At 32.6% G+C, this 518,170-nt stretch overlaps 11 protein-coding genes and 2 non-coding genes across 23 annotated transcripts; 6 read left to right on the forward strand and 7 right to left on the reverse strand.

Moving 5' to 3' along the window:
- Positions 1 to 16,004: 16,004 nt before the first annotated feature.
- Positions 16,005 to 21,735, forward strand: LOC143190125 (uncharacterized). 3 transcript variants are annotated; one of them, XM_076394239.1, is made up of 5 exons: positions 16,350 to 16,789; positions 16,850 to 16,968; positions 17,253 to 17,478; positions 17,763 to 18,258; positions 18,348 to 21,735. In XM_076394239.1, exons 4-5 carry the CDS (start codon positions 17,844 to 17,846, stop codon positions 20,516 to 20,518), a joined length of 2,586 nt encoding a protein of 861 aa, XP_076250354.1. In that variant the 5' UTR covers positions 16,350 to 16,789; positions 16,850 to 16,968; positions 17,253 to 17,478; positions 17,763 to 17,843; the 3' UTR covers positions 20,519 to 21,735. The 3 variants fall into 3 exon arrangements, with proteins under 3 accessions (XP_076250353.1, XP_076250354.1, XP_076250355.1); XM_076394240.1 differs by having other exon boundaries at positions 16,373 to 16,789; positions 16,856 to 16,968; XM_076394238.1 differs by having other exon boundaries at positions 16,005 to 16,968.
- Positions 21,736 to 22,410: 675 nt separating this feature from the next.
- On the forward strand, positions 22,411 to 36,799 carry Sap-r (prosaposin). Its single transcript, XM_076394237.1, has 29 exons — positions 22,411 to 22,577; positions 23,176 to 23,278; positions 23,839 to 23,986; positions 24,044 to 24,197; positions 24,289 to 24,467; positions 24,556 to 24,752; positions 24,813 to 25,065; positions 25,150 to 25,254; positions 29,010 to 29,174; positions 29,231 to 29,509; positions 29,750 to 29,981; positions 30,037 to 30,164; positions 30,814 to 31,003; positions 31,055 to 31,194; positions 32,481 to 32,637; positions 32,697 to 32,815; positions 32,878 to 33,100; positions 33,160 to 33,245; positions 33,305 to 33,536; positions 33,727 to 33,800; positions 33,858 to 34,089; positions 34,477 to 34,589; positions 34,650 to 34,869; positions 34,984 to 35,057; positions 35,115 to 35,346; positions 35,931 to 36,049; positions 36,108 to 36,312; positions 36,454 to 36,545; positions 36,598 to 36,799. Exons 1-29 carry the CDS (start codon positions 22,538 to 22,540, stop codon positions 36,661 to 36,663), a joined length of 4,557 nt encoding a protein of 1,518 aa, XP_076250352.1. The 5' UTR covers positions 22,411 to 22,537; the 3' UTR covers positions 36,664 to 36,799.
- Positions 36,800 to 36,804: 5 nt separating this feature from the next.
- LOC143190132 (nucleoside diphosphate kinase homolog 5) lies at positions 36,805 to 46,813 on the reverse strand. Its single transcript, XM_076394257.1, has 4 exons — positions 46,684 to 46,813; positions 46,351 to 46,632; positions 41,842 to 42,151; positions 36,805 to 37,036 (listed from the first exon to the last, which is right to left on the reverse strand). Exons 1-4 carry the CDS (start codon positions 46,801 to 46,803, stop codon positions 36,834 to 36,836), a joined length of 915 nt encoding a protein of 304 aa, XP_076250372.1. The 5' UTR covers positions 46,804 to 46,813; the 3' UTR covers positions 36,805 to 36,833.
- Positions 46,814 to 59,724: 12,911 nt separating this feature from the next.
- LOC143190138 (uncharacterized) lies at positions 59,725 to 60,355 on the reverse strand. The gene is made up of 2 exons (XM_076394263.1): positions 59,884 to 60,355; positions 59,725 to 59,820 (listed from the first exon to the last, which is right to left on the reverse strand). The coding sequence occupies exons 1-2, from the start codon at positions 60,286 to 60,288 to the stop codon at positions 59,788 to 59,790; spliced, it is 438 nt and encodes a 145-aa protein (XP_076250378.1). The 5' UTR covers positions 60,289 to 60,355; the 3' UTR covers positions 59,725 to 59,787.
- Positions 60,356 to 67,000: 6,645 nt separating this feature from the next.
- Positions 67,001 to 99,897, forward strand: LOC143190128 (uncharacterized). Its single transcript, XM_076394248.1, has 5 exons — positions 67,001 to 67,513; positions 75,398 to 76,014; positions 93,402 to 93,711; positions 99,205 to 99,570; positions 99,690 to 99,897. Exons 1-5 carry the CDS (start codon positions 67,051 to 67,053, stop codon positions 99,776 to 99,778), a joined length of 1,845 nt encoding a protein of 614 aa, XP_076250363.1. The 5' UTR covers positions 67,001 to 67,050; the 3' UTR covers positions 99,779 to 99,897.
- On the reverse strand, positions 85,488 to 88,067 carry LOC143191550 (uncharacterized). 2 transcript variants are annotated; one of them, XM_076396738.1, is made up of 4 exons: positions 87,840 to 88,067; positions 87,629 to 87,768; positions 87,297 to 87,568; positions 85,488 to 85,639 (listed from the first exon to the last, which is right to left on the reverse strand). In XM_076396738.1, the coding sequence occupies exons 1-3, from the start codon at positions 88,012 to 88,014 to the stop codon at positions 87,362 to 87,364; spliced, it is 522 nt and encodes a 173-aa protein (XP_076252853.1). In that variant the 5' UTR covers positions 88,015 to 88,067; the 3' UTR covers positions 85,488 to 85,639; positions 87,297 to 87,361. The 2 variants fall into 2 exon arrangements, with proteins under 2 accessions (XP_076252853.1, XP_076252852.1); XM_076396737.1 differs by lacking the exon at positions 85,488 to 85,639 and adding an exon at positions 86,595 to 87,160.
- Positions 99,898 to 100,064: 167 nt separating the features above from the next.
- jvl (javelin-like) lies at positions 100,065 to 417,315 on the forward strand. Of its 6 annotated transcripts, XM_076394244.1 has the most exons (11): positions 100,065 to 100,469; positions 296,112 to 296,147; positions 357,347 to 357,599; positions 367,800 to 368,039; positions 371,502 to 371,721; positions 376,668 to 377,088; positions 398,553 to 398,639; positions 400,495 to 400,655; positions 400,726 to 400,904; positions 402,463 to 402,758; positions 415,801 to 417,315. In XM_076394244.1, exons 3-11 carry the CDS (start codon positions 357,524 to 357,526, stop codon positions 416,119 to 416,121), a joined length of 2,001 nt encoding a protein of 666 aa, XP_076250359.1. In that variant the 5' UTR covers positions 100,065 to 100,469; positions 296,112 to 296,147; positions 357,347 to 357,523; the 3' UTR covers positions 416,122 to 417,315. The 6 variants fall into 6 exon arrangements, with proteins under 6 accessions (XP_076250359.1, XP_076250356.1, XP_076250360.1 ...); XM_076394241.1 differs by lacking the exon at positions 296,112 to 296,147; XM_076394245.1 differs by lacking the exon at positions 296,112 to 296,147 and having other exon boundaries at positions 100,068 to 100,469; positions 402,463 to 402,854.
- Positions 157,782 to 157,861, reverse strand: TRNAL-UAG (transfer RNA leucine (anticodon UAG)). The gene has a single exon. It is a non-coding gene; the product is annotated as a tRNA-Leu (tRNA).
- Positions 164,492 to 164,571, reverse strand: TRNAL-UAG (transfer RNA leucine (anticodon UAG)). Its single transcript has one exon. It is a non-coding gene; the product is annotated as a tRNA-Leu (tRNA).
- On the reverse strand, positions 309,610 to 311,251 carry LOC143190129 (uncharacterized). Its single transcript, XM_076394249.1, has 2 exons — positions 310,708 to 311,251; positions 309,610 to 310,605 (listed from the first exon to the last, which is right to left on the reverse strand). The coding sequence occupies exons 1-2, from the start codon at positions 311,120 to 311,122 to the stop codon at positions 309,740 to 309,742; spliced, it is 1,281 nt and encodes a 426-aa protein (XP_076250364.1). The 5' UTR covers positions 311,123 to 311,251; the 3' UTR covers positions 309,610 to 309,739.
- An 862-nt stretch (positions 417,316 to 418,177) lies between the features above and the next one.
- On the reverse strand, positions 418,178 to 446,528 carry LOC143190121 (polycystin-2). Of its 2 annotated transcripts, none has more exons than XM_076394232.1 (15): positions 446,433 to 446,528; positions 446,263 to 446,373; positions 446,091 to 446,209; positions 445,952 to 446,015; positions 445,838 to 445,899; positions 439,557 to 439,681; positions 436,475 to 436,699; positions 436,187 to 436,415; positions 434,754 to 434,984; positions 434,613 to 434,702; positions 434,359 to 434,511; positions 432,260 to 432,465; positions 421,656 to 421,762; positions 421,537 to 421,600; positions 418,178 to 418,427 (listed from the first exon to the last, which is right to left on the reverse strand). In XM_076394232.1, exons 1-15 carry the CDS (start codon positions 446,485 to 446,487, stop codon positions 418,316 to 418,318), a joined length of 1,953 nt encoding a protein of 650 aa, XP_076250347.1. In that variant the 5' UTR covers positions 446,488 to 446,528; the 3' UTR covers positions 418,178 to 418,315. The 2 variants fall into 2 exon arrangements, with proteins under 2 accessions (XP_076250347.1, XP_076250348.1); XM_076394233.1 differs by having other exon boundaries at positions 418,321 to 418,427; positions 421,522 to 421,600.
- Positions 446,529 to 447,080: 552 nt separating this feature from the next.
- Positions 447,081 to 449,948, forward strand: Rassf (Ras association family member). Its single transcript, XM_076394234.1, has 9 exons — positions 447,081 to 447,250; positions 447,383 to 447,651; positions 447,702 to 447,981; positions 448,039 to 448,291; positions 448,364 to 448,552; positions 448,679 to 448,859; positions 448,915 to 449,113; positions 449,296 to 449,515; positions 449,571 to 449,948. Exons 1-9 carry the CDS (start codon positions 447,211 to 447,213, stop codon positions 449,629 to 449,631), a joined length of 1,692 nt encoding a protein of 563 aa, XP_076250349.1. The 5' UTR covers positions 447,081 to 447,210; the 3' UTR covers positions 449,632 to 449,948.
- Positions 449,949 to 461,540: 11,592 nt separating this feature from the next.
- Positions 461,541 to 466,350, forward strand: LOC143190123 (uncharacterized). Of its 2 annotated transcripts, XM_076394235.1 has the most exons (14): positions 461,541 to 461,819; positions 461,873 to 461,907; positions 461,962 to 462,532; positions 462,590 to 462,725; positions 462,807 to 462,990; positions 463,043 to 463,296; positions 463,355 to 463,622; positions 463,684 to 463,943; positions 464,755 to 464,859; positions 465,048 to 465,233; positions 465,300 to 465,657; positions 465,716 to 465,856; positions 465,911 to 466,031; positions 466,084 to 466,350. In XM_076394235.1, the coding sequence occupies exons 1-14, from the start codon at positions 461,678 to 461,680 to the stop codon at positions 466,263 to 466,265; spliced, it is 2,943 nt and encodes a 980-aa protein (XP_076250350.1). In that variant the 5' UTR covers positions 461,541 to 461,677; the 3' UTR covers positions 466,266 to 466,350. The 2 variants fall into 2 exon arrangements, with proteins under 2 accessions (XP_076250350.1, XP_076250351.1); XM_076394236.1 differs by lacking the exon at positions 461,962 to 462,532 and having other exon boundaries at positions 461,745 to 461,819; positions 466,084 to 466,348.
- The last annotated feature ends 51,820 nt before the right edge of the window (positions 466,351 to 518,170 follow it).

The raw sequence follows: 518,170 nt of genomic DNA on the forward strand, positions 1-518,170 counted from the left end.
TTATCGACAGTTTTTACCTTCAGGTCCTTATGTAGATTGTCATTACGAATGTACCATGGAACATCACAAATACCTCGGAGTATCTTATATTTCAATCTTTATATAAAATTTCTATTGCTTTGGCTGATTTAATCGCAGAGTAGAACACCATAGTTCCACGCTGGCTTCAAGATTTGTTGGTACGGTAAGAGCTTATTACATACTAACAGAAGTGAATATCTACCCAATAACATCAGTACATCAGTTATATATGATTCCTTGAGTGAACATTTTGGTAGGAATAATTCCAAACTGTTTCGAAAGCTTAAAGAACATCTAAAAAATAGAAGAACAAATATGATTTTCCTCTGGTGATTTTCATATGACATAGGTAATTCTGTGAACCTGCTAAATCGTGAATTCTTAATGAAACTGAAACCAAACTGGCGATCCGAAATAAGATAAATTTCCTAAATGATTAGTTTTATCATTTTCAATAGAAGTATTTTAAATAATTTTTAAAATTGTCAGCAATAGTGATATGATCGGTATGGCACTGTTTCGTGAGCTGGCTTTCCTACTGTAAGAATTATAATTAAGTTACCTCAGCCACCTTCCACAGTTGTGGTATTAGATTGTGTGGTATTACATTATTTAGGTTTATGACCTTAATTAGTGCTTTTCTTAGAAGTTCATTTAATGTTTTACCGGTAATAAAGTCAAAACAGGAGTCTTTTATGCCCTAATACTATATTTGTTATTTTTTAACACCAACTCCTGTATGTTAAAATACCCTCTGTAGTGGTCCGCAAATCTTGCAGCCTTTTCCCAATTATCTCTGGCCCAGCTTGCATCCTCCATTTCTTTCGACGGTATTTGCAAGTTTCTGGAAGCTCTCCACAGCGAGTACTCAGCACTAGCATTATTAGAAAGTTCAAGTAGACATTCCAAATCTTTTAAATAAAATATAATTTACAAATATATAATATGGTTTCATTGTTTAATTATTTAATTGTATGTCATAGGTGGGATGTAAGATTATTCAACTTTGTTTTATCTTGCTGAGACCTGGACTAATGCAATTTCTTCCTCACTCATTTTTTTATTATTGCTATAATTTATTTAGGGTAGTTACCATTTAGTTTCCTTCTGATTTCTAAGGGGTTTTGTCACGCTGAGTGCTGAATATATTTTATCAACTTCTCCACATTGAACTCCAGTTTTTTCTAATATTACTTTTCCATTAACTACATAGGAATTGTCTTTAACATGATGTATTCACTTAAAGTCAGCAAAATTTATTTAGTATTATTAAGTTATTCAGTGTACTCAGGTCCTAACCATAAAATGCTGAAAATTGCATTCAATACATTTGTTTTTTAATTTGAAGAAATCATCTGGCCGAAATCCCTCAAGCTCTTTTAGAGACAAAGGGATGCCTGTTAGTGCTGATGTTGCATCTTATCCGTGTCGATTTTGGTTTCATCGATGTGCTGATTTTGACTTCAGTGACAAAAAGCTAGCTGAAGTGTCAAGAAGATCCTAAAATAATGATTTGAAATTGATATTTGAACTTATTGAACGAAAATATAGCTAAAAACCCTTAGAGCACTTTCAGGCAGCTTAGCAGTTGTTGAATCAACTGTTTTCGACTTTTTACTAGCGATGGGAAAAATCCAAAAGGAAGTAAATAACTACAATGGATGTCTGTGACATCATTTAAAAAACTGGGCCATTTATTGTCATATACTATTGCAGAAATGACCAGAATTAGTAAGTGACAAACTAGAAATAATATTTTTATATCACAACAACAGTTGTTAAGGGAACACTGTTGCAGCTCGAACGGAAAGTTCTGCACCACTCAGCATACTCACTAAACATAGTATTTAGCAATTGTTCAGATCGATACAACATAAGTTTGACAGCATATGGTTTCCATATACTGAAGAAGATGGCCGACTATTGGAGCGTTGGTAAACCAACATCGTTCTCTCAACACTATATTGTCATTTTGCCAGTAAAATAAAAAAAAATGTGGAAAATATTTTGATTGATAAATAATTGTACTAGTTTTTCCCAATAAATACATTTTCAAACTTAAAAAAAAAACATTAAAAGAACTTCATTTTTATTTAGTTTCTTCCATTACTACGAACTACACAATTAAAACAGTGAGCTATGAAACAATTAAAATCCAATTGTTCGAAGCGGATCACTTTAAAGTTCTTATAAAAGAATTAGATGAAAGAAACACCCAATACCACACATTCAGGCCAAAATCCGAGAGAACATTTAAATTCGTATTAAAAGGATTACATCACGGGACGGACTTTAACACCATCAAGGTAGCACTAGCTGAAAAAGGCCACGAGGTCGTAAATATTCACAATATACGACATCACACGACAAAAAAACCTCTGCCTATGTTTTATATAGACATAAAACCTAATGGAAATAATAAGGCGGTGTATGAAATCACCAAATTGGAAAATAATATTATTAAATACGAACCACCACATATAAAAAGAATTATACCGCAATGCACAAGGTATCAAGCGCACGGGCACACAAAGACTTGCTGTCGCAAATCATATAGATGCGTAAAATGTGCAGGAGAACATAAGACAGGATATTGTACTCGTAAAGTTCGCGATGACAAAGTGAAATGTGTTAACTGTAACGGAAATCATCCAGCGAACTACAAGGGTTGCGCAGTTCACAAGCAACTACAGCAGAAACTCTATCCTGCCTTAAGGAAAAAAAGGCATCAACAAAAACAATCCACTACTACCAATCTACCACTACCCACCAGAACAAGTCAACCAGACATAACTTATGCCCAAATAGTTGAAAATGGTTCAGCACAAAAACGAGAGACAATATCTCAACCTACTGAAACTAGCAACATCTCAAGATTAGAAAATATGATGGCCAAACTAATGGATCAAATGAGTACGATGCTTGGTCTACTCACAACCGTCGTAAGCAAACTTGCCTAATGCCTGAAACCAATAGCTACAAAATCGCCGTCTGGAATGCCAATGGGCTCCAACAACACGCCAGGGAACTAAAAATGTTCGTAAATAAACAAAATATTGACGTTATGATGGTTTCCAAAACACACTTTACGGACAAGAATTATCTGAAAGTTCCTAAATATAAGCTTTATCATACAAATCACCCTGATGATAAAGCACATGGAGGTACAGCCATAATAATTCGAGATGATATAAAGCATTTCGAAAAAGAAAAATTCCGAAAAAACTACCTGCAATCCACCAGTATAACCATAGAGGAAGCCCATGGACCATTAACAATTTCTGCGATTTATTGCCCACCAAAACATAACAACAAGGCAGAACAATTTCAAGAATTCTTCAGTACGCTAGGTAATAGATTTATAGCAGGAGGAGATTATAATGCAAAACATTTAATGTGTGGTTCAATAATAATAACCTCAAAAGGTAGAGAACTGCTCAAAGCCATAAGGATAGATAACTTACAACATATCTCTACTGGTGAACCAACATATTGGCCTTCAGACAGAAATAAAAAAACCAGATACAATAGATTTCTGTATTACAAAAAATATTGATCCAAAAAAGTGTCAGGCAGAATCATGTTTCGACCTGTCTTCTGATCATTCACCAATAATAGTAACAATTTCTTCAAAAATTACCATCAAAGATAGACCCCCTTCTCTGTGCAATAATAGAACTAACTGGCCCTCATTTAGAGAAAACTTAGACCAAAATATCTCTCTAAACTTACCGTTACAAACTGAAATGGATATAGAAATAGCAGCAATGAATCTTACATAAAATATACAGGAGGCAGCATATTCCACGACTCCCAACAGTGAAACATTTCCAAAAAAAAATACACATATATCATGTACAATACAGAAAAAGATAGCAGAAAAAAGAAAGTTACGACGAAATTGGCAACAGCAAAGGACTGAAGAGAATAAAAGAAAATTTAATAGGGCCATAAAAGAGCTGAGAGATCTAATCCAAATTGAACAAAACCAAGGCATTCAAGAATACCTAGAAAACTTGACATCAACTGAGGCTACAGACTATTCGTTGTGGAAAGCAACAAAAAAGCTTAGGAGATCCCAGCAGCATAACCCACCTATTAAAACAAGCGAAAATAATTGGGCGAGAAGCAATAAAGAGAAGGCCGACATTTTCTCAAAACACTTAAAAAACCTTTCCAGTCTCAGCTACATAAAGATGGCGAAAATAAAATTACTAGCTTTCTAGATTCGCCATTTCAAATGAATTTACCGCACGAGAAATTAACGGTCAAAAAAGTTAAACATGCAATAATGAGAGAGATTAATATTAAAAAAGCTCCTGGTTATGACTTAATTACTGGCAAAATTTTAAAAGAACTATCAGAAAAGGCTATAAAACTATTAACATATATATTTAATGCTATGCTACGTATTAATTACTTCCCTAGTATCTGGAAAGTAGCTAAAATATTAATGATACTTAAACCAGGAAAAATACCAGAAGATGTGACCTCCTACCGACCTATAAGTTTATTACCAATAATCTCGAAAGTTTTTGAGAAATTATACTTAAAAAAAATAAACTATATAATAGAAAAAAGAAAAATTATTCCAGAACATTAGTTTGGCTTTCGCAATAAGCATGGGACTATAGAACAAGTGCATAGACTTGTAAACCAAATAAACGCTGACCTAAATGCCAAAAGATATTGTTCGGCTGCTTTCCTAGACATATCTCAGGCTTTTGATAAAGTATGGCATACGGGCTTGCAGGTTAAACTCATCCGGACTATCAGCTACTAAAATCGTATCTCATTGACAGACATTTTATTGTAAATCAAGGCGATGAACATACCGAATTAAATCCCATATATTCAGGAGTTCCGCAAGGTAGTGTACTGGGTCCAGTACTGTATCTTCTGTATACGGCTGATCTGCCCACCACAAAAATATCTACTGTGGCAACATATGCAGACGATACAGCAATCTTAGCATCCCATGAAGATCCAGTCACAGCATCAATAAACCTACAAACCCACCTGGAGCAAATACAATTATGGTTGAAGACATGGCGCATTAAAGCCAATGAATCAAAATCCACGCATATAACGTTTACCCTGCGTAGAAGAACATGTCCACCAGTAAATATCAATCATCGTCAACTCCCCCAAGCAGAGCATGTTAAATATCTTGGTATGCATTTAGATCGACGCCTAACCTGGAAGAAGCACATACTCTCTAAACGGAAACAACTAGGACTAAAATTATATCAAATGTATTGGCTCATTGGGCGCAAATCCAAGTTATCATTAGATAACAAGGTATTGCTGTATGAGTCTATACTCAAGCCCATTTGGACATATGGAATTCAACTATGGGGTACCGCTAGCAAATCTAATATATCCATCATTCAACGGTTCCAAAATAAGGTGTTGCGTGCCATTGTTGATGCTCCGTACTATATTTCAAATAAAGTGATACAACGCGATATTCCTCTAGAACCTATAAAGAGTGTAATCCAACGTGTTTGTGTGAAGTACTTCGAAAGAGTGTCAGTGCAACCCAATGTACTCGCTAATCAGCTAAATATGCGACGTGATAGTGAAGTGCGTAGACTAAAACGTTTAACACCACCTGATCTGATTACTGGACATATGTAGAGTTTAGAATAGGCATTAGAATAAGACTAATTAATTAAGATAATATTTTATACAGAAGATTGCTTAATGAAGTGATTTTCTACATGCCATGTATATATAATATAAACAGAAGAAATACTCGTTGCCAATAGGGCAGATTGTGGACTCACGAAGAGTAATAAAAAAAAATTTTATTGAGTTTCTTGAAGCTATTAAACCTTTTCGCTTTAAAATTGTTCAATTATAACAAGCACAAGTATAAATATACATAAGACACGATCTAAATGCCGACAAGGAGCAACCATCCTAGTTACGCCAGACATCAAAATTATCTTCGCAAGTCATTTTCTTTGTATTTTATATCAATGTATTATTATTTGAGCAATCAAATCGGTTATAATACATAATTATAATACGCAATCCTTAACCAATTTATTAAGGCTTGTAACAATACAAAAGGTCAAGTGCAAAAAAAACAACTACGTCCCATATAAATTTGAAGCATTTTGCCACGCTTTTAAAATAACTTTACTTCACTGCATGTATATAAATGTTTTACAAAATAAACTTTGAAATTAAACTTAGTAGTAACTTAACTAATTACTTATAATTTGGGTTGTCCATAGATGAGGGCCAAAAGTCCAACAATGAACAAGTGTACTAGTTATGCCACAAATAGGTAAAAGTGGATTCTTCTGTTCCTCTCTGTTGTCAGTCGATAAACTTAATATCAAATATCGTAGTTGAGAGCGTATTTTAAGAAATAAGTCCAATCCAAATAAATCTTGGTTTGGATATTCCTGGTCCAGATAACATTGGTATTAATTCCAGGCTATACTGTGAACAAATTAAAATTACCCATTCAAATTAATCATTCTTGCTCATTTTTTAGAGTGCTTTTCATTAAATAATATAGATTTATTTCTTGTAATTAATTGTAATTGTAATAAAAATCTATCTATGAATATCCAAAAATAAATGTCTCGTAGCTTTAATTTCCTCTTAATATACTTACTTTGACTCAAAATAAAATATTAAAAGCAAATGGAGTTTATTTTGTCGTCTATTTTGTTCTATGCACTGCCGCAATAAATCGAGCCGGCCCTGAAAGGGGTGCTTTTGCCCCCCACCCCCGGATGATTAATTATGGCCCGATGAATATGCATGAACGGGCTTCTAGGAGGCTGGAACGAGAGTTATGCGTTATCTGAATACTAAATACTTACAAAACTCGCCGCATTATATGTATGAATAACGTTTAGCATTTTGTATTATTAGCCGACGACTTGAAAACGCAGAAATAAGTTAAAAGTTACAAAAGGAAGATGTTTTAACAAAAGAAGATTAGGACCTGGAAATATACAGTGCCGATCATGCAAGAACAAACTTTTACTATTTTTAGAAAATTGCTATTGAAATATGGAAAAGTTTTGTATGTTAACTCTATATATACTCCCTTATATATCTGCCCATATATTGGTCTATAAATTAGGTTTAAAGGACTTTTCTTTAATTCAAGCTTTATTATGAAAAATTGGTACAATATATTTTATTCTAAGTATTGTCCATCGATAGCCTATTTACCTTTCCCTATCTTTCAGGCAATCAACGGAACCGATCTCCAAACAATGGCATCTCCATAAAAAGTGAATCGCTTCTCGAACAGGTTACAACTCATATGTTGGAACAAGTAGTAAACAGAAGGAACAAGGTCTGGAGAACACAGCGGGTGGGTAGGCGTTCACCATTAGTTTCGGCCTTATAAAGCCATACCAAGTGTTAGATCCATATAACATGACGGGTTTGATAAGCAGCTTGTAAAGCAAAACTTTAATCATTAATCATCGGAGACTGTTTACTTTTTCTGCTGATGTGAGGATTAAGCACTGTGGCGACACCATAACCTTTGGAGATTGCTTTATTTATTTGTGCTGACCATAGGAATCTACGGTCAAAGATGAGGCCGAGATGAGTGGCCTTTTGTCGCCAAGGGATTGAGACTTTTTTCACCCTCAGTTGGTAGGCGCGAACGTCTCTCTGATTGTGAAAGATTATGGCCTGGGTTTTATGGATTTGATTTTCAACCTCCAGAAATTTAATCATTGGACTGTGGCATTTAATTGAATTTGAAGTTTTCTCTGAGAGGCATCTACAGAACATGAACTGGCGAAGAAAGCTATGTCACCCGCGTATTGGGCGGTTTCAACATCTTTCTTCATTGGGATGTCTGATATGAAGTTGTTAAATGTATGAATGAAAAATGCTGGGGCTAATGGGGAACCTTGGTGGACTCCTGCTTTAACTGATTTAAGACTGGAGAGTGTATTACCGATCATTACTTGAAAGGACGAATCCGACAAAAAGGAATGCAGTAAAATTGTCAGGTCTTCGGGTAAACCTGCTTCGATGGCTTTGTGTATTAAGCCGTCGTGCCAAACTTTGTCAAACGCTTTTGTTAGGTCTAAAAAGGAAGCGCAGAGCTTGTGCTCTTTCTTCATGGCGAAGTGAATTTCTGCGGCCAACCTAGTGGTCTGATGTGCACATAAATATTTGGCTCTGAACCCGTGTTGTTCATCTGGTATGATATGGTTCTGCTCAGTGAGGGCAAACCGGATCGCTCTTTCAGCAAATTTAGACATTGACCTAAGCAGACTCATGAGCCGGTAACCTGAAGGCAAAGAATCTGCTCCTTTTTTCGGAATCACGACTATGTGTGCATGTTTCAAAATTTTTGATTGATTCGCGAAACTGAGTTAACACACAACTGGATACTGTTGTATGGGAGCAAAAGTTATGACTGTAGCGACGAATGAGATCGTTTCAGCCTGGAAAAGGGAGGAGCTTGGCGGTGACGCGGTGCTAAGCTCCCAGCATGTCGACCAGCTCGCGAACAAGCGCGTTTTTAGAAGAACTTGAGCTGAGTTGTTGTTTGTGGAATTATTGAGATATGAAGTGCTTGATTTCTGGAGTGCCAGTTTCCCTATGAATTTGATTATTTCTGAAGAACCATGGAGCGTTTAATATTCTCCTGAGGAGCTTATTTTGGAAAACTTGAAGCCGTTTGACCTGGTTGGGTGTAACAAACTTGAAGTAGACATTAGATCCGTAGAGGAGTGGGGACCGAATTAAGATCTTGTAAAATAAACATTTGATGAAGATGATGAAAATGATGCTAGAAGGGCAGATCAGAGAAGATAGCAGGTTTGCTATCCCCGAACATTTCTGGATTGCTTTCTGGATTTGGGAAAGCCAACCGAATCGCCGGTCGAAGTGGAGACCTAGGTACGTGACGTTATCCAGCCATGGATATATGAGCGGGAATGCCCGAAAAGCTGGCAGTTGAAGCACTGCACTGGCTGGCCGTTTCCCCTCTGAACCTCGACCTTCACTGTGATGACGCCGAGTTTGGTCATATAAATGATCTATCGCTCTTTGCGAGGGACAACTACCTGAACAATTGGTAGTTCTATCCCGAATTTTAATTTTCATCTTTGCACAACTTTGGGATGGAAGCGTTGATCAAAGAGAAGTTCACGTACTTCGTCAATGCAGAGTGATTCTGGGATGTTTCTTATTATTACCCGGAATGCTCTCTCCTCCGGATGACAGAAGGAATGGTAAGGGTAAGTCCTTTCCTCGAGCAGGCTAGTGAGTTTCCGGTAATCGTCGCTTGTGGCGACGAATAAGAAAATGCCCTCCTTTTTATTTCGGGTTATAATATCAATTGATTGTGCATTAGTAATTCTAATGAGCTCCATGAACCTCTTCTTGTCACGGAGCACTATAGGCGGAATTTTTTCCTTTGTGGGAGTTTGAGGAACAGTCGCCAAAACGATTGGCACTGTTTTTGCTGTGGAGGTTAAGGTTTGCCTGGCTACTTACCTGCGCAGGCTGGGTTCGTCTTGTGGCAATTTGTTTCGGTAGTGGCTTTGGGACCGTCCTGGTGATCGGCTTGTTTGACCGTCCTGGTGATCGGCACTGGTCTGGTGGCAAATTTTATAATCGAAGGCTGTACGTTAACTTTGGCTTTCGATTGGGTAGATTGTATGGCCGGCTTAGCTACCAAATTGGGTTATGATTTTGAAGCAGTTGCCTGTTTCCCCTTGTTGCCGGCCTTCGGCAGCTGGCTTTCCTGAGGTAGAGTAATGGGCCCTCTCTTCCTTTTTTCCTCCAAGGTGAAACCGTCGTCTGGGTCTTCAGTTTGGTCTACCCGTTGTACCGGTTTAGCTTATGTCTGGGTTTGGGGTTCTGTGGCAGCGGGAGTCTTTATTTCCATGACATCTTTTTAATACTTCATTAAGTCTGTAATTGTAGCGGTGAGAGTTTTGATTTCCCCTTTAAGATCTTCGAAAGCCTTTTCGCTCTTTTCCAGCTCTTCCGTCTTCTTGTTTAAGTCTGCCTATATAAGTTCCCATTCTATATTTCAATGTTTTGTGACCTGTGTCCACCACAATATGTCCAACTGTTTTTTTATTCTAGCCGGATACCAGGCCAGGATGACTCTCCCTCAAGTGACTATATATCAATATTTTTTGCTGATATATAGTTATGTGGCTGGCCAGTGTACACATTAGTAAAGTCAAATAAACATTGCAACATGCTGATACAATATCAAACAAGAGTTGCAATGCCTATAACGAAGTTATTAGTAAATATTGTGACTTTAAATCATGAGCTATTTGATGTCACTATCTTAACTAGTGCTTCAACCTTAGTCCGTAGAACGAGTAGTCGTAGATCTTAAAAGCTGTAACTTCCTTTCGAAAAATAAATAATTTTCTTTCCTTTCCGTTTTTTTATTGTGTTCGGCCAACGGCCAATATAATTTATCGATATTTTTGTTAATCGATATTTTAAAAAAATAAAATATTTCTTAAATTTGCTAAAAGGCATTTAATTATTTCATATAAAGCTTTAAAATTAGTACTTAATTAATCGATATTAAAATCTCGATAATTTTCCTGGTTATATATCAATAGTTTTCTCCACGGCCGACATCCCCATCTAGGGTAAAAGCAAGAACCACAACAACGAAAAAAATCGTTATAGCAAAAGAGGAGTTGACGAACGATGACAGGAGTCCAGCATATCGAAAACCTCATGAATGAGAGTTCTCCGAATATCTGCAAATGAACTGTGAAAGCATGGAACATAAAGTGTTTTATTTTTAGTGTCAGTTTCACTGTGAATCTGATCATTTTTAACAAACTATGGAGCTTTAATAATTCTCTTTATAATCTTAACTTGGAGAACTTAAATACGTTGCACCCGATTTGATACCACAAACTTAAAGTAGATGTTTGATCCGTAGAGGAAATCGGAACGTATTAAACATATTGTGCAATAAAGATTTCATTTTGGAAATTGGGATCGGCTAGTTTTGTAAAGCAGAGAATATAGCAGGTTTGCGATCTTGAAACCTTTCTGGACAGCTTTCTAGATTTGGGATTTTTAACAGAATCGTAGGTCGAATAGTAGACATTGGTTTTCCAGCCATGGATGGTTGCAGTTTCACTAATGAGTTGCGAATCACGCAGTACAAAACGCTCCTTATAGAAAGTTATGTTAAAAATAGATTGAATAAAGCGGGGGCCAGAAGGGAACCTTCAGGAAGACTAGCATTAACGAGTTGACTGGAGATACGATATGATATGCGATATAAGAGAACGATATGACCTAAGAGAAAATCTTAATTAGAACGGTTGGGTTTTCGGGTAGGCCTAACCAGGTGCCTTTTGCAACTCTAACCAACTCTTGCAACACTATTTAGCTTCTAACTATTTATTTAAAATATTTTAATTTTAATTTTAAAATATACAATGCCAATAAATAAATATAGTTTATCCAAAGTAACAGTGGACATACGTCATCTAATTTTATGATGTCAAAACGTCGCAATATTGCCGCATCAACTCTGAGTTTTAGTTTATTTTGTCTTTGACATATAACAATATTCTAGCCTAAATAAAATAATGAAAAAAAAATTTCTCAAATATAATTTATTTTAACATTATACTACCTCTGATGCAATCTGTGCAATCGAATAATTTAAAGTACAGTTAATTATACAGCTATAATAGTTTATATTAGTATTGTTTTATTATATTTACATTAAAGTCTTTTCCACACCACCCATGAAGTAGAGTTCTAGGCGCGTTTTTTTATGTACTGATATCTCCTGGAGGCCTAATTAACAAATGTATATCCAAGTAATGTATTTTACTTTCATTAAAGAGCACATTTATTTCATCGAAGCTTTATGGGACACCAACCTCCATTCAAAATTTCAATACTTGTAGTTGAATAATTTCTGAGGTAACATCTCTATGATGGAAGATGAAAAACATGAAGTTATTCAAAAAACACTGAAATTATGGTTTTCTAATATATTTTTAAATTAATCAAATCTTATTTAGATATGCTTAGTACAATCTTAATTTACAAATTAATTTATTAGTACTGTTCTGTTGCACATTAATACATCAATATGTATTTTCCAAATTAAAATAAAACTAAGTTCATGTGGTTTGGTTCGCTTCAATCCTCTGATTTCCTGCGTGATGTCCAGTAACTGCATTGCCTCTACGTTGCTGTGATTTAGCAACTTTATTTCATGTTTTAAGGCAAAATCTTGTGTCAATTCTCTTTCTTTTCAGTATTCGTTAAGGTAGAATTTTGTTTTGGTTGCGCTGGATTACTAGTTGATTTGATATTTTAGTTCAACCCCATATTTGCACCCCATAGGTCCAAATTGGCTTTATCATTGATTGATAAACTAATATCTTTCATTTTAGATCTAGTTGATCTTAGATTTTAAATCTTCCGACTAACCACTACAGTTGATTGATTTTAAGTCTAATCTACTCTACTTTTTATCTAACATGATATTTCCGAGGTATTTAGCTAATTCTGCTTGAAGGATAGAGCATCCGTCAAGTGACATAATTAGGTTTTTGTCATTTCGCCGCAACAAAAAATTAACATGGACAAATTTGGAACTATTAAGCTGTGTTTTCCAGTCTTTAGTCCATTTGTAGATCTTGTTGACCGCTATGCTTATATAATGAATAAATAAAGTTAATTCTTAAGAATAATCCATTTTGTTTCATAAAGCATAATGTTAAAATCCTTCTCCTCTTCATAAAATATACTCTTGACATCTAGTTCCCTCCCCTGTAATGGGTATACGTATTTTGTATTGCAAGTTAATCTTCCCTGGTGTCTTAATGGACTGGCTACCTTGCAGATAGAGTCAAATGTGTTTTTTCAATAATTAATTATGTTAAACATAATGTTAACATTTATGTCGCACCATATTTATTAAGAAACAAGTAATCTTAGTTTAGAATGATCCATATGAAAATGGGTCATTTCTGTAATCTTAAAGGACTGGTATTTATATGATCGTGCCCCACATGATGTTGTAATGGGCCTTCTTTTAGTTAGCAGATTTAGTGTTTTATTATTTGATGATATGGAGCAAAATCTATAGGCTGCTCCAAAAAGTATTTTCTTCTATATTTATAGGGGCTCAGTGCCAGCCCTCAAGGGACAGCACACTAATAATTGGACTAGATTTATATGCGGCAAGATTGAGTCTTAGGCCGTTATTTTGAACAGGGCATTGTTTCCAGTGATATGAGATAAAATGCACAGAAGATGTACAGAAAGCTTCCATAATCAAATTTAGGTTGTATTGTAGACTTATAGAGATATAATACAGCATCCTGGTTGAGTCTGCTTTCTCGATCAGCAGGTAAGTATATTTAAATCCTTACTAACCCTCTGTTTCAGATCGTATATGTGCTCATTCCGAGTAAGTATTTGGTAAAAATAAACACCAAGAAATGTTGCACTTTGTTGGAAGGAATATAACAAAAATGAACTATTGATGGTTTTGTAGAAGTTTGTAAATTGTGTTAAATATTCTTTCTATATTATAAAAGATCACTAGTAGAAGGCGTTGTAGTTTGTCCTGAGTGGCTGTTCAAAAATTTATAAAAGGGGAACAATGTAAATAAAGTTTATCTCTTGTTCCAAAGCAAAAAGTGGTATATAATACAGTCTCGTCACAATGAAAAGTAATTCGTAACATCTGCAACAATCTGAAATAGAGGCTAAACAGAAGAAGTTACGTATTGCACACTAGATGTACAATACGTAATATATAATAACATACATAGTAGTGTGAGTATGGAATAGATAACATATGATTTGAAAAGTGCTGGCCCCAACATATAGATGACTCTGGTTTTATTGCTTTCGCCACTTTTTGAATTAGAATTAACCTTCAAAAGAAAGCTGTTAAAATGTCATGGTATTCTACTTACAAGTTTGCGAGTTATTGTGCTAAGAGTGACAATACTTTTGCTATTTTCAAAACAATGGATCAAAAACAATTTCATGTTTTTACTTCACTTTTACTTCAATTTTTAATTTTACACTATTTCTTGATAGGAAAAATACCGTCAAGCGAAGCAATGGTTTGAAAAGTGTTATAAAGAATCTGCTTCATCAGCGACAATAATAAAGCGTTGGTTTACTGCCTTTGAACGTTGTCGTACAGAAACCAATTATGCAGAACGCAGTGAAGGTCCAACTGAAGCGGTAAAACCAGAAATCATCAAAAAAATCCACAAACTCGTTTTAAATGATCGAAAAAGAAGTTGCGTAAGTTAGCTAACGTCGTAAGGATATCAATAGAACGTGTTGGTTTTATATTGCATGAGCATGTAACTATGAGAAAGCTCTGTGCAAAGTGGGTAACGCGTTTGCTCAATGTCGATCAAAAACGCGTGTTTGGCCACGTTTAAACGTAGCAAACCAGAATTTCTGTATATCGATATGTGACAATGGCTGAAACATGGATCCATCACTTCACTCCTGAATCAAAACGATCTTCATCTGAGTGGACAGCAACTGGTGACAGGCCTATTTTGAGGCAAAATGTAAATTGTTCTACAAAAATAGTACTAAATTGTTAGAGCGATGCTGAAATGATGATGTGATCTTGAATGAGATTATGTTGATGAATAAAGCCAACTTTGAACAAAACACTTTCCAGCCTATGTGTTAAATTTAAATACTGTATATTTCTTCCTGGACTAATTATTCATCTTGTTGTTCATACATTATACATTATTTGATTTAGGTTATTAGATCACAGAGAAATTTGACATATTCCGGCATATAATGACAATACATATTTTAATTATGTTGTAATTTTCAAGGCTGCATTACTCACTTTGAATTGATTTGTTCTTAGACTATCATAGATTATCATTAACAATTCTTAGCATTTCATTTTGATCGATCGATTTGAATAAAGGGTAATCAGAAGATGCTATGTCTGGTAAGTATGCAGGATGCAACAATTTTTTCCATTCGAGCTACAACAATGTACCTTTTATGTCTCTTATAACGGATCGACAACCGTTATATTTATTACATTAGATATGCATAGTACAATCTTAATTTACATATTAATTTATTGCTACTCTTCTATTGTACTTGCATTAATAAACAAGCTGGACGAATACAAGATCAATACATCAGTCAATCATTCAATTTGTATAGCTAGCATTGGTAAATATTTTCAGTAACAGTTACACTCAGTGTTCAGTGGCTAATAATAATCTACTTCTTACTCATACCAACATATGCACATAAATGCTTTATAGTCATGAATATTCTGCTTCGGTGTCGATATGATTGTTACTAAAATACATAAACTACTAAAATATGTAAATTAATCAAACCTATATCAAAATAGACTGAGATGGTTATAATTGTGTTTACATAAACATTTTTTACATTACTAATTGTTAAGAACAATTCGTATGTACAATCATTACATATTTTAATTTAAGTTTACTAAAAAGGAATAAGAGGTTATGTATTTATAGTCCATGTTTTTAAGTAACAGGTTTAATAACTAATATATATTTTACACTAGAATGATACCTAGTGCCCTCTCTGCGAGAAATGTAGAACTATTTCTGACAACATGGCAAAATATTTTAAGAAATCTGTAACATGAACCATATAATGTGCCATCTTAGAGAGGCCATACGAAATAATTTTATCATTATTGGAATGAGTAATCTTATATATAAAAATGAATCGCAAAATGTGTTGGTAAGCGCATAACTCAACAACGCCTGGACCAATTTGGCCAAATCTTTTTTTAAAATGTTCGTTGAAGTTCAAGGATGGTTTTTACGGCGAGAAAAATTAGAATTATTGCTGGAAAAACCCTAAAAATAGCCCTTTTCTTTTTCCCATACAAATGATTTGTAACTAAAACGTAGTCAATTTGAGCTTTATTGTTATGGTATAAAGTTCATATTAAATTACAAGCACTCACTGTTGTCTAAGCAATGTAGGTGTGTTCCTAACGTCAAAGATCATATCTATCAAAACAATGTGCGTGTGTGCGTTGGAGCACAGAATACATAGTTGGAGGAGTTTAATGTCGCGTTCCGAAACTCGCGTTTCTTTTGTATTAGTTTCGGCACGCGAGATAAAATGCATCAGTTTCCACGTCATTACATCAGTCAAACAAAAATCGCGTTACCAACAGTGTTTTATTATTTTTAATATCCAAATTTTAAATAAATAAAACAATTCGTACGGCTTAAAAGGATTTGAGTTCAAGTCATATCAAATTTAAAAAAAAAAGTTTTCTGTTACAGATGACTTTTGACAGATGACAGATGAATTGTCAACTGATACACCAAACAAATTCGTATATCGTGTTTTGTGCAGAGTGTTTAGTTAGTTAGTGTTTGTTTAGTTCGTGATTAGTGAAAAAATAATTTATATTTGATATGCCTCCTATAAGACGAAGCAATTTAGGTAGAAGAACCAGAAATGCTATAAACCAAGCTAATTACCGATCTAATCGTACTGCACAAGAACGTGACGACGGAAATGAACGTGAAAGAATTCGGATATCACAAACGCGTGAAGCGCGAGCGACATTCAACTAATAATCGCGCAAGTTTGAATCGAGCTGCTTTCAGTTACGATGTGTTAATTGACTACAGTAACTACCAATGTGTTGTTATTGGTTCTATGAACTTGGTTTGCTTACACTGTAAGGCATTAAAATACAAAAACGAAGCCAATGCATTGTGTTGCGCAAATGGTAAAGTGAAATTGATACCATTGGATCCACCTCCAGAACCATTGTACTCATTGGTTTCAGGAATAGGAACAGATTCTATACACTTTTTGACACATATCCAACAATATAACAATTACTTTCGAATGACTTCATTTGGGGCAACAAATGCAGTTCGGGAAAATTTTATGCCAACTTTCTAGGTATGTATTATAGCAGTTACTCATAATTATTTTAGGGAAAAAAATTTTCTGTCACCAAAGTTAAGATGTGTTACTAATCTTCAATTTCTTAATCATTACGAAATATATCACTTAGTCATCATATTATATGGTGATTCAGTTTCAGTGACACTTTTATTATATTTTATATTTGATAGATATTAGTTAAAACTAAATATATACTTTTTAAGATCAAATATTATTTAAGTTTGATCACTGACAATCCATTAATTTATACCACACCATAATATTTTTTTTATTTACAGATACAAGGGCAAATATATCACAGAGCAGGTTCACTGTTACCAGTGTCAGATAGCGACAACAAATTCCTGCAAATTTATTTTATGGGCAATTCACTCATTGGTTTCAGGAATAGGAACAGATTCTATACACTTTTTGACACATATCCAACAATATAACAATTGCTTTCAAATGACTTCGTTTGGGGCAACAAATGCAGTTCGGGAAAATTTTATGCCAACTTTCTAGGTATGTATTATAGCAGTTACTCATAATTATTTTAGCGAACAAAATTTTCCGTCACCAAAGTTAAGATGTGTTACTAATCTTCAATTTCTTAATCATTACGAAATATATCACTTAGTCATCATATTATATGGTGATTCAGTTTCAGTGACACTTTTATTATATTTTATATTTGATAGATATTAGTTAAAACTATATATTTACTTTTTAAGATCAAATATTATTTAAGTTTGATCACTGACAATCCATTAATTTATACCACACCATAATATTTTTTTTATTTACAGATACAAGGACAAATATATCACAGAGCAGGTTCACTGTTACCAGTGTCAGATAGCGACAACAAATTCCTGCAAATTTATTTTATGGGCAATTCACCACAAGAAATTGATCTGCGTTGTGCACATAACAATTTAGTAAAGAGGTCTATTGTAGAACAATTACAAACTTTATTTCATCAACACAATCAATTGATTATATTGTTTGAAACTGCGCTGGATCTGATGCCATCCGATAATCACAAAATTGTAATCAGAGCTGATAAAACACCTGCAGGTCAACATACAAGACGTTTTAATGCACCAACTATTGATGAAGTTGCTATCGTTGTAGTTGGAGAAAACTTGGAATCCCGTGATATTGTTTTACATCGTCGGAATGATCAATTACAGCGTATAAAGGAAACACACCGCTCATATGATGCACTGCAATATCCCATTATATTTTGGCAAGGTGAAGATGGCTACGATTTATTAATAAAAATGATAAATCCCATTACAGGTAACTAAAATATTAGTTTAGCTATGGCGATAATATCTCAGTCACTATATTATGTATTTGAATGTTATTAAAACAAAATCTGTTTACAGGTTCTGAAACCAACAAAAAAGTCAGTTCAATGAACTATTATTCATACCGCCTAATGATTCGGGAAAATGAAGATAATCACATATTGAAATGTCGGCGATTATATCACAAATATGTTGTTGACATGTATGTTAAAATTGAAACGGAGAGATTAACATTCATCAGGTTGAATCAAACCAAACTCCGATCTGAAGAGCATATTCACCTTCGAGATGCGATTAATACTGATGGAAATGCACAGAATGTCGGTCGGATGACTATTCTTCCAGCAACATACATCGGAAGCCCTCGGCATATGCACGAATATGCTCAAGATGCCATGTCGTATGTTCGTCATTATGGTACAGCAGATTTGTTCATCACATTTACATGCAATCCGCAATGGATAGAAATTAAGCAGGAGTTATTCCCTGGGCAATCACCCATTGATCGTCATGATATTACAGCCAGAGTCTTTAGACAAAAGTTGAAATCTTTAATGAATTTCATCGTAAAACATAATGTGTTTGGTGAGACACGCTGCTGGATGTATTCTGTGGAGTGGCAGAAACGAGGATTGCCACATGCACACATTTTGATTTGGTTGGTTGAAAAGATAAGGCCAAATGAAGTTGATGCAGTGATATCAGCTGAAATCCCTAATGTACAAGTAGATCCTGGATTGCATGAGGTAGTTATCAAAAACATGATACATGGTCCCTGTGGAACTCTTAATCAAAATTCACCGTGTATGATGGATGGTAAATGTTCAAAACGATATCCACGGACATTAATATCGGAAACAATTACTGGTAATGACGGTTATCCATTGTATCGTCGCAGATCGACAGCATACAATGGAAAATCAACAATTGTCAAATTAAATCAACAAGATATTGAAATAGATAATCGTTGGATTGTTCCATATTCACCCATTTTATCAAAGACATTCAAAGCACACATCAACGTTGAATCTTGCCATTCAGTGAAATCGATTAAATACATTTGCAAATATGTAACCAAAGGGAGTGATATGGCTGTGATTGGAATTGGTGCAGAGAATTCTAATGATGAAGTTACCCAATACCAAATGGGCCGCTATGTCAGTAGTAATGAAGCAGTTTGGCGAATATTTTCTTTTCCTATTCATGAGAGACACCCTTCTGTTGTTCACTTAGCTGTGCATTTAGAAAATGGACAAAGAGTGTATTTTACAGCACAGAACGCAGTACAAAGAGCTGCTCAGCCACCATCTACTACATTAACCAGTTTTTTTGAGACATGCCAAAACGATGATTTCGCACAAACATTGCTATATTCTGAAATGCCAAAATATTATACCTGGAATCAATCCTCAAGGAGATTTATACGACGGAAACAAGGAAAACCAGTTCCAGGATATACAGATGTATATTCCACCGATGCGATTGGCCGGATTTATTCAGTAAATCCAAGCAATGATGAATGTTTTTATTTACGACTGCTATTAGTCAATGTACGTGGCCCAACATCATTCCAACAGTTACGAACTGTTGATGGTGAATTGTGTGGATCCTACAGAGAAGCCTGTCAACGTTTGCAATTGCTTGAAAATGACGCTCATTGGGATCAAACTCTCAATGATGCTGTAATATCATCACACGCTCATCAAATACGAACATTGTTTTCTATAATCATATCTACATGCTTCCCATCAAACCCAATTGATTTGTGGATCAAGTACAAAGATTATATGTTTGATGATATTTTGTATCAAATACGGAATAGAATGGGAAATCCAAATATACAAATCAGTGAAGAAATTTACAATGAAGCATTGATTTCAATTGAGGACATGTGCTTGATAATGTCAAACAAACTATTAATTCATTTAGGCCTGACCGCGCCCAATCGTCCAATGCATGACGCTTTTAACCAAGAGTTGCATGGAGAAAGACTGTATGATCTCAACGCTTTGAAAGAATTAATTCAAACAAATCTTCCACTGTTAAATGAACAACAGAAGTATGTATTTGAAACTCTTATGAAAGTAACAAATGATGAAACTGGAGGGATTTACTTCTTAGATGCACCTGGTGGTACAGGAAAAACTTTTTTGATTTCATTAATATTAGCAACAATTCGCTCACAAAATAAAATTGCACTTGCACTCGCTTCGTCGGGAATCGCAGCAACTTTGCTTGAAGGTGGTTGAACAGCCCATTCAGCACTAAAATTGCCATTAAATATGCAAAGCAATGAAACTTCAACCTGCAACGTTTCGAAGAACTCTGCAATGGCAAAGGTTTTGCAGCAATGTAAATTGATTGTTTGGGATGAATGCACGATGGCACATAAAAAATCTTTGGAGGCTTTAGACAGAACCTTAAAAGATCTACGTAGCAATAATAACCGATTTGGTGGTGCAATGATTTTATTAGCAGGAGATTTTCGTCAAACATTGCCAGTGATTCCACGATCAACGCCAGCTGATGAACTCAATGCATGTCTAAAGTCCTCCAATTTGTGGAAACATGTCAAAGTACTTCATTTAAGCAAGAATATGCGTGTCGAGTTGCAAAATGACCAATCTGGAAACATATTCTCTAAACAACTCATTGACATTGGTAATGGCAAATTTCCTATAGACATGTTGACTGGCTGCATTAACTTTCCTCAAAGTTTTTGTCAGTTAACTCGATCAAAAGATGAACTTATTCAGAAGGTGTTTCCAAATGTTTCTCAAAATTACAGAAACCATGATTGGTTGAGCGAACGAGCTATACTGGCTGCAAAAAACATAGATGTGAATGAATTAAATTTCAAAATTCAAGAACAAATTACAGGCGAATTGAGGATATATAAATCAGTTGATTCGGCTACTAATCAAGATGATGTAGTCAACTATCCACCGGAATTTTTAAACTCGCTGGATTTGCCAGGATTGCCACCTCACAATCTTCAATTAAAGGTTGGATCGGTGGTTATAATGTTGCGAAATATCAACCAACCGCGTCTTTGCAACGGTACACGGTTAGCGATAAAAAAATTACTAAACAATGTGAAGCAACTATACTCAAAGGAAAGTATAAAGGAGAAGATGTTCTCATACCGCGCATCCCAATGATTCCGACTGATGTGCCATTTGAGTTTAAACGACTACAGTTTCCAGTGCGGCTTGCTTTTGCTATGACTATAAACAAGTCCCAGGGGCAATCATTAAGTGTTTGTGGTATTAATCTAGAAAACTCATGTTTCTCACATGGTCAATTGTATGTTGCCTGTTCCCGTGTTGGAAAACCATCAGATTTGTTTCTCTATGCGCCAGGTAATCAAACAAAAAACATCGTATACCACAAAGCACTACAATGATAATAATAATAATAATTATGATTCACATGATTAACAATAAAGCGATTACTTACGTTTCAATCCTTATATATGTTTTATTTAATTATTTTTTATTCACAACGCCCTATCACCAGGGTGATAGTTCTGTTCAGGAGAATTTTTTAAAATACGTAGGCACAAAAACTGCCACATTACAAATCTTTTTGACAGGACGAAGTCTGTCGGGTCAGCTAGTATACTGATAATTTTAATTGGATATAAGATTACCAAAAATTATTTTTAGGTGATTCTCTTGTACTTACCCTAATTATAATTTTGGCATTTAGGCATTTTCGAATATATTTGTATTTCTATAGTATGGTAATAAATTATTACACTATTGGTGTATATCTATAATTTTAGCTAGTGTTGCAAATCCAAACAGCTTTGCTTTAAGGGCTTTAAAAATATAGTATTAATATTTAACATAATTAGAAGATATGCTACAATATATAAATAAGAATAAAATATTAGTTAATTTATTTATATTTATATAATATTATATATGATTAATATTTCATAGGATTAAATATTGTAATTGATGAATTCCTGTAATTTTTAACAACGACTTAAATCTGAAAATAAAAATAGGGAATAGTCCAATGTTGCCGCTATTCGTTCAAATTGCATAAAATTATATGAACTTTTAACTTCTAAATGTGGTCTAAAGTAATATTATAGCTACGCAACAGAAAATATGACAACACCGGCAAAATCGGTTTAAAAGGAGAAGCAAAACGACAGATGTTTTGTTCGGTCTGACGTTCGCTTAGTGTTTGTTTGAAAATATTTTTGTTTGGTTTAATCGAATTAATTCAATCTAGTTATAGAACGAAGAGTAAATATGAAGACATTAATCTTCATAGCACTAGTTTGTGTTCTCGGTAAGTTCTAAATTCAAGAGTTTGATGCCATTTTATTATTGAATTATACAACAATTGATTACAATTACTACATTTCTCCTAGACTTTCTTATTTCATTAAACAATTGTTTAAAATTGAAATGATAAATTTATATATATATATATATTTATTTATATATATTGTATACAAATTAATTAGTTTGTATATGATTCATAGAACTGTAATGCAACACGCAGTGCAGGCATACAGTAGTCTTTGTTTATTTCTCATGTTTGTGTTTTAAATAAATGCGTCTTTGTTTCACTATAAAACAAAACGATTCATGAAAATTGGCATGAAGAAATAATCCAACCTGTTTTCGATTTATCTTTATATCAATTATGACTAATAATTTTATATAACCTTTGGTCATAAAAGAAATGATAACTAATCTGTTCAAGCTTAATCACCATTTAAATATTTTACTGTTATGAAATGTAAAGATTTCTGTTTTAGATATTTAAAATAATTAATAAAAAATAAGTATTATAATTATTCTTACTTTCATGTACACCTACATCATTCATATTACACTATTATAATTTATCAAATATGAGTTTATAACTTTATTGTTATTAGCAAACGGTGTTTTTGTGCCACCAAGGCATTACAAAAAGCAAGTTCATCTTCTTGGGGAGAAACAGTGCACTTACGGGCCATCTTACTGGTGTCAGAATTTAACGTAAGTAAATAATAATGTTTCACAAATTAGTAAAGGCAATAATAAACGCATCAAATGTATTATACATCATTATAATATTCCATGCGTTGTTAAAATTTTTACAAGAATATTTAATAAAAATAAAAATAAAAATTGTATCAGAAAAAATGCATTAAAAAGTAAAATTTATTTTAATATTAATATGTAAAGGCAAACTAACTCAAGAAATAATTAGAACAGATAATATTGTTTTATATACAGTGGCGTGAATTCAGTATCAATGTATATTCATATTGGAAACATATTTTGATATGAGTAACCACAACACGATAACCTTATCTTTTGAAATATGAACATTTTTGAGATATAATTTTAAAAATCCTGGCACAAAATAAAATAATAAATTTCTTTGAGCTATTTGTATGGCAGTTAAATTATTTAAATGTTCCATTACTTGGTAAATAACTATTAATATAAATTAAGTGAACTTTATTTTGCAGCTAGAATATTATAATGTTATGTACTTGTTTAAATATATAGAATTATATATACAAAATAATTGAATCTCTTAAATAATATAGCAATGCTGCTGACTGCCATGCTACCAAGCACTGTATCCAGACAGTTTGGATTCATCAAAACCTACCACCAGATACCACCAGTATCTGTGATACTTGTAAAGAAATGGTTAAAGAAGCTAGAGATCAGTTGGAAAGTAATGATACAATGGTAAAATATAGCCAATATAAAAAATTAATAATAATGTATTTATTAATATTATTTTAGGAACTTATCAAGCAAGTATTTGAAGGATCGTGTGCATTGCTTCGTCTTAAACCAATTGTTATAGAATGTGATAAAATTGCTGATAATTATATTCCTGATCTTATAGAAACTTTAGCTTCAGAAATGAATCCGGCAGCAGTTTGTTCTGTGGCTGGTAATATTTTTTAATTATCATTTATATTTATAGTAATATAATATCTATATGTAATATGATTGTTTATATGTTCAATATTTATTGTTCTTAGGCTTATGCAATAATCCAAGAGTGCATCAACTATTAACTGAAGCAGGTGAAGATTTACAAGGGCTGACAGTGTCTGAAAATACTAGGAACAGATGTGAAAATTGCAATACAGTTATGGATATTGTAGTCAAGAAATTTAATGATTTAACACAAATTGAATTCATGAATGATCTGTTAGAGGTTTGTAAATTTGTATAATTGTATTTACATTATTTTGATAATTACTATTATTGTGTTTAATTTTATTAATACTTTTTTTTTCTGTTAGTTCTGTGGAAAGTTCAGCAGCTACTCTGATGCCTGCACCAACATTGTTATTAAACATTTTCCTGATATTTATAGTTTTCTTAAGGCAAAATTAAACTCTAATGATGTTTGCTTGCTTTCCGGCGAGTGTTATACGAATTTCCACAAGCATGAAGTAGAAATTACACCTATGTCTAAAATTGGCTATGTACATCCAGAGTATGTATTCCAGTATATTCAGCATAATACTGTTTACTAAGAACAGACTAATTGTTTTAGGGGAAAAGATGATCTCCCATGTGATTTATGTAAACAATTGGTTACTCACCTTCGTGAAGTCCTGATAGCCAATACTACTGAAATGGAATTCAAGCAAGTTTTAGAAGGCCTATGTAAACAAACCCGTTCGTTCAAAGATGAGTGTCTCAGTTTCGTAAAAGAGTATTATGATACATTATATAACTATTTGGTAAAGGAATTGAATGCTACAGCAGCATGTGATGTAATTGGAATATGTCCAAATGGAAAACAAGTGAGTGAAATATTTAAATATACCAATAATATATATATATATATATATATATATATAGTTCTCTGCAAATATATCTTTAATCAGCTTCAGCATCCCATTGCACCACTGTTGTTAGAAGATACTGCTCAAATTGCCAAAAGACTACACATTGAATCTTCTGTAGTTCCCCATGAAATAAAAACCCTAAAGGTATGTCTTATCAATATTGCTTTTGTGGTATGAACTTGCAATGTAGATATATTTTTTCAAAACCTATATTTTGTGACCGAATTGAGATAAATAATGGTATTTTCGGGATTTCAAGAAGTTGTATTATTGTATATTTTTTTACTTTTTTTAAAATTTACTGTTTCTAAACTAGTAATATAACTAGCAATTAAATTTAATCTGTCTTAACCTACTAACAACTAATATATTTTCCACTGAATTATATAGTGTTCTAAAATTTGCAAGATCACAAGATTTTTCCGTTTAGATGTCTGCACGTTTCTGGAGTCTTCTTTGATGGGAATTCACAAATCTTCTGATAGGGCTAACCATACTAATTTCTATGTCGACATACAGGTCATAAATGAATACATACCAAGGCATATTCACAATACACTAGCACTTTATTTTGGAACATCTGAATTACTTGAATATTGTCGTCACTGGTGCAGCTCAACAACTGAATTCCATAGCTCCAGACTAGTCTCGGTATCTGCAGATATAAAATAAGCTTGTTGTAGGTTTGATCGCTGGGAGTTTCGGCCAAGCAACCAATACACTTTCCTGAACTTGATGTTAAGTTCATCGCGCTTCTTTTTTATAAGCATCTTTTGTCTGAGTGTGGCATCCAGGATCATGACAAGGCATTTTGCTGTGTTGGCATATGGACTTGCAAGCCGTTAATAAAGATACTTTGCGGCATGGTCCTATTTATGAATTTAGTGCGTGTATATTTTGCTTCATTCAATTTGTTTCGCAATTTTTTAGTCCATATAGCAACTTTACCAAGAAAATATTTGAGCTCCCGTGTTGAGTTCTCTACACTCTATGCTACTGCTAATATTGCCATATCAGCAAAGGTAGCAATTGTGTTATATAATGTTGTAGGGGGATCACTGATGTAAAAGTGATAAAGCACTGGCACTGTCACACTTCCTTGAGACACGCCAGCCCTTATAGGTTTGAGATCAGAGTATGTTCCTTTAAGTGTAACACGGAAGTATCGATTAATCAAAAAAAGTTTTATATATATATATATATATATGTATATATATATATATATATATATATATATATATATATATATATATATATATATATATATATATATATATATATATATATATATATAGAACGCCTTCGTGTGCTGTGCAACATTGAAAAAGACAACAGGACACATCCTTATTTTCTAGAAATGTTTCAGTTACATCTGTTGCGTGTATATTTCTTCCCGATTATAAAAAGAAAATTAACTATTAATTATATTAACTAAACTTATTAATTACAAGGATAGACAGGTATACACGATTAGTGACGACAACCTTCACATTGTCAACGTGACACCAACTATGCGCTCCTTTAACCGATTATTTAATGTTCTCTGTTAATGGAGACTGCATATAGACTGTGTGTATTCTGCGAGGATTGTAAAGGCTGTACGTGTTTTTCAAGACTATTCTGCGTGTGTTGTTCGAAGATTGAGAGGTAGATTAGACTAATACATCGCATTTTATCCTCCATAGCTTCTCCCTTGGGTACCTTGTATCGAGAAAGTAAGCTGACTTAACCGTCTGTCTCGCAACCTGACCGGTAGTTATATATCGATTTTATATCTAATTTTTCAGGCTTTAAAAGGAATCTTATCGATATCTTAGAAATTAGTTTGTCTAAATTTTCCGAGCAATGTACGTATGTTTCGAGTATTTTTGGTTGCAGTAAATACTTGGTCAATTGTTGAGCAGCTTTTTGGTTTTGGTGTCATTATAATTTCAGCAATTTTTGATGCATCTAGTACATAGCTTAACCAAATGCAAGCATTAAACAAGTTAGTTAATTTAACCAAGGGCTTTCTTTGGGGTCTTTTAAGAATCTCTCCCTTAAAGGTTAAGTTGTAAGTTGTAAAGTTGCAGTTAATTCCTTCCCAAACTAGAAGTAACCTTTGCAATCCTCTCATGGTTGTTGTATACTTTTAAATTAGTAATTCAGTGTTGACTTTTTATGACATAATGGCATTATCATATGTCTTTTTTCATATTAATGTTCTAAAACGCATAAAAACAAATATATACAAGACTAGTACTTACTCATTATACAAAATCAGGATAGTACTTACTGCAACCTCTTTTAAAATTGACAATCAGTAATAGCTGTAAATGTTTTATTTAACTTGACTACAGTAGAATATGTAATCAATTTTATGAAAACAATCACTTAAATAAAGAATTAATTTAAGTTCTATTTACCTTTTAGAAAGTAAACGTAAGTGATTAAACTTTTATTGCTATCCGGACTAAAGCCATTAGATCTGATATGTATGTCTTATATGTATATGATAGACTAATTAAATTTTTGGTCGAGTCGTGCAATGAGGTCGCAACAGCAACGATTCTTAATTGTAACTCATTCTTGAACTAAGTATGGATGCAGTGCAGTACCGTACTTAGGCATATCTGATGAGAAAACTGCCTTCACACCAGTTAGAAGAATCCTCCTTAAGTTGTTGTAGGTGATCAATGTTTACTGATGCCGCTTTTGATAAATTATCTTACGTTTGATTTTGTTTTTTACTCGCAATTTCTAGGTTCCAGGTTCCGACTTCGAAAAAATCTAACACTAAAAAGAAAAAAATAAAATATTTTTAACAAAAAACTTCAAAATATAAATAAGGAACTCACTAAAAATTACAAATTAATCAAGGTTAGATTTTTAACACAAAAAATACATTTTAAAATAAAATATGTACATAATAATCGTTGTAATAACTAAATAAAAATAAACAAAACCTTATTTAACCTATCTGCTACATGTATTTTATAATCTATATACACACAATTTAGCTTAACACTACCTAAGCCTATTTATCTATTTATAATATTATTTTAACTACTACCAACTAATCACTTTGAAGTCCTCCTTGAAGAATTCCTTATTTATTTTTTGAAGTCTTTTACTGAATTTATTTTACTGAAAATGAATGAAAATATATTTTGAAATTATGCTGGATCGAGGCATCCATCAACCTTCGTTCTTTAATCAAGATTAGATTAGATTAATTAGTTTTCAAAGAGGTGAAAAGTTCACTAATAACGGGCTCACGCTTCGCATGAATGATATTGTGTACTGTTGTTATTTTGATTAAACTTTCGAAACTTGAATGAAATTTTCTAAAGATATTTAACATTCTTTAATCCATAAGATTATTAATATAACTAATTGGAATTTTATTTAAAGTTATAGTTTTTGTGAATTAATACCCGTATTAAGTTTTACATTTATCCGGTATTTTGGAAATCCGCTTTGTAGTTAATCAAACATTTTACAATTGTTCGGAAATAGAGCCAGTTTGCAATAAGCCTTTGATCATTATATAAAAACATATATACATAACTTCTTAAATTTAAGTTTCCCCATTCTATTTTTCCTTATATTTATAATCATTTACTAAAGATCTCTCTGTCTAAACTATTATCATTGGATTAGACTGATCTTGGATTACAACTGGTTGGTTGGACATGATCAATTTCTTCTTGTATAAGTGAAAATATTTGTTAACAACATAGATTAATAATATTTTGAAAGTAATCTGCTTTATTAATAAGCCATTAACATATTCCTATCATTATGTTTTTAAAGACTATTATCTTTCTTCATTTATGTCATATTTAGGACATAACACATACATGAGTACAGTGCAGAAAGGAATACACAAATTAATTTTTATTACAAATTTGTTTTAGGATATCCGTCCAAATAATATGCTTTATGTAGGATCTCCTGAACAGATGCAGTTACCAATTGATTTGCTAACACCACGCCATTCTGTGTATAATGAACAACTTTGCATGTTCTGTCAATATTTTCTCCATTATTGTCAAGTTGCTATTAGTACTCCATCAGTAGAAGTAAGTTTAACATATATATTGCTATGTTAAATTATAATAATTTAAATGTTAAATAGGCCGATATCAAAAAAGTTATAGACGAAGCATGTGAAAAATTACCTCGTTCGGTCAATGCTACATGTATTGAATTTATTGATACTTACGAACCAGCCTTAATTGCTATTTTGGCACAAGAAATTGATCCATCCCAGGTATGTCCAATGATTCGAGTGTGCCCATCAAATAAAGCCAAAGATGTCGATATTTTTATGAATGCAAAGTCATCTGATAATTGCCCATTTTGTTTGGCCATCGTCACCGAAATTGAAGATATTGTTAAAGGAAAAACAAGCAAGGTATTTTAGAGTCTTATTTTGCAGTTATTCACAAAATTCAATATACTTTCAGATGTGTAAATGCAGAAACTGAAAATTACCTTTTTATATTTAGCATTAATTGTTTATAAATTATTTAATTCTTCTTGACTGGTGTTATCCCTTGTTCGATTAAAACTTAACTTGTGCTAGTATTTGAGGTTATACATTATCATTCCAGTTTTTTGGTTTTTAATATATATATATATTTTTTTATTATAGGATGAAATTAAACAAGCCCTTGAGAAAGTGTGTCTTTCATTACCAGAAAGTCTTAAGGTGAAATGTAATGATTTCATAGAAACATATACAGACGAATTGGTTGAAATGATCATAGCTGATTTCAAACCAAGTGAAGTGTGTGAATATCTAAAATTCTGCAAGGATTCCACTCCACCTGTTAAATCAAATGACGAAGGTGAAATTACTAATACCAATTATGGCGGCGATATAGGTAGTTGTAATAACCAAAAAAACTATCTGTTAAATAATCCAAATAAATGTTATAGAGACTAACTCCATTTATGATAACACAATTGATGGAAAACCTATTGAACATGTCGGAGATATGTCTTGTGTCCTTTGCGAATATGTAATGAAAGAAATTGACGATCAATTAAAAGATAAAAAAACTGACGTAAGTTATATCTTTGCATTTATTGCAGTTCTAGATATGCATTATATTAGGTCCAGAAATGTATTCTTATGTTTACCATCTATAAAGAATTACATTAAGCGATTAGCCAACAGAGACACGTTATTTGATACATTTGGTGAGATCAAAAAGGAATTAAACCATCAGTGTTGAGGTTATATGAAGTAGACCCATTAATTGGGCAGTTTAAACAAACGACTCTCGCATGATAACATTCAATCTCACATAGCCCTTTAATTGTCACTTATTTAGATTGATGCAGCATGGCGGTAGTAGGTTCGTCCATCGATCGATGGACGAACCTGGTAGTTAGGGAATTAGTAAATTAATTGATAACCTAAAAACTGCTCTTCCGTTGTTGATTGTTGTCAGAAAGACTGAAAAACGCTGTAAAAATATATTAAACTTACCTTATCCAAATTTGTTCCAATTAATGCGTTTTTAAGCAAAGAACTGCTAAGAATATTATTCAGAACCTAATATATAGCATACATTATATATATATATATATATATATATATATATATATATATATATATATATATATATATATATATATATATATATATATATATATATATATATATATATATATATATATATATATGTATAACTTCAAATGCTGTTTCAGGACGAGATTAAAAATGTAGTACTTGGAATCTGCAAAGTAATGCCAAAAAGTGTAGCAACAGAATGTAATAATTTTATTGACCAATATGGAGATGCTATTATTGTACTTTTACAAGAAGCACTAGAACCTAGTCAGATTTGTGCTATGATAAAATTTTGCCCAAAATCCGATCAATTACAAATTGTTAAAGGTATGTATTGACTTTCTTTTTACATGTATTCTTATATATTTTCACTCACAGAAGAAGTTACAAAATGCGGCGTGTGCATCTCAACAGTGGATATTATTAGAACTATTATGGAAAATCCGAACGTAGACCGAAATATTGGTCATGTGTTTGAGAAAACTTGTCGTGGTATACCATTCAGTAAGAAGCAAAGTGTAAGTTGAAATTAATATGCTTAAGCTAATTAATATCGCATTGGCTTTGGGCTTCAAAATTGGGACAATTGCTATTATGTGATAAACTAATTCATTAGAGTTTTTCAAGAGTGGGTCAGTGTTTAAACAGAATGAAATGAACTGTAATACCTTACATAATGTGAATGGTATGTTTTATTTGAATGTTTACTGTATATATGGAATGCAGTTTTCATGCAGATACTTCCGTATGACCTCGGTTATGCCGACTTAAAAACTTAACGACTCTTCAAAGTTATAGTTAAAGTTTGGTCCTAATGTTTAGCAACAAACCCTTATTTTAATATAAGGTTTTATAATTTAGATGACGCTCAACGACAGAATAATATATAACAGATTAAACAGTTGATAACAAACAAGTTGATAATACTAATTTACTTTTCATAGTATTGAACAGAATATCTATATATTTTTAAATCATTTCAAACGATAATACTTTTAACATATCTCTTACTACTTTTTGTGCTTTTTGCGAAAAATTTTTTTAATAAATTAATTTAATCTTCTCTAAGTTCTTACATAGGGACAAAAAAAGGTAGTAGGTTCAGTTATAACATATATATTTATTTTTAGTGTGAATCAATCATCAAAGAAAACGGTGTTGCTATTACTACGTTACTTGCAACAGGTAGAAATTCCCAACACGTATGTGAAGCAGTTGCTCTGTGTAATCCATCAAATAGTTTTGTTAAGACAAATTAGCTTTCCTTCTCAATAAATTTATAGTATCAATTAGATATTGCAAAAATTACACTATGGTTCCCTGTAATTCTAGTTTTTAAAATATGTTAGTTTTTATTTTGAAAAAGTAGGTGTAGCTACATATGATACCACACTAATTTTAACCCTCTGTGATAAAATTATAAAATAATTGATTAATAAAGATCTTGGTTCCCAATATACAAATTGTTTTATTACAGAAGAGCACGTACATTGTCGTTCTGTTTTTTTTTAATTTAATGACGTTTGTTTAATAATTGTTCATACTAGGATTACTTAAGATTTCACATTTTTTATTAAAATCTGTTCTAATTGTTACATAATAATAAGGTTCAACGCAATTGCAAATTATTTACCTTAACTTACTTTAAATACGGCAATTGGCATGCTGAAAAGTATATTATTTATGCTTATGCTTTAGAATTAATATAGAATTTATGTATAGAGTTTACAATGTGTATAAAATACTTGTATATAATGTTACTTTATATACTCTTTTATGATAACGTATTTTTAATGTAAATTAGGAACCTAAAAGAAAGCTGCAACATACGGTTTGTTACAATTTAGAAAAGCAACTTGACGGTAAATGTTCAAAAATGAATGACTTTCATTTTGATCAATTTAAGTTGTTATTAACACGCTTTGTTCGGGAAAATGTTTGTTCGCACTTAAATAATCAAGGTAAAATGCAGCATTTTTTATCATTCTCATCCGGGACTTATATATATATTTTTATTTAGAATTTATTGACAGCAAGAAACTTAAAAATTATGTAAATGATGAAAATCCATTGGAATGTTTCATATGTAAAACTATCGTTAAAGAAGTTGCAAATGAAATCAAGGGAGATAAAACAAAGGTATTTAAAAAAGCGTTGGAATATATGAATTGGAACATTGCTAATCGAATTATGTGTTATAGGAGAAAGTTCGAAATGCTTTACAAAAAGTTTGTAAACGTACTCATATTAAAAAATGTACTAGTTTTGTTAATAAATACTCCGACAAGTTGGTTGATTTAATTTTTCAATATGCAAGCTCAGAAGAGGTCTGTTTAAAACTTATGGTTTGTGATTTCGAGGTGTCATATTATAATATAAAATTACTACAAACACTAAAATACAAAACAGATAATGACTTAGTTGGTAAGTTATTAAAATCTCATGTCTATTTTAAAATACTGAAATTATTTTTATTCCTCTAGCAAACACCCCAGATCCTGTCGAATGCACTTTATGTAAATCTGTAGTTAAAAGAGTAATTTTTAGAGTTAAAAACAATAAAACAAAGGTATATATACGGGTCTGCTATTAAAATAGACTATCACTATACAAAAACTTTTATTTTAGGAAAATATTCACCATGCTTTACATACAGTATGTAAACATAGAACTAACTATAAAACTTGCAATGATTTTGTTAGAAAATACTCCAATAAATTACTTGATTTAATAATGCAATATACTGACCCTCAAGATATATGTACTAAGTTAGCAGTATGTAACTTTGAAATTTTGAATTACAATGAAAAATATGTAGAAAGTTCATCATACCAAAACCAGATGTCTATTCATAATAATGGTAATTTATTTTAACTGAATATGTTTTATTCGTTAAATATGTTATATGCACTATTTTTATACTTGAAAGTAAAAGCAAACGTTTTTTATAATGGTTTGTTACTTCTATTTGAAATAACTTGCCTACCGATAATATATTATTATTAGTAGTAGTACATAATTAAATGTTGACTTTGTTTTTATACATATAGATTCCCCAGATTGTGCATTATGTAAAACTGTAGTTAAAAGAGTCATAACAGAAATTAAAACCAATAAAACGAAGGTATGCTAATGGTTATAGAAAATAGAAAATCATTCCAAGAAAATATATTTATTTTAGGAGACTATTGAACGTGCTTTACATACAGTGTGTAAACATGTACGTAACCATAAAACTTGTAATGGTTTTGTTAGAAAATACTCAAACAAATTGGTCGATTTAATTATGCAATATACAGACCCTCAAGATATATGTACTAAGTTAGCAGTATGTAACTTGGAAATTTTGAATTATAGTGAAAAATATGTAGAAGGTTCATCATACCAAAACCAGATGTCTATTCATAGTAATGGTAATTTATTTTAACTGAATATGTTTTATTCGTTAAATATGTTATATGCACTATTTTTATAATTGAAATTAAAAGCAAAAATTAAGGTAGACAGTAATAAAGTTCATTTAAAAAAAACTAACATGTAATTTTCTATGATATATTTCCCTTATGTGTCTCTATATGCTTGGGGTTAGATGTGTGATAGGTTCCCCATCTTGAAATTTCGTCATTGAGTAATATGCTTTAAGCTCTTGGAGCTTTGGACCTAACACTATTAGCTTTAAGTTTTTGGACTCCCTTAGATTCGAATGTAATAATTCAGTAAATAAAAATGAACTTTAACACCGTCTATTCTTTATTAGTTTGATTATAAATTTAAATGCTATAATAGTAACCATTTGCTAGAGAGTTCCTTAGTATATGGTAAAGTCGATGATTTACAAAATCCAATGGAATGTTTTATCTGTAAATTAGTTGTAAAAGAACTTGCCAAAACCCTCAAAGGAGATAAAAACAAGGTATATAATTTAAAAAACTTTAATAACATGTAACAATCATTTAACATTTTTCTATTGCAGCAAAAAATTAAGGAAGCTTTATTGAAAATTTGTAAACACCTACGTAAATTGAGAAAATGTAGCCACTTTGTTAATAAATACTCAGATAAATTGGTGGATTTAATTGTCAGGTATGGCGCTTCATCTATCATATGTTCAAAATTAATGCTTTGTGATTATGGTGAATATAATAGTGATATTGACATAGAATCAACTGAAGATTATCTAATTGAAGATAATGGTAAGTTTTTCATAATGACTTGTTACTTCTATTGGAAATAACTTGCCTACTGATAATATATTATTATTAGTAGTAGTACATAATTAAATGTTGACTTTGTTTTTATACATATAGATCCCCCAGATTGTGCATTATGTAAAACTGTAGTTAGAAGAGTCATAACAGAAATTAAAACCAATAAAACGAAGGTATGCTAGTGGTTATAGAAAACAGAAAATCATTCCAAGAAAATATATTTATTTCAGGAGAATATTGAACATGCTTTACATACAGTGTGTAAACATGTACGTAACCATAAAACTTGTAATGGTTTTGTTAGAAAATACTCAAACAAATTGGTCGATTTAATTATGCAATATACAGACCCTCAAGATATATGTACTAGGTTAGCAGTATGTAACTATGAAATTTTGAATTATAATGAAAAATATGCAGAAAGTTCATCGCGCCAGAACCAGATGTCATTTTATAATAATGGTAATTTAATTTATCTAAATATGTTTTATTCGTTAAATATATTATATTCACTATTTTTATAATAGAAATTAAACACAAAAATTAAGGCAGGCAGTAATAAAGTTCATTTTAAAAAAACAAACGACACCTTTAAACGTTTATCAACTTTTAATATGTAAATCAACATTTATACTTTTTTAAAAATTACATAGTGAATATGTCCTCCAAACTGCGAGTCTGTGAGTATCTTCTGAACGAAATCGTTATTTAATTATAAAAAACAATGAAAATCGACTATATTGGAATATCTCCATAAATAGAAATAGGGAGGAAAAACATCCGGGGTGGCAGTGGCCATTATCATCCCTTTTTAAATTCATTTTTCTATGATATATTTCTCGTATGTGTTTACATGCCGGTATTTGATGTGTGATAGGTCCCCATTTTGTTGAAATCACGTCATTGAGTAATATACATTAAGGTCTTTGAAACTTCTGGACTCCCTTAGTTTTGAATATACTATTTCAATAAATAAAAATGAACTTTAACACGGTCTATTCTATATTAGTCTGATTGTAAATTTAAAAGTAATAATCATCTGCTAGAGAGTCCCTTCGTATATGGTGATGATGATGATGGTGATTTACAAGATCCACTGGAATGTTTTATCTGTAATTTAGTTACAAAAGCACTTGCCAAAATCCTCGAAGGAAATAGAAACAAGGTATATAATTCAAATAACTTATAATATGTAACAATAATTTTAAATGGTTGCATTGCAGGAAATAATTAAGGAAGCTTTATTGGAAGTTTGTAAACACTTACATACATTCGGAAAATGTAGCGAGTTTGTTAATAAATACTCAGATAAATTGGTAGATTTAATTGCCAACTTTGGCGCTTCACCTATCATATGTTCAAAATTAATGCTTTGTGATTATGATGAATATAATAGTGATGTTGCTGTAGAATCAACTGAAGATAATGGTAAGTTCCTCATAATGATTTGTTACTTCTGTTTGAAACAACTTGCCTACTGATTATTATTATTATTATTAGTGTATACAGTGTATATATTAGAGTACATTATAGTTTTGGTATTCGATCTGATTCTGACTCTTATTTTAGAATCAACCATAGGCGATGACATATCGTGTATTTTATGCAAGAACATTGTAAATACTGGTCAGTCAAAAACTGAAACTTCAAATTATAGAAATGTAAGTACGTCAGCATAATTTTATCATTGAATCTTATAATTTATATTTACAGGAGATGGATATTGACTTATATAACAGATGCCAAGATGCATTGCAGAAGTGCATTGTTTTTATTTAGTGACTGTATTACTATAATATATGTAGTATATGTTACATATTTTTGTATCTCTAGTATAAGTACATATTATATTACTATAATATTTAAAGATAATTGTTCTTTTTTGATGAAAAATAAATACCATGTTTTTTACTAATTGCTTTATTATAAATACGAAAACGATTGTTGCATTAAGTTGGTATAAACAGCATTCGATCAGGCCACTTAGGCTGATACGGATTATGTCTCAATAACCATTCGGCCAATGATATAACAGGATCTAATGGTTTTGTTCTTACAATTTCTACTAATCCTATTAAAAGTGTTGATTTTAGGAATGTACCAAAGTAGTCCTTTACTTTTTCTGCATTCGATGGTATAGGTTCTAATATATCTAAAATGAAAACAAAATATGTAATTTTTACGCAAAAAAAAATATTTTATTAGTAGTTTAATATTAGTACCAATAATAAGAATATCAGCGAGTTAATTAAAAGCCAGTGTAACAGGTCAATTGAAAAATCCCCGGCCTCATGGCGCTACTACATTTAAATCCATATATTTTTTAGTTAGCCCTAACCATCAAAAGATGCGTGTATAAATTTGATAGCTGTCGGATTGTTATTGTGAAAATATGAATAAAAATGAATTTCTTATGTTGATAAAATATTGCTTCTTGAAGGGAAAACAATACAGTTGACGAAAAAACTTGGCTTGATGCCGAGTTTTCGAACACCGTCCCAGGAAAATCAACCATCAAGGATTGGTATGCTAAGTTTAGACATGGTGAAATGAGCACCGAAGACAGTGAACGCACTGGACGCCCAAAAGAGGTTGTTACCGACGAAAACATTAAAATAATCCACAAAGTGATTTTGAATGACAGTAAATTGAAATTGAATAAAATTGCAGACACTAAAGATATCAACAGAACGTGTACATCATATCATTCACGAATATTTGGGTATGAGAAGGCTCTGTGCAAAGTGGGTGCCGCGCGAGCTCACTTTTGACTAAAAACAACGAGTTGATGATTCGGAGCAGTGTTTGAAAATGATCAAGCGTAATAAACTCGAGTTTTTGCGTCGATATGTGACAATGGATGAAACATGGCTCCATCATTTCACTACGAAGTCCAATCGACAATCATCCCTGTGGACTGCCACGATGAACCCGCTCCAAAGCATGGGAAAACGCAACAATCGGGTGGCAAGGTTATGGCGTCTGTGTTTTAGGATGCGCATGGAATAATTTTCATTGACTACCTTGAAAAAGAAAGGACCATCAACAGCGACTGTTACATAGCGTTATTGGACCGTTTGAAGGACGAAATAGCTGAATTTGAAGAAAAAGAAAGTGATGCTTCACCAAGACAAAGCACCGTGTCACAATTCAGTGAATACGATGGCAAAAATCCATAAATTGGGCGTCGAATTGCTTTTTCATCCACCGTATTATCTAGATCTGACCCCCAGCGACTATTTCCTGTTCTCAGATCTCAAAAGAATGCTCGCTGGGAAGAAATTTTCGTCGAATGAAGAGGTGATCGCCGAAAATAGGCTTCCTATTTTGAAGCAAAGGACAAATCGTACTACAAAAATGGTATTGAAAAGTTGGAGTGTCGCTATAATCAGTGTATCACTCTTGAAGGGAATTATGTTGAATAAAAAACTAATTTTGCCAAAAAATGTGTTTTACTGTTGTAGGCCGGAGACTTTTCAATTTACCTGTTATTCTACACAAATTGATTTGTTGACTTTTTAATTGACAAAATGATTCTTCAACAATATGCAACTTAAATATCTAAATATAAACGAACAACAATACAAAAATCAATTTAAAAATTCTTGTGCTTATTTATTGCTTAAAATTCCGAAATCACAATTGAATGGATTGTTGTTTTAGATTTGAGTAACGTATGGTAATAATACTTAATCTTTCATAGCTATAATATACTCTAAGAGGAAAGCCGTTCAGAGCAGTCAATCGGGGCAAAACTCGACTGCAAGTACGCAATCGATGAGAATATGAAAAAGTCGTCATTTGACTTTCGTAAAGTTTTTGTAGTTCGGCTAGTGAAACGAAATAAGAGTGCAACATATATGTCACAAATACGGCCTTAAAGAACACACAATAATTACAGTTTCCACACTGTATTAATGTGAAAATGCGATTGGACGAGAAGATTAATGCAATAAAACGGTAATTGTAAAATGTTTTAAACCATTTACTGTTGAATACGAAACAATCGATGAAAAAGAAATATGAAGAACACCGTACAAAAAACAGATCAAAGAGATATATCAGCATCAGGCGAAGCATACTTAGCTGAACAAAATTCGGTTCTGGTCTAATTTGGTTAGAGTTCAAAATGTACAAGTACTTTATAGTATGTAGGCTAGAAGTCGACGCGTGAAAACCTTGAAATTGCATTAGCCATTATGCAGATACAAATAAATGCAGTTCAACTGCAATTAACTGATCAAAGCTTATAGTACAAAGATAAAACAACGATAGATAACCAGGCTAATAGAAACATTTCACCTCATTCAATATATGAAACAGATGAAGAATTGCAGAGATAAGTAGCTGGATAACTATTGAAAAGTAAAAAAGGAAGGAAATTATTCACCAGGATCTTAACCGGAGCAGTTTAAAGTTAAACGAAATAGAGATTCAAGAATGCCCAGACCACTACCAATTATCGTAGGTAATGTTAATGATCATGACTTACAATTATATATAGTTCAAAAAAACAGCGCTAAACAATGGACAAATATTATTAAATGCCGTAAAAGTCCTAAAATATTCACCAAAATAATAGACTGTTACAATAGCGCTCTTATGAAGACAAATAAACTACGGACATCAAAGTTATGGCAAGAGTGATCCACCAATAGCTAAAGTAGAAAAAACATTGCGGATCTAAACGAAAATGGATTTAAATGTTCAAGTGCCACAAATTTTCTAAAAAAAACAAAGAACCAAAAATAACAAAGGTGAAATTATAGTCAAAAGAAGCCGTTATGAACATGATACTGACGAAAAAGGCATTTTTGGTATTAAAAATATTCTAAGAACCCTAAATTAATATCGCAATGCAAAATATGCCTGTTGAGTTGTTAAGGTTGAGAAAACAATGTTTTAAATGAAATACATTCCATCTTCTCTCTTTGCGTAAACTAATGCACAGAGACGAGTTTGTTCTAAACTGTGTAAAAAAGAAAAGTTTTACAAAATAGTCGCGAAATAGGCTACCGAACTGCTTGTTTACTTCAGTATAGTAGTTCTTAACCACTTCACCGATGTTTCAAAAACTCCTTTGTTTCATACAAATAAAGTGATCTGCGTAATACTGTGACAAATTATAACATAATTGAAAATAACAACTGATGAACAAATTCATACACAATACATGTACGTGATATATAACTGAAGTTATCATAGTCAGTACTGCATAAGAATAATAAGTTATCAGAATGTTTATGCATAATCAAACACTAAGAAGTTATTGCCTTACATTTGAAGAGCTGTATACGAGGATGGTTTAAATGTGATCGAGACAAATACTCTGACACGTTTATTTACTATTGAAAAAATTTACAAAAATGTATAGTTTCAGTATTTCCGCTCACTAGCTACGCATTTTGTCCATTTTTCTGGAAGTTTTTTGATGCCGGGATTGAAGAATTCCTTGGGCAACTCGGACAGCCATGTGCGCACGAACTCCTCTACCTCGTCATCGGTGTTGAATCTTTGATCTCTGAGGGCTTCTTTCAGTGGTCCAAACATGTGGTAGTCACAGGGTGATAAATTTGGACTGTAGGGGGGTGTTCCAGTGTTTCCCACCCTAATTTCTCTATTGCATCGAGCGGTATGAGGGCGCGCGTTATCCTGGAGAAGAATCGCACTTCGTGCTGGAATGCTCCTCCGTCTCGAGCGATAAGCGGGTTTCACGTGTGTTTTCAGAAGGTTAGAGTAGTATGCAGCATTAATGGTACGTTGGGTGCACAGGAAATCGATGTACAGCGCGCCCCGCCGGTCCCAGAGCACCGTACACAGAACCTTACCCGCAGACCTGGTTGTCTTCGCACTGGCACCTTTTCCTCCTTCTTCCTCCACTCTTTAGACGACGTCTTGCTTTTGGAAGTGTAATAGTATACCCATGTCTAGTGTAGTCTGTAGTGAAGATTCGCGTTAAAAACCGCCCCCTCCGCGTATCGCGTTAAGCGTTTTTTGTCAAGCAAAATTTGCGTTTTTTTTATGCCTTCCTACAGTAAAAAACGAATAACAATACGTTGCGCTACGGTGTCATAATCGTAGCACGCGCCTGAAACATGCGCTCTAGACGAAAACTATGCCACACTGTTCATAGGGGATCCAGCTATCACATACTCAAGCCACGACCTTCAAAACATACATACGCGCCATCTACAGCGTTTGTCTCCATCTTATTTGAACCACCCTCGTAGAATACGCACAGGGTTTATCAGAGGAATGTTATGATTTTTTAAAAATGTAGATTCATATATATGTCATTTAGAATATATATCATATAGAGGTAACAACAGACTTATCTCGACGAATTATATCCTGATGTTTATTTAATGTAATTTGGACCTTCACTACCCCCTTTATAAACACGTGCCTGTGTCAATCATATATTATTTATAGTTTACTGGTATAGTTTATAGTCGCGAAATGGTGGCATTCATCAAAGCGACAAATCACATTTTAGTCATTTTGCTATATATCACATTTTACGATAGTCGCGATTTCGAATTCTGCTGGGACATGATTGCAAATTTATGTTTGTTATTATTTAGGATTATGATTATCCAAAAGGCAAGAGTGTAAAATCCGACAAGGTCCCAATAACGCTAGTATAAGACCAAGCTGTATAAAGCGGGATATTTCCTGGGATGATTTCTAAGTTAGTCTAGTTAATAAGTTTAGTCAATAGTTATAAGTTTCTTAGTTAATACAGGACACCTTGGTTCGGAGCCCACGTTAAAGAGTAGGTCCAGTTCGGAAAAACCCTATTTGGTAAAAAGCAGACTCTAAAATTTAACAAATAAACAGTTAATTTAATGCATTTATATATCCGAACTATATTAACACTATTGTATTATCCTTAGTCCAGGTTAAATCTGAATATAAATATCATCAATATCTTAAAAAAAAATGTAAAATCATTACCTTTAGGGAATATGTATCTGTTTTCTCTTTTGGCTGTATTAGCGTTCTCTGAAGCATGAAGCATGTTTGGTATGTCACCATAAATCCCAAATCTCGTTCTGACACTATAAGGAAAGAACCATTCTTCTCTTAGGGTACCCATTGGGCCTATCATAGATTTCCACTTTTCAACAGCGTTAATGGCTTGTAGTGAAAGTATTAATATCGGCGATGAACTCATGGATACTACCATATATGGAAAAGCGGGCGTTCCATAATATTTTTCGTAAATTTCGGAAACTTGTTCTGGAGTAAGATGAAGAGTTCGTTTCTAAAAAGGAAAATAACAATAACATAATACATGATATCTTAAAATTAAAGATAAATGTGTTTGTGTTATTTTACATTTCTTGATACATCTAGTCACCGTATATCTCTATTTTTACATTATTATTAGGAATTATATTTTGTTTTACAATAATATGAATGAAAAGTGCAAGTGCAATAATACATTAAATATGACTGAAACGAAAATACTGCTTGTGTCCAAAACCATGCTTGATAAACTGCATAAACTGGCCAATAGTATCAATAACCACCATGTGCATCATTCGTGTTAAAAATAAATCGAGTATCTCAGAAAATCGTTATTTTAACTATTACTGACTCATAATGTAAATAATATTAGATGCTTGCATGTATTCTAACCATATTTTGCATTTTCTCAATCTCTTCTTTCTTTTCTTTTTCATTCTAATATTTTTAAGAGGAATTTATTCACAAAAATTGTTATAAAATATATTGTAGCGACCTTGAGGCATGTTAAATTTTTCATCGTGGAATAATGGTCTCCAAAAATACCCAGAAATATTATCCCAGATGTTGAACACGAGTGTGGTGCCAACAGCACCAACTAGTACATGATAACGAATATTTGGCAACTCCGAGACGTTTATCTGGAAGACTATTGAAGGGTACTTTCATTCATTCAGTCACTGACCATAGTTCAGTTCAAACGTGCCACCATCGACTGTCCAAGCCTCGTCATCAGGTAACACCGCTGCCATCTCTTTTACCATATGTATTTTCTTGATATTTTATAACGTTAATAAATAACAGTCATATAGTGTAACCATAAATATTTGATTTCGTTTTACCTTCATTCACCGAGCCGGAGCTTAGCTATATAACACCCTAAAATATTAATTAAAATATTTTACTTCATTTTCTACAACTTTTTCCTATTTTTCTGACAGCGTAGTCGTACCGCGCCGAATGAGTTATGTTAGTTTAACAACGATCCAATAATCAATACATTTTTGTGCTTCTTTAGTATTTTGAAACTGCATTGCAGCCAATCTATCAACAATGTGTAGTCTATTAGGAGCTGCCCTGGACATGTCATAGTAGATCCACTTCACATCGTCAATCATAATACACAACAGGGAACCTTTTTATGAAATTGTGATAATGAAAGGGTTCAAAATGGTATTTTCAGTCAATTCTTTCTTTCTTTCCTTTTGGGTTCAATTCCATCGCATGTAAACATCTGGAAACAATAGATTCATCTCCAGCTAAGTTGTCTGATAGTTATTTTGGAGTTTGAGATCAGTTTCCGGTCAATAAGTCTTGAATTTCATAGCATTTGAACGGTTAGGTTAGACCAATAAACTGCTGATATAGAAATGAGGTTAATAACATTTTCGGTGTCCGCTATGATTACCGTTTTGGTGGGTGCGAGGACTCCCAGAATGAATTCACCACTTTTGGGGGTTTAGTTGTATACCGAGAGGTTGATGGGGAGTAACGTCTCCGGTAAATATTTGATATAGGAATTATAGAATTGTACTGCGTCTGCTATGATTTTTTGAAAAGGAACCTGACGTTTTCCCGAATGATGTTTTGCCAGTTTCTCTTTCTGATAATCGATGGAATATTAGCTTAGAAGTTTGTTTTGCACTACTTAATTCTTATCTGTATTGAAATGCTTGGCTTTGACTTTTTTAAAATTCCTATGCTATCAAATAATTTTTCTAATAAAATCAACCAAATAGAAGAACGATTATTCATCTAGTTGGTCGTTTCTTCAGGATACGATCCTGGTTGTTCTGGAAAAAATGTTGCGTTCAGATATGGATGTGATGAATAACATTACAAGTATATTTCAAAATGGGACAAATATACACAACGGTCACTCATAGCAAAGTGACAATTAAAATTGGTAAACGTTGGAATAACAATTGATTAGGTTTTATTAGTCATAACATTTATCAATAATTCATTGCAGATCGATCTGGATAAACTCGATCAGACACATTAAAGAAGAAATTAACAAATGATTGAATTGTGAACAACCGTTAGATAGATTAGAAATTAATAGCTTAGTTATACACTTGAATGAAATTTTATGAATATGATGTGATTCAATGCTGCTGTTTTTTAAGACCGGGCGATGAGAGTGGAAACAAGTAATGGTGACTGTATTGAAGTAATTGTTCAGAATATATATGAGCATTTGGTTAAAATGTCTTAGGAGAGAAATAATAGTAAGTGTGTTACAGATATGGCAAATGCATTAAGGAGAATGCAGTGATTAGTTATTATCGATTATCGATCTAGTTTCATCAAGAAAGATGTATATGGTATTAACAGAGCAAACTAAAGAGAAATACATTGATATCCAAATATCTTTACAAAGAAACATTGTACCGAAGGACACAAGAACTAAGCATACAAGGTAATGAAAGTAAATTATGTTACTTGGATATACAATTGTTAATCAGGTGGACTAGGCCTCCAGGAAATACAACTACATAGAAATGTACCTAGAGTTCAATATAAATGTAACACAACCCTAATCTACAAACTATTATAACTGTGTACCTAATTGTAGTTTTAAGTCCTTCGATAATATATGTATTAGATTTACTATAATGTTAAAATAAATTATATTTAATAACAGTATTTTTGTTTAATTATTTTATTTAGAATATAATTTTGTTGTATGTCAAAGCCAAACTGAACTAACACGTTTTGACGTCACAAATGTAGATGACGTACGTAAAAAACTTCTTTGAATGGACTACATATCTGTAATTAGGAAGTAAGGAATAATCTGTTTTCTGTAACTCTAACAACATAAATGTACCCTTGGCGTTGTATTCTTCCAAGAGTTCGTTATTGTTCAAATTAACATTAATTCAGTTTTGGAAAATGCGCAGAGAATATCCGTTAATAATACTATTTAATATGATCTTACATTTATAAATAATATATACGATATTATAACGTATACAATTATATAATATATTAATTTTTTTATTATTTAATTATTATATTCTTACTATTGGTTTCCGACTAACCTACAATTTATCTTTATGATAAATTCTAGGTATATAACTAGAACCCATCGGCCCTATCTCAGTCCTTAGTAAAATAATGTTTATACATGTCACTGCTGTATTTTTTATTATATGCACCTCATTACACAACACTACACAAGATCAGATGGTTTGATTCTTTTGAGTATGAGTCCTGTTCTGGTGAAATTCAAAAGTTGCAATACTTCAATATGCTCATGAAAATGGAGTTTTTCATTATGCCCCCTTGCATTTCTCTTGATTTCTTGACTGACTGTGTTTATCTGAAGGTCTCGATGTGGGTAGTCGGTCCTGTAGTATTTGGGTGCATCCACAATACTTCTCAGGACTTTGTTCTGAAAAATTTGTATTTTGTTTATGCTACTCTTTGCAGAACATCCCCATAACTGAACTCCGTATGTCCATATAGGTTTCAATATTTGCTTATATAATAGCAATTTATTATGTACTGATAATTGTAATTTTCTTCCAATTAGCCAATACATTTTCCTATATTTCAATTCCAGTTCTTTTCTTTTCTTCTTTATATATGCCTTCCAGCGAACCTTTTGCATCAAGATTCATTCCGAGATATTTAGCGTTGTTGCTATATGGAATGATAGTATTAATTCATGATGTTGGTGCTTGTACGGTCTGATTGTAGGTGAACTGTACATGCACAGATTTACTTTCGTTAATTTTTATTTTTCAAGTGTCCAATTATTTATATTGTTACTCGCCTGTTGTAATTTTTGTGTGGCTTCTTCACTATTGTATCTGACAGCTATAATCGCAGTATCATCAGCATAATATATTAATGATATATGTCATTATAATATTATAATATTATAACATAATAATCTCAACAATATAACCTAAAACTGAGTGAAAATAATTATTGCAAACCATCGATGTTCAATTTGATTCGCGGCTTGAAAAAAATTATGATTGTTATAACACTATAACCAAAGGTTTTTACGCCCTCACAGATAACAAAGAAGAGTAGAAAAATGTTCTATAAATAAGACTTTTCGACGGCTAACCAAAAATATAAGGAATATAAGGAACTTGGTTAATGTGTTAATCATATACTATTATAAGTAACAGTTTTAAACAAACCGATTTTTTATAAAAACTACTTCCAACCCATTCCAAAATAGTAAATTCTTACATTAATTATTTTTAAGCCACCTTTATCGATTGCCCTCAAAACTACATCTTTAAATTCCATAGCTTCTGGTTTTATGATAGCTATGGTCCTTTGAAGGACATTATCCTCGCAAGATATCGAAGTAGAAGAAGAAGAAACTGATGTTCTGGGTTTACAAAGTTCTCGATCGTCCACTAAAGGGCTAACATAAAATCGTTGGTAGTCAAAATCACCCTCATGTTCAGTCCTCGCTGTTGTGCTAGCTGGAGAAATATAATGTATGGTATCAGGAAAATCGGATATCTGAAATTAGATCTTCGTCAGGAATGAGTTACTTCAAATACAATAACTTACTCTGCTAGAGTTTACACCAGAGGTTCGAGCTGTATTTTGATGAGAGTTATATCGACTTGAGTTTAGAGAACTTTCAGTCAATAATGCTACATCGTCCTTTGAATTCACATAAATATCCATTTTTTTTTTAATATAAATAAATATATTGTATAAATGTCAAACTTTGACGGTATTGTACCATGAAGGCCATAGATAATCAAAAAAGCTTTAAACTAAATCAATAAAATATTTTTAACAAAAAAATTGAATCGATTTCAAAGAATGAATAAGAAACTCACTAAAAATTAAAAAATAATCAAACTTGGATTTTTAACACAAAAAATAATTTTAAATAAAATATGTGGATCATCGTTGTAATAACTAAATGAAAATAAACAAAAACCTTATTTAACCTATCTACTACGCTTATTTTATATTCTAATATATACACACAATTGAGCTTAATAGGATATGTTATTCCTCAGTTATGCCCGGACTTGGCGCATGCGCATATTGAGCTCCAATTAATTTTAAAACAGAGAATAATTCGAGTCTTGCGCATGCGTACATACATCGTTATATACTTACATTTTTTTAAGGCGACTATTAGATTAAATGTCGAGAATATATATAATTAAATAAGTTCAGAAGGTAAATACAAATTGTAAAATTTTGGAAATAATACATTTTATTTAAAAATTAATTAATAAAAAGGAATAATAAAAATATAATTAATATACGTTCAGCCATTCTATTTTTATAAAAATATATTACAAATCACTTGTAACCGAACCCGAACTCCAAGCACAATATATATTTAAACCTCAGAGAAAAAACTTACAAAGTCTACAAGACAATTACCAATACTATATATTAAGATATATTTAAAGAATTTACATGAAGATAAAGAATATATAAAAATATATTTGCAGAATTTACTACAAGACCAATTACTAACCTATATTACAATATTTAGATCAAATCTAATATAGTTAAAACAAAACAAAAAATCCACCACCTTATTCATGAAAACAGTGAAAATGTCCTAAAATTTCCAAATACAATCCAAAGTGTACATATATATAAATACCTCATCTTTTATATATCTTATTGGGAAAATAAGTCTGCTTCTCAATTTTTCTTATCTTCAATGTTCCAGCAGTGTTTGATAGTACATTCGCAATTATCGCCTATTCACACCTTTTAATGCTTCAATATAACTAGATACATCATCGGGTCTGCCGAAAACATTATCTCTCCATACGCCTGTAAATGACACAATTAAATACAATTTTATAATATACTTTTAAATAGGTTCACTTCTGATCTCAAAGCTGTTGTATCTTTTTTTACCAACGGAGGCCCCTCCTTGAAGATTATCCTTAATAAAATATAACTAATTAAGTGATGTGTCACTTGAATATAAAAAGTTCTTCATTACAGGTTTTCAACAAAATGTTTAACTTCATTTTGGTACTTGCTTTTGCTAATTGAAGGTTCACTGATAATTAGTAAACTTTCATTTTCATCCGATCTATTTGGACCTACAACATAATCGCTCCTCTACTCAAATAGGGCTACAGCGAGAATATGTTTGCATAATATAGATTTTATGCTGTTTTAGGAGCATTCACATCTATATCTATGCAAACATATTTTGCATAGGTGACAATAACCAGCTCGGAAATCTTCATCACAGATTTCACTGGGCGATACCATATAAGCCTTATTGTTTACAGAGCAAGATTGAACCCTAAACATACAACATTCGACGAGTTCTATTTTACCATTCATTTCCAGACCTTTCTTGTGGCCTTGTATAATGATTCTGTGATGATAAATGTTTGAATTCGGCCTTCTGGGTACAATTGTTTTCCAGATGTTTTCATTTACTATTTCCTCCAAAATATCCAAAAGCTTTTCAACCCTAAAAATATAGTATTTTAATACCACTTTTATATATTTAAGTTAAGATCATGTTTCATCAACGTTTATTAAATTTATTAAATTCATGAACATTTACCTCAGATTACAATTGCCTTATTAAAATTTCATTTAGACTTTCAATAGCCATGTTCGTGTTTATTCAGGTATAGTATATGTAACTAAAAGATAAAAACTTATAAAAAAAACTAATTCATTTTAAATATATGAATTTTCCTCACGTTTGCAGGTATTTTAAAAATGCATATTCTCCCACTTCTTCTAAATACTTAAAATATTCTTCATTTTAAATTTAAAATTTATCCAATATAAACTTTTTCTTCATTTGTTTCTTTCATAATAATTTCCATTTTATTTTTCATATTATCTGGAACCTCCTTGGATTTTATTTTAGTTCTTGCTTGTATGTTCCAGTTTTTTATGACGTGCCAGGTACATAATCTCCTTGGACATTCATTATTTTTACCCACGCGTTATAAAACCTTGGATCATCATCACTAATTAGGTACTGACAACTGATTGCTGCCCCTAACTTCATCAGTAATGCTCTAAAAAATATTTCAATGATTATTGTGTAATTGTGGTTTTCTAGAAGAACTGTCATCAATTCATAATTTTTATTATATGATGGGTTCCATCGATGCAAATAACCCTGTTTTCTTTTTGAATATTGTTTTTCATTATATCATTCATATATCCAAGACAAAGTCTTCATCCCAGAGGCCATCATACTTTTCACCTGAAATAATTTATTACATCACTGGTGAATACACTTTTTTTACAAAACCAAAACCTATTTACCTATGGTTTTATATAAAAATGCATTATTTTTTCCTCCTTCAGAGAAGTTGTCACTAGGTCATTGGGATGTCTTTGTTGATTTATGTTGTAAGTTCTGATGATTCTATTTAGATCAACTCTTATCAATAAATTAATCCTTTTCAAAGTATTATCTTTCACTATCCTAGTATCATGCAGAATCCTATCAGGTGTCACACCTGCGATTAATTCATCTGGAATTTTGGTTTCTTCAGCTTTTGTTAATCTTCTGTATCCTATATTACCTCCATGTCCTACATGCGTTTCAACAAAGTCAACAGACACTTCACCTAAAGACATAAAATATTTACTACAAGATCTCTTAATTAAAATATGTCACTATTACCAGTTACTGCAATTCTTCCTGTTATTTTCGATGTACAAAACCCATTAATATACCGACTGCCAATTTTTCTCGGTTGACATACTGTACATTTACTTTTATGACCTTAATTGAATGAATGGTTAATTACCAAAAGTAAGTATGAAATTAATAATGTTACTAGCTGCAGTGTTACTTCTGATGAAATTGTATACTATTTTTCTAATGCCGCTTGGATATTTTGCATTTATCCTACATGAATAATTTTCTTCTCTACTTTAGGGTAAATGATGTGGCTCAGTGAAGGGAGGTAAAACGAAATGAAACAGTGGTGTTTACATTATGTGACCGTTATTTATTGGCTATATAAAAAATGTGAAAAATACAAATGATAAAAAGGATGGCAGCGGTGTTACCTGGAGACGAGGCTTGGACAGTCGATGGTGGCACATCTAAACCAAACGAGGGTTGAGCACTGAATGACTAGGAATACCTTTCAATAACATTCCAGATAAACGTCTGGGGGTTGCCGCCAGCTATTCGTTATCGGGTTCTAGTTGGCGCTGCTGGCACCCCGCCCGTTTTCAACATCTGGGATTATATTTCTGGGTATTTTGTAGACCGTTATTCTACGATGTAAAATTCGACATGCCTCAAGGTCGCTACACTACTATCCTGACTCCTCCAGAAATGAAATTCTTCAATATTTCTAAAATGTAAGGTAGATATCTTAGTATTTATGTCGTGTGTCTCCAACAGATGTCTGCAGAAGTTAAGATAATGTGCCAAATTTTTCGATTGTGAGCATAAAGGGTAGATAATTCTTCTTGCTCTTGTTTGTAAAACTACTTCGGCGTGAAATTTACGCATATGTCGATTTCGACTTGAAGTCGATGAAAATGTTTTTTCACAAAACCATTTAAATGCCGTTGAATAGAACGTACCGTCATTAGAAAAGGTTGGCAATATAGTTTATTCTATTCTAAGGTTTATTCTATGTCCGGATATTACTGAGGAATAATGTATCCTGAGCTTAAAACCTCCCTAAACCGATTTATCTATTTTCATTATTATTTTAACTATTACCAAATGATCACTTTGAAGTTGATGCCGAACCCAAACAGTAATATTAATTTAAATTTGTTTTGTTGGTCATTTAATTTTTTGAATATGTCACAAAATTATATTATTTTTGTATTTTTTAGGCTCTGCACTGACTTCAAAGTGATCAGTTGTTTGTCGTTAAAAATAATGTTATATATTATTAACATTTATTCAATTAATTTAATTAAATTTATTAATAAAATATTATAATATAACATAAATAGATAAATAGGTAGTTTGATTTAGTTATTACAACGATTATTATTTACATATTTTCTTTTATATATGTTTTTTGTGTTAAGAATCCAAGTTTGATTATTTTTAAATTTTTAGTTACACACCGTTATTTTATTAAGTATTACAATGGGTAGATCAAGGCTAGCCTAGGTGTTTTAACAAATGTTCTAACTATCAACAACAAAAAGTTATCGTCCCCACCGGGAATCGAACCAGCTATCTTCGTTTGGGAGCTGAAGGCTTTAAGCATTACACCATAGCACCATAGTTTTTGCACTGAACGACTTTCGATTTTCCGCCAAATCGTCTCAGCAATAACATTATACCCAAATATATGTTTATTTTAGATAAAAAATATATGGAAACTTTGTACGTGCCTTTAAAATTTGAGCATTTCCCTCAACTTCCTCTAACAATAGGTCCTGATTTGGTTTCAATAGGATCACCTCGGAAATGCATTCTTTCAAATAAAAAGAGAATTTTAAAAATTGGCCCACAATTGATGGAGAAATCGGCGAACATACTACATATTAACAAAATATATTGCGAATATGTAGGATCATCAGAAAATATTAAAAATTGAATAATTTCTGTTATTCTAAATCGCTTATTTTTATTAACATAAATTAAAGACTTCGAATTATTGTATTAGTTGCATTAAAATGTCAAAGCAATCAAACCGTTTTTTAGATATTATGGAGACAAGTTAAAAAAAACGCTCCATTCTTCTACCTCTTATATTTCTGTAAAACTGTTTATATAACTGTTGTCTTAATTCTAGTTTGTTTTACGATATTGTTCACACGTCGCTTCTGTAGATCCCCCGTCGAAGATAATTATAGTCAAAAATGTCGCAATATCAACGATTTTGATGCAGGAAATCAATTAATTCAAATATTCATTGTTGTTCATTATCTGGTACTAGACATCGAATCAACAGTTATTTCCTTCTTCATATACAGTCTATATAGACTTTTGTGTTAAAAGTGGCTTACCGCGATTGAAAAACCACATATTCCATATGCCAATACATAATTAGAACCAATTTATATTCTTAAATGATGGCTTAAAGAACAAGTACTAAAAAACCAATGCGGCCAACCTCTATGATAAAAGACCAAAACAATAGGCTAATGAATAGTGAAGATGGCTTTTCAGTTCTATAATTAGTTAGTGTTCAGAAATCGAACAATAATGTATTGAATAGTTTTAGATATGATTTAGGTGTGCATATAGATACATTTCTTGAATGCTTGTACAAAAAATAATGCAAAAATAAGTTAAATATAAATTGTTTTATCATTCTGTTCCCTCTGACTTCAGCTTCCTCTTCCACTTCAAAATGTTTTTATAGAACAAATTTCAAATAAACGAAGATGTGATCGCTATCGTACGAGGGATGTTATTTATATTTTTTACTTAATAATGAAGAGGCAGTAATTTATTACAGCAAAACGAAATTGGCTTTCTTGTTTATCGAAGTAATCTCCATGACGACAAATATACTTTTACATGCGCTTGAATAATCTTCGTAATACTTGTTGATGTATTACAGTGGAACTGTAATGCATCAACGACTTTTTCAAACGACCACAAACGAAAAATGTTGGACACGTATTCTTGATATCCGGAAATAAAAAAAGTAATTTGGTGCCAAACCAATGTCCAGTTATTTCGAATAGAAAGGCGATTATTTATTTTGAAGTGCTTCATCAACGAATCACTTTTGTAGAATTTGGCTCATCTTGGAAGACGCATGCAATACATTATTGTTTTGTTTAAGGCTCATACGTATAGATCCAAGAATCATCACCAGTTTAGATGAAATTGATACATTTTAATGCACTCCCATTATATTCCTTAGCATTTTTTTTGCATCAATTAATATGAGCATTTATTGAGATTTGCAGGAATGTTTTCTGGTACGGTAACTGATTTTGTGGGATCTTCACAACTTCAGTCTCTGAGCTAATTGTGGTCACGATTAAATTCATTATACCAACTTTTCACAGTGGTCATGAATGGGGTTTCATTGCCAAAAGTCGAAGTAAGTTGATCTATGCATTCCTGTCTTGATAATCCACGCTTAAAATCATAAAAAAATCCTTACACGAAAATGTTTACGAATTAATATAAAGGTCAAATTTCCAATTGTAGGTGTCATATGGAGTCTAACAGTTAGTATAGCCAAAGGTCAAAAATGTAAATAGCAAATCTCGTAAAAAAGAATTTAGCTTTCAAAAATATCTCAGATACATAAATTGAAGCATAGTTTACAACAATATCGGTTTCCGAAACTTTAGTTGAATTTCCTGGAACTTATTAGAATTTATATAACTTAAAAAAATTGTTACAATGTTGATTTCACTGTTTTCATTGTTAATAATTTATATAACTCACAAATACTCTATAAAATTATAAAGGGACTATCAATATAACTACAATGCTGTCAAAATAAAGTTCTATAATATCAGATACCCTATAAATAAATCCTAATTCGCAGGGAAAAAATAATCCATCCAAAGATCTATTAACATATAGTCTATCTAAGTAGCAGTTGATGTAGTCATCTCAATTGATGACGTAAAACATTTTAGGCATTTTAGTTTATTTTATACAACATTCTAATATAAATAAAATAATGAAACAAAAATGTTATAAAATATCATTTATTTTAACATTACAGAACATCTTCTAATGCCTATATTATAATGCCTAAGTTAAGAGTTATTAATTCTATTTATATTTAACTATTTTCTAAACCACCTATATCCCCTGGCGGCTTAGTCCACCTAATTAATATTTGTACGTCTAAGTAATGTGTTTTCTTTTCAAAGCATTCTGATATCACTGTATGTCTTATGTTACCGCGTGTGTAGATTTTTCTTAATAAAATTAGATTTAATCGTTGCATTATCTCTAATGCATTTGCCAGATCTGCAAAACGGTTAGTATTCATTTTCTCCCAGTACAATTTAATCAAATGCTCCTATATATTCTAAACAATTACACACATATCTACGCACATAAATCTTTAACACTCTACTATACTACTACTACTCATCTATAGTTGTTTCCACTATCGTTCTGCCTTGGTATTGTCAGCATTGAATTATAATCCAACATCCAGAAAGTTTCATTCACGCGTTGTCATATTCTGAGCCACTATTCAAATCAACAACTAAACTGTTAATTTCCAATCTAACACTGGTTCACAGTTCCACCATTTGTCATTTCCTTCTGTGTCTGATGGAGTTCATCGAAACCGAACAGTTCTTGACAGCATATCTTTTTTGGCCTACATATTTACTGTAGTAATTCTTTACCACATCCCATAACAATTCGATATGCAGTGTTAGAGGGGAAGACGTTACACTTTGTGCCTATATTCGCTGTGTAACTTTATTCAGGCCTATTTTTAAGAAACTAAATTACATAAAACATAATTAAACATTTCATTTATATTTACCAAGTGACAATTTGAAATACTTCATTCTTTACCACGGTATCTTCAAAAATTAATTTATGTTTTGCTAGTTATAGTTCAGTTCCAACCTTCGTAGGGTGAAGACGTATTTTCAATACGGTCCAAGCTATAAAAAGATACCTTTCTTTAAAAAAACCCAGTATTTTATTACGGTTATTTAATTGAGCGTTAAAAACGCATAACAGATGCGGCTATCCGTCTCTCAGTGGACCTAAAGTGTGGTGAATACGTGTTTACGTGACCAGACAAAAGGACTCATTTTTATTTATTTTATTTAAAATATACTCATTTTATTTAAAAGCATCTCATTTTTATTAGTGTTTAAAATTATTTCATCTTATTTTACAACAGTCCTTTTGAAATTCATTTATAGTATTTATAGTAAAAAACTAGTGCTAAAATAACGTAAGTGAAAAATGAAGTGCGTGAAATAAACAATGTATTTATTTTATTTTTTTATCCTCTGGAAGTAAATTAAATAAAATATTAAAAATTAAAAAATGGCAAACCATAGCGATTCAACCAAATCACCTGCACACTTTGATATAAGATTAGAACAAACAGCAATAACGCAAACTCCACCATCAGAATGGACTACAGTCATTAACAAAAAACGATTGAAAAGTTCAGAAGAAGAAATCGCGAGGAAACAAACAAGAATCAGTGACTATTGGTTGCAGAAACCGATAGAGACAAAAAACAGTTTTAGCAACCTGTCGGAAGAAATTGAAGAGAACATACAACCAAGCCCTGAAAAAGTTGTTCCCAAACCACCACCAATAACAGTCTATAAGGTAGGAATAATAAAAAATATCCATGACTTATTGAAAACCATTACTACGAACTACACAATTAAAACAGTGAGCTACGAATCAATTAAAATCCAATTGTTCGAAGCGGATCACTTTAAAGTTCTTATAAAAGAATTAGATGAAAGAAACACCCAATACCACACATTCAGGCCAAAATCCGAGAGAACATTTAAATTCGTATTAAAAGGATTACATCACGGGACGGACTTTAACACCATCAAGGTAGCACTAGCTGAAAAAGGCCACGAGGTCGTAAATATTCACAATATACGACATCACACGACAAAAAAACCTCTGCCTATGTTTTATATAGACATAAAACCTAATGGAAATAATAAGGCGGTGTATGAAATCACCAAATTGGAAAATAATATTATTAAATGCGAACCACCACATATAAAAAGAATTATACCACAATGCACAAGGTGTCAAGCGCACGGGCACACAAAGACTTACTGTCGCAAATCATATAGATGCGTAAAATGTGCAGGAGAACATAAGACAGGTGATTGTACTCGTAAAGTTCGCGATGAAAAAGTGAAATGTGTTAACTGTAACGGAAATCATCCAGCGAACTACAAGGGTTGCGCAGTTCACAAGCAACTACAACAGAAACTCTATCCTGCCTTAAGGGAAAAAGGCATCAACAAAAACAATCCACTACTACCAATCTACCACTACCCACCAGAACAAGTCAACCAGACATAACTTATGCCCAAATAGTTGAAAATGGTTCAGCACAAAAACGAGAGACAATATCTCAACCTACTGAAACTAGCAACATCTCAAGATTAGAAAATATGATGGCCAAACTAATGGATCAAATGAGTACGATGCTTGGTCTACTCACAACCGTCGTAAGCAAACTTAACTAATGCCTGAAACCAATAGCTACAAAATCGCCGTCTGGAATGCCAATGGACTCCAACAACACGCCAGGGAACTAAAAATGTTCGTAAATGAATAAAATATTGACGTTATGATGGTTTCCGAAACACACTTTACGGACAAGAATTATCTGAAAGTTCCTAAATATAAGTTTTATCATACAAATCACCCTGATGATAAAGCACATGGAGGTACAGCCATAATAATTCGAGATGATATAAAGCATTTCGAAAAAGAAAAATTCCGCAAAGACTACCTGCAAGCCACCAGTCTAACTATAGAGGAAGCCCATGGACCATTAACAATTTCTGCGATTTATTGCCCACCCAAACATAACAACAAGGCAGAACAATTTCAAGAATTCTTCAGTACGCTAGGTAATAGATTTATAGCAGGAGGAGATTATAATGCAAAACATTTAATGTGGGATTCAAGAATAATAACCTCAAAAGGTAGAGAACTGCCCAAAGCCATTAGGAAAGATAACTTACAACATATCTCTACTGGTGAACCAACATATTGGCCTTCAGACAGAAATAAAAAACCAGATACAATAGATTTCTGTATTACAAAAAATATTGATCCAAAAAAGTGTCAGGCAGAATCATGTTTCGACCTGTCTTTTGATCATTCACCAATAATAGTAACAATTTCTTCAAAAATTACCATCAAAGATAAACCCCCTTCTCTGTGCAATAATAGAACTAACTGGCCCTCATTTAGAGAAAACTTAGACCAAAATATCTCTCTAAACTTACCGTTACCAACTGAAATGGATATAGAAATAGCAGCTATAAATCTTACAAAAAATATACAGGAGGCAGCATATTCCGCAAGCGGAATATATTAAATTTATTAAAATTTAATATTTAATATTATTTAATATTTAATAATTAATATTTAATATATTAAAACAAGCGAAAATAATTGGGCGAGAAGCAATAAAGAGAAGGCTGACATTTTCTCAAAACACTTAAAAAATGTTTTTAAACCTTTCCAGTCTCAGCTACATAAAAATGACGAAAATAAAATTACTAGCTTTCTAGATTCGCCATTTCAAATGGATTTACCGCACGAGAAATTAACGGTCAAAAAAGTTAAACATACAATAATGAGAGAGATTAATATTAAAAAAGCTCCTGGTTATGACTTAATTACTGGCAAAATTTTAAAAGAACTATCAGAAAAGGCTATAAAACTATTAACATATATATTTAATGCTATGCTACGAATTAATTACTTCTCTAATATCTGGAAAGTAGCTAAAATATTAATGATACTTAAACCAGGAAAAATACCAGAAGATGTGACCGACCTATAAGTTTATTACCAATAATCTCGAAAGTTTTCGAGAAATTATACATAAAAAAACTAAACTATATAATAGAAAAAAGAAAAATTATTCCAGAACATCAGTTTGGCTTTCGCAATAAGCATGGGACTATAGAACAAGTGCATAGACTTGTAAACCAAATAAACGCTGACCTAAATGCCAAAAGATATTGTTCGGCTGCTTTCCTAGACATATCTCATGCTTTTGACAAAGTATGGCATATGAGCTTGCAGGTTAAACTAAAGAAACTTCTCCCTCATCCGGACTATCAGCTACTAAAATCGTATCTCACTGACAAACATTTTATTGTAAATCAAGGCGATGAACATACCGAATTAAATCCTATATATTCAGGAGTTCCGCAAGGTAGTGTACTGGGTCCAGTACTGTATCTTCTGTATACGGCTGATCTGCCCACCACAAAAATAACTACTGTGGCAACATGTGCAGACGATACAGCAATCTTAGCATCCCATGAAGATCCAGTCACAGCATCAATAAACCTACAAACCCACCTGGAGCAAATACAATTATGGTTGAAGACATGGCGCATTAAAGCCAATGAATCAAAATCTACGCATATAACGTTTACCCTGCGTAGAAGAACATGTCCACCAGTAAATATCAATCATCGTCAACTCCCCCAAGCAGAGCATGTTAAATATCTTGGTATGCATTTAGATCGACGCCTAACCTGGAAGAAGCACATACTCTCTAAACGGAAACAACTAGGACTAAAATTATATCAAATGTATTGGCTCATTGGGCGCAAATCCAAGTTATCATTAGATAACAAGGTATTGCTGTATGAGTCTATACTCAAGCCCATTTGGACATATGGAATTCAACTATGGGGTACCGCTAGCAAATCTAATATATCCATCATTCAACGGTTCCAAAATAAGGTGTTGCGTGCCATTGTTGATGCTCCGTACTATATTTCAAATAAAGTGATACAACGCCATATTCCTCTAGAACCTATAACGAGTGTAATCCAACGTGTTTGTGTGAAGTACTTCGAAAGAGTGTCAGTGCATCCCAATGTACTCGCTAATCAGCTAAATATGCGACGTGATAGTGAAGTGCGTAGACTAAAACGTTTAACACCACCTGATCTGATTACTGGACATATGTAGAGTTTAGAATAAGCATTAGAATAAGACTAATTAATTAAGATAATATTTTATACAGAAGATTGCTTAATGAAGTGATTTTCTACATGCCATGTATATATAATATAAACAGAAGAAATACTTATTGCCAATAGGGCAGATTGTGGACTCACGAAGAGTAATCAAAAAAAATGTTTTGCTAGCTAATCTTTAATTACAGCTTTTGCCGACTACTTGTTGGGATCTTTTTGTTTCTAGCATGAAGAACATATATATCTGCAATGAATTATTAAAATATATTATGATCTACAAAACCTAATCAAATCTAATTCTTTTACCTTTTTCCATCAAGTTTTGTTTTCTTTCCACTCTTTATGCCCCAATGTTCCATGTGAAAAAATGTTCACTGCTTTTATACATTTCATAAATTTAATCTCTAATAGAACTAACATCAGGTATGTGGACACTTTCTTTTCAGTGAATTCAAACTTATATTATTTTTATTTTTTGGAGAGATTTTAGTCATAGTATCCATACTAAAGTGCAGCTGCAACACAATAAAAGTATTTCCAATAAAAACCCCAGCAGATTAATATATAATAGTATCAATACTTACCATTTTAGCGCTTTTTTTAAGTTGGTGATCATAGACATAATCTATTTCTGACTGACTAATGACAATGTTGACCTGTTAAACCTCTTATCACTAACGTTTTAAAGAATTTTGAGGACATTTGACCATCGAAAGATTTTTTTAGGCTGATTCGGTTATATGCTCGAATGAATCATACAACATTGTATCTCTTTTTATCTGGAATAAAATAAGAAGGAAACTATTGTCTGGTATTAAAACGAAAGTCAATACAAACTGCAATAGGCAATACATTATACATCTTGAGGAAATAAGTTCACTGCTATTTTGGAGGGACTATAGAAGTTGATAAATTGCTTATTATTTCAATCGACACTATTTAAAAACAAAACAAAAATAATACACTCTTACATATATTTCCAACACTGGATTATTTATTAAAACAAACAATTACATATTATTTATACGTAAAACGCTATTTTCTGCTTGAACAACTGACCATCGAAACCTGAATACCAGTAGAATAGAAAATTTTAGCTACTTGTGGTTCTTCCAACAAATAAGGCCTTACCATAACGTCGGTTTGAGTATCGGTTTCTCGGTATGAAGTCAATTGACCAGCAACCATACGAGTTAACATATCCACACAACATTCTGCGACACCATCGTCATCAGCCAAGGATAAAATGCGCAACTCATCCGCCGAAAACCGATAATGTTTTAAAAAAGTAAGTTTAGTCTTTCTTGGCAGATCTAACACTCTGATGCTGTCTTTTTGAATTTCACTGAATGGACAGTATTGTAACAAGCTATAAAACGCTTTATTTTCTTTATTAGTTTCCAGAGATAGTACCGTGCAAAATTTTTTCTCAGATCTTGCTGAAGCTCGCGTATCTGTAGCTTCTAATATAAAAGGAAATACACGCACAACTGTTTGTACTTCTTTATCTTCCGTAGATGGAGTAGTTGTAGACATTGTTGATTCTGATACTCATTTTATCAGACGGTAATTTGAAAATACTTTTAAATTTAAGTCATATTTTTCTGTTACAGTGACATTGTCAAATTCATAATTATAACGTCTTGTTCAACTTTTCTATGTTGTACAACTTTCGCTGTGCAATTCTTAGTCGTATTATAAAATATTATCTCATATCACAAAAGTAACATAACCAGAAATGAATCGCATAATTTATATTATATTCAGTATATTTTTATTATTAAAGACGACATTTTAATCAAAATTACAATTCTAACCGAAAAAATCATTAGAAAACTAATAGTAGCCCCGAGAATTATTCATTTTTAGCTGCTAAATAATTCCATTGCATATGTAGGTATTTTACACCCATTATTGGTTTTTTATATAGGCAGTTTAAGGATTTAATTAAAGCTACGAAGTCTCGAGGACACAAATATATTTTTTAACAAATAGTCAAAATTTCAGACAAATGAAAACGCAGTCTTGAATTTGCATATATTGCTAAAACAGATGATGAACATGCAGATTAAGTATCGTTATATCTAAGTTAGCTAGATCTGGTAAGATAATTTAATTAGACTATGCATTTTTTATAATTAAGTATTTTTATTTTTATTATTTTTATTTTTCTGTTCTCAAATTTGGTTATCACTTTGTCATTAAAATTGTCTGTTTTAGAGATAAACTGTTTTTCAATAGATGGTATGGAAAGATGTATTAAACGATCTTCGGCTATTGCATTTCTGAGAAACGTTGTGAGGTGCTTTAGTTTTGAGCGACGCCTTTTGGTCTCTGATGTTCTCATGGGAGTTGTTACAATAATTTCTAATAATTGTTTAGTCTCCTTCAGAGTGCCTCCTAAATTGTTTGCTATTAAAAAATTTAAAAGATATTTAGATTTTAGATAATAAGTAACTGACACTTCAATTCATATTCCTTCTTTAAGTGTCCTCCTTAAGTGTGCTATAAAAGGAACATATGAAAGTAAGTTATCCTCAGGAAATTTACCGCAATACTCTCCAAAATATTCCGACACTAAAACTGATGTAACTACTAGATGCTTTTTAAAATGAAATTGATTTTTTGCAGAATTTGTTATAAAATCACAGACCTCTAAAGCAGAAATTCGGTGATCAAATTTACTGTTGCGTTTTCTGGTGACTCATGACTTATTATATCTGATGCTTTATCAATGATTTATTGATATTATTTCGAACTTGAATGATACTGCATTTACACTTATTGATAGAGTCTCTTATTCCAGTAGATTCGATTTTTATTTGGTGTAGTTGGTTAAAAAGTATATCTACGTAGGACATGATGGAAAAAAGTTAGCTAAAAATAGAAGATCGGATCACTTAATGTACGGCCAATAAGGGTAGTGCACTACAGACTGTGTTGCTATAGAGTTGTAGTGATCTTTTATTTCATACATACACTCAATGGTATGGTTTCTATTTTTGTACGCAACATTAATAGTCCATATATTAAAGTTCCAACAATTTAGAGCACTGTGGGGGATCCTTCAGTTCATAATTTAGTTTAATATATCTACGAATCTACTACTTTTGTGATCATTTCTTGTATGGCCCCAGACAAATAAAGTATTACCAAATACTTATTAGATTCTTTAAATACAGGATTGCAGTTATTAAAAGTTGATTAGAAAAGTTATAAAATAATAAAAACAGATTATGAAAAAGATTTCTCCGCCTTACCCGCTGATAAAATAAATATTTACTAAAAAGTATCGCGACTATTAATTCTTGTATTTTTTAAGCCAACTAATAATATTAAAGAAGAGTTTTCCTATCACAAAATTTATTTATTAGAAATATTTAGTATAATATTGAACACAGTTTATCACCTCTTTACATTTAATACTTTTTACGAAATTTTAATGCTACCGTAAAAACTTCTTCAAATCTTTTCAAATCGATTCAATTTATGGAAACTTTGGAATCTAAATTTTGTTTTGAAGATTTTAGGACATAGTTCGGTACCGATCTTCATCGAGTCAAGACCTGTGTTTTCCTTCCCGAAAATGAGTCTAAAAAAAATAAAAATTAAATAAGAATAGATCTGTATTTTAGAACAGTTTACTCAACGCCATCAAAATATCAAATAGTAAATAAAAAAAAACAAAAAATACGAAACCGCAGAAAGCTGCGGCCAACGCGCCAACTATCGTCGACATGATGAAATTGCTCAAAGAATTCCAGACTGAGATGAGATAGAAATTCAGTCAGTTAGCAGACAGTGTGGAAAAATTGGAGAAATCCGGATTGAACAAAACTACCCAAAACAAACTAAAGAAAAACAAAAATGAGTAATTCGTTCTTAAGAATTATAACATCGAACGCAAATGGACAAAATCAAAGAATCCGGGAACTAGAATTATTCTTGAAAACAAATAACATAGATATAGCCCTCATCTACAGAAACGATAGAACTCCGGGTCGAGGCGGTGGAACCGCCCTTCTCGTCAGAAAAGCAGTCAACCACGAGCTCCTAACCTCGTTATCAGTAAACAACTTCGAAACAACCTCCATTAAAATCGATATCCAAGAACGTCCCTGCGTGATTACATCCCTGTATAGGAAATATTCTGCATTCAACTATACTGAATACCGATCACTCGTCGACGGAAAATTTCCAAAAATAATAGGTGGCGATTTCAACACCCACCACCCTACCTGGGGGTGTTCCAGAGCGAATCCCGCAGGTAACACCATCGTAGCACTAAGTGCAGATCTGGGCTACGGTCTTGCCCTGCCAGATGAACCTATCCATCACCCCAATACAGTTTCTCAAGTCGCAGCAAGAGTCCTTGATTTCTTTATTCTTCAAGACGTAAATCGCCCTTCCGAAGTTCGAGTCCTTGACGAATCTGCCATAGTCGAAATTTCATCACAACCCTACCCGTGGAAAAACAACCTTCCCGCTTCTCTCAAACGTGAAATTCGCATCAAAAATGTTTATGCAGATTAGCTCGGTTCACCCTTGAAGCTGCAGAAAAAAGGGAGGCGAACAGATCACGCAAGGGAGTAAGGGTGGCCGTCTGAATTTGGCGAATAATGAAATGAAACTCATTTCTCGCGGACCAAAGACTGGATGGCCCCCTTCCTTCTGGCGTGTCTCCAAATGCCTCGTGAGGATGACGCACAATGTCATCCCCTCCTGAAGTCAGCGGTTACAGGAAATTTCGCAGTCACTAACCAAGAAAAAGTCGAACTCCTTACAGAGACCTACGAAGCTCAGATGAAGTGCCTCCCACCCGCAGAGAACACTAAAGCTAAAGACAATGACACTGTCATCAACGAATCCAACTCCATTAAAAGACCAGTAACCCCAGCCTTTCTTCTTAACCATTTCGTGTCTCCAAAGTCTCTACAGACTATGATCGGCAAACTTCAAACCAAAAAATATCCAGGTTTCGACGGAATATCGATTACCCAGTAAAAAAAACTACCGCATAAGCAGCTCTCAGAACTGGCAAACATCATTAACTCCATCATAAGGCTGCAACATTTCATGGCATCTTGGAAACACGCACATATAGCGGTTATTCCCAAGAAAGAAGTAAAATCATCTCCATCTGACTACAGGCCTATCAGCCTTCTCAGCGCCATTTCGAAGCTTGCCGAGAGGGCAATACCCTATGCTTTCAACTGTTTAACAAAGAAAAACAACATCATTCCTGATGAACAATTCGGTTTTCGCGCTCACCACTCATCCGTCCATCAGACCATCAGTCTAGCCGCATACATCCATCACGCTCTTGACCAATGTAAAAAGATTGGAGCAGTCCTTCTAGACCTAACCAAAGCCTTTGACAAGGTCTGAGACGACGGTTTGACCGCAAAGTGCGTGCGGTTAGGCCTCCCAGAAGACCTACCGCTCTCATCAAGTCCTATCTCTCGGACAGATCTTTCCAGGTCAAGATCAGGCAATCACTTTCCAGTCGCAAACAAATCGACGCTGGCGTACTTCAAGGTTCCTCGCTGGCCCCAGCCTTATTTAACCTCTTTATTTCAGATCCGCCGAGAAAAGAGCACGTTGACGCCGCGTTTTACGCTGACGACACTGCTTTCTTCACGGCCGCCAGGTTCGGAGGAGAATATTAAACGCTCCATTGTTTGTCAGAAATAATCAAATTCATAGGGAAACTGACACTACAGAAATCAAGCACTTCATATCTCAATCATTCCACAACGCGCTTGTTCGCGAGCTGGTCGCTGCTGGGTCCCCGCTAAACTCCCCCCTTTTCCAGGCTAAAACGATCTCATCCGTTGCTACAGTCATAACTTTTGCCCCCATACAACAGTATCCAGTTGTGTGTTAACTCAGATTCGCGAATCAATAGATTCGCCTGGTCCTCGTGCCCAATAACGGCTGTCCGATCAGCAGGTGCCATATCCCAAAATTTAATGCAATAACAGTAGCGATCCACAGTAGTCAACTGTGAGATGGTTTCGGTTTAGTGTATTGATAAGCCCAGAGGCAGTCCCACATAACCCGGATCAACTGGTCACTCCAGGGCAAGTCTCAGCGACCAGGTATGTGTCATGCATTCCACCGCCTTATAGCCCTTATATCGGAAAAACATATTTCTAATAAAAAATAAATTAAAATACGGCATAGTGAACGGGCTAGAGGCGGAACAGCTTTAATAATTAAACAAAATTTACAACATATCGAACAAGAAGAGATTAAAAATGAATAAGAACAAGCTACCATAGTTAATATCGAAAAAAAAGGTTCTGAAATAAACATTGGCGCTATATACTATTCACCAAGACAAAAATGACACAATAACAATATAAAGATATATTTTCAAAATTAGGTCCAAGGTTTATTATTGGTGGAGACTTTAATGTTAAACATATAGATTAGGGTTCACGAATAATAACACCCGAAAAAGGAAACAAATCAATCACTGTCCTGAAACTGATATTAAGCGTGCTGAAAATGTTGTAATAATGCCAGATTTCTAGTTTGCTTTTCGAAATCACCACTCAACAATCTGTTACTGCGGCTATTGAAAAAGTGTTTGAGGTAAAGAGATACTGCCCTGCAATATTCCTAGATGTCTCATAAGCTTTTGATCAGGTTGGGCACTTGGAATCTGTAAGATGAGTAAATTGTTACCGCGTAATTATTGTCAATTGCTGGAGTCATATGTTTTCCGAAGAAAATTTAGAGTCTCGCACTAAATGGCGTTCTCGACATTCAAAACTATTTCGGCTGAAGTTCCACAAGGTAGCGTCTTAGGACCTCTCCTGTATCTGCTCTACACTGCTGACATCCCAACAACAAAAGAAACACTACTTAGAACCTTTGCTGACGATACCATTATTATGGCAAACGACATATCTCCGCCTAGGGCAGTCAACAAAGTGTACAAATGGACGAAATATTGGAAAATTCAACTTAATAGCTATATAATAAAAAAATAATAAAACTCAGTTCAACCTCTCTTCATTTCTAATTTAAACCATTTAGAGAAATACCAGATTTACTGTTTGGATTTTGGAATCACCATTCGACTATCGACCAAGTTCATAGAGTAGCAGCGGTTGTTTAAAAGGTATTCGAAGAAAAGGACTACTGCCCTGCAATATTCCTAGATGTCTCACAAGCTTTTGACCGGGTATTACATTAGGGATTAATTTACAAAATGAGCAAATTGCTACCGCGGAATTACTATCGACTGCTGGAATCATATCTTTTCGAAAGAAAATTTAGAGTCTCGTATGAAAAGCATTCTCAACACTTAAACCTGTTTCGGCTGCAGTTCCACAAGTTATTCCAACAACAAAAGAAACAGTATTTGGATTATTTGCTGACGACACAGTTATAATGGTAAAAGATGTATCTCTGTCTAAATCTATAGAATACGTACAAGTTGCTGTCGACAAGATCTACAAATGGACTAGAGACTTAAAAATACTGCTTAATAGCTCCAAATCTGTGAACGTTAATTTTGCGTTGCGTTGGATTGATCAGTGACGAGTATTTATACCACTTGACATATGCTCGATGCCTCAAGCACAATCGTCTAAATACCTCAGAATATATCTCGATGGTAGGTTAAACTGGCAACATCATGTGAGACAAAAAGCAGAGAAAATTAGACTCAAACTCAAGCAACTGTACTGGTTATTCGGAAGCTATTCTCAACTTGATATAAAATCAAATAGATTGGTTATCAGTCAATCATAAAGCCTATTTGGACCTATGGGGTATTTGGAAATATGGAAAACCAGTAATTCAACGCATCCAAAACAAAGTTCTACTAATTACCAATGATCGCTACGTATCCAACGAAGAGCTGCATCATGATTTCGATATCAAATGGATACGCGAAGTAAAACATGAAACAAGTTTGCTAAATCACAGCAACGTGGAAGCAATACAGCTACTAGACGCAAGAAATCAGAAGATTGAAGCGAACCAAACCACACGTCTAGTTTAGTTTATAAGTGTATTTTTAACTTTAGTTTAAATTTTGCATATCAAATACAGAAAATTCTAATTTATATCTTTTAATTTAATAAATAGCCAAACATTGTAATATAACGAATTTAAAAACTAGAATCAGTTAAAGAAAAGACAGGCTGATAATTTGTATACAGATATGATATATGATTTTTGATAGATTTTGAAAGCAGAAACATTGTGCGGAAATTGACAGATTAATCATTGTTGACATTTAGTTTTATAAGAAATTTTCGTTAATAATCACCGAGACCAATGTCAGAAAATGAACAGGAAAATACAAATAATGTTGATGAAATCGCAAACTCTCCATCCACTAATTACGAAAATGAATCCTTAATGATTGCATTACAACAGACCCAACATATTTTCAATAGATTTCTGGAAGAAATTGATAACAATAATTTATCACTATCCGTTAGAAATGAAAACAATTCTTTAGAAGCAGTTCAAGAAATCGACGAGGAATCACAATTAAGAGATCCTGTTTTTTATTTGGACACACAGCCAACTCTGGCAACAGAAAATAAAAGGTCGAATCTTCTTCAGCTACCACCTGAACAAATGCCAATGAGTCCAAGTCGTTGCGAAAATGAAATGGTTGGAGATGACGTAGCAAATAGACGAACTCACATCGTTTGTGAATGTGACGAGGCTGGCGTAGCTGGAGGAGCAGTTCCTATAGTCACGTCGTTTACGGTGCAGGATTCTGTGCCAGGTATGAAATATTAAATCATTGTATATTATTATTGTTAATTCAGCATTTTTAATTTGTTTAAAATAAGGCTTATTTAAAATATTTTTAAAAATTTTCTTAGATTAGATACATTAAGTAGAGGCTAGATAACTGGCAAGGTCAGGCAACAGAAGGATCTTGAAATGTAATGAAGCAAGCTGTGTCTAGGGTTCCAACATAAGCTATTATCAACAATCAATAGCCAATTCCCATTTGTCAAAAATAAAGATACGGTCATATCGTTCATACAGAATGAATAGTCCCTACAATAAAACAACGAACTCACGTCATCTAAATTGATGGCCTCAAAACGTCATAATGTTGCTCAACCACTCTGAGTTTTAGTTTATTTTGATTTCAAGATAGATCAAAGTTCTAATCTAAATAAAAAAATTAAACAGAAATAATGTTATCAAATACAATTTATTTTAACATTATAGTACATCTAATGCATATATTATCGAAGGACTTAAAACTACAATTAATTACACAATTATAATAGTTTGTAGGTTAGGGTTGTGTTTTATTATATTTACATTGATCTCTTTTCCATATCATCTATGAGTATGAGTTCTAGGCGCGTTTTTATGTAGTGGTATCCCCTGGAGGCCTACTTTACCTAATTAATAGTTGTATATCCAAGAAATATATTTTACTTTCGTTGGAGAGCATCCTTACCTTTTACGTCTAGTTCTGTTTTCTTTTGGTACAGTGCTTCCTTGTCTTTTTAATATCACTGAATTTCTCCTTAGTTCGTTCTGTTACCATCTACATACTCTTTTATTGATAAAACTAGATTTAATCACTGATTCTCCCTAGTGTATTTACCATATCTGCAATATAGTTGGTATTGTTTTTCTCCTCACACATTTTAACGAAATGCTTATGTACTGAACAATTATACACATATATGTACAGATCCATTCTTCACATTCTTCACACATTCTATATCCTTACAAGGTAGGTTCATACAAGCTTTCAATTAACTTATAAATTTCCAATTTATCTAACATTGCTATGATTTCATCATTTGTCAATTTCTTCTTTAATGTGTCTAATAGAGTTCATCCAAACCGAAGGTTTTATTAACCATTCCTGTTTCCAACATAAAGAACAATATATCTGCAATAGATTATCAAAAACTGTTATGACTAATAAAACCTAATCAATTGTTGTTGCAACGTTGTATTCATTGTCTTAACACTATTTTTATTATCATCTTGCCATGAGTGACCATTGTGTATATTAGTTCCATTCTGAAATATCCATGCCTCATCTAAATAAACAAATTGAAATAATAAGTCATTGAATAATATATAAAATGAGATATTATTATATGTTTTTAAAAATTGTATTCTTATAAAAACAATGTCTGGAATTTCCATTAGACCCCTTCATGGGTTATTTTTATGCCTTTTAAATTATATATTACCCAAGAGTGTATGAAAGGATGTTCTAACAGGTCAATTGAAAAGTCCCCTGCCTGGCAAACAGATGGCACTACTAGAATTAAATCCATATGTTTCTTTAGTTAGCCCTCACCCTCAAAAGATGCGTGCATAAATTTGACAGCTGTCGGCTCGTTATTTTGTGAATTATACCATTTTGATTGAAGCAGCTTTTGTTATTATGAACAAAATGAATAAACAGGAATTTCGCGAGTGGATAATATATTGATTTTTGAAGGCAAAAATACCTTTGAAGCAAAAACTTGGCTTGATGCCGAGTTTCCGGATAGTGCCCCAGAAAAATCAACCATCAAGGATTGGTATGCTAAGTTTAGACGTGGTGAAATGAGCACCGAAGACGGTGAACGCAGTGGACGCACAAAAGAGGTTGTTGCCGACGAAAACATTAAAAAAATCAACAAAATGATTTTGAATGACCGTAAATTGAAAGTGAGTGAAATAGCAGTCACTCTAAAAATATCAACTGAACGTGTACATCATGTCATTCACAAATATTTGGTATGAGAAAGCTCTGTGCAAAGTGGGTGCCGCACGAGCTCACTGTTGATCAAAAACAACGGCAAGTTGATGATTCGGAGCAGTGTTTGAAGATGATCAAGCGTAATAAACCCGAGTTTTTGCGTCGATATGTGACAATGGATGAAACATTGCGCCATCATTTCACTCCGACAGTCATCCGAGTAGATTGCACACGATGAACCCGCTCCAAAGCGTGAGAAAACGTAATAGTTGGCTGGCAAGGTTAAATTGACGCCTATTTTGAAGCAAAGGACAAATCGTACTACAAAAATGGTATCGAAAAGTTGGAGGGTCGCTATAACTAGTGTATTACCCTTGAAGGGAATTATGTTGAATAAAAAAAACTAATTTTGCCAAAAAAAAAACGTGTTTTACTATGGTAGGCCGGGAACTTCTCAATTGACCTGTTACATCCCTCAAGGAGCTGCATATCTCTAACTTTTCTATGGATACTTTTCAGACTAACAGTTTCCTCTGAAGTAATTGTATTAAATTGTTTATGTTTATATTGAAAACATGAGTAGTGTTTTGTTTCCATACATTTCATATATTTGATCTCTGATAAAACTTACATCAAGCTGATCTTGATTCGACAACCGCTTCGTATGAGGACGGTTTTTTTTTCGATGAAATATTATATTTTTCATTTTTTCATATTTATATTTCAGTGACGGTATTCATATTAATATTCAGTGCAGCTGCAACACGCTAAAATATATTCACTAAAAACCGTTGGAACTTAATATTTAACAGTAAAAATGTTTATCTCTCTAACGAATTTTACTGGCAAGAGGAGGCCTCCATTAACTCGTTCCTGTTCGAAGTAACTGATTAGAAACGGAATCTGTTCTGTTTGGCTTCGGTATTTTCAGTTTGCCAGTCAGTTCAGTTCCAACCTTCGTAGGGTGAAGACGTATTTTCAATACGGTCCAAGCTATAAAAAGATACCTTTCTTTAAAAAAACCCAGTATTTTATTACGGTTATTTAATTGAGTGTTAAAAACGCATAACAGATGCGGCTATCCGTCTCTCAGTGGACCTAAAGTGTAGTGAATACGTGTTTACGTGACCAGACAAAAGGACTGCATCTCATTTTTATTAGTGTTTAAAATTATTTCATCTTATTTTACAACAGTCCTTTTGAAATTCATTTATAGTATTTATAGTAAAAAAACTAGTGCTAAAATAACGTAAGTGAAAAATGAAGTGCGTGAAATAAACAATGTATATATTTTATTTTTTTTATCCTCTGGAAGTAAATTAAATAAAATATTAAAAATTAAAAAATGGCAAACCATAGCGATTCAACCAAATCACCTGCACACTTTGATATAAGATTAGAACAAACAGCAATAACGCAAACTCCACCATAAGAATGGACTACAGTCATTAACAAAAAACGATTGAGAAGTCCAGAAGAAGAAATTGCGAGGAAACAAACAAGAATCAGTGACTATTGGTTGCAGAAACCGATAGAGACAAAAAACAGTTTTAGCAACCTGTCGGAAGAAATTGAAGAGAACATACAACCAAGCCCTGAAAAAGTTATTCCCAAACCACCACCAATAACAGTCTATAAGGTAGGAATAATAAAAAACATCCATGACTTATTGAAAACCATTACTACGAACTACACAATTAAAACAGTGAGCTATGAAACAATTAAAATCCAATTGTTCGAAGCGGATCACTTTAAAGTTCTTATAAAGGAATTAGATGAAAGAAACACCCAATACCATACATTCAGGCCAAAATCCGAGAGAACATTTAAATTCGTATTAAAAGGATTACATCACGGGACGGACTTTAACACCATCAAGGTAGCACTAGCTGAAAAAGGCCACGAGGTCGTAAATATTCACAATATACGACATCACACGACAAAAAAACCTCTGCCTATGTTTTATATAGACATAAAACCTAATGGAAATAATAAGGCGGTGTATGAAATCACCAAATTGGAAAATAATATTATTAAATGCGAACCACCACATATAAAAAGAATTATACCACAATGCACAAGGTGTCAAGCACACGGGCACACAAAGACTTACTGTCGCAAATCATATAGATGCGTAAAATGTGCAGGAGAACATAAGACAGGAGATTGTACTCGTAAAGTTCGCGATGAAAAAGTGAAATGTGTTAACTGTAACGGAAATCATCCAGCGAACTACAAGGGTTGCGCAGTTCACAAGCAACTACAGCAGAAACTCTATCCTGCCTTAAGGGAAAAAAGGTATCAACAAAAACAATCCACTACTACCAATCTACCACTACCCACCAGAACAAGTCAACCAGACATAACTTATGCCCAAATAGTTGAAAATGGTTCAGCACAAAAACGAGAGACAATATCTCAACCTACTGAAACTAGCAACATCTCAAGATTAGAAAATATGATGGCCAAACTAATGGATCAAATGAGGACGATGCTTGGTCTACTCACAACCGTCGAAAGCAAACTTGCCTAATGCCTGAAACCAATAGCTACAAAATCGCCGTCTGGAATGCCAATGGGCTCCAACAACACGCCAGGGAACTAAAAATGTTCGTAAATGAACAAAATATTGACGTTATGATGGTTTCCGAAACACACTTTACGGACAAGAATTATCTGAAAGTTCCTAAATATAAGCTTTATCATACAAACCACCCTGATGATAAAGCACATGGAGGTACAGCCATAATAATTCGAGATGATATAAAGCATTTCGAAAAAGAAAAATTCCGCAAAGACTACCTGCAAGCCACCAGTATAACCATAGAGGAAGCCCATGGACCATTAACAATTTCTGCGATTTATTGCCCACCCAAACATAACAACAAGGCAGAACAATTTCAAGAATTCTTCAGTACGCTAGGTAATAGATTTATAGCAGGAGGAGATTATAATGCAAAACATTTAATGTGGGGTTCAAGAATAATAACCTCAAAAGGTAGAGAACTGCTCAAAGCCATAAGGAAAGATAACTTACAACATATCTCTACTGGTGAACCAACATATTGGCCTTCAGACAGAAATAAAAAACCAGATACAATAGATTTCTGTATTACAAAAAATATTGATCCAAAAAAGTGTCAGGCAGAATCATGTTTCGACCTGTCTTCTGATCATTCACCAATAATAGTAACAATTTCTTCAAAAATTACCATCAAAGATAGACCCCCTTCTCTGTGCAATAATAGAACTAACTGGCCCTCATTTAGAGAAAACTTAGACCAAAATATCTCTCTAAACTTACCGTTACAAACTGAAATGGATATAGAAATAGCAGCAATGAATCTTACATAAAATATACAGGAGGCAGCATATTCCGCGACTCCCAACAGTGAAACATTTCCAAGAAAAAATACACATATATCATGTACAATACAGAAAAAGATAGCAGAAAAAAGAAAGTTACGACGAAATTGGCAACAGCAAAGGACTGAAGAGAATAAAAGAAAATTTAATAGGGCCATAAAAGAGCTGAGAGATCTAATCCAAATTGAACAAAACCAAGGCATTCAAGAATACCTAGAAAACTTGACATCATCTGAGGCTACAGACTATTCGTCGTGGAAAGCAACAAAAAAGCTTAGGAGATCCCAGCAGCATAACCCACCTATTAAAACAAGCGAAAATAATTGGGCGAGAAGCAATAAAGAAAAGGCCGACATTTTCTCAAAACACTTAAAAAATGTTTTTAAACCTTTCCAGTCTCAGCTACATAAAGATGACGAAAATAAAATTACTGGCTTTCTAGATTCGCCATTTCAAATGGATTTACCGCACGAGAAATTAACGGTCAAAAAAGTTAAACAAACAATAATAAGAGAGATTAATATCAAAAAAGCTCCTGGTTATGACTTAATTACTGGCAAAATTTTAAAAGAACTATCAGAAAAGGCTATAAAACTATTAACATATATATTTAATGCTATGCTACGAATTAATTACTTCCCTAGTATCTGGAAAGTAGCTAAAATATTAATGATACTTAAGCCAGGAAAAATACCAGAAGATGTGACCTCCTACCGACCTATAAGTTTATTACCAATAATCTCGAAAGTTTTCGAGAAATTATACGTAAAAAAACTAAACTATATAATAGAAAAAAGAAAAATTATTCCAGAACATCAGTTTGGCTTTCGCAATAAGCATGGGACTATAGAACAAGTGCATAGACTTGTAAACCAAATAAACGCTGACCTAAATGCCAAAAGATATTGTTCGGCTGCTTTCCTAGACATATCTCAGGCTTTTGACAAAGTATGGCATACGGGCTTGCAGGTTAAACTAAAGAAACTTCTCCCTTATCCGGACTATCAGCTACTAAAATCGTATCTCACTGACAGACATTTTATTGTAAATCAAGGCGATGAACATACCGAACTAAATCCCATATATTCAGGAGTTCCGCAAGGTAGTGTACTGGGTCCAGTACTGTATCTTCTGTATACGGCTGATCTGCCCACCACAAAAATAACTACTGTGGCAACATATGCAGACGATACAGCAATCTTAGCATCCCATGAAGATCCAGTCACAGCATCAATAAACCTACAAACCCACCTGGAGCAAATACAATTATGGTTGAAGACATGGCGCATTAAAGCCAATGAATCAAAATCCACGCATATAACGTTTACCCTGCGTAGAAGAACATGTCCACCAGTAAATATCAATCATCGTCAACTCCCCCAAGCAGAGCATGTTAAATATCTTGGTATGCATTTAGATCGACGCCTAACCTGGAAGAAGCACATACTCTCTAAACGGAAACAACTAGGACTAAAATTATATCAGATGTATTGGCTCATTGGGCGCAAATCCAAGTTATCATTAGATAACAAAGTATTGCTGTATGAGTCTATACTCAAGCCCATTTGGACATATGGAATTCAACTATGGGGTACCGCTAGCAAATCTAATATATCCATCATTCAACGGTTCCAAAATAAGGTGTTGCGTGCCATTGTTGATGCTCCGTACTATATTTCAAATAAAGTGATACAACGCGATATTCCTCTAGAACCTATAACGAGTGTAATCCAACGTGTTTGTGTGAAGTACTTCGAAAGAGTGTCAGTGCATCCCAATGTACTCGCTAATCAGCTAAATATGCGACGTGATAGTGAAGTGCGTAGACTAAAACGTTTAACACCACCTGATCTGATTACTGGACATATGTAGAGTTTAGAATAAGCATTAGAATAAGACTAATTAATTAAGATAATATTTTATACAGAAGATTGCTTAATGAAGTGATTTTCTACATGCCATGTATATATAATATAAACAGAAGAAATACTTATTGCCAATAGGGCAGATTGTGGACTCACGAAGAGTAATAAAAAAAAAAGTTTGCCAGTTTGTAACCTGTACTTTCATATTTTGAAGAATTTTGCAGATATTACATGTTCGAACTTATCAGACAGCATTGTGTCTCTTTCTCTTTTTAACCAGAATAAAAAGAAAAGGAAAATATTGTGTAGTTCTAAAACGAATTTACAAATTGTCGCAAGCAATGCCTTAAACATACTGATGACGTGAGTTCGCTGTTATTTTGAATAGACTATTTTATACACAGCATTTATGCTTGTTAACAAGGTTATTCGCCTCAATTTTGCCCTTAAAGATGATTTTTCAACCAAGGTTAGGTTGCTTAAATTTGTTATAATATATAAACCATCATTACTATATGGATTGGATAAATTCTTTATTGGCATAAAATACTGAACTTTTAGATAAGAACCATTTATTTTGTATGTCAACTAGCTTTTTATACCCTCAGGAATTGAACTTGAACCTCGTAGTACTTTTTCCGTATTTGTGATTAGATGTAATAATACTTACATAATAATAAACTTAAATGTTACGTCATATTTCTAGATGAAGAGCATGCTGATAGCTTGGATATAAAAGAGGAAAAAATACGACCGAAACCGAAAGCGAGTCAGATTCCAAAACCCACCAACTCTTTTAAAAGTACCAGATCTTATTCACAAAGTACATCGACTCATAAACCAAGGGCCACATATCCCGAAAAAGTAAAGATGCTGGCTTTTAAAGAAAAATTGAAAGTCACTTCTTCCTTGTTAGAAACAAAATCTAACAAAGGTGAAACATTAGATACTTGTTTAAAAAACCCAAGCTATAAGTCTAATGAACAGGAACAACAAAATTCTTTGTTAAATGACTTGTACGTGAATATTAGTAAACTAAATATAGAGGCAATGCATTTGTCGAAAACTAAAACAAATGGATCAAGCATGATGGCAATCGAAAGTATTGAGAAGCTAGTTTCAGATTTGAAGCATCTAATTGATAAACTCAAAAATTCTGATAAATTCGGGAAAAATAACGAAGATGACATACTAAAGCCAAAAACAAAAGAGAATAATAAAATTTATATAAAATTTCTTGCGAACAAGGCTGGAATCAAGAAAAAGAAAAGCTTTAGTGGAAAGACACAAACTGATTTAGTGCAAGATGACAAAGTTAATGTAGTAAGTACATTTTTTATTACGTTATTCTGCATATCAAATGTATATTTAATATAGATGATCTCCAGCAAGAGTATCGTTAACAACTGGTTGGGATTCTGTTATCAATAGCAACTTTTAACTTTCTAATTAATAAATTATCATTAAATTTAAATGAAACTTTGAATTTTTAATACAGTATATAAAAAGTAATATAATATGTAATATAGAATCTGTAATAAGTGTGTCCAGTGGGATAAAAATTTCAAATGAAACACGAGAAAACCGTAATGGATATAATTGTAGAAAAATGCCCTTCATATATTCAGTCCATTTTTACCAACCAACCAGCGATGAAAATATAAAGCACTCTATTTCTCTTTTGACTTGATTAGATATACGTCTAGATGAAGTCGAGTTTCATCACTGATAGTTGATGAACAACATTTCCTGTATGATTAAATGAAGCGTTGACATAAAATTGTCTAAAATGGTTGAGTGTTTACGTGGAGAATGATCTGCTATAACTAAATCATGAACTCGATGCAAGCCTTTTGACAGGTTTATCGTCAGAACATGTACACATGTCGGCAAACAATAGGTGCAAGTTGCGCCAGACCATACTTACGTAAAATGTACAAAAGTACGTCGATTAAGGTCATCTTATGTACAGAGGATAGCGAAAATAATATGAACACCATACAATATAATGCATTTTGTTGCATGTTGGCAACACTGCTTCCGTGTAAATAATGCCATACGTATGTATTATTCAGTTTACATGCCAAGTCTTGTAGTTTATATTTTAGTGTTTTATACATATTATTCTTTGACGATTAGGACAAAAGGATCGGTAAAATGTGTAATTTCTCAGTTTTCGAACTAGGGCAAATCGTTTGTATTCGGTTAGCAGAGGCATGTGTGATGAAAACAGCTGAATTGTTTAACATTTTACAGGAGACAGTATCCACAATAATGGTGTATAGTAGGGTTGTTGGCCACCCACCAAATAGTTGTTGTTGGTATCAAAATACTCTAAACGTTTAAAATTAAATACCAATTTAAACAGTTTTTAAAAAATTATAAAATGGTTATTTTTTATTTTAAACTCCAAGAGAAACCTAGTATTCGGATTACCTTATTGTGGTTAAACATGTGGGAGGTTCCATTATAATTTGGGCGGCAATATCCTGATATTCAGCATTCACATGACTGGCGGATAACTGCGAAAGAATATCTTGACATTCACAGTGATGAATTTCTTACTATGACTAGCATATTTTGACTAAATACTATCATATGCCAACATTATAATGCGCCCATATATACCGCCAAAATGGTTCAGTCTTGTTTTAAGGTACATCAGAATATCACCAGAACATCTTCTCTAGCCAGCACAGTCGGCAGACCCAAGAACATTATTGAACCATTATAGAGAGTTTTAGAGCAGAGAGTGAGGATTTTAAACACGAACGATTTCCAACGTTAGTAAAGTACTTACTAGATGACTTACCTGATTCAGCAAGTTAAGATACATGTCAATCTGATGTGATTTGCAGAAAAAAATGCGTTTAGTATTTGAAGATGACATACTGCTAACACATTGGTAACACATTGATTATAACAAGGAAAAAGCATTTTACAATATTGGAATCGATCTGTATTATTCTTGGTGTTGTGAGTGTAGTGTTTTACAAAACGTATAGTCATCAGTCAGAAGGTGTTATTTTGATATTAGTTGGTCAGCCTTGATAGTTTCAATATGTGATATTGTAAGCTCTGCTAGATGAAGATTCAACACAAATGCAATAAGAGCTTGTCATTTAGCTAGGAGTTACCCAGTTAGCTATGTCCAAGCGATTGTATTGAACAGAAAACATTACAAATCTTAGAAGGCAGGTCCCACATGAGGACCAAGCACAACCTCGATTGACATCAAAAAATTTTCTGTTAAAGACTGTGGCGGGTAATAAACAATATATTCTTTGATAATCCCAAAGTTCTAAATCCTTTGTGATCGTATGTAGGTCCCAGAAAACCCGGTACACCGACAGTAAAAAGAGGAAGTCCAGTTAAAATATACTCCGATAAAAAAGTGGCTTATCATAACTGTGGAACGCTAAAGCTAACATCGAAAAAAACTAATTGATAACTGAGGCATATTTATGTCTTTAAAAAATTTTAATTCATTGAGTACTAAAATTTATATATAATATATACACACCTCTAATTTCTCAAATTGGAGTAAATTTTTTGAATATTTTGTGATATCTGGTATCTTTTGGTGAATGAAGGAATGTTGGAGCAGTTAAAGTTTATAAGAAGTGTACAAAATGAAAATCTGTATAATATTTTCTATAAATACATCGAACTAAATAATTGGTAGAAGTAATCATCGAAATGCCACACCCCACGTCTATTTTAGTAGCCTCTGTAAAACGAAGTGATGCTGTTAACTACATTTCAATATTCAATGTTTTTGTCATATATGTTTCCTCGAGTAATTTTAAAAATCTGGATAGCTTACCCTAATGTAAAAATGTAAGCAAACTTATAAGGCTATGCTTTTAATGCGAATTCACATTATTTAATGATTTTATATATTTTTAGACACCTAATTTTATGTTATTTTTGTTAATTGGTATGTAAGTATTACACCAGCATTTTTAGAACTATGAAAGAACAGGGGTAATTTTAGATTTAAAAAAATATATTATAAGTAGTACAAGATGGGTACATAAATCGAAAATTGAATAAGAAGTTCGAAGCATCGTTCTACATATTCCTCTGGATATGATTTTATACTTACATACAGTAATTTTAAATGATTTTCAACAGATGACATATTAAATTGTATCGGGTATATTTGTAACCAGCATCATGTTAGACTGTTAGAGAGATAGGCTTCCCTTTTCAGTATATGTCCCTTCGTCGAACACTGCACAGAAAAAACGACAGACATACGAGCAAAGACGCAACAGCGTTATTCTTCTGCTCAACTATACGTTGCAAAACCAGTGAAAACATACCTGAAAACTTTAAAATAGGAAATGCTACCCCACACGCGGTTTTCTCGAGACCTTCAGTTTTTGCTCTTTGCTTGCTTTTAATAACTACTTATTTAACATTTTAGTCATTATCTGCATGAAGAGCACTTTGCTTATCAAAATATATATCGTTCGTTCGAGGTCGAATCCGTGCATTGCCTGAAATGGGAAAATCAGCTGTCGATGTCACAATAAAGCTTTAAATTAAAAAAATCCTACAAAAGTAATTTATAGGCCTATATTTAATCTTTAATTAAACAAAATAATAGTATAGAGATTATTCTCGCTTAATGATTTCTGCCAAAAAAAAAGCATAATAGTTACTTTATTTTATAACCTTTTTGTTAAATACCGAAATCGAATGCCCAGAGACTACCATGTTAATATATTTATGACCTTAATATGTATTACAATGTAAAAAAATACTAATTATTTTATTTCTTAAGACATTCACTTATTTATTCTCAACGCTATAGTAAATCATGTCAACTCATTAAATGTGTAACAACAGAACGTATTTATTTAACGACCCAAAACAATATTTTATTGAATTAATAATCATACAAATCAAAGATTAAATAATACAAACAGAGTTGCTTAAAAAAAATATGTAAATGAATTATGGAAAGTACTTCGGAGATTTAAAAGACCAACTATTAGAGTATAGCCTATTAAATATGATCGAAATGAATGGGTTCGACGAAACGACGAGAAAGCTGAATTATTCGAGGAACATTTATCTAACCTATTCCAACTGAATGTTATAGAATCTACAATAGATATCGATCCTGTTTATCAGTCCCATGTAACAGGTCAATTGAAAAGTCCCCGGTCTGACACATAGTTGGCGCTACTAGAATTAAATCCAAACGTTTTTTAATTAGTCCTAACCCTCCAAAGATGCACGTATAAATTTGACAGCTGTCGGATCATTAGTTTCCTGTTCTCAGATCTCAAAAGAATGCTCGCTGGGAAGAAATTTGTCGAATTTGTCGAATGAAGAGGTGATCACCGAAACTGTGGCCTATTTTGAAACAAAGGACTAATCGTACTACACAACAAAACAAAACGGTATCGAATAGTTGGAGGATCGCTATAATCAGTGTATCACCTTTGAAGGGAATTATGTTGAATAAAAAAACTAATTTTGCCAAAAAAATGTGTTTTACTATGGTAAGCCGGGGACTTTTCAATTTATCTGTTAGCTGTAAATCTGATTTATTCAATGGAAGGTGCCACAGAAATTGGCTACAACCTCAATCCTAAATAGGCTCTTGATATTGATAATATTTCACATGGGTTATTGAAAGAGCTGCCACGAAAAGCAATAATCATGTTGACATATATATCCAATGCCAGTTTGAGACTGAAGCATGTTCTGGAATGTCGTTGCTCGAATAATTATGCTTAAAATACCTGACAAACCGGCAGAACAAGTTGGATCTTACAGGGCGATTTTGTTTCTACATGCGATATCAAATTTTGTTAAGAAACCCATGTAGAAATACCAGATTGCATACTGCTAATATACCAACAACAAAAGAAACTGTACTTTGCCTAGCGGAACATTTGCCGTCTACATAGTTATGATGGCAAGCCTATAGAAAACGTACAAATAGCGGTCAACAAGGTTTACAAATGGACTAGGGGCTGGAAAATATAGCTTAAAAACAAAGTTGTACGATTAATTGCCAATGCTTATCGCTACATAACCAACGAAGAGATGCAGGATGACCTCGAAATCAAATGGATTTACGAAGTTCTAAAACTTTGAAACATTTTTTTATTATTATTATTTAATTAATACATTGTTACTAGTCGTTTCCGTCTAACCTACAATTTGTCTTTATGTTAACTTAAATCTAGGTATATAACTAGGAGGATCCATCAGCCCTAACTCAGTCTCTGGTGAAATAATGTTTATACATGTCACTGCTGAATTTTTTAATATATGCACCTCACTACACAACACTACACAAGATCAGATGGTTTGACTCTTTTGAGTCTGTGTCCTGTTCTGGCGGCATCTCAAAGTTGCAATATTTCAATATTAGTATGAGAATGGAGTTTTTCCTCATGCCCCCTTGCAATTCTCTTGATTTCTTGACTGACTGTGGGTATCTGATGGTCTCGATGTAGGTAATCAGTCCTATAGTATTTGGGTGCACCAAAAAATTTGTATTTTATTAATGTTACTCTTTGCAGAACATCCTCATAATTGAACTCCGTATGTCCATATAGGTTTCAATATTTGCTTATATAATAGCAATTTATTATATACTGATAATTGTGATTTTCTTCTAATTAGCCAGTACATTTTCCTATATTTCAATTCCAGTTCTTCTCTTTTCTTCTTCATATGTTCCTTCCAGCGAAGTTTTGCATCGAGATTCATTCTGAGCTATTTAGCGTTGTTGCTATATGGAATGATATTATTATTTAATGTTATTGGTGCTTGTACGGTCTGTTTATAGGTGAACTGCACATGTACAGATTTACTTTCATTAATTCTTATTTTCCAAGCTTGTGTCCAATTATTTATATTGTCACTTGCTTGTTGTAAATTTCGTGAGGCTTCTTCACTATTGTCTCCGACTGCTATAATTGCATTATCAGCAAATGTATCCATCGTGATATTTTCCATTTCTGGTATATCACAAGTTTAAAGTAGATAAAGCATTAGTCCCAGTACACTTCCTTGTGGTACACCTGCTTTAGCTTCTTTTACGGTAGAGTAAGCTTCTTCTTGCTTGACTCTAAACATTCTGGTTGTAATGTATGATTTTTATAGTTCGGTGTGTTGTTTTGGTAGCATTTCCTGTAGTTTATGAACAAGGCCTTCATGCCAAACCTTATCGAAGGCTTGCACTACATCTAAGAATATAGCTGAGCATACTTTTTGACTTTCGTAGGCTTTTTAAATAACATCTGTTCTGTAGACCTGGTCATTTGTTGAGTGTTTGTTAATAAACCCAAACTGGTGTGTTAGTATGAGGTTTTTTCTCTCTATGATCGGTTTTATTCTTTTCAACAGGAGTTTTTCAAAAACCATAGATATTACTGGCAGCAGTGATATAGGTCTATAGGATTTTATTTCGTTTGGTAACTTCCCAGGTTTTGGGATCATTATAATTTCCGCCACTTTCCAAATGTCTGGGACATGTTTTAATCTAAATGCTGTATTGATCAATTTGGTGAGTTTTATAATTCCCTTTCTTGGTAGTTTTTGCAGTAATTTTCCTATTATTAAATCGTAGCCTGGTGATTTCCTGGGGTTAATTTCACTTTTAATAACTTTGGTTAACTCTTTCGCCGTGACTAATTCAATTATCGAATTTTCAGCTTCTGTATCCGGCAAATTATGTTCAATATTAATTTCGTTTGGTTTGAAAGTTTTTTCTAGATATTCAGCAAATGCTTCTGCTTTTTGGCGATTGTTACGTGCCCAATTCCCACATAGGTCTCTTATAGGTGGACTGTGTAGACATGAGCGCTTTAGATATTTTGTGACATTCCATAGTGAGTAATAACTTTCCTTATCATCTGTTAAATTTCTGAGATAGTCATTTATGGTTTTGTTTTTTATTTCCAGTATTTCTCTTTTCAGTCTTTGGGTTATATTGTTTAAACTATTTTTATTTTCCGGTGTTCTGTTTTGTTGCCATTTTTTTTTTCTTAATTTACGTTTTTCAGCTACCATTTCCTTCACTTCTTTTGGATAATTAATTCCTTTAATTGTACACTTAATTTCTGGAGTATTATTCCAAGCAGCTTGTTGAATATCTACTACGAATGTTTCTGCTTCAAGATTTAATTGTTCAGTTGTCTTGAAGGGTACAAGGGTTTAGTTGAATTCGTTTGTTCAATTCGTCAGCAAATCCTTCCCAGTCTGTTCTCTTGTTTGTTAACGTTGGGTTTCTTTCTTTTCTTATTATATTTTCGCTCAACGTCAGAATCACTGGCGTATGATCTGAACTTAGCTCAACATTTTCTTCCACTTTTACATAGTTGGATGTTATGTTTCTTACTATGAAGAAATCTAACAGGTCTGGGGCTTTCTCTCGAATAGTCGGCCAATACGTGGGTTTTCCAGTTGACATGTAACTACATCTTAGTTCAGTAGCTGCTTTATGTAGTTCATTGCCTTTAGTTGTTGTCATTCTGGATCCCCATCTTGTATTTTCTGCATTAAAATCACCTGCAATTATAATATATTATAATTATAATTTTTCTCCCAGGTTGCTTAGGACATTCAAATAATTTTCCTTGTTTTAATTGTATCTTGGAGGACAATAAATTGTGGCTATTGTAACCTTGTATCTGCTTGATTTAATAGTTTCTGCTGTTACCTGATTTTCTGCTGTACTGAGCTTGGGTTTTTGATGGTGGGGAATGTTCCTTTTTATTATTATTGCACTTCCTCCTCTTGCGGTGTTAGCTGGATGTATAGTATGATAGAATGTATATCCTCTAAATTTTATAAAGGATTCTTTTGTTAAATGGGTTTCGGATATTAGGCAAGACTCATATCTACTTTTTGCATATCTAGCAATACTTGAAGGGTAGCGTGATGTTGCTGGATTCCATTAGCATTCCAAATTGCTATTCGGATATCTTTATTTGCCATTTCGGGTTTTTGGGGCCACCGGCCTAATGTTCTTCATTTCTAGTTTTTCAATCCTTTCGGAAAAATATTGGATCATTTTTTCTTGTCTACCCAGCTTTCCTATTAGTTTAAGTAGCAATTTGTTGGTGGTTGCTTCATCTTCCTTGGTGTCTCTTTTGTTAATATGACTGATACTATGGGCATAAGTCATTTCACCATTAACGTTGTTATATTTTTTCGGTTGTTTCTTTTCACTCATTGTTTCTTGAGGTTTAACTGGAGCTAGTTTATTTCTCCTCTTCTGTAGTGTTTTAGCAATTACACATCCTCTATAACTTGCCGGATGCGCTTCGTTGCAGTTAGCACATTTCGGCTTAGCATCTTTGGGTTTTCTACACTCTGTGGTAATATGTTTACCTGAACAATTTAGACATCTATGTTCTCTTCTGCAGAATTTCTGTGTGTATCCATGCAATTGCCATCTTTTGTATTGCGGTATTAAGTTTGATTTTTTAGAGGTTCGATTTTTATTTCGACCCCTAAAATTCTTTTAATACCAAAAATGGTTTTTGTGTCCATATCATGTTCAAAGGCTAACATAAGTAGAGGTAATGGCTTCTTGTGGATTAAAATTTCTCCTTTATTATTTTTGGTCTTTTCTTTTTTTTTTAATATTAATCCATTTAAGCATTTAAGCCAATTTTGGTTTAGTTCTGCGATAATTTTCTCACTTTTAGATGTTGATGGAAGCCCTCTTGCCATAACTTTGATGTCTCTGGTCTGTTTGTATTCATAAGAGTGCCATTGCAGTTTCAACAACTCTAAACAATTTGTTTATTTAGTTGTAGCTGGAGGGTATTTATTTGTTTTTGCATATTGGTTAATGCAATTTCAAGACTTTCCCGCGTCGACTTTTCGTTCATCCACGCATTGTAGAATGCCTGTTCGTTCTGGGTTCTAGTTTTGTTCTCTACATTCAAAACTGCAACATGTCATACGCCTGATGTCGATCTTTCCATTTTATCTATTTTTTGTGCAGTGTTCTTCTCCATATTTTTTATATATTGTTGAAATAATAATGTTATTTTTATGTTTCAAATTATCCCACGCCGCATTTGTTGAGATGTTGAGTTTTAACGTTTTATGGCATTTTGCATTTATTTTCTACGGTACTGACCTTTTTTTCCAATCGCACTTTCACTTTTTCACCAGTCTGTAAAATGTTATTGTTAGACTTTTTTAACGCCGCATTTGTGACACAGATGTTGCACTTTTGTTTCGTTTCACTGACCGTCTCTCCGAACACGTCTTTACTCTATGAAGGTCAAATGTCGACTTACTTGAAATATGAAATAAAGTTGCTAAATCACACCAACGTGGAAGCTAAATAGCTAGTGGACAACACGCAAGAAATCAGATTGTTTTGTGTATCCTTAACTTTAGCTTAAGTAGATTAGTTTTAGTTTAATTTGAGAAATATATACTGATGTATTAATCCCTTACTCGCCCTGCATGTTTATTATGCAAGTACAACAGAACAGTAGGAATAAATTAATTTAACAACAACATTAACAACCCAGAAAAATTTATATATTTGATTACTTATAAATTATCTATTCAATATAATTGTTATTTTATTATAATATAGCTTGACTATAAAATTCATCATCAAACATTAGCAATAATATTTTTAAAGAACTAATACAGATTATTCAATATATAAGAAATAACAATTTATAATATTTATTTATTTATAATATTTAAAATAGTATAAAGTGTTGTATTCTTTATTTTTGTGGATATAAATAACATCTATCAAATCCTATAGATTTATATGTAGTAGTTTGCCCATACCGACTATGCATCTTCTTCATCTTATTGTTAACAATCTTTAGCATATGTTCTACGTCATTGTTCTTGTAATAAGTAGAAAATACATCACAAATAGTTTGTATGTACCATGTACCTTTAATCGGATTTCTATTGGAAACACATCCTGTAAAATACCATGTTAAAATTAAATATCCAAAATTATCGATATACACCAGAAAGCCCAAGACATCGAAAGCGCTTACCAGGCAATGTAGAATAGCCAATTAGAGCATCTGAATATTTCCTTGTCTGTATATTCATCAAATCATAATGCACTTGTACCATGTCTCCTCTAAAATAACATCAATATTTATTAGGTGACTAAAAAGGCGATCTGTGTCTTTTTGGAAATTTTGCAAAGTTTATCTTGTAAAACAATAATAAATCTAAGATGACCTTCATATATAGGGTTATAATTCGTGTTGGGATGAAAAGTTACTTTTACTTTACTTTATAAATGTACTATACTTTATAAATGTACTTTATAAATAAAATATAGCGACTTGTTGGATCACTCACTGCCATTTGTTCGTTTTTTAATCCAAATGCTATTATCTATTTATCCAATAGATATCACAGATAGAAATACGTGCAAGTACCTAATTATTTCTCACTATGACTGCTCTGACTACAGTCATTATTCATACAGTCAAAATCCGTTGAAAGCAATGTAACGTATGTAGAATTACAGTAGCATTTGATTGTAATATTGTAACTGATAATACCAGTAAAATGATTTATTTTCGGCTGCAACATCAAACATCCCAAAAAACACCGTGTAATAAAATTTGCCAAAAATAGCACATCAATGTATGTTAAAATTGTAATTTATTGGATTAATATGCACCAAATTTACCTTGACATTGTACATGGAAATGTGCAGTGAAAAAGATTATGAATTCTAGACGGTTTAGACTGGAGTAGGACGCCGTAAACTAACTAGAGCTATACTTAGAAAGAGGTTTAACTCGAAAATGTATAGTAAAGTATAGTATAGTACTGATATTTCTTCATGCAATAATTTATTTTTCTTATGTATTTGGCAAACAAGCAATAAAACTCAACAATAAAACAATATAATCTCTGTATATAAAAAAAAGCAGTAAGTATGCTGCAAATGTTGGGTATGTAACAGGAATCATAAAAGCATTGATTAATAAAAATAATATAGGAATGCATGGATGTTAAAAAACCATCCATTTTAAATTACAAGGAACTTAATAAGATGCACCTAGCGTAACGTCTAACAATTATAAAAAAAATAAGAAGGAACGATCCATGTTATTTTGCTATTAAAGCAAATAATTCAGATTTACTAAAATGTTAATATCCAAATTTCCATATAAATATCGTTTCTATTAAACATAGGACTCAACAAAGACTCATTAAGCGGTTATACATAACATCTTTATACATAATGAAAGCATATTCCAGCAATGAAATACAGCAGAATATTAGAAAATTGAGCACAAAATAATATTAATACTGCTCCACAATTTATAAGACATTAAAATTACAATTAAGAATATGCAGAATTGCTGAAAAAATTATTATACAACATATCTAAAGTAACTACAACACCAAAAACTTAAAATTATATATAATGAGGCAGCATGTATATTTAATTTTCAAATTAAAGAATCAGCTGAAAAAAAAAATCAGATTAGAATGAGGTTATTCACCAGCGGCCAATCTTAAATCGACTATTTAAAATTTATCTTTACGTATTTCTATTTTCATAAATTACATATAAGGTAAATAAAGCGTGTAATGAAGCTTACCTACAGCATTGGAACAAAAACATTTTTGGATTGTCTTGAAGCTTACTGGCACCTTCAGTAAATATTCAAATTAGTTCATCTGTAAAAACTCCTTCATTATTTGTGCCGTACATTTGAACAGATCCTTCCCTTATTGGTCTACTCTTAAGAGTATTGTCACGTTCAGTGACAGGATCAAAAACAGTATCTCCGTGGCTCATAATTACAATTAATGATACGTCAGTATTTAAGAAGTCTTGTTTACTGAAGTTTGTAACTATTTTTCTTATATCCTAAAATATTTTATTATTAGAAATATGATTTTCTCTAATCGAATTTGATAAGTTATTTACGTCTGCTACTAAATCAGTAAAAAGATCACACTTAAATCCTATCGACTGAAAGGTATCTATTAACCTGGATGAGTCATTTTCAGCGCCGTATCTTTCATTATTTCCGCTAAATGTAATATTATTAATAAATAAGGCTTTACCTACGGTTATAGAAATAAATATTAAATGACCATTACCAAATAGTTATGTTTTAAAAATATAAAACAAATACCTTCTAGCTTTGAACCTTTTATCGGATACGTAGGTACAGGTTGTAACGAAATACTCATATTTCCAAAGTCTTCTAAGTCATCTTCGGCCTCATTTTCGTGCTTGTTCTCTAAACTATTTTTTAATAATCCGGTAACTAACACAACTTTTTTAAACATTGACATATTACGTAACATTGTTATAAATAATACTAATAAAAGTTAACAACAGAATACTCTTTATTTCCAAATCAGCGTTTATAACAAATTACTTTACTAAATTCATATTAATATAATATATAGGTATTCTAAGTCCTTATCTTTATTTACCTTTTGATATCATTTTTATAAAAATAAAATCAATTTTTAAGTCCAACTTTGTAAACCAAGAGTATGTTGTATTTTTTAAATTTAGGGGTCAATTTATTTTTTATTAAGTTACATTTGAAATACACTTGGAACTTGGGTATATAATAATATAAAATAAGATTTAAAGATCTCAATATTTTATACAAACATTACAAATTACTTTACTAAATTCATATTAATATAATATATAGGTATTCTAAATCCTTATTTTTATTTACCTTGTGATATCATTTTATAAAAATAAAATCAATTTATAAGTCCATCTTTGTAAACCAAGAGTATGTTGTACTTTTTTTTTAAATTTAGGGGTCAATTTATTTTTTATTAAGTTACATTTGAAATACACTTGGAACTTGGGTATATAATAATATAAAATAAGATTTAAAGATCTCAATATTTTATACAAACATTACAAATTACTTTACTAAATTCATATTAATATAATATATAGGTATTCTAAATCCTTATTTTTATTTACCTTGTGATATCATTTTATAAAAATAAAATCAATTTATAAGTCCATCTTTGTAAACCAAGAGTATGTTGTACTTTTTTTTTAAATTTAGGGGTCAATTTATTTTTTATTAAGTTACATTTGAAATACACTTGGAACTTGGGTATAAAATAATAAAATATAAGATTTAAAGATCTCAATATTTTATACAAACATTTAAAATAACTATATCAAGTAAAAAAATTACATACATAACATCCACACATACATACTTTACACTTTCCATCTCATTTCCGCCTGAAAAAATAATTTACAAAAATCTCATCATTACCAACTTTCAATATCAGTTGTAAAATAATTGTTGTAAAGCTGTAAAAGCAATTTTGTCTTTTTAATAACAATTTGTAAATATTTAATAAGTAGTTTTAATTTTTGTATAGATAATTTATAATATCGGCCATATGTCCGATTACATTTCGGCTTTAGGTACTGTTGAATACATATCTGCTACTTATACCCGGCTAGAAGGACTATGTTAAATTACTTATTTAATCCATAAATAATTTCCGGAATGCTGGTCCAATAGGGTCGAAAATAAGTTGTTCTTAGAGATGTCAGTGATTCACGAAACTGACATCAGTTAGTTCCTGGGTTCCAATACAATGCAACACTATAAAATACCCGAACTATCTTCGATCATATGAATCGATCTTATTTTACAAATTTAACCGACACTTATTTTATTGATATTTAACACTCCACCTTTTACTATAACTTTTTACTATAAACCTATTCTTGAAAATTCAGGCATCTGGCTCTAAGGGCCATGTAAAATTATCTACTACTTGTATCCGGTCAGAAGGACCATGTTGAATTACTTGTTCATAATAACTCATACATAATTTCCGGAACTAACTTCGGTCATACGGATGGATTTTATTTTACGTCACCTTTTCTTGAAACTAATAGTTCACTTATAAGGGTTTTTCCTTTCCCAATTAAACTAGAGGCCACAGTGGCAATAAAATGTTCTGCCAGAGAGACCCAAAATGTCGTCATAAAGCTATAAAAATGCAGATATTATAAAAACGGTATTTTAGGAAATAAATATAATCATTTTATAAACATATTTAACAATGTTTCTAATTTATCTCCCTGACATCCTGAATAGGTACTTCGCAACCAACGCTTGGTTTCCCTAATGCCACGAAAACCTTCCGGAATTGCTAGTGCAATATTCTGCCATTACTCAACGTTCTTGGTAGCTATCGGGGCGTAACACGTTTGTACAGTTCGTATTCGCCTTTAGCTCTTTCCATTAGTTTTTTACCACATTCGCATCACCTTGACAAATGAGCCACTGTGATAAATATTGATCCCTTTTATTTTTCGACCTCCTGTTGCCTTATGGAAAATTTGTTGCTACCCTAAATCTTCTGTTTCCCTCGTGTCGTCCCTTCAATCTCAATAGTCGCCTAATCTGACAAAAAAGGGGAACATCCCTAAGCACGCTTTCCCATTCTGTATTAAACCACCTTGACAGACCATTAAATTTTCCACTGGGTTTATTTCCTAATGTTGTCCTGAAGTTGCTTCCGTCATTTCTAAACATCCATGCCTATACGTATAATCGAAACTTAATATAAACACAGTCAGTGCGTTACATAACACCACGCAGAGACGCATAACGCTCGCAAGTAAGGATGACGTTTGACTCCCGCTTTGCAGGAACCCCCTTTCGTTCCTATTATTGATTACGGTATAATATCCTGACTGTAAGATACATTTTTTCGGTTTCCATTTTTAATTTTCTCTGAGCGTTATCTATTGAACATGTACTGACGAAAAATACTATGTTGCTGTATTGCTCGGTTTCTATATCCTTCTTTGTAAGAATGATTTATGTCGGACAGTAAATAAAATGTTGGTGCTAGTGGACAACCTTCTAGCATACCTACATTGACTGATCTATAACCGGAAAGAACTTACTGAATTTTACCTGAAATAAACGCGATAAAATGGAGTTTTGGGCATACTTGCTTTTATAGTTTTGTAAATTAGGCTTTCATGCCAAAATTTGTCAAAATTTTTTGTTAGGTCTAAAAAGACTGCAAAATTTATATAATAATAAGATATACTATATCGAATTACGGAGGTCAAACGATTAAACCGACGTACGTATAAATGTTTGGCTTGAAACTCGTGCTGTTCATCGGGAATTATGTTGTTCTACTCGATGTGCATGTTTCTCCTGTGACCTATTTAGTAGGAGTAGAATCGCACTTTCAACAATATTAGACATTGAGCAAAGTAGGCTATTTTTTAAATAATTCTAGTAGGATTCCACAATCTGCCCAATAGACAATAAGTAACATATATGATGGAATTTAAGTTATTTAATGGCATCTAAAAGATCGCTTCAATAAGTGATCTCCTGTACAAGCTTATAAACTAGTACTTAATTTAATTACTATCTTAAGTTATTTTAAAAACCATTCTATATTAATCTGGTAGCATGGTAGTAAAGGTTTTAGCCTACTTCACTGACATCGCGCACATTTAATTTTGTGGCGAGTGCATTTGGATACACTGACATTCTTTCACAGTACTTTTCATACCATGGTATCATGTATGGTGTCCAAAGGGTTATCGTGTTGAATTAGTTTGTTACTGGTGAAATATGGGGCGTCAACGATGACACACAACATGCAATTTTGGAATATCTGGATGGCTATGTTGGATTTGTTTGAAACCATCCATATGGGCCTAAGAATTAACTTATGCTGCGTACAGACCGGGCTAACAAATGATAACGAATGGGTTCGTTGGGATGTTTTTAGTTCTATTTGGACGGTTTTTTTGGCATTCGCTTACAATCTGTAGAGTGTCGGTAACATCAAAAGAAATAAATGGAATCGATGAATACGGTGTGGACGGTAGGAATATACACCATAATCGCCGCCGCCGTTGAAAAATACGGCTTCACGCCCAACGAACGTTTCTTCCTAACAACAAATGCAATATATACGTTTCATCGAAGGCTAACTAATGTTCGGTATTTAATGCCGAATCTCAATCGGCCTGTATGCAGCATTAGGCAACAATACCTTATTATGTTAAGAAGGATATTTTCGAGATATTTAGTTTTATCTGCTTACGGAAGTTCATGATTGTAAATCTTAACCGGAGGACAAGTCCTTCTACGCATAGTGAACGTCACGTGCTTAGATTTTATTTAATTGTCCTTGATACGCCATGTTTTCAAAGACAAATGGATTTTATTGTGATGAAGTTGAAAGTTCGTCACTGATTTTTGTCGTCACTCTGTTTCACAGTAAAATGATCCAATCCAAGTCCAACGTGCCACACACTATCAAAAGCTTGAGATATATCGAGGAATACAGCCGAGCAACATTTTTTATCGTTTAGTTTTTATTTACTTAATTGACCAATCTGAGAAATTCAGCCTTTGGAAGTATGGTTTCTTAAAAACTTGGATACCACAACTAACCGGCTTATAGGACAATAGAAGGAAACGTCCTCCGATTTATTCCCTAGTTTGAATCATAATGATTTCGTCTACGTTCCAAGTGCTAGGGAAGCAGCTTACACGTAACATAGCGTTAAATATAATTAATTAAACAAAAGCGTTATTAACTTAAAGAACTTTTCCCTAACAGTAAATTTTCCGAATGGCCGATCCACTTAAAATGAACTTTTAAGAGAGTCGATCAAATTGGTTTCTTCATCTATGGATAATTCGGACGAGAATGGATTAAATGCTTTTTTTTAGATAACTAGGAGACATCAGCTTTTTCTTTGTTATTCATGGCCTAAGTTTTATCACTGTGCTTAATGGGTGATTTATGTTGTTGGGGCCTTTATTCTTTATTATTTACATTTTCTAAAAATTCTTGTATTCCTTTGTTGTGTTTACTATTAATTAGCTCTTTCAGATGTTTTGTTGTCTTATTGATGTTTTCTTGTTCTTGTTTGTTGCTAGATTTTTCGCAGTTTCGCGATTTTCTGTTTTATTGTAGATGATATTGCTGCATTTTGTCTGTTTTACATTATAATTACTACTGCTGTTTCTATATCTTGCTCAGTTTTGAATTTTGGTAATTTACTCATATTATACTGTCCAGTTTTTTTCTCAATAATATCCAATTTGTTTTTATATTATCCAGAGAATTTCCTAGAGCTTAGTATTGTTTATAATATATAAATTAACGCTTAAGATTATTGGTGAGTGATTAGATGATGAATCAAAGCCTGATTCAGCTTTACACATTTTAGTATCAATATTTTTATGTCACATACATATATTGTGTCGGGAATTTTATTTGCATATTACGGCTAATATGTTCGCTCACCAGTGGATCTGCTGTAAATGATTTACCTTCATTGCTTTAACTAGTTTTCTACCTTTTGATGTTAATATCCCCCATATGCTTCATCATGTGTTGTTGTATATATAAAAAATAATTCAATTTCAATCAGTGATAACGATTTATTCGTTCATTTTCATCAAAATATGTTGAGTGGGCTAATTTAAGTCATTGCAAAATTGCACCATGTTTTCTTTTCCAAAGTAATCATATATTAAAATATGTACGAATTCATAGACATTTTGGAATAGCGTTGGTGTACATTCTAACAAAAATACTATTTATCTTTTTCAAATGTTTATTTCTAAGAATTACAACTGCTATTAACTGCTATTAACTGTCATAAGCTGTATCATTATATTTTTAATTCTTAGGGTGAAGAGATAACATGTCCAAGCAACCAAGACTCTATGGATGGATTATTCATTCCTTCTCAAGAAATTCCACTACGTTTAGAAGAAGAGGATGAAGACGGAGTTGACGTAACTATAACTTTTCCCGAACTACAACAAAATATAAGAGGCGAGACAGATTCGCATTTATCGGTGTGTTTTTCCGATATATCGGCTGAAGCATTAGGTCGTCTTAAAAGATGCCCCAAGGATTTCACATTACATATGAATTTCGCTCAAGGGAGGATGGTATTTCAAACTGGAAATTTTCCAGCAAATAGTTTCTTGATAGGTAAATAAAAACACTCTCACTTTTATACCATAAGTTGTTCTTGAAACAATTTTTTTTATAAATGTCCTTTTTCCCTTGTATATAAAATCCAAAATAACAAAATATATTTTTAAATAATAAGATTTGAGAAAAACAAGGAAATTTGTTTAGCTAAATAAACTCCAAAACCATATTATAAGTAAATAAGTAAAGCATGAGGGTCTATAATACAACTTGGCTAAATTCCTACTTCAGACAGAGATAAGACAAGTGATAACATTGCAACAACTGTAAGTAAATATACAGTTGTCAGTAACTAGAGATAAAAAAAATTCACATACAGAAAAATAAATTACCTGTCAGTGACTTGATTCTAGAGTAATATTATCTGCAAACGCAGCCAAATACTTGAGGATGACCCTACATGCCAAGCTCAAAGTAAAATGTATATAAAAAAGAGCTGCTCTGTATAAGGCTGAAACACTTTTGAGTGAACGAAAATTCGAATCATAACTCCACAACAAGTTTTTATTACATAAATACATTTTGAAGCCAGTTTGAACTTCATATTTGCAAAAAGAAACCCAATATGAATATAATGCAAACATATAGAAACAAAATTGTTCGCAGCATTGTTAACGCCTTATTGTATATTAGAAATGAACATATCCACAAAGATCTATGGGTACCAACGACCAGCGAAAAGATTAAATGATTTACGAAAAAAAGTTTGAGATTGTGCGAATATAAAAACTACGACGTTCCACAAATGCTCTACAACGGTGGATTTGCCAGTAGGTTGAAGAGATGGAAAAAAGATATGAAAATATGGTTAAACTGTCTGGACTGCCTACTGCATTGCACTATGTATTGTTACGAATTACCTATAATACAAGATCAGACATAATTAATAATACCATTTTTTGATTTGGAACAAGATACATTTTAATACTTGCTGCTGTTTTATATTTTTGAACACCCACTCGAGATAAACTACAATACCATTTACTAGTTATTCTTCTCTATTATATTATATTATATTATTAGAATTATATTCTAATTTAAATATACCTAATATTCTAATATTCACCTATTTCTAAATGGTGAGAATCTAACTTTATTTGAAGATTGATTGAACAACAATCTGCACAATTATCTGATTAACATATTGAACAATTACATATTTCTATAGACTTTTCAATAATTCCTTAATAAAGTAATACTTTTTTTCAACATGTTTGCTTCTCTTTGTGTTCAAAGTTATCAAACTATCCAAATAGTGGCAAAAACTGTCAAAAAGCCCACTTTTAACGTCTGTTTAAACTCTACCTGATCTACCAAATCTGCAGATACGTATTTGCATTCGATTGAATTAATTCCATGCCACTGAGTTATAGCCTCTATGAAACAATATGAATCCACTAAAACCTTTTCTAGTTTAATGGTCACTACTCTAGTCGAAAATTTTGAGATATGAAGTAGTTTTTTCCAGTTTACCATTGGCTTATATAAATATATGTTTAGATATGAAGTACTATAGACAATATCTGATCTTGTAACTAACGAAAAGTATGTAAGACTACATATTAATCGTCAGTGTGGTACTTCTTTTTTCGTTTTCGCTGATGTTAGAATTAACTTCCATCCATGTTACCATTGTTCTTGCTTTCTTCCATGTTGAATTCCTCAAGCATTCATTGAATGCTAAATCCAAGAACGCATTCTATTTCTTCTGTTTTAACCAGGTTGTCCAGTTAGTACCCAAGAGTCTTTTAGGTTTCACGTACGTTTTTCGTACTTAAGGTTGCAACTGAAATTGCCGTATTTTAGTTACCTACAACGAATGATGAGAGAACATGGCTTTAAACAACGGATTAACATTTTGCAAGGTGTCAAGGAATAACCTTGCACTGAGCAAATTTGTGAAGCTTTCACGAATAGGATGCCTGATTCTAGATGGGTATTCACGTTCCTCATAAATCTTGAGGCATTGAATAACGCGCGGACTTTTTTGGATTGAAACACCTCAGAGCGCCTGCAAGTTACGCCTCAGAGATGTATTAGTACCAAACCTGTGCTCTAAAGAAGCAGACTGATCTTTCAACGGAATGAAGACTTTTATGTTTCTGTAAATTAGTGGATATGTTAGGCCATTGCTTTTTCAGGTAGCCTGGTAGATTTGGAATGATAACTTTCAATTTACTGAAGCCAGTGGATATTAATTCTGCCTTCCAATTCTGTTGAATTGACATCAAATATCTAATATTCTAAATATTTTGTAAGCAGTACACGGGCGCGTAACTGAGATCTTTTGCAATGTTTTCAATGTCCTTTATCCTACCGGTAATTCTGTTATACCAGAGCCCCATGTTTCTAGTTTTCTAAGATTTCATTGGTCCTTGAGTGATTTAGTGTTAAATATATGACTTGTCTCGATACAAGAGCCAGTATAGAAAGGAGGAAGAAAAGTTGAAGAAAAGAAAAAAGTAGAGGGCGCTGTGACTTGTATCGAGTGGGTATAAATTACCAGGGTTCGAAATAAAGTTTCTCTTTTGTTCCAAAGCCATAAGTGGTATATTAATTCCGTCTCGTCCCGAATCATAAGTGATTCGTAAAAGGTTATGGGCCCAGAGTTCTCGGTGTAAACGAGAAGTAGTAGGGTGACGACGGAGAGTGCAGGGGAATGTAGATTAGGTAAAGTTTTTAGTTCGGTATAGTATATATATAATTACATATACACGAAGGAAAGTGGAAGTAACACTAGAGCACTCAAAGATCAATAACCATCAGAAGGAACACCAGAAAACTAGAAACATGTGATCTTGAGTTATCAGTAAGAAGGAAGAAAACATTGTAATCAATGTAGTAAAAGTAATGCAGTAATTAAGTGTTTATAAAATCAATTACATGTATAATATACAAGGATCAGAGAAGCACTAGTAAACTAGTAACATGAGATCTAACAGAATTATCAGTAGGATAGAAGGAAAGATTCTAATCAGTGTAGTAATTAGTAATGAAGTAATCAACAGTTTAGAAAATTAACCATGTGTAAGGGAAACTAGTTTGAAAACGAGTAACATGGGGTCCAACATAATTATCGGTAGGATCAAGAAACATTGTAATCAATGTAGCAATTAGTAATGGAGAAGAGTTTAGAAAATCAACCATGTGTAAGTTGCAAGGACCAGAGAATTATTGAAAACTAGGAACAAGGGGTCGAACAGAATTACAGGTAGAATGAAAAGCTATTGAACCCAATGAAGAATTTTTAATTTGTAAGGATGGAGAACAAAGTTACTTATCAGAGTTTAGTTGCAAAATATTAGAATTTTGATATAAATATCAATACAATTGGGACTTAAGAAGAAGGATAAATCTTGTTCTATGAGCATAGAAGCTAAAGCAACCAGGACCCCCTTTCTACTTTAAGGAGACAAGAACAAGTGCAATCGAAGAGTTAATTTATTCAGATATTTATATGCTAATAAACCCAATATCTGAAGATGGAGGAAGAGATTTATAAAGGATAGAAAATACTAGATGATTTGTCCCATTTTACCAGAGTAAAAATACTTAAGACAGATAATGAAGCTAAGGAGAATTTCAAATACATTAATGAATTAGAAAGACAGAATGGAGTAAAGCTATTTTGTAGGAAAAAGGGAATTCATTTAGAATATAGCAGTAGCCCATTCACCGCAAAGTAATGGAAAAGCGGAAAGATTAAATAGGACATTATTAATTAATTAAATTTAGTTCTCTATACGAACTAAACAAGGTACCAACAATTAAATCGAGCATTGTATGGATTGAGAAATTCACCTAAAGGCTGGAACACAAAATGACATGAAGAGTGTATAGTGGATTTAATGGACAGTCTTTATGAAGTTAAACAGTTTACTGGAATGGAAAAAGCGGAGATTATTACACAAATTGAAATTAATATTAACACCAGCAAAAGTGGAAAATAATTTAGTTATAATTTAAAGGGTAATATATAGAAGATTAAAAGGCATATAAGTTTCGTTAGTTACAAGATCGCATCTAAGCAGATTAATTTGGTACGCCAATGGAAGTCAACTTCAATATGGATAATAGTGAAGAAATAATTAAAGATATACCGTTTAGAAAATATACAGAAAGACTAATATAAGGCGAGCATAGAAAATTCCAAAGAAGAATCTGTGAGTGAACTGATGCATATAGTTTTGCAACCGGAAGAAGAAATCAAGAGTTTGAGTGATGATGAAAAAAAAAGCATTCAAGAGCACTTAGACAGTTCTAGATTATATTAAAAATATTCTGATTTCGAGTTGGAAATGGAGTGATAATGATTCTGATAGTAATGGAAATAACAAATATATTAGGATTTGATTCTGATGAATATGGTATAGATGAAAATAACAATAAAACAAAAGGAACTGTGAAGAATGTTAAAAGAAAAAACAAAAGTGACCACCCATTAATAATTGATTTGGAATATAGAGGTAAAGAACAGAAGAAAACTCATAAAGCAGAATAATGTTAGTGAATGATTTGAGTTGAAAGTAATAAGTGAAGGTGATAAAGTTAGAAAATTGGAGAAAACAAAATTGAGTACAATATTAGAAGCAGAATATGGAGATAGTGGTGACCAATAAGTTATGATACCTCAGTGATACCAGAAAACCATGGGCTAATGTAGGGCAGAAGTGGACTTGAAGGAGAAAGTTATGAAGACTGGTATGGTAATCAACTAGGAAGTTTTAATGGATTCATACTATTTGATAAAAGCATCCCAGAGGCATGGAAGAAATTCAATCGAAGAGAAATACATGTGTATGTTTGGCATCTCAAGAACAAACTATAAAATCGATATTAAATTGGACAGTATTGTGGCAACTATTTCTATGATTGTTCAAAGAGAGAATTGTTTTTAAGTACAAAACTGACTGTTACGTTTGTTTATCACGTAAATGTGTAGATTCATTTGATTAAATTATTAATTAAAGTTAAAATTCTCGCAATGTAGAAATAAAATAGTTCTAAATTTAAACAAATTTGTATGTACAATGTAATAGTTTTATTCTGGCAATTTAAATATACTTTTGTAATCTTTGTTTGCAATCTTAGTTAGGTTAAGTGGTGTATTAATTCCGTCCCGTCCCGAATCATAAGTGATTCGTAATATTTAGTGCCCCATAACATAATCCCACCATCAATTCCATTCAGCTAACCTGATACTTAATTGGCCCATAACCTGTTTAACATACAAGGAATGAACTCTTTTATCGATATAAAACCGATATTTAACATGTCTCCCGTTCATAAACGCTAATTAAATGGGGGCCTGAAATCTAGATACAGGATAATTAGTTGTAATATATTTACAATGGGTTAAAAAAAGGGATAATGTTTAAAGCATTAAAAAAAATTACTACTGGAGATTCTCCTATAAGAGCCTTCATCTGTAATAACAAATATCATTATTACTTATAACATTTATTAACAAAAGTTTTATGGAAATTCTAGGAACCGACCTGAAAATAACCGAATGTTCAATGGAAAACAAGAAATCCGACATAATTAGCATCAAACCTTCTACTGAATGTACTTACGCATCGCAAGTTATTACAGTTGAAGGGGAAAAGCGAAAGAGCTCAATAAAAGTATTAAAATCCACCGATTCTGAGCTTTTCAACGTAGTTAGTTTACCAGTTATTAATAGGAAATTTTCCGACACTACCAAATCTTGTATTACTTTCAAAAATGAAACAATACACCCCAGTGAACCAATTTTGTTCGATCGTTGGCGGTACAAAAGCATGCCCCAAATTCCCAGTTTAACTAGAATTGTTGAGGAACCCACCATTGAACTTATGGCACCTAGTAAATCAGGTAAATTATATTAAAAAATTATTTTCAAGTATAAGAAATGTGAGTGTAATTAGTAAAAGATTTCATAATTTATTATATTTATTACATTTCATTAGTAATTATAATATTAACATTTTTAGTGTTGGGCCAATCTGAAAAGAAACTACGATACCGGCATTTACAAAGAAAAAGGACAAATACAAGTTTAGATAAAATGCCTGACACCTAATTTATTTTCTTGCAGTTAAAGATTCCTACAGATATTTCTTTTAATAAAGGTTTAGTGCGGGATTATGATAACAGATGGTGCTGCCATGCAATTTACATATTTTATGCTATGATGCCAGATAACAGTAAATTCCTATTATATCTTAACCTCGAAGTTTATATAGTTAAAAACAAATAAAGAGGCATTATTATTAATAAGTGTAATAACTAAAGCTTTCAACTCGATTATTTGATAAAATACAGTAAAATATTAATACCATAAAAATCATATTGACATTTCGTGCAACATTGCAGTTCCGAAAATTAAAAAGTTTTCAACCTTCGCGATGAGTCACCAATGTTAAGATAAAGAGGTGTTTAGCTATTTTTAACTATTTTGTTTTAATAATATAACCTAAAGGTTTGTATTAATGTGCAGATAAAACATTGATGTGTTTCGTTCTCGGGAATATCGGAAAAGTTGTATAGTAAACCGTACCATCTGTATAATCAGCTGACCTTGTTTGCTTTTGACGAAACTATCAATTGATGTAAAAACAAAGACATCTTAAATGACAAGTGCAAATAAATAAAAACAAGCCGTAAATAAAAACTAGTGATCGGGTTAAATTAAAAAAAATCTGTGCAAATTGACTGTTGGTGCAATGAGTAGAGGTTATTATCAGAACACTGATAGTCCATTCTTATTCAGGGTAAGAATCTCATTGTTAATATTCAATTTGTGCTTTACAATAATATTTGTACACAATTTAAGATCCGTTAATTTTTGATTTCTTTTATGAAGTACCTACATATTTATATTTATTTTAATTAGTAATCATGGCATACCTTATTCTTTTAACTTAAGCAGTAAAGGTATACATAAATATATATAAAAAATATAAAGCCGAACATAGAACCTCCTCCTTTTTCGAAGTCGGTTAAATAGTGAATTAAATATTATATTTAAATTTGTTGGCAAACAGAGTATAACATAGGCATGTGGGCGTAAGTAATATTTATTGTATTAAATATATTAAATTATAAAATGCACATTAATCTATTATATAAATAATATAATTATATATTTTTTTATTATATTAAATTACAATCTGTATATTCATTAAAACCATCGCTTTTAAACCAGGCTACTAATAATAACTATTATCTTTATATTATTTTCTTATGTGCAATTATATAGGTTCTTTTGCAAAGGTCAGAAAACGACCAATAGTATTTTATTGGATAAAATTTGTTATTTTTTTTTGTTAAATATATGTAGCGGCAACATTTTACAATTTAATGGGTTGCAATTAATTTTTTACATCATTTAAAATTATTGTTAAAATTATAATATGCTATAATAAATAAAACTTTTGCTTTTTAAACAAGAAACAACAATATATTTAAAATTATATTTCTATCATAGTTAAATAGGGTTATTAATTAAAATTATTTAAACCGTTTCATATTTTATAACTAGCAGAGTCGGTTTTTTGAATTCATTCAATTAATCGGAATCAAATTGCTGAGAGAAAAAGAGAGGCTGACGTTGGATTGGCAATACAATTACTCGAAGTATTCCTTGGTGTAGTTAAGCGGAGTTCGAGCAAAAGTAACGCAATTGAAACTGTAAGGTGATAAAGGTGGATTCAAGTCGCTCAAAGATCCCTAGCCATAAACTATTCAACTTAGGAAGCATTCGAGCTTCGAAAAAAATCCCTAGTTTCTGTTTCTTGGTATATGCATCAAAGTTCAAGGTGCAATATCACCAAAGAAGGTCTGAATTTGGTGTGAACTAACATGGTCTATTGTAATTTGGATATAAATTTAATAACAAACCACCAAAATGGACTACAGTAGTTCAATTCCGCATTCATAGACTATTGCAATTTGGAAATGTCAAGATTGTCGACTGACTAGGGGAATTCAAGGAAACGGGGACCTGTTTTAAGACTGATTGATGTCACCCGTGGAAAACTAAAAAATAATCTTCAAGGTAGGGGCTTAGTTTGTTTTGTAACGGATAAAGACCTTCTGATTTTTGTATCATCGTTCAAGTCGCCTCTTCTTTCCGTAAAATAAAATGTTTTTTCAAGTAATATAAAAGTGTTTGGATTGTACACCCTTTTATATATTATATTATACACTTACATACATACTTTTCGTTAAATTAATCTTTTAGATGTTTTAATGGCTGATGCATATACTAACTAGAGGTCGCAATATCGAACATTTTTAACTAGATTAGTTTTATTTTAATTGGGGAAATACATCCTGATGTATTAATCCCGTACTCGCCTTGCTTGTGTATTAATACAAGTACAACAGAACAGATTGTACTAAGCATATCTAATGTAAGATGCAATTAGTAAAAAAACAAAATAAAAAATATAAAATAAACACTACTATAAATATATATTTATCTATATCTAACTATATCTAGCCTGCATCAGTTACATACAGTATCGCCCTTTAAAATTATTAGTAAATTCATCTTCCAATGTTTTGTTTGGCTAAAATCAAATAGTGAAAGCAAAATTTCTAATTAAATCCATATAATGAAAATACAGAAAACAGTAATAAACAAAAAGATAGTCCTCCCAATAAAACAGCCAATGCACGTCATAGATGACGTCGAATATATTGCCAAACGCAGTACGTAAAGGTAAAACATAAGTGCGTAAAAATGTACAATTCGTATTAAACTGGGCTTGTTGGTTCGATTGGTACCGGCTGATCCTGATGTAAAAAAAAAATCAATATTCAAAAAAAAATGCTTCAAAATGTTAGGGATAATAAATTAGAGGTAAAAAACCGACAAACGTTATAAACCAAAATTGTAAGTTAATGCTGAAACATTGAGACTTGCTGACGCCATAAATGTTGATGATGTTCATTGGCTGTGGCTGTACATACTCTATTGGATATTATTTCCAGGTTTGAGCGTTAGGAAATTGTCCAAGTAAATATCTGTTAGGGATGAGATTCATTGAATATTTGGTTAAGCGAAGTAATGAGATCGCGATGCTCTTTAAGTAGAGAACAGGATATAATTCTGCGACGTTCTAATTGCTTAGATCAGGATAAGATGTTTTCTTGAAATGTTTACCTTTAAGCGGATTTACAATGTAAAAACAACAATCTGTGTGATGGTCACTAGGTTCCCTCCAAATTCTTGGCACTGCAAACATTGGAACACCTCTGGAACAGCCTACAATAAGACGTAACACATAACTTAATGAATGTAATGTATAAAATAAATGTACCCTCCAGAACATAACTGAAGTTACATGACACTTGTGGAGTCCATTTTTTAAACGATAGAAGATTGATAGATACTAGATTGAAGTAAGCTTGACAGGCTTTACAAATTTATACTTAAATCGTACTTTTTTCTCTTACTTTAATAAATTCGCCGCAAATATAACAAAACGAGTCAGCGTTTCGTTTACAAACTCTCGAAGCAATTTTGAACTGGTAAAAATATGTAAAACACGTTATCTGTATTATGCAAATACAGACTGTTGTACACATGTTAGCAACATTAGAAACACCAACCCCTGCCCTCTACGTCAAGACCTACATTAATTGAGCGCGAAAACCAAATGGTCAAATTGCTGAAACTCCATAATAATGCCCAATGGCACTTTTCATATAATTTTACTTTTTTGCATAGTGTTTTTTTTCGACCAGAAAAGCCAGGACTTGCTGGAGTAAATAATACGAAGTCTCGATTTCGATTTGTTGTTTCTCTTTTGCATGCCGGAGGTCAATTTAGTTTCCTAGCAGAAGCAGCGTTTTTTATTCTGGAAGTTGTTCCGAATTGGGCCGGTGATAGCACCGAGCCCTGCCAACTTTTCTATGCCGTATCGACGAAGGATGAGGCGGCGGTGGCGGAGGCAGCCTTGGGTGGGGCAGGGCGGCGACTCTCGCCGCGTGACACGGCCAAGCCCTAAATGGTCACGATGGCCCCTCGGTTAATGTTTAATCGCATTTGGTTTAATCAGGTTTTTATGGCGGTGTAACGATGATGGTAGCGACCTTCAAGGTCGCGCATTTCATCCTCCGCGATTTCTGCTATTGATTTATTCGTTTCGGTTTTTTTTATGAGGCTTCATTGGGTTCTCGATTTTTTTTAGATATTAGTACTATTTATGACTATTTTTGTTTCGTCACATCAATTATTTTTCTGTTAAATTTAAAGAACATAGCAGGCCTATAAATTAATTGTAAAGGATTTTTTTTATATGAAGCTTTATCGTGAAAAATCGGTACAATATATTTTAATCCAAGTATTGCTCATCGACAGTCGCTACTTTTTAAATCCTGCAGGAAATTTACTGATTCCATCTAGGAGGAACAATTTATCTTTTGAGGATATTTTCCATTCCATCCATTTTTTAATATCTTAATAAGAAGTGAAGCGCTTTTTAGACAGGACATGAATCGTCATGGCATATCGGAACTAGTAGTAATCACAAGTAGCAAGGTGTGGAGAATACAGCGGATGAGGTAGCATTTCCTATTTTAATGTCTCTAAGTATGTTTTCTTTGGTTTTGTAACATGTGGTTGAGGGTTATTATGCTGAAGAATAACATTGTTATATCTTTGGCCATTTTTCACACAGTGCTCGGATTAAACTCATCAATTGTAGTCGATAGCGGTCCCCATTGATGGTTTCGTCAAGTAATCCCTTCAAATCATCGCTTTCAATTTTTTTTTGCCGATCCAGAACACTATTTTTCTTAGATGTCAAAATCACATGTTGAAATTTTTGAAGCGTTATTACCATAAGCTTCACATACCATAAGTCTTATTCTTCAAATTGAAGTAAAAGGCAAAACCTCAACTGCAAATGCGACTTGCTCGGTACAAAATCTAATATTTTCAAGGTATTGAAAAATGTGTTGTTTACACTTCAACGAATTGACACATATATCAAAGCGAAGCCAGTGTGTCAGTGAGGCTTCAACATTAACTGTTGTTGTAAGCTGGGTAAAAGCGGATGGTTGAAAAAATATATAGTGTAAATACTCTAATTATAATATGTAAAACAACGAATGGAAACTGCTAGTGAAAGAATTTATATGAATGTCTGGACTAGTCAGTTTTCCAGTGAGGGAATTTGGGACTTTCTAGCGACTAGTGTGACTTTCAGAGTGCGCCTCAAGGGCTTGTTGAATATTTGAACGCGTTTCAGCTAGGATCTCTCTCCTCCAGATGGCTCCTTAATTTCCTTTGGGAGAGAAAATGTGAAGGCTCTGTACTGCACGTCGTGGTGGTTAATCTTGCAGAATAGTTTGAATATCTGGAATAAGTTTGACGACTGCTCGTTCTAATATTGGAGGGAGGTTGATGCTAGGGATAGGTCTAGTCTTAAGTAATTCTGGGTGTAATTTCCAATCTGTGATTTTTCTATGCTTAGGGAGAATGGTTCTCAGAAAAAAATCGCTGATTGTAAGAAGGCTTGGCCGGTGGTCCGAATCAGGGTTTTGTAGGACCCATTCCCCAAAATGTTGGGGAGTTTCCTTGAATAGAGATTTGAAGTCATATTTATTGAATTCGTCTATCCTTTGGTAGACAGATGTGAATGTGAAACTGAATACGCTTGTTGTTGACATCAATCGTCATATTTTATGTTTTTTCGTGCAAATTCCTTCCATATCATCCCCCAAAATGAGAGTTTCTTTTAATAAAGATTTGAATTCATGTTTATTGGACTCGTTTATCTTTTGATAATTGGATGTAAACTGAATACGCGTGTTGATTGACTCGATTGCAATGGAAGTGTATTCAAGATTGATTGGATAGATGTTGTATTTTACGGCGATCGCTGTGCCGCCGCCGCGGCCTGAGATTTTGTCGTTGTGATAAATTGTATAATTCGAAATATTGAAGCAGATGGAGGGCTTTAGAAAGGTTTCCTGAAACAGCCAAATATCAAAATTATACGTGGACAGTGGTTATCCTAATTCATACCTCGGATGGAGATATTTGCGTCCAGCATTAATAAGGTATCATTACAAGAAACATCCTTACCTTGAGATGGTTTTTTCAGAAGCTGGCTGGTCTGGAGTAATGGAAACTTTTCCTCGAAGGAAGATTTTATCCTTTTTCCATTTTTGTGAGATAGATTCTGGAACTTTTACTGTTACTGACACTACTGGTCTTTGTTCTGAAAACTTCCGCTTATTTTTGGAGTAAACATATTTGCGCTTTTAATGTTCTTATGTTCTCATTTTTTTGCATGATGAGAGCGCTGTGTTGTCTTCGAACATTGGCAATTGATTGGGATTCTGCACCTTTTGGAAACATTTTGGAGTTACCAGACCGGACAAACTGACTGGCCATTTTCGAATTTTGACTCTCATTTACGCTTTACAGAAAAAAAACTGGGCAGGAGTGGCAACACTTCTATCTTTGCCGGAGGCTCATCGACTACTTAAAAGAAGTTTTATTTATTTTAGATAGAGACGTAGCGATACTGGCCTTTCATTTTCGGATCTCATGGGACCAATCCAACGGCTCATTCCTGTGGGTGTGCATGTGGTGGACTAAGGAGTCGTATGGTCATTAGAACGCAATTAAGATAAGTTCGACAGATCAATTTCTAACTCTAAAAAAATCATAACTGATATGTACTTGTAGCGACTGCGACAACTCTCTAGGTTTCCACAGTTACACCGACGCTGAAGTATAAGTTTGGCAACGCTAGAGTATTGGTACTATGCGGTTTTAGGGTATAAAGCACCATGACTACGTTCTCTTTGTTATTTCATCCTATGCCTTTATCACTTCCGCGTAACTTTGTAAACATTAACAACTGAAATAAACAAGTTTGAATCAATCAGTGTTTTCTGTTTCCGGGAAAATTACGAAATACGAAATAGTAGTGGGTGTTCAAACAAACATAGTCAATACACACAATAAACTAAAATTACCTACACCTAGGGACTCTGGGGGTAGTTGAATAGTCTACCCGATCAAGAATATCCATGTGCTCGATACGAACATGGAAGGAAGACATGAATAACCCATCAACACTACACGGTCGTAATGGACGAAGACAACAGTAACTGATGTAACATTATTTCAGGGACACCCTTGCACTATGAAACGGAACACGTACTACTCTGACAAGTACTCGAACAAGTGCTCGAACAAACAAAGTCATTAGAACAAACGAACATTCCTACAATCGAAATCATCGCAGCCATTTACTCCAGCAATTATTATTCGATAGCTGAATAATACGTAATTTTAACTATTAACTAAAAAATAAGAGTCGAGCGCACGCAGATATAGGACGTACATATAACAATAAATTCATCTTAATTCCATAGCCAATAACGCCCCAATTCAGCATTAAACTTTATTAAAACTATACGTCTCTGAATGAATTTTTCAACAAAAACTTTTCTGCTATAAATTTTCATAAATTTTAATATTATCTCTATTAACGATAGAAACCCTTGGATGGCAAACAATCATGTTGGCAGTAGTAGTTTATACTAAATATGTATTTATATTACTTGCGCTGTAATTTTCAACATAATAAGTATCGGTAGAATATAAATCAATTAAAGTGTATGGATAGTACGAGTGAACGCCAAAAAGTATGTTTAAGCGATGATTTTATATGCTAATACATAATAAAAATCTTATTCTTTTAGAGAGCTGCCTTCAAAATGTAATAATTATCCTTCTTTCTAATTCTAATAATTCATATATAATGCATTCTCAAAAACTACTACAGATAAAGAAGAGGTCACAGAAAGAAAGAAACACTCTGATATACAAATATCTATTGTTCAATAAAATATAGATCAGCTATATTTATTAATACTAATATTTTATTGTTGCATAGTAAATGTATTTATCTCTTGAAATATTTTTTAATGGGAAAGGCAATTTGGTGCCAAGGAAATTAATACCATCTCTATTTTAGATCGCACATGGTATTTTGTTTATCAGCTATAAGAAGTGTTAATACTGAATATTACATGACATTTTTGGATCTATTGAGTGAGACTTTTGGATCTACTATACTGGACTGGTTACTTACACCGAAACTTTCACACATAAACTCAGCTTACACAAATAAATCAATTGAATCACAAGAAGACATAAGGAGAGATTCCATTCTCAAGTTAATATCGAATTATTGCAACTTTTGGATAACATCCGAATAGAACAAAGACTCAAAAGAATCAAACCCTTTGATCTTGTGTAGTCTAATGTAGTAAAGTAGGTGCATTTAGTGAAAAAAACATCAGTGTTAATACATTCACAAGACTAGAGACAAGAGACTAGAGACAATTGTAGTTTAGTGAATAAAAAACCCTACTGTTTTATGGTAATTTATATAGAAAGTTATAGTTGTAGTTTCAAAAGTTTTTGTTTAGCTACTGTACATAAACTTTTCTTCTTGCTCAGATATGATATGATATGATATACTCAGTTTTATCGTTCATATAATTGGCTATCTATTCCACTGTTATAAATTGCTGCAATCGAAAACTACTCTATAATACAATTTTTTATTTAGCTGATTTATATCCGGATACTATCGGCTGACACGTTCTCACCTAGATAAAGTAAATTATTATTAGGTAATTGTATGTTAGTCCATTGAGCTATGAAGGGTTCAAAATGTTATTTTAATTATTTATTGAAATTTATAGTTATTATTAAATTTTGTTAGTTCGTTCCAGCTTAGTAACCCTTTATGTTGTGTTATCTTATTAGCTGTACTATTTTATATTATTAAGCGTTGTAACGAAATTCACCTATGTGCATTAGTTTCTATTATGTCAAATGCATGTCAGAGATGGCATTGCACACGCAAGATAGGAGAAAACAGAGTTTATTTACATGTATTTAGTTGTATATAACGAAAATAATTATAGTCTTTCGAACGTAGCAGTGAACAATGAACTATAATTTCAAGACAAATGATGTTTTAATTTCTAAACAAATTTAGCAAATGTTGTATTGGAATGCTGTAATACATAAAAGCTAAAATAAACTAAAAGTCAAAGTTAAATGCGGCAACATTGTGACGTTTTGACGTCTTAAATTTAGATAACTTGAGTTCACTGCTACTTTGAATAAACTTTATAAAAATTGTTCTGTTTATCATTTAATGAAATATTAAAGACAAAATAGAAAAATTTGATCATACGTAGGTCTTAGTCTATTGTCTTATAGTGTACAATATTTTTAGTTTTTCCATCCATAGAGAAAACAAATAGCATAGTTTACCTTTTGTCACGAGACTAACTTTATTTGATCTTGAAGCACTGAAGCGCCTCTTATGTTCTCTTGCTGATATTTTTTCTCCACTATTTTATAATCGTCCGATGTCATCATTTCTAGTGCACTTTTAAACAATTGAACAAATAGATTATATAACATGCAAGAGTTATTACAGTTGTGTAATTATTACGCGTATACCGACCAATATTTTTAGCCCTCAGTGGTGAAATTTTATAATTAAATAAAATACCTCGGAGAAATTAGAAAAGAACGGCTAACATAAAACACACATAGATTTGTTTCCTTTTTGATTGCAAAAGAAAGGTTAATTGACATTGAATGAACTGAACCTCTTTTTTTGTGGGTATGAATCCCACTATGGCTCCAGATGATTGGTGTATTTAGCCAGTTTCAATAAAACAGCGAACATTGTACAAAAGGCTTCTATGGAATTTCAGCAATAACACAAAATATCATGTTTCAATTAAATATATCACTACCATTCATAAACATACACTTTGTCAAGTAGTTTATGCTTAAAACCACCCAGAACTTGCCGAACAGCTTGTCTTCGTTTCTTCCTATTTTAAGATTTAAATATAAAAAAAATTTCGTAAGCTTTTTTATTATTATTTTTTTACAATTCTTTTCCTCAAAATAACGAATAACGAAAAAATAATTATGCAATTTGGTATGATGGTTCTGAAGTTATGCATACATTTCGGCGATTCATTTTTATTTATATAAATAAATTAATCGTCATTATTATTTCATCATCAATTTCCCAATGGGTTTTATGCTAGATTATAATAATTATATTATACTACTTTAATATAAGGATAAAACAAAGACTTATTTATTAATTTCTTTAGCATATTCCTTAGTTTTAGCTCGTAAAAATCATTTATACCATTATTCTTAAAATTACTATCTACTGATGCCAGGATTTTCCATTGTTCTGAGTGTATTAAATTTTATACTAAAAAAAAATTAATATGTAGGACTATCCGTTGGTTTTTGGTGAATCAAACCCGTTTATTTGATTGATTAATTGAAATGGAAATGAAATGGATGGCCCATTAAATTTTGCAAATATTTTAATAGTGATGCGTCGAGATGAAATATGCCGATCTGCCTTGACATGTTTAAGAATTCCATCGACTTTTTCAACGTTTGGTCAGCACAAAATCAGAGAGAAGTTCATATTTAATACCGAAATTCACAGAACAACGACGAGCAAAGCAATTTTGACACTTTCGCTTACACACCTTGACTTAAGTAACCATGACCATAAATACCACACAATTTTATAGTACCTTTAAGTCTAATATCCTGTATTGTTATTTTTCGAATGCGATATAATATGGCTTCATTCTATATTACTAGAGATATAAATCTTTGAATGCATCTATCAGGAAGACCAGGAAAGAACTGGAAAAGTCTTTCCCAATCTAATATTTCAATTCCTGATTAAAATGCTCTGCAGTTGGCGATGATATGCGTTGATCATATTGTGGTGTTTGAAAGTATAATTTGGGATCTTCAATTTTTTTTATTAATCACTGCGGTTTTAGCTGTTAAGTATTATTAATATTGATCCATATTATTATTCACATCAATTCATGTTTAATACCAAGATGTTCAATCTTCAAAAACTTTAATCGCTTACAATCTTTCTTCTTCTTCATTTTTTTTTACATTTCTTTCTTTGATTTCTTCTGTTACTTTTTAGTTCAGTTCATTTTGTTGACATTTTTTGGTTTATTAAGTTAAGGTGTTTAATCAAAAAAAGCTGCTATATTAAAGGACTTAAGGAATATGATTTATAGGATTTTAATATCAAGTTTTGTAACAAATTATAAATGTCCCAGACAACAATTATAAACCACTTCATGGTCATCTTCTTCCGAGAGGAAAAGTTCCCAATCACTATTTGCAGCCATTTGTTCGATGAATCTAAATATACTAAGAAGTTCTTTCATTTGTATGTATTCCTACATACATAATTTTGTTGCAGCCTTCATTTATAATAGTTTATAAAAATGTACTTATGTAAGTTATAACTTGCGATTAGGTGATTTATTCGTTTCAAAAACATACAATTATGTAGAAATTCAATAGATATAACCATTTGTTATTTGCAGCGTCATTAGTACCCATTAACAGTTTCTCGTAAATTCAAATATATAACATAGCACTCCTTTTACGTTTTAGTTAGAAGATGCATTTCTTATCACCAGCATCACTTTTTCAAATGAAATAAAATATGAGTATATAGTTTGAGTTTAAAAAAGCGTTTAAAATTTCTTTGTATATTACTAAAAAATCTAATGAATGAAGTGTAATTGAAAATAGATTTTAAAAATGAAATAATTAAAAGGGATGTTTCCACATTTTTTTCAGATCAATATTTCAAATCAAATTGAGGCGGTCTCTCCGGAGACTATCAAATATTTAATTTCCTTTTCTGTAGGAGTTTCGCTGTGGTCGATTCACATTGAACCACCTTCGTAAAGACTTCGACAATAAAATTAGAAATGCCTTCTTCGCTGGCAAAAAACTTTTAGCCTTGTTGGCGGAGGATTGGGAAAAACTGCTTGAAGAGGTCCATAAGCACCTGCCATCCTCGACCTCTTTCATTGGAATTAATTTTTGCTGAAAGCGCAACTTCTGATTCATACACCTTCTTTCAAGCAGTATCTGTGTATCTTATGTCTCGAAGTTATTTAAATCGGCACCTTCAGACTCTCGCCCTAACAGGCCTTCTGCTTCTTTTCTACCTTCAGTCAGTGCAGCGCCTGTTCGTCAGATCGCTTGCTTTACCTTCCTCCTCTACTCTGACTTTCTCCTGGAGTCACCACAGCCATCTTCGTCCCATCTCTTCCATCATAGCAACTCTCCAGTCTGCTATTGAATTTCATTCTCTGCCACTCCTATCCTCCTCCTTCTTTTGTTCTTCCTATCTATCCATTACCTTTCTGCATTGCATCTTCTGTTTCATTTTATCATCACCCCCGCTCGTTAATGTTCATTTTAAAGTTTGGGAATTGCTTTACCTCTTCCCTAGGCGTACATCTATATTGACAGCATTAAATATACCAATGTACCTTTATAACAACAACATACTTTCCATTTAACATTTAAGGGTTCATACTGATACTGATTGTTGTGATTTTGCACAATTCTGCCTTTTTTAAATTTATTACTATATTATTACTAATCGTTGTCAATTAGCTTAGATTTGTCTCTACAGTGACTTAAAATTAGGTACTTATCTAAGTAGATCTGTTGGCCTTTAGTTAGTTTTAATAAAAGTTAACGCTTTTCAGTGTTTCAGTACATTTCACTATACACATAGTGTGGATCCCTTCTCACGCTGGCATACTGGGATATGGAAATACGGGGAAATATCTGTATCCACACTGACCTTGTACCATTAATTTCGGGTTTCACCAAGAACGAGATACAGCGTCTTTGATACCAGCGATACCAGTGATTCTTGGCGTTCTATAAGAGATCGGTTATTTAACGACGAACTTATTAAACAATTTAGAAGTTCCAAATTGATACTGCACAGATTTCCCATGGAGTTAAGAAATTAATTGGAAGAAAATAGAATCCGTAGATGGACCGACGTTTTCTTAACTCAGAAGACCAAAGAGGAGCTAATCGTGCTGTTAGTACAGTTAGGAGCGCGATAAAAACCTGGAGACCAACAACAGATATTATTTCCACTAAAAACAAACAATTACAAATCAGCAATGTAGACACGCAGCCTGATGGCTGAGTAGAAGGCAGAGCTATAGACGTAGTCTTTTATTTTAGGTGACTGACAAACCGACAAATTGGTGCCAATGGCATACAATATGTCGTCAAAGCGATAATCAATCTAGGCACATTTAGCACGGTCTCCTCTTTTTTTGACCTTATTATCAAAATTCGCTGATGGAGCTATTTGCAACAGTACACCGATTTGTAGTTAAGAAAGGCATACATGTCATTTTCGAGTTTTCTTGTCCAGAAATTAACTCGAATAACAAGATTTAAAAAAAGTTTAACCTGTAATAAATGCAACTTTGCGTCAAAATTAAAAAAAAAATGTTTTGTATAAACGAATATTATCACTTATCAAATTTTATTTAGACAGTTAAGTTAGTATTAAGGTTAACATAATTGAGTTATTGAGTTAATACAATTATTGTCGTGATAGGTCAATATTCTTAAAAATATATATAGAAAATTGAAAGAACAACGGAACAGATACAAATCTTCCCTAATAATTAAGTGAAATTAAAGTATTACTTTCCATTGTCCGATGATTTGCTGATTAATAAATGAAATGGATTTTGATGTTAATTTTATGCGACTAAAGGAGGCATTCTCCTTTTAATAAAACATTGATAAATTGTCCGGGTTTAGGAGGAAGTATACTTAATTTTTCAGATTGGTTATGTCAAGAGAAAGTATTGATTCTTTGATTTATATAAGTAAAGCCGAAAACTACGGGCATATATAACAATTAAACTTAATTATAGCGTATATGCGGGATTGAAAGGTCAACAACTTAAATTCTGCCAATGAAAATCTCATTTCACAATGAATTAAAGGGAACGGAACTACAGTGTCTATTTTTCGATTAAAGCGATTAAAACCTTTGGTGAAGATTATGACAGTTTTCAAGAGCCTCAGGAATGATTATATATAATAATATAGGGTAGAGAGATTCTAAAAATGATTGTTTTTAAATTACACGTGTGATTACTCATAGTTTAGTAGAAATGAAACACTCGGCATATTAAGTCAAATTCTAATGAAAAGCTTAACCAATGAAAATGACCTTCCTAACCATCATAGGCAAGAGCCAAATTCGGCAAAGAACTAATAATCTCAACAACGCCAATAGATTATCTCAAGTCAAACTAAATTACGTAAAAATAAATTACAAAAAAGTTGTTTTAAAATCGAACTCAAATTACTGTTGGAACTTTTAACCTGCATTTTGATTTTTAGACTTTTTTAACAAATTATAAACTTTATTAACCAACTTAAAATGCTAGTCTGTTTCTTATGTACATTTTACTTCATTATACCTTCAATGTTACCTTACTCCTTAACATATTTTTCTAAACACTAAACATCTAAAATCATCAACGATGTCAAACCTTCCTTCCAATAGTTTAGCAATAGTTTAGTAATTAGTAATTTGCAATATGATGATGAGGTGATTACGTAACAGCCTGGAAACAGGAAAAGAAACAGATCAGCATCATGATCAACAATAAGATTACAATAAGATCAGATTTTGCATATTTATTATTTTTGTGCAACTATACGGATGCAATTTTTTTATATTTTTATATTTTGTCGATATAGTGAATGTATTTTTAAAGTTATCAGTTTTAAATGGCAAAGATAAATAATTACGGGCGGATATATTTATATAATTGATGATATCATAACTAAGGGAGCTTAAACACAATTTTGAAAAACTTGTCTGGTAGACTTATTCAATAAATAATTAAGGAAATAATTGTTTATTTTGAGCATTATCTAACTGAGTTCGATGACCCGATCTGTTTTCTATGTCTGCTTATTGGAACTTTCTTAATTGGCATTTTGACGCATTTTCCGTAAAATTGGCGGATGCAATTGCATCACAATTATACGCATTCTTCGGTTGCGACCTTAATATCTAAATAAAAGTTATTTCTAATCTAAGGTTTTCATTTATATCAATATTAGATCGTTTTTATTGAAACCACTTCTATGACTGCCAATTAATTTTATTATTTTAAAGTTTTAAACATTAAAAGTCTAGAGTCAAAGTCCGGTCATTATGCTTTTAATTTTATTACGTATCATTTTGTGACTCAGATTCAAATATTTCAAATTACGATCTAAAAATGTTACATTTAAGAAAATCACCATTCATTAAATTAATTAACATTAAAAGAAAATCATGAATCATGGTATGGTGAGTGGTAGTGAAGGAGACTCTACTGTACTGAAACTGTCTGTGTTCCGGTAATTATACTATATCGATAAACTGACGTCATCGGAACCATTTGAATTTGAGGTGTTATTATAATCGATAATGCAGAATTCCCTTGTTTTTCCTAAGCTTGGATTTCGCTTAAAACAACTGTTATTAATTCCATTTGGTCAATTTTAATTCCATCTTTTTCAGTATATTTCATTTGGTTAAAGAGTCAATAACAATAACAAAGTAAAGTATATTTGTGTTTTGAACTACGATTGATACGATAATAGAAAAATAAAGTGGTCACGATACAATTAAAAATATATCGTACAGTAGTAAAAAATCACATTATCACGACAAGACTAGGCTTGCTGCTAGCCAGCATGATTCTCTCTTCACGCCATATTCACCAGACATTGTTCATTTTAACATTATCAGTACTTCTGATTAATGGTTTATGATCTGGTATATTTTTATCATGTCAGAATTGTTCGTACTTCAATGAAATTCAAGTGCTATCAATAAAAATTAATGAGAATTAAAAAAAAATAATGCACGGTTCCTATAACATGTACCAAATTTGAATAAAATTGAAGACAACATAAATGTTCAGGAGTTATCCTTTTATATATATTGTTCCAAATTAATAAATTAAAATGATTAAAAAACCTTTAACCTTTTAAATTCAATGGGAGTAAGAGTTATCAAAAAATAGTATTTATTATTAATAAATTATAGCCAGCACATTCTTGTTTATAAAATAAAAATATTGAAATGAAACATTTTAAATAAAGATCTATATCTATGTATATAGATTTTAGTTAATTCAATTTCTTGTTTTCTTAATAACTGCGCCTATTAATGAGGAACATGGATATCATCTGAGAAGGTAGCCTGTCGTGCCCAGCTTAGTTACTAGTATGACTGATATTACTGTTTGTCGAATTTTACACTTTGCCTCTGTTTATTACAATTTGTTTACTTATAATTAATTTTTTTATTATGTTGTTTGTAATTGTTTTATTGCAAACATTCATATCCATTGTGTAATTCAAACTTTTGACGTTTTTGGTAACATATTCTCATCGCTGGGCGTGTTGGATGCTATTTTATATTTTCGTCGTATTCTTTAAAACATAATATTTATTGTCATAACATTTTTGGAATAAAGAAATAAAGGAGCATCGTAAAAACGGGACTTATTTTTATACATCGCTGTAAAGCGAATATTTAAATTCTCCAAGAAAAAAGTCTTCATAAAGCATGGTTTACGGAACTGTGCGATACCGGTACAGCCGAATTGTTATCGAAAGTGCAATAATAATAAGTGAAAATAATTTAATCGATTTATTTCATCATATTTATATTTGGCCGCGAATCAGGTGGTAAACAACTTGCTTTTTTTTAATATTTAAGTTGTAAAATCATAATATAAATCGTTAATTCGATTGTTTTCTTTTTTCATTGTCATAACACTTTTATCATATGGTAAAATATTTATATATTTTAATTTATCTAAATGATTCTTTTGTAATTTTATACTGAATTATGATTTTACATTATGCCTACTGCGTCGGTTTATAAAGTTATTTTTTCTGTTGATTTTAGTCAAGCCTATTTCCATTCTCATTTTAAAGTCTTTTTTTCAGTCAATATCCTATAACTTAAGAGACTCTGAACCTGGGTACAAACTATTAGATTTTCTAGAGAAATGTTTACAGACATTCCAAAGTCTTTAATGCTATTTACTTATTTACCTATTTACAAAACGAAATTGAGATGTGAATATTAATGATTGTTATTCCAAGTAAGCTTTTGAAATTCAAAGTGAATATTGAACTTAAGGATCCTATGAATCTCGGAAATCCTGAGGAACCAAGGGGCATTGAGGATTTTCCTGAGGGATTTGTTTTGGAAGACCTGAATATGTTCCACTTGGTGGAATGGGACGTATAAACAATACACACTGGACTCGAACACGATGGATCGAATCAACATTTGGACCTGAATAGTGAATTTGAAACTCCGGCCGAAGAGTATACATAGATAGGTGGCCTATACCAATCCATGGAATTGGGACATTCTCGATCTTAGAATGCAAATTGCCCGACGCAAAACGCTTCCTATTCAGGTCCTTCTTAAGAAAATGGCCTGAGTTTTCTGGGGTTTATTTGCAGCATGGGACAATAGGTTTGATGTTTAGGCGATATTTAAACAAATAAATTTTCAAATGATGTACTTTAACAATTAAGGGATATTTTATCGATGTACTGTGTTTAATATAAATAGATACTATGTTTAATAATTCCACTAAATATAAACTTTATCTTGAGGCACTTTGTACAATAAAAAATATTATATAAAATAAAAGACCGATCTCTTAGTTTGAGAAGGATATCGTCATCTATATCGAGAATATAGGTGAAGGATATATTAAAATATGTAGCAATAAACTGAATATTAAATATATATCAAAATTTTATGCATTTTAAAAAGACGCGTTTATTATGAAAATATTTACTTTTTACAATTAAAAACTCTACTTATATACATAACCCTATAATTTTCCCATTCGTAATACTTCTTCTATGGAAATAAACCCTGTTTTAAAATTACAATGAAAATTGTTATTTGTTGCCACCAGAAACACCCTGATACTTATCCGCTTTTCTGGCATTCTCTGTGCTTTCTTCATATCTCCACTGGAACAAAGAATGAAAATGAAACAATATTTCAGGTGTTAATTAAGATAATTCTAATGATTTAATACCTCATGTTGGTAAAATATACGTATTATATTAATTATAATATTATGTTTTTTCAGTTTTCAGTTTTTTATATTCAGTTTTTTTGATGTTTTACAATTTTTTTATATTACTTTAATTATTCTTGTAAATAATTACTATGGATTTTTCTTAAATTATTTCTATTTTAATGCTGATTCGTTATTTAGTAGTAGTTTCCGAAATATGTCAGAAATTCGTGTCAAGAGATAATATAATTACCTTTGATTATCTTCTCAGTTCTGCTTGATGAGTTGATATACAGTCATAATGAATAATAATTCATCTCACAGTTATTCATGTCTCACATATTTTTTCCCTAAAATAATGTTGAGGTACGAAGGCGGTTTTATAAAAATCTTTTTGATTGAAAGATACTTTTTTATCAAAAAAATGTTTTATTTGTCAACGTAATCTCCTTTTAACTCAATACATTTATGATACACTGATGTCTTCTTCATTCGAACCAAATCTCTTACCATACAGGAATTTCCTCAGGTTTGAAAACAAAAAGTAGCCAGTTTATGGATGTTTGTCGTGGTGGTTATATGCGTACACCTTGCATTGTCTTAATGAACAATAATTTGTTTTTATCAAATGTGATCATTTTGCTTCAAGTCAATATCAAATCTGTGCAAAAGCTGTCTGAGTACTATTTGCTGGTGCTTGGTCGACGCATTGGTTAAGATGACGGGAGGATCTTCCTAGTGTTTCGATAGCCGTAGGTTCGAGATCTTCTGGGGCATTGTCGTAAATTTACACTTGTAATTGTTCAAAATCACGCCAGTAACTAGTCTACGTAAGATCGGATATCTCCTGGGATGATCCCTTAGTTGGTCAGTACATAGGTTTAATGCCGAGCGGCACGGTTCGGAGCCCTCCTTAAACAGTTTCCAGCTAATATATATCAATGACATAATCAAGATCTTGGCTTTTTTTGGTGTAGGTTCACTCGGAAACTCATTGTTTTGATTGTTCCTTGGTATCTATTGTTTTGCGATGTATGCAAGTTTCATCAAAAGTTACGAGATGACGCAAAAACTCATTTGGCTTGCAGCTGAACGTTGCCAAGCACTCCTTTGAAGAAGTCATACGGTTGCACTTAAGGTTGAGTGTGAGCAATCGTGCCACCCATCGCACATGTATATTTTTCATATCCAAATATTAGATATATCTACAGCATCAGACACCCTCATCATCAGATTTTATTGATATTTCTGGTATGACAACATTTTAAGCACCCTGGACGTTTGGTGTCACTTTCGCTAGTACTATTACAACGTAACTCACTGAACCACTTCTTAAACATTGAAATTGATGATGCTCAGCCCCTAAAGGATTTATCAAGCATTTCCTTGGTATCGGTGATGGCTTTTTGCCCAAAAATGCGTTATCAGCATAGGAAAATCACTTTTCTATTTTTATTAAAATTCGAGACGTTGTCTGCTGTCAGTGACTAAATAAACACAAACTAAATGACGCAGCATACTCAACTTATTACAGTGGCCCATTAATATATAACAGTTGAAGGCAGCAGTTGTGCATTCAAATTTATTTCTAGAATTTTATATTAGTCACTGACTTATCAAACTGCCTTCGTAAAATAAAAAGCAAGTATTAAGATAAGTATTGCTCTATTCTAGATGAATAAACGAATTTATGTACACTTTTTTAAAATAAATTCACATAAAATATCTTTGGACAAATTTCGCTCTAGTGATTTGGAACAAAGTATTACTTGATCATATATATGTTTAAGTTAAATAAGATTTATATAAGTTTCATGGCTTGAACTTTAGTCTTTGTCGAAGAATAAAACAAAGAAATAAATTGGTAATAACTTAGTTAAAATATATGATATATAATTATAAATTCACATTAATAATAATATTTTTTGACAAATTAAAATTTTTGGGCCTATTAGCCTTATAAATTAATTTTAAAGGAGTTATAACAGATAATTTTACTGTATATTAACCGCTTCAGGTACATTTGTAATCATCTACATGTTGAAGCCTCACTAACTGGCTTCACTTTTTACTATTTGTCATTTCCCCGAATGTATTTTTTTCAGTGCATTGAAAATATCTGAATTTATACTGAGTAAATCGCATTTGCGGGAAGTTTTACTTTCCTACTTCAACTTGAAGAAAAAGGCAGATGAAGGTCATGGAATGCCGTGTGAAGTTTATGGCTACCATGCTCCATCGATCTTAATATGCGAATACTGGTTTCGAAGCTTTAAAAGCTTTCTAAAATCACCAATTTTGACACTGAAGACAAAGAGCGTTATTGGCAGTCAACAAAATTTAAAGATGAGGATTTGAAGGCTTCATTCAATGATGTGGATCAATGGGGATCGCTATGAACCGATCATTGCGCGAAAAATGGCCGGAATACCAGCAAAGAGACAACAATATCACTCGCTCTTTACAACGTACGACCATATGTTGCAAAACTGATGAAACATTACTTGGAAATATTAAAATGGCTCAACCCCTGTATTCTACAGGCATTGTTACTTCAGATTATTACTGGTACTGACATGTGTCGTGACATGCCTGAGCGGCGCTTCATTTCTTCATTACCTAAAAATGGATTCATGGATAGCCTCAAAACATACGTCCTTCTTTCGAGACGAAATCCGTAAATTGCCTGAAAGATGGGAAAAGTAGTGGCGATCCGTGGACAATATTTTCAATAAAATATATTGTACCGATTTTTAACAGTAAATCTTCAAATGAATAATTTATAGGCATAATAAAAAATATCTGTGAAGCCATTTTTAACAAATTCAAAGATGCAGAAGAATTGGTGGTATAAAAAATAAGTAAGCTTCAAATTTGAAACTGGTGAAACTGAAGAAATTACTGTTACAGTTACAAATTATTGGGTTAGCAAATTGGCTATTCTATCACCCGACTTAAGGCAATCAAGGTTGTTATTATTTTTACATTTTTTCTTGGTTCTGTGTAAGATTATACGTTGGATAATGCAAAAATCAATATGAAAACCAATATGCTTGGTATTAAGGCAGTAAATGGCCTTGTTATTGTATCTGTGTTGCAAAGTGTTGTATTTCTGGTATAATTTTTTAATTATGAAATTATCGAGTGATGTAATGGAAATTGTGGAAACTGTTTTTAACTTCTTCAGTTGCATACTGACTTTCATCGAACTATATTTGAAGCAATTATAATCACAATTATATTGAAATTGATTATTTGAGGTATATATTAACTACAGTTTCAGCCAAATCGATAATTAAATAACAGTCGGTCTGCTTTTCCTAATTCGTATTGATTTTAAATTTTAATTAGCTCTACCAACATTTTAATAACGTGGATGATTTCTTATAGGATGGATTTATAAAATAATATATTGCTGTGATCAAAAAAAAAAAAGGAAAAAATATTGTATAATTGTTTGAAATACCGGACGTCGGTAATTACTTTCCGGTTTTTGATATATCATTTCAAGGATTAATATCACCAGGTTGGTGTCATAGTATAAACTCTTAAAACTGGAGAAACAGTTAATATTGATAGTTACCGACAATAAATGATTAATTTGAATTGTGCATTGATCAAAAAACTTTGACAATATGGCCACGCGTCATCTCATACAGCAAGATCAGTCAAGGAAATTTTATCGCGCTCTTGTTCATGCACTGTCCAAACCTGGATCCATCCGAGTACCATATGTTCACATCAATGGTGCAAAGTACTTCTAGTTTTTTCTAATTACGAAGAAGTTAAAAAATGGCTCGATTAATGGTTTAGCAGAATGACATCCGTAAATTGCCCAATAGATGATTGCCCGTTTTCTTATCGAGATAACCGGAAAGGAATTATCCACATACCTGGTACACAAGATTTTATTTTTTTCAGACTTTGTTCCCTTTACAATAAAATTTAAATTTAAAATAAAAGTAGAATTGCCATTCAGAAACGTTGTATCATCGCGTCTTCGGTCGGAAGACGGAATTTTCTGTGGCGTATTGTGAATGGCGATTAATAGTGGATCTGCTACGATAAGCCCAAACCAGAAGATTATAGGTTCGTTCAGGAGAACCATCCACATCGCTACTTAAGCTGAAAAAGTCTTGCTGTGTATATGGCGAGATCAGCAAAGTGTAGTATATTGCGAGTTGCTAATACCGAATGAAACTGATCGGATGGCTGTAAACAACATCACCCGACAGAAGAATGTAAAATATTTTTGTTACTTGAATTTAATTTTAAAAGTCAAACAGTGATCAGAATTCTCGATGATATATACTGATTATGACACCTATTATATAAATGAAATCATAAATGAAATATCATTACAAATGACACTATTATTGAAACGAGGTGAATAATAGAACCCGATTTTGTAGCCCAAAATTCCACATTAACATCAAATCAAGTAATGTTATTTATATTATAGAAATTGAACTGTCTTAAGTTTTTAGTTAATCAGAATTCCCGATGATACATACTGATTATGACACCTATTATATAAATGAAATATAAATGAAATCATAAATGAAATATCATTACAAAAGACACTATTATTGAAACGAGGTGAATAATAGAACCCGATTTTGTAGCGCAAAATTCCACATTAACATCAAATCAAGTAATGTTATTTATATTATAGAAATTGAATTGTCTTAAGTCTTTAGTTCATTGAAAACTCATGTACCAAAATCATTAGAAATAATGTCTTAGTCGTCATAATGTATTTTATGTTCAGCATTGTGATAACATTATACATTGTGATAACTACGTACATACGTAGTAATTAATGTATGTTAGTAAACATGTTCTTTGCACTTATTGTCCAGAATGAGCAAACGTGGCACTTATTGTAAGCTTTTTTATGCCCAAAAATTGCATTACACAACATCCAAGCGTTCTTTGATTTCGCTGAGCTACATTCTTTCCAAAAACAAGACTCGAATCACCGACCGTTATTGCTCTTTTTCCATTTTTCTAAAATCCGCTTATACGCCCACTTCCTCGCGCTCTCAAGACAAATCTACGAGTCCGATTCAACTGAAATGTTCTAAACGATAGTAAATTTCTCTTGCGACAGTGGTGCCATCGGGCGTCCCATACGTACTTAGCCTCAGTACGTATCGGATCGCCTTCCTATGTGTTTGGCACCTACAAATTATTTTTCTATTTCAGAGATAGTATAAATGAAATGATTCTGAATCTCAAGCTTCTTTAAAGTTCTCGAACATTCATCGTAAGAAAACAAGAACTTATTATTTAAAGACCCTAATAAATGAATGACTTCAACCAATATTCAATTAAAATTAACATATTCTGTTGTAATCTTTCAGAGTTCAAATGTACTTATAGCACGAGGAAATACAAAGTACTATATAAATGACATTGCTTTAAGGATACTTTATTATATAAGCTAATTATAATATTATTTATAATTGAAAAAATATTAATAACAATATTCACTATTTTTTATTTAATTATTTTAATTAGTATTAAGTGTTAAAAAACTTCAGTTAACATTTTAAATTTACAGTTAACATATTTTTTATTGTCTAATACCCATGTTTTCTATTTTGTTTTTGAATACCCTCGTAGCATCCATGTTTTGCGTATGAATAATCTGATAATTCCTTGGTTGTAACTTTCACGACTTAGTTCGTGGGGAACACCATTTTTCTTGCATTGCATTTGCTCGTTATAATTTATTGCATTCTTCTTCGATGCTAGTTTCTCATATTGTATAGTCACTATTTATAAGTAATTACAATATTTAAGTGGATTCTCTAGAGAAAGAGGTACGGAATGGCTGCTATGATAGTGAAATTTTAGAGATTTAATACCATTTATGTAATCAAATTTAAGTTATAATACTAATGGTTATAAATTGATTTGATTCATACAGTGATAAACATCCGTTCTAATAATTAAGTATGTTACAATGGCTATTAAAATATTTAATTGTTTCTTTAATGTTATATCAATTAAGATGGTGAAACGAATTAGCAGCATTATGCCTTTTCATTCTGCAATAGTAATAATTAAGGTTTAATAATATTTTACAGGCCGGCTTGGTGCCGCAGTGGTAAAGGCGATGGGATGGTCTTCCTACAGTTGTGATAGCAGCGGGTTCGAATTCTGCTGCGGCATGGTCGTAAATTTATGTTTGTCATTGTTTAAAATTTGCGAATGTTCTAGGCAAGAGTGTAAAATCCGACAAGGAAAATGATCCCAGTTACGCCAGTAACTAGGCTGGGTAAGACCGAACGTCTTCTGGGATGATTTCTTAAGTTGGTCACTCGCCAGTCGGTAGGCTTAATGCTGAGGACTATGATTCGGAGCCCACGTTAAACTTTAGGCCCAGTCCCATAAACCCATAGTTGGTAAAAGGAGACATTAAAATATATTTTTAAAAAATATTTTACAGTTAAGGTTACTTATTACAACATTTTTACGTTTAAATTTTACTGTATATTGTACCTTGTACATTTTCTGAATTAAAGGTTCACTTATCATTACTTAGACTGTACTTTTTATTGAACTGACTATTTTATTTAGCTACCTCATATTAATGACAAATGAAACCACCACCTCCTAGACATATCAGTAATTCGATTGGATAAAACTGTATATCTTCTGAGATGGTAACTAGTTTTTCGGCAGCCTTAATGCAGAGGACAATACCTCTTAGCTTATATTAAGCAATATGTAAAATCCACATAAATGTTAGTAAAAAGAAGACTTTAAAACATAACAATCTCAAAAAATGTTGTTCCCTATTTTAAATATCTATAAAATTGATTAAATGACCAAGTAGAATGACACCACCTTCAACTCAGCAGCTTCAGAAAGAGATTTTGCAAAATTGATGATGATACGATATTAAATATAATTGCTTATAATTGTCAATTATTATTTTTGTATTCAAGCAACAAATTGATTTATTTGTTCAATTGTTAGATTATGTGCATGGATAAACCGAACATGGATTGATAACAAATAGAATTTATCATATAATATAACTTTTAATTCAGAATGTTATTGATCGAGACTCGATGTAATTTACTAAAATAAATAATACTGATCATTGGTAATCGATATTGCCCTTTTTGTTGTACCAATACCTATCATGATAAATTTCTTTAGAGACAATTGTTCCTGACTCAGTCACGAAAAGGAACTTAGTACTAAACTCTTCATTTCTAAGGATCAGCCTTTTTGTTGCATTAAATATTAGGGTTTGGGTTAAATAGTATTGAAATTCGTTTTCCAAAAAGAAATACAATACGGTTTAAGATAATAGGTTTGATAAAAATATATAGAAATATATGGAAGAAAAGTGCATTTAAAATGCAGCATGCCCAAATGATAAAAGGCGATAAAGAGTAAAGGCAGAATACATCTGGAAGTTTCACCATTTGAACACCCATCTACTGTTTGAATACAATTTTATCGTTGCTGTGGTGATAATTTCTCTAAAAAAATTTGAATGCCACCGAAGCTGCCAGCCACATCACTAAACCGGAAGAGATTATGAGAAACTAATGGAACAAATGAGTGCGATGCTTAGTCAACACACTACGGTCGTTAGTTAGCTTGCTTAATGACTGAGTACCTGAAATATAAAATCGCCCTCTGGAATGCCAATGGCCTACAACAACACACCAGGTAACTAAAATGTTCATAACTGAACAGAACATTGACATGATGATGGTTTGCGAAACACTCTTGATAGATAAACACTATCTACGTAGTCCCAAATATAAACTTTATCATACAAAACACCTAGATGATAAACCACATGGAGATACAGCCATAATCATCCGTGAAGACATAATGCGTAACGAAAGAGAAAAATTTAATAAAAATGACAATACCAAATATTTTATGTAGGGATTAAGATTAATAACACCAGTGTAGAGAACTGGTTAAGTCGATGAACAAATCTCTACTGGTGAACCAACATATTAGTCATCAGATAGGAAGAAAAACTTAATACTATAAAGTTTTGTTACAAAAAATATTGATACAAATAAGTGTCGGACAGAATCATGTTTTGATCTATCCTCTAACCATTCGCTAGTAATAATAGGTCTTATCAAAATTATCATCAAAGGTAAATCACCTTCTCTTTGTAATAATAGACCTGAAGGGCCGCTATTTAGCAAAAATATAGATAGATTAATCTCTTTAAATTCACCATTAAAAACAGAAACTAATATAGACACAGCAGTAATAAACTATACATAAAATATACATGAGGCAGAATCGTACGCGATTCCTAAAAGTAAATTGTCTATTATCTATGAAACAAAATATATCATGTGCAATCTAGCAATAATATCAGGAAAAAGGAGGCTATGAAACCATTTGCAACAAGAATTATGGAAAATAAAACAACATTTAATAAAGCAACAAAAGAGCTGAAAGAATTGATCCAAAATGCACAAAACCAAGGAATTCGAGTGTACCTACACCAACTGAGACTACGGATTATTCATTATGTACTTCATCAAGTACTTTGGGTAAGGCTGTTAATCCACCCCAATGTGCTTGAGAATAACATTTAGAATAGGATTAATTAATTAGGATAATATTTTACATAAAGAGATGACTTAATGAAGTGATTTTTTACATGTTTTACATAATAATAAGAAATTCTTGTTTCCCACTAGGCAGATTGTTGAACCAGTAGGAGTAATGATTAAAAAAGTTGGAACCCATGGTAATGTTTTTGATGTTTATACATGATGTATTTGCCTGCACTTTGATTTGCGTATCAATATGAATAACTGTTAAATTATTTAAACTAATAGTTAAGTCCTACGAGTATGAGGCTAACAAGCGCAAAAGCCATAGAATACTCAAGGAGAACATGAATCGATACCAAAGCGGAATGTTCATGGTTTATGGCTTTGCTTATGGTGAAGATCAGCAAGGTGTATTCTATTACAATGTTACAACGAAGTGAAACTGTCACTTCATATATCTACCGATGTCAAATGACCAAATTGGATAACGTATTGTTGCAAAGACTATTAATAGCAAGAGTAACAGACGCAAAGTCATCCTTTTGCATGATACGGCTGAACATGATCGGCTACACATTGCAAGAGTTGAAAAGGATTCGGTTTTCGTGCTCACCATTCCGTTCCATCCATTCAGTAGACCACCCGTCGCGCTCTTCATAAAAGATTTCGATAAGATATAGAATGACGGTTTGAGCGCAAAATAAGTGCGGTTAGGTCTCTCAGAATACGTAAGTGCTCTCATCAAGTCATATCTCTCAGACGGATCTTTCCAGATCAAGATCAGGAAAATACTTTCCAGTCGAAAATAAATCGACGCTCGGTCAAGTGGTTCAAATTCTGGAGGTTGCAAATCAACCCCCTGAAAACATAGGCCATCATTTTCCATAAGAACCATTACGCACTGCGCGTCTCGCAGCTCAAGATCAACCTCGCAACAATTCCATGCCTGTATAGTGTCACGTACCTCTTCCACCGATGGTTCGGTTAGCATTCCCAAATTCCCTGCTAGCAGACTTCCCATTTCTATAAAATGCTTATTTTACAAGATGTTAATTCGGTACTCCTCTACCGATCTAATGTCTACTTCAAGTTTGTTACAACCAACTAGGTGAAACCGCTTCAAGTTTTCCAAAATAAGCTCACCAGGAAATTATTAAACGCTCCATGGTTTGTCAGAAATAATCAAATTCATGGAGAAATTGGCAGTCCAGAAATCAAGCACTTCATATCTTCATCCTTCCACAAATAACGACTCAGCTCAAGTTTTTTTGAAAACGCACTCGTTCGCGAGCTGGTGGTCATGCTGGGAGCTTGGTACCGCGTCACCGCTAATCTCCCCTTTTCCAGGTTGAGACGACCTCATCCGTCGCTGCAGTCATAACTTTTGTCCCCATGTGACAGCATCCAGTCGTGTGTTAACTCAAGTTCGCGAATCTAGATAGTTTCAGTATCTGTTTTTTCACCAGGTCCTCGTGCCCAATAACGGCTGCCCGGTTTGCAAGTGCCATATCCCTAAATTTAATGCAGTAGCAGTAGAGATCCACGGGCGTCAACTGTGAGGCGGTTGAAAGTTGGAAAGGATACAGTGCATTCAGCTCAAATAGGAAGTTCTGTATCTCCCAGCGTACTGACTAGATATAACTCCTTTTGATTACCATTTGTTTAGATCGATGCAATATGACTTGGTTGGCATGCGGTTTCAAAAGTCTAAAGAACGGAAACAGCTGTAGAAAATTATTGAAAATATTTTGCTTTTATTTGTATATTGTACCAGTTTTTCGCAAGAAATTTAGTCTTAAAGTGGCAACCTTTGTATCACCAGGCATTGTTTTTTCCTATTATTGTGCGACCTCTATATTTTACGCCAGATAATCATTTGTTTTACATAGAATACGCAAATTACCTGTATATGTATTATTCGACTAATAACGGCATAACCTGCAATAATAGTTCGTCTTTGTTGTTATGTTGAGCGCTATACGGATTACCTTCAATTAAAAATTAACCCACTTCACTTAGTTATATAAATGTACAGCGGTCTGTGCAGTCATGCGAACAATTACGGAACAATTCCGAAAATTCTAGTCTAAAAAATGTCCTTTATTTTATTTTGTTTGTCAACGTTTCAGTTGCGAATACGTAACAATTTTTCGCAGATGTCTATTATATTCCTATGCGTTTTATTAAATATATAGTAGAAGTGGTTATTCAAATATTTGGTTATGTTATGACAATTATATGTTAGACAATCTTATGTTAGAGACATATCAAAACAGTCGAATTTAACAGTTAGGTTAGATTAATATATTGCATTTTCAGTGGTATATATTGCCGATCAAAACATAATGAATACGAAAAATTAGGATACGTTACTCCACAGTCATCTCCGGGTTTGGCACATGCACACTAACCCTCATAGAATAAACTATAGAAAAGAATAAACCATAGAAAATAATAAACCATTTTGTCTTTCTTTTCTAATTTCTTTTTTCATTTCTTTTCAAATTTATCACACATCATTTTCAACGACATCGAATAGGTATCAACATATGCCAAAATTTAATGATAACAAGAATACAGAAGAAAATGTTTCTTATTGTGTTGGAAGTAGTCAAGTCGTTAACGAGGTTTGTCCATCAAGAATAATAGCAAAATATTGCGAGTGAACGTCGAAGAATGTGAAATTCAGAGAAGAAATTGGACACCATTTTGCTAAGACGTAAGAACAGTGTACAGTGATACTATGACATAATTAAATTTGCTAATAAAAGTAGGCCTGGATCAAATAAACAAAATATAAAACTTATCAACGACATTCTAATAATCTAATGAGAAGAAAAACACAATGTATTATTATACAACAGTAAATAAGTAAACAAATTATTGTTGTGTAAAAATAATGTTGACTGAGATTTCTTTCAGCGTAAAAGTACGATAATCCATTCATTTTAGGCTAGTAAATGTACAATACGTTAATCAGAAGCTCGAGGTAGTCAATTCATTAATGGGATTTGTGGATCTAAAATAGTAGCGGTTATAGTTGATCATATTTGAAAATTTTTAGGAGATTTTCACTGCTATCATATATAGTGGTGGCTTTTTCATTTTGGTTTAACTATATTGGCTGGGTTTGATCTAAACCATTTTGAACTTTTTTTATGGTAATGTTTATTTATATGGTTCTTGGAGATGTTTTAATTGTTCAAATATGTAAATCATTTTAAATATGGTGTTTTTATAAAAATAGAAAGGCATATAGAATTTTTTTTGACTTTATTCAATAATTTTTTAAATAAAATATGTTATTTCAAAACATTTTCAATGTTTGCTTCCCTCCTTATATATATCAACATTAAATCAATTATTTATCAAATTTATTTATAAAAAATAATGATGTTTTTATAAAAAGAGAGTGGCTGGACATTTTTTATACATATATTTTCGACATTAAATCTAATAATCACGATAAAAAAATTTATGTAAATAAAACTGTATGTACGCATGCACCAAATTCGGATTATTCTCTGTTTTAAAATTAAATGGAGCTCAATATTCACATGCGCCATTTATTCACATATTCACATTCAATGCGTAAATGGTTGTGAAGTAAGATATCCTCGAAAAATTGGATATGTTAAATGTATTATATAGTTACTTGTTTTAAATGTATAAATTACAATAGTTCTATATTATGTCTCCTCGTTTTATCGTATCTATATTATCATATCTATGTATGATCGTATCTGTATTGTCTTCATATGTTTCATAATAAACTTAAATGTTGTTTTATTTTATTGAAATTAGAAACCCCAAGGGAACCATTAAAACTAATTATTTGTTAAATTTACAATGATCACATCAGAGTTGACTGAGTAAGTTTAATGAACTCGTTATGTTGTAATAATTGTAGCTTTTATATTTTCATAATTATACTATGTAATTATATATTGGTAGAGTATTTATTAACATACGTGACTTGAACCCATGCACATATGTTGTTTGAAAAAAGCGGAAATCTTTACAGCCTAAAATTGCTTAATCTATAAATCATCAGGAGAAAGCCGCTGTTGAGACACAATAAAACTTCTGTAAAAATTAGATGGCAGCAGCGGTTGCATTATTGTGACATTTTATTGGCAATATCTTAATAAAACGGCTTCAGTTGCGCAGAAAAGGAAACCAGTGAAGAGAAACATCGTACATATTTCATTCAGTTGTGCAAGCATGTGGTCATATATGCTAGAAATATTACCAGATATAGACAACTGTTAAATATATGTTTAGTACCTATATATAATTTAGTACTTATTTATTAATTTTTTTAGTACCTATATAATATGATTTAAGTTTTTGAAAATTTAAATATTTATTATAGTACTATTATTTAATTTAAGGGGGTGATATTAATTACAGAAAAATAAATCGATATATTAGGCAAAAAGTATAGACCATTATAACACTTGCTAAATTGAGCGATAGGAGTAAATCTACCCTCGACGACATTAAGAAGTGGAAGGAACTTTCGTTCTCTGTTACGATATATGGAATAATGCAGGATCTTCAAGTGTAAAGGAGGATATACGTTGATGATATTTTTCGTAGAGAGTAGACAAACTTTTTCTAACATAAATAAGATTACCTGTTTTGAATCCCTTATTCCATTGTTAAAAAATTGTTTATTGATATGGTTATCTAACACCTTACGTTTCTTAGTAATAGTGTGAATACTATTTATGCTTAAAAGCTGTATTGCTCCACAATGGCAGCCGATATCGTTCCATATCTATTCAGTGATTTTAAAAAGATTTACCCGAAGGTCTAAACCCCTATTAAATCGTTCCTTTCAGGTAGATAGTTTCAAGTGAAACTCGAAAAATCTCTTTCGGAAACACATTAATTCCGGTGTTCCCCAAGGTTCCTCTCTGGCCCCGCCCTTCCCAATATGTTCATGCTGGATCTTCCAAAGAGAATTTAGCGGACGCCGCCCTCTACGCGGACGACACCGCTTTCTTAATCTTCTCTCATAATGTAGGCTATATCCGAGACAGGTTGCAAACACGACTTACTGAAACAGAACAACACAACAACACGACTGAAACACGACAACTTATAGACCACGTACCTCGGTTTACTCTTACACCGAAGATTCAGTTTATCACCTCAAGATTAACCTGCTATCCAAAAAGGAAATAGAATATCCAGCGTGTGATACTCTTTAATTTTCAGATCAACTAAGCTTCCCACTCTACTTAAATGCTTGCTCTATAAGATGTTAATCCGGTCCATGGTTCTTTACGGATCTAACTTTCTTTATCTAACCTTTCTTCAAGTTTGTCGAGCTGGTATTCAGGTGAAACGACTTCTATTCTTTCAAAACAAGCAACTCTCCACTAGAAACTAGAAATCCGGACAATCATCTGGCACCTTTTCTGCACATACTAATCCAAATAAAGTCACTCAAATAGAATAGTACAAACAGTTGTCCTGGTACCATCATGGTAATTAATATCAGTTTACACTGTAGTTCAGTTAGTCCTCCAGTTCAGTCCTGACTTAAATCTAACAATATAGTTCGCATAGCCATGTGGCTTGGAAATTCAGTAATACAGAAAAAGAAAGTGACATGTACCCCTTAAGTAATACGTTTCTACTTTTTTAAGATGATGCATAAAAAAGAGAGGAAACATTATTAGGCAATACATTATACATCTTGATGACGTAAGTTCACTGACACTTTAGACATACTATAATATTGTCTGAGATTAGCGAATTAGGGAAATTTAGTGAGGAATATTGAAATTTATTGAAGAAGCCCTACGAGAAGTAGACGCTCTTCCTGAGTGTCTTATGGATTAGTGATTTTGATGATGGTTCTGATATATCATTTATGTAATACAAAATGCTTTGAAATTAATGGGTACTGTAGTTAACATCTTTACCATTCTTGATGAATTTGTAAATTACAATTGTTAAATAATTTATTATTTTTCTGTTCGTTTGTGGCAAATTTTTAATGACATGACATGTTTAATGCATGGCGATTATATACAGGAAACAATCATTAATTATTATTGCAGTATCATTTATTATATCGAAATGGGTAAATATACTTTGCCAGATTACATGATCTGCGAAAAAATCGTTTCTTTTGTAATATAATTATATTTTATCACATAATCAATGCTATTTTGTTCCGGATTGTGTACGGGATGGTAGACGAGATCTTTTACTTTCACTTAATACGCATGTTCACTTTATGAAGTCGTACTCATTTCATGAAATGGTATATTATAGTAAAATCGGACTCAAGTTTCCGGGATCTTTCGCTTGCTTACCATTTCGAATCAAGGTTAGTTTTAATTGCATTCGTTTTTTTTTTTGATTGTGCAACTAATCAATTTTAAAGGAAAGAAAATATAATGAACTATTTTTACGTATTTACCTTATAGCTGGACACTATGTTGTAGTTTACATCCGACATACGTATTGATGGAAAAATGTACGAACATTTTTAATAGTCCCGAACTGCATAATAAAAAATTAAATTTAAGCGAACCTTCTCTCATACGGATACGGTGTTTTTATACAAGTTATGCCAAAACTTCTCTTAAAAAAGTAATTCTACCGCTTTGTAAAAGTCTGTAAAATGTATGAATTTTATGTGAGTATTTTATTCAAATCAGCGCATAGGCTCTAGTCGATTCAAAGAAAAAATAGAAAAGAGTTATTCTGAAATAAGTTGTCCATTTATTTGACCGCATATTAGAACCAAAAAACTTTAGTAAAACCATCTTTACTATACTAAATTTACTTTAATATGAAAAAAAGGCATATGGATCACTAGACCCTACAAGCGGGTTCTATTGAACCACCTAAAGGGATCACTTGAGCCAATGGCTTTCATAAACCTTTCCAAATTAAAACATACGAAATAAGGGAACAAAAAAGTTACAAAATTTGTGTTATTACTTTTAGTGGTTTAACAATCTGCCCAGTGGGCAATAAGCATTTCTTATGACTGTATTATTTACATGGCATATAGAAAATCGCTTTACTAAAGGATCTCCTGTAATAAATTAGTTAATCCAATTCTATAGTCTATATATGTCCTATAGGCACATCGGATGGGTTTAAATGTGCACTACACTATCACGTCGCACATATAACTAACTAGCTGGTACATTTGTGCCTTTTGTTTTGGAACCGTCGTATGATATTACACTTGCTAGTAGTACCCCATGGTTAAATTCCATATGACCAAATAGGCTTAAGTATTGATTCGCATAGCAATACCTTGATATCTAATGAGAACTGAGGATTTGCGTCCGATAAACTAATACGTTAGATATAGTTTTCGTTTATCAAGTATGTGCTTCTTTCAGGTCCTGATGCATACCAAGACTATGGCATCCTCAGCTTGGGGAAGTTGACAATTATTGCTTGTCACTTGTTCTTCTACACAGAGTGTATGTTACATGGATGAATTTAGTTTCATTTGCTTTAATACGCCATGCCTAATTAACCTTTGGCTTTGCCAAAGTTGTACATTATCAAATTGTGTTTGGAGGTTCTTTGATACTGTTTGATACAGTAGTGATTTTTATGGTCGGTAGATCGGCTGTATAAAGCAGATACAGTATCGGACCCAGTCCTCCGTGCATTGTGAAATTGAATATATTAGATGTAATTCATTCATGATTATGTAGTTTATCATCTTTATATCGTTTTATAGTGAAATATGTGGTTAGATTTTAGCAACTGAAAATTTATTTACTAACCCAAAATGAATTGAATCATTGAATGTCCCCAATTGTTGTACAATTTTCTTCTTTATTCTTGAATATAAAATTTATTAATGATTTTTTTCCTTGTTTTAGGTATGTTCGCCAGAGAGCACATCGTGTCTTTGTATGTAAGTCTAATATTAATATTAGGATTATATAATAAGAATATGATTATATATCGGAAGAACAGCTGCTATGAAAATAGAAATAGTATCATGAGTTATTAATAAAACAATGTAATGTAAGCTAAGTCAAAGCTCGATGGGATAAAAGAATGAAAGTGTGTAACTGATTATATTGTGGGCATTTAAATTAAACGTATATAGAATAATTTAATAATAATTAATTTTTTTGGCGTCTCTGTGTCTTTATTCATAGTTTTCAAGAAACGTGGAATTATTACAAACTTTTAAACTCCATAAAGCAGTTCAGGGGCACATCCATGTAATATGATACATATAACGTACAATTACAATCAATACAATAATACAATTCACTGAATTCATCATATGTAATATTCAATCGTTACGTCCTATTTCCATATATCAGTAGTCAAATTTTCACATATCAATCATAACAAGTAGATAAAGAATCACTTGATTCAATTAAATTCAATTGGTTTAGTTGCTTGCCAGACAAAAAAATAAAAACAGTTTTCTGTAGCGCATAGTTACACCGATGATGAAAAGTAGATTTACTACGCTAAAAAGTGCAAAAAGTCAAAAAGGTTGTTGTAGATGTACCATCCACATCGACACCGAAGTGAAATATTTAAGGCCATAAAGTTTTGCACACATATGGAGGGATCAGCAAGGTGTAATATGAGTATTGCAAACTACTAAAACCAAATAAATTGAATGATATAATATTGTTGTAGAAATAGCCTCAATATCGAGTAACAAATGCAAAGTCCTTCTCTTTTACTGTACTTGACCATACGTTGAAAGAGTGATCAAAAATACATATGAAAGACATTACACTCAGCGGACTCACCAGACGTAACGCCTTCTTACAGTATATCAATTACTTGTTCAAATCGATGCAGCATGACGTGGCTCTGGCACACAGTTTCGATATGGTGAAGAAGTGCGATAATGGGCCGATGATTGGATCTCCGACAAACCAAAATCGATACCAAAAATATAAGAATAAATTGTAGAAAGTGACGGGAAACATTTTAATTTATGTATCAAATATATTATATGAAATTTTCGTTAAAAAATTGAATACATAAAATTTCAAAATTAAAAATAAACATAATACCATGTATTTGTTTTTATGTTGATTTTAATTTACGTAATTAAAACAATTCAATTTTATACTAAATATGCCTAATAGTCACTTCGTTATTTTATATAAAACTTCTCTAAATGACCTTTCACTTTGATAAAGCATTAAATAATTTATTTCTCCAGATAAATATACATGATGTTTCGTATAATCATGCTGAATAATAATTTTGATCGTTTATTTTGTTGGGTTTTGCATTAATTAAACAACTGTTAAACAAACGATAAATTAGGTAATAAATACATTGTAATATAGTTAAATAATTAAAAACAATAATGATTGTTCTAAACTTTTAATAAAGCTTTCAAGAACATGTATCTTCCTAATTAATGATGAAACTTTTGTCGCCTAAATAGATTAATTTCGCACTCTTCTGTTTAATTTTTCAGAATAATTTTTTGTTCTAAATTACGTTGCATTGCTTAAAAACAATTAAATTCAGAGCTATAACGAAACCATATAAAAATTGTTTCATTATTTCTATAAAATTTAGTAAAACTCTTAAGTAGAAATCATGGTTTTTCATTAGTATTGGTTACGCATTACTTTTGACTGAATTTTATTTAAAAGAATTACAAACAAATTAACTTTTATTTGTTATTTATAGTATTTAATAAAAGTTTCCGATAGAAAATATCTTTATGTGTTTTTTATGTGCTACATGTTTATATTTACAACTTTCTTTGCCTGTATATAGTGACTATATACATAACTTTAAACTAATATTGGAATTTGTTATCTACCAACATTAGTTTTCAAGTAAAAGCTGACCATTAAGAATAAATTCCATTAACATGCTGTGTATTACTCTCGACCAATGATGATAATACCGAAGTTATTTATGCTGCACTAATAAATTGTATATCGCTATTATATTATATTTGATATTTGTTTGACTAATTAGTTGAACTGTGGGATATTTAAATATTCCTGTTCCTGTATATGCCACTTAATACTTCTGATTTCACCCAAGACATGCAATTTTTAAACTGTGTTTATGATTATTATTAAGAATGTAAACTCAGAGAAGGAACAAGTAATCTAAGCAATGTCCGATATTAGTTTATCTTTGTTTCCTGATATCTTTGGTGATTTAATTGATCACTTCCTAATAAATTGTTCAGAGCTTACTTAAGCAGTAGTCGAAAATCTATTACTGATAAACTTTGGAGCTAACTGGTTAGTAATAAAGATGCTCTTAGGTTCTTGCATGCAACTTAATCAGCCATATCTATTGATGACTCTTAAACAACCGTTAAGCAACCTCACCTAACAATTTTTTTGGTATTTCTCTACTTAAATTGACCGTTCTTTTAGAATATGAAGGACCAAAAATGCGATACTTATTGGACGGAATATTCATTGTTATAAAGTCTTGCTATGCGTGGTGATATTACCAAGGTCTATTGCAAGGTGAATTGGACAAAATATTGTAACAGAACGGTATTAGCAAGTAACAGACGCAAATCCATCATTTTGCATGATACAAAGCATAACATAGCATTGCGCCTTTTGATTGCCACTTGTTCAAATTGATGCAGCATGACTGGAACACGATATCGAAATGCTGACTGTGGGAAAATGGATCGATTACTTGATAGCCGCTGAGCTAATATCCCTATTTCAACACGGTATAGCCATAATTCCATAAAGTGAGCAAAAGTTGTAGAAAATAATGTAAAATATATTGATGAACCGAAAAGTTAATACTGTTCTTTTTGGGACAACTACATAATTCTCCAGAAAATAGAAAAATGTGTTTATTCAAAGTATTAGCCATTTAATTTTATACATCTTGGCCATATTTTAGGCAATTTATGGACGCCATACCAAAAAAACTGTTTGTCCTTTGATCAAAACCTTATCGAGTCATTTTCTAACTTGCGAACTTGCTAAGTGCAAATGCTGTTCTGCAAGCGGCTGTCTCATCGATGGGAAAAGTTAATATTCGGACGGGGCAAGGTCTAGAGAGTACAGCGGGTGTGCTAATATATCCAGTCTATCTCAGTGCTTTCAACGATTTCTTGACCGGTTTTGCTTTATATGCCGGCGCGTTATCATGCCGTAAAATGATCTTACCGTATCTTCAGGCCCATTCTGGAAGTTTTTCGATCAGTGCATGGTTCAAATTGATCATTTGTTTGTTTTAACAGTTCGTAATACACCACGCCACTCTAGTCTCACCAAACACAAGAGTCTTGCGACCAAAACGATTTGATCTTGTAATCGATCGGTCGGCTTCATAATTTGACCAATAATTCGATGTAGAAATGACTTCCGATCATACCTTTGAAGCAGAATTTTACAGACGATTTTTAGATTTCCCGTTTGCCTGTGATTCAGTTGATGTGGCATCCATCTTCTCATTTTTTGAATTTTTGGCATTGCTGGTAAACGGTCGTTAATTTTTTTGGATTGGGTCTTCATTCAATGACTCTTGGAGTTTCGCATCTCTTTTCTTCTTTCGCAAACTTTTTCGGTTTATTAAAACGTTCTTTGTCTTGCACATCGAAATCAAAACTTTTGAATTTTCGAATCCATGCCCTACATGTTTTCCACAATTTTCTACTAGAAAACAATTATTTAAGTAAGGCGTGAACTTGACAAATCTATGACGGCGTTACTTTCGCATGTATATCAGTAGAATAAAATTCTTGAAGCTTGATATCAGGAGAATAAAATGATATATGTGTTGCAAATTATTGCATACTTAAGCCTAGCGCCATCTGTTAGAAGAAACAGTAATGACTTTACGGTACACCTGGTATATATTGTACCAATTGTTCTCAATAAAAACCTTTTTAAAGTGAAAAAATTGTCGGAATACATGTAAGCGCCTAAACATTAGGGCATTAATTAAGAATGGATGTAATGGATTTACGGTTGTAAGAATGATTTTTGTATATTGCAATTTGATTTGAAAACCATTGTAGTGTTTTTTGAGAGACCCGCAAAATATCTCAGTGCGACAGCAATTACTTTTGGTTGTAATGGAAAGCAATATCTTAGCCTTTGTATTGATTGATGATCAGATCAACTAAAGGTAGGCCATGTCTTATCCGTAGACCTAATACAATTTATATTCCATTTCGGTATGGATTTCCATGTTATTTAACTCTTGTTACAAATAATTTACATTCTTTTCAAATAATTTGCTGAAATGGTGTGACCGCTGATTTGAAAGTCAAACTGGCGGACGATGATATGGCGGTACTCAATAGTTTTCTTACAATTATAAGGATCACCTCCATCCTTGTGGATGTTTCTTTAGGAGGGAATTGTCAGAATATGAGACTGTTAATAGTTCTGGCTATGAAAACTGTGTATTCGAAAACGAGGCTTTCCTTGGGACTAAATGATGGTGTAGAGAGATGTCTAGACAGGCAGTTTGGATTATGTACAAATAGATTTAAATGTTCGGTGTCATTTTATACAACCTTTCAACAAACTGCGTCTTCCTTCTATAACTATTTTAGTTTTTAAAGTGAATTAATAGTTTACAAGTTTAATAATTTTACTATTAATAGTTAGTGTTTAAAACCCTTTCCGATTTTATAAGGCATTCATAAGTTTTTTAAATAAACATCACAGCTCACACATTCTTGCTTCATTCCAATTCAACATCGATTCGTTCTTATTGAAAAAAAACCACCTTGATCTTTACATATCTATTATATATAGATATGCAAAGTGTAGATATTAAAAGTATAGATATTAAAAATATAGATATGCATAGATTAGATATTTTTATAGTAATATGTTTCAGTTTATGAATTTTAATTTTCAATATCAGATAAAATTGCTATATTATCAATAACCGAATATTAATCTGAATATTTTGAATATGATATATTTTAAGTTCACCCTCGTATAAAACTATTATAGAATACATTATATTTCAAAGCTTAGTTTTGTTTTTGTTATTCCTATTTTAATGGGCTTTTAACGATGCTTTATTAGTTTTTCCAGTTGCAATCGGAAATTATGATTGTCGTGTTCGTTTTTCCTTGGACGAGAGTTGACCGTCAGACCGGATAATGGAGAATATCGATAGAAAAGTAGTAGGAACGCGGCGGGGCAGAGTGAGTCGATGATCTCAAGCATCTAGTCTAGCCGAACGACCACTTTCTAACCTAATTGAGATTTTATCGGCGCAATTAATCGCGAGGAGATGCTGATAGATTCGACGAGCTTTATGACAGATTCGAATTTGATACGCTTAGTGGTCCGAATAACGCCTGAGAAATTATTTAGCAAAGGGTCAAAGATGATAATATGGCAACGTTTTCTCTATGTTCCGGATAGTATCTTTGTTTTGAATTTAGTTTCTTATAGAATAGCTGATGATGTTTTTCTATTATTATCATATATATTAATGGGCTTAGCGAACATTCTGCTCTCCCTTTTTGAGGAAAGTGGGGGCACTTGGAGGCGTGAAATTTGGCACGATTAAAGTTAACAGTAAAATTGTAAATATTTTAATATTATGGTGATTCATGTTATAAGATATGTGACTATATGACATTGTATTGTTCGAACTTTGTATTAATTATTTAGATTATTTGCTTTATAGACCTTAAGTTTTGAAAAATCTATAGTTTAAAATCACTAGTTAATCAACGATTGTAAATACATTCCTTTAATATATATTTCTAAATTGTGAAAAAGAAGACACCTAAATGTGTCCGTTATTGTTTTAATATACATGCTAAAATCAAATATCAGTTTCAGAATTGTTTTTATCCATATTTATTTTTATAACATAAAAGTAAAGTAATATCATGTATAATCATATGAAATATATAAATCTTACTTATGATACTTTGTTTAATATTAAGTGGTGTACTTTGTGGATTTTACTAAATGTCGTTTAAAAAAGGTTAGTGAGTGTTACTTCTTAAGATAGTTATTTTATTTTATTTTAGTATACAAACATATCAAATATATTTCTTTTTATATTGATGTTGTATTGAAATCACTATGATAACAAGATTTAGTAACATAATTTTTAAGTTATTCCCTTTACTCTGTTATGAGAGAAACATGATAAACTTGATAAGTTATGGTCGAATTTCGACCAAAGGGCAATCACTAGTAAACTTTAACTTTGTGTCAAATAACTTATTTTTTATTTGAAATATACTATTATGTAATTTACGTATTCTGTTGTGGCGAGTTTCGATAAAATAAGCGTTTCCTTTTAGCATTATTGAATTACTCAATGGATACTGACGATAATCTTTGAACTCTCAAAATTATATTTTCCACATTTATTACTTTTCTTTTTTGATTTGACGAAATCTGCTGCCGAGGCCTATTAAACATTTTTAGAGAATTAAAAGTGTTGACTTAGAGGTCAATGATTATGATACAGAATGACTTAGGCGACCAAGAAAGTCGAAGGCAAGCCGTATTGGACGAAATCCTAGCTCAAAGTCTCAAATAGCTTTCAGATCGTTTAGCAATAGATCAAACCAAATGGCATTCTAATCACCACTTATTGCGGATTGAAAAATTATCAGAATACATTCAACCTCCTAATATTAAGTAATTGCTTGTCTTAATTTTGTAAATTATGGTAGAACCATCTTCTTATTTTCCTTTACCAATAGTATAAATTATATTTTTTTGCTGTGGTTTTGCATGTATTTTGTAGTATATTTATAAAACTTTAAATTGCTCAATATTAAAACTTTGTTTCAGTTTATTAAAATTTAAAACTCCAGATAATCATTAAAACCAATAATTTGTTTATAAGGTTTACAATCATCACATACAAGTAAACAAACATGTAAGTACATGGTTGGTTAGTTGGCAACAACATCCAACGATGTATTAATTTTTAAAAATCTGTAATATTTGTTAAAATTCCTAAAAGTGCTGGCGTTCATAACGATAACAGTGTTAGAAAAAATGTATATAAACATTAGATTTTAATAGTATGATATAATGTAAGACAAATATTTCCTCATAATGAGAATTTTGAAGTTTTGAATGAACTTAGCAAAGTGACCTAAGCGATTTATTTTCGAAGTTGATTTATTTTATAGCATTATTTTTTTAATTATATTTTCAACAAAACACTAGACTATCACAACTACACAATTTTTACCTAAAAGAAAGTTTTGTTGAAAACAAACTGTTGTAATTTTACAATGCTCTAATAATATTACTTCATCGAATATTTATTGCATATTCTCTTTACCAGCGATTTTAGATTGTTTTCATAGATAGCCTTGGTAAAACCTATATTAATTTTTTTTCTATTTTCACATTATTCATTCAGTACGACTTATTTGATATAATGGAACTAAAATATATTTAACTGGTGACAGTGAAAGTAATATTGGAATCATAAGTAAATGCGATTTCAAAATAAGGACTTAATCGCTTGGCGCCTTCCAATATGGTTTTAGATAATGATATTACGAAATTCTAATCTAGTTTTTAATATTTTTTATTGTTATGATTATACCATTCGCAATCTTATTATCTTGATTAGTTTTTAAGATATGAATAGTATCTCATTATATTAATTGCTAATTCAAATGTTCTATGTAGCATAAGAACTTGTTATTGTCTATATTAATTAATATATTAATTAGTTGTAAAACTTGTATTATTTGTAAATAACAGTAACAAGTCAGTAGTAACAAGTAACAGTCAAATCTATTGTTAATCGCAATTTGCAAATTTGTTCTAAAATTCGACAATATTTTTCGTCTCATTTTATTCGAGTTAAAAAGAGGTACAATCCTGTCTGATACATTCGAACATGTAACCAGATCAGCCTTATAAAATTCACCTTATTTTCAAACGTCTGCAAAATTCTTCATAACGTTAGTGATAATAATTACAGGTTATAAAACCGTCAAATGTTGTCTTGGCGCTTTGATTATTTTGATATATCTTAAATGGCTGCTTATTATTACTCTGATTAAAAAATCCGAAGCCATTAGATAGAGTCGGAAACAGACCGCGTCTCTAATCAGTTATTTCGAACAGGAACGAGATAATAACAGGTCAATTGAAAAGTCCCCGGCCTGACACATAGATTTTTTTAGATTAGTTAGCCCTATCCCTCAAAAGATACGTGTATAAATTTGACAGCTGTCGGATCATTAGTTTATGAATTATAGCGTTTTGAGTGAAGTAACTTTTGTTATTATGAAAAAAATTGGATAAAAAGGAATTTCGCATGTTGTGTCCTAGTGTTGTGCATGTAGGATTGGCATGCTAAGTTTAGACGTGGTGCAATGAACACCGAAAACGGTGAAAGCAGTGGAAAAAATACACAAAATGATTTTGAACGACCGTAAATTGAAATTTGAATCCGTTGATTGAAATTGAATTGTATGTAAAAAAAAATGTTTTACTATATGGTAGGCCGGGGACTTTTCAATTGACTTGTTATATGCATATGTAGAAAGGTATATAAAAAATCACTTCATTAAGTAATCAGCTGTATAAAATACTTGTTTAATTAATTAATGTTATTCTAAAGCTTATTCTAAAGTCTATATATATCCAATAATCGGATGGGATGGTGTTAGATGTTTGAGTCTGCGCACTTCACTGTCTCTTCGCATATTTAGCTGATTAGCGAGTACATTGGGATAGTCTTTCGAGGTACTTCACACGAACACATTGAATTTGTTGCACTTGTTGGTACTAAAGGAATATAGTTCTAAGCGCATCGTTAATGGCACACCATACTTTATTTTGAAACCGTTGTATGATGGATATATTAGACTTGCTAGCGGTTTCCTATAGTTAGATTCTAATGACCAAATAGGCTTGATGGTAGATTCATACAGTAATATCTTGTTATGTAATGATAACTTGGATTTGCGCCCGATAAGCCAATATATTCATAGAGTCCAAATTGTTTCCGTTTGGCTAATATGTGCTTCTTCCAAGTTAGGCGTCGATCTAGGTGCATACCAAGATATTTAGCATCCTCTGGTTGTGGGAGTTGACAATTCAATAATTATATATAGGCTGTATGATATATAGGCTGATGGACATGTTCTTCTACGGAGCGTAAATGTTATATGATTTTGTTTCGTTGGCTTTAATATGCCATGTTTTCACCCACATTTGTATTTGGTTTAGCTGTGTTTGTAGGTTACAATGGAAGTTTGAATAGAAATAGTTCAGAAGATGACCAAGGGCACCTTTATATATACAATATTTATTTATTAACAAGGAGGCCATTTTCTTTAGAACAGCTGCAATTCTTCGAATGAATTATGAATAAATTTGAATAATTTCTAATGGAATGTTGTCTCATGTCAATTGTTTTAATGATGCTGGATATTAAAATATACTCTGCACTCTTTACCAAAGAAGCTCCCCAAGGCATTTCAATTGAGATCTGGCTATTGTGCTAACCTAATGATTGGTGATACTCCTCAAGACTGAACCTTTTTGGTTATGTGTATGGGCCAATTATCATGCTGGAAAATGACAATATTGGGCAGCAATATGCTAGTTATAGTAAGAACCTAGAGTCATTGGGGATGTCGAGATAGTCGTTCAGCTTAATTCATTGAAAATCAGATATTCAGTTTCTAGGAAGCAATATAAACGGTGGATTGCGTCATAAAAGAATGAATAAATTCCATGAATGTTAGCTTTATGGAGCTCACGCCGTACTGCTTTTATCGTTTCTATTACTCAAGTGATTGTTGTCACGTTAATTTTATATTGTCTGGTCAAAGTATTTTTTATGTTCGTCGGACTCTGTGAGTTACTATTCCTCTTCGCCGACGATTTTTTACCATATTTTGCATATATATCAGCTCACATTACCGTGAGTATTGTCGCTCGCGAAAAGTTAAACGACACTTCTTCACTATTGTCTCCGAAAGCTATAATCGCAGTATCATCAGCAAATGTAGCCATCGTAATATTTTCCGTTTGTGGTATATCACAATATAGAGTAGATAAAGCATTGGTCCCAGTACACTTCCTTGCGGTGCACCTACTTTAGCTTCTTTTATTGTAGAGTAAGCTTCTTCTTTTTTGACTCTAAACATACTGGTTGTAATGTATGATTTTAATAGTTCGCTGTGTTGTTTTGGTAGCATCTTCTGTAGTTTATGAACAAGGCCTTCATGCCAAACCTTATCGAAGGCTTGTGCTACATCTAAAAATATAGCTGAGCATTCTTTTTTACTTTCGACTGTAGGCTTTTTCAATAACATCTGTTATTCTGTGGACCTGGTCAATTGTTGAGTGCTTGTTAATAAACTCAAACTATGATCGGTTTTATTCTTTTCAACAGGTGTTTTTCAAAAACCTTAAATATTATTGACAGCAGTGATACAGGTCTATAGGCTTTTATTTCGTTTGATGACTTCCCAGGTTTTGGGATCATTATAATTTCCGCCATCTTCCAAATGTCTGGGACATGTTTTAATCTAAATGCTGTATTGGTAGTCTCTCTTGGTAGTCTTTCTTGGTAATTTTTGCAGTAGTTCTCCTGTTATTAAATCGTAGCCTAGTGATTTCCTGGGGTTAATGTCAGTTTTAATAACTTTGATTAACTCTTTTGGCGTGACCAATTCGATCATCGGATTTTCAGCTTATTTGTCCGGCAAATTATGGTCAATATTAGTTTCGTCTGGTTTGAAAGTTTTTTTTAGATATTCAGCAAATGCTTCTGCTTTTTGGTGATTACCACGTGCCCAATTCCCACATAGGTCTCTTATAGGTGGACTGTCTAGACATGAGTGCTTTAGATATTTTGTGGCTCTCCAGAGTGAGTAATCAGTTTCTTTAGCATGTGTTAAATTTCTGAGATAGTCATTTATGGTTTTGTTTTTTATTTCCAGTATTTCTCTTTTCAGTCTTTGGGTTATATTGTTTAAACTATTTTTATTTTCCGGTGTTCTGTTTTGTTGCCATTTTTTTTTCTTAATTTACGTTTTTCAGCTACCATTTCCTTCACTTCTTTTGGATAATTAATTCCTTTAGTTGTACACTTAATTTCTGGAGTATTATTCCAAGTAACTTCTTGAATATCTACTACCAATTTTTCTGCTTCAAAATTTAATTGTTTGGTTGTCTTGAGCGGTACATTTAGTTGAATTCGTTTGTTCAATTCTTCAGCAAAGCCTTCCCAGTCTGTCCTCTTGTTTGTTAATGTTGGGTTTCTTTCTTTTCTTATTATATTTTCGCTCAATGTCATAATCACTGGCGTATGATCTGAACTTCTTCTGAGCTCAAAATTTTCTTCGACTTTTATATAGTTGGATGTTATGTTTCTTACTATGAAGAAATCTAAGGTCTGGGGTTTTCTCTTGATCAGTCGGCCAATAAGTTGGTTTTCCAATTGACATGTAACTACATCTTAGTTCAGCAGCTGCTTTATGCAGTTCATTGCTTTTAGTTGTTGTTATTCTGGATCCCCATCTTGTATGTTTTGCATTGAAATAGCCTCCAATTATAAATTTTTCTCCCAGATTGCTTAGGACATTCAAATACTTTTCCTTTTTTTGGATTGTATCTTGGAGGACAATAAATTGTGGCTATTGTAACCTTGTATCTGCTTGATTTAATAATTACTACTATTACCTGATTTTCTGTTGTACTGAGCCCGGGTTCTTGTTGGTGGGTTTTTATTATTATTGCACTTCCACCTCTTGCGGTGTTAGCTGGATGATAAAATATGGTATGATAAAATATATATCGTCTAAATTTTATAAAGGATTCTTTTGTTAAATGGGTTTCTGATATTAGGCAAATATCTTTTTTGCATATCTAGGAATACTTATAGGGTAGCGTGATGTTGTTGGATTCCATTAGCGTTCCAAATTGTTATTCGGATATCCTTATTTGCCATTTCGGGTTTTTGGGGCCGCATGCCTAATGTTTCTTATTTCTAATTTTTCAATCCTTTCGGAAAAATATTCGATCATTTTTTCTGATCTGTCCAGCTTTCCTATTAGTTTATGTAGCAATTCGTTGGTCACAATTAACGTTGTTATATTTTTTTGGTTGTTTCTTTTCACTCATTGTTTCTTGAGGTTTAACGTGAGTTACTTTATTTCTCCTCTCTTGTAGTGTTTTAGCAACTACACATCCTCTATAACTTGCCGGATGCGCTTCATTGCAATTTGCACATTTCGGTTTAGCTTCTTTGTTTTTTCTACACTCTGTGGTGATATGTTTACCTGACCATTTTACACATCTAGGTTCCCTTCTGCTTCTGTATGTGTCCATGCAATTGGCATCTTTTGCATTGCGGTATTAAGTTCGATTTTTTTAGAGGTTCGATTTTTATTTCGACCCCTAAAATTCTTTTTATACTAAAAATGGTTTTTATTCCATATCATATTCAAAGGCTAACATAAATAGAGGTAATGGCTTCTTGTGGACTAGAATTTCTCCTTTGTTATTTTTGGTCTTTTCTTTTTTTAAAATATTTGTCGCATTTAAGCACTTAAGCCCATTTTGGTTTAGTTCCGCGATAATTTTTTCACTTTTAGCTGTTGATGAAGCCCTGTTGCCATAACTTTGACGTCTCTGGTTTGTTTGTCTTTATAAGAGTGCTATTGCAGTTTCAGCAACTCTAAACAATCTATTATTATTGTGAATGTTGTACGACACTCTGCGTTCAGTTTTATTTGTCCATTGTTTAGTACCCTTGCTTTGTATACTATAGTTGGACCTTAGTGTTTCGTAAAGCAAGTCAAAGTCGGTAACATTACTTACGATAATTGGGGGTGGCCTGGGAATTCTAATTTCTTTATTTTGTTCATTATTTTGTTTTATTTTTATTTGCTGTGGTGAGGATCCTGGGGAATTATGTACTTTTTTTTTAATTTTTAACCGTTATGCAGCCTATTTCTTTCTGCAATTCTTCTTCATCTCTTTCGTATGTAACAATTGGACTGCTTTTGTTGGCTTGGTGGTTTATCGTTGTGTTTATCGTAAATAAACAAAGCCATCAGAGCTTTGTTTATTTAGTTGTAGCTGGAGGGCATTTATTTGTTTTTGGATATTCGTTAATGCAATTTCAAGACTCTCCCGCGCTGACTTTTCGTTCATCCACGCATTGTAGAATTCCTGTTCGCTCTGGGTTCTGGTTGTGTTCTCTAGATTCAAAACTGCAATATGTGATACGCCTGATGTCGATATTTCTATTTTATCTACTTTTTGTGCAGTGTTCTTCTCCATATTTTTTTACGTATTGTTGAAATAGTACTGTTATTTTTATGTTTTAAATTATTCTACGCTGAATTTGTGGTCCAGATGTAGAATTTTCGACCCTTTCGACGTTTTATGGCATTTTTCATTTATTTTCTACTGTTCCGACCTTTTTTTCTGATCGCACTTTCACTTTTTCAGCAGTCTTTAAAATGTCGTTAGACTTTTTTTTAACACCGCTTTTATGACACATATGTATGACACTTTTGTATCGTTTCACTGGTCGTCTCTCCGAACACGTCTTTATTCTGTGAAAGTCAAATGTCGTCTACAAATAAGTTTAGCGTATTATAAATGAAGTAAGAAGCAGAGTATATATAATACAATCAAATAAAATTATGTGGATTCAATTATGCCTGAACTAGAAAAAACATAGTATATGAAAACATATAGTTTTCATTTCAGTGTTATATGACTTGAGAATTAATAAAGAAATATCAAAGTATTGATGGCTTGCTGCTATTGTTAATTGTGAATCTCAGCGGAATCCAATTAGAGTAAGGTCAAGAGTTCAAGACTTGTGTCGAGTTATCGTCTTCTTTTATTGGAAGTTAGAAGCTTATTTGCATATCTAATATATTTTTATCAATTGGATAAACAAAACTGTTCTTTTGATATAAAACTGTTTTTTTTTTTATAGTATTCCTAAGGACAAGTGGTGGTTTTCCAATGTTGTTTGAACTTCATATGTATTCTAGGTTTTTTGATTATTTCATCAATTCCATTTTTATTTCCAATACTTCAAGAATAAGTACCGGGAAATATTTCCATCATTTTAATGTAAAAGTTATATTTTTCTCAAACCTGATACTAGTCCTCAGGTCAGTCGAATAATTGACCGATATTTAATATGAACGAAGATAAAGGTGTGGTACCCTAAAGATAGAAAGCGGCCTAATGATTAACCTCTACAAGATGATCGAACTTACATTTCAGAGTAAATCATTAATAAATAACGAGATGCTTCTTCAGCCTGCTATTGAACGGGTTATCTAACAAATCAAGTTAACACAAATTGACAGTACGAAGCTTTCATGTCCACTGGCAATTTTTGGACTAAATATTTAAACAAAACTCCAATTATATTTTTAACGCTTTCCTAATGTTTTACACTCTAATATATTATCACAACGTTACCTAGAAGGCACTAATTAAATTTAAGACTGTTTAAATTCATGTTTTGCATTTTAAAAGCGGTATTGCATTATTATGTTATATAAGTTTTACTATCACTATATGATGTAATAATTAATTGTTGTATAAAAAATTCGTCAAATATTTTGTTCATCCAATTGATAAAAATATATTAGATATGCAAATAAGCTTATAACTTCCAATAAAAGAAGATGATTACTCGGCACAAGTATTTGAACTCTTGACCTTACTCCAATTGGATTCCGTTGAGATTCACAATTAACAATAGCAGCAAGCCATCAATACTTTGATCTTTTCTTTATTAATTCTCAAGTCATATAACTCTGAAATGTGAACTATATCATGAAAAATGCTATAAGCCTCAACATCCTATGAATGAGTTTGCAGCATCGCATTGATCACCTTGTTTTTTCTACTTCTCGCATAATTGTGTCCACATAATTTTACTTGATTGCATTATAAATACTCTGCTTCTTACTTCATTTATAATATGTTAAACTTATTTAGTTATTTGGTTCATAAATTATCACTGCCTTACAATTATTAAATTTTATTAGACTATTGGATTTTTCAGACGAGATCAATATCACTTTTTATATTAGATTGTTAATAAAATTAATATTATCTCAATAATTTAAAATTAATCTATTTTATTTTTACAATTTATCTTAATTTATAAATTTAGAGGTATTTTACTCTACAAATTTGAACAAAATCGATTTTTTTCAATTCGATTTTCAAAACGTAACCGTCAAGGAATATGTTTTATTTATTTATTTATTTGTTTATTTAACCCCTTGGCCCCCTGGGCTATTTAGGGTGGATTACAATGTGTTATGAGACATTAAGTGCTACAGGAATATTAACAGCATATATAAATTACATTATAAAATTTTTAAAATAATCATTTTCTTAATGGTTGTTACAAATGTTGAATTAGGTCTGCGGTCTTTAGGTAGCTAATTAGCAGGTTCAGTTGCTCAGGTTGGGCCAATTTCTCCAATGTTCTCGGTATTTTTAGTTGTGTCTTCAGATCACCATGTTCCTGACAATCCAGAAGGATGTGTCTGACACTAAGTTGAGTCTGGCATAGATCACACAAGGATGGGCTCCGTCTCTTCCACAAATATTCATGAGTTAGTTTACAGTGCCCTATCCGTAGTCGTGCGAAGATATTTGACTTATATCTACTGATGTTATTATAATTGATGGACAGATAAACTATTTTTTTAATTTCCCATAATTTGTTGTTTTTTTGTGAGAAGGTCCCAATCCAGTTGGGTTAACTGCCTATAGAGATCCTTCACATAAGTTTTGGCATCTGTTTTTCTAAATACTTTATTTAATTTGATTGACCCCTCTTCCTTGCTTGCCAAGTGGTCGGCTCTTTCATTACCGGGTATTCCCTTATGAGAGGGGACCCAAGGGTACGCTCTCTGATGTATGTGGCCAGAGGGTGGACTGTACGTACCGATCTTAGGCTCTCTCGGGAACTCATAGAATTCGATACTATTAGTATCGATCCGTTAATAGATAATTCTTCCAACGCAGAATATAGGGTCATATAGATATCCAGCAGTTCCGCGGAGAAAACGCTAGTTAGTGATGGAAGCCAAAAGTGTCTCTCAAGTATGCTAGACGTGTAAGCGGCACCCACAAAGTTTTCTCGTTTTGAACCATTTGTGTAGATAATAAGATGATTCGGATAATTCTCTTCAATTATCTGTCGAAAAAGCCTTTTTATTGTAGGAGGACTAGTTGTTTCCTTATGCAGAGCCTTCATAGAGAAGTCTGTGTATATTTTTAAGAACTGTCATGGTGTTATAGTAGGGATTCTACTGTTCGCGTCTGGGATAATAATCATCATTCGATTGTATATCCTCTGGAAGACTGATGATGGGGCTTATGTGCCTTTTCTTTATATTGATCCAGTCTGGTTTCTGTAGGAAAAGGTAGTGAATAGTAGTGATAGGGGTGGTTTCAGTCAGCGACCTGTATTGATCCTAATCAGTGCATCTAATATTAAGTCCAATCGCTGTAGGTGATATGCCAGGTGAGTCAGTGAATTCATCCAGAGTGGGAAAGTGATCGCTGTCATGAATATCAGCTATAGTTGTCCATCTCGCCTGTCCAACCATTGAGGAAGAGCACAGGTTCAAGTCCAAGTGCGATAAAATGCCTGACAAAGCAGATACAAATGTAGGCGATCCATCATTCATAATACACAGATTATTGTCATCAATCACCTCAATAATCCATTGACCCTTTTGATTGTATTTAGGCGACCCCCACTCAAGCGCATGAGCATTGAGATCCTATGATGATTTTGGGATTTGGAATTTATGAAACCAGAGCTTCTATACTAGTTCATTCAATGCTCGCGGAGGGAGACAGATACAAATTACACAGTGAAACCTTTCTGCCAGATAAATATGCTCTGACAGCTACTGATTCAAGCTCTGTTATAATGTTAAGCTTTTCTTCGTGTATTTCTGTGCGGATTAAAATAACTACGTCTCCAGATGGACGTGCACTGTTTGTCCTGTCCTTTCTTATGATATTGTAACCTAGCACCTGGAAAGAGTCTTCAGGGGATAAATTAGTTTCTTGCAAGAGCATGATTGATGGTTTGTATAATCCTATGATGAGTCGAAGCCCTTCTTGCTTTCTTTTAAGTCCGTTGATGTTGCATTGTGTTATGATTGTCATTGTGTTCGTTATGCTGGTTCCTCTATATCCATGTTGCTACTAGATTTATTTTTGAAGCTTCTACTAGTGTGATCGTTAGAGTGATCTTTATTGTTCCTTTTGCTTGGTCTTGACGATCCACGCGATGAGCCAAACGTCGAGTTCCGACTGTTTTCAGGATCAGTCTGTTTCTCTTTTCCCCTAGTAAGCAAAGTGGAGGAGGCGTCTCCGCTTTTCCGGGACGTGGATTGGGACGAATGGAAATGGGGAATAGGGGGAGGACGGGGAAGGGATCGATCCTTCCCATCCGAAGCAACTCGGGATGATGAGGACCTTCGGTGTGAAAGTGGAGGGGCCATCGCCTCTCGGAATGTAGTCGTGAAGTTTTCTGTGGTTGTTTTCTTTCTAATCGAAGGAGTCTCCCGAGTGGAGGTGGATGCTGCTAATTTTATTGTCTCCTTTGTTTTCCGATCATCGATGTTACATTGAGTGGCTGTGGTGACATAGCTCTTTTTGACAGCTTTAACATAATGCATTTGGGTATTACCAAATTGCTGTCTAGCTATATTTCTGGCCATAAAATACGATATCTTCTCTTCGGTTTTCACTTTTTGTATTAGTAATTTTTCTTTATATACAGGGCATTCCCTGTATCTTGTGATGTGCTCCTGGCAGCAGTTGACACAGTTGCAGAATCTTTCTTAGCTTCAATATTTTTTCCGACTGTCTAAGGTTTGCCACTACTACCAGTATTGTTCCATTTCTCAGTTTCTTAGTTGACTGTATGTCTTCCACCACCACGCTGAAAACAACTCTCTGTATATCACAAATGGCGAAAGATCCGTCAACAGATTATTTTCTGAAGATATCACAAAATATCTATAATAATCATTCTGCGTATATTCATTAACTCGTTTTCCCTCCTGGGTCTCCTTAGACAAATGTTTTGGGTGCCAGTATTGGGAAATGCTTGGCAGTTAAAGGCTAACGGTCGAGCGGGGCCAGAGCGACCACCCACGGCCTCGACCGGGAATGGGATTCCGAGTCCCTGCACCGTAACTTTATTCTCCAATTTATGTATTTCCATATCTGGGAAAGAAAAACATAGAACATATAGGGGACGCTACCAATACAACACACAACTGGGGCCCCGGGATCGTCATTGCCCGAACCCAGACTATCAGTCTGAGCCTCGTGAGGGAAAAAAATATGTTCTTAGGAGGGGTTTTTTAATATTTAAATTATTCGGAGAGTATCTTTTTCTCGCAACTACTTTTTTGTATATGGTTGACCTAAACACAAATGATACTGTCTACTGTCAGTTCTATTTAATGTTAACAAACCTAATTGTCCAAACATCTCACTAATCACATCTCACAGAGTTTAAAATAAACACATCATATTTTTAAAAACAGCCAAGGCTCTATCAGTTGCGCTATATACACCTCCCTTCTAATGAAATGATCACTAGGATACGTGATCGTTCCCGTCTGGACAACTTATAGTTTCAAAACTTTTCACGAGTATCGATTGCACCTTCTGCTGCCACTTGGTCTTTAACACTTTTAGGAATTGCTTTTTTACCCAAATTTATTGGTGCACATTTGTTCCAACCCCAAACTCTCTGTTATTCTTCTGTTCAAACTTCAGTATACTATGGTAGTTCACAGCAACTTTAGTCTACCTTTGGTGGCTTTATATCTTGAACTGCAATGCTTGGGACAAGAACCCACGGACGACAAGTGTTTCTCAAAGCCTGTATGTCTTCTAATTTTAATTCGTTTTAGCAGAATCCTCAATCCACCTTTTCTAAGCTTTGACTAAGCCAAATAATGCTCCGAGTAACTGCGAAACGTTTGCCAATCCAACTTCAACCTGTTTCATTCGCTTCATATATTTCTTTTCTTGATAAGTAAGTTAATAATGGTTAATTTAAAAAATTCAAAAGAATACAACATTGTAATTTTCCTGGAATCATACTGACTGTGCCAATTATAAAATATGTGAGGTTTAAAAGCATTAACTCTTATGTTACTTTAAAACAAGTGATACTGCCATCAATCCCATCAGGCCTATAAATTAATCTTAAAGATATACAACAGCTGGTGTTACTGTATATTAATAGCATCGGCTATATTTGCAACTAACTTCATGTTGAAGCTTCACTGACAGGCTTCACTTTCCAGTATGTGTCACTTCGTCGAAGTGTGAACAACAAATGTTCACCCGCCGTATTCTCCAGACTTTGCTAATTATAATTGCTATTTTTTGCAATGTATTAGTTGTGACATGGTTAACAGTGCTATATTTCTTATGAGAATGCCAAAAAATGGGTCGATTCATGGATAGCCGCGAAAGATGCATTGTTCTTTCAGAATGTGTAAATTGTCTAAAAGATTGGGAAAAGTAGCGCCTATCTATAAACGATACTTTGAATAACATAAATTGTACCATTTTTCACAATAAAACTTCCCACTCATAACATCACCCAATCTAACATAAACACACATTTTTTTTATTCTGAACAATCAGTTACACGATATTACATATGTACCATTTTAACATTTTTTCGATTGGTTTTAAATATAACATATTTTTTAGTTGATGGTTATCCACAAAGCACATTCCTCCACATTGGTGAAAACATTTCATTGGTATTAATATGGCTGTCAATATGAGACATGCTGGATATGTGATTAAGAATAGAAGATTGACCTAATCGTCAAACTGATTTCACCAGATTTCATACGTCTAACTGTTTCACCGTCATTATTGCGATTTAATAATACGTGTTTTTGTTATGTTTCCGCTGTATTTTTGTACCTATTTCGACCAATTATGTACGCGGTTTATGTTTGTGGCGTATTTACTAGAACAACGCGTTAAACATCCGTCAAAAGACATATTTCAAGGAACATATGAATATATAGTAACAGTTGTAGGTGACATAGATTTGAAACGGATATATTAATTTATTTTAGAAAATAAAGTGTGTATTTAAATGGAGTTTACTTACATTGTCAGTTTATCGTTTAGAGTAAGATATAATAAATGCTACCAATATATCATTTACAAATGTTCTATAATTACAAATTTCTCTTTAATTTGATATTTTAGATTTAATCACATCAGTTCAGACTAATAATTACTTAACATTTACTTTTGCAGTTAATTAAAAAGCTCCTCATGGGAGTTATAGTCAGTATGTCATATAACCATAAAATGCACTGATTTTAATGATATTACTTATAATTTATGACAAAATTTTGTACAAAAAGTAATGGCAGCTTTGTTGTCGCAAGTTAAAATTTAACCTCTATATTTTGGCATAGATATTTGTTTGATATTTCTTCTCTAATATTGATGATTTGCTTTTCTCTTATATTTGTTTGATAATTCATCTTTCATTGAAGAAACTGGATGTTACGGCCCTTACTTTTCAGCCATGTATCTCTAAAACTACCTGAATGGTGGAGTGAGACGAGTTGGTCTGTTTTCTAATCAGTGTCTCTTCGTATAACGGTTGAACCTGTCGCCTCTTTTTTCCCATTAACTAAAACAGTTTTTTAATTAAATAAGAGTTTATTTTTTATTATTACCCCCTCACAAAAGAAAACTGGTGCACTCGTAAGGATTCCGGAAAGGTAATCAGGCTGTTCTCTTTTGAATTAATTCAATTAACTGGAATGAAATTATCAAAAAAGAAGACAGGTTGACTAGGATTGGAAGTCGTTCCGCAGTTAAACAAAGGGGTTTCTTGGTGTAGTTTAATTTAGTTTGTAAGGTCAAGCAAGCTAAGGGCTAAGAGCTTGGACTGTAAAGCCATACACGGTGGATTGAAGGTGTCCAACGACTCGTAACCATAAACTACTCCAAGTAAGAAACACTCAAGCTTTAACACCCCTAGCAATTTAGGGTGAACGGCGGAAAAGCGGATTGCAGTATCTCGGTTTCTTAGCCGTAGACTATTGGAATATGGAGTCATAAAAATTTGGAAAACCATTTCGTAAATGAGTACCATGGATATATAGGTACAAACAGTGCCATTTCGAAGATCTTCAAAGGCAAACTGTCGGACGAAGGTACAGTCGATAACCCAAAAACAATTTTTATAAAAACTATAAGCTGCCCAGACGGAATAACAACGACGTATCCCTGGAGCCGTTTCTTTAGGAGGGAGGTGTTATGTAACACGGCACTTATTGTCCAGTCTGTTTCTAGAACTCCCTGAATGGTGAACGAATGAAACGTGTTGGTCTGTTTTCTAATAAGACCCGCAATGTCGCTTCGTATTACCGTTCAACCATCCGCATATTTTTTCCATAAATTAAAACAGTTTTTTTTACGTAAAATCTTATTATAATGGAAGTAATTGGTAAATTAATTTATTTGCAGAACTTATCATTAAAATCATTTGATATTCCTCAAAATAGTTCTCTTAAGAATCTACATACTTTTTCCAGCGCAGACATAATTGCGATACTATTTGTGACTTTGGTATTTGGCCATTGTTTTTTTGTTTTGGGAGCAGTAAACTTACTTTAGTGCATTAAATGTTTGCATGTATATTGATCAGTGGTAGCGATGCCCCAATTGTCAGATTTGGATTCAACTCTTTAAACATTTTAACGAAAAATGTTTATAAATTAAAAAAAGGTTGCTTGGTTATCATACTAATTAACTGAATATATAATTTCAAACTGTTTCAAAATCGTCGCTTGGCAGGAAAAATATACAGTTTTCTGTAGCATATTGTGACGAAATGCCCAAGCGTAAAAAGCGATAGGGCAGTCGAAAATCGTCCCACATACACACTGAAATGGAATATTCATTCTTCTAAGTTTTTTATATGGTGGGATCAGTAACGTCTAGTATAGTGTTGTGAACTATGGACTGAAAATAGTAGAAACAGTCGTTAGTCGCAAAAATAGTAATTACAATTTCGGTCAAAGGCACACTTCACTGTTTTTCTATTCAGCGATAATTAACGAATGTACTGAATGTGTGATAATGAAAGATGTACAAATTTTTTTCCGTACTAATTTTGAGATGTATGTGATTCTCTGTGTTTTGATTTTCGTTTTAAATAATTTTAAATGGACAAGCGACAATGTGAAAAAAGGAATAGAATAATGTTTCCAAGTATATATAACCGTATTATAATATTCGTAAAGTAACAAGAACATAATATAATAAAAGTAATTGGTTTATTGTTATTTCATTTCATGTGCTTAGTTTTTTTCAACCATGCCTAAAGTGACACGGAGATGCACATATTTGTTCCCGAACTTACTTTGGCAATTTTGATTTTGAATCATGTAAAATTATTTTTATATTTTATATATTGTACTTGATTGTAAAGAGAATGGAGTAATGACTATTAATTATTTTTATCTTATTTTCTCAATCAATCTTTATCAACTATTTTACCATCGCACCTTATTTAAATACATTTTTGTTATCACTAATAAGTCATATTTCATTATTAGGAATATTATTATTCGTTTAAACTTGAATGAAAGAAGTTTTAACATTCCAAAAGCTTAAACAAACATCGAAAAAGGCAATCAAAAAAGACCCAATAGTTGCTAAGATAACGTAAATGCAGTCAAAATTATTTTACTATTTCTCACTAAAAATGGTGTTCCTTTTACCTTACTACATTAATAAATAAACTTGAAAAATAGAGTTCGAAAATGCTGCCATATTAATGTACAATATATTGTTATTTACAATCGTACTACAAACAAAACATAAAACCATATAAATCTATGTAAGCATAAATTAGACACATACAAAAGATGGACTTTCAAAGTCGCGATTAGGATGACAAAAACGTTAAAAATCAGTCGAATGAAACTAGTAGGTCCGAAAATAGTTACTAAAAGTAGTAGACTGAAACAGTCGAGTAAAAAGTAGTCAATTATTAAACAGTCGATAGTCGTTTTCAGTCGACTCGAGTCGTAGTTTCTAACGCTAGTCTAGTATATTACGAACGGATAAAACTAAATTAAATTATTACAGCCTATGTCTACTATCATCGATTGAACAAATTGAACAAAACGACGTACTCTTATAAAAAAAAGTCCGGTAATAGGGAGTAACAAACACTAACTCATCCTCCCAAGGCAACTCTCAACCACACTGTTGCAGCGTGAATGGAAAGTTCTACCACTTTAAGCGTATTTCTCAGACATAGCGACTTCGGATTACTACTCGTTCAAATCAATCCAACATGACTTGGTTGGCACACAGTTTCAAAATACGGAAGAAGTGCGAAAATCAACTTATGATTAGGTCCTTGACGATACTAATTATGACTAATAATGACTAATTTTGACAGCGGTGGGATTCGAAACCACGCCCTTTTGGACTGGTGCCTAAAACCAGCGCCTTAGACCTCTCGGCCACGCTGCCTTCTATCAAGAATTTGGTGAAGCCCTATATGAACGGAATTTAATTTTGTAATAATTTACATTTTGATATAACTGCATTTAATTGCTTATTAATATATATTTCGTAAGTTATATTTCGTTCGTGATTAGATCACTGTCAAACCAACGTGGTGTTTTCGATACAATATGGCAATGTTGGGCCAACTATGGTAATAATGGGAAAAAGCCTAATTATACCAATATTTTCCAATAAATGCCTTTTTAATGTGAAATGATCTCAATACCCGCGAGGATCTTTTTTTATTACTCTCTGTGATTCCACAATCTGCCCTATTGGCAATAAGTATTTCTTATGTCTATGTTATATATACATGCCATGTAGAAAATCATTTCATTAAGCAATCTTCTGTATAAAATATTATCTTAATTAATTAGTCTTATTCTAAAGTCTACATATGTCCAGTAATCAGATCAGGTGGTGTTAAACGTTTTAGTCTAAGCACTTCACTATCACGTCGCATATTTAGCTGATTAGCGAGTACATTGGGATGCACCGACACTCTTTCGAAGTACTTCACACAAACACATTGAATTACACTCGTTATAGATTCTAGAGGAATATCGCGTTGTATCACTGTATTTGAAATATAGTACGGAGCATCAACAATGGCACGCAACACTTTATTTTGGAACCGTTGAATGATGGATATATTAGATTTGCTAGCGGTATAGGTGGATTCCATATGACGAAATGGAAAATTCTCAAAAACTTTCGACATTATCGGTAATAAACTTATAGGTCGGTAGGAGGTCATATCTTCTGGTATATCATTAATATTTTAGCTACTTCCGAGATACTAGGGAAGTGATTAGTTCGTAGAATAGCATTAAATATATTATGTTAATAGTTTTATACCCTTTTCTGATAATTCTTTTAAAATTTTACCAGTAATTAAGTCATAACCAGGAGCTTTTTTAATATTAATATGTCTCATTATTGTTTGTTTAACTTTTTTGACCGTTAATTTCTCGTGCGGTAAATCCATTTGAAATGGCGAATCGTTTTTTGTTAATGACTGTAGTCCATTCTGTTTGTGGGGTTTGCGTTGTTGCTGGTTGTTCTAGTCTTATATCAGAGTGTGCAGGTGATTTGGTTGAATCGCTATGGCTTGCCATTTTTAGATTGTTAATATTTTATTTTATTTACTTCCAAAGATAAAAATAAAATAAAATAAATACATTGTTTACTTCACTAACTTCATTTTTCACTCAAATATTATTTTTTGCACTAGTTTTTGTCCAAAAATACTATAAATGAATTTCAAAAGGACTCTTGTAAAATTAGGGAAAGTAATTTTAAAACACTAATAAAAATGAAAAGCATTCTTTTTGTCTGGTCACGTAAACATGTATTCATTCCCGCAAGGACCTAATAATATATTCGCAACCAGTTAATGTCAATAGAAAAAAGTCTACTATCAAGAAATGGTGTGGCAAACGATCAACACTGGGCTGCAAAATTATGTTAAGGGAATCGTAAAAATGAATTTTTTTTTTCATAAGTAATTGAAAGTTGTTTTCTCTTGAATATTCACACGGGTATAGTTTCAATGGTATTATTAAAAAGAAACAGATGGCCCATCATATACTACTTACAAAAGGATGCGTTCTATTTTAAAATATAAGCTCGCCGTTCTCGGAAGCATATGTATATTGAAAATTTTCTGATAGAAAACGGTGTTAATGTATTCAAAGTTGAACTAATTTACGACCAAATCATAATGTGTACAAATAATATTCTCATGAATAGATAACATCTGAGTATAACATCAATATATTCATGTATATATCGTGTATCACATGTATGTATTTTCATATTTCCACATTTGAAATTGTCAGGGTTTCGTTAATGTATCATATAATATCAAATGGTGACATAGAAAACAAGTGATTTCTATGTATATGACTTTCCAAATAAATTTTAATGTCCAACAGAATTTTGTAAATCCTAGTAGAAACTTGTGGTCGACATTCAGCCACAATATGTTAAGTAAGTCCTGTTTCTTTCGTAATAGATTATACAGAACATTTTGAAAAGAAGTAAACTGATATGCTACTAAAACTTGTTTTAACAATATTTTCAATATGAATTTGTTATGTTAACACATATTAAAATAAGGGAAAAATTGGCACTTTTTTTCACAGTTTGCAAGATAGAAATAGTATTATAACTGAAAAAAAGTTAAAACAGTAACCGTTACTATAACTTCTTCCTCCGTATAAGTTTTTTTTCCTCAACTATTTTTATTCCTAAAAAACCGTCACATGTAAATCAAAGCTAATGACTCAAAATTGTATTTTGTTAATTAATAACTAACTATTTAACTAATATTTTATGCGCGTTTCTTTATATTTCCTTCAATTGTATCTAGATTAATTTGAATATAATTTTTTGTTGGAACTATGTCTAATACTAATTTATATTTTAACAAACAAATATTGGCAATTAACATTAATCCTGCAATATTATAATTCCTTTTAAATATTTTCAATTAAGTTCTTCGTTAAGTAAGATTCTTGTTTAATAAACTGATATCAGATTATTAATTTTAATTATTTAATTATAGGACAATTAATGTTTCTTTAAGTAATGCAGATAACGAGTTAAAAATATCAAAATTATTTATTTATGCAGTATTTTAAAATACTAACATTCTAGCTATACTAACTATGTACTAACTAACTGTATACTAACTCTGTACAACACTATTGAGCATCTTTAAATGTTGACCTTTTTTTATATTTTTAGGTAGTCCTTTCTTACTTACTGTTTTTATAGATTAACATTAACAAATCAAAACCATCTGTTATACGTATTTTGATACATCAATACACTATTAGTATAAAAATAATTAACCAAAATATTAACGATTAATAGATTCAAATAAATGTATACATAACATCATAAAATGCATGTAGAGCATGAAGTAATTAGTAATTTGAACTCTTTCTATAACCGCAGGCGGATATGTCTTTCGGTTTAATAACTGTTTTCGGTGGAGTTAGTGTCCATAATTAATCCTTTTAGATAATTTTTTACTTTAGATAATGTAAGTATTGTATGCCAATAAAAGCCAATGAGTTTAAGCGTTAGCTTTTCATTTATACTTAAATTTCTGCAATATGCTTGTCAGCTTGAACTCTCCAATTAGCTGCTATAATTATTATATCTCAAAATGTATACTAAAATGCCTTAAAAGTATATTATACATATAAACCAACTATTAATTTACTGCTAACAATTATTATTATAATCCACACACTATAGTCTATCCAGCGACAATATATAGTTCCTTCCTCACACCATACACCCTTACACTGACGCACCATCACACAAGTTTCTAGAGTTTACTCCTCTTTAGTCTGAGAACAGGTTGTCCATGGATTTTTTTAAGAGGCCAATATATCTGTCTCTGACTTCTCTTTTCTCTTTAACTAGTTCACGAATTTCTGCTGTATAGTTATACTTTTAGTTATGTGTGTAATCACTTTGACATTTTGATTGGCTGGCCTTTGAATATAACCCTAGTAAAGTTTTCAACTAATTCCTATTACCATTCCAAGTTTTCCAAATGAGTAGTTTTGTTAGTAAGGGTAACTTTTTATTCAGTTAGTTTTTTATTCAGTTTTTATTCAGTTAGTATTCAGCCATTGTGAACACAATATGTAAGCTTACCTGTTGATAAATACAGGTCGTTTCTTGAATTGCTCTTTGCCTTGGGTTATGGTTAATCTTCAACCCCAGTCTATATGTTTAGAATTTAAATTTTCTCCAGCAATAAATCTTTCTGCCATATTTTTTCTGCCATTACTTTTGAATATCGAGCATTTTTTATGTTATATTTAAGTGGACAATAAGCTGCTCCAATTCTTATTTTTGATTTAATCAACTTTTTTCCAACGACTGTTAGCTGTATATACTCCTCATTAAAGTATATTTCTTAGCAGTGCTTTATTGTCTTACTTATTACAATTACACTACCGCCTGTAGCCTTGGTATTCGGATGTATGGTATAATATATTTTGTAGCCTGTTATTTTAAGGAATGATTGTTCTGTGCGCCAGAGATAAGGTACACTATATGCTGAATATTCAGAAATACTTCAAGGCTATTTCCTTTATCATTTCATCAAGGCTATTTTTTAACCAAATTTGAAGCTGCAACACGTATTTTTTCTGCTCCTTGAATTATTTTAATCTTATTAGGGTATCAGTGTTCTAGGCGTCTAGTTTGTTTAGTCTTATATGAACTTCATCTAGTGCTTTTTTCATCTTTAGCACAATTTGTATTAGAGAAGATTGAAATAAAAATACTGTATTTTGTATTTTAGATACTTTTTTATAATTTATATTTTAATTAAAGCAAATCAGTTATTTATGTGCGTGTGAAAAATGACTCTTAGTGTTCTATACAGAGATATAGTAATATTTGCTAGCTTATTATCATGCCAAAATATATGCTAGGCAAGGAGCAATTAAAGCCACTAAACAAGAAGCAATCTGTCGAAAATGAATTTCCTATAGAATGGTTCACGCCTGAATCCGATATTTAAAAATAAAGCTCTTACAGATTGCTTAACATGTTAAGTTCTTAAATTAGATTTGAAATTATGCCGGGTCGTTGGTTTTGACATTTACATTTACATGGGCTACCTAGATTTCCTTGTTTGCGGAATACGAAAACGGAAATGACAATAAATATCAGTAATTAGTAACGGTCCATTGGTTACGGATAAAATAAGGATTTTGTTGTTCATGAACATGATGGTGGCCCTATTGTATGATGTATGTGTTATTAATAGAACAATGCGGGTCTACAAGGTCTGAACTAAGTACTTGTGGTTTATGATAATGGTAAGCAGCTTTAGAAGTTATACATTATTTGCCACTCGCGGAGCGTCAATGAAGATATATTAAGTACAACTATGTATATTTTTAAATTCCCTAGACGTTGAATTGAAATAAGGTTTTATACAGTGTGTCCAATGATAAAGTATACATTTCAGTGTTATATATCGATAAAAAGAATATTTATTAATCCAAGTGTTTCTTGTATAAAATATATTCCAAATGATTTTCATCAATTTTTACTAGAGGATTCGATATCGAATCTCTTGAAGATTAAATCTGACAAATCCTGGTTTCTCAAGATTAACATTTTTATGTATTAAATATTCCTTGAAACGATACGCACTCATTTCACCATATTCATATTCATTAACTATTTTGATTCTCAGTGAATGCTACAAAGGCTACTGATTTTTCATTACCCATCTGTAAACCTGGATTTATCTCGGAATCCTGCTATTATTTATTAACAATCTCGAAATCTTGGGATTAAAAACAAGCAACCGCAATCGAATCATCTGTGACTGAGTGAAAGCCTCGATTATTGACGATAACATCGGTAAATTTTCCGTACAAGAAAATGTTCGAAATTATTAGATGTTGTGTGATGTGATTAGATGTAGATTTTATTGATATTTAGGAAGTACCATAATAGGTAATACAATAAAATTAAAAAAGAACTAAACATGTACAGTATTCTTTTATATTAAGTTTCGAAGACTCAACGAAAGAATTCTTATCAAAAAGTGCTTTTATTTATTAGTAAAATTATAGTTGCCAGTGGATTTGTTCTGTCTCCTTCCTGTTTCCCCTACCCGTTCACATGCAGTGAAATTCAAACGGTCGAGACTGTTTGAATGTGTGTGTACAAACACTATTGCTTGTCTTTATGGCATTATATCCTCAAGCGCTCCAGCAACCTGCGAATTCTGTGACCTCGCTTTTTTTCCATTAGATTCGTGCTATATATTTACAGGAACACTCTGGTCAGCGACAATAATGATAGATTGATGGGATTTTTACAGGAAATTGGTTATTATTATAGGATTTAATTCATATGAATCCTTCTCTTGTCTCCTAATTATTATCGTTAGTCTTTCTGTCCTTCAACAGTTTTATCCCTAACTGTCATCCTGAAACTTGTTGACATTCATTTTATCTATACATAAATCTTTATCATATATTTTACTTTAATTTCTTATACAAATTTTATTTATAGATATACACAGTTATGTTGGTCTACGTCCATTGTGTAGAATGTGCCATGTTATATACAAAAAAATTAATTCATTTCAATAATTAAGAATTCCACTCCATATTAACACCCAATCTGTTTCGAAGGCAGCAAGAAATAAAATATTTTGCACCTTTTCACATCAAAGCAAAGAAAGTGAAGAATGCCAGACTATGCAACAAAAATGTCAGTTAGCAGATGGCCAGAATTATAACAGCAACTTCGAAGTATCAATACTTTTTTATGTTTGTTTTTTTATAGATTTTATCTATCAATATATGTATAATTTAACAATTATAAACATAATTATGCTTAAACCATGTCCTAGAGTTAAATCGATTATCTATTTAATTTTATATTTTATAAACTTATTTATATTATTAAATAAAACTTATTGAACAAATATTATATTTTAATAAATTATAAGTCAAGAAGAAATATTTGATATTTGATTAGGTAGTAAAAACAAAAAAAAAGTTAATTTTATTTGAATTAAATTTTAAAAAACTCTGACAGCGGTGGGATTCGAACCCACGCCCTTTCGGACTGGTGCCTAAAACCAGCGCCTTAGACCGCTCGGCCACGCTGCCTTGCGTCAAGATTTTGATGAAGCGGTATATAATAGGAATTTAATTATGTAATAATTTACATTTTGATATAACTGCTTTTAATTGCGTATTAATTTAATATCTATTGCGTAAGTTTATTTTTGTAAATTAATTTTTAACCTTTATAATGTATTGTCTTAAATTTAGTGATATGACTTAAACATAATATATTTTAATAACTAACTTATAACTGTTAATTAACTGCAAATTAATTATTAAATAGTATAATTAATATCTATGTATAAAACGTGTAGGATTTCGAAACAAAAACTTTTATTGTGCTTTAAAAACTATTTTATATTACGGAAATAAACTACCCGTTGAAATGACAGCACAGACAATACTGCAAATAACATGTACGTGTATGTATTTTAGTAGAATGATTGATTTAGAGACTATTTCATAACAGGTCCGTTCCTAACCTGTCTGGTTAATGAAGAGACTGGAAGTTTTCCTTGTCGAATTTTACACTTAACACGTTACCGCAATTACGAACAATCACATACAGATATTGACAGATTAGTTGAATTTCTTCCTTATTTCTAAACATTCAAAAATTCAATTTTTAAAATAATTTTCATCAATTAAACCTTTTAATAAAATATTTTTAACAAAAAAATTGAACCAACTTCAAAAACTAAATAAGGAATTCACTAAAAAGTAAAAAATAATCCATTTTTCACCTGTATATCAAGACAGAAGGGTGCAAATGCAAAATAGGAGTGTTAGTAAAAAGGTAATCATTTTATAAAAGAATATATGCAATCTTGTAATTAAAACAACTGAATTAAAGTTGTATTGAAAAAGTACTTAATTTTAGTAAGTATGTTAATACTATAGTAAGTGTTTAATAATGATATTTACTGTCTTATTTCAACACTCTTTATTTCATCAATTTTAAACAGACTTCCTAATTTAATAGTAAAACCAGTACACAATATCTGAAATTTAGTTTTGACATCGGCAGAATATTACAGAAGTAAAAACGCCAGCTGTAAAATTGATTAGTGTTTTAATAATCAGCCTTTGTTTTATATCGTAATTTAAGCAACTTTCGATTTGATATTCGAGATAATCAAGGCGATAAAAAGAGGATTGCATTTGTATTTTCTTTAGACTTAACAACTTCATTAGTGAAACTTTTATAGATGTTTTAGCTCTTCAGTATTTATTAACGAGATACTGAAGTGTATTATGGTTGATTTGTGATAAAACATCTGTATTATTACTCTTTCACTCATGATCAGATAAGAAAATCACACGTTCGACTTATACGACAATAATTGTTTTTGTAATCGTTTACAATTCTTTTTGCATTTTCACTTAACTTTAAATTTCTTTAAAAATTTAATCTACTTCAAAAAATAAACTAAAACGACCCCCTAAAATGTAAAAAACAATCGAACTTAATATAAAATATGTATATAATAATTGTTGTAATAACTAAATAAAAATAAACAAAAACCTTATTTAACCTATCCACTACTTCTATTTTATATTATAATATATACACACAATTTGGCTTAATACCTACCTAGAGCTATTTATGTATTTAACTACAACATTATTTTAACTACTACCAACTGATTACTTTGAAGTCCAGCGACAAATTAGATTTGTTTTGTTCGTAATTTAATTTTGTGTATTATTATGTGCATATTTTATTTTAAAACATTTTTTGTGTAAAAAATTCAAGTTTAATCACTTTTTACTTTTTAGTAAGTTCCTTATTTATTTTTTTAAGTCATTTATTTTTTTTTTAATATTTTGTTTTTCTCTTTTTAGTGTTAGATTTTTACTCAAAAATTACGCAGTTATTTTATTAAATATTAGAATGTGTAGATCCAGTAAAATTGGAACAAAGAAACAATGATTGAAAATAAAGAACGAATAGAGGTGATTTGACTAACTATTTGATGCTCTAACCAAACTGGAACAACAAAAAGTCGTTACGCCGACCTCCGCGGGTTATCTGAACGCTCTAACCACTGCACTATAGAGGCAGTTGCCAGCAATATTTCTACGGTTTGCCATATGATATGGTTAGTGCTTAAAAAAGCAAACTGAAAGGCTTTTGTACTGAACGAATTTGGTAAACAAACCCTTACAAAAAACTCGCTCAAAGCCCCGGAAAGGCATAGCGGTCCGGTCTCTGCTTTTATCATCAGCTTACCAAATAACTTAGGTATACAATACTAGTATACAATTAGTTATCTGTACGTCCCCATAATATTTAAAGAAATATCCTTCTAACCTTTGTGTCTTTCGTCACATCCGCTCAGCAATAACATACATAAATATCTGATTATTTTAGATAAAATAATCTTCTTGGTCCGGTCTTCTTGGACCTAACCAAAGCATTTGACAAGGTTTGGCACGAAGGCTTAGTGGCGAAATGCATCCGATTAGGTCTACCTGATGACCTAACAGCTCTTATCAAATCATTTCTGTCAGGACGATCGTTCCAGGTGAAGATTAAAGATATTCTCTCTAGCCGGAAAACCATCGACGCAGGAGTTCCACAAGGCTCCCCACTGGCACCCGCTCTATTTAATATCTTTCTTTCAGATATCCCTAGGAGACCACAAGTTGAGGCTGCTTTTTACGCAGACGACACTGCTTACTTTGCCTCTTCAAGAGTAGCACTGCACATCCGAAGCAGACTCCAAAAACAACTCGATGAGACGGTCCAGTGGTTACGTTTCTGGAGGTTGCAGGTCAACCCACAGAAGACCCAGGCCATCTTCTTCCACAAGAAGCGTTTTGCACCGAGCATTTCGCGTCTTAAAATCGAGAACGCCGAAATCCCATGGTCAGAAGAAGCCACCTATCTCGGTCTTGTCTTCGATCGCAAATTTAGGTGGAACTCCCACATTCAAAAGTCCCTCCATAAAGGTCAAGGTATTATTAATTTGCTGTTCCCGCTTATCAACAGAGCCAGCAGGCTTCCTCTATCTATAAACTCTCTCCTGTGCAAGATGCTGGTTCGATCAGTCGTTCTATACGGCTCCAGTGTCTATCTAAAATACGTCTCCCCTAGCCAGGTGGAACGTCTCCAAGTGTTTCAAAATAAAATTCTCAGGAGAATTATCAATGCCCCATGGTTCGTCAGGAACAATCAAATTCATAGAGAAACAGGGTTAGGTATACAATACTAGTATACAATTAGTTATCTGTACGTCCCCATAATATTTAAAGAAATATCCTTCTAACCTTTGTGTCTTTCGTCACATCCGCTCAGCAATAACATACATAAATATCTGATTATTTTAGATAAAAAATTATGTGAAAACATTTTTCGTTCTTTTAATCTTTTGAAATTTAAAGGTTTCCCTCGTTTTCCCCGGATTCCACCATCAGATCCTAACTTAGTTCCAATGGAACCATTTCGGAAGTGCACTCTTTCAAATAAAAGAGAATTTTGGAAATCGGGCTACAATTGATAGAGATATCTGTGATCATACATAAAAAAAAATATACAGTTAAATATAGAACCTCTTCCTTGTTTTAAGTCGGGTGATAAAATCAAATACTTTTTGTACCACGTAATGGCGTGTTGTGTATACTAATTAATAATTTTTAATTGAAATAATCTCAACTGTGTATTTAATTTTTTTAATAATTGCTTTTTTTAACTATGTTTAAAAATTATATTAGTTACTGTTGAAATGTGGTTACATAAAAATTTAATAACCATTTCCCAATATCTTTAAGGATTCTTCAAGGATAAGTTGATGTTGCCGTCATGAAAATTAATCATTTTCTATTCAAAAAATGATTTTTAATTTTTTTTACATTGGCAATTGAGACACGAATTTTATTTCTGAATTAGTTTTTATTTATTTATCATGACTTCAAGAAACACAGCTGGTTATTAAAGCTATAAGCATTAACAGTTTATCACCAATATTTGTTATGTTATTTATTGCAGTTATTACAAATTTAAAAATCATATGCAATAGATATTACAAGTATGTATATACACTATCTATCAAATTTTCGTTAATGTCGTTCTTAAAGTCTAGATTTCAAATTTCAGACCCAAACTTAATTAGCGTTTCATGGATGTAGGTATGTACCCACTAGTGTACGCTACATAAGTTTTACAGTTTTCACACAACAACTTCTGGGTCCAGTGTTGTCGAGTAGTTGTAGTTAACTAGTGATCGCCATATGGTCGGCATTCGGCCACAAATAATAACGTTAATCATGTTTCTCTATACAGAGTAAAGAGAATAATTTAAAAATGATATGTAATATGTTAATATTACTAAAACTTATTTTGACAATATGTTCAATATGAGGTCAGAAATATGTTTGGTATATAACATTAATTAACAGGTCAACTGAAAAGTCCCCGGCCTGCCATAGCAAAACACATTTTTTGGCAAAATTAGTTTTTTTATTCAACATCATTCCCGTCAAGGGTGATACACTGATTATAGCGACCCTCCAACTTTTCGATACCATTTTTGTAGTACGATTTGTCCTTTGCTTCAAAATAAGCCTCAGTTTCGGCGATCATCACCTCATTCGAGAAACATTTCTTCCCAGCGAGCATTCTTTTGAGATCTGAGAACACAAAATAATCGCTGGGGGCTAGATATGGAGAACACGGTGGATGAAGAATCAATTCGAAGCCCAATTCATGTACTTTTGCCATTGTTTTCACTGACTTGTTTAACTGACTTTTTCTTCAAATACGGCTGTTTCGGCGATTTCGTTCTTCAAACGATCGAATAATGCTATCTAATAGTCGCTGTTGATGGTCCTTCCTTTTTTAAGGTAGTCAATGAAAATTATGTCGATTGGACTTCGGAGTGAAATAATGCAACCATGTTTCATCCATTGTCACATATCGACGCAAAACTAGGGTTTATTACGCTTGATCATCCTCAAACACTGCTCCGAATCAATCATCAACTCGTTGTTTTTGGTCAAAAGAGAGCTCGCGCGGCACCCACTTTACACAGAGCTTTCTGATACCCAAATATTCGTAAATGATATAATGTACACGTTCAGTTGATATCTTTAAAGTGTCTGATATTTCATTCAATTTCAATTTACGGCCATTCAAAATCATTTTATGGATTTTTTAAATGTTTTCGTCGGTAACAACCTCTTTTGGGCGTCCACTGCGTTCACCGTCTTCCGTGTTCATTTCACAATCCTTGATGGTTGATTTTCCTAGGGCACTGTCCGGAAACTCGGCATCAAGCCAAGTTTTTGCTTCAACTGTATTTTTTTCCTTCAAAAAGCGATATTTTATCAACACGCGAAATTGATTTTTATCCATTTTTTTCACAATAACAAAAGTTGCTTCACTCAAAATGCTATAATTCACAAACTAATGATCCGACAGCTGTCAAATTTATACACGCATCTTTTGAGGGGTAGGTCTAACTAAAAAAACATATGTATTTAATTCTAGCGCCATCTATGTGTCTGGTCGGGGACTTTTCAATTGAACTGTTATAGTGGAAGCGTCTGTATATTAAAATATATGCATACTATCACAAAAACTCTCTTAAACGGAATATAATTAAATCTAATTTCCATTAAGTTTTAATAACCAACAATTTTTTAATTAGTTTAGGATAAATGAAAAACCGAGTTTTTTAACATATTACTTATTGGCTAGATTTAATTCCTTCTTACTTCTGATTTTTCTCATACTTCAAAAAAATCTTTATAAAGAACCGCAACAGTAATTACATTGATAGATTATAATCCTTGAATGATTATTAGAGATTATTGATTAAATAAGTGTTGAAATAGGTTTGACGGAATTACACTGGAAAATAAAGTCGCTTTTATAGCTATAAATCTCAATAGTTTTTAAATTTCTGTTTTCAGAAATCTGGTTTTGGTTTTCACGAACTTACTGAACAACAGTCGTTAACAACTAAAATAATAATGATATATTACTTATATAATAGAAAATAATCTACTTAATAATAAAGAATAAATCGTAGTTATAAAAAACATCGAGTTATGTTTGTTAAACTTTTTAAGCTTTCTTATTTTATTATCTTTCTTCTTTTATTATTGAAAATAATGAAATTGATTTCACTATCGGTTTGGAACGTGAAAGTATGGTATTGTTATGCTTATGTTGTTCTTTTGCAACATATATTTTACTATTTAACTAATTCTAATTAAGAGGAATATGTTTCATACAAAATAAAGTTTCACTACGTTCAAGTATCTGATTTGTACATGCGTGTGTATGTAAAAATGTAAATAAGAACTACCATTGTAAAGCTTAGACTGCGCATAACTTGATGACATGATATCTCAGGTTCTGTTGAACTGATTTACTTGGAATTTGGTGTAAGCCTTCTCTATAAATTATTCTATTTTAAATTCTACTCTATTATTAATTCTACTTAAATAACAAGAAATTATAAAAATTCTCGTTTTTCTTAATTCGACAGACGTAATATGGCAAATTTTTCCTTTGTAAGATAGCAGCAATTCTTTTGATTAATAATTTTTTTTTGGTTTAAGATTATTAAAATAAAATGGCTACAATATTCTCAGAGACCCATCATCAGCCTGTAACTTTATGGATTTTTTTATTTTTTCACTTCTTCTTTTGATTCTTTTATTTCACTTTGAAAATGCATAAAATATATGCGTCTGAGCTGGAATACTCTCTTAATAGATTAAAATGATTAAAGGCGTTTTTTAAATATATTTTAAAGTCTCATTTTTACCAAGGACGATTACCAACTGGCAGAGGATATCCGGTATTATACAGTCTGGTTATTGGCCTGACTGGGATAGTTATTCCTTGTTCAATTTTCCACTCTTGTCTATAAAGACATTTACAATTATAATCACAATCATAAAGCAAAATGCATGGATGTAGACCCTGCTGTAGAATTCGAACCTGCTACTATCGCAACAGTAGGAGGACCGTTCTTAAGACCGACTGTAGGACATTTCTTTATTGATCATGATAACAACTTCTTAGTCAAACTGATGAGTATGGAAAGTCAAAAGTAATTACTAGAAACTCTAAAAAGATCTGTATCTGGCGAACGAGTTCCAATATTCTATATTATTAAAAATATAAATATAAATAATATAAATGTTCTAATATTAAAAGAAATAGGGGTCTCAGAGAGAATGGTACCATAAAGACAATAAGTTTGAAAGAAATAAACAATAAAAAAAAAGAAATACCATCAATTTGAAACAACTTCAATTTTACACAAATTTTAAGAAAGTTTCGGTAGAATCTCATCTGGCATCCTCAGGTCTTGCTTCCTCTTTTTCTACTTCTAGTAAAGGTAGTGTAATTGTCTGCAGTCATGTGCTAACCCCATGGCTTAACAATTTCGCTAACAATTGATATTCTAAAAACTCTATTTCCTGATGACGAGCCAATATTGGCGTTGCAATAAGCTCAATAAAATGATTTAAGTATGGTAAAACCCCTGGACTAAAAAGGCTTCACGTGCTGATCACGCAAATTTGGCGACCGAAGAGTATGTATGGATAAAATTATGCGAAAAGTGTTTAAAAACTGGCATGGCATGCAATATGATGATGTATCAAATCAGTCAAGTCGTTTTCAAGACTTAATGCTCGCTGATGAAAGCACTATATTCGCTGATAGGGATAGTGAGGCTTGTAACATATATCACGACATATTTCAAACCGCAGAGCCATATGGCTTGAGAATTATTCAAGAAAAGGAAAAAAAGTCCCGACAACTAAATATTCTTTGCTATGCTGTTGTTAAGTCTCCACGGAATCCTATTGGAGCAACTGCAACAGTTCAAGTACTTGAGATCAGTAATACAATAGAAAAAAGTGGCATCTCTCGCCGAATAAATAAGCCGAATCGGTCAAGCTACAGTAGCTTTTGGTTCTCTAAGATGGTGCATGTAGAGGAGAAGAAGTATTACAATCAAGACCAAAATCTCTTTCTTTCTAACGCTTATTTTGCCATTTCTTCTATAGGGCCTTGAGACTCGCACTCGAGACTGTCACGGTCTGAGATATGTAATCCTGAGGTCTTTCAGATGCATCAGGCTGGCTATGATGATGATTGATAATCATCATAAGTTGATGAGTTAGTCAGCTGCTTAAACGATAAAAGTAAAATGCTTAATATCCCGGAATGCTACGGAAATTTAAAACATGCGTTCATACAATATTATTATTATTTAATTATTACATTGTTACTAGTCGTTTCCGTCTAACCTACAATTTGTCTTTATGATAACTTAAATCTAGGTATTTAACTAGGTGGACCCATCGGCCCTATCTCAGTCTCTGGTGAAATAATGTTTATACATGTCACTGCTGTATTTTCTATTATATACACCTCACTAGGCAACAGTACACAAGATCAGATGGTTTGATTCTTTTGAGTCTGTGTCCTGTTCTGGTGGTATTCAAAAGCTGCAATACTTCAATATTCTCGTGATAATGGAGTCTTACCTCATGCCCCCTTGCAATTCTTGATTTCTTGACTGACTTCATACAATAAAATAGAATTTTGTGCTCATCAGGACCTGCAGAACGATTGTTTTCAAGAAGCTGACTGCCCGACAGTACATTTAATTAGAATTTTATTGTTTACGAAAGAAAATTCATCCATTAATGATTGATAGGCTAGACTGGATTAATAATATTCTAATTACATTAATATTTTAAATACAATAGTTAAAATAATGTATTTAAAATATGAAGTACAAAATACTTTTGAGCAAGATAGACATTTGTAATTTGTGTTTTAATTAAAGCAAAGCACGTATTTTGCCCAACTCTGGTTGGTGAAAATAAACCGAAACGAAATTGCTTGACTGTGTGTTATATGAGTTATTAAATTGTTAAGTATAAAAATAAACATTTGAACTTACTTTGCTGAAATACAGCTACTATTTACATTTGAAATATTGGATTTACTTTCGTTTATATATTTTGTTTATAGAAACCCCTAATTGTAAACACACCAATTTTCCAAAGGATCCACACTCTTAATTTATAAAGTTGATTATAAATTGCACTACTTAAGCTAAAGTCGAGATTAAACACTTATGCACTATAGAAGTTCATGTGATTTCTTCTTTTGTGCCATGTTTTCAGGCGAAATCTTGACTAATCCATTTGATTTCGATGTAATTGTGTAGTCTTCGTTGGTTATGTATTGATAACCACCGGTAAATAATCGAAGAACTTTGTTTTCGAATCGTCGTTACGCGATAAGACGTATATGTTACATGAAGCAATTAATACTGTACTGCATATTCTAATAATTCAGTCTGGTAATGTGATATGACGAGAGATTTCTTCACACTGTAAGGGCCTCATTTACATAAGAGTCGGATCGAACCAGCGCTATATTTCCGCTAAAATAGAATAATTTTGAAGTAAAATAATTGTTTTAGTTTTTAAACTCTATAGATTTCATAATTTATGTATATTATTCGATTATATAATCAAAGTCTGATAATCCACAAATCTGTTTGTGCGGAAATATCCTTTCAGAAAATAAGATGAATAAAATAAAAATTATTGCACGTAATAACATATTAATGTGTTTTTCCTATTTAACATTTGATTATATTTACACTGGGAATGGACAAAATAATATTAACATCTGACATATGCACATTTTTTTAAAGTAAGGTGTCTAGAATACAGCTGCAGTTCTACACGGAATAGTTTGAATAAGTTGCAACCGACTGTTGGCCCGTTCTTGTACCAAAACATCTGCCAATTGCTTCAATGACGTTGAATATGAAAATCAACTCCTCAGTATCTGCTTTACTTCCCTGTAAGTACTTCCCTGTACTTGCAAACAATTCGATTATTTTTAGGTTTGATTATTGTGTTCCCAAACCTTTTTTGCTTAAACTTTTTGGCTCATACACATCAGCGCATTATCATCTTGGAACATGGCAGCGTTTGGCAGCAATATGCTAGTCATAGTAAGAAGTTAATTAATTATTGAGGATGTTGAAATACACATGCGCAATAGTCCGGCCACTGATGTGGATGAAAAGATCAGGTCACTATGCTTGAATGAAGGAAGCAGTCCATTCGGATTGTAGACTTCTTTGGGGTTCTCCGTATATAAACCCGACCATTAGCATAATTCATCGGACGACCATGTTACATTTTTCCAATCATCAATTATCCAAATCTTGTGATCATTACACCACTTCTTTAAGCAGCTTAGTGTTGAATTACATTATAAAGAGTTTGGCAAGCGTAGCCCTTCTCTGAATATTAGCTTTGTGGAGCTCCCACCTTATTATGTGTATGCTATCATTACGGTGGATACTGTCACTCGTGAAATGTTAAACAATTTAGCTGTTTTCGTCACCGACGCTGCCGGTAACCGAACATCAACGATTTACCCTCTTTTGAAATCTGAGAAGTCTCACAGTTTATTGATCGCTTATTTTAACCGCGTAGAACAAAGCATATAATATACTAAATTATAGCCTTCAGGACTAATCGTGTAAACTAGACAATACATATACCTCGTATTTTCTACACGGAGGCAGTGTTGCCAACTTGCAACAAGATGTCCTATGTGCACGATATTCATATTATTTGTCTATGCCTTGTATATATTTTTAAAATAATATTTGTACTAATGTGTTTTATATCTTTTCTAGGTAAGCATACAGTATACTTCTCTTCTAAATGCCAAGGTAACGTACTTATAATATATATATTTGGGAAAGAGGAAATTTTAGATTCTTTCTAATAGATGATTTTAAAATCGCATATATCTAACAATAACATCATATCAAATGAATAAAACATTCTAGATGTAAATATAGGTTCATTCATTTACTCAATAGAAAGATTTCACCTTTGTAAATGGAGATTCCAGAAAAGCTCAGCTTTATAACGATGATGTTTCAATGAACACCAGAACTTGCACATTTTCGTGCCGGAAATTTCAACGTTAAAGATGATTCTTCTAATGAGCGTTCTGGTTGTATCATTGAAAGAGATTAAATTGTTAAAAAATAGAACTTGATCGACATATTTTATATTTCGACATCGCCATTGAATTAAACATCAATTATAAAACAGTTTGAAAGTTTAATGATTTGAATAACAGGGAACAAATTCCTCAATCCCTTATGGAAATGTATATTAATCGATAATCACTATACTAATATTAAAGTTCTTAGAATAATGGATTCTAATTAACAGTATATATCAAAACATTTAAATGTTGATTCCAATTAATTAAAAATATAGTGTTTTTTATGTTCAGTTTTTTTCCTTTAGATTTCCGTTTTGCGCTTAGTTTTTATAACTAATTTCTTTTTATTTTGTCATGCTCGGGTTTTACTGTTAAAGAATGTAGTTTGTTTTCAGAGATAGTAATTAATTATGGGCTAGTGTAATTAAAAGGCTTCCAGCCATTAAAAATGAACTATATATTCATAAGACTGAACACAGCACAGAATGATTAAAAATATAGATGCCGTTATAATGAAATGTATATATAGACTTTTCGGCGTTACTGCAGAACTCAGATTCCTTGTTTTGTTTTTTTAATCATAATATTTTCATCACTATTTTCCATTATAGAAAAACCTTTTATAACCAAATAAAGTAATACATTTTTGACAATACCAATATTATGTTTATATTAATTTTGTTTGTGTCAAACAAATTTACTAAAAAATACGAACTAAGAAAAATCGATATATTTTGTGGTATTTCCTTCTGTATAGATAGTAAAACACAAGTAATGAATATACAAACACACACAAGTAATGAATATATAATATTTATAATAAACGAGAATAAGTGATAAGCGTTGATAAGCTTATAAAAGGTGATAAGCTTAATTCGATTCATATTGACAAGTCATTAAGTAATTTTTTATTGTGGCCTTTTATTATGATTTATATCGCATATATTGTTAATCCAGTCAAGATCCGTGGTTAGGAGTCTTAGTTAGTTAAGCAATATTTTCATTTACTAAATTTTTACCAACGAGGGTTACCAACTAGTCAGTAACCAACTTAGAGACCATCCCAAAAGATATCCGGTCTTATCCAGTCTGGTGACTTTTATTATGATTTATATCCCAAATATTGTTAATCCAGTCGAGTGGTTAGGAGACTGCGTTAAGCAACATTTTCATTTACTAAATAAAATTCAAGAGTTTGATATGACTAAAACACAGAGATAGAGATGACGTCATTTTATTATTATATTTCTACCACTTGATTATAGTCGATAACGATGTTTTTTCCGTTCTTATTTCGTCAAGTACACTATTTAAATTTGTTACTGATATTGATGGTCCATCAAGCTTTTAGGGATTATTGTAATAGAACCATTTTAAAATCAATATATCCAGTTTTATGGCAGTTCAAGGCAATTTTGACTTGAGCTCAGATCATTCACTAGTGATTCTGAATTTAAATCAAAACATAATAATAAAAGAAAAAGACTCAATAGTTACTAATAAGCGAACAGACTGGGAAAAATTTGTACTGGGAATCGCATCAGCTAAATATATAATATGAAATGGTAAATGAATCGAAAACTATGAAAAGAATGGCAAATAGAACACTATATAATACAGGGGTTGAAAGGTAATTTATTGGAAACTAAGTTGAAAGGAAATCAAGAACGAATCCATATATACTACGAGATCTAACAGATGAAAAAGAAACAGAGTATTAACTCTTGAAGGCCACTAAGAACTCAAAGCGATTAAATTCACAAAGTCTCCCTATAAGCGACCGAGGGGGAAATTGAGCATGTAACAATCAACATCATCATCAACATAAACCTTCAAACCAAACGAAACTGAATTTGAAGGAACCTGGAAATCCACCAAAAGGGATAAAAGGTTATCGACCAATTTCACTTCTACCAAATATCGAAATTATTTGAAAAACTCCTGAAGGTTAAAGCAATCATAAATAGACAAAAATCTAATACATGCACATCAATTTGGTTTTATGTACAAATATTCAACAATTAAGCAGGTACATACAATTATAGACATTATCGAGAAAAGACTAGAAGGGAAAAATGTAAGAACTATACGATGACCGTTCGTGACGTAGCGATAAGCATTGGTAAGAATTTTATTTGGCATTTAGGACTACAAGTTGATTTGATATTTTAGTGCAACCCCATAATTGAACCCCATAAGTTCATTTAGACTTTATAATAATGTAATAAACCAATCTTTTTGATTTTGAGTCTGATCTCTGCTTTTTGTCTAACATAATATTTCCAATTCAACCTGCCATTGAGATGGATGTTGAATTATCTCGCTGATTCTACTTGAGATTGACAAATGTGCCATTAAGCCGTTAAGCTCTATTTTCCAGTCTAGTTAATTCGTGGATCTTGTTGGATCATTTTTTCTATTACCCTAGGCAAAGATATGTCTTTATGTCTCATGATATGTAATAATATATATGTCGCCGGCAAATGTTCCAAGGACTGTTTATTTTTGTTTCAAAAATATACAATACCCGGTCAAAAACTTGTGAGACATTCAAGAATATTACCGGGCAGTATTCCTTTTCTTCAAAGCCCTTTTACCGCGGTATACACTTAGTCAATTGTAGAGTGGGGATCTTTAACTGGTATTTTTGTAAGTGACCTAACACGCTTTGACAGCATATCGTTGCTATGTTTGTCACTGAGCTTTCAAACTGAGCTTATTTTGAGAACACTAGTAAATCCATATTTAAGGAGGCACCATTCTTGAGATAGAAAATGTTAATAAATAAATCACATTTTCTAACAAAAACGTTATTTTTCTTAGACCGAATACTTATTGCATAATTTGTTTTATCATACATTTTTCATAACAGTACTATTTGTATTGAATAATGTCTTATTATATAATGATTAAGTTAGGATTAGAATGAGATATTTGAAATGTCATAACTATGCTCTAAATAGCAACATAATAATTATTTCGAATTATTCCATGCTCAACAACAATAATTCATCAATAAGTAAACGCGCTGTAATTCTGCATTGAATAAAGGAAACATTTGGGGTTGCATATCAATTTATTAAAACAATATATTAGTGTCAACAACATCATATCTCTATCTGGTCTATACGAGCACTTGATATGAAAAGACTTTAAATTGTTCCCACTGCATCATTACTAAAAAATTTAAAACAAAAAAAATTAACCGATATCAAAAAAAGGAATTAACTAAAAAATAAAAAAAATCAAAGGTAGATTTTTAACACAAAAAAAATGTTTTAGAATAAAATATGTACATAATAATCGTTGTAATAGCTAAATAAAAATAATCAAAAAACTTACTTAACGCATCTACTACACATATTTTATATTGTACTATATAAACACAATTTAGCTTAATAGCGACCCAAACATATTTACCTATTTACAATATTATTTTAATTATTACCAACTGATCACTTTGAAGTCATTGCCAAGTAACAAATTAAAGACTTCAAACTGATCATTTGGTAGTAGTTAAAGTAAGATATTGTAACTAATAAGATTTGACAAATGTTCCAACCAAACTAGAGCAAAAAAAGTTGCTGCTCTGTTGGTAATTAAACCCGCGATCTCCGCATGCGAACTTAACCTTTACACCATAGACACAGTTGCCTGCATCGTTTCTACGCCTTCTCATATGATATGATTTGAGCTTGAGCAAACTGAATGATTTTTACGCTAAACTATTTAAGATTTTTCGTTACATCACTTCAGCATTAACATTATACATAAATATCTGATTATTTTAGATAAAAAAAAAATGTGAAAACATTGCACACGCTTTTGAAATTTAGGGTTTTCCGTCAATTTCCTCCCCTTTCCCCCATCAGATCCTAACTTCGTTCCAATGGGCCCACCTCGCAAGTGCACTCTTTCGAATAAAAAAAGAATTTTGAAAATATATACATTAAAACATACATTAAAAATATATACAGCCGAACATATAACCTCTTCCATTTTTGAAGTCGGTTAATAAAAGCGAATCACAACGCATTTACCATTCTCAGAAACAAACTAACCGTTTTATACGAGTATAGTTCTTCGTCTGCTACTAAATATAACTCGATATTACTAACGGTTTGCGAGGGTATAGCAAAACGTGCGTCTATTATTAGTCTATTGTTAAATTATTACGCTTATTGGCTGCTGGGGATTACATGGTTGACCAAGACGACGATGACAAGGCAGCTTTCGAAACGAAAAAGGAATAAGTCCAGTCGCTGTTTTTTGTTTTGTTTTATTTTATATTGAGCGGGCGATGATGTAATATAATTTGTGTACCTAAATTTTAATTTGCAATTTTATACAGAAGTATATAAATCTTATTACACAATAATATCCGGAATTGAGTTTACGAGTTTAAATGTGGATAGACAATATTAATACTGTTGATTTGTGTATATTTTAATCAAAATTGAATCTTAAAATCTAGAAGCTCACATCATCATCATCACTGCTTAATGGTGGGTACAGACCTTAGCATTCAGGGCGAATTTCATGAAAGTTGAAAATGCCCATGAGCAGAACTGAATTCGGTAAACATTCGTGCTGAACGGGTTTCAAAATTGGTTCAAAATCGTAGTGCGCATGTACTTTGCTTAGTTCCAGTATTCGCCGCATGTCTTTCAGCGCTTGGCGACGAACAGAACGTTGCTCTAGGAGCCGCGGATCAGGCCAACAAATTTGAACGAACGTAGGAAAATTGACGCGATTGTGAAGGACGTATGTTTTGACTTTGAGAAAATAACTCTGTTTTTCCTTGTAATTTAATTATTACTTTAAAAATATTTTTGAACGATAAATATGTGTTTAATATCTATTAGTGATTAATATTAATACATATAATTATATAAGGATCTCATAAAAAACACAAAAATTAGAATATTTATATTTTACTTGCAGGAACCTTGTCATGAAATCTGAAATAATGTATAACTTCGATTTCTATTTTGCAAATGGTAAAAAAGTGTTATAAAAATATGAGTTGTTTTTCTTATTTTTCATTGAAGGGAATTACATTTATTGATACTCTCTATAATACAAAATTCGTCAAATAATATGGAAAAAATATTTCACAACTGGTGAGGGAAAAATGTTGAATAATAATCTCATAATAAAATAATTATTAACAACATAAAAATATTAAGTTTGCCAAGGGTTGTTGAATATTATTTTTCGATATTTTTTGTTCTTACATACATAATGAAAAACATACATAACATAAATGAAAGTTGTGCAAATACTAGAAATAGCAATTATTAAATTATACATATATTATTACTCTACATATCGATTAATAGCCATAGACCATAAGAGAGTTTATTTAGAGAGTTTTAGGCAGAAATGAAATCTAACCTGAATATGACGTAACGATTATGCATGATACGATAAGATATCCAACTGACTAGTAATCCATCGCTGCTAAAACGATGTAACCTACGAAGAACTGTGCGATGATCTCGAAATCAAACGAATTCACCATGTTATCTTTAACAAATTGAAATATATGAATATTATTATTTCATTTCATTTCGTATTATATCTTATAAACCAAACAGTTTGCTGTGGGTAGTAGTAAAATTCCTTAAATCAATATAGCAAAAGTATCTCTGCAACAAGTTAGGCTACGGAATGAATAGAGTTTGCCTCCTACAACGCCGAGAAATATTTAGCAATGATAAGGGCTACCGTTATTTCTACGTAATGGTGTCTGCGACTCGCGTGACGGAAACGAGAAAATAAACCGGAACCTCAACAACTATCTCGAAATTTAGACGACAATTATTTCTACATGAAGACGTTTTTTATGAAAATATTAATGTTGATTCTAGTTTAAATTAGAATTCGTTTTTTGGTCGCCTTGTTGTTAACAAAGCAATCAATTAATGTTTAACTTCAATGTAGATACTTAGGATACATTGGCTATTATAATAATTATTCTCAATCTGGAACTTCTATTGTTCCGAATATCTTTGACATAATATTAGAAATCAGATTGCCTTATATGGCATTGAATTATTAAAATATTAGTTATTAAAACAAGAGACAGCCTATGGCTTCAAGGTATGATTAGCGAAGTTTTAGCAACTGATAGTTATTGGTTCTTATGTAGGCATCTCTTTCATCTTTAAAATATTATAATGCCAGGGCTATATATAATAATACTTTATCAATATCACCAATATATATATTTATTGCAAGAATTATTAACTTTAAGTAAAACGAATAAATGCGAATATAGGATGGTAAGGAATCATATAGGATCGTAAGGGGAACTTTTCTCCGTTTGATACAGGCATAACGTTATGTGCACCAAAAAGCTATGCATTCTATCTTAGTATAGATTTCATTAGTCAGGGTGGCCAATTTTAACTTGTTAACTCAAATAGTTTGTTATTCATTAAAATCAATTAACTTTTAGGAATTTGGCGCGGTTAGAGAAATACGAATATTTGGAATATTTATTGTCGGAGATATCGGGGTATAGTATTTTTATTTTATGTACGCGAATAACAAACTCGAACTCGCCATACGTATATTAACAGGATAATCATATAAAAAAAAAGAATATTAGCTTTAGGTGCTGCGAATAGTGGGTATCTCTGATCACTCTCAAAGTCATGAACGGAAAAGAACCAGGATTACTCCACAACTATATCCAGATTTGGCGTATGCCCACGCTCCTGTATAGAATAAATCATAGAAAAGAGTAAACTATATTGTCTTCCTTTTCTAATGGCGATACATTCTTTCTGAGTCGATCAAATCAAAGCAACAAAACAATCTAGGATATTTAGATTTTGTGTTACATTAATAATTCTATAGTAATAATAATTAAATTGTGTTATTCTTGGTGACTTTACACATATACATTAGTTTTAAAATATGGACGAACGAGGGTAAGTGCAAAATGTAAGGTTTTATTTCTAAAAGTTGTAAAATTCAAACAGCATCAATTTTATTTATAGTAGGAGTATTAGCTGCCAAATTTATAACACATCATTTTCAACGATATCGAATAGGTATCAACATATGCCAAAATTTAATGGTAACAAGAACGGAGAAGAAAATGATTCTTGTTGTGTTGGAAGTAGTCAAGTCATTAATGAGGTTTGTCCATCAAGAATAGTAGCAAAAATTGTAGTAACTAGTAATATTTAGACATTTATTTTAAACATAATATGTTTTAGTGACGATTTAAATTTTATTATAGGTAAGATGTAGCTAGAATTTGTTGACAGTGAAAGTCGAAGAATGTGAAATTCAGAGAAGAAGTTAGACAGAATTTTGCTAAGATGTAAGAACAGTGTACAATATTACTATGAAATAATTATATTTGCTAACAAAAGTAGACCTGGGCCAAATAAACAAAATATAAAACTATCAACGACAGCCTAATGGTCTAATGACAAGTAAAATACAATGCAGTTATGTATTGACTGATTCTCTTACTTTAAAAGTACGATAATCAATTCATTTTAGGCTAGTAAATGTACAACATGTTAATCGAAAGCTCGAGGTAGTCAATTCATGAATGGGGTTTGTGGATCAAGAATAGTAGCGATCATAGTTGATCATATTTCGAGATTTATATGTAGTGGTGGCTTTTTCGTTTGGTTTTAACTCTATTGGCTGTGTTTGATCTAAACGATTTTAGTCTTTTTTATGGTAATGTTTATTTATATGGTTCTTGGAGATCTTTTTAATTGTTCAAATGTGTAAATTAATTTAAATGTGGTGTTTTTATAAAAATAGAAAGTCATATCGAAATTGTTTTTATTATTTCATTTTATTCAATAATTTTTTAAATAAAATATGTTATTTCAAAAAATGTTCCATGTTTATTTTCCTCGCTATATATAGTTTCAACATTAAATCAATTATTTATCAAATTTGTGTACATTTATTTATAAAAAATAATGATGTGTAATATGGTGTTTTTATAAAAATAGAATGGCTGGACATATATTAATTATATTTTTATTATTTCGTTTTATTCAATACTTTTGTGTTAATTCCAAAATTTTACCATTTTTATTTACCTATTTACGTGCTTATATATGTAATTTCGACATTAAACCAAACAATCACATTAAATTAATGTAAATAAATAAAGCTGTATGCACGCATGCGCAAAACTCGGATTATTCTGTCTTAAAATTAAATGTAGCTCAATATATGCGATGCGCCAAATCCGAAGATAGTTGTAAAGTAACGTATCCATCCTAAAAAACCCCGAGGCGTCAGGATACTGTAAACTGAAGGTAATTTCAGTTTAGCACATGCGCATTTTCATTTATTTGAATTAATTGATTGAAGAAGAACTCTCGTGGCAAACTCTGCGCAAGCGCATATACTTTGTTTTGTAACTGGTGTTTAAAAGTTTACTCTCCCCTCACGGGGCTTAAATTCTTTATCTGAGTTCGGGGAGTGACGCCCTTCCCGGGGCCCGAGTCATCCCTTAAGCAGAGTTGTAATGCGACCCGTGACGATGGCTGAGTGGCAAGTGAGGGTTATCACTTGATAATAATGGTATTTAGGGTTACTGTAGCAATGAGCACTGCTGCGGCGGACTTGTATTTCTTCCATAATCGTGGGAACAATATGGCCACAAGAAGACTTTCCATTTTCCCCACCTTATTATGGTCGAAAAGACCCCGGATAGCGTCTACGAATTTAATAAAACAAATAGATGATACAGAATTTGATAAATTCTATATAATTAAAAGGTTGGAAGAAAATTTCACGAAAATATCTCCCTTTTTGATAAACAAGGTCCTAAGGTCCCAAGTTGGCGAAAACCTTGAAATAAAAAAACTTAAAGATGGTATTCTGCTTGTTCATGAACTGTGATCTTGAATAATTACTCGAAAATATGAAACCTATAGGTGTAGCAGCAATTAAAAGAATTACAACAAAAAGAATGGCGAAATTATTAATACGCCGAGCATAATATTAACATTTCGTAAAACCTCTCTTCCATCGAGGGTTAAGGCTGGCTATCTTTCTTTGAGGGTTAGGCCTTTTATTCCTAACCCCCTGAGATGCTTCTCTTGCCAAAAGTTCGGACATGTCTCTGCTTCATGTAATAATAATCCTATCTGTCCTTCATGTGGACACAATATACATGAAGGTACTTGCTCTCTCTCACCGATGTGCCCTAATTGTAATGGTAATCATTCTCCAAAATACAAAGGATGCCCAAGCTATCATCTCGAGCTTATTATATATTTAATTAATCTAAGTCATTTGTTAGCGTCACAAAAAAGAGTACAGTATCTTGTGCCATTCAATACAATTTAGACAATGAATTTAGAACTCATAAGAACATTTCCTCCGTTAATGGAGGCAAAACTATTAATCCTCCCCCTCCATCTTCCAATACCATTCCCGTATCCGATTCATCCCGTCCTCGCCCTGTTTCCAAATCCGGTAACTCCTCTTCCCAAATATCTACCGCTTCTCTCCTACAAATTCTAACCTCTAATAATACCCCACAACCATCCACATCTCATCCTCTTACTCACCCTCCCCAATCATCTATCTTAAAAATCCCTAAAACAAATAAAGTTAAACCGTCAGATAAGAAAAAGGAAACAAACAAGCTATCTACTACATCATCGATAAGTTCCTTAGAAGATGACAATATGGAAATTTGTGAGACTACATCACACAAATAATAATCGGTCTAAATCAAATAATCATACAGTGGAATCTTAACGGTATCAAACCAAGAAATGAAGAATTAAAATTAATAATTGGTAAATATAATCCAGCGTTTCTGTTCTTACAGGAAACTAATCTTAGACCTATTGACCAGTTTAAATTAAATCATTACAAAATATATAGAAAGGACAGAGTTGATACTGCAATCGCAATATCGCGCAGCGGGTGGTTTAGCTATTGCTGTACATGAAACGATTGATTCAGAAATTTTTCAATTGAACACAAACTTAGAACTCGTAGCAGTCAAAACTTATTTCCACTTTTCAATGATAGTTTTTAGTATTTATGTGCCACCCTCCTACTCTCTTGATCCAAATGGACTTGATGGTCTAATAACTCAGCTACCTGCACCGTGCCTCATTGGTGGTGATTTCAACGCTCATCACCCGAATTGTTGGGGCTCTGTTCATCCCAATTCTAAAGGTACTATATTCAATAATTTTTTACACCATTCACAGATGAGCATCTTAAATTCGGGCTCCGCTACACATATAACTCTTTCCTCAGGCTCTCAATCCTCTATTGATTTGACTCTATGTTCACCCGCTTTATTTCCTAGATTATTGTTGATTTGTGCTGATGATTTATATGGAAGTGATCATTTTCCGATAATAATCCAATCACATTCAAGACATCGCTATTCTTCTGATTCAACAAGAACTCAAGATACACCTAAAATTTCTTTATTCCGAAATCGTTCCTTCATTTATTGAAGGCGATGCTAATGAAAACGTTTTATCATAGCTATTACATCTGCAGCAGAAGAATCAATCCCAATCAGTTCTTCAAATATTCATTCACCTCCCGTACCATGGTAGACCAGAGAATGCAAGGAAGCAATTAAGAAGCGTAAACGGGCTCTAAAAAGTTTTCGAGTAAATCCTAAGCAGATAAATTTAATAGCCTATAAGCACGCAAGAGCTATTGCTAAAAGAACGGTTAAAGAAGCCAAACGAACTTCATGGAATACCTTTATAAATAATCTCTGATATAACTCCACTACCGACACTTTTTGGAAGGGTATCAAGCGACTGAAAGGTATTCCCAGTTCACAAATTTCGGGAATTGCTTCAGATAATAGATGGGCGACGAATATCGATGATATTTCCTCTTTATTGGCCCTACATTTCTCTAATGCAACAGATGACCATTATCTTAACGAGGATTTTATTAGAGCTCCACTGCCCAATATATCTTTTAACGAGATTGAAGACTGACCTATTAACAAACCATTCAGTTTACTTGAATTAAAGAGGTCGCTCTCCAAATGCCGCTGAACTGCTCCCGGTCCGGATGAACACTTGCTCAAGATTTATAGCGGCATGTGGGTTAAGAATTTTTTTCCTTCTAGATGGAGGCAAAGCATTATTCCGATTTATAAAAACCAGAAACCTCACAATAACCTCTCTAGCTACAGACCAATTTCTCTTACGGACCACCTGTCTAAAATTTTTGAACGGATGATTAGCGAGAGACTGAATTGACTTTTACACTCTAAAGGGTTAATTTCGGTCCATCAATATGGGTTTTCACCTGGCAGATCCACAACTGAACTTTTAATAGAACTGTAATTACCGATGGCTTCAGCAAAGGTAAATCGTAGCCTTTTTGGACATTAGTAGACCCTTTGACCTTATGTGGAGACACTTAATTGTTACACAGTTACATTCTTGGGGCATCCAGGGAAATATATTGTTTTATATCTCCAATTTTTTACATGATCGTAAATTTCGTTTACGAATACACCGCCATTATTCAGCTGTTTATCCTCGTAAAAATGGAGTTCCTCAGGGTTCTGTTCTTAACCCCACACTATTTAATATAGCTATAAACTCTATATTTAATATTCCCAGTGCCAATACACATTTGAAGCTCTTTACAGACGATATCATGGCATTCTGTTCTTCTTCGGATCCCAGGGAAGCTTCTGAGATGATGCAAAATTATTTGAATGGTCTGGCTCAGTGGACTCGAGCAACTGGATTCACAATATCCCTTACAAAGTCTTCAATAGTGCATCTTTGCCGAAAACTGCATTATTCCTAACTAAGCATCATTCCTTGACTCCTGAATAACGAATTCCTGTTAAACAGAATGCAAAATTTCTTGGTGTCTACTTCGACCAAACACTTACTTGGAAGGAGCATATATACAACTTGAGACAGAGAACCAGTAGGGACTTAAACATACTTAAATTTATCGCTAATCGCAAAAACGGACTCAACCAAGATGCTATTCTACATGTTTATAAAACTAGAATACGTTCCAAACTTGATTATGGAGCTTTCTGTACAGCACCTTTTGTACAGCCTATCTACGAATGCTTGAAACAGTTAAAAATTATGCCCTGAGAATGGCTCTTGGTGCATATAAATCTAGCCCAGTTGTTAGCCTACAATGTCTTGCTGGTATTGAACCTCTTAAATATGGACGGTTGAAGTTAATTCTTAGAACAGCCTACAGATTTTGCTCCATACCAACAAGCAACAAAATAATAAATCTGTCCATTAGGAGACCCATTACACTGTCATGTAGGGCACGATCTTTCAAAGGCCAGTTATTTAAAGTTATAAAAATGATCAACCTTAATACAAATAAACGTAACGTCTCCAGCCTCACAAATCTCCCGCCATCGCTGCCCACAGAGAGATCTCTAACGATTCACAGCAAGGATAATTTTGGTCCTAGAGTCTTCAAGGGTCTGTTTGGTCATCTTCTATCGCTGTATCCAAGCTATAATGTTTTGTACACGGATGGTTCCAAGTCGTCCGAGGAAGTAGGCGCAGCTAGTTTTTGATCCTCTAGAATAGAAACTTAAAAACTTCATAAACATTCATGCATACTATCGGCAGAATTAACAGCCATCTGGAAAGCTCTACAGATTGTATTGGAGGTTGAGTCTGGCGATTGGTTGATTTGTACTGATTCCCTGAGATCTATCCTGGCAATTGAAAATGCAACTATTAGACACTCTATTATCGTTAGTATCTATAACATCTATCACAATATTGTTGAACGGAAAAGAAGAATATCAATTATTTGGGTCCCCAGTCATGTGGGCATAGATGGTAATGAGAGAGCAGGCAAAGCAGCTAAAGAAGCCACTCTGAGAGGTACATATATTCCTAACTTTCCATATTATAAGGATCTATATCCTATTATTACCAATAAAATCGATAGTCTTGTTCAATTGGAATGGGACTTGCTGGAGGGCGATTATAAATTGTGGTTTATTAAGCAAGATTTTTTTACTTCTATGACATTATCTACTAATAGGTATAATCAAGTCCTGTTAAATAGGCTAATGATCGGGCATTGTCAGTTCTCACATTCATATCTTATGACTGGCGATGTTCCTCCGTTGTATGATTATTGAGGATTATTAAAAACAGTCCGACATGTTTTAAAATCATGTGAGGCTCTACGGTCTATTCGAATTAGACATAACATACCTAGAAATCTGAAAACTCTTTTCGCTCCAAATCACATCGATAAAATATTTCATTATTTACATGAAATTCATTTACAGTATTCTGTCTAATTGCTTATCTCATATTTAATTTTATTTTAGAGAAACCAAACTATTTTATATTTATAACCTTTACGTTATATTTTAACTACTGCTTTGGTTTCAATATATTAAGTATTATGAATTATAATTTTTTATACTGATATTATTTTATATGTGTTTTTAAGTTAATTTCATTTATGTATTTATTTTTATATTCTATCTATCTATTGATATATTTTAAATGTATAATATTTATTTATGTTTTATCTCGTTTTATATATTGATTGATTATTATTTTATTTATACAATTTGTGTTTGTATCGAATATGTATGTACGATACATGTTTATTCTGTTTTGATTTTGTCAACTAGACATACTTAATAATATATATCACAGTGCTAATAAAGTAAATATATGTTTAAGTCACCAAATAACACAACAGTGTTGAGGTAACTATAATTTAAAAAAAAAGTTTACTCTAATATATTTCTATTTGTATATCGTTCCACAACGGAGTAACTCAGCAATAATCATACATAAATAACTGAAATTAAAAAGCAATAATCAGACATATGTTATCATAGTAAAGGAAGTGCTAGGAACTCAATAGTAAAGGAAGTGCTAACAGACTAACAGATATATTATCATTAAGTTTTTATGAAATATCTTAAATTAAATACTAAATGTACATTTTAATAATTACATCAGGTGGATGCACCATATTTAAATTGATAATACCTAATTTTATTTAATAATGTTAATCTAAGGTCATTTACAAAAAGCCAATAAACCATATTTACATAAAGACTTGATATTATCTAATCTTATTTAATATTATTAATCCAAAATTATTTGCAAAATGTCGATAAACCATTTTTGTATGTCATTCACATATCTCGAAGCAAAATCTTCATCTTGCAAACCATCTTGTTTTTTACCTAATAGAGGTCACCAGTCATTATACAGTAAGTATAATTTAAAAAAACAATAATTTACTTACCTATGCTTTTTTAAAAAAATATATTCATTTTCCTTCATTAGACACATTTCACACTCATTAGATCATTAGCGTGTCATTGATGATTAATGTTATATGTTTTGTTTACTCGATTCGTTTATTCAGGTCAACTCTTACTGGTATATTTGATCCTTTCAAAGTATCATTCTCCACTACTCTAGCATCCCATCCTGCAAAATCCTACCTAATTTTTTCTATTATTCTTATTTAACTTTCATCAGCTTTTCCTCAACAACTACTAACAACACTTCACCTATAAAAGAAAAAATCGATATTCATGTTTCGAAAATCTAAATATCTTACAAGCAAAGAAAATAGACGATTCTTGTTATACTCAAATTTTATTAATCTATGTTGGGATAAAATTCTTACATATTTCAGATTTTCCTCACTTTCTCTCACAGCTGTAAATGCCTTCTTATAAAGCGCGCACATTATTTTCTTTTCTCTACAAAAAATATAATACATAACTTTATGTGGTCATACTATTCTTAATCCTTTTTTATCCAAACTTAATATACCATAATTCTTTAATAATTCCAACAATATAGGAACAACCGAAAGTAACACAAAACACTGTTTAAAATTAAATAACTTTGTTTAATAATCTCTTAATCACTCACTTTCCATTTTAATCTGGTTTCAAAAGTAACAATTAAATATTCACTTAATTTTAAAGAACACAATCCTTTATTTTAATTAATCAACATTAAAAAAATATATTCCCAGCAAGATTCGATTCTAGTACATTATTGTTGGTAAGTTAAACTCTTAGCCGCATGGGTACCCTCTGGGTTTGTTTGTATATTTTTTGTCGCATATTTGACGGCTATTGCCGCTTGCAATTTGTTTTATTGTAATATATTTATTTGTAGCGCATATTGTGAAAAATATTAAGACTAAAATTTCTTCTTCGATTTAGGCTTTAACCTTGCCATAGGGCACGCCTCCATGTACCCTCGTTTTCTTCAAAAAGAGTGGAAAGATGTGGAAAAATTTTCATTAAACCCATTATTATATAGATTATATAAGGATATAACTTTTGAAAAATACTCCTTTTAAAGAATATTAAATAACACGTGTTTTCTTGACCAGTTCCGATATTTTCTTAACAGAATGTATAATAGTAACAGTAAATGTCAAGACTTTTCTTCATTTAATTTACGAAAATTCTTAGTTGTTTAACTAATTTCAGCTACTCAGAACAACAATTTGTGACAGTATTGTTGATGCGAGTAACCGGTTCTCGTCTCATTATAAAGAAAGTGCACTCCAAGCATAAGTGGTTTTTATTTATTCGGATTAAAATGTAAAATAATAAATAAAATTTAACAGGAAATCATCGTATAAGTAACTAGTTTAGATTAAAAGAATAGCGGATCGGCATTATTTTTAGCGCCTGTGTCGATCCAACAAATCACCACTTCTTTTTTTAATATGTTTTAAAGTCTCCTTTTTACAAACGAGGGTTTATGTGGATTGGAGCTACTATTTAACGTGGGCTCTAAACAACGTGCCTCGACATTAAGCCTACCGATTGGCGTGTGACCAACTTAGAAATCATTCCAGAAGACATCCGGTCTTATTCAGCCTACTTACTGGCGTTACTAGATCATTTTCCAAATCACAAATGTTAAACAGTCACAAACATAAATTTACGACCAGTCTTTACCCCAGCTGGATTCGGACCCGCAACTATAGCAATAGTAGGAGGGCCGTCCTGTCGCCTTTAACACTGCGCCAACCAAGCCGGCGTCACAACTTCTTGTTCCTGATATTTGTTGAATTATTTAATAAAGAAATAATTTGTATTCCATATATTATCATGTATATAAATATTTGATACATAGTATCAATCAAGATTGTATGCAACGTGAATAATGGCATGCGGTTGGCTCAGTTCCCAATTAGAGTGACGTACAGATTCTTTCCTATTGGTTAATATACCGACTCTGTGTTGCAAATACCGTATGACAACGACCTCGTGTAATTTACGCGGCAATTACCGCTGATTACAGCGATGCGGCCAATGTAACGGCTCAAGCCAAAACCATACGTATTACTAGTTGACATATCATCTTCAGGTCGACGATCGTTCGTCTATGAATTGCATGACGTACCTGGCTGCAACAGTAATGTACGGTTAAAACAATTTCATGTGTGAGTAAATAGGCTAGACTAATTTACTATTTTCACATTTAATATAGACAATCATTCATAACTATCTTTATAACATTTTACCTCTCTAGATCTGGTATTCTCTAGTTATTTTTAAACTTTGATGTTACACACACAAATAAACAATATTATGCCAATTATATTATAAATATATTATGCTTCTTTTAAAACTATTTAACCGATTCTAGCCAGCAAGTAACCCTATTGAAAAATTGTCAAATGAATATACTAAAGCTGCAATAAATGCCTATCGGTCCAATGAGTACTATTTTAGAAGAAATTGTTATTTTGTTAACCGACTGTTGTATGTGTTATTTAAATTGAATACATCTCAACCGATTAGTACAATATTAATGTACATAGCGATAATATTCGCTGTTTTAATCAACGCAATGAATAACAAGTAAACCAATTTTCTTATTAATTCACTTATGTAATAATACATGTTAATTTGCATAAAAATATATTACTTCTTTAATTACTTCCTTAAGTAAGGCGGATGAACCATGAAAGAATCATGAGTCGGAAAAGTTTATTAATAAATATTATTTATATTCCTTATCTTATTTTATAATGCAGTATAAGATCTTCCTTTTAATTATGTTATATAGTGCTATTAATATCTCGTTTGTATTAAAGTAAGATTTAGCTGACAGAGTGTCATTTATTATTTCCGTAAAATAAGATAGATTTAATGTAAAATACAAATTTTTGTTTTGAACCCTACACGTCACATCTTCTATATATAAAAATGAATTGATATTAGGCGTTTTCGCATCTGCCGGCACGACACCGACACAACTGATTTTGCCAGCTTTTGTCTCTAAGTATTTTGTTTTTATTATTTTCATTAGTCTTATTATTAGTGTTACAATAACATATTTAAAGCTAGACATTTTCCTCTTTTAACCTGAAAAATATACCTGTACACAATAAAAATCGGCACCGACACGAGACTTAGGGATGCAGAAAATATATCGATATATCGATATTTTCTGAATAAAAAATATCTATATTTTTGGCCGATATTTTTTTCCTGGTATATTGATATTTTTTTAGCCGATATTTTTCGATATTTTTTCCGAATAAATTAAATATTATTTTTAGCTTACATAATATTAAAGGTTTGGTTAATTTTGGTAATATGGACCACTCATGTTATTTTAATATGTATTTGCAACTTATATTTATAACATACAATATAAATAGAAACTTAGGATGAAATGAGATCACAAAAAGAAAGGTAGAAAATAATATTTATTCCAGTTTCATTAAACAGCTGTTAATACCTATTTGGCGCTGCATAATTTCGCAAAAATATTTGAGAAGAGCTGTTCTTGTTGCTGGCTTATTCTATCCGGATCGAAGGTGGAGGCGATTGATAATCATAACTTAGAAGCGAACTTTGGTAACAGTCTGAACAGCTCATTGTAGGCGAAGGCAGCGGAACATTGATATGCTGCTGCGAATATGAACTTCCATTTGAAAGTCCATCAGTTCTGTTTCACACATATCTCGTATATACGGAAGAAAGGACCAAAGTAATATTTCTTCATTGGATCGAGGATGTTTTCCTGAACATGGTTCACCTGACTGTTTTCCTTTTTTTAGTTCTGATGATATTTCTCGCTCTATATCATCTAATTGCCTTTTTGACTTTGGACGATTTTCATTTGAACTTGATCTAGATGATTTAAGTAGATATTGCAAAGATGCTCTTAGCATCTCTGGGTCTGTAAAATCGTCAACTTCAGTGCGGTCGTCTTCTGTTGCAGCCTGGCTAAAATTGCTTCTGCGTCATCCTTATGTGCTATTTTCAATAAGATCTAGCGATAGTCGCTGTATATATATATACACAGCAGCAATATATATATATATTGCTGCTTGGCCATTTTTAATCGTTATTAAGAATCTCAAAAATGAATCCTTTATATTAGGCCACTTAGCTATAATAACCTCTCCTGCAGAAGAAGAAAAACAAATTATCTGAATGAAGTTTTTTATCTAGATATTTAACTACAGGTTGCTGATTAACAGAATTGCATTATAGTTATAAAATTGGGATATTACTATTACAAGATGAACAACATCCAGCTACAACTTCGATGGTAGCTGATCCCGTAAAACTCCTCGCTCAGGTTGGATTCCTATCTTACGCAGTCCCTAGGCGATTCACTGCGTAATTGCGGCTACACTCCGGAACCTGCACCACATAGAGGTACGCTCCACGGCAGCTCCACTAGGAGAGGAGTGATGTATCGACCGCTACAAACCTTTAGGCCATCACGAATTCACCTAAAAAAGTTGTAAAAAGTCAAAGGTTGGCAACTCTGGTGTATTGGTACCATGCGGTTCCCGGCTATAAAAGACCACCACGACGACGTCTCGCTCTCTGTTCTTTTCTCTACCCCTTGTAACAGTACCACTTCCACAGCGCTACCGTACTTCCTCTATCTAACTTAATATCCTGTCCATTCTCCCGTCGACCACATGTAGAATTCAATAATAAACAACAGTGTTCGTTCGGACAAACAATCGTATCGCCACACATTCCCACACACCAACCGACCAGACGAACATTCCTACAAATCCATAACGCTCTTTGCTTATTTTGTTTTTGGCGTCTCAAATATAACAAATGTAGCGATTACAATTTGTTGTTAACTCCCGTCATCACCCTACAAACGCTATCGTGTCGGTAGATATGAAAACGCCCTTAGTCTCGCTAAAACTCGAAAACGCTTGGATCGACAATTCTGGTTTTAGAATATTTGTAGAGGTGCAGGGAAATATATATGGTGAAATAAATACTGAATAATTGCGAATGAAATATCGGAAACAATAATTTACTTTTCCCATACAAAATATTACTGTGACTGTCACCAATAGTTTCATTATCATATAGCATCTATATTGTTGTTGGTTTTCAAATATTTATGGGTACGTTTAGAATTTTATTTCGGGACTAAACATGTTGAAAACTACTGGCCACTATTATCAAACCACGATTAGAATATATAATGAATAAAACATAGAAAATAATTACTCGGCACTGACCTTAATTTATATTTCATATAAATAACACGATTTATATTTTATTCCGCCGTTATCAAGCAGAACTGCCTTAAGGCTTCTTTCTATGAATCTATGAAAAGTACGCCATCTTATTGTATCTTAAATGCATTCTGACATTCTGGAAAATTTTTATTTCTAAATACTTACAAAATCAGTTGCAAATACCAAAACAACTTTTTTGTTGCAAACCCGTGTAATCAAATATGCTAACCCACGATACCACGAACACAAAATATAACAACATTCTAGCCAACCTCCTAGTAAAGAATTACCCAGACCTATTTCGATCATGAATAACTTCGCGTTAAAAATATATTTCAAAACCTTACTATCATTCACATAAGAGTTATAAATCTTACAAAATACAGGAATGGTTTCGTGGTAATGCGACTGCCTCTTGGTGAACAGCCACGTGAAACTCGACTGATGCTTATCGTTGTTAACAAATTGAGATTTGATGGACAGTTAAAAGAAATATTTGCGCCTTTATTATGTTGTATCAACATTATATGATACTTTTATGTTTTCCCTTAACGGTTTTTTAAACTTTACTAGATTTACAAGAGTGAACTGAGACATAAGAGGTCATAGAACTAACCTTGATCAAGATACATAACACTTACGACGATATTTTATTATTACAAAGCAATATAATAAGTAAAGAATTTTTAAAATGTATTTTATCAATTCCTTTAACAAAATATTTAAATAATATTACTAATAAATATAAAGTAATGATTTTATGAAAAATATACCTTCCGATTTTGTTATCGAAATATATCATTTTGTTGAATACTTATTAATATTAGATGTTTCTGCTATTCTGCTTACCTTTTCACTTTAAGAAGGTCTCCATTTCAACTTTGATTTCAACAGTTGATTCATCAATTCTTCACCTGTCTGATAGTTCTTTCAGGCAAGTCTTCTTTCTTAATATATATTCTAATGTTTATTTAATATAATAATATAGAACAGGATACCTTAGAAAGTAATACATTATATTCGAATCACTATAATTAAGAGTACAACATAGGTATATAACCAAGATTCTAAGAAATGCTGCTGTCTGGAACTACTTTAACATTTTAGGAGACAGTACACGATATATCTAATTACCAAAATTACCCAGAAATGCAGCATTTCTTCAATGGAGTAAACCGCGATTTTTTTTAATACAGCATTTAATCTGAAAATTAATTACCTCAATTTTTTCATTAATGTTGATTTTATAGTTATAGCCGTCTAGCAGCAAAATAATAATGTAAAATTTTGTTTCACATGTACCCCCCTTCTACGTTCTCTATAATTTTTACCTTTGAGAGAACGATCTCTACCAAGCAAGAGTGTACCATAAAATAAAAAGACATAGAATGGGATGCCCTATGTGTAAAATTATAGCCAGGTTCTGGCCATCTTAACCACATGAGGGTGCCAAGTGGAAAATTAAAAATATAATTTAAAAAAAAACTTTATTTAAACACTACTAAACTTTTGTAGAGAACATTTTAAATATGAATAAAAAAACACTATCTAATCTGCCAACTGATAATGTATTTGCTAATTGAACATTATTGTTAGTTAGTGTCAGTTATTGCTTTAAATATTAGAAACTAAAAAACTATAAATTAAAATATAATTTGTCCCAAATATACTTAAAAATACAGGTCTTGAATGTACTACTAAAAATTATATATAGTCTATCCAAAACAGTAGTAACACACGTCATCAATATGTGCTTGTTAAAAGTTGTAAATTCATGTTTTAAAGTCAAACTATATTTTCCTTCTCATTTTATTCTATTTAAAAAGAGATAGAAGCTGTTTGAGAAATTCGAATATGTAACCGAAAGAGCCTGCAAAAGTCGTCCGCCTGTCAAACGTATGCAAAATTATTAAAAATGTTTTATTTATTATTAATTAATATTATTATTATAAAAACGTTGTTTTGATGCTTTATTTTAATATTATTGAAAATATTTTTTGCGCGTTGCAGCTGCACTGAATATCATGGTACGGGCATGGTTACTAAAATATCTCAAAAAATGAGAAACAATATAACCTTAAATTCACCAAAATGACAACGTCTTTATGTGAAACAGGTGACGAATCAATATCAGCTTGATGATTCGGTATCAGAGATTAAATATATGAAATATATAAAAATATTAAGTAGTTTTTTCAATCGAAGCATAATTTAATACAATTATTTCAGAGAAAATTGTTGGTCTGGAAAGTATTTATAGTAAGCCAAAAGATATGCAGCTATTTGTGGGATATAGAACATCCCTTCATACACTTTTGGGTAATATAAGATTTAAATGGTGTAAAGATAACCCATGAAGGGGTTTAATAAAACTACCAGACAGTGCTTTTAAAAGAATATAATTTCTAAAATCATAACGAAGTCAAGGCAGAATTATTATATCAATTTGTATTTAGATGAAACATGAATATTTCAGAATGGTACCCTGGGTCACTCATGGCAAGATAATAAATAAATATAGTGTAAAGACAACAAAAGTTGATCGAAAAAGGTAAACGTTGGAATAACTTAATTGGGTATTGTTAATCATAACATTTATTAATATTTCGTTGCAGACATATTAGTTCTTCATGCTGGAAACAGCAATGGTTTTATTCCTGATGCAGAATTAGTGTTCTCCTCTAAGTCCAAGGGTGACTACCATGGATAAATGAACCATAACTTGCTTTTGCAGCAGTTTGATAATCAACTTTTAAAGAACATGGAGGAACCAACAGTTATTGTTATGTACAATGCACTATATCATAGTACACTAGTTCGGTCCCGAGTCAAGAGGTGCTTTTTTCTTACCGAAAACGAATCTCTGTAAAAATACATCTCTAGTATTGAGAAATTATTTAATACAACGAGTATCTGAAACAACAACTGTTGCAACTAACTATGGATATGGCTGATATCAGATTGCAACTGCAAGGTGTCACGCAAGATACACCAACAAAGTATACTAATTATGCAGAACATTACTATACTAATGAACATGAACTAGTAAATAAACTAAAAAAACAAAAGGGATAAAAAGAGGAAGAAGTCTGAGATGACGCATTCCCCAATTGCAAAGAATGTCAAAAATATTTTTAAAAAATAGAAGCAAGAAGACAACATTTTTCTGCCCCCTCTGAGTAGCCACTAAACGTGTGCAGTTTAAAGCTTTGTCTAACGATGATATTAACGTAACCCGTAACCCTTGTCTAACGATGATATTAATGAAACGGATCACAGGAATGTAAAAAAGCATCTCATTGAGATGAAGAAAAACAATTCATTCATTAAACTCGAATACTACACTTTACCGGTAAAAAATGATAAGATAGTCGTCATTAGAGGATTACCGTCGACAACAAATCAAAACGATATTCCGATTTAAATTACGGGCTTACGGGCACGAAGTGGCGACCGTCACACCTATAGCGAAAAAGACAACTAATGTGAATGGTGAAAATCAAATTAAAACTTTTCCGTTGTTCTAAGTAGACATGATACAAAATGAAAATATTAAAAATATATATGATATAAATTATTTAGTCCGAAGAAAAATAATAATATACCACAATGTACAAACTGTTAATAGCTTAGACATACTAACAAATTCTGCAGTAGGGAAACAAAGTGTGTGAAATGTGCTGGTAAAGATCACACAACTTAGTGCAGAAAACAACGGAATAGCGTAGCAACATGCGTATTTGCAACGAAAAGGCCACCCTGCCAATTATAAAGGATGTGCAGTATATTAAAAAAAAACTCCAGCCAAAGAAAATTACAGCCGAAAAAATAAGAAACCGTAAGACTATCGGTCAAAAATATAAACGACACCAAACTATCACATGATAAACAAATAAATACGAAACCAACGAGTCAACCATCGCCGACATGATAGAATTGCTCGAAGAATTCCAGACTGAAATGAGACAGAAATTCAGTTAGTTAGCAGACACGGTGGAAAAAATGGAGAAATCCGGATTGGAAAAAACTACCCAAAACAAACCAAAGAAAAGCAAAAATATGATAAAATGATAGAAATGATACATGGTAGATCAGATTGCTGAACGTTATGGCCACATGGTACTATGTTTTCCTCCCTCTCACTGCTTACATACGCTACGCTATACGTACGGTACAAAGCATATCTGATAAAAATGAAAAAAATTAAAAAAAGAAAAGATATCATAGGACACTGATGGAGAAGATTCCAATAATTGCATCAACAAAGGCTGCAATTAAGGTTAAAGTACATAAAATAAGTTTCGAAGAAACCATGTTAAAGAACGAAATACTTTAATTGTTACTCAGTAAAGATAAATGAAATATTTAAATACATTTTATGCAATTTACTTTTTTAGAAATAAGCCCGAGAAATTATACATGGTAGATCAGATTGCTGAATGTTATGGCCACAGTGTACTGTCTTCCTTCGTCTCACTGCATATTTAATCAAATTGAGATATTGTAGCAATAACACCTTGGGTTTGGATGAGCTCGGACACATTCAAGAAAAAATTGTCAAATGGTAGAATCGTGAACAAGTTTTTGATAGATTGGCAATAAACAGCTTAGTTGTTCACTTGATTAGTGTTACTGAAAGTGACAGTAATTGAATAAAACTTTATAAATGTTGGTTCATGATTCAATTCTGACAATTACCAAGACAGAACAAGACTGTTTTGCAGAAATGGCAAATACATTAAGGAAAATGCAGTGATTAAATGTAGTTTGAAGCAAGAAGATGCATGTAGTAACAGAACAAACCAAGGAGAAATATAGTAATATCAAAATGACTTTACAAGGAAATATTGTATCGAAGGAAATCAAGAACTGAGCGTAAGAGGTCAATGTGCTCTCTAATAAAAGTAAAATACATTACTCAGATATACAATTGTTAATTAGGTGGATTAGGCCTTCGGAGGATACCACTACATAAAAAAACGCGCCTAGAACTCTACCTATACTAGTTTAAAAAAAGTTCAATGTAAATATAATAAAACAACTAACCTATAAATTATTGTGGCTGTATAATTAATTATAGTTTAAAGTTCTTCTATTATATATGCATTATATGTACTATAATATTAAAATAAATTGTAATACATAACATTTTTGTTTCATTATTTTATTTAGATTAGAATTTTGTTGTATATCAGTCAAAATATACTAAAACGTTACTGCGGCAACATTGCGACGTTTTGACAGGCCACGTGGGTATACTGCTGTTTTGAATTGACTGTATTTGAATTTTGGTGACAAAATCTCCTTTTATTTTTTATATATAAATATTTTGTATGTATATAATTGGACACTATCCGTATTATATGTAGCCGTGAAAATTTTTCATTTTTGCCTTTTAAATTACTATTGTTATCCAGTAATAACACCTATTTATTAATTTTTTTTTATTACCTTGCCTTTCTCAGGATGTTGTACACAATCAACCCTTTTAAAAAACAGCACCATTTGGTGACATAATATCTGAATGAGAATTTTCGTTAAATTTAGTTTTGCACGTTATTTTGCCTGTAAATAAAAATGTCTACAGATAACTTCAAACACAAATGAATGAAAATATGTTGCTGGTACTATTAAATAACATTTACATAATAATATATGCAAGAATTCTTGCTTTCAATATTACCACATATACACATAGTTCTTAGTATTTTTGTTATACCATTTAGTTCATATGTTTAGTTTCGTTATAAGTAAAACATGTTATATGCCTCCTTTATATATTCCAAGAAATAAGGAGACCCCCCACACCTGATAACATGTGGAGCGACCCCTAAATCAAGGCTGTGTTGGCACGAGTGTGGCCTGGGGAAGAAAGAAGGGTTCTAATCCAAGGGCAATTGAATGAGCTTCTGAGTTGGCTCCTCGTATAAATAAAAACTACCTGCCCACCCACAATTCTCATATATATATATATATATATATATATATATATATATATATATATATATATATATATATATATATATATATATATATATATATATATATATATACTTTTAATTATTTTTGAATATACTCATGTCGGCTGGGTAATTGCTGATTCCAATTATTTAATGTTAAAAAACTTACTATTAAAATATTACAATTAGGGATTGCATCTTGGTTAATCAATGATCTTCCGCCTTTGGGTCCATAATGATTTGGTCGGTCTGAAATGCCATCAATGCCTGATCGGAAGCTTGATGTAGGAGACTATAATAGGTTTCCTGAAGTTTATCGTTGTTTTAAAATTGCTATACTTTTAAAACCCATTTCTGCGCCAGAGAAACTAAATTGAACTTTCCCATCTTGGAAAACAACACATCTCATATACTACAAAAATAGCGTCACAACAACAAATGTCCTTAAACTAAACATAAAAATAGTAAAAAAACAAATAAAACCTCATATTTAACAAAATTTCAAATCGAAAGAAATAAAATAAATGTGTCATCTTTTACCCCCGGCCCTCTAGTGCCGTACAGTGACAACATGGCTATGACTACTATGGCCTATTTATGTCCTTAATATATATTTCTCTCTATTGTAAATGTTCCCGTAGGTGCACTGAACGTATTTTTGTCATGTTACACTAATGCCAACATTATTACACTACAATGAATATGAAATGCTTGAAAAAAGAAAGTGTCTCTAATATCTCGGGTACTGAACGGTCGAGATTCGAAAACAATATCGTGCGGTTTTTTCAAGTAATGTTCACCGGTCCACACTACGATAGAAAGTTGATGTATTCGCATGAAATACACGCACTAGTTACCCAATTAGTAGATATGATGCCGATAACGAAACCGTAGCGAGAGGTACCGTTTCCGATAACGTCGTTCGAGAAAAGTTTCGCTCCAGGTGTGCACCAGCAACGGCAGCGCAACTCTTTTATTGTCCAGGATGTGCAGAATGCAGCATGTCACCGCTTTCTAAGACCACGCGTTATAGATTTTCTCAGCTGATGCGACGTGAATATGAATTTCACATAATTTGTCGCACACTAAATTGACAGAAAGTATTTAATTTTATCTTATAGTTTCGGTTTTATTACTTCAATAGTATATTTTTATATTAGATGTTATATTTAAAAAATATGTAGTAATAAATAAATGGATTGGGAGAAAATAACTTAAGTTTTCTCGGATTGCTCATAGCAAATCTATTCATATACATTTCAAACACTAATCAGTGGTATACCTAATATAACATATAGTGAATTGGCAGCATGATGACTGTAATAAAGATTCATAACAATATTGATTCCTAATAATAATATAGGGTAGACAGATTTTTGAAAAAAGATTTATTTTCATTATTATTATTAATTATTATTATATATTATTATGCCTATTAATCCAAACTGGTTATTGTTATATTATTTTTAACTCTAAGAAGCCCTTTATTGATAAAATATTTTCCATGCCACATCGACTCATCGATCCATTTTTAACCGACTTCGAAAAAGGAGGAAGTTCTATATTCGGTTGTATATTTTTTTTTAATACATGTTTGCCGATTTCTCCGTCAATTATGAACCGATTTTCAAAATTCATTTTTTATTTGAAAGAGTGTACTTCCGAGGTGATCCCATTGGAACCAAGTCAGGATCTGATTGAGGGAAGGGGGGGGGGGGGTTGTTAAATCAAGAATGTTTAAATTTCAAAGACACGTACCAAGTTTTTATATATTTTTTATCAAAAATAATCAGATAATTGGGTGGCGGAAAATCGGAAGTTGTTCAGGGCAAAAACCATTCTGTTTACCATAATTATAGCATATAAGACCTCGTAGAAATGTTGTTGCCAATTGTTTCTATGGTGTAATTGTGTTTAAGTTGTAAGCGTTTAGCTCCCAATCGGAAGTCGTAGGTTCAATTTCCGGCGCGGAAAATAATTTTTAGTTGCTCTAGTTTAGTTACAGCATTCGTCAAATCACCTAGGCTATGTAGCGGACCCCGGGGCCTTAAGCGCTCTTTATTTTCACTCATTGTTTATATATATAATGTTCTTGATTGGGCCTGATAACGGCGTAATTTATTGTGTAAATATCTAACACTAAAAAAAGAAAAAAAAATAAAAATATAATTGAACCGAATTTAGCTTAATACCTACCTAAACCTATTTATCTATTTACAATATTATTTTAACTACTACCAACTGATCACTTTGAAGTCGGTGCCGAGCCCAAACAATACAAAAATAATAATATATTTGGGACATACAAAAAATTAAATTACGAACAAAACAAATCTACTTTGTTGCTCGGATTCTGGATTCTCAAAAATGACGTTTGGGCTACCAACGGGAAGAAAACATAAATAAAAAAACGTTGAAGTGGGATTTATGAAGGCAAATTACCTAAAACTGCCTATAATTGAGTCGTCAATAGTGACTGTGACTAAAATAATGATTTTAACAATAATACCAGAACTCTTATAGAATTGAATTGGGTGAGTATTCTTGGCACACTGGGCCATGAAATAACGTAGCATATAGAAGAAAATCAAGTAAATAATACTATCACTATACTAACATTTGGCAAGGGAACATTGTATGATGATAATTTTAAGGTACTGATAGTAATATAGATGAGAAACATAAATTGTAATATTAATACTTTATCCAATACATGCTTTAACATTTAAAACTTTCCTATAAATTCATGAACTAAATATCTGTTTAGTTCTTTTACTTTACTGGACTTTAGAGAAAACTCTGGGGTTTATATATTGTATTGTAAGTATTATTTGAAATGTTATGAAATCAAATGTTACCCTAGCCTGGCAAAGTATAGCCTTATCGAACTGTTGAATGCACAAGAATCCAGATATTTAATGTTAGCTTTTTGTAATCTAACCATAATGGTAATTTATTGACATTTGTTTAAAGCTTGTATTCAATTAATATTATTCTCTATATTTTGACAATATATAGTCGTTTAGTAATGTTTTTCGATTTCCGCCATTCTGTCAAGTTCATTTTCAATTTCAAAACAATTATTTACATGGAAACTTCGCATTTTCACCAATAAAGACAATAATGCAATTGCAAGCCTAGGTTAAGATAAAAATAAAGGTATTGTAATAAAAATTACAAGGAATTAATACTATTTATATCATTTATCTAATACTATTAATAACCTTATGCATTTCTGGAATGTAAATATTTGCAAAACCAATCGTATACATTTGGCAAAAGCAAATATGACTATCAAAAATATGCGAACATACATACTATTTTATAATTATATTAATTAATGAAGTATATTGATTATGCTTTCCACTAATATAAACATGACCAGAATGAGAATCTACTCTGTATTTTACATTAATTTATTATGATAACACAATTTCATATATAAATGTTACGAAACGAACCCAAAAATAAATGCAACTTAATAAATGTTGTTCCTGCTTTTTTCGTATAAAAAATATTCCGATGTAAGCAATATCTATGTCTCGTGGCTTTTATCATTATGTTTTATCTCCGGTCAATGATAACTAATACATTAAAATGAATCAAAGTCAATGAGTCAATTTATAGTAATAGAATTTTCAGAAATAATGACGCATATTCGCACTAAGTTATTATTTAAATGAAAGTTATTTTAACTGTTGCACTGTGGTGAATATAAAATATTTTTACAAAAAAAACCGTGTAGAGTTGTTTTTAAAACCCAGGACGTAAAATAAAATTATATTGAAATAAACAATATAAAATAATCAAAAATCTTAAATATATAAAAACACAGATTAAAATAAATGATATAACAACTACTTACTCAATAAATGGCAAAATAAGTGATGCAAATAAGCATGAGAGATCTTGATGTTCGAGGTGGTCGGGTGATAATTCTGCAAACATAATAAAACTTACCTAAGTAACCAATTTTCAATGACAAGGGTGGATTTAAAAAATAATGCATCTATTAGATAAATATATATTTCTATTGTCAGGTAATTAAATATAACGGTACTGACAGTCAAAATACCGACAGTTATTATATCTTATTATTATTATCGATAAGAATATCAAAAATACTGGTAATAGATGGTATCGATAATCTCAAATAAAGACGAAGACAATGGTAGGCAATAAAATGATTAACCAGGATGGTTAGCAATAATCCTAATCTATAATAAACAATAATTGACGGACAATCATTGTAAAACAGACAATAACGGTAATTGATAACTCCAACAATAATGGACATGCAATGAGAGGGAGGCAGACGCACTAGCGTTAGTAGTACCCGCCAGGGTAAAGCTAAAATGTTTAAGATTTGATGCGGCAACATTGCGACTTTTTGACGTCACAAATTTCCATGACGCACATATAAAACAACTTTGAATAGACTATATATATTTTATTTTAAAACTTTTTCTTGTGTTAAAATTCTTTTTGTCTGTTGTAAAAAAAGTTTGATTATTTTTTACTTTTTAGGGAGTTCCTTATTTATTATTAGAAGTCGTAAAAACACACGTATATATACAATAATGACATGCAAGAGGTCAAAGGAAGTAACGCGCGAGTAATTTGCTGCCACTATAGTTAAGAGGCCTCGCTAGGATTAAGCTAAATTCTCAAAATAAAAAAGTAAATGAACAATACTCTTACTAATGCACTCACTTCTCCACCTATGATGGACCTGCAATGTGTACAAGGGAAAAAGCTAAAAGATACACGCTAGATACGCTACTAGATTGCTGCCACCACATGCTTCAAGTTATCCATACATCATAACTGCACACCAGTAACTTTAGCCACTTTGGCGTTAATTTCTGAATTATAAAATAGTTATAATTTATATTTACAGTTGCAACCATAAAACTATTATCTTTGATTTGCCATAGTCTAAGAATTATGGGGAATATACGACGAGTCGAAAAAATAATAAAATAGAGTAGAAAAAAATATATAACGATAGATGGATAAATAAATAAATAAATAAATAAGTAGAGCTGAATGAATATAGACAAAAATAACTATAAAATAATAAATAGGGAGTTATAAATTAACAATAATAAACGGAAAATAAATAAAATATGAGAAATGAACGCTAATAAATATAAAATAATAATTAAAACATAATAAATCGAGATTTAATAACATATAATGATGAAGTATGACATGGGCATACGGTACGAAAGGAAAGTAAAGTGCGACATACCAGCTAATGTCCTAACACTAACAATAATGACGTGCAAGAGATCGAAGGATGTAAACTGGAATACTCTGTAAACAAACTCACAATTTGATGAAACTCAGCTTGGACTGTACAAAACACAATAAAATAAACTGGACAATGAGAACGTAGTGACTCTGGAGGTCGCGTCTTTAGAAATGAACTTTTATGAAGTTCTAACATCCATAGCACGTTATCACCTCTCGCAAATACAACCCGCGAAGAATGATCAACAATGTTGCTATTTATGGTAATTATTTCTGTTAATAAGTATTCGCAACGGTGACAAATCATATAATTAAAAAGAAGCGGTAATCCCGTCTAGTTCCTTTACCTCGTCGTTCAAACCTTTAAAAAAGCACTTGAACGACCCAAAAATTAAAAGGTCTAAAATATCGAAATACGAGATGGAATTCCAACTACCATAACTATCCGGAACGATTTATGATTTCCTTGAATGGTATATGTCTTTGTGTTTTAGGAAAAAAATATCGAGAAAAAGTATAAACAAATAAAACTCACTTTTACAAATATAAGTAATAATTTTTTTTTTGTCTTTTCACTAGCTTTTTTCCAAGAGTGCTCCTATGTTTCATTTGGAAGTATCCATGTCGTGTATATACATACATTGTAATAATATATATATATATATATATATATATATATATATATATATATATATATATATATATATATATATATATAACACTTGGCATAGCGTAGTTTTTACAATAGAATACATATAGTCCACTCAAAGTTGTTTTGTCATCATATACGTCATCTAAATTTGACGATAAAAGGTCGTAATGTTGCCGCATCAATTCTGAGTTTTAGTTATTAGAACATTATTAGAATAAAATTATAATTTAAATAAAATAATTGAACAATTGTTGGTATTTGTTTTATTATATTTACGTTGAACTCTGTTCCACAACACCCATGAGGTAGAGGTCTAGGCGCGTTTTTTGTGTAGTGTGTGTAGTACCTAATTAACAACTATATATCAAAGTAATGTATTTTACTTTCATTCGAAAGCATATTTATCTTTTTACGTTTAGTTCTTGTTTCTTTCGATGGTGTGTTTACTTGTCAAGTCATCTTGATATTACGGTATTTTTTATTTCTTCTGCTGTATACACCATTTTTTTAGTAAAATTGATAACTGAATTCTGTCTAATGTGTTTACCATATCTACAAAACAGTTAGTATTCATTTTCTCCTCATACATTCTAACCTAGTGCTCATGTTTAATTCTGAATTATTACATATCTCTATTATCATATCTGTTCACACAAAATCTTTCACGTCGTATATAATTTTCTATAGTTATATTAATTATGTGCACGTTTAGTTGTTTCCACTCTCATCACTCTGTCTCAGATATTTCTAACATTACACAGCATTATCAGATATCCTGAACATTTTCTTTAGTCACTTTTACTTTCCGAATCACTGTCCAACTAAATTGTTAATTTCCGATCTGTCAAAACATGTTCATGATTCCACCATTTATCAATTACTTCCTCTGTATGTCTTATCGAGTTCATCCAAACCGAAGGTGTTTATGTTCGACAATGCTTCGTATGCTTCTTGATGGAATATCCTTCTCGGCCAGCATGTCTATTATAATAAGTCTTTGCTATCCCCCCTATCAACTCGATTAGATTGAATATACAGTGATAAGGAGGAAGTCGTAATACTATAGGACTATATTGTTCAGCCATCTAATCTACTGTATAAATTTTTTCTTATTTTTGACTTATTTTTAAACAAGTAAATTGCAAAAAACGCAATGAAACATTTCATTTATATTTATCTAGTAACAATTTGAAATAGTTCATTCTTTAACATGGTTTCTTCAGAATTTATTACATATATACAGTATATAAATACTTCTATATAAGTTATTCCTTAATTGCAGCCTTTGTTGCTGCACTTATAGGGATCTTCTCCACCAGTGTACTATAATATGGTGTACTATAATTGTCCATAACAATAACTGATGGTTCCTCCAAGTTCTTTAAAAGGTTTAAAGGAAAACACTAATTATGCACCAGAAATATTTCATTTATATTCCTGTTTCCAGCATGAATTATTTCTTCATGATATATAGTTATGTCTGCAATGAATCATTAATAAATGTTATGACTCACAAAACCTAATCGATAGTTTACCTTTTTCCATCAAATTTTGTTAAACTTACTGTTTGTATTCATTTCGTATATTTGAACTCAGATACAGCTAATATTAAGCTGATCTTGATTCATTACCCTTTTCGCATGAAGACAGTTTCTTTTTGGTGAATTTAAGGTTATATTGTTTTTTTATTTTTTGAGATATTTTAGAAACCGTGCCCGTAATAATCAGTGCAGCTGCAACACGCTAAAAATATTTTTAATAAAACTCCGGCTATTTCAAATTCATTAAAACAAAGCCTTTAAACAACGTTTGCCGGTTTATAACCCGTAATTATAATATTTTTAATAATTTAGCGTACGTTTGATAACCGGGCGACTTTGATAGACTAGTTCGTTTTTTTTTGTCCTGGAACCGGGTTGGGGAATCCTGTTACGGATACCTGGTCAGGAAGACCCGCAGGAATAAGCGAGTTGAACTGATTATGTGGAGACTGCTTCTGGGCTACCCACTAAACCCCACCCTATCAGCTGATCCAATGACCCTAACTGATACTTCTTACTGTTAGTAAGGAGGGTGCCCGTAACCGGTAACACCGTTAAGAGGCACAAGGGCCAGGCAAGGACGTGGCGTCGTTATCACACCACGCAGCTTGCGGTACATGAGTTAATCGCTCGCCGGAGAAGGTCAAGACAATTTGGAGTTAGAGCACGACGGGGTAGTGTCGGCTGTGATAGAAGAAGGCTACGAAGAGCCGAATGAGTTATTGACCTAAAATATAGGCCAAATCTATTGTTCGAGGGACGAAATGGGGAGAAATATCTCGAGTAAACTTCGGATATAAAATTGTGAACTTGGGGGACGTCTGTTTCTCTATGAATTTGATTGTTCGTGACGAACCAGGGGGCATTGATTATTCTCCTGAGAATTTTGTTTTGAAAGACTTGGAGACGTTCCACCTGGCTATCGTTTTTTTTTCGGTTTGCGATCGAAGACAAGACCGAGATAGGTGGCTTCTTCTGACCATGGAATTTCGGTGTTCTCGATTTTAAGACGCGAAATGCTTGGTGCAAAACGCTTCTTGTGGAAGAAGATGGCCTGGGTTTTCTGTGGGTTGACCTGCAACCTCCAGAAATGTAACCACTAGACCGCCTCATCGAGTTGTTTTTGGAGTCTGCTTCGGATGTGCGGTGCTACTCTTGAAGAAGCAAAGTAAGCAGTGTCGTCTGCGTAAAAAGCTGCCTCAACTTGTGGTCTCCTAGGGATATCTGAAAGAAAAATATTAAATAGAGCGTGTGCCAGGGGGGAGCCTTGTGGAACTCCTGCGTCGATGGTTTTCCGGCTAGAGAGAATATCTTTAATCTTCACCTGGAACGATCGTCCTGACAGATATGATTTGATAAGAGTTGTTAGGTCATCAGGTAGACCTAATTGGATGCATTTCGCCACTAAGCCTTTATGCCAAACCTGGTCAAAGGCTTTGGTTATTTTTGCGGCCAGCCGATGGGCCTTATCAACGGCTGAGTGTTTGGCGCGGAACCCGAATTGCTCATCTGAAATGATATTGTTTGTCTTCGTAAAGTCATTAAGAGCATAAAGAATGGCTCTTTCAGCAAGTTTGGAAATTGAACTTAGTAGGCTGATAGGTCTGTAGTCAGAAGGTGATGACTTAGCTTCTTTTTGGGGGATAACTGCGATGAATGCATATTTCCATGTGGATGGAAAGTGTTGCTCCCTCAGCATGGCGTTGATGATATTACCTAGTTAGGCGAGCTGCTTGTAGGGAAGATTTTTGAGTTGGACTATCGAAATATTATCGAAACCCGGGGCCTTCTTGTTCCGAATCTATCTGGTCATTTGCGTGAGTATTTTAGGAGTGACTAGATGGTTCAAAAGATAACTCCGAATCACTTGAGAACGAACAGAGTTGGCATTCCTAATGATTTCGTCGTTCTCAGCAGCGTTTATATTTGTAGCAGGCGGGAGGCGTTCCATTTGGGCCTGATAGGTTTTAGCGAGGAGCTCGGCCTTTTCGTGGTCGGTGACTGCGAAAGCTCCTGTCTCCGCAGATTTTAGGGGGGGTATGACGTTTTTCACCTTCCCCACGAGGCTTTTAGAGAGTCTTCAGAAAGTTGCGGGGCCATCCAGCCTTTGGTCCGCTAGAAATGAGTTCCATTTCTCGGATCGCCGGGCTCTAATGGATTTATCTGCCGAGTTGAAGGTGGCACGAGCTCTACAATAGAGACAATTTTTGAGTCGGATCTGCTTCAACACGGCACGCTCGAGTTGGTCAGGTCGATCAATCTTCGGGATTGGACCGGATTCCAAGAGAATTTCCTGATATCTCTTCCAGTCGGTTTTCTTTCTGGCCTTAAAGCGAGGAATTTCGATTGCACAACAATCCCCGAGAGTTAATATAATCGGACGATGGTCCGAATGTAACTCGTCGAGAACTTGTACATCAGAAGGACGATTGATGTTCTGGAGAATGAAGAAATCCAGAATGCGTGGAGTGCCCCGTTGTCCAATAGCGGGGTGATGGGTAGGCTCATCCGGCAGGGCGAGACCAAGCCCTAAGTTTGCACTCAGTGCTGCGATATCGTTGCCTGCTCGATTTGCGCGCTCGCAATCCGACATGGGATGGTGAGCGTTGAAGTCTCCACCGATTATTTTTGAGGTTGGGCCGTCGAAGAGCGTTTTGAAGGCAGACGAGTCATGCGTGGAGCATTTCCTGTACAGAGTGGTGATCACGATTGGACGATCCTGAGTTTCCACCTGGATAGAGGTGGATTCGATATTTGGTGACTATGCAATTGAAGGCAGAACTCCACTGCGCGTTGGGATACGGTCATTCCTGTAAACCGTGTAGTTTAGAAGGGAAAAACGATGAGAGGGTTTTAGGAGAGTCTCCTGGATAAGTGCTATATCGATGCCTGAAGACGAAAGAACGAGTTCCAGCTCCACTTTTTCATCGCGTAAGCTGTTGGCGTTCCACGACATGATTTTAAGCACTTTGGAAGCAGCCATTTTGACGAGTAAACAACTGCTGAAAGCTAGACGGGAAAGGGGTTGCCGCTTAGGCGGCTACATTGAGAAGGAATTGTTGGGATTGAAAGAACTGCAGGATGCTCAGCATCTGCTGCAGTGTGAAGGTAGTTAGTTGGAAGACCCAGTGCAGAAGGTTGCATTGGGGCAGGGACAGCTATATTAGCGGGAGACGCCCGGTTGGAGGAGGGCAACTTTTGAGCTAACCTGCTTCCCCCCTGGTTGCTCCACGCAGAGTTTGTGTTGCCGCAGGCTTATCTGGATTGGATTGATCTAAGATTCCTGGGAGCAGGTCGACAGCTACAGCCTGTGTAATTAGCTGTGTGTGGGTCTCCATAATTGCTGCATTTAGGTGGCTCCTCGCGTACCTTGGTGCACAAACGGGTTTCATTGTGTCCTGCGCATTTGACACATCGGAGAAGCGCTCTACAACGAGAGCTGGAATGGCCAAACAACTGGCAGTTGTAGCACTGCACTGGCTGGCCGTTGCCTCGTTGGAGTTCGACTTTCACGATTGACAGGCCTATTTTGGTGAGATTAATGATTTTCCTTTCTTCGTTAGGAACAACGACCTGGATTATGGGAAGGTCTTCGCCTGATTTAAGTTTCCACCTTTGAAGAGATTTTGGGTGGAAACCTTGCGAAATAAGTTATTCTTTAGCTTCGTCAACCGTTACAATCGTTGGGATGTTGTGGATGATGACTCGTATTGCCCTTTCAGAAGGAGGGCAGAAGGAGTGAAATGCATATATCCGATCTTCAAGAAGCTTGGTCAGTTTGCGGAAGTCGTTCGAAGTTGGTACAAATAAGCGAGTTTCGTCCTTTCGGCTTAAAGTTGCAGTAATCTCTATGGAATTATCTTTCGCAATTCGAAGGAATTCTGAGTATTTCTTTGTGTCACGAAGAACGATGGGTCAGATTATTTCTTTTTAGGGGCGGTGGTTGGATTTGGGTTCGCCGAAAGAGTTGGCATAGGTAGTGAGGTTGGAGATTGTGAGAGAGTTCCCGATGTGTTTGGAACTGTGGTAGCTTGAGGAGAAGTGTTTAATGAGCCTGGCAACTTACCTAAGTAGGCTGGGTCGTCTTGACGGCCGCTGGTTTGGGCGTTGGCTGGGTAGCTGTCTTAGTTATCGGCTTGGTGGGCACTGATCTGACGGCATTTCTGGAGGTTGATGGTTGCGAGTCGGCCGTCGGTCGTAAGAAATAAAAGAATTACGTAATGTAATAAAGACTTGTAAGAACTGATGTCTGCAATGTGTCTATAAAGTATAATGTACCCAAACTTTTTATAAATATTATGGTGTCTCATTATTGTAACCATCATTTAAAATAATTACTACATATTCAAGATCATTAAAAAATGTACCACAAATTTTAAACTAATCACTATAATTATTGGAGTGTTTCCAAGAACCCGCCAAAAGCTATTGACACTAAACGAACAAAAACAGACTCTCATTGTGCGCTTGAAGGTTGTTCTATTTCAAGGTCATCGCAATCAAACAATGAGCGGCTTTTTATGCGGATGCTGATTCGCTTCGAACCAACTGCTGTCAAATTATATTTTTCCTCCGAATTAGAAACGACCAAAACGAGTCGATAGCTAGAAAAAAATATCCAATTTGATACGAAGCCGAATTCAGAAAATAATAATAACATTTTCTGTGCACGTACTATTTATTTTTTGTTTTGGCCGAATGTATCACACCAGATTTATTAAATGGGTTATATCGGTCTATGTCTGCTACCTATCAGAAATATGGCTTTGTAAAATGAGAAAGCAGTATTTTACTTTCGATTTGTTGCGATATATTGGAGATGAAGCTTGAATGGAATTAAGAAATAGCCCCAAAAGTTTTTCACTATTTCTTTTCCTCACTGACGTTTGTAAATAACGTTTAGTATAGTTGAGCATTTCACCTACAAAAATACGTTTTGTCTGAAAAGCTATAAATCATAAAAATAACATTTATTAAACTAATATTATTTACTTAAATAAGATATTCCTATAAAAAGATATAAAGTTACAATACATTACATGAAATAAACAAATACAGTTGTATTAAATGTTAACGAATAATTAACTCTTAACTTCAAAAATCGTTATTGTCCCTTGTACCTTTTTTCCCAATATTTTTTCTTACATTTTAGAGTCTCCTTTTTTCCAACTAGGGTTTATCTGGACTGGACCTGTTTGACCTGGCCTCTGAACTACGGTCGATCGACTGGCGAGTGACTGACTTGAAAATCATCCTAGAAGATTTCCTTGTTGGATTTTACACTCTTGCCTTTTGGACAATCTCAATTATAAACATTCATAAACATAAATTTACGATCATGCTCCAGCAGACTTCGATTCCGTAACTGTCAGAACCATCCAGTCGCCTTGACCGCTGCGCCAACCAAGCCGACCTTCCATCAAATTGAACTTATTTAAATATTATTTATTTAAACTATACTTCATACCTTTTTATATAAAGAATGAACGGAGGATGAACAAACGAAAAAGTCAGTGTAATTGAATTGAATACGTTGATTATATTAGGTCCTTGCATGTATTATGATAATTGTTTCACTTTAAAACGAGATAAAAATCGGTATGTAAATTGGTAAATTTTTTGATATTATTATGTAATATTTTGATACATGGCAAAACCGTGCCGAAAAAAGCGATGCTGTTTTGGCAGCGATCCATTTTTACACATTCTTTAGCATTTCGAAACAGCATGTCTGGTAAGAACGTTGGGTACTGTAGAACTTTCCATTCGAGCTGCAACAGTGTGTCCTTTTTTGATTTAATAGATTTTGCACGTGTGGTCTAGCATAATCATGCAAGACGAAAACTTTGCGTCTGTTACTCGCTATTGCTGGTTTTTTTATGCAGCATAAAATTCGTTCAATTGTCGTCGGTAAACATGAGTTTTCGGTCTCTACAGTTTCTATTTCATTCGGTTTTAGTATCACGTAATGCTCTACATTTGCTGGCTTCACTATATACATACGCCACTATTTTGATCGCCAGCCATATTACAATAATCCTTTTCTTTTTCTCTGTCTAGCAAGCAATAAAACCGCGGTGTTAAGACAGTTCAATTGCATTTTCAGTGATATCATATGGTAGCCATTTCCATCCTTTTGGATCTTTTCTATCGCGTTTAGTAACAGTAAAGAACCAATTTGAGTTCGAAAGAGGCTTTCGTCTAATAAGTTTTGCAATTTTGTCATTGACGTCAAAATTCCCATTTTTAAATCTTTGAAACTAAAATCGATATAAGCATCACGACAGCATTATCTAAAAGTTTTTGATGGGCTAAAAGTATATTTATTCAAATCTAACAACAAAAGTAATGAACATCGAAAATATGACTTACTATGTAGCTGTATACTATATGTATATGTAATACATGGGCTTAAGAATCCCTGGCACAATCATTCCAACGCCGCTCTAACATTTCAATATCACTTTTGTAGAACGATTTATCTTTTGCCTCAAATTTTAGCTCAGTTTCAGTTATAACATCTTTATTCGAGCAAAATTCTTACCGGTGAACATATTTTTAAGCTTTGCAAACAGCCAGTAGTCGCTGGGAGCCAAATCTGGCAAATACGGTGGATATGGGAGCAATTCATGTAGTTTTACCATTTTTTTTATTAACTTGTGACACGGTGCATTGTCTTGATGAAACTAATTCTTTTATTTGTCATGTGCGGTCGTTTCTTTGCAATTTCAGCCATCAAAACCTCCAATAACGCTATATAATATTCTCTGTTGATGGTACTTTCCTTCTTAAGATAGCCAATGAATATTATACCACACACGTCCTAAAATACCGAGCCTATACCTTTCCAGCCGATTGTTGTGCTTTCGGGCGCTTTGGACTAGATTTACCTGTTGCCGTCCACTCATGATGATCTCATCACTCAAGATGACGATCGTTTTGATTCCGGAGTGAAGTGATGGATCCGTGTTTCATCCATTGTCACATGTAGACTCAAAAATTCCGGTTTGTTACGTTTAAACATTGTCAAACACTGCTCAGAATCATCAACAGGTTTTGGTCAACAGTGAGCAAATGCGCCCCACCTGGAATAGAGTTTTCTTATAGTCAAATTCTCATGCAATGTAATACCAACACATTCTTGTGATATCTTTACGATTTGCTAACTCACGCGACATCACTTTTCGATCATTCAAAATAATTTTGTGGATTTGTTTTATGTTTTCTGATGTTACCAACTCATTTGGAAGTCCAATGCATTTTGCATCATCGGTGTCTCTACGACCACGTTTAAAATCAGCAAACCAACATTTTATTATTATTTCTGATGGAGTAGTCCTTACAAAACTTTTCAAATCATTGCTTCGCTTGAACGGTACTTTTCCCATCAAGAAGCAGTGTAAAATTAAAACAATAAATTGTTTTTGATCCATTATTTTTAAAACAACAAAAGTAGTGTCACTCTTAGCACAATAACTCACAAACTTATGAGAAGAATATCATGAAATTTTAACAGCTTTCCTTTGAAGGTTAGTACTAGTACTAACTGAAAAAGCGGTGAATACAATAAAACTAGCAACTAAACTAATATGTCAGTCCCGGGTCTTTTCAGCCCTATGATCTATATCTTATCTATTATATTTACTCTTAGTTATATAAAAAATGTGTTTAACTATTATTTTTATGGAGTTACTTTTATTTGTTTATAATGAAAAAAAAAATCAAATATGTTAGAGAATGAGAAATTTTTACTTTCAGTTTTTGTTCAATAAATTTCCCTTTTACTTGGTAATAAAAGTGACGTTATTTACTGCTTTGCCATATGAGTTACTAATAATTAATCGTTAAATTACTTGAAATCTGCCTTGAGATATTGTTTTCTACCAATTTACATATATTTATTTTCAAAATTATGTGCCTTGTTCAGATGCATGCCACGCTTCAATAAATGTCCATGGCTCTAAACTTGTCTTTATTCAATTTTCAATTCAATACTATTTATATTATATTATATTGTGTTTTATTTAAATATACACTAATTATATCGATGGTAGAAAAGTATGGTTGATTCGACGAACCATCAGCAAGGCTTACATATCCCATTTGCGTATTTGCTGCATTATGAAGCGTAAAAAAATCAATTTCTCGCATTTGCGGTTCTATAATAAACGTTTCCAGAGTAGCAGAAGGGTGTTATCTACTATGAGCTTCTAACACTAAATGAAACCATCTTTTAACGGAAAAATATAAAAAAGTAGTAAATAGGATGAACAATATTTTAATAATGTTTTCAATTTCAATTTAAATAATGTATTTTCCCCCCAGAGGGCTATGGCTGCGAGGTATTGACCAAGGTTGACGCGTCGCGGCCATGGTACGGGTGTCCAGTTGCGTGCTGTCTTTGTAGCGTCCCTATGTGTTCAGGGATTCGGAACCCTAATACCGGTCAAGGCTGTAAGTGGTCGCGCAGTCCCCGCTCGACCGTTAGCCGTTGATTGCGCAGCACACACAATACAGAATAGGTATACACAAGATGATTGTGATAAATATTTTGTCATATCATCCGAGGGTGATTCATTGACAAGTTTATCGCCGTTTATAATACATAAAGAATTAATATCACCAATGGAAGAAGTACAATCAGTTAAAAAACTTAGGAATGGAACTATACTAGCTGTAGTGTCAAGTTTTAGACAATCAGAGATAGTGTTGAAGCTCGCGAGCTCATCAGCTCATTGGCATCAGGCAAGGGATAGAACAGTGGTCAATTTAAAGACCGCACCAAAATAAGCTCTAAACATAAATCAGGTAGTGATATGGAAATAGAATCTTCAATGCAATAATCAAAATGACCATCATAGTGCAATGAAATACTAATAAAAGAAATAAGAACATGAAAAAACAGAAAGAGCTTCGACTCGTCATGGGACTCTATAAGCCATCGATTATGTTCCTACACGAAACCAACTTGTCCCTTACAGGTTCCTTCCAAGTGCGAGGCTATAAGATTATAAGAAAAGACAGGATAAACAACGCGCGCCCTTCTGGAGGCGTTGCTATCCTGATTCATAATAGAATGTACGAAGAATATCTAAATATCGCAACAGAACTTGAGGCAGTGGCAGTCAGAGTATACTTGGACCGTAAATATGCGTCGATAGGCAGATATTGCTAAATGAACATCATCTGGACTTGATCACCTGATCGGGTTTCAGGAGGATCTTTGTGAAGCCTTCAACTTAAGACAATACGTGGCTGCTGTTTTCTTTGATTTGGAAAGGACCTGACACCGTTAACCCAAGTACCATCCAAAGACTGTTGTTGGACTGGCAAATAGGGGGGAAATGTATGGATTTATTGCCTCCTTTCTGGCTGATAAATATTTTGGGCTGAGGGTAAATGGTAATTTCGTCGTCTTACCACCAGACGAGTGGAGTGCCTCAGGGTTCCTGTATCCTACATACATTAACGCTCGGATTTATGCGGACGATGTGATTATATATCATAGTCATACAGATCATAAGTATAGCCAACACCTCCTATAGAAATGCCTTAACGTTTTCACTTTTACAGACGGAGGAACTGCCCGCGGATGACTACATTAATAATAGGTGGTAAGAATTTAACAAACAAGTCGGAACATAATTTCCGTGGTCTGATATTTGAGCATAGGCTAAACTGGCTGTCACACATAAACTATATTAGGGCAAAATGTTTATTAGACTTACGTTTACTTAAGACACTCTCTGATCACTATTGCTCCCCAACAGTGATTAGCGACATTGAACACTATATACAAAGCATTAATAAGAAGTAATGGTAGACTATGGTAGCCAGTGCTATATTACCGCAACCCCCTCCTATGTGAAGAAACTAGATCCAGTTAAAAATACCGCCTTGAGAATTATATTGGGAGTATTCCGCACTAGCCCGGTGCGACGCCTACAATGTGAGGCAGAGCTCAGATTAGCAAAGCTCCCTTAGACCTCGAATTAAGCCAGTTTGTCTCTTCTCCAAAAACACAGACGAAATTTCCACAACACAAAGACATGCATGTCCGTGGTCAGATTTTCGGATAACTTGCAATCGACTGATGATTATGATCTCAGCTGTAGACAACAAAATCACGGCTATATTACCATGACAATTCTTGAATATACATACAGACTTGTCCATGAAAGTACTGCTAAAAGAAACAATCAGACTCTCTGTAGCAAAACGGTTTTCTGGCAGATAATTGAGGAGAAATATCCGAACCATTTTGCCATTTACACAGATGGTTCAAAGCGAGAAGACTTTGTTGGTGCGGCATACACTTCCAAGTCAGTTTGAGGAGCACTTTTGGCTTCCATCTCTAATTAGTATTTTTTCTGCGGGACTGCTGGCTATCTACAAGGCGATATCTGCATTGGAAAATTCATCGATGAACGGACCAATACTCATAATAATAGATTCAGAAAGTTCCTTGGATATTCTGAGGTCGGCAATGTCAATCCACCCTCTGGTTACATAATAGAGCATATAAGAGCATATATAATATACATATAAGAGCTGCACACAACTTTACAAAGAGGGTTTAGATTACATACTTCTGTGTTCCCTTTCATAGGGGAATACCCGGAAATGAAAAAGCCGACTTTTTAGCGAGCAGGTTAGAAGATTCGACCAAACTAAATATGCTATTTTGGGAGAAAGATGCTAAAACACACATGAAAGCTTTCTATAAACAATTAAACCAACTAAATTGGGACGTCTTTATGAACAATAATAAATTATGGGAGATCAAGAGAGTCTTTCATCAGCTTCCTGATATCAATAATATTAGTAGATTTAAACTGAGTATCCTCGCTTGTCTGCAGATAGGATATTGTAGACTTACTCACGAATACTTGTTAAAAGCCCACCCCTACTAGACTGTCAGAAATATGTAGTTCTAAGGCAGCAACTCGGGATGCCGAGGTCATTGAAGCAACTGGCCCTGAACAATTAGACTTGCTGTTGGACTTTTTGACAGCCATGGACCTGCTCCACCACTTATAACTTTCACTGAGAAACGAGATAATTGTATCCTTTTACGCCTTAATTAATTTGTTTTTCTAAATATTTTGTCTTTATCTTATTTTATATTTTATTTATATTATACATTGTTAGCGTTATATTATATGTTATGTATTTATTGTATTGTATATTATATTTAAATTAAATACTACATTACAATCGACCCTAAATAGCCCAAGAGGCTGATGAGCTGTAAGAACAAATAAAAAAAAATTGTAAAAAATGTCAGACAGGAATGATTCCGACAAAGACTAAAATACGAATTAAGAAACTATTAAATATAATCAGAATAGAAAAATAGAAATTAATGGTATTGTTGGGTTATTTAATTTATTTAATAATTAATTGGATCAATGAACAACTAAAACATATATTATTATACAAGCAAACATTAAGAAACATTGACGCCACTTAACATTTCCTAACCATCATTTCCATATTCCAACGTTTAAAGTTTTGACGCCCTTAGCCTTATTTGGATTATTTATCTTTAATTTCACAGTTAAATAATTGTTTTTGTGCTACTAACGGGAAGAAAAGATAAAAAATAAACTTTATCAAGACAAATAACCTAAATTTGATCAAAATCGATTCGTCGATGGTGACTGTACTGTAACTCAAAATATAATTAAAAAAAAAAAGAATTCTTATAGTATTGGAGTGAGTGAGTATTCAAACACACTAGCCATGAAATGTGATAGAATATTGAAGAAAATCAAATAAAAATACAACACTTGGAATAACACTTGAAAAACAATTAATAACTGTAAATACATTTCTAAAGAGATCTACTCGAAATTAGTACAGTCGACTAACATCAGAGAGAACATTAACATCGAGAACATTCACGATTATGTTAATTTTACATAGTTAATAGTAATTAAAACACAAAAAATTACATTATATATATTTAATATATATCTAAACTTTTAGCAGTTTTGTGGAACGAAAAATATATTCAGCATTGCGTTAAATCTCCTGTAATATTTGGGTAAATAAAATACCCGTACAAACTATGCTTAATTATTTTACTTTACTTGACTTCATTGACAACATTTAGGTTCATATATTATCTATACTTAAGTATTGTTCGAAGTGTTTGAAGCTTTTGTCTACCATAACATGACACATACCAATCTGCAAAACCTGATAAAATTACATTGTTCAATCAAATTTGTATCATTTATCCTTAACCTGTTGGAGTATTACTTATCGAACTATTTTATTTACAAGAAAGGAAATATTTGATATTAGCCTTTTGTAATCCAACCATAATGGGATTTGATTGACACCTGTTGCAGGTAGGCATTTATTTATTTTTGTATTTTAGGATATATCGTCGTTCAGTTGTGTACAGCAGTGAATGTTCAGTGAGTTCAGTTAGAAGCCCATATTATTCTCTGGTTAACATTCGCATATTGTAGGAATATATTCTGACATCATGTATACTTATAATACTAAAACTACATGGAACGAAACTTCGAGCGAAAATATACAACTTGTTTTAAGTTTTACCCATGAATAATTACAATAGGAAATTTCAAACCGTCTATATGCATTAAGATGTCTAATTATAACACAAAGCTATTAAAATAATATGGAAATAAGATCTGTAGCTATACAAACCTACTATGGCGACCAAAATAACTATGCCACGCAAAAATTTAGAGCATTTTAACGCGCATTATTTAATTTTTTTCTTTCAGATAAATTTTTGACAGAAATAACTTTTATTCCGTATAAAGTAAATGCCTAGAATAGTTATAAAATAGTTTTTCAAAATTAGTCATCATGCCTATTATGAAATTAATTTCTAATATAAAATCGTGTTAAAATGCTATCCATAGTTTGCTATTTAACAGTCAGTTTATTTCATAATGGAATCAGTTGAAAAGACTACAGCGTCAGATATAATTTCATACATTCAAACGGTACTATAGCTTAAATGAAATCTGTTTCAACCCATATCTTCAGTGTACCAGCGTATAATTTATGTATGAGTTATACGCACGGAGTTGCAATTGTCTGAAAAGAGTCACGGCAAATTAGTTTGTTTACAACGAAACGCAATTACACAACGCGAATTCGACAATTACCAACGGTTCCAATTAAAAAATGCTAATTATCGAACGTTACTTAAACTCTAATTCTTATAAAATCATTTCCGGTGCCGCCGTATTGTGTTACCAGATGAGAGTCGAATGCTTAATATTCGACAGACTGTTGATTTGATGAACTGATTTCTATATAATTTATGTGAAACATTTACTGCTATCTCTTGATTTTCATTCACTTGTAGATTATTATTTTTACTTTGATAAAACAATAATATAATATAATATGAATTACAAGATGATTAAATAAGTAATTGTGTCTTAACCATGGAATAAAAAGGCATTGAAGGCTACCTCCCATGTATAAACTACCAGAGGCATGTGTACAACTACAAGAGGGCCGAGAAAGTATTTAATTATTTTTTATTGAATTACTATTTAACACTTTAATGATTTATTAATTGAAAATATACTATCATATCTGACAAATGTTAAACATGCAATAATAATATAAAACATTTTTCATTAACACAATAATATAAATTTAATGAAATTTGGGAATATACTAAAATGTTAATTTTTGAAATATTAATTATGACGTATATGAATCATATCTCATGCGTTCAACATTTATTGCAAATTTTCCATTTATGTATCAACCTTTAATATAAAAATATATGTAAAATGCTCTTCCAGTGACTTTTGAGTTTAAGACGCCATGATTTTTATGTATGCATACAGTCGTCCAGCTCTGTTCATCACATTTACGTGTAATCCATACTGGAATGAGATAAAAAATGTGTTGTTGTCAGGTTAAACATCAATGCATCACCATATCACTGCACCTGTTTTCAAGAAAAAAATTAAATCGTTCATAAAATTGATTAAACACACTGGATATCAAAAATGACGTTCAAACAGGATTGAATAAACACATATTTATTTTAATTCAATTATATACATCGATCAAAATGAAAGGTTTATTATTTAAGTTATCATCAGGAATAGCATCTTGATTAAGGAATGGTCGTCCATATTTGGATCTATAATCATCCGGTTTAAAATGCAAAGGGCAAACTTTCCTGTATATATGTTCAAGGTCATAAGGGATTAACTTAAGCGATTCCTTTAAGTTTATCTTTGTTTACTTTTAGACTAGAGCAGGATCAAAGAATGCACTCTATTTGAACCTTCATATTCTGGAATATAACACTTAGGTTTTCTTTTTAAATTTGAATAAATTAGTAGTAATTCCAAAGTCCACTGGGAATATCGATTTTTCTCGTCTACCTTCCTTTTATATGTCTGTGCTCTATGGTCTTAACCTAAATTACTAAGGCATAATTGGAACCTACAGTACACTAGCTTTAGGCCAGGCGCAAAATGGGACGCAGCTTAGTGAGGGGACGCAATGAGCGCCACGACAACTGTACACGGGATAAAACTGCCAGACGCTGAAACCGCGGAAATACAGGATATATTAATCCCCAACATCTCCGAATATGGCGTATGCGCACTCTCCTGCATAGAAGAAATCAAAGAAAAGAATAAACTACATGAATTTTTTTTTCTAACGGCGGTCCATTCTTTTGGAGTTGATCGGTACGATCGATCAGATCAAAATAAAAAACCAATCTAGAATATTTAGATTTTGTGTTACATTAATAATTCTATATTAATAATAATTAAATTGTGTTATTCTTGATGGTCTAACATACATTGGTTTTAAAACATGAAACAACAAAGGTAAGTGCAGAATGTAAGGTTAAATTTTTTAAAGTTGATGCTGTATGGATTTTACATACAGCATCAACTTTATTTATAATGGGAATTTTAGATGCCAAATTTATTACACATCATTTTCAACGACCTGGATATCAACATATGCCAAAATTTAATGATAACAAGAAAGAGAAGAAAATGATTCTTGGAAGTAGTCAAATCATTAATGAGGTTTGTCCATCAAGAATAGTAGCAAAAACTGTATTAACTGGTAGTAATTAAACATTTATTTTAAACATAATATATTTTAGTAATGAATTAAATTTTGCTTTATAGCTAAGATCTAGCTAGAATTTGTTGAGAGTAAAAGTCGAAGACTGTGAAATTCAGAGAATCAGAGAATAAATTAGACATTTTACTAAGATATAGAACAGTGTACCGTTATACTTTGAAATAATTAAATTTGCTAACAAAATTAGACCTAGATTAAATAACCAAAATATAAAACTTATTAACAACACCCTAGTTATATAATGACAAGGAAAATACAATGCATTATTATATAAGAGTATAGGTAAATAATTTATTGTTTTGTGAATATAATGATGTATTGACTGAGATGTCTTTCAGCTTAAAAGTAGGATCATCCATTCGTTTTAGGCTAGTAATTGTACAATATGTTAATCGAAAGCTCGAAGTAGTCAATTTTAATGGGGTTTGTGGATCAGGAATAGTAGCGATATTATTTGAACATTTTTAGGAAAATTTTACTGCTTTCGTATATAGTGGTGGCTTTTTCGTTTCATTTTAACTATTTTGGCTGTTTTTGATCTAAACGATTTTGGCCTTTTTTATAATAGTGTTTATTTATATGGTTCTTGGAGTTCTTTGTTAATTGTTCAAATATGTAAATTTATTTAAATATGGTGTTTTTATAAAAATAGACAGGCATATAAAATAATTTTTATTATTTCGTTTTATTCGATACTTTTTTAAATAAAATGTGTTATTTCCAAAATTTTACCATTTTTATTTACCTCCTGAACCTATTTACCGGCTCAATATATTCGACATTAAATCCAATAACCACGATACAAAATAAGTAAATAAAGCTGTATATACGCATGCGCCAATCTCGGATTATTCTCTGTATTCAAATTAAATGAAGCCAATATGGGCATGCGCCAAATTCGGACATGTTGGGAAATTATGTATCCTCGCAAATACGATTGCAGTTTTTGCTTCACAGTAAAGCTGTACATAGTAGTAGGCTTGGTACAATGACAATTGATACTGCACTAATAACGACTGCAATAGATTTTAGTTCTGAATCTGATTCGCAAGACGAATTCTAATCTGAAATGGTAACGTTTGTCTCCTGGATGGCTAGTTAAAGGTAACTGAGAAGTTGTATCTAAAAAGAGGAAAGACTCACGGATAAGTTACTTTAATTAAATAATTTAATGAAGAATTTTAGTTAAAGAATTAATCAATCCTCATATAGTCTACGTGATTTGTATCCTACAAAGCTTGTCGAATCCACACAGATTCAATTAACGTTACACATGTTAGTCAAAACTGCACCACAACACGCTGCAAAGCAATATTGCCGGGTAGCTTTCGTTCTTTAAACCTACAAAATCTCGCCGTGACTCATGCTGCGTCACCTCACCAAGCTGCGTCCCATTTTGCGCCGGGCCTTATCGGCTTGTTTTTGATGATCTATGTAAATAAAGTTTCCGAATTTAATACATATCACCAGTGTGTAAATATTTTTGCGGCACTATACAGCTTTGAATGACATAAATGTTTAGAGTAAATCGAGTGTTTTGAAGTTTGGATCGATTTAATAAACAACATTTATTTGCTTTATATATTTTACAGTTCTGATCAATGTGTTATAGTTGTATAACCCTCATGACATATGCGCTTTTCAGGGTTCCGTATCCACGACTATATCCCAATGCCACCTATCTTATGCCCGCATATTTCAATTGCATCGGTACCATAAAGTTTTATTGATTTTATGTTTTACAACAAAAATAACAGCGATTCATATAGGTATGATTTTAACAATCATGCCAATGTCTCGTCCGATACTGACGCTGATAACAAAAACCTGCTAACTTTTGTCGTATTTAAAGAGGTACACAGCCTAACAAGACCGATGATCTTATTTATATCTTTTAAACCATATCCTCCATTCTGAGGTAAATTTGTTTTCTAAAGAGTTAAATGCTAAAATTATTATGAAGATTTAAATAAACGAATCCAAGACGGATAATTTTCGAAATGACTGTAACGTAGTTTAAATGTTTTTTTTTTCGTGTGTACTGGCTTTCTATAAACCTAGTAGTACCTTAGCTCTCTAACAATTTTTCGTCGAACTAAAACATGTAGGAATTATGTCACGATAATATATTATATTGGTGTCTTTAATAACTTGAGTGAGCACTCTATATTACCAAATATTAAAGATGCCGTCCATGTATTATTTTCATCGGGTACTAACTCTTGTTTTGTTCTCAATATATTCCATGAAAATGTTGACTATGATAAAAAATATAGAGAACCCAATAGCAGATTTTTTCTTCCTTATATTCAAATTGCGGGAAGGTGTCTCGGACAACCAACCTCATCTGGCATACTCTCCTCCTGGTTTTTAGTTCATCGTCATAATGCCGAATCCATATTAAATAGGACAAACTGATCAAGAGAGCTTATCACTGCTCTCGTTCTGAAGGTATATTCACTAACGATTAGGAAACGTCGGCTAGTTTTTATTAAAATAAACGAGTCTTTAATACGAAAGGAAAAATAAACCGTTCTTAATCCTACAAAGCTTGTTAAAATTAGCCTCCGAACTAGGGGTGTCGGTCGCCGATAAAAATAACGTTATTTTCATATATCGATATGTTCTTGCAACGACTAGGAAAAATATAGATATTTTACAAAATGTATATTGATATTTTTAAGAAAAAATAAAAATATTGATATACTGGGTCGACAAAATATATATTCTCTAAATATTTTAAAAGTAGAGATATTTTTAATAAACTACTAAAATTAAGTATTAAAATGCACTAAATCTATATCGGGTAAAAAAATATCGACCAAAAATACAAATATATAAAAATAAAATATATAAACTAAGACGAGACAAGATCTGAAACGAAGGAGAAATATGTTATCAATTTATATTATCTTTTAATATTAGGTGCATGTATTTTGATTAACGACAGCTTTTGGAAACTTGCTGCTCCGCCATATCGCAATTGTCGGATTTGGTTTCAACGATACAAAAATAGTAACTTTGATGTCAATGATAAAGAATGGACTGGAGGACCTAAAAAGTTCAAAAACGATGAATTACAAGATTTATCGAATGAAAATCTAACTCAAACTCTCAAAGAATTCTCGTATAGTAATGATTAGTGTTTTACAAGCTGCTTAAATCATTACTGTTCAGATATCTGCCAATGTCAGTTGAACAAATTGAATGACGTATTGTTGCAACAAAAACTAGCAATAGATAACAACAGACGTAGAGTCATTCTCTTGTATGGCAGTACTCAGTCACGAATAGCAAACATTGAAGAAAGTTGCAGCCCAGTTTGGATTGAGAATTCTGCCATACCTAGTGTTCTTACCAGATAAAGCGTCTTTTAACAGTTGTGGAGATCGATACAGGACGGCTTAAATAGTGTACACATTTTTCTCAATAATTACCTTTTTGAATTGAAAAATGATCGGAGCACAATTATCTAATATTACTTTTTTAATTGCTTTTCTATAAATTAATAAATTAACTGATATAATAAATAATTATTATATATTATATAATAAGCAAACATTTTTCAGATTTATGAGTTTGTTTAAGATTAATATCATCCAGTAACTGATGTATGTAGTTTATGGGAAACATAAACTAATCTTTTCTTACAAAATGTCACTTTTCTATGTAATATGAGGTAAAAATTTGGTCTATCTTTGTATCTATGTACTACTTCATGTTTACTATAGTATGTATTACTTATAGTATTATGTAATTTGTACAATTTTTTAATTGATAACATTTTATGTGAAATTTTATGTGAATATGACATGACATGACATTTAAATGTATTACCTTGCTTTTTTCTTAAGAAAATAAATATTTTTTAATGTACTGGTTGTGTAAGTCGGCCCATTTTAGGAATTTAAAAGTCGAAACTAAAAATCTTGCTTTCTGCTTCCTATATAATTAAGACGATTGTTTCGAGTGAAACAACTAACACGTACTCAAGCTGTTCCGACGAAAAATTCTCCATTCTCTTTAATTCTAGATGGTGAAATTGGTTACGAGGCAGTCATCATCATGTGCATTTTGTTTAGTCTCAGAATTAATTAGCTGTAAACAGCTGAATAAAACTAAATAGAGAAAAAGGCTTCATTACAGAATCATCACAGAAATGAACAGTTATTAAATCGAATAAAAATAAATATATGATTAGATTGGGGAAAAAGTAATTTCGGTCGTTCCTATTATATGACTTTCCTAATATAAGCCGTATATTTCTAGTAATACTTGAAGCCATACGACGGTTCATAGTGCATACTAGAAATAAAGGTAGCATCATTGAGAAAAAGGAGATTCCATAATGTTTTAAGAGTTGATTAAAAAAGTTTAAAGAGTTGATGATATTCTTAATCGAGGTAGATCGGTATATTTCAAGTAACAACGTCGCTAACGAAAAATCGACCATTTGAAACTTTTGAACCATATTCGTAAGAGTAGATATTCAATGAATTTCTATAATTAGATTTCACATGAAATAATAGTAAAAATTGTAATGGGCCCAGTTTCTATTTATGAATCGCTGTTGAGGCAAATCAAAATCAAGCCATTTTTACAAGGAATGGTTACATGCGATAAAAAGTGAACAACATATGACAATAATGTTGGAAAAAGATCGTAACCAACAAATGTTTCACAAGCGGTTGCAAAACCCCAATTGAATCCAAAGAAGGTTATGGGAATTTTAAAGTAATTGCTCATCAACCTGGGAAAAGCCGTAAATTTGAATCTACTATTAACAACTAATGCAATTAAAAGGCGTTTTATTCCGTCACGACGATGTTAGACCACAGGCATATTCAGTGATTCGGCTAAAATTGAGATTAAGATGAACATTTCCGGAAAAATAACAAAATTTTATTGATTGCTTGAGCAATATCTAAAAATATCTAGAACATTTCAGAAAATGATTTTTGTAGTCGATGTGGCCAAAGCTGAACCTTTCTATATATTTTCCTTTTGCATATAGTCTTAAATATAAGATGGCTATATATTTAAAATAATCGTTTTTTATTTTCGGATTTTTTTAATTTTTCAAATTTCAAAAATATATTCAAGGTAAAAAGAAGGTATTCAAATTGTAAAAATTGTTGTATACAAGGTAATACAACGGTGATTACAATAACATTCGTCTACTACGTCTACAAATACTCTTCCAGACTTACAATCCAAACAACACCAACACTGTTCCCCGTAAAAATTCCTACAGCAGCTAGCAATTTAATAGTGCACTTAATACTTATTTCTCCAGATTTTCAAACACATGGTGGAATAATAACAGGTCAAGTAAAGTCAGGTTGCAAGGTCCCCGGCCTGACACATAGATGGCGCTAGCAGAATTAAATCCATATGTTTTTTAGTTAGCACTAGCCCTCAAAAGATGCGTGTATACATTTGACAGCTGTCGGATCACTAGTTTGTAAATTATAGCATTTTGAGTGAAGCAGCTTTTATTATTGTGAAAAAAAATGGATAAAAAGGAATTTCGCGTGTTGATAAAATATTGCTTTCTGAAGGGAAAAAATACAGTTGAAACATAGACTTGGCTTTATGCCGAGTTTCCGGATACTGCCCGAGGAAAATCAACTATCAAGAATTGGTATGTTAAGTTTAGACATGGTGAAATGAGCACCGAAGACGGTGAACGCAGTGGACGCCCAAAAGAGGTTGTTACCGACGATAACCTTTAAAATCTTCACAAAATGACCATAAATTAAAATTAAATGAAATAGCAGACACTCCAAAGATATCAACTGAACATGTACATGTGTTTGAAGATGATCAAGCGTAGTAAACCCGAGTTTTTGCGCCGATATGTGACAATGGATGGAACATGGCTCCATCATTTCACACCGAAGTCCAATGGACAGTTATGCCAGTAGAGTGGACACGATGAACCCGCTCCAAAGCGTGGGAAAACGCAACAGTCGGCTGGCAATGTTATGGCGTCTGTATTTTGGGATGCACATGGAATAATTTTCAATGACTACTTTGAAAAGGGAAGGACATCTATTATTACATAGCGTTATTGGACCGTTTGAAGAACGAAATCGCCGAAAAACTGCCGCATTTGAAGAAAAAGAAAGTGCTGCTGGACCAAGACAATGCACCGTGTTACAAGTCAGTTTTTTTTATAACATCTTTATTAGATACGCTTAGTACAATCTTAACTATAAATTAAATTATTACTACCTTTCATTTGTACTTGGATTAATTCACAAGCAAGACGAGAGCGAGAAAATACATCAATATGTATTGCGCAATTTATAACAACTTATAGCTATAGTTTACACTAAATCTATAGACTTTATATAAGTTCGTATGGTTTTGTTCGCTTCTGATATCCTGCGCGCTGTCCAGCAGTTGTATTGCTTCCACGTTGGTATGATTTAATAGTCTTCTTTCGTGTTTCAGGACGAAATCTTGGATAACTTCACAAATCCATTTGATTTCAAGGTCATCGTGCAGTTTTTCGTTGGTTACGTAGCGATAGGCATTGGTAGTTAGTTGAACAACCTTGTTTGGACAGCGTCGTATGACTAGTTGATTTGAATTTTTTGTGCAACCCCATATTTGCACCCCATAGGTACAAATTGGATTTACAATTGTATTATAGATCAACCTCTTTGATTTTAGATCAAGTTGAGAGATCTTTCGACTAACCAGTACAGTTGTTTTATTTTGATTCTAATGTGTTTTGCTTTTTGTCTAACGTGATGTTTCCAATTTCATCTACCGTCAAGATGGATTCCAAGGTATTTAGCTGATTCTGCTTGAGCAATCGGGCATCGATTGAGTGCAATGCAAATTTAACGTGGACAGATTTGGATCTATTAAGTTGAATTTTCCAATCTCTCGTCCATTTGTAGATTTTGTTGACTGCCACTTGCACTTTTTCTATTGCCCTAGGCAGAGATATATCTTTTGCCATAATAATTGTGTCGTCAGCAAAGCTTCCAAGTAGTGTTTCTTTTGTTGTTGGACTTTGTGCTAGTTTGTGGGCTACCTTGTGGAACTCCAGCCGAAATAGTTTTAAATGTCGAGAACGTCATTTCGTTCGATACTCTAAATTTTTTTCCGAAAAGATATGACCAGCAATTGAAAATAGTTACGCGGTAACAATTTGCTCATCTTACAGATTAATCCCAAATGCCTAACACGTTCAAAAGCTTGTGAGACGTCCAGGAATATTGCAGGACAGTATTTCTCTTCCTCAAACGCTCTTTCAATAACCGCAATTACTCTGTGCACTTGATCGATTGTTGAATGGTGATTTCGAAAACCAAACTGGAAATCTGGTATTATTATAAAATTTTAATACGTTTTAATATTAGTTTGTCAAATAGCTTTGATATTGTAGATAGTAGCGAAATAGGCCTGTAAAATTCGACTTTTTCTGCAGGTTTGTCAGGTGTTTTTGAGCATAATTATTTGTGCCACCTGAAAACATTCCGGAACATGCTTCAGCCTTAAACAGGCATTAAATATATATGTCAACATGATGATTGCTTTTCGTGGCAGTTCTTTCAATAATCCAGGTGAAATGTCATCAATTATAGGTACTTTTTTAGCATTGAGTTTATCAATTTCAGTAGCAACTTCCTATGGAGAAACTAGATTTAGATCTACATCGGGTTGATAAACAGGAGATGTATCCATGGTAGATTCTACATCATCAAGTTGAAATATGTTAGCTAAGTATTGTGCGAACAATTCAGCATTTTCGTTGCCTCGAACCCATTCATCTCAATCATTTTTAATTGGCGGTACTCGAATAATTGGTCTTTTAAATTTTCGAGTTGCTTTCCATAGCGAATAATCTTTGTCTGCTTGTGGGCTTATTTAACTTACATACTTTTGAAAGCAATTTTGTTTATATTCTTTCATCTTTTCATTCGTCTGATTACTAATTCTATTAAAATTAGTTTTGTCTGCAGCATTTCTAGTTCTGTGCCATACTCTTCTAGCTTTTCGCCTTTCTTTCTCTAATTTCGAGGGGTATATTACTTCATATTCTGATTTCTCTGTTACTATTGAGGTAGCATCTTTTGCAGCTGACACCGAATTTGTTCAGTTATATTTTTGGTTTGTTGCTCGAGATCATCTATACTTTTAAGTCTTACTTTTAAACTGATTTGTTCCTGCAGTATTAATCTGAATTTGTCCCAGTCAGTATATTTGTTGGTAAGATTAGGCTTTTCTGCTTTTCTTAGGATTGTCGCGCCCAGTGTTAACAATACTGGAGTGTGATCAGGTGTTAGATCGCACAAGCTTTCTGTACTAATTTGATTTAATGAGATGCCTTTTGTAATATAGAAATCCAGCAGGTCTGGGACTTTATTACTATCTGTGGGCCAGTAAGTGGATTCGCGCCCTGAATGATAATTACAGTTTGTAAGGTTAATGGCTTTGAGTAATTCGCTTCCTTTTCGAGGTGTTATTATTTGGGTTCACAAATAATCACAAGCTGTATGTTTAACATTAAAATCTCCACCGATACTAAACATTGGGCCTAATTTTGAAAAGCTATCTTTATATTGTTGTTGTGTCATTTTATGTCTTGGTGGACAATATATAGCGCCAATATTTATTTCAGCCCCGTTTTTTTCGATACTAATTATCGTAGCTTGTATTTCTTTATTTTTAATATCTTCTTGTTCGAAATTTTGTATATTTTGTTTAATTATTAAAGCTGTTCCGCTTCGTGTCCGTTCGCTGGGGTGTAGTGTCCAGTAAGCATCATAACCCCGTATTTTAATGTAGTTTTTTTTAGAAAAATGTATGATGTTTACTGGCACATTTCACACATCTTGGTTCCCTACTAGAAATATTTTTAGTGTGTCTAATATTTTGACAGTTTGTGCATTGTGGTATATTATTATTTTTCTTCTGAGGTTCAACCTTTATCCTGCCGTCTAGTAAATAATTTATGTCATATATATTTTTATTATTTTTGTTTTGTGTCATGTCTACGTAGAACAATGGAAAAGTTTTAATTTGTTTTTCACCATTTACATTAATTTTCTTTTTCACTATAGGCGTGATGATCACTACTTCGTGTCCGTAAGATCATAATTCCGATTTAATATCGTCTTGATTTGTCGTGGACTATATACCACTTATCACTTTTTAACTGCTAAGTAATTAAGAGTTTATTGAATCAATTTTTTTTCTTCATCCCAATGAGATGCTTTTTTACATTCCTATAATCGGTTTCATTACTAAGGGTTACGTTAATATCATTGTTAGACAAAGCTTTAAACTGCACTCGGTCAGTGGCTACTCCCTTTATTTGTGATCTAAATAATTAAAAATTAAAATTGCCAACATTGCTTACCTTGATTGGAAGGGACAGAGGAATTTTGTCTTCTTGCTTCTTTTTTTTTAATGTTTATAACAGTTTTTGCGATTAGCGAAGGCGTCATCTCTGACTTCTTGCTCTTGTTGTCCTTCTTGTTTGTTACTTCGGTCCAGTCAGACTCTTCCCCTACCTCTAATGCTAGTTCGTCTTCATCAGTGTAGTAGTCTTCTGCATAATTAGTATGCCTTTTTGGTGTATCTTGCGTGTGACCTTACAGTTGCAAACGGATAACAGCCATATCCTTAGTTAATTGCAACAGTTGTTGGTTTAGATGCTCGTTATTCGTTCTTAATTCTTCGTTTTCTTTCAGTAATATATTCAAATCCATTATGTTGTATTGTTATAAGTAAATGTTTTTTTTCACTAACTTTAATTTTTTTTTCTCTTTTTGGAGAACGTGGGACGCCTTTTGTTTGAGAGCACGTATTTACTTCACTTTAGGTTGGCCGTTTCACCGTATCCCGTACTTGGGAGTTCTTTGAAACCGTTAACCGAAGTTGGCCGTAAAAAAATACAGATGTATTTTTATTTGATATTTACAGAGACTCGTTTTCGGGAAGGAAAAAACACGTCTTGTCTCTATGAAGGTCGGGACTGAACTACAAGTCAGTGAAAATGATGGCAAAAATTCATGAATTGGACTTCGAATTGCTTCTTCATCCGTATTCTCCAGATCTGACCCCCAGCGACTATTCTCTTTTCTCAAAGGAATGCTCGCTGGGAAGAAATTTCCGTCGAATGAAGAGGTAATCGACGAAACTGAGGCCTATTTTGAAGCAAAGGACAATACTACAAAAATGGTATCGAAAAGTTGGAGTCAAGGAGAATTTGTCCAATTACTTAGGAGGTAAACAACTTCTCAAAATCTTTTAGTTATTCACAATTAGCAAACAATCGATCTTCTTTAACAGAATTCCCCCATAGAATAGTACGTAGATCAACTGCGACACAACAAATCTCAGTCTCATTATATGTTTCTCTTGGATTATCAACTCGAACAATGATCACGAACTTCACAAACAGAAAGTATCGCTCCTTCTTCGGTTCTTCGTAAAATATCAAACTGGAGAGTCAGCGCAGGGTTAGAATCAACAAATATCTTAACATCTTTCTTTAGAAACTCAACATCTAACATTTATGTAATTCGTCAACAATGCCGTTCTGTATTTTCTTACATTTGAAAAAAAATGGAACGCTAATCAGACAGGTCACGATTTATATGTCGAAACAAGTAATACTCAGAAGAGTAAGGTCTGGAGAATACTGCGGGTAGCATTTCCCATTTAATATTTCCAGGTATGTTTTCGCCTGTTTTGAAACGTGTAGTCGAGCGTTCTCATGTTGAAGAATAACATTGTTTGCGCCTTTGCTCGTATTTCGGCCGTTTTTCGAGCAGTGCTCGGATCAGTTGTGATTACCGAATATTGATGGTTTCATTAGGTTTTAGCAGCACATAGTATACTACACCAAGTTGATCCCACCAAATACAGAGCATTAAACAAGTTAATGAATATTCAACTTTCTGTTTATGTTAAAAAGGTATCGTTTTTATTGATTTTCATTGTACTTTTGACTGTATATATTGGCTCTTACTTTGTACTGTTTTGTAAAATATATTAAATTCTTTAAAGCATCTTAATGATGGCTCCATTAAACTAATCTAATTGGCTATCTCAGTAAATAGGTATATATTTTGCAAGATTATTTTCAATCATTGTAAATTGTATAAAATTTAATATGCCATTTGTATCTTTTTCAGCTATGTAGGCATATACTTTTATGTAATTATGTGATCCAACAAAAAAAACATTAGCCACGATTGTTGAAGAAATGAAAACGTCAATAATCGTGGAAAGAAAATTATCAAGTTAGTGGAAAAGTTACCTGTATTGTCCATAAAAAGTGTATATAGCACAAACCATAAAAGTCATTTTATTAATAATTTTTTAATAACTTGAGCGATAACAAGTATATATCACTAGTTTGTGTAACATTTGAAATAGCAATATATTAAAAATATATTAATATTAGTAGTTTCAATTAAAAAAATTAATCCTTGAAATTGAATTACGTAGTTCGTAGTGCCTTCTGTATTTATTTCTGTATTTGTACACTCTGAATATGTTTTATTCATGTCTTAATTGACGCTACCTTATAAAGTTACCATGCATGCACTTATTTTCGTCAATTAAGAATATTCATTCATATAATATTTGTATAATGATATAAGAATATGTCGGCGATTTAGGATGTAGATCTCTACATATTAATTTGGAAGCATTTTATTTAGCTTTTAAGTCAAGCCATAGCGCGAAACTTTGTTAAGGACTTATGTTACTTTCAATTTTTATTTATTAAATCAAATCTTTATTCATTTACAAAACTACATCAGCTATACATTCAAATAGCATGACAATTTAAATTGATACCGTGAGCTTATATCATTTCGGCGTCTATTTTTCTACTCATTTTATTCTAGGAACAAAGTGAGAGAATACTGTCTAATGTGTTAAAACATTTAACCGAATCATTCTCTAAAATCAATTTGTGTTGATACTGGTCAACTCTGTGTCTCTTTGATCAGGGTTTTCGTCCAATATGTCTTACATTTCAGCAATTGATATTAAAACCATATATAAATATTTTTAAGTTAATTTTTTTTTCAAAAATTAAAAAAAAAACTAAATTAATTTTAAAATTAATACCATATTTAAATCATTGAAACCAACAACCAACAATTGGAATATAAGGGAACAGCATCGCCATAAATTTCTAAAATAAATGATGGCCTTCGGTAGACATTAGTAACAGCATTACTAACAGTTTCAGTAACCGCTAAATATTCAGCAGTTTTCATCAGTTAAGCGTAACACTAATCTTCAAGAGGGTTTGGTGCGATAGCTTAATTTATAAACTCAACAAAATGATTCCAAATCAACATGTATAGATCTGCTCTATACTAATGGTATACCTAAAATAATTTATACAGAAACTTCAAACCAGCACCAAAATAATAAACTGGAATAAAAAATGGCGAATGCAAAAAAGACGCAAGAAAGAGTCGCTCTCAATTTTACGTTATGTAGACTTTCATCGTGAACTAAGAAAAAAAATTAAGTGATTCGCCAGAAACACGAAGCGAAGCTAAAGCACCATGAAAACCTCATTCAGAGCTTCAGAGGCTCTTAATTTATTAAATTGACTAATAGGAGTTTAAAGTGAAAGAACGTAATTAGAGCTTATCGTTGGGTGAACTATAACGTATGGGAACTAATAAATGTCTAAGAGACCAGTTTCAATATAGAATTAAATCCAGAAATAAATAATATTAAAAATGATGACAATAATGACAAAAATAATCAGAATCATCAACCAGTTTTTATGGAATTACTATTTTTGGTAAACATTATTATTAGTAAAAGCAACCTCAATAGAACTATAGTCAATTCAAAATAACAGTGACACGAATGTCATTATATGTCTGTCTAAAGTTGTAAATTCGTTTTTCAGTCAGACAATATTATCCTTGTCATTTTATTCTATTTAAAAAGAGATAGAATGCTGTTAGAGAAGTTCGAACATGTAACGGAATGAGCCTACAAAAGTTGTCCGTTTGCCAAACGTCTGAAAATTATATCAAAATATTATAATCACGGTTTATAAACCGGCAAACGTTGTTTTAACGCTTTGTTTTAATAAATTTGAAATCGCCGCGGTTTTTATTGAAAATATTTTTTGCGCTTGCAGCTGCACTGTACATTAGTACGGACACGGTTACTAAAATATCTCAAAAAATAAAAAACAATATATCTTTAAATTCGCCAAAAAGAAACTGTGTTTATGCGAAACAGGTGACGAATCAAGATCAGCTTGGTGTTTCATCAAGTATACGAATTGTATAAAATAGTAAGTAGTTTTTTGATCGAAACATAATTTAATACAATTATTTCAGAGAAAATTGTTAGTCTGGAAAGTATCCATAAAAATTCAAAAGATATACAGCTATTTGAGACATGTAGAACATCTATTCATACATTGTTGGATTATATAGGATTTAAGTGGTGTAACGATAACCCACGAAGGGGTTTAATGGAACTTCCAGAGATTGATTTTAAAACAATACATTTTTAATTTTAAAAACATATAACAAAATCAAGGAAGAAATATATCAATTTATGTATTTAAATTAGACATTTTAGAATGGTACATTGGATTGCTCATGGCAAGATCATAATAAATATAGTGTAAAGGCAAAAAAAGTTTATGTAAAAAGGTAAATATTGGAATAACTATCAATTAGGTTTTGTTAGTCACAATATTTATTCATCGCAGACATATAGTTCTTCATGCTGGAAATGGGAATGGTTTTATTCCTGGTGCAGAATTAGTGTTTCTCTAAGTCCAATGGTGACTACCATCAAAAAATTAACCATAACTTGTCTTTACAGTAGTTTGAATTTGAAGAACTTGGAAGCACCATCAGTTATTATTATGCACAATGCACCATATCTACCATATATATATATATATATTCCAATTATATTATAATCCAATTGAGTTGATATGGGGTATTGCAAAGAATTATTACAATAGATATTCAGATCGTGGAGGATATTCAAACCAGAACTGTTTGGATTTATGGAAAGGGGCTTTGTCGAAAACACCTTCGGTTTGTATGAGAATCTTGAGCAATTTTTTATTAGATTGGAAATAAACAACTTGGTTATTAACTTGACTAATATTTCTGAAAGTGACAGTGATTGAATAAAACTTTATGAATGTTGGTTTATGATTCGATGCTGATGATTACCAAGATAAGGCGATGAAAGAGGAAACCACTAAATGTCAGTATACATTTAATATACTTTAATTGTAGGGAATTGTATTATAGAGTGTGAAAGCTTTATGAGCATGTGTGTTATTGTTCAGAATATACATGCATGTTTGGTTAACATGTATGAGTAGAGAAATAACACTAACTGTTTTGCAAATATAGCGAATGCATCAAGGAGAATGCAGTGATTAAATGTAGTTTTATCAAGAAAGATGTATACAGATAGTAACAGGACAAACTAAAGAGAAATATAGTAATATCATAATGACTTTGCATACATTGCATCGAAAGAAACAAGAGCTAAGCGTAAAACATAAACATGCTCTCTAATGAAAGTAAATTACATTACTCAGATACACAATTGTTAATTAAGTGCATTAGGCCTTCGGGGGATACCATTACATACAAAACGCGTCTAGAACCCCACCGATACTAATGTAGAAAAAACTCAATGTATATATAATAAAACAACTCTAACCTATAAATTATTGTGGCTGTAAAATTAATTGTAGTTTTAAGTCCTTAGCATAATCCCAGTTTTCCTAATTCAATTGGACCATCTTTCGAAGACAGCCGAGAAGTGCTCATAATAGAATTAAGAACACAGAATGAAGACTTGCGAAAGCAGATAGATGAAGTTAAAATGTTCGTTAAAGAACAAACAGACGCCCTGAACAAACAGACGGAAAAGCTGGAAAAGAGCGAAAAGGCTTCCGAAAATCTCAAAGAAGAAATCAAAACTCTCATAGCTACGATAGCAGACTTAATGATGTATCAAAAAGATGCCATGGAAAGAAAGACTCCCGCTGCCACAGAAACCCAGACCCAGACACCAGCTAAACCGGCACAACGGTCAGACCAAACTGAAGACCCAGACGACGGTTTCACCTTGGTGGGAAAAAGGAAGAGAGGGCCCATCACTCCACCTCAGGAAAGCCAGCTGCCGAAGGCCGGCAAGAAGGGAAAACAGGCTCCCAAATCACAACCCAATCCGGTAGCCAAGCCGGCCACTCAATCTACACAATCGAAATCCAAGGCTAACGTACATCTTTCGATTACAAAATTTGCCACCAGACCAGTGCAAAACAAGCCGACCACCAAGACGGCCCCACATCCACTAACGAAACACGTTACCACAAGACCAACCCAGCCTGCGCAGGTAAGTAGCCAGGCCACTAAACAAATCTTAACCTCCACAGCAAAAACAGTGCCAACCGTTTTGACAACTGTTTCTCAAACTCCCCCAAAGGAAAAAATTCCGCCTATAGTGCTCCGTGACAAGAAGAGGTTCATGGAGCTCAATTAGAATTACTAAGGCACAATCAATATATATTATAATCCGAAAGAAAAAGGAGGGTATTTTCTTATTCGTCGCCACAAGCGACGATTACCGTAAACTCACTTACCCTTACCATGCCTTCTGTCATCCGGAGGTGAGAGCATTCGGGGTAATAATAAGAAACATCCCAGAATCACTCTGCATTGACGAGGTACGTGAAATTTGTGCAAAGGTGGAAATTAAAATCCGGGATAGAACTACCAATTGTTCAAGCAGTTGTCCCTCGCGAAGAGCGACAGATCATATATATGACCAAACTCGGCGTCATCACAGTGAAGGTCGAGGTCCAGAGGGGAAACGGCCAGCCAGTGCAGTGCTTCAACTGCCAGCTTTTCGGGCACTCCAGCTCGTATTGCCGAGCCCCCCCCACGGTGCGTCAAATGCGCCGGGCATCACGACACTAAATCCTGTACCAAAATCCCGGAAGCACCTCCAAAGTGCAGCAATTGCGGTGAAATTCATACCGCAAACTTCACTGGTTGCAGCTGCCGTCCTGCTCCAAGAAAACCAAAAATTCCGACCGAATCCAGGCCTGCACAAGGTTCTACATGGAGTAACCAAGGTGGCAGGAAGCTAGCCCAAAAATTAGCCAGCGCCACCCAGCCTGCTCCAACTCAAACTCCTGCTCCAACCAATACACCGGATTTTAACTCCTCAATGCAGGCGTTTACTGACCCGCAGGCTTTCCTGCAAGTGATCGCCCTGGCTCACCAACTTACTCGTTTTTTTCCAAATGTCGCCGCCTAAGCGGCAACCCCAGCCGTGGAAAAACAACCTTCCCGCTTCTCTTAAACGTAAAATTCGCATCAAGAACGGTTTATGCAGATTAGCTCGATGCTGTCTTGATGCTGCCTTCACCCTTGATGCTGCAGACAAAAGGGAGGCGAACAGAGCATGCAAGAGGGTAAGGGCGGCCGTCTCGACTTGGCGAGCATTGAAATGGAACTCATTTCTCGCGGGCCAAAGGCTGGATGGCCCCCCTTCCTTCTGGCGTGTCTCCAAATGCCTCGTGGGGAAGACGCACAATGTCATCCCCCCCCTAAAGTCAACAGTCACAGGAAATTTCGCAGTCTGACCAAGAAAAAGTCGAACTCCTTGCAGAGACCTACGAAGCTCAAATAAAGTGCCTCCCACCCGCACAGAACACTAAAGCTAAAGACATTGACACTGTCATCAACGAATCCAACTCCGTCAAAAGACCAGTAACCCCAGCCTTTCTTCTCAACCATTTCGTATCTCCAAAGTCTCTACAGACTATGATCGGCAAACTTCAAACCAGAAAATCTCCAGGTTTCGATGGAATATCGATTACCCAGTTAAAAAAGCTCCCGCATAAGCAGCTCGCAGAACTGGCAAACATCATTAACTCCATCATGAGGCTGCAATACCTCCCGACGTCTTGGAAACACGCACATAATGCGGTTATACCCAAGAAAGGAGCAAAATCATCTCGATCTAATTACAGGCCTATCAGCCTTCTCAGCGCCATTTCGAAGCTTGCCGAGAGGGCAATACTCTACGCTCTCAACTCATTCACAAAGGAAAACAACATCATTCCAGATGAACAATTTGGCCTTCGCGCTTACCACTCATCCGTCCATCAGGCTACCCGTCTGGCCGCACACATCCATCATGCTCTTGACCAACGCAAAAAGCTTGGAGCAGTTCTTCTGGACCTAACCAAAGCCTTCGACAAGGTCTGGCACGACGGATTGATCGCAAAGTGCGTGCGGTTAGGCCTCCCAGAAGACCTAACATCAAGTCCTATCTCTCGGACAGATCTTTCCAGGTCAAGATCAGGGAATCACTTTCCAATCGTAAACAAATCGATGATGGCGTACCTCAAGGTTCCCCGCTGGTCCCAGCCTTATTTAACCTCTTTATTTCAGATCTGCCGAGAAAAGAGCACACTGACGTCGCGTCTTACGCTGACGACACTGCTTTCTTCACGGCCGCTAGGTTCGAAGTTACAATTCATGAACGTTTACAGAAGCAGCTCGATCATGCGGTCAAGTGGTTCAAATTCTGGAGGTTGCAAATCAACCCCCCGAAAACCCAGGCCATCATTTTCCATAAGAAGCGTTACGCACTGCGCGTTTCGCAACTTAAGATCGACACCGCAATAATTCCATGGCTGGATAACGTCACGTACCTAGGTCTTCACTTCGACCGGCGGTTCGGTTGGCATTCCCAAATCCAGAAAGCAATCCAAAAAGGTTCGGGGATAGCAAACCTGCTATCTTCTCTGATCTGCCCTTCTAGCAGACTTCCCGTCTCCATCAAATGCTTAATTTACAAGATGTTAATTCGGTCCGTACTCCTCTACGGATCTAATGTCTACTTCAAGTTTGTTACACCCAACCAGGTCAAACGGCTTCAAGTTTTCCAAAATAAGTTCCTCAGGAGAATATTAACCGCTCCATGGTTTGTCAGAAATAATCAAATTCATAAAGAAATTGACACTCCAGAAATCAAGCACTTCATATCTCAATCATTCTACAAACAACAACTCAGCTCAAGTTCTTCTGAAAACGCAATTGTTCGCGAGCTGGTCGACATGCTGGGAGCTTAGCACCGCGTCACCGCCAAGCTCCCCTCCTTTTCCAGGCTGAAACGACCTCATCCGTTGCTACAGTCATAACTTTTGCCCCCATACAACAGTACCCAGTTGTGTGTTAACTCAGGTTCGCGAATCAATAGAATCGCCGGGCCCTCGTGCCCAATAACGGCTGCCCGATCAGCGGTTGCCATATCCCCAAATTTAATGCAGTAGCAGTAGTGATCCACAGGGTTCAACTGTGAGGCGGTTTCGGTTTAGTGTATTGGTAAGCCCAGAGGCAGTCCCACATAACCCGGTCCAACTTGTCACTCCAAGGCAAGTCTCCACGACCAGGTATGCGTCATGCATTCCACCGCCTGGTTTTTAGGCCAGAACAAAAAAAATGTAGTTTTAAGTTCTTCGATAATAAGTGCATCTGATGTACTATAATGTTAAAATAAATTATATTTAATAGAATATTTGTTCAATTACTTTATTTATATTAAAATTTTGTTATATGTCATAGCCTAAATGTACTAAAACTCAGAGTAGTTGCGGCAACATTGTGACGTTTTGACAAGTCTCCCGTGTCACTGCTATTTTGAATTGACTATGTGTAAATATCCAAATAATAAAGGACTGACTATGTTATTTTACGTGGTACTGAACCCATTTTAATTACATCTGAACAGCATCAATATCCTAAATAATCGGTTGCACCGAAAAAAAAAACAGAAACCGTTACATAATCAAAGCTACCGCGGTCAAATAAAATCGCCCACGAAAGAATTGGAAAAAGAAAACAACAAATGCTTACGAAACGTTGTTCGAACAGTTCCCTATCTAATTAAAACGAATTTATTGCTAGGTCAAATGGCTCTAACGTAGGCCAGATCTTTTCTTAATCTGACATCCCTCTGTCAGTCGCACACCGGCAAATTACACGTTCTCGTACGGATTAATTATGATGCAGTCATTTCGACGTAAGCGATTACACAAAACAATGGCCAACTAGAATCTCGTTTTAAGACAGCTTTGTTGTTATGTAAAATACTGGAACTGTTTACATTTGGAAAGTAATAGTTTATGCATAATCTTTGGTTTTGAGGCCTTAAAAAGATAATAAAATAAAAAATCAAAATGGAATGATTTTCTACGTTTTATTCTATATGGCATTTTAAATTGTTCAAAAGTTTCAGCATTTGGTAAGAAGACACAACAATATGGTTTGAAATACATTAAATTATCTCATGTAATTTTCCTGAACACTTCCTGTATTATAGTCTTAGTGATGGCTTGTCTTTTTGAAAGATTATCTGGAATGTAGCTATTAGTAGCTATCTATGAAGCTATTTTTTTCTACTATATCGTGGGTTTTTTTGAGAGGGAGACATCTAAAAATAGACATGGGGATGATTTTCATCTGCTTCTTCCTCAGTGTCGTTCAATATCGCTGTTTAACCAGTCGCATCTTCTTTCTGTTAAATAAGACTTTTTTAAAGTAAATTAAGGGTTTTTGTTTTCTAAACCTTTTCACATTTTGTAATTGGCGCAGTCAGTAGGATTCTGAAGGGATCACAATCTTTGGAATTCATTCATCTAACCGGAACCAAATTAATTATCAGAAAAATAAATTCAAAAAAGTCAATTTGAGCATTCCTTGATGTAGTTAAGTAGAGTTTGGGGGAAACTATTCGAACTGAAGCTGTAAGGTCACAAATAGTGGATTGAACATGTTCAAAGACTCCTAGCCATAAACTATTCCAAGTAAGTAACATTCAAGCTGTGGATTTCCATCACATACATCGGCAGTTCAAGGTGTAAGACCATCAAATGTCTACTGGAATTAGGACAGAAGTATACAATTTAGGGTGAAGGGCGGAAAAGCGGATAGCAGTAGCTCAGTTTTTTAGCCCTAAACTATTGGAATATGGAGTCTTAAATACTTGGAAAACCATTCAAATGCAAACTAGCGGCCAAATGCACAGGTGATACTCAAAGATAATTTTATTAGAACTATAAGCAGTCCAGACGGGACAACGACCACATCTATCCCTATAGTCTTTTTGTTAGGAGGGAGGTGTTAAATTATACTAGCTCTGTACTGGCTACGAGCTGCACTGTGAACTGAAGGGTCATATGCTTAAAATGGTGTTACGAGTGATATATCTAAAAATGGACGTCGGGCTGATTTTTATCTATTTTTACCTTCAGTGTCCCTTTGACCCTCATTGATGTTGCAACATCCACCCTTTACTAAGTTTCGCGACATTTGAAAGTGAGATTTACATAGGTGAGATTGGCAAAAAATATTTTTTCTTTTGTAAATCAGACCAGATCACTATCTGATCACCTTCCACTGAAGGAACGACATTTATGTAAATAAACGTTCCTTAAACTCTGAGTTTTTTATGAACCTTAAATATGTATTATATCATACTTATACATCATAACATATGTCATCAGCTTATATTTCTAATATAATTATAAATAGAGGGATATTGTAAACATAAAATATTATACGTTTAAAAAATCTATTACAACAAACATTAAGTGATCTCATGTACTCATAAACGTTTTAAATCATACTGTTTATGGGTCCTAGATTCCTAGTCCTAGACCGCATTGAATCACTTCACTGGAGAATTGACGTAGAGCAAAATTTACACATACTCAGAGGTTTATTGTGGATCCTTTGAGGAATGGCTACTTATCCATAGGTAAATAACAAATGAAACTTAAGAACTCATTTAGCATACGTTAGTACCAATGAACAATATGGTAATACCAACTTGCATCCAATATCAATCATCGATAAGTTACATTTGTACATACATGTAAAATTGTTTATAGTTTGCAAGATATTTAATATTATCCGTCTTAAGGAATTAGCATGTTTTTAATTAAGAAGGCATTTATTGAGAAATATTGGTTAATATAAATTAATCAAGGTATTTTCCATTATTTTATACCTTTTTTTTGTATATTTTTGGCAACACAGCGATACTGGAAGGGCGATGCTACTTTAGCAGAGCTCATCATCCTATTTTTCCTCCTTCTTCAGCATTTCCAAACCTTGTGCCAACCAAGCAATTCTGCATCGACATGAGTAAATAGTAACCAAAAGGTGCTACGTCTGGTAAGTAGGCTAATTGCTATAAAACTTGCTATACGAGCTGCAATAGTTTATCCTTCAGAACTTTTAGGACGTATGGCCGAGCGTTGTTAGGCAAAACTTTATTACTTGTTATTGTCAGTCTTTGACGTCCATTAACATCTGCGGTAACAGTTTTATTCGATTTTAGCATAATACTCAGTACACTACACCTTGTTAATCATATAAGAACGGCAACATTTTATGGCCATGGATATTCCGATTCAGAGTCAATATGGATGGCTTTCTTGGACTAATCTATGGCATTTTGCGAATTATATTGTCATACTAGATCCATTTTCAACCCTTATCACAATGCATGACAGAAAACTCAACACCACAATACACGTTTTTACTTGTTTTTATATATTTACCACTGCGTGTAAAAGCATGCAAACAATTGAATCATCAATTGCTAAGCTACTTCTGGAAGTGTTTTGAAAGTTTGAGCTGGGGTTTCCTTTAATAGATATTGCAAACCATAGTCTTCGAACTTTTTTCATCCTACAGGCATTTTTGCATCATTTATATCTAATTCACTACATGTGACACAATAGCATCAGCCCATAAGCTTTTAAAAGTGTTTAATAGGACACAAGGGGACAAACAACAAAAGTATTGAATTTCGGAAATAATATATTAATCATTCCATAATTGGCGTCTATATACACCGAATAATGTGAAAATAATAAACTGATAGTTGTTTTTTAACACTTGATTACATTGATAATTCATATTTTTACCAATATATATCGGTAATCAAAATAAATGCAAGAACCCTAATATATTAAGGAAAAAATGTTTTTCATTGTGTTGAAATAGTTTGCTGCCGAATTTTCTTATTTCCAATTATGACATCATGTAACTAGTATAAAAATATTTACTTTTTTATTCTGTTAGTAATAGTAAATTACATGCGTAGCACTACAAAAATAGATTAGTCTTATTTCATAATGGGTTTTTGTTAAAGCCAAAATCAATTAATGATTCTAGAACATTTTTAGCGAATAGTTTTGAATTTACTAGATTGTTTATAACTAGTGGAATATTTTATATTTATACTGTATTACTCACAGTATTTGTCTTGATAACACACCTATTACTAAAAAATTTCCGATCTGATCAAATTGTCATAATTTTTTTTATTAAATTGAAATTGAATACGTATTGAATTCAGTTAAAAAATAGTAAATCTATATTATGTTAATGTTCTGTTTTTAATGTCCAGTGTTTTTTTTTCTTCTAACTGCGCTAGTTTTTATTTTAATTATTTTATTGGCTTGTGTAACCATGTTTTATTCGTTATATCAGCATACATTCAAGGTTTTAATGTGAATAATTCTGTACATTATTATTTTTCTTATCATGAGTGTACTTATTTAATGTTTATAATTACATGATGTCAGAATATTTGAAATTATATCTTCTATAAAAGTAATAAAATTAATTAATGTTTAATTAACTTTATATAATACTATTATTAAACTTTTCTTAATACTAATTTACGTCATCATATACATAAATTGCTTATTTATCCTACAGTATTAGATAATTTGATGATTTGTTCTTTCTCACCTACAAATGTTTATGAAACTTCTCCATAAAAAGCTTCTTTCATGTATTCACAATAAAAAGACAAATTACTCTTCTACAGATTCTTTATATGTCGTGGGTTGCTTGTCTAAGGTGATGTACCATTAAAAATACATGTTACACCTTCGCTAAACGTCATTTAATATGTAGGTATATCTGTATTATATTATAAATATGGTAAAAAAGCCTTCAAGAGGTGAATGTATTTTTTACGTATGATATAAAGTATGACATCTGATGTTACCCAAAAACATAGTCTGATTAGTTACATATACATTTTTTTCAATTCAGATGATCGTATGACTGTGGTTTCTAGTGATAACTGTAATGCAGCTTCATGGAGAAATCAGTACAATAAATAAAAGCCTGTCAAGCTTATATATTAGGAAAATGTTGACAAACCTGTCTAAAAAAATATATCATACCATCAAAATTTAGATTAAAATGAAATTTATTTTTAAAAAATTACATCGAAAAAACAAGTCGGTCAAGAAAAACATCGGTATTTTAAAAATATCGATATATCGTTTTCCATATTAAAACAAATGGATATATCGGAGAAAAAAATAGTGCAATATGCAATATGTATTGAAATTTTTAATAAATCCTTACAAAAAAAAATATCGATATATCGGTCAAAAAATTATCCATATTTTTTCGGCATCCCTACACCGAACACATATATAATACTATAAATTCGATGTTATTTCATTTGTTAGCAAAACAGTATTTTATGTATTATATTATGTCTATATTAAACTAATAAAACAATGCAAGATTTTTTATTTGATTCACTGTAATGTGGTAAGATAATATTAAAATGTGGCGAGCAATTTTATATCTTTGGCCTTCATTGTCATACTAATATCATATTTATATGAAAGTTGGTATAGTGGAAAGATCATTAACATTAGATTGTTATTAAAATCTGCTATATCGAATTCTTAAAATGATATAAATAATAATAAGTAGGTATGACATACCAAAAATCGGTCTTATATTGAAAGAATCTTGCGGAATATATATTATATTATATACCAAAGTTTAGTACATATAACAGCTAATCATCCCTAATTTAATCATTTAATACTATTATAGCTATGTTATTAATTTCAAATGCCCTTAATCCTATAACTAGTTCTGTCCAATGGCAATAATATTAAGAATAATGGCATAAAATATTATAATATTATTTCGTATTTAGAAATTAGAATATATATATATATATATATATATATATATATATATATATATATATATATATATATAGGATGTAAAGTATCATGTTAAGTTTTCATAGCGGTACCTGGTTAGATCTTTATAGGCTGAAGCAGAAGAAAAATAGTTAATAAAATATTATAAATAGTGTTTAAACAATTGTATGTTTTGAAGTATTGCTATAGCTCAAAACATACAACAAAATAACCATTTTAAAATGTAATATATAATTAGGACTCTTTGTTCATTAATAAAAGTTATCACCGAGTGATTGAATTAAGGTGCTGTAAAGAAAGATTCCATAAGATTTAATACATCATTGACTAGTTTTTAAACTGAATAACTAAACCTAAGGTTTCCACCAGCAAATAAATTAAATATAGCTGTTTTAATAAGAAGTAACTTTGATAATCTCCAACCATCGACACACAAATAAAGAAAACCGCAGAAATCTAAACATAAATATCTGAATGTCAACAATGAAAGCTTCCACCGGCTGGCCTTGTTTGGATAACATTCATACTATCTCATTATTTTAAAAACAGGCGCTTTTTGCCTGTTAACGGTCACGTAATGCTCGCCAAATAATAATCAAAAATCTATTTTCAATAAAAATAAACAAAAATACGAAAACGATTTGAAATGCATTTCCAATTGAACGTTTGTAACAGGACAATATGAATTTTAAACTAACTAGTAAAATAAACTCATTTTATTGGTCCTATAAATTATTTTTAATTTTTTTTTAATTTAAAGCTTTATTATTGTATTGTCGAAGTATTGACCATCGATAGTCGCTACTTTTTCCCATCTTTCAAACAATTTACGGATTCCATCCCAAAAAACAATGTATCTTTTGATGCTATCGACGTATCGACCCATTTTTTGGTATCTTCATAAACAGTGAAATGCTGCTCAGACAGGTCACGAATCATATTGGAATAAGTAGTAATGAGAAGGAGTAAGGTCTGGAGAATACAGCGGGTATAGTGGCACTTCCCATTTTAATTATTTCCAAGTATGTTTTGACCGATTTTGCAACATGTGATCGAAAGTTGTTGTGCTGAGGAATAACATTGTTATGTCTTTTGCCGTTTTCGTATAGTGCTCACCTGAAATGCATAATTATAGTCGATATCGATTTACACAGCATTCCATAACCTTTAGCCACCTTTTTCTTCAAACTGAAATAAAAAAAGTCAATCTTCAGCAAATTCGATTCGATTGTGCCGAGTAAACAAATTCAGACTGAAATTTTCAACGCACTGAAACCATTTTTTATTTACACTTCGACAAAATTAACCATACAGAAAAGTGAAACCTATCAGTTGAGGCCTAATAGTGTCAAGTTGGTTGCAAATGTACCCGATGCACCATGTATTGTAAATCCTTTAAAACTAATTTATAGACCTGATATATTGATCTAAATATTTGGCTTTAAGTAAAAGTTATATATTTTATATAATATATAAAAAGTTTTATTTTTGTATTAATAATTATTATAAAAATTTTATTCAAATATCAACAAATCATAGAACAACCCCATTATATATCATTATGTTAATTATAAAGAACTAAAACTTTTGATGTTAGTTCCAGAAATAAGCTAACAACAAAAAAAGATGGTGTCAATATATCTTGCTTTCAAAGTTTCTGTTTCCATCTGTTAATCTGGTTAAGTTTACAACTCCTCAAGCTTTGTCGTTACAGCAATAACACACATTTAATCACAACGACAGTATTAATAATATGTAATATTTTACTATATTTTTATATTAGTATATGTTATTTTCTAATGTAATATAAATAAAATCATTACTGATGAATGAACACGATTTTATATATTAATGATATCATCAAGAAAATTTCAATAAATTGAAAAAAAAATAATAATGTAATATATTGTTTTGATAAACTCAAACTTTTCCTCTTGTATCTAAATAACAGTTAACTCACACAATGAAAAACTAAAGAAAATGTTTTAGTTTCCTAAATTTTTATAATATAAAATCCTAAACTATATAATCTGATTAACTTTTCAAGATCCACTCATAGCACACGTTTATAAATCACTGATACAATTTATAAATAAAAATAGTTTGAATGTTTGTTATATATGCTGATTTAATACAGGAAGCAACGTGAAGAAAATTTACAATTTTTGAACGATTGACTTCAAGATATAAAACAGGTGGAAAAATAGTTTTAGTTTAGATATAATTATAGATCAAACTCTAATCACTCTACGCTAGACAGGAAATTATCGTTAATATATTTATAGAAGCTAATACTTAAATTATACTTATACTTTCTATGTAAATAAAAATACTGATAATAATAGTGCTTGTGTTTGATCAAGGCATATATAATTTTTTTAATATTGAGTTTTTGAGCATTTTAGTTTATGTTAAAAAACTCAAGGATAAGGATATTCAGATATGTAGAACACACATGTAGATGAACAAATATTTTTATAATGAGCAGAACTTTTCATCATAGTTTAAAAAAATTGAAGAACAGTCTGAGCTCGCTTTGAATAATTGAATTGATGTAATACTTCGATGTAACAGTCTAGTAGCCATAGTTAAATACAAAGAACGCAGTCTAATTCGGTAACAGACAAAATCTTTTCCATATAGTGGCGTCAAGCAGTAGTATATTAGTTTAGACGACACAAAAGCAAAATAAGAAATTATGTTCATCAAATTTCGCAAATTACTTTACATTTCACTATTTTTAAATTCCAAAAAAAATTTAGGGGGAAAGAGTTTAAATTAGAAAATTAGTTTAATAGCACTTTTAACTCTTGTCTTAATAGTTATTATAAAGATAGCTGCTTGAAATCCTTTATAATAATTAGTGTGTTATTATGAGTGACAGATACTCTTAACATATTTAAAATATTCATTCTGAAAACGTGTACCGGCCTTTCTATTCTCAATAATTATAACTTAAGCCTGGAATAAATAATGTTTAATTTTTTAAAAATCATTATTATATTAAATATTAATAGTAACTGTATAGCAATTGTTATAAATATTTATTTTGAGTACGTAAAAGATACAAACTATCTCACATAAATAAACACAGAAATGCTTTTAGTAATATAAACGAGCTAATTTAAGAGAGTAAAAGTTATATGAGAATCATTTTAAATATTTCAGTCATAAAAATTAATGGGCTAGCTTCGCATTTACATGAATGACATGACGAAGTGTGTGTAATTTTATTTCAATTGCTATAAATTAATTTTAACTGTAATCATTATAACAGACTATAAAAGTTTTATTGCATTCACTACTTTTTCAATTAGTACTAACCTTCAAAAGAAAGTTGTGTGATATTCTGCTCATACGTTTGTGAATTATTGTACTAAGAGTGACACTATTTTTGTTATTAACAAAACAATGGATCAAAAACAATTTCGTTTTTTAATTTTACACACTGATTCTTGATGGGAAGAAATACCGCCCAAGCGAAACAATGACTTGAAAAGTGTTTTAAGGACTCCGCTCCATCAGAAACAAAAATAAAACGTTTGTTCGCTGATTTCAAACGTGGTCGTAGAGACAATACCTCAGGGAACTCAACTTGAACAAAGTGGCCAGGGATAACTCCAATAGTCCAGGTAATATTTAAAATAAATCTGTAAAGAACCCAAATTATAACGAAATAAGTTAGGATATCATCTAATTTGTTTTATCTTGTTTCACAAGACACGTGATGTTTTTGTCGCATTTATTATATTTTCAAATTCGCTGAGTCGTATCCATTGTATCTATTACGCAAACAGGAAAAAATCGAATTTGTTTGTTCTATTGGGATCGGCATCAATTGTTTTGCGTTACGGCCAACTAAATTTTACAAGAGGATGCGAATGAGACAACGCAATAGAATCATCAATCGCTGTACCAGGTGCATGGGAGCGGTTTTAAGGTAAGCCGGTGGTTTCGGAAATATACAGGTGCTCCAGGTGGTCGAAAATCTGGTTTTTATTTGCACCATATGCAAAAAGTTTCTGCCAATGTTTATTTAGCCTGTATTTATATTTTGAGATTAAGATAAGTGTTACAAGTGAATTAGCACGTTTGGTATTTAATGTTTCAGTTCAATAAAAATTGTTTGATCAACTGATATTTGTAAATTTGACAGGGATTAAGAATTGATAGGGAATTTTAATAACGTAATATTAACAACAATAAACTATGTAAAATGTAACATGCAATTGCTCTTTGCAATAACACTCTTTTTTACTTATTAAATTGCCTCTTTTGGTATTTTGTCAAATAACTAACATGTATCAGAAAGATACTAGGCTATAAAATATATAAGAATCATACATCTTTCTCATAAGTTTTCTTTTGTTTTTTAATTATAAAATTACCATAAATAGTTTCACTTGCCGTATATTTTGAAGTAATATACGTTGTTAAAGAAAAAATAAAAGTAACAAAATTTAATTTATAATATTTTTAATCTGAATAATTTTTATGCTGTTATATGTACATGTGGTAAAGTGATATAAAATAGTAATGATTAAAGATGCTGATAAACTAAAAATAATTCAAACAAAAAATATAGCAAATCTATCTATTTTAGTCTATGAATATAACTTTAATCAATCGAAGTTCTCCCTCAATACCAAAATGATCATGGTCGTGAATAAACGTTGATAATATTTGAGAATTATATCTCAATATAAACATGAAGCAGCGGTAGTATGTATGGAAGACACTTCCTTAAGCTATTTCAAAAAGACAAGGCTCTGTTTTTGTATGGGAAAATGTCATATAGTAGAAAATACAATAAAATCAGAAAGCTTTATGAAGCAAATAGCATCATATAATACTTGATGGTAACTGGGATGATAAATGTGATTGGTAATTATGCAGTAATTATGCTAAAAACAGGTCGGCTCTTACAAGTCTACCTCGCTGCTAACGGCGATATTCAAACTTTTTGAGAAACTACTTTTAAAGCGTGTTCAACTACTTATAAAAATATCAAGTTTCCAATTTTTATTACGAAATCACTACAACAATCGACCAAGTGCATAAAGTAACAGCGGTTATTGAAAAGACATTTTAAGAAATTAAATATTTCTGAACATCTCAAAGGATATCACTACATATAAGATAAGCAATAAGCAAACTATTGTCAATCACTGAAGTTGTATCTCTGTGAAAGATTTTGGAATTAAGAGTAGTTGGTACCATTTATCCGCTGTATCTGCTCTACACTGACAGTTATAATTACAAGAAACTTTTTATTTAACTGAATATATTTTTGTTTAGGGCTATACAAAAAGAAGTATCAACAAGATCCACAAATGAATAAGAGACCGAAAAGTATAGCTTAATAGCTTCAAAGCTGTCCATGGCAATTTTGCATTGCAATGAAAAGGCAAGGACCTAATTATATCACTTGAATGATGCCTGAAGGTATTGATACTGAAGCAACGAACTTCTCATTTATAGCGACCACCAAATGTGCACTTTTAAAAAATATTACGTAGATAATTTCTTTCATTGACCTCTGCTACACTGTCGTGATTTTCATATGCGTCTATATTCGGCTTACTATATAAGATTATCAAAGAAATGTACAAAATAAGATAAACACTTGGCATATACACAATACTCATTTTTAATAAGATATTGAGCTACCATTTGCTTTAAAAACATCTACAATTCTTCGCCTAATAGTTTCCAACGGAGGGTTGTCCCATTCTTGTACCAATATATCTACCACCCAACACAATAACAACATCACCAACAAATTCCAATCCAATCATCCAATTACTTCAATGATGTTGAAGATGGAAATCTAGATCTGCATCTCTGCTCTAAAACTTAAAACGGTTCAATTATATTGAGGTTTGACAATTCTGTTGACCACGGAAGATGTTTAATGAGTCTGATGCTCCTCTAGCTAAAATTGAACCTTTTCGGTTATGTGTATGGACGCATTATCATTTTGGAGAATGGCAATGTTTGGTAGCAATGCAACTATATCAATGCTAGTCATATTGCTGTCATATTTTAATTCACAATGATCCAGCCATTGTTTTTTTTAAATATAAATGTCGTAGAATATTGATTTTGTGACGTCTTATTGGTCAGTTGGTGGTCTGCAGTAATATTTTCGAGATTAACAACAGTTTGGATAACCAATTCCTTTTTTTGCGCAGAACTAAGTTGAATTCACATCACTTAAAAATTGTAGTTGATAAAGACGTGAACTTCAACCGCTGGTTTCAAACTTCACATAATTTTGTTCGATAATGGTTGTTCATAAATAGCTTCCAAGTAGTATAATACATTAATTAACTAATGAGAAGGCATTCTACTGGAATAAAGTAAAGTTTAACTGTCATTTTATTTGAATTATAAATATTCATATTGACGGTGGGGTGAATGATTCTAGCGTTGTTCTAAGTCAAGTTGCGTTTTAGCATTCCAAGGCTCTGTTGCATTCATCGCTTTTTATGCTTTTATGATTGGATTTATAAATAAATAAATGTATAGTTTTAAGTAAAAGCAATACTTATCAAATCATACTAAAACACTAAAATAATCCATTTACTTTGAACGTATTTCTGACTAATTAATTATATTATAGAAGTATATTGTCTTTCTTTTCAATTAGTTAAATACATATACCCAGCAAACTCCGTCTGATAACTAAGGAAATATATCAACGTCAGGGTATATAAATGCAGCAAATGGAAGCATGCTTATACAGGAATGTCTGCTGTTAAGTATAAATCTCATTTTTGACATTTTAATTCCTTTAGTTAAAATATCTTAAATTGTTTTGCGTGCCCTTACAGAAAAATCTTTCGCAATTATCTAAAAAATTTAATTATGTATTAATTTATTAGTTTGTTTCATATATGTAAAGAAATAACTCTCATAACTAATAAGCAAAAAATATATATTCTATGTTAAATATTTTAAGTGCATTCTCAGATACTTTTTAGTAAATGAATTCTAGATTTCAACAGATAAAAGCATTTACTTTATGCAAGATAATTGAGTACGAACGACCGATTATTATTCAACACATTAACTATGGTAGTAATATTCCAAAGCAAATAAAATTATACTATAGACATACATTTTTCAAATTACTTGATAGCTTAATGGTAAATCAACAATGTTGAAATACTAAAGAAGAATTTTAGTTTTCTATTTTAATTTAATTATTTTTCTATATAATTTCTACATGATTCCAAATTTTAATATATTAAAAACATAGCAAGTAACACGTCAATTGAAAAGTACCCGGCCTGACACATAGATAGCGCTACTAGAATTAAATCCATACGTTTTTTAGTTAGCCATAAACCTCAGAAGATGCGTGTATAAATTTGACAGCTGCGGCGTTATTAGTTTGTGAATTATAACATTTTGGGTGAAGCAACTTTTGTTATTGTGAAAAAATGGACAAAAAGAAATTTCGCATCATGATAAAATATTGCTTTTTGAAGGGAAAAAATATAGTTGAAGCAAAAACTTGGCTTGATGCCGAGTTTCCGGACACTGCCCCAGGAAAATCAACCATCAAGGATTGTTATGCTAAGTTTAGAAGTGGTGAAATGAGCACCGAAGACAGTGAACGCAGTGGACGCCCAAAAGAAGTTGTTACTGAAGAAAACATTAATAAAATCCATAAAATGATTTTGAATGACCGTAAATTGAAATTGATTGAAATAGCAGACACTTTAAAAATATCAACTGAACGTGTACATCATATCATTCACAAATATTTGGGTATGAGAAAGCTCTGTGCAAAGTGGGTGCCGCGCGAGCTCACTTTTGACCAAAAACAACTACGAGTTGATGATCCAGAGCAGTATTTGAAGATGATCAAGCGTAATAAAGCCGAGTTTTTGTATCGATATGTGACAATGGATGAAACATGGCTCCATCATTTTATTCCGAAGTCCAATCGACAGTCATTCGAGTAAACTGCACACGATGAACCCGCTCAAAAACGCTGGAAAACGCAACAATCGGCTGGCAAGGTTATGGCGCCTGTATTTTGGGATGCGCATGGAATAATTTTCATTGACTACCTTGTAAAAGGAAGGACCATCAACAGCAACTATTACACAGCGTTATTGAACCTTTTGAGGGACGAAATCGACGAAAAACGGGCGCATTTGAAGAAAAAGAAAGTGCTGCTTCACCAGGACAATGCACAATGCAGTGTCACAAGTCAGTGAAAACACATGAATTGCAAATCCATGAATTGTGCTTCCTCATCCACCGTATTCTCCAGATCTGGCCCCCAGCCACTCTTTCCTCCTCTGAGATCTCAAAAGTATGCCCGCTGGGAAAAAAATTTCGTCGAATGAGCCGATACTGAGGCCTATTTTGAAGCAAAGGATAAATCGTATCAAAAATGGTATCGATAATTTGGAGGGTCGCTATAATCAGTGTATCACCTTTGAAGGGAATGTGGAATAAAAAAAATTCTAAAAAATATGTTTTACTATGGTAGGCCGAGGACTTTTCAATTGACCTGTTATTCGTAATGGGAACCGAATACACAATAAAGGAGCAGATTGCATTCGATTACAATAACGGTTAAATTGAATTTCAAATATTTTTTATATCAATGAGACTTGAATTTTGAATAAAATGAGTAATAAACTTAAGGAAAGGAATTCAATGATGAAAATAAACAATACGTTGAAGTATATTTTTATTTGTTAGCGTTTAATTAATAATGTATTAATTATTAATAATTGAACAAAAACATATGTTTTTATTTTAAATTTTAAATTTTTTTAAAAATTTGTTAAAAAGTAACCATATCAGGCCACGTACCAAAGAATGTTATAATGTTTATATATATATATATATATATATATATATATATATATATATATATAGTGTTAGAAATGAAGAATAAAACACTCGACCGAGTTTAACACATATATTAACACTCTTATTTAAATAAATACAACAGAGCAGATGTGAATAATATATTAAAATAATAAGGGCGATACAATTGTAGCGACCTTGAGGCATGTCGAATTTTACATCGTGGAATAACGGTGTACAAAATACCCAGAAATATAATCCCAGATGTTGGACACGGGCGGGGTGCCAGCAGCGCCAACTAGAACCCGATAACGAATAGCTGGCAACCCCGAGACGTTTATCCGGGATGTTATTGGTAAAGGTATTATTGTATTATATACAATATTATTATATTGGTTATTGGAAGGGTATTTCGATTCATTCAGTACTCGGCCATCGTTTGGTTTAGACGTGCCACCATCGACTGCCCAAGCCTCGTCTCCAGGTAACACCGCTGCCAGCCTTTTTTATTATTTGTATTTTTACATTTTTATATTACTTCAATAAATAGCAGTCACATAATGTAAACACCACTGTTTCATTTCGTTTTACGTCCATTCACCGAGCCATATAAAATATATCCTAAACAATAATTGCGTAAATCTTAAAAGATATGTTTATTAGAATAGAGATGAAGTCCGTACGAGGTGGTACCAAGGAATGTGTACTCGATATTCCAAATACGTCCTTTTATAATCGGCTCCGAGGGTTGAAAGGGTAGCTAGTTCGGTCAAACTGACAGAGCCAATCATGGGCCACTAACAATATATATAGAACAAAGACAAGACGTTGGATTGGCGTTCGTTCCGCAGTTACTCAAAGCGTGTCTTGGTGTAGTTAAGTGGAGTTTGGTCAAAAGTATCGCTGCTGAAGCCGTTGCGATAGTCGCATTGTATCGCACTGTTGCGATAGTCGAATTCTGCTGGATCATGAATGTAGAATTACTTGATGTTTGTGATTGTAATTGCAAATGTTTTTATAGGCAACAAGGGAAATGCGAAGATGAATAACCATCCCAGTCACGCTAGTAGCTAAGCTGGGTAAGACCGGATGTCTTCTAGGATGGTCTCTAAGTGGGTCACTGGTCAGTCAGTAGGCTTAATGCCGAGTACCGTTGTTTGGAGCCCACGTACAACAGTTCGCAGATAAGATAAACCCTCGTTGGTAGAAAGGAGACTTTAAATTATGTGAAAAGAAATTGTATTACAATAAAATACTTTTAATTTTTAGTGATGTGGTAATCCTATTAATTATATTATTATGGAATTTATTTATTAAAATTGTTATTACATTAAATTTTTATACATTACATTTTTATACTTACGACAAATTCTATTTCTTTAAATACTTTTATATTATTGCAGATTTTAAATAAAAAATACTAGGTATGTTTTTATAATTCTATACTCAAGGTCGGCAGAACGTCGAATTCGAATCGATTCGAATTTCTGTGCCATTGAGTATAAATTATCTGCAACTGCACATTTATAATACGGTGCAGGAACAACGAACAATCATTAGCTTTGCCTACGCAAGCTTGATAAAATCCGTTATTAACTTTCACTTAGGAAAATGATGGAACAATGACTATCTATTTATTAATCCGTCATATATTTTTTTGGTTTCGCAGAATGCAGGAAGATTTGTTCTCGGTACTTAGTAAATATGATATGCTCATTGTATAAATTAAATGTTAAGTTTGTTGGACAATGGCAATTCCTTTCCTTGTTTGTTTTGCTTTTTATATATAAAAATGTTGTATCTAAAACTGTATCTAATTTGTTTGGAGTAATTTGTCATAAACTTGTTCAAAAAGTTTTGTTATTTGATATTAAAAACACGAATTTATGGTATAAATGTTGATATTAGGAATGCCAAAAAAATATCGATATTTTTGGCAGATATTTTTTTGACACATATACATATATATATCAACATTTATACCATAAATTCGTGTTTTTAATATAATATATATATATATATATATATATATATATATATATATATATATATATATATATATATATATACATATATATATATATATATATATATATATATATATATATATATATACATACATATATATATATATATATATATATATATATATATATATACATACATATGTATATATATATATATATATATATATATATACATACATACATATGTATATATATATATATATATATATATATATATATATATATATATATATATATACATACATATATATATATATATATATATATATATATATATATATATATACATACATATGTATATATATATATATATATATATATATATATATATATACATACATACATATGTATATATATATATATATATATATATATATATATATATATATATATATATATTGATATTTTTATAAGCCGATATTTTTCAAAAAAAATTAATCAATAATTATATTTCTTAAACATTATAAAAAACTATATAATTATTTTTTATAAACTGTTTAAATTGATACTTAATTTTAAATGTTTTGTAATATTTGGTACTTCATTGCAAGGGTTTATTAAAAATAATATATATATTGCAAAAAAAATATCGGTGTGGTGCGAAGCCCTTGTTAAGCAATCGGTCCAGCCCAAATAAACCCTATTTGGTAAAAAGAATATTTTAAAATATAACAACAAAATTGACGAATTACTTCTTTGATCGACGACAGTTACTTTCCACCCATACATTTTTTCATATATTTAAACAAACAGAAGAAGTTATATATTTCTAATTAAGTAAATTTTACAACAAATCTTACTGAAAATATATATTAGATATATTATAAATTTTCAAAATGATATTTATTGTCTTCATAAAAATTGTTTTTATATCAGTTTTTTTTTTTTTTTTTTTTTTTTTTTTTTTTTTTTTTTTTTGTCGAAGAAATAAAAGTGCCGAGACCACCTCCAATTATAGTAAGTAATGTCACAGACTTTGACTTGCTATATGAAACAATGAAAACAAATAATATACTATTTAGAGCAACAACATTAAACAATGGACAAATCAAATTAAACGCCGAATGTCGTAAAACTTTTACGAAAATTGCTGAGTGCTTGGAATTCCTAAAATTACAATGGCACTCGTATGAAGATAAGCAAACCAGAGACATTAAAGTAATGGCAAGAGGGCTTCCACCGACAGCTAAAACTACTAAAATAGTGGAAGAGTTAATAAAAAATGGACTTAAATGTACTGACGTCACAAATATCCTGAAAAAAGAACGAAATAAAAATAACAATGGAGAAATAGTTGTCCAGAAGAAGCCTTTACCACTGTTTATGTTATCATTCCAACATAACACGGACATAAAAGCAATTTATGAAATTAAACAAATTCTAGGAGTCGAAGTAAAAATAGAACCTCTTAGAAAGGCAAATCTTGTGCCACAGTGCAAGAGATGCCAATTACATGGACACACACAAAAATTCTGTAAAAGGGAACCAAGGTGTGTAAAATGCTCAGGAAAACACATCACGGGAGAATGCAAAAAACCCAAAGGAACAAAAGCGAAATGTGCGAATTGCAATGAAGCGCATCCAGCAAGCTACAGAGGATGCGTAGTTGCGAAAACATTCCAAGAGAGAAGAAATAAAATCAGTCAGGCTAAAGAGCAAAAAACAGTGACTCAAAATAAACAACCAAAAATGTACAACGAAGTCAACGATGAAATGACCTATGCTCAAAGCATAAACCAAACCGCTCAAAAAGAAACAAAAAAAGAAGACGTTACAACCAACGAACTGCTATTGAAACTTATAGCAAAGCTGGACAACCAGGAAAAGATTATTGAATCGTTTTCTGAAAGATTACTTAAACTCGAAAACAATAGGGCGGTGGCCTCAAGAACTAAAAATGGCAAGTAAAGACATCCGCATCGCAATTTGGAATGCTAATGGGATTCAGAAACATCACGCTGACCTACAAGTATTCCTAGAATTGCAAAAAATAGATATTTGCTTAATATCTGAAACCCATTTGACAAAGGAATCCTTTATTAAATTTAGAGGATATCACTTTTACCACACCATTCATCCAGCTAACACAGCAAGAGGAGGAAGTGCAATAATAATAAAAAATAATATATGCCATCATCAAGAACCCGGACTCAGTTTAGCAGAAAATCAGGTAACGGCAGTAACTGTTATATCTAGCAAATACAGGGTTACATTAGCTTCCATATATAGCCCTCCAAGATACAACCAAAAAAAAGAAAATTACTTGAATGTTCTAAACAACCTAGGAGAAAAATTTATAATCGGTGGTGATTTCAATGCTAAAAATACAAGATGGGGATCTAGAATGACGACAACTAAAGGTAATGAATTACATAAAGCAGCTGCTGAGCTAGGGTGCAGTTACATGTCGACAGGAAAACCAACTTATTGGCCTACCGATCCAGAGAAAACTCCAGACCTGTTAGACTTCTTTATAGCTAGAAACATAACCACTAACTACATGGAAGTTGAAGAAAATTTTGACTTAAGTTCAGATCACACACCTGTGATTTTGACGCTGAGTGAAAACATTATAAGAAAACAACAAAATCCAACATTAACCAACAAGAGGACAGACTGGGAAGGATTTGTTGAAGAAATAAACAATCGAATTCAACTAAATGTTCCCCTTAAGACAGAAGACCAATTAAATTATGAAACCGAAAAACTCGTTGCAGACATCCAACAGGCTGCTTGGAATAACACTCCAGAAATTAAAACTTCAACCAAAGGAATAAATTACCCGAAAGAAATCAAGGAAATGGTAGCTGAAAAACGAAAACTACGGAAAAAATGGCAGCAAAATAGAACACCTGAAAATAAGAATATCTTAAACAACATAACACAAAGGTTGAAGAGGGAAATTTTGGAAATTAAAAACAATTCCATAAATAACTATCTACGAAATTTAACAGACGACAAGAACACAGACTATTCGCTCTGGAAAGCCACTAAATACCTAAAACGATCCTGTCTACATAGTCCTCCGATAAGAAACATGCATGGAAGTTGGGCACGCAGCAACCTGGAGAAAGCAGAAGCATTCGCTGACCATTTAGAGAAAACTTTCAAACCAAACGAAAGTGAAATTGAACATACTTTACCGGACATAGACGGCGAAAATTCGACAATTCAATTAACAACTCCGAAAGAAGTCACCAACGTTATTAAAACAAACATCAAGCCAAATAAATCACCAGGCTATGATTTAATAACAGGGCAATTGCTGCACAATCTGCCAAGAAAGGGTATTATAAAGCTCACTAACTTAATCAATGCAGCATTTCGACTGAAATATGTCCCAGACGTTTGGAAAATGGCTGAAATAATAATGGTTCCAAAACCTGGAAAATCACCAAATGATATAAAAGCTTATCGACCTATCTCACTGTTACCGATGATAGCTAAGGTATTTGAAAAGCTCCTCTTGAAAAGATTAAAACCAATTATAGAGAGAAAAAACCTAATACCAACACACCAGTTTGGGTTTATTACCAAACATTCAACGATTGATCAAGTGCATAGAATAACAGATGTTATTGAAAAAGCCTATGAAGATAATAAAGTATGCTCAGCTGTATTCTTAGATGTAGCACAAGCTTTCGACAAGGTATGGCACAAAGGCCTCGTCCATAAGCTACAGAAAATATTACCGAAGCAACACACCGAACTATTAAAATCCTACATCACAGCCAGAATGTTTAGAGTGAAACAAGAGGAAGCTTACTCTACAATAAAAGAAGCTAAAGCAGGTGTACCACAAGGAAGTGTACTGGGGCCAATTCTGTACCTACTTTATACATGTGATATACCACAAATCGAAAACATTACAATGGCTACATTTGCTGATGATACTGCTATTCTTGCTGTCGGAAACAATAGCGAAGATGCAACCAGAAACCTACAACAGGCTACTGACGCTATAAATAAATGGACCCAAATCTGGAAAATACAAATTAACCAAAACAAATCTGTGCATGTTCAATTCACCTATAAACAGGCCGCGCTTACACCATTGACCATAAACCACACTGTCATACCATACAGCAATAATGCTAAGTATCTCGGAATGACACTTGATGCAAAACTACGGTGGAAGGAACATGTCAAAAAGAAAAGAAAAGAACTTGAGTTAAAATATAGAAAAATGTATTGGCTAATTGGAAGAAAATCTCAATTAACTATACATAATAAATTACTTCTATATAAACAAATATTAAAACCTATATGGACATACGGAATACAATTATGGGGATGTTCCGCAAAAAGCAACATAAATCTAATACAAGTTTTCCAGAACAAAGTCCTAAGAAGCATCGTAGGTGCACCCAGATATTACCGGACCATTTATTTACATCGAGATCTTCAGATACCGACTGTCAATCAAGAAATTAAAAGAATTGCAAAGAGACATGAGGAGAGACTTCACTCTCATGTTAATTTCGAAGTATTACAACTCTTGGACAACACCAAAACCGGACGCAGACTCAAAAGGACCAAACCATTTGAACTTGTGTAGTGTGTTGTAGTGTAGTGCAGTGAGGTGCATTAGAAAAAACTCAAAGTGTTAAAACAATTATTATTATGTTAGAGACTATGTAGGACTGATGAGTCCTATTAGATATATACCTAGATTTAAGCTATTATAAGGACAAATTGTAGGTTAGTCGGCAACGACTAGTAACAATGTATATAATTATAAAAAAAAAAAAAAAAAAAAAGTTTTTTTGTCGAAAAATTATAATAATAAGTTTGAATGAGTGAGTAGTTTGAAATTATTGACAAATAATATTTTCTTCACAGAGCAGTCATGGATAATCTGATTGCCTAGTCTGCTAATACATGTGATTAGTCAACGAATCTTAAGTTATAAATAAATAATAATAAGTTGAATAATAAGTTAAAAATTTTCTTAGATCTATGTTAATATTAATCTTAATAATTGCCTTAATATTCCACGAATTTAGCTAATCGTATCTTTAAAATTATTCATTAAAATATCAATTTAAAATTAAAATAACTCATTATTGCATTGATTAAATAAAGTTATATTTTATTTTCTACATGGAAAAGTACTGAAAAGTTGATGTTTTCTCCGATGTACTAATAATAATAACAATTATATTAATATTTCGGTCTTTAAACACTCCAGGCTTGCTATAGTTACTTTAACTCACCGAAGAGTTCAAACTGTTTCTACAGGAATATAGTGCGTGATTGTACAAGTCCTTTTTTGCTAAATCTAAAGGATAGACCATCTATTTCTTTTTTCTTTGTTTAGTCGTGCAAACAAATCAAAGGTGAAAACTGAGCATAACCTAGAAGACCAATTAAAAGGATCTAATGTAATTACTACTACTTTATTTTCTGTTAATGATCGTAGCATTACCTAATATGTATCTAAGTCATGTAAATATATTATCTATAATAGATTTTTAGACTAAGTAAAAGTATTAGTATGCTTGTATTTATTTTGATCAGTGATATTTGTTGGGGAAAATGTTAAGTGTCAATGTAAACAACTCTCAAAAAACCTAAACTAAGTGTTAAAATCAATGGTTTTTGCATTTCCCAACTTAAAACAACAGTTTTCATTTAGATACTTATCAAACACTTTTGGGAATAATATCCTGATTGTTAGTGTGGTTTCAACTATTTAAAAGTGGAAATTATTTTATCGATGAAAAATAATAACCTGGAAATCCAAATAAATTCGAAGATAGTGAATTACAAGGCTTACTGGATGAAAGCCCAACTCAAACTTTCCGAAGAACAACTTAGATGTTAGTGAATCAACCGTTTCCAGATCTTTACATGTGTTGGGCGCAAAATATTGTTGGTTAAACCAGGAGAGCTATTCATATCGACACGGAAGTGGAATATTCATGCCCATAAGGATTTGCTATACATATAATGGAATCAGCAAGGCAATGATGGTGGTGTATTACTAGATGAATGAAACTGTTACTGCATATTTGTGCCCAGGTTAATTGAACCACATATTGATTTCGAAAGTAAAAAGATCAGAAAGCAACAGGGGCAAAGTCATCCTCGTGCATGACGACGCTCATGCTACAAACGTATTATTCAGTTCAAAATTCAGTAACAATATTTCAACAGTTTCAAAGGTATTCTCAGCACTTAAACCTATTTCAGCAGGTAGTGTTCCACAAGTCCCACAAGTTAGTGCCTTAGGACCATTCTATCTGCTCTACACTGCTGATATCTCAACAACAAAAGAAACAATACTTGAACTATTTGCTGACGACTCAGTTATAAAGGCAAAAGATGTATCTCTGTCTAAGGCTATAGAAAAAGTACAAGTAGCGGTCAACAAGATCTTCAAACGGATTAGAGACTGAAAAATACAGCTTAATAGCTCCAAATCTGTACATGCGTTGCGGCGAATTGACAAAAAATTACTTATATCATTTGACGGATTCCCGATTCCTAAAGCAGAATCAGCAAAATACCTCGGAATATATCTCGATGGTAGGTTAAACTGGAAATATCATGTCAGGCAAGAAGCAGAGCAAATTAGAACAAATGTGCTGGTTAGCCGGGATACTCTCAAATTAACCTAAAATCAAAGAGATTAGTTTATCAGTCAATCATATAGTCTATTAGGATCTATGGGGTTTCACTAAAATATCAAACTAACTAGTAATCCAACGCACCCAAAACAAATTTCTACAATTAATTACCAATGCTTATCGCTACGTAACCAACAAAGAAATGTCTTAGGAATCAAATGGATACACGAAGTGATCCAAGATTTCGGACTAAAACATGAAATAAGGTTGCTAAATCACAGCAACATGGAAGCGATACAGCGATTGGACAACACGCAGGGAATCAGAAGATTGAAGCGAACCAAACCACACGAACTAGTTTAAGGTATAAGTGTATTTTTAAGTTTAGCTTAAGTAGATTAGTATAATTTTAATTTGGCAAATACATATTGATTTATTATTCCCGTACACGCCTTCCTTATGTATTAATTGAAGTACAACAGAATAGTAGTAATAAATTAATTTATAAATTAAGATTGTGCTAAGCATATCGAGTGTAAGATGTAAATAATAAAATAAAATTCAAGATTCTTAATGGCAGAGTTATAACATGTATGTTATAAATCTTATAAAATTAAATTACAGTAAAAGTTTTACGTATGTATATATAACAAGTAAATTCAACTCAAATTGACTAATAAGGGTTGATATGTTCTGACAAGACATTTTATGTAATTTAGAGTATGCTTTTACTGAGATGATCGATTTTATTTACAGTTGTTTCCGTTTTCCTCCAAGCGCAAAAACATTGCTCACTGAATTGGACTAGTCTGAACCGACGCTAGCTTGATTTTATTACCATACTACGTGATTTGTTTCAGGTTTTATGCCGAAATATACAAATGAATTTGTTATGGTTCAGCGTCAAGGTGTGTATAAAAAAAAAGAAAATAATAATTTAATACAGTTATAAAAGTAATTAAATATCATTGTACTAATACGTTAAACTTTTCTAAAATACTGGAAATGTATGTAGTACATGTTCAATAGATTTTAGTTAGTTAGCATTCATCCTCTTGTCGATATTAAAAAGCTATATTTTCTTATTCCGGTACTAGGCACTTCCCTTCTAATAAATACCCTATTCTAAATTATAATCTCTAAAAAGTTAATATTTTAATTATTTATATTCCTAATATTATATATGCTTCAATTTCATATATAGAGAAGATGATATGTGAGATATACGTCATAATATTTGCTTTATATAATAATTTTATTAAAAACATTCATAATATTTCATATTAATTAATTATTTAAAAAAATTATAGCCGGAATGGTTAAGGTGGCAGGACGATAATTCTGGTAGGTTCCACTACCACCCGGGCATGGTTCTATATTTATATCTCTAATTTTGATTGTTAATAGGCAAGAGTGTAAAATCTGAGAAAGAAAACCAATCCAGTCACTAGAGACCAGGCAAGGTAAGACTGGATGTTTTCCGGGATGGTTTGTAAGTAATCTCTCGCCAGTTGGTAGGTTTACTGCCGAGGGCCGTGGTTCGAAGCTCAAATTAAAAAGTAGATCCATTACAAATAAACCCTTGGGTAGGAAGCGTTGCAGCTTTAGTATGCAGTTGGTGATATTACTTATTAGTTATTATTTCGGCGAGCTGCTTTTAGGGGAGTGTTTTGAGTTGGGCCAGCTAGATATTGGTGAAACCCGTGACCCATTTGTTGATTCTCTTAAACATTCTCTCTCTCATTAAACAATATAAACTTAAACTATTTTAGCCTATATAGTGCATAATTCGGTTAAGAGAAGGTTGAAGAAGTACTCTAAAAATCGACCTAACGTTTATATAAGAAGATGAAGAAATGTCCCTCGGATCATAGAAAAAATTAAAAACTGTCAAAATTTAAATACGTGTATCACTTAGTTTTAGGTATTTAAAATGCACAAGTGTACACCTATACAGTTTTGATAATAGTTTAATAAGACAACAAATTGGTTAATGAAGAGAATGAATTAAAAAAAGATAACAAAATTAAAAATGAAATTAAGCCTATTTTGGGAAACTTATTGTAAACACAATGAAAAAGTTGAATCGCTTGTAGAGATTTTAATGCTTATTGAGCGACTTGCGTTATTTTTATTTGTTATATCTTAAAGTCTGCTTTTTATCAACTAGGATTTATGGCTGAAACTACTGCTTAACGTAGACTTCGAACCACGGTTTTCAGCATTAAGCTTGTCGACTAGCGAGTGACCAATTTGGAGATTATCCCAGGGGACATTTGGTCTTATCCACTGACTAATATCATTTTCCTTGTTGAATTTTACACTCTTGCGTTTTGGCGAAACATAATTATATACAATTACACCCATAAATTTACAACCATGCCCCAAAAGGATTCAAACCCGCGACTATCGCAACAATAGGACCGTCCTATCGCCTTGACTATACAATGCCAACTAAGCTAGCATATTTTTTTTTGTTTTTTTTTCTATATTTTAAAGTCTCCTTTTACCAACTAGGAGTCTATCTGGACTGGGCCTACAGTTTAACGTGAGCTCCTAACCACGATCTTTGGCATTAAGCCTACCAACTGGCGAGTGACCAACTTTGAAATCGTCCCAGAAGACATCCGGTCTTACACAGTCTGGCTACTGGCGTGACTGGGATCATTTTCCTTGTTAGATTTTGCACTCTTGTCTATGACAATCACAAATATTAAACAATGAGAAACATAAATTTATGTCCCAGCAGGATTCGAACCCGCGACTATCGCAACAGTAAGTGGACCGTCCTGCCGCCTTTACCACTGCGCCAACCAAGCCGGCCTAGCATATTTTTATTTGTATTTTTATATCAGATATTTTAAATATTAAGCTTAAAAAATAATTATAATTAAGAAAAAACACACACACATTTATGAGTACACCGATTTTTGGTAACATGGTATATCTTAACATATACACCCTATTTAAAGAGTAAACTGTTTATTCTATAAAACAAAAAATATAAATATCACAATATTAAAATATTTATTGATAAAAAAATATGTCCCAGGCGTAATAAAAATACGAAATGAAGCCTCAGGACATTTCATCCTATTGCGTTTATTGTCTTTATTGATCTTTCAGACCGTCACAGATAGATATATTTGGAAATGAAATAAGAAGGGATCGGTCTTGATGATTAGGTTTGTCTTTCGTGAATCCTTTGAAGTAATCAGGGTGAAATACAAATTGGATTTATTCAAGAGGGAATTTGTGTCCTACTAGGAATTTAATAACCATTGTGGGTATTCAAAGGAAATATTTTTTTCTTTTTGTTGGCCTTATTTTCTATACTATGTAATATATTTCTGCAGTATCATTTTAATACATTTCAAGATATTTTAAATAGAAAATAGATAATTTAAAAATGATTTTGTTGGGAGAAAAAGTAATGAAAAATGTAAAAGGTACAAGGTTTTATCAATTTTTTTCAGATATTCATATTCAGACCAAACAACAATAAAAATAAACATTCATCGATTATGTATATATCAACATCAAGTTCAGCATTTCATATGATAATTTTATTCGGCTGAGCAAAAAGTTGAAAAACAATGAATTTTTTTTTCCATCGACCATGGATGTTTTTGTTTGTCTCAAAATCAGCGTCAGTTAAATCATATCTTTTTATCGATTAAGTATATAGCCTAATAAATAGCCGTTAATCAATTAAGTATTATTACATTTTATGTTATCTCTAAAAGAATCAACAGTGAACTTAATTTTGGAAATATTTTCCATCGTTGCTTGCATGTAAGCTTGCTCCATATTTCGCCTAACATACAAGGGACTTTTAACTGAAGCAAATAATGAGTAGAGCCAAATCTGCTGAGCTTATAGTTTGCACAAAGACTTCCTAACTAACGTTAAAAAGAATCTGCTTGCGATAAGAGTTCAGTTTATCTGTAGCATTGCTTATTGACCTTTTTTAAATCGACGCCGTGTTTTGGTGTTAATATACTGCCTTGTCCGGAGAAAATACCCACGACTTTTTCTATGGCCGTCACAATTTTCCACAAAGTATCATTATCAATATATGTGAGAAATCAAAAGATTAAAGAATATAAACACAGTTCCTTCGAAAAATATGTAAGTGAATCAAGTCCAGAAGCAAACAAAGATTACTCGCTATTGAAATCAACTCGGAGATTTAAAAGAACAATTATTAGAGTGCCTTAATAGGCGGCATGAATGGGTCGAAAATGGTCGAAATGAATGAGTTCGAAACAACGATGAAAAAGATGAATTATCGCACAAAATTTGGCTAACATATTCCAACCAGATGATATAAAATATACAATACATTCAAATCATGTTATCTGTTTATCAACCCGGTGTAGGTGTAAATCTGATTTCTCCAATGCAACATCCTACAGAAATTCTTAGATCTTTATATCTTTAGATCTTTAGGAGGTGGTCTCCTCCTAAAGAGGCTCCTGTAACTGATAATATTTCATATTGGTTATTGAAAAAGCTGCTACGAAAAGCAATTATCATGTTGAAATAAATTTTGCATTTGAAATTAATGATTGCAGAATTACTGTCAACTGTAGGAAAGAAAATTTAAGGTCTCGCATGAAGAAGCAATCTCAGAATTTAATCCTGTATGTGCTGTATATAGTGATGATAGTGCTGATATCCCAACATCAAAATAAACAGTCCTTGGAACATTTTCCGACGACAATTATTATGGCAAAAGATATATCTCTGCCTAAGGTTGTAGAAAAAATTCAACAGTCATCAAGATCTACAAATGGATTAGGAACTGGAAAACACAGCGTAACCAAATCTGTTCTTCTTAATTTTGCGTTGCGGCGAAATGACAAAATACTAATTATATGACTTGACAGATGTCCAATTCCTCAAGGAGAATAAGCTAAATACCTCGGCATACATATCGATGGTAGGTTAAATTGGAAACATCAAGTTAAACAAACAGCAGAGCAGATTAGACTCAAAGTCAAACAACTGTTCTGATTAGTCAGAAGATACCCTCAACTTGATTTAAACTCAAAAATGATATTGATTTGTCAGTCAATCATAAAGCGAATTTGGGCCTATGGGGTGCAAATATGGGATTGCACTAAAACATCAAACTAACTCAACGTACTGTAACGCACTCAAAAAATAGTTCGACGATTAATATGTATAACAATGATTATCGCTACATAACCAACGAAGAGCTGCACTATGACCTCGAAATCAAATAGATATACGTAGTAATCCAATATTTCGCCTTAAAACATGAAATAAGGTTGCTAAATCACAGCAACGTCGAAGCGATACAGCTACTGGACAACACGCAGAAAACCCGAAGGTTAAAGCGAACCAAGCCACACTGATTTGTATAGTATATTTTTAATTTTAGCTTAAGTAGTTTAGTTTTATTTTAATTTGGGCAATACATACTGATGAATTAATCCCCTAATCGTCTTGCTTATCTATTAATGCAAGTAGAACAGAAAGGTAGTAATAAATTAATTAGTAAATTACGATTGTACTAAGCATATCTAATGTAAGTTGTAATTAATAAAATAAACATATGTGAAAACCATATTTATTAATTTATCCAATTTCGTAGTGCGTATTTGGAAATAGCTATTTAAGATGCGAACTATTATTTGCTGCTGTTGAATTTTCATCCAGCCGACCTTGAAATTCTTGATATTCAAACTTTCAAGGTTATGTAAAGTGCGATCGATCATTATATTAATACTTGTACGAATGTTACAAATTGATTCCCGTACTTCTGAAACATTTTTTTTCTTACAATTCATATAAATGCGAAAAAGTTATATAATTCGTGTAGGTTTATAATTTAAGGCTCCATCCGATCAATATAGTACCACAAAAAAAACGCGAAAAGATTTCTACTTTAAATGTAATTTTATGCTCGAAGAAGAAATCTATAAATATCAAGTCTTACACCTAATAAATTTAATACTAAGATATTTGCATATGTGATATCGAATGCCAGCTGTACAAATGTTATTTATATAAAAAGAATTAATCAATTAAAAAACTATCAATTAGTTGTTTAACTAATGGAAACTTTCATTTTTCACTTTTATTTTAGGTTTACTATTTATGGCTATGAGAAATCTCCACAGATATAACATATATAACATACCTTTTATGCCTAGATCTATGAAATGTGTGCACAATTTATTTTAATTTAAATAAAATCGATGCTTTCTACTTGATAAGATCAATTTTCACGTTAATATAAAGCAAGCAATATTACAATAATTTATAGGTATCAGGAGTATGTTTTACTTTTATGTTAATACATTTATACTGATAAATTAATCTTACATAATTGTAATTGAAGAATTAGAAAGATTTATATTAAACCAAGTAAAAATCGTTATAAATATTTAGTAGCAAATTTAGTAATTAGTAAACAATATGTTAGAAGAGGGATTTTATAGTGTCGCAAAATAAATTAACATAGCATTTAGATTCTTAATAATTCTACAAAGCACAAGTAAACAAAGATAAAATATTTTTTTATATATTTTATTGTCTCTTTTTTACAAATTTGGGTTTATCTGAACCGAACCTTCTGCACGTGAGCTCCGAAGCACGTTCTTCGGCATTAAGTCTACTGACTGGCGAGTGACCAACTTAGAGACAATCCCAGAAGACACCCGACCTGGTTAATGGCATGTCTGGGATTATTTTCCTTATCGGATTTTTTGTCATATAGACAATCACAAACATAAAACCATACCATGTCCCAACAGAATTCAATCCCACGGCTATCGCAACAGTAGATCTACCAAGTCGGCTATTATATAATTATTTGCATGAACTTTGATCAGCGGGATCTATTGTTGAAAATGAATTATAAATTTAAACAAGTCGTAAACAACCTTTTAACAAAACTTTTAAACTCGATTCAATGCTTTTAACATTTCTCTACGTAACATACATAACATAGGTAGATTATGGTGATGCTGCTCCGTCATATCCTAATTGTCGGTTTTTGATCTCAATGGTGAATTGCAATAATAATTGGACGAAACCCCAACAAAATCTCAATGAACTATCTATCTATCTATATTAATAGTTGATGAATCAACTTTTTCTAGATATGCAATGGAAAGATCCAAAGATACCACACGTATTAACTGGAAATGTCATTTTGAACCATCTTTTTTATTTGTTTCAACATAACGACTTCATTGCTTGATAGTAAAGAGTTTTCTATGGCGTATTGTGACTGTTAAAAATTGATCTACTTGATATCCCGAAACGTAAAAATGATGGGATCATACATATGGTGAGATCGACAAGATGTGGTATGTTATGAGCTATTAAAGCCATATAAAATTACTTACCCATAGCCATATAAAGTTACTGTAGATGTCTACCATCGTTGCGTTATTGCAAAAAGCCCAACATGAGCAACAGATACAAAGCTATCTACTACATGACAATACCATATGTTGTGAAGTACTAAAGTAAAGTCAGAATGGTGATCAGAATATTTCCACGCACTTAATATTCGACCCAATTGGATTGCACTAGAAAAAAGTTTACCTATAACATAAGTCGGTTATAATAAGCGTTTAATCCACAATTACAAAGAAGATACTTTCCGAGGTTTGATGTATGAAGAACGTTAGCCAATTATGACCACATGAGCCGGAAGTATAGTTTATTTTATGAATAAAAAGTAAACCATAACGATAATTAGTTATAGATTCAAAAGTCTTTATAGACATAAATTAAATACATTATATACCTAATATTATCGTACAGTCTTTCAGGTAAAATAAAATGGCATTTATATAATATAATGGGGGATAGGGGGACCATAAATAAATAAGTTCTCCTGAGTTTTATATACCTTGCACATTTAAGGGGATAAGTAAAGGTAAAGTGTGATAAATAGTTCTATACTTTGATAGAAATTTATTTTTATGGTTTGCGCGGATAATGTAAATAACGATAATGGATTTTGAGTATTATATCGAAGAGAAACTTGAAATAACTTTATCATGTCTTAGAGATAATACCAATATCGTTTTACATGTAATTTTAATTAAAATATTTTATAATGGTATTACCTCCTCCTTCTATAAGACCCTAACACCATCCCTCCCTGATACCTCTCTCCTAAAGAAACGACTAAAGAAGGTATCGTGGTCATTGTTCCGTCTAGACATTGAAATTATTTGGGAATGTCGACTATATCATTGTCCGCCAGTTTGCCTTTAATTATTTTAACTGCGTTGTTTTTACCCAAATTTCCGCAGTATATCCTGTATGTAATGATTTTCCAAGTTTTGGTGGCTCCGAGTTCCAATAGTGCCCTTGGTTCCAAATTCTTATCCACCTTGAGTAGCCGTAGACTTTGAATTACAAGCTTCTGCCTAAATTACACTGGACTATATTAATTCACAGCAACTTTACTCCATTTTTGGTGACCTTACATACTGCACTGCAATACTTATAGAATAAATCCACTGACTAGCGGTCTCTGAGCACTTTCAGTCCACCTTTTGTGGCCTTACCGCTGCAGTTGTGATACTTTTTCCCGAACTCCCCTTAGTGATACCAAGAAATACTTCGAGTAATTTCGAAAGGATCGGCAAAATAAACATAAACCAGTCTTCTTTCCTTGATAACTAATTTGATTCAATTTAATTGAATAAATTCAATCTCTATATGATTAAAGGGTTTAACACATGAAAAACTTTTACTTTAAAATTATTTTATTTTACAAAAACAATTGCTGACTTTTGAACGGCAAACAGAAAATGTTCCTCCCGGCTCAATATGATTCTAATATTAACCAAGCCCCTATATGTATATACCTAACCAGAGCCGTACCAGGACGATATCTTTTATAATAATAATTAATGTAATGAAAAGACCAGAGGCTTGTTACTAGACTTTTTAAAGAAGCTCTTGTTAACGAATCCCGAATATGCAAATCAAATATTTATAGTGCATCATTTTTTTTTTATTTTGCGTCGACTGTCAGGTATGTTCATTGGCTCACACTTTGCTTCAGAAAATTAACACTGAACGATTTTCAACATATATTATTTTTATAAACCTTCGCCATTCAATTGATTGAATTACGCAGTGTAATATTGGTTGGCCTTTCATTCTAATCAAACTTATTAACCTCCTTCATGCATCTCGTAATGTGCTATGTATTTTCTTACCTAATGTTTGCTGATCAGTTCACGCATTTTCAAAAGGGTACGAATATATATATATATATATATATATATATATATATATTATATATATATATATATATATATATATATATATATATTATATATATATATATATATATATATTATATATATATATATATATATATATATTATATATATATATATATATATATATATATATTATATATTTTTTAATTTTATTAAAGTTTGTTTTATTATACTTATCCAGGTAATGTATTTTACTTTCATTACAGAGCATAATTACCTTTTTAAGTTTAGTTCTTGTTGCCTTTGCTTCTGTGTTTTCTTGTTAAGTCCTTGGTAAATCACTATATTTCTCCTTAATTTCTTTTGTTACTATCTGTAAAAATTCATTTTATAGTATATTCTAACCAAGTGCTCATGAACATTCTGAACAATTACACACATATCTTTCATGCTCTGCAATACGATTTTATATATTAATTTTATGTTCATTATAAACTCACCTTTAGTTGTTTCCACTCTCATCGCCTTATTTTTTTACTTGGCAGCATTGGATCTCATGCAGTCATTGTCACTTTCTGAGTCACTATTCAAATCAATAAGTAAACTATTAATTTCCAATCTATCTACCACTTAACCACCAAAGATCCACCATTTGTCGATTTATTCTTCTGTGTTTCTGTATTTTTTATCTTTTATATTTTTCTTTTTACTTTTGCTTAACGTTGGCTGCGATTTGGCGCTGTCATCAGCATTAAGTCTACAAAGTGTCAATTTAGAAGCCGTTATGGAAGTATAGCATTGAATAGGTATAAATGAGTATGTAGTTTTTGTAGATATTTCGGAACACATAATCGATATCCTCGATACTTTATTGGATCATCAGGTTATCTGAACTTCAAGCAAGGATATTTCAGTATTTCTTCCATATGAATAAATTTAAATAAATATATACATGATAGTGAATTTTATTACTGGTAAGATATTTTATTTGAATTCAATAAGGTTCTTGTACAGACCTAGTCATCTTGTGCCAGGCGCGGGCGCCATACAAGCCAATTTAGCGAACTCTCCGATGATCGTTGGCGCAAACCGCCCACCGTCCTCTCCCCCACCAGTCGCGTTCGTGGCCTCATCGCTTTTCGGTCGCCTTCGTTCACCAGTCAGTTCCGATCGTGTTTGTCGGTGGTGTAGTTTATTCGTTATCATCGTCATCAAACCCGCCGTAACATCGCGATGTTCATGAACCGTTGCCAAAGCTCTTCCGGATGCCGTTTGGTTATGTTACGCGTCCGTTGTTGACAGACTGATCGTTGGGAGCGTGGTTATTTTCGTTCTCTAAACGGAGTTGTGCATTTCGTCGAAGAGTTTCCCGAATTTATTTCAACGAGTGTCCGTTGTGCAACTGACATCAATTTAGGTGCGACGCGGGTGACACGCCGTCGTCGTAGATGGCTTTGGAAAGTGCTTTTTGGATTACGTATACGGAGTCTCCGTAGCCGGTGTGAATGTGGAATGAGGTTAGTAGTTTCTGGCGAGAGGATGATCATCAGGTCTCGTTTTTTTTTCTGCTAGTTGCTCATTCAATGTGGTAAATACGTCAGAACGGATAACAACATACAACAATGTGCTTTACGGTAGTTCAACATCTGTATCAGATCAAATAGGACGAAACCAGTTTACCAGCGTTATATTATAACCAAGTCTATTGTAAGGATCTCGATTTTAGTGTACACAAATTAGTATTCAGTTGTGAATAAATTACTCATAAAAGCACGTGCCTTAACAACAACACGTAACTATTTATTTATTTAATTATAATTTAAGCTTGTTATCGCGGTAACAAGTTGTTCTTGATTTTGAAGGAAGGGTGCACTATCTTTTATAACACTACATATTTAAACACTGTTATTGTATATTTGCATATCAATGTGTTGAGGTTAGAATATAAACAAACTGTCATAATCATATGAAAATAGATCTTCATATTATAATTCATTCAAATAATCTTAATGTTTATCCATTTTGGACAACCATAACAATTCTGTATATAAAACAGGTAAGTCTATATATAAATAAAATGTATATATAGCTTTAAAATTGTAAGAATACAAACCAAAAGCACATGCGTACATGTTTATTATATATACATCCAAGTTGTTCCAAGTCTTTAATTTATGTATATTGTTATGTTTTATTGTGAATGCTGTGTTGCATTCAGTGTAAACCGGAGGAAGTTCAGCCTTCAAAAGAAACTTATGGGTTATCCTACAATAACCTATTTTTAGTCGGGCGTATACAGACAAACTTTTCCTAGGTATGTACTTTATATATGGTCGTTCGTAGTAATTTCCTTTGATATCCTATAGTTTATTTTATCCACCAAATCGCAACGTAACTGTTCGAGCCTTTTGTACAGTTCCAACGTATGGACATTTTAGGTCTTTATACAAAAATAAGGCATTCACTACATAATTCCTATACCCTTCCTGCAATATACTAAGTACGTTCATTGCCCTCTATGCCCGTATGAGATGGCAGTCACACGAATAAAACAGATTTATGATTTAATGATTTAAATGTATCCATAATGACTTCGGCCTGTGGATGTTTGGATTGTCACTAACGTTCTTGACGGACCTCATGTAGTCTGTGACAGTTATATAAAATGTGTAGTTTTCATTTTGAATGAATTTTGACGCCTTAAAGATGGCCCATAATTTCACGGCCAGGATACCAGTCACTAGGAGTAGGCTAAAGTGTTGTTTTTGCACCAAGTTCGTAACTGCCGATCCAACATAATCATGTCTCTTAGAACCATCAGAAGATATGAAGATATGATTTCGGTGTTTTTCTTTAGGTTATTTTATTACTAGGGGTGAAGGCAGGGAAGTAACGAAAGAAATTGTGTTATTTGTATTCGTTTGCATTTTCATTTCAATATTTCATTAGTTATTTTTGATTAATTATTTTACTTTTGATTATTCAATATATAATTTCACTATATATGATATTGATAAAATTTAATTAGGAATATATTATAAAACATCTGTTCTATGCGAATGATGGCGAAAATAACTTTACCGATTCATTATACATGTTTACCGAACAAACTGTACCCGCATCTAATCACTTGTATTTTCATATAATAATATATAACCCTTTTAAGATTATCTTAAATTTGTATGTTAGTAATTTTACTTGAAGTTGTAATTGAAGACATAACGGTTATTTTTTTTTAATAATTTATAAAATGTTATATATACCTTATGTTATATATACATTTTTTTTTTCGTCAGGTGCACTACTACACTTTTAGCACTACACTACCTTGCTAAAATGCAATTTTGAGCGGTTCATGTTTAGCATTTGTATATGGTTAATAATTCTATCAATTTTAAATATTGCCAGTAGATTAACAAAGCTATATAGTGAATATGAATATAAGAAGAAGGCAAACTCCCTAGGTTAATTGCTATCTGACATCGAACAACAAACAGTAACTTGTGACATCACCAAGAAATTGCAAACAGGTAGTGACGAAATAACTACAAAATAATATCTATTGTCTTATTAACAATGTAGTTTATTTTTTATTGTTTTATTATACAGTGTTTAGGGAATATTTGGATTAATTATATTTTTCATAAAATATAATTGTTAATATTTTAATTTTTTTACAATGCCCTGTTCCTTAATAGTACCTGAAAAAGTTTGTTTTTTACCTGGTACCTACCTGTCCCTAGTATTATTGTTGTATGCCAATTCATAAAATTCCCGGAACTTATATATCAAAGAATACCCTCATTCCTTTTGTTTACTTTTTTGTATAAACAAATATAACTTTAATAATAGAGGAACAGGCTAAGAAACTACGGTTATATTGGTTGAATAAAATTAGGTTATATTATATCTTGAGGTTATTGAACTCATTGTTAATGAATAACAACCCTATTATAAATGTAATACGATACAGTAATGAATGGAAATTTCAGTATCTTATACAGCTGTTCCGATGTCTATTCTCTCAGATGTAATTAGGTTCATTCTAAATTAATCTATTTCAGAAGCTCGTGTATCACCCCTTACGCCAGATTAAAAATACTTCGCCCCATCTGCCCTTGTTCGTTAATACGTATCAAATCAATAGTGTTTCAAATTAAATAAAGCTCTATTTTGGTTACTGTTACAATATGTACCAAACTCGTGATTCATGAATTATTTTAATATTTACCAAAACTCTGTAGTGTTTTTACTGTTCATCATGAATTGACTTACATATGTATATCTTGGTGTTTTTGTTATTGTTAAGCTTATCTCTTATACTAGTTTTCTATTAAAAAATAATAAACTCTTTGGTTTTTTTATTGACAAAAATATTAATTAAACATATAATAATTTTAATTTGAAATAATATTTGTTTTTGTGAATTTTTAATTATACTGCATCTCTTGAAAATTCTATAGAGATTGAAGCATATTGTTTTGTTTATATTTATAGAACAGTTATCTTTTTTATTTCCTATGTTTACAGTTTCTAGTTTATCATGCTATATATTAAGCAATTGTTTTTACATTATTATTAAATCTTGAAAAACCTACCTACTAATAACAGTTTCTTTTAATACAATATTTGACATCCACTTTTAATTATAGCGGTTACAATAAAGTAAAAAATAAAAATCGAAGGAATCTGTTTTATTTATAGGCTGTTTTTAATTTAAGCTGTAGAACTTTATATTTTAAATATTATATATGGATTATTATATATCTCTAAATATAATTCTTCACATTCTAAACGGTTGGACCTATTGTGATGGAATTCTTGGTGTGTTTTGTTGATTCGAGAATGGTTTAGATTCACAATTAGGCCAGGTATGTGGCTGTGATAAGGCTCTAAGAATTTTTATATTTTTTTATTTCAGGCGTATATTAGTCAGAGTAACATTTTAATGGTAACAAATATTTTAGTGATTTATCCAAAATATTTTATTGATGTGTTATTTGTAATTTTAAAAACGCGCTGTCTTTAGCGATTTATCAAGAAATGAACTTAATATCTATAAAACGAATGTATTTATACAGCCGCACAGATATTTGGGGACTTCGCCTTTTCATGGGCTATATTGTGTGCTAATTTGTAATATATTGAATAATAAAAATAACATTGCTAATATATCACAATGTTATGAAATATTTTCATTGTCAGTTTTATTTCCATTGTATTTAGTTACATTAGTAACATTTTGTTTACATTCCTGTTATTTTTAATTGGATAGTTACTTATATTTATTTAAAAAAATACTACGCCTTCGAAGACGAACAGAAGATATTGATCAGTGTAAATAAAACGCAGAAATAATCGGTAACTATGGGTTGACTAAAACGACAAAATAACACTAATAATTTAAATTTAAGAGAATAGATTGTACAATATCAATATCTAATCAACAACCCACATTTAGAGTTACACAATCAAGTTTTTTTTTCTGATCCCGATTTAAAAAGTTCAAATTTCTATAAAACCACATCGAGCAGATGCAAGGGAGAGTGAAATTGTACTAACCTTGGCTGCAAAATGAGTTGTCAAAACTGCTAACCTATAATTTGTCTTTACAATAACTTGAATCTAGATATATATCTAGGAGGGCCATCAGCCCAATCTTTAATTTCTGGTGTAATAATATTTCAACACAATTAATTCCAACGTATTAATACTGTTTTTTTTTAAATGCGCCACACCACAAATGGTTCAAGTCTGTGCCTTGTTCTGGTGTTATCCAAGAGTTGTAATACTTTGATATTGGCATGAGAGTAGAATCTCTTCTTATGTCACTTGTGATTATCTTGATTTCCTAAGTGACAGTCGATATCTGAAGGTCTCGATGTAAGTAATCAGACTGTAGTATCTGGGTGCACCTACAGTACTTAGGACTTTGTAATCAGGTTTGATTGTGTACTGATAATTGGGATTTTCTTCCAATTAACTAATTAATTTTCCTATATTTTAACTCCAGTTTTTTCATTTTCGTTTTTAGATGTTTTTCCAGTGAAGTTTTGCATCAAGATTTATTCGAGAGACTTTGCGTTTTTGCTATATGGAATAACAGTATTATTCATTTTTATTTGTGCTTGTGCGGTTTGATTATAAAAGAACTGCACATGCACATATTTACTTTCATTAATTTTTATTTTCCAGGCTTGAGCCCAATTATTTATATTGCCTGTGGTAATTTTCATATGGCTTCTTTGCTATTGTCTTCGATAACAAGAAACGCAGTGTCATCAGCAAATGTAGCCAGCTTTATTTTCCATTTGTGGTATATCACATGTGTAGAGTAGATAAATAACTGGCTTCAATATACTTCCTTGTGGTATACCTGCTTTAGCTTCTTTTCTTGTATAATAAGCTTCTTCTCGTTTGACTCGAAACATTCTGGCTGAAATGTAAGATTTCTGATAGTTCGTTGTGCTCTTTCGGTAACACTTTCTGTAGCTGATTAACAAGCCCTTCATGCCATACTTTATGGAAGACTTGTGCTACGTCTAAGAATATAGCTGAACATACTTAAAAGATTTTCTTTTTAAATGTCATTAAAATGAACCCAAGATTCTTTGGATTAGGATCTCGCGTAATTATGAATATTATACTCCTTTACTAGTAAACACTCCAGATAAGGACAGATCTTTCTATTTCACAATTAGACTTTTGTCAGTTTGTAAATTTCACGAATTGTCGAATATTTAGTTTGATTAATAATTTATAGTTGAGAGTGAATACAACTAACTAACGCATACTACTACACTAATAATTGTGTAGGCTTATAATTTATTATTTTTGAATAAATCTGATTTAGCTTTTCAATATTATTGGAAAAATTTTTCATTGTTATACGTAGTATCGATGAATAACGACAGCACTTACCTTCGGAGATTTTTAACTTTAAGCGAGTTCTTTTGTTGATGGATTTCGATAAGAGATACGGAAATTGTTTACAATTTACATCAATTTAACTGTCCGAAGAAATTATAACGTAAAATTAAATATTTAAACACCGTCTTCGTTTTACCCGTCACTACAGGAAGAGCACTGCTGCCGGCTGTGTTTTATTATTAGGGTTTAGGTTAGAAAATTTCCGTTTTCTTTCGAAGACTTTTAATGTAATAAACGTGCGAGAATCTTTTTGATGATCGTCGCCGTCTCGTTGGATATTATGATATCGTGACCGTCTGGTTAATGTTTATAGTGATTATTATACATGCAAGGGAGATCATGTGATCATATGTTTAATATAGTGTTAATTATGTAATAACGTCGGATGTAACATGTACTACGCTTTTTAATGAAGTTATCCTTGAAGAATAGTTGGCTATTAAATCACAACAACAAATAAATTGGGCCCATTTCATCGTCAACATGTCTATAAATGATATAAGTTTGAGTCTTATTTTAAATTATATATTGTAGATATTGGTATTTAAAATATTTAGTAATTATTTTGTACTTTTGATATCAAATCAGTCCAATTAATATCACGCCTACAAATTAATTTTAAATGATTTACAACAGATTGTGTATTAAAGCGCTTCGTGCACATCTGTAACTAACTTCATGTTATAAAAGTTAAGTCTTACATTTCAGTATGTGTCATTTCGTTAAACTGTGAACAAAAAATGTTTTCATTGCGATAAATATGTCTGAAGTATATATTTCTCAGTTCAATTTGAAGAAAAAGGCGGCTAAATGTTATCGGATGCTGTATAAAGCTTATGGAAACCATGCTCCATCGATTTCAACGTATTAACACTGGTTTCAACAAAGAGCGTTTAAGACAGCCTAAAAATTTCAAGACGTGAATTTGACGACATTACTCGATGAAACCATCAGTGAGGATCGCTATCAACTACAATTGATACGTTTGAACTGAGCACTGGGCTAACCGGTGAAAACATACTTGAAGCATTAAAATGAGAAGTACTACCCCATCCGCTTTATATTCTCCAGAAGGTATTTCTTCTGATTACTGCTTGTTCCGACATATGAGTTGTGACCTGTCCGTGCAACGCTTCAGTTATGAAGATATCAAAAATTGATCGATTCGTGGATAATCTCTAAAGATATATGGTTCTTTCGAGGTGAAATCCGTAAATTGTCTTCAAAATGGGAAAAAGTAGCCTCTATCGATAGCCAATACTTTGAATAAAAATAAAATACGTTAACCGATTTTTCACAATAAAACTTTAAAAGTAATTTATACGTGTATTAAATATGTAAAAATCGACAAAACATTAAATTACAGGGATTTTAGATTTACACTGATGAATCTAGAACAATGAATATAGAGAATATGCACCTCAACATTGAAGGAAGAACATTACAATTTGCCCTCTTTGACGAGTATTTTACTGTCGATTGCTGGCCATATCCAATGCTCTTAAATGCGTTCAAGATAGTCCAGATATGATCTTGGTGGTAATCATCATTGACTCTATGAGCCCCTTGGGAGCTTAAAATCGGCACAGACACATCATCCACTGACAGTGTACATTAGGGAATTATATACTGCCGCTCGTAATAGTGGCAAGAATATTACCTACATGTGGAATTCCCTACTTCCATACCACATGGGAATCGAAGGTAACGAAGAGCCGACCATCTTGCGGTAGAAAGGGAAGGATCACTTTTGGAAAACCATCTATACAGGAGAAGGGATCTGAATACATATTATACCGCACTGTAAAAAAGCTGGATCAACTAAACATAGGTCCTAAATAGCACTCGAGGCTGATTAGTGTTTGGTGTTGTTAGTGATTTTCCGCATATATTAATCAATGAATTAAACGATAATGGCCTTACACTTGATTCATGTACCAACGCAATTTTCGGTGTTAGTGACAGTATTCGTTTAAGTTCAGTGATTTTTTTTTTGATTTTGAAAAATTCGCATATAGTACTAGAAGTTAAATTAATTTCCATGGATTTATCACAGATTACCTAACTTATCAAATCCATTTTAAATATATGTTATTCCGTATTATTATGGATAATTTAAATTTTCTGGTGTAGGATTTAAAATGTTCCCAGCAAGATGGCAGAAAACATTTTCTTAAAGAGGACAATGCTCTACAAGATAATAAATGTTTACAGTAATATTTATAATTGACTAAAAATTACTCAAAATATTGATTCTAATTTTTTAATTATCAATACTTACCTCAACTATCAGAACTTAACCATTCATTTTCTCGATAGTATTTATTAGTTATTTTGTTTCTGCACTTGACCTAGCAATGCTCCAGATTCTTTAACCCGTCTAAAAAATACGTTTTTTCTGCAAGTCTGCAAACCGGGTCTCCGTGGCGACGATGATGACTCAAATTTTTGCAAGTCTCAAGTCTTCACCTTCTTCGGAGCACGTTCGCCGAATGAAATCCACTGTTTCGACTGTTCCTTGGTCTTTGCTGTGTACCAGTGGATCCATGTTTCGTCGACGACCACGAAACGACGCAGAAACTCCTTCAGATTGCGCTTAAACAGCGTCAAACACTAATCTGAAGTGGTCTCACGGTTGCGCTTGTTGTTCGGAGTGAGCAAACACGGCATCCATCGACAGCTTTCTCATGCCCAAAATTTCAAGCAGGCCTACTGTCTCAACTATTTCGCGCACTTTCAATCTGCACCTGCCAATACGAGATCGTGGATTTTTGACATGTTATTCTCCGTGGTAGCGATTTTTGGGGCACCTAGGCATGGGTTATCAGAAACCGACGTGCGATAATGTTGAATTTCGTTAAGCCATTTTTTATGGTCCCCATTGAAAAAGAAAAGTAACCGCATACGAAATTCAAGAACTCTGATTACGTTGTGCGATTTCCCTTCCAAAAACAAGAATCGATTCACCGACGGTTATTGCTCTATTCCCATTTTTCTAAAATCCGTGGACCCTCCTGCTTCCATATGCGAACAAAACAAAACTACAAGTCCGATTCGGCTGAAATTTGGGCAGTGTCTGTCTTCGAAAATGTACTACACAATACGAAATTATCTTGTGATTGAGGTGATGAGGTTAAGTACTTATCGTGTCGCTCTCGTATAACAGATACTAAATATATCAAAGGAACATGTTAATTACATCTTCACGAACATTTAGATCAGATATCTGGAAATAAATGTCGCTTCCACTCAGAGCTTACTAGTCGGCTTATGTTAAAACAATGTTTTGATGATTTAATATACTATTCGGCCGTTTCCGACAATATAACGGATGATGGATCTAGTAAATAACTTCTTTGTAGATCTTAAAAACCAGCTTCGGAAAAAGCTTTATGTATACAAAATGCTAGAGATGTATTAGACAAGAATGATTAGAACAGTTTTAATCTTGATTGAATTTGTTGTATATATGTATGTATAAATGGTTATTTGTTTTAATAATAGTTCGTCCATAATTATATCGATAATTTTTCAACATAAAAAATTTTAATATCTTCTGTATCTACATTCAGCAAGTTTAGGACACTTTATATAAAATAATAATTATTAATATTAATCTTAATATAAAAGTTTTAATGTAAAGATATAATTACTGCTATTTTATTCTTGTTCTGAGAAGGTATATTTTTAGTATAATATTATCTTCAATTTAAAATATTGCCGGCTCGGTAGCCGTAGTGGTCAAGGTATCAGGATGGTGCACTGGTGCGATAATCGCTAAATCCAACTGGGTAAAAAGGAGACTTTAAAATATAACAAAAAAAAATGCTTTTTCTAAGAAACAGTATAACTTGAAATCTCGATATAAATGTCGATGATAACTTGTCGCATTATTAATTACCCATACCTTTATATCCGTTACTACAAAATCAATATTCGTTATTTGATTTTATGGCATAAATACAACGAACATGCTTTGTACCCATATAGATATAGTAAATATTCTGTATTTCAGTTGGGAACCAGCAACGCGTTGTTATTTGAGGATTATTTATTAGAATAGAATATCTAATTAACTTTTCCTGGTGAATTTATAGTTTAAGCGAGCTACGTTTGGAATCCATTTGAACAGTTTCTTATAAATAATATAGTCGAGGATATCTGTTGTTGGATGCTTATTATATTTTTAAGTCTCCTTTTTACCAACGAGGGTTTATGGTCTGGACCTACAGTTAAACGTAGGCTTCGATCCACGGTCCTCGGTATTAAGTCTTACCCAGTCTGGTTACTGGCGTGACTGGGATCATTTTCCTTGTCAGATTTTACACTCTTGCCTAAGGACAATCACAAACATACATTTACTCGCGACTATTGCAACAGCCGGAGGACGGTCCTATCGCCTTTACCACTGCGCCAAACAAGTCGGTTTGTGTATCTTTAGTTAGCTTTGTTAGCTATTGCTTTTGAATAGCGTTGATATATTGTATATCTTAAATTAATTTAATTATTGATATAATATCCTCAGCTATCTCTTTCTATCAAGTTAGAGTAGTCGCCTACCATTACTACATGATTTATTTTTTATTATCATATATTAAAAAACAATTAGCAAGTTATAATAATACTATAAGAGTAATATACTATACTGAGTAAAAAAATCACTTTTGTAGTATAAAACACTTACGTATTTCTTATCATAGAACGCTCAAGTCGCAATTTCTACATTCATTACTTTTCTTGATTTGTTTGAAGAAATCTTGTTCTGTAGCCCGAATACTTAGAAACTTATTTATGGTGATGCTGTTACAGTTTAAAAGTACTGATCTTGACGCCAACGACAAAGAACTTGGGTGAAAAATTTAAAGACAATGAACTGTAAGGCTTATTAGAAGAATACACAGCTCAAACTCTCAAAGAACTTTCAGACTGCTTATCAGTTGATTTTCAGGCGTTTATATGCTATTGGACACGAAAGAATCTAATAAAACTGCGATAGATATACTAAATAAATATACGTTATTAAATAAATTGAACAGGGCATCATTGCACAAAATTCTAGCATTAGTGAATAACAGATGTAAAGTCAGCCTCTGATGTGATAAAGCTAGGCCGCACGTTGGATTAGTTGTGAAGGATCCTCTATTAGAGCTCTAATATGAAGTTTTACCGTACCCAGCAGACTCACCAGATACAGTGTTTTCTGGTTATCATTTGTTCAGTTCGATAACTTGACACATGGTTCCTAATGTTCCCAAAAAATGTTAACCTTAATATATTCCTTCATGTTAATAACATTGACTTATCCATTCATTGCACCAAGTTATTGTAATCATATTTGGAACATTCTAATCTATTTTATTATGAAATTCAGAAACTTTATAAATATTTATATGGCAAGGTTTACTTAGACATTCAAATTAATTATTACCTTATTCTTAGATAGCTATGATAAAATATTGGCTTCTGCAGCTGTAGTAAATCTGCAAACCTGTGATAAATATTTTAGTTGAAGAATCGTGGTTTATCAGGAAGAACCAAATCCACTAAAATACCGAGATATCTTTTAAAGATAATGTTTAAATAAAAGCCCAAGTTTAATCAAAGCAGCTTGTGTCTAAATTTGAAGTACAGCATCAGTACCACTATCCAATTAATTTTCGGTTTAATATTCTGTGATATCAGTTCCTCATAGAGGCTAAAGGTGTAATGTTCTTACCTTGTTATTGCCTATTGTTATATTTTATAAGCTATAATTTATTATATTTTAAACGATTAACCATATATGGTATTGGTACAACTACAACTGTCCCAGCAATATATTTGCGCAACTGCATTCGATTTTCCTTCATATTTACACTAAATTATGGTGTAAGATTCTAGCGCTAAACCGATTAATATGTTTAATCTACTTTTATAATGAAATTACGTGGTTACTCTGCTTTTAAGATGTTATCTATCGACTTTTACTTGCAAATATACTGTTTATTTTAACAATAGGATATTTATTAACATTATTTTCGTGTTAGAGTGCATTGAAACCACGATTGTTATTTGCCAATATATTAATAATTATAGTAAAACATAATAAAGTAAAATATTTTTAGTAATAAAGTACTATAATCATACATTTTAATAAACCGAAATGTCCAGTCTTTTTAATCATATTTTACGCTTCTATTAACCAACTAGAGTTTATCTGGACCACTGCGTAGTAGGTAGGTATCGAGCCATGATCTTCAGAATTAATCCTACAGGCTGGCAAGATATCGACAAAAAAAAAATATTCTAGAAGACCTTCAGGCCTACCAAGTTATTTACCGGAATGACTGAGATAGTTATTTATCTTGTCAGATTACAAACTCTTTTCTATTGCACAAGCATAAAATAAAAATACCCTAAATAGGATTCAAATCCTTAACTTATGCATTAATATGATTAGATATTATTTAATATATTTTATATTGTATTACTAATTTCATGTAGAATACTTTATTTTCATTTCTTTTATACATTTTTATCTGCTATTTGGCGTTAAATTTTAGTTATTTAAATTTTTTCCATCATAATGAATACTATTTATATTAATATTTAAAAATATTTTTAATTAAGATTTATTTATATTTTTCATAACATTCCAAAAGTTTTTCTTATTATGAAATAGTCTGTAATACATATTATATATAATGTTAATACATATTATATATTCGTGTAAAGAAAGTAATTATATGAAATATTCTGTTTGTTAATTATTTATATTGTTTAGCATTATGGCTTCAAAGTTAATTATGAAAACCAGGTTGCTAATAAGATCCTAGGAATTTAAGCAACTTTAATCGCTAGTGTCGAAACCTCAAAAAACTGGTTATACATATAAATATCTCAAACATATTAGTTTCCCTAAACTATCGGATGCATTTTTATATTTAACAAGATTCAAGCCAGATTTAGATCAAGCCAGTTTTCAAGCTATGTTCATAATATCTTCGTAATTGAATGGTTTATGTTTGTTTGGAGACAGTGCAAAAAAAACAGTAATATCTTTTAGCTAATAATAGCTATGGTAAGACATTGTCATATTCGAACTTGCATCAAAACATTGCTATCGTAAGTTCCCACATTAGAAGAGCATATACGAAACAGATGCTCTTAATTTTGACCAAAATGAAAAAACCGTAACCAAGTAATATCAAATATTACACTGTGACTTGGCCTACGTTTTCAGGGTCACTAAATATGCCTATATAAAAGTAGAATTTAACTTATTTAGCTCAAATGCAAGTTATGGATTGAGTATGACAACAATTTATTATGTAGAATATATAATATTATTAGATAGTAATAAGTACAAATAACAATGTTTTAAAGTGTATAAATTATTGTCATATATTACTGTTAGAACATTGTTATTATTATTTGTTATTGCCATCTTAATAAATTGACACTAATATGCTATTTTTTATTTATTATCCTAATTTGTTGTGATTTTAACATTACAAAGTATTTATTCTACGATAGACACTTAGAAATAAAAATGAATGAATAAAAACAAATGATAATTCAGAGACCTTAAACAATGTTTTTTCACCGATGGATGACATTTTATTGTATTTTTTCCATGATAGAAATTCTCACGAATCAAATGCCTATCGATTTCCGTCCGCATTCGGTTTTGATACAAAAAATACGACTGCAACTAACAAAAATTATGGTAATGGTAGGAATTTCGGTCTACTACCTTCCGTGTATAATTAACGTACATAGTGGTATTTCGTTGCTATACTGTTTGTCGGTATTCACTCGGGGTTTGATACGTACGTTAATATTTACCATTCGTTTTCATAATTTTTTTCGTTTCTATTTTAAAACTGTGAACACAATCGGGTAGATATTGATTCGTTATTAAAATTTAATTGAATTTGGGTAAATTTTAATTAAAACTATGGAAAGAAGCAAACGATTTAATAGAATCTCCTAAAAATTGGAAATGGTTTTTTGTTATTAATTTTAGAGGCTAGTTTTATAAAAAATATTTTATAACAATGTATTAAGTAGTGCATTGTAGTAGCTCATATATATTTATTTAACTTTTATTATGGCATTATAATATGAATTAAATTATTATTGTAGGAATGTTCGTCGGGTCGGTCAGTCGGTCGAAATGTGTGGCTGCCGCGGCGATTATTTGTCAGAACACTCACTACTATCTTTGGAAGGAATTTGCACGGGAACTAAAAACACTGGTTGAATCAAAGTTGTTTATTCTAACTTACGATTGATACATGTGGTCGATGGGTGAATGGACAGGATATTAGGTTAAGGTGAAGGAAGTACGGTAGCGCTGTGGAAGTGGTACTGTTACAGGGGGACGGTGATAAGAAAAGAGCGAGACGTCGTCGTGATGGTCTTTTATACCCTGGAACTTGCATGGTACCAATCCACCGGCGTTGCCAACCTTTGTAGTTGTTGATGGTGAATTGGTGGTGGCCTAAAGGGTCGTGGCGGTCGCCACATTATATTTATCTGTATATTTTGAAACTGTCGTATAAGTGAAATTATCTCATTTAAGACGTATTGTAAGATTATTAACAACACAACCTTCAACTATCAACGATTTTTAACAAGGTTTTTTTATTATTTTTCGAAGTTCGCGTTCTAAGCCGAATACGTATCATTAGCGTATCATTTAAATGTTACGCCGAAGATAACACATCGTGGAAGGCGCAGAGTTTATGCAGATATAAGATTGAAAGCTCAAATCGAACTTCAATTAAAAAGAATATGATAATGTTCAGTCACAGTAAAATCCGGGTTTTACACAAAACTGCGTAAATGGACATTTTTACGCTATCCACAGAATTTGCCAAACATCGCTCCTTTCGATTACCACTTCTTTCTGAACATGACTCATGACCAACACTTCACTTTACTATGCACAGACCAGAAGTTACATCGATCGATCATTTTCTCAGTAAGGAATCCATATGCTGCTTGAACAATTAGGATAAAATGTAAAAAAGTTGAATAAAATTCATTCTGCCAATTTACTTAATTCTTCAAGTTACAAAAATACCTTTTTTTCATCGTGTTATATTTTATGTACCATGTCAAAAGTAAATATGTCTGGGACTATGACTCAACCGAGCAAGAAGGGTCAAAACACATGGCATAACTAAAAATCATCAACCCTCCACTTAACACCCCTTGTTCTTGTTCCGTTATAAAACTGAAATAAAGAGTTGTACATAGTTATTATGAATGTATAAGTCTCAAAATTAAAACTTTTCTTTAACATGTTTTTAACCTCTTCATTATTAATTAACTAATTTATATTTATAATCTTATTATCATATTTTAATAATATATTTTCGAATACCACTATCGTGAGAGTAATAATAAAATATTGCCCAATGGTGATGTCATTTTGTTTTTTCTTATTTTTTTTTATTTTGTAGCTTTAATTTTATTTGTTTCCTTAATGCTACAATATCATTTTCATCCATTTATGATACAAACAGAATGAATTAGTAACAAGAACGAACGAAATTCGTAGAACTTAATAATAAACGTTTTAAAAAATGATTAAAAAACTAAATTGTTATTATATGTAAAATCAACACACTTCTAACAATATTTTTTTTGCAAAACAGCTTTTCATAATCAAATCTAACTTTGGCAAGCTTACTTAACTAAATGTATGTAACAACTCCTAAGCCACAATGGTGCCAAAAGACACACTATTATTTATATTGTAAGAAACAATTTTTTTATATATATTTTATCTTTTAATAATCTTTATGTAAAAGTTTAAATTTGTAAATTAAAACACATTCGTACTTAAATAGTAAAAGTAGATATATTTAAATTAAATACTTTCTAATACATATTTATACTAATTCAAAAGATACTTAATATTAAATAATGGAAAACATGTAATATGTGTTTAAATTAATTGTATGTTCAGCTATGTGTATATAAATAAATAAACTGATATGTACTAAACCGCAACAATTGATATGATCTGAATCATCATAACATTTATATTTCTTGTATTGTATAGAGTTTCATTAAATTCTAGACTAGTTTCATTTTACATTCACATATTATACTTCATTGTTACATCACATATTCTTAATAAATTAAATATTTATATAGATTACAGAAGTTGCAATTGCAGAAAGTTTTGTTTTAAAAACTACGTATGCTCAAATAAAGGAAAAATCGCAGCAACGCTACTTGTAATATGAAGATATTATATTGTGTAAATATACACAATCTGTAAATACAATTCTGAAAAAATAATTTTTACAACTTAATAGATTATAATAAATTTGCATTAAATACTGGTGTTAATACGAAGTATCGTATTTAATTTAATTAATCAAGCACAATCTTTTTTTTTTAATTCACAATATGTTCTTTATAATATAATGGAATATATTTTATATTAAAATGAGAAGCGGTTTTAAGGAATCAATGTGTCTATCTAATAACTTCCTTTTCATTTACAAATTTACTCTCAAAAGCGATTAATTTTATACCATTTTTCTTCTTAATTTCATCACATCCATTTGTAATTATTTTGATGGTGCTATTGATTCTACGCCTGTAGATTTGCATGTTTCGTTATTCAAGAGAATACAAATTTTGATTATTTATGGATAATTTCCTTTGCTGTATCAATTATTTGTGGATATAAATCTAAATCCAAATAAGTCCATTAGTGGCCACAAAATATCAATAATGCCACTCTTCCTGGGTTCAACCAATAATATGCAACCAAATTTGGTTTAATAACATATTTCTTACCCTCGTTAAATAGACAAATATTTGATTATAAATGATTTCTATTGAATAGCTAAAATAGTAAGGCTAGCATTCTTCATAATATAGTTCACACAGCAGAGCCACGAAAGCTGAAAAAAGTACTGGGCTAGTATTGACAACAGAGGAATCGCCTGCTTTTGTAAATTCAATAGGATCCAATTAAAGTTAGTCCTTAGAATCTTTCAAATGCGATGCTTAAAAGAAATTCTACATGTTCCCTCTAAGATCGCATTATAAATAAAATCATTCGTTTAAGATGCACAATCAGTGTACAAATTCAGACATGTTTGTCAATTGAAAAGATAAGGATACAAACTTCTGTGACCAAAAAGTTAACATTTTAGGTGAAAGACGTAGTATATGATATGAAGATATGAATCAAGGTCATAGAAAGCAATCTGAAACATTGGAAAATAACATTGTCCAAAGCAAGAACGGTCTTTGAGCATCGGCTTTGGATTGATGATGATGGTATGAAGTTAAAGCGTTTCTTATATATTATTATTAAACCGTAAAAGTAAAATCAAACGAGTTTTTTATATATATTATGCTCTTGTCAATAATGATGGTCGAAACAATTACTCCAATAGTCTCTACAATTAGTGCACGTAAAAATGTCATTGCCGAACGTAAATAGTAGCATAGTAGCATGGTGTCACTCGAAAACCTATAGGTAGACGTTTAATAGATATGGAAGTGATTCAATATGGAGGAACTTAGGATATTGGAATAGCACATGTGAATGTAGGGAAAGTTTTAATATATTAACGTAACAGGAACATGTAGGCAGAAATATAAGTTTATTTAAGTTTATATTTTGAACCCATTACCAAACATATAACCGTTTTTCAATTTGTCTTCACATACATATTGGAAGTGCTTAGCATTAAGAATTAGTGGCAGACATATTCCGTTGAGAACTCTTGTTTATATCAAGGAAGTACTTCATCTTTCAAATTAATTTTAGCCGGTACTGCTATTTAAAAATATTATTACACTTAATCGTTATAATTCAAATATGAATATTTCAAAATACAGACCAAACATCTCCTTATGTTCAGTAAATATATTACTTTATTTAGCATTGTCTTTTTTAGTAACAATAAATTAGGAATATATGACGTAACTCAATCACCTTATATGCAACTTTCTTATTGTTTACACTTCGCAGTCATTTGTTGGTTATGCTTTCTAAATTTGCTTTAAAGGCTAAATCTGAAATTCTATTGTAACTGTTCTCGAAATATTGTTCAAGTATTCTACTGTACATTACATAATTTCTTGTTCGTGTTCGACCCTATTCAGACGTATGCGCGTAATTTTCTACTTTTTCATTGAATATCATAGAACAGATGGCACTCGAACAAAGGTATTTTGAAATACTACGGGGTGTCTAAGACCATATTTTGGTTAAGAGTATTTTTTGCTTCATTAATAATTAATTTATAGTGAAAATAATAGGAATTTATGTTACAAATAAATTGTTTTTTAAAATATACAATAAAATTGTAAACATTATAATCATCTTCCAATTGGTGATTAATACATTCTAATGCTCACTATATATGTGGTTAAAATTGACTCAAATATCTGCTGTTGCGGTATTTGATACAAAAATATTAAGGTTAAATTTTAATCAAAGTAGGCATTGTTCTGACGTGGGTCAATCACTCTCATTGCAAGAATGTGAGTGTGTCTGTAACTCGCTATTTCTGGTCATTTCGCTAGACATCTGCACTAACATTTCCATTCGGTTTGAGTAGCTCGTTATACAGTACACTTTGCTGTTCCCACCATATGCATAGCAAAACTTTATGCCATGAATATTCCACTTCGGTGTTGACGTAGGCGACACTGCTGAACTACCCCATGACTTGTGTATGGGATTGTCGTAGTAGAAACAGTTATCATCGCCAGTCATGTTATGATGTTAAAACGGTCTAAAATAGCATTTTCAGTCAATTCGTACGGCACATCGTTTCCAGTCTTTTGGATTTTTGCCACCGCCTGTGAATATCAGGAAACAGTTGAAGTCTTGAATTCATTGTGTAAATGATTGATATCAAAACAACCACTTTTAAATCGTTAAAATCAAAACCGGCAATTGAGATATGACGAAGCAGTATCACCATAACTTTCTAAAAGTGCTCGGTAGGCCTCGGCAGCAAATTTGTTCAAAGAAGACAAATGTAACAAATCTCGAAATACAATTTTGAGTATTCCATGTATGTATCTGTATAAACTGAATAACTACTAGCTAATTAACAGTTATACAGCTAATATAAATTGTCACTTACTTGAGTCGATAGTGAGAACTTGGTATGGTGAATAATCATCTGAAAGACCAAATATGCATGAAATATTGAGTATATACCGCCCTCACTAATATCGAAACAACAACCCCATTTTATGGTCGACAATTAGTATAATCCAAACAGAGCATCACTGTTTAATGAAACAAGACCCAATTTTAGCTTAGTTTTGATATATAAGGGAGTTACGTTGATCCGAGTTTTGTCATGTAGTAATACATCTTGCCTGCTTCCTCGCACAATACATGGCATTTTCTCGCCAAGCTATTTTCTCAATTGAATTAATTGTTGACTACAGTGATTTAACAGCATCTGGTCAGTTTTAGTAATAAAGAAGTTACATATCCTACTATATACATAGGAGAAAGCAGTGAATGTCTACTCACCACATTTCTCACCAAAAACATACATTTTGTCATCCACCCAGTATCGGCACGAAGCATACTTATAATTGATTTCCAAACATTTTTGTTGAAATTTCTTCAGAAACCATTCTAATCTCTGCTATTCTAAAGTATTATAGAAGTCAGGTACACTTTTCTAGTTCGGATTTCTGATAAATTACAACCCATCTTTTCAAAACTACGAAATGCTGCGCATTATTTCTATTTTAAGCATAATTTTACAAGTACAAAAGCATATGTAAATCTTAAGTGGTATATCTAAAACATTCATACCTTGGTAATAATTCGATTCATTAATACATTATTTTACACGCTTATATCGCAAGCAAGTGTTAAAAAGTAAACATATTCCAAAAAACTCTACAAAGATAAAAAATGTCAGCTATTTTTGGACGAAGCCTTTAATAAAGTCTGACATTCAAGATTCATATTTAATAAAATGTTACCGGATGCAAACTCTTAAACTCCTATATCTCAGCAAATATGTTTAGAGTTAAACAAGAAGAAGCTTACTCAACAATGGAAAAGTATTGTGGATATACCTTGATATTATAGAAACTGTTACTTACTCCTAAACCTTCGGATTCCAATTGTTACAGAGGAATACAGATTCGCAACATGAAGGAGGACTCCACTCCCATGTAAATTCCAAAATACATCTCTTGGACAACACTGAACTAAGACGCAGAGTCAAGAGAACCGAATCATGTAATCTTGTGTAGTTGTGTGGTGAAGTGCATTAAATTGTAAAAACACTGAAACTGCTACTAACTTTTATTTTATTAGAGAATATGTGAGCACCAATGAGTCTTCCTAGATAAGTACTTATTTTTAAGATAGTATAGAGAGAAAAATTGTTAGCCGGTAGCTACTAGTAATAACATATTATTAAATTAAAAAAATACATTGACATTAATTAATTGATTAGTTAATTAGTACCTAAACGCATACGCCCTAATATTTAATGTGTACAATACACAAAAGATTTTAAATATAAATGATGCGAGGTACATACTGTGTCTCATTGCTAATCAAATATACCTAAAGTACGGTTTCATTAACATTGTCGAATAACATTTATTGGATCACATTTTACGAGCTATATTAAGTCCACATTTCTAATGCTTCATCTATATGAAACCTTATTATACAGGCACGTGTCATATTAAATTACTATGATCTCTGCGATCTGGTTATTTAATCACCTTTTGAAATTTTATATATTTCTGTATTTAATATAATGCTTACATTTGTTTGTTTTTGTTACAGGTAATTTTTCATAAGACTAGTATATCCTCAAATTAAGTAAGTACCATCAAATATATTGACTTACATTATTTGGTAATAATATAGAACAATGTACATCGACAACGTAATTATAATAGTTTTACTAAGTTAATTAATTATAATAGTTACTTAAGTAAAATCAGGTATGAATTTATTGTAACTGATCTTATAACTACGAGAGTGAGAAAAACGTATTTTTCTCATGTGTTTTTCTCACACAACATAAACACACTATAATATGAATATGAATTTATAAAAAACTTAATTTTTGTATTTTAAATATTAACATTTTTTTGTAATTTTTAGTGAGTTCCTAATCCTAATTACTAATTATTATTTTTGAAGTCGGTTCAATTTTTATGTTAAAAATATTTTTTGTTATTGAAATAATCCATGTAAATATAATTGTTACTTTATTTTACCGTATATAATTAGCAATGTAATTATTGCATTGCAATTACTTCTTACGTTCACGAGTTAGTGGATAGCTTCATCAGTATGAAATGTAGCAATTTCAATCCACCATTCCAATTCCGTCCCTTATTCAGAAACGCTATCTGACAGTTTTATCACTACATTCTAATATTAAATTAGCCTCTAATATTAAATTAGTTAAGTAGCTAATTTTTCGATTTTTTTCAAGAACTATATTATGATATGTGCGTATGCATTTCTTAAAGCTTTTGATACTAGCATATTTGTTAATGTTATACTCATGATGTTTGGTGAAATTACGGACATAAAAAATCCTAGATGCCTCACATTTTATCTTATAACGTTAAGATGTATATTATAACAAATCGATGTCCACGTAGAATATTACATATTTCCTAATAGAAAATGTGTTGTTTTAGAGACCAAAAACACTAAAAGCTAGATAAGTAAATGAAAATATGGTTGGGATATATAATTATAATTAAAAATGTGTTTCAAGGTTTTATCAAGGCCAAAAGAAAACAAAAACAACTTTTACTGCTTGTTTTTTTATTTTAGAAATCGCATTTGTATGCGCTTATATAAACAATAAGTTCACATATTTAGCAGTAACATTTGAAGAAATAAATTACCTTCGCTTTTTTGGTATCTTACAATCCGCAACATCAATGTACATAAAAACTTCATTTGATTTTTAAATGTGAGTTTCTCTCAGTTTTTAGGTTCCTTTCAGAATACGGAATATAATCATTAAGCTAGTCAAAGAAATCATTTGAATGGATTCGTCTTGCTGCTGTTTTGTATATTTAGGCGAATTTCTAAAATTAATTATGCATCTAATGACACAGAAATGTTGCCACAGTAAATTTCTTGCCACCTTAATTTATTCATTTTATTATCTTTACTATCGAAGTCTGTAAAAAATACCACATATGAATTGGGTTTTAAACTGTTTGACCTACTATTTGCTTATTTCAGTTTGATTTCAGTTATGAGCCTCAGGCTTCGAAAATCGAACTTTCATTGTCATGAGATGATTATACGTTTAGAATTCTCTAACTAGAAATGTGGCACTACTTTTGTTTGAATTGAATTATGAATCTGATAAAATTAACTATTCTATTCTAAATATACTTATTCTAGTTCAAAAAATATTAAGCTTAATAATCCTAATTTTTTATACTAATAAAACAATATAATAGGCAATAGTTAGAAAACAATGGAAATAAATACAACGGAATAGTAGATATTATTATTATTGAATTTTGGTCGCTAATTTTAGGTAAACTTCAGCAAGTTACCATCAATTTCCCCTTTTGACTTCATACTCTCCACCAATATTTAATTTCCAGCATATTTTTCTCTGATCCCTATTCGAAATTTTAGCAATTTTTTAAAAGATTTACCAATTTGATTGAAAATATTTTGTGCGTATTTCTTAAAGTAACGTTAAAACAAGGCAATAGATAAGAATGTAAGTTACGAAATAAGGCTTCTATTTATTGACAGGAAGATGTTCATTCATATTAACACTAACATATTTTTATAAATTTTGTTAATTATTTTACTCACATTTTCAAATAAATCTTCAATAAATCTCAGCTTTCAAATAAATTGTGAAAAATATAATAAATATAATAATCAAGTAAAAGATAAATAATTAAATTTAGAATGCAACTTAATAATATATAACTTGACTCTTAACTAATATTTTTTAAAAGAAAATCTACCAATTTGATTGAAAATATTTTGTGCGTATTTTTTAAAATAACGTTAAAATAAGGCTTCTATTTATTAACAGGAAGATGTTCATTCATATTAACACTAACATATTTTTATAAATTTTGTTAATTATTTTACTCACATTTTCTCGTATAGCTTTCAAATAAATTGTGAAGAATATAAATATAATAAGCAAGTAACAGATAAATAGTTAAATTTAGCATGCAACTTAATAATATATAACTGAACTCTTAACTAATATTTAATAATTCTTAATATGATCAATTCTTCTGTGTAATCTCTGGAACTAAACAATTTTTTTTATATTTTGCTGAATGAGAACCCAGCATTTTCCCAGAAGTCTATGTAGGAAAGCCAACCTAAAGTTGAATGTGTCAAACAGCAAAAAGTATGGGTACATAGCATACATTAAAACATAGTGCACATTCGCGATTTACTTTTTGCGCATGTTCCAATTCCAGACATTCCTAGCTGCCATTTCAGTGAGCTGCTCTATCAATGTATGATCAAACCAACGTAAGTTATGAAAGGTTTTGAAAACTACATAATTTTCAGCTGATGGAAAAGTTACGAAATCAGTGCTCAATGTCGGAATTGTATAAAGATACATTTGAAAACCTTGTCTTAATTGAGATGAAATCAGTTTATCAGTATGACATAACATTTATGTTTGAACTTGACACAACATTATACTTGATTAACAAAAACTCCAACTATTGAATTTCAATAATATCCAATTATTTTCAGAGATTAATAATATATTGTCCACATATTTTTAGTCGTTTTAGTACCTTTTGGCTGTTAAAGATTTTTCCACTAAAAATTGTATATTATGTTTAGCTTGTTACACTTTATGTTGTAGTTGGCTTGTTAATGTTACCTTGTATGGCTAATATTTGTCAAAAATGCTCTAACAATGTATCCTTTTAAGTCATTATGATATTACTATATTTCTCTTTAGTTTGTCCTGTTACTATCTGTATACATCTTTCTTGATAAAACTACATTTAATCACTGCGTTCTCCTTAATGCATTTGCCATATCTGCAAAACAGTTACTGTTATTTTTCTCCTCATACATGTTAACCAAACGTTCATTTATATTCTGAACAATAACACGCATGCTCATAAAGCTTTCACACTATAATCCAATTCCCTACAACTAAAGTATATTAATTGTATACTGACCTTTAATGGTTTCCTCCTTCATCACCCTGTCTTGGTAATCGTTAGCATTGAATCATAAACCAACATTCATTCCAATCTATTAAAACTTGCTCAAGATTCTACCATTTGTCAATTTCTTTTTCAATGTGTCTGATCGAGCTCACACAAACCGAAGGTGCTATTTTCAACAATGCTCTTTTCATAAATCCAGACAGTTCTGGTTTAAATATTCACCTCGACCTGAATATCTATTGTAATAATTCTTTGCAATAACACGGTTTCTTTTTGGTGAATTTAAGGTTATATTGTTTTTATTTTTTGAGATTTGTTAGTGACTGCATCCGTACTAATATACAGTGCAGCTGCAAGGCGCAAAAACATATTTTCAATAAAAGCCGCGGCGATTTCAAATTTATTAAAACAAAGAGTTAAAACAATATTTGCAAACGGACAACTTTTGTAGTAGGCCCATTTCTTTACATGTTCGAACATCTCTACCAGCATTCTATCTTTTTAAATAGAATAAAATGACAAGGATGATATTGTGTGGCCTGACTGTACAACGAATTTACAACTTTAGACAGACTCGTGTCACTGGTATTTTGAATTGACTATATATTCAGAGAACACAATGATAATGAACTGAAATAAAAATTATATATAATTGATGGTACTAGTTAAATACAGTATGTATTAATTTATGAATTATGAATGTTAGTTCAATTTGATGATAATGAATATTATATAAATAAATGATATATATTAATACATTAATTAATTAATTGTTTAATTTTCTTATTAACATTTATTATTACAATGTTAATTTCACATATACCATACATGCCAGCAGTGCTAATGATTTTTGCTTTTTTAAAATAATTTAAGTCATTAAAGCTACCGGATTTGACCTAGTTCTTTCGTGGGACAATCATTAATTAAACTGATGTATTCTTTGTCCAGCAAAAGTCGTAAGAAAGCACGACAACACTATTCGACTTTCATACTAAATAGGAAACATTAAAACGCAAGTAATAATATTTACTTACTAATAACGGACTTTCTTGTAGCATAATGTATTTATTTTCATGTCTCGTATTTAATGATAACTTGAAACGTAAATTTCTATAGAAGTCGCTTTTAAAACAGTCCAAACACATTTAACAATTTTGAAGTACGAATAATACATTAATTAAAATAACTCAAACTATAAACTGTATGACTTGAACATTTTCCGAGCTTTCTATATGTTAATATAGAAATGCGGTTAAACTAATTTATTATTACTTTAAACCAAATTGAACCAATATTGTTATACATCTTAAATACCTGGCATGCGTATAAGAATCTAAATTTTCGACCTTGCCAGTTCTTGCGTATATTTAGAGAATATAATATAAATAGAATAAATTTACTTTAATTCAAATTAATATGAAATTCACCTAAAATTTCGCTTCAAACTCTAGTCATTTTTTTTAGTTTCTGTTGGTTTTTCTATTTACCCTAGTTATTATTTGTAATATGGAGAAACTTTTATAAACATATTTAATTTGTTAATGAGAAAATAAAATAAAACAATACGTAATTATTTATTAACATAGTTATAGTAATACTTCAATAAAAATATGTGCGGTCCCCCTTAGGTCTAATCCACAAGAATCCATTTATCTTTACAATCACACATATCTATACAATTACACATACCTCAAACCTATTAACTGTCTATACCTATTAAATATGCCTATTAACTGAATGTCCGATCTCTGATCCTCTTCGATTATACTGTTCAGCAAACAAAATGGAATCCTATCCCTGTAACAATTATCTTTTCTATATTCTTTTTAACTCATACCTAAACCCTTGTAGCACCACTTTTATGAAACAATTTGCTTGCTGAATATAATTACGAGTCAGTAAGTTTTATCAAATTGGTTCAGCTTATTTTATCTCAGATTCCATCTAACAGGTCAATTAAAAAGTCCGGATACGTAGATGACCACTAGAATTAAATCCATATGATTTTAGTTAGCCCTAACCCTCAAAAGATGCGTGTATAAATTTGACAGGTGTAGTTTGTAAATTATAGCATTTTGAGTAAAACAACTTTTGTTATTGTGAAAAAATGGATAAGAAGGAATTTCGCGTGTTGATAAAATATTGTTTTTTGAAGGGAAAAAATACAGCTGAAGCAAAAATTTGGCCTTATGCCGAGTTTCCGGACACTGCCCCAGGAAAACCAATCATCAAGGATTGGTATGCTAACTTTAGACGTGGAGAAATGAGCACCGAAGAATATTCATTCACGAATATTTGAGTATGAGAAAGCACTGTGCAAGGTGGGTGCCGCGCGAGCTCACTTTTGACCAAAAACAACGACGAATTGAATTGAATGGAATTTGTAAAATTGAAACTTTGGACGCACCTTGATGGTTTTGCCTCTTATATCTCGTCACATTATGTTTTTACTGTTTTTTTTTTGACGATATTTACAAATCAATAATATATCCATTACTGTTTACTATTTACAGTCAAAATATCAGTTAAGAATAAATAAATTATAAACAACGTAATTCTTAACCTTATTTAAACAATATAATACTTAAGCTAACTTAATGTGATATAATATTAATAATATTATATACAAACATAATACAATAAATAAAATAAATAATATCGTATATCAGATATAAAGTGATACTAAAACTCCTACCAGTGCCAGGATCAAAACACAACCTCCCTACCTCTCGATCGCTCGTAAATGGCAACATTGCAAAATTAGGCAGAAACTGCCGAAGCTTACCGAATGCCGATTATCATCATCCAAAATTAGCCAGTATCTTAAATATTCCAAAATAACTGTATATTTCGTGATTACTTAATATGGCATTGCTGCTTGCTGGTTCGAATCCCCCAGGACATGGATGTAGGACAATGTTTGTGGCTTGTTGTATTATAAATGTGTCTAGGTAACAATGTAGAATCTGCCAAAGAATAACCATTCCAGGCACGCAAATAACCAGAGTGAGTAAGATCGAATGTTTTGTAGGATAGTCACTGGCCAGTCGGTAGGTTTAATGTAAAGAACAGTGGTTTTGAACCCAAATATTAGGTACCATTAGTCGGCCCAGTCCAGATAAAGAATGATAGTAAAAAGAAGAATGTAATACATATTTTTAAAAACCTATTTAAATTAAATAAAGTTAATAATTTAACAAAGGTTCCTTAGTTGTCCATACTGTGTAAGATCGGTAACCACAACACTGATTCTCGACAATTACTTTCCTAATTAATATACTTTAGAGATGGTTTTAAACAATATTTCAGTTATTCAACTAATGGCATTAAACATACTGTTAAAAGAATATAATGGATATTATCGTAAATTTTACAAAATATGTTATTTTTATTTTTTATACGATTGACGACGATTCACGCTTTTTTTTAAACGTCTATCGATAAAACCAGCGGATTTGACCTAGTTCCTACATGAAATACCCCTTAATTATACCGATTTCTTCTACGACCAAGAAAAATGTGTTCTTTTTTTTGGATTAAGTGTATTTTTAATATAAGGTTTCTGAATTCAGTTTGAACTATCTATTGTGGAAAATCGTATACTTTATTTTGTAGTACACAGAGAGCTTAACGGTTAGTACTAAAATATATAAAATAAAGTATTTGAATTATGAAATGCGCAGGATTTAAAACAACTAAAACTTTTATTTTACTTTTAAACTATTATGCATATGAATTAGTTTTAAAGGTATTTCAGGCTTGATTGTGATAAATCGGTCCAAAGTATTTTGTTTAAAGTATTGTCCATAGATAGCCGCTAATTTTTCCCATCTTTTGAGACTATCCATGAATCGACACAGGAATACTCAGTAACACCATATGTCGTGAATCCTTGAATTTATTTTTCAGAAAGAAGTAGGCGACTTATTGAACCGAAATCTCAAGTGATATTGCCAGTTTAATAAATTTCTGATATAAACGAAATCCGTGATCAATGACCGTATCAATCACGCGATATAACATCTTCCTCCTAAAGAAACTAGCATAGTCCTATGTGTACAGCTCATAGTTGTAGTAAATTTATGTGTGAGTATTGCGTTTATCTTCATCCACCAGTTTATCTTTGAAGATGTTCTGAATAGCACTCGAATTTCCATGTTATATCTGGTAACACATGGGTTGAAAAATCCCAGCCGTAACAAAGAAAACGCGTTTTTTTTTTGTTCAAATTGACTTTATTCATCAACGTAATCTCCATCAAGAGTCATACAATCATTTCAATACCACTTTTGTAGAACGGTTTTTCAACCACTCAGATTTTGTAGACTTTTTGATGTTTTCTGGTGTTACTACCTCATTTGGACGACCACTGCATCATCCGTGTCTTTACGACCACGTTTGAAGTCAGCAAACCAACGTTTTATTATCAGAAGCGGAGTGCTTATAACACTTTTCCAGTCATTGTTTCACTTGAACGGTATTTTTCCCATCAAGAAGCAGTGTAAAATTAAAACACGAAATTGTTTATGATCCATTATTTCGAAAATAACAAAAGTAGTGTCACTCTTAGTACAATAACTCATAAACTTATGAGTAGAATATCACGAAATTTTAACAGCTTTCTTTTGAAGGTTAGTACTAACTGAAAAAGTGGTGAAAGCAACAAAATTATGTGTTAGGCCCGGTGATTATGATATAACACATGATCTGAAAAGGCTCATGTGTTATATCATACGGCTGACCAACTGAACTACAGAACTACTGCCTTTACTTTCCAGTTCTATTTTGAACTGCGTTACTTATGCCACGAATTCATGGACTAGGGGTGTTTTTAAAAGTATGGATGTTTCTTAATTGTAATGGCTTATAGCTAAGGGTCCTTAAGCACCTTAAAACTAACGTTTGTGAGGTTAACACAACTTCAACTGCAAGATTTTTGTCCGAACTCTTTAACTATCACAAGACTGTTTCTTTTCTTGATTAAGTAAATTGATTCCTGTTAATTGAATTAATTCAAAAGAGGAATATTATCGAGCGCCCCTATAAACCATATGTGATATTAAGCCAAAAATTTTTATTTTTCTTTATTGTACGGAAAGAAGTGGCTATTTGTTAAATAGGGAGCACAAACTAAACTGCCAGCTGCAGTCTAATATAAACACACTGTTTTGTTTTCAACAACCAGGGATTATTTTTTCATATTTCCGAATGTGTATAATGGTAGTAAACGTACAAATTTGTTATAGTTTTACTGTGAACGATATAAGAATATATAGAGATTTGACTTGAGATATCATTCAACCGTCTTGAAAAAAGTATTTTCGAGAAAAACACATTTAAAGTTTCGTTTTAGATACCGCTTCACCAACTCAGCTATATCTTCGAAAATAATTTAAAGTCTGAAAAATCGTTTTTTCTTTTATTTTCTACACTATAGTACCCCCTTAATGTTGGGAAATCAATGTTGAGAATCTCTAATAGAAACAATTGCACTTACAAATAATATACAAAATATAAATATAGAAATTCTAGGAATTCTATACACAGGATTTGTTATTTATATGACTTGTTAATACAAATAACGTCGACATAAAAACCTTTTGACTGTCCTAATTTGGATTAATTTTATCCCATTAAGGTGTAATGCTAGTTCAGTGAGAGTAAAATACTGCCGCAAATATAATGAAATTGTATGTGTGTTTCGATCAATTATACCATTTTTCCTGTCTGTTTTTACTTTGTAATTTGTGATTTAATGATGTTTCACGTACTTTCTCTGTTACTAATCCATTTGCCATAGATTGAAAAAACAAAAGCGAAATTGTCGCCATAACTAGCACCGAGATCAGCAAGACAATTAAAATGAAACCCTCCAGCCGGCTCCTTGTACGAATATGATCGACAAAAACGTCGCGTTCTAACTTTCTTGTCAATATACTAATCTCTTTATTATGGCAAGCTTGTTCGTAGCTTTTACTTTCGGATATGCGAACAGTATTTTTATTAATGCTTTTATAAGACCTTACGAATCGCATCATAAGTCATTTTTGATTTCGAAAAGTAAACACTGTCGCATGTACTGGATGCGTGTATTTTGATTACAACGAATAAAGCTAATTTTCCACGGTTAGTAATATGAAAGATATGTAAACAGTTCATTATATTTTCAGCGTTATATTTTCTGTCTTATGATTATGTTATTATATTCGTAAATATTTTTGGAATGCAGCAAATTTTCTTATATGTTTACATATGTATTTATGTTGTTTTCAATGACAGTCACTTACGCATTATGACTGATCAATATTTTTATTAATCTTTTTGTTCTGAAGTGTAGATAACATAGATAAGTCATAACATGGATTATCAGATTACTGTATTGGCTCAATTGCTTAATAGTTAGAGATTAAACAAAATGAAATAATAGCATGAAAATAGGGTCTGTAATTATCACTCAAATACGATTAATACAGAATAGTCATGACAATCAAGTATAGTGTTTTTATTATTTTCTATATTAAAGATTCATATCAAGCATATACAATATGTTAAGATTGAGTCATTTTTTTATACCACAATAAGAACAACTCATCAAAGGACAAATAAGAGTTTATCTAAAATCTAAATTATTTAAATAAAGTACCAGAAGCAATTTAAAAAAAATGAGTGGTAACATAATTTGATGAATATATAATATCTGGTGAATCAAATTAAAGCTAAAATATAAGACATAAATAAAATTACTAGAAGCCATGAGAGATTGACCTTTTTGAACGTTTTTTTTTTGCGGACCAATCGTTTCTAACTTAGTCTCTAGTCTAATAATGTTTATGTATTAAGACTGCTGTTTTTTCTATTAAGTGCACCTCACTACACCACACTGTACAAGATAAAATGGTCTGATTCTTTTAAGTATGTGTCCTGTTCTGGTGTTTTCCAAGGGTTGCTATACTTTGATTTTACTATAAGAATGCAGTCTCTCCTCATGTATGTTTGCGGTTTTCTTAATTACTTGAGTAATAGTTGGTATCTCAAGATTTTATCAAGGTGTAAGTAATCAGTCCCTATAGTATATAGGTGCACTACGCTTTTTAAGACTTTATTCTGATAAATATCCCCAGAATTTAATTCCGTTTGTCCATATAGGTTTTAATTCTCACTTAAAAAATAGTAACATCTGTATAATATCACTATTATATAATAGAAATTGTATTTCTATACAGTAATTTCCTTTTATTTTTAACATTTTCCTTTCAGCGATGTTTTGCGTCAAGAATTATTCCGATATACTCCGTTCATTCTGACTGTGATGAAGACTTGTGCTGAAGAATATAGCTGAACATACTTTTTTTTATCTTCACGGGCTTTTTCAATAACATCTGTTAATCTATGCATGTGATCAATTATTGAATGTTTGTTAATAAACCCAAACTGGTGTGTTGATATTAGGTTTTTTCTCTATAATTTTAATTGTTTTGATGATTTAATATTCTTCACTTTTTGATACAGTTGTAACTCGAAGTAACATGTGGTAATGCCTGCTCCATGTTTATTTTCAGCCTAACGATTATCATGGCGTGGCTTCTCTAAGATTTGTTACCTTTGTCTATATATTTTGAGAAAGTATAACGAATGTAATTAACTAGCCTTAGCGCTGAAATATAGTAATTTTGATGAGAATTTTTTTTCCACCAAAGAGCTTTTCAATATAATTCTTGAATATTTAGTATCTCTATTGCATAATATAAACTAACGAAAAATTAACGGTAGCGGTTAACCCCTTATCACATCGAAATAAATCACATACCAGTTTTCTGCTTCGTCTAATGAATATAGTTAATACGATAGAATTTAAACATCGTAGATTATTTTGTGAATAAATAAACGTACTTTGTATTCCTGAGACAGTTGAACTGGTTATTTAGTAAGAGACCATCTAAAGAAAAAATATTTTTCAACGGCTTATTTTCATATACCAACTCGTTCACGATCATTCACCTTAATATATGAATTCTTGATGACCTTGATATCTTAGCCTAATATATAAGGCTCTTATTTATGCATTAGATTACAAATTATGTATATATATATATATACTAGCTGACCCGACAGACTTCGTCCTGTCAAAAAGATTTGTAATGTGGCAGTTTTTGTGCCTACGTATTTTAAAAAATTCTCCTGAACAGAACCATCACCCTGGTGATAGGGCGTTGTGAATAAAAAATAATTAAATAAAACATATATAAGGATTGAAAAGTAAGTAATCGCTTTATTGTTAATCATGTGAATCATAATTATTATTATTATTATCATTATATTGCTTTGTGGTATACGATGTTTTTTGTTTGATTACCTGGCGCATAGATAAACAAATCTGATGGTTTTCCAACACGGGAACAGGCAACATACAATTGACCATGTGAGAAACATGGGTTTTCTAGATTAATACCACAAACACTTAATGATTGCCCCTGGGACTTGTTTATAGTCATAGCAAAAGCAAGCCGTCAACATGTCTATAGGAAATTTGCCATTACCAATGTCAATGAGTTGTTTAGAGAATATGTTTCCAGATTGGTCATTTTGCAACTCGACACGCATATTCTTGCTTAAATGAAGTACTTTAACATGTTTCCACAAATTGGAGGACTTTAGACATGCATTGAGTTCATCAGCTGGCGTTGATCGTGGAATCACTGGCAATGTTTGACGAAAATCTCCTGCTAATAAAATCATTGCACCACCAAATCGGTTATTATTGCTACGTAGATCTTTTAAGGTTCTGTCTAAAGCCTCCAAAGATTTTTTATGTGCCATCGTGCATTCATCCCAAACAATCAATTTACATTGCTGCAAAACCTTTGCCATTGCAGAGTTCTTCGAAACGTTGCAGGTTGGAGTTTCATTGCTTTGCATATTTAATGGCAATTTTAGTGCTGAATGGGCTGTTCGACCACCTTCAAGCAAAGTTGCTGCGATTCCCGACGAAGCGAGTGCAAGTGCAATTTTATTTTGTGAGCGAATTGTTGCTAATATTAATGAAATAAAAAAAGTTTTTCCTGTACCACCAGGTGCATCTAAGAAATAAATCCCTCCAGTTTCATCATTTGTTACTTTCATAAGAGTTTCAAATACATACTTCTGTTGTTCATTTAACAGTGGAAGATTTGTTTGAATTTATTCTTTCAAAGCGTTGAGATCATACAGTCTTTCTCGATGCAACTCTTGGTTAAAAGCGTCATGCATTGGACGATTGGGCGCGGTCAGGCCTAATTGAATTAATAGTTTGTTTGACATTATCAAGCACATGTCCTCAATTGAAATCAATGCTTCATTGTAAATTTCTTCACTGATTTGTATATTTGGATTTCCCATTCTATTCCGTATTTGATACAAAATATCATCACACATATAATCTTTGTACTTCATCCACAAATCAATTGGGTTTGATGGGAAGCATGTAGATATGATTATAGAAAACAATGTTCGTATTTGATGAGTGTGTGATGATATTACAGCATCATTGAGAGTTTGATCCCAATGAGCGTCATTTTAAAGCAATTGCAAACGTTGACAGGCTTCTCTGTAGGATCCACACAATTCACCATCAACAGTTCGTAACTGTTGGAATGATGTTGGGCCACGTACATTGACTAATAGCAGTCGTAAATAAAAACATTCATCATTGCTTGGATGTACTGAATAAATCCGGCCAATCGCATCGGTGGAATATACATCTGTATATCCTGGAACTGGTTTTCCTTGTTTCCGTCGTATAAATCTCCTTGAGGATTGATTCCAGGTATAATATTTTGGCATTTCAGAATATAGCAATGTTTGTGCGAAATCATCGTTTTGGCATGTCTCAAAAAAACTGGTTAATGTAGTAGATGGTGGCTGAGCAGCTCTTTGTACTGCGTTCTGTGCTGTAAAATACACTCTTTGTCCATTTTCTAAATGCACAGCTAAGTGAACAACAGAAGGGTGTCTCTCATGAATAGGAAAAGAAAATATTCGCCAAACTGCTTCATTACTACTGACATAGCGGCCCATTTGGTATTGGGTAACTTCATCATTAGAATTCTCTGCACCAATTCCAATCACAGCCATATCACTCCCTTTGGTTACATATTTGCAAATGTATTTAATCGATTTCACTGAATGGCAAGATTCAACGTTGATGTGTGCTTTGAATGTCTTTGATAAAATGGGTGAATATGGAACAATCCAACGATTATCTATTTCAATATCTTGTTAATTTAATTTGACAATTGTTGATTTTCCATTGTCTGCTGTCGATCTGCGACGATACAATGGATAACCGTCATTACCAGTAATTGTTTCCGATATTAATGTCCGTGGATATCGTTTTGAACATTTACCATCCATCATACACGGTGAATTTTGATTAAGAGTTCCACAGGGACCATGTATCATGTTTTTGATAACTACCTCATGCAATCCAGGATCTACTTGTACATTAGGGATTTCAGCTGATATCACTGCATCAACTTCATTTGGCCTTATCTTTTCAACCAACCAAATCAAAATGTGTGCATGTGGCAATCCTCGTTTCTGCCACTCCACAGAATACATCCAGCAGCGTGTCTCACCAAACACATTATGTTTTACGATGAAATTCATTAAAGATTTCAACTTTTGTCTAAAGACTCTGGCTGTAATATCATGACGATCAATGGATGATTTCCCAGGTAATAACTCCTGCTTAATTTCTATCCATTGCGGATTGCATGTAAATGTGATGAACAAATCTGCTGTACCATAATGACGAACATACGACATGGCATCTTGAGCATATTCGTGCATATGCCGAGGGCTTCCGATGTATGTTGCTGGAAGAATAGTCATCCGACCGACATTCTGTGCATTTCCATCAGTATTAATCGCATCTCGAAGGTGAATATACTCTTCAGATCGGAGTTTGGTTTGATTCAACCTGATGAATGTTAATCTCTCCGTTTCAATTTTAACATACATGTCATCAACATATTTGTGATATAATCGCCGACATTTCAATATGTGATTATCTGCATTTTCCCGAATCATTAGGCGGTATGAATAATAGTTCATTGAACTGACTTTTTTGTTGGTTTCAGAACCTGTAAACAGATTTTGTTTTAATAACATTCAAATATAAAATTAAAATACATAATATAGTGACTGAGATATTATCGCCATAGCTAAACTAATATTTTAGTTACCTGTAATGGGATTTATCATTTTTATTGATAAATCGTAGCCATCTTCACCTTGCCAAAATATAATGGGATATTGCAGTGCATCATATGAGCGGTGTGTTTCCTTTATAGGTTGTAATTGAAAATTCCGACGATGTAAAACAATATCACGGGATTCCAAGTTTTCTCCAACTACAACGATAGCAACTTCATCAATAGTTGGTGCATTAAAACGTCTTGTATGTTGACCTGCAGGTGTTTTATCAGCTCTGATTACAATTTTGTGATTATCGGATGGCATCAGATCCAGGGCAGTTTTAAACAATATAATCAATTGATTGTGTTGATGAAATAAAGTTTGTAATTGTTCTACAATAGACCTTTTTACTAAATTGTTATGTGCACAACGCATATCAATTTCTTGTGGTGAATTGCCCATAAAATAAATTTGCAGGAATTTGTTGTCGCTATCTGACACTGGTAACAGTGAACCTGCTCTGTGATATATTTGCCCTTGTATCTGTAAATAAAAAAATATTATGGTGTGGTATAAATTAATGGATTGTCAATGATCAAACTTAAATAATATTTGATCTTAAAAAGTATATATTTAGTTTTAACTAATATCTATCAAATATAAAATATAATAAAAGTGTCACTGAAACTGAATCACCATATAATATGATGACTAAGTGATATATTTCGTAATGATTAAGAAATTGAAGATTAGTAACACATCTTAACTTTGGTGACAGAAAATTTTGTTCGCTAAAATAATTATGAGTAACTGCTATAATACATACCTTGAAAGTTGGCATAAAATTTTCCCGAACTGCATTTGTTGCCCCAAATGAAGTCATTTGAAAGCAATTGTTATATTGTTGAATATGTGTCAAAAAGTGTATAGAATCTGTTCCTATTCCTGAAACCAATGAGTACAATGGTTCTGGTGGTGGATCCAATTGTATCAATTTCACTTTACCATTTGCGCAACACAATCCATTGGCTTCGTTTTTGTATTTTAATGCCTTACAGTGTGAGCAAACCAAGTTCATAGAACCAATAACAACACATTGGTAGTTACTGTAGTCAATTGACACATCGTAACTGAAAGCAGCTGGATTCAAACTTGCGCGATTATTAGTTGAATGTCGCGCTCGCGCTTCACGCGTTTGTGATATCCGAATTCTCTCAAGTTCATTTCCGTCGTCACGTTCTTGTGCAGTACGATTAGATCGGTAATTAGCTTGGTTTATAGCATTTCTGGTTCTTCTACCTAAATTGCTTCGTCTTATAGGAGGCATATCAAATATAAATTATTTTTTCACTAATCACGAACTAAACAAACACTAACTAACTAAACACTCTGCACAAAACACGATATACGAATTTGTTTCGTGTATCACTTGACAATTCATCTGTCATCTGTCAAAAGTCATCTGTAACAGACAACTTTTTTTTTTAAATTTGATATGACTTGAACTCAAATCCTTTTAAGCCGTACGAATTGTTTTATTTATTTAAAATTTGAATTAAATTTTAAACAAATAAAAAATTTTAAATAAATAAAACAATTCGTACGGATTAAAAGGATTTGAGTTCAAGTCATATCAAATTTAAAAAAAAAAGTTGTCTGTTACAGATGACTTTTGACAGATGACAGATGAATTGTCAACTGATACACGAAACAAATTCAAAAAAAAGGGCTATTTTTAGGGTTTTTCCAGCAATAATTCTAATTTTTCTCGCCGTAAAAACCATCCCTGAACTTCAACGAACATTTTAAAAAAAGATTTGGCCAAATTGGTCCAGGCGTTGTTGAGTTATGCGCTTAGGAACATATTTTGCGATTCATTTTTATATATAAGATATATATATATATATATATATATATATATATATATATATATATATATCCGTTTAACTGTTATTAGGATATAGTATATTATCATAATTATTCATTATTAACTCGTATTGAATAACCATTAATTGAAGCTGAAGATAAAGCTGAAATATTAGAGATATCAAAGTATTGTGTTGGTCATATTATATACGAATATTTAACCAACACGTTCCTTTGATATCTTTACAAAAACAACAACTCGTTGATGTTAGTAAGCAGTTAACATGTGTGGACAAGAATATGAATCAGAACGAATCTTAAGAAAAGGTACTGTATCACATGTACATATTTTGAAGAAAAAATCAATCGTTCGTTGCGTGTTGTAAATTGCGTTTAAAAATTCTCTCAAAACATTGAAGTGATATTTAATTGTAGGGTTAATTTTAAACGTAAGCGTAAAATAAAAATTATATTTAATAAAACAATATAAAACAATTTAACATCTTAAATTAATAAAAGCAGAGATCAAAATAAATAATATAACAACTAGTTATATTAAATTAATTAAGCAATAAAGCGTGCGAGATCTTGACGTCGAGGTGGTCGGGTGATAGTTCTGAAAACATACCTGAGCAACCAATTTTCAATGAAAAGGATGAAATTATACTGGAAATATAACAGGGATCGGTGATTATTATGATAAATATTTATATGGTAAATAATATTGAATTATAACGGTACTGATAGAGTACTGGCAACTATGCTAGGATGAAGTATGACATATGCAGACAGTGCGAAGGGAAGGTAACGCACGACGTACCAGTTTATATCCTAACACTAACAATAATAGACGTGCAATAAGATCAAGGGATGTTAAAGGGACGAGATCCTGCCACTACGGTTAGTAGGTATCGCTAGGATTATGCAAAAAAAACGCAAATAAATAAAGAAGCAATACTCTGTTGCTATTGTGAATTCACTTATCTAACTCGCTCTATGATGAACGAGCAATGCGTATAAGGAAAAAAGACAAGGGCCACACCAAGAGCTAGCACAAAACACTTTCGGTGGCGTTTATGTATGATTCAAGTTATTCATAGATCATAACTACACATCAGTAAACTTTGCCCACTTTGGCATCAGTTTTTGATTTACAAAATAGTATATTTTATATTTCCAGGTGAAACCTTAATAATATTATCATTGATTTGCCATGATTTTGGAATTATGGGGAATACTCGACGATTCGAAGAAATAATAAAATAGAAGACGATAAAATAGATAGGATAAATGGATAAATAAGTAAATAAGTAGAGGATAACAAATAGAGAATAATTAATGAAAAAATATTTAATAAATAAGGTTAAATTAAAAAGCGAAAACTGGAGTACTCAAAACATCCCTTGTACATATTAAGGTATCACATCTGGCAAATACAGCCCATTCATGGTAATTATTTCTATTGCTAAGTATTCCCAAAGGCGACAAATTCTACAATTAAGGGGAAACGACAATCCCGCCTAACTTCTTTACCGTTCAAACCTTTTGTAAAAAACATGAACGACCCAAAATTAAAAGGTCTAAAATAACTACCTAATCGAATTCTAAGTACCATAGATATTCGGAACGATTTAAGATTTCCTTGAATGGTACATATATGAAAAATATCAAGAAGATTTTAACAAATAAAACACAATAAATGTCGCTTTTACACAATAGTTTTTTAACTGTTAGTTAGAAAACTTTTCAACAGACACATTATATTTAGCTTGTCGAACGAACGTGTCGAAAACTTAGAGCATATAAATGTGGGCCCGCGCGGTCGAGATGAACTTGTAGGTTGCAGACGAGGTCAATGCTTACTTGCGTTCCCATTACTCAGAGGTTCGTGCCGCAACAGGCTTAGTTAGAACCAAATAAAGAAGAGATAAGACGGTTTTTGCGAATACGTCGATCCATTCGTTGGCTGTGTATGGTATTAATTTACATTTGGTATAGCTATATTATATACTTGAAATAATATTTCACGTATTATCAACATGAATAAATGTATATTTAGCTAGAAGTGTTCGAAGTTTTCATTTCAAATACAAACTAGTTACTATATATAATGTTCCATTATTCATTGTTCCATCTTCAATGATGACTTGTTCGTATTTATCTGAAAAAACTATTATCTCATTTACTGTTATACGTCTTTATTGGTTTATTACTTAAATTCTATTATAACGTAGGTTTTTTTAATTTCATTTTCTTGATCTATGCTCTGATCTGTTACTCTAAATATTGTTCAATGTTAGCGTTTTATAATCATAAACTAAATTTATCAATTTATTTACTATGGAACTTACGTGATGCATAACAATGCGAATGCCTATAACAATAGACGTAATTCAAATAATATGCCTGATACCAGTTACAAACAAGTAGCTCGTAGCGGATTCAAGCAATTCAGCATCTCAAGAGAGCATTACCAAGTGTTTTTGACACGTTACACTTCGGGTATGTAAGGAAGGACACTTCATAAACACTGTTATCTTTGATAATTAAAATTATGGTTTGAGAATATACCTTCCCATATTTGAATTATCATAATATATAGCATGTTGATTATTTTTCTTAAGATGTTTTCTTAAGAGCCATATATTGTTCCTATAATCGCAAAAGATCATATTTAGTGTAAGAGAAAACTTTTTCTGATATATATTAGTGATCAGTGGAAGTAGAAAATGGAATGCTTTGTTTTGCTTCTAAGAATTAATTTTTATTTGTTTTAATTATTTATTGTATAATTTTAATTATTATTTGAATTAAGTTCACTGTTAGAAAAATTTCAAAGTTTTAACATTATAAAATTCATCTCTTCTCTCTTAAAAAAATGTGTCATATCCATCAAACTTACTCCAACGCTTCTTCAAACATCAAACATACCAAAAAACTTGTTTTTCTTAGATTCCATATTTTCGTTTCACAATTAATTCTATTGATGTTGTAATAGTCATATGGTTTATTTAATATAATTACCTCACAGTGCATACATTAGTCTAAATAATAGCGTACGATATAAATGTTAAGCATGTTCATAACAATGACCCGAATTAGTGTTTTAGTTAGTTGTACAGATGTATCATGTATAACATAATATTAATTTCGTCTACATTTTCCATGCTAATTGTAATAGACTTTGAAGGCAGTAAATTTTCTTTATAATGAAATCGCTATTTTAATTAAAGTCACATTTGATCCGATGGAAATGATACTATTACTGTCAAATATGTATCGTTAAAAAATTGCGCATAAAAAACAATAAACGTAGTATTTTTCAAATAATAAGTATTCACTAGATTTGTATGTTATATTTAATCAAACAAATAAATTTTTTCACATACTTACATTTTTTAACGTTGTTTTGTCATCGATTGTTTATTTATTCATAGTTTTACTCATTTTAAGATTACAACTAAATAATATTAAATGTACAACTATTTTTTAGAATACAATTTTGATTACTGCTATAACAACTAGTGATCCTCCTCAATCAATTATATTCAATGGTATTATTTTAAATGAATTAAGAAATATTTTGTCTAAATGTCAAAATGCATTCAATACTAGTTGATTATAAGGTTAATCAATGTTAGACATTAGCAATGGTTAATATTATTTGGTACCATTACAGATTACTCAAGTTATTTTATAATTATCGGTAGAAATAAACTCAAGATGGGATTTTAGTATCAAACAAATTGATAAACTACGAAGGATTAATTAAAATTAATAATAAAGAATGTGGTTTTACATTTTCAATGACATTGAATCACTGAATTAATTAAAATAAGTTTGTTAGCTAACCATTAATAATTACCAATTAATTTCAAAATCAGAATTTAAATCGTTTTTTATATTATGAAATGTAAATATTTGTAGTCAGTACCGATATGACTAACTCCTAATCGAATACTGTTCCAGTTCTTTCGAATTAAATCAACTGGTATACTTTTGGTCATCAAGAATATACCCATAATTTATTTCTTGGGAATAACCCTGTATGTGCTTGTTTCTAAGACGCCGGGAAATGTTACAGCCTCATGATGGAGTTAATGAAATTTTTTGGATTGAAGTTTGTCGATCACAATCTGTTGAACACGAAATGGTTGAGAAGAAAGGCTGGGTTTAATGGTCTTTTGATGGAGTTTGATTCGTTGATGACAATGTCGTTGTCTTTAGGTTTAGTGTTCTCTGCGCGAGGGAAGCATTTCATCTGGTCCTCGTAGGCCTCTGCGAGGATCTCGACTTTTTCTTGGTCAGTGACTGCGAAATTTCCTGTAACCGCTGACTTTAGGGGGATGACATTGTGCGTCTTCCCCACGAGGCATTTGGAGACATGCCAGAAAGAAATGAGTTCCATATCATCGCTCGCCAGGTCGAGACGGCCTTACCCCTTGCATGCTATGTTCGCCTCCCTTTTGCATAGACCATTTTTGATGCGAATTGCACGCTTAAGAGAAGCGGGAAGGTTGCTTCTCCACGGTTGGGGTTGTGTTGAAATTTTTACTGTGGCAGATTCGTAAGCAGACTGAATATCATGAGTTAGCTTGAGTACGGCTTCCTGGAGCTATTCTGGAGTGTTAATTTTCTGAACTGGTTCGGATTCCAGGAGAAGAGATTGGTAGTTCTTCCAGTCGGTCTTTTTCCTGAATATTGTGAGTGGGACTTGAGTGGTGGCGCAGTTTCCGAGTTGGAGAAGGACCGGATGATCATAGTCTATCATCGATTCGAACTTCGGAAGAGCAATTTACGTCTTAAAGAATAAAGAAATCGAGGACTCTTGCTGCGCCTTGAATGACTGAACTGGGGTGATGGGTGAGTTCATCTGGCAGGGCATTACAGATCTACGCTTAGAGATACGATGGCGTTACTTGCGGAGTTCGCTCTGGAACACCCCCAGATGGGGTGGTGCGCGTTGAAGTCGCCACCTGTATTAATCCTACACTCGCCTTGCTTATGTATTAATGCAAGTACAATAGAGCAGTAATAATTAATTAATTTATAAATTAAGATTGTAATAAGCATATCTAATGTAAGATGTAATTAATTTAAAAAAATTTATAATTATAACAATGGAAAGTAGTGAAAGATAATTGTTATGTTTGATTTCAGTAAACCTTTTAAAATTGATGTGCATATATTTCTGAAAATATTTTAAAATTTTACCTAAAAATAAGACAATATAAGAATCGAAAAAGAACAGTTAGATATTATTGACGTTCTAGTTAACGATAGTGCTAAGCTTACAGGTAAAATATAGTTTCATTATCATAAACGGATCATTTAGCAAATCATCAGAAATTCAAGGCATATTTTCGAACTACTGAGAAGCTTATTGTGATACCCGCTTAATAAAAAATTAACATCTTTCTATAGTTTTGGTGTCTATGGTTATACGTTTACGTAGAATGTGTCGAGGCGTGAGTAACTTGTGGTTTTTTTCTCTTCAGCCTAATGGCTGTGCCATTACACTGTTTGAAATATATATGGAGGTGATTTGTTTGGAAAGTGAGACAAGTAAGGTTTAACAAAACAAACCGTAAATATTCCGTTTCATGTGGATTTATTTTGATGTTATTTTGAGCTATCACTCAAAGACAAAATATTATTTAAATTTGATTATAATATTAGTAAGACGAGAATCTTCCCATGAGAACCTTCGAGCTCTCAATGGTAATTTGGAGGCTATCAACTATAGGAGCTATTACTTCCAGGTTTTGATATGCCGATATTCAATTTTTCAATCTAAAATCTTATGAATTTTATATATGGCTAACGGTACCCAACTGAGTACGACATAACACAAAATGTTATATTTCAGTTTGTTCACATATCTTCAAGATACTAAATAAATCGTCTACCGACTGAATATCATGTTAACATTAAAACGGTCTGTTAGCACAATTCCAAAAAATGGATATTAAAAGGCCTCTTACCATCTATGAGTTTTTGTGCCATTTGTTAATTGATTACTTCTCCGATTGAAGAACAATCGCCAAACTTTCTCTTTTGAAATTAATCGCTAACTGTAATAATTACCACTAATTAAATCTTCACACATATTTTCCAAGAGGCATAATCTTATATCATGTGATATGAGGTCATTTCTTGTTTATTGTTATATGTTTTTCCCATGAGTTCTTATGAACTTCTTACTCAGTCTTCCTTACAATCGTAACGGTATATTAATTCATTAATGAATTAACATCTATCAATCAATAATAATGAATTACGTCTATGATAAATTCCGTAAACTACAGGAGGCAATTGAAGTTACGTTAGAATTGCGGATATTCAATGTTCAGGGTTTTTGTTAGGGGTTTGTAGTTTTGTTCAGGGTTTGTGTTAGTTATATTCTATACAATATTGGCGATGGCATCATGTAAAATGTATTGCGTTACCACCAATCATAACAACAAGTCACTCATAAATCACTATCAGGTTGGTTGCAATGGTACCGTTAATCAGCTAACACTAGAGTAGTATCATTAGAAGTCACATTGCAGCTTTCTGCTGGTAAGGAACTGTAGGCGTCTAGTACTAGTATTTCTTTATTATAATTTTTCTCAATTATCCACGTTATTATTTTAAAATTATTTCAATAATATATAAAATTAGCTATATTTTTTATAACATCTTTATTAGATACGCTTAGTACAATCTTAATTATTATTATTATTATTACAATTAATTTATTACTACTTTTCCTATGTGCTTGGATTAATTAACAAGCAAGACGAGTGCGAGAAAATACATCAGTATGTATTCCTCAATTATAAAATTATAATTATTTATTAATTATTAACTTATAACTATAGTTTAAACTAATAATACACACTAAATGTTCACACAAGTTCGTATGGTTTTGTTCCTTTCAATCTCCTGACATCCTGCGCGCTATCCAGCAGTTGTATTGCTTCCACTTTAGTATGATTTAGTAATCTTCGTTCGTGTTTCAAACTTCGCAAATCCATTTGATTTCCAGGTCATCGTGCAGTTCTTCATTGGTATTAGCCATATAAATAGGAATCTTCCTTCCTTTTTGTGGTTTCCAGAAAAATTTTTGTCATTTGTTCATATCCATGACTGATGGCTTAGCCCAACAACACTTGACTTTTTAGAACGATGGCTATAATTCAGTCGATTCTTGGATCGCTAAAACAGACAGTTTTATCATCGCGCAATTCGAAAGAATCGTAATTTCTCTGCTTAATGAGTAAAAGTTATAGAAAAACTCATTATGTATTTATACAACCTCTATATTCTTCATAATTTCTAATTTACTTAACTGTAATTGAATATTACCCCGGGAATATTAAGTAATTAATTTCTACATATGTATTAAATGAATCTATAAAAGTATATCTTTATATTATCATTGAAAAAAGAAACATCCGTCTATAAACTCAACGTAGAATTGCAGTATCCAGGAAATATTGAAATTTGTAGAAACCAGCTTATCTGAGTTGTGTTTGTTCCCAAATAATTGTATCTATTTATCGATTACTTGTCAATAAGCAGACATAAATCATATTAGGGTAATTTCCTAGAAACTAGTTAACTAGCGTTATATTTTCTCCAAAATAATAGTGTTTGTTATAATACATTTATCCATCCTTCAAGACCGTTTAAAATATAATTCAACCGGGTCAATTATAACCATCTGCATTTAAAATTATCAAGGTTAAACACACCTTACTTGAATCCATTTCGTCTAAAATAAAGCACATACAATCTACAGATTGTGCATAATCCGCCTCTTTTGTTTATCGAACATTTAACTTTAAAATTGCAGTACCCCTAAAGGAGTGGCCAATAAAAAAACTAAAAAAACACCTGTTGAATTCGAAATGTTTTGCCAAATTAAGTTGAATTCGCCCGTCTAGCAGTAACCGAACTAGAGCAAAATACGGTAGTTTACCGGTCTGTAAGAACACACGAGGAATAGCCAATGAATGTGTTTTTTTGTTCATAATTTTTATTTCTTTAAACTAGCCGAAACGGAAAAAATTACGAGTTAATTGAAACAAGAACGATTTCATAGTTTTAAAGGTAGCCCTGGCCTAAATCAGTGAAGGTTTTCGGAAAAACGGTTGCTGAACACAAAGAAATTATTTGCTGAGGTGACATTTCATAGAATTTAATTAACTGGCTTTAGAATGGTGGATTTATAAAGTAATTTTTATTATTTCGTTTAAATATTTTCGTTTAATATACACTGATCGGTAACAACCATATAACTTTATGGGCTAGATGATTAATAAAGATGTTTCACAATAAGTTTTCATGTTCATCTTCTTTCTGAAGAGCTTGTAATTGGTTCCAGATAAATATGATACATCTTAATGTAATATGATATTAATATATATAATATGATACAATCTTTCTTGTTATATTAAGTCTCCATATGATAATGTTACATTTGCATTTCTTATTATATACTTTATTATTTCTTATTTCATTATTTTCATTATTTTTCTGCTAAATACACTAATAAGCACATAGCTTCAAAGGTTATAATTATATAAATTTTTTAAATGAATATACAAGAACTAAAAGAGAGATTTTTTCATATAGCAATATACTTTATTTAAATTATCTTATGTATATCCAAATAATATGACTAAACTACTGTTAGAACGTTTAGGTTATATTAGGAATATTAGTGTTAGAAAAGGATACAATTTTTTATAGTAATCTATATCTTGCACCGTACACGTCCACTGTTATTCTAACGCATTTTATTGAAGAATAATACAATATTAAATTCACCAAAAACATTTAACCTAACCTTTACTTGTTAACATTGTCACGTGTCATTTCCTACGAATGTCATCTGTCGAAAACTGGAGTATATACAATGGCAGAAATCGGCAATGGCATGTTTCAATGTTATAGTACAGGAGCTAGCAACGTAGATAAAACAAGAATTTCATGTAAGCTAATCTTTTAGCATTTAATCTTTTTCACTCTCCCGATCAGCACCCGGCCCAGCTGGTGCCAGGGGTTACGTTTACCAGTGCGCATCCTATCTGTACAGGTAAAAATACTCATTTTTTAAATTAATTAAGAATGGATATTTTTTTAATGACTTTTAGTAGGCTTAACAAAAAATATTTAATTCATTGCCAAACATTTTTATGGTTGTTTATAATGTGCCAGACCTTACTTATTATTTATTAAAATAAAAATTAAAATTATTTCAGTATGGCTGTCATTTTTATATGATATTATTTAAGTATCAAAATACGTAAAATTAATTTGCCAGACAATAATTCTATACACTTAATTAACTTTGGTTAAAGTTAAATAATAAAGAACACTGATTAAGTCCGGAAAATTAAATAAGTATGTTGAAAGAGTGCGGTCAGTAGCATATTGATTTCGATATTTTAAAAAATATATCGATATATCGGAGAAAAAAATATAGATCTGTTTTTACAATACATATATGTTTATTTTTAATAAATCCTTACAATTAAGTACCGTAAAAAGTTTATTAAAAATAATTATGGTTTTTTATACTGTTAATGAATTATATTTAATTTTTTTATATCGAATATCGAAAAATATCAGCTAACAAAAATATCGATATATTGGTCAAAATATATCGATATATATCGAGGTTAAGCCTATCAAAAATCATTAAAAAAATTATCCATTCTAAGTTAATTTAAAACTTGAGTATTTTTATCTGTACAGATATGATGCGCAATGGTTAACGCAACGCCTGCCGCCAGCCAGATGGGCCGGGTGCTGACCGAGAGAGTGAAAGAGTCCCTAAAATTCTCTCTGAAAAACGTTAGCTATTACATCTACTTACTATATCATAATGGCTGTCACAAGGAAACTATAGTTTTTCCAAAGTTACTAGTGAAATTTCGTCAAAAATTCATCAAAATCCATATATCTTATATGCATCTTTTTAAATGTTTGTATAATATAATAGCTAAAACCGCCTTAAACCTAGCGAATAAGCGAAAAATTGAAAGAATTGGTACTTTAAACGGGACATTGTCGTAATGCAAAATAATTTCTCAATTTATAAATCGAACGTTTATTGCTTTCAATTGGTCCTAAAAGTGACAACAATAATCTGGTTTTACACCATTTGGAAGTAGTTTTTGAAAATATTTTTAAACCCAAAAGTCTGGCTTTAATCCCCTTTTCTCGGGCCTCATCCATTGCAGTGATATGGCACACGAGATATTTTTTATTTTATTATATTATAATTTATAGTTTAATATTTTTTCAAAGTCGCACCCCAATATGAAACGAAACCATTGTTAACGAATTACCATTGCGAACACAGCTTATCTTTAAAATGTTAAGTTAATCTTAATTTAATCATGAAGTTTTTATTATGTTCTATGGCGGTCAATTTTCAATTCCAGCCAAGTATTATTTTTCTTTTTCTTACTATCATGTTCGTAAATTCTAATAACCGAATAATATAGATAAAATAAATAAAGTATTATTTGTGAGCTGTTAGTAGTTGACACTACTAATCTGAGTTTTATAATCTCTCAAGGTGACTAATTTCCTTTTATTTCAACTCGGAACATAAGAATTACTTTATTTGACGTCAACACGGGATTTACAGTCATTTGGTTGTTCATCTTGTTTCGATTGCGGTATTCCTAGAAATTATACTTTTATATATTATTCATTATTGACATTCCAAGAACGATTCTTTTCATATATAGTGACAGAGTAAGTCAATTTTTACGATCAAATCATGTGACACAGCCAAATGTTAATATATTTTTCATGAAAACTTTGGTATTTTAATGCCAAATTATATTTTTATCATAATTATTATGTTTATACATGTTTCCGACATGTTCATGTCTTCTGTTAATGCCTATAAAGTCTTAATTCTTAATTATTTTCTTCGAAAAAAATTGATTTTAAGTATATTTTTTTAGTATGATTTAACTCCAATGTGCGACATTTGTTTTGTTTTGTTTCGAACCTTCGAAGTATGTTACTTCTCATATTCATTAATTTCCAAAAATGAAACTGTAAAGTACTCTGAAAGAGCGTGAGACCTGATTAATAAACACATAAAACAGTCTTTAGAATAAGATAGAATGTTCATTAAGTTAAATTCTAGATTATAACCGTGTACATGTCAGTAAAGCGATCTTCTACGTGTCATTATATAATGTACCACACAAAAAGACTTATTGCTCATTGGGTACATTGTTAAAATTTAGGAATATTTTTTTCAAAATATATATTTATCACTTTAAAACACAAAGATTTACGGTTTTTTTTGGTACCATATAATGTATCAATACAAACGTAAAATCAATTGATTAGTAAGATTCAAAGAAAAAAATAAACACAAAAATATATATCATATACATAAATACACGATAATAACTTTAATTGTATTATTATGAGCAGCAGCATAATATTCAATCGATCTGTAGAATACAACAAGGTTATATAAACTGAGTTATACATATATGACTAAATTAAATACTTACTGGCCTCTAATAGATTAAAGAATACGATAGGAAGGAATACGATTTTCGAAAGGTCGCCAGGTTTATTCGCAAATCTTGAAACTAGTTAACGGATTTTGATAATATTATAGAATATGTAAAAGCTAGCTAAAAAGCTAGTAAAGAAGTAACAAATATGTGCAAGAATCTTAATTGATCTTGACCCATATACATGAAAATGTAACAATATTGAATACCGTATAGCTGGCACTCTTTATAAAGTAGAAGTCATTATTCATTTTTTATTATTTTTATAACGCTTAATTATTACCTGGTGCAATTATTATGTTATGTTTAATTATTATTAAATTAAAACTTCTAATTAAAGCATCTGATGTTAAACACTATATCATAAGATGTCTGTCAAAAATATAATTTAACTTAGATATCTAGCGAATTTGCATCAGCATATTTTTTTCAATGTCCGCATATCCACAACTATTAGCACAAACAAGCATATGTAATAGAAGTGCTCTGTAGGAATGTATGTTAACTTAAAGAGATTTGTAGTTAATGAGCATCGATTGCTTATAGAAATATATGGTCAGGCTAATTTAAAAGAGAATATTTTAAAAACAGTAAAAGCCAAATACCCAAATTCTACGAAAAGGTGGCATTAAAAACTCGCTATGATTGTTTTAATTACCCCAAGTGGTGCGATAATCTGCCTAGTGGGCAATAACTATTTGTTATGATAATTATTATAGACATATCATCTTGAAACTATATAACACTAACACTTTGAATTATTCTCGTTAGGAATTCTAAAGGGACAACGCTGTAAAATTACTTCATTAGAAACGTAGTACGGAGTAGTTATGTAGAAAAATTATCGATACATCTATTTTTTCATATCAAAAATATTAAATATATTTCTTAAACATATAAAACCATTTAATTATTTTTAATAAACTTTTTTTTACATATTTTAATGTCCTGTTGCCTTTACCACTGCGTCACCAAACCGGCAATAAAATTTTTAAATTTGTACGTTGTACTTAAATTTTAAAGGTTGTTTATTTTTGTACTTAATTATAAAGGTTTATTAGAAATATAAATACATATTGTAAATAATATCAATATTTTTTTTATCTCCGACCCCTAATACATCGACTATAGCACGCAACAGTTTGTTCTGGTACCGTCGAATTGTGACTATATTAGTTGTGCTAGATGTACCATAGTTGGATTCCGTAGGACCAAATGGTCCTAAATATGATTTGCACTGCAATATCTTGTTATCCAAAAATAATTTATTATTGGTAGGTTTATACCATAGTTTTATTTTGTTATATATTACAACTGATAGTAGTAGTAAAGCGATAAAGAATTTCTCTTACTCCCTAAAGTAGTAAAAAAGCAACAACAATTGCAACGAGAAAGCCTTATTATATATTTTAAAATTCATGAATGCCTGCTATACGATTGTAGAATATAGATATATATTCGTCTTTTTATTAAAAACAATATATTTATGTTCACCTACAACAAAGTTACTGCAATACTCAAACTAACTATCTTAACGGTTACATTAATTTCAATTTAAGATCAAGGTTCACCAAATCACACAATGTTTTTATTTCCTTTGATTTTATTTGGCTAAAGACAATTTATAAACTTAAAATCAACAATCCTCTATATCTTCAATTAAATGTTAAGCTGACATTACAAACTATTTTATTAATTTACAATCGAAGCTCCTATTTTAATGATGCCTCCTATAAATTATATCATACGCTTATCGATTACTTGAAAACGAACTAAAATCCAATAGCCAGCCAGGTTAATTATAACCAGCAATATTTAATAACATCCTCAAGGTCGCTTTAAACACGCCCATAATATTTTATTGTCTCGAAAAAGTAGAAATCTGAAATTCCATTATAATCAACGAGGTTATTTATCAATTCCCGTAAAGCATTCCATTAAATTTAATTACTGGTGAGCGAATAAGAATAAATCGAAAAAAGCACAAAAAAAAGAACAAACGGTGAAGAAAATACCTACTGAATATTATGAGACTTTCTTGTTGCTGCCTGGTGCATCATAAAACATCGACACCGAAAGCATTCTAACAATCAATGAACCTGTTTGTTTTGTAGTAGCGAACCCACTTATTCATTTCTGTAGCGAGGTGTTCTTAACATCTACGAATTAAACAGATACATTTTATATTGAAATTTTAACAGAGAATGCTGGAGAGAGTGGGTTAGCTTTTTTATGAATATTATTTATAGCTGAAGTGCAGATATAAATTTATTTTTAGAAATATTTATGTCGGAGCTTTGTTATGCATTATTTATGTTTCGATATGATTAAACGGTGAACATTTAAGCTATGAAAATGTATATGATAAGATATCTTTAACCAAATCATCAGATAGTATATATTAATACTATGGGGATCATAAAAAATAAGACGTATATATCGTGGTTTTTGTTATATTTTAGGGCCTCATTTTTACCAACCAGTTTTTGACAATTTTAGAGTTCATCCTAGTGGACATCCGGTCTTACCCAGCCTGGGTACTGGTGTGACTGGGATAGTTTTTCCTTGTCAGATTGTACACTGTTGTCTATAAAGACATTTGATCGAATGATCGACCTATGGAGCGATAACTTTTTTTTTTGTCATTTGTGTAATTATCATATCTTTCGAGATAAAAGATCGTTTTTCCCAAATTTTTCATTAAAAAATCAACTCATTTAATTTTTGAGACCATCGTTAACTGAGAAATCGCACTTAGTGATATTGCTTTGACACATTTGAAGATATTGTTACCAAATTAATTGCAAGTTGTTAAGTGCAAAGTTGTTGCAAAGTTAAAAGGGAAAAAATTACATAATAATACGATAATAAGAAATGATTTCATCTAAGAAGCATCATATGAAGATTGTAGTAATGCTATAATGATCCATAATCATCATATAATGGTTTCATTGGGCAAAAAAACATTATTGTTTAGAAATTAAACACAATGAACTAGAACTAGATCTTCTCTATAATGACACTTGGCCGTACATGATAAATTACTTTTGATTTGGACTATCAAACTCTATACCCACTAGACCTATTGCCTATCAATAGCCCTTCTACTACCTCGACAACACACAAAGCATTAATCTTTAGCTTTTCACCAACGATTGTAGAACCAACTATATATTTCTTCCAAAATGCCAAAACTTTAACTTTGTTTATAAAAATGTTGTATTCAATCATTATTATCTAAATTAATAAACTTTATTCTGATATGACTTCGGGATAATCTTTTAAGCTAAATTGATCTAATAGATGTTATTTAGAGTTAATTGTTCTATTTTTCTGCTTTAATTTCATCAAACCAGAACTAGTGCGTCTAAAAATATTAGTGAATATATTCGTTGTTCACTGCTTTTTTTTATTACATCAAAAACGAATTGCAAACAGATAATTCTTAACAAATTCTAACGTGTTTTATGTTATAACTGTCAGGTGATGGGGTACCAGCTGATTTACAACTTTCCTAAATAATATGCCTATCATAGCATAAATAATTCGTTTGTCCTCTTCCGTCATCTTTACTACTTTAATATTTTATCGGTTAACAGGAGCTAAATATAGACACGCTTCTTTTCTATTTTCATCCGAGTTGGAACTTATTTCAAAATCGTTATACTACCTATAACACTAGTTTTTCCATAAGGCCTATTGAATGAATTATTTTTATTGTAATCGGTATTATTCAGTGATTTTTCAGAACTATTTGGCTGGCATGACTATCTTGATAATTATATTTTTATCTAGGCAATTCTTAAATTATAGTATGATTTTATAACTGTTTGTATTTGAACTTATTAGATTGCATGTATTTGGATTTGCGATATATATTAGTGAAAGTGCAAAGTATCAATGTAAGCAACAGCTAAATTTGATGGTTTGGATATTTTTCTATGCAAAGTAGTAGTTTTCCATTTAAATTATTCAGTGTAATCATGGAAAAAGTGGTCAAAAATGCATTTTCGTTTAGTTCGAAGAAATCTGCTGCCCAAATCCATGAAACACTTTTAGAAACTTATAGTTATGCTCATATCCCAATTGTGGGTTTTGGTTTCCGTGTTTTAAAAGTGGAGATTTTGATATCAATAAGAAATAACAGTCTGAGATGTCAAGAAATGTCGAAGGCAATGAATTGCAAGATTTATAGAACGAAAACTTAATTCAGACTCTCAAAGTATTTTCAGACAGCGTATAAATTACATCAATAAGATCAGCAAGAGCAAGTAATCTTCAGAAAGTCATCTTCTTATATGAAACTAAGGATAAACTGTTGCAGTGCAAACGGAAATTTCAGCCGCACCCAGCGTAATCACCAAACATAACGCCTTCTAATTGCCATTTGATTAGATCGATTCTATATTTTGGTTCTGGCTAGCCAACGCACTAAATGCCGAAAAATTTGCAAAAACGGATTGATGATTACTGCCAAAGCAACATCGTTCCTTCGACTTTCCCTTTACGTAGCTAGGAAGATAACAAAAAGTTGCATAAAATGATGGAAAATATTTTAATTAATTGATTGTACCAACAAAATTAATTCACATTCACTAATATTTTCATTTGCACTTTCAGCATTCGATTTATTAACACAAATAATCATAAAAATTAGTTCTCTTTTCTTGTTTCAATATCAAAACTGGCATAAAATATTTATGATACGATAAGTAAAGTCAAGGAGATTATAGTGAACAAACACAGTGTATTTCAAAATGAAGTCTGAAATATAGTGCATACAGAAAAGCTGAAAAATACCGGATTCTCAATCTTTGAATGTCAACCTGTTCTGCTAACACGTAACGTGTTATAAATAGAAGGATAAGGAACTGAATTAAGAAGTTACTTTCATACATATCTTAGTCTTCATATTATAATACTAGTACTCACATTTTTATTAAAACAATATCACAAATTACACTTCTAAATTACAAGTTTATGTTCAAGCCGACCGAAATAAATGAATTAATAATCGAGCAACAATCAACACTTTTAACTAACCGGTTTATCCGCTATCCTCCAGACGACCAAGTCATTTTTTAAATTTTTATTTCGTTAAACTTCAAGGCACGATAGTTTTTTTACACAGGTTTATATTGAAAATATGCAGTTACATACTGGTTTTTGTTTTTCTTATGCACAGGTCGATGTTTAATTAGACTTTCGAAGGCTAATAACCAATTGTATTACTTAAATAAAATTATTAATATCTAAAAGCTATAGTTATAATGTAGGTAGTTTTAAATTCCGTATAATTTAGTACAATATTATTCCCGTACAATAATTTTTGTGACGCGATTGTTTAATTAATTCTACTACTATGTTAGAAGTCTAGTTAGTTCTGTGTATTAAATCGCATCGGGTACATTTGTAACCAACTTCATGTTGAAATCTCACTAACAAGCTTCACTTTGCAGTATGTATAATTTTGTGGAAGTGTGAACAAAAAATATTTAGAGTGCGTTGAAGTTATCTGAATTTATACCCAATAAATCGCATTTGCGGGAATTTTTAGAGCGGAAGTGCTTTTAGCAACCATGTTCTATCGATTTTAACATGTGAATAGTGGTTTCGACGTTCTAAAAGTAGTGATTTTTACACCAGAGACAGAGCGTTTCAGTCAAGTTCAATTACATTCAGACATACGATGAATCAGCATCAACGTACGTTTCTAATCGTATTTGATGAGCTTCGACACTAGGTTTCTTCAAATATGAAATTTTGAGGGTTCATTGAGTAGCAGTATACATTTAATAATTCAATAATAATAAATGAAAACTGTTATTTTATGTATAGAAACTCCAAAACTGTATCATTTAACAATTAGTTTAGGTTGTTAGTTGTATTTTAATTGTTTATATTGATACATCCCATTTCCACCAACAGATATCGCTTATTAAAATATATGTTGATATATATTTTACAAATATATTTTTATTGAAAAATAGAAAAAATGGTCCAAATAAACCTGCTTTATTCACTCGTAGTTATGTAGATAAAGTTGTATTTACTTGCTTGTAACACTAACTTAATTAAATCAAATATATAAACACTTGAGATTTGAATTACTGGCACATTTATTGTTAATGTAAAATTATTCTTAAATTAGTTACCCAGATCATTCCATGACAAATTAGAAACGACCAAGCCTTAAAATATCACACACTTTAAAATTTATCAAGATTTATTCGGAATTAGATCAGTAAATCATTCAAGATCAAAATAAATATCAGTATTTAGTGTGGCATCTGTCCTATCACACAAATATTCCAAGTATATTCGTATAAATCTATTTACTACTAAACGAACACTCAAAAACAACAACATTTTAAAACCGATGGGAAACTAAAATTAACTAAGACTTTCTGTTTTATTTCAAAATATTTTCTACGCTTAATTCTTTGAAGGGAATAACGTCCCTATTTTTAGATTTAGAAAGAAACTGGAACCAAGCTATAAAGTTACATTTTGAGGTTGTTAGTTTGTAACCATAATAATCTGAAACGTGTTAAACTTCTAATTAAGGCAACATTGAAAAATATATTTGCGTCATTTTTTAGAATTATGATAATGATGGAAACAATATTAGTGGTTGACTATTACTGGTTGACGTAATAACCTGCTATTTCAATTAACCGACTTTGAAAAAGGAGGAGGATTTATGTTCGGCTGTTTTATATATTTTTTACATGTATGTTTGCCGATTTCTCCGGCAATTGTGGGCCGATTTTCAAAATTTCTTAAACTTCAAAGGCACGTACAAAGTTTTCACATATTTTTTATCTAAAATAATCGGATATTAGAATATGTTGTTATTGCTGAGCTAATGTGACGGAAAATCGGAAGTCGTTCGTTGCAAGAGCCATTCAGTTTGCTTTTTAAGAACCAACTATACATAAAACACCTCGTAGATATATTGTAGACAGTTGCTTCTATGATGTAATGGTTAAACTGTTTAGCTCCCAAACGGAGATCGTGGATTCGATTCCCGGCGGTGACAATAACTTTTTGTTGTTGTTTAGTTAGAACATTTGTGAAATCACTTAGTTTAATTAGCGGACCCCGGGGCCTGAAGCGCTCCTTATTTTCATTCATTGTTTCTTTATTCCTATTTTTCCTCATACAGGCTGCAACTTTACTTGGCCTACATATTGTAATATTAAATAAATAAAATAGCTGCGTAATTTATTGAGTAAATATCTAACACTGAAAAGAGAATAATAAAATATTTTTAACAAAAAAATTGAACCGGCTTCAAAAAATAAATAAGGAACTCACTAAAAATTTAAAAAATAATCAAAAAGATTTTTAACACATAAAAAAGCGTTTCAAAAAATATCTAAGTTAAAAGTCTAACTTTGACTATTTTTTACATTTTAGTAAGTTCCTTATTTATTAAGTGAGTTCAATTTCTTTGTAAAAAATATTTCATGCTTTTTATACTTTATATATCATTATTTATTATTACTAGTTGTTGCCTCCTATCTTACAATTTGTGTCTACAGTGACTTAAAACTGGTACTTATCTAGGAAGACCTATTGGCCCTTACTTAGTCCCTATTAAGATATAAGTTAGTAGAAGTTTTAACAAATTATGAATAACTATCATATGAACAAAGGTGTATTAGTTCATTTTTATACAGAAAATCAAAATAAGCGAGAATTATTACAATAAATAAAAGTTTTAAAGTAATATGTCGTTCTGTTCCTTGAGTTCACCATTTCATTTGTAGTTAGTGATATTCCACTTGCTTAAAAAAATATTATATAGAAATTTAGTTTATTAACGTATGAATATTATTAAATTTAATTTGTAGTTGGAATGCAGATGGTTTACCAATCTGCCTATATAGACATAATATAAAATATTGCTTCAATAAATGATATTCTCTGTAAAATATATTATTCTAAGACTTTCTCTAAAGCCATATCTGGCCATTAATCTTATCGAATGGTGACTATTAGATTTTCTAAGAGACCTCATAGATGAATTCCGTGGGACTATATGAGCCTCTGTATTAATATGTACAGAAATATCTTCTTCTAAAATCACTACACTTTGAGTCAAAGATTCCAAGCTAGACGTCGGTTTAGATGAACGCGAAGGTATTTAGCATCCCCCGACTGGAATTACGAATTATTAATATTAACTGAAAATGAGCTGAAAGTGCGGATAAAGGAGAAGTTTTTTTTTTAGATGTATCCAAGAATTCAGGGAGCATATATCTGATAGCATTTAGGTTTGTGTTTATTTGGTTTACCAGTTTTCAAAATTTCATTCATTTCATTTGGTATATTTGTTACACTAGTTCCATGCTTATTAGGAAATCCAAATTCTATTTTCAGTTATTGTATTAAGCCTCTTAATGGGTTCAAAAAACGTTATTATAGATAATAAATTTATAAAAGACATTTTTAAGTTAATGAAATTATAAACTTATATTTTCTGCTTCCATTCAAGAGAACTAATCGAAGTGTATAGATTATAATACAAGCATTTTAATTTGACGTTGTGTTACCTTAAAGGACTCTAAACAATAATTGGGGTTTACGATAAAGTTATTTGTTATTATGTCCGTTTAATGTTTAGACAAGTAATTTAGAGCCTGTAGACAAAATATTAGCTTAAAATTGTCTTAGTTTGCATTCATTGTATACGTTTTCTTCTTGAGCATTAGGAGAATCAATTCAAGTATTCACTTTTAACTTAAGTATATTCATGCTATAAAAGTTAAAAGTAAGTTATATTATCCAAAGACAGATCACGGGTTGTAATAAAATATAAAACAATTAAAGCAAATATGTTAAATACATGCTTTTATTTTTCCTTATCCCTCCCCTATACCTCTGCCTACCTTACTAATCACTGGTTGCTAAATTATTGTGTATTATATTTAATTATGATTACTATATTATAAAGAGTATTGGTTTGATTTCTTACGTTAATCTCTCTACTTACTCAAATATTATATACTAAACGATAAAAGCTTTTTGTGTCGCAAATGTGATATAATTGCTGAATTTTAATTATATAAAGGAATTATCATGGAATCAGTTTATGGATTATTTATTTGATTAACATTTCAAAGGATTTATTATATTATTTGTGTTGTTTATTAATGTATGTATATGTTTATAATTATTCGGTATTATAAAAAAATTAAATGAAAGAATAATGGTGAAAATAAACCAAAATCTTTTTAACGAATTTTTTATTTAACTAATAATAATTCATCGATAAATCTACCATTAGTTAGGCTTCTAGGGAATGAAATCTATCAAGAACTATTGTTTATCGGTTTTTACACTTACAGTTGGGATGAATTTTATAAAGGTCGTTCAAAATTAATTGTTGTTACAGCCATTTACTCGGTCAAGCTCAAATTGAGATTGTAAGATCATCATATGACTTATTGTAAAATTGAAGTAGACTTACTTGAACTATGCCATCATCTGATATCCTAAAAATTTTCATTGATGGAACTCAATCCAAACTCCAAAGCGAACTCACACAAAACAGTTCAAGCAAATTTTAAATCACCAGATACTTCTGAGTTGGCATCCAATAACCTCTTTTACTCCAGCGTATTTTGAATAAATTCTTTTTTAAATATATTTTAAAGTTTCCTTTTTACCAACGGGGGTTTATCTGGACTGGACCTACAGTTTAACGTGGGCTTCGAACCACGGTCCTCGGTATTAAGCCTATCGACTGGTAGGTGACCAACTTATAAATAATCCCAGAAGTCATCCGATCTTACCCAGCATGGTTACTGGCGTGACTGGGATCATTTTCCTTGTCAGATTTTGCATCTTTACCTAGGACAATCAACATAAATTTACGACCATGCTCCAGCAGGATTCGAACCCGCGACTACCGCAACTGTAGGTGGACCGTCCTGTCGCCTTTACCACTGCACCAACCAACCAATATATATTTTTAATTAAATACTTACTTAATTTATACTATACTCTTAAGTTCTACTAAACCGATTTACTTCAAATTTGGTGTGACCCTTCTCTATACATTATTCTCTCATATCAATGCATCAATTTCATAAAAAAAAACAAATTATTTAATTGTTTTTTGACATTTTCGACTTATAATAGTAAAAATAAAAAAATGTTCTAGTATTACTTTGATAAATAATTAAAATTTTGAAAAATTGTCTTTGAGAGTATACAAAAAAATGATTTAAAATTTCTAGACCAGAGAACCTCCTTCAAGCAATTGGAGTAATGGCATCGAGAGTAATAGCAAAAACACAGTATCATTATTATTAATACAATATTTACTACTATATTTACTACTTCTTCAATTAAAGCGAAAAGACCGTGTCATCAATTGTTTAGACTATTTATCTTCCAAATGAACTTGTGAAAATATTACTCGATCTACTTTATTGAACAGTAACTGTACAATATCTCTATTATGGGTTTTTTGAACTGATACTATAAATAGCCAACAAACAATAATATTAATTAAAGAACATAAATAATAGAGAAACCATTAATAATGGATATATCGCTGTGTGTTTGTTATCAAATGCAGCGGACATGTTAGAAATTAATTAAGTTTATTGACCGACGCATTATAGGGAGAAATCAATTGAAAATCGATCTACCACACCGAACTACTAGTGTGTATCTAAGTGAAATTCAAATCAGTCTATCGGTATGGTATTACTCGGACCTATTGTACATAGAACGCACATCTGGTAAATGTAATTACCGAGAGGATTGTTTTTTTAAAGATATTTTTGGTTTCTCTTATCAACTTTCTTTTAGTATGTGCAGTACTTGTATACGTAGTCATTGAACATACGTTGTTATTCTGAAGAGATTTTTTGTTCCGTTTAATTTCACCTTGAAATATTTATATATTTACTTGTTTCGATGAATATTTCATATGTTAGATGGAGAAAGTCAGAGTCACAGTTTTTCTATGAAAGGTTTACGTTTACTGTGTTATACAGAGTGTAATGTTTAGTTTTCGAAAATTCTCAAAACATTCTTATAAAGAGGTCGACGATGAAATTTCCAGATACGGCAATTAAGAAAACGAAAGTACTTTATTTTGTAGTTGTAAAACTGCCTTTATTTTTCTTTATAATTTCATCAAACTTAATACATTTATTCCAGCTATCCCTCAATGTTTGAATAGCCCAGTTTGATTTACCCAGACTTGTCTCTAACTAGACCTAAAATAAGAATACAATACAATAAAACAAGTTTAGATAAAATTAATGTAAATTTTAACCGTTAGAAATGTAGTTTTCACTTAATTCGTATGGTAGACGTATTTTCATTTTCCCTCCATTTGGATCTTTCCCATCGCATATAAATGTGTAGATACGTGCATAGAAACGTGCTGTCATCTGAGCATTTTTTGATAGTTTGAGCTGGGTTTTCGTCCAATAAATCTTGCAATTCATTGTCAAGTTGTTCTTTGTCGTTGATATCAGGATCATCATTTTTAATTTGTTAGAACTAAAACCGACAATTTGGGTTAATATCACTATACATTTTTAAACTTGTTTGAATGAGCCTAGATAGCAGATTTCTTCAAATCAAATAACAAAATTAATGATGGCCAAAAATGCTATTTTAATCGTTCTAGCGAATCAGCTGAATAACCCAATGATACTAAATGGAAAACTGTTTTCTTATAGTTCATTCATTAAAACAGTGAACTCATGTTATCTAAATTGATAGCGTCAAAATGTGACAATCTTGCCGCTTCAACTTGAAGTTTTGGTTCATTTCGGCTTAACAAATTAGTATACAACATTAGTCAACATTATAGTCTAATGAATATATTATCGAAGGTCTTAAACCGCAGTTTTAATTTTACAGTCATAATATTTTATAGGTTAGGATTTTGTTTTATTATATTTACATTGTACTCTTTTCCACGCGAGCTATGAGGCAGTGTTCTAGGCGCATTTTTTAGGTAGTGGTATCCACTGGTAGTGCTATCCTAATCCACGTAATTAATTAACAATTGTATATCGAATTAATGTAATTTACTTTAATTGGAGAGCATATTTATCTTTTACATTTAATTCTTGTTTCCTTCGGTGCAGTGTTTCCATGTAAAGTCATTTTAATATTATTGTATTTCTCCTAAGTTGGTTCTGTTACTACCTGTGCATCATCTTTGATAAAACTAGATTTAATCACTATATTCTCCCTAATGCATTTGTCAAATCAGCAATACAATTACTGTTCCATCCTAGTACATTTTAACCAAATGTTCATGTATATTCTGAACAATTACATACTTATCTATACACAGTTATCGTATATAAATTATATACTCGCCTTTATTTGTTTCCATTGTCATCACCCGATGTTACACTTATTCACGATTCCACCATTTGTCAGTTTCTTCTTCAATGTGTACGATCGAGTTCATCCAAACCAAAGGTCTCATCTACATAAATTGAAGTAGTAAGTCTTCCTTAATTTTATTATGTTTTCTTTTAAAAACAATGCCTGGAAGTTTCATTAAACTTCTTTGTGGGTTATCGTTACACCATTTAAATCCTATATTACCCAACAGTGTATGAGGGATGTTCTATATCCCTCAAAAAGATGCATATCCTAAAATTTCTATAGATACTTTCCAGCCACTTTTTTCTGAAACCATTGTATTGAATTTTATGTTTATATTTAAAAAATTAGTCACCATTTTTATACATTTCGTAAATTTCATAAATCTTGAATAGAACATCAAGGTATGTAGATACTGTCTTTTTGGTTAATCCAAAATTATATTTTTTCTTTTTTTAAGAGATTTTAGTCATAGTGTTCGTACTAATATTCAATGCAACTGACTATATGTAGTTTTATCATCTCAAACAGTTGATTTTAAGTTAAAACTTAAACAATCTACGATATTTTAATTATTGAAGAATTTTAAATAATGGAGTTACGGTTTAGTTGAAAAAAGTGGTCCACGTATTTCTTAAATTGGGAGTTAAATTACTTAATATATGAATATTAATCTTGTTTAAAGTATTATTAATGCCAAATGAAGCATTTACAATGAATGAAATACTTCAATATATGCTTTTTAAATTGCCGCTTTATCAATAGATAGTGTATAAAAATAGTCTATATCTTAATTTCGATCACTGATGATAAGTAAATTACATTATCAGTTCTAAAAAGGAATAATTACAAAATCTAAATCTACGCAGTAAGTAAATTTTATTTTATTTCGGGTTTCTCCTTTAGCTTTCATTCAGCACGTTCGGTTTTTGAATTCGTAAACATCGAACTGACGTGAATTTGAATTTTAGGATTTGATTTTCACCTTGAACTATGGTTATATTATTACTTATTTCGATGAATATTTCATAATAATTGCAGCTATAATATATATGTTATATGACAATAATCTGTTTTTGACAATATTTTGGTTACAATTTATTATGTCATACAATTATTATCTATAACTATAAGTAACTATATAACCAACTATATCAAGACTATAACACTATCTTAAGGATCCCTGGATACATATTTTCTCATTACATTTTTTATATTTAATTAAATTTTATTACATTTCTGGTGACCGACTTTATTTTCGATCGATTTTCGTATGAAAGGTTGAATTAATTATCTCTAGCCTAAATATTATACATTTACAAACATTGGATTATTATTTAACATTTTATTTTGTTATTTAACTTAAAAACGAGGGAAACACTATTATAAAAATATATAATCATATCCATTAGTTAAAATGGGAAGTTTAATATAGGCAATGTCAAAAGATGCTTACTCATTCATACGTGAAATAAATTCATAAAAAAGAGAAAATCTATAGTTTTTGAGTTTAGTAAATATAATCCTAATCTAGTACTCATCCACAGTATAAGGCCGTTATCATCATTTGCAGTTTTTTGTCTTGTATGAAAGGTAAAGGTAAAGTTTAACATGTATATACTTAAGAAGGATTTGCATTTGATAAAGATTTGGATCGATTTGGTGCAAAAATTTAGGATAAAAATTTTTCAAGAAAAATTTATTTTCTATCAAGGTAATGTACCTGCTAATACAGCTCCAAAAACCATCTTTAAAGTATTGAATTGAAGTACAAGTTGTTTCAAAATCCACATTTTCCAGATTTGCTTCCTTTAACTTTATGTGTTCTCACAGGCCAAAAAATTATTTCGTTGAAAACATTTTTCTTTAAGCGAAGAGGTAATAATTGTCATGTTATGTTCATGAATTGGTAAATTACTCGAATTTGTATATTGAAGTTGAGAGAAATTGTACTGAAAAATAGAGCCATCTTTGCTTGCAACTATAAATCAAGTTATTTCATTTCTGCGAACTTACTAAACAACCTAGTAAAATGGCTTATATCAAATGGTATTATATAAAGATTATCGGAGTCAAAATAATATAATAATTTATTACATTTGATTGATGATATATAAATAAATCTAAAATGTATTAATTATAAAGCTTAGTATTTAAATAGTACAAATTAACACGTATTTCCCATTTATATTTACATTTCCATTTCCATATGTATTGCATAAATAATTTAAGACCAATTTAAAATCGAATATTTCACTTTGACAACGTTGCCTTAATGACTGTTATTTATTTCCCGGAAATTTGTAGTTCTTTGACATATGCATATTAGAATTATAAATGCAAGCCTTGCATCATGACGCGCTTTTTTAATTGTTCTAATTGTTTCGAGCATGCTGGTATTATTTCACATACGGCATTTTACTTTTATTCAGATGTTTATACAGTACAATGCGCTTTCACTGGTATAGCTATTTTAATCTTTCTCTAACGCTTAACTGGTATAATTAATATCAATTGTGTGTCAATTTTACATCAACCAATAGGCCTACACTGCGTTCTATAACAAGATAAGTTCTGTATGCCTGCCGCCTTATTTGAATATGTTTTATCTTATAATCTGCTGTGAATATAAATACTTATTATTAAAATATTGTTTACTGCTGAAATTTTCCAAGGAATACTTTTTCTCATATTTCTACTAGCATTTAAATTCTACGTCAAGAATAGAGAGTATCATAAAATGTAGTGGTACTCGGTTAGACTTTGGCTTAAAGCGGCTTTGGTTGGGTGGGACATACCTTGTATTAGACATGATGTACGTGATAGAACGTTATCATATACAATCATCACTTTACTTTTCTCCTCTTGTATAATGGGCATTTTGTCTTTCAGTATTCTTGTCTGTCTAGCGCTCTAAATTCACTACTTACTAACTACTCCTTTATCAGAAAGAGAATCATGAATATAAAGAGTACTTACTAGTACTCTTTATCTTCATGATTCTCTGATTTAGGTTAAATTAACATAAAATATTTGTGTAAATGTATTAAATATGATTTAAATTTTATTATAATAATTGCGCTAAAAGAATTCTTTTAAATAAATTAAAGGAGTAAATCATTCCAAGCTAGATATGATAGTAAGATATGAATTAGAGATCATTCCCTCAAGTCTATCGAAACAATACCTCGATGGTTAATCAAAATGATAAACTATTTTTAAAATAAATGAAAAGTTTTTGTGTTTAAATCCTGCACGTTTCATAACATGTATATTAATTTCTGCAAGTTATAACCAAACATTCTCATATGAACTTCAAACATATATATTCCAATAGCAATATCTCTTGATTTAATTTAACTGCAGCTATATAAACGTCTGGAAATTGTTGATTCATCAATGGCTAAGATGTTTTAAAGTTTTTTTTGGAGCTTGAACTGGGTTTTCGTTCAGTAAGTGTAAGAATTCATTGTGTTCGAATTTTTTTGGTGGTCTAGACCGTTCTTGGTTACTGACATCGAAAACAGCCCTTTTGAATCGACAATACCAAAACCAACAACTGGAATATGATAAAGCGATTAGTTTCCAAAAGTATTTGTATGTATACTTTAGTATACATACAAATATTTTGTGTAGCAAAATAATAGAACTATCTAGTTTAAAGTAGGTTATTTAATAGCTATTTACATTAATACTTCGCATTTTCACCAATAGATATCGTCGATCAAAATACATGCAGGTATATATTAATTTGTTAAACATATAAGTGATTATTTCTTTGCCTATTCTGCAAAATATAATATAATATTTACTCCCTATAATCACTTTACTATAATTATTTTTGCATGATATCACAATATGCTCTTATATATTTTTTTATTTTTTAATATTATTTAGGTTTAACGTTTCGTGATGAACCATTACTAAATAAAGATTAGCATGTCAGAACATATAAAAAAAAATAACGTCGGTCGATCTCAACCCAGTTACATGCTAATGACGAAATTTGGCGAGTTATGCGCACACTTACCTTAATTAAAGCTAAAAGCAAAAAAAGAATGTGGAACGTCTAATTGGCGAAATATATAATGGTATTTCTACAAATTAGTTGCCGTAATAATGGTTTTAAATCTCGTTATTCATTAAAACATTCAAACTTTCAAATAGGAGATTTTTTCGATGCCGTTTACAGAGCAAAAGCCTCAGGCTTACAATTGATAGTAGCGTTGCGTTGTTGTTGCATGTGACTCACCTGTCAAGACTCCGGCTGACCTTGTTAAAGCGATTGCATTTATTTATTTAATACAATAAAAATTGTAGATAATATGCATATATCTTTATTATTTTTTTCTTTATTCAATTTGTTTTCGCAGTCACATGCACATTTTATCTCACGAATAGCCAATCTTCCGATCAAGGTTTAGTTTCGTTACTCATTAATGTTGACTTGAACCACGTGACGGAAAATCGGAAGTCGTTCAATGCAAAAGCCATTTGGTTTGCTTTTTAAGCACTGGCATTTAAGTCCTTGTAGAAATATTGTAGGTATCTCTTCTGTGGTGTAATGGTTAGAGCGTTCAGCTCCTAAACGGAGGTCGCGGGTTCGATTCCCGGCGGGGCCAGCAACCTTTTGTTGTTCTAGTTTAGAATATTTGTCAATTCACCTTGGCCGGGTAGCGTATCCTAGGGCCTGATGAAGCCTTCCTTATTTTCAATCATTATTTCTCTATTCCAATTTGTTCTCATACAGGCTGCAATTTTACTTGGCATACCCATTGTAATACTAAATAAAATAACTGCGTAATTTATTGAGGAAATATCTAACACTAAAAAAAGAAATATAAAATATTTTTTAAAAAAATTGAACCGACTTCAAAAATTAGTAACTCACTAAAGAGTAAAAATTAATCAAATTTAGATTTTTAACGCGAAATAAAACGTTTTTTTTTTTTTTTTTTTTTTATTACTCTTCGTGAGTCCACAATCTGCCCTATTGGCAATAAGTATTTCTTCTGTTTATATTATATATACATGGCATGTAGAAAATCACTTCATTAAGCAATCTTCTGTATAAAATATTAACTTAATTAATTAGACTTATTCTAATGCTTATTCTAAACTCTACATATGTCCAGTAATCAGATCAGGTGGTGTTAAACGTTTTAGTCTACGCACTTCACTATCACGTCGCATATTTAGCTGATTAGCGAGTACATTGGGATGCACTGACACTCTTTCGAAGTACTTCACACAAACACGTTGGATTACACTCGTTATAGGTTCTAGAGGAATATCGCGTTGTATCACTTTATTTGAAATATAGTACGGAGCATCAACAATGGCACGCAACACCTTATTTTGGAACCGTTGAATGATGGATATATTAGATTTGCTAGCGGTACCCCATAGTTGAATTCCATATGTCCAAATGGGCTTGAGTATAGACTCATACAGCAATACCTTGTTATCTAATGATAACTTGGATTTGCGCCCAATGAGCCAATACATTTGATATAATTTTAGTCCTAGTTGTTTCCGTTTAGAGAGTATGTGCTTCTTCCAGGTTAGGCGTCGATCTAAATGCATACCAAGATATTTAACATGCTCTGCTTGGGGGAGTTGACGATGATTGATATTTACTGGTGGACATGTTCTTCTACGCAGGGTAAACGTTATATGCGTGGATTTTGATTCATTGGCTTTAATGCGCCATGTCTTCAACCATAATTGTATTTGCTCCAGGTGGGTTTGTAGGTTTATTGATGCTGTGACTGGATCTTCATGGGATGCTAAGATTGCTGTATCATCTGCATATGTTGCCACAGTAGTTATTTTTGTGGTGGGCAGATCAGCCGTATACAGAAGATACAGTACTGGACCCAGTACACTACCTTGCGGAACTCCTGAATATATGGGATTTAATTCGGTATGTTCATCGCCTTGATTTACAATAAAATGTCTGTCAGTGAGATACGATTTTAGTAGCTGATAGTCCGGATGAGGGAGAAGTTTCTTTAGTTTAACCTGCAAGCCCGTATGCCATACTTTGTCAAAAGCCTGAGATATGTCTAGGAAAGCGGCCGAACAATATCTTTTGGCATTTAGGTCAGCGTTTATTTGGTTTACAAGTCTATGCACTTGTTCTATAGTCCCATGCTTATTGCGAAAGCCAAACTGATGTTCTGGAATAATTTTTCTTTTTTCTATTATATAGTTTAGTTTTTTTATGTATAATTTCTCGAAAACTTTCGAGATTATTGGTAATAAACTTATAGGTCGGTAGGAGGTCACATCTTCTGGTATTTTTCCTGGTTTAAGTATCATTAATATTTTAGCTACTTTCCAGATACTAGGGAAGTAATTAATTCGTAGCATAGCATTAAATATATATGTTAATAGTTTTATAGCCTTTTCTGATAATTCTTTTAAAATTTTGCCAGTAATTAAGTCATAACCAGGAGCTTTTTTAATATTAATCTCTCTCATTATTGTATGTTTAACTTTTTTGACCGTTAATTTCTCGTGCGGTAAATCCATTTGAAATGGCGAATCTAGAAAGCTAGTAATTTTATTTTCGTCATCTTTATGTAGCTGAGACTGGAAAGGTTTAAAAACATTTTTTAAGTGTTTTGAGAAAATGTCGGCCTTCTCTTTATTGCTTCTCGCCCAATTATTTTCGCTTGTTTTAATAGGTGGGTTATGCTGCTGGGATCTCCTAAGCTTTTTTGTTGCTTTCCACAACGAATAGTCTGTAGCCTCAGTTGATGTCAAGTTTTCTAGGTATTCTTGAATGCCTTGGTTTTGTTCAATTTGAATTAGATCTCTCAGCTCTTTTATGGCCCTATTAAATTTTCTTTTATTCTCTTCAGTCCTTTGCTGTTGCCAATTTCGTCGTAACTTTCTTTTTTCTGCCATCTTTTTCTGTATTGTACATGATATATGTGTATTTTTTCTTGGAAATGTTTCACTGTTGGGAGTCGCGGAATATGCTGCCTCCTGTATATTTTTTGTAAGATTTATTGCTGCTATTTCTATATCCATTTCAGTTTGTAACGGTAAGTTTAGAGAGATATTTTGGTCTAAATTTTCTCTAAATGAGGGCCAGTTAGTTCTATTATTGCACAGAGAAGGGGGTTTATCTTTGATGGTAATTTTTGAAGAAATTGTTACTATTATTGGTGAATGATCAGAAGACAGGTCGAAACATGATTCTGCCTGACACTTTTTTGGATCAATATTTTTTGTAATACAGAAATCTATTGTATCTGGTTTTTTATTTCTGTCTGAAGGCCAATATGTTGGTTCACCAGTAGAGATATGTTGTAAGTTATCTTTCCTTATGGCTTTGAGCAGTTCTCTACCTTTTGAGGTTATTATTCTTGAACCCCACATTAAATGTTTTGCATTATAATCTCCTCCTGCTATAAATCTATTACCTAGCGTACTGAAGAATTCTTGAAATTGTTCTGCCTTGTTGTTATGTTTGGGTGGGCAATAAATCGCAGAAATTGTTAATGGTCCATGGGCTTCCTCTATGGTTATACTGGTGGCTTGCAGGTAGTCTTTGCGGAATTTTTCTTTTTCGAAATGCTTTATATCATCTCGAATTATTATGGCTGTACCTCCATGTGCTTTATCATCAGGGTGATTTGTATGATAAAGCTTATATTTAGGAACTTTCAGATAATTCTTGTCCGTAAAGTGTGTTTCGGAAACCATCATAATGTCAATATTTTGTTCATTTACGAACATTTTTAGTTCCCTGGCGTGTTGTTGGAGCCCATTGGCATTCCAGACGGCGATTTTGTAACTATTGGTTTCAGGCATTAGGCAAGTTTGCTTACGACGGTTGTGAGTAGACCAAGCATCGTACTCATTTGATCCATTAGTTTGGCCATCATATTTTCTAATCTTGAGATGTTACTAGTTTCAGTAGGTTGAGATATTGTCTCTCGTTTTTGTGCTGAACCATTTTCAACTATTTGGGCATAAGTTATGTCTGGTTGACTTGTTCTGGTGGGTAGTGGTAGATTGGTAGTAGTGGATTGTTTTTGTTGATGCCTTTTTTCCCTTAAGGCAGGATAGAGTTTCTGCTGTAGTTGCTTGTGAACTGCGCAACCCTTGTAGTTCGCTGGATGATTTCCGTTACAGTTAACACATTTCACTTTTTCATCGCGAACTTTACGAGTACAATCTCCTGTCATATGTTCTCCTGCACATTTTACGCATCTATATGATTTGCGACAGTAAGTCTTTGTGTGCCCGTGTGCTTGACACCTTGTGCATTGTGGTATAATTCTTTTTATATGTGGTGGTTCGCATTTAATAATATTATTTTCCAGTTTGGTGATTTCATACACCGCCTTATTATTTCCATTAGGTTTTATGTCTATATAAAACATAGGCAGAGGTTTTTTTGTCGTGTGATGTCGTATATTGTGAATATTTACGACCTCGTGGCCTTTTTCAGCTAGTGCTACCTTGATGGTGTTAAAGTCCGTCCCGTGATGTAATCCTTTTAATACGAATTTAAATGTTCTCTCGGATTTTGGCCTGAATGTATGGTATTGGGTGTTTCTTTCATCTAATTCTTTTATAAGAACTTTAAAGTGATCCGCTTCGAACAATTGGATTTTAATTGTTTCATAGCTCACTGTTTTAATTGTGTAGTTCGTAGTAATGGTTTTCAATAAGTCATGGATATTTTTTATTATTCCTACCTTATAGACTGTTATTGGTGGTGGTTTGGGAACAACTTTTTCAGGGCTTGGTTGTATGTTCTCTTCAATTTCTTCCGACAGGTTGCTAAAACTGTTTTTTGTCTCTATCGGTTTCTGCAACCAATAGTCACTGATTCTTGTTTGTTTCCTCGCGATTTCTTCTTCTGGACTTCTCAATCGTTTTTTGTTAATGACTGTAGTCCATTCTGATGGTGGAGTTTGCGTTATTGCTGTTTGTTCTAATCTTATATCAAAGTGTGCAGTTGATTTGGTTGAATCGCTATGGTTTGCCATTTTTTAATATTTTAATATTTTATTTAATTTACTTCCAGAGGATAAAAAAAAAATAAAATAAATACATTGTTTATTTCACGCACTTCATTTTTCACTTACGTTATTTTAGCACTAGTTTTTTACTATAAATACTATAAATGAATTTCAAAAGGACTGTTGTAAAATAAGATGAAATAATTTTAAACACTAATAAAAATGAGATGCAGTCCTTTTGTCTGGTCACGTAAACACGTATTCACTACACTTTAGGTCCACTGAGAGACGGATAGCCGCATCTGTTATGGGTTTTTAACACTCAATTAAATAACCGTAATAAAATACTGGGTTTTTTTAAAGAACGGTATCTTTTTATAGCTTGGACCGTATTGAAAATACGTCTTCACCCTACGAAGGTTGGAACTGAACTGTAAAACGTTTTAAAATAAATTATGTACATATTAATCGTTATAATAAACTAAATAACTAAGTAAATAAAAATAAACAAAAACATTATTTCTACACGTATTTTATACTATGTACACACAATTTAGCTTAATACATACCTAAACTTAATTCATCTATTTACAGGATTATTTTAACTGCTACCAACTGATCAATTTGAAGTCCGTGCCGAGCCCAAACAATACAGAAATAATTAAATTACGAACAAAACTAATCTAATTTGTTGCTTGATTCTATTCTAATTCTAAATTCTATCCAAATATAGATGCAAGCACCTAATAACAATAACCATTTTGCACTAACGTATAATATATGTAAACAAAATTAAAGTTATTTTTCTTTCAAAAATTACATTTTAAATATTCTATATATGAGGAGGAATCTCAAGTCATAGATTCTGGTTTGAAATGTTTTAACCAATCCAAAAGAATTACTAAATTCTGCGCACTTTTGATTTAGACTTCATAATAATATAAGTTATTTTAATATAAAATAGACCGAATAACACATGGAACGTTCTGGTATTCAACAGTTACCCTTTTATTCATTGGCCATTTGTCATTTTGTCATCTGTTCCTATCTCAAATGATAGGAAAAGTTATAGTTCATTTTTCTTTTTCAGTCAGTTAAGTGTACTTTAAGTTTTACAATTTCTATATGCAATCCATTACTCTCCTATTTTGAAAACTAAATACTGATCTAGATGATTTTAAAATGAGTCCAAAATGTTATTTCATCACAATTTATGAATTAGATTACATATTTTTCTGTATATTATATACGTTTTTTTCATATCAACACACACTTTCAGACAGGTAATATTTTCCACAGATATAACATAATATAGAGTCCTTTGATCACCAACAGATGCATTATTTCATAAAAAAATCTATTTTTGAGCTAACATTTTCAATTTAAGAGTTTTAAAAAATACCTTCTTTTTCAAAATATATTATTAGATTTTATAATGGAAAATTCTCAATAAGTCCAGTATTAACCATGTTCAGAACGATTAAGTCATTGTTTTTAATTATACCTTTAATTTAAAAAATAAATAAATTACCTTGACCCAATTAATATGAATTTTCTTAATCTTATATAGACTTTTTCCTTTTATATATAAAATTCCGTTATAACGAAACTTCTGATTTTAAGATACCTTAAAAACTTAGTTAAACAACATTTTTTCCTCTTTAAAAAGCAATTTTACTTTTTAAAGGTCTTTATTTGAAAAAGTTTTATTGGATGATGTCCGCGTTGGTTTTAAAACGTTTTGGAAAGCATTCAGCATCCAAATATTTTAAACGGGTTTTGGCACCGCCCGGGGGTTGTGTTCCTACAGGTCTCGCTCGGAAAATCGATTTCATTTCAGCCATTTTGTGTTAAAAATGAATCAAGTATTACTTGGAGGAGAATCGCGGGAGAGATGTTATATTACGTATTTAACATTATAAATTATTAAATGTTGTAAAATGAGTTCTACATTATTAATAATGGATGTATATTTCTGCATTATCATTTAACTTAATATATAGTTTGATATACAGCAATAACTTTCATATTTACTTCAAGTAAAAAAACTGTACCACTAAATAAAATAAATAAATTTAAACATTAATAGAACATTTTAAGACAATAAAAAATATATTATATTTTATTTACCTATTTTTTTAAAAATATATTTTAAAGTCTCCTTTTATCAACTATGGGTTTATCTGGACTGGACCTACGGTTTAATGTGGGCTCCGAACCATGGTCCTCAGCTTTAAGCCTACCGACTGGCGAGTGACCAGACATGCGGTCTTACCTAGCCTGGTTACTGGCGTGACTGGGATCATTTTCCTTGTCGAATTTTACACTCTTGTCTAGGATAATCACAAATATTACGAGATAATTATAATTTACATAGCTATTTTTTTTTAATAAGAAGAGATTGAGGTAACATATTCATTCGATATAGAATTACAATTATGCAAAAATTAGTCATACTTGTATAATCTAGCAAAGAACCATATCAAACCCAATTAATTAAGTTGCCGGATTGGTGGTGCAGTGGCAAAGGCGATGGGACGGTCCTCCTACTATTGCGGTAGCCGCGGGTTCGAATCCTGCTGGGGCATGGTCGTAAATTATTGTTTGTGATTGTCTTAAACAAGAGTGTAAAATTCGACAAGGAAAGTGATCCCAGTCACGCCAGTAACCAGGCTGGGTAAGACCGGATGTTTTCTGGGATGATTTCTAAAGTTGGTCACTCGCCAGTCGGTAGGCTTAATGCTGATGACCGTGGTTCGGAACCTACGTTAAACTTTATGCCCAGTCCAGATAAACCTATAGTTGGTAAAAGGATACTTTAAAATATATATATATAAAAATTTATTCACTTACAAGTAAAATATAAAATATTATGTCAGCCGACTTCGAAAAAGGAGGATGTTTTCTATGTTCAGCTGTATTTTTTTTAATGTATGTTTGCCAATTTCTCCGTCAATTATGGTCCGATTTTCAAAATTCATTTTTTGTTCGAAATAGTGCCCTTCCGAGGTGGTCCCATTGAAACCAAGTCAGGATCTGATTGGTGAAATCGAGGGAAACACTCAAATTTCAAGGGCACGTACAAAGTTTTCACATATTTTTTATCTAAAATAATCAAATATTAGTGTATAATATTATTGCTGAGTTAATGTGACGGAAAATTGGAAGTCGTTCAGTGCAAAAGCCATTCAGTTTGCTTTTTAAGTTTTCACATATTTTTTATCTAAAATAATCAAATATTAGTGTATAATATTATTGCTGAGTTAATGTGACGGAAAATTGGAAGTCGTTCAGTGCAAAAGCCATTCAGTTTGCTTTTTAAGCAATAAATATAGCGTGTAAAACGTCGTAAAATATTATAAACAGTTGCCTCTATGGTGTAATTGTGAAAGCGTTTTGTTGCCAATCGGAGGTTGCTGGTTCGTTTCCCGACGCGGACAATAAATTTTTGTTGTTCTACTGTAGTTAGAATATTTGTCAAATCACCTAGGTTAGGTAGCGAACCCTGGGACCTGAAGCGCTCCGTATTTTCAATAATTGTTTCTTTATCCCTATTTTTCCTCATACAGGCTACACCTTTACTGGCCTACCCATTGTAATGTTAAATAAAATAACTGCGTAATTTATTGAGTAAATATCTTAACACTAAAAAATGAAAAATAAAATATATTAAAAAAAAATTGAACCGACCTCAGAAAATAAATAAGGAACTCCCTAAAAGTTAAAAAATAATTAAACTTATATTTTAAGATACATAAAAAACATTTTAAAATAAAATATGTACATAATAATCGTTATAATACTAAAAATAAACAATAACCTTATATAACCTATCTACTACACGTATTTTATATTCTACTATATACACACCATTTAGCTTATAATACCTACCTTAACCTATTTATCTATTTATAATATTATTTTAACTTCTACCAACTGATCACTTTGAAATCAGTGCCGAGCCCAAAAAATACAAAAATAATAATTTAATTTTGTGACGTCTACAAGAAATTGAATTACCAACAAAACAAATCTAAATTAATATAACTGTTTGGGTTCGGTTGGGTTCTTAAAATTAAATTACGAACAAAACAGTTAAAATAATATTGTAGATAGATAAATAGGTTTAGGTAGGCATTAAGCTAAATTCTGTGTATATAGTAGAATATAAAATACGTGTAGTAGATAGGTTAAATAAGGTTTTTGTTTATTTTAGTTTAGTTATTACAACAATTATTATGTAAATATTTTATTTAAAAGAAATTTTTGTGTGTTAGAAACTTAAGTTTGATTATTTTTTAATTCTTAGTGAGTTTCTTATACATTTTCTGAAGTCGGTTCAATTTTTTTGTTAAAAATATTTTATATGAATATATAAATATGTATATCCCGTTTATATATTTTCAGATCCAAAAAATATCGGCCAGAAATGTTGATGTTTTTTCGGCATCCCTACTCATTACTTTCATAACTGAATAAATATTTGGAAATTTGTAGCATGTAAACATACAGAACTACTAGTTTTTTAGTGTTATCTATAATGTTAGCATGACCGTTAGGTAGATTGTATCTTAAATGGATGTTTATTTGGACAAATACATTGAAGCAATAGAACCAGGTAAAATTATTAAACATCAATAGGAATGAGATACTAAAATGGGCAGGGCTGAGGTCGATGGGCAGATTGGTTAGTATAGTTTTGAGCGTCTTGGTAAAACGATTGTTCCGTGATTTTAAAAACTGGTAGCCGAGGCGAACTTCGTTCAACTCTGTTAGTGCATCTAGTTTAAATCAAACTTATGAAGAATAAGGTAAACATGATTTTTATTTACGTTTGAAATATATACATGATAGATCAGTGCTAAGAAATAAAATTGTAATGATATAGCGACAATTAAATTTAAACTAACCAGACGTTTTGTTTTAATTATCGTTGGGACGTGACCAGTTTTTACTATCAAATGAAACATTCGAATGCTCCAATCGTTACTATGTTACTTCATTCCAATGAAACATTTGTTAGTAGTTTTATACTGACTAGTCCTATCCGCGACCTTGAAAATAATATGCCGATTTTATGTTAATTTGATTGTATATAACAAGTACATTAAAATAACAGCATTTTGGAACTTTTTTTTCAACGTTATTCATTAATGTAATAGGGAAAAAAGATTAAAATTTTTATTAATAAATAGTAAACAATTAATAGTAACTTTTGACTGTTTTATGTTGCCTTGCCAACTATTAGGTAACGCTCTTTTTGATTTACTTTCGAGATTTTTCAACCTTTTGAATGTTACAATTTTTTCGTTAAATTACATGCAAGATTGATATATATATATATATATATATATATATTGATAATTTTGTCATAGATTAGTTATGGGTTCATTCGTTTTTATCATTTATGAGAAAACATTGTATATCTTGAAAATTGTTCTTTGCAATACAGTAGAAATGAGATATTGTCCCTTTTTCCTCTCTCAATCTTTATACGAGAAGTAATAAGTAAATGTGTAGCCTATGATACAGTTGGAAACAATACAAAGCATTCAGAAGCACACTTTCAAATGAAATAGTGATAACCAATTACACTTATTATATTATGTTATTCACACTTTCTTAATATCACAAAAATACAATAAAACATACTTGGAATTCATTTTTTACAAATCCAGAATTAAGTTTGCCAATTTTTAAATATTTAAAATACACAGTTCTCTACAACACAGAGTATGTATTTGCCTTATGCCATGATTGAAAATAAAATCGTGCATTCGAAGAAATAGATTTTAATTATTTTATTATTTTAATTCGACTACTCTTTTGGCCATCGAATGTTTTGCGACTGTCGACAGTTTTCATTCGATAGTTCCCACTACTAGTTTTAACTAACAATTTTACAAAAATATCGGTCCAGTAATACAATTTTAGCACATAATAGTTATAAATAAAATAAATGATTGTTTAATTATGCGTGGGTGTCTGTCTGTGTTGTGTACTAGTAGTTCTTTTATGTTGGGTTTATACACTATACTTTAGTTTAGAGTTAATCGTACAATAACACTACAAATTTGGTATTAATTTTGTAGTAAATCTGATTATTTTTCACTTAAAACACATTTTTTAATAAAATATATATATATATATATATATATATATATATATATATATATACATATACATATATATATGTATATATATATATATATATATATATATATATATATATATATACATATATATATATATATACATATATATATGTATATATATATATATATATATATATATATATATATATATATATATATATATATATATATACATCATATATGTGTCGATCCGAAGAAGTGGAAATGAGAAGGCAGTATGCTTAGTGAGTACTCTGGATAGTGTATGTTTCACATACGTCAACGTATGACGGAGCGTTGTCATGCAAGAGGATGACTTGGCACGTTTGTTACTCGACGGGCGTTGACTGACATAATACACCTTACTGATCCCACCTTTTGCACAACAACACTTTATTGGCATGAATATTCAGCTTCGGTCTTGATGTGGATGGCTCTCTTAGACTAAGCCGTAGCTTTTTGAGCTTGGGACTGCCATAGTAGATCGGACTTTCATCGCCAGTCACAATACGACACAGAAACATTTCTTCTTTGCTTCACAAATAATGAAACTGCAAAGTTTTAACTATTCTAAATGTTATTTTCAATCAATTCGTGTGGTAGTCATTTTCCCTCCTTTTAAATCTTCTCATCGTATATAAACGTCTAGAATTAGTTCATTCACCAACTGCTGTATTATTACCTTTGCATAATATATTTTTTTTATTTGACAATTCATATTATTAAATAATGCTGTATAATATTTAAATTATTCAAATTTATCCACGAAATTATGGCAATGGCTGGCTGTTTAGTTATCCGAAGGTAATCATAAATATCATCCAAAGTATAGTTAAGTACCATTGATCACTTTTCAGTTGATGTGTTAATTCATAGGAAATTAGCAATTGGAAATACCAGATTCCGACACACCCTGTATATCACCATTGTCGCATAAAAATTACATTAAACAATAAAGTTCACAAAACTTTTGCGGTTCGCTCACGTTGAAATGGTAACAGCTAAAGCGGAGACATTTTCGCATTGTCATCGTTGCGCTTGGTTTTCGTTTTCTTGTCTTCAGATTCGTGTCGTGACATAATGTTATGCCCTATCGATTTGTTTAGACAGATAGACCGGAGTATTCGTAAAACTAATTTTGAAATGTCCTCGGACGATTACAAAACGGTTTAATAGAATCTGTCGATGGGACAATTTTTGTAGTGCACTTTCTAATCGACGGTTATTTAGGTTGTTTTCTATCTGAGTATTGTGTTTTTATATTCCAATACCAATAGAAGTTGAATAGCATCCAACAATGGGAGATTTCAGATCTATTCTGTAATATTGAAACCGTTTATTTTTTGATTTCTACCTAATGCATTTATTGATGCCCACTAACAATTTTGAATTATTATTAATTATTTTATTGGTTTAATTTAAATTGTTTTCAATTCAAGTTATTTAAATTTAAATTTCGTATCTATAATGAACAATACACTAACTTATATAAGCATTTATGTTAATCAGAATAAATTATTTTTGTACAAGAAATTGTTCAAAAAAACTTTGAATGTCAAAAACCCAAATTATGCCACCTGATGGGAAACTCGATATTAAAACATACAGAATTACTCACAGAAATATTTTAAATATTGCTATTGCTCATATTACAGTAACATGGCAAGTTTTAAATGATTATATTAATATGTTAATTATGTAACATGTAAATTCTTACACAGTTACTTGATATTATTAGGATTATAGCGATATCTAACGGTGAAATTACGAAGTATCAATATAATCAATCTAACCTAACTTGAGTTAGTCATGCCGAAAAAATATCAATACTTATTTTGCGCGGAAAAGTAGGGTTGAAGTTAAAAAATATCAATATTATTTTAAAAAGTATCGAAATTTTATTGTTTTTGACCAAAACTGTTAAAACAAGCGAATACAACGGATTTGCGAAATAGTAAGAATTGAATTATAGACGAAAACGTCGTGAAAAAATAATACTGAATGAAAAAACATAATTCTTTTAAATCATAGTATATATTAGTTAACGAAATTTCCTATTTTAGAACTGGTACTCTAATACTCGTTGAGTTTGCTAGATCAGTATTAAGATGTATAGTGGTCTATTATACATATATCATACTAACCATGTATATATGGAAGTAATTTATATAACATGTATTATACAAGATTACTTTCATTAATTTAAGATACACGTAATAAGTAAAGTTGTTTACTTTCTAAGAGGCAAAGAGTACACCTGATTTTTAATAAAATGCGTGCGCTAATAACATGTACGCCATATCTGCAAAAATAACTTTCTTTTACAATCATGAAATCAGCCTACTTGTGTAATAATATCATGTTTAGCGTTATCATTTCCTCGATAGCCGATAAACATAATATTAACAGAACCATCAGACAATTTTCGAACCTAAACATACGAATGTCTTACGCAAGCTTCCTTCCTGGACGATTCGTATATGGCAGGATATCACGTTTAGATGATATTAATATTGCAAATACGCGTGTCTGAGTCGTATAGCGGATGATTCAACACTTAACATCCAAGTTTATTTTTATTTATTAATATGGTATATCGTGAAGGTAAGGCTTTATTTTTTAGCAATTAATTGTAAATATCAGTATTCGCTTAATATTAGAATTAAATATTCTTCATAATATTTACAAACAACCAAGAGCAAATGTAACCATGACAGTGGGTATTTGACCTCTGTCAATGTGTTGCTCTGAATATTGTTGATTTTATAGTTACACATTCTTCAAGACGAATATCGGATTAGAAACAGTCTATAAAAAGAATCATTGAATATTGGTAAAGTTTACAAGCAATTCTAATGAATTATGTATCAAATGCTCATGTTAAATGCATATGTTACATATGTTTACTGAGGTTAATTTAGATGGACATTAGCATAATAATGTTATTTTCTGGCATCTTGTTCTTTCTTGTAAATTATTTTCAAACTGTACGTATAACTCTATTGATGTTAGTTTGATATATCCAAACTATCTTTAAATAATAAAGAAATTAGACCAAATAAACTTTTTTAAGATCACTCATTATTACATAGAAGGTTCAGCAGTTCAAAGTTACTTGCTAACTAAGAAGATAAATATGGAAAATAGGTATAATGCAGAAGCAGTTAAAAGATCATTAATATTAGGTATTCAAATAAGTTTCTTCTAATCGACAGAAGAATATGTCAGATTTTGAAAAAAATACTGATCTAAAGCTGGCTTCAAAATAAATTTGCGAAAATATCACGGAATTAAGGTTTTACCAGAAAAAAAGGTCATCGGTCAAAACAGCTCATATCATTGATTAGTGTTTGAAATTTGTGTATTATACATTTTATACGATTATCATTACAAATAGTTGTACGTTTTAACCTATTAAATTTGTATAATATTTTTATGATATTGTATGCTTAAGGATATAATATATATAATCATAGTATTGACATTTTTTGTATAATATAAAATTTGTTAAAGTACATGTCGAAAAATTGTGGAAGTGTCATGGCCCTGTATACTCATAAATAATATATGAAAAATCACTACTAATAATAAAACAATATAACGTTCAGATAGAGGGAATTATTAAATAAAATAAAATATGCTCAGCCGTTTTTCACAATATTCACAATGAATACAGCATGTAAATTTGGTGATACATTCCGAAATGAAATTATCAATACGAGAATATCAAAACACTAACCACTTTTATATTTTGTAAATGATTAATATCCTCAGTAAATACAATTTTGAAATAAAGCTGAATAAAATGTTTAAACCATATATTACAGAAATAATATATCTTTAGTGAAATCAATATCAATACTATCCACACTATGCTAACATCTTGATTCATAAACAACGACGAATAAATTCGGATTTCAATTAGTGAAGAATCGCAGAAATAACAAGTACAATGGATAGCTAAAATGGTTAACAAAAATCTATTTACAACATTATTTTAACATTATGTTGAGGACACATACTCACGGACTCATAGAACTATTTTTTCTAACAAAATTAAGATCTTTTTGACATTTTATTATAGTTTATTGCTAATATGTTATAATTAATATATTTATTAACACATTTGTACTCGGTGTTGAACGTAATCTCTCTATCATCAGAAAACAAATAAATAGCAAACAACATATCACTTCACACTATTCTATGTAGCAATAAGATATTTTCGTTATAACTATCCGTATAACGTTTTTTATCATTTTATTGTATCTGCGTAGACACTCGCTGTAACTGTTATTCTTGTTGTTCCAAATGGGAAGAGCCTCGTTTACTACACAATAGAACTCAAACACATTCATTGCTACGTTTCCTCATTCACTGATTATCAATTATGTTTATACAATGGAATAAAAATTCGCAAGTCATTTCTTTAGGCTGTTATAATAATTGTTTTATATAAATGTATTTGCTTTTGTAACATTTTAAAGGATTTCTTCTAATATTTACAAATCTATATTGAGAATGCAACTCAGATATAAGTACTGCTATCCCTAAATATTAAAATTATTGACATTAAATAAGCATTAATTATTAGTACATAATTAGGAATGCCGAAAAAATATTAATATATATGGATATATTGATATCTTTTTCAAATAAGTAGCGATAGTTGTAAATGTAAGTATCGAACTTTTATAGTTGTAAAATAAAATATCGATATTAAAAACCTAGTATCTACTACAGGTTTTAGTAATACTAAAATAGAGTACAAATTGATTTTACATTTTTAGAGTTATTTACAAATGTAGCTGGTAATGTTTCGCGAAAATTATACATTATTTCTTTGTTCTGATCATCTGATCAAACCATCTTCCTCCTTTTTACAACTGGATAGAAAAATAAAGACGACGAAAAGGAATTCAAAACACATGGAATTTCATTTTCTAGTCGAATATGGTCGGTAGGAAGACGTATATATCTTGTTGAAATCAAAATTATAATCACGGACTGTCAGAAGTGAAAGAAGCGCAAGCAGGATATGTTAAGAACCAATCCAAGTTAAGCTAAGATATTTCAATTCTACAAGTTTACATCAATATTTTACTATATTAAGTATACCTAGGTTGTTCAATAAATTTACAAAACCTTTCGGAAACGAAAGTGACAAAATAAGGATTTATAACTAATTGAGAAAATTATGCTATTTTTAAGTATAATGAGTGCAATAAACGTATTTCAATGAATTAATTATTTAATTTAATTATGAATTTATTTAAATAATTTTAAAGTTAATCATTTATTTTTAAAACATTTTCGTTTTACTTTTAAGATGCATTATTCAGTTGTTAAACTTATAAGTATAATGTGTTTAAATCTATTTGTTTTTAACTTTATGCAAGCATATAAGTTGTTTTTTTATTGTTAAGTTGACGGCGAACCATTGTTGCTACAATATCAAGCTTCCCCCTCACAGCTTTCGTCATTTTTGAGACACTTAATATCAGAACGGAATGTCAATACTTTTTCTTGCATTTCAATGTTATTTAGGTAGGGCAAAAACACAAAAGTAGATGACACGTTACAAACACGATTATATCGATTATTTTGAGTATTTTGCTTATTTAAACTTGTCTTGGAAACTCTTGAATACATATTTTAACTACGTAATCAGGAATAATTTCGAGAAAGTAAAATTTAACAATAGAAAGCAAACACGTTTTAAGAAGCAAATTCAATTTAATAAATAGTTAACAATTTTGGTTTTTTTTACAGGAATCAGAAGCCGTGGACCACGGTGGCGTGGGCCATGGCGTGGAGTGCCTGGGAGGGCGCCCACACCAACCGGCTGGGCCCTTCCATTACCTTATCAGTGAACAGGCCAAGTCGTTGGTCGCATTGCAAGAGTTGCAACACGAAGTCGGAGCCCTCTTGGAGTTCCGCGACTTGGTTATGGAAACGTTCCCCAATTTACGTTCCAAACTTCAACAACAACAAACTGCTAATTCAACACCGGCCACCATGACAGGTTAGTAGAAAAGAGACTTCCTTTGAAGATGTTTGACATTACTTTTATCATTATAGTTTGGTTATTATCTAGCCAATAAATAATAATTTTAAATAAATTCACTGTAATCTATCGTAAAATAAGTGTTTATATCCATTAAAACTATAAATTAGTTTTAAAGGTTTTTGTTTTAAATTTGAAGCTTTTTGTGAAATACTGCTACAATGTATTTTAGTGTTCTCCATCGATGGCCGCTAATTTTTTCCATTTTTACCCGATATAATTGACGGATTCCATTTCAAAAGAACTATACATTTTTGAGGCTATTCATCAATCCATCCATTTTTGATAATTTCATAAAAAGTGAAGCGTTGCTCAGATAGGTAATGACACATATGTCAAAAAAGTAGTAAGTAGAAGGAACAAGGTCTGGAGAATATGGCGGATGGGGTAGCTTTTCCAATGTTAATGTTTTCAATTAAGTTTTCACCGATTTTGTAGCCTGTGGTTGAGCGTTGCCGTGCTGAAGAAGAACACTGTTGTATCTTTGCTCGTATTGCAAGCGTTTTTCGCGCAATGCACGACTCTAACCCACAAATTGGTGTCAATAGCGACCCCATCGATAGTTTCGAGTAATATTTTCATATCCACGTCTTGAGTTATGTTTTGGCTGCCCTGAATGCTCTTTTTTTGTGTCAAAATCATTACTTTGAAATCATCGAAACCAGTATCCATTTATTCAAATCTATGGAGAATGGTCACCATAAGCTTCACACGGCATTCGATAACCTTCAATCAGCTTTTTTTCAAATTGGAGTAAAAATATAAAACTTCCCGTAAATGCCTAATACTACTGATACCAAAAACTATTGTCAATAATTTTTTAAAGTTTCTTTTGCTTCGTTACATTCTGTATATTCTAATTACTCAGTAAGTGATATCCACATATCCATATAAACTTAAAAATTGGTTATACGTATATATGTATTTTATTGTAGACTAACAGAAGCACCACTTAACCTAGCTATATTAACAGTATACAGCTATAATATTATGTAATACTAATAATCTCATTCAGCTTGAATCGCCATTACTTTTTGAGCTTGTTTATAATATGTACTTGTAGTAATTCCCTCAATGAAAATGGTTTTTATATATTGTTGTAGTTTAATATATTATCATTAGGTACTTGAATGCATTTAGATCAGCGATATATATTAGTAAAAATGCAAAGTATCATTGCAAACAACTGTTATTCGGTTATTTGGATATATATCTGTATAAATTAACTTTTTTTTTCATGTCAATCTCAAAAAAACGACCTGCAAGGCCAAAACATTGAAGAATATGAAGACTTATCCGATAACCAACCCTACTCTCAATGAGCTTTCGGACTACTCAGTTGTTGATCAACTTTTTCAGATGTTTACAGTGCTAAAATTCAGAAATCAAAGGAACTAGTTACTACACGAATTTACCAAAAATTCCATTTGGTACCCCAAATTGGCTCGTCAAGCAAAAAACTGTTTTGTTGTTTTTGTTGTGACTGGACAATTTCAACCATACAAAGTCATAAGTACAGGAGAACCATCCTAGCTAGAAATATGCTAAAATTTGAAAAAAGAAAAAAGAACTGCTTGGCCTTTTTAGATCAGATGGTCGAGCCTTGTCATGCTGAAGATTAATATTTTTGTGTCTTTGTTTGTGTTTTGTTTGTTTGTCTTTGGTTTCCTCGATTCAAAGGCATCAATTGTAGCGATCCCTATTGATGGTTTAATTAGGTTTTATCAGTTCATAGTATACCACATCAAGCTGATCCGAGCAAATATAGAGCACTAGCTTGAAGCCATAGATGTTCGGCTTTGCTATTGGTACTGATGCATGACCATCCTAGCCCCAATGATTTTTTTCGCTTTGCATTATTGTAATAGATCCACTTTTAATTAATCACTGTTGTTCCTGGTCCAAAATATTATATACAATCCAAAAATATTTATGATTTTGCGAAGCAGTATTTCAGGCATGACCAAAGGCCTTCCAATGTCTCTTGGCTTGGTTCGATAATATTTTGTACCCTAGAAATTAGGAACTGTATTAGGCATCGAATAATTCTAGTAATAATGAAGATTTAATATCTTCGTCCTCAATTTTTTCACTTCTTTCTATAACTTTTAGCCACCTTTTTCTTCAAATAAAAGTAAAAACTAAAACTTTCCACAAATGCGTATAATTTACTAGGAACGTAATCAGATATTTTCAACGCACTCAAAAACATATTTTCTTCGACTTACACGAAATGTCACTTACTGAATAGTGAAACCAGTTAGTGAGGCTTAAACACCCAGTACCCGATGCGATTTTATAAGAATGTTCGTTTGTTGTTTGTATTGACTTTGTTTCAACACTCACTACTATTTCGTGGCATTATTAGGTTATGTTGAGATTATGTGGAGAATTATAAAAAGGAAAGAGACAGACGTCGTACTGATCTTTTATACCGTAAGACCGTTATCCTAGAAGATTGGTACCATGTCCTAGATTGGTCTAGCTTTGCCAATCGTGTGGCCTCAAGAATTATAGCCGTTGTCACAAAATTATAAAACTATCAATCAACCGCTTTCCTTAACCCTTTTTTTAATTAAAATCGCTTTCTTGTAAATTAAGTTAATAATCTAACTAGGATTTTTAGTTCAATGAAAATGTTATATCAGCTAACTAATGACTCACTTAAATAGGCGTAAACTTACACCTATACTTGGTGACCCAAGACAAAAATACTTCGAAAAATTGTGATATTAATTAGTAAGTGATTAGTAATTCATGATATAGTTCGGATTAACCTCAGATAGCTTTAGATATGTAATTAATCTTTGTATTAAATTGTAATTTTTGTAATTTAATCTGTAGTCAATTCTTTACCCAACATATAAGCACAGAAGTGTTACATACATAATTTGCGGCATCACTAAAAGTTTTATTATTAAATTGTAGTGAGAATACATAAGTTCATAATAAACAGATACATCAGCATCAATATTCCAAAGCTCATTCTATAACAATCAATCATTCGATTATTAGACCATTACAAAATTTTAATATTACTGTTATTTTACTGTTGCAAAGGGAAAACATAAAATAATCATCGTCCAATGATGTTATTTGTAATTATCTCGTTTCCTAACTGACCTTAAAAAATATAATTAAAACGGGTTTCAATAGCGTGGCGAGTTGATTTTTTATATTTGACTTTAAAATAAGACAATTATAAAGCAATTACTTATTATTTTAATTCAACGAATTGGATAAAAAGTCTTCTCATTTTACTAACTACGTTATGAAAACAATTATACCAATTGTTTTTATCTAGTTCAGAACTTAACGTAAATTACATGGAAGAAATAAGCTGGTTCAAATTATAAGTTTCATTAAATTATAACAAATCATCCAACAATATGTATTATGAAATTTCTTTGTAATGTTTTTCATTAGTTTCCTTACTTATTTTTAAAACATCTAAGGTAAAACCTAAATTAAATCAACTATTAAGTCAATTTTTTTAACATTTGAATTTTGAACGAATGAAAAAGTTAAGAAAGGTTACTTAAATATCAGAGCTAAATTATCAGTGATTCTTTATATTTTTAAAATTAATCACTAATCTTTGGAATTTTTTTCATCTCGCAAGTAATATGTCTAGTATTTAGAAGCGCAAAAACGACCCTTTTTCTGCAATCTTCAAAAGAGGTGAATTCCTGACATACCATTAAATTAAATAAATGTTGAACGAAGTATTTTCTGGAGTATACAGCGGATTATTACTCAAATATTTTTTGAGGCATTTGAGTAAGCAGTGTCGCATTGCAGTACGATTTTGTGGAGTATTCCGTGTTATTTTTTTATTACAGTCGATAGTCGATCACCAGTTATGCTTTCATTTAGATTTGGCAGTTCGTAGTACCCTATTGAATCTACCAAATACACAGGACACTGTGCACCGCAGATATTTCGTTCTACTATTGATGCTAATGGTTGATCGGGCTTAACCTACTACTCTCTGCTATTGATGTTATTGTAATAGATCAATTTTTATCACCGATGTGAAACTACGTAGTAGTACTTAGTAGTTTCAATTCATAAAGAGATTTTCATAAAATTCCTTTCTTATTTATCATTTTTCAAAATTCTGGGTACTGCCAATGCGGCCAATTCTTGAAGTGTTTAAAGTTTTCATCCTCCAATTTAATGTGATTTAATTGATATAATTTAGTGACTCATATACAGAGTCACTAAATTATATCAGTTAAATCACATCAATCACATCACATCATCATTGTCAGTAAAATGCCCAACCTATTGACACTCAGTTTTTTCATATTAAAATCACTTTGTTCAGAATAAAATTTAACGTATTAAATAAATTATAAATGATTGTTATTTAATATTTAACTAAATAAAATGTACAGTTTTACAGAGTAGATGTTGAAGGCAGCAACGGAAGGCCGTATCATCACTTCAGTGGTTTTACGGAAAATGTACAAATTACCAGAAGTATAAGGGAATTTAGGAAAAAGAAGCGAATAGCACGAATTATTTTTTATATAGAGCTCATATAGAGCCAAAAGTGCATATAGTAGTAATTCTTGTACATCCCAAAAACTGACGCTACCAATTTCTTGGCACTCTTTCATTCTGACTCAAAAAACCAAACCACACAAGCACTTCTCTCTATTTTTGTTTTGAGTCAGAATCATGATGGTAGAGCGGTGTGCTAGGGATGCCGAATAAATATCGATATATCGATATTTATATATATAATATAGATATTTTTTTCAGTCGATTTTTCATAAACATTATAAAATTGATACTGAATTTTAAAGGGTATTTTGGTACTTAGTTTTAAAGAAATTGTTATTGCATAAAAAATGTCGATATTTTTAAAATATCGATTAAAGAAATTTCAATATTTTCTTACCGGCCGACACCCCTACGGTGTGTCTCATCCTCAATGATAAAACGAGGCAGAATATCCTATTCATAATTTCATCACCTCAAGATTATTTTGGTTCCATTCTTAACGGATGCGAAACCTAAAATCACTATGTCTTGACAATTTTGAAGTTAATTTTATTTTTTGTATTTTAAAGTTTCCTTTTACCAACTAGGATTTTATCTGGAGTAGACCTACAGTTTAACGTGGGCTCCCGATCACGGTCCTCGGCATTAAGCCTACCGACTGGCGAGTGACCAGCTTAGAAATCATCCCAGAAGACATCCGGTCTCACCCAGCCTCGTTACTGGCTGGACTGAGATCGTTTTTCTTGTCGGATTTTGCACTCTTGCTTAGGACAATCACAAGTATTAAAAAATCACAAACATAAATTTACAACCATGCCCCAGCAGGATTGCGACTGTCGATATCGACTATAATATATATAACAGAAGGTGGACCATCCTGTCGCCTGATGATAAAATTATTATAAGTTATTATGAATTGTTATTAATAATTTATAATAATTATGTTGTTATAAAATATGAAATATTGTAGTTGTACTGTTTACTAAAATCCTATAATATACGAATTTACTATAATACGAAATTTTAATACAAAATAAATGCATGTTTATATCAATGTCAGTAATGGTTAATTTGATAAGTACGCATAAGATTACTAAAATTTAAAAAAAAGCCATAAACTGAAAGTTAGTAGATAATTTTAACATATTTTGTGACCGGTGATAATGGTTTCGTTCATGGTAAATGGGTATATTTTTATGGCTCTCGGTCGTAAGCGAAAATTGTGACGTTGTTTGTTCAGTTCAATGAGACGGAACGATGAAAGTCAGACGTTTGTTTTGTCATTTACGAGCAAAAACCTAATTATACCTAAAATTTAAAACCCACTCGGCGTTCCTCGAATGTTTCTGTGTTTGTAAACCGAAACTGTAACGTGTAAAACTGAAATGACATTGTTTCAGATCTACACTGGATTGTTTGTTCCTTTAATTCATCATCATTTTTACTGGTATAGATATTAATTACAATGCTGTACAGGAAATTTTTAATTATTTTTGTACCTCGTTTTGTTAATGAACAATAGGACCTATATTAATCAACGTATTATTAGCTTCAAGGTTCAAACCACATATAATACTTCTATTTTGGGAGTAACACGTAAAATGACCTTGATTTCCATCAACAAATGACTTGTCATTTGTTAGCTTCCATTTAATTTTAAATTTTATGAGATTGGTCAGTGCTTTTAGAATAAGATATATCTAGATTCAATAGCTAATATATTTAGAATGCCGAGGAAATAAAATTATTTATAAGTAAAAGTAAAAACATTGACTTATTAATGCAAATTATTGATTTTCAGAATATGCGCCTTTGTTATCAAACCATTTGTGAAGTAAATTACTTTTGGGGAAATAGTTACTAAATGCCTAATCATAACTACAGGATGAATGCTATTTTATTTTTTGATTTTTTTATTTGTCGTATCACGTTCAACAATACATCATGTTAGACTTCATCATGTGGCAGAAGATACCCTCAACTTGACCTAAAATCAAAGAGATTGGTTTGATAATCAATTATAAAGCTAATTTGAACCTACTGGGTGCAAATATGGAGTTACACTAAAACATTTAAAAATAACTAGTAATCAATCATTGAAGAGCTGCATGATGAAATCGAATGGATTTACGAAATTATCCAAGATTTCGCCTTAAAACATCAAATGAAGTTAGTAAATCACAGCAACGTGGAAGCAATACAGCTACTGAAAACACGGTCACAATCAGAAGATTGAAGCGAACCAAACCATGCGAACTTATACAGTTTATAGTTCATAAGTGTTTACTCTTAATTTGACTAACTGGTCTAATTTTATTTTACATTGGGAAAATAGATTTAGTACAGACTTATTAATGCCGTACTCTCCTTGTTTACACAATAATAGTAATAAATTAATTTGTTAATTAATATTGTACTAAGCATATCTAATGTAATCATTTTAAAAAATAATGGTTATTGCGTAATATACGTACTTGAGGTAGTTTTAATTGATAATACAAAGCCAAAAGAAATAAATTTGTAAGTAACTGAATAAAACTAAAATAAGTGTAAGAGAATAAAATTAAATAGAGCTGAGAACAGTATAGATTTTAAATATTCCAATAATTCGACGGCGATGAGTTGTTTTTATTTTACCAAATGCTTCCCGCAGACAAATTGTTGTAGACTATTGACCCTGTTTTATGTTTTTATCTAAAAGCATAATTACCTACTTTTCCTAAAAACTAGACTTAACTCTGTTGTATTCTCACTATTATTATTTTCTGAACATTTTTTTCATCAAATAGCTAAATAGCCATGTAACATGTTATAATAAGCAATAAAATTCCAAGGTTGTCTCAATCTCATAGTATAATGATCTTAATTTGTTATGTGATCCCCATTGCCTATACTGTCGTTTCTGGGATATCCTGCGTTATCAGTTTTCACAAATCAGTAACATTTTCTGGTACAACACCCGATTTCAAATGTTTTCATCGGGGACATCGGTGGAACTCGTTATCGATAACAGCAATCATCAACTCTCATATCATCATGTTACAAAAAGTTTTAATATTTCAGTAATTAAGCGAAAATATTTTAATAAACCACAATTTTCAAATCAATAAAAGTAAAGCCAATCATATTTAGCTATCTAATGGTGGGTACAGACCTGAACATTCGACTCGAACTGATTCGGCGCATTCGCAGAAAACACATACGTGCGCAGCGAATTAGATCACGTTTTACTTTTTTTTATCAGTGCACCGTTGCATCAGTGCATCAGTTTTTCTTTAAATGGCGCCTGTAAACATTTAGAGTTGCCGAAATAGAAATATTGTAATTGTCACTTATTATATTAATCCTGAATCCAATATTTGTTTTCAAATATACTCTAAAATATAGTCTGTTATTGAGGTTTAACCCAGAGAATAAAATGGACCAACTACATATCAATCTACATAATCAATTTTTTTGTGTTAATTATTTCATGTTTTAAACTTAATAACAATATAATACTCACCAATTTTATGTTTTTTATCAATATATTCACCATATTTAATGAACTAGAATAGGTTATCGAACAAATTAAAAACACCTTGAATAAACTCGTATTTTATTACATTCGAGTGATTAAAATAACTTTTGCATGAATAATATTTTATGTATAATAATTTTTCTTAATTAAGCTTAACCGATATTTGTTACACCAGCAACGTACATACGTTCAAAGAGATAATGATTAATTGGTAAAAATATGCGGTGGTGTATTTAACACTTGTTTATCAACATGAAATCACAGTAATTAGTTATAAAAGGGCAATAAAAGTTACAGTGAACTCTTTCGTTTAAATTGTAATATACATTTTATTTTTACGTTTTCATTCAGTAAAACTACAAATATTTATTTGTCAAAGAATCTGTACTACTATCTATTAAATGCTTGCATATATTTAGATCAGGAATATCGATTGCATTGTATAGTGCATTGAGAGCTACTAAAAATGAATGAAACTATTACTAGAAATGTCTGTGGATGTATGTACCGATGTACTAATAAAAATAAAAAAAAGAAGTCATCTTCTTGCAAGGCAACGTTCGACCATTCGTTGCAAGAGCTGCAGTTGTACTAAAGAGCGGTAATTAAAGAATATTGAGCTGTTAAAGAGCTGTGAATGCGAAGATATAGAGTTTTAATGTATCTATTTTTCTCGATTAACGTATTTTTAAAGTGATAATGATCAGAATACATACAAGTACCTAATATTTAGTATGGTAATAACAGGTCAATTGAAAAGTCCCTGATCTGACATATAGATGGCGCTACCAGAATTAAATCCATATGTTTTTAGTTACCCTAACCCTTAAAAGATGCTTGTATAAATTTGACAACTGTCGGATCATTAGTTTGTGAATTATAGCATTTTGAGTGAAGCAACTTTTGTTATTGTGAAAAAAAAATGATAAAAAGGATTTTCGCGTGTTGCTTTTTGAAGGGAAGAAATACAGTTGAAGCAAAAACTTGGCTTGATGCCGAGTTTCTGGACACTGCCCCCGGAAAATCAACCATCAAGAATTGGTATGCTAAGTTTAGACGTGGTGAAATGAGCACTGAATACGGTGAACGAAGTGGACGCCCAAAAGAGCTTGTTACCGACGAAAACATTAGGAAAATCCACAAAATGATCTTGAATGGCCGTAAATTGAAATTGAATGAAATAGCAGACTCTCTAAAGATATCAACTGAACGTGTACATCATATCATTCACGAATATTTGGGTATGAGAAAACCCTGTTCAAAGAGGGTGCCGCGCGAGCTCACTTTTGATCAAAAACAACGAGGAGTTGATGATTCGGAGCAGTGTTTCAAGATGATCATGGCTCCATCATTTCACTCCGAAGTCCAATCGACAGTCATCCGAGTGGACTGCACACGATGAACCCGCTCCAAAGCGTGAGAAAACGCAACAATCAGCTGGCAAGGTTATGGCGTCTGTATTTTGGGATGCGCATGGAATAATTTTCATTAACTACCTTGAAAAGAGAACGATCATCAACAGCGACTATTACATAGCGTTATTGGACAAAATCGCCGAAAAACGGCCGCATTTGAAAAAAAAAGTGCTGCTTCATCAATACAATGCACCGTGTCACAAGTCAGTGAAAACGATGGCAAAAATCCATGAATTGGGCTTCTAATTGTTTCCTCATCCACCGTATTCACCAGATCTGGCCCTCAGTGACTATTTCCTGTTCTCAAACCTCAAAAGAATGCTCGCTGGGAAATGTTCGCCGAATGAAGGGGTGATCGCCGAAACTGAAGCCTATTTTGAAGCAATAAAAACAGCAATTTTTAACAAATCATACTATAAAAATGGTGTCGAAAAGTTGGAGGGTCTTTATAATCAGTGTATCACCCTTGAAGGGAACTATGTTGAATAAAAAGATGATTTTGCCAAAAAAAAAAGTGTTTTACTAGGGTAAGCCGGGGACTTTTCAGTTGACCTGCTATGTTAGTTATCAGTCATTTATGTACAGTAAAAAAACAATATTACGCTTCACTTACATAAACTTGTTATTGTAAACTTGGAAAAAATAACCTTACTAACTTGAAGTCTTAATATTTTGTCGTTTTCCTATAAGTATATTCAATTTTCTTTTTAGGACATCACCACTCGAACATTCCCATATCGATTCGACCAGGCGACTGGACGCCTGGTATTCGTGTTCGTAAAAAGTTGGGCGTGGTATCAAGCAGCAAAGACAAAAAAGGCAGTACTGATTCTGCCGCCACCGGGTCTTCCACATCAGCTGTCCAGGACTCCGGTTTCAGTACGGAGGCGTCCAGCAAGGAAACCCACAGCGCTTCTTCAACAGCACCGCCAACGTCCACTTCCGCTACTGGTAATTCTCAGACCTCAATATGGCTTATTGATTTATTTTCCATAATAATTTATTAGTTCTTATCAAGAAAATTATCATTTTCACTATAATTGAAATTTCTGAGAATGTATATACAAAATTGTTTGCTATTCGTGTTGATAATCTTAAATAATTTAATATAAATTCTAGTATCGCATTAATATTCGATTTAGTTGGAAAATTAACAAAAATTATAATCACGTTCCTGATATATTTTCAATTATTTATAGATATTATTAAATTGTACAAAGATGTCCGCTTAACTTCACTGCCATGCTAATAAGTTCTTCAATGAATTTACTTCAATTATTTTTTATTATTTCTACTATGTTTGACGCTTTATTTTTCAATTAATTATCAAATACTCAATTAACCAACAGATATTTAATAGAAGATGAAAAAATATTTACTTTTAAAATAATTAAATTCGTAATTTTAAAATAATAATTAATTCATCGTTATGAATGAACACCATGATTCTCAAATAAAACAAGAGGTTAGAAAGTGCTGTCAACCCGATACGTTATCTCCCAAGCGAGTTGTACATTTAAAATCCACCAAGAAGGGTTTGGTCAGATGTAAAATAAATTTTATTGATGATACTGCCAAAGTGATATATAATGAACTCCCCTTATGACTGTAACATTTTGAACTAGCTATGTTAGATATAAAAATTCGCAACAAAAGGCAATAAATAATATTATACGGTTCAAAAAGGGTAGATTTATGTATGAATTATGAAAACATCCATTCTTATATCCGAATAATTATCTTTTTAATATCTAGATCTCATTCAATAAACGCGTACGATAATGTATATAAAACGATAGTTATATTTTTCGTATCAAATTATCCCATTTATTGAACGGACAACAGTACACTAGTATAAAAGGATGTTGAATATTAAGGTAGAGAACTGATGTATATCCATTTCCATCTAATTTCTAATTCCAAATATCAAAAGGTAGATGTTCAATGTTAAAACAAAAAATAAAAAATTATGTTATAGCACGCCACTGTTAACGTCTGCTATAGCATTTGGAGAAATCTCCTACAGCAATGATTGCGTTAATGTTTAATGTTCCTCTAGGAGTACCAGAGCATGTAATGTTATAGATGAACTGGTTATTTCAACGTTTTAAAATGTGTTTTCGTTTCACAAACACGTGGATTTTTTCGCATCGATCGCGAAGGTCATACGACTAAGTAAAAAAATCATAAATTTGCAACGATGAAAGCCATCACGTGGCTATGGAAAAAAAGGAACGCATTTCAAGTAGATGTGCAACAAAATATCATTATATTATGGTTATTAAAATTAGTTCTAATGTTAAATTGAGATTTTCCCCTTTTCTAGACTATCTAAATAAACTCTGAACTAAAACACATTAAATTAAGATAATAATTTAACTTTTATAAAATGAAAAGGAAAATAGCTTGCAATAACCTCACAGATATATGCAAATTTAATGAAGAAAGAACAGAGTACATCAGAAAGTATCTGACAAAATTTGAGTGGTTTGAAATATCATTATTAAAAGTAAATAAAGTATTGAGGGAGAGAGAGAGAATCAATTAAATGAATATTTTGTTCTTTAACGAAATTATCGTATTTTTATAGATTTACATTCTTATCAGTAGTCATCCAGTGCTTTTTTAATTTACTGTAAACATCCATCCATAAAGTTACATATGGATATTTTTTTTATTTGGACGTTTTAGGTCGTCGAAGTTTAGTATGGATATAGTTAATCAACTGAGCCGTTCTTTTAAGAAAAAAATATATCAAAAATGATTTTGCCAATATTGCAAAACCATGAAAACCTACGTTGATTGTGTCATTTAATGTGCTAGATCTACTCTTCCATTTGATTTAAACCCAGGGCGTAAAATAAAAATTGTATTTCTATAAAACAATTTAACATCTTAAATAAATAAAAACAGCTCAAAATAAATTATATAACAACACTTATATAATAAATGCACAATAAATAAATAAAGCTAATTATAAGCGTGCTTGATGTGGTCGAGTGGCAGTTTTGAAAACGAAATGAAAACATACTTGAGCAACCAATTTTCAAAGACAAGGGTAAGATTCAAAATATATATGAGATATTACAAGAATTGGTAATTATCACGACAGATACTTTTAAGGTCAGATAATAATAAAATATGATGGTATTGACAGTTAATATTACTGGCAGCCAATAGTACGGGTACTAGTACTGTACAGTATCATAATATTGATAAATAATACTATCGATAGATAACTGTATCCACAAGTAATGGTACTGATAATGACTGGTGATGATAATATAAATAACAGACAATGACAATGACGCACTAGATACACTACCACCGAGAGCCGGCAGGAGCCACTTTCGGTGGTGTTTATGTATGCTTAAAATTATTAGTAATTCATAACTACAAATTAGTTACTTTGGCCACCAGTTCCTGGCTTATTAAAATGTTGTAATTTATATTCTATAGTTGCAATCATAAAACTACCATTTTTAATTTACACTAATTTAAGAATTACGAGAAAGGTATGAAACAATAATAAAATAGGGGAAAATAAATTAGGTGAACATTGACAAACGTGCAAAACTTGGTATAACTATAACATATTAGATATGACAGAGAATAAGATTATTTAAGGCAAAAAGCACAAAATAAAACAGAAAATTCAGAAATATGTGTTCATAATTGAAATAAACTCTAAAAATACAGTTAACATCATCCAACGCTCAGAATAACGTTTTAAAAATATAACGTATATTTAAAACTGTGTTGAATGATTGCTAATAAGAAGAGAAAATGCATAAGCACTTTAACAATCATAACCATAATAGCATTTAATTGAATAAGCCTAACTGCTTAGCCAATGACATCTGATATAACAAAAATTCTAAATTTAGAAAAGTATATAATTTAGTCGAGAGTGTAGATACAAAAAATACATGCCAACCACTGCGAGATTGTAAGCTGACTTTATAATAGGTGAAATAATTAAAATTTTCGAAATAATGCTTTTAAAGTTAAATTATTGTATGTACTGTAAGATTTTATTAGATATAATTAACGTGTTTTGATTTAATATTCATATTCATATTTGTACCGATAGGTCTTGATAATGTTCTCAATTTCCTGGATGCTGACATTTCGATAAATCACTATTACCAGCGATATTCGCTATCATTATAATGATGTCCGGACTCCGGAGTCTTATACTTGGCGTTCTCTTCCATTATAGCATACCTTAAACATACTTTATATATTGATTTTCGACGTCCTTGACTTGCCAGTATGGGTATTAATAATGTTATGCCTAATAATTTTAGGTTCGGCTTCACGCAAGCTCTTCTAATATAACCAATCGATTTAATTACTTTTGGTTTCTTAATTAAATATTTACCATATGATATTTCTGTATATTTATTCTAGGCACTAGTGAGACTGATGATACCGAGGATGAACTCTGGAATTTGCTCGATATAATTCACAGAAAGGGTACTCGGTTAAAAGATGAGGTTGAAGCACTGCAGGGAACGCTGAGAGACCAAACACCGTTCGGGGAAAATGCTAATTTTCAACGAGCTCTCTTCCATTCGTCTGCGGATGATATCAGGCAACTCAGACAAGAACGAGATCTGCTCCTTGAGAGGTAAGCAAACATTTCTGTACATATAAAACAGTACATATGTATAATGTTATTGTTATTGACACTAGATTGTTCAATAACTTTTTTATTTAATGGAGAAAACGGGATTTTATGCTTTGAAATATGTGATAAAAATATTCTGTTATTTTTAATATAATTTCCCTGAACTTGATACACTTGCTCAGTCTTCTATTTTTTGAGTTCTGCATGAGAAGTAAACATTTGGAAAAACTTTCAAAATTCCACTTCCCTTCCATTGCCGCTATTAGTTTGAAAAGGAGGCTAAATCTGGTAAATAAGTTGTATGTTGCAACATTTCGAATTCAGATATTCGTAAATAATTCAGCTGGTCTAAAAGGTTACGATGATAATTTTAGTTTTATTTTTGGCAATTTTGATTTAATTACAAACGTTTGTATTCAAAAAAATTGCTCAATAAAACTTTTCTTAACCGAAGTACCAGGATCACACTTCTTGATTTAGACTCATAGTAAAACAAGTCTCGCCAACAGTAATGAAAAGAAACTCAACATCCTTTCATTATCATTTCGAAAATTTACATTCAACTCTAAGGCTGGCTTATATTAATTAAATTTATTGCAGTTAATCAAAAATTCGGTGTTCATGTTGATTCGGTTCTAAACAGTAATATTTTTAGAACTATTGGACTTGTTTGACACTAAATTTTTATACAAGCTTAGAATGCGAATGCACAAACATGGTAAGAGTATGAGTGAAAAAGTGAAAAATTTTAAACGATTGGAAAAAAGAATTCGAAAGTAAAAATATCTTAAACTGTCCTTAAAATAGTTTACACTGATTTACAATTCAATTTGAGCTGATTATTGCAAATAAAACAATATTTAATAATGTAATATATACTATAAGGCATAAACAATAAATTATATCTATAAAAACAATAGCTCATTTATAATTCCACCATGAGTTTTCATTCAGTTTTTCCTTTTTTCAACATTTTTGAACGTAATAATATTGATTAATTAATTAATTTTCAAGCGAAATTCCATTATTGCATTATTTATTAATTAAAGATTTTAATGAATTATTACTTTTTAATTTTTTCTCAAATATAACTTATAAATGTTACATCTTGCAAAGTACAACCATTACTTAACTTTTACGTAATAATGTTTAACTATGTCAATCAAAATATAATATGTAACTTCGAGTAAGTAATTTTTTTTATTTAATAAGCTTTAAAATTTCTGTTTACATCGTTAAACGTTGTCTAAGTAATAATTAAGCAATTAAACTGTTAAAATTTAGAAACCATAAAACCTCGTTGACTAATACATTGAATGTCTCGCATTCGGCATTCGGTATCTATGTTAAGTCCTTAGGCACAGATATTTACAACATTCCAAATCACCCAGTACTGTTATTCTACGACAACATCATACTAATTTTCTCTTTCAATAACCTATCGATTTTCTCACATCGGCATTAAATCAATTTGAGTTATAAAAAACATTATAACATCGTTAAATTTTCGTGCGCGTGATTTCACGTGTTAAGACTATTTAGAAATTAGTGAAAGCAACCGATAACCTTGAAATGCAAATATACATACATACGCAGGATTTGTCGATAATACTGATTTAACAAAGAATTAATAGCTATTCAGAAAACACAAAAGCTAATTGTTCGGTTTTTTTTTCGGTATATTATTACCTACATTCAAGTTGTTTTGTTAGTTCGATTCACTTTTTAAGTTAGAAACAGTTTAATGCAAAAGTTTTTTTTTTATTTGAAAACATAAGAAATATTTGCAAATCGATATTTGAAATGGATTTTCAACATTTGCTTCCGGCATAGTTCGTAACAATGTATAATCATTTAAGCCTACCTGTTATTCAGTTTTTCATAAATACTTTTGGTTAACGTGTTAGGGTCTTCTATCTATAAGTTATACTTCGGATCTATTAATATATTATTTTCTGAACTAACTAAGTTATTATACGATTTAGAATGGATTACGGTTTTTACATCATCACTCTTTTCATAAATCAGAATTCGGAATTTGTAGCTTCAACTATCCTTATTACTCTGATAATAGCAAATGAGTGTATTTTTCTGTTGTAAAATTGTTTTGTAGGTTGTTCCTAAAATGTGTTTTTATTTAATTGTGATCAATTTATAACATATGGTAAATAATCTATTAATTTTGCATCAATTTTAATTTATAATTACATAGTGATTGATAAGATGTATATCGATTACATCGTATATTTATCTGAATTATCTCTTATTAGGCTTTTTTATTCTGCTAAAGCCTAAAGAGCATAAGCAACATATTTTTTGACAACTCAGTACCTATCAAGGTACCAAATTACAAACCTACAAAATACTGTAGAAAATATTGTTTCGTTATTTCCTCTTTGATACTTACAGCTTCTATTCATCTTGTTTTTGAAATAACGTATAATGAGCTGTTTAATCCCAACATTAGAAAATATTTGCGCACATGTTAAAGCTCCCCAGTTATCCCTAATTGGGTGGAAACTTGTTAGGATGTTAATGAATAATATTTTTTATAACATCTTTATTAGATACGCTTAGTACAATCTTAAGTATACATTAATTTATTACTAGATTTCATTTGTGCTTGGATTAATTCACAAGCAAAACGAGTGCGAGAAAATACATCAATATGTATTTCTCAATGTTAATGAATAATACGATGCTATAGGATGAGGAAACAAATGATGTTACACAACATTACACCCGATAGTCGAAAATGAGCACTGATTGACTTTTGAATACCCTCAATTTTTTTTAATTAGGTATTTTGTCCCGGCGATAGAAGCATCATAAAAAAAATCTGATCAACTGATGAGCTGTCTAACATCATTTATGAATATAAACTATACATAGACTTCCTATCTATTTTATCGCTACTTATAATATATTAATATATGATAAATTTTTATCCTACAAAGAAATAAATAGGTAATACTGCACATATAGTACACATCCATACTCCACAACTAGTTTAATAATATAATTGTTAATACTATAATTATATAACGATGTGAATCACATTTTTAGAACATATTTTATTATATTTACAATTAAATTGTGATGTTAATCAAATTTATTTGACGTAATATACTACTTTAAATAGAACCCGTTCTTCCACTTCAAACGAAAAACAAGACACTTTCAACTGCCTCAAGTATATATTAAATATATTAAAATTTCCACAAAGTATTTACAACTAGTACGATAAAGAATGATATTGATTTATGGAAATGTATCTGTTGTTTACAACGATTATTTTATTAAATTAATCATATATGTTCATCATCACTTGAAATTTAATATGATATAAGGAGCTAAAATTCATCTATCTTTAATTGGTACATTTTTGTTCTTTTATCCCCGAAACCAAAAAAATATTTCTTTTTAATTTAGAAAGCATTATATTATTATTATATAGTTTCAAACATTATTTTCAATAGCTTTAGATATTTAAATTCACGTGCGAAGCTACTTAATATAAAGAACACCTTCAAATTGAAATATGTATTAATTATAACGCAATAACCATTATAGACAATATTTAGAATGAAAAAAGTTTTACTACGCCACCAAGATGTACTATTTTTATGCGTCGAACTAAATGAAAAAGAAAAGCAAAAGAGAGCGTTAACAATAATGGGTGTTTCCTAGAAATTAAATAGAAAAACATGCATCGAGAGTCAATGCACTCGCTTTACAGGCGGCAACGAGCTTACAGCTTAACAAAAACATATCAGAGCATGACCTAAGATTAGACCTTTTCAAAACAATTTTCACTGTTAAAGCATTAGATCTACTTGATTTGCAAAGACATATTACACTGAACAATTGTATCAATCATGATTAAATGAAACTGAATATTTTTGTTTTTTATGTTGTATTAATGTTAAATTGTAATATATGTAAAATACGATATCATATTAGTATAATAAATATTCATGTAATATAAAAAGTTGAATATATTTATGTAAATAAGGTTCTATGAAGTTTGATGGGCTGAAAACCCGGGCGTAACATATAGATGGCACTAGGTTTATTGCATTCAGTTAGTACCTTCAAAAGAAAGCTCTTAAAATTTCATGATATTATATTAATAAGTTTGTGAGTTATTGTGCTAAGAGTGATACCACTTTTATTATTTTCAAAACAATGGATCAAAAACAATTTCGTGTTTTAATTTCTGCTACACTGCTTCTTGATGGGAAAAAATACCGTTCAATGACTTGAAAAGTGTTTTAAGGGCTCTGTTCCATCAGAAATAGCAATAAAACGTTGGTCTACTGGCTTCAAACGTGGGCATAGAGACAATGATGATGCAGAGCACAGTAGACGTCCGAACGAATGAGATGGTAATACCAGAAAGCATAAAAAAATCCACAACATCGTATTAAATGATCGAAAAGTAAAGTTGCGTGAGTTAGCTAACATCGTAAAGCGGCGCTGGAATGATTGTGTAGCCTTTGATGAAAATTACGTTGAAGAATAAAGACAATTTTGAACAAAAAAACTGCCTTTTCTTTTTTACGCTTGGGGTTTTTTAGCTCATGTGTTATTACTATTATTATCATTGTAGAAAATCTAAATACCATATAAGAAACAATATTTCGAAACTACAGCATGCAGGATTGAAGCTATGAAACTCATGAAATAGAATTCCTGTATGATTATTGTCCAAATGAGTTAATATTGGCAAAAGTCTGAAAATTTTGCATTAAAAGGTATTTTTGTAGAACACAACAGATATATTTGTCAACTGAGATAATAGGTCACATTGACGTGGGCGGAATGTACCAGTAATGATTTTAAATTACTTTAATTTAAATTTGTGCTTTAACAAATCTATCTCTAAAAATTATCTGACTGGAGCAATTATCACAAGCGCATTAAATTGTTTTGTTAATCTTTAGGTTGGCTGAAATGGAAGCAGAAGTACTGGCCGGCCGACTCCACACCTCTCGCTTACAAGAGGACCTGGAAAACCTACTGTCCGCCAAGCACGACCTGGAGGAGCAACTCAAGGCGATCGTCTCGCAACGTGGCGAAGTCAATTCGCGGATACACGATCTCCATTTGCAGTTCGTCACGAAGAGCGCGAGTGAGGAAAAACTGAAGATGTTAAGTGGTGAACGGAAGGATTCTAGTCAGACGCAATCAGCGTCTAGAACTACGATTCGGAGGAGATACTCCGGCAGTGCTCTGGACAATGTTCTTGGTGATTTTGTGCCGAAAGTGTCAGTGCCGGATAGAAATAAGATCGCTGCTATATTAAAAGAGCAGGATCCTCTGGTATTACAGAAACATCTGTTGGTATCGACTGTTCAAAATCAGGTATGAGCTAAAGCTATGATATATACTTTTACCTTATGTTTAAATAACTGTTATACGTATTATACACAAGATATCCTATTATATTCTAGATATTTTGTATCCTTGAATCAGAAACCATTAAATTCAAATTGTTTTCGTCAATCTCATGACTTCTTTCAATATTCTAGTACGTGTTTCCCGATTTCTCGAGTTAAACCGCAATGTACGTTACAAATTAACTGTTTGAGAAGAAATTCATTTAAGGTGCTCAGTCCAATTGATTGTATCTCAATCATCTTAGAAGCGTTAAAACCTTTCTCGCTTCTAATAAAATAAATATTTGAACAATTATTTTTCCAAGTTGTGTGCGAAATTAAACAACAATTGTATATATAACATTGAAAGTGAAGGTTCATATTACACAGCTGCTTGGTGTACAATTTTGACATGCAGAGTATACAATTAGAATCGCGATTAAAATCTAAAAGAAATTATAATCTTCTTGACAACAAAACCAACAGTAGCGGTTACTGCAATGGAACTGGAGTGCAAAAATTTGGCGCAAAAAATCTACATTGGATAGTTAGATAATAATGCACTGTATGTCTTTTTGCAGAGTGAATTGGATTATAGACTTTACTTAACGGCATTAGATTATACGCTATACGCCATAAAGCTAAAGACATTGTTAACACTTTGAGTTTTAAAATTAACTCGGTTGTATAAATAGAACATTAGGGCATAAAAAGAACATTCTGTATGTAGGGGCTTTAAAAAAAAACATCTCCTTTTCCACTCTCATTGATAAGTGAATACAAAATAAATGTAGAAAGGGTTCCCATAGATTACAGTGAGACCTATACTTCATATATTACAAAAATATAAAGTTTTTTATTAAACAATCTCTACGCCGTATATTCGGATATTATACAAACGGATATAGAGACAAACTATAGGAAAATATAGTTTCGAACTCCTTATTTTAGTTTATATTTTATAACAATAATAACCATTTTATGCCTTACCTCATACATATGAAATACATTTAAAAAAATTACAACAAGTAACACATAGGAAACTTATATAAAATATGTGGATTGCCGCTCTGCTACTCTTTCAAAATCAGTGCCAAAAATAGTTCTTTCGATATCTTTTTACATATCACGATATCACCGAAGCACCTTGAGGGATCTTTTATGGAAAATGTAGACGAAATATTTACAGAAAATCAATATAATACGTTAAACCTTGTACGTATTATGGAACTAAAATCGACCAAATGATGTTATTAATCCATTTGTTATATTTGGTATATTTTGTGTATATATTTAAACATAATCGCTAGTTCTAATTTGTTTCTATCGTTCAAAGACTATAAAGTATATTCCTCAAAAATAGTTATTACTATGTTTTTTAAAATCCAGTATTAAGCCGAACTGTTATTCTTCAATTGAATTAAACTATATTCATGTAAAGACAGAATGCCGATCTATTAAAAGAACTAAATCAGCAGGAGCTAAGTCTGGCTTATTCGGCAGATGATGCATTTTCCCTCTTCCCGAGTTTACGCTTATTTCAGTTTAATGAGCTACTGTCGATGACATTCCATAATAATGGTTTTATTTGGTTTTAACAACCCATGATTCAACAAACGCTTCTGATGATATCTGGGATATCTGGGAATATAGAGTACGCAAGGAATATCTAATGTTCCAGGATCGGCATACAACTTTTGACATATCGCTTTGTGAAAAACAGTTGTCTGACCAATATTTTATGATTCCGTGATTATTCTTATATTCGGCATGGATTTTCATCTAATAACTGCTCCATTCTTCACTTTTTGCCACCGGTCCGAACGCTGATGGAAGTTTTTGATGTAGAAGACGGAGAGCGTTCGCACTTTCGTTTATTTTGGCTTTGACATAACAAAATTTTAATAAAGTAAAATAATGAAACAAAAATAATATTATCAAAAATAATCCATTTTAACATCATAGCCCACTTAATGCATATGTTATCGAAGGAATTACAGTTAATGTATACAGCCACAATAGTTTGTAGTCTAGGATTGGTTTATTATATTTGAATTGAGCTCTTTTCCACATCACTTAAGAGGTCAATTAAAAAGTCCCCGACCCATCATAGTAAAACAAACACATTCTTTTGGCAAAATTAGTTTTTTATTCAGCATAATTCCCTTCAAGGGCGATGCACTGATTATAGCGACCCTCCAACTTTTCGATACCATTTTTGTAGTACGATTTGTCCTTTGCTTCAAAATAGGCCTCAATTTCTCAGTTTCGTCCAGTTTCTCTTTCCTCAGTTACAGTTTCGTCGATCACCTCTTCATTCGACGAAAATTTCTTCTCCAGCGAGCATTCTTTTGAGATCTGAGAACAGAAAATAATCGCTGGGGGCCAGATCTGGAGAATACGGTGGATGAGGAAGCAATTCGATGCCCAATTCATCGATTTTTACCATCGTTTTCACAGACTTGTGACACGGTGCATTGTCTTGGTGAAGCAACACTTTCTTTTTCTTCAAATGCGGCCGTTTTTCGACGATTTCGTCCTTCAAACAGTCTAATACCGCTATGTGATAGTCGCTGTTGATGGTCCTTCCTTTTTCAAAATGTCCAATGAAAATCATTCCATGCGCATCCCAAAATACAGGCACCATTACCTTGCCAACCGACTGTTACGTTTTCCCACGCTTTGGAGCGGCTTCATCGCTCATTTCAGCTTCATGCAGTCCACGGTCGGATGTCTGTCGATTGGACTTCGGAGTGAAATGATGAAACAATGTTTCAGCCATTGTCACATATCGACGCAAAAACTCGGGTTTATTACGCTTGATCATCTTCAAACACTGCTCCGAATCATCAACTCGTCGTTGTTTTGTCAAAAGTGAGCTCGCGCGGCTCCCATTTTACACAGATCTTTATCATACACAAATATTCGTGAATGATATGATGTACACGTTCAGTTAATATCTTTAGACTGTCTGCTATTTTCATTAAATTTCAATTTACGGTCATTTTGTGGATTTTTTAAATGTTTTCGTGGGTAACAACCTCTTTTAGGGGTCCACTGCGTTCACCGTCTCCAATCCTTGATGGTTGATTTTCTTGGGGCAGTGTCCGGAAACTCGGCATCAAGCCAAGTTTTTGCTTCAACTGCATTTTTTCCCTTCAAAAAGCAATATTTTATCAACAGGCGAAATTCCTTTTTATCCATTTTTTCACAATAAAAGTTGCTTCACTCAGAATGCTATAATTCACAAACTAATGATCCGACAGCTCTCAAATTTATACACGCATCTTTTGAGGGTTAGGGGTAATTAAAAAACATATGGATTTAATTATAGTAGCACCATCTATGTGTCAGGTCGGGGACATTTCAATTGACCTGTTATGAAGTAGAGCTCTAGGCACATTTTTTAATGTAGTGGTATCTCTGATCAGTTTCTTCTTTGCTCAAGTTATTTATTATATAGCATTCCAGTATGCCTATTATAATAATTTTTTGCCCCCCTTCATATCAATTCAATAGGATTAAATATACAATAATAGGACGGAAGGCTCAATACTCATGATCTTTTTTTTGCTATTTTATCTAGTGTCTTTTTCTTCTTATCTTTTTTCAGACCTATTTCTAACAAAAAATAAATTACATAAAACACAAATATTTAATTTATAATTACCGAGCCAATTCCATTACAATCAATTACATTCCATTACATCCACCAAATACATTGAGCCAAAACACTAACTCCTCTACAATAATAAACCACACTTGTTTCCAGCATGAACGATAATGCTTAATTAGCAATGATAAATTATATAAGTGTATATATCTTCCTTAATTTGATTATATGTAGCGTTGGGAACTATCGACTAGAAACAGGATGTAGTAACTAATAGTAGTTACTATTTTCAGTCAAATGCACGGTTCGACTGTTTTGTTCAATTCGTGATGTCAGACGAAGATGTAGGAATCCTTTCCTGTATAAATTGTGAGAGGGGAAAGGACAGAGATAATTCCTTGGAGCAGTTAATTTTGTATGTACTTATATTTTCCAACGGTAGTATAAGCGAGACGGTGATGTACATATTCCTTCGCGTGCTAACTTAAAAAAATAAATGGATAAAATAATTACTGAATTATATTATCATGCATTTAATAATTTCATTTTAAAGGAACTAGAATTACTTTTATATTTAAATGTTCTGTGGATCGGTAAAAAGGAATGGAATTTTTCTATGGAAGGAAATAGTACCCCACAAGTGTTTTATGGTATTTTAATATGTCAATTGCTATTTTTAAATAATATGCTAAAAACCTAAAAACTAAAGATGTACAATAACCATAAATACTAAATAAAAATTAAACATATACCTTATCATAAAAAAACAAATTCATGGCATAATTAAAAATGATCGCACAATTACTACTAGAGGATTTTTAAATAAAATAAATGCTTTATTTGTTATTAAACGGAAATATTTTTTAACAAAAATCAAGATCTTTCTTACCTATACGATCTATTACGATAATCGATCATTTTACCCTATTACATTAACAATCTTCAAAAGATGTAGTTTCAAAATGCTGCTATATTTATATACAATATATTGTTATTTACAATAAAACTACCAGAAAAATTATAAAACTATATATATTACATATAATTCTATGTAAGCATAAATTGGATACATTTTTGTCAAGATCGCGGCTATTACGACAGAGCCAGAACATTAAAAATCAGTCGAATGAAACTAGTAACTAAAAGTACACGATAGTAAACAAGAGTCGATAGTAAATAGTAACAAAATCAGTCGGACCGAAAATAGCGACTGAAAACACTTAATGGTAAAAAGTAGTAAAATCAGTCGAACCAAAAATAGCCACTGAAACAGTCGATAGTAAAAAGTAGTCAATTACTAAACAGTCGATAGTCGATAGTTCTCAACACTAATTATATAGTTATCAATAGTTACCTCTATAACGCACTTTACTGGCTCCATCATCTCGTTCCTGTTTAAAGTAACTGATTAGAGGTAGAATCTGTTTCTGACTCTGACTATTTATTGGCTTTGCCATTTTCAATCAGAGAAATCACAAATATTAAGTAGCGATTTGAAATTTATCAAAACACGCACCAAAACAACGTTTACTGGTTTATAACCTCTGATTATTATTACTAATGTTTTGAAGAATTTTACAGATATTTGACAACTAGGTAAATTTTATAGACTGATTTAGTAACATATTCGGACGCTCACATAGCATTGTATCTCTTTTTAACTAGAATAAAATGAGATGAAAATATACGGTCGATATTTAAAACGATTTAACAATAAATCCCACGCCGTGATGACGTAAGTTCACTGCTATTTTGGGCCGACTATATTTTGACGCCCCAATTAAATAAAAACAGTTATGACTGAATCGAGCCAAAGGTGAAGGAAATTTGTTCCAATAATAACATCACGTACTGGCATGAAATTTCAACGACCTTAGTTCTGCTCCTAAATGATGACCGGTCTTCATTTAAATGCAGCGAACGAAAGGCAATATCGCCGCTATAAATCTATAACTATCCTCTCGGTGACTAACGCGCCATTGCAGCCGCCGAAGTCGGTGCACAGGTGAACCAAGTCCGTAGGCAGTCTCGACTAACGAGTATATAAAATTAGCGACAGGAACCGTACGCTACGGTATGTTTTATTTATGCGCGATCCCCATACCGAAACAATAACAACGCCGATAATATAAAAGGACCTAACGACGAAAAATGGAAAGTGGTTTCGTACTGACCTTTGCAAACGATTTTATTTTCTGCGTGTGTATTTTTGTTGTAATAATTAATCTGGCGGGCTTCCTATTATGCACATTATTTGTTTTCGAAATAATAAAGCGATATGTCTTGGTTAACTTAAGGTATGGTTTCATGGTTGACACTTTCTTATCTTCTTTCTCTACACTTATACCATCGAGTCAACTAAATTTTTGTTTGATAATTTTATGAAATTCATTAAAGAATAACAAAAGACTGTTTTTATTGGTAATAGAGGAAATTAAAAACATTTCAGCGAAGCTGCGATCAATGATCCCAATAAATACCTCTTAGTATACTATATTTACAATATATAACTGATACAAAATTAATTCAATTTAATTTTCAATGAAATACGGATATATAAACAATAAAAACGTCGAACATAACCAAACTAGATTAAAATGTTATTTATTTAATTAAGTGCGCATGCATTCAACTAGCCAATCGTACTATATTTTGTTTACTTCCCTGTAGTCTAATATATATTGGTTCATATTTGCAGATCATGTGGCATGGATTGAACAATGTCGGATAAACAGAGCTGATATGAAAAGCATGAAACACAGACTAGTATTTCTCGTTTAGTAGACTATTTCTAGTATTTAAACCTACGCCAACTTGTTTGTTATAAATAATTTTTAGCCACTACACAAACTCAGTAGTACTTAAATTATTTACTATATCACGAAAAGTGCTCAAATTCACTCTACATGTACCTTTATAATGTTTTATATATATTTAAATATATATATATATATATATATATATATATATATATATATATATATATATTTCATGATTGATAACACGACACCTAACATATTTATCTTATTTAATTACCTATTTTGACATTCAACATTTCTAATGAACTATGTATTATATTTGTTCGATAAGCCAAACGTTCAAGTAAAACAATAACAAAGTACTAAAAAATCATTAGAATTTAAAAACTAAGAGAAATAAAGATAAGGAAGTGTTATTGTTATATTTTCAAGTGATATTGTTATCTGCCGATAACGTTACTTTTACATACCATTAAAATTAATTTAACGTAAACGTTTAAACAGAACGCAACCAAAATTATAAAGGAAAATAAATAAATTACAAAGTCCCAAATTTTATTATTTAGTATCAATAAATTCCATATCATATACATCAATTCAACAAATCTTTACTAATGGAATAAAATAAATATCGGGTAAGATTGATATCACTAATTCAAATGGTATACATAAGTCAGTCGTATAGCAATCACGTAAAATTTAACCCGCAAAAAGTTAATCTAAACTTACTCACAATTTCAAAATTGAGTTGGAAAAATGACTGAAATGACTCAAACGAAAGTTTTATAAAGCTTCTCATCAAATATACTATTTGAAATCCAATTTTTTTTTCGAAAACAAAGCAATAAAATAAGGAAATAAGTATAATAATAGATCTAATAGATCTTAACTAGATCTTAGTCAAACAATATCCAAATTGTAAATTCATATAAAATGCATCATACAATGCTTTTAAATGATAACAGTTTTTCTTCTTTTAACTTTAAATACTAAAACTGTTTTTTTATCAATCTCAAATAATAAAAATGTGAATTTCAATTGTGATTCATTCGCAGTATTCTCTCTCTTCTTCAAATCACTGATCCGCCAAACTGGTCTGTGAAGGAATATAATATATTCGGTGCTTATTTTTGTTATAATATTAGTGTTGTATAAAGGTGTCTCTTTATTAATATCACTGATTTATTCAACCAATTATTACTCCTTAAAGCTTATCAATAATATAAAGCGACTATAATTCTAAGATCTTATTCTTGATGCACTTATTTTCTCTATAGCCGTGCTTGATTTAACATGTAGGTCACTCGCTGATAGATCAATAATAGTTGGTAGTAGATCAATTTTGTTAATATATAAGATTATCAGTAGCGTCGATTTAACAGTTTTGTATAATCTCGTAATACCAGTTATTTTTGAACACGAATCATTAAATGTTAAACAGAAAGCTTCTCTCTATTTATTGAAAGTTCTTACTATTTATTATTTCATCTGCACGACAATTAAAAGATTTCGAACTCAAAATATAACGATTGGAATGTATTAATAACATTAGAATTTTATATTTGGTTTTGAGAAACAGTAAATTTTTATAATAATTTTTTCAATCTTGGACTCTGTTGTCACCTGTCTAACTGATTTTAGGTTGTAGTTGAATTTTTGTTTTGTGTAAATTATATATTTTCAATATCTTACCTTTATTTACTATTTGAATTAGAATAACATGATATTGTAATATATTATTGTAATTTCCTCTCAACATTATTTCGGTGTCATTATAAAGAGTTAGGATAACAGATATGCGGAGCCGATATGTTTTTCAGTTAGCCCTAACTCTCAAAAGATGCGTGTATAAATTTGACATCTTTCGGATCATTAGTTTGTGAAGAATAGATAAATAGGAATTTCGCGTGTTGATAAAATATTGCTTTTTGAAGAGAAAAAATACAGTTGAAGCAAATACTTGGCTTGACGCCGAATTTCCGGACTCTGCCCCAGGAAAACCAACCATCAGGGATTGGGAGGATCAAGCGTAATAAACCCGAGTTTTTGCGTCGATATGTGACAATGGATGAATCATCACTCGATCATTTCACTTCGAAGTCCAATCGACAGTCATCCGAGTGGACTGCACAGGATGAACCCGCTCCGAAGCGTGGGAAAACGCAACAGTCAGCTGGAAAAAAAATCGCCGAAAATCGGCCGCAAAAAAAGTGTTGCTTCACCAAGACAATGTACCGTGTCACAAGTCTGTGAAAACGATGGCAAAAATCGATGAATTGGGCTTCGAATTGCTTCCTTATTCACCGTATTTTCCAGATCTGCCCCCCAGCGAGTATTTCCTGTTCTCTAATCTAAAAAGAATTCTCGCTGGGAAGAAATTTTCATCGAATGAAGAGGTGATCGACGAATTTTTTTTTTTATTACTCTTCGTGAGTCCACAATCTGCCCTATTGGCAATAAGTGTTTCTTCTGTTTATATTATATATATACATGGCGTGTAGAAAATCACTTCATTAAGCAATCTTCTGTATAAAATATTATCTTAATTAATTAGACTTATTCTAATGCTTATTCTAAAATCTACATATGTCCAGTAATCAGATCAGGTGGTGTTAAACGTTTTAGTCTACGCACTTCACTATCACGTCGCATATTTAGCTGATTAGCGAGTACATTGGGATGCACTGACACTCTTTCGAAGTACTTCACACAAACACGTTGGATTACACTCGTTATAGGTTCTAGAGGAATATCGCGTTGTATCACTTTATTTGAAATATAGTACGGAGCATCAACAATGGCACGCAACACCTTATTTTGGAACCGTTGAATGATGGATATATTAGATTTGCTAGCGGTACCCCATAGTTGAATTCCATATGTCCAAATGGGCTTGAGTATAGACTCATACAGCAATACCTTGTTTTCTAATGATAACTTGGATTTGCGCCCAATGAGCCAATACATTTGATATAATTTTAGTCCTAGTTGTTCCCGTTTAGAGAGTATGTGCTTCTTCCAGGTTGGGCGTCGATCTAAATGCATACCAGGATATTTAACATGCTCTGCTTGGGGGAGTTGACAATGATTGATATTTACTGGTGGAAATGTTCTTCTACGCAGGGTAAACGTTATATGCGTGGATTTTGATTCATTGGCTTTAATGCGCCATGTCTTCAACCATAATTGTATTTGCTCCAGGTGGGTTTGTAGGTTTATTGATGCTGTGACTGGATCTTCATGGGATGCTAAGATTGCTGTATCGTCTGCATATGTTGCCACAGTAGTTAATTTTGTGGTGGGCAGATCAGCCGTATACAGAAGATACAGTACTGGACCCAGCACACTACCTTGCGGAACTCCTGAATATATGGGATTTAATTCGGTATGTTCATCGCCTTGATTTACAATAAAATGTCTGTCAGTGAGATACGATTTTAGTAGCTGATAGTCCGGATGAGGGAGAAGTTTCTTTAGTTTAACCTGCAAGCCCGTATGCCATACTTTGTCAAAAGCCTGAGATATGTCTAGGAAAGCAGCCGAACAATATCTTTTGACATTTAGGTCAGCGTTTATTTGGTTTACAAGTCTATGCACTTGTTCTATAGTCCCATGCTTATTGCGAAAGCCAAACTGATGTTCTGGAATAATTTTTCTTTTTTCTATTATATAGTTTAGTTTTTTTATGTATAATTTCTCGAAAACTTTCGAGATTATTGGTAATAAACTTATAGGTCGGTAGGAGGTCACATCTTCTGGTATTTTTCCTGGTTTAAGTATCATTAATATTTTAGCTACTTTCCAGATACTAGGGAAGTAATTAATTCGTAGCATAGCATTAAATATATATGTTAATAGTTTTATAGCCTTTTCTGATAGTTCTTTTAAAATTTTGCCAGTAATTAAGTCATAACCAGGAGCTTTTTTAATATTAATCTCTCTCATTATTGTATGTTTAACTTTTTTGACCGTTAATTTCTCGTGCGGTAAATCCATTTGAAATGGCGAATCTAGAAAATTTAAAAACATTTTTTAAGTGTTTCGAGAAAATGTCGGCCTTCTCTTTATTGCTTCTCGCCCAATTATTTTCACTTGTTTTAATAGGTGGGTTATGCTGCTGGGATCTCCTAAGCTTTTTTGTTGCTTTCCACAACGAATAGTCTGTAGCCTCAGTTGATGTCAAGTTTTCTAGGTATTCTTGAATGCCTTGGTTTTGTTCAATTTGAATTAGATCTCTCAGCTCTTTTATGGCCCTATTAAATTTTCTTTTATTCTCTTCAGTCCTTTGCTGTTGCCAATTTCGTCGTAACTTTCTTTTTTCTGCTATCTTTTTCTGTATTGTACATGATATATGTGTATTTTTTCTTGGAAATGTTTCACTGTTGGGAGTCGCGGAATATGCTGCCTCCTGTATATTTTTTGTAAGATTTATTGCTGCTATTTCTATATCCATTTCAGTTTGTAACGGTAAGTTTAGAGAGATATTTTGGTCTAAGTTTTCTCTAAATGGGGGCCAGTTAGTTCTATTATTGCACAGAGAAGGGGGTTTATCGTTGATTGTAATTTTTGAAGAAATTGTTACTATTATTGGTGAATGATCAGAAGACAGGTCGAAACATGATTCTGCCTGACACTTTTTTGAATCAATATTTTTTGTAATACAGAAATTTATTGTATCTGGTTTTTTATTTCTGTCTGAAGGCCAATATGTTGGTTCACCAGTAGAGATATGTTGTAAGTTATCTTTCCTTATGGCTTTGAGCAGTTTTCTACCTATTGAGGTTATTATTCTTGAACCCCACATTAAATGTTTTGCATTATAATCTCCTCCTGCTATAAATCTATTACCTAGCGTACTGAAGAATTATTGAAATTGTTCTGCCTTGTTGTTATGTTTGGGTGGACAATAAATCGCAGAAATTGTTAATGGTCCATGGGCTTCCTCTATGGTTATACTGGTGGCTTGCAGGTAGTCTTTGCGGAATTTTTCTTTTTCGAAATGCTTTATATCATCTCGAATTATTATGGCTGTACCTCCATGTGCTTTATCATCAGGGTGATTTGTATGATAAAGCTTATATTTAGGAACTTTCAGATAATTCTTGTCCGTAAAGTGAGTTTCGGAAACCATCATAATGTCAATATTTTGTTCATTTACGAACATTTTTAGTTAACTGGCGTGTTGTTGGAGCCCATTGGCATTCCAGACGGCGATTTTGTAGCTATTGGTTTCAGGCATTAGGCAAGTTTGCTTACGACGGTTGTGAGTAGACCAAGCATCGTACTCATTTGATCCATTAGTTTGGCCATCATATTTTCTAATCTTGAGATGTTGCTAGTTTCAGTAGGTTGAGATATTGTCTCTCGTTTTTGTGCTGAACCATTTTCAACTATTTGGGCATAAGTTATGTCTGGTTGACTTGTTCTGGTGGGTAGTGGTAGATTGGTAGTAGTGGATTGCTTTTGTTGATGCCTTTTTTCCCTTAAGGCAGGATAGAGTTTCTGCTGTAGTTGCTTGTGAACTGCGCAACCCTTGTAGTTCGCAGGATGATTTCCGTTACAGTTAACACATTTCACTTTTTCATCGCGAACTTTACAAGTACAATCTCCTGTCTTATGTTCTCCTGCACATTTTACGCATCTATATGATTTGCGACAGTAAGTCTTTGTGTGCCCGTGCGCTTGACACCTTGTGCATTGTGGTATAATTCTTTTTATATGTGGCGGTTCGCATTTAATAATATTATTTTCCAATTTGGTGATTTCATACACCGCCTTATTATTTCCATTAGGTTTTATGTCTATATAAAACATAGGCAGAGGTTTTTTTGTCGTGTGATGTCGTATATTGTGAATATTTACGACCTCGTGGCCTTTTTCAGCTAGTGCTACCTTGATGGTGTTAAAGTCCGTCCCGTGATGTAATCCTTTTAATACGAATTTAAATGTTCTCTCGGATTTTGGCCTGAATGTATGGTATTGGGTGTTTCTTTCATCTAATTCTTTTATAAGAACTTTAAAGTGATCCGCTTCGAACAATTGGATTTTAATTGTTTCATAGCTCACTGTTTTAATTGTGTAGTTCGTAGTAATGGTTTTCAATAAGTCATGGATGTTTTTTATTATTCCTACCTTATAGACTGTTATTGGTGGTGGTTTGGGAACAACTTTTTCAGGGCTTGGTTGTATGTTCTCTTCAATTTCTTCCGACAGGTTGCTAAAACTGTTTTTTGTCTCTATCGGTTTCTGCAACCAATAGTCACTGATTCTTGTTTGTTTCCTCGCGATTTCTTCTTCTGGACTTCTCAATCGTTTTTTGTTAATGACTGTAGTCCATTCTGATGGTAGAGTTTGCGTTATTGCTGTTTGTTCTAATCTTATATCAAAGTGTGCAGGTGATTTGGTTGAATCGCTATGGTTTGCCATTTTTTAATTTTTATTATTTTATTTAATTTACTTCCAGAGGATAAAAAAAATTAAATAAATACATTGTTTATTTCACCCACTTCATTTTTCACTTACGTTATTTTAGCACTAGTTTTTTACTATAAATACTATAAATGAATTTCAAGAGGACTGTTGTAAAATAAGATGAAATAATTTTAAACACTAATAAAAATGAGATGCAGTCCTTTTGTCTGGTCACGTAAACACGTATTCACTACACTTTAGGTCCACTGATCGACGAAATTGAAATCGAAACTGATCGAAAAGTTGTAGGGTCGCTATAATCAGTGTATCACCCTTGAATAGAATTATGTTGAATAAAAAAAACTAATTTTGCCTAAAAAATGTGTTTTACTATGGTAGGCCGGGGACTTTTCAATTGACCTGTTATGATGGAAAATAACTAATAGGAGGAAAAATAGCTGTGACACAAATTTATTGAAAATGACATATACATAAATTGAACTATGCATTTTTACATAAAAATAACACTAGCGAGTAAAAGACGCCAAGTAATTTTCTCACATGACAACGCTTGGTCATATGGTACAGAAGTTGTTACATTAATTACATTGCTTCAACTCGAATGGGAACTTCTGACGTGTCCAATGTACTCACTAGGCATAGCGTCTTCTGAAGTTGTTCAGAAGTTCTGATTTGGCCAGATCACTCCAGTATTGAATGACTGCCACGCGGTTTCGAAATGTTGAAGAAGTCTGAAAATTACTGATCCTGTGTCAAACCCGCATCGTTCTTTCAACAAGGTATCCCTATGTTATCAAAAAGGTGGAAATGGATGGAAATAGTGTATATAGTATTGCTTTTAATATTGTTATTGTTTCTAAAACAATTACTCAAACTCAAACTGAATTAAATGATGTTATTTAAGACCTTATTTGAGCATAATAGACCTTGGAAGAGATGACAGAGTTTTTGAGATCCAGACATCTGATCTAATTTAAAAGATGTTTCATGATGTTGCTATAATTCCTTTTATATTTGATGAGTTTCATTTTAGTAAGTTTAATTTTGTTTACTTTTTTAATTGTTATAACTGCACCTTTAATATAAATATTTGATACGTTATTAATATTTGATATGCATCATTGAGAGTAGATTTGAGCTAAAATGAAAAAAAAAACAAAAATTGTTGGCACTTCTAATAATCATTAGTAAATATTATTTTTTATAAAATAAAATATTTCTAGGTTTTAAGTTTAATGTTAAAACAAATATTTTATTATCGATTTGGTAATATTTCTTAAAAACAATCAACCTGTTTTAATTTCTAATTTAAAACGTGTTTTTATTCATGCACTTAACAAAATACCAAAAATAATTTAATATTTATCTATTTTACATTCGTAACAGTTAAAAATAATTTATCGTAGATTAGATCATGCATCTTAAAAAACAAACGACCTTTCTCTCTCTTGGTTCTCAGATATCGTAGTCGTTTGTTTTCGAAAAAAATCCCGAACAATTAACTATGAGGTCATTAAAATAAAAAAACAGTATTATTAACAAAGTAACTATATGACGAGTTAGTTGAATGTGAATATGAACTGGCACACTTGGTTAGTTCCTTGTTCCGTTTATTTTAGATCGGTAATCTGTCAAGACCAGTGACGTCATGGTAAAATTGCTAAATCAATTGGACTGGTTGATCTAGTCGCTTGACATTTAAATGCAATTCGACGAATTGCAATTGAATTTTAGATATTTTAAATTACCGGGGTTTGTTAAAAAAACATCGGTTACCTCGTATTATTTTTGTTAACTGCTAGATTCAAGGATAACAATAAATTAAACTTTTAGAAAATTTATAATAATTAGTGACTATTTCTTAAATGCAGCAAGTTTTAAAATGTTTGTTTACATTTAGCTTATCATCTTTTCTTCCTTTATTAATACTCATACCAATTATCAGCACATCATTAAATACTATTATTTAAAATTATTAAATGCCAAAATGGACATCAATTTGAACACTACATTAGAAATTAAAACTTAAAACTATATATTATTAATTATTTATGTAAATTATTTGATTACCACTACAAATGTTTAGGGTAAATGATGTGGCTCGGTGAATGGAGGTAAAACGAAATGAAATAGTGTTGTTTACATTATGTGACCGTTATTTATTGAGTATGTAAAAAAAATTGAAAAATACAATTAGATAAAACGGATGGCAGCGGTGTTACCTGGAGACGTGGCTTGGGTAGTCGATGGTGGCACGTCTAAACCAAACGATGGTTGAGCACTGAAATCGAAATACCCTTCAATAACATCCCAGATAAACGTCTCGAGGTTGCCGCCAACTATTCGTTGTCGGTTTCTAGTTGGCGCTTCTGGCACGCCGCCCGTGTTCAACATCTGGGATTATATTTCTGAGTATTTTGTAGACCGTTATTCCACGATGTAAAATTCGACATGCCTCAAGGTCGCTACAATACTCCACTGCCAGAATTTTACATACAATTACTCCAAGCAACAAAAATACAAAAATGTATGAAAAAGTATCAAATACAAAAAAAAATTATATACCAAACAAAATGTGCTGCATGAAAAGGGCTTTGAAAAATATGATAAATAGAATCCGTTGTGGTTAGTCCGGTTGCGATCTGGTACGGCTGTTGATATCTTCCGGTTCTACAGATACCGTTGCTTCATCGTTGCTTTGGCACTTGAATGTGGTCCATCGACGACATTGAGAACAAGCCTCTTTTTCGGACAGGGCTCCCGTAATCGGCGATGTGGGAGGATGGATTGTTCGACGACGTGGTAGCTTATTTTCTTCGACGACGAGACGTTAGCAATTCTGGTACCTCGGCGAAGACATGACGAGTCTACGGTGACTGCAATCGGTACCTAGCTTCTGGAGCTGCTCTGTGACTAATCCGTAGTCACATACGTTACGGTAATTCAGAAAAAACAAATAACGACGGTATCCGACCGAAGCTGCCCAAAGCCTTTCAAATCAAAATGTCTGCCATTATGACGGAGACGGCGAGGGAAGGAAGACATTATGATTTAAACATAGCGCCGAAAGAAATGTTTAGCCGAGACGCTGATGATTAAGCAGTGATGTAAAAATATCTATGAGTTAAAAAGATTGTGAAAGAAAATTAGGACAAAAAATTTAAAAAAAAGTGAATTGGAAATAATGAAATGAAATTGAAGCTTCATTGTTTCGGCACTAAAATAAAATTTAATGAGGAACAAATGTTTGAATGAATGTAATATAGATGAAATTTGAAAAGGAATAGGAATAAAATGAAACGGAATATTGAAGGTAAAATCGAAAACGAATCGAATTAAAAATATTGAAAATTTTGAAACAAAAAATATAAGGGCCACGTAAAATACAAACCAAACGATGGTTGAAAACGAAGCACTGAAATCGAAATACCCTTCAATAACATCCCAGATAAACGTCTCGGGGTTGCCGCCAGCTATTCGTTGTCGGGTTCTAGTTCGGTCCGCTGCTGACACCCTGCTCGTGTTCAACATCTGGGATTATATTACTGGGTATTTTGTAGACCGTTATTCCACGATGTAAAATTTGACATGCCTCAAGGTCGCTACAAATGAAATACGAGTTATACAACTGTAATGAGACTCTGTGTTGACTTGAGAGAATTTGTAGCGACCAAAAACTGGGGACTAACTAGTACTAGTAAGAGAAATAGTCTAAGACATATGAAAACTAGGCGGAAAGAAAACTGGAAAAATGTCTTATGGGCGGAGGAGTCAATGATGGTGATCTAAAAGGCGTGTTTTTGTTCGCTGATCAAAAGGCAATCGGACCTCAGACGCATGAACTAAAAATCCTTCTTGAAAATCACTGTGAATAAACATCTACGTGAGAATCTTTAAATGAATTTATCGTAGAAAAGCTTTCATAATATATTTTGTTATATTTTAACTAGTAAAAATCAAATTCAGCAATAGTTATTAAAACAATCACCGAAACCTATGTATTTGAAAAAATACATTCATTAGAAGCGTTAAATGAAATGAAAAATGATCAAGCAGCTATGATTTAAAAGTAAAATGTATAACATGAATATTCAAGGTCTTAAAAGTTCAATACAGATGTTATAGAGCAAATAATTTAATATGGTGTAAGTAATAAATCATAATATTTTAATTTTTTTTGCTCTCTTTTAATTTAATTAATTGCATTTATTATTTTGTATTTTCATGTAATATTTAACAAGTATATTAAACTGTTTTTATTACTTTACATACAGGTTTTATTACCGCATACAGTTTTTATTATTTTGAACACTATAGCACCAAACAGAAAATCTATCTTTCAGCTTTATCATGTAACAAAACTCATTTTTTAAAATGGTCAAATTCGGTCAGAAAGTCAATAAATACCAGTTAAATATCACATAGATATAAGGATGAACAGGAATATACTTAATCTTTTTTTACTCTTTAACTCTTAGTGGTTCCACAATCTGCCCAATAGGCAATAATTATTTTTTATGTTTATATATATATATATATATATATATATATATATATATATATATATATATATATATATATATATATATATATATATATATATATATATTGAGTATAGACTCATACAGCAATACCTTGTTATCTAATGATAAGTTGGATTGCGCCCGATGAGCCAATACATTTGATATAATTTAAGTTGTTTTCGTTTAGAGAGTTTTTGTCGTTCTTCTTATCTCAATTATGGAAATTATTATCTCATTTTAATAAAAGATTATTTCATTTTTTGTGATGAAAATGGATTGATTTGTTTTGTTGTGTATGAAACTGCTAATGCAGATATATACCAATATCAATTGAATATATTGTTACAAAAAAATCAGAAATAACGAGTAACAGACGCAAAGTAATTCTCTTGCATGACAACGCTTGGCCACACGTTGGAAAATTTATGAAGGGCACACTATTGCAGTTCGAATGAGACTAGCACACCGCATCGAAATGCTGAAGAAGTGTGAATATGGATCAATGGTTAGATGTAGAAAATATTACATATTGTACTCATTTTTCTCAATAAATTGCTTCTTGAAGCGATAAATGTTCAGAATACATACAAGCATCTAATATATCAATGGTTGAAAAAAAATATGAAAAAGAATATATGCTAAAAAATATATTTGTTAGCCAAGCATCATATAACATGGAAGAAACTTCATCTTGAGTATTAATTTCGCTTAGTTTTTGTACGTGACAATAACGTCAATATGCCAGCTGCAGTCAAGCGGATGGTATTATTCTACAGTCGTTAATTTTATTTTTACTTTTCATGTTGGTCATATAGATGTGGTTAACTTATTCTACCCATTGATAATTCATTCTCAAGTGCTTATTCCTTAAGACAAATAACGATAATTAACAAATAAAAATCAAATTGAATTTTATATGAGCCATAATTTCAAGCCAGCCATTTAAACACATAAACTTGCGAAAAATGAATGCGGTAATGTTGGTCTAACACATGACGTCAGTATAAAATTATTCCCCTTTCAAGGTAATAATGCTTCGCAGGCTGGAGAAACGAAATATTTTACGGTGGGTCATTTGCCGATGTTGTTGAAAGAAAGGCTGATAAATTACGAAGACAACCTTGAAATAAATTTGTTTTTAACTTTATCCTCCATTCGAATATATGTAATCTTTTTAACTTGTTTTTTTTGGTGTATTTATTTTGGAATGCGGTCCTTTCTTCAAAACGTAATATTAAAAAAAATTTAATTTAATATTTCTTCATACCAGCTGTACGTGTATTTTTTAAATTATATATATATATATATATATATATATATATATATATATATATATATATATATATATATATATATATATATATATATATATATATATATATATATATATATATATATATATATATTGTAACTTGAACGTTTGTCTTATCGAACAAATATAATATATAGTTCTGTAGCGATCGGCATGTCGAATTTTACATCGTGGAATAACGGTCTACAAAATACCCAGAAATATAATCCTAGATGTTGAACACGGGCGGGGTGCCAGTAGCGCCAACTAAAACCCGATAACGAATAGCTGGCCACCCTGAGACGTTTATCTGAGAGGTTATTGAAGGGTATTTCCGCAAGTGCTCAACGTTTCGTTTCATTTAGACGTAGTGCTCATCGTTTGGTTTAGACGTGCCACCATCGACTGCCCAAGCCGTAACATCGCTGCCATTCGTTTTATCTAATTGTATTTTTCGCATTTTTTTATATAGCCAATAAATAACAGTCACATAATGTAAACAACACTATTTCATTTCGTTTTACCTCCATTCACCGAGCCACATCATTTACCCTAAAGTTCCTTAGAAATGTTGAATGTCAAGCTATGTAATTAAATAAGATAAATATGTTAGATGTCAATCATGAAACATTATCTATATATATAAAATCACTTTTTTGTTAAATCTCCGAGAACTTCGGATTTATTTTTGAATTCTTAAAAGAGCATTCTATTCTAATAGTATATGTTGTTTTATTGTATTTTTCTTTATCATTACCAGTTTTACAGAGATTAATCCAACTTCAATTGTTATAAGCCTTTGTATTACCCAAGAATATTCAAAAGCTTAAAGGTCCCATTAACATACAGTCTTATATATATAAAAACACGTTTCTCATTTAAGATAAACACACACAAATTGCGACTCAGCTTACGCTCAACTTATCTGCCACTAGTTTTTGATTTTATCTTGGGTCTTCATCCAACCATTGATTTGGATTGTAACCCCTACAATCCGCATTTTCGCGTTTTTGGCCTACCAAGACGTTCTTTGTCTTCAACATTGAAACCCCACATTTCTACCAGCAAACGATAAGTTTTAGCGACTTTTTTCTTTTGATGAAACCTAAAAAGTAATACTTGTTGCAAATACACGTTTTTCGGACACAACACTCGACACTTAAAAGCATAAGTAGAATAAAATATATGTATAAAATTATAACTTTACATACTTATGGCTAGTAAAATCTTATAAATACTTATTAGTAACTTCAAATCAATTTGTTATCAAACCAAAAAAGGATATCTTTTAGAAATGAAAAAGGGAAAACTTGTATATAATAACCGATAACACAAGTTTACAAATTTAAGTGAACTTTTGGACCCGAGCAGATGAGATCTATTTTTAAGATCATTTGATGCCCTGAACTCGGATCTTCAATCCGTGTGTCAAGATTGGTTCTAGTTTATAACGGCTGTCATTGCGTTAAACCTCATTTTTGTTTTTGAACTGTGATTGTTTTTCGGGACATGTGAAAATACAGACACAATGTTACAAATTCGATTCAAAGTCTTTTTATTACGTTTGTGGATGTTATATGTCCTGTGAACTCCACAAAATCATGACAGGTGCCTTCAAATGAGTATTTTGCTGTAGTAAACACTGACAAGCAGTGAATATCGAAACTCTTTGTAACGTGTGCTAAACAAAGCTGTTCAAATGGTCACTTGATGAAAATATATGTTTTTCTCTTCTAACATTATGGAGATAACAGAAATATTGTCTAGATGATCGCTACTATTGCTCGATGAATGTTGTCGGCATAAGGATGTTTAAGGACATATAAGGACGTTTTATTGCAAAGTGTACAAAATGTTTAATGCCTGATGAAGCAGCAGTACGGGCATACCACAAGATTGAAGCTCGAATGTCTCTCAAAATACAATTTCTGAATTTGCATCTTAATTTTTTCCCACAAGACTTTGGCGACATCTATGTTCATTTTATTTACATTTTTTAATTCCATTAATAGCCGTTAATGGTAAAAAATTGTAAAATAATGAATTTACTGAATATTTCGAAAACTACAACCAATTTTAAACAATGTACTGCTGATTTGGATTCAGCACAAAAATTTACCTTATAAACATTTTTTCATTGCTCAGGTCCGAAACCGTCTATAACTGTGTAATAGTAGAAGTTTAATTTAATAAATACATATGAGAAAAAAAGTTAGTCACCTCTAGCCAGATCTGGCTGAAACTTTGATAGGGTCAAAAGGGAATCTTCTCTCCCTCACTAGAACCAACATCACGGAATTTTATGACCATTAGACAATTCATTAGAATTTTATTACATTTAGTTAATACCACACATTTTAATTATTGCTTTGCATATTCGGGTTTTTCTGTCAGACTTCAATATTTATCTTGCTTATTTCATAATATTTTTCAAAATTATGTAGTATTCAAATAATTTTAGTCCTTCGAGTTTTTTGCCTACTAATCCTTCAAGCAATATTTTATCAGAAATATATAATTTTTTAGTATACCATATCACATATATTAGTATATTTAATTATATCTAGTAAAAATACATTTCTTATTGTTTAAATAAAATATATACAGATAAAATATATACATTCTAAAGGGCACATAACAAAATTAACTTCTTTAATTTCTTAAAAAGTAATTTCTATTGAAAATAAATTTATTTGTTCTCAGTAACACAATGTCTTTCTTAATTAAAATTAATTTCAATTACCCTGTATATTATTAGTATGTTCTTCTAAAGAATTAGATTTATTAAGAATGTACAAACGTTGAGAACTAAGAAGTGGTTTATTATTTCAGGTTCTCAGAGAACAACTGGATTCCGCAGTAGAGTTAACACAAAAGCTCGATAAAGCCAGAGAGGAGAATGAGGATTTAAGATTTCAAGTAAGCATATGATAGTTTAAAATACAAAACTACAACAATTAATTTACACTTAATTACACAACAACTTAATTAATTTAATTGTTTCCTATCTCAATATAATTAGTCTAAATGCCATTTAATAAACACATGTTTTCTAATGATGAACAAATTTATTTATTAAAATCTCACTATAACAGCCGATCAGCAATGAATGGCACTAAGGCTAAATCGATTAATGATATATCGGAAACTTCATTTAATTGTTTTTCAACCTAGAGTAACCTTAACATAAGAACGATTATAATCATCATTTTTATCAATGATGAACAATTTTATCATTATTTATAGATCATCAACAACAAACAATTCAGCTATTCCGTTATTTTATTAATCTATATAATTTATAATTGTTTTTTTATTGAAATTTGTCATTTTGCTCACAATAATTATCCTTCGTAGTTTTTTTAGTTGTTTTAGCTAAATTCATTGAATATATGACAAATGAAAACAGCAACAATTGAACGATACATTTTTAGAGGTTTTATTAGAATTTAATCTAACCTGTGGTTTATTCTACAGTTTTCTCAAAAAATGAGTCATTGAATTTCCAATCAAAAATATTTATATTAATTATATCAAATTCAACAAAAAACTGCTGTTAAATTCAAGAATACAAAAACGAACATAATATCCGGTATAATATATAATTAATCAACAAAAGTGATAGCGTGTTATGTTTTATGCTGTTATACAACACATTTTTTTTTAATAATAATTGGATGTTACTTTACATGATACAAAATTGATCCGGAAAAATAACTACACTTATAACTCATTTATTTTAAATATATATAAATGAAAATAAAGCAAATCTACAAGATATGCTACAATTGTTTATGAAGTATATTTGCATTTATATGATTAAGGTGTTGAGCTAGCTTTGCTTTTCAAGAAAAGCTGCAGTTCTTCACGCAATAATATCTAAATAGCTTCCAACGAAATATTGTTCCATAAGTACCAAGATATTTTATAATATTCTGATGCTCCTCAAACAAGTACTAAACCTTTTTATCTGTTTGTATGGGCGCATTATCATCTTGGTGTTAGGCATCAATACGCTAGTCATGAGCTGAGAGGACCAGCTGAATACCATGATATTGCCGCCCAAATCATAATAGAATATCCCCCATGTTTCACTGTATGAAGCAGGCAATCAGGATCGTAGGCTTCTTTTAGGATTCTCGAAACAATCTAATTAATGATTTATCGGACCATTCTACATTCTTCCATTCATCAAGTGTCCAGGTTTTATGATCATTGCACCACTTTTTTCGCAGGATAGCGTTGGCTTTAAGGGGTTTCACACTCACAACTTTTCCAGCATCTATGGATCTTCTGCGGTATTTGGTCTACGATTTTTGTTGAAACAGTAGTACGCAAATGAGAGTTCTGCTATTACTTTTGTCACGGTAGTTTTATGCTGTCTGGCCACAATCATTTTTAATGTTCGCCAGTCTTTATCAGTTAACTTTGGGTTTCGCTCACTATTCCTCTTCGCTGATAACATTTACCATGTTTCTTGTATGTTATTACCGAGGTTATTGTCGCTCGTGAGAAACCTTAAGTAACTTCAGGGAGATAATACATTTCATCGATCGCTAGTTTTAACCGTCGCAGAACAAAGCGTATAATACACTGAAATGTAATCTACTGGGCATGTAAACTGAACAATACATACGCGTTGTAGTATTTATACGGAAACAGTGTTGACAACATCTAACATAATGTATTATGGTGTACTATATTGTATGGTGTTCGTGTTATTTTGACTATACCCTGTATATGACCCATTTTGAAATTTTTACTTGTTAATCAGCTTGAAGACAGAACAATAGAATTAGAAGGAACCAAAGCACGCGTAAGACTTTTAGAAGATCTCCATAAGCCTAACCTGAACAAATGCAACTCGCCAGACATCATTCCTGATATCATGGATACTTCACAGGATCAACGACCTCTTTCCAGGACTGAAATTACGTAAGTGAAGATACTAAGCCGCATTGAAACATATTTAAATAATCTTGATTAATGCTGAGTAATGTTTTAGTACTGCAAGCATGAAAGCTATGAGTCCCATACCGATGACCTTGCAATTAGATCACAGCAGCAGCACGGAATCGGCTCACGATCAAGCAGAAACCAGTAGAAGTAAAGATGGTAGTGGTTCTAAGAGAAGACCAAGCAAGATACCGTTGAAAAGTTACACGGCTCCGAAGCCTCCAGGAGGTATGTAGTATTCCATTATTATCATTTTTAAGGTGAAGTATATAATTCATTTATCACTCATTGCCATTTGAGTCATAATATAAAATAAAACAATAGAAGAACGTTATAATCGCTGGATTTAGTATTTTAATTAGTTAAGTAATAAAAAAAGAGAAATTAAACAATAAAAGCACTAGAGCACATACGGTCGCATCTAGTCAACTATACTTAAGGGGTGTTCAACATGTAGGTGTAATAAATAAATAGCACTAACTACCCATTGCCCAGTTATTTTTTTCATCTTAACAATGCATTTATTGATACAATTTATTGGGACAATATATATTAATCAAAATATTTTCCATTATTTTTTACGTTACTTTCTATCTTTCCCGCAACATATTGGTTCAAAAGTGATCGAATCATAGATAGATTGTTGCATTTCTTTTGAAGCCCTTTCTATTCATTGTCGTCTATATCATTTGGTCTTCCAGGTCATTCGTTTTCATTGACATCAAAATAACCACTTTGAAATCATTTATATCGATACCATCAATTGGGATTTGACGAATCAGCATTACCATAATTTTCTAAAACTGTTGGCAATTGTCAATAAAATTCTTCAAATCAAACCATGAACCATGATTTTTGTTGATACTGGTCGACCCTGTTGTCAAATGTTATAAACCGTAACTTTGTAAACCAAAAATCCATTTTGATGCGACAACATTACGACGTGCTGGCATCATAAATTTCGATAACGTGCATTAACTGTTTTATTGGGTAAACTAGACAATAATTTTTAAATAAAATTAGAACATATAATTATTCTCTTCCTGAACTTCAACAGTGTATTTTCTCACGATATTTACATCTAGTTAGCCTAAAATATTATATTAATTCTCGAGATTTCTGTTTTTCTAACTTGAATACTGTGATGGTAACCAACAAACGAAATTATTTTTGCATCCCAAAAAGTGATATTAACAGAATCTTAAAAGCACTAGCTCTATCGGGTTTTATTAATTATATATGAATGAACACTCCTTAAATATACTACTAACTTGTTTCATCCTATATTAAGATTCTCTAATGGTTTCTATCCTTATTATTAATTTTCTTGAGCAATTTTAACGTCGTTCTATTTAAAAATAATTTACTAAATATAATAATTTCATGATCTTTCATGATATGTCTTGAATAATAGTTAAGTATGTATCATAAAGTATAAGGTATTGATTTATGTTCAAAACATCGCAAAAAGTTAATTTAATTGGTCATCTTTTAATTATTAGTTGAATCTAAAAGTCATTACATTATTAGATTTATATTTAAATTTGCTTATTAAATCCATTAATTTGTTTTATTTTTTTATTGCTTCGCTAAATATGATGATGGAATTTGATAACAATTAAATGATTTCATAAGCAGATTATACAAACATAGCTCATTTGAAGTAGTAGTTGGCGTTTAGCGTTATCATTATCATATTAGGGTTTGGTGCCATTTTTTTCGACATACACGTAAACACATCATCCACATCGCTCCTCGATCTCATTAGTTCATCGCGCACTCGCAGGTAAACATAGTCCCGCACCACGTAGTCGCAGCGGCGAATCGCCACACCGTTCGCACTCGGCACACTCCTGGAGAAATCGAAGCGCCACAAGCACCACCTCACCCGGCGACAATAGTCTGAAGAACTCGCTGCCTAAATCCAGAAACAGTTCCTTGGTGAGCGCTAGAGATTCCCTCTCCATCAAATTGCGTAGCAGCGAGACGGTGATGACTGTCAAAGGTTCACCTACGTGCACGATCGGCACGCCGAAGAAGACGTCGGCGCCGACCAAGTGGGGACCGCCGAAGGACGAAAAGGTACGGTCCAAAACAACTTCATCAATATGGAGTTTCTTCAAGCGAGACAGCAATCAATAGCTGGAGGTTATTTTTGTTTCGCACACAGACAGCGGAGTAAGTTGTTGCTTTGTTATTATTTATTTTATTATCGTATTATTTGCCACGGTGCTTTTGCGCTTAAGCTTGAGGAATGTTTCTGTTTTTTTTGGTTTGGCTTTTAGTTGAAAGGTATGTAGATGGGGTAAGTAGATATTTAAATGGGAGTGGACGAGTTATCATGTCTAGATCATATAATAAAAGGTTTACTGTGTAAATTGCAACAATGAAAAATTTTTACTTTCTTGTTTAATGTTGACAAAATTTATATTAGTAATATGCTCACAACACGCTATAAATTTGGAATAAGTTCACAAACGTATATGAATTCGGTATACTATACCCTATAACCTATTCCCAATATTATGGTGCTAATATTGAACATAGAAGAGTTCTGATCAAATCGGAATAGTAAAAATATTCACTTATTTGCAATATTCATTAAAATCTTATTTTATATATAGGAAAAATTAATATCTCCGTTACAGAAATTATCAGCGTATAAGGGCAACAAGTTATTTCTTTATTAAAATTCAGTTATTATTGTAGCTTTTTTGAGAGAGTTAAGGTTATTCAAGTTCTTATTGCCATTTTTCTTATCTTTATAAGAGTAAGTGTTTTTTTTTACAGGTTTTGTATCATACCATTTTTCTTACAACTATTAATGCAAACGCATCAATTCTAATCAATAGCAATATAATCTAATAGAAACATGATCTCTCGATCATTTCGATTGGAAAAGATCAAAAAATAGAGCTTTCTAGTTTTCTTCTGTCTGTTAACTTTCTGTTCAAATTCATAATTTCTAGAATTACAAGGCTATTATCTATACTTTAACTTTCATATTAATACAGCATCTAATACAGTTTTAAATTATATTATGTCTCCAAATTATTTAACAATAGCAGTACAAGAAAATTGGTAACTTCCTTCATTTAGTTTTGGTATTTTCATGTATAAAATCCAGACAAATATAACAAATGTTACTTTTTCTTTCATTTTTATAACACTTCCTTTCTGCTGCTGTCTGTTTTGATATAAAATAAGTTCTATTTTTGTCACTTATTAGCTTTATCCTTCAGGGTAATGGAAGTCGTTATTTGCCTACTTATTACTACTACTATATTTTTTTGAAAATCTTCAATCAGTAATTAAGGCACATTTTTTCACAGTTTTTTTTTCAAATTACACTTTAAATATCTATTTTTTATTGCAACTGAGTTATTTTTATTTATCTACATTCCTAAACATGTAAAAGTATCGTTCCGTATCAATAATCCTGTAATTAATGAACCGTCACCCCCTTCGTCGTCAAGTTTTCAAAATTCTATCTTTTTTTATTAAACTTGATAAAAATATAATACAAAATATTTAGTCATGGATTTTTGTTTTTTTTTGCCTTAGTCTATGGTTTGTCCGAATCCACTATTTTTAATTTAAAAAGCTTGGGTAGCTTCAACACTGTATTTAAGCAACTATATTTCAACATTTCAGAAACTCAACTATCAATTAATATTGATTGAATTATTATTACATTATTTCATAAACAATAACTTAACAATTAAAATACATTAATTAAAATTTTATTATTTATTAATATATTTATAAAATGCCTACTTTATTAATTGATAATAAATATGTCAAAATATTTTAAATCAAACATTCATGTTAAAAAGTTACTATCCCGTTAATTTATATGATCTAGACTGATGAAGTACAATGGATTTATTTTTGGATAATAGGATATTGGCTATTTTTGGTTGCATGAACTCTATTATGTTATATATATGGTAAAAATGGATACCCAGCTTGCAATAAATTATTTGGGACTGTAGATTAGCAAATGGGCTGTATATATAGTATTTTATGTTCGCTGCATATTATGTATTTTTAGTTAAAATTATAAAGCAATGTTATAATTGTTACGTTGCAATTCTTTTTATTATTCAAAAAGGTATGTGAAACAGTTCATGAAAAATGATAGCCAATTAATATCTCAGAGAATACCTTTATTACTATGATACGAGTTTGATGATTAAGTCTATACATGATTTGAAAGTATTTGAAGAAAATAATATTTGTTGAATAGAACTTTATATTTTTATGATTATTGTGTAGTATTATAAAAACTACTACTAGCACTTGTTTAACTGAATAAGATATAGTTAGAGCTATACATTTACCTAGGTATAACATTCCTCCATAAATAAAAAATATTTATATATTTGAAGTCATACTTAAACTTAGTCAAGCTTTCGATAGAAATATTTTTAGGAAATTGGTTGATATCTACGATGTGTATTGTCATCTACTCAAAAGCACCGTCAATTGAATTCGTAGATTCATAGTAATCCTCATATCATTCAATATTTTAAGAAAACAGTGAAGCTAAGAGTAAACATTAAAAAAAACGGTCACGTGGCAGATACTGCATTTTGTATCTAAATATCAAACATTTCAGTTAAAATATCTCCCCACGCCAAAAAACCAGTGACACTTAAAAAATACTAACGAGGAGATAGAAATAGAATATTAGGTCCAAGTTTCAGTAACAGGGATATAACTCTGGCCATATTATGTAAGCCACTTAAATAGGTATATAATTAGGGATAATTATTTCTTAATGTGACAAATTAATATTACCAAATTAAATCTGTATATTCAATTCATTAAATCTACTATAAGTATTTAATTGAATATAATAAATATTTGTGATAATTTCAAGACAATAAGTGAAACATTCCTTACACAGAGTGTAGATAATAAGTGTATATAAATCTGGTACAATTACTGAACAACGAAACAACTATCTGTATTAATAAACTTAAGGTCGATAAACTTTGCATCGACGTGGTCAGTTTATCAGCAGGTTAATGCAGTGTCACTTATCCTGTTCACTATGTATCTTGCAATACTGCATAAAAGTTAAAATATTTAGTCTTGGTGAACAGGTCTCAAAGACTCTCACTGTATTAAACAAGGAGCGGTCGTGACCTGGGAAATTCAATGCGAAATGGGATTCGGCAGGATTCTCATGCAATTGAAGGGTGTTCGTTTGTACAAATACTAAAGTGCATTGACCAGACAATTTTGGAAACACTTTAAGTTTACGAATTTGTTTAGTTATTAAACTGATTTAAAGTGAGTTCATAAAACTTGATTTAAATTAATATATTTTATTTGACTCGTCATTGAAAATATGTCGAAAGGACATATTAAAAGGAAAAAGCGTCATATGAATTCTAAGCTGGAATCGACGAAGACGTGGAAAGACACCAAAATAGAAATATATATTTATAAGAAGATTGAAAATATAATAGAAGTTTTTGAGAATATAAACGCGTCTGATTGATTAATTTGTTTTTTTTTTTTAGTTTAATGCAAACCACGAACTGCACTTTTTATATTATTTCCACCTTTTTTAAACTTCTTTGTACTATCTATCGCTAACCAATATTTTTCCTTCTCATTATCTTACCAGAATTTGAATTGTGCCTCAAAAAATTTACGCGTCTCTTACTTATATTCAAAAGCGAACAATGTAACCGCTTAAAACTGTTAGGTATTTGCATGTATTTTGATTAGAAATAGATACTGATAAACCGAAAAAAAAAATAACTATTAAACAATCTGATATGTTAAATTCGTTAATTTTGACAGCTTTATACATAAAATAAATAACAGTTTACCATTTAATATTATTGAAATGCTGACGTGGCTGGCGCAATGACCATGTCGACACGACTGTCTTCCTACTATTGCGATAGTCACGAGTTCCAATCCTACTGTGGCAAGTCTGTAAATCCAAGGTTCTAAGACTGTCTAAGAAATCCAACAAGGAAAATTATCCCAGTCACGCCAGTAACTAGTCCGGGTAAAACAAAATGAAATCTGAAATGGTCTCTAAAGTTGATCACTCGCCAGCCAGTCGATCAAGCACTTTTAGAAAATTATAGAGATACTATATGATTATAAAACTACTCTGTCATATTCCAATTATGGATAAAGAAAGGCCTGGAGCACCAAAATTGTTCAAGAACAATGATTTGTTGGATAAAAACCCACTTCAAACTCTCTTTCAAAGAACTTTCAGTTAGTTAAGCAGTTGATGAATCAACTATTTCCAGACGTTTACATGTGTTGAGAAAATTGATACCACATGAAAAGTACAATTTCGAAGCATTTAAATATCAAGGTTTCACTGTCATTTTGTCAAGTACAAAAAGAAGAGTTTTGAGAGCGGCATATGGTGAATGGCAATGAGAGTTCGAAATACTATGACAATCCCAAACGCAAGAAGTCGTGGATTTAGTCCTAAAGAGCCTTCCACATCGACACCCTGGCAGAATATTCGTAACCATAAGGTATTACTGTTAACATGGTGGAATCATTAGGGTTTAATATATTACGAGTTCCCAAAACCGAATGAAATTGTTATTATGAATGCCTACCAACGTCAATTAAGCAGACTGAACGACGCATTGTTGCAAAAAAGACACAAAGAGTTCCTCTTACATAACACTCTTCAACCACACGTTGCAATGGAATATTCTGCTGCATCCACCGTACTCACCAGAGATAGCAATTTCTATTTACCACTTTTTGGATTAATGCCGCATAAAATGGCATAGCTGGGCTGGGTTTTTTAACGCTGAAGAAGTATGAAAATTTATCGATTACTGAATATCAGCCAGACCAATATCGTTTTTTCGACACAGTATGGCTATGTTGCCAGAAAAATGGGAAAACTGTATAAAACGATACTAATTTTTCACAATACACGCAAGCACCTAATAGAAGCGCTGCTCGGCTAGACCGTGTGAAATCGCGCAGCGAAATCAATGAAGTATGGCACAATTCGATGAGTACGTTGACTTTTCTACTTCGATGGCGACCGTTTGGATCGTTCGATATGTTTGGACATGGTTGCACGTAGGTTTTTGATGAGCCACGCCCAGGTGCTCCGAAAAAGACTACCACAGAGGATAAGATGACAAAAATCCACGACCTCGTATTGGCATACCGCCGATTAAAAGTGCGCGAGATAGCTTACACACTAAGCATCTCAAAAGACTCCATGGGTCATATCCAGTATGAAATTTTAGGCATGATAGAGCTCACTCCGGACAACAAGCGCAACCGTGAGACCACTTCAGAGCAGTGTTTCACGCTATTTAATCGCAATCCGGAGGAATTTCTGCGTCGTTTCGTGGCCGTCGACGAAACGTGGATTCACTGGTACCCACCAGAAACAGTCGAAACATTGGACTTCACCCGGCGAATGTGCTCCAAAGAAGGCGAAGGTTGTCCTATTGGCCAGAAAGTGATGGCCACCATTTTCTAGGATTCACAAGTTGTGGTCGCAGAGCTGTACTATATCGAATTATTGATCCCGACCGACGCCAAATTGTAAAAAACGGCCTCATTTGGCTGATGAAAGCCAAATTTGATGAGTAAAATTAGAGTGTGTGTATCTAATTCAATACAGAATAAACTAACTGTAATGACTACACAAAAATAATTAACTATGGTTATACTAAAACCAAACAAAAACAAAAACTAATTAAATTTTCAACGACAATGAAAACGATTCAATAATATACTTGTGACTCAGTAAATCGAAATAAAATGTAATTGAAGGGTATCTCAGTAATCTATATATTCATTTCTATGGCTTAATGACGTATGAACACAAAAAGAAAAGAGGAAAATATTAGATCACGGTTCAGCTAAAGTAGAAATTGGCTCGACGCAATTTAACACCATAAAAAGCGGAAGCGCGCGTGTTCTAATTTCACTTGTGAACGATACCTTAACATTTCATTTCCGCCAAAGCATTATTGTGGTCGAATTATTCATGATTCTTTCCTCATATCGTATAGAAAAAAACTGCATTTTTTGTTCCTATACATCCTACATTAATATAAGTTAATAATGAATAAAACGACAGGCCGTTGCGTTACCATCGTTACGTAAGTCAGTAGTTTTTGCAATAAGTCCAGTTTTTTTCGTTTTCGTTGAAATATTATTCGTTCGCATTTTGGAATTATTCAATCGTTAAAATTTAGTTTCAGCAGTTTGATTTGTATATTACTATATACTCCAAATCGAAGGAAATGTTAATAAAACGTTTTGTATTTATTAGGCGGCTTGGTAGCATGGTGGTCATGGCGGACGGTTCACCAGTAATCAATTTTCTGGAACGATCTCTAATAATTGTCATTCGTCAATCAGTAAACTTAATGAGAAAGAACGTAGTTCCGAAATTATGTTAATTCTATTTATTTATAATTATTCAATGAAATATTCAACGTTTTGAATGTATTTTGATATATTACGATATCCTTCGGTGAAAATTTTAGTTACCAATTTACACAACTGTTAAACAACGTAACCTAACGGTTACATTCGATTGTTTTGACGTTTCTCTACATAAAATAATGTATACAGACGCTCATTATGTAATGTTCAAAATTTCATTTTCAACATTTATTATTTTGTTGTTTAATTTGAAAAAATCTGCGGCCGAAGCCCAATTTCAATTATTTAAAAATAAATATTTTGATGTCAATGATAAAAAACCTACAAGGTCAAAATGTTCAGAATTAAAAAGAAAAATAATTTGGACAGTGAATAGCAAAAGAAAATGAAAACCCAGCTCAAACAGTCAAAGAATATTCAGATAGCTTAGCAGTTGATATATAATTGTTTCCAAACATTTACGAGCGAAAGGAAAGATTCTAAAGCAGTGAAAATTGCTGCCACACGACATTGACATTTCGAACTGCTTCAACATCACGGTTTCTTTGCTTGTCAAACAAAAAAAGTAATGAAAAGTGAATCTTCAAACGCAAAAAATCCACATCGTTACCGAAGATAGGTGTAGTGTAGGACAAACTACTAAAACCAAATAAAACTGTTATTGCAAATATCTATTGAATTGTCTATTGAAACGTCAATTGAACAAATTAAATGACAAATAACACCCAGCTATTGAATATTAAAAGTGTGAAGGATACCTTGTTACAGCTCAAATAGCAAGCTTTGCTCAATATAAATTTTATCAATAAAGGCCTCTCGAAAATGAAGAAATGATCGAAATACATACAAGAATCTAATATTAAGATAAATAAGATTTTTTGTTGCTAAAGTCTATTTTATGCCCTGTTTTTATTTCACGATTAAATTATTTTTGTTCAAGATTAATTCGAATTAGTAAGAAGTAGAGTCTTGAACAATACATTACTGATACTAAATTAACACTTTAACTTATTCTTTTTCTCATGTCTAAAATATTTTATATTCTTAATGATAACAAAATGTATTAAAAAAATCCATTAAATAAGCCACAAGATTGATTTTTTAGTGTTTAGACGAAAAATGTTTTAAACTCGAAATTGAAGTTCATTCTGTAAATACTTCTACCATTTTACCTACAACATCCCACCAAGTGCAGTCTTCAACTTCAAAACTAAATTGATTATTTCTAAAGCGTCTGTAGATTGTTTCCTACAAAGTATGATTGTAAGATCGACGGGAATTGCTTCAGCGACAGATTTTTTTAAATTACATAGTTTTAAATTATTCCAGTTTTACATAACCTAAGCGGTTTCTATCTATATGCCAATTATGTGTTGTTTGCCTTGTTAAAAGAGGCAAGGAAAACAAAAGTATTTAAACGAGTTAGTATTCTGTGAAGTCGACTCAATTGTATAATACCATAACAGAATTCTATTGAATTCACACGGTAAAACGTAACGGTTATCAGACGTGATAGAATCTTCCATTAAAATTTCATCAAAACCGCTAAACAAATTTATAACATTAATGGTAGAATAGCCTGTTATTTTACGATGGCAAAAAAACTAACCATATGCTTTGTACTGAATAGTAATGTGTATATTTTAAATTAGTTTGTTCTTGGAACGATAGGCTTTTAATAGAGGATGCGGTAAAATGGAAATATATTGAGTTTATTATTGAGGGAAAGTTGAGTCATTTGATGACAAATATATTAATTAATAATTACATTGGCATGGAAATCAAAGCTCTATTTATTTCTTTTATTATCATTAAATAACTTACTTAAAGTACAATACGTGTTATATTAAGCGATTGCATGTATTCTGATCTTTTTTTCACATAAAAAGACCCTTATTAACAAAATGTAATACAATATATATTAATCAACATATTTGCCATAATTTTCTACAACTTTCCCATCTTTCTGGCAATATGGCGTTTCCAAATCGTGTGCCAGCCAAACCATGCTATATTGACCAGAAGGTGCTATATCTAGTGAATAAGCTGAGTACCGCAGTACTTCTTATTCGAGCTGCAATAGTGTACGCTTCCCAATTCTTGCAACTTGCGGCCGAACGTTTTCATGCAAGAGTATCATTGAGTTGTCAGTTTATTTAATTTGCTTCGGCGAATATCTGCTAATCTCACCATATCTACAACAAAATTTTATGACCGTGAATATTCTTTGGATGCTTTGGAATGAATGGTTGATGTCCATAGTGTTGTCCTAGTAGGTCCCCTTTCCACCACCAGTCACAATACCAAGTTACTAGGTATTTAATTACCAAGTAATTAAATGTTGTTGAAATAGTTCGAAATGGTATTTTCATCATTGAAGTTACCACTTTTAAATAATTGAAACCAGAACAATTAAGATTCAGAGGAACAGCTAAAGTTTAGCATTCCATTGAATTTGCAGCATTCCATAAATAGCGTCTATATACACCGAACAACTCGATAATAGTGGAAAGAGGAATTTTTTCAATTTTATGTAGAAAAATATTAAAACTTTCGAATTTAACAGTTAGGTTAGGTTAGGTTATTTACATTTATACTTCGTTTTTTCACCAATAGCTATCGCTGATCAAAATTCAAATAAAACACTTTTATACAACTTAATACGCCTGGAAAATTATAACGAGAAAATCTGTTATAATTAACAGCAATCAGATTTTAAAAAATTTTACCCTCCAAATATCCCCAAATACCAATAAATTTGTAAATGTTAAGTTTTCAATTAATTCCACCATTCTTGTTTTAAATCGTACAATTTACAATTAAACGCTATTTATACTTAGCCTTAGCGTGAATCATTTAAAATTACCTAATACCTTTATATAACCTTTCTCGTATAGCGTGTGTAGTTTCAAAGTGATTCGCCAGGCAGATTACACGGTTGTTAAAGCATCATATTAATTTACGCAATAGTATGATTCTCTATTAGTTATTGATCTTTTCAATTCTAAATTCTCGAAAAATTACTTTACAAGTAATTTGTAAAAAGTGATTTAGTTTACAAAAGAAAAAATCAAAATGACGAAACTGCTCATAAAACTAAAATAACATTGCCAAAATCAGTAAATAACTATTATAGTAAATTTATTTGACAGACTTGGTCCCTTCTGACTTCTAGCTCTTCTCATAACACAACAAATTCTTCATAACTCAAAAAATAATTTTCATCAAATAAATAATACCTCGAAATGACTTTTCAACCGAATGAGAGTGAAAGCACTCTTAATTAGGAGAAGAAAAGATGGAGTTACTGAACTTACCACTCCAAAAGAAATTGTGTCGGAAATAAAAAAAAAACATTAACTCTAAGAAGGCTCCCGGATTTGAATTAAATACAGAACAAATTTTATCACTGATTCCAGGTAAATGTAAAAGTATTCGAAAATATACTTAAAATACAGAAGCCAGTAAACATAAACTAGTATATCAATTTCGCTTCAGTGAAAAACACTCAAAATTAAACAAGATTTACCAACACATTTACCAAAGCGTTAAAATAGAATATATAATATAGAGCCTTCAGAATTAAGTATAAGTAGACCTATTCGGAATTTACAAAAAGCGGGAACGCTGCAGATAATCAGTTTGAATGAGACTAAATATGTTCAGTTCAATTTTACAAATAAGAAAAATCCCTATCAGAATAAATAATATCCAAGCACCGTATGCTAACACCGCATAATATTTATGTAAAATAAAGGGAAAGAAGAACTGGATGTTATCTACATACAACAAAGTAGTGATATAAGCAGATCCTGAAACACATGTCAAGAACAGCAATCGGGACGTAATTTAGCGGTTTTAGAACAAAATATTGAGCAGTTCTGTCAATGCCTCGTGATATCAGAAATAGTAATCTCCATAGAGTGATTTAGAAAGTGATGAACAAAAACTTCTCTACCATATCTAGCATATAAAAACTTATTGAAAACTTAATATTATGTATTAACATGTAAACCGCTATAGTTTCGTCATAAGGTAACCAATCGTAAAGAAACCATTAGGTCACGTTGTTGTTCTTTCTGTAATTGGCCAAATTGCCGCTCCAACTGTTACAACATTATTCTGTTATTAATTTCCATATTCCAATAATAAAGCGAATTAGATTATTAATAAGAGGTAACAGTGCGTTGCAAATAATATGTTACGTTCCTTCTAAACGAGCACTGGTACTATTATTCAAACAGCAGCAATATTTATTTCAAAACAACAATTGTAAGGCAGATACATTTTTTTTCATTTTTATCGTACAGTTAGTTACAATGATGTTATTTTCTTAGTAGATTATATGGCTTAAGATCTTTTGCGCTTTGAAATAGGTAAACGCAACAATATTTATATAAATTAAAATTAAAAAATACCATATCGTGGTAATAACAAAATTATTTATTTTATAGGTACATACATATCTTGTGGAGAATATAATAATTCCCCACAAGAGTATTTTTGTACATAACCAAAGATTTTGATAGTGTATACAGTGTAACATAAGCTACAAAACAACAAAGCTGACTTTTTCATAATTTCATTCAATTCCAAATTCAATGTAACTTTTTCTGGTTAAAAATCTGCTATTACCTTTCATACCATAACATGTAAAAACCCAAGTTATCCGGTTTAGGTCGCGACATTTCTTGTATCAACATATATATATATATATGCAGAAAGTTAGCATAATATAATCATAACATGTAAATCTTAATGGAAGATACTAACAACGATCGATTGACCTTGCCACTAAAGTTCCATTATATGGCTGCAAGTATGGTTGTGGATTACATCCAATAAACAAACAAAAATATTTTAGTAAAATTGTAGGGTTAATTCATTAAGAACAACAATGCTAATCACTATTGCTAAACATAATATTAATAGTTTCTTTATATTTAAATACAGTTCCTAACAGAATGTTACTCTTCCAGTAACAAGATTACATTACAGAGTTGATCGGTTAGGTGTAGGAATTAATTTATAGCATTTTGCAACCAAAAGTAATTTATTTAAAATTAAATTTTATTTTGTCATCAACAAAATTTTGTACATAATTATGGATATTCTGATTTATATATTTTTACTAATTTTTCTCAATAAATGCCTTGTTAGAATGAAATTATTATAAAAATATATACAAGCACCTATTAGACACAATATGGATCATATGCTATACTGTATTTGTATCAGTCTTTCATGTGCATACAACATAAACGTACACATTATAGACGGTATTGTTAAAGTTGAAAATCATGTACCGGATCTTCTCACATCCGTTTCGGACAAAATGCTTGCCATGCGACTCTTCTTGTCAGTCAAATCATAATTATGATATTCAGACCAACCAGTGAAACTTAAATATGGTGGATTTAAGGCATAAGGAAATACAATTTTGCAACTTCTCGAGCTATAATTACTGAAATATTACGTTAGTTCTGAGCAACGTAGCGTGCGCGGATTCTAAGGATTGATTATCTTATAAATTTTACAATGGATGCCGGATAACACAACTAATAATACATAATATAGATTATAGGTTCTGCTACAAATAATTATTCAAGTTGTGTTTTCTTTAAAGTATCAAAATTGTATATCATTTCCTATAAATATTTGTATGAATAATTTCATTATATAATCTTCAATTTTTTGATACCTTACTTTTGATTAACGTCGAAGAGTTATCTTAATGTAAACAAACTTATGGACGGTGTATTTGACATCAAAGACATCAAGTTTATTAGATTTAATGTTCATTGAATCATTATAAAAATTATTGATATTTCTTTTCTTCTTTTATTTGTTTTATGATATGTATGTACCAGGTTGTTCAATAAACTCTGAAATACATTGCAAACATATTTTAATATTTAATATACTTTCCTTAAATTTTTGTTCATATCGCAGTTATCCTCTAATTCATGAAATTCACTCCTACATGAAAAATCAGAAAGACCTTGCCTTTTTGTGCGGCGTAAATCGAAGAACTAAATCCGGCAAATAAGGCGGGTTTAAATTTATTTTAATTTTAATCCACAAAATTTCAGGATAGTTTTCTGGGCTGATTTACGTCCCAAAAAAAACTGATACTAACAGCTCTTTTGTCGATTTTTGTAACTTAGCTGACTTCGAATCAAAAATACCCAGTCTGGTCATGATGATAGACTCAAGTCACATCTATCAGTATGAAACTGTACACATATATAGATTACATTTATATATATTAGGTGCAGGGCAACGACCAGTGACAATGTAATAAATACATTTAAAAATATTATCATTATTATAAACATTGGTTAATTTGATTGATTGCAGTAATGGGAATGAGAAATCTTCCAAGACTATTGTTATGACTATATGTATTGTTATATACTATTGTTATGACACTTGTTATGTGTAACCTGGTTACATTTACTACATTATTTTCATAAGATTGTACATTTGTGACTCAAATAACAGTATGATAATTAACATTAAACCTTCAAGCTGTAAAAAACCTTTAGTAATTTAAGATAATCATAATAATAATGTTCAGAATGAACCAAAATGTATCACATTTTCTTTGGAAAACACCGAAATTATATATTACGTACGCGAAATAAAAAGGATTATTTTTTATGACTAATAAATATATTGATGTATTTACTTTTATTCCCAGGTTCAAATTTCACCGTTGGGAAACGAAAAATTTCAATCTCCATGGATTCTCTCTTCATATAAGGCAGAACAACAGCTTGACGATTATCCCGATTCCCTCATGGAGAAGAGTTCTATTCAGCAAACCATCACCGATTCGGAGAGTCATAGATTTCAGACGGCGAACACCTTTCTTTGGGAAAACCGACAAGACTTCTACGACAGCATCGACAGCAATATGGCTTCTTCTAATTGTTGTTATCGCTCTAATGGTGAAGATTTGGCTGAGTGCGACTCTTTAGAAAAACACCTCGCATCTTCGGTTTCTTTTGGGAAAAAATAAATTCTAAACTCATTCTACAAACTCAACATAAAATTATATTTTTGCTTGGTTAAGTAAAGGTCATTTTGTCGTACACATTGTATAGTTTTTTAATCAACACTTGTGCAATTTCAATCCGTCTTGTTTTGTATATTTTTTTCTTAAGAACACTAGTAGATAAAAATATTGTTTAAATCGAAAAATATAAAAATACCAGATAATTATTGAACTCTTATTATTCAGTATTATTTAAAGATCAATACTTTTTACATAATATCATTATGTATCTAGTAAGTGTATTGCATTTAACAGAAAGTTAGCTTTTAAGGGTTATATTATGTACTATGTTCGGCCCTAAAATATGAGTATACTGATTCAACCTAGGAAAGAATATCTTTATAGCATTCCACATATAAATGTCAAAAATTTATAAAAACATTTTTTGATTTAAACATGTTATCTCATGAAAACCTTATATTATCATACTTAAGTAAGTTTTTATACTACTCTATTTCTTTTGTATAAAATTAAGTTTTACTAGAGATAAATAATGTATTTATTTAATTCCCTTTAAGATATATGTATAAGTAAAAAATGTTAATTTTGCTGATTAGGTCTGTGATAGGAATATATTAGAAAGGAAAGTATTTGTGGCAATTTTCAACAACTATGTTCCTAAATACTAAATCTAATTTTGCTAAAAACAAAACCAAATTTAGGTACATTATTTTGCCTGATCCCAAACTAAGTGTGATACCTGGATATCAGAAAAATACAGTAAGATATATTTTTTGTGTGTTGTTAATTATATGTTAAAATTATATCAACATCTATTTTTTTAGTTGAAAATTACTAGCCCTACTAGCCCCAGAATTAAATTGTCCCCGTTGTTTCTTATCTTATAATTATTGCTTCGTAAAATAGTTATGTTAGATCATGAAATTCTTGTAGACATAAAAAATGTGAAGGAATTGTAATTGCTGATTTTCATCTTATATAAATGCCACTATCATTTGTGATATATTAGAATGCTCATCACAAGTGCAGCTAAATGATTTTATTCAACCTCTATCTATAATGGTATATCTAAATAAATTTATAAAACTTGTCCCTTTTAAGTATTGACTGAACATATATATCTGCATAATGCTGTGTAAAGTACTGTAAATATTTTGTTTATAGTAAATATTATATATTAAAGTAATTATCTTAAAATTTGCTTTTTAATTATATTATATTGTAATATAACTGTAGAGAAATTAGCATATCTGATCCTTTCAAATCCATCCATTAACGTTTTTTCCTGATTTTTAAAGCCAGAAACAACGTCCTATTATTAGTATTTTCGAATTTAGCAACTATGAGGAAAGCTATAATCAAACATATCACATCATGCTATTTTGAGTTCAAAAATGTGAACAATTAATACAATGCAATTAATCAAATGCAGCTGTATATAAATGGTATATTGTCTTTCACCACTCTGCTTGGAATAATACTATATGCAATAATTGGGCGGTTGGTTAATATGTGCCTAAACAGTTATACACTTTTAGAAAAGTGAATCTGTAAGATCCTCTATTATGTAACAGATGATTTGATAATGATGATTTAGAATTTTCATGTTAAAATAGCATAACCATAGAATTTTTTATTTCTCCAGGCTGACTTTGGCAGCAGATTTCTTCAAATCAAATAACAAAAATAATGAATGTTGAAAATGCAATTTTAAGCATTCCATGGTTAAGTTAATAACACTAACACTGTTATTTTATGAAGGGATGTATCAAAATCATTGAATTTAATTGTTGCGTTATTTTGTTTAACAGTTCTTTACTAGCTAATATTAGAAAGTACCCTAAGCAATATTAGACAATATTTTTCACTAATGTGGGAGTTGAAATTCAGATTCAGAATAATCCAAAATTTCTGAACACCTAAGTGATGTATACAGTGGTCCTTGGTTTTGATGAAAATGTCGAAGTTAGTAGGCCTATGGGATTGTGACTTGTGATTGTGCAGAAGTCGACACAGTCCAGTTTAGTCTAGGAGACTTGTTGGTTAAGACTAAATAAAAATTATAATTAAAAATATAATTAAAGCACATTACAAAAAAATTTAAATCTATTAAATTGTTTTTCTCCAATATTTTTTTCGCATCACTAAGTATAATTTTATATATCTTAATAAAGTTATATTTTTCTGAATCGTTTAACTATTGGACCTTTTTTGTTTCTTGTGTACTTTCTAATTTCGATAGAAGTTCGTGTACTCTCTCTCCTAATTCAATAAGGCTTTTTTCAAGTTCGTTCAGCTTCATATCTTGTCTGAAAATACATAATTAAGAATTAGAGGGTATAATAATAATTTACATATATAAATTTTTGTCAGATTAACGTTTTTCAGTTAATAAATGATTAGATATTAATGTTTAGCGTAGAACAGTTGAAAATATATTTTATATCTATCAATATATTTATCAATATATTGACATATCGATATAAAATTATTTTTGGTCCTTGGAGTACCAAATATATTGATATCGAGAGATTTTTAAAAAAATATCAACCAGCGATTAACAACCTATTAGATGACAATTCGGAGATCTTGCTAATTGGTTAATAATCAAAGTGCACATCCTAAAAGGAATTTTGCTAGTAAAACTGAAATGATTAATGTCAAACTTGGAAATGAACCTATTTTTGGCATTGTTTTTCAAAAAATTACTCTATCAACTTATACAGATAATCTGTAAAAGAGCTATATAAAATAGCAAATCACTCAAGCTATGATGTATGTGCCTTTATCCTAGCTGTTTTTCTGATGGTTTTTTTCCGACATTATAATTATATTCTATTAGATATTATAGTTCTTGACAGAATATTCTAAGTTCAGGAATAACACATTAAATGTACTCATATTATTGTAATATCTAACGATTATTTCTTCTGGAAACTCTCTAAAAGCAAAACAAGGAAAATCAAAACACCATCCATTTCTGTAGTCAGCAGAAACCGTATTTCTGGCGGTCATTGACCAAGAAAAAACTCTTAACGTTACGAGGTCCAGATGAATTGCTTAGATGACCCCACTAGGGAGGTCAACATATCAAATTTCAGTACCTTCAACTAGAAGTATCTTGTAAAGCTTGGAAAATGTGTTTCAAGTTAGAAAAACATAGTATGATGTCCCAAAAGGCTTCCCTTTGGTCCCGTGACTGACACCGCTTTACTCACGAATGCGTTGACCTTGCAGGGCCACATTGAGGGAAGGCAAAAACAACTCCACGACATGGTACACTGGTTAATATTAGTTAATATCTTCCTCGAGCGACGATTCACAACTCTAGCCTCTCGATAAGCAAAGAAAACGTACCTAGATTTACTTTTCGACCAAAAGCTTAGTTGCTCTCAGAAAGGAAGCGAGATAGCCCATACTCTATACCCGCTAATTTGCTGATCCATGGTTCTTTACGAATCAGGCGTTTACTTCACATTCGATTCGATGCTTCATGATTCGTAGGTTCTTAAGATTTTTTTTACCCGAACATTTATTTCCTGACTTTTCTGTAACTTTCGATTGAAAAATTGTGTTCCAAAATGAAGTTACTCGGAAAATAAATGTATCCAGGAACTGGCAGATCTTCTGGACCTACACTACCATCGGGTGTATGTGTCACAGTGCTCGTTTTCTCACCTTAATTAACAGGGTGTCCGCATGTTTGATGACAGCTATGAATCTCTTCAAGTTAAGAGGAATCGTCAGAGACGATGGAGAAATGCCGGCCAGCTTAGTCTATTTTATGTTTTGGTCTTTCAGGAGGATGGAATGATGGTAATGTGATGAATATGAGGATTGGAAAAGATAGGAAAATAAAAGGAGACTGAATTAATCAAAAGTGAGGTCTGTACGTGGAAAACTGACAGAGGTGGGTGTGCGTGTTAGGAATTACTTATTATTCGGGACGGAACGGAATTTAATAACACCACTTATGTCTTTGGAACAAAAGAAACAATTTATTTATATCGCCTCTCTTTTATACATTTTTAAACAGCCTCAATACAAATTACAGCGCCCTCTACTAGTTGTTCTTCTTTTCTACATTTACTCTTGTATGGACAGAAATCATCTATTTAAGAGTGTGTATCTATGCGTGGTGCGTAAGTGGATGAAGGTTTGGCTGTAAATGAAACTTAAAAAATGTAATGCGATGTCACGAACCACTATTATGGCAGAGGGAAGTTGGAAAATTAGGTTAAAAAGGGATTCAGGTGACATGTTTGCGCATCAAGATATGTAGATGGTGCATGTGGTAATAAAACAACGAAGGATCTCACGGCAACGACTTTTTTTGGTTTGTGTTTAGAGGAACAGAAGTCCAAAGACACGTAAATCATTATTACCGTCTGGCGAAAGTAACGGGGTGCATCGATTCTATTAACTTGTGTAATACATTAATGTTCGAATGGATGAGTTCAGAAGGAACATTATTTGAAGGAGAGTTAGTTGAAGGTGAGGTTAGTTTCTTGCAATGTAGCTGTATGATCCGCGCAGCAACTCTGTGTTATATTACTGGGTTAAATCGGGATATGACTTGTGCTTAGATGGACATTCTCTCCAATTGTAAGAGGGATGAATCGGAGGACGACACTCTTGGTTTAGATTATAATGAGGTCTTTCGACTTTTGGGAGAGAAAGGAGCTTTATATTAGGGGCCTTATGTTAGTGAAAGAACGATTAATATTTCACATTCATATTTCACAGAGTGAAATATTTTCGCTTTGGTTCCTGGTATGAGACTCTCTGTTCTTCTTATACGCTGAATACGCTTCTTATATCTCTTCTTCCGTGGTGAATGGTTCTGATTGCAATTCTCATGTGATAGGGAGGAACAAGGAGTGAGTAACAAATATATAAACCGAACTTATCTTTTCAAGGGAAGTACTAACTACTGGAGATCACAAACTAATGATTATTATCAAACAGAGGCGTGTTATCATTAACATATCGCGGTTCATTAGACCTTGTAAGAGTGGGAAATTATTGGAGACTTATTATATTGTTTCCCCAATCATCACGGGACGAATACAATATGTACCAATAATATACCAACAAGACTCGAAACTTTGCAATCAGAATGATAGGGACTGCTCTATTCAGACACGAATTATTTTGGCTCAACCCAATCCTAAGATGATTATTCTATAACAATTCGTTAAAATATGACATATTAGAAGTAGTGTAGCACCTCGATGAATCTAATTACAAAATATAAATTAAACAAGGCACCACTCCATATTATTGAAATAAAATTGTTTAGATAAAGTAAAAGCGTCTAAAAATGTTTCATACCTACATAAATCAAAACTCATGTACATTTATAAAACAGTTATTTTGATAAACAAAAATAATAGATAATACCAAAATATAGCAAACCTTTGGAAATCTTCCCATTTAAGAGCTTTATCACGTCCGGATTTTCTGTCTTCTTCTTCTAGAGCTATTAAAAATATATTTGTATAACGATAAATATTTACAAAAAATGTAACCTATACCAAATTTCTCGAAGAATTTTTCAACATGCTCCTTCTTCAAGTCCTTTAAAGGATTGATATCATATCGGGTAAAAAACATTTCAATTTCACGATCTTCAAAATTACACCTAAAAACAATATGTAAGTATAAGAGTAAAGTATAAGGTATGCAATGTGAAAAAACTATTTTTAAAACACAAAAAATTTTACATTAATATTTTATTTACATTAAAAACCAATTTTATTTTATAGAAAGGGGCGACTTTTTGAACGGCGGTACAAAACCACACTGGCTGTTTTTACATATTAAGAAACAATCCAAAAGTCCATATCAACGACGCCTATTTTTGAGCATTTGAACATTTCACTCGTTGCACCATTCAGTCTTAACACGTCTCCTCAAATTCCCAACCCGTAGCCAGTGCTGTAACAGTCGGGCGATATAATACCTCCCTCCTGAAGAAACTACCTCAGTATGCACAGAAATACAGCAATTACTTCTTTGGTACCGTACACCTTGATCTGCAAGCGTCTGTCCAAATTCAGTACACTATGTTAGTTCACAACAACTTCAGTCTGCCTTTAGAGGCTTTATGCACTGAACTATGTATTATGTACCGGTAATCCATATAAGGGAGTTTTTCAAAACATATTGGTTTTTTTATAACATCTTTATTGGATACGCTTAGTACAATCTTAATTATAAATTAATTTATTGCTACATTTCATTTTTGCTTGGATTAATTCACAAGCAAGACGAGTACGAGAAAATACATCAATATGTATTCCTCAATTCATTGGTTTATGACTGTCAAATATATGATTTACATCGATACAAGAGCCAGTGTAGAAAAGAAGATGAATTAGTAGAGAGCGCTGTAATTTGTATCGAGGCTGTTCAAAATTGTATAAAAGACCAGAGATACAGACCAGTAAATAAAGTTTCTCTTTTATTCCAAAGCCATAAGTGGTGTTATTAATTCCGTCTCGTCCTGAATCATAAGTGATTCGGTAACAAGTTATGGGTCCAGATTTATCTGTATAAATGAGAAGAAGCAGTGGGCTGACGACGGAGAGTGCAAGGGAATGGAGTTTACGTAAAGTTCCACTATATATAAATATATATACACAAAGGAAAGTGTAAATAGGAAGATGGCTGTATGGAACACACGGAATTAAGTTACGGAGAACTAGAGCACTCAAGTATCAATGAAACACCAGAAAACTAGAAACATGTAATCTTGACTTATCGGTAGGAGAGAAACAAACACTGTAATCAATGGAGTATTCAAGAGTTTAGTAACGCAGCCGTGTATAATTCACCAGGTTTAGCGAAGCAGTAAACAAATTAGAAACATGGGAAGCAACAGAATTATCGGCAGGATAAATAGAAACGTTGTAATCAATGAAGAACAGTTTAGTAATGCAGATGTGTGTAATTTGCAAGCTTTAATAAAGCACTAGAAAATTAAAAACATGGGGACCTACAGAATTATAGGACCAGTGAAGCAGTAGTAATCTAGAAACAGAGCTACAGGTAGGATAAAAAGCTATTGAAACCAATGAAGAAAAGTTTAGTTACAAAGTATTAGAATTTGACATAAATATCAATTCAAGGCAACTGGATCTAAAGTGCAAGATAAATCAAATTGAGGTTCGATCATATTATATGTTGGAACACGAAATGAAGTAATGAACAAGCTAAATTTTAAAAGATCAGAGTATTACTAACAGGTCAATTGAAAAGTCCCCGGCCTGACACATAGATAGCTCTACTAGAATTAAATCTATACGTTTTTGAGTTCGTCCTAACCCCCAAAAGATGTGTGTATAAATTTGACAGCTGTCGGATCATTAATTTGTGAATTATAGCATTTTAAGTGAAGCAACTTTTGTTATTGTGCAAAAATGGATAAAAGGGAATCGCGTATTGATACAATATTGCATTTTGAGAGGAAAAAATACAGTTGGCGCAAAAACTTGGCTTGATGCCGGGTTTCCGGATACTGGCCCAGGAAAATCAACCATCAAGGATTGGTAATCTAAGTTTAACCGTGGTGAAATGAGCACCGAAGACGGTGAACGCAGTGGACGCCCAAAAGAGGTTATTACCGACGAAAACATTTAAAAAATCCACAAAACGATTTTGAATGACCGTAAATTGAAATTCATTGTACATAATACCATTCAAAAATATTTGGGTATGAGAAAGTTCTGGGCAAAGTGGGTGTCGCGCGAGCTCACTTTTGACCCAAAACAACGACGAGTTGATGATTCGGAGCAGTGTTTGAAGATGATCAAGCGTAATAAACCCGAGTTTTTGCATCGATATGTGACAATGGATGAAACATAGCTCCATTATTTCACTCCGAAGCCCAATCGAGAGTTATCCGGGTGGACTGCACAATGGCCAAAAATATTGAAATAATAAATTTATTGAATATTTCAAAAACTAAAACAAATTTTAGACAACAGGCTGCTGAAAACTGATTTGAATTCAGTTCCCCAAATCTACCTTGTTAGCAGCTTTTGGTTGCTCAGGGCCAAAACCGTGTATAATTGTGATATATTTCTCCCTGAATTTTTGTATTATTTTTCATTGACATCAAAATCACCATTTTTAAATCGTTGGAATAACTAGTATATGATGGAGCAGTGTTTCCTCAAATCAAACAGTAAAAATAGTGAATGTCGAATATGCCACTTTTTTTATTATTCTCCTAGAACGACAACAATCTACCCGTGGGCAGTACGTATTATTATATGATTTCAGTTATTTAATATCACTATCCTGGCATGTAGTAGATCACTTCACGAAAACATTTAAAAAATCCACAAAACGATTTTGAATGGCCGTAAATTGAAATTCATTGTACATAATACCATTAAAAAATATTTGGGTATGAGAAAGCTTTGGGCAAAGAGGCTGCCGCGCGAGCTCACTTTTGACCCAAAACAACGACGAGTTGATGATTCGGAGCAGTGTTTGAAGATGATCAAGCGTAATAAACCCGAGTTTTTGCATCGATATGTGACAATGGATGAAACATAGCTCCATTATTTCACTCCGAAGCCCAATCGAGAGTTATCCGGGTGGACTGCACAATGGCCAAAAATATTGAAATAATAAATTTATTGAATATTTCAAAAACTAAAACAAATTTTAGACAACAGGCTGCTGAAAACTGATTTGAATTCAGTTCCCCAAATCTACCTTATTAGCAGCTTTTGGTTGCTCAGGGCCAAAACCGTGTATAATTGTGATATATTTCTCCCTGGATTTTTGTATTATTTTTCATTGACATCAAAATCACCATTTTTAGATCGTTGGAATAACTAGTATATGATAGAGCAGTGTTTCCTCAAATCAAACAGTAAAAATAGTGAATGTCGAATATGCCACTTTTTTTATTATTCTCCTAGAACGACAACAATCTACCCGTGGGCAGTACGTATTATTATATGATTTCAGTTATTTAATATCACTATCCTGGCATGTAGTAGATCACTTCACGAAAACATTTAAAAAATCCACAAAACGATTTTGAATGGCCGTAAATTGAAATTCATTGTACATAATATCATTAAAAAATATTTGGGTATGAGAAAGCTTTGGGCAAAGAGGGTGCCGCGCGAGCTCACTTTTGACCCAAAACAACGACGAGTTGATGATTCGGAGCAGTGTTTGAAGATGATCAAGCGTAATAAACCCGAGTTTTTGCATCGATATGTGACAATGGATGAAACATGGCTCCATTATTTCACTCCGAAGCCCAATCGAGAGTTATCCGAGTGGACTGCACAGGATGAATCCGCTCCAAAGCGTGAGAAAACGTAACAGTCGGCTGGCAAGGTTATGACGTCCGTATTTTGGGATGCGCATGGAATAATTTTCATTGACTATCTTGAAAAAGGAAGGACTATTACATAGCGTTATCGGACCGTTTGAAGGACGAAATCGCTGGAAAAATGGCCGCACTTGAAGAAAAAGAAAGTGCTGCTTTACCAAGACAATTCACCGTGTCACAAGTCAGTGAAAACGATGGCAGAAATCCATGAAATGGAAAATCCAGATCTGGCCCCCAGCGTCTATTTTCTGCTCTCAGATCTCAAAGGAATGCTCGCTGGGAAGAAATTTTCGTCGAATGAAGGGGTGATCGCCGAAACTAAGGCCTATTTTGAAGTAAAGAACAAATCGTACTACAAAAATGGTATCAAAATATTATGTTAAAAAAAAATTGCGAAAAAATTGTGTTTTACTATAGTAGGCCGGGGACTTTTCAATTGACTTGTTATTTCTTGTGCTCGGAAGGTGATGTTCATCTCGTTATATTCGTTGATGAATCGTTAATGAGAGGACCTGAAGTAGGGATGCAGACAAAATATCTATATTTGCGGAAAAAAATTCGATATTTTTTGGCCGATATATCGATATTTTTCGATATTTTTTTTAAATGAATTAAATATAGTTGTTAATAAACCTTTATACGACTTTATATGGACTTGAAGGAACAAGTTATGAAGACTGGAGTGGTAACCAACTAGGAAAAGTTTTAATGGATTCAAGCCATTTTACAAAGGCAACCCAATGGCATAGAATAAATTCATTTGAAGGCAAATACATATGTATGTTTGGCAGCCCAAGAACAAACTAAATAATTGGTATTAAAAGTGGACAGTGTTTTGGCATCTATTTCTAGGATTGTTCAAAGAGAGAATTATGTCTAAAGAAGGAAATTGATTGTTACGTTTGTTTATCACATAATTGTGCAGACTTAATCAATCAAATCATTAATTAAAGTTAAATTCTCACCATGTAGAAATAGAATAGTTCTAAATTCAAACAATTTTGTATGTAGAATATAATAGTTTTGTTCTGGCAATTTAAATGTATTTTTGTAATTTGTGTTAAATATATGATTTATATGGATACAAGAGCCAATGTAGAAAAGAAGAAAAATTAGTATAGAGGGCGTTGTAATTTGTATCTAGACTGTTCAAAATTGTATAAAAGACCAGCGATGTAAATAAAGTTTCTCTTTTGTTCTAAAATCATAAGTGGTGTTATTAATTCCGTCCAGTCCCGAATCATAAGTGATTCGTAACAATGACTAGGGGCCTTTTGTGACCTTGCAGCTTCAGCTGTGATACTTTTGGCTGATCTCTTTTTAACTACACCAAGCAGTGATTCAGGTAACTCCAAAACTATTGTCACTCCAACTATAGTTCAGACTCAGACTTCAAATGACAGTTCAACAACTCAGATTACCGTTACTTTAAATGAAACACGAGAAAAGCCACTTTCAACTACAACTGTAAAAAGACGTTCACTGACCCCTACAGGATGCACAGCAGCCAAAAAGCCAAGGTTAATTAGTACCCATATGAAAAATAGATTGTAATAGTCTAAAACACATGCAAATTGGTCGAAAAAAAAACAGGAAAATTGGACGGATGAGTTCAAATTTGAGATCTTTTGATCTAATAGAACGCTGATTAAAAGGCGAACATGATTTAGAGCCGTGAATTGTGCAGACTATTAAGCATGTTGGTGGTAACGTGATAGTTTAGAAATGTATAATAAAATGGCCATCACAATTGCCAGACCTCTTTCCTGCCGATTTAGTATGAGATAAATTTAATAGAAAAATGATGAATCGATGCCCATCGAGCTTAGCATGATTGTGGGAATACTTACCAAGTAAATAAAAGATACTGGATTCTGAATACTTAAATTAGTTAATAAAAAAATGTAAACAATTAATTAAAAATAAATATATTGATGAGACCAAAGTTTAACCAAAAATTGATTATTTTTTAAAATGTCTAGTAAATATATATAACTAACTTTAACCAAATATTATTCTAAGGTTTGATTAAGATAGGTAAGTGTGTAATAAATCATTAGTTAAAGTTACCTGTTTTATTGTAGAATTTTTAAAGTACCTTATTGTTTCCAACGATTCGGTAGTGTATATTATAAATTCAACAAATCCACTCATGTAACTAGTACAAACACACTCACAACAAACACTTCATAGTTGACTCGAAACTCCTAGATCTGTAGGGCATTGGCTGTCCCTAATGTCTGGCCCTTTATCACAGATTTATACATTAACTTCCAATCTAAAGCTCTGTTTCATTTCATCAACTAATACTGGTATGTTATAATGACAGCTCATATATCAACCGCGGTAAATGTAACTGATCAATCTGCACCGGGGTTTTCAGTAGTATTAGGTGTTTATACATATTCTGATTATATTTTTATTTTTAAAAATGTATTTACTGACTGGCAATGATTTTGGGACGAAGGCATGATGAGTGATTACTGTTGGACTCTAATGTATTAAACGGATCCCAAGCAAGTTAAAAAACTCAGATCAACCTCTGTTCATTTCTGATTTATATTTTTTAGTTTAATAAATATAAATATTAATTTAAATTGCCGTTAATGGCCAAAAATAGTGAAATAATAAATTTATTGAATATTTCAAAAACTAAAACAAATTTTAGACAACGGACTGCTGAAAACTGATTTGAATTCAGTTCCCCAAATCTACCTTATTAGCAGCTTTTGGTTGCTCAGGGCCAAAACCGTGTATAATTGTGTTATATTTCTCCCTAGATTTTTGTATTATTTTTCATTGACATCAAAACCACCATTTTTAAATCGTTGAAATAATTAGTATATGATGGAGCAGGGTTTCCTCAAATCAAACAGTAAAAATAGTGAATATCGAATATGCCACTTTTTTGTTATTCTCCTAGAACGTCAACAATCTACCCGTGGGCAATACATATTATTATATAATTTCAGTTATTTAATATCACTATCCTGACATGTAGTAGATCACTTCAGTAAATGATCTACTGTACAACTTATAATCTAAATCTTATTCTAGATACTATTCTAACTTATTTTAAAGTCTATCCTAACTTATTCTAAAAACTAGTCTAGCTTATTCTAGAACTTATTAAATCTCACACTATGTGTCTATTAATCCGTTTGCACGGCAGTTTGCGTTTGAGCCTACACACTTCAGCGTTATCGTGCACATTTAACTGTTTGGCGAGTATGCCACTTTTAATGCTTCGTGATTAGTGTCGGTATACACAAATGAAACACTCAATAATACTAAATGGAAAACTGTTATTTTGTATAGAGAAATATCAAAACTATCGAATTGAACAGTTAGTTAATGGTTTTTTATATTTATATTTTGCATTTTTACCAATAGATATTGCCGTTTAAAATACATTCAAGAGATAAGTAGATATTTCGCAGGATTCTCATGATCCTCCTAACCTAAAGGAACCTTCCTTTAGTTTCAGCAGTACTCTAGAGGCGCAGACGATGATTTTAGCGTGTCCCTCATCAACTGCGACTTTTTTATTGGTGAGACCAGATTACTGCAGATCGTTATAGCCGTCGATTAAACGAAACATAACAAAACGCCCTGAGCAAAATCCACTCTATATTTTGTAAAGTCAGTATATAAGTCTATATATTGTACAGTCTCAGTTACAGTGTCTTCATAATTATTTCAACATATATTCAATATTTCTTTGTGAACTCTGTGACTAAAATAAAATGTTATTATATATATTTTTTAATTACCCTTAGTGGTTACACAATCTACCCAGAAGGCAATAAGTATTTGTTATGTTTATATTATATATACATGGTATGTAGAAAATCACATCATTAAGTAATCAAAAGATCATTAAGAACAAAATGCTATTTTAATTAAGTAGTCTCAATTTAAAGCTTATTCTAAAGTCTGTATATGTCCACTAGATCGGATGGTGTTAGACATTTTAGCCTACGCACTGCACTGTCACTTCGCATATTTAGCTGATTAGCAAGTACATTGGGATTCTTTGACACTCTTTCGAAGTACTTCGGGCAAACACGTTGAACTACACTCGTTATTGGTTCTAGAGGAATATGGCGTTGTATCACTTCATTTGAAACATACTACGGAGCATCGACAATGGTACGCAACACTTGCAACAATGGTAGACTTCCCTATAGTTGAACTCCATATGATAAAATAAGCTTGAGTACAGATTTATACAATAATATCTTGTTATTTAATGATAACTTGGATTTACGCCCCGCCGATTAACTTCTTCAAAGTTAGGCGCCGATCTAGGTGCATCCCAAAATATTTAGCATGTTCTGCTTGCGGGATTGACAATTATTAATATAGGCGGGTGGACATGTTCTTCTACCGAGCGTAAAAGTTGTGAGTTGCCAGCCACAATTGCCTTTGATTTATGTCTGTTTGTAGGTTAATTGATGCTATGGTTGGATCTTCATGACACGCTAAGACTTGTAGGTAGATCAGTTGTGTACAGAAGATATAATACTGGACCCAGTACACCACCTTGCGGAACTCCTGAATATATTGCATGTAATTCGGTGTTCGAATCATCGCCTTGTTTTACACTAAAATGACGATCTGTGAGGTAAGATTTTAGTAGCTCATAATCCATCTTGAAATAGCTCAGACGGGAAGGGTTTAAAGACATTTTTTAAATACTTTGAGAATCTGTCGGCGTTTCTTTATTGCTTTTAACCCAATCATTTTCATCTATTTAATAGGAGGAATATGTTGCTGGGGCCTTTTGAGTTTTCGTGTTATCTTCCACAATGAATAACCTATAGTGTCAGTTGGTGTCAGATTTTCTAAATATACCTGAATGCCTTGGTTTTGTCTATTTTGGAACAACTCTTTCAGCTCTTTTATTGCTTTATTAAATTTTCTTTTGTTTTCTTCAGTTCTTAGTTGTTGCTATTTCTTTGGCAATTTTCTTTTTTCTACAATTTTTGCCCGAGTTGTACTTGATGTGTGTTTTTGGGGAATTGTTTCATTCTTAGGAGTCGCGAAATATGCTGCTTCCTGTATATTTTTTGTAATTGCTGTCATTGCTGTTTTTTGTATCAATTTCGGTTTGTAATGGTAAGTTTAAAAAGAAAGTTCTGTCTAATGTTGGTTTTCCAGTAGAGATATATTGTACATATCTGTTTTAATCGCTTTCAGCAGCTTCCTGCCTTTTGAGGTTACTATCCTTGATTCCCACATTACATCTTTGGCATTGTAATCTCCTCCTGCAATAAACCTATTACCCAGAGTACTAAAGAAAGCTTGGAAATGTTCCGATTTGTTATTATGTTTAATTGGGCAATAAATAGCAGACATTGTTATTGGTTCGTAGGCTTCTTCTAAAGTTATGCTGGTTGCTTGCAGGTAAATTTTTCTCTTTCAAAATGTGTTGTATCCTCTCGAATGATTATCTGTACCTCCATGTGCTTTTTCATCTAAGTGTTTTGTGTGTGCAAAATCTGTGAAATGCGTTTCGGAAACCATCATAATATCAATATTGTGTCCAATTAGGAATATTTTTAGTTCCCTGGCATGTTGTTGGAGGCCATTCGTTTTGGAGTGCATTTGATTTTATCATCACGAACTTTGCGACCATAATCTGTCGTTAGATGCTCTCCCGCACATTTTACACATTTGTATAATTTTTGACAGTAAGTTTTTATGTGCCCATAAGCTTGAGACCCTGTATATTATTGTATATGTTATTATCCTTTTTGTATGTAGTGGTTCACATTTAACAATATTGTTTTCTAATCTATTTATCTCATACACCCTCTTATTATTTTCCTTGGTTTTTATGTCTACATAGAATATTGGCAGGGGTTTCTTTGTCGTGCGATTTTTAATATTGTGTAAATTTATCTCCTCGTAGCCTTGTTCAGCTAGGGCTGTCTTAATGGTCTTAATTAATTATATTATTAATATTTAATGGAATTAAATTGTTTTTTCGGATTTTAGCCTGAATATATAATATTGCGTGTTTCTGTCTAGTTCTTTAACTAATATTTTATGGTGTTCCGCGTCGAATAATTGTATTTTGATGGTCTCAGAGTTCACTATTTTTATTGTGTAATTATTGGTGATAGTTTTCAGTAAGCCATAGTGTTTTATAACTGCTACCTGTTAAACCGTTATTGGTGGTGTCTCGGGGACGACTTTTTCGTTTTCTTTTTCTTGGTTGTATACTGGTTTCGATATCTTCCGAGAGGCCGCTGAAGCAATACATTGTTTCTATTGGTTTTTGTAACCAATAGTCCCTAAACCTGGTTTGTTTTCGGGCGATCTGTTCATCTGGACTCCTCAATCGTTTTTTTTGTTTAATACGGTAGTCCATTCTGTTTGTGGGGTCTTTGTTGTGGATGGCTCTTCACTTGTACCACAATGTGTAGGTGATTGGGTCGTCATCTTTAATTGATCCGTTTATAGTCTTTTAGGTTATTTCAAAAATAAAAATTTTTATTTCGTGCACTTCATTTTTTACTAACATTGTCTTTTTATACTGGTTTTTAATCAAAATAAAGGTAGACAAGTAATAAAGAAAGAAGATGCGACGATCTTTGAACCGAGTGACGTAAACTTGCATTCGCTGCGCTTTTCGTCCACTATAAACCGGGCAACTGTTATACGTTTCTAAACCGTCACTTAAATAATGGTAGCATTTACAAGATTTAATTAATAGACGATTTGGCAAACGACAAACGATATAAGCATTCATGTTTTTATGTTACTCACTTAATCAATGCATCACGAATTTTGCGGATGTTGATGTTAAATGGTCCTTTCTCTTCGGCTTCACTTCTAACTTTGCAACCAATCCTGCGCAAAATATTCTTAAATCCGCGTCTTAGATAATCTGTCAGTTCTATTTCTTTTGGCGCTATTGCTATGTCAGTTTTTACGTCAGCGTATGTATCATTGATAATGGCCAAGAACATATTCTGTAAATTAAATGGAATCATTTTACTAATATGATTTTTAAATATTTAATGTAATTATAACCACTTTTAACTAAACGGTTATCAACGTTGGAACATTCTCATAGCCACAAATTGCAAACAATTTGCTTAAATCAATTATAAGAACAACCTTTTTTTCTGATTATGATGTATATATAATCTATTCAAAATAATAGTAAACTCACGCAAACTCATCAAGTTGTCGAATGTATTGCCTATCGCAAATTGTAAATTCGTTTTAAAATCAGACAATATTTTCCATCTCATTTTATTCTAGTTAAAAAGAGATACAATGCTGTCTGGTACATTCAAACATGTTACCGAATCAGTCTATAAAATTTGCTTGCTTGTCAAACATCTGAAAATTGTATCAAAATATTGGTGATAATAATTACAGGTTATAAACCGGCAAACGTTTTGTCATTTTTTTGTTTTAATAAATTTAAAATTGCTGCTTATTATTACTCTAATTGGAAATACTGAAGCCATTGCCACAAGATAGTCAGAGTCAGAAGATTACATCTCCAATCAGTTACTTCAAACAGGGACATAAGAATATATGCATTAGATATTTAGATATATGTAACATTTTTTTGTTTCTTTATTTAATTTAGATTAGAATTAAGTTATATGTCAACGCCAAAATGAACTAAACCTCAACTGTTTTATTGGACGATCATCAAAATGTATGAAGTCATCATGTCGCAATTTTGCCACATCAATTTAGAATTTTGATTTACATTTTCAACATTCGGTTTATAACCTCAGTTAACATAAATATTACCACTAACGTATTAAAAATATTTGCAGATATTTGGCAACATGCTCACTAGTACCAACCCAAATCAATTCTAATTGTTGGTATTGATTTCAATAATTTAAAAATGGTAATTTTTATGTCAGTGACAAGGGATGACCTGAAAGATCAGAAAATGCAATTAATTGTAATGAACTTAACTGAATGAGTTGATCTTAGATTAGATTAGATTAGATAGATTAGATAATAGATAAACGCTCAGCTCAAACTCTCAAATAAAAAGAAATCTTCATATAATAAGATGAATCAAGATCTTTACGTGCGACGGGAAAGCTCCAAAACGAAGTTTTCACGAGATTTTTTTAAATATCATCTCGAATCGTTTCAACATTGCGGTTTCATTGATCGATAGACTAAAACGAAATCATCTGTATCGTGTTGTGTTACAATGAAAAGCACGACAATAATTCCAAACGCAAAAATTGTAATATGGGTTAGTTCAGAAGGGAATAAAATGTTGCTGTGCATATAATGATATCACGCTACACCTTGCGTTACCTACTACCTACAGTTGCTAAAATAGAATCAAATCGTTACAGTAGATGTCTATCGAGGTAAATTGGACAAATTTAACTACGTGATTTTGCAAAAAAAAACACCAACAATAATGTTTGGCCAAACGTTTCATGAATTTTAAATGATACACTATTGCAGTTCGAATAAGAAGTTCTGCAACACCCAACATACCCACCAGACAGAGCGTCTTCTCACTATCACTTGTTCATATTGATGCGATAGATGGTTCCAAAATTCAGAAGTGCAAAAATGCATCGATGATTGGATCGCTGCCAAAAACTAACTTCGTTGGATGGAAAATGAAAGATGGAAGAAAGTTGTAGAAAGTAATGTAAAATAATGGATTAATATATATTGACCAATTTTTATCAATAAATGCCTTTTTAAAGTGAATAAATAATCAGAATACATGGAAGAACCTAACATGTTGATTATAGTTATTATACGTTTTAATATGTTCATAGTTAATTCATTCGTACTCATTAAACATATATTTTAATATATAAAATCTAATAAAAAGTCATCAATTAATTTCAGCTTACCAAAAGAACAAAAAACACCAATATGATGAATGACAGAAAATATATGGGGGCAACAAACCAATTTGCAACGTGTATCTCCTCATAATCAAAATCACCCAGTATAGTCCTCAAAAGAGTAAACATGGATAAACCGAAACTGCTATATGATTTGACCTAAAATTAAATAAAATATATTTTAACCACACTGTAGTTTGTGAAAAACGTTCAAATCTTAATATTATGGCCTTAACACAGTTTTTCAATTTTCAACTTACCTCACTACCAAAAACCAAATAACCCAACTCTGCATATGCGAAATAAGCTACGAAAAACATAACTGAAAATCCTAGTATATCTTTGGAACACTAAAAATGTATAGATAGTTTAATTATCTATATAAACACTAAAACTAGCACATTTTTTATAGTATCGTTCAGTTGGGCCATTCTTTTGTTGAAATTTAAATATTTAAACGTCCTCATGTAAACGAAAAATAGTAACAAAGCCCCAATTACATTGACGGTACTGTATACTATTTCTAGATATTCTAAATTACCATAACTGTTTGGGTTATTTTTAATTTCATCCAAGTAGCTTTTCCCAATGAATCTTAAATATTCGGTACCGGTTATTAAAAGGAAAGTAAGCTGAAACAAAACAGTTATTGAAACATTCTTAATTCTACAAAAAAGGTCTACCTACAACTAATACACAAACAAAAAAAATTGAAAAAAAAATGGACAAGATCTGATTTTTTTTAACAATTAAATTTACAAACAGATAATATTATAACTCATAAAAGTTTATAAACATATTGACATAGTTGAAATCTCTACCATAAGAAACATAACATATTACTTTTAATGGCGTATTAGACCTTTTAACTTGCAGTTTTATTACGAGAACTTGGTGCAATGTATTTTATATTGCAAAGTAAAATCCATCGATAGGATACTTTTTCCCATCCTTCAGGCAGTTTACAGATTCCCTCTCAAAAGAACGATGTATGTTTTGAATCTATCCACGAATCGACCCATTTTTGGTATTTTCATAAGTGAAGCGCTGCTCAGATAGGTCACGATTCATATGTCGTAACATGTAGTAATCAGAAGCATTAATTATAGTCGATAGTGATCCCCATTGATTGTTTCATCGAGTAATCCCTTCAAATCCTCGTCTTCATCTTTTTTGACTGTCTAGAACTCTCTTTATTTTCGGTGTCAAAATCATCACTTTTAAAACCTCATAAACAATATTCACAAGCTTCACACACCGTTCGAGGACCTTCAGCTAGGACCTAAATTTTAACGAATTAAGAAGTGACGTGATGCTCGGCCAGATCTAAATCAAAAACCGGAATGTTTAACTCCAAAGTTTCCAAAATTAGTCGACGTTTCATGGCCATAGCATTAACATCTTGCTAATAATATTTTATTGTGCGGGATAAGAAATCCTCTCAATTTTGCCCACTTTGATGACTTGGTCGGCATACAATTTCGAAATGCCGAAGAAGTGTTAAAATGGATCGATGATTAGATCACTAACAAACCAACATATTTATTTCGACACAGTAACGCCATGTTTCCAAAAAGATTTTAAAAGTACAAAAATATGGAAAGCATTTTGATTAATATATATATATATATATATATATATATATATATATATATATATATATATATATACGCCTTTTTTAAATTAAAAAAATATTATAGTAATAGATCAAGCATATATATGTCAAAGCCAATTCATCGGCCTCGTCATAGATCGGTCTTTAGAAAATACACCACTTATATATGATTAGCTTTATAATAACAATTTGTTTTGTAATTAATTCGTTAATACTAACCACAATAACTGAAATATCAATGTAGTTCCAAAATTTAGCAAAATAACTCCAACTGAAATACAGCATCTCTCGGAATTCCTCAAATAAACAAAATATTACGTAAACGCCAAAAAAGTATAAGGCAATTTTGCACATCCAATTCTGTAGTCCTGCAAATTCGATTAAAACGGCTGGGGTGAACCGAAAATTCGGCTTAACGCCACCCGAGGGCAAAAATTCAAATATTAACCTAAAAAAAAATAAACGTAAAATAATTTTAATAATTGATTTATTAAAACTGATGCTTACTTGCTTATGCAGAATAAATTTAAATTTGGATTGTAAATACTAAAATCGATAAAAACAGCACGTGTGCCACGGGTTATCCAAAGATTATCTTTAAGCACATCTATCATATCTGAAGTAGAATTTGGATCGGTATTGAAATCAACATAAAATCCACCACCAGAATAAGTGGTCAGGGTACCCTGATAATTCAAACTTTTGGTTGTAGAAGAATCGCTATAAACCCAACTAAAAATTAATATAAGTAAATTACATTACATAGAGATAATCGTAAAGATATTTTTCTAGTTAAGAAGTCTAATTTAATGTTAATTTTGGAAATACATAGTGATGCCTTTATCTCGCACTCATCCTGCCTGTATTTCATGCCTCATGCAAATACAACTGAACTGAATTAAGATTGTACTAAGTATATCTAATGTAAGATGTAATTAATTAAAAATAGTAAAAAATAACCCCTAAGAGGCTTGATGTCGTGTCTTGGTGGCTGAACAAAAAGCTTAACGGTGCCTAAGGATCTTTCGCTGATCTTAGTTATACCATGCCATTACTGTATGTCTCGCGAGCAATCGCGATGGACCTTGGCTTAATCTTCTGAGGCAAGAGGATGAGGTTGAGGACAACCTCAATAAAAACCTGAATCCTATGGTTGAATTGGATCGATAGGATGCGTGGAAAAGATTAACTGCGTAGTATCTTTCGTCGTCTGTCAGTATTAGATTCGTCCCGTGATGATCATTGGAACGACATGCTGAACTACTAACCACCTCCACTTATAGGGTCCTACCATCAATTCGATTCGATTCGATGGACCCAGGTCAATAATAATAATAGGTCGCCGTTTAACAACGATCACGACTTTGTGATCTTTAGTATATGTACTTCACTTGCTTGAAAACATTGGCTAATAATAATATTATTTCTCATGTGGGTGAACCATCGTCCATAAACAAACTAAAAGACTCACTTCTCATTCCCACAAATAATGACGAACAATCCACTAAGATAAAATATGATACCCTATCATCCCTCTGCGACCATCTGGTTTCTGTAAAACCCTATCTTACTCTTAATCACAGTCGTGGTATTATATTTCATCGTGATCTTTCTTTATGTACTGACGAAAAAATTATAGAGAACCTTAAACCATATGGAGATGAAGGATTGAAAATCACAACTACAAACAGTATTAAACTGAAAGGGAAATATCTGCCTGAAAGCGTGAAGTTTATCTATCTATCTATTATTTCTGGTCGGTCCATTCAGTCCTTCCCCTCTGCGCTACTAGAAGTGTCAGCAATTCAAACATGCATCATCATTTTGCTCCGCAAACTCTGTTTGTTCAGCGTGTGGGTCACTATCACATAAGAACTCATGTACTAACCCTCCTCCGTGTTCAAACTGTAGTAAGAACCAGTCGCCACGGTACGTACGAGGGAATGCGAAAAGTATAAGAGAGAATTCATAGTCTCATATCAGGAAGCAAGAAGGAAATAGTTTATACTTTTCCTGAAGACAACTTGTTATAGTACTACATACATCTTCTGGAGGCACCGACGTTCTGTCAGCTTACTTCCCCTTTCTGAGAATTTTCCTATGTCTTATCCCCATCCCCCATCAAACTCATCCTCCAGAATTACCTCCAATCCCTTCCCTACCCCTTCTAACAGACCTCCTAGACATACAGTCAAACTTAAGCATCTTCCTTCTATCAAAAGGCCTCCTGATATTAGCCTCTCTTTCAAAAGTCGAAACACATCTCAATCTTCCAAACCCCAACTGGCTTCAGAACAACTCGCCTTCTAAATCATCACTATCGGAGTCCGAGATAATTTCCAGCTAACCAAAAACTATGTCACATTTAAACCTAGTAATACAATGGAACCCGTATGTTTTTCTTTTCACAAATTAGCCGAACTAAAATTACTATGCCAAACACACAGACTTCTATTATATTATTGAAAGGAACCAATATCAATTTAGCTGACTCCTCATTACAATATACAACTGTTAGAAAAGATAGAACCAAAGCAGTCCGCGGTTGGTCAGCACCTGGGGGAAAGGAGGAATTTAAAGTTGTTGCTGTCAGATCCCACTTCCACTGCCCGGTTACCATATGCTCCATCTACTTTTCTCCCTATTTTGTCACGAACCCTTCTGCACGATATTGACCACGTTAATATCCTCATATCATGTGTCTTACGACCATCCCGCCCTCCTAGATAAATAGGTAAAGCAGACTCGCCACTCTGTCACTCCTCTTTCTTACGTCAGAGTTCTGTCGACCATGACCCTTCTTCTTGCTCTGTCCAGATTTATATCGCCCATCAACTCAACTCCGACTCTACTTATTTCCCTGTCCGTCCCCTGGTGGAATGACAGATATGCAAAAGTAATTAAAGACAGAAAACGAATACTGTCTCAAGTCCAGCCTATCATTAGAATGCTTTATAGCCTAAAGCGTGCCTATAGTGTACTACTACTAGAAAATCAATATTTATTCGTTATGTATTTATTATTATACATTATTCTTCCTGGAACTACCTCCACCTGGGCCTGACGCGATTCATTTTCCCCTAATATAAATGTTCCTTACAGTGCCCTCTCTCCTCGACATTTACAATGACTTTTGGACGATGGGCCTATAGAGTAAACCCCTTTCTTCCGCAGCTAGTTACAGACCCATCTCCCTTACAGACCTCCTATCCAAACTATTCGATATAATGCTTCTTAATCGCCTCTCTTGGTCACTTGAAACCAATTCTCAACTCTCTCCCATTCAGTGTTGCTTTTCACCCGGTAAATCCGCTCTTAATCACCTCATGGGATTTGATTCACGAATAAACAACATCTTAGATATATCACTGTCTATGGATCTATAAAATGTGATCTCTGGTGAATTAATCGTGAGTTCATTTCTTTGGATGCGAAGGAAATTTTGTTCGGAAGGTTTACTCTTTCAATAAACTCAAACGTGACTTGTTCCATCTCCTTCCCCCTAACCATTCGCATGCAGTGAAACTCAAATTTCTAATCAGGATACCCTATTTAAGCAATTTTGAAATGTGAATAACCAAATACTTACGCGGTAGCTGTTTTTAATCCAAACGGTGTTCGATCTTCAGCTTCGGATGTGAATTTGCTATAACAGCTGCGAAAAAGTCTTCTAAAATATCCATGTATTTCACACGAGTCTGATCTAACTTTAACCTATGAAACTTCGCTTTTAAAAAGGACTAATACTAGATTTTCAGTAACTTTTGACAGTCGATAAAAAAAGTATAATTTATGAATTAAATATTATATATATTATCTTCCCGGGGCTCTATCCAGGGAGCAGTCGATTCCGCGGCTATTTTACTTCTTCATTCAATGAAAATAAATTTGTAACCAAATCCGTAATGATGAAATAAATTTTCAAAAGCACAAAATATTTCCTGAAAGGCTTCTAACTAGCTAACAATGTCCTATTTTAATTGTATAAACATTGCATACTAATAAGATTTCTAAAAGTTTTATTATATTTCTTCTGGGTAATGAATCAAATAATAAAACAACAAACTTAACAGAGTTAAATATTATATATAAAAATATACATTCCGAACAGATCAGCAGTTTCTTTTTATTTCGAAAAAATTTTAGGATTATATACGCTATATATGATTATATGACGCTACATGACCAACCAACTAAAGTTAGATAAAGAACATGAAATTAATCAAAAAGAATCACATGAAATAACAAATAATAAAACCTTCTGAATTCTGTTTTGAACGGTCTGAAGTGGACATTATGAAATACAATTAAAGATGAGGGCAAAAGCGAGACATCTAATTATATGATGCATCATTACAGGACTACTTTTATTAGCAAAGCTCCTATAACTTCGATATGATATAAGCTTGACTACAAACTGTGTCCAAACTTCAATTTATATTTAGTCAATTTTATGAAAATCACACTAATTTAAGTTATTTTACTGTAATTCACAAAAGAAAAAGCCTATCGGTAACATCCATTTTATAATGAATTCACAAGTGTCAGGACCACTCATCAACTTTTGAAATGCCATGAAGACATAAAATACATAAAAAAAACATACTCAACATAGAAACTGTTAGGTGACAAACCATCCCAATACGCGAATCAATAAAATAAAGTGCCTATTTTTCCTAAAAATCTTCTACTCTCCATTACAACAGGTCAGTTAAACTGTGATGATTTCTCAAATACAATAAACTATTTATCTATAAGATGGTTGCATCTATTTTGATTAGCGATTTATATTAGTGAAAATGCGAAACATCAATATATAAAAATATGTTAAACAACCTAACCTAACTGATAAGATCGATAATTTTGACAGTTCCTCTGTACAAAATAACATTCTACACAAATTCTACATGATTACATTCTACATAAAATAACAGTTTTTCATTTAATATTATTGGGCTATTCAATGTATATAAACGTTAATCATTTAACGCCACATTTTCAACATTCATAGCTTTTGATGAAATTGAATCTGCTACCGAAGTTCATCAATGATTTTTAGATATTTGTGGTGATGTTATGAATTGAATGGCACGGCACGAGCCAACTGAAACTCTCAAGAAGAGCTGTTAGAAATTTACGTACCAAATATTTCCAGACCTTTACATGTGATGGGAAAAGTTCACAAAGAGAAAATGGAACCACACGAATTAACTGAAATGTAATTTCAAACCATTTCAGCAGGGCGGTTTCATTGATTGTGAAACAAAAAAAATAGTTTTCTGTGGATCAACTACGACAATGTAAAGAGCAAAAGTCATCGGTTAATCCAGGACACAAGTTATACACATAGACACCGAATTTTCATGGCCATAAAGTCTTGCTGTGTATATCATAAGATCAGCAAGATGCCGTGTAACAGGAGCTGCTAAAACAGAATTAAACTGTTAATGAAAATGTTTACCGACGTCAATTGAATAAATTGAACTACATATTGTTACAAAGAGACCATCCTCTTGCATGATAACGCTCGGCTACACATTACCAAATTGTGAAGCAAATAGTCTATTCAAAAAAACAATGAACCCAAGTGTCATCAAGATCTTATGATGTATTGTCTGCTGCAATTTGTAAAGTAAAAAAAGTCAAAGTGTAAATAAAATATTTTCCTTCTCATTTTATCCTATTTAAAAACAGGCACGATGTTGTCTGATATGTTCGAATAAGACTGCAACATCTATTCGATTGTCAAACATTTGCAAAATTCTTCAAAATTATAATTGTAATATATAGGTTAAAAACAGGAAAATGTTGTTTTAACGATTTGCTTTTTTTGATAAATTTTAAATCGCTGCTTATTATTACTTTGATTGAAAATGCCGAACCCAGACAGAACATATTGCATCTCTAATCAGTTACTTCGAACAGGAACGATATAATGGGGACCCCCTCTTATCAGTAAAATTTGTTAGAGAAATAAGCATTTTTAAGGTTAAATATTAAGTTGCTGAGGTTTTTTCAGCTTTTTCAGTTAGCTCTATCAGAGATCAAATATATGAAATGTATTGAGTAACTCACTGTTTTGAGTAGTTTTTCAATTTAAACATAATGTAATATAATTATTTCAGAGGAAACTGTTAGTCTAAAAAGTATCCATTGTAAGCTTAGAGATATGCAGCTCTGTGAGGGATGTAGAACATTTCATACACCATTGGGTAATACAGGATCTAAAAGGTGTAAATACAACCCACGAAGAGGTCTAATGGAACTTCCAGTCAATGCTTTTAAAAGAATACAATTTTTAAATGCATATAACAAAATCTAGGAAGAATAAGAATACTGTCGACAAGACAAGTTGATGGAAAAAAGTGAACGTTGGAATAACAATTGATTAGGTTTTATTAGTCATGATATTTGTTAACAATTTAGAGCAGATATATTGTTCTTAATGCTGGAAATAGGACTGGTTAATAACATTTTCGGTTTGGATGAACTCGATCAGAAACATTGAAGAAGAAATTGACAAAAAATGGAACCGTGAACAAATGTTAGAAGTCTGTCATTTAACACTCAAGATTGGCAATTTTATGAACGATATTAATAAAAAATTGTAATAACTAAAACATCAAAAAATATAGGTTGAAGGATAAACACTCATAATTATAGACATTAAGAAATATGACCAGTTGAATCCGTAAAGACTTTTGTAGATATGTTGGACGAACTTATAATACATGCCATTGATGACGAATAGTCGCCAAATTTCTGAACTTTAAGTTACTATATAACTCTCTTGTATTTTCTCTGCCATTTTGTGTGCTTCCATAATTGCCATGTCTTAGTAATTACTCGCATTGTGGCGTTCTATAACAAGTCTATATTTCACTGTCTACAAGCCCTTCCAACATATCCAATAACTGTCCTACTATTAACATACAATTTCTTTGTAAGTGGTTTGTCTTGTCTATTGTCTAACAAATAGTTTAGAGGCTCTATTACCATGTTACATCTGCATCTTTGCAATTGCGCCTACATCTTAATATATTCCTCATCTTTTAAACAATATCTAATAAACATATAAATATTATACAGTATATTACTATAAAGTTATATTCGTGCTTATAAGTAGTTTATAAGTTCTACTCTAGCAGCTTCTTAAAGCTTCTTTTAAAATATATGAATTGACTAATTATGCAAATTTCCCTATTTCAGTCTCCGTTATTATATTTCTAGATTATTTTTTCATAAAAATAATTCGCCCACAACTCGATGTAAATGATGCCCAAGAAAAAAATGATACCAGGTGACGATTTAAACCACATGACCTTTTCAATTGTATGGCTATTTCAATTAGGTGATTCAATTCTGTCAATTATTCCCGCTACATTAAATTTAGAAGAATTTCATAAGTGTACTTGCGTGCTATGAGAGAATGAGAATTTCGCAAGACCGAAATTTCCTGTCGTCTGACTTTAACACAAATGGGAAAACAGTTTTTTTCAAGCCAACGTGCCGATCTAAAGTAAGTGGTAATCGTACAGATTTTCGAAATACAAGTGCATAGTTGTTATAGTGGACAAAAAAATTGTTATTGCCGGAGGACTCGTCTTCTGATTAGATAAACAACCCGTAGGTATATCCCACATTGGTAATAATAAATGAATTCAATAAACTTTACATTATATTATAACCCGATATGAATCCAGAAAATATTACCCATATACTAAATCAGTCAAACTCGACTAAAAGAGCAAGCTTTATATCCAGAGAAGTATCAGCGAACCCAAAGAGAAAAAGCTGTAGTTTCAATTGCAATACACTGTTGATGGAATGGAATGGAATAAACCAAATTTTTTAAATTCCAAATACCAAATGCAGATTAGCATTTAAATATAATTATGCTGTTAATAATCATATGCAAAAATGGTTGTAACTATTGTAAACAACCGGGCTATTGAATTAAACAATGTCAAAAGTGCATTGCTGATGGACGATCATCTAAGGATGCAACACTGAAGAAGGGAAAGGACAAGATAGTAAAGACAAATACAGTACTATTAACGACATGCAGTGAGATTTTTTTCTGCAGAAGTAGATGAAAGCAATTGGTGGATTGACAATGGGGATATAAAACATGTGACAAATAGGCTAGATTATTCAATATTGTCAGCAATGAAGCATTAAAAGTACCGGAAAATAATTTAATACTTATGGAAAAGGAACAATTAGGTTCTCATCAACATGATGTCTGGCATTTACCGAATATTTCAAAAATTTTGTTTTCTGTTCAACTATGTCCTGTTCTATAAAGATTCAGGTCAATTGAAATTATGTGGTTTTCGTGCCGTAATTGGTACTCTGTGCAAAGCAACCATTAAATCAATAGTACCTGAACATGGAGTTGATGTACGTTCTGCTGTCGAAAGCAAATCTGATCTGTTACAGTTGAGTTATCATGAGAGATGGGGTTATCAAGATAAACGTCATGTGAAATGAAAACTCAAGAAGGATTTTTGTATTGATGTCAAGATCGATAAAGCAGAAATCTATGAACCACGTACATATGGAAAGGCGTATCGTTTACCATTTAGTACAAGGGAGATGTCAAAAACTCCAGGTGAACTAATATCAACAGATGTGTGTGGACCTTCTGATGAATTATTCGGAAAGAAGCGTTACTTTGTTTTGTTTAAGGATAGTTAAACACAATTTAGGTTTGGTTATGTTATTGCTCATAAGTTAGACGTAATTGAACCAGTGAAAGACTTTCTAAGGCACCCAAAGACATTGGGATATTCAGTAAAAGAGATGCTGAGCGATAATTGCAATGAGTTTGACAATGGAGAGGTTAAATCTATATTACGCAAAAAATGGAATTATACAAATGTTGACGGCACCCTATACTCCTGAGCAGAATGGAATTTGTAAGCGAGACAATAGAACTGTAGTTAAAATTGTCAGGACCTTGAAACAAGTTAACTAACACCGCGATATATATTCTGAACAGAACGGAAAAATCATCTGTAGATTGTGCTAGTGTACGAATGTGGAATGGAAAGAAGCCGCGAACCAAACATCTAAGGAGCATTGGTATAACATATTGTGCCCATATCCCTAGTTAAAGGCGAAGAAAAATGGATAGAAAAGTCGTAAAAGGACGCCTCATTGGATATGAACTCAAGCTGAAGTACAAAAAATGTATTGGTTATTGTGTACATATTCAACACTGTCACTATCTAAATAAGCTTTTGCTTTACTAACAAATTGTAAAACAAGTGGGATCTTATGATGTTTAACTCCGAGGTTGTAACAAATATGCTCAAAGACGCGAACATAGGCTTCATCAATACATACATGTTAAGGTTTTCCGGCTCTTGGATAGTAAAGGATTAGTCAGAATATTAAAGAGAGTAAAACCATTTGATCTAATTCAGTGAAGTTATAAGTAAAACTCAGTGCACATTAAAAACAGTAGCATAAATATTAAACCCAAAATGTTTATATTTAACTGTACGTACTTTGTAATTTTAAAAGAGTAGCAAATTAGAATAAAAATAAATATAAGTAATTTTAAAAAATGCTGCCGCATAACATTGACTTCTGATTATCACTTATTGAGATCCATACACACAGTTTCTATATATGGATCCGACCAAACCAACAAAACCCTCAATACCGTATCGCCATATTGCCAAAAAGATACGAAAAGTTATAGAAAATATGTTGATAACTCTCTTTTATATTACCCAGTAACTTTAGATGAGATAAATTAACTTCAACGATGTATTTTACTTACAACAACGTATTTTTAGTCAAATAATTGTAATTTAGTATAAAATAAGTTGTGTTAAACATAACTAATAATTGTTATACCTGTCGTATTCTAGGCACACCCAGTACCTTATTTTCATTTAACATGTACATTGAATCGATACCTACAAATTTAAAATAGTAAGGAACTCTTAAATTTATCGTATACAGTTATACCTGAAACACTATTTTCATGCATATCTGTTTTATGAAAAGCATTGACGACTGTATCTCCTAGATACTACAAAAATTAAAACGAATTATTTACCAAATAAAATTGGTTGCTAAATGGATTTAAATAAATAAATATACTGACTTCCCACAATTTTGCTACTGATATTACTTCGTGAAATTCACCATCTTCTCTAATGCCAAGGCTGGATTTAAGAGCAGCAGTTACGTAATATTCCGACACACTTATTCGGTTGAAAATATCTAAGAAAAACCAAGATGTTTAATATCGCCCTATAATATTTAGGAAAACATACATATACTAAGAAGTATTAAAGATATTGTATGGAATATTATTTCGCGAAAAGTAGATGCCAATAGCTCTTCCCTTCCTATTTCTGTTGCTATTGCTGCTGTTACCCAAAAAGCTAAAATTTTAAAGTAATGCATATTTAAAAATCTATCCTGATAAATCAATATTACATACGCTTTTTTTTTCTAGCGTATTTTCGATCTTCAAATACATTTTTGCTTGACATCATTAAAATAATATTTAGTCAAATTTGACAGATTTTCTGTTGCAATGATAATTCTATAACATATATTATAATTCATTTTGAAAGTATTTGCTGAATTTTAATAAAACCCTTCCATATATCCAAATAAATTTACTTATCTTAGTATCTTAGTAAGCTGGCAATGCTCAGTTGGTATGAAAAATGCTTAATAGTACAGAATATGCCCATTAATTTTTGAATATAACCATTTGTACCATGTATTTTATTATATCAAAATATTATTAAAATATATTGTAATCCTAATGTTAATATAACAGTATAGATTAATATGCTATTAAACAAAATGTCTGTATCAAGTATTTATTATTAGCTCTAAAAAAAGTAAAACTTTAAAAAATCTACACATCTTCCAGAGTCATCTAGTAAAGAATATTTGAACTAATACATCAAATGCATTTTACACTAAAGGAGAATTTAATAGAATAATTCAATAAAAACTATAAATAAAACTCAAAATTATAATCAAATAGAACTAAATATTATACCAGAATACCATGATAATTTGTAATTGTTGGGTAGATATCTTCATTTAGGATCAGCTGCAAGAATGTTACTGAGATGTCAGTGACGTCATGTTTCTTACATATTAGTTTAAATTATATTTGTTAACACTATAGAGTATGTTACTCTATGGTTAACACTTTTATTATTTTATAAGAGTTGTTATATTATATTTTAATATATACGATGTGGAAATGCCACAAATGTCAGAAACCAGTGTATTTTGGTGAGTATTCTTTTAACACTGTTCTTTGTCAAACAATTTTTTTAAATGTATTTTTAAAACCCTTCCATTTACTACTAAGTTAGCTGTTTGTTAGTTTATTTTTCAATTTTTTCAACATAAATTGTTTTTTAGCCGAAAGAAAACATTCATTAGGTTATAATTGGCATCCAGAATGTCTTCGTTGTGAAGAATGTGGTAAACGTTTAAACCCAGGACAACATGCCGAACACAAAGGAGTTCCATACTGCCATGTTCCTTGTTATGGAGCTCTTTTCGGACCTCAATTATTTGGACATGGTACAAGAGTGGAATCTCATAAAAGTTTTGGATTACAGAAGGATTCACCTAAGTTAGGAAATAAACCAATTCTCCCAAGATCCACTTTAGAATCTAAAATTAAAGTAGATACGTCTATTTAATTGTAGCTGTATACTTAATTATTTATTTAAAGGTCTACAATCACTTTTATGAGGGTAAAAGTGGTGAAATACGCTGCCGTGAGGTAAATGGTCGTTATATACTAGAAGGTTCCCTTCGAATTCATTGGGGTGTTCAAGGAGTTATTCATTTAAAAGAAAATGATGATCAAAGAACCGTTGTCACTGTAAGAAAACGAAATTCATGTCGTGCATCATCCAGCCCAGAATATGATACTGATGATGACATTCAAAATATTTCTACAGATTCTAGTTTTAATGATGTCACATCTAACACAACTACATTAGATAAAGGTATGTTCCTAACTTTGTAAATGTACTAGTATGTTTCTAATGAAACATATTTTACAGATATTGAAAGTAGCATTGATTCACTTGATTCAATCGCTTTAGGAAGTAATCCTTCCTCTCCCAAAAATAATATGCCTAAAAGTGTTACATTGCCATCTAAACTTGATGTAAAAAATATGGAGAGAGATGAATTAGATGATCTTCTGCAGGTAGAAAGAGTAGTTGATAATAGTGTAAAATTGTATCAAACAATGCCAGCTCCTTTACCATCACAAATAACTACTGAATCTGATACTCTCAGTAGTAAAACAAGGTAAATTGTAATCATTTGAACTTGAAATTTATGAAATGAAAGAACATTTACATAACTTTATTCTACATACAGCTCTTCTGAGGAATCCAAAAATGGAACAAAAACAGTAACAATAACTGAAGATGCAAGTACATTAAAAGCTACAATAGGTTGTGACAATAACAAAGATGGAACACTTAGTGAAGATAAAATTCCCCTCTTAACTAATTCGTTTAGCAGCAAAGAAGATACATGGGTTTTAAATAGTAACCATTTAAATAGGTAAGCTAATAACATTTTCAATTAATTTTTTATAGTAATCAAGTTAAAATTGATTTATTATCTAAACACAATATTTTTATTAGTACATCATAACATCCAAATATTATTTCAAACATAATGCCATAGGTCTATGTCTGGACCTGATTGTTTGGAAAGGCTTCGTGATTCTCAATCACCAGAATTTGATAAAATAAGCATTACCAGTAGCGATGCTACTACAAATGATGGCGTGGTATTACGTAGACCACAAAAAAGTGGATCTACCGCTATAAGAAGAAGACCTGGGAAAAGACTATCTAGAAGCAAGGTGTCAATACAATACAGTATTAATAATATTAACACTAATGTAAACATAATTTTAGGTCAAAAGGAGGTGCTCCATAAATGGCCATTTTTATGATAGAGAAACAAGTTTCTTTACACCACCACATGGGAGTCAAATGAGTGTTTGGATCACAAGCCTCGTCAATACTCATGAAGTTATAAAATTATTGTTAGAAAAATATAAAGTTGAAAGTGATCCCAATAATTTTGCCTTATTTATTGTTAGGGACAGTGGAGGTATGTGTTGATTTAATTTAAATAATTAATTTTTTATTTATATCTTATATTGATATGTTCTGGGTTTGTGTATGTTAATACAATCTTCATTTTATATAATTAAAGTATTGCTATTGGACGGGTGTGGGAAATTCAAATAATACTAATTAAAATGTTAAATGAACATTATTTTATGTTTCAAGAACAAAGACGTCTAAAGGAAGATGAATATCCATTATTAGCTAGAGTTTTATTAGGCCCTCATGAAGATGTAGCAAAATTATTTTTGATGGACAGCCATTCTACACCTGAAGTAAGCAGTGAGGTAGCTCAATTTTTGAACTTATCTCAAGTGGAATGTCGAGCAATTCTAAGCCAATACTATTCACAAGAAGAAAGAGAAGTTGCCAAAATTAAAGAAAAGTAAATTTTTTTTTATTTATTTTATTCACCATAACTTATTACTTTTCTATTCTAGGTATTGTGAAATGAAAAGAAGGATAATACATCGGTTACAACTGCTTTCAGCAGGATCTTAATTTTTAATAGTAACAATAATTTTTTTCCGTATTAAATAATTATTGCAATGATAAATAATGGCCTAGTATATGTTGCTATAGTTCATTGCTTGTTACTGTACTAAATAGAACTTTTAAAATCAGAATGTTTTTACATCACTTATCCATTAACTTGATATATTATATGTCATTATGACCACTTTATTACAACAGACTGTTTTATTTTTTTGTTGCTTATTCTTATATTTTAAGTATATTCGTATATAATATGAACATGTTTTATTAAACTTTTGTATCGAAATATATGCTATTTAATATATAATAAATAGATGAAATAATTTCAGATGTTTTTAATAATATTGATGTCATAAATTGAAGTAAATAAGCTATTAAAGACTAGGGGATGATAACACCATTCAACATCTGTCACTTGAGGGCAAATGACGTCAGGCCGACTGCAACCTTGCCGATATGTTAAATTAGTATTTACATATACGGAAAATAGTATACAGCACTTTTGCAAATACTAAAATATCCCAATATAAAATAAAATATAGCTTTGCATAGTAAGATTTGTATTGAATGTTTTAAGTCTCGTTTTCTCTTATATATATATATATATATATATATATATAATGTAAGAAAATATTTTTTTATTATCTCATGGCCGTACAGGTACTGATATTTTTTGTACAAATTTTCTGTTTTCCTTATACAGTGCTTAATTTTATTTGTGAAAGTTAAAGGATCATCTTTATTTAGAAAAATATCGGAGTGTTTTACGCAGAATTCTCTAATTGTGTTTTGTAGATTAGAACTAAGATGAATTACTTTTATTTTCTTAGTAATATTTTGTATATTAGTGGTTTCAACAACTCGGTGAATTTCTTCGTGTTTGTTTTTATTGAGAGAAAATAAAGGAAATTTTTCTCCGTTCGCGAATAATATGTCGAAATTCAAAGTCTAAAATACATTTATTATTATTAAAAAAATTTAGTCCAAAAATACCATCAAAGGGTGATATCACTTGCGTAAATTTTTTTTAATTTTGAGAATATGCAAAAACCAATACTATTAGCAATTTAAATGGGAGTTTCATTAATTCCAAATATTTTTAATTTATCAGAGGTCAGTTTATATTTTTTCAAAACATCAAGCGTTTATAAAATTGAAATTGCAGCTCCAGAATCAACTAATAATTTTATTATTGATTTGGAAAATTCTAAATTCATTAAATGTTCTTTCGTTCGGGAATTTTTGTATAAAAAAATAAGTTTTGTATTATATTCGGTAACTTTCTGAATTTTGATTAGTTGTTTATCAATGGGCTCAATAAATCTTATAGAGTTTTCATGCAATTGTTGTTTAAAATGACATAAAATTTTACTCAAAATTTAAATAAAGAATGTCCAATATTTATCCGTATTGTTCCAAAAGTGAAATTTCAGCCCAGGTTTTGAATTCCCTTGAAGCAATAAATTCTAAAGCTGGACCTTCCAGTCGACGTTTTACAAGTAAATAAAATGTCTAGTTCGTTCTGATCAATTTTCAAATTCAAATTTTGAAAAAAAGAAATCAACAGAGTCAATAAAATTGTGTAATTTTGAACGATTGCAGGATCAAATTGCCTTATCAGAATTTAATGTATAAGTGGTTGTATAAGTGTAAGTAAAATTTTCTTGAGTACTTGAGTTTTCAGTTGCAATGTTTGTTAAGTAGTCACGGTGGTATAACTTTAAAAAAATAAAAATGTTGGCTCTTGTACTCTGTGAGAACGAAATATTGCTCTTCCAAATTCCAGTAGTACGCAAGTCTAGGGGAATTTCTTGAAGTTTCTTCGATGTAGCCTCAAATTCTAGTGGTCCACGGCTAGGGACAACTTGTCCAATTTCCATTGGTTCACGTGTAGAACTTCTTGAAGTGTCCCCGGTATAGCCTCAAATTTCAGTGGTCCACGGCTAGCGACAACTTCTTGTCAATATTCCAGTGATTCAAGGTTAGGAGAACTTCTTGAAGAGTCTTCGGTGTGTCCTAAATTTAGGGGTAGGAATACATAAGATTCGGAAAATAGGGTAACACATTTTTCTGAAGTATCCATTTGCGCTAATTCCAGAGATATGGATTTCTTAGAGGCCGGTTTCTTCTTTTTCAGCTTCCTATAATCTTCAAGGTTGCAATTGTCGCTGCTATAATCACTAGGGTTGTCATTGTAGTCAACGGAAATACCCAATTTTTCTTGAAAATACTCGGGTACTGCAACTCCCGATGTCTTAGTGTGGAAATAAGTTGGTCTGCTTGTTTGATCTCCTCGTGGTTGATTTCTTGCAGTTCCAAATGAACTGGTTCGACATTTGTGTGTTATACATATCGGTAATTTTTTCTCGTTCGTATATTTGTCCGTTTAGTTCTAAGGGACACTGATCCATAATAATCAGTGCGGGCTCTATTACTGTGGAGATATGTCTAAGTTTGATGCATTTGTTACTAAGACTGGTCGCAGGGAATGGTATGACCAATGTTTCGTTATCGCTAATTTTTGTTACGCTTGGTTGAGTGTAGCGGATGTTGATCAGTGGGCAGTTGTTCTGACCGATTTGGTCAATTTTGGTCTTGAATTATTTGCGGAAGTCCAGGGATGGTTTAAAAGGTGAATAATCTATATCTATATATATATATATATATATATATATATATATATATATATATCTTTTGTAACAATGTGTGCTTGTCTGATTCATTTGCAGTTATTGACCATTGTTACCCAAATAAATGACCATACTGGTGGATTAGACCTACAAAGGTGAAACCACGTTAAAAAATGCACCTAGAACTTTACCTCATAGGTGGTGTGGTAAAGAGTAATATCATTATCAAAGTTCATTTAAGTAATATTGTTGTTTTGTATTTTTCCTAATTTCATAAGTGAAAAGTAGATATTTTGAGAAAAATATGTATTACCTTACCTAGTGCATTTAAAAATGATAATAATTTTAATTTCAATCATCACAGTAATGTCAATTTCATTTGTGAAGTCTAATTAATAAAAATCCCAAATAAGGATTTCAATTAATCATTAATATTAGTGTATTTTAAGTTGGTTCTTAAAATAGTACTAGATTAAGGATATACTTTTGGCTATAATCAAATTATTTTATCACTACCATTTTAATACGATATTGATCTTACAATATTAATATTACAAATAAATCAAAAGAGTGTTGAAGGTCTAGTTATGCAGGTATTAGATATTTCGTATACTTTTGAAATGGATAGTTATTTTGAACTTAAATGTCATCTTGTTTTAACATAAGCATTACTAATGCATGTTAGAGCATTTAGAAGAAACATAAATACCAATATGCCTCAACATTGGTTAAGATATTTTCTGATTTTTTCCACAAAGGTTCTTATGCAAATCGATTCGTTAAATGTAAATTTCATTTTTATTTAAATTTAATTAATAGAAGCTCAATTGTACCATAATGATAATATTTCCTATAAACACTATATATGTTTGGGTAATATCAATACATTTTAATTAGTATAATACATTCTGAGAATTTTAAAATAAACGTTCAAAGAACAGATTTTTAACCCTCAGACGAAAGAAATGTTATAAAGTGCAAGATTATAAAATTTTCAGACAACATTGTACTGCTGTAATAACATTCTTGACAAAATTTTGAAGTTGATTAATTTTAATTCAAAGTTAGGGTCGACAACAGATCATATCAATGTGCGAATAGTTTAAATAAATGAATACAAATAAAGGCTTCAAATGGATAATTTAGTAAAGAAAATTTAAAATATTTTGGGAATAAAATCAATAATGGTAGTCTAATTTAATAATAATCTTGAATAGGACTATTGATATTGAAAATACAGCAATTGTATATTTTATATTTTGTTACTATTGTACAAAATAGCAAATGATTAAAATAAAATATTTTCTTTAAAGGAATATACTCACATTTCATTTGTCAAATTATCTATAAATTAATTAAATAAGTTAAATAATTGTGAATTAAACAAAACAAAAATTTTTAAGCTAATCCAAATTCTTTTAATTTTGGTGGTTTTCTGAAATGGAATATTATATAGTCAACATAAAGAAAAAGATAGAAGAACAACCTTCTTAAATCTAATGAATGTGCCAATTGTAGTTGCATGAATTTTGTATTTAGATATGGCTTGAGATTATTATCAATTTAGAGGTTCTATCTTTGAAAGATCTGATGCATGATTTTAACCTGAATTAACAACTTTCTGTTCGAGAAATCACCTACTTTCGTCAATAATTCTCTAGACATGGATATAATCATAGGCAAACGCTTACACTAGCGACATAAGGTAAAATTGGAATTATAAATTTAAAAATTGTTGTATATACATACATTGAATATAATTCTAATCGAAATAAAGGCAGCATAACAATAACTTACAAAACTTTTGTTAAAAGGCAGCAACTAATCAGAGAATAAATTAACTTTTGTACGCAAATACAAGAATGTATATGTTTTAATGAATACATGCAATATAAAATAAATCTATTAAAAAGACAGTGATTAAGAACAATAGTCATATAAGTAGAATATATACAATTTAGTTAAAAGTGAAAAATGATCAAAATATAAATCAAGTAATGAAATGCATGAACAAGAATAGTGTGAAAGTAAAATTCAACAAAGGTTTGTAGAAAAACAATAAGGATAAACAGTTTATAGTTGGGTAAAGTAAATAATAAGTATACAAGGCAAACATGAGTTTGATTGTTTAATTGAGGAATAATGAAAAGGATAATATTGTAGTTGTTGGCTAGTTTTATTGGTTATAAAGTTTCAAAATGTTACCTAATATGGTAGAAAATGTAATTAAAATAATATTTAGCTGGAATGCAAAAAAAATGCAAAAGTTAATTACTTGGGAGTTGTTCCGGCAAAATATAAATTATAAAGTTCGTAAGAAAACTCACAGAATAAGAAGCATATAACGCACCAGGCTATTCAGAAAAGTTAAAATGGAGTCTAGCAGTTGAACCTCACCGAAGGCATTAACTTCAGTTCAGCCAAAAAGTACAAAATTGACTTCACAGAAGTTATAAAATAAACTGCATGGAAGGTATAAAATGATACGATGAAGGAATAAATCATCAAGGTAAGATATTTGAAATGATCAAGTACTAAAGAATGTGTTTCCATTATAGAAAGATCAGAACCACCAACTACAATGTTCCAAGAGCAGCCGGAGTGAAGTCTTGCGAATACGCTGCTAAGTCAGGATGGGCGAATGTTGGATATATAAATAGTTGGATGGATGCGCCACATGCAGCGTCCTCATGTATATATGGTTGCATAAGTAGATAATAAGCAGTTTCCTGTAGATTGTAATGAGCGATTCATTCTGCGTTGGGGCTATGACCGAGATGTTTGTCGAAATAAATAGAGAGTGACTCAGTTGAATCCAGTGTTTTAATTGTCCAAACACCTTCACCAAATCGGTTCTAACAATTTTTAAAATTATTTTAGTTATTATCACACAGTAGTCGTTATATTGTAGGCAAATTTAGATTATTTGCCCTGATACATTTTAGTTCAATTTATTCATTTATGTTCTTTTTGCTGTTGGTTGCACAAAACCTATTTTTTTACTGCTAAATATGATAAATAATCCAAATGAAACCGAACGCCCTAAGAATTTAAATGTTAGAAAGCGGAAAAATCAAGAAAACGAGATTCAAACTTTTAATACAAATCCTACTACTATGCAAAACTATATTTATATCGCTTAAAACTATATTATATTACGATATTTTAGTATTTGCAAAATCTAATTAACAGAAAAATGTATTTAGTATGTTTGTGAATTAGGTTAACGGATGGCAGACTTAAGCAGTTCCGTGCTAGCTCTCAAAGAGAACGGTCGTGTCCGGTCGGCCGAACCTACCTGCGCTTCCGAGAATTATACGAAACTTTCTCTGAGACGGTCGATCCGTTATCACGTTTCCTCCAATGCCTACGACAAAAAAGCGTCTATAAGCGCCGAAAAGGCGCATTTACAGACAAGGCAATGGCGTCATGTACGTCAAAGCCGACGTCGTCTCCTGACCACAATCCCAGCTTTCCTAACTCTAATGGACCATCTTTCGAAGACAGCCGAGAATTGCTCATAGTAGATTTAAGAAGACAAAATGAAGACCTGCGAAAGCAGATAGCTGAAGTGAAAATGTTCGCTAAAGCACAAACCGACACCCTGAACAAGCAGACGGAAAAGCTGGAAAAGAGCGAAAAGGCTTCTGATCTTAAAGGAGAAATCAAAATTCTCACTGCTACGATAATAGATTTCATGAAGTATCAAAAAGATGCCATGGAAATAAAGACTCTCGCTGCCACAGAAACCCAGACCCAGACACCAGCTAAACCGGTACAACGGTCAGACGAAACTGAAGACCCAGACGACGGTTTCACCTTGGTGGGAAAAATTACTCCACCTCAGGAAAGCCAGCTGCCGAAGGCCGGCAACAAGGGGAAACAGGCAACTGCTCCCAAATCACAACACAATCCGGTAGCCAAGGCGGCCATTCAATCTACCCAATCGAAAGCCAAGGCTAACGTACAGCCTTCGATTACAAAATTTGCCACCAGACCAGTGCAAAACAAGCCGACCACCAGGACGGCCCCACAGCCACTACCGAAACAATTTACCACAAGACCAACCCAGCCTGTGCAGGTAAGTAGCCAGCCACTAAACACATCTTAACCTCCACAGCAAAAACAGTGCCAACCGTTTCGGCGACTGTTTCTCAAAGTCCCCAAAAGAAAAAATTCCGCCTATAGTGCTACGTGACAAGAAGAGGTTCATGGAGCTCATTAGAATTACTAAGGCACAATCAATAGATATTATAACCCGAAACAAAAAGAAGGGCATTTTCTTATTCGTTACCACAAGCTACGATTACTGAAAACTCACTACCCTGCTCGAGGAAAGGAATTACCCTTACCATTTTTTCTGTCATCCGGAGGAGAGAGCATTCCGGGTAATAATAAGAAACATCCCAGAATCACTCTGTATTGACGATGTACGTGAACTTCTCTTTGATCAAGGCTTCCATCCCAAATTTGTGCAAAGATGGAAATTAAAATCCGGGATAGAACTACCAATTGTTCAGGTAGTTGTCCCTCGCGAAGAGCGACAGATCATATATATGACCAAACTCGGCGTCATCACAGTGAAGGTCGAGGTCCAGAGGAGAAACGGCCAGCCAGTGCAGTGCTTCAACTACCAGCTTTTCGGGCACTCCAGCTCGCATTGCCGGAAACTGCGCCACCACTCAAGTCTCACTAACAAGATTCAGGAAAAAGACCGCCTGGAAAAATTACCAATCTCTTACCACACCAGAACAGCTCGAGGAAGCCGTACGCAAGCTAACTCGTGATATTCAGTCTGCTCATGAATCTGCCACAGTCAAAATTTCATCACAACCCCAGCGGTGGAAAAACAACCTTAAACGTGAAATTCGCATCAAAACCAGTTTATGCAGATTAGCTCGATTCACCCTTGATGCTGCAGACAAAAGGGAGGCGAACAGAGTATGCAAGGGGGTAAGGGTGGCCGTCTCGACTTGGCGAGCAAATAATGGAACTCATTTCTCGTGGACCAAAGACTGGATGGCCCCCCTTCCTTCTGGTGTGTCTCCAAATGCCTCATGGGGAAGACGCACAATGTCATCCCCCCTCTGAAATCAGCGGTTACAGGAAATTTCGCAGTCACTGACAAAAAAAAAGTCGAGCTCCTTGCAGAGACCTACGAAGCCCAAATGAAATGCCTCTCACCCGCAGAGAACACTATAGTTAAAGACAATGACACTGTCATCAACGAATCCAACTCCATCAAAAGACCAGTAACCCAACCTTTCGTGTCTCCAAAGTCTCTACAGACTATGATTGGCAAACTTAAAACCAAAAATTCTACAGGTTTCGATGGGATATCGATTACCCAGTTAAAAACGCTCCCGCATAAGCAACTCGCAGAACTGGCAAACATCATTAAATCCATCATGAGGCTGCAACATTTCCCGGCGTCTTGGAAACACGCACATATAGCGGTTATACCCAAGAAAGGAACAAAATAATCTCCATCTGATTACAGGCCTATCAGCCTTCTCAGCGCCATTTCGAAGCTTGCCAAGAGAGCAATACTCTACGCTCTCAACTCTTTCACAAAGGAAAACAATATCATTCCAGATGAACAATTTGGCTTTCACGCTCACCACTCATCCGTCCATCAGGCTACCCGTCTGGCCGCACACATCTATCACGTTCTTGACCAACGTAAAAAGCTTGGAGCAGTTCTTCCGGACCTAACCAAAGCCTTCGACAAGGTCTGACACGACGGATTGATCGCAAAGTGCTCTCATCAAGTCCTATCTCTCGGACAAATCCTTCCAGGTCAAGATCAGGGAGTCACTTTCCAGTCGTAAACAAATCGATGCTGGCGTATCTCAAGGGTCCCCGCTGGCCCCAGCCTTATTTAACTTCTTTATTTCAGATATGCCGAGAAAAGAGCACATTGACGTCGCGTTTTACGCTGACGACACTGCTTTGTTCATGGTCGCCAGGTTGGAAGTTACAATTCATGAACGTTTACAGAAGCAGCTCGATCATGCGGTCAAGTAGTTCAAATTCTGGAGGTTTCAAATCAACCCCCTGAAAACCCAGGCCATCATTTTCCATAAGAAGCATTACGCACTGCGCGTCTCGCAACTTAAGATCCACATCGCAATAATTCCATGGCTGGATAACGTCACGTACCTAGGTCTTCACTTCGACCGGCGGTTCGGTTGGCATTCCCAAATCCAAAAAGGTTCGGGGATAGCAAACTTGCTATCTTCTCTGATCTGCCCTTCTAACTTCCCATCTCCATCAAATGCTTATTTTACAAGATGTTAATTCGATCCGTACTCCTCTACGGATCTAATGTCTACTTCAAGTTTGTTACACCCAACCAGGTCAAACGGCTTCAAGTTTTCCAAAATAAGCCACTCAGGAGAATATTAAACGCTCCATGGTTTGTCAGAAATAATCAAATTCATAGGGAAACTGACACTCCAGAAATCAAGTACTTCATATCTCAATCATTCCTCAAACAACAACTCAGCTCAAGTTCTTCTGAAAACGCGCTTGTTCGCGAGCTGGTCGACATGCTGGGAGCTTAGCACCGCATCACCGCCAAGCTCCCCCCCTTTTCCAGGCTGAAACGACCTCATCCGTAGCTACAGTCGTAACTTTTGCCCCCATACAACAGTATCCATTTGTGTGTTAACTCAGGTTTGCGAATCAATAGAATCGCCAGGCCCTCGTGCCCAATAACGGCTGCCCATCAGCGAGTGCCATATCCCCAAATTTAATGCAGTAGCAGTAGCGATCTACAGGGGTCAACTGTGAGGCGGTTTCGGTTTAGTGTATTGGTAAGCCCAGAGGCAGTCCCACATAACCCGGTCCAACTTGTCACTCCAGTGCAGGTCTCCGCAACTAGGTATGCGTCCTGCATTCCACCGCCTGGTTTTTATACCAGAACAAAAAAAAGGCAGACTTATGATAAACAGCAAAATTTCAATATGCAACTAGTCGCAAAAGTGTAAATCCCCCACTATACTATTTTCCCTATATGTAAATACTAATTTAACATATCGGCAACGTAGTAGTCGATCTGACGTCATTTTGCCCTCGAATGACAGTTTTTAAGTGGTGTTTCTATCCGGTAGTTATTATTTCCAGTAAAGGTGCCGGCCTTTGTATCCTAAAACTGTACATGTCAGCATTCCCATCTCCAAGTCCTGATACCACGCCCGCCTGATTAGGGAATGAGTCATCAGGTGCCCTCTACGTAATTCGTTAACAATGCCGTTCTGTATTTTCTTTCAGGTGAAAACTCTTAATTCCTTAATTTAAAAAATACACAATTTGTAATATCACCAAAAACAAGAATATATGTTGAAAAATGTAAAGAAATTTTAATGTCCGATAGAATTTTAATGTATCCTAACTTTAATAAATAATTCAAATATATAACTTTGATAAATATTAACAACAGATGCTTAAAATTTGTAGTTATTTCCGACTTGAGGCATAATGGTAAAACGCAACGACCGATAGCTTCTCAAATATTAACAAACAGAGAAATAAAACACTCAACAACCGAAACAGGATCACTATCAATTGTTTGGAACATTAAACATTTTAGACCTTATCATGGACCAGAACCAATCAAAATACAAAGAAATATAATAAATTATTTTTAAAATTATTATTTTAATTACAATCATGCAGTAGTTGTTATCAACGAATCTATTGTAGGCAAATTTAGATTATTTGCCTTGATGCATTTTAGTACAATTTTCAACCAAACCAAACCAATTATATTATTTTTACTAAAAGTTTAATGTTAGAAAGCGGAAAAATGGAGAGATTGAGACTCAAACATTTAATACAAATCTTATTACTATGCAAAGCTATATTTTATTTTATATGGGATATTTTAGTATTTGCAAATTCCAATTGATAAAAAAATGTATTTGTATGATTGTGAAATAGGTTAACGAACTGCATACTTCAGATGAACGCCAAAATTTCAATGTGCAGCTCGCGGCAAATGCGTAAATTCGCCACTATACCAACTCTTTATTTTTTTATTTCTAGAAATTAATCCCTTCCAAAAGAAGTTATGTAAACGGCTATATACTTTTCTTCTTGGATCAATAGTTGCAACTCTAATAATATAATAGCTCCTGAATTCAAATCTTTTAAAAGAGGAGAAAATCCAAATTCAATACACAATGAACTTTGGTGTAAAATGTTTTGCCCTAGTAAGATCAAATTTTTCCTTTGGCTAGTATGACTGAAAAATCATTTGAAGCGCTCAACATCAGTTTTTTTTTAATTCGTTCGCTTTTAGGAGATTGTGAAGAGGATTAATATGAGGGTTCTTTATTATCCCGCGATATTGTCACGTCTATAATATAATATTATTATCAGAATTATTTAAAAAATGTAAATTTAAAACCTTTTAATTGTATATTACATTGGTTTGCTTTCAGTCTAAGAAAACGAAAAGAGAGAACTCTTGATAGATGTCTAATATATTAAATTGATGGCACTAGACATATATGAAAAAGGCAAAAGACTGAAGAAGTAATTTTGATTTGTTCCAAAGTTCTTGTTTGTTTATAATATTATAAAACAATTGTTTGTTTATAATATTTATTTTTACAGATGATATTTATTTCATACATCGAATTTTATTCAATAAATTTATTTGAGAAATTAAATTGTTTTTTAATTTAAATTTTATTTCTTAATTAAACGTGACGTCAGAGCTATCCTGTGCGCACATGCGTGGCAAACTTTATAAAGAACCAATCAATTGTTTTCATTGCGAAATGTTTTTACAGGTGCCTATAATGCAGATTTAAATTGTCCAATTAAGTTACTTGAATTGATGTTGGGTATAGCAAAAGTTTCCGCCACATGCGCCTGTTGTGTTTTCTCACTATTACTCTATTTGCAAAACGTAAATAAAGTTTGGCGGGAGTGTTGAAGTTGATAACACTGTCGAAGCTAATTACAGCTAAAAGAAGGTGTATTTTAGTTGGTGAGATATCTTTGCAATTTAACTTATATATTTATATAGTTATCCTACTATTTAGTCAAGATTATATAAAAATGCTGCTCAAATAAAATGTGTTCACATTTTATGATAAATGTATAAAAATCAAAACTTCAGTATGTTTTTAGTATTAACGATATAGAATAGAGAGAGCAGATTTAAATTGGCCAATCATTTTACTTTAGCTAGTAGTTTTAGGTTTAGGTAGTAGCTAATTTAATTCTAAATAAGTAATCAATGTTTTAGGTGGAAAGAAAGTGTTACAAGTTATGTTGGCAGGTGAATTCCTAACAAATTTGAAAAATATTGTTAAACAAAATCAATATAAATAGTCTAAGAGAAATAATGCCCATAGTTTTGATAATATAACTTTGAATATCCTGGACGAAGTAGGTTGGGGGTTGTAATGAAACCATTAAGAATTTCGAAGCCAAAAGAGCCAAAAAAATTAATAATTAGAAAAAAAGGGAACAGTCATAATGACTCGGTTAAAGATACTACAAAGAAGCATCAAAAAGCAAAATGTGGGAAAATTTTATTTAAATCATGTAAGTAAAATATATTTTTATATTTTCAATTATTTTCATAAAACATCTTTTAGGTGCATCACTACAAAACAAGGAGAATCCTATTAAAGTAAGTGATATTTTAATTACGATATTTTTATATTTTCAATAAATTATTATTTAGACACATATGAGCGGAAACCAAGGGGCTCTCAGTCTTTCTGATAGTGTTATTAATCATACACAAACAAATGATTCTCTCAATGGTAGTGTCAGTAATGAAAATGTTTTTCACGTTGCAACTCAGGAAACAGCAGAAAGTGTAGAACAAAGATCCTACTATTTTCCTCCAGTTTCTGAAAATATTAATGATATTGATAGTTTAATTAACATTCTTTCAGAAAATGTTAATAAACTCCTAGAAGAATCTAAGAATTTTAACGATGAAGTTTCATTGAATTTAGTCACTTGTTTTACCAATTTAAAAACTTACATCAAACGGTTACATCAGTTGAACTCAGAACAAAAGCAAGAGGTACACCTAGTTCCAAAAGTAAAAATTAATATCTCTACTCAGACCAAACATGTTAAACATGATAAACAGATGCAAACTTCACAAACATCATTTAAGGAAATGATTTTTATAACTCTTAATAATAGCCAAAATTGCATGATTCTGACAAATACTAATAATTCTAAAAAGGACAAAGAGTCAGCTATTATTAAAAATGTTTTAAAAAGTTTTCATCCAAATAGTAAGAATAAATTGAAATTATTTATGAATTAAATTTTAATTATTTCAATTATTTTAGATATGAATTCAGCAATAGATATGAAAGCGTTTCAAAAAACTCAGAGTTCAGTGCCCTCGTGTTCTCTAAAATCTAGTGAAATAAGAGTGCCTAAAAAAGACGTTAGAAGAAGATTGTTCCATGACGATAATGTTAGGTAATAGATGTTTAATATTGTTTAGATTTAACATACATTTCATTATATTATCTATAAAGTTCATTTATGATTTTAACACAGAGAAGCTAAGAGGATTCGGCAACTCTCAAATGATAATTATGACGAAGATGGACCTGCTAAAAGAACAAAAATAATTAGAGATGATCTAACAGTTGAACTTAAAGATTCGGAATATATAAGTGAAAGTGATATGAGTGTGATTGATTTAGCTGAAACTGATTCAAGTGAAGATATGAATTATTATGTATGATAATATATTATTTAGGATATTTCTTTAACTTCAAAATGTCTTTTAGGATAACTTGTTAGAACCCATGAAAAAATTTAAAACACCTCAAAAACAGATATGCAGACGCACAGATGATGAAGGTATTCCTCATAAAAAAACCACAGGAAAATCAGATCGGGAAAAAGATCAACAAAATGATGGAAATGGCTTATTTTGTAGCTGTGAGAAAGACCAAAAATCTAGAAATTTGAATATAGCAGTTAATACTGAGTATGATGTAATTGAAAATATTCCAAATGTACAACCTGCAAAGAAATCTAAGTATAATAATAATATAAAAGTGAATTAGAAGGGTTTCTCATGTAGTCGTTTTTTATAGGTTTTTAGATTCCAAATCTAGTAATGATAAAACTAGTTTGAGTGAATTAGACAAAGAAGTTTTAAACAAAGATCCAGCATCAAATAATAAAATTGTGCCTCACCACCTAGTTAGCGTGCTTCTCCAACGAGATACATCTGCTGAAGATGCTCCTAATATAATAAATAATGAGAAGCATGTTTTCAGTGAAGGATTTGAAGAATTACAGACGAAAAGAAATCAAGAGATGGAAACAACCCAAAAGGGATTAACACAGAGTATCGATGAAGTAAAAATCATCTTAATTATTTTATTATACACATATAAATTTTAATTGTCATCTATTTTAGTTTTTGAAGGAGATTGGAATTGATAATGCTGATGATAAAGAAATAAAAAGGGAGTTGGAAAGTATACATTTTACAGCTGAAATGAATAAATTAAAAGAGAAATATAATTCCAAGATTTTGATATCGCAAAAGGTTAAAATTCCAGAATCTAGGATAGATAGGGATAAAGATATCATTAATACGATAATTATCAGTGATGACAGTGACACAGAAGTGGTGGAAACCACACGACTAAAGAAAAAGAAATCGTCATTTAATAGGTTGGTTGCTTTAAATATTTAAAATTTTAGAGATTTAGAACCCAAATAATATAAATTACTCTCAGATATTCTGACAATGAATATATTTAATTTATACGCAATATATATATTCCATATTCATAACAGACGTTGATATATATTACCCATTTTGGCATTATTGGTTGTCTTGAACTATTGTACTTAAGCTTGAAGAAATTTCTATTCCTAACTCTCCTTTTATATTTGACATATATTTAAGTTGGAACTATATTGCTCTTAAATTATTCTTTATCTCCACACAATATTATTCCTTTACTGCCAGGAAATTCACATATATTATGAAGAATTTGCATTACATTATATGTAATATAGGTTGTCTAACAAATGATAGTTTGCTTAGTGCTTCTAATGTTTAAGAATACTATATGTTACTTCTTATGGATATACTTGTATCATAAATCCACGTAAGCTTTATTCACATTGCCGATACTTTCTAAATTTCCAGAACTGGACAGTCAAGCTTCAATACACTGCCAGAATCAGATTTAACCATAATTAATGAACGTCCTTTTATAAATTTACTTTGCCGTGTCTTTAGTTATAGAACGATCACATTTGTCGACACTCGATTCAAATACTGCTCAAAAACAAAAAATATATCTCAAAAATAATGTTATATTTCAGTAACAGATATTTTTTATTTCATTAAATAGTGCAATAAAGTTCCCCAAAATAGTAAACTTACAATAAATGTGTAAATTATACGCACCCAGTCCTCGTCAGTATCGGTTCATAGCTTTCAGTGTTTTCCTTTAAATATAAATGATTTCAGAACTCCGGTGGTAAATTTAGAAGAATCTAATTTAATATCGAAAATCTTATCACCACCACCAATATTTGGCGATGATGTAGAGGATATTTCAGTTCAACCAGAGAGGTATGTTTTATTAATATTTTAATCAGCCTATAAAAACGTGTCAGTACTACTATCTATAGAAACTCATTACTAAATATACATTTTTAAATCCAGTTATTATTGTTAACATAAAAAAATATTTAATGAATTATGAATTCATATGGCTATTATTTATTCATTTTGTTTTAATATCTATCTATATCATTCAGATTGGCAGAATTAATAGAACCCGGGAAAAATGACCAAAGTGAAAATATTCAGAACCAGAGTATACACAAATCTAACGAAACTAAAGATATTATAGATGATTTGTACAATGAAATGTTTTCACCAATTGCCACATCAAGTCAGAACTTCTTTAAGTTAAGTTACCCTCTATTGGTAAACGATTCAAGGTAGTGTCATTCAGTATATATTATATATAGGCCAAACATTATATTAAGTCTCATATTAATTTTTAGCCCAAACATTCGAAAACCTAACATATTATCACCGACACCAAATCAAAAAAGTATTTTAAATTATGTAAATTATTCACAAAATAACAACAAGTTAAATAAATCAAAACCTTGTATCATGTGGTCTCGTATATCCAATGAGGACATGGTAAATGTTTTCCGACAGTTAGAATTAAAACGTTTGATTACAACTAGTGAGCACTTCACACCTGAAGTGACTCACCTTATTATGGAGGTTGATAAAAATGGAAAATTAAAATCACATACGGCGAAGTTCCTGTTAGCAGTAGCAGCTGGTATTTGGGTGTTACGATGGGAATGGGTCGTAAATTGTTTAAAAATGAATGCACTTATCTCAGAAGTAACTATATAATTTTAAGTTAACTAAATATGTATTATTGTTGTTGTTTTAATTTTAGGAGCCCTATGAAGTTTTAGATATCAGTGGTGTACCTGGGCCACGAATGTCTAGATTAACTAAGATAAAAAATCCACTTTTCCAAGAATATATATTTTTCTGTGCTCCGACGTTTTCAGTAATATCTATAAATGATATTAAGGTAAATATGTTTTACACTGAATTATATACAATTTACTTATTTTTCAACTGTTAGAACACTGTTAAGATGTTAGGTGGGGAAATTGCTGATGAATTAGATTTATTGCAATTATCTAAGAAGTTCAAAATAATACTAACCGACAGATCAACAGCAGGGGATCTTGATAAGTTTGATGGTAATTTTGCCGCCATTAATTATATACTATCTGATTTGTATTAACATTACAGAATGGTTGGAAGCATATAAGACAGTAACTGTGGATATAGAATGGTTTATAAAATGTGTTGCACAATACAAGCTCTTAAGTTTTCGCTCGTCTGTATTGTGCTCAGAAGATACTATTTTTAACCTAAATTACCCTGATGTCTTAGTAGAATCACTGCCATTTGTTCTAACTGAAACCTTTTAATGTTTGTTGTTTTTTAAATAGTTTTATCTATGTATCATCTTTTATATATTTGAAACCTTTATAGTCTATTATTATAGTTATATGTATATTGTATATTATTATAGTATTATTATTGTATATTATTATAGTCTATTATGTTATGTTGTTTGCCAATATATTTTTGTACTTTTTTAACTCAGGTTTATTTTTCTTTTATTTTAGATATATTTACATTATATAACAACGTGAATAATAAAATATGTACTAAAATGGTAGAGCCCTAGCACACTAGCGGATGGAAACAACATTGAACCTGTTGTTCGAGCAAAATGACGTCAGACCGACTGCAACGTTGCCGATATGTTAAATTAGTATTTACATATAGAGAAAATATATATAAGCGTTTGTATAGTGGTGGATTTACTCATTTGCCGCCAGCTGCTTATTGAGATTTTGCCGTTCATCTGAAATCTGCAATTTTTTCCGTCTGCAATCCGTTAACTTAATTCACAGTCATACTAGATAATTTCTTTTGTTAATTAGGTTTCGCAAATACGAAAATATCCCAATATTAAATAAAATATAGTTTTGCATAGTAGTAAGATTTGTATGAAATGTTTGAGTCTGGTTTTCTCTATTTTTCCACATTCCAACATTTAAATTTTTAGAGCGCTTTGGCTTTATTTGGATTATTTATTATATTTGCCTGTAAAAAATCGGTTTTGTGCAACCAATCCCAAAAAAGAACATAAATGAATATAGTGAGCTAAAATATATCAAGGCAAATAATCTAAATTTACCTGCAATAGATTCGCCGATAACGAGTACTGTGTGATTGTAACTAAAATAATGATTTTAAAAATAGTTTATTAACATGTCTTTTTATATTTCAAGATTTTGATTATTTCTGGTCTGTGATCGGTGGCTAATTAACTCCAAAAAGATAAGGTCTAAAATGATTTGTGTTCCAAACAATTGCCAATTATCCTATTTCGGCTATTGAGTATTTTATTTCCGGGTTTGTTAATATTCGAGAAGCTTTCGGTCATTCCATTTTATCATTATCCCTCAAGTCGAAAAAAACTACACAAGTTTCAAACATCTTTTGTTGATATGAATTATTTATCAAAGTTAGGATACATTAAAATATTATCCGACGTTTCACAATTTCATCAAATTTTTAATAAATAATTAAATTAAATTAATAAAATTAAATAATTTAATATTGAAAAAGACCTATAAATAATTTTATTTTAATTCATTTTCATTTCTTGGTATACGAAATCTACCATGGATTCCATTTTGTTAGTTGGTCAAGTATTTTCGGCACTACCCTAATTGGAGAATTCCATGACGATATTCTATGATTATCTAATCAAATATATTTGAAATTAATTTTTATCTTCTTGTTTTTGGTCATAATAGTATCCATTGTTTTTGTAATTATGGGATTTTCCGAATTTGTGATATTTTATTTTACAACTGAAAGTTAAAAATTCATCTTTATCTAAAACATTCTATACGTACATTTTTAATTTTATTTTGTAAATCATCATCAATAAATCTACATATTTTGTTAAAAATTTGTTTCGTATAATTTGTTTTTTTGTGTCTTTACTAATGAATTGATGACTATCTGAATGAGGATTGTCTTTGATTGAAAATAGTTGATAGCTTTCTCCGTTTATAAGCGATGAGAATTCAAAATCTAAAATACATTCGTTACTCTAAGAAAATCTAAATACCATCAAAAGAGCATTTGTGAAAACATTAAGATTTATGCTAAGAGAGAGTCTAATATAGGTTGCGTTTATTCCAAATATATTAAAGTTTTCTTTAGTTAGTTTACAATAAAAAAAGAAGAATTAAAAATATAGAAGCTCCCTAATTCACAAATAATTTTATATTTAAGCTAATATAAGGTATATATTACCTATATAAGGTATATAGCGATTGACTACTTATATGAAAGATTGTAATGCCGTCTATGAATATTCATTTACCATAAAGTTTTGGGGGTTAAAATTTGATCTAGCTCTATTGCAATTTCCTCGATTTTATTTCTTCATTTTCTTCATTTAAAGAATCGTTGAGACCGACTTGAATTTTAAATGTTTAATAACAATTTTCGGATTTATGTCTAATTGTATTATAGTTTCTATATGCGAAATAACTCATTTCTTACCCAATACTGAAAATCATAATAGTTGCTTCCAAATAACGTTGCTTGGTGTACTCATATAGTGCAGGGAAATTTCGTGGCCACTTTTAATGTGCTATACAAAAAAAGTGTATTGTTAACTTAAAATTAAATTCGTAGTAGGGATATTTTGCGTTTCCCGCGGTGGGCAATCATATTTCATCCTAGATATGAGGTCTGTTTATATTAGCCAAGTGTGAACATTTTTCAAAAGGCTTTGGTACGGGATAGGGTGCTAGACGGGGTAAATTTTGGTTAGTTAAGTTTACACCCTTGTATCGACGGTTTGACGGATAGTTCTTCGGTATGACTATAGTTTGATAAATAGTTATCTAATTTTATTTAAATATTTTTATTTTAATAGTTTATTTATATACACATTTATTTTCAACGCACAATCCATCTATTATCCAAGACCTGCAAACGTTTCTTCGTGAGAACAACCATTTAGTCAATACAATCAATATATCAGATCCGACAAAAGGCCTGCCGGTGATTAATTATTCCTATATATGTAGGGAACGACACCTAATCCATCTGTCTGACGGAGCCGCATCTCCATTTTAAGATTACGCTCTGAATGGTTCCTTCTTTGTGGACCAGATTAAGGGAAGTCTGCACCGTCAGCACCTATTTATAAGTTTAATTTACAATTTTCTTTTGATGCTTTTATCATCACCGCCACGGAAAGAATACGTTCGGGTGGCATACAATCAGTAATGCTGACGTTATAAGGAAATGATATTTACCTCTAAGTTCAAACTATTTATCCATTTCAAAAGTATAAAAAATATTTAATATCTGCATAACTACACGTTCAAAACTCTTGATTTATTTGCAATATAAATATTGTAAGGTCAATTTCGTATTAAAATGGCCCTGATAAAATAAATTGAATATTATGGCCAAAAGCGTACCCTTATCTAGTACTATTTCAACAATCATCTTAAAATATATTTGGGATTTTTATTAATTGGATTTCTTAAATGAAATTTGACATTTCTGCGATGACTGAATATTATTTTAATAAAATAACAATAATTTTTAAATACACTAGGTAAACTAATACATATTGTTTTCAAAATTTCTACTTATTACAAATTACTTATGAAATTAGTGAAAATACAAAACAACACTATTACAATAAACATAATTTATTTCAATAAAAAGTCACAACAGTAGAATGTCATGTTATTATGAATATATAATTCATAATAAATTATAATATTTAAATGATCTCTCTTCCACACCACCTATGGGGTAGAGTTCTAGGCGCATTTTCTTAACGTGGTGTCCCCTTGTTGGTCCAATCCACCAGTATGGGCATTTACTTGGCTAACAATTGTCAATAACTGCAAATGAATCAGACAACCACACATTGTTAGTTTCATAGCCATGATTATACTCAGTATTTGTACTTACTCTGTTTTATGGTTACATTCTTTTTATCGATTTTCTCTGAGCTATTCCTTAAGGGTCTAAGTTTTATGGACATTATTAAGATTGTGGTAACATTGGTCAATAACTGCAAATGTACCATCTTTCAAATTGGGGTAGATGTCCAAATATTCATCTTGTGGCTTATATAACAGTATACATCCTGTATCCTTTACCTCATTTACCCATGCGTCAACACTTATGGCATTATATTCATCTCTAATAGCTGTGGTTTTGAGATTATAAACTGCTTGTATGTTTTGTAAATTTTTGAGTCACTAAATCTATCCTACTTACATTAGTAATATCTACATTGTCTCTTATATCAATCATCCGAGATATCACATTAAATTGTATTTTGGCTGTTAATTGGGTTGCAATTTCTTCTCTATTTGTTTTCAAATTTTGTAGGGTTTTAAGGTATTTTCATGTCCAAAATGTGTTTTGGTGAATTCTACTTCACATTCTTCACCTCTTTATCTTAATTTAGTAGTAGCTGAGCAATGTGTATATATCTTGTTACTTCCTTGAACGGCAGTTCGGTCCCGACCTTCATAGAGTCAAGACGTGTTTTTTCATTCCCGAAAACGAGTCCCCGTAAATATCAAATAAAATTACATCTATATATTTTTTACGGTCAACTTCGGTTAACGGTTTCAAAGAACTCCAAGGTACGGGATACGATGAAACGGCCAACCCAAAGTGAAGGAAATACGTGCTCTCAAACAAAAGACGCTCTACGTTTCCCAAAAAGGTGAAAAAGTGAAAATTAGTGAAAAAAACATTTAATTATAACAGTACAACATGATGGACAACAACATGGATTTGAATATATTATTGAAAGAAAACAAAGAATTAAGAACGAATAATGAGCATCTGAACCAACAACTGTTGCAATTTTCTAAGGATATGGCTGCTACCGTTTGCAACTGCAAGGTCACATGCAAGATACACCAAAAAGGCATATTAATTATGCAGAAGACAACTACACTGATGAAGACGAACTAGCATTAGAGGTAGGGGAACAGTCTGACTGGACCGAAGTAACAAACAAGAAGGATAAAAAGAGGAAGAAGTCTGAGATGATGCCTTCGCCAATCGCAAAAAGTGCTATAAATATGAAAAAAAAGAAGTAAGAAGACAAAATCGCTCTGCCCCTTCCGATCAAGGTAAGCAATTTTGGCAATTTTAATTTATTTAGATCACAAATAAAGGGAGTAGCCCCTGTCCGAGTATAGTTTAAAGCTTTGTCTAACGATGATATTAACGTAACCCTTAGCAATGAAACCGACTACGGGAATGTAAAAAAGCATCTCATTGAGATGAAGAAAGACAATTCATTCAATAAACTCGAATACCACACTTATCAGTTAAAAAGTGATAAGTGGTATAGAGTAGTCATTAGAGGATTACCGTCCACAACAAATCAGGACGATATTAAATCGGAATTACGGGCTTGCGGGCACGAAGTAGTGACCGTCACTCCTATAGCGAAAAAGACAACTAAAACTTTTCCGTTGTTCTACGTAGACATGACACAAAACGAAAATAATAAAAATATATATGACATAAATTATTTACTAGATTGTAGGATAAAAGTGGTACCTCCGAAGAAAAATAATAATATACCACAATGCACAAACTGTCAAAATCTTGGACACACTAAACATTTTTGCAGTAGGGAACCAAGATGTGTGAAATGTGCCGGTAAACATCATACAACTCAGTGCAGAAAACAACGCAATAGTGTAGCGACATGCGTGTTGTGCAATGAAAAAGGTCACCCTGCCAATTATAAAGGATGTACAGTATATTAAAAAAAAAGAACTCCAGCCAAAGAAAATTACAGCAAACTACTGTTGAAAATAGAAAAACCCAACATTTTTCTAAAAAAAACTACATTAAAATACGGGGTTATGATGCTTACTGGACCCTTTTTTTTTGGCCTGGAATCGGGTAGGGGAATCCTGTTATGGATACCTGGTCGGGAAGACCTGCAAGAATAAGCGAGTTGGACTGGTTATGTGGAGGCTGCCTCTGGGCTACCCACTAAACCCCACCCTATCAGCTGATCCAATGACCCTAACTGATACTTCTTACTGTTAGTAAGGAGGGTGCCCGTTACCGGTAACACCGTTAAGAGGCACAAGGGCCAGGCAAGGACGTGGCGTCGTTATCACACCACGCAGCTTGCGGTACATGAGTTAATCGCTCGCCGAAGAAGGTCGAGACAATTAGGAGTTAGAGCACGACGGGGTAGTGTCGGCTGTGATAGAATAAGGCTACGAAGAGCCGAATGAGTTATTGGCCTAAAATATCGGCCAGCTCGGTAATACATCTATTGTCCGAGAGATGAAGAGTGGAGAAATATCTCGAATAAACCTCGGATATAAAATCGTGAACTTGGGGGACGTCTGTTTCTCTATGAATTTGATTGTTCCTGACGAACCATGGGACATTGATAATTCTCCTTAATAATATATATATAATAATAATATTCAAAACAAAAGATAATTCTTTTGTTTTGAAACACTTGGAGACGTTCCACCTGGTTAGGGGAGACGTATTTTAGATAGACACTGGAGCCGTATAGAACGACTGATCGAACCAGCATCTTGTACAGGAGAGATTTTATAGATAGAGGAAGCCTGCTGGCTCTGTTGATAAGCGGGAACAGCAAATTAACAATACCTTGACCTTTATGGAGGGACTTTTGAATGTGGGAGTTCCACCTAAATTTGCGATCGAAGACAAGACCGAGATAGGTGGCTTCTTCTGACCATGGGATTTCGGCGTTCTCGATTTTAAGACGCGAAATGCTCGGTGCAAAACGCTTCTTGTGGAAGAAGATGGCCTGGGTTTTCTGTGGGTTGACCTGTAACCTCCAGAAATGTAACCACTGGACCGTCTCATCGAGTTGTTTTTGGAGTCTGCTTCGGATGGGCGGTGCTACTCTTGAAGAAGCAAAGTAAGCAGTGTCGTCTGCGTAAAAAGCAGCCTCAACTTGTGGTCTCCTAGGGATATCTGAAAGAAAGATATTAAATAGAGCGGGTGCCAGTGGGGAGCCTTGTGGAACTCCTGCGTCGATGGTTTTCCGGCTAGAGAGAATATCTTTAATCTTCACCTGGAACGATCGTCCTGACAGAAATGATTTGATAAGAGCTGTTAGGTCATCAGGTAGACCTAATCGAATGCATTTCGCCACTAAGCCTTCGTGCCAAACCTTGTCAAAGGCTTTGGTTAGGTCCAAGAAGACCGCTCCAAGTCTTTCACGTCGGTTAAAAGCACAGTTGATTTTTGCGGCCAGCCGATGGGCCTGATGAACGGCTGAATGTTTAGCGCGGAACCTGAATTGCTCATCTGGAATGATATTGTTTGTCTTCGTAAAATCATTGAGAGCATAAAGAATTGCTCTTTCAGCCAGCTTGGAAATGGAACTTAGTAGGCTGATAGGTCTGTAGTCAGAAGGTGATGACTTAGCTCCTTTTTTGGGGATAACTGCGATGAATACATGTTTCCATGTGGACGGAAAGTGTTGCAGCCTCAGAATGGCGTTGATGATATTACTTAGTTCGGCGAGCTGCTTGTGGGGAAGATTTTTTAGTTGGGCTATCGAAATATTATCGAAACCCGGGGCCTTCTTATTCCGAATCTTGCTGATCATTTGAGTGAGTATTTTAGGAGTGACTAGATGGTTTAAGAGATAACTCGGAGGCACTTGCGAACGAACGGAGTTGGAATTCCTAATGATTTCATCGTTGTCAGCAGCGTTTATATTTGTAGCAGGAGGGAGGCGTTCCATTTGAGCCTCATAGGTTTTAGCGAGGAGCTCGGCCTTTTCGCGGTCGGTGACTGCAAAAGTTCCTGTCTCCGCTGACTTTAAGGGGGGTATGACGTTTTGCGCCTTCCCCACGAGGCTTTTAGAGAGTCGCCAGAAAGATGCGGGGCCATCCAGTCTTTGGTCCGCTAGAAATGAGTTCCATTTCTCGGATCGCCAGGCTTTAATGGATTCCTTCACTTCTCGTTTTACTCTGTTGGCCTTCCTTTTGTCTGCCGAGTTGAGGGTGGCACGAGCTCTACGATAGAGACGATTTTTGAGTCGGATCTGTGACTTGATGCCTTCAGGAACTGGCTCACTTTGAGAGTTTGAATAAGATGGAACTTCGAATGATGAATTGTGATAGGCGTACTGGATATCTCGTGTTATCTTCGACACGGCACGCTCGAGTTGGTCAGGTCGATCAATCTTCGGGATTGGACCGGATTCCAAAAGAATTTCCTGATATCTCTTCCAGTCGGTTTTCTTTCTGGCCTTGAAGCGAGGAATTTCGATTGCACAGCAATCCCCGAGAGTTAATATAATCGGACGATGGTCCGAATGTAACTCGTCGAGAACTTGTACATCAGAAGGACGATTGATGTTCTGGAGAATGAAAAAATCCAGAATGCGTGGAGTGCCCCGTTGTCCAATAGCGGGGTGATGGGTAGGCTCATCCGGCAGGGCGAGACCAAGCCCTAAGTTTGCACTCAGTGCTGCGATGTCGTTGCCTGCTCGATTTGCGCGCTCGCAATCCCACATGGGATGGTGAGCGTTGAAGTCTCCACCGTTTATTTTTGAGGTTGGGCCGTCAAAGAGCGTTTTGAAGGCAGATGAGTCATGTGTGGAGCATTTCCTGTACAGAGAGGTGATCACGATTGGATGATCCTGAGTTTCCACCTGGATAGAGGTGGACTCGATATTTGGTGACGATACAATTGAAGGCAGAAGGTTGTGTTTAATTCCTTTTTTGACTAGTATAGCAGTTCCGCCACCGCGATTTGGGATACGGTCATTCCTGTAAACCGTGTAGTTTAGAAGGGAAAAACGATGAGAGGGTTTTAGGAGAGTCTCTTGGATAAGTGCTATATCGATGTCTGAAGACGAAAGAACGAGTTCCAGCTCCACTTTTTTATCGCGTAAGCTGTTGGCATTCCACGACATGATTTTAAGAACTTTGGAAGCAGCCATTTTGACGAGTAAACAACTGCTGGAAGCTAGATGAGAAAGGGGGGTTGCCGCTTAGGCGGCTACATTGGGAAATAATTGTTGGGATTGAATGAACTGCAGGATGCTGAGCATCTGCTGCAGTGTGAATGTAGTTGGAAGACCCGCTGGCAGTGCAGAAGGTTGCATTGGGGCAGGAGCTGGGATATTGGCGGGAGCCGCCTGGTTGGAGGAGGCCAGCTTTTGTGCTAACCTCCTTCCTCCCTGGTTGGTCCACGCAGAGTTTGTGTTGCCGGCGGCTTGTCTAGATTGGGTTGGCCTAAGATTCCTGGGAGCAGGTCGACAGCTACAGCCTGTGTAATTGGCTGTGTGTGGGTCTCCACAATTGCTGCATTTAGGTGGCTCATCGCGTACCTTGGTGCACAAACGGGTTTCATGGTGTCCGGCGCATTTGACACACCGGGGAGGCGTTGTACAACGAGAGCTGGAATGGCCAAACAGCTGGCAGTTGTAGCACTGCACAGGCTGGCCGTTGCCTCGCTGGAGTTCGACTTTCACGATTGACAGGCCTATTTTGGTGAGATTAATGATGTTCCTTTCTTCGTTAGGAACAACGACCTGGATTATGGGAAGGTCTTCGTTTGATTTAAGTTTCCACCTTTGAAGAGATTTTATGTGGAAACCTTGCGAAATAAGGTGTTCTTTGGCTTCGTCAACCGTTACAATCGTTGGGATGTTGCGGATGATGACTCGTATTGCCCTTTCAGAAGAAGGACAGAAGGAGTGAAATGCGTATTTCCGGTCTTCAAGAAGCTTGGTCAGTTTGCGGAAATCGTTCGAAGTTGGTACAAATAAGCGAGTTCCGTCCTTTCGGCTTAAAGTTGCAGTAATTTCTATTGAATTATCTTTCGCAATTCCAAGGATTTCTGAATATTTTTTCGTGTCACGAAGAACAATGGGTGGGATTTTTTCCTTTCTTGGAGCGGTGGTTAGATTTGGGTTCGCCGAAAGAGTTGGCATAGGTAGTGATGTTGGAGATTGTGTGAATGTTCCCGAAGTGTTTGGAACTGTGGTAGCTTGAGGCGATGTATTTAGTGAACTAATAGCCTGGCTACTTACCTGAATTGGCTGGGTCGTCTTGACGGCCGCTGGTTTGAGTGTTGGCTGGGTATCTGTTTTAGTTAGCGGCTTGGTAGACGCTGATCTGACGGCATTTCTGGAGGTTGATGGTTGCGAGTTGGCCTTGACTCTCTGCTGGATGGGTTGGGTAGACGGCTTGGCAGCCGGCTTGGTTGCAGCTGCATGTCTAGCCTTATCGACGGCCTTCGACAGCTGACTTGGTTGTGGTGGGGTGATGGGGCCCCTCTTCCTCTTTCCCACCACGGTGAATCCATCATCCGGATCTTCATTTTCTAGCGGTTGAGATGTGATTTCATTTGGTGTCTCTTGAGGTTGATGTACTAACTGCGCCGGGGTGGGTTTAGTAAGGGCGTCTTGCAGCATCATCCGCATTGCGGAGAGCTCGTCTCCTTGCTTTGTTAGCAATATTCGCAGTTGTGTAACCTCAATTTTGAGCTCTGCGTTTTCATTTTTTAGGTAGTCGATGAGTTCAGGTCCTCTCATCCGGGCATCGTCAGGGCTATCATCGGCACATTTGTCCGTTGTTGGACGGCAACTTTCTGAAGGCGGTGCTGGCTCTGGTGTGCGGGACGCCATTGCCCCGCTTGTAAAACGCTTTCCGGCGATTACAAACGTTAAACTTTGTCTGTAAATGCGCCTTTTCGGCGCTTACAGACGCTTTTTTTTTGAAGTAGGCACTGGTGGAAACGTGATAACGTATCGACCGTCTTTGAGAAAGTTTCGGGTAATTCTCGGAAGCGCAGGTAGGTTCGGCGGACCGGACACGACCGTTCTCTTCGAGAGCTAGCACGGAACTGCTTACTGGACCCTACACCCCAATGAATGGGCTCGAGGCGGAACAGCTTTAATAAAACGGGGCTGAAATAAATATTGGCGCTATATATTGTCCACCAAGACATAAAATGACACAACAACATATCTTTTAAAAATTATGCTCAAGGTTTATTATTGGTGGAGACTTTAATGTTAAACATATAGCTTGGGGTTCAGGAATAACAACACCTGGAAAAGGAATCGAATTATTCAAAGCCATTAACCTTACAAATTGTAATTATCATTCAGGGCGCGAACCCACTCACTGGCCCACAGAGAGTAATAAAGTCCCAGACCTGCTGGATTTCTACATTACAAAAGGCATATCATTAAATCAAATTAGTACAGAAAGCTTGTGCGATCTAACATCTGATCACACTCCAGTATTGTTAACACTGGGCGCGACAATCCTAAGAAAAGCAAAAAAGCCTAATCTTACCAACAAATATACTGACTGGGACAAATTCAGATTAATACTGCAGGAACAAATCAGTTTAAAAGTAAGACTTAAAAGTATAGATGATCTCGAGCAACAAACCAAAAATATAACTGAACAAATTCGGTGTCAGCTGCAAAAGATGCTACCCAATAGCAACAGAGAAATCAGAATATGAAGTAATATACCCCTCGAAATTAGAGAAATGATAAAAGAAAGGCGAAAAGCTAGAAGAGTATGGCACAGAACTAGAAATGCTGCAGACAAAACTAATTTTAATAGAATTAGTAATCAGACGAATGAAAAGATGAAAGAATATAAACAAAATTGCTTTCAAAAGTATGTAAGTGAAATAAGCCCACAAGCAGACAAAGATTATTCGCTATGGAACGCAATTCGAAAATTTAAAAGACCAATTATTCGAGTACCGCCAATTAAAAATGATCGAAATGAATGGGTTCGGCGCGTCAATGAAAATGCTGAATTGTTCACACAATACTTAGCTAACATATTTCAACCTAATGATATAGAATTTACCATGAATACATCTCCTGTTTATCAACCCGATGTAGATCTAAATCTAATTTCTCCACTGGAAGTTGCCACTGAAACTGATAACCTCAATCCTAAAAAGGCACCTGGTATAGATGATATTTCACCTGGATTATTGAAAGAACTGCCACGAAAAGCAATCATCATGTTGACATATACATTTAAAGCCTGTTTAAGGCTGAAGCATGTCCCGGACTGTTTTAAGGTAGCACAAATAATTATGCTTAAAAAACCTGACAAACCTGCAGAACAAGTCGAATCTTACAGGCCTATTTCGCTACTACCTATAATATCAAAGCTATTGGAGAAACTGATGTTTAAACGTGTGAAACATTTGGTAACAATACCAGATTTCCGGTTTGGTTTTCGAAATCACCATTCAACAATCTATCAAGTGCACAGAGTAACTACGGCTATTGAAAGAGCAGTTGAGGAAAAGAAATACTGCCCTGCAATATTCCTGGATGTCTCATAAGGTTTTGATCGGGTTTGGCATTTGGCATTAATCTGTAAGATGAGCAAATTGTTACCGCGAAACTATTATAAATTACTCGAGCCATATTTATTCGGAAGAAAATTTAGAGTATCGCATGAAATGGTGTTCTCGACATTTAAAAATATCTCAGCTGTAGTTCCACAAGGTAGCGTCTTAGGACCTCTCTTGTATCTGCTCTACACTGCTGATATTCCAACAACAAAAGAAACACTTCTTGGAAGGTTTGCTGTCGACGCAATTATTATGGCAAAAGATCTCTGCCTAGGCAATAGAAAAAGTGCAAGTGGCAGCCAACAAAATCTACAAATGGACGAAAGATTAGAAAATTCAACTTAATAGCTGCTCCAAATCTGTCCACGTTAATTTTGCATTGAGGCGAAGTAATAAAAACTTAATTATATCACTCAATGGATGCCCGATTCCTCAAGCAGAATCAGCTAAATACATTGGAATCCATCTTGACGGTAGATTAAAGTGGAAACATCACGTTAGACAAAAAGCAAAACACATTAGAACCAAAATAAATCAACTATACTGGTTAGTCAGAAGATAATCTCAACTTGATCTAAAATCAAAGAGATTGATCAATAATACAATTATAAAACCAATTTGGACCTATGGGGTGTCATACAACGCTGTCAAAACAATGTTCTTCAATTGATTACCAATGCCTATCGCTGTGTAACCAACGGGTAACTGCACGATGACCTGGAAATCAAATGGATTTGTGAAGTTATCCAAGATTTCATCTTGAAACACGAAAGAAGATTACTAAATCATACTAACGTGGAAGTAATACAACTACTGGGCATCGCGCAGGATATCAGGAGATTGAAGCGAACAAAACCATACGAAGTTATATAAGTGTATACATTTAGTGTAAACTATAGATATAAGTTAATAATTAATAAATAATTATAATTTTATAATTGAAGAATACATACTGATGTATTTTTTCGCACTCGTCTTGCTTGTTAATTAATCCAAGTACATAGGAAAAGTAGTAATAAATAGAATCATTATGATAATCGAAAATAATTTTTTCTCGTTAATTAATCGGCGTTGTAGTAATAATAATTTTGCATATAATACTTTGTATGCATATAATACTTTGTAAGCATATAATACATATATATGCACTTTGTTTTAGGATATAGAAATTGCACATCTTATAGAAATTATATTTTTCAAAATATTGTTATGTAATAGGTTTTATTTTCTTGCAATTTAAGAGATGTTAATAATTTACAGCTGTTTTCATTAGAGTAAGGTTTCATCTTTGCTAGGATCGCTCTTTTGATTGGTTGTTTAATTACGATCACAGTCAAGTCTGAATCAGTTATTATAGGAAATGTGTCCCGTATGATTTTAAAATAAGTTTAATTTTTCTCTAGCTCATCATAAAAATCAATGATATGTTTGTTATGGTTATCTAATATATATTCATATGAATACTTGAAATTCCTTAGTACAATATCAGTCTTTATTCTAAGAACATCTGTATAAGCTTTAACCTCGATTGATTTAATTTATTTGTATCCGCGGTAATGCATCACCGACTTTATTTGATTTAGCAGGAATATGATTTATATCAAAATTCCATTTAGTTAATTTTAAACGCAATCTCGATAATTTAGAATTTGAATCTTTTAAATTTAACAATAACACCAATAATCTACGATCTGTTATTAATTGATACAAAAGAGAGTGATACACATCAGAGTGTTTTACATGTAAGAAATACTTCTATTGCTTTTTAAATAAAATACCAATATTCAACGAAGCGTTATAATGGTCACTATCTTGATAATATACAACAAAATTACAAATAAGGTATTACAACGGTGATTACAACAACATTCGTCTATCAGCTATGTCAGCAAGAAACTCTTCGAGAGACTGTATGGAACTATATGATTCCCAGTGAAGGCGCCGGCCTTTTTATCCAAAAAGTGTAAGTAATATGGCCAAATCGATAAGGACCATAGGAATTTCTTTAGAATGTCAAATACAGAAAATATCAAATACTAAGATTCCATACGAACTTAGAATTCCCCTTGATGAGAACTTTTGATATGTCAGAGTACCAATATAGAAAACAACAAATACTCAACATTCCAAGAATGAACGAAGAATTATAAAAAGGCAAACGGACCAGCAAAACGACAATTCTTTTCACACGTCTCTACGCATTTGTATTTTTATAAATTGTATCAAAATTATCTATATTGTAAAAATCTTAAATAAAAGTTTTTAAAAACGTTAAATGACAATACAATTATTTAACTTATACATCTCAGCATTCCCATCGCCCGGTCCCGATACCACGACTGACTCGATTAGAAAATGAGTCATCAGGTGCCCTCTATGTAATTCAAACTCTATGTATTCAAAACAAATAAACAAAACTGCATAAAACAATTGCTCAAAAATTAACCATTGGAAACTGTTTCAAAATTCCAATCAAATTCTAGACAACTAATAATACCATACTGCCGAAACCTTAACCATGACCTTGCTCATTCGTCTAGCCTGACCTATGAAACTTCGGTCGGACTTCAGTACTAACAGTAACCTAATAAAAAGTAGAATACTTAATTATGTCATCAAAACCATTTAGCATTTATTTAAAAATCAGCCATTTTCAACATTTTCTTTTATAAATACCAAATATTCCATCTGTCTTGACCACTAATGTCTTATTGACAGATATGCCTGCACCTGCAAGGCATTCATCGATTCTGGGTAGACATTCATATACCCCATGTCTATGCTGACTCCGTATAGCTACTGCACTCGCATGACCTTCGGTCCTACCCAATCCGTCTTGACTTCTTGCTCATCAATGACTACTGCTCTCACAATGGTATAACATCTGTCTAGACCTCCAGGTCGCGTACTCAATTTTCGAACTATCAATTCTTGCTTCTTAAATGCCGCTAATATTGCGCTCGCTGAACAAACACAAACTTCATAAGTTTTCATTTCCAAATTCACTCCTTCTTCACGAAGATCGTTCATAACGTTGATTTCTACCAGTCTTCTCATGTCTCGGTCATAATCACCACCATATAAATGTATAAATGTATAAATATTATGTATAAGTAATATGTATGTGTAAATAAACGGTATGTATGAATCTTGAAGAATTCAATAACTCAAATTAAAATACTTCACATCAAACTAGCGTTGGCCTTTAAATTTTAAAAGCATTTTATTGTTCTCTTTCTCAAAGTCACTTCAAAGTCTTGTTTGTCAATCTGGCCATTTTCAAAAATATCTTGACTACATCAGAGCTCTACACATACATTGCACTGTTCAGAACGTTTATATTTACTCATCTTCATAGGCCTTCATTATTAATTTTTCATTGTTAATGTCAAATAATCACCATCATCAACGTAAATTAATCCATGCGCTGCTGTTGTCACAAAACTTCGGATAATCTCTCCTAAATTTTTTCACCTCCTGTATTCACCAAGTCCCGCCATCACGTCAATCGGTCGCAGCTCTTCTTGCACCTCCTATACCTCTGATCGTCTGTATGATCTCGATTCATCCAAAATATCCTACACATCCACCTTTCCTACTTCTCGTTTAGACTTCTGCATCAATTTTCACTTGTCTCTGTAGCTTCAATACTCGTCATCTAAATACACAACAAATTTCACTTTCCTGTTCTTATCATAATGTCATTTCTATTTCACTGTTACACTTTTATAATTCAATTTATAAATTGGATGCAAAATAATACCAGATCACTTTAACAATGTTCTTTCTATCAGATCGTCTCATAATACTTTTACCATATATTTGTTATTTTCTTGTCAGTTCCGTGCTAGCTCTCGAAGAGAATGGTCGTGTCCGGTCCGCCGAACCTACCTGCGCTTCCGAGAATTACCCGAAACTTTCCCTAAGACGGTCGACCCGTTATCACGTTTCACCAGTGCCTACGTCAAAAAAAAAGCGTCTGTAAGCGCCGAAAAGGCGTTTTTACAGACAAGGCAATGGCGTCATGTACGTCAGAGCCGACGTCGCCTCCTGAGCATAATACCAGTGTTCCAAAATCAAATGGACCATCTTCAGAAGACAGCCGAGAAGTGCTCATAATAGAATTAAGAAAACAGAACGAAGACCTGCGAAAGCAGATAGCTGACCTTAAAACGTTCGCAAAAGCCCAAACAGACGCCCTGAACAAACAGACGGAAAAGCTGGAAAAGAGCGAAAAGGCTTCCGAAGAGATCAAGGAAGAAATAAAAACTCTCACAGCTACGATAACACAATTCATGAAGCATCAAAAAAATGCCATGGAAGTAAAGATTCCCGCTGCCATAGAAATCCAGACCCAGACACTAGCTAAACCGGCACAACACATAGACCAAACTGAAGACTCAGACGACGGTTTCACCTTGGTGGGAAAAAGGAAAAGAGGGCCCGTCACTCCACCTCAGGAAAGCCAGCTGCCGAAGGCCGGCAACAAGGGAAAACAGGCTCCCAAATCACAACCCAATCCGGTAGACAAGCCAGCCACTAAATCTACCCAATCGAAAGCCAAGGCTAACGTACAGCCTTCGATTACAAAATTTGCCACCAGACCAGTGCAAAACAAGCCAACCACCAAGACGGCCCCACAGCCAGTACCGAAACAAGTTACCACAAGACCAACCCAGCCTGCGCAGGTAAGTAGCCAGGCCACTAAACAAGTCTTAACCTCCACAGCAAAAACAGTGCCAACCGTTTCGGCGACTGTTTCTCAAAGTCCCCCAAAGGAAAAAATTCCGCCTATAGTGCTCTGTGACAAGAAGAGGTTCATGGAGCTCATTAGAATTACTAAGGCACAATCAATAGACATTATAACCCGAAACAAAAAGGAGGGCATTTTCTTATTCGTCGCCACAAGCGACAATTACCGTAAACTCACTACCCTGCTCGAGGAAAGGAATTACCCTTACCATTTCTTCTGTCATCCGGAGGAGAGAGCATTCCGGGTAATAATAAAAAACATCCCAGAATCACTCTGCATTGACGCAGTACGTGAACTTCTCTTTGATCAAGGCTTCCATCCCAAATTTGTGCAAAGATGGAAATTAAAATCCGGGATAGAAATACCAATTGTTCAGGTAGTTGTCCCTCGCGAAGAGCGACAGATCATATATATGACCAAACTCGGCGTCATCACAGTGAAGGTCGAGGTCCAGAGGGGAAACGGCCAGCTAGTGCAGTGCTTCAACTGCCAGCTTTTCGGGCACTCCAGCTCATATTGCCGAGCCCCCCCACGGTGCGTCAAATGTGCCGGGCATCACGACACTAGATCCTGTACCAAAATCCCAGAAGCACCTCCAAAGTGCAGCAACTGCGGTGAAATTCATACCGCAAACTTCAGCGGTTGCAGCTGCCGTCCTGCTCCAAGAAAACCAAAAATTCCGACCGAAACCAGGCCTCCACAAGGTTCTGCATGGAGTAACCAAGGTGGCAGGAAGCTAGCCCAAAAATTAGCCAGCGCTACCCAGCCTGCTCCAACTCAAACTCCTGCTCCAACCAATACACGGGACCTTAACTCCACAATGCAGGCGTTTACTGACCCGCAGGCTTTCCTACAAGTGATCGCCCTGGCTCACCAACTTGCTCGTCTTTTTCCAAATGTCGCCGCCTAAGCGGCAACACTTACCTGTCTCTATAACTTTCAGCAGCCTTAAACTCTTCAAAATGGCTGTTCCGAAATCTCTTATACTGATGACATGGAATGCAAATAGCTTACGCGGAAAGCAAGCGGAATTGGAAGACGTCATGACATTCTATGACGTCGACATCGTGCTCATCCAGGAAACTTTCCTGAAACCTTCGCATCATCTCTCTTTCGAACACTTTTTTGTCTACAGAAACGATAGAACTCCGGGTCGAGGCGGTGGAACCGCCATTCTCGTCAGAAAAGGAGTCAAACACGAGCTCCTTCCATCGTTATCAGTAAACAACTTCGAAACAACCTCCATTAAAATCGATATCCAAGAACGTCCCTTCGTGATTACATCCTTGTATAGGAAATCTTCTGCATTCAACTATGCCGAATACCGATCACTCGTCGAAGGAAAATTTCCGAAAATAATAGGTGGCGACTTCAACGCCCACCACCCCACCTGGGGGTGTTCCAGAGCGAATCCCGCAGGTAACGCCATCGTAGCTCTAAGTGCAGATCTGGGCTACGGTCTTGCCTTGCCAGATGAACCCACCCATCACCCTAGTACAGTTTCCCAAGGCGCAGCAAGAATCCTTGATTTCTTTATTCTTCAAGACGTAAATCGCGATTCCGAAGTTCGAGTCCTTGACGAACTAGACTCTGATCATCGTCCGGTCCTTCTCAAACTCGGAAACTGCGCCACCACTCAAGTCCCACTAACAAGATTCAGGAAAAAAACCGACTGGAAAAACTACCAATCTCTTCTGCTGAAATCCGATCCAATTCCGAAAATTAACACACCAGCACACCTCGAGGAAGCCGTACTCAAGCTAACTCGCGATATGCAGTCTGCTCACGAATCTTACACAGTCAAAATTTCATCACAACCCCAGCCGTGGAAAAACAACCTTCCCGCTTCTCTTAAACGTGAAATTCGCATCAAAAACGGTTTATGCAGATTAGCTCGATTCACCCTTGATGCTGCAGACAAAAGGGAGGCGAACAGAGCATGCAAGAGGGTAAGGGCGGCCGTCTCGACTTGGCGAGCAATGAAATGGAACTCATTTCTCGCGGACCAAAGGCTGGATGGCCCCCATTCCTTCTGGCGTGTCTCCAAATGCCTCGTGGGGAAGACGCACAATGTCATCCCTCCCCTGAAGTCAGCGGTTACAGGAAATTTCGCAGTCACTGACCAAGAAAAAGTCGAGCTCCTTGCAGAGACCTACAAAGCTCAAATGAAATGCCTCCCACCCGCACAGAACACTAAAACTAAAGACATTGACACTGTCATCAACGAATCCAACTCCGTCAAAAGACCAGTAACCCCCGCCTTTCTTCTCAACCATTTTGTGTCTCCAAAGTCTCTACAGACTATGATCGGCAAACTTCAAACCAAAAAATCTCCAGGTTTCGATGGAATATCGATTACCCAGTTAAAAAAAGCTCCCGCATAAGCAGCTCGCAGAACTGGCAAACATCATTAACTCCATCATGAGACTGCAACACTTCCCGGCGTCTTGGAAACACGCACATATAGCGGTTATACCCAAGAAAGGAGCAAAATCATCTCCATCTGATTACAGGCCTATCAGCCTTCTCAGCGCCATTTCGAAGCTTGCCGAGAGGGCAATACTCTACGCTCTCAACTCTTTCACAAAGGAAAACAACATCATTCCAGATGAACAATTCGGCTTTCGCGCTCACCACTCATCCGTCCATCAAGCTTCCCGTCTGGCTGCACACATCCATCATGCTCTTGACCAACGTAAAAAGCTTGGAGCAGTTCTTCTGGACCTAACCAAAGCCTTCGATAAGGTCTGGCACGACGGATTGTTCGCAAAGTGCGTGCGGCTAGGCCTTCCAGAAGACCTAACCGCTCTCATCAAGTCCTATCTCTCGGACAGATCTTTCCAGGTCAAGATCAGGGTATCACTTTCCAGTCGTAAACAAATCGATGCTGGCGTACCTCGAGGTTCCCCGCTGGCCCCAGCCTTATTTAACCTCTTTATTTCAGATATGCCGAGAAAAGAGCATATTGACGTCGCCTTTTACGCTGACGACACTGCTTTCTTCACGGCCGCCAGGGTCGAAGTTACAATTCATGAACGTTTACAGAAGCAGCTCGATCATGCGGTCAAGTGGTTCAAATTCTGGAGGTTGCAAATCAACCCCCTGAAAACCCAGGCCATCATTTTCCACAAGAAGCGTTACGCACTGCGCGTCTCGCAACTTAACTTAACGTAACTTAACGCTTGTTCGCGAGCTGGTCGACATGCTGGGAGCTTAGCACCGCGTCATCGCTAAGCTCTCCCCTTTTCCAGGCTGAAACGACTTCATCCGTCGCTACAATCATAACTTTTGCCCCCATACAACAGTACCCAGTTGTGTGTTAACTCAAGTTCGCGAATCAATAGAATCGCCGGGCCCTCGTGCCCAATAACGGCTGCCCGATCAGCGGGTGCCATATCCCCAAATTTAATGCAGTAGCATTAGTGATCCACAGGGATCAACTGTGAGGCGGTTTCGGTTTAGTGTATTGGTAAGCCCAGAGGCAGTCCCACATAACCCGGTCCAACTTGTCATTCCAGGGCAAGTCTCCGCGACCAGGTATGCGTCATGCATTCCACCGCCTGGTTTTTAGGCCAGAACAAAAAAAAAAGCTATTTTCTTGTTATATTGTCGAATTTGTTTATAATATCGTCGAACGCAAACATGATTCTGTAACTCTGGTTTCATCGCTTGCCAAATTCACTATATTCTCTATATCCCTATAAAGTCTGCGGTAAATGCACTTCCATAATCGCCAATTATTCATTCACACTATCAGCATCATCTTCCTTGAACAGCTTCTTTTCTCAGGGCTCAATGTATCGCACGTACAACCATCCTGAGTGTATCTTGAATATAATCCCACTTCTGATTTGTAAAAACTACTTTTATTTTTGATAAATAAAATAGAAATATTCAAGAAAGCCTTATAATGGTCACTATCTTGATAATATATAAGGTATTACAACGGTGATTACAATAACATTTGTCTATCAACTATGCCAGCAAGAAACTTTTCGATTTTTTTTTGGGCTTGAACCGGGTAGGGGAATCCTGTTAGGGATACCTGGTCGGGACTGCCTCTGGGCTACCCACTAAACCCCACCCTATCAACTGATCCAATAACCCTAACTGATACTTCTTACTGTTAGTAAGGAGGGTGCCTCTAATCGGTAACACCGTTAAGAAGCACAAGGGCCAGGCAAGGACATGGCGTCGTTATCACACCACATAGCTTGCGGTACATGAGTTAATCGCTCGCCGGAGAAGGTCGAGACAATTTGGAGTTAGAGCACGACGGGGTAGTGTCGGCTGTGGTAGAATAAGAGCCGAATGAGTTATTGGCATAAAATATCGGCCAGCTCGGTAATACATCTATTGTCCGAGAGACGAAGAGTGGAGAAATATCTCGAGTAAACCTCGGATATAAAATCGTGAACTAGGGGGACGTCTGTTTCTCTATGAATTTGATTGTTCCTGACGAACCAGGGGGCATTGATTATTCTCCTTTGTTTCGGAAGACTTGAAGATGTTCCATCTGGCTAGAGGAGACGTATTTTAGATAGACACTGAATGTGGGAATTCCACCTAAATTTGCGATCGAAGACAAAACCGAGATAGGCTATTTCTGACCATGGGATTTCGGCGTTCTCGATTTTAAGACGCGAAATGCTCGGTGCAAAACGCTTCTTGTGTAAGAAGATGCCCTGGGTTTTCTGTGGGTTGACCTGCAACCTCCAGAAATGTAGCCACTGGATTGTCTCATCGAGTTGTTTTTGGAGTCTGCTTCGGATGTGCGGTGCTACTCTTGAAGAAGCAAAGTAAGCAGTGTCGTCTGCGTAAAAAGCTGCCTCAACTTGTGGTCTCCTAGGGATATCTGAAAGGAAAATATTAAATAGAGCGGGTGCCAGGGGGAGCCTTGTGGAACTCCTGCGTCGATGGTTTTCCGGCCAGAAAGAATATCTTTAATCTTCACCTGGAACGATCGCCCTGACAGAAATGATTTGATAAGAGCTGTTAGGTCATCAGGTAGACCTAATCGGATGCATTTCTCCACTAAGCCTTTGTGCCAAACCTTGTCAAAGGCTTTGGTTAGGTCCAAGAAGACCGCTCCAAGTCTTTCACGTCGGTTAAAACCACTGTTGATTTTTGCGGCCAGCCGATGGGCCTGATGAACGGCTGAGTGTTTGGCGCAGAACCCGAATTGCTCATTTGGGTTGATATCGATTGTCTTCATAAAATCATTAAGAGCATAAAGAATTGCTCTTTCAGCAAGTTTGGAAATGGAACTTAGTAGGCTGATTGTCTGTAATCGGAAGGTGATGACTTAGCTGCTTTTTTGGGGAAAACTGCGATGAACGCATGTTTCCATGTGGATGGAAAGTGTTGCAGCCTCAGAATGGCTTTGAGGTTATTACCTAGTTTGGCGAGCTCCTTGTAGGGAAGATTTTTGAGTTGGGCTATCGAAATATTATCGAAACCCTGAGCCTTCTTGTTCCGAATTTTGCTGATCATTTGCGTTTAGGAGTGACTAGATGGTTTAAAAGATAACTCGGAGGCACTTGAGAACGAACGGAGTTGGCATTCCTAATGATTTCGTCGTTCTCAGCAGCGTTTATATTTGTAGCAAGAGGGAGGCGTTCCATTTGGGCCTCATAGGTTTTAGCGAGGAGCCTTTTCGTGGTAGATTTTAGTGGGGGTATGACGTTTTGCGCCTTCCCCATGAGGCTTTTAGAGAGTCGCCAGAAAGTTGCGGGGCCATCCAGCCTTTGGTCCGCTAGAAATGGGTTCCATTTTTCGGATCGCCAGGTTTTAATGGTTTCCTTCACTTCTCCTTTTACTCTGTTGGCCACCCTTTTGTCTGCTGAGTTAAGAGTGGCACTAACTCTACGATAGAGACGATTTTTGAGTCGGATCTGTGACTTGATGCCTTCAGGAACTGGCTCACTTTGAGAGTTTGAAAAAGATGGAACTTCGAATGATGAATTCTGATAGGCGGACTGGATGTCTCGAGTTAGCTTCGACACGGCACGCTCGAGTTGGTCAGGTCGATCTATCTTCGGGATTGGACCGGATTCCAAGAGAATTTCCTGATATCTCTTCCAGTCGGTTTTCGTTCTGGCCTTGAAGCGAGGAATTTCGATTGCACAACAATTCCCGAGAGTTAATATAATTTTTATCGCGTAAGCTGTTGGCGTTCCACGACATGATTTTAAGCACTTTGGAAGCAGCCATTTCGACGAGTAAACAACTGTTGAAAGCTAGACTGGAAAGGGGTTGCCGCTTAGGCAGCTACATTGGGAAGAAATTGTTGGGATTGAAAGAACTGCAGGATGCTGAGCATCTGCTGCCGTGTGAAGGTTGTTGGAAGACCCGCTGGCAGTGCAGAAGGTTGCATTGGGGCAGGGGCTGGGACATTGGCGGGAGCCGCCCGGTTGAAGGAGGCCAGCTTTTGAGCTAACCACCTTCCCCATGGTTGCTCCACGCAGAGTTTGTGTTGCCGGAGGCTTGTCTGGATTGGATTGTTCTAAGATTCCTGCCAGTAGGTCGACAGCAACAGCCTGTGTAATTAGCTGTGTATGGGTCTCCACAATTGCTGCATTTAGGTGGCTCCTCGCGTACCTTGGAGCACGAACGGGTTTCATGGTGTCCCGCGCATTTGACACACCGGGGAGGCGCTCTACAACGAGAGCTGAAATGGCCAAACAGCTGGCAGTTGTAGCACTGCACAGGCTGGCCGTTGCCTCGCTGGAGTTCGACTTTCACGATTGACAGGCCTATTTTGGTGAGATTAATGATGTTCCTTTCTTCGTTAGGAACAACGACCTGGATTCTGGCCTGATTTAAGTTTCCACCTTTGAAGAGACTTTGGGTCTAGGGTCTAGAGGTTAGGTAATAACCTATAGGCCCACGAGATCTTCAAAATATTCTTCCAATAGGTCTGATTATGTGTTAATGCTGTTGGTTCCTTCTTTTCTTGTGTCCATGTAAACAGCCAATAGGTTATTTCCTAAACTCTATTTGCTTTTCTACAATAATATACTCGAAACAAAATACTAATTAGATTCACTACTTCTTTTGCAACCTGTTTGTGGCCAGTTGTCTAGTTGGCGACTGCTGCTGGTCTCCTCCTAGTGGTGGCAGTCTGATTGCAGGCCCATTAGGTTGGCATGGCTGTTGCTGCTGTTCCCGATGTTAACGTTCTAATTACAAACATCCATCTTGTCGGCCTGGAAGCTAATACTCACTCTAATAATGCCCTGATTTCAAAAGTCTATCTGACTGCCGTGGGTGCTATTGGCCCTGTGTTGGTAGCCTGACTGCAGACATTCATCTGGTTGTAATGAATGAGGCTGCTCACATGTTAGTGGCCTGAGTGCAGATATTAACTGGTTGGATTTGCAGTGTGTTCGCTGGAGTGTCTTCTTGACAGTTCTGCAGATATTTGTCTTGTCAACATAGATGTTAATACTCACTGTAATTGTGACCTAATAGACTATCTATATTGGTTGCGGATGCCTCTGCGATGATGGCCTGACTGTAGACCTCTATCCGGTTACTCTAACTGCTGCTGTCGGCCATGGTGATGGCCTGATAGCGGACAAACTTCTTGTTCGTCTGACTGCATGTATCCTCTCTGATAAAGGGCTGGCTGTCGACATTCATGTGACGTTCAAGGTCTCTCGTGGTGACCACCGGTTGGTTGGCCCCCTTTTGCTGACTACGGAGTTGTAGACGTTTATAGAAACGTCGCTCGTGATGACCACTGGTTGGTTGGCCCCCTTTTGCTAGCAGCCTGGTTGTAGACGTTCAAAGAAACGTCGCTTGCAATGGCCACCGGTTGATTGGCCCTTCTTGTGCTGGCGGCCTTGTATTTTTTTTATTTATTTATTTAAACCCGTCATCCTCTTTGGCTATTTAGGGTGAATTACAATACATTATATGAACATTAACCAGCTTACAATACTACACAGTAGATCACAATCATTAACCGTTTACATATCCTCTGGAAGATTAATGAGGGGCTTAAGTGCCTCTCCCTTATATTGGTCCAGTTTGTCTTAGATAGGAAAAAGGTACTGAACTGGTCCAACTCTGGACGGAATTTGAGGGAGCTTGCAAAGTTTGGTAGCAGGAGCTCTCGCCGTGACTCGAGTGATGAAATATCTGCTTCGCACTGTAAACTTTCAACTGGACTAGTGCGGAATACTCCCAGTATGATTCTCATAGCAGCGTTTTGTATGGGATCCAATTTCTTCACGTATGAAGGTGGCGCAGTAATATAACACTGGCTTCCATAATCTATTTTGCTTCTCAGCGCCTGATATATATTGCTCAACGATGTTCTGTGTGCTGCCCAATTGATGTTGGAAAGGGTCTTCAGTAGACCTATGCCTGCCAAACAATCTTGAGATAATTTATGTGTGGAAGCCAGTTGAACTTCTGATCGAACAGCAAACCAAGGAATTTGTGTTCTGGTTTGTTTATCAGGTTCTTACCCTTCAACATTAATGTTGCTATTTGCGAACACTTCCTCTGTCGACAAAAGTGAACACTCAACCTCTTCTGTTCGGCCCACGCAGGCAGTTCATCGATGCAATTCTGTAATAGAGATTGGCTGTACTTATGGTTAGTATGTTTGTAGTAGATAATCACATCATCTGCATAGATTGAGCGTTGATATAAGTGGGAATGACTTCGTTAATGGAGTTCCTAACAATTATGAATAGTAATGGGCTAATACAGGAGCCCTGAGGTACACCGTTGGTTTGGTGATATGATATAGATATTACTCCATTAACTCTGACCCGGAAACTTCTGTTAGTCAAGAAGTATACAATGAAGTCGAACATTCTGCACCCTATTTCCCAGTTAGATAGTTGTTTCATGATACTATCAATATTGATGGAGTCAAAGGCCTTTTCTAAGTCAAGAAAGACTGCAGTCAAATGTTGTCGCGTATTAAAGGCCTCACAAAAGTCCTCCTGAAATCCGATCAAGTGATCAAGTGATCAAGTGTAGAGTATCCTCTAATGAAGCCTTTCTGATGATTATTTAGTAGTCTCTGCTTTTCAACCATATATACCTATGACAGACCATGCACTCAAGTACTTTACATAGGTAACTGGTTACTCATGGCCAATCAATTGTGAATGGAATATTCAAAATAATTTGCTTACCCCATCTTTTCTCCTTATGTTTGTTTAATATGGAATGATAGTGTGCTGCAAATATTTCATTCATCTCACAGGGGTCTTCAGTACGTCGATTTCCATCAACCATTATTGGTATTTTAGATTGTGGGGTGCCTTTTAGTATGCATACTTTCCTCTATATAATATGTGATGAGGTTTGAGTGGTCACGCTACTTGTAAATTTTCTCCAAGAGCTTAATTTTGCTTGCCGAATAGTTCTTCTCGCAATTGCCTTTAATCTTTCATAATTTTGAAAGAGTTCGGATGTTGGGTTTAATTTGAATCTGTTAAATGCCCTTTTCCTATCCTTTATCACCTTAGCATAGTCTTTATTCCACCATGATACCGGTAATTTGTTTATTTTTGTGGTGTTAATAGGAGTAGATCTTTTAGCTGCATTGATAATGGAATCGGTGAATTCTTTTACGATTGTGTATATATTTTTTGTGCTTGGGGTGGTTTCAATCAACGATCGTGATCAGTCGCTGTAGGTAATATGCCATATGTGTCAGTGAGTTCAACCAAAGTGGAAAAATGGTCGCTCTCATGAATATCAGCCACAGTTGTCCATCTCGCCTGTCCAGCCAATGACGAATAGCACAGGCCGATAAAGCAGATACAAATGTAGGTGATCCGTCATTCATAATGCACAGATTATTGTCATTAATGACCTCAACAATCCATCGACCTCTTTGATTGTATTTAGATGAGCCCCACTCAGGCGCATGAGCATTGAGATCCCCCATGATGAGTTTGGGATTTGGCAATTGTGAGACGAGAGCTTTTACATTTGCTTTTTCAATGCTGGCGGAGGGAGACAAATACAAACTACACAGTGAAACATTTCTGCCAGATAAATATGCTCTGACAGCTACTGCTTCAAATTCTGTTATTATGTTAATCTTTTCTTCGTGTATTTCTGTGCAGATTAAAATAGCTACGCCTCCAGATGAACGTGCACTATTTGTCCTCTCTTTTCTTATTATCTTACAGCCTCGCACTTGAAAATAGTCTGTAGGTGATAAGTTAGTTTCCTGTAGGAGCATAATCGATGGCTTTCAAGTCCCATGACAAGACGAAGCTCTTCCTATTTTCTTTTAAGGCCATTAATATTCTATTGCACTATGATGGTCATTTTAATTATTGTGTAGAGGTTTCTATTTCCATATCACTGCCTGATCTATGCTTTGAGCTTAATTTGGTACGGTCTTTAGAGTGACCACTGTTGTTCCTCTTGCTTAATGGTGATGAGCTACGCGAGGAGCCAGGCGTTGAATTCCGATAATTTTCGGAAACGGTCTGCCTCTCTTTACTCTTTTTGGACAGACTTCCTCCCTTTCTCTTGGCCTGAGATCGGGATGAATGGGGATGGAGGGTAGGAGGATGGCAGGAAAGGGAATGATTGCAGGAAGGGAAAACCCTCCCCACTCGAAGCAACAAGGGCTGGGGAGGGTTTTCGGTGTGAGTGTGGAGGGACCTGTAGCCCTCTTGTTGAAACCGAGGTATTTTCACTGGAGGTTTTCTTCGTAATTAAAGAAGCCTCCCGTGTGGAAGTGGATGTTGTCGATCTGGATGTTTCCTTCATTTCTTGTTAATCTATGTTGCATTGAGTCGCGGTGGTGACATAAGTTTTTTTAACAGCATTGGCAAAATTCATTTGAGTATTCCCCAACTGCTATCTAGCTAAATTCCTAGCCACGAAGTATGACACCTTTTCATGAGTTTTTACTTTCTGTATTAAAAGTTCCTCCTTGAATACAGGGCATCCCCTGTATCTTGGGGAGTGCTCCTGTCCACAGTTAACACAGTGAGGCGGTGGGGAACATTCTACTTCTCCATGTGTGTTTTTCCCACAAGAGGGACATGTAGGAGCATATGTACAATTCATGGACATGTGACCTAATCTCTGGCATTGATAACACCTCATGGTGTTTGGGATATATTATCTAACTCTCAGACTTGGGCAACCTTTCTTGACTTTTTCATGAATGGGATCCTTTCTAAATGTTAGGATGTAGCTATTGGTTGCAACGATCTCTCTATTTTTCTTCCAGACGATGCGCTTTACCGATGTTACTCTCTGTGATGCTAAATTCTCCAGTATCTCCTCGTCTGTACACACAGATAGCTGCCCTGCTCGATATAACTTCTTTGCAGAAATTTAGTGTATTATGTAGGGTAACTGTTACCTGTATACTGTGAAATTTCTTTAGTTTCAGCATTCTCTCTGACTGTCTAAAATTTGACACTGCCACTAGTCTTGTTCCATTTCTAAGTTTTTAACTGATATCTCTCTATGTATAATAAATGGCGACAAACTTGTCAGTAGATCACCCTCGGATGATATGATAAAATAGTTTCATATTCATGTTGCGTATGCCTATTCTGTAGTTCATTCTCTTTCCTGGGCCTCTTTGGACCATTATTTTGGGTGCCAGTAGTTGTTACTTGCATCCTGGCCTGGTTCCCTGCGGGGTCCCAAGGGTCGAGCGGGGCCTGCGCGACCACCCACGACCGGTTCCGAATCCCTGCACCGAAATTTTATTCTCCAAATTATGTAAATCCATAGTTTATGAGAAAGAAAATAACATAGAACACATAGGGGACGCTACCAGACGGCACACAACTGAGGCTCCGGGATCGTCACACCGGTACTATGGCCACGACGCGTCAAACTTGGTTGTCACCTCGCAGTCACAGCCCCCTGGGGGTTGGCCTTGTAGATGTTCATGGAACATCACTCGTGGTGGCAACCGGTTGGTTGACACCCTCTCGCTGGCAGCCTTGTAGACGTTCATAGAAACGTCTCTGATGATGATGATGGCCGATTTGCTGGTCCCTGGTTGGTTGGCACCCTTCATATTGGCGACTAATTTGTTGTCGCTTGCATTGGTGACTCTAGTTGTTGATCATCTCTTTGGCGTACCCCACAATACGTACCTGCTGCAAGCTTTCTTGCTGTGTCACCGTGCCTGGTGATTATGTAGTGGTTGCTTGGATGGCCAACTCGTCTGCGATAAGCCCCACAAGGTTGGTGGCCCGTACGTGGCCCCCTTGGTTGGCTGTATGTCTGCTGTCTTCCCCGTTTAGGGGATTGCAGTTGTGGCCCCCAGGTTGGCTGGACGCTCATTGTGGACCTTCCAGGTTGATGGAACGCTCTTGTGGCCCCTTCAGGTTGGTAAGCAGCTTCTTATGAACCTTCTCGGTTGGAGAAATGCTCGTGGTGGCGCCCAGGTTGGTGGGCAGCTCTTTGCGGACCTTCTCAGTTAAACCCCCAGAAGTTGGCGGAACGTTGGCATGGAACTATCAGATTGACGGCACGGTTATTGCAGGCCCCTCAGGTGGACGGCAGACATCTTGCGCACCCCCATATTGGTAGAACGCATGTATCTCTCGGGTTGACGACAAGCGTTGCATACTGGTCAAGTGGGCGGCATGCTTGTTATGCATCTTTAGATTGGCGGCACGCTCGTTACGGCCCCTAGGTTGGCGAGACTTATTTTATGGATTTCTTGGGTTGATGTCACAGTAGTCAGGTAGGCGGCAAGCATGTTGCTGGCCCCCTGAATAGCCTGCACGTTGATTGTAGATGCCAGGTAGGCGGCGCGCTGGTTACATGCCAATCAGGTAGGCGTCATGCATTTTGCGGCCTTTAATGGGACCCTTCAAATAGGCGGCTCGCATGTTGCGGCCCATAGGTTGGCGAGGCTCATGTTGTGGGACATACAGGTTGGAGGGTCGTTTGTCATAGTCCTCCAGATTGACGTCTATTTTATTTACATACCTAATACTGAGGCTACGAACTCGTGGTGAACTGCCACTGGCACCCCTCTCATTGGTGTGCCTCGTACTGTCTTTCATCATGCTGGTCTAGTTGGCGCCCGTCCTGTTGACGTACCCCTTGCCGTCTCTCACCGTGCAGGATTGCTAGCTGACGTCAATATTGTTAGTGCACCTGGTGTTGTTTCTCACTATAGTGAACTAGTGTACACCATGTATGTGGCCTACTAGTTGCGAGTTGTTGTATCACAGGTTGTTGCTCTCTATGTAGATAGCTAATTCGCTGTTCCATATCATGCCGACTTACTGGTGTACCTTACTGTCATGTCTATCGACTTGCATAATATATTTATAATAATAATTGTCTATCGACCTTGTGGAAAAACAGATGAATCAGGAAAAATATAATTTTAAAATTGATTCACTCCCTGTAATAAATGTAAAGTACGTTTGTTGAACTAGAAAACGTACTGTTGTCGCTTCTAAACAAAAATAAATTAAAAAAAATTACTAGATTTGGTCCTGTGCCATAGTCCACCCCTGAATCAATTTGCGTCGCCTGGTACGTAGAATCAATTCGCTACGCCGAATTTTTATTCATCATTTTTTTTCAGAATTTGAGGAAAGTTCCCTTTTCATGTGGCAGTGTAATTAAAATATTTTAAATTCATACCTGCATCCTTTGTTTACGTTTCATCCATTTCAGCGCCATTTTGTGGCTTAGGTATGCGCAGATGTTTTTTATATTACTTTGTTTTCGCGTTTATGGCCAATTACTAATTAATAATCAAACTACGCTTGTGAAGGTTGATCTAAAACAATAGTGCTTTAATAATAATCATCTCTATTACCTTGTCTCAGATTATATGTTGCGTTGGTTTACACACTAAGAGCTACTTGTAAACAATCACTATAATTAACTTTGAACGCGTTGTTCCTTATCCCATTTATGATTTGTTAGAATCGATTTTGTAGAATCGATTTGGTGAAGATGGCGGGATCTTCATCCTGTCCGGGTTGCTTTAATACGAGCATGCGCCGTAGCATTCATTACAATTTACAGGAAACAACTTTAATATCTACTTATGCAACCATATATACATGAGGACCAACCAATTATTTATATATCCAACAATAAATAATTTGATCTTGATTCATTCTGTGTTGTGGCTTTGACCGAGTTGTTTGTAAGAATAAATAGCGACTCAATTGAATCCAGTGTTTTAATTGCCCATACAGTCGACGTTTGACCTTCTCAGAGTAAAGACGTGTTCGGAGAGACGGTCAGTGAAACGAACCAAAAGTGCAACATCTGTGTCACAAATGCAGCGTTAAAAAAAAGTCTAACAATAACATTTTACAGACTGGTGAAAAACTGAAAGTTCGATCGGAAAAAAAATGTTAGTATCGTAGAAAATACATGCAAAATGCTATAAAACGTTAAGGGTCGAAAACTCAACATCTGGTCCACAAATGCGGCGTAGGATAATTTGAAACATAAAAATAACAGTATTATTTCAACAATATATAAAAAATATGGAGAAAAACACTGCACAAAAAACAGGTAAAATGGAAACATCGACATCAGGCGTATCACATGTTGCAGTTTTGAATGTAAAGAATACAACTAGAACCCAGAACGAACAGGCATTCTACAATGCGTGGATGAACGAAAAGTCGGCCCGCGAGACTTGAAATTGTATTAACCAATGTGCAAAAACAAATAAATGCCCTCCAGCTACAACTAAATAAAGAAAGCTCTGAGTACAAGGACGAAACAACGATAAACCACCAAGCCAACAAAAGCAGTCCAATTTTTACATACGAAACAGATGAAGAAGAATTGCAGAAAGAACTAGGCTGGATAATGGATAAAAATAAAAAGAGAAAAGAAAATAATTCTCCAGGATCTTTACCACAGCAAATAAAAATAAAACAAAATAATGAACAAAATAAAGAAATTAGAATGTCCAGGCCACCCCCAATTATCGTAAGTAAGGTTACCGACTTTGACTTGCTATGCGAAACACTGAGGTCTAATTATATAGTATTCAAAGGAACGGTACTAAACAATGGATAAATAAAACTGAACGCCGAATGTGGTACAACATTCACATAAATAATAAATTGTTCAGAGTTGCTGAAACTGCAATGGCACTCTTATGAAGACAAACAAACCTGAGACAGCAAAGTTATGGCAAGAGTGCTTCCATCAACAGCTAAAAGTGAAAAAATTATCACGTTAAACCTCAAGAAACAATGAGTGAAAAGAAACAACCGAAAAAATATAACAACGTTAATGGTGAAATGACTTATGCCCAAAGTATCAGTCAAAGTAACCAAAGAGACACCAAGGAAGATGAAGTAACCACCAACGAATTGCTACTTAAACTAATAGGAAAGCTGGACAGACAATAAAAAATGATCGAATATTTTTCCGCAAGGATGGAAAAACTAGAAACTAATAACATTAAGCCTGTGGCCCCTAAAACCCGAAATGGCAAATAAAGATATCCGAATAGCAATTTGGAATGCTAATGGAATCCACCAACATCACGCTACCCTACAAGTATTCCTAAATATGAACCTGGGCTCAGTACAGCAGAAAATCAGGTAACAACAGTAACTATTAAATCAAGCAGATACAAGGTTACAATAGCCGCAATTTATTGTCCTCTAAGATACAATCAAAAAAAGGAAAATTATTTGATTGTTCTAAGCAACCTGGGAGAAAAATTTATAATTGGAGGTGATTTTAATGCAAAAATGGAGATCCAGAATGACAACAACTAAAGGCAATGAACTGCATAAAGTAGCTACTGAACTAAGATGTAGTTACATGTCAACAGGAAAACCAACTTATTGGTCGACTGATCAAGAGAAAACCTCAGACCTGTTAGATTGCTTCATAGTAAGAAACATAACATCCGACTATATAAAAGTCGAAGAAAATTCTGAGCTAAGTTCATACGCCAGTGATTCTGACGTTGAGCGAAAATATAATAAGAAAAGAAAGAAACCCAACGTTAACAAACAAGAGAACAGACTGGGATGGATTTGCTGAAGAATTAGACAAACGAATTCAACTAAATGTACCACTCAAGACAAGTGAACAATTAAATTTTGAAGCAGAAAAATTCGTATTAGATATTCAACAAGCTGCTTGGAATAATACTCCAGAAATTAAGAATACAAATAAAGGAATTAATTATCCAAAAGAAGTGAAGGAAATGGTAGCTGAAAAACGTAAATTACGAAAAAAATGGCAACAAAACAGAACACCTGAAAATAAAAATACTTTAAACAATATAACCCAAAGACTGAAAAGAGAAATACTGGAAATATTTTTATTTGTTATTAAACCATAATATTGTTACAAAACCATAAATGACTATCTCACAAATTTAACAGATGATAAAGAATCTGATTACTCACTCTAGAAAGCCACAAAATATCTAAAGCGCTCATATCTACACAGTCCACCTATAAGAGACCTATGTGGGAATTGCGCACGTTACAATTGCCAAAAAGCAGAAGCATTTGCTGAATATCTAAAAAAAACTTTCAAACCAAACGAAGCTAATATTGAACATCATTTACCGGACATAGAAGCTGAAAATTCCATGATTGAATTAGTCACGCCGAAGGAGTTAACCAAAATTATTAAAACTGACATTAACCCATGGAAATCACCAGGCTACGATTTAATAACAGGAGAATTACTGCAAAAACTACCAAGAAAGAGAATTATAAAACTCACCAACTTAATCAATACAGCATTTAGATTAAAACATATCCCAGACATTTGGAAGATGGCGAAAATTATAACTGCTGCCAGTAATATATAAGGTTTTTGAAAAACTCCCGTTGAAAAGAATAAAACCGATCATAGAGAGAAAAAAACCTAATACCAACACACCAGTTTGGGTTTATTAACAAACACTCAAGAATTGACCAGGTCCACAGAATAACAGATGTTATTAAAAAAGCCTACGAAAGTCAAAAAGTATGCTCAGCTATATTCTTAGATGTAGCACAAACCTTCGATAAGGTTTGGCATGAAGGCCTTGTTCATAAACTACAGAAAATGCTACCAAAACAACACACCGAACTATTAAAATCATACATTACAACCAGAATGTTTAGAGTCAAGCAAGAAGAAGCTTACTCTACAATAAAATAAGCTAAAGCAGGTGTACCACAAGGAAGTGTACTGGGACCAATGCTTTATCTACTTTACACTTGTGATATACCACCAATAGAAAATATCACGATGGCTACATTTGTTGATGATACTGCGATTATAGCTATCGGAGACAATAGTGAAGAAGCCTCACAAAAATTGCAACAGGCAAGTGAAAATATAAATAATTGGACATAAGCTTGGAAAATAAGAATTAATGAAAGTAAATGAAAGTAAATGAAAGTAAATGAAAGTAATCTGTACATGTGTAGTTCACCTATAAACAGACCGTACAAGCACCAATAACATTAAATAACACTGTCATTCCATATAACAACAACGCTAAATATCTCTGAATGAATCTCGATGTAAAACTTCGCTGAAAGAAACATATAAAGAAGTAAAGAAAAGAAATGGAATTGAAATATAGGAAAATGTACTGGCTAATTGGAAGAAAATCACAATTGTCAGTGCATAATAAATTGCTAAGACTTTGGATTGGAAAGACTCCATTTTCATGAGAATATTGAAATATTGCAGCTTTTGGTTAATATTGGAACGAGATACAGACTCAAAAGAATCAAACCATCTGATTTTGTGTACTGTTGTGTAGCGAGGTGCATATATTAAAAAAATATAGGAGTGACATGTATAAACATTATTTCACCAGAGACTGAGATAGAGCCGATTGGTCCTCCTAGTTATATACCTAGATTTAAGTTATCATAAAGACAAATTGTAGGTTAGGCGGAAACAATTAGTAACAGTCTTTTAATTAAATAATTTAAAAAAAATGTTCTTCTACAAAGGGTATAAATGTCATATGGGTAGATTTTGTCTCATTTGCTTTGATACGCCACGTTTTCAACCTCAATTCGGTTTTGTTAAGATGAAGTTGGAGGTTTTTTGTGGCTGATATTAGATCCTGGTGTGATGATAAAACCAGTTCAGTGCTAGCTCTCGAAGAGAACGGTCGTGTCCGGTCCGCCGAACCTACCTGCGTTTCCGAGAATTACTGAAACTTTCTCTAAGACGGTCGATCTGTTATCACGTTTCCACCAGTGCCTACGTCAAAAAAATGCGTCTAAAAGCGCCGAAAAGGCGCATTTACAGACAAGGCAATGGCGTCATGTACGTCAGAGCCGACGTCGCCTCCTGAGCATAATCCAAATCCAATCCATCTTTCGAAGACAGCCGAGAAGTGCTCATAATAGATTTAAGAAGACAGAATAAAGACCTGCGAAAGCAGATAGATGAAGTTAAAATGTTCGCTAAAGAACAAACAGACGCCCTGAACAAACATATGGAAAAGCTGGAAAAGAGCGAAAAGGCTTCCGAAGATCTCAAAGAAGAAATCAAAACTCTCACAGCTACGATAGCAGACTTCATGAAGTATCAAAAAGATGCCATAGAAAGAAAGACTCCCGCTGCCACAGAAACCCATACCCAGACACCAGCTAAATCGGCACAACGGTCAGACCAAACTGAAGACCCAGACGATGGTTGTGGGAAAAAGGAAGAGAGGGCCCATCACTCCACCTTAGGAAAGCCAGCTGTCGAAGGCCGGCAAGAAGGGAAAACAGGCTCCCAAATCACAACCCAATCCGGTAGCCAAGACGGCCACTCAATCTACCCAATCGAAAGACAAGGCTAACGTACAGCCTTCGATTACAAAATTTGCCACCAGACCAGTGCAAAACAAGCCGACCACCAGGACGGCACCATAGCCACTACCGAAATAAGTTACCACAAGACCAATCCAGCCTGCGCAGGTAAGTAGCCAGGCCACTAAACAAATCTTAACCTCCACAGCAAAAACAGTGCCAACCGTTTCGGCGACTGTTTCTCAAACTCCTCCAAAGGAAAAAATTCCGCCTATAGTGCTCCGTGACAAGAAAAGGTTCATGGAGCTCATTAGAATTACTAAGGCACAATCAATAGATATTATAACCCGAAACAAAAAGGAGGGCATTTTCTCATTCGTCGCCACAAGCGACGATTACCGTAAACTCACTACTCTGCTCGAGGAAAGGAATTACCCTTACCATTCCTTCTGTCATCCGGAGGAGAGAGCATTCCGGGTAATAATAAGAAACATCCCAGAATCACTCTGCATTGACGAGGTACGTGAACTTCTCTTTGATCAAGGCTTCCATCCCAAATTTGTGCAAAGATGGAAACTAAAAACCGGGATAGAACTACCAATTGTTCAGGTAGTTGTCCCTCGCGAAGAGCGACAGATCATATATATGACCAAACTCAGCGTCATCACAGTGAAGGTCGAGGTCCAGAGGGGAAACGGCCAGCCAGTGCAGTGCTTCAACTGCCAGCTTTTCGGGCACTCCAGCTCGTATTGCCGAGCCTCTCCACGGTGCGTCAAATGTGCCGGGCATCACGGCACTAGATCCTGTACCAAAATCCCGAAAGCACCTCCAAAGTGCAGCAATTGCGGTGAAATTCATACCGCAAACTTCACCGGTTGCAGCTGCCGTCCTGCTCCAAGAAAACCAAAAATTCCGACCGAATCCAGGCCTCCACAAGGTTCTGCATGGAGTAACCAAGGTGGCAGGAAGCTAGCGCAAAAATTAGCCAGCGCCACCCAGCCTGCTCCAACTCAAAGTCCTGCTCCAACCAATTCACCGGACTTTAACTCCTCAATGCAGGCGTCTAGTGACCCGCAGGCTTTCCTGCAAGTGATCGCCCTGGCTCACCAACTTGCTCATTTTTTCCAAATGTCGCCGCCTAAGCGGCAACATTTACCTGTTTCTTTAACTTCCAGCAGCCTTTTAAATTATTCGAAATGGCTGTTCCGAAATGTCTTATACTGATGACATGGAATGCAAACAGCTTAAGCGGAAAGCAAGCGGAAATGGAAGACGTCATGACATTCTATGACGTCGACATCGTTCTTATCCAGGAAACTTTCCTGAAACCTTCGCATCGTCTCTCTTTTGAACACTTTTGTCTACAGAAACGATAGAACTCCAGGTCGAGGCGGTGGAACCGCCATTCTCGTCAGAAAAGGAGTCAAACACGAGCTTCTTCCATCGTTATCAGTAAACAACTTCGAAACAACCTCCATTAAAATCGATATCCAAGAACGTCCCTTCGTGATTACATCCCAGTGCAGGAAATCTTCTGCATTCAACTATACCGAATACCGATCACTCGTCGAAGGAAAATTTTCAAAAATAATAGGTGGCGACTTCAACGCCCACCACCCCACCTGGGGGTATTCCAGAGCGAATCCCGCAGGTAACGCCATCGTAGCTCTAAGTGCAGATCTGGGCTACGGTCTTGCCTTGCCAGATGAACCCACCCATCACCCTAGTACAGTCTCTCAAGGCGCAGCAAGAATCCTTGATTTCTTTATTCTTCAAGACGTAAATCGAAATTCCGAAGTTCGAGTTCTTGACGAACTAGGCTCTGATCATCGTCCGGTCCTTCTCAAACTCGGAAACTGCGCCACTACTTAAGTCCCACTAACAACATTCAGGAAAAAACCGACTGGAAAAACTACCAATCTCTTCTCCTGAAATCCGATCCAATTCCGAAAATTAACACACCAGAACAGCTCGAGGAAGCCGTACTCAAGCTAACTCGCGATAATCAGTCTGCTCACGAATCTGCCACAGTCAAAATTTCATCACAACCCCAGCCGTGGAAAAACAACCTTCCCGCTTCTCTTAGACATGAAATTCGCATCAAAAACGGTTTATGCAGATTAGCTCGATTCATCCTTGATTTTGCAGACAAAAGGGAGGCGAACAGAACATGCAAGAGGGTAAGGGCGGCCGTCTCGACTTGGCGAGCAATGAAATGGAACTCATTTCTCGCGAACCAAAGGCTGGATGGCCCCCCTTCCTTCTGGCGTGTCTCCAAATGCCTCGTGGGGAAGACGCACAATGTCATCCCCCCCCCCTGAAGTCAACGGTTACAGGAAATTTCGCAGTCACTGACCAAGAAAAAGTCGAGCTCCTTGCCGAGACCTACGAAGCTCAAATGAAATGCCTCCCATCCGCACAGAACACTAAAGCTAAAGACATTGACACTCTCACATGAATTCAGCTCCGTCAAAAGACCAGTAACCCCCGCCTTTCTTCTCAACAATTTCGTGTCTCCAAAGTCTCTACAGATTATGATCGGCAAACTTCAAACCAGAAAATCTGCAGGCCGTCCAGAAGACCTAACCGCTCTCATCAAGTCCTATTTCTCGGACAGATCTTTCCAGGTCAAGATCAGGGTATCACTTTCCAGTCGTAAACAAATCGATGCTGGCGTACCTCAAGGTTCCCCGCTGGCCCCAGCCTTATTTAACCTCTTTATTTCAGATCTGCCGAGAAAAGAGCATATTGACGTCGCCTTTTACGCTGACGACACTGCTTTCTTCACGGCCGCCAGGTTCGAAGTTACAATTCATGAGCGTTTACAGAAGCAGCTCGATCATGCGGTCAAGTGGTTCAAATTCTGGAGGTTGCAAATCTACCCCCTGAAAACCCAGGCCATCATTTTCGATAAGAAGCGTTACGCACTGAGCGTCTCGCAACTTAAGATCGACACCGCAATAATCCCATGGCTGGATAACGTCACGTACCTAGGTCTTCACTTCGACCGGCGGTTCGGTTGGCATTCCCAAATCCAAAAAGGTTCGGGGATAGCAAACCTGCTATCTTCTCTGATCTGCCCTTCTAGCAGACTTCCCATCTCCATCAAATGCTTATTTTACAAGATGTTAATTCGGTCCGTACTCCTCTACGGATCTAATGTCTACTTCAAGTTTGTTACACCCAACCAGATCAAACGGCTTCAAGTTTTCCAAAATAAGCTCCTCAGGAGAATATTATACGCTCCATGGTTTGTCAGAAATAATTAAATTCATAGGGAAAGTGACACTCCAGAAATCGAGCACTTCATATCTCAATCATTCCACAAACAACAACTCAGGTCAAGTTCTTCTGAAAATGCGCTTGTTCGCGATCTCATCGACATGCTGGGAGCTTAGCACCGCGTCACCGCCAAGCTCCCCCCTTTTTCCAGGCTGAAACGACCTTATCCATCGCTACAGTCATAACTTTTGCCCCCATACAACAGTACCCAGTTGTGTGTTAACTTAGGTTCGCGAATCAATAGAATCGCCGGGCTCTCGTGCCCAATAACGGCTGCCTGATCAGCGGGTGCCATATCCCCAAATTTAATGCAGTAGCAGTAGTGATCCACAGGGGTCAACTGTGAGGCGGTTTCGGTTTAGTGTATTGGTAAGCCCAGAGTCAGTCCCACATAACCCTGTCCAACTTGTCACTCCAGGGCAAGTCTCCGCGACCAGGTATGCGTCATGCATTCCACCGCCTGGTTTTTAGGCCAGAACAAAAAAAAAGTGATGATAAAACCGCTGTATCGTCAGCATATGTTGTTAAACTAGTGTTTCTTGGGGTCAGTTGTGTCATAAGATATAACAATGGGCCGAGAACACCGCCCTACGAAACACCCGAATATATGGGCTGTAGGTTAGTGTATTCGTCAGCCTGTTTGACAATAAAATGTCTGTCTATGAGGTATGATTTCAGCAATTGAAAGTGTGTATGGGGCAAAAGCTTTTTCAATTTAACGTGCAGTCCAGCGTCATAGAAAAAATAGAAATTTCACCGTATAGGCGATCTTGGGGAAATGTTTTGTTTAGTTCATCCAACAGTAGCGCTTCAATAGCAAATTGTGATTGGCTAGTTTAAATTTCTAGAGCCGCCACTAACATGGAACATGGATTGGTCGATCAAATTGTGTGAAGTCAGGATTTTCTATGGACGTCCATTTTTAAGTTTGTTTGAAGGTTTTGGTTTTTGTTTAGGTCAAGAAATCTTCGTTTTACGTTGTGAATATTTTCTGTTTTACATTAATTATTATGGAGTAATAATATAAAAATTGATAACAATGCATCCGTGTAGTAAAAGATGTAGTGTACCTGAGTCAAAAACTACTACCAAAATTAGATATCGTTTCCCAAAGAATGATCTCGCTCTTTTCCAAAAATGGGTTGTTCAAGTAAACAGTAATAAGTTAGTTAGATAAACCAGAATGCAAATATATCAACGTCATCGTGTCTGTCACGGACATTTTATTAAAGAATTTAGAATTACCCTTCCTTCACGAATAGGTATTAGGGTAAATGCATATCCAACATTATTTTTATCGGGTACATATAAAATTATCTATCTACTACATGTCTGTTTATATATTGTTTGTTTACAAAAAATCAAAACCTACTTATGAAGGTGTTAGTGGTAATAAAATTCAATTAATCTACTAAGTTGTTCGTATGCTGTCAATGTGATGTCTCCATGTAAAGAAGTCTTGCAAGAAGATAATAATTAAGATACCTGGATAATTAGTAGCAATAAATACTATTTTTAATTGTAAAATATTGTAATACTTTAACTTTTTACAACAATCAGTGTTCAATAATTTTATAGAAGAGCTATTGTATATTTAAATAGTGTCAAATTTGATTGCCTTGTTAAGAAAATGTTTGGTATGGTGTCATCAATTAAAAATTTTATTGCTACTTTTAGTGGATTTATTACCTTAAAGAAATCTATTTTGTGTAAATTTACAAATAACTACGTTTGTTTAACAAATCTTAACTAAGATTGCTTAGAGAATTTTGTTGGATCTATTAGAGGCCATGGAGGTAGAAACATCATCCTTCACCTAGTATGTTCGAGAAATCTTTAAAAGGGCAATCATTCTCCCAGAGCAAATTGTGAAGAAGATGAACATGTTAGATAACTTATATTCTTTTTAGCGGGAGATCTAATACCACTAAAGATTGTTAAATCACCAGTTGAGTCTATATTTTGAGTTTCAGAAAACAAGAGTCTAATATTGTATGTTGAAAAAAGAGACAACATGCAATATTTGTCTACATTCTATATAAAGTAATTCCATAGATCAAATACTCTAAAATCTAAATATCTTTAAAAAACACATACATGTTTAGTGTTTCAACTGTCCAATCCATAATGATTTTCAAGACCAAATTTTAAAAGTTAGTATGAGGTGTGATTGTATTTTTGGTTTAATCAAATTAATGCAATGGTAACAGGGAAGGATTTAAAGTTTACCTTCAATATATCAAGAGAAGTTACAACTCTAATAGATCCCATAAAATTGATGGCAATAAACAAACATGAAAAGGCATTATAGAAGTATATTTTTATTTTGCCTAGAATAGAGTTCATAATTGTTTTTATTTACACTTATATAGTTTATTTTTGCTTTTTGTTTATATATATTCATATTGTTTACATTTATGTATATTTGAATAGGCTTTTATTTTAATAAATTAATTTTAAAATTAATTATTAAATTAAATAAATGTGACGTCAATAAGTAATCAGGCGAAATGGCAAAATGACATCAGAGGGACTGCAACGTTGCCAATATGTTAAATTAGTATTTACATATAGGGAAAATATATATAAGCGTTGATATAGTCTGGGATTTACACATTTTCCGCCAGCTGCATATTGAGATTTTCCCGTTCATCTGAAGTCTGCAATCCGTTAACCTAATTCACAATCATACTAAATATTTTTTTTTGTTAATTAGTTTTCGCAAATACTAAAATATCCCAATATTAAATATAGTTTTGCATAGTAGTAAGATTTGTATGAAATGTTTGGATCTCGTTTTCTCCATTTTTCCGCATTCCATCATTTAAATTTTTAGGGCGCTTCGATTTTATTTGGATTATTTATTATATTTGACTGTAAAAAAAATCGGTTTTCTGTAACCAACCGCATAAATTAATAAATTGAACTAAAATGTATCAAGGCAAATAATTTAAATTTGCCTACAATAGATTCGCCGATAACAACTACTGTGTGATTGTAACTAAAATAATAATTTTAAAAATAGTTTATTAACATGTCTTTGTACTTCAAGATTTTGATTATTTCTGGTTCTGTGATCAGTGACTAATTAAAATTTTACTCCAAGATAAGGTCTAAAATGATTTAGTGTTCCAAACAATTAACAATAATCCTATTTCGGTTATTGAGTATTTTATTTCCGTGTTTGTTAATATTCGGGAAGCTTTCGGTCATTCAATTTTATCATTATCCCTCAAGTCGGAAAGAACTACACAAGTTACAAAATTTGAAACATCTATTGTTAATATGAATTATTTATCAAAGTTAGGATACAAAGTTAGTATTTTACTATAAGAGGTTTCACAATTTCATCGAATTTTTAATAAAATCTATAATATTTAAAAAGACCCACAAAGAATTTTATTTTAATTCATTTTCATTTCTTGGCATTCGAAATCTACCAAGGATTTCATTTTGTTAGTTGGTCAACTATTTTCGACACTACCCTAATTGGAGAATTCCATGACGATATTCTATGATAATCTAATCAAATATCATTTGAAATCAATTTTTATCTTCTTATTTTTGGTCATAATAGCACCCAGAGTTTTTGTAATTATGGGATTTTCTGAATTTGTGACATTTTATTTTACAACTGAAAGTTAAAAGTTCATCTTTATCTAAAACAATGCCGAAACATTATATTCGTACATTTTTAATTTTATGTGTTTTATGTGTTTAAAAATGTGTTTCACATAATTTGTTTCTTTGCATCTTTAATAATGAATGGATGAATATTTGGATGAGGATTGTCTTTGATTGAAAATAGTTGATAGCTTTCTCCGTTTATAAGCGATGAGTATTCAAAATCTAAAACACATTCATAACTCTAAGATAATCTAAAGCCAAAATACCATTTTGTGAAAACATATTAAGATTTATGCTATGAGAGAGTGTAATATAACTTGCGTTAATTCCAAATATATTAAAATTTTCTTTAGTTTACAATAAAAAAAGAATTCAATTCAATATAGAAGCTCCCTAATTCACAAATAATTTTATATTTAAGGTAATATAAGGTATATATTGCCTATATAAGGTATATAGCGATTGACTACTCATATGAAAGACTGTAATGCCGTCTGGGAATATTCATTTACCATAAAGTTTTGGGGGTAAAAATTTGATCTAGCTCTATTGCAATTTTCTCGATTTTATTTCTTCATTTTCTTCAGTTAAAGAATCGTTGAGACCGACTTGAATTTTAGATGTTTAATAACAATTTTCGTATTTATGTCTAATTGTATAGGTTCTATATTTAAGAATATTTAAGTTTTAAGGAATAAAAATGTTTTAAGAAAAAAAAAATACACTAACTGTTTTATCCAAATATAAATTATGGCCAGTTTGTATTGATTTTGTTAAATAATATTTCATATTATTTTACTAATTTAATTTATTATTCACTTTTATTTAATAATAGAATTTGATAAATGAATCAAGATAATATAAAAGGCCAAAAACTAAAGTTGAGTTTCATATGGAATTTAAATCACCAAAGAACTCTCTCTTTGTGGGGATCACAGCTTTATTTGTCAGTCCGACTCTACTATCTGTAGAGCTTTTGAACTGCTATGCTTTTGCCCAAATTCTGATGGTGTATAATCTAGAGAGGTTTTCCAGAGTTTCGTTGGTTTCAAATTGCGTATATCTGCAGGCTAAGGTTGATTTCAGCAACTCTGGGCAATAATAGTTTCTTCCAAATTATATTGGTTCTATCCAAATATCAACAGATTGTGAACGGGTGATTTTCGTAATATATTTTCCAAATTCCAATTATGATCATGTTAAGCGACACTTTAAGCAATCTCGGAAGAGCTGACAGTCCGATTTTGATCAATCTTCTGTTCTCAATAATTGTGCAGTTCTGATAAATTAACTAAATTCAAAGGAAAATAGCCTCATGATCTCTTCGGAATTCTACCGATTTCACCGGTTTTAACTAGGATTGACAGTGGTGTGAACGATACTATCTTTTTCGTCACAGTTCCATTAGAAAGAAACCTTACTGTTCTATCTTAAATGTCTTATTTTATATATTTTTAAAATATGATGTAAATATGTGTTAACGATAATACCAAATCGTATTCTAATTAAGATCGAGTAAGATTTACCAAGAATAAACATTAAATATGTGGTGACTTTTTCAAAATTATTTCACATTTGTTATTACTTAGCCACAAATTTAGGGTACAAGAGCTTTCTTGACTTTAATTTAGTTATTGTAAGGAGGAAACGACCTGATTGTTTTCACCATCAAGTCCATTACTTTCATTACTCTCTGGGGTGCGAAATAACACAACCTTTTCTTGGCTAATATTGAAAATCATAATAGTTGCTTCCAAATAACGTTGCATAGTGTACACATAATATGAAAGTTCGTGGCCAATTTTAAGGTGCTATACAAAAAAAGGTTGCGTTTCGCGCGGCGGGCGGTTATATTTCATCTTAGATATGAGATCTGTTTATATTAGCCAAGTGTGAATATTTTTCAAGAGGCTCTGGTACGGGTTATGGTGCTAGGCGGGGCAAATTTCAGTTAGTTGTATCGACAGTTTGAAGGATAGTTCTTCGGTATGACGATAGTTTGATAGATAGTTGTCTAATATTATTTAAATATTTTTATTTTAATAGTTTATTTAAATACACATTTATTTTCAACTTACAATCCACATTTTGTCCAAGAACTGCAGACATTTCTTCGTCAGAACAACGATTTAGTCAAAACATTCAATATATCAGATCCGACAAAAGGCCTGCTGGTGATTAATTATTCATAATAAATTATAATATTTAAATGGTATATGTAGGAAACGACACCTGATCCGTCTGTCTGAGGGAGCCGCATGTCCCTTTCAAGATTACGCTCCGAATGGTTTCTTGTTTATAGACCAGTTTAAGGGAAGTCTGGACCGTCAGCACCTATACATAAGTTTAATTTACAACCTTATTGTGATGCTTTGATTATCACCGCCACGGAAAGAATACGTTCGGGTGGCATACAATCAGTAATGCTGATGTTATAACGAAATGATCTTTACCTCTAAGTTCAAATTATCTATCCATTTGAAAAGTATAAGAAACATATCTGCATAACTACACCTTCAAAACTCTTGATTTATTTGCAATATAAATATTGTAAGGTCAATTTCGTATTAAAATGGCACTGATAAAATAAATTGAATATTATGGCCAAAAGCGTACCCTTATCTAGTACTATTACAACAACCACCTTGAAATACATTTGGGATTTTTATTAATTGGACTTCATAAATAAAATTGACATTTCTGCAATGACTGAATATTATTTTAATAAAATAACAATTACCATTTTTAAATACACTAGGTAAACTAACAAATATTGTTTTCAAAAATTCCACTTTTTTCTTATGAAGTTAGGGAAAATACGAAAAAACAGTATTATAATATAATATATTTATATATAAAGGACAATAGTAGAATGTTATGTTATTATGAATATATAATTCATAATAAATTATAATATTTAAATGATCTCTCTTCCACACCACCTATGAGGTAGAGTTCTAGACGCATTTTCTTAAGGTGGTGTCCCCTTTGTAGGTCCAATCCACCAGTATGGGCATTTACTTGGGTAACAATGGTCAATAACTGCAAATGAATCAGACAACCACACATTGTTAGTTTCATAATCATGATTATACTCAGTATTTGTACTTACTCTGTTTTATGGTTACATTCTTTTTATCGATTTTCTCTGGGTTATTCCTTAAGGGTGTAAGTTATATGGACATTATTAAGATTGTGGTAACATTGGTCAATAACTGCAAATGTACCATCTTCTTTAAAATGAGGTAGATGTCCAAATTTTCATCTCGTGGCAGTATAGATCCTGTATCCTTTACCTCATTTACCCATGCTTCAACACTTATGGCATCATTTTCATCTGTAATAGCTGTGGATTTAAGATTATAAACTACTTGTATGTTTTGAAAATCTTTGAGTCTCTAATCTATCCTACTTACATTAGCAATATCTACATTGTATCTTATATCAATCATTCGATATCACATTAAATTGTATTTTAACTGCTAATTAGGTTACAATTTCTTCTCTATTTATTTTCAAGAGTTGTAGGGTTTTAAGGTATTTTCATGTCCAAAATGCGTATTGGTGAATTCTACTTCATATTCTTCACCTCTTTATTTTAATTCAATAGTAGTTGGGCAATGTGTATATATCTTGTTACTTCCTTGAACCTCCATATGCCTTTTACCTGTTGATTTACAGAAAAAAACCACATCGATTACACTGAAATATTGTCGCACAATTTAAAGAAATATAGTTTCTCTTAACATATGAATCTGTTGTGGCTTGCTCCACATCATTTTTCCAAATTCCATTATTTCAAATTCTTTAAAGATGTTAAATTTCAATAACTCCTTCCCAACATTTATGATATGAGATGACTGTATATGATTCATTAGATTTGCTTTCGTTGTACTATGTTGGCATAAGTCACATGTGTACAGTGTTTTTGTTACATCGGTATCTTCATTAACAGCAGGATGATTTATTTTGAATCCATGCTGCTTCAGTATTTGTTTGCTGCTATATTCGTTCTCACAAGTAACACTTTTAAAAATGAATGTACCCTTCAGATTTAATGCAGATGTTTTTTCTAAAACATAAAATTATCGTAAGATCCAGCAGGAATGTTAAAAATTAAAATTTTTGCAAAAATTTACCTTGATGAATTCTCTTCCTATATAAATTCAAATTAGAGTCGGTTGTGTATGACTTCGAGCAGTTTTCACAATAGAAAAGCTTCTTCTGTTCCTTCTATAGCAATTTGATTTACCTATTTAATTACTCAATTCTATTAATATTGTAATATAAAACAAAGCTATATAGAAAAAAGTGTATATAATAAAAATAAACTAAATATTTAAATCAAAAACTATTTAAATAATATTTCTATACAAATGTAAGTGAAACTGTCTAAAATTATAAAAAAGGGAATGACTAATTTAAGTAATAATTTGATTACCAAAATTTAGCGTTTGCACTGAAATTATTATAAGCACACCTTCTCCCATTAGAAACAAAAAGTGAAATGCACAGTGTATTCCCAAATGTTACCAAATTACCCCCACCTACAAATCTTCCTACCCTACTCGTGTTTAATGTAATAATTTGGAGAGCATAATTGGCAACGCCACATGTCTCCGACCGCAGTGAATTGGTAATAGTAGCTACTTCTATAACCCCCTGAAAACCCAGGCCATCATTTTCCACAAGAAGCGTTATGCACTGCGCGTCTCGCAACTTAAGATCGACACCGCAATAATTCCATGGCTGGATAACGTCACGTACCTAGGTCTTCACTTCGACCGGCGGTTCGGTTGGCATTCCCAAATCCAGAAAGCAATCCAAAAAGGTTCGGGGATAGCAAACCTGCTATCTCCTCTGATCTGCCCTTCTAGCAGACTTCCAATCTCTATCAAATGCTTATTTTACAAGATGTTAATTCGGTCCGTACTCCTCTACGGATCTAATGTCTACTTCAAGTTTGTTACACCCAACCAGGTCAAACGGCTTCAAGTTTTCCAAAATAAGCTCCTCAGGAGAATATTAAATGCTCCATGGTTTGTCAGAAATAATCAAATTCATAGGGAAACTGACACTCCAGAAATCAAGCACTTCATATCTCAATCATTCCACAAACAACAACTCAGCTCAAGTTCTTCTGAAAACGCGCTTGTTCGCGAGCTGGTCGACATGCTGGAAGCTTAGCACCGCGTCACCGCTAAGCTCTCCCCCTTTTCCAGGCTGAAACGACCTCATCCGTCGCTACAGTCATAACTTTTGCCCCCATACAACAGTACCCAGTTGTGTGTTAACTCAGGTTCGCGAATCAATAGAATCGCCGGGCCCTCGTGCCCAATAACGGCTGCCCGATCAGCGGGTGCCATATCCCCAAATTTAATGCAGTAGCAGTAGTGATCCACAGGGGTCAACTGTGAGGCGGTTTCGGTTTAGTGTATTGGTAAGCCCAGAGGCAGTCCCACATAACCCGGTCCAACTTGTCACTCCAGGGCAAGTCTCCGCGACCAGGTATGCGTCATGCATTCCACCGCCTGGTTTTTAGGCCAGAACAAAAAAAAAGCTACTTCTATCAAAGCACAGTATTTTCCTTACAGGTTTCTACATAACTATTTTAAACTAACCAATCAAATTCACGTTGTCAGCGCTACCAATGATTGGACTAAGCGAAACATTGCCCCACTACTTGCCATTAGAGTTACACACTCCTGTCCAGTGTGCCACACCTTGTCGAAGGCCTGACAAATAACGAGAAATGCAGCGGAGCAAAATTTTTTATCGTTCAAGTTTTTGTTAATTTGGTTTACTAATATATGTATTTGTTCTGTTGTTCCTACGGAAGCCAAATTGATGGTCAGGAATAATATTTCTCTCCTCTGCGATTAATATACAGTTTTTCGAAAGGTTTTGAGATGACAGGTAACAGGCTTATAGGACGATAAGAGGATACGTCTTCTGATTTTTCCCAGGTTTAAGAATCATAATGATTTGAGCCATTTTCCAAGTGCTAGGAAAATAGAAAATAAATCTTAGCATGGCATTAAATATGAATGTTATTAATTTGATACACTTTCATGAGAGCTCTTTCAAGATTCTTCCAGTAATTACGTCATAGCCGGGAGCCTTTCTATCATTGATTTCTCTCAAGTATTGTTTGATTTACTTCCTTAACAGTAAATTTCTAATGTGGCAGAGAGTTGTTTATAAAATGAAATAGAGAGCGACTCGGTTGACTCCAGTGTTTTAATTGCCGTAACACCTTCACCAAATCGATTCTACAAGATCGTTTCTAACAATTTTTTTTTTGAAAAACCTATTAAATTTTATTAATAAAATCAAAAACTTATCTGTTGCCCTAAAAAGTCAAAACAAATATTTTCAAAATCAAGACACAGATTAAATATGATTATGAAGACGCTTAAGAAGTATTGACGTAATAATCAAACGAATAGATTCATTATTAATTGACTAAATGACTTTTCTCAATTCGATTGTTTATAAGACAACTACACAATATAATAGAGTAATTTCATTTTAATTACACTATATTATATACTACGAAAACAGTCTTTGCCAGGGTATATTTGATTTTACATTAACTCTACTGTTTAGTCAAAATAAAAAATGTCGTCGTAAGAGACATCCAGTCTAATCCATTTTGATTAAACAAACATAAAATAGATATTAATTTTGTAACAATCTAAAACTTTGTGAATTAAAATTCCAATTAAATATATTGTGCTAGCGCCCTACCATTTTAGCACATATTTTATTATTCATGTTGTTATATATTGTAAATATATTTAAAATAAAAGAAACCAGAGTTAAAAAAGTACAAAAATATATTGACAAACATCATAAAATAATAATAATAGGCTATAAACGTTTGAAATATATAAAAAATGATACATATATAAAACTATTTAAAAAATAACAAATATTAATATATATATTATGATATATATTTAGTTGACTTAATTATATAGTTACTTCTGAGACAAGTGCATTCATTTTTAAACAATTTACGACCCATTCCCATTGTACCACCCAAATACCAGCTACTACTGCTAACAGGAATTTGGCCATATGTGATTCAGGTGTGAAGTGCTCACTAGTTGTAATCAAACGTTTTAACTCTAATTATCGGAAAACATGTATTATGTCCTCGTTGAATATACGAGACCACATGATACAAGGCTTTGATTTATTTAACTTGTTCTTATTTTGTGAAAAAATTACATAATTTAAAATACTCTTTTGATTAGGTGTCTGTGATAATATGTGAGGTTTTCGAATGTTTGGGCTAAAAATTAATATGAGACTTAATATAATGTTTGGCCTATATATAATATATATCGAATGACACTTTACCTTGAATCGTTTACCAATGGAGGGTAATTTAACTTCAATAAGTTCTGACTTGTGGCAATTGGTGAAAATATTTCATTGTACAAATCATCTACAATGTCCGTCCTTAGTTTCGTTAGATCTGTGTATATTCTGGTTCTGAATATTTTCACTTTGGTCATTTTTCCCGGGTTCTATTAATTCTGCCAATCTGAATGATATAGACAGGTATTAAAACAAAATGATTAAATAATAGCCATACGAATTCATAATTCATTAAATATTTTTTTATGATTGCGATAATAATTAGCTTGAAAATTTATATTTAGTGATGAGTTTCTATAGATACTAGTACTGACACGTTTTTATAAGCTAATTAAAATATTAATAAAACATACCTCTCTAGTTGAAGTGAAATATCCTCTACATCATCGCCAAATCCTGGTGGCGGTGGTAAGATTTTCGATATTAAATTGGATTGTTCTAAATTTACCACCGGAGTTCTGAAATAATTTATATTTAAAGGAAAAGACTGGAAGCTATGAAATTTTTATATTTACTATTTTAATAGTATTTACAATTGACTTTTTAATTACCGATACTGGCGAGGACTGGGTGCGTATAATTTACACAGTTATTGTAAGTTTATTATTTTGGAAAACTTTATTGCACCGTTTGATTAAATAAAAAATATCTGTTACTGAAATATAACATTATTTTTGAGTATAATATGTTATCGAATTTGCGTTAAATCAAAAATCCAAAGTTTCTGGGTAGTATTTGAATCGAATGTCGACAAATATGATCCTTCTATAACTAAAGACACAGCAAAATAAATTTATAACAGGACGTTCATTAGTTATGGTTAAATCTGATTCTGGCAGTGTACTGAAGCTTGACTGTCCAGCTCTGGAAATTTAGGAAACATCAGCAGTGTGAACAAAGCTAACGTGGATATATGAATTTGGGACAAGTATATACATGAGAAGTAATATATAGTATTTTTAAACATTAGAAGCTTTAAGCAAACTGTCATTTGTTAGACTAGCGAATAATATGTGAATACCTGCAATTGTAAAGGAGACAATTAAAATACAACCTCTAATACATATAATGTACTGCAAATTCTTCAAAATATATGTCAATTTCTTGACAGTAAAGGAATAATATTATGTGTGAACATAATAAATAATTTAACAGCTATGTAGTTCCAAGTTAAATATATGTCAAATATAAATGGAAATTTGTTAGAACTTAATTACGATCGTTCAAGACAACCAATAATACAAAAAATGAGTAATATACATATAGCGGTGTTTTTCTTAAATATAGAATATATAAATTTGTTTGTCTTGCCGAAATCTAAACTTCAAAACAAAAATTACACCCACAAAATAAACCAGCATAATATAAGGAGGGTTAAGGAGGATCGGATATATATATATATATATATATATATATATATATATATATATATATATATATATATATATATATATATCCGATCCTCCTAAATTAAATATATTCATTGTCAGAATATCTGAGATTTATTTATATTATTTAGGTTCTAAATCTCCAAAGTCTTAAATATTTAAGGCAACCAACCTATTAAATGACAATTCCTTTTTCTTTTGTAGTGAGGTTTCCACCACTTCTGTCTCACTGTCATCACTGATGATTATCGTATCTATGATATCTCTATCCCTATCTATCCCAGATTCTGGAATTTTAACGTTTTGCGATATCAAAATCTTGGAATTATCTTTCTCTTTTAATTTATTCATTTCAGCTGTAAAATGTATACTTTCCAACTCCCTTTCTATTTCTTTATCATCAGCATTATCAATTCCAATCTCCTTCAAAAACTAAAATAGACAACAATAAAAATTTATATGTGTATAATAAAATAATTAAGATGATTTTTACTTCGTCGATACTCTGTGTTAATCTCTTTTGGGTTGTTTGCATCTCTTCATTTCTTTTCGTCTGTAATTCTTCAAATCCTTCACTGAAAACATGCTTCTCATTTTTTATTATATTAGGAGCATCTTCAGTAGATTTATCATGTTGGAGAAGCACACTAAATAGGTCGTCAGACACAATTTTATCATTTGATGCTGAATCTTTATTT

The sequence above is a fragment of the Rhynchophorus ferrugineus genome, unplaced genomic scaffold (genome assembly GCF_030347505.1).
Source record: "Rhynchophorus ferrugineus isolate W39M unplaced genomic scaffold, kcgeb_rfMv2 rfM2, whole genome shotgun sequence".
NCBI classification, from domain to species: Eukaryota; Metazoa; Arthropoda; class Insecta; order Coleoptera; family Curculionidae; genus Rhynchophorus; species Rhynchophorus ferrugineus.

Coding starts and splice junctions, on each gene's coding strand:
- LOC143190125 (XM_076394238.1), top strand. CDS start 17,844: ATGGGCAATTCACCACAAGAAATTGATCTGCGTTGTGCACATAACAAT. Junction 18,259..18,347: donor AATGATAAATCCCATTACAG/GTAACTAAAATA, acceptor ATCTGTTTACAG/GTTCTGAAACCAACAAAAAA.
- Sap-r (XM_076394237.1), top strand. CDS start 22,538: ATGAAGACATTAATCTTCATAGCACTAGTTTGTGTTCTCG. Junction 35,058..35,114: donor TTAAAACCAATAAAACGAAG/GTATGCTAGTGG, acceptor TATTTATTTCAG/GAGAATATTGAACATGCTTT. Junction 35,347..35,930: donor GATGTCATTTTATAATAATG/GTAATTTAATTT, acceptor ATCATCTGCTAG/AGAGTCCCTTCGTATATGGT.
- LOC143190132 (XM_076394257.1), bottom strand. CDS start 46,803: ATGGATATTTATGTGAATTCAAAGGACGATGTAGCATTATTGACTGAA. Junction 46,633..46,683: donor CTGGTGTAAACTCTAGCAGA/GTAAGTTATTGT, acceptor ATCTAATTTCAG/ATATCCGATTTTCCTGATAC. Junction 42,152..46,350: donor GTGGCTTAAAAATAATTAAT/GTAAGAATTTAC, acceptor TTTCCTTTTTAG/AAACGAACTCTTCATCTTAC.
- LOC143190138 (XM_076394263.1), bottom strand. CDS start 60,288: ATGTCTACAACTACTCCATCTACGGAAGATAAAGAAGTACAAACAGTT. Junction 59,821..59,883: donor ATACTCAAACCGACGTTATG/GTAAGGCCTTAT, acceptor ACTGGTATTCAG/GTTTCGATGGTCAGTTGTTC.
- LOC143190128 (XM_076394248.1), top strand. CDS start 67,051: ATGTCAGAAAATGAACAGGAAAATACAAATAATGTTGATGAAATCGCA. Junction 76,015..93,401: donor AAGATGACAAAGTTAATGTA/GTAAGTACATTT, acceptor TTTAATTCTTAG/GGTGAAGAGATAACATGTCC. Junction 99,571..99,689: donor TATGGCACCTAGTAAATCAG/GTAAATTATATT, acceptor TAACATTTTTAG/TGTTGGGCCAATCTGAAAAG.
- LOC143191550 (XM_076396738.1), bottom strand. CDS start 88,014: ATGTTACGTAATATGTCAATGTTTAAAAAAGTTGTGTTAGTTACCGGA. Junction 87,769..87,839: donor AAAAGGTTCAAAGCTAGAAG/GTATTTGTTTTA, acceptor CTATAACCGTAG/GTAAAGCCTTATTTATTAAT. Junction 87,569..87,628: donor TTACTGATTTAGTAGCAGAC/GTAAATAACTTA, acceptor AAAATATTTTAG/GATATAAGAAAAATAGTTAC.
- jvl (XM_076394241.1), top strand. CDS start 100,422: ATGAGTAGAGGTTATTATCAGAACACTGATAGTCCATTCTTATTCAGG. Junction 100,470..357,346: donor ATAGTCCATTCTTATTCAGG/GTAAGAATCTCA, acceptor TTTTTTTTACAG/GAATCAGAAGCCGTGGACCA. Junction 377,089..398,552: donor TATCGACTGTTCAAAATCAG/GTATGAGCTAAA, acceptor TTATTATTTCAG/GTTCTCAGAGAACAACTGGA.
- LOC143190129 (XM_076394249.1), bottom strand. CDS start 311,122: ATGGGCAATTCACCACAAGAAATTGATATGCGTTGTGCACATAACAAT. Junction 310,606..310,707: donor AATGATAAATCCCATTACAG/GTAACTAAAATA, acceptor ATCTGTTTACAG/GTTCTGAAACCAACAAAAAA.
- LOC143190121 (XM_076394232.1), bottom strand. CDS start 446,487: ATGATGTCAAGCAAAAATGTATTTGAAGATCGAAAATACGCTAGAAAA. Junction 434,512..434,612: donor ATTTGGTTTTTGGTAGTGAG/GTAAGTTGAAAA, acceptor ATTTAATTTTAG/GTCAAATCATATAGCAGTTT. Junction 432,466..434,358: donor TGGTGTTTTTTGTTCTTTTG/GTAAGCTGAAAT, acceptor TTTAATTTACAG/AATATGTTCTTGGCCATTAT.
- Rassf (XM_076394234.1), top strand. CDS start 447,211: ATGTGGAAATGCCACAAATGTCAGAAACCAGTGTATTTTG. Junction 448,292..448,363: donor ACTCTCAGTAGTAAAACAAG/GTAAATTGTAAT, acceptor TTCTACATACAG/CTCTTCTGAGGAATCCAAAA. Junction 449,516..449,570: donor GTTGCCAAAATTAAAGAAAA/GTAAATTTTTTT, acceptor TTTCTATTCTAG/GTATTGTGAAATGAAAAGAA.
- LOC143190123 (XM_076394235.1), top strand. CDS start 461,678: ATGAAACCATTAAGAATTTCGAAGCCAAAAGAGCCAAAAAAATTAATA. Junction 462,533..462,589: donor AAAAAGTTTTCATCCAAATA/GTAAGAATAAAT, acceptor CAATTATTTTAG/ATATGAATTCAGCAATAGAT. Junction 463,944..464,754: donor AAGAAATCGTCATTTAATAG/GTTGGTTGCTTT, acceptor AAATGATTTCAG/AACTCCGGTGGTAAATTTAG.